This window comes from Aulonocara stuartgranti, assembly GCF_965226115.1.
Source record: "Aulonocara stuartgranti genome assembly, chromosome: 9".
Lineage (NCBI taxonomy): Eukaryota > Metazoa > Chordata > Actinopteri > Cichliformes > Cichlidae > Aulonocara > Aulonocara stuartgranti.
In genome coordinates this window covers 29,818,073-30,394,788 of record NC_138960.1, presented here as the reverse complement: position 1 = coordinate 30,394,788, position 576,716 = coordinate 29,818,073, and the positions used below count along the sequence as shown (strand labels likewise).

General features: G+C 40.2%; 12 protein-coding genes and 2 long non-coding RNA genes across 40 annotated transcripts; 10 read left to right on the top strand and 4 right to left on the bottom strand.

Moving 5' to 3' along the window:
• Window positions 1-73,103: 73,103 nt before the first annotated feature.
• On the bottom strand, window positions 73,104-86,652 carry tfap2a (transcription factor AP-2 alpha). Of its 4 annotated transcripts, none has more exons than XM_082546686.1 (7): window positions 86,532-86,652; window positions 81,614-82,033; window positions 80,363-80,414; window positions 78,472-78,697; window positions 77,561-77,679; window positions 75,746-75,887; window positions 73,104-74,408 (listed from the first exon to the last, which is right to left on the bottom strand). In XM_082546686.1, exons 1-7 carry the CDS (start codon window positions 86,562-86,564, stop codon window positions 74,120-74,122), a joined length of 1,281 nt encoding a protein of 426 aa, XP_082402812.1. In that variant the 5' UTR covers window positions 86,565-86,652; the 3' UTR covers window positions 73,104-74,119. The 4 variants fall into 4 exon arrangements, with proteins under 4 accessions (XP_082402812.1, XP_082402811.1, XP_082402810.1 ...); XM_082546685.1 differs by lacking the exon at window positions 86,532-86,652 and adding an exon at window positions 84,672-84,881; XM_082546684.1 differs by lacking the exon at window positions 86,532-86,652 and adding an exon at window positions 83,439-84,106.
• Window positions 86,653-89,599: 2,947 nt separating this feature from the next.
• Window positions 89,600-92,155, top strand: tmem14ca (transmembrane protein 14Ca). 4 transcript variants are annotated; one of them, XM_082546297.1, is made up of 6 exons: window positions 89,732-89,969; window positions 90,054-90,086; window positions 90,196-90,280; window positions 90,410-90,511; window positions 90,805-90,892; window positions 91,942-92,155. In XM_082546297.1, the coding sequence occupies exons 1-6, from the start codon at window positions 89,961-89,963 to the stop codon at window positions 91,997-91,999; spliced, it is 375 nt and encodes a 124-aa protein (XP_082402423.1). In that variant the 5' UTR covers window positions 89,732-89,960; the 3' UTR covers window positions 92,000-92,155. The 4 variants fall into 4 exon arrangements, with proteins under 4 accessions (XP_082402425.1, XP_082402424.1, XP_082402422.1 ...); XM_082546299.1 differs by lacking the exons at window positions 89,732-89,969; window positions 90,054-90,086 and adding an exon at window positions 89,600-89,691; XM_082546298.1 differs by lacking the exons at window positions 89,732-89,969; window positions 90,054-90,086 and adding an exon at window positions 89,602-89,694.
• On the bottom strand, window positions 92,112-104,590 carry mak (male germ cell-associated kinase). Of its 6 annotated transcripts, none has more exons than XM_082546290.1 (16): window positions 104,446-104,587; window positions 102,334-102,721; window positions 101,234-101,288; window positions 100,269-100,390; window positions 99,146-99,228; window positions 98,255-98,387; window positions 97,902-98,073; window positions 97,190-97,357; window positions 96,206-96,448; window positions 95,821-96,023; window positions 95,486-95,625; window positions 95,133-95,279; window positions 94,232-94,315; window positions 93,419-93,538; window positions 93,036-93,131; window positions 92,112-92,938 (listed from the first exon to the last, which is right to left on the bottom strand). In XM_082546290.1, exons 2-16 carry the CDS (start codon window positions 102,435-102,437, stop codon window positions 92,775-92,777), a joined length of 2,034 nt encoding a protein of 677 aa, XP_082402416.1. In that variant the 5' UTR covers window positions 102,438-102,721; window positions 104,446-104,587; the 3' UTR covers window positions 92,112-92,774. The 6 variants fall into 6 exon arrangements, with proteins under 6 accessions (XP_082402416.1, XP_082402415.1, XP_082402414.1 ...); XM_082546289.1 differs by lacking the exon at window positions 99,146-99,228 and adding an exon at window positions 99,736-99,815 and having other exon boundaries at window positions 94,232-94,318; window positions 104,446-104,586; XM_082546288.1 differs by having other exon boundaries at window positions 94,232-94,318; window positions 104,446-104,582.
• Window positions 104,591-105,252: 662 nt separating this feature from the next.
• Window positions 105,253-113,363, top strand: plcxd2 (phosphatidylinositol-specific phospholipase C, X domain containing 2). 2 transcript variants are annotated; one of them, XM_082546294.1, is made up of 8 exons: window positions 105,253-105,698; window positions 105,946-106,082; window positions 106,280-106,399; window positions 107,079-107,132; window positions 107,233-107,388; window positions 109,504-109,614; window positions 109,736-109,914; window positions 111,661-113,363. In XM_082546294.1, the coding sequence occupies exons 1-8, from the start codon at window positions 105,596-105,598 to the stop codon at window positions 111,818-111,820; spliced, it is 1,020 nt and encodes a 339-aa protein (XP_082402420.1). In that variant the 5' UTR covers window positions 105,253-105,595; the 3' UTR covers window positions 111,821-113,363. The 2 variants fall into 2 exon arrangements, with proteins under 2 accessions (XP_082402420.1, XP_082402421.1); XM_082546295.1 differs by having other exon boundaries at window positions 105,257-105,698; window positions 109,736-109,866.
• Window positions 113,364-117,268: 3,905 nt separating this feature from the next.
• phldb2b (pleckstrin homology-like domain, family B, member 2b) lies at window positions 117,269-156,445 on the top strand. 4 transcript variants are annotated; one of them, XM_082547703.1, is made up of 25 exons: window positions 117,269-117,657; window positions 123,361-123,417; window positions 123,587-123,710; window positions 126,487-126,585; window positions 127,288-127,371; window positions 133,583-133,702; window positions 135,726-135,910; window positions 136,252-137,514; window positions 139,714-140,091; window positions 140,837-140,998; window positions 141,157-141,294; window positions 142,415-142,543; window positions 143,768-143,923; window positions 144,110-144,220; window positions 144,310-144,384; window positions 144,480-144,545; window positions 144,923-145,075; window positions 146,025-146,168; window positions 146,788-146,887; window positions 148,076-148,226; window positions 152,413-152,503; window positions 152,718-152,864; window positions 154,282-154,501; window positions 154,649-154,734; window positions 154,819-156,445. In XM_082547703.1, the coding sequence occupies exons 1-25, from the start codon at window positions 117,625-117,627 to the stop codon at window positions 154,957-154,959; spliced, it is 4,413 nt and encodes a 1,470-aa protein (XP_082403829.1). In that variant the 5' UTR covers window positions 117,269-117,624; the 3' UTR covers window positions 154,960-156,445. The 4 variants fall into 4 exon arrangements, with proteins under 4 accessions (XP_082403829.1, XP_082403831.1, XP_082403830.1 ...); XM_082547705.1 differs by lacking the exon at window positions 142,415-142,543; XM_082547704.1 differs by lacking the exon at window positions 144,480-144,545 and having other exon boundaries at window positions 154,819-156,444.
• A 7,312-nt stretch (window positions 156,446-163,757) lies between these two features.
• On the top strand, window positions 163,758-165,097 carry LOC309713721. Its single transcript, XR_014278657.1, has 3 exons — window positions 163,758-164,267; window positions 164,416-164,501; window positions 164,586-165,097. It is a non-coding gene; the product is annotated as an uncharacterized lncRNA (long non-coding RNA).
• Window positions 165,098-180,488: 15,391 nt separating this feature from the next.
• Window positions 180,489-199,125, top strand: LOC309713707 (TLC domain-containing protein 4-B-like). 4 transcript variants are annotated; one of them, XM_082545517.1, is made up of 8 exons: window positions 180,827-181,464; window positions 186,624-186,793; window positions 187,594-187,683; window positions 188,798-188,856; window positions 189,078-189,172; window positions 194,447-194,520; window positions 195,146-195,180; window positions 195,803-196,089. In XM_082545517.1, the coding sequence occupies exons 2-8, from the start codon at window positions 186,639-186,641 to the stop codon at window positions 195,979-195,981; spliced, it is 687 nt and encodes a 228-aa protein (XP_082401643.1). In that variant the 5' UTR covers window positions 180,827-181,464; window positions 186,624-186,638; the 3' UTR covers window positions 195,982-196,089. The 4 variants fall into 4 exon arrangements, with proteins under 4 accessions (XP_082401641.1, XP_082401643.1, XP_082401640.1 ...); XM_082545515.1 differs by lacking the exons at window positions 180,827-181,464; window positions 195,146-195,180 and adding an exon at window positions 180,489-180,804 and having other exon boundaries at window positions 195,803-199,125; XM_082545514.1 differs by lacking the exon at window positions 195,146-195,180 and having other exon boundaries at window positions 180,830-181,464; window positions 195,803-199,125.
• A 3,937-nt stretch (window positions 199,126-203,062) lies between these two features.
• Window positions 203,063-209,347, top strand: bco1 (beta-carotene oxygenase 1). The gene is made up of 11 exons (XM_082546683.1): window positions 203,063-203,260; window positions 203,347-203,475; window positions 203,600-203,729; window positions 206,116-206,263; window positions 206,356-206,506; window positions 206,604-206,824; window positions 206,947-207,204; window positions 207,291-207,396; window positions 207,537-207,625; window positions 208,707-208,818; window positions 209,006-209,347. Exons 1-11 carry the CDS (start codon window positions 203,197-203,199, stop codon window positions 209,152-209,154), a joined length of 1,557 nt encoding a protein of 518 aa, XP_082402809.1. The 5' UTR covers window positions 203,063-203,196; the 3' UTR covers window positions 209,155-209,347.
• Window positions 209,348-211,608: 2,261 nt separating this feature from the next.
• pkia (cAMP-dependent protein kinase inhibitor alpha) lies at window positions 211,609-416,252 on the bottom strand. 3 transcript variants are annotated; one of them, XM_082547733.1, is made up of 3 exons: window positions 415,970-416,252; window positions 214,888-215,065; window positions 211,609-214,278 (listed from the first exon to the last, which is right to left on the bottom strand). In XM_082547733.1, the coding sequence occupies exons 2-3, from the start codon at window positions 215,036-215,038 to the stop codon at window positions 214,202-214,204; spliced, it is 228 nt and encodes a 75-aa protein (XP_082403859.1). In that variant the 5' UTR covers window positions 215,039-215,065; window positions 415,970-416,252; the 3' UTR covers window positions 211,609-214,201. The 3 variants fall into 3 exon arrangements, with proteins under 3 accessions (XP_082403859.1, XP_082403858.1, XP_082403857.1); XM_082547732.1 differs by lacking the exon at window positions 415,970-416,252 and adding an exon at window positions 219,406-219,469; XM_082547731.1 differs by lacking the exon at window positions 415,970-416,252 and adding an exon at window positions 217,369-217,509.
• On the top strand, window positions 215,363-228,252 carry zc2hc1a (zinc finger, C2HC-type containing 1A). Of its 3 annotated transcripts, XM_082547726.1 has the most exons (12): window positions 215,363-215,767; window positions 215,869-216,090; window positions 218,746-218,861; window positions 219,519-219,592; window positions 221,327-221,443; window positions 221,973-221,999; window positions 223,022-223,163; window positions 224,308-224,450; window positions 225,297-225,402; window positions 225,530-225,605; window positions 226,019-226,117; window positions 226,713-228,252. In XM_082547726.1, the coding sequence occupies exons 2-12, from the start codon at window positions 216,059-216,061 to the stop codon at window positions 226,846-226,848; spliced, it is 1,068 nt and encodes a 355-aa protein (XP_082403852.1). In that variant the 5' UTR covers window positions 215,363-215,767; window positions 215,869-216,058; the 3' UTR covers window positions 226,849-228,252. The 3 variants fall into 3 exon arrangements, with proteins under 3 accessions (XP_082403852.1, XP_082403850.1, XP_082403851.1); XM_082547724.1 differs by lacking the exons at window positions 215,363-215,767; window positions 215,869-216,090 and adding an exon at window positions 217,169-217,254; XM_082547725.1 differs by lacking the exons at window positions 215,363-215,767; window positions 215,869-216,090; window positions 221,973-221,999 and adding an exon at window positions 217,169-217,254.
• Window positions 233,235-242,409, top strand: LOC309714963. Of its 2 annotated transcripts, none has more exons than XR_014279106.1 (2): window positions 233,235-235,858; window positions 241,056-242,409. It is a non-coding gene; the product is annotated as an uncharacterized lncRNA (long non-coding RNA). The 2 variants fall into 2 exon arrangements; XR_014279107.1 differs by lacking the exon at window positions 233,235-235,858 and adding an exon at window positions 236,056-239,652.
• ctnnd2a (catenin (cadherin-associated protein), delta 2a) lies at window positions 247,575-519,788 on the top strand. 4 transcript variants are annotated; one of them, XM_082547708.1, is made up of 25 exons: window positions 247,575-247,775; window positions 285,799-285,929; window positions 332,383-332,495; window positions 376,496-376,530; window positions 377,269-377,373; window positions 380,961-381,133; window positions 385,492-385,546; window positions 386,157-386,361; window positions 386,674-386,791; window positions 387,702-387,834; window positions 393,473-393,646; window positions 411,451-411,823; window positions 435,999-436,131; window positions 446,740-446,953; window positions 456,105-456,291; window positions 470,627-470,744; window positions 475,570-475,752; window positions 478,409-478,582; window positions 482,034-482,184; window positions 495,407-495,653; window positions 498,913-498,997; window positions 511,379-511,505; window positions 515,592-515,723; window positions 516,181-516,257; window positions 517,111-519,788. In XM_082547708.1, exons 2-25 carry the CDS (start codon window positions 285,801-285,803, stop codon window positions 517,531-517,533), a joined length of 3,864 nt encoding a protein of 1,287 aa, XP_082403834.1. In that variant the 5' UTR covers window positions 247,575-247,775; window positions 285,799-285,800; the 3' UTR covers window positions 517,534-519,788. The 4 variants fall into 4 exon arrangements, with proteins under 4 accessions (XP_082403834.1, XP_082403833.1, XP_082403835.1 ...); XM_082547707.1 differs by lacking the exon at window positions 247,575-247,775 and adding an exon at window positions 254,085-254,144; XM_082547709.1 differs by lacking the exon at window positions 247,575-247,775 and adding an exon at window positions 275,513-275,674 and having other exon boundaries at window positions 411,523-411,823.
• A 16,759-nt stretch (window positions 519,789-536,547) lies between these two features.
• On the top strand, window positions 536,548-547,262 carry dap (death-associated protein). Its single transcript, XM_082545513.1, has 4 exons — window positions 536,548-536,770; window positions 537,655-537,751; window positions 543,895-543,937; window positions 547,024-547,262. The coding sequence occupies exons 1-4, from the start codon at window positions 536,716-536,718 to the stop codon at window positions 547,141-547,143; spliced, it is 315 nt and encodes a 104-aa protein (XP_082401639.1). The 5' UTR covers window positions 536,548-536,715; the 3' UTR covers window positions 547,144-547,262.
• Window positions 547,263-551,854: 4,592 nt separating this feature from the next.
• Window positions 551,855-568,607, bottom strand: ankrd33ba (ankyrin repeat domain 33ba). Its single transcript, XM_082545512.1, has 6 exons — window positions 567,704-568,607; window positions 558,034-558,163; window positions 556,514-556,654; window positions 555,918-556,059; window positions 555,249-555,447; window positions 551,855-554,637 (listed from the first exon to the last, which is right to left on the bottom strand). The coding sequence occupies exons 1-6, from the start codon at window positions 568,154-568,156 to the stop codon at window positions 554,092-554,094; spliced, it is 1,611 nt and encodes a 536-aa protein (XP_082401638.1). The 5' UTR covers window positions 568,157-568,607; the 3' UTR covers window positions 551,855-554,091.
• Between the last annotated feature and the right edge of the window lie 8,109 nt (window positions 568,608-576,716).

Below are 576,716 nucleotides of genomic sequence, written 5' to 3'. Positions count from 1 at the left end.
TTCACATGTTGTCTCAGGAGAAGACACCAAATGTATGTTTTAGTATTTTGAACATGAGTTATTCAAATTCCAGAGTAGGACAGAAACTGCCCTGCAATGCTTGAATGACCTTAACTTCATTTCTGCTGCACAAAATGGACTCAGATATACATAATTAGCTTGTGAACATATAGTTTATTCAAATATGATTGACTGCTGTGGAACAAAACTGCCCTTTCTAATCTGCTTCTAACCTGAACCGCTGCTGTATGCTGAAACCTGATGTGCCTGCATGTGGTTTGTATCTGTAACTATGGCAAACATCACGAAAGGTCAGGACTAAAAATGTTTTTGCTCATTACTGAATTATGAAACAGTACTTCAAATTTAACCTCCAGACTTCTAAGTAGATGTTTCAGCCATATTACTACCTGCAAAAGAGTTTCTTCAGGTTAAGAAAAATTCCTGAGGCTTTGTGTTGTATTACTGTTTCAGGATAAAGAAAAGGCTTTAATACTTAAACATTGTTGCAGGGAGGATTGGCAACTCTTTCTGTTTGTTAAATTTGTTATTACTTTTCTGTAATACTGACCTTATCACTCTCCCTACTGATACTTCATTTAAGTTACTTTATGGAAGTTTTTTTTTCTTGATGCAGTCCAAAATCCACAGGATGTACACAGTGTTTGGGTTGAATAGTGGACACATCAATAGGCAATTGACTTGCTGTTATTGAATGTTATTGACTGGCCATGTGATTCCGCTGTATATGAATTGGTGTAACTTCACTGTAGGCCACATCTGTGTGGAAACAAATGTGAGGAAACACAGCAGCCACCATAGCAGGACCTCCTTTGAAAAGAACTGATTAATGCAGACTCCTTAAGGGGTAAAGATGGAGGGATGGATGGATGGATGCTAAAGAGGAGAGCCTGGCAGCTAGCTCATAATGCTACAGGGAGAGTGACAAGAGGGAGGGAGGAGAAGGAGCGAGAACATCCGGGGGCAGGCATGCAGGAGCAAATACGCACACACACACACACACACACACTACACACTACATTGGGAGGATTTTGACTCTTTAATCTTGCCCTGTGTAGCTTTGATAAGAAGAGAAATCCCTTCCTTGCAACGAAGATAGAGCTGTTCTCCTTTTGTCTTAAAGTTACGGGCATATTTATGCATGAGCTGTTTATTTGTGTCAGGCTTACAAATTAATTTTTTAGAGTCCTCCAAAAAAAATAAAAAATAAAGTGTGAGCCCAAGTTTAATGTGACTTTGCAGAGTTTTGAGACAAAGAGAGCCAATGCTGATGCCTGTGTACTGATTACTTCTTAGTGTAAAGAATAGCTCGGCTGCATCTATGAGCATTTTGTGTTAAGATCAGGATGTCAATCAAGTCCCCTTAAGTAAGTACATACCAAAGTGGCAACAGGTCAGTGGATGTCAAGTGCATCACGGCCATTGCTTTTCCCCAGTTGTTCTGAAAGTGGTAGGCAATAACTTTATAACGAGTTTTTGGGAAGATGAACATTTGCCTGCATTAAATGGGAATTATCTGAAGCACTTTCAAGGATTTTTGAAGTGGATCTAAAATTAAAAATTAAAATATGTACATGCCAAAAGTGGGACAGTGATTTTGTCATAATGTCTGCTCACATGAGGAAAAAATCTACTGAATATAACTGAAAACTTGTTGCAGTATTCTGTTCCTGAGTGCTTCTACTTACAAGCCTCGTTCACTGAACATCTCCTTTCCCCAACGCATTGTTACGAAAGTGTTTCCACTGTTGAGCCATCAAGATAAAGCGATAGGTATTCTTGGCAGGTTTTCATTAAAACCCACCCATTTCAAAATGTTCCATTTTCATACCTCACAAACAGGTTTAGACTTCTACAAACATTATGTAGCTGTCAGAAGTGCCGAGCTCTGCTTTGAAGCTGCTTCCAGGCTTTCAAGTTACTGACCTTTTGGTGTGGCTTGTCACACATGGATGCAGAACTGGATTGTCAAGTTGCCACAGCCTTTCACCACGGTGACTGCCACTAAAAAAAAAAGGTATATATATATATATATATATATATATATATATATATACATATATATATACAGTGGGGCAAAAAGTATTTAGTCAGTCACCGATTGTGCAAGTTCCCCCACCTAAAATGATGACAGAGGTCAGTAATTTGCACCAGAGGTACACTTCAACTGTGAGAGACAGAATGTGAAAAAAAAATCCATGAATCCACATGGTAGGATTTGTAAAGAATTTATTCGTAAATCAGGGTGGAAAATAAGTATTTGGTCAATAACAAAAATACAAGTCAATACTTTGTAACATAACCTTTGTTGGCAATAACAGAGGTCAAACGTTTACTATAGGTCTTTACCAGGTTTGCACACACAGTAGCTGGTATTTTGGCCCATTCCTCCATGCAGATCTTCTCGAGAGCAGTGATGTTTTGGGGCTGTCGCCGAGCAACACGGACTTTCAACTCCCGCCACAGATTTTCTATGGGGTTGAGGTCTGGAGACTGGCTAGGCCACTCCAGGACTTTCAAATGCTTCTTACGGAGCCACTCCTTTGTTGCCCGGGCGGTGTGTTTTGGATCATTGTCATGTTGGAAGACCCAGCCTCGTTTCATCTTCAAAGTTCTCACTGATGGAAGGAGGTTTTGGCTCAAAATCTCACGATACATGGCCCCATTCATTCTGTCCTTAACACGGATCAGTCGTCCTGTCCCCTTGTCAGAAAAACAGCCCCATAGCATGATGTTTCCACCCCCATGCTTCACAGTAGGTATGGTGTTCTTGGGATGCAACTCAGTATTCTTCTTCCTCCAAACACGACGAGTTGAGTTTATACCAAAAAGTTCTACTTTGGTTTCATCTGACCACATGACATTCTCCCAATCCTCTGCTGTATCATCCATGTGCTCTCTGGCAAACTTCAGACGGGCCTGGACATGCACTGGCTTCAGCAGCGGAACACGTCTGGCACTGCGGGATTTGATTCCCTGCCGTTGTAGTGTGTTACTGATGGTGACCTTTGTTACTTTGGTCCCAGCTCTCTGCAGGTCATTCACCAGGTCCCCCCGTGTGGTTCTGGGATCTTTGCTCACCGTTCTCATGATCATTTTGACCCCACGGGATGAGATCTTGCGTGGAGCCCCAGATCGAGGGAGATTATCAGTGGTCTTGTATGTCTTCCATTTTCTGATGATTGCTCCCACAGTTGATTTTTTCACACCAAGCTGCTTGCCTATTGTAGATTTACTCTTCCCAGTCTGGTGCAGGTCTACAATACTTTTCCTGGTGTCCTTCGAAAGCTCTTTGGTCTTGGCCATGGCGGAGTTTGGAGTGTGACTGTTTGAGGCTGTGGACAGGTGTCTTTTATACAGATGATGAGTTCAAACAGGTGCCATTCATACAGGTAACGCGTGGGGGACAGAAAAGCGTCTTACAGAAGACGTTACAGGTCTGTGAGAGCCAGAGATTTTCCATGTTTGAGGTGACCAAATACTTATTTTCCACCCTAATTTACGAATAAATTCTTTACAAATCCTACCATGTGGATTCATGGATTTTTTTTTCACATTCTGTCTCTCACAGTTGAAGTGTACCTCTGGTGCAAATTACTGACCTCTGTCATCATTTTAAGTGGGGCAACTTGCACAATCGGTGGCTGACTAAATACTTTTTTGCCCCACTGTGTATATATATATATATATATATATATATATATATATATATATATATATATATATATATACACATAGACAGGCCTTCTCAGAACAGAGTGAAGCACATGTTCAACTAGTAGGGTGCACATATATTTTACTAAAAATGTTTTTTTTAATATTAATGTTTTTAAAAAACAATAACAAACTCAGGGGAAGGGAAATTCCTAAAATGGGAATGCAGTCATTTTCTTAACCTGTTTTCCAGTTAGGGGTTATGGGGCATGGTGGGGGTTAGAGGTACACTCTGTGCCAGAGTGTCAGTCTGTCACGTTGCCAACACATAGAGATGCTCACATTCACATCTATGGCCAATTTAGAATCCCCAGTGACCCTAACAAACATGTGTTTGGACTGTGGGAGGATGCTGGGGAACCTGGAGAGAACCCGTGCAGGTACAGGGAGGCATGCGGAGTCCACACAGAAAGGTTCCGCCTGGCTGGCAGATTCAGGTCTGTGAGTTGGCAGTGCTAACCACTTCACCACTGGGCCGCCTGTCATGGTAAAATGCAGTGTTAAAAACACAGAAACACACACAGACACACACACACAACAGGGATTTATACGTGTTCGTAAACATTACCCTGCTGTGTACGTACTTCTGTTCTTGTGTGTGCAAGAGGGGAACTTGCATACATCTGTTTATGAGTGTGTGCTCACATTTAATGTCTCTCAGGATCACTTTTTTCTTTCCCTCTTCCAGACAGTTACTCATGCACTTAATTTATGGCACACCTGCAGAGTCTGTGTGTGTGTATATGCGTGTGTTTTTGTATTCGTGTCTGTGTGTATGACTGTGTGGTAACTTTCAGGCTCGCAGGGGAACTGTTGATGAAGGAATGCTTCTCGCTCTGACTCACCTGATGATTTGTCCCTTACTTTGTAATCAGCACAGCAGGCAGATCCCGCACAATAGGAAGGCAACGAGCAACACACAGCAGTGCTTTTCAGTTCATGAGTTGAGATTCAAAGACAATGCTGCTTTCTTAGACACAGTTGGATAAAATATGAATTTTAAGATAGCAGCCACTCTGTTCCCAACACAGTTTAGAGAAGCTCCATCAGAAGCAGATACAAGTAAAAAATTCTGCCCCACAATACCATTCAGTTACTACATGGGTGAAATAAGGAGTCGCTGATCAACCATGCAAACATGTAAGAAAGAACACCCACTCACACTTATCCTTCACACACAGTCCTAAAAGAACTGAGTGTCTCATGAGACATATTGCAGGCCGGTGCTAGATAAACGCTAAGCCAGTATAATCACATAATCAATGACTAAAAAGTTCAGTCCGCTGCCCTTTCTTAAGACAGGCACTGACAGACAGGCAATGGGAAACAGTCGGGTGGGTGGTATTTAAAGTTCACATGTGTAAAAGGTTTGAGTGCTGCCTTGGATGGATGGACTCATTTGCATTTTTGCTTCTTTACACTCACGTCTGTCTCCTGAAGCATGGTCTACAGAGAATCGCTCCAGCGTGCTGCCATCTTTCTTTCTCTCTTTCACACACACAAACTTTGAACTGTCAGTTGTGTAAATACAAGGGATGCTTCCAGTTAAGCCTCAAGGCTAGCTAGAGTAAACCCTAATTATGTAAAATAAGATTTTGAGTATGCTGTTGTTAGAATGGTTACTGTTTCTTGGCCGAGGTAAGGTAGACGGATCTCCACGGGGACTTTTCAATGTGGATTGAAGTAAACATGACTGTGTGATATTTTTTTGCCTTCAACCTTCACATCTGACTTCTGGGGACAGATTTAAACCTGATATAAAGCCAAAGTTTGCTCATTCATATTCAATGAATTAGCCAGTTATTATTAATAACATACAGGAAAAAATATAGTTTAAGTTGACCAAAGACTGAGATAGTTCGAGTATATTACTGGACTTAAAACTGACTGCACTCAAAGGGTCTTGCAATCTATGTGTCATACAAGACTGTCTAAGCTACATCATCTCTTTGAGAGCACTACGCTAAGTATATCTTAGTGTCAGTACTTAAAACCGCTGCTAATTTTTGAACATCACAAAGGTGTTTATTAGTTCCTCGTTTAGGCAGACTGCAAAGTTTGAATGTCATAGTTATTACAAAATTCCTTTGTGTGGAGTAAGATCACCTGATATCTTGAGTCATAAGTTGAAGACAGACTGTGGCTCTATGTTTGTGTTGGTACTAAGAAAACTGATACAAATGGCAATTTTTAAAGAAAATTGTATCACCTGTTGAACAGTACTAAGTGTTGCTGACATACTCCATGTGTACAGAAATTGCATTAACATTTATGTTTTATTTAAACATTTTAGGTCACATCAGATCACATGCTATGAAAGAAATTTAAAGAATAGGGGAAGTAATCTATCCTAATGTCGGCATTTGTTGTTTTGTCTGCTCATTGTATTTAAACCATATGTTTGTGATCAGCAGCAACACATGGCACGAGCATGGGATCCTGGGAAAGAAAGGACAGAGATGGGGCCCACACATCCTGTTGGAAAGTAAAAGAGAAAACGACAGATTGCCTCTGTGTTAGCAGGGTTTGGACACCAGGCTTGTGTGTTCTTTTGAGCTTAGGTCAGCGCTTATTAAAGAAATACATATTTCTCATTATCAGATTTCTCCTGCTCTGTTTTCCACCACCCCCAGTCTCGAGAGACGGCAAGAACATTAAAGTACCTGAAAGGGATCAGCGTTAAAAATGGCTATTGGATGGTGACAGTCAGTAGTAGCAGCAGAGCTACTACTCCAAGCCCCCGCAGCCATGTGACAGTGATGTGATCTAGTTTAAACAACAGCTGTTTGTGATTCCAAGGGAAATTAGGAGCAAGATTCCCCTTGAGATGACAGTGGCTCACTACTCCAGTTATCTAAATGAGGTGTCTCCACGTCTCAGGCACGCTCACCTTGTAAAAACACACCACCTTCTTCTCTGCTGCCTCTGATGTGTGGAGCTGTTACATCACTTCTGAGTCTGCTTTTCTCTTTTCTCCCTCTCTTGTGGATCATAACACAAACTATCCAACTTATTTTCTTTTCTTACTCATTTGCTACCCTTTTCTTTCGCTTCCTTGAGCTCACTTCTTATCGTATGTCATCTTCTCGTAATGTCCCCGAAGGTTTCATGAATGTCACCTGTTGCTGGGAATGTGTGTGCTTGTGGACATAAAGCTATCTTCCTGCCTACCTCGGTGCTGTATTGAAATGATTAGTGAGCCATTTTTTATGATGCCTCCCTGCTTTTTGAGCGTGTGAATACTTGTACAGGACTTAGACCGAGCTCCCCTCCATCCCCCAACCCTCCCCTCCAGCTATCCCTGCCTCGTCCCATAAAAAATGATGCAACGCAACTGAATTACAAAGGCTGAGATAATCTGTAAATGAAGCAGCATTGAGCCCCCTATAAATTCCTTTAAATTACAAAAAAAGGGTTTTAATGTAAGTCTGCTGTTTTTGTCACATTTAACCCTTCTGTGAATGATTTTTTCTAGCAGGAGGGTTTGTAATGTTGAAAATCAACACTTACATGTTAACTAAACTCTGATATGACTGGTATGACTGAAAATCTTACATATATTAAAAAAGGAGGGAGAGTCGAATAAGTGTCTAAATGCCCTTTCAGGCTTGCAACAGCCAATGACCATCACACCAGTTTAATTTTAGTAGTAAAAATGTGAATGTTGCTGCATATATGTAAGCTGCATGTCCAGGATGTAAATCTTCCATTGAACCATATCCCAGGCCCAATCCATGCTCTCTTAGATTGAGATTTGGTGACTGGGGAGCTCATTTGTGCACAGTGATTTCATTGTCATGTTTAGGAAACCACTTTGAGATTATCTGAGCTTTATTATATGACATGTTATCTTCCTTGAAGCAGACATCAGGAGATGGAGATATTGTGGTCATAAAGGGATGGTCAGCAGCAATACTTGAGTAGGCTGTGGCGACCAAATGGTGAGCAGTTCATACTAAAGGACCCCAAGGATGCCAAGAAGGCATCCCCACACCATCACATCACTAGCCTGAACCTTTGATACAAGTCATGATGCATTCATGTTGTTTGACCCTACCACTGGGCAACATTTTTCTAATTTGGTAACACTATGCAAATTATACGTTTATAATATTATAAACTTAGTTTCTGGCATAAACTGACTGGAGTGGTCTGCTGCTATTGCCCATCTCCTAAAAGGTCCAACATGTTTTGCATTCAGTGATGCACTTATCATTTTGAATCAGTCCATTCTCCACAGTTTTCTTGATTCTCTTAAACAACATATATGAATTCACCTTTAAATTTGTAGTTCTCCATTGAAAAAAACAAAACAATGGGTGATGTGAATTACATATGGCTCTGTAAACCATTTGTTTTCCATCTTATATCTGTATTTCTAAGAGAAAAACACACACATGGATTCCAAATTTAACTGGCTTTAACCCTGAAGTACCACCACGGCTACACTGCTTCTGGGAAACCCAGAATTTCAGCTAGCCCATGAAACCCTAGCCTCCCTTTTCCCCCTCACGTGTCTTTAACCAGGTCGTATTGTTTCTGCTCTGTGTCAAGTTGTTGTACCAGCCAACACATGGGTGTGCTTAATTAAAGTTATATAGCCTCTATAAATGGAGTTGCCATGATGGATAAGGAACCTTTATAGGAACTTAAAAAATTAAACAGTTTCTTTGAAGTGTGAACCACTTATAGCCATAAAAGTTGTTGAGTCACACACATTTGAATGATATTTTTACTTTTTCCATAAAACACCTGGGTTTGATGTCAAACTTTATAGTTCTGGTAGAAGTATTAATTGGTTATTTTAAAAAGATTATATTGGCCAACTTAAAAGTTTTATAAACTGAAAAGCACATTGGCAGCATATGTATGTGTCTTGATGTATGGGAATGGGACAAGGTGCAACACATTGCTATAATACAAGCATTGCCCTAAATTCTTTCGATTTATAAACTTGAGCTTAAGGGAAGAAGCTGTAAAACCCAAACTCTTTTTCTGTGCGGGACAACATCTCTCGTTTTACTTTCTTGTTAAAGTATTGTGTCAGCAGTGCACATCAGAATTACAAAGCTGAGAATTATGAAACGCATTAGTTGAAATCTTATTCATAAAGTAATTAATCCAGTTTCTAAGGTTTCTCTTTATGCAGATGATGCCATTATGTAAATTCTGCGCTTAGTTCTGTATACTTAAAAGTCCATGACAGCACATAAGAAATAAAAATATTCGATGTACACTAAAATACATTTAAAAGACAGATTACGAGACAGTTTGGGAAAATAAAATCTGTGGTAGCCTTTCACTGAGCTGTGATTCTCGCCGTCTTAGAGCTAAAGGCTTTGTTGTCAAGTTCTAGCCACAAAAATAACTTCTCACACCAGACTGCACATTGGCCACCAGTAGTCCCACAAATATGCACTCATTCATCAAATCAATGCATTCCCCTCCCATTCACCGAGATCTCCTCCAGCAGAGAACAGCACAGCCCAGCACAGCAGCAAACTAGACATGTCTGTTGGAGACTTCACAATGGTTCAGCAAGCAAACATACTTCCCTTAAGGCCCTTGGGACAAACACAGCATCAAGCAGAGGCACTCTATGAGTGGTTGCTGTGGTCTTTTTTCCTTGTGTGTGTGCTTTCCAATGTGTATTGTGTGTTATGAGTGTGTTCTTGAACTGTTCTACCTGTATGTTTCACCATCATCAGATTATTCTTCAAATAACAGCGTTTTCATTATTTCTTACTGTCTTAAGCTCAGTTTTAGGTTAAATTAAAATATTTTGCTTGATTTGTTTTCCATCTCTTCAGATCTCAGTGTATGTCAATTATGTAACACAGTGCAGCAAAAGCACATTTAGGGAATAAAGCAACAACCACTAGTTAAGGGAAAAGGGCATCATAACAGAGTTTGATGAGTGAAGAGGATCCATCTTTGGGCTGTCTTGCATGCATAAATATGTCTGAAATTGCGGAGAATTAAATGAAACAGATGAAAGTTTGGTGAAATAAAATAATGCCAAGCGGCCATAACTGGCTATGGCCACTGGCCACTTGGTTATGGCGTTCCATCTTGCATCTTGCACCCAGCTGTTATTGGCTGGATTGTCTTAGGGGCATCTTTGCACAGCATGCACCTGGGGTCTTGCCTGGTGTGGTTAGACCACAGCCTCTATCGATCTTGTGCTGAGAGCTTGTTCCTGTGCTGTGCTGCCTCTGTGTTGCCTCTCAGTCCAGCTTTGTCCATCCACCAGTAGGATTCTGGATGTTAGCCACTTCTTGCATCTGCTGGGAATACATACCGTACCGTCTCAGGGTGCTGGATTTGGGGTGAAATCCTCCATGCATTGTCAGGAGCTTCCTGGTCTTGTTGTCAGTGAGGGTGTAGGTGTTAATTGTCTCGAACATGTTCATTTCATTCAGCTGACTCATCAGGACTAGCCTTTCCCTCTGCAGGTATTTGGTAGTTACGGGTGTCCTAGCAGCCTCTTCGTGGTTCCGATTCATCTGTGGGATTCCTAGGTTCTTGTAGCTGTCCCCAATTTCTGCAATGTTATATACATGTATATGACTTTTTTATTGAGTCAGCAGAACACTGACAGCTTTTACACGCTATACAATGCAACGCTCTGTGACCCTGCTCTGCAGCTTTACATGGTCTACCACATTGTGGCTGAGCTGCTGTGGTTGCAGTGATGGATTGCTATTACAGTACAATGCCCAAATTTAGAGATCCTTAGAAAAAAGTTCTTTTTTCTAAGTATAGACTGCATGACTAGGTGCTTAATTTTATACACCTGTGGCAACTGGACTGAAAACACCTGACTTTAGTGGTCAAGAGGTGTGGCCCAGTGCTTTTTTCCATATAGTGTGTGTAGGTTTGTAACTTTTTTTTAGCCTTTGCTGATCTTAAACTAACAACTCCTATGTGCATTAGTTATCTTCTCTTGGTGATAACTAATCAGTAATGATGTAATACTCTGTAGCTCTCTAGCTTACAGAAGGGAAGAGAAGCAGACTTAATTTTGGGTACATTGTTGGAAATATTAAATATGAAATATTAAACAAACAAATCAAATCAATGAGTTAATTTAATGGGATGTCATTTTGGCAAAGCAACAGTGGGTTGTTGTTGTTTTTTTAAATCCTGTATATGTTTTTCAGTGACACATTCAACTATCTACAGGTTGTCATGAATCACTGAGTAAGTGGGGTGGGGGGTCCACCCAGGTTAGCACACCGCACTGGGCCTGTCAGAAAAAGTGGGAAGGGTTCACATTCTTCACCTCCCCCAGAATGGCACCTTCCAAAGCGGATCCCCTGTCTACCCATTCCCCAGGCCCCAGATAAGAAGCTCATCCGTCATCCACTGGGGCTGCATTAAATTTTAACTCTGGTTACCGAGTGTGGCCATTCAAACTTTTATCTCAAACCTTCTTTATCTTCTTTTCATTAAGTTCTCAAGCACTAATAGCCCTGCGAGTCTCCGCCGGGGTAAGGATGATGTTCTGAATAATGAAAGCTCATTATTTCTCTACAGAATGCTTGTTAATTCAAATGATGATATTAAAACTATAGTAGCCCTCAGCAGTCGGGTGATTTCTAGCATACTTTATCATGTATCAATATATACTCTGTTTGTCAAAACTGCCCCAAGCCTGGGCTGACATTCTCCTCCCGAGGAGTGGAGTGCTTCAGCAGGCCTGAAATACTCTATGGTGACAACTGGCAGAGTTTGTGCCTTTAGGAAAGTAGGGGAAGGAGGGATGAAGGCAGTGATGGGGAGACAGATGAAACCGTCATTGTGCTCCCATGTCTGTTCGACATTTTTCAATCATGCACACACGAATACCCCACACCACACCCCACCCCAGCTCACCCCCCCCCCCCCAACCCCATCCCGCACACTCCCACATGCACGAATACACTCACATCTGTCACCCTCATCTGTCTTACCCGATATGTGCACATGTGAGCAGACATTTGCGCATATTCTCATAAGTTCATATGAAAACACATTCACACACAGCCGTGCATTCACAGTCACATGCACGTAGACACCCAAGGCCATTAACCTTTAAATATACCACTCTATCATTTTATCTCCAAGACATGACTTGTGCCCGTGGATGTAAGTATATAATTGTGAATGAATTTCGAGATTATTTTTCATCATCATTCCTTCCATCGCATGAACAGTAGTCGCATCATTAAGTGCAGCTGTTACGGTCTGAGACATCAGGATTGTTTGTTCATCTGTCAATCCGCCATCAGATTAGATACTTAATATGACAGCGAGATGAAAACGAGATCAAAACAATATTTATTTCCCTGCCTTTAGAGGTGTTTTCTGTGGCATTATTAGGTTAAATTAAGTTGTAACATGCAACAACATATAATATGTGATTTAATGTGCATTTGCCTTACTCTACTTTTCCCTTATATTTTATTGAGGTTAAAATATTACTCCAAAACTCCTTTGTTGTCTTTGTTGTAGATGGCCTGTGTTTTTAGGCAGTCCCGTACTAGAAAGCACGCGATCAAATACGATGAAAAAAAATGAATGAGTCAAGTGTTGAAATTTTAAGGATCTTACTGTTCTAAATATAATCAGTCTTATTCCATTACCTGAAGCGCAGCATTTATGCTTTGGCATCTCTCAAAAAAATTCCAGTGGTTCTTTCCTTGAAATTCATATCTTGGGGGTGAAAGTGATGACAATATGTTTCAAACAGTGTGGAGGGCATATTTATTTTGGGTTCCTCGAGAGTACAAAACCTGAGAAAGAGGGTGAAGAGTGGAGGATTCAAAAGGGGCCTTAGGTGCCATAGATGACACACTTTGATAGGTGTGCTCCTGGACACGCCTTGTTAACAACAGATGCAAGCAAAATTATCAAATTACATTTCTGCATTGCATGTTTGTGTGCGTCGCTCGTATGCGTACAGATGCACCCTGTGCCTTCGGATTTGTGTGCAGCCACATTTGTGTTCATATACCTTGTGGGTATATGAAAGGAAAAAATCAGAAGCTTGGCTCTCACGCGGAAACACACAAAATAACAACGAGCCACACTGGCCCGACTGGTTAGTTTGCTCTGCTGTAACTTACATTACACCCCCCCTCCTCCAGCTGACCCATTATCTGTAAGCTTTGCTCTAGGCGTCAGGTTTCATAAGGGAGAGCCTCCAGCACAATGTCACTAAACCACAGGGCCTAGGGCCCTAAGCACAACACACATTTATGTTAATCTCTGAATACACGCTCTCAGTAGCTAAAACTTGCCTTCAACTTAACGCAAGGGAGAGTAGGTGAAAAGCAACAAGAGGGAATTTTTGCAAGGTTAACTTGGAGCTGTGTGTTGCAGTTGGATATTGACTATGTGGGAGTGGGGGAACAGGTGAAAGGTTTGCGGTCAGAGTTGATAAATTTCAGGTTAAATGATGGTTAAATGGCATCTGTTTCTGCTAGATATATAGAGGGGGGAATATGAAGCACTTGATTACAGCTGCTTCAAACAGACAGTTTGCATACCTGCTGTAGCTTTATTTTTAATTTACTACTTTCAGATTGAGAATGGATAAGTAAGTGTTTGTTTTACTAAAAGAATCTAACTGCTATATTGTTTTTTTTCTACCTCCAATAGCAATACTGCTTGTCGTTTTAAACATTGTACATAAAGTACACCTGTCTCTTATATATGTTGAGTGAGTATTCTTGTGTCGTTCTTTTTTTTGTCTCACTTTTTGCCCCTGAACTTTTCCTTGAAAGGCTTTTAAAAGAGCATAGTGAGTACTGAGAGAGTGGCAGGCAGCCAAGGACAGTGGACCTGGGGGGTAGACAGCATTAGTCGAGAATTAGACACACTCACGCTCAGGCTGGCACACTGGCCATCAGTACTGCTACATCGGTCCTTGGTTAGTCCGCAGTTCGCCTGTGTGTGTGTGTGTGTGTGTGTGTGTGTGTGTGTGTGTGTGTGTGTGTGTGTGTGTGTGTGTGTGTGTGAATAAGTAAATGCTGCCAGTTGCCGGTAGTGTTTCAGTGTTCCCAATATCTCAACCAGTCCCAACAAGCAAAACCCACTGAGGCACTAAACTCACAGCATCACTATGATGCAGCTTTCTGTGGATGTCTGGGTCGAGAATGTTACTTTGCTGATTTGTGATCCTGAGAACTGTTTTTATGAGATGACTTGTTCTATCCTTATATTAAAATGAGTAATTGGAGACATTCTAACATTAACTATGTATTATAATATCTGGTTGTTGGAATGCTAAAAAAAAAGCCACCCACTTGACATACTTCATGCTCATGCTTCATCTAATATTATCTCTGAAGTCATGCAGGTAACATGTCGTAACTGTCACAAGGATTTACACACCCTCGAACACATTTGAACTTGTTTCACTTTTTGCACAGGCTTGTCTTGATTATATATCACATTATACAGTATCAGTAAGTACAGTGGGAACTGTCAGCTATGGCTAGAAGATGAATGTGTAGTTGTGGTCATAAGTTTAAATACATTCATTAGAATGCCTAATTTCATGGTAAATTTGTGCTGGGAAAAAGAACAGTTTAAAGGAATCATCCAAAGTCCAAATTAATATTCACACCCATGATGTTTATATGTAAACTCTAAATCTGTTAGATTTGTGTGAATATTGACATTCTGCTCCCTTATGCTGGATCACACGTTTTATCTGCACTGTGGATAATACAGTCATCAGTTTTTTAACTGTTATTTGCAGTGTTTAAATTATATTTCCAGTGGCTCATAATCTGGTTTGAAAACCTATTGTATACCTCATCCCCCATCTCTCCTTCTCTTTCTCCCTGTCTTCTCTCCTCCATATAGTATACAGTGTGAGTGAAGCAGTGTGGAAACTGTTGTCCTACCTGATAATGGATTTGGTGGCCCCCCTGCAGGCATGAACCATTGGCACATACTGAATACCACTATGAGATCAATGGGAGAACGAGAGGACAGAAAAGGGGGACGTTAGGGAGGGAGGAAGAGAAAGAAGATGAAGAAGGGATGGGGCGGATAAAAACAGAAATCCCATGGTTTCTCCTGTTTGCGAGTGGGGTAGGGTAAAGCCACAGCTGTAATCTGTTGTCAAGAGACAAGGCCCCTGTAATGTTTTCCATCAGCAAGTGGATTATGTGCAGGGGAATTGTAATTTACACCAGCTTCACTTTTATGCGTCACTCAGCTTAAAAGTTAATAGCATTTAGCTCAACAATAGCCCAGCCACATCGAACCCAGTCTGCAGCATAAAAATCTACAAGTGAGTTGCCATTGATGCACAGTTGCCACGAACCCTAAACAATAGGGTTTTCCCACTGAGCTAATTAGCTGACGCCTGCCTATCTCACACCACACATGTCCATTGTTGCTGTCAGTGTACGAATCTCTATCCGACTGTACTGCTACAGGCTTTTGTTTGCCCAGGTTCTTTTCAATAATCCTGTGTAACGCCTGCACGTTTTGTCTTAAGGTTGTGAGTCCTGAAGTGACATGGCCAGACACGGCTTCATAGACAGTGTTTGATTTCCCGTCAGTTCCTCCATTTTGCCCTTTGTCTCCAAGGAATTATAGGCATTAAGAGATAAAGCCCCATGTTCACAACTCAAGTTATTGAAAATAACCTTCAAGAATAACACAGATTCATAATTTAAATAAGACTGTGGCATATCTTAAAGCCACGTCTGAAAGATTATCTTAAAAACAGCTTTGTTTGAATTTAAACAGAGAGCTATACAGTATATACTCAGTGTTTCTATTTGACCCAGACAAGATTTAGGTCAGCCTATTAAAAATAGCGACAATTTAGAGGGCAAGTCTGTTATTTTGAACATCCAGTACTTTGTGTCAGACTACTGGCTGGGAAAATTAGTCATGATATTGTTAAAACACAGTAATTTCCAACATGGGCTGACCTCTTGAGTTGCAGCAAGAGACTGCAGAGAGAAAGTGAGGAGTGAGAAAGGCAAAGCCTACCTCAGATATTTTCCCAAGCCATTTCGCCCTTGGGGAAGACAGGTGTGATGTTGCGAGATGTCCTCTGTTCTCTCCAGGAGCACTTGAGAGGAGATTTAGAAATGAAAATGAAATAAGGGTGTGGGGAGTTAAGATATACAGATAATCTGACAATGAGTTATGCATTTGAGAGTGTGTGAAAACAGCTGCTTTTAGCAAGCTACAGTACCAAAGCAGGTGGCAGACTCACCCTGTCAATCATTATGAAAGGACACTGCGACCTGCAGTTCCTTTGCAAAAATGTCTCTATGCTGTTGAACCAGGTGCCCACCAATAGTGTTTAGACAACTTTAAATGAGGTGCTTATGAGACCTGGAGGAAGATAAATACCCCATTTTTGCCAGTGACATTAACCAACATAAACAGTGGCTTTGCTACTCGGGTCTAATAAAGTATATCAGAAGCTCCCTCATATTATAATGTCATGCAAGGACAATGATAGAAAAAGCTATTATACCATTTATTAGTTACCTGCAGCATGTAATTTAGTGTGACTGCAGTGTAAGAAGTGCTCTTTGTGTATAAAGCACAAAACCCTGGTTCTGGATATTTGGATTCACGTTCTCGCCCCGGTGTGTGTGTGTGGAGGACCAAAACTGCCATTGTTAAAAATTTGAAAAAGGAAGGAAATAATTGACAGACATATTGATTATTTATTATTAATCATGACATTTTTGTTTATGTTATATTTATACAGTTACAAATAAAGAAAACATATATACATAAATATAAGCCACAATTACTCATTTTGATGAAATACAGGAAATTCAGTTCAATTCAGATTTTTTTGTATAACAGTCACCTCAAGGCTCTATATATTGTAAGGTAAAAATCCTACTGGAGAATACCACAACAATCAGATGACCTCCTATGAACAAGCACTTAGCAACGGTGGGAAGGAAAAACTCAATTTTAACAGGATGAAATGTTGGGCAGAACCAGACTCAGGGAGGGGCAGCCATCTGCACTGAATGGTTGGGAAGTGAGGGAAAAGAAAAAGACAAGAGAGAGCAAAGACTAAGAAAAAAAATGACATGATGAAGTTTTATGTAAAGCACAGGGAGTGAAAATAGGGGAGTGGAGAAGTTCAGTGTATGACAAGAAGTCCCGGAGCAGGCTGAGCCTATAGCAGCATAACTAAAGGATGATTCAGGGTTACCTGATCCAGCCCAAACTATTAACTTTATCAATAACAAAAGTTTTAAGTTTAATCCTAAAAGTAGAGAAAGTGTCTTTCCCCAAAATCCAAAATGGGAGCTGGCTCCACAGGAGAGGGGCCTGATAGCTGAAGGCTCAGACTCCCATTCTACTTTAAGAAACTTTGGGACACACAATTAAGCCTGCAGTTAAGAGTGTAGAGCTCTATTAGGATGAAGTTATTGGATAATGAGGTTTTAGATATGACAGGTCCTGATTATTCAAGATTTTTATGTGCGCAGCAAGATTTTACATTCAATTCAAGAGAAGCAGTAAAAGAAAAATATGGGTTCTCCCTTTGGTCACATTTGGTCACACATGCTTGCATTTTGGATCAACTGGAGAGTTTTTAGGGAGTTCTTAGGACAGCCTGATAATAATGAATCACAACAGTCCAGCCTAGAAGTAATAAATGCATGAACTAGTTTTTCAGCATCACTGAGATATAATGTTTCTCATTTTAGATAAACTGCGCAAATCAAAGAAAGCAGTCCTATCTATTTGTTTAGTGTGTGTAGTGAAGGACATACCCTGATCAAAACTGACTCTCACAGTGTTGCTGGAGGCCAAGGTGATGTCATTTAGACTATGTGGTTAGATCTCATGTTTCTAAGATTTTTATGGCCAAGTAATAATTTCAGCCTTACTTAAATTTAGAAGAAATTAGAGGTCATCCTTTATGTCTTTGCGACATGCCTAAAGTAACTAATTCTTGTGTGTCATCTGGGTTCATGGATAAATACAGAAAGGTATCATCTGCACAGCAATAACAATGCACACTTTAATTTTTAATAATATTGCCCAAGGGAAGGATGTGTAATGGAAAAAGCATTGGTCCCAGAAAAGAACCCAGTGGAACTCCAAAATTAACCTTAGTGGGTGAAAAAGACCCCCTCGCAATTTACAAGCATCAAATTCATATGATGCAAACCACTGCAGCACACTTCCTTTAATACCAATAACTGTATTGTAGTCTAGTATGTAATAAAATGTTATCCTCGACAATATTGAATGTTGTAGACTTTTTAATGATTTATAGGAAGAAATTATTTAAGTTAGTTTGTAAAGATCAACAGTAGAGGACGAGTACATATCAGCAGGACATCAGCAGAGGGAGTGGTGCTTGATTGGTAATTGTAGTAGTTGGGTGGTACATGTGAGCACCCAGAGAAAGGTGCAGCACGTGAGTGGTGTAAACAATAGGTTATATTTGCAGACAACAGACAAGAACCAGCTATACTGAGATGCAAACTGGTAAAGCCCTCTATGCTTACAAACTAAGATACGCTCAGGAGTCCAAATCTAACTGCCAGGTGTTGACCGTTGACAGTTTAATAAGAGGCACAAGAATGTAAAACAAGTGTTTAATGATAAAGGCAGATAAGAAGTTAGTCAAACTTAGTAAATACAGGACCTGCTGCCAGACTAACAGAATACCAACAGATGCAACTTTGTATAAATCTTTTACCAATTAGTATAAAGTAAACTATACATTCCTTATATGTCTTTCTGTGTTCCTGTTATTCACCAGTCTGTGACTGCCTTACATTGATTATTAAAGATGCATCAAGCTGTAGCTTCGATGTTCCCTCACAGGGGTACTTTTAAAAGATTAGAGCCATTAATGCAACTTCTGTTCTTTTCTGTTATTTGTTAGAAAATCACATTCATTAGTGTTTGATGGAATCTACTGGATTACTCAACCTCCAACAAATGAATAGCAACTTTTGCTAAATGGCACGCAAACACATTTACCTAGAAGCTAACAAAGGTCTTGCATCCTATGAGCAAACATGTTTGTGTTCTTTTTGTTGCTTTTTGTATATTTCTATTTATTCATTTTTATTTCAATTTATGTATATTTTATATAAAGAGTATTGGCCCCACTCCAACTGTGGTGCTTTTAAAATCTATTGTTGGTGTTTCAGCCAAAAACATCTGAACTTAGTAAAAAGTAACTAAAAGAAAATCGTTCTCAGTTTTTAATTGTGACACAAACAGTTGTTGCATATTAAATATGAAATAGTTACAAACATGCTATCTCTTTGTGTAAATGGACATGGATTGCAGATTCATTTTTTGTTTGTTTTTAATTCCAAATTTGAATCTTATGTATTTAAACTGCCAGAATATTTTATACACATTTGGACTCTTCTGACTTTAGACACAGAACAAAGTAATGTTGAAGTAATCACTCTACATGATCTTTTCCTAAGCCTAAATATAAACACCTGCATAAAATATAAATGTTAAACTATAAATATAATGTGGACATAAATCAGTATAAACAATGTGGTGTTTCATGAACAAGAAAAAAGAAAAAATGGGGTGCTGGAAGTCAATTTTCCAAACTGATCAAATTGTAGTAATTCGCAAATGGCTGTGATAATGTGTTATAATTTCACTGGATTGGAAAAGTGCCACTCTTCTAAAAATTGCAGTGGACCCAACATCTTACCAATATAATTTGATTTGAATTTCATTTGATGCAATCTGAAATCAATAAAATAGCACCAAAACATCAACTTTCGATATTGTCATGGCTACCATAGTTTTGAATTCCCAGCATGCACTGCAACACAGAGGCAGCACGCTAAAATGCGCGGCGCTTTTAAGATCTGCTACTTTAATGGCAAAACAGGTAAAGGCTCCACCAGTTTTATTAGCTTGACTTCCCTCTCCTGCCACACCCAGAGCCTAATATGTTCTAAAGGTATATGAGGCGAATAAGTGCAGTGTTGAATAAGTAAAACTCCATTTCAGTACTCTGCTCTATTATTAATACCGAGCAGGCTGATCTTTGATTAAGCTACTCAAGTGTTCTTCCTGTGTGGGATTTTGATTAAGACTGGGCTGTGTCTTAGAGCTGAAGAAAATGGCGGCTCCTTTCTCTCCATTCAAATTTATACTTTGTACATTTGTGGTGATGTCAGTGCATCTGCGCTTCTCCTCCAGATCATAAACGCCTCAGTCTGCCATTTCTCTGTGACTCATTTACCCTTCAACGCCGTGAATGTTTAAACAGATCATTTGTCAACCATTCATCATTTGTCACCTTACCAAGAACTTCACAGTGAAACCTTTCATCTAAAACAATTGCTAATGCTTCCAGTCAGTGGACTTGGATTACTTTAATATGAGTTTTGACATGAAGGGGACAGTTCCCTGTTTCATTTCTTTGGTCTTTTTGGAATGCATTTTAATTATGAAGTGACAGCTTAATAGAAACCATTGCATAACTGAATTCATGTGGCGTGTCACACGTTTGTCAACATTTAGTTAAACGCAGGACCACCAGAGAGCTTCATGCATGCCACGATCAGCAAACTAAAGTAAGCAGTTTCCTGTTTTCCAGCGCCTGGGAAAGAGATGTATCATCAAAGGATCTTAAACCACACCTTGTTTGAAAGTGCATATGCAATGCATGTCACTTGTTTGACTGGAAAACTGAAAAGCTAAGTCAAACACTTCAATTTGTAAGCAATCAAACTTGTTAAAGATCCATACATAGATAAGGTAAAACAGTATATCTGTGCCTGGATAAACTGTTTCCTTAACTCGTGTTACTTGTTATTTTTTTTGGCAGAAAAGTGAAAACTCAAGCAATGTGCTGCATGTATGCTACTGATGATCACAGTAAAAAAATGCAGAAGGTTTTAAAGTGTTTTTATCCTAAAGTAAAAAAAAAAAACAAGTAAATATTCAAAAAAGAAGTTATAGGTCTGCAGCTTGAACTGTAACTCATTGATCTGTAAATATAGTTTATATCCATGTGTCTCATATTTTTCTTCAGAAAGTAAGATGTTTCTAATGTCAACATCTCTCAACATTCATTGCTGCAGCATTCATTGTTGTTGTTGCATTGTTATAACATGTTTGTAACACTGAGCCACCTGATCAGTCCCTCTTCGTGCATTGCATGCAATGTATACATCAATACACACACACACACACCGGCGCACGCGCACGCATACGTGCAAACTCACACACAATACTGCACAATTGGCGAGTGATGTCAGTTGTCTTCCAAAGTCTATTTCTCTTCCTTGAGGTGCTTTGAACAACATCTCAGTGTGCTCTCCTTCTATCCTTTCGCGCACAGTTTTCCCATGATCCTTTTATGAACACCTCCTCATGCAAAGCTTTCTTCTCCACTTCGGGCTACTTCTGTTCCATTATGCATGGTGGCGGGATTAAAACTGTAGACGTGATGGCTTCCCCCTTTCAGCGTCACGTGCAGGCGCTGGGCGACCAATGGCGTGCAAGTGTGGCACGCAACAGGGCGCCCCGCTTGGCCACCCACACATCTAGAGGAGCGGGGTGCATGTGTGAGGAGCACGGTATCAAACGGGGAACATCTGTGGCCACTGGGCTGTGGAGACCGGGGACAATGGTGGCCCCGGGGCAGTCGTGGAGCCCTGGACCGTGCCGCAAAGGCTAGACACGGGCTAGGGAGCCAGCAGTCCACACACACACACACATGCATAAACACACACACACCCCAAAGGGTGGGATCCCATGCATACACACATATAACATTGCAGCAGCAAACAAATAAAGCTGGTGCAAGGCACACACACACACACAGACAGACAAGGGGCCAAAACAAGTTTGATCTAATCTGTAGAATATTGGGAAGAAACTAGTTTGCCAGTTATGCATAACGTCATGTAAAATAGCCTTTCAGCCAATTCAGTTATAGGAAGCATAGCTCACATGACTTTAGACTGAGGTTTGAAGGGGGAGAATAAGCTTTGGCCACTTTTTCACATGTTTTTCTTGTGTTTGCTGTCTGACTGTTGTTATTTTAATTCAAAAAGTGTTATGTAAATCCGTTAAATCTTTCCTGAGTCACTCATTGCTATGCTACAGTAAATGCAGAGAGGTAAGTGATTCTCTATAAGCTCCCCGCAGAGACACATCAGTGCCGTTTATTCTTACAAGCAGAGATGATAACGCAAGCGCGCACACACATATTAATGCCGTGACGCACACACACACACACACACAAACAGTCACACACCATTTGAATAACATATTCCACAGCTGCCGCAGCTCTCAATCGCCTCCCATGTGGCTTTTGTGTGTTGACATGTGTGAAAAGTGTGGGCATGGAAACATACACAGATGCACATGGACACAGACACACACAGCAGATCTCCTTATTCGCTGTGATGTTACCTTGTACAAAAAGCCCGCTCCACCCTGTCATGTTGTCGTATCCCATGTCTAAAATCAAATGCCCACTGACGTGAAATATGACACGAGACTGTGTATGTGTGTCTCTGTATGTGTGGACCCAGGTGCAAAGACCTCCCCATTAGGGATGTGTAGGCTGGTGGTGCTCCATCTCACTATATCAGGTCCCCAGTGTGTATACACACACTTGCACACACCTGCGTAACACCAACAGTAGCTGCAGTTGGGTCATGAGTGACACTGAGTGGAGTGCTTTTCAGGGCCTGCGCTATGTGGAAATGTTATTTGCTTAAAGCTTCTTTAGCTGTGGGAAAATAGTTGTTTTCTTCCTTCCTTTGATGCCAATGTTCTGCATGTTTGAGGCATCACAATGCAGATTCAAAGGTTTACCAGGGTTATTTAGAGTTATTTAAAAATCCAGTTGTGAGGTTGCAGGCAATCATTTAATAAAGTCGATCGTTTAATAGCAAATCTATGATATGCAAGCTTAAAATGATTATCTTTCATTATGTCACCCAAAGAGATTTGTGCTATCAATCATGTGGATGTCACGCTCCTCACATGGTGAAGACCCTACCGTGGAAGATGCTTCTCCCCAAGACATACAGCTTTGCAGTTTCACTGTCTGATTAACTTGTAATTCACCTCTGTGCGTCTTCTTTTTCTCACGCTTTAAATGAGTGAATCCTCTCACCACTCAGAGCCATGTACCACCGCAGTTTGACAAGATGATTCATTTCACTTGGAGACAACAGCGCTGTCTGCGAGTCGTGTATTTGCACATCCTGTTTGAGTTTTAAATTTCACACACCATCCGTAATCACAAAGACACATGCAAACACACACCTAATCAGAGATGCACAAATATATTTTTTCAGACTCAAACACACACCCTTTTCACACCTAACAGAGATCTTAAGAGGGGTTCTTTTCCCTCCTTTTTTTGACAAGTGATTCCTTCCTGTATCAGTTGGCCTCTGGATAGGAATAATTAGCAAGATAACCCTGGGAAGAGAACCACAATCATGAATCTGAGAAAGCTTTGACTGCTGGTCAAGAAAGAAAAATGTCAGTCAGCAGTGGGAAAAAAATGCAAGCTGTATTAAAAATATATATTTTTTGCTTTCACTTTATGGGGGTATTCTTAAAAAACTCTGGAACTTCCAGTGTATTCCTGCGCTAGCTTTTCTTGTTTTTCCATTTTTCCCTGTCTGTTTGTGTACATGTACCGGGTGTGGCGTCTTCCTATTTGCCACCTGAACCACAGCACACCTGCACACCATCATCCAATCAGCCCCTGTAGAGATCCCTCTATCACCTCGATCCAATTCTAGTGAAGTCTGTAAGTCCTTTTTCTACTGTTAACTTTTCTCTCTATCACTCTGACATGATCCTGATCATCCTCCTTCAATTCTGACTCTTCCCAAAAGTTTCTACTCGCTACAAGCAGCTTTTACGATCAACACTTGCTTTTTGCCCAAATCAGAACAGAAATATTTACATGAGAAACATTTTGACAAAAACTATAAATCACAAAAAACACAATTATCTGCATTATAGAGACTGCATCAAACCCAACAACTCACTTCTGAAATTCTTTTGGTCTTTTTGATATGTAGCATATGTAATTAATCAATCTGTGTTGTAATAACAAAGCTATTGAACTTTTTTTTTAATAAAAGGCCTTTTGAGGACATGTTTGTGAATATAAATATTTAGATAAAGGAAGTGATTTTGTAAAGTTGTAGTCTTACATTTGTTCAACAGATGAGATATAAATGATCACAAATGACAAGCTTGTTAAAGCCACAGCATTGGGGAGACCTCCAACTTTAGCCATGCAGTCACTCAATGATTTTAATTGCAGCGGCTAATCTGCACAGTGCTGGATCTTAAGAATTTACCTTATTTATTTCACTTGTTTGTTAAAGCCACCATTTCCAATAGTCTGTGTCTGAGACTCAGCATTAGCTTCACAATACAAAGCAAGGCTAGATAAAGGTGGAAAGTGTGGAAATGTTTTTAAGGTATATAACGGGATTAGTAAAAGGTTGATGGATAAAACAATGTAAAATGTATTAAGTTATACACTTCAGAAAGAAAATGTGAAGCCTTAGGGAAAAGCTTGCTGCTACTCTGTAGTAAATAACACACAAAGTGTGGACAGGAAGTGCCATTTTATTTAACCAAGGCTTAGAAGTGATTGACGTTTGACCAGTGCCATGTCTCCATTGCCTTGTCCCCACATTAATCCCACTTACTTGAACAAAATGCAATTCTGATCTGTTCATTTATGCTGTCATTCAGTCTGCAGCACCAATATTTCATACATTTGAAGTATAACAACAACAAAATGTCATTTTACTGCACTTTTTTGAGATTTTATAATACGTGCTTCACCTGGAGAGTGACAGACTGTGATGGATCGACTTACCGATGTGCACACATATAAACATACACACACAGAGGGAGAACAACTTGAGGAGAGACAAGGAGAGAGGGCATAAGAGGTGTAAATGGAGAGTGAAAGACGGAGAAAGAGAGAGAAAGAAGGAGGGATAGAAAGAAAGAATTGAGTGAGAGGGGTTTGATATTTCTGTGGCCGTACACTTGTAAGCTCAAGCAGTTTCTTCCCTCCAAGGGACAGGTTCCGTTAAGTAGCTCTCCAGTGCCTACAGTTTAGAAAAGGACCCAGGCAATACTGGACTAATTTAATCAAAGGTTACAGGCCCAGCATAGAAACACAATATTATGGCGATTGTACAGAAAAAAGGAAGGTGGGGGGATGTGTCATTTCACCAGGCAAGGCTTAGACCTGCTACTTTATCTCAACAGTGTGAAAGCTAAGTCCCCCAACAGTCTCCAACTACTGGCACTAACACACATTTCCATTTTAGCTGGCGGGCTCAAGAGGTTGATATTGTATGACTGGCTGGCCAGCAAGATGAGTGACTGAGTCCCGCGGCTAGAAGAGTGGAAGGTTGTCTTTCTTTATAAATTGTATAAAGGTGTCTATTAGAAGTTTTAAAATATAAATAGTGCCTCCGTTTAACCCAAAACTTGTCTATAAAACTCATTTTATAATTGACATTAGATGGTGACCAGTGGGAAAACGTAAAAATTTGTTCTTAGTCCACTCAAGAAAATTCTGATGGATTTTTGGTCAGTGGGAAATCATTTGTTTTACTCTTATAGTAATACTGGCAAGGTGTGCGTTGTGTATAACCTGTTTAACCGACTCACTGACTGTATCACTGCATAATAAACACAAGGGTAAATTTTGTCAATCATCATTCCTAGGACTGCATGTTCGGGTTTACATACCTACTACTTATGAGTGCCTATCTGTGTATCCTGTGAGCGTTTTCTATTTGTGTGTGATCATAATGCATGTCTGTACGTATAGTTAAGTGTGTGCACTAGGGCGGGATTTTATAGATTTTACAAAAATGCTCCTCCTGCGAGATCTGGCATGAGCTCCAGCCCCCTGTGGATGGATGGATGAATTTACAAGGCTCTGCTTACAATGCTAAATATGAACAAGATCTGCAGTGATACTGAATCATAAATTCATAACAACAAACTTACTCTAATGGACCTGTGTGATGGAGCGACAGCTGGTTTGTATTACAGATTGTGCCCCATCCACAGTGGTAATTAATGCAGTTTGTCTATTTTGAACGTTAGAGCAGTAACAGCAGACAGGGACAGGGAGAGTGAAGTATGCCATGTTGTCTTTTCATGTGCAAATAAGATTGTGAGAAAATGTTTTTCTCACAATCTCAGAAAAGGCTCCAAAGAAGCTATTATAGCGTGAGAGAAATGCAAAACAACACAGTTTACACAGAGACTGATTTCCAAATAGATGGGGGAGATGTGAATGACCAGAGCTTTGGCCTTGCTTCACAGTGAAGGGGTGGGTGGGTTGGTTAGAGGTGGAGGTGGTGTCAGGGCTTGAGTTTATCAAAAAGAAATCAGCTCACCAGCTCTCTGGGTGCAGAAAGGCGCATCTCGTCGGCTTTCATGGACCAAGATTGCTTTCACCTGCGTTCCCTGGGGCAACGCACAAAACACAGGCCTCAGCCGGCCTGCTAGTCACACATACTCATGCATGGGCACACACGAAAACATATAGATGAAGAAACATTTCTATTCTTTCTATCTTTCATGCCTGACTACAACAGAATCATATTAACTAGCCATGCAAATATACCAAACACGCAGCTTTATGTGGGAACGTAATGTCAGCGAAAGTCACAATTAGCGAAGACATTTATAGTCCCTTTGTTTCTGCATGTGTGTGTGTGTGTGTGCTTGTGTGAAAGTCTGATAGCTATTCTGAAATAGTCTGAAAACTGCATTCAGTTGATCTTCCAGGAGGTGGAAAAATGATGTCAAAAAGGCAAATCTGTATTTACCGGCAGACAGGTATCCTTGACTTGACAGCTATACAGTCATTATCTGCCTGTCATGTGTCGCCCGAGGGCCACCCTGCCTTCTCCCAAAGCTCACGGTTCCCATGCATCAGACGCAGCCCTATTAGCTTACCTGTTTCCAATTCAAAGGCCATCGTGAACCAAAAAGACGCCAGAAGGACAAAACAAGGTGTCATATTTATGAATGTGTCAGCACGGGCCCTCCTGAAACCCAGCGCACACCTTGAGCAATGAGCCTGACAACTCAACAGGGGCTTTTTCCAGTCAAGAGAAATGATACCTTCAAAAACCACTGGCGGGATGAAACCAGAATCTGTGCCGCAATAGCAGCGACACGGGGGGAAAAGCACTCGTAAATCGCATTGGTGTTATTCAGCCCAATTAGGGGAAACTCAACCTGTTACACTGAATAAAAGAGAGCGAATATCAGATGTGGGATAATGACGGGATGAGTTTTAGAAGTCGAACAGGAGACAAGTGGAGGTTGGGGTTAGTGGCAGTGATCATTACCTCAGCGTTGACTGCTCAGGTGTGTTTTCAGGTGTGTGTGTGTGTACATGGTAGGAAGGTGACATCTCTTAAGCATATCCAGGTGCAGGCTCTGCACTACACTTTCTACATTTGCACTGTGGGTAAATGACTGGGTAATTGCTCCCAATTTACTTATCCGGTTGCAGGTAAAACCTCATGTTTTGCCAGGCGATCATTGTTAGATATTCTTAGTTTACCTTTTAAGGTGGTAATGGGTTTGCATTGCCTGCTTGTTGCCATATCATTTGCAGAAGAGACTAACTGTTGCAGTTTAGATTTATGTATCTGTGTGGATAAAATGTCCTCTGTCCTATACTATGACCTATAACCCCTACCAACTTACCCGAGTGTCAGAGAAGGACGGATGGAGAAAAGACAACAAATGAAAAAAGGGGTAAGTAGCACAGAAGGACGGAAAAGAAGACAGAGATGCACAAATGCAACATCTCCCAACCATCAAGAACAATCAAGTGTTACCATTCATTTCCATTTATGTGTTAAGTGTCACATATGTTTAAATTTCATGTTTCCTGCGGTCGCACACTGTATTTTTTTGGTTTGTAGAAATCTTTATCAAAACTATAGATGGGTAGGCCTATGATATTAATCTTCTTCTTTTTTTTCCTGAAGTTCTTTGCTGGCACCATCCGCCATCCTGAGAGCCAAAAGCATTACAGCCAGATCAATACAAACTGGTAGCTCAGAATTTATATCATCAGCAGTGCCATTGATCTCTATCAACAGTTAAGTTTCTGGGGCAAAAATAGGGCAGCTGTTTCTCGGTGCTTGTGGATTTCTTTTGAGCAAACACAGTGATGCACAGACATTTAATGACTATGCAGGGGTAGAAACTTTATACATCACTGTGTTTCATTTGATAGCAAAACATACTTTATCTACCCACATGCGGCTTTGTGGAAAGCAAGAATAATGTTTGTTCTGAGGGACATGTGGGTAGTCTGCTTGTCTTAGTAGCTGTAGCCTACCCACTCGGCATAGATACTAAATGTAGATCTATTTATTTTACCATAAGATTTTAAAACGACATCCGGAATTTAAGCACTTCCTGGGTTTACTATGGAACAGAAAATGAGATTGATCTTTGTTCCTTACTCCTGAGATACACAGTTTACTTACTTTACTGTATTTAAGACAGTAGCAATCTACTGGTCAAAGTGTCAGGTATTTGTAAATTCTGCCCCTTTACAATTAGGGAAGATCCAATAAATTGAAGTTTTAGATTGGTTTGGAAATTCAATTCAATTCAATTCAATTCAATTCAATTTTAGTTCAATAGCACCAAATGAGAACAGCAGTCACCTCAAATTACTTTCATATTGTAATAGTAAGTTATAGTAAGTCTTATGCCCCCCCCCCCCCCCCCCCCAAAAAAAAAAAGAAAAAACAACAAAAAACAAAAAACAACTAAGTAAATACTTAGCGACAATGGGAAGGAAGAACTTCCTTTTAACTGGAAGAAACATTCGAAAGAACTGGGCTCAGGGAGGGAGTGCTATCTGCTGCGACTGCTTGGGGTTGAGGGGAGGAAAACAGGACAAAAGACATTCTCTGGAAATCCCTGCAACCATCAAATTTTACTTTTTGAAGTGCTACTTTGTTTTCCTTTAAGGGCATTTTAGAGGCAAATTTACCAAACGGGGCAAAATACTGTCTGAAAGCAAGTCTTTTCACCATGAGAAAGGAACTCTCAGAAGTACATATGCAACAGGAATAGTTGCAAAATCTCTAAATTCCCACCTCTCACATGCAATCGTGTCACTGTGACCTGTTTTTAAATATTAACAGTACTTTGTTTTGCAAAAACCCACTTGAAAGTAAATGTGGCCCATAGTGATTGTGTTAAAAAAAAACAGTACCAGAAAAATCATCAATGTGGGGTTTTTTTTCTTTTAAACATAAACCAGACACACTCTCTCTGCCTCCATGTGCCAGCCATGGGAGAGTGACAAGTGTCCCAGTTAAGCATTGTAGTCTCTTTGGGTCAGAAGGCAGCTGGTCAAGACTTTAGACTGTGTGTGCGTGTATGCGTGCGTGCATGAGGGATTACTCATGTTGTGGGGTACTGAATCTCTTTGGACAGTCACACTCACAACAGAAATAATAATTTTTAAATTTAAAGTGACCACTTGGTTTACGTTTGTGGTATGGTTATGGTTTTTGGGGCAAGTAGTAGTTAAAAGTGAGAGAAAGTCACCAAGAATGTGTGTGTACGGTGTGGTGTAACGGGGCTGTCTTGCCAGAGTTTAAGCCCCAGCACTCTGGCCTTCTGGGTCATGACTTTGTGGTAATGAATACAAACTGAGCCTTCACTAAAGACAATTTGGGTTGAAGCTGGCTGTATCAAATCATCCATTTGATTTCTACAACCCAGGATGTGTTCTAAACCTTTTAAATTTGTGTATATTGTTCCAGGGGCATTTTACTTTTAAATTTTTTATTTCACCATGCATAAATTAAAGAGGGAAGGCTTTATTCTTGTTTATATAGTACCAGTCGTTAAAACAACATGCATTGCCACCCTAATGCTTTGCGTTACTTTAGCTTTATTAAAAAAAAAAGCAAAAACAAAAATGCAAATATCTACTCGCATGCAAACATCTACTACAAAGTCAGATAAGTCATACTGCTAAGGGAAAGGAAGGGTTTTTTTGTTCACATTTCTATAGCGCAACTGAGTGAATCCATATGCGCTGTGCCCTCTTCACTGACTCCTCCATAAAAGGCATGTTATTAAGTAATTAGGACTGATTATTTTTACAGTATATTTAATACTCTCAGTGCCACGTATCTGTGAATTTTATAGTTTTTTTCCCTGCTCCATCTGATTTAACAGTTTATGTTGTAATCAAGAATCCTAACACCAATAATCACACGGCATCGGAAGCCGTAGAGATTTTCTGTTAAACTTACTTTGACATTGTTTAATTCCTACGGTTGAGTTATGGAGGACGTACGCACACTGATATATGATGACTAAAACAAAATGCCTCTGAAGTTTGGGGATTTGTGCCTCCTGGTAGGTTTCTTGTGTGAGTAACTCTTCTGTCACCAGTGATGAAAGTTGCTGCTTTAGGCCAAGTCCTTTAGAACAAACAAATGTCATTTATGAACTCATATTTAACTGTCCGTCTGCATCGCAGCTTGTTTGTCTATCTCCTTATGCTGTATTTGTATATGTGTACCTGCTCAAATAGATAGATAGATACCGTGCAGTGACAAATAAGACACTAGACTATCACTCTGACAGCTCAGATCGCCCTGAAATCCCACTCAAGAAACAGATGCAGATTTTCCCAGGCCCGCATCAACACAGCGAGGTGCACACACACACGCATGCAAACACACACACGCATGCCTAAATAGGGACAGCAGCCCAACTGTTCTGAAAAAGAACATATCACACACTCTTCAGCCGTCCCACTGGAGACTTGTCAGTTGTGCAGGGAGCCAAATAACCAGCCGCTGAACTACCTCCTGTTAACCAACAGTACTCAGAGTATACAGGTGATCTCAGCTTTCTAACCAACAACTAAATAATTCAGTCTGGTCATTTGTTTAGGCGTATGCATTACTTTCACGAAAATTCTGTTTCTGTCTGTACGTTTGGACTGTTACTTGTCAAAAGATATTTCAGAATATTGTACTCTGTGTTGTCCATATTTCAAGGAATATGTATCCCAAAAATATATAACATATAAAAAATAACATACAGGGTAAATGGGAAAAGTGTGTGTGTCAAGTTAAAATCATTGCAGCATTGTTGATTACAGTTGATTGTCTATTATCCTGGTTTTTCTTTCTGCAACTCCTGTGCATTGTTGCAGTAAAATTCATATGCCTATGATAGTATTCTCAAAGTCTTTGCAAACTAAACAAGACAAAAAACAGCATGTTTAGAACTAAAATTGGCCCCTTATAGAAAAGAAAGCAGCAAAACACATAATAACCTTTTACAACAGCTTCACACGTATGAGTGTGGTTTTATGTGTGACTGTGTGCGTTTCCTTGTTTGTGTTGTGTGCTGAGCTTGGCACCTGTTAACAGTGCCAAATAATGTGCTCTGTTGAAATTTTAATCACCTGCAAGTGCAAAACAAGAGCAATGCAATCAGGACCTAATTAGCACAGCAATTAACACCTCTCTTTCTCACACTTTGTGTGTGCCAGAGCTCACACGTTCAGCTCGTGTGATTGCAAGTTCTCGTTTCATTAGCATTTATGCTTTGATTGAATATGTTTTATTTATCAGCAAACATTTGTTTGTTGTTGTTGTTGTAGTGGCATTGTTAGCTGCCTTGGTCCCGGCTCTCTAGTGCAACTACATATTGTCAATGCAAAAAATGTTGCTAAAATCAATAACTGTTTTTTTAGTAAATTTTGTTTTTCAGTAAATATATTTGCATGTAAGTATAACAGTTTTCTTGATGGAGTACATACTGGAAAATGCAGTGAACGAAAAGGGAATATAGCACAATTTTAATGTAGACAGCTTGTGTAGTCGACCACGAGAGAATAATTTGGAAGCGAGAAGTATAATGAGTGACTACATTACGAGTAGTACAAGAAAAAAAGAACGTCCGTCTAGCCTCTAAATGCAGGTTTAAAAACGTTCTGTGCACGCTGCAGAGGCTCGCCTCAAGAAGTCCAACAGCCTCAATCTGAAGGATATCATAAGGAATCATGGCTTAATAAGCAGTTGGTGCTGCAAACGACTGCCTGACTGTGCGATAACAGTAAAGTATGAATAATTAGATTTTGATTGGCATTTGTAACAATTGATCAGTGACCCAAGCAAGCAATCGATTGCTGTACTTCTGACACCCTGTTAGTTTTTGCTGTAAAGATGCATATTTAGCAATGTGCAAGCACAAGCAAGCACACATGTTTTCTTTCTTTAAGATTGTGAAGGATACCTGAACAGGCTAATATAATAATTTTGCATATATAAAAATTATTTCTGTATTGACACACACGCACACATATATGTTCAAAGGGTATATAAATTTACAGATTGGTTTATTTGTGCCTTACAGTTGGGGTTTTTACATGGGCAAGGTCACTGATGACTATTGATCAGGCTGCAGCTCAACCAGCCGGCACAGTCTGTCATGTAGGGAATGGGGATAGATTTGTGTGTCACTCTCTGTCTGACTGTAGGCCTCCCGGGGAGCGGGCGTATGTTTGTGTTTTCATCTGTGTATTCTGTTCACAAGTGTGTATGCAGTGCACGCTGGCCACATTTGGGTTATCCATTACAACCTGTCCAGAAAACAAATAAGCCTCACTTCAACTTGAGAAATATTAACTTTCCCCTGGATGGCAAGCTAATTATGGCACAGGAGCTCTCACACCTAACCCTGTCCAAGACACACAGTGTCACTGCTATAAAGACAGCCCGAAAGCCACAATGACAGCAGCTGATCAATACATTGGACCATAAAGATGATGGACTGAGGGATTTGACTTGTCTGCCTGATGTCATTGACTTTCTGTGAATTTTTAGACCAGATGTGTTGACTTGTAAAATCTAACTTTATCAACAGCTAAAGTGCTTGGGAAAAATGCCTAACTTTCAGTTTCTATTGCCTGTATTGACTTTTGGATAATAAGTTCATGGCATGTATGAAAACATGTATAATGTCATGGCGTAAAAATTCCCTCGACAGTTTTGTCATTTTGCCTTTTCATTCCGTCCTCTGGTATGTACAGTTGTTCAGACCCAGACACTGCTGAAGAAAACCGTCTGCCACTCCATGCAGACAGGAAGTCTATTTGGATGACTTGCTCTCAGTGTAAGAAACTTTGTTAGCACTCCATTTATCCTTGTAGATGTCAAATCACAGCGTCTTTGGTGGTATTTCGGGTGGGGGTATTTTGGGTAATTGAATGTGCCAGGGCGCCGTAGATCTAATTTGATTTGAACAGATACAGTTTTAGTAGGCAGCAGTGACATCACTTCCCTCTCAGTGTGCATACTTTGACATCTGTGTCATCAGCCTCATTTTGGAATTCAACAGATGACTTATTGTAGTGGGAATGTGAGTCTTGATCTGAGCTTATATGTCTTAGGGTTAATCATAACTTCTGCATCCCACCAGAAAATAGAAACAAACAAACAATGGAGCACAAAATTTACCGCTCCATCGTGTCTTTTACAAATGATCAATATAGCACCTTATCAAGTTAAACTCATTATAAGAAAAGCTATTTTTATATAATGCTTGTATATCTCAATATATGCATATGAAATCATGCACACAAAGTGCTCCCACACTAAATTGCTTACTGTGATATAGAGTACATAACGTTTGGCCAAAATTAGAACGGCGTGAAAGCGAGATAAAATACACGCAAAGTTCAAGAGAGAACGATGTTTACTTCACCAACAGTCATCTGATCTGATGCCATTGTATGACAGCCACGCTTGTTTTTAAGACGAAAGAAGAGGGGAGAACAGAAAGACAGAGACTCGCGTATGCCACCAAATCCCCTCGGGGCGTCTATGTTTTCTGGCGTTCCAGAGCGATGTAGTGCTCAGGCCCTGTGTATGACCATGACTTCTCAACCCTGCCTCCTCTACTCAACCACAGTTCAAGACCAGAGTTTGGGAAGCTCCCTCTTCTTTGACACAATTTTCTGAATTTTCTGCTTGACTGTGATGGGAAATGTATGAAAGCCTGCTCTGTGCATTTCTGAAGGCTCATCCCTCACAGATGGCCCTGTGTCGAGTGGCAACTGCTGCCCGAGACTCCCACAGATGGAGGACGCAGAAGAGAACATTTGAGGGAGACCATTTCAGGAGCACGTGTTGGTGTGAATTGTTTTTTTCACATTGTTGACTTTTCTCCACTTTTTTGGGTGTCTGTAAGTTTCCTATTTCACTTATGGATATCCCAGCATTCTGCAGTTTGTTCTCACGCTTAAGACAAAACACGGCATCGTCAGAAAAAAAAAAAGCTTCTCTTTTTGTTGCCAGGCCAATCAGAGCTAGCCTGTTGTGGCAGAGCTTCAGAGAACATGTTATGGCTTTAGTGAGACAGACTTGTGAGTCACCACACCGACTGATTCTTAGTGCCTAAACCTGAGCACCAACTGAAAGCATAAGAAAAAGATGAGTGAAAAACAAATCAATCAGCAAGTAAAATAAAGAGCAAATCAAGGTGCATAAAAGGACAGTCCTAACATTATGCTATGAACATATGACAACTCCAGCATCCTACCTCAGACTTTGCAGGTCTCTAAACACTGAGGAATACCATGTGTGTAATGAAGAGACACAGATGGCATTTGGAAAAAAATATATATTTCACATTGCGGAGGTGCTGTGTTTTTAATGATATTGCATAAGGCGGAAACAAGGACCTTACATTTGCTAACTGCACCAACGTGACCTGACACATGAAAAGTAATGGTGATGATGTGAACAGGAAAATATTAAACAGGCAGCATTTGGTGTGGAATAGACACGATGTTATAGCCTCAGTGTTATTTTAAATGCACAGCTTTCCCATCACAGGCAACTTAAAAAAATGTACTAGTCTGGAAGCCGTGGCGGACACACACAACCTCTAAAAAGTAGGGTGGGCTATGTGTTTTATCTGTTTTATTTGCAAATGATTCATTTCTGTGCGTGTGTTGGGCAGTGCTGGACGTAACATATTCCAAATTGCACAGTAATGAAACATGCTAATGTGCTACATTCAGTAATCACATTACATTTATATCTATGGTGTTACTTGCATTACATAGGTTCTTCAGTTATCTGCACACCGCAAGTCCTTTCAGTACATGAAAGGACTTACAAGAAGGTGGCGGTGAAATGCTAACTGTTAGCAACTGCATTATAATGCTAACACAATGTAAGCTGTTTGCAAGCATCTGTACAGACAGGATGCTAACACTAAGTTAGCACAGAACCCAGAATGATGTTAAACCGACGCCATCAAGGTAACAAAAGCAGTAATGAGCACTCAGGCTCGCAGCATTGTAGCCTCCATTTCTGCCCGTACATGTCTCTGCAGTGGAATCACTGTGGCTTTGAAGTCTCTTTGTGCTGATTTTCATCTTTGCTTTGTGTTGTTGGATTTATGTTCATTCGTTAAAAGTAAAAGAAAGATCGTAAGTGTGTCCTCATTAGAATAGGGGTTTGTCTTGTAACCTCAGCTGTTTTTGTCAGTTTAAGGAATAGTAGTAGTATCACAAATTACTTTCTCCGGTGAGTAATTAAGTAACATACTGCATTACTTTAAGGAAAAGTTAGAGGGAATGTGTAACACATTAATTTTTTGTGTAACGACCCCAACACTTGTGCCAGATTTGTCCTTTCAAACATCTGATCTGGAGCACTAAACCTCTTTTCTTCCTGAAGCAGCAGGAAAGTAACTGGAGACAGTAATGAAGAAGCAAATGGGTCTTCGTCCAGCTTGAGAGATACCTTACAACCGCAGACAAGCAGACTTCCTGTATTGTCACAGTTCCTCTCGTTTTACTAATCACCAGAGCAGAAACGACATAAAAGTAGATCATTGCACAAATGCAAGCTTTCAGTGGGACCTTATTACAGCAAAAACTCTCTCAGTGAAATTGCTGAATTTATGATCTGCTTAATGACAAATTCATCAGACCTGCTATCAGACTCAGAGCGATGTCACTGGGGACTTGTTTTTAGTTTTTAATTTGGAACATGTTTGCACTGGGGAAATCATGCTTTGTTATCACAATCTTAACACAGACTTTGCCTCTTGCTTTTCAGTTTATTAACAGCGCGATACAACAAGGCCTACAAGTATGTTAGCCTTAAGTTGAGTTATAGAGTAATAAGAAGAAACTAATGGTTGTAAGTGAATTATTTAATTGTTTTACAAATGTTGTTGCCCTTTGTGTTCGATTTGATTTTACAAACAGACAGGATGAAATCATACTCCTTCATTTCTGTGACTGTTGCTCACATACAGCAAAAAATCTGCAAAATTCACTCACGTTTTCTTTATCTCAGTATGGTCAGCTCTTTTCCTGATCCACCGTTTTCCCTAACCTAACTCAATGAAATGCTGCATCAGCTGTTACCAAAGCTCAATGAATTTGGATTTAAAAATGGAGTACTGCCCAGAGACAAAATTATCCTATGAGGGGAAAAAGGAAAAAAAAAAATCTGGCAGAGGAACTTGGTGTGATCATTTGGGTGCCTGAACAGACTGCTATTTGCATGAACGCACTCCTCATTAACATATTCATGATTTACAAATATATAGAGATCTTTAGGAGGAAAAAACAGAATTTAAAAGCAGTTTTTATTCTATGATGTCAGTGCTAAAAGTTTGACTGGCTTTTTCCCGGTTGCATGGCCAAGCACCAGAGTGCTGTTGGTTTACAGAGCAATATGAAAGAAAGGACTGTGTCGAGTTTATTTAGATGTTTCCACCCTAAATCTCTATCTCTCCCACTCCCCATTGGAGGTGGGTAATTAGGAGTGAGTGTGTTGAGGTCGGGGATTTGGGGGAGGTGGGAGGTCCTATAATCTTTTGCTGAGAAGGCACCTTGTCCTCTCCCCTGTTTATAACATCATCAAAGTTTTGCCTCTGGGTGCCCCCAGCTTCGTTAATAATTTAGGTGTGTGCTGGCCTGCCTGGCTGAGGCAGGAAGCCCTTACTTATTGAGTTTGTAAACCATGTGATGATTTACAAGAACACCTTTACATTCATCATGCTTTAAATAAAATCCTCTCCATTTCCTTCTGTTTCTGTGTTCAACTCCAAGACAAGCAGCGTTTCACTCCATTACCACCAGTTGGGTTTTGATGGTAACAGGCTGAGAGATACTTGGAAACAGATACAGACAGGTTGTTGGATGGATTTACGGAGATTGAGAGGGTGAAAAGAAAAAGGGGACAAGTGAGGAGAAAAGGGGGAGAATGTTTTTCTCCTACTCTGTGGACGTAACAGGAAATCAAAGAGAGAATAGATCATACAAAGAAAAAGATAAAGAAGGGCATTTTTCATTTTTAATAAACATCGTAATCTGCTGCTCAGGACTGCACGCTTCCCGTCTCTTGAATTTTCCTTCCCGACCACAACATTTTGAAAGATCTGCAGTAAAACTTCATTTTCTTTCCACGCTTTATACAGTCATCTATTATTCAGCAATGTCTTTTGTAAATTAATTCCTCATCTAAGGGCAATGATGTATCCCAGAGTTTCCTGTACGGCTGAATAAATGGGGTGGGTCAACCTGCCTTGAGCGGCTGCTAACCCACCTAAAATAATTTCATTAGTCTGCTGTGGTGTTAGCTGCTTTAACCCTGATGAGAATAATTTTCTGCTGAATCCGGTAATTGTCTGGCATTAAAAAGGTCAAATTTAATGATACACAAAATGAAAATCAATACATAAATGCACAATGTCTGTTTCCAGTATCTGGCATTCAAAGACCAGAGTTCCAAAGAGTTTCAGTGCTGGAAGGTGGTATATTAAGGCATCCTGTGGCAGCTTGTTTGGACATGGTGTTGAAGGTAAGTACTTCACGCTCTGATAGCAGTCAAAGTGGGCTGAGCTGACCCTCTCACAGCACCTTTCACTGCAATGTAACTTGTGCAATTGATTGCGATATGGCTTGGCAGAGGCTGGGTCAGGGGGATGGTGCACAGTAAGAGGCTGTAGAAATGGAATATTTCGTCATCCCAGGATTTATGGCTTCTGAAAAGCTGTTCGCTGCATGTGGAGCGGGTGATTGGACAGTGCGTGCGTGCATGCATGTATGTGCACGCTATATAATTGTGTGCGTGGCACAATCAAGAAGGAATGTGGTGTAAAGGTGAGGTTGGATGGATGTGTGAGAAAATTAAGACAAGAAAATCATAGGCGCATATATAAATAATAAAGGAGTGTTGAAAAAAGAAAGAGAACATGAAGGACAGGATAGAGGGAGGGGGACCGTAATGTGTTGTCACCTCTTTGGTACTATGCACAAACGAAACCCCTTGAGTTTATTATCTGCCTGTGACTAACTGATAAACACTGTCAGGAGATTTCTTCACACGGAAAAGATCCAGCAACTGAGTTTTGTACAAAAGCCTTGTAATCAGACTGTTATAACTACGTAACTAATACGATTAACGCCAGCGCTTACTTCGGGCCCAAATGCATAGGATGGTTGCAAACGCTGCAGAATATTTATTTGAGTTTGAATTATGTTTTGTGTCCCCTGAGGGCAGGGCAGCTAAAAAAGATTTGTTTGTTTTACTAGCTCACTTGTTGCTTTAGAGTCAGTTAGGCCAAATTAACACCATTACATCTCTTCTTTAAACACACATTATGTTGTTTAAACCACATGTAGCATGTTTGCTCAGGAAGCAACCATCCATCCAGCCAATTATTGCAAATATATCCCAGGAAATTTTGAGAGTAAACATGCAATCGCCCGTTTATAAATCCACTTGATAGGCCCCCTGTCACAATTTAGAGGCCTGCAAAGTTTGCTTATTTTACTCTCTCTCTGCCGTTATCTTCTTCTTTGAGGATTTGGATGGTGTCACCCTAATGGGTTTTACAGTTTTTAAAGAGATTATACTTTGGGATTACTACCTGAGCAGGAGGGGCTTGGAAAAGTTCAGCAATGCCTTTGATGTTGCCGAGTGTAAACACAACCTAAGGCTACTATGCAAGGAGGGGTCCTGGTTTTGTTATTCAGAGCCAAGGCCCGTCGTCGGGACAAAAGGAAAAAGGTAACATTTTTCTAAAAAAGTGGCAGGGGAGGGGCTCTGCGAATGGTCAAAAAGGCCACAATTTACATACCTGTGTAAACAAGAGCTAAAGATTCCATGCTAGGGTCAATTAAGCACATCACAGGTTTGGTATTATATGATTGTCTTAACTTCTACGACTTTTCAAAAAAGCATTTCAAACAAAGCCTATAGTCCTGAGTGCATACTGTACAAATTTCAAAGGAGAGAAAGGAATAACAAAGAAGCCCGACGCAGACAGTTAGCAGTGTTTTAAATCATCCAGAACAAGCTATCGTGGGGACTCATTATTTGTTGAGTAAAAGACTCAATGCTCTGCTTCCCTACAATATTTAAACCTACAGCTCCAGTGAGCCTAAGTGCAGAGATGGGGTTCTCTGTTGGTGTTATGGACATGCAAATAGGCCTTAATGTGTCCACAAGGCCCTCTAAAGGCAAATACCTCCACTCTCACTCGCAAAGATGAGTTTCCTTCTGGTGCGGGCTGCACTGAGCTCTGCTCCGCTTCAACACTCTTGTGCATTCAAATTAAATGCTGATGTCTGTAGACATAGATCTGGGTAACATTTAAAGTTTATTGATTACATTTGCGTCCAAGTCATTTGGTGGATGCCATTTTGTTTGAGTACCTATCACAATTATCATCACCATCATTTAAGGTTAATAAAATGTGGAACAAAATTCAACTGCCGTCTTTATGGAATTGCTGCTTTCTTTCTCTTGCTCTCACAAACGTGATGTAGCACACAAGATATTGAGAACTCTGATCGTGTCCCTTGACACCACCCCCTCCCCTTGACAAAAATAAATGAGCTATCGAAAACATATCACACCATAAACAGAGGAAAAAGCTGATACAGAGAGGAGAAGAGACAAGAAAAGCGGCACGTTGCAACAGTTATAGCCCCCCATTACATTTGATTCGGAGTCGCTATCCCGCCCTGTCAAAAAAGAAAAGGCAAATCAATATTGTCATTCACAACTTCAGATTAAACCCACCTTGCTTTTACTGCTTCCATGTTCTTTTTTTTGGGCCATTCAATCCGCCGTAACAGTGACAAACGCATCTGAATCGATTGCTGGTGAGATCAGCGAATTAACAAGTGGAATGCTTTTTTTTTTCTCTCTCCCCTTTGTTTTTTCCTCCAAAATGGGCAAGGAGTGAAGCAATGGAGCAAAACACATAAAAAGACGGCAGTCATCAACAAACACAATAAAACCCTGATCTAGAAACGACTTTCCGAGGCGAGGGAGTATTGCCGTGCAAATGTTTTTGCAATTTAGAGTCAGTTGCCACAAACCACTAAATGCCCTTAAATAGTACTATGCAGTTAAGGTTTCTAACAGAAAAGTAGTTTTCGTGGGGCCAGACATGGGGATCATTGAAAAAAAACACACACACAAACACACACACAAATGCGAGGTAAAGAGCAAACGCAAAGTATTAAAAATATCCTCCTCAATTCATCCCAGACATTTGCATGTATCGACAATGTGGTTTTAATAGATCCTCATTGTTCCTCACGGCATCTGCAGACATGTAAACAAAAGTCAGCAGTGTCTCTCTGCACATGGACATCCACATGTGTTTCCATAAAAGATAAAGTGTGCTGGCATCCGTGACTTCTTTCTCTAATCCTCACCAATGCCGATACAGAGACACAGCTTGCACCAGCATGGAGAAGCACACTTGGCACAAGCGCTGCCGGGTCCATAACGAGTTAGGTGGGGTGGGTGATTAGGTAGGCGCTTTAAAGCTGTCAATTTTAAAAATTGTTAAGCTGATGGCATTGGGTGGAGGAGGATGGCGTGCTACAGAACTCTTTAAGATACCAGTGTTGTCTAAAACAGCGCCAAGGTAGATTAGAGACTGGCTTTGGTGTGTCATTGAAGAGGCTCAAAAGGGTGGATTCTGCTTTTGATTGGAAGAAGTGCAGGTCGGGGTCATGAGTTCACATTCTGCGTGGATCGTGCATCATCACACACTCAAGTGCTGCGGTAATGCTCTGGTCCCACCTGACTTAGTCAGGTAGTAAGGAAAGAAAGGCTGACAATGTTCCCCCCGCAAATCCACCTCCTCAACACTTACGCGGTGTCTCCAAAGCCAGTCTGCATCTGTGTGTCTTAGAGGAGAATACCGGTATTTAGATGTTTGGATAGACACTGATGACTCTGGCTTCAGAGGATAATTCTTTCATGCAGCAGCCTTTTGACTGTTTGACCTGAGAAGGGTCAGAGAATTGGGGGGAGGGGAAATGGATTGCTTTGGAAGGCCATTAAGAAACGAGCAGTTAGAGTCGATGGTAAGCTGCAAGAAGTCACAGGATTTTAGCTGAGGCTTTGCTGATTGGTATTGTTTGTTAAAACTGAGTAGAAAAAACGTTTTTCATTTAAATACTTTGAAGTTTTGCAAATGTTTGAGTTAAGAGAACCCAACTCAGATGATTCCCAGGAGAAGGACCATCTGACTAAAATTTAAACATGGGTTTCAGCATCTTTTAAGCATAGACTGGACAAGACTAAGTGCTTGTATACATGTGTGATTACTTGCATATGTGTCTCTGCAGTGTATCTTTCTATGTGTGTTTGTATATATGAGTAAATGCAGATGCATCGGCGAGTATTCGTGTAGCAGAATGACACAGAATGACACTCTGTGAGCTCATCTAGCTGATGATTTCTCAATTTCCAGCAAATGTAGCAGAGGTCACACATCAAAGCGGCCAATAATGACTGAACAAAAAAAGGGCCCGATCTAAAGAACCTGCCCAAGCTTGCTCTCCTGGATTTAGACACTTAGCAGTGCATAAACCAAAAGGCTTTGGGTTTTGCTTCTCGGGATGCACTGTCAGACATAGATACACAGTTATACTCTTAATTGCCTTTCGCTCATTCTCCAGGTCTGCACAAACAACCTGCAAGAAAACACAATTTTAAACATAGCGATGAAAGGGAATAGAATCCTGCCCAACTTTCTGTCATCAGCAATGAAGAAATGTTTGTGCATATAGTGAAAAGCTGACTATGACCTTTTTTTTTTCTCATTTATAAAAGTAGCCTGTGGAAAGACCACATCTCCCACCAGAGAGCTGCCCAGTATAACCAGTCATGCCCTGCTCACCACTGAATAGATCTGATGAAGCAGTTTGAGGGTAAAGTGTCTTCACATAGGCTCACAGAACTGCTAGGAAAACATAAGGAGTGTTTTTCATCCACAGCCATCTAGAGTTAATTTGTTGCTATGAGGCAGTTTGGTGCAGGTAGCCCTCAGTCACAGGTACGTTTACTCTCTCTACTCGACTCTACTGCAGCATTGGTGAGGCTTGAAGAGGCTCATGAGGCCTCATCAAAGTCTGTCATGAACGTTCTTTCATTTTTTTTAAAGACATAGACAAGTACATGGATATTCAGTCACTTCAGACAGATGTGTGACAATGTTACACATGTGGTTACTCTATACTTTCAACCATGAAAAAGGGCAAAATAAAATAAGAACACGTAAACTGTAAGCGTTTGAAATATGTACAAAAAATGTATCAATATTTAGGAGCATTTGCTGGACTGAGCTCTAATAGAGAGCGCAGCAACAGAAAAGTTGAGCAGCTTCACTTAAAATAAAGTTTAAGTATACTGGTTAAAATGTATTATTCATATAAAAGCAGAGTTATGCAAGCATTTTTAGTGTAAGACGTATGGACTTGCTAAAAGACTGTGGACAACAACAACACATGACTTTCCAGCCATGACACATGCATGAAACGTGCATGCGCGCACTCACATTCACAGACACAGCAATGTGTGTTCTCTTCTGCAGTGATGTTAAAATAGCAAGGTATTTACACTCCTGCTTGGCTTATCAGATTTCAGTAGCTCCCCTCAGGTGCTGCTACACAAAAAGATAGATAGCCATCCAGGCATGACCTTAAACATATGCACAGGACACACACACACACCTGCACACACAAACTCATAGTAGATAGATGACAACCTGGGCATGACGTCAAACCTAATCCATGACTAGCTTCTTCCCAGTTGGGAATTAAAGAGAAGCCAGAATAGCTTTAGTAGTTTCAGAGTATTTTGGAGAGTATATTTCTGTAATACACGTGGGTGCCTAATTATACGATTTTAAGCATTTTGAAATGTTCAGTATGAGTTTATAGAACATGTAATAATCCTTTTTCAACCATACTGGCATGGGTAGAGTTTAACTGCTATGCTATATCAAGTGTACCTCTGTGCACGAATGTTTCTGCTGCCTGTGTCATCCAGCGTAGTGTTCGTCACTTTGTTATCAGCAATCATGGAATATCTGTGCAGTAGACCAAGCATGAGAAAAATATGCTTTGCTGTGGATTGATCATTTTTCACTTATGACATTCTGTCTGCATATTGTTCACACTGATAAGCTGGGTGAAAACTTGATCAGATAAGGGATGACACTATATTTTGCAGAATATATGCATGCTGGTGGGAGCTTACAAGCAAAGCAAAGGACACTTTACGCTGTACTCTACGTTTTATCGTTTCTGTGGAAAGGGATGAACTCCAAGATTCCATTTGCATTTTAGTTGCACTTTATGCGTTGCCCATGTCCGGATTTAATAAGAAATATATGTAAATCCTCCTAATTTTGCGGTGCACATGGCAGTAATTCATGTTGTTGTTGTTCCAGAGCCAGGTGAGTCCAGTTTCACCTGGTTGATAGCATCTAATTTCAGATCAGCTCTGCCTCTGGGCCCTGAGGCCACATCGCTGTTTATTTAATTCTAATCATTTTAAGGGATCTTCTCTTTACCACTATCACTAAAAGATAGAATGAGATTGAGTAGCAAAACAGAGCAAAGGAAAAGGGAAAAAAAAGCACGACAAAGAGTAAAAGGGCATAAAGAAATGTAAATCAACAGACAAATGAATCTTCGAATTTCTAGTTCTATCCTCATCTTGCCCCATCTAGTCTAGCATGTTTCTTCTTTTTCCACAGAAACACATTTTTCTTCTCTGTTACCAGAAAGTAGCGCACACATGTAACACACGGGGACAACAATATGATGACGGGGTTTGTAGGGGGTGAAAGGTCAAATAATGTAAGTGAGAACATGGACTTTGAAGTTTCGCAGCAGGTATCCCTGCACCTCCCTCTTCTTCCTCATCCTCCCTCGGGCTAATTTTCTCTCCCCCGTCTGTCAGTCTGTAGGGTTTTTTTTTTCCATTCTTTCTCATGAGATGCATTTTTCCCTTTTCTATCTCTTCCTCTCTGAAAATATCACTTAGGTGCAATTTGTCTCTTGTTGTCCTTTCAATTATTCACGCATCCCAGTTTTTTCAATTTTTTTGTAACTGTATAATATTTTGCTTCAAGATGTTTTGTGAATATATGTGAATAATAATAATAATAATTATTATTATTATCATTATTATTATTATTATTATTGTTGTTGTTGTTGTTGTTGTTGTTGTTGTTGTTATTATTATTTTTTTTTTTTTTTTTAATTATTATTATTATTATTATTATTATTAGCGTGCCGTTACAAAGGTAACATCAAGCTGTCTTTCCAGTGGATACTCGTTGTGCATCACTTTGAAGTTGACATTCCACGAAGCAGTTACCTAGGTAACCATCTAATGTATTTACTACCAAGTCGTCTTTCACTCAGCAGTATCCCGTACTCTCATTTAGTTGCTTGTAGTTCCTCAGCTCAAAGTTGAGAAAAGTTTACCTCAGGACCTTTGCATCACCAATGTTTTTTCGCCCATATTTGCTGGAGGTCATTGAACGTCATTGACTTTCCGTGGTCACCACATCACTTCCAGTTACTTTCAGTCTGGGTGCAACTTTAGCGCAGACTATAAAATATACAGAGTACATTTGTAAATCTTCATTCAAACTGGAAACAATTAGCTCATTGGCCATTGCTTCAAAGCTGATGGTTGCTAGCAGACATGTCAAGCTCTGGTTGCCCAGGTAACTCTCTAATGTACAAGGTCATGTGCCATTCAACCCTATGCTCTCATTGGTAGTTTCAATCACCAGGAGTTGGTAAAAGTTTATCCCAGGAGCATCCTACTTTTCTGATTTGGCTCTAAAAAATTGAATTGCATTATTTTCCCCAAAGTCACCAAACGTCATTATTTAGATGTTGGTTGCCATGTCAGTTAACACAGATATAGTAGTTTACGTTTTTAGGCAATACCTTTCCTTGGTGGCTGAGGTGTAATAAGCAAATTGCTGCAACTTTTATAAAAGACATGTTGATCTTCCATTTCAACAAAATGTTGCTAAACAACTTCTTTGACTTGGTGTCAGTTGATTTGGAGCTGACACTGAAAAAAAGATGTTCAGATGTTGCCTCTTTCTCCTACTAGAAATAATGTAGAAATCCTGAAAAGCTTTTGATGGAACCCTTGTTCTCAATCAAAGTAAGTTTTTTCAATTTTTATTACGGTATTATTTACCATAAAGCATGTATACCATTCCAATATGCTTGACATTCACACCTAGTTCATTCACTACTGCTGGCTTGTAGAGGTGTGCCATGATTCAAGCATGTACTACACTCTGTCAAAATTTAGTAGCAGAAAACAGCTCTTTTTGTGGGAGTTACAACCTTAGCAAGAAATAGATTGTTTAGTGGAAACACTCTGGGAGAATTCCTTTGCCTAAGGGAGTAAGTGAGATCTGTGTGTGGCCCCCCTACAGTCAGTCCAAGGCTCGCAAAAGCATCCACACACTAATCACACACACACCTTTATACTGAAATGCACAAATCCCCCACGTACAAACACACTCACACATACACTCACCTGAACGTACCTGGAGACACCTATTATATGCATGAATGTACAGTAGTTGCACAATCACATCTACACACTCTTAAGGTCTCGCACTCACACACTACAGTTCTCGGATCAGTTTCTTTGCAGCACTTCTGCAGTGTCCCCAGAGTGCCAGGACTGCACCGCACAGTGTCATCTAAAGAGCAGACATTTGTACCTGTTACTCTCTCACTCTGATGAGAAGCTGTGATGATACCACTTCTAGCATGTGTGTGAAAGGGAGAAAAGTGAGTTGCACAGAAAGGGCTTTAGATAGAAAAGAGGAGGATGGCAGACGATGGGTGCAGACAGAGGGAGACAGAGAAAGGGGAACAGAAGCCTGATGCCAGTGCAGTGTTGGAACACACGGCTCAACATTATCATAAAGAAAAACTTTTTTTTAATAGAGTTACAGTCAAAAACTAAAATACTGAGCGTCGAAGTGAAAGAACACATTTTATCTGTAGATATATGAATTCGTGGGACATGTGGGCCAGTATTATTAAGGGTTTCATTTATTTTTGGTTCTCTTAACAATCACCCTGTATTAAAATGTCAATTAGTAACCACACACCAACTTGATACATACTCCAACACTTCTAGTTCTTTAATCCTGGTCTTCATTGATAATTTTCATCATGAGACTGCTGTGAGACTTATTTTAAGGTACCTGAAATTATTCTGGTTGAAGGTCCTGAGTAAGTAACCCTCTCAAAGATCTCTATGGGGTTATTGCCAGAGGCAGACATGTTTTGCCCCCGGACAACTTAGTGTTCACCCTCAGGGGCCTATAACCAGTTTTTGTTTTTTTGTTCTGTTATTGGGTTTTTTTTCACTGAATTCTAAAAATATTAAAGTCAGTTTGATTTGAAGTTTTGTTTTATTTGGACTTTAATGACAAAGTTATTTTCATATTGAGAGTTTTCCAAAGCGCCTTAATGTGTTCCACATTCAACCAAAGAAGAAACTTCTTTGTATAACGTAACATTTTCATCAAAATAAGACAAAATGAGCATATGGTGAAATAACTTATTAAAAAAAAATAAACATGCGCAAAGTTAATTCGTTCCTAATCACCCACATGTTACACCAACTTGCTTGACCCCTCCCTGAGGAGATTCTACTTCCTCCTCCATGTGTTTTGAGTTGCTCTCACACTGAACACACAAATGGGTCCTCTTCTCTCTCTCTCTCCTCTCGCAGTGCTCTCACTAATGGACAGATGGCATCCCATTGTTTACTGAGCCAAGGTACAATGCCTTATCGGCCATAGCAGCGGAAACTGGGCTAGCGTTTATGCTTGACCCAGCTTAAATCTGCCACCAAAAAAAAGGAGGAGGGGAAGAAGGCAGGAGGAAAAAGAGAGGGAGGAAGGGTGTATGAGAACGGCCAGCCAATATAGATATAGAAAAAAAAAACGAAAAAAAAGACATGCAATGAAATTTTTGGCCTTCTGCTTTGACCTCTCTGCCCCTGGTGTGTACATTTCTGTGTGTGCGTCTTTGTGTGTTGCAATGGTTGAGCCCTCCCCCCCCCCCCCCCCCCCCCCTCCATTTCCTTTCTCACCTCCCAGTAATCGAGTGAACTGTGACAGCCCCCATCATATATACTCACCCAAACACGAGCACATAAACACAAAATACACACACGCCTCAGGGGTAGAGGTGAATTCTTGATGATGGGATCCAATCAGCTCAGAGCCAATCAGTAATGAGGGTTAATCAGCTGATCGATCGGAGAAGAGGGTCTCCGTGGCTACAGTCCTCGCTTCACTGTGACTTTGCTGTAATGTGTGGTGCACCAGGTAAGATGAATTATGTGTTTGAGACATCATTAAATAAATACAATCAACGTGGATTGCAGTGCACAAAAAGAGAAAGAAAAATAAAGTGAAAAAAACACAATATTTTCATATTAAAGAGCTGGATTAACATAGAAGGGTGGAAGGGATAAGTAAAAGGCAGACTAGCCTTTACATCAAACCTGAACCAGAGGGCTTCAGGTAAATGACTACCCTAAGTTTTACAAAACTGTGCATTTTATTTTTAAATTTAAATTTAGTATTTTTTTGTATTTGGGCAAGTCTCCGATATGAAAATAACTGTTTTGTTTCAGTGCGTCTCTCATTATGAATTTTTGGTTGGAGTTTCTATAGGCCGATATGTAAAAAAACAAATCGGTTGCTGATTCTTGAATTTGTGTGTGCGTGTGTGTGTGCGTCTATGTGTGTGTGGGTGTATTTTTCCCTCTGTGATGACTTCACAAACACCAGCCATTCAAATAGCCAGTGAATAAAGACAAACTTGTAATATATGTACTTATAAAGCATAAGAACCTACATATCTTCTCCTTTTTTAATCTGTTTTTTTCTAAAAGTCAGACTTAATTGGGACACGACTTAATTGCACTCCATTGATTGTTCTATCTGTTATGCTGGTGCAGTCACCCAAAAGAGTGGCTAGTACATCACTACAACTGAGAGCGCCCGTTTCACTCAGTCAGTCCCCAGCTCCTCCCCTCCTGTTAACCCCTGAGGGCCTGAGACCTGGGGAACTTTTAATTATCCACACCCCCAGCTCTCTTCTCCAGTGGCCACTGAATGGTCAACAGGCTTTTTACTACTTACCGAGGCATCAGTGCCTGAGTAATAATAGAAAACAATGTCAGCGTGCAGGAGAAGTGTTGGGGGGGACAAGCTGAGAGAGAGAGGGATAGAGAGAAAGAGAGAGATAGGGGTATCATTAGATGAGCCTGTCGGTTAATTAGCCCCCCTCCTGATGCCAAGAATGGCCATCAGGCGTTATCCGTGATCGCCTATTTTTTATGGTCCTTTGCGGACTCCACTGACGAGGTTGTTAAGCAGCATGGACGGCATATGGCGCCAGGATAGAAACACACCGTTGTCAGTCAGTTGTACATTGACTGAAAAATAAAAGTTTTTTTACGCTGTTGCAGAGGCGGGACTGGAGACGCCGCAGCTGTTTGTTAGCCATGGACTTTAAAACAAGATCCCCACGAGTAATGGAGGTGTTTGGACTATTCATCAGGTTAGCTGTGTGGGAGGGAAGCTGACAACACAGGCTGCACCTACCGATGTCTAGATTCACAAGATTTACATCAGTAGCAGAACATTTTTTCCCAAGGACACCTGCCAGAAGCTGTGCTGGAGAGATAAAGATATCACAGTGTTTATTTGGACAAGAATTGCTTTGATTTAAAGGGTTGATTCAAGTACCAAAAACATTCTGCTGGATACTTTCAATTTGGAAGAACATTGTGAGGTTTTCAGATTCTTACTGACATTGGTAGATGAAGTAGGAAGTTCTCAGTATCTTAGTAATAAAGACATGAGAGTGAAGCTTCTCTTGTTTGGATGTTTTAAAGTATATATTGGGTTGGAAAAATATTATAACAATATTACAACAGTTGTCACACGGTTTACACGCAGTTGTTTTTATTTGGTCAGTTTGGGTTTCTTGCACACATGCTGAGGGCCTACTGTCAGCAAACACCAGATAAGAGCAAATTCCACCTTATTGTATATGTTTCCTGTTTTATACTGATGGGTTTTTTTTCTTTCTTTCTTTTGTTTCTGTTACTTCATAATGTTTTTGTTTCCAGTTAATCACAAAAGACTCTTGGTTTCCCTGAAGCATATTTAAGAGGACGTACAATAGAGAGGAAGCGTTTACACAAACATAACTTCTCTTTCTCTTTCTCTTTCTTTCTTTCTTGCTTTCCCATGCACTTACAATCACGCCTGCACATTTTACCTTTCACCTCCCTCTGTTAGCCTTACACACTTTTGTCCCTTACTGCCACCTTCGCCCTTCTTCACTTGCATGCAGTCCTTCACATATCCAAATCTCTAAACTATTTCTAATTTTCTCCCTCATCTCTTCATCTCACCTGTACTTTACCCTGCTCTGTCTTCCTCTTTCTCTTCCCCCCTCTCTCTCTCATAGCGGTGGCTGGGTAGGCTGAGCCCCAGGGCAAGAGAAGCAGCGCCCAGATCTGTTGTGTGTGTCGTATGACTAGTTATTTTATCTCAAGTCACTTTCTAAACCCGAACAGTTCCATCTCCATCCCCTTCTCCTCGCCCTCCCTCTCTCTCTCTTTGTATTTCATTTTCATTTCATTTTTTTTCTTTTCATTTTTGGCAGGGTTCCTGGTTTATTTACTGTACTGTATTTACTTCTTGCAAGCAGTGTAGCTGTGTAAGATAAGACGAGTGGGCAGTGTTTGTGTGCGTACAAGCCCATGTGTGTGTGTCTGCTGTAAAATGATTCAACTTGCTTTCTGTCATTGAGGTTGGCATGCATAAATACAGACCTGCTCTCTCTGCTGGTAAAATGGGTAAATGCTAGTGAAAATCCCAATAAGTCTTCTTTTTTTGCAAAATACATCAGCATGCAAGTATGACTTCCACTCTGTAGCCACATTGTATCAACATCAGAATCTGCTGTTCTGGAAAAACACCTTGGAGATTAGTCCTGGAGAGTTGTGGGCATGTTGGTAACAACTAAATACCATGTCAGGAAAGAGGACACACAGCACACATATACACATCCACACACACATAGTCTGCTCTTCGGGAGAAAGCCTATTGTGTGGAGCAGAGATCGATGGAGGGGTCAGGCCATGTCAGAAGAGGTAAGGCAGAAACAAGAAGAAGATTGTTTTCTGTGTCTCTCTCCTCCACTGTCTAGAGACCCTGCTGCTCGATGCTTTGCATCAAGGTACAACCTTTCGGTTCAGGGATGAGGCACTGTTCACTTGCAGTAGAAAATCACTTTGTGCAAATGTACTTCACAATGTAAAAAGAAAAAAAAAAAGAAAAAAAAATATATATGTATATATATATATAAATCATCAGAGCTCTCCCCATTGGCTCCATGATTATTTTTTTGTGTTTGCATCAAACTGTCTATTACGTTTTTTGTATCTTAAAACACTAATTTAATAGCCAGCGTTCGCTCTGATCTTATATAAATATAATAACAGCAGATTACTGAGTAATAACTATCCATTTTTATCACAACCGTTAATTCCTGGGGTCTTGCTGTTATTAGCCATCAGCTGTTATTTTCAGATTTTGGCCTCTAACTGATAAGTGTGGGAAAGGAACATGTGGTTCTCCACACTTGTCCTCTAGTCTCACCCACAATGGTCTGCTTTGTCCACGTCACCTCCCGCCTGCCCTGTATTGGGCGATTCATAGAGTTGGCATTGTGCTTAATAAAGTTACAGTGGCCCTAAGACATCTGCCTTCACTGGGCAGCAAAAGCCAGCACATTAGGGGTTTAACAAGCTGGGACAAAAGACCTCCACCTCCACTTTGCCAGAGTCAGAGCAGCAAGACTGAGCAGAACAAAACTACCTAGTGAGGTTGAACCAAGCCATGAAATGCAATTATCATTCAAAATCCTACCAACATGACACATTTCTGATGTATTTAAAATAAAGGAGAGTCTGTCTGGAGGGCAGATCACTGACATGGCTAATGAGTTAGTCCTGGCTGGCACCAAACCAAGCTAATGATTCACTTGGGCTTTTCTGTGACCCTAAAATCCTCCTGTACTAAAAAGAAAAGAAAAAAAAAAAGAAAGGTTGCCTATTCAAATACTTAGCATTTAAAAAAAATAGCCACTAAGCAGTGGCTCCAGGACAAAGTAAGACAAATAAGTGATATGTGATGCACTAATGGTGATTGGTGATGATGATGATGAAAACACCCACACATGCTTCCTTTTATTTATTTATTTTTCTCATCTTTTGCTGTGAGTTTAGTTAAGATGAACAATCTTATCTACACAAAAGTGTTACTGTGAACAGATGTCATTCAGGTGTCACGGAAATCGGTGACTTAAGATTATCTCAATAAAAGCCATAAGGCTTTTTCTTGCACTTTGCTAAATTACTTTTGTTTCATGATTCCTAAATACTCTTTTGCTTATTGTTCAATTCTCTTGTGGCTCATATTAATTCCCATTCCTGGCAAAGCATCGCCCCGTGTATCACCTTTAGACTTTGTTTGTTTGGTGCCCATACAGCAGCTTTGCTCATGTCACAGCCAGCACATGGCCAACTCTTGACTGATGGCATGCTCTCATTCCCCAGAGCTGCCAGGTCTCTGGGTTGTCTCACTCTCCCCCACCACAAAGATCCCTCAGGGTGTCAAACACCAGTGTGCATGTTGACTGTGTGTGAGTTTGTTAAAGTGTGTGCATGTGCTGTATCTCTCCTATGCAGGTAGCTAACTGTGACAGCTCAGTCCACAGGTAATAGTCAGGTGGCTGAAAAGAGAGCCCCCTTGGGAAGATCCCAGTCCACCAGACCCCAAGGGAGCGAGAGAAATAGAGAGACAGAGGCTCAGAGGTAGGTGGATAGGTCAACCAGCAAGGGGTTTCAGTGTTGGCCCATGACTTGCCTACAACCACTATTCAGTTTGGCATGGCTGTCCTCAGGCTGTGTGTGTGTGTCAATCCATAAACACACTGATGGTTCTGAATTATTCTGGATGCAATGTGCATGAATGGGAATCCTAGGGCTGCGGTAAAAAGGTCAAAATTTGAGAAGTTAGTGACAAATTGCAGCTTTATCCTTCCAATTTGTCCTAATGACGATCGCGGCCAGTTGCTGAAAGAGTTTAGACCCATGAAAACTTTTAACAGCTAACATTAAGACAGCACAACAGCACAATCTAGTTAAATCTCCTCTGTAGTTACTTCTGTTTGGGGTTTGTGTTAACCCAAAATTAGGTTGTAGAGTTAGATTTATTAACTTAGCCAAGGATTTTTTCCAGTTTTGGGAGACACAACACTCTTAACCACCAACTGTCAGTGTTTCAGAAAATGTATACAATATGTCTGTGTTTATGACACATGCATGTAGTACAGTATAATATGTTCATGATTAAAGAAAGATTTTGATTACTCCAAATACACTATGTTGCTGAACTAAAACAGTTGATTCGGAGTATAGGTGGTGAGAGTAGTAACAAATTAAAACTCAATTATGTGCTGCAGACCATCAAACACATCCCACCCCAACTCTGTTATGCTGTAAACTGAGCATTAGAAAAACCCTGCTGTGGCACTGCGCCACAGCAAATCCAAGATGTTGCCCCAAAACTGATTCAGAGGCGCAGAGTATAAAAAAGCAGAAATGCACATCAGTGCATCAAAACTGCATCAGTGATGTAACTTTTGTATTGTGACACTTGACTAGATGTGCTGGAGAAAGCCCTGTGATTTTAGTCGTTGAATCTAAAGGCCTGTCAATGGATATCCTGCTTTCTAACAGGTATGCACAATGCAGTCTTAGCACACCTAAATACATTAATGAAATAAGGCTTATCATCCTTAATACCTGTGCATGGGAAGGTGGTAAATTTATAGCCACACTAAACCTGTAGAGTATTAAAGCAGGTGTTTGCAGGATTCTTAATAGCTCCTCATGTGTCTGAACATGCCTTGGCCTACACTTACAGTAAGTGTGCATTCAGAGGATGGATCAAGGTGGATTTACACGCATGCTGTTCAAAACTCTTTTTCTTTTCTTTCCAGAACTGCATGTTTGATGTAGTCTTTTCAGGATGTGGGAGGGGAGGACACTATTGTGTTGTCTGTTCTTCTAGCTAACCACACAGTTTGAGTCAGACAGTTTACTCGGTTCTGGAAACATTCTGACTCATGTGTCACGAGACCGCGAGACCTCCTAACATCTTGTTCTGCATTGCAAACGAACCCCTTTAAGAAAACTCTCCTAAAAGGCAACACAAACAAGATTCTTCTCCTCTTGACTCTTCTTGTCAGGGACGCCCTTTATCACCCGCTCTGTTTTTTATGAAGGGAGGCCTATCTTTGGACTATCATTTGACATCATGTACACATTCCTCCTACCAGATGCTCCCTTGTGATATGCTGTGTGTGTCCTCCTCCCCCTTGCTATGTGAGTCAATGGGTTGCTTTCTTCCTCTGGAGATCCCCCCCCCCCCCCCCCCCCCCCCACCTCTTCCATCCACACACAAACATATAGACCATGTCACCCACAAAGTCCATTCAGCTGACGGAGACGGTTGTCTGTGGGTGGGGCGGGCGGTGGGTGGTGGGGTAGGGGGTTGAGCCACCACATGATTGTGGGTATGGCCCCTCACAGAAAACCACCTTTTCTGTCAGAGGGGGAAACAGACAATGCTTTGTGGACCATATAGAGGGAGTCTACCCTTTCTATTAAAGGCACTGACACCCAGCTGCTTAAGCACGTTGACTAAACTATGGACCATTGTTCCATGCATGCCTGCTTTAGTCACAATCCTTCCTCGATAGTCAGCTAGTAATGATCAATGGCTGGGCCCTGCTGGAGTGGCCGAGGGTCTGCGGCACCCCACAGGTCTCCGTCCTGGGCCCACTCATCTTGAGAGTGATTGCCTGTCACTCTCCACCCTCTCCACACCCCTGGCCTGCAAGAGGCACTCATCTTGTCTCCTCAATTAAACCCACACAGCAGGTCACAGACTCCTTGCTACTGGTTGCTGGCTTTGTCAACCTGAAACAGCAGCTAACATTGTTTTTTTGGGTTTTTTTTCCCCTCCACGTTGAAGTACAGTTTTTATTGGTTTGGAGATTGCAGGAGATAGGTGTACCAGTTCTTATGATTTTCATCCCGTCTCCATTTTACGACAGCTTTTAAAAAGCTAATGTCTGTCATCTCATCTGTTTGGTGCAATTAAATTCTTCTTTTAGTGGTATTGCAAGGAGGCCTCAGCTAGCACGTCCATCAGAAGAAGAGCTGTGTATAGTAGACATGCTCAGTTAGACCGCATGGTCATAAAGGTTATATTAATGGTTTATGTACCCCAGTGCAGCATTGTTAATGGCAAATGGCATTCACTGGGTTCTGCAGAAGAAGGCCATTCAATCCACTGTATGGTTTATCTATCATGTCAAGCGCTCAATAAAAAAGCCCTCAGTAATATCAAAGAAGACTCAACACAAAGGCTCTACCCTTGGGCTAGATTTAAACCTTCTCTTGTGTTCTACATAACAAAATGAATAGTTTATATTTTCAAAATCCGTCTGAAATTAATCAAATTTAATTCCTCTTTGCGCTGAGCCTAAGTACATGCACATGGACACACAGTGACAAACACGCACCACGGCGTGTCTGTGTGCGTGCACTCGCGAGGCAACAATGCGACCCGCACACAGGGAAACAAACCCTATTAAAAGAATTTCAGGGGTCGTTTCAAATCTGGCTCTGTGAAATAGCTCGCGCCTGATCCAGCGACTGGTTTCATGTGTCCATTTGATTGTTTAGCATTTCTTTATTGGCGCTGATGTCATCAGAATGGCCCCGCACCACGGCAGCACCTCGCCGGCTTTACAGTTAAGCAATGTTGGCTGAATGCTGAAGAGGATAACGATAATGATGATGGAGGTTATCGTGGAGTAATTACTGTGCACAGAGGATTCTACACAGTGTGAATGAGTAAAACACCCAAGCGAGCGAGATTGAAAGAGGGAATGAGGAAACAACACTGAAGGAGGGAGGTAGTGGGGGTGGGGGTCTCTAAATGTGTCGCTTGATTGAAGTGCGTAAGGTTCTGAGCTAATTACACCCAGAACCACAGCCTAGGAACAGATGCCACACTTGTGCATCAATAAATGCTTATAAGTAACTTATTTAGGGCTGCCTGCCATGCAAGGAAATGGCATGACTTAAAGCACAAGTGCCCGGGGGCTATTCCCCGGCTCTTTGTCTTGTCATCCTGCATCTTTTAAATCTATTCACCGCTTCAAAACAACACAGGCAGACAGCAGGGCAGGCAGGGAAAAAAAGAGTAGAGAAAGAAAAAAAAACGATACAATATTCACACTTTGCAGACAGTATTATGTTTGCTGCTTGGGTTGTCTGGCATCAAAAGAAAACGCTGTCTTCTCTTAGATTTGTGAGTCGTAAAAGGAGTGGTAAGAACACTGCTTTAAGGCCAAGCTCCTGTTTGATGAAATGCAGCTGTTCTTTAAAGTTTTAAGATAAATATATTTTGACTTGAGTGTAGAGAGATGGATTAGCTTGACAAGTTGTTGCTATGTTTTATTTAGCTTTTCCTGTAATAAGCTGTTTTTGTGCCTGAAAGTTGTGTGCTGTCGGAAATGAAAGGTGAATGTGAGATAACTTTCTTGTTGTTTCCCTTCTTTAGCATACATAAATATGAAGGTATCTTTATCTCTAATGCTAAACAAGAAAAATGGATCCTAGCAGACAGCTTGATTGAAAACTTGTTAGCAGAGCACACATTATGGCGGTGGCTAAGAAGGTAGAAAGGGCTGCGTACCATTTGGAAGACTGGCGGACTGACTCCTCAGCTACTCTAGTATCATTGGGAAAGACACTGAACACTGAGTTGCTCTGATTGGATGTGTTTAAGTCTACATGCAAATGTTAGCCAAAGCGCTAAAGTATAGAAGGAAAAAAATGGAAAAAAAATATGCACGTGATTCCTTGTACTATTAGTTAGACTAGAACACAACATAACATGTAATCAAAGGTGGATTTAAGACTGGCTTAACTCAGTATATGTTTTTAACTGACACAATTAAAGTCAAAGTTAGTCTAGAACAGCCTGGAGTTATTGAAATGTCATTCAAGTCATTAGTGTGTTACTTGATATATCTATGTTTTCTAATGTCCAAATACCTTCTGCTAAAACTTTACGTAACTCCGACCCAATACCACAGTTTCCATGGTCTCTCGTAACTCTTATTGTGTGCATATGCACTCTGGCTTGCGAATGTATGTGCATGTTCTGCAGCTTGCTAGTGGTCCTTGCCAAACTTGCAAAGCTATATAAAGCAGCAAAGCCAGAAAATCAACTGTGTGTTAACAAAGAGCCTCTGCACATTCCCAAAGATTTACACACAGAGAGAAAGGCCAACCTGATGACTGATTGCTGTCACTGTTGCAAGCTGTAAAAGGGGAAAGTCTGTAGAATTCTGCACAGCCTGCGCAACCGGTACCAGAAACACTGCGGTGCCTAACACAATGCTAATGCAGCTGGAGAGGAACCATTTTTCTTCCTTTACTTTTTTTTTAAATGCAACAAGCTGTTTTACAAATGATAATTTAAGCAACTTTGCAGTTACACAACACTACATATATTCTGTTGGTACATTAACACATTCGAAACGTGCGTGATCTTTCATTTCAGCTGACTATGCAAATGAGGGTCTAACCAATGGGAAAGTACAATGACCCTGTTTGTTTTGTAATACGGGGCATAATGACCTTAGAAATAAGTTTGCAATGCAATTCTCACCCCGACCTATCTTTTTGTTGTCACCGTAGGCAAATTATATCCAGAACAACATCCTGCCAAAATCTGCATGCACATGTGCAAACACACACACACGCACGCACACACAAACACACACGCACGCACACACAAACACACACAATGAGATTTCTTAGTTTATGAACAATGTGAGTACTTTCAGAAAGAGAGGTTGGTTAAACTAGAAGACTTAATTTAAGGGAAAAAACCTAACAGTTAGCATGTATATGGGTCCTTGCGTGTATTTGCATATGTACACGCATGCTTGTAGCTGCGCACAAACACACAGTTAAAAGGTGTATTTGTCACCGTCTCAAGAAGGCGTAGGATGTGAAGACATAAAAGTTGCCAAACGTGGTACCTTTTCCACGACATCACTCATCTGCTGTTAATAGTATTCCCACTGTCCCACTTTCCTTTCCTCTTTGAGATATCAGATATACTATGAGTTAGTATTTTATAGGAGCTCCAAGAGGCCTCCTGCCAGAACCCCTGCGTTTTGTTTCCTTGTACTACTAATTTGTCACACCCATTTCTTACTCTTTCTTCTTCAAATGTGCACATTGTCTTTGGCTTTAGTTGGGACACTTCTGTACCGTATTTCCAAAAAGACAAACAACAAAAAAAACAGTGTGCAGTATGTATTTAGAGTCTGTTATTAATTGTTATTATTATTTATGCTTTCATTAACTTCCCAACAGTTAATAATGAATACAGGATGCCCAGTCCAATGATCAACAGGATCTATATTTTCACTAACACTCTATTAATCTTAATCCACGTTATGAGATTTTTTAAACATGGTGTACAAAATTCTTTGAACTGTCAAACAATCAAACTTGAAGCCTTATTAGTGCCAAAGCAGCTGGAACATACTTTCTCACTGCGCGAAGTGAGTCTGTAAATCCATGCACAGTATGTGACAAGTATGAAAAGAAAATGTAATCCGAGGTGTCTGATTTCACCTTCAGGGCAGAGGTGTGTGCGTGTGTGTGTGTGTGTGCGTGTGTGTGTGTGTGTGTGTGTGTGTGTGTGTGTGTGTGCGTGTGTGTGTGCGTGTGTGTGTGTGTGTGTGTGTGTTGGGAGGGGGGCAGCTTTGTAAAAAAGGCCTCATATTTTAATGCTTTAAAAAAAATTACCGCTCGCTGTTTGTTGACTTGTTTGGGCAATGAGCAAACACTCTTGGCATATATACCTCCTGGCCCCACCTCTCTCCTACAATCCACAGCTGCAACCACCGGCCCCAATCGTTTTGATCTAATTTCCTCTTTTTTTTTTTCCTTCTTCCTTTACCTTTCCTGCTGAAATTGATTTCTGCTTGTTTGGTTTGGCAGTAATAAGATCAACAGTAGGATCATGTTTCAATGGCATACTACCTTGAACCCCAGGCAAATGATTTGTCCAAACTTAATAATGGAAATACTTAGGATGTATTGGGAGATGTAAACAGTAGTTGTAATAAAAAAGTGCCGGAAGGTAAGGGCTCCTTTAAGTTGCAAAGCCTTTCCACTTATGTTGGCCGTACACACCTCGGGCTCTCCCCAAACACCGCGAATAAAATGTATCCCCATTTAGCCTGGCGAAAAGTCACCCAATAAAAGCTATTTAACTGGAGTGCGGTCTGGAGCGTGGCATGTTTAGCCCACTGCAAAGTTTGACCGCCAATGACAAAGCTGTCAGCAGAACAGGAAACAGCTAATGCTTCACTACACAGACAATTAGTTTAAGCCACAGCTCAAGTCGCACACACATAGACACTGGTTAAGTCCCACTTTACACTTTCATAACGTTACATACAACACTGTTTGTCCGCTGCAAACACGGATAAACAAGAAATCCCCAAAGAAAATCACATATGCCTAAACTGTTTGCAATCAGGGTTGAGTTTTTTTCTTTTGAAAGTTTCAAAGGGGATTTTTCCCTTCCTACTAACACAGGGTGCTACTCTCAAGCCAGCTTTTGTCCTTCTCCACATTGTAAACCCTCACGACTACATACAAGTACAGACATTTCTGAAGCAATTTAACACAGTGCATTTAAGGGGACTTGTTTGGGATTTGGGGATATATTGTTTTCTTAAAACCTGTCTACACAGACATTACAATAAAACCTCAGCAATTTGCTAAAGTCACAGAAGTACCAATTTTAGGTTATATTTAGGCCTTCAAAAGCTATATTGTCTGCGTGTCAGTTTCTAATTAAAGCCTTCAAGAGTTTTGTTTACAGGCTGCTGCCTCACACCTTGTATGCATTGGCCCACGTACATTCCTCAAAGTGAATTAGATTAGTTTCACTTCATGCAGGATGGCAGAGTTGCTCTCTGTCTTGCGCCATAATGTGAAAATGTATCCATTCAGGAAATGCTTCACATCCTCCCTCCTTCTTTCCCACAGAATTAAAAAAATAGATACTTTACCAAAGCTTCTACACCTAATAGTACATAACAAGGTTCAGGATGCTGGGATTTCTCTAGCGTATTTTCTATAAACTTACATTTGTTCTTCTCATCCTCTGCTTCATTCGGTCACTGGATAAGATATAAATCTTGAAAACATTTCTGCAGCTGCACTCTGTGGAGCTATTGCCCCAAAATAGACAGATTCACGGCGTATTTAGTTCTGTATCACACCCAGTGTTGTCTGCCTCATGCAGTCCTTGTGACCAAGCCACAGAATCAAGATTTAAAAAAAAAAAAAAAAACCTTTATGACTGAAAGACAAAAGCTTGCACTTTGTAAGGCAGATGTTTCAGTATAGATACTTTAAATATCTATAAAGCAACTGCTAAATGCTATATTAATGCATTTATGAACACAGACTCAAAGCAAATGCAAGCCAGGAAAAAAAAAAGACATAGGAGTTCAAATGCTTGCTCATGCTCAGCTAAAAGTGTATTACCCCAAAAGTTCTTCTTTGACCGCTGTCCCTGCACAAAGACTCCATTGAACCAACAGCAACATGTCTCTCCTGCCTATAAAAAAATTGAAGCATGTTAAACAAATTGAATTTCATTTTGTCCAGATTCAATTTGTTATTGCGATGCATTTATTTCTTTCTCCAACACAAATGATAAGATAACAGAAAAAGCCCTCTTGGACATTGGGCGGCTTTGTTGCTGGTGAAACTGGGGAACTGATCATTCTTACTCTGACATGTTTACACATAAATCAGTTTGCAGTGTTACAAGTGAGTCAGTGTTAAACCTCCACTGCTGCTCTTGCAGGCTAATTCTTAGGTTCTCTCCTTACCATGGAAAGAAACCACTAAAAAGAGGCTTAGCTGGTGATCGGTCATAATACAGAAAATGTTCACCAATTAACTGCCAAGGGCCCAGTGTTTCTCCTCAGGACTTGCTTTTTCTGGAACACAGGCAAATATAAAACCAAACAGGAAAATAAAGTATAAACGATGTGATTTGATGCTGTCATCTACTGCGTGGTTTCATTTTTTTAACCCTTAGCCGAGGGTAGAAATGGAAACCCTGGAAGTTGGTCGAAATAAACAGCGGTGTCAGCGTGGGGGGCGGATTCGTAAAACACCTGTTTGCAGTATGGGGCCTGAAAGCAGAAGTTGTTAATAGCTGGCCATAAATCGCTCACTCCATTGTTCTGTCACCAACTCGCAGGCCTGGATTTCTCAGCGGGATTCATGAGGTAAAACTTTGTTGAGAGCGCAACACCGGCCGCCGCCCACCTCCTCTGCTATGGCATCAAACATTTAAAGCATCAATCGCCAGGCACTCCTTGTGAACCTGTGAAACTGGAAAATGAACTTCTGAGCCGTAACCATGCACCGTGGCGCAAACTGGCCTTTGAATTTCGACTTCTCTCCAAGTCACTCGGCTCCCTTCTAATAATCTGCGTAAAAAACATTTCACAAATTTGAATAAAAAATGAACGTCTCCTTTTGTGGCATATGATTTAACTACATTGTAAATTAGTCGCGGCCCTTTAGCAGACGCTTTTTGGTGGGATGCTGATATTAAGATTAATGTTTGCAGAAAAACACACTAATTTATCATAATTTAGCTGCTGTTGACCTTTTCAGGAGGGCTCGGGAGAGCCAGCTGAGAGGGGTCTTTTTCCTAATCGGTCTTTTGACAACAAACACAAGCTGTTTGGACCACAGAAAACATTGAAGTTGTATGAAAATTCCATTCATGTCTGCGCTTACGTCACCTGGACAGCCCTCTTTTCTAAAATAGAGCTGCCAGACAAAAAAAGGAAAGAAAAGAAAAAGAAAAAAGGAGGCAGAGAAATTGCTCTTGGGGAGGGGAACCAAAAAAAAAAAAAAAAGAGCAGTTGCTGCAGACAAGTCTGTGCGGGACAGGAGGGTGACCTCTGGCCTTCTACCAGCCGTCCCTCAGAGTCGCCTCAGAGTAAGGGATCAGCTCACTGTAACAAGCTGCACAAAGACAGCAGGAAGAGCAGAGGGAGGAGGGCTGAACACCTGAGATCAGATCTGCTGATCACTTGACTGCATTAAAGAGTCATCTCAACATTCCTCCTTTAAAGAGCCAAGTCTCTGATATGAGACAAGGATACGCTGTTTCACTCATTTAAAACATGAATTATGTTTGTTTTTTTTACTACATTGTTGCCAGTTCTAAACTGCAGAAGTTTCTGTTTTCCATGAACAGCTTCAACTTAATTTAAATGTTAATTTTAGTGATTATAGATTGTTATTTTAAAGAGTTTAAGTGCACTATAAGTCTTTCAAAATGTGGAATTCTAAGTATGGAAGCCTGTGTGCTCTTGTTGTAAATAGAAGGAGTTAAAAAAAAGATAACGGTTACACCAGCTTTTCTACATTCTCTGTCTAGTTAATGTTGGGAGGCTCTAATAAAAAGCCACCATGTGCCAATTGAGCGCCTACAATTAACAGATTAGAGTGATAAAGAGGTTGCATGGCTGTGAGGCAAGGGGGCCGCCTCCCCGGGCCCTCAGGGCTCCACCATGGGCAGGACCGTGAGGGGGAGGTGGAGGAGGAGGGAGGCTGAACCACTGATGAAGGGCCCAGATAATCTCCTCCTCCCTCCTTCTATCCCTTTCCCTCCACCCTTCCCTCTCACTTCACCTCCCCTCTCCCAGCCACCCCACCCAATCCCTTGCACTCTGTGCCCTGGAGCACCTTTTTGCAAATACCTGCTCAATATTCTAGTTGGGGGTGCAGCGGCGGCGGCGGTGGTGGTGGGGCATGTGGTGTGTCTGCAAAGGGGAGATACAACACACAGAAAAGCTGCTTGAAACAAAAAGCGGAACATCTGCTAAAGCGATTGTGGGGTAAATATGTTTGACAATTATTGTTTACAGTGACAGTGGTAACAGTTTCAACAGCAAAATCAAAACCCCACCATTTCTCTATTTGGAGTGAAACAGATGGGCCTAAAGCGATCCATTAGCAACCTGTCAAAGGCTTCATTCTCAACTTACTTTTATGTCTTTGCTTCTTTTGCTGTGTGACTGAGGAGAGGCGCTATTTGGGCGTGATGATTATTATCAGCCCGGCATAAATTAGATACCTACTGCTCATTGTGTATATGTTTTTCTTTTTTCTCCTTGTCTCTCTGTTTCTTTACTTTCTTCTCATGCCAGTGTTTGCTGTTCAAGGAGAGCTGCTTGAATCCACATTTGTTTCTCCCTCTTCTTATATTATTGTATTATTGACGGCGAAACGCTCCACGTTGCGCTTGAAAGAACCTGCGAAAGAGATAACGATTTTTCACTTTCTCTTGTTTTGTTTTTTGTTGTTGTTTGTTTGCTTCGGCACCGAGCTCCGTCTAATACTTTGGGGGCATTTCTGATTTTGTGCGAGCAGGATTATTCAACAATAGAAATTATTAACAAGCCGCTTCTTTTATCAGGCACTCTCAATATTCTCACATTACCTTGAGAGATCAACAAATGTAGTTGTGAGTGAGTATTCAAAGCAAGGACTTTTACTATATGATGTTTGGACCTCAATCAAATCAGCTGGCCAAAAGTTAGGAAACAAGGAAGCCTTGACAGATTAAAATTAAGAATGCTGTCTTATAAATTTCATTAGCTAAGGCTACGTCTAGGTCTAGATGAAGATCAGGGTTAAATGGGTTAGGGTAAGTCTCTAGGAAAGCCAATGCATGAAAACAGTGCTGTGTCTGCATCTCTTTGTGTGTATGTGTGTGCACATCGGCATGCACGTGTCTGTCACTCTCTTCCTGTGACTGTGGAGTGCTCATCAATAAAGACTAAGGTGCTATCCACCACCACCACTGTCCCCGTTCTTCCCACCACTGTGTTGTGCTCTAAATATGCTCAATCAAATAATGTGTTGGGAATAATTAACCCCAGAGCCCCCATTGGTTCTAATTGGCACCTATTAGAGGGCTGTATGATTTCTTGATAAACAGAGGAGGGAGAGAGCAAATGGCAGCAGTGGTGGGCGGAGATTTGATTGGTAAGCAAAGTGCGGGAGCGATGCATACCAGGGGTAACCAACATTTAATTATCAATGAGGTTTTCGCAACACTTTAGAGAGGCCCCGGGCACCGTTTCCTTCAGTAGTAGTAATGGGCTCTTTTTAATGGAACTTGTGTTAAACACGGTGCTGCCACTGCAAAGCTTTGGCGCTCAGCACCAGCCCCCTTAGTTGTGGCTGCTTTAATTTAGGTGAAAGAAGACAGAGCTCATTTGGGTTACACGCTCACTGAAAGCGTGCGGCAGAGCCATGGAGGGGAGATAAAGGGGGATGCCCACAGTGAGTTCACATAGTCTGCTTTAACATTTTCTCATTTGCATCCGATTTGCCACTTCTTTAGGAAATGATTCATTCATTCAGGTTGCATCTAAGAGGTTAGGACTAATCTACACTTAACTAAACTGTTTTTTTTATCAAAGGAAGTAAAAGTACCTCCGAATTGACTTTTAACTATATGCACATTTTAATCTGTTGAGCCACCGCAGTGGAGCCCCAGTGTTTTAAATGACTTGTGGTTGAATGTCACTCTAATGTCAAACTCCACCAGCTGTCACCACAGTCATTAAAGTGGTTTGCCAGTAAGACCAGTGTGAACTTTATACATGTCATATGATTTCTTCACCAAACAAACTGGTCTCTGTATTCTGTATTTGAAGCATTTGTTTATCCTAAAGCATTAAAATATGTTTTTAGTCCTTTCTGCTTTACATGTGCTGTCTAATAATACTCTGGCAGGTCAAAAACAAGTTACCATGAGGCTTTAATATGTTGCACTATGTATGAATATTGGATTCAAAGCAGTTGAACATCTGTTATCGTATGTATTTGTCTTGAAATGTGCTGCCTCTTGGCCAGGACTCCCTTGAAAAAGAGGTCTTTGATCTCAACGGGACAGTCCTGGTTAAATAAAGGTTAAATAAAAAATAAAAAAATTATTTCTGTCTCTTTTCCTTTTATATTTACCATTCGCAATCAATTTAATTTGTGTTCTGTCACCAGATTGGAGCCATGGCTGCCAAACCAATAAACATAAAGGCTTCTTAGTCTGCTTGTTAGAAAAAAAGGATAAACACTTAAAAATATATATCTTTGAAAAGGCCGAGGAAAGATGTGAAGTCGGTCTGTGCTGGACATGACAAAAACAAAGTGTTTTTAGTGATCATTTAAGCATAAATATATAAATGTATTTTTAGTTACAAATAAGAAGAAAGAATGGTTCTGATTTTAAATCTATGTTGGGAGAGGGCTTGAGCTTTGGCCTTCATCCGAGGCCTGGGGCTTGATCCTTCTCTTCCACTCTTTCATTGGGACCGGCGTTGGGGCAAAGGGGCTCGAGGCAGAGCCAAGCCCAAGAATGACCCAGTTTTCAGGGGTTCCTGATAGCAGGCGACCGGGAGTCTCAGGGTAACCCTCCATCAGCACCAGCTCCTGTAATCTGGCCTAGCATGTGCCAATCAAGCCGACCACGATGACAAGCTCATGATGACACGGCCATCGTCCACTCTCCTCTCCTTTGGTGCCTGGACATCTCAAAAGCACGAAAACATCCCAGTGATTATGGCATTTCAGTGTCAACTGGCATGTTGAGTTTGGCCAGAACCTTGAGATTGACAGTGTGGAGACAACATGTTTGTGAGCTTTGCAAAGTTTATTGGGAAAGGTTGAGGTTTTTGGCACACAAGTGTTCAACAGTATTACATAAAACTTGTTTGTGAAAGCAAACTATCAGTTCACATTTAAATCTGTAAATCTGTGAAGATAAAAAAAAACTTGAAAAATAACTTTTAAAAAAACATTTTTTCAACCATATTTTCTTTATATGCTTCTTCCATTTGGTTCGTACATTTAACAGCTGTCAGGGGGGAAATCCTTTTTCTGGACACTGACATATAAGCATAATGGAGGAGAGTAGGGGAGAGAGAGCGAGAGAGAGATACTTAGTGGGAGAAAGGGAGAGAGAGCAGCACATCTGACAATCCACTGGCATGAAAGTGAGCCCCTCAAGCTAACAAATTCAGAGAGAAAATTACAGTTTTGTGCGTTTGTGTCAATATGCATGTCAAAAGGTAATTGGGAAATTGTTCTGCAATGTCAAGTCCTGTTGGCAGTGTTTAGCCTGTGGTGAGATCAAAACCATTTCTTCACAGGCTCTGAGAGGCCAGACCAAGCTCTCTTACTCTCACAGCCACACAAGGCTCACCTTTAAGCTAATAACGTGGCTGTTTATCTCTAAGTTATTACATTACTATCAGCTGCTCTACTGAAAATGACAGAGAAATGTAATTGCGCTTCTGACGTGCCACGTGCTATTTTTATGTAAATCTATTTTTGTGTCCATGAGATCACTAACATTGAGACAATCAGCGAAGATGAACTCAGTGCGAGAAATAAAAAGCATTTGTCCTTCAAAACCATTAGAAAGGAGGAGATCGTAAAGTAAGTCAGCAAACCAATTTTTTGCACACAAGTTTTTAAAGATTGTTAAAAATACAGTCGCATCTAAATTTCAGAGTATTTAATGTTCACTTCCCGGTGTCGTCTAGGAAAATCAAAACAAAATGAAACTGTAACTGCATGAAAAGCTACTCACACAGTGATGATAAATGATCACAAATTCCCTGAGATGACTTGAAGTGTAGTGTTTTAGTAAGGAATTATATTTTGTTAGATGCTACATCAAAAATCTTTTCCCCTACAAAACAACTGTGATTTTAGCAAATACTCAAACAAAGAATACACTGTAACAGAACTCTATAGAGCATACCCTCGTCACGTCTGTGTGAATTCATTTGATTTTCTTTAAATCCTAATTTGTTGTAAATAATTTAAATGGTGTCCTCTGAGACTAAATACTGTATACCCACAAGGACCAGCATGCCTTAAGGTGCTGTCAAGGCAGTAGTTTCACACTTTTACTCTAACATGTTCTATTATGCCCGGTCGTTCTCAGCTATGTGCGGTATTCTGAACTAAACAGTGAAACTTTGCAGTATTAAAAACACCTAAGTCATGTTTAATAAGGGCAATGAGCAGAAAAATTGTCAAAATGAAAAAAATGGCTACCTCAAAGTGGCTTTTTTTCTTCTTATTCTCCTTTATACTGCTTTTTACAGATAGTGGCTATTCTGTTAGGGCAAGAGTAATAATTTAAGCATATTTAAGCCTGGTTCAAAAATATTTGCTACTTCTTGTCATAAAAATAAATAACGCTATAGAAAACACCCACAAGACTCTCGTGAGACATTCAAACTCCCACATCTCACTGCTGGAAGGAGTCTTGGCTTGGAACTGGCTCATGACCTTTGTCACGTGTCACAGACATTTTTTTTCTCCATCTCTTTATTCCTTCCCCTTGATACTTTTTGTTAATGTATCAGTGATTAAAACACACACAAAAAAAAATTAAAACGATGATGATGTTGGTGGTTGAGGTAACGAAACAACACCAAAAAATACAAAATAATAATAGTAGCATTATTTGAGTTTCTCCCACGCTTTCTCATATCAAGAAACACTGTAGTCAGTGCATCAGAATTTATTTGTTTGTTTGCAACCCCATTTGAGGAAAATAGACCCATTTACCTAGCATCACCTACTTTTAAGTCAGTACCATTCAAAGAAAGGAAACTATATTGTGCCTCATTCATGTAATGGGTTCAGGCAAATTTCAGAAGCAAACTGTGTGGTTGTTGAACAGGTGTAAACAAATTATATAAAAACTATAAAAGAAATATACTTTGGCTTTATCTTATAGAGCATATAACTGTCTGTATTATTATTATTATTATTATTATTATTATTATTATTATTATTATCTAAATGCAGTTAATATATGTTCATGAATACGTGCAGAACACACAGAAGGAAACAGAGAGAAAATGGGAAAAAGAGAGATTGAGAGTGTGTGGGGGCGGGGGCGGGGGGTATACCAATCGTTAAAGGGCCAAGCCAGTGAGTTGATTAGGTTCGGGAGAGAGAGAAGCTGCTGCAGCTTTCTTTGCGCACAGACACAGTATAAGTCCTTTATCATGGGGAGGCACCGGCGTGGCCTCGAGCTATTGCTGGCCTGAAGCGAAGTACCAGGGAGAAGGAAAAAAGAGAGAGAGCGAAAAAAAGAAAAAAGAGGGGAGGGGGGGGGTCTATCATCAAACTTCATAATAACGCTTGGGGTTTGCCACAGCTGCGCAGTGACCCTTTTATTTTGCTGTGATGGAACAGATAGCTCACTATGAAATAGTGTGAAATTATCATGTCTATTAATTCAGTCAGACATCCACGGCTCTCCGTCGCTACCCATCCCACCCCACCTCTCCCTCTGTCTTATTTCATTTCTTATCCGTGGAAATATGTGATTTCCTAGCAAATGTTCCATTTTACTAGAGTGATTTTTCATCGTCGATTCACTGGGGGGAAAACAGAAAAGGCAAACGATGACATGGGGTGTTTAAACTCTGCGTGTTTGTATACAAGGCATAACAGAGGTCCGTGTGCATTTTGATTTACTTTCTCCACTCACAGGGGTAAAAAAAAAAAAAAAAAAGTGCATGTCTGTGATTTCAGCACAGGAAATAATGAATTTCAGTGTCCTTATCGAATCATATTTTGCTGTTAATCCCACAATAAAGTCAGAACGAAAAACTTGGCACACTGGGATGGTTTGCTGCTGCCCTGGATAGTATTTTTAGATTTATTTTGAAATAATATCAAATTATTATTATTATTATTATTATTATTATTATTATTATTATTATTTCTACGCTAAGCTTTTTTTTTATTGGTTTCAGTCATCCACAAATCACATTAACTTATAATCAGCCTTGTCAACTTTCTGGTTGAAAGGCCGAGATGATTTCCTCTAGTTGACTGGATAATGCTTGTTGCTTAGAAACTGTAAAAAATAATAATAATTATAATAAATGACTAAAATCATGTGAGATGCTGACAGAATTCACCAAAACGTCATTTGTAGTCATGCGACCGTTTTTGCCAATAAAGCCTGCCAACAGGGTGCACTGTCAATATTAATGAAGACGATGCTCCAAATATGATGACCTGACAGCAACAACAACATGAAGGCAAGGCAACAAGGCGTTTTAAAGGATGTGGCTCTGTGCTTGAGAAGCGTGAGGGTCTGGTTTGATAAAAGATCTGGAGGTTGATGCAGAGAGAAAGAGAGAGAGAGAGAGAGAGAGAGAGAGAAAGGGAGCGGGAAAGAGAGAGAGGGCGAGAGAGAGTTGATTGAAATGGCGTGTGCCTGGCTGACGGGAGCCAGTGAGGGACAAAGCCCCTGCGAAGCCACGGCCACTCGAGCAATTATTCCTCCACGCTGCATTTGGATTAGTGCAATGGAAAGAAGCATATGTTTGGCCCGGGGCGACACTCCCCCCCGGCTGACTGCAGAGGATTCAGGGAGAGACACGGAGAGAGGCAGAGGGAGAGAAGGAGAATGACTAAAACTAGAAAATAAACTGCGTTAACCGAATGGGGAAATATTAATACAATTTTAATCCGCTCATCTTCCATATATTTGGAGATATACAAGCTCGGTTTCATCTCAATGTTTTGATAGAAGAAGACTATATATATATATATTCCAGAAAAAAACTGTGGGCGCTGTTTATGTTCACACACCTCTCATTTTCATTTTTGTGAATGAGCCATATTGAGGTGGATCTATTGAGCTCTAATGCCTATCAGGAGTGCCTCTGTTTATTCAAAGTCACTTAATGTTTTCTAATCGATTACCTAATGTCTCAAGTAATCAAGGGCGATTTGGTGAAGTCATTGACCTTTCTTTGCTTCTGAGCCCTGGCTTGCTGAATGGGCAAGGGGGCCCAAAGGGGGTCAGAGCCAGGCGGTGGGGGGGATAAGCTGCAAATGACGGCTGATGTCAGAGTTGACGACAATTAGCCATTTTGCGCTTCATTGCAAACTTCGAAAATCACATAATTCAATTGCGCCAATAGCCGTATCAAATGTCTTTTAGGGGAACCTTTTGCGCCTTGTCCGCTCTACTTATTATTAAGTCGGCAGTTTGAAATGCGCCGATAGTAAAAATAAGATACAAGTCGTTCTACATAGCAGACTCCAGTGGATAAAATGACCATCTGTTTGCTATTATTTGAGACTTTGCCCTCTCTTACTACTTCTAAAACATCAACATGTTTAGTCCATCAAAAGCCTTTATCAAAACACCTCTGCTCCATCAATCAACAAAAACTTTCCCGCATTGTGTGGGTACTAAAAGAAATTTGGGTGAGGAGGACCCGTGTTATATATATATATATATATATATATATATATATATATATATATATATATATATATATATATATATATATATATAGTAGTGCGAAATAATAAATTAATGAATTAATAAAAACATTAAACTATGTATTCCAACTCCATCAATACTCAGATCCCCCTGTTTAAATGTCAGGAACACAGCTGGACTTGAATCAAATTCCAGTCATACCTATATAATATTTCTGTCAGTGCAGAGAGAAAATCTGGGCCTCATAGACTGTTGCCCTATATCTTCCCATGCAGGCAAGCAAGCTCCAAAGCATTGCCTCCAAGCGTTACAGTGCAGACTGCTGTAGTGATGCCGCTACGGGGTAATTAGGCCATCTAGACAGTCCCTTCATCCAGCAATGATCTCAGCAGTATCAACTAAATACTTTCTGACCACAAAATAATAACAATAATAATAATAATAAAGAATGCTCCCAGCGTGCAGAGTGGATGGGACACATTTATACAGGAGTGATGAGCGCAGCAGTGATGTGCAGCTGGTTGGAGATGAAAAGTTATAACACCGAAAGACGGCGATCAATCGAAGGCGACTAGCGTGGAAAAAAAAAAATGTTTGGAGTATCAGCGCACAAGCATTAATTTCTCCTCTAAATGAAACCACCGTATAAGTGTCATTTGCTTAAATTTTGCTGCTTTGCCTTTAAACTTAGATTTGAGTGGCTAAAGTGCGCGCGCACACACACAGAGGCGGTTTGACTGGCTCTGTCTGTGTTTGTCCTTCATTACATCTCTGCTGCAAACTATAAATACCAGCCCTGCACTGAGCCACATAGACACATACTGTATGATTTTTTGTTGTTGTTGTTTCTCGCCCCTGAACGCCATCACGCTCAGGGGCGCACAAATTTATCAGTGTAACCCCTGGAATATATTTTTTTTTCACATATTCTCCCAGAATATATTTGATAACAACAGGCCTCACACTTATTAATTACTATACGGGAATCAGCTGTAATTGGTTTAGTTGAGACAACCAGCAGTTAGGGATTGAATTATCCAAATTCAGCTGCTGACTGGCTCTTCAAATTTCACCCCCCCCCCCCCCCCCCCCCCTTTATTTTGTGTGTGTGTGTTGTAAATGACTTTTGCTGTGAGGCATTTGAGAAACTAGTTCTACCTGTTTAAGATCAAATTAGGGTAAAATTCCAATTTTGTATTTTTAAGGTATCCATGCAAATTGCAGGCCCGGTATCGGTGTAAACAAAGGCAAACAATGGGATTTCGAGTTTCTTTAACACCCCGATTCTATTTAAAACACGCTCTAATTACGGGCCTTTCGATCCTCCTCATCTCCTGCTAATAACGAGCACAAATTTCCACCATTGTCACCGATATGACTATTTCTAATGCGTTTGTCTCACCGTCAAAAACCTGTTTTCATTCAGCCCGGCCCCGATAAATTTATTAAATAACATTAGCATTAATGACACACGCGAGGGGCTTCCTTTTCGCTAATGCCAATGAATGCCGTTTTAATACGATTGTTTTCCCCTTAAAGTGACTATTTATGCTAGTCCCCCCCCCTCACCACCACCACCTCACATCCACCATAGCAGGAGCAGCCGGGTAGTCTCTCTCCTTTATGAGTGAGCTATTGTGCCTGAGGACAGGATCCCACACACAATCTGAGGACTGAGCCAACAAAAACAGGGCCTGACAGACAATGCCTCGCTTCACCTGCTCCAGCACTGTGCATCGCAATTATGCCAAGGACATGTACAGTTAGGTTTCATTCACCCTCCTGCAAAACAACTGCCTCAGAATTAAACTGAGGCCCGAAAATCATGCAGATAATAAATACGACTGCCGAGGAGACCGGGGAGAAGAGAAAGAGGGGAAGGAGGGGAAGGGTGGGGTGGGCGGGAGAACGGTGGGGTGTGGGGTGCCATATCTCCCAGTGTTACAATATTTTAAACTGCATGGTTACCAGACAGTGAAATGGGGAAAAGCAAGAAACAATACGAGAATGCATATATCACCAGACTGATTCACGCCGCAGACGAGATTGATTCGGAACTATAGGTGCCAGGCCATCAGCACACAATCAAACGCAGCTTAAATGTTATGCAATGGGCCGCTCTGCGCAGCTCATGCAACAACAACACAAAAAAAAGAAAGAAAAGGGGGGGGGGGGGAGCCTAGCGCCAGATTTGCCATCACAAAGTACGAAAATAAATACATAAATAAATAAATACAAATTTAAAAATGGCCACATTTTCAGAACCACAGTCACAAAATCAGGCGAAATTATAGTTTAGAGCTGGACACTCGTTGTTAAAAAGTGAAAAAAGTGTTACGGTTATGCCACGGAATAGACACATGTGAAAAAAAATAAATACAAATCCACCACACTGGGCTCTCTGATTGTTCATTGATTACACTGAGAGGCGAAACAACATAACAAATATTTGATGCGTGTCTTTGAATAAAGATCCGGCACAGAATCAACGAAGAAGAGCCGAATATAGCCTATAACAACAAAACATTGCACACCAGGCCTATATACATCTCAGAGGGTTTTAGCTGGAGGGGTGGCGCTGCACACTTCAAACGCGAATATATCCATTGTTGTGAGCCATTTGGCCTGCATAAGATCCTGTGCTCTGAACTAGGGAGTTTAAAGTAAGAATTTTTTTTATTATACTTGAGGGAAACAGTGAGTTCAGCTGCTTATTGCAAGGAGCAATCGTCAGGGGAGACTTAAACTCAATTACTGTAGCCGTTCAGAATAGGGGGGAAAATACCAAGACAAAAAAATCGTGAAGAAGAAAAAAAAACACCCGGGTATATCAAGCAGTGAATAAAAAATTAAAAGATATTAATAAAATCGAGATGAAGCGTATCAAATATTTATTTTTTTCTGGGCAACAAAGGACTATAATACATTGACAGGCATAGGAACTATTGCCAGCACAGGTCTATACAATACAGCTAAAACCGCCTCCAATTTTCGGACATTATCGGACATAACAAGATATCAGGTGGTCCCCAAAAAAAAATTTTTGAATGTCTTCGAACATTGAAAAAAAGACAATATTCCATTTATTGCTTTTATGCTGCTTCAAGGAGAGAACAAGAGGTGGGAACGTATTTCTGATTGGCACAACACATAAAAGCTCGTATAAAAACGAAAAATAGAAACACACACGCACACACACACACACAAGAACATTTCTCCTCGGGGGGTGGGGTGGGGGTGGGGGGTGGGGTGGGGGTGGGGGGTGGGGGCTCACTTATGCTCTGTCTGAAATAAAATTTAAAGAAAAAAACTGAATAAGGATGATATATAGAGAGAAAATTGGAAGTTTATTTCTATTAAATTTGTTCACTTGCTTCAATGTCGCCTCAACATGCTACAAGAGGGCTGAGTTGAAATATCCCAGAGAAATGAAAAATTACCCCAAACTTCTGTTTTTCTAAGAACCATAAAATCACATGAAGAACTAACCGAATATTCAAACCCACTAAAACAGGAGGCACCAGATAAATAAAAAAAAAGAAGTTTCAACAGACGCACCATATTTACAATTCCCATTAAATTACACATAAATAAATATATACATACATGAACACTGATTCCCTTATATAACCGTGAATCGTGTTGAAATTCAAAAAAGTTCAAGTTGGTCGCTTGGACAGAGAGAGAGAGAGAGTGAGAGAGAGAGAGACAGAGTCTACAACTGAAGTCATGGCATGGAGATCTGTGGGATTTCTCGTTGTTTTTCAAGTTTACTATTCACAATACTGATAAGAATTCGTCCTCTTTTAGCTTCTTCTTCTTTTTTTCTTTGTCACAATCGTAAAATTGAGATATAGAGGGGTCGCTGGATTTCAGTCCATCCGTTGCAGCTCATAAAAAATAAGGGGAGTACATAAAAAGTCCTCTGGGTGAGGCAATACAGCTTTTCCTCGCCCTGGAGCTGTTCCTCTGCAGCTTTTTTCTCCTCTTTTCTTTCTTTTTTTATTTTTTAAATAACATTTCATATGGTTCAGGTGATGGAAGAAGATTCTTGCGACTTTTCTTTTTTTTTCCCTCCCCCTGCTCCTGAATCCAAAGTGGGATGTAAAAACAAAACAAAACAAAAACAAAAAACATGTAAAACCGCGCAAGATCAGGAAGTGGCACGTTTAACTTTATCAATAATATTTATAAGGTATTTATAATATTTATATTGGATGGTTGGGGGCAGAGGGGCGCCGGGGCGGAAGGGTGTGGGGTCGGTGCAGAAGAAGGGCCCCTGCGTGGGGGGGCCGGTTTGGCCCTCGGTGAAGATGGGATGGAGAGAGAGAGAGAAAAAAGATCACTTTCTGTGCTTCTCGTCTTTGTCTCCGCCTTTAGTGCCGTTATCTGAGTGACTGTTGGGGTTGTTGTTGAGGTACATTTTGTCCATGGCTTTGATAGCCTCGGTCAAATAGTTCTGCAGGGCCGTGATGGCCGCGCACAGTGCAGGGGTTCCGAAACCGTGCGAAATTAGACTGAAGTGGGTCAAACAGCTTTGAATTCCCGGTTCAAGAATGGGCTGTGGCCGCGAGTTTCCCAACGGCGAGCGGTCCTGGGACAGCAGGTCTGTGAACTCTTTGCAGACTTGCCTAAAATCAGAGAGACAGGAGGTGTTAATGACCGAGACAGAAAATCCCTGCATGCAAATTTAATGTTTCAATAATACAAGAAAAAGAGGCTAAATTCAAATGGACACAGTGCAAAACGAAATGCCCCCGCGGGAGTGCTGGGTTGTAAATCCTAAACTTGCTTAAAGCGAGTCAAAAGTATCCGGCTGGAGCTTAAAAGAGAAACTTATTTCATCACATTCTCATATCTGCGTGGAAAAATTTGTTGTGTGAGCCCGTGTTTCCTTCGCTTCGTTTCCAAAAATAACATTTGGAGAAAGAAAATGTCCTGGAGCTACAAACAGGTGACAGTTAATCTCTTAGCTGCAATATTTTACTTTAAAATATAAATAATCATTTTTAAAAATCATAATACACGAGCCAACTACACAATATAATGAACTTCTTCTTTTTTTCTTTTTTCTTTTTTTGCAGCGTCAACTCTGAACTTTAGTCGCTGATTATCAAACAGGAAAGACAAAGAAAGAAGAAATGAAAAAAAAAAAGAAATTCCTGCTTTCATCCTTTTATTTTCATCATTTAAAACCAACGATTTAGCAATATATGACATTAAAGTATTAAATACATATATTCCTTTTAGGGGGGCACCAGCATTAAGGGTGGATTAACACAGATACACACACCATATCATGCCACTTGTATATTAACATTAAAAAAAAAGCCTATAATAAGCAGTTATGGCTAACAGCTGTTTGATTATAGCAGCCTATCATCAATATTAAATGCTGCCTCTGCTTTTCTTTGCCCTGTAAGGACTTCCCATGTTTTAGTTAATGCATAAACACCAACAGTGTGCTGGATGAAAACCAGCTATGTGTCAGTGTCACTGAAATCTCACAGTAAACAAAATGCTGCTGCGCGAGTGGATGAGGCGAAAGGCCCATATTGAACAGCGGTATATTTAGCAAGCCTTGTAATTATAATTTATGATATCATATAGAGGCACCTGCTTAAATAATAATAATAAAGGAAAACAAGGAAGTGAATTAAGTCTATAATTAAAACAGGTGAGAAGCGTGAGAAGTTTATTAATTAATTAATTATTAATTAATTGTTACTCGGTAACACTAGCCCGATATGTATGAGGCAAACGCGTTGTTTATTTATTTTATTTTTTTATCATGGTCACGTGTCTGACGTAGCGTACTCTAATTAAAAAATAGAAAATAAAATAATGCAAAATAAATTATTCAGCCTGTGAAAACTGCGTAAAAAAGCAGCACTTTGATCAAATTCTGTGCTGGCACAGAGCGGCATGCATTTGGTGTGACATGGTGAAATGTGATAATAGCACTTACTTCGTGGCCAACAGCATGTTTTTTCTTTGGACTTGTTCGTTTGGGTCGGAATGCTGACGGTTTACATATTCAGCTACTGCCTTGGCTGGAAACTCGGTCTCGCATACATAACCGAAATCCCTGGCAAGATGCACCGCTTCGCCTGAGAACGAAAAGAAATGAGGTTGAATATGTTTGCCCATAAAGCATGGTTACATCAAGCATAGACAAGTTCACACTCTCTGCCCGAACACAGCGTCCAGTCTGTGCGTTCAGACGGCAGGGTTAAGGCACCTGTGCGTTCCCAACAGCGTCAGTGATGATGATGATGCTGATGACGACATAATAATAATAATAATAATAATATTCATAATGATAATGAAGCTGGCCCTGCGAGCAGTCAGTGCACCCCGTCTTTCCGTCACACCGTGGGAACACTTAAGAGATGGAGGAGAACCTTTAAGTGGAGGTGAAGTATAGTCATGCTCGACACCATGTCATTGATTACCAATGCCTGCGCATTATTGAAAGTCCAGCACATCACAGCAATTTTAAAAGGCTACACCTAAATCTCACTTTGCCTTTGCAAACTTCACTTATGAGACTTTCTGCTTTAATTCCGTCCCAAGCTCGCCTCTCTTGTTGGTGGATTTTTTTTCCAAGTCTTTGGTTTTAATTTCCTGAAGCAGTTGAGTTTTTACTGCGGGGCTTCCTGCCCATAAGCCTCTGCTCCGGAAGAACGCATGCGCCAATTAGCATCAAAGCTCAAGTCCGGTAAGCTATTTTCCATAAAATGGAGCGGATCGTAAACAATGACAGCACAGAAAACCCACTGTCCCTTCAATAAATAACCGGCTGTCTCAGTCCCCCCCACCCTTCTCTGTCATCCACCACCCCAACCCCCCACGTGCCACCACCCTCTTATTACCCACAATCAAACATTTCTCCAGGCTCATTACAATACAGCACCAAATTTCTACGAAACACAATGAATATTGCATTCGGTGCTCCTCTGCAATAATGATTAACGGGGACCAATGAAGCATCGCAGGCTTTCACCTTTGGAAACCAGCAGCACACCAAATACCACTGCACTGAATAATAAGGTTCAACTCTGCTAGCAGAATGGATTTATCCAGTCGCGCAAAAGGCATCTTTTCTGCGCACAATAATTGACTAATTTATTTTGTAATAGGCCCAAAACATATAGCTCCCAATAGGTCAGCGCCACGCCATTTGCATGCAATAAAAATCCCACCGAAAGCCAAAGCATGGCAAGCTATTAACGAAAGAATTAAGTCACCATTAAAAATCAGCTCTGTACTGTTATATCCAGACTATATTAACGTTTGAAACAATGCAGGGTTAATAAATCAATCGACTTCTCATCCATGAGGTGAAACAGCTCAGCGGTGCCCAATAAACAAGCAGCACTCAATAATTAACTGGACTTCAACACAAATTAATCCAGTGTATAAACTAGGCCAGCCGTGGACCTGCAAGTGTGCTCCTGAAAGAGAAGGCCAACGCTGCAAAGCCACTAGAATTACCAGCACCATTCTCACTATATATACATATATATGTGTGTGTGTGTGTGTGTGTGCGTGTGTGTTTCTCTTCTCACACACACTCGCAGACATACACACACACATCCTTCATGCTTTATTACTTGCGAGGCAAAGTCGGTCCACATTACACGGATGAGCGCATATGCTGATTTCCAACACAGAGAAAGAAAGAAAGAAAGAGAGAAAGGAGAGAAAAAACCTAGTTTGCAAGCACCTGGTATCGCGGGAGCAACAAGAGTGGGAACGTAATTTACGGTATCCGACTTACCTTCGACTAGTGACGTCAACAAAGTTACGTTGGCTGCCTTGCGTCTGCCCGCAGGTAGATTCAAACCGATTTTATCCAGCTTCTCCCTTAAGCTTCTTCCTCCGTTCTTAGACTTGGCCCTGTGACAGTAACACAAAGCAGAAAAACTCATTGTAGTGTTGCTCATGTGAAGGAATTTGTATAAGGGAGGCTAATATATGAGCAAGAATATTTTCTTTGAATATATATATATATATATATATATATATATATATATATATATATATATAAAGGTAATGATTAATGCATAACTATTAATGATTGACTGTATATATGTTTTGGCTAATTTAACAGTGGTTGTGATTTAAAGTCGAACGTGAACTTCCCCCTCCTCCACATATCTGATAGCTACAAACAATAAATAATACTAAAGGAGCCCCCTCCGCCTTTTTTTCTACCAGCAAATACTGTACAAACTGAATAAATAAAGTCCTACTTAATAGGCAGCGCTATTACTGGCTGTGTGTCTGCAGCACTTCTGTAGACAGTTCACTGGAGACCAATGTTTTCATGTGTAATGCCTTCAGTGGGCCTATAGAGCGGAGCTTGAAACAGACTAGGCCTACATTAATTTGGGAGAGAGAGAAAGAGAGAGAGATACCCAGTACGCTTGGGAAGTTGATATGGAATTTAACAGACCCCCCTGCTTTAAATGCAGGAGCTAGGTGTCATGGTTGGTCGATTTTAATTATTCTTGGTACAGAGGAGAGAGAGAGAGAGAGAATGGGAAAGCAAGAGCGAAAGGGAGAGATGCACGCTCGCTGAAAGAAATGATTGGAGTAGAGCGAGTTTCATACGCACGCGCACAAACCCACAGGTAAAGAGGGAGTAGAGAGAGGAGATTTTTTTTTCAGCCTCCCAGTCAAACTCACCTCCTCAGCACCCCGCCCAGCAGAGAGGCGTTGAGGCACTCGGGCGGCGAGAGGCGTCTCTGCACCTCTGCCACCGTGACCTTGTACTTTGATGTGGAGCTGAGAAGGGACAGGCGACCCGGAACTGAGCAGAACACCTCGTTGGGGTTAACCACCCCTCCGAAAAGACCGTCCTTATTTACTGGGATTGCGGAGACGTTGTTGTTCTTGGATAAAGACACTGGACCTATAGCCAGGGAGGAAGAGAGGGAGAGAGAGGGGGATGGCGGGATGGAGAGAAGGAAGGAGGGAGGGATTGCGGGGTGAGAGAGAAAGAGAGAGAGAGACCGTGCTCAGTGAATTTCATGCAATGCAGAGCCTTAACTAAATGAGAAGGGGGGTGGAGGTTAGGCCCCGGAATTGGAGTTTAGCACAACATGTGTACATGTTCGGTAAGACTGGCAAATGATAATAATAATAATAATAATAATAATAATAATAATAATAATAATAATATATTGCAGAATCAGTAAAATCAGCACTATGAGACCTGATTTCCGTTCAAATATACCTGCCTGAAAGCCAGAATACTTCCGCTCGTCTGTGCTCTTTTGTTTTTTTATTATTTTTATTATTATTATCACTTAAAAAAACACCACTCAATGACATTATGTAGACAACTATGCAGCAGACAATGAGAAATAAAAGGATGTGTGCGCCCTACACAGCATCTCCGCACAAAGCAACCATACCAACCGAGAGATTCTGTAAAGTCTACCTATTTTGACATATCCTGGGTATCCAGCAAAACACCGTACCCCGTGTGTGATTTCACCATGGGTGGGGGGGATAGTGGGGTAGGGGTGTGTGTGTGTATGTGGAGGGGGGGCTCAGCAGTGCTGGGCTTTACACCGTTTTGGTGTGCAGTAACCGGAGACAAAGGGGACTGTGCGCCTTTGGATAGATCACTTGTGACATTAATGGCTCAAGGGAGCCTAATAGAGACAATAGGAGTTAAACGAACTCTTGAGATTACTAATATAAGAAGCCAATTATCATGTTGATGTGCAGATAGACAGACTAAAAAAGAAAGAATGGTTAAAAAGATTTTAAAAAAAGAAAGAAAGAAAGAAAGAAAGAAGTAAAAAACGAAAAAAGGAAGGGAAGAAATGGGGAAGCAAAATCACTCCATATCTTATCCAGCGAGTTCTAATTTGACCTGACAAAACCTTTTTAAACATGGCCACGAAAAGAATGGGACTTCCTCGTGTTGTGTCAAGTAATACAATTCACTGAATTTTAACAGCAAATAAACACGACGGACTGAAGCAGCAGCAGCACAATCCAACAACCTTCACCAAAGTAGCCTAAATATATATTTAAACAATTGCATTTCACCATATTAAACATCCAGCCAAGTGATTTTATTTTTTTCCCAAGCCTAGTTTTGATTCACTGAATGACAGACTATCATCCTACACACAGCAGGCCTGTGCTCCATCCAGCGGTACCAACTCCCATTTTAGATTTGACCACGCTACGTGATTGCAGCTATTGGCTTCCTGAAGTGCCAGGATCGTCTATGAGGCCTGTATCTTTGACCATCAATAGCACGCGGGCCTACAAAGCCCACCAGCTCTACTCATCTCCCCGCTGCGCTGAAACGCTGACAGTAAATTCCATCAGCGAGGAAAAAAAAAAGGTGCAGCCAGTTTGACGCACTTGGAAACCATGTAATGAAAAATAGGCTACTGCGTATTAGGATCAGTCAGGCATTACCGCATTGCATCGAGCTCTCTCGAGCAGAATAGTGAATGGCGTTTGTGCGTGTATGCGAGTGTGTGTGTGTTGCTTAGTGGTGTGCAGCTTGAAGAAACATGCATGGTACTGTATCTCGGAGGAAATTGCTTACCTTTTTTAATTACAGTCTGGTCGGGGATGTGAATTCCTTGATCCTCAACAGGCTATGACACAAATGCAAAAAAAAAGTATACGTTTAAGCACAAAGGCAGGAAAGAGAAGGAAAAACCTAATAATGTCAGCCTCGGTCCTGCGTACGTAAACGCACCTCAGGATGCGGTGCAGGAACAAAGCCTGACACAATTAGCAGCCAGAATCACCCAACATGGAGGCTCCCGAGGCCCCATACCTGTTATTATTGTCCATGGTGTTTTCGACCGGTTACACTGATTAGATGAAAAACGCAGACTTAAATAACGAAGCTGTGTCGCCCCATAATCCTGACCTAATTTCGCCTTCAGATTGGCTGTACTCACAAGGAAACTTCTAATCTAGATTGGATAGTAATTACGGCGGCGCTGCCTATTAAAGGCCTATGAACTAATTAGCGAATTATTGGTGTTTGTTTCTGATTTTTTTGTGTAATGTTCTTATTATAAATGGAGTTTATTGACAAATGTAAAAGCTCGTCCATCACAGACCTTCAGTAAAACGTCTGTCTGAGCTCCGTGCAGCAAAGTAAAATTCTCCTTAATGTGCATGCAGTACACTCTCATGTCATTGTTCTCAAATAAGCGTCGGCTTCGTTTTTTTTTTATTTTGTTTTAAACAGAGAAATTAAATAAAAAGCAAACGACACGAAAGAAAATGAATCGTGAAAATAGAGATATCTATTATTTTCATGTATTTCATGCCTTTTTACTTTCAGATGTCGAACAAAAGCCATGTGTCGACGAGCAGCATTATGAATGGTTTTTAAAATATATTTCATGACAGAAATAAATTGCAAATCAGTGCTGCTTTGTCTTAAAACACCTTGACGATACTGAAAAAAAATCCACGCATTTATTTGTTTTGTATATTTTAAGAGCTATAATGAGCTCCCCGAACCTAATTTACTGCGTGTCAGTCGTGTTTGTATCAGCGAATATTAATACGATAAACATGATACAGTCACAGCACTGCTATGACTAGTACCTGATTTCTTAAAGGCGGGGTGACAGAACAAATTTCATTATTTATTTAAATAAAAAATACACACACACCCTCACTCTTACAGATAATAGCGGGTTGGCACCCGTGGTGCTCGAACTCTTAATGACAGCATTATTCCTTTTCTTTCTTTCATTTTTTTTCTTTCTATTTTCATTTCTTAAATGGAGTAATTCCACAGAAAGAGAAAGCCAGGTAAACGCTGCCTCACCTGCACGTCTTCTAAAGATTGGTGTATTCCATGGATAGGGATAGAGTCCGACAATCCCGTATCGATGCCGTGGCCGGATGGCAGGAGCACTTCCCTGCGATACTCCCGGCACAACTGGTGGGGCAGGCTGCGGTGCTGATGCAGCAGGCCGCTCTCCTGACCCTGCCTCTGGCCCGGCCAGCCCGGGTGCTGTGGCTGCGGTTGGGCGTGCAGGGAGTTGAGGGAGTATGGGTCGTTGACGTGCGAGTAAGGGTCCTGAGACTGCGGGTAGATGGGCTGGTAGGGTGGGGGAAAGTACGGAGGCTGGAAGTCCGAGTTCGGTGTGTGGGAGAGCGGAGGGGCGCTCGTGTAGGGACTCTGGCCCACGCTGCCCAGCTGAGGTAGCCTGGCTGTCCCATTGCTGGTGCCGTCGTGACGATCCTGGCAGGTAAGGAAAGAAGGAAAAGAGCGTTTTAGCCTGAATACGTTCAAAATAAAAATAAAAAGAAAGGACGCGGTCATAAATTAGCGAAACGTCCGTCTATATTTTTACACGTGAATGCTCTGCGGGCATTATCAAATATGCCCCTGAGTGGATGACACGATTAGCTCAAGTGTGGAATCTGTGTTGAATTATTCCAGTTAATTGAGGGAAAGGGATTTTTTAAACAACAAAAAAACAACAACACCCACAACACATCCGCAAAGTTTTCGGAATTGAAAATAACCTGACAGCACATGAGCAAAATAAATAATAATTTTTAAAAAATCCAGAAAATGAAACGGCATTAAATAGGAAAGTCCTGACATTTTTTTAAATTGTTATTTGCAGGACGCTCAGCTGATTTTTCAAGCATGCACGCTTTGGAAAAAAAAATTAAAGTATAAAAAAAAAGAAGAAGAAAATCTCGTAGGCAAACAAGCAAAGAAAGAAAGTATCTGATAGTGGGAGACTCCAGCAACTTACCATCGGGGAAAAACTGTGCACTAACATCTGTAAGGATTTATGGTGCGACTCAATAATAATAAAAAATGATTATTATAGTAATCAGTTCACAAAAACACGGAGTCTTTGGGGGGCGGGGGGAAGAGCAAAAGGAATTAACCAGCAAAACCCAAAAAAGAAAAAAGAAAAAAAAGAACAAGGCCCCCGAAAAAACTCTTCTCTCCTGCAAAGATCACGATGGCCCCGGCGATCAGATATGTGCCTCGGTAGCAGGACGATAATCCATCAGAAATAAACGGTTAGATCCCAGCTGCCCTTCATTTGCTTCTAACAATGCAGATATTCGGCGGTGCTGGCCGATCGAGGTTGAAAAGTTTCTCTTGGTAAACCCTCTTTTCCCCCCTGTTCTCCGGGCTTCTATCACAGTGCTACCGTCCCTTCGCTCGAGCTCATATTAGCCCCAAAAAAGAGCCGCTTCTTCGTCTCCCTCTCGGACTCCTACCAGAACGCATTCATTACAATTAATACCACAGGAATACTTAATAACAAGGAAAGAATAGACGGAAATCTGGCGTGAAGCGGAGGACGCAACTCAAGGCAGGAGTTTGCGCTTAAATGACGTCCATTGAAAGGAGGAATCAGTATATCTAATCAGAGATGGGGAGAGAGAGAGAGGGGGAGTGAGAGAGAAAGAGGGAGTGAGAGAGTGTGCGGAGAGAGGCACACACAAAAAGAGGGACATTCACCTCGTCTGACGAATCAGAGAGAGAGGGAGGAGGAGGAGGGGGGCATTTTAAAAGAGTCCCAGGCCAAAGCGCAAAAGTGAAAGAAAGACAGGAATGGGAAGGGAGGTGGACCACAGACAGGAATGAAGAAGCCAGGGAAGGAAACAATGTGCACCTCTGAACTGGGTGAAAATCCAGCAGACGACGCTATGGGCATTCCAGCCGGCTCATTTCTACCGCTTGTCCCTTTGTTTTCCACCTCAGACTCCGACAGCGAGCTGTCCTCCATGGTTCTCTCTCACTCTCTCTCTCTCTCTCTCTGCCTCTCCCGTCTCCGTCGAATTAATCCACCGATCCGTCCTCGACTCCAAAAAACGCAGAGTCACGCCGACTTTAACTTTAACGTTGACCCGGAAAGATGGAGCAAAATAAAATTCCCACAGTGTGAGACAGGGCCGCTGGATCCTGCGCTCTGTAACTTTTGCGCGCGGCTTGAAATAGCTCCACTCCCCTTCCTGCCTAATCATGCACTTTAAAATTACGAAACAGCACTTACTGGGGCCTCGGCTGGACCGCGACTGCAAATGTTATTTATCTGTTTATGTATTTCTTGTTTTTGCCTCGATACCAGCGGAGGAAACGAACCGTTTGTCTGTAAATTAAAAGAATCCATTTAACACGACCGCGGAGGTGCCACTTTCTTTCTTTCTGCTTTTTTGCTTTCTTGCTCCCGTCCTTCTCTATCCTCACAGGACGCGGGCGAAAACACGTCCGACTGGCTTCTCCACTCCTTAAACAAGCCACCGGTATTACTGCCAAACTTCGTCTGTGTCCACAACAACAACAATCACTCAGTGTATGCACTTCACACATACACGCACACGCAGAATTTAACGGCTTCTGCAGTGATAGAAAAACCTGAAGAGTCCAAGAGCTTGTAACTGAAGCGCAAAATGAACCAGGCAGTGCCAGCACTCACACTGCTTTAAAATACTATTTTTTTAATTTAATGCATGGTAAGTGTATATTAATGCTTTAATGTTTTCACGTGCAATATAATTTTTTTGTCATATTTATTTTATTTTTAATGTAAGTTTTAAATTGGAAAATGTTGTGATTTTTATGCAGCCAGACGATATTAAAAGCAGCTTTCTATTATTATTATTATTATTATTATTATTATTATTATTATTATTATTATTATTATTATTATTACATTACTTAACAAAAGCCATAAGATGCAGTCTATTCATCTTGCAGTTAAATATGTTCTCTAACAGCTGTCAAAAGAATCTCACAGCTGGATCAAAACAATTTTAAAAAGCAGCCATAAAATAATTACTGAATGTTTAAAAATAATAATAATATAACAACAACAAATTTAGTAAATTAAAAACGAGCCTCTTACCTCGCAGTCTTCATATTTAATGTTATCAGTTAATTTCCAGAGCATTTTCATGGGTTGTTGAGGTGGATATTGAGTATAGGTATCGCCTTAGCCTTGTTTTCACTCAGTGAATTGTGCTCCCCGCTCAGAAAAACTACTTTTATTGAAGCTGTGGGTTGGTTGTCTGTCTTGCGCTCTGAGGTCTCCCTCTAATGGTGGAAGTGAAGGGCTGGATCAGCTCTGTAATAACACTGGCACCGGGCCTCATTAGCATATCAACAGCCGTTTGATTCCCCCCATCTGCTCACACAACACCAATGGACAGCATTACAGGTGAAGACTAAAAAAGCAACAAGATGCTACACACGGTTATTATTTCTACTGTTCAATGAGGTATGTGTGTGTGTGTGTGTGTGTGTGTGTTTTTTTTTTTTTTTATTGAGAGGAAGGGAGGGTACGGTCATGCATGGGGACCTGCTTGCACCTGGGACACTTTCTACAATCATTTTGATTTCATATTTGGGAGGATGGAAAAGTGCACATCCTAAAGAATCCTTCAGAAATTGTGTATTTTTAACAAATTGTCAAATATATTTTTCTGTGACTTTTTTTGTCTAAACTGAACTCCCTTCTATCCACCTCTTGATAACTTTAAATTTGATGTAAAAAACAGCCCATCACACACACCGTGGGGCCAACCCTGATTTTTTTTTTGTCTGCAAAAAAAACAAAACCAAAAAAAAAAAAAAAACTCCCAAAGTGTTATTTTAATCCTATTGAGACCTCGAGAGGCCATTCTTTCAGTGTGATGTTAAAAAGGGTGAGTTATTCAAAGCCGCTCTACAGGTCCACTGGCTACCTGTAAGGTTGGCAGGGCTTGTGAGGGAGTTGAGGAAGGGGGAGGGAGGTGGGGTTGGTGTCAATAATTAACACAACAACGTGGCCTTGTTTCATTTGAATGAGCGGCTGGGGGAGCCTGGCTCTGTCCTGTCGCCGGTTGAGCCTTCACCTCACCAGGTCGTGGGTCAGCAGACAGGTCCACGGCGCTTTAAGGCGTTGTCCCCCTTTTAAAAGCCTGTTTGGTATTTTTGGTGGGACGGAGACCCCTCCACCCCACCCCCCACTTCTTCTTTTTTTTTTGTAACAAACAGTTGTTATTAATGAACGTGGAGCGGCTGTCAACGACAGCAATGCATCCGTGTAAAAGAGACCTGGCCTGCTCGCCTGAAACTGGAGTGTTTCTCTTCCACCAAACATCTCAGGTCTTCTCTTAAATCCCCAACGCATCCACAAGTCGAGGCCATACTTTTGAGTCAAGCCCAGATCGTTTTTTAAAAATGAGACTGTACAGAAAGTCCACTGTGACATGCTCACGCCATGCAAAATTGGAACAGCTGCAAAGCACATGAAAAGTTTATCATTGTTATTCTTTGTTTTTGTTTTTTCTACTTGAAAGCCTAACTACATCGAGCACGGGCTGTGTTTTCTAATCGCTCCACCTCTAACAAAGCACCTCAAGTCTGTTTCCATACATGTCTAACTTATGATGAAACAAATGTGGATTTCACAGTGTGTCTGAAACGCGCACGATGTCCTTGAAACAAACGATCCATACCTTCAGACATTCAGAATAAAAACAACAACAACAAAAAAATATGGTTAATTCCACATTTCAGGCTATAGCTCCCCGCAAAAGACTCCAAAATATCTCCAGTGTGATCAAATCCAGGAGCCTCTACAGAACTGTGCTGCCTCTCTTTACTACAGGATTTCATAGCGTCCGTGCAGCCTCATCCAACAAGTCGATACTTTGACTGTTTTTATGTATTTTCCCACCCTTTTTGCAGCCGTTTTCTTTTTCTTAAGGTAAACAATACATACCTGCCATTCCATCATTTTGCCCATAATTGACATTCTTTATCCTCTGCTTCCTTTGGCGGTTTGTTTTGGTCCGATCCGACGGCGCGTCTATTTCATTAAGCCTTCGTTCGCAAAAGTAAACCTTTACCTGGGCCGGAATCGCTTCACCTGGCCATATGTGGAGCCACCTGGCGACGCATGCGCACTGCTCCGGGTGTGGACCGGAGAGTGGCGAGCACCTGGGAAGAAAAAAGAAACAGCTTGTCTGTGTCTGTGTGTCGAATAGGTCTGAGCTGTCACAGTTAATTAGTTTTTAAAACAACAGCGTTCACAAGTGACGAGCTGAAAGTATGGATATTATTTAGGCTATTTAACGTGATTGATGCAGACACAACACACCCCAACAAATACATACATCTGTAATAATATATTTTTAAAGATCAAGACCATTTCATGTTTTGACAACAAAAAGAGGATTTTATATGATTTTTCATCAAATAATAATTTGGTTTATTGTGCGTGCAAACAGTGTGATTAACTAAGATGTGCTTTTTAAAATAATAATAGTAATAAAGGTTCCATATGAGAAAATATGGGAAACTGCTTGGGACAAAGCGAATGTAAATATATATATATATATAATTATAAAGGTTATATTTGTCTTCACCTGGCATAAAACTAAAAAGGACATATCTGTTAACCTTTTCGTTCCTTTTCTTCTCTGATTTGTCTTGCTTGGTAGAAAACATGAATTGTCAGTGCAAATGAAACTGTGTCAAGTTAAAAAACTTGAAGGTTAACTGCCAACATCATTACACAGAAAGCTACCATACTATTGTGAGAGTCATTATTTATTTATCCACTGTTTATTTCTAATACATACTTATGTAGACCCCTCGGGCCAAGAGCGAATGAGCAACCCCCCCCCCCCCCCTCCCCCTCCCCGTGGTACACACGCACACATGAGAAACGCGCACACACGCACACAGAAAGCAGAGCAACACGTGCGCTGACGTGGGTGACAATGGCCAAATCTTTTGTCCAAAACCCCTTTCTCCTCTTTGAAGTAATACGCATCACACACACATACACACACACGTAGGCAAACTGGCTGCTATGGACGTAGTCGCGGGGGCACTTCGCTGGCAGATAGCGTCATTGATCTACCTTTCACTATATCATATCACACACATAAAGACAGCGTGTTATAAGCGTTAAGTGTAACACTGGTGCTGGTGGACAAACTTTTAACGGGGGAAGAAAAATACAATTAATTTTGCTTTAACCCCATTTTTGTTTTTTGTTTTTTGTATTTTTCTAAATTGCAAAATTCCACACGGAGACTATAGATTTTTGTGGCGTTAATATTTTAAACGAGCCTTCATGTTTGACTTCAAAGGCGAACACATTTTAACTGCACACACAATACCTGCAGCTATATAGACCTTACCAGGCCTGGACAAAGGAGAGGAAGGTGGGGAGGGGGAATCAGAAATATTGTTTGGGGCTCTGCGCAAGGGAGGAGTGAAGTTTTAAAGCAGAGCTGTCTGAGAGTAGGTTACTCTTGTTCTGCAGCGGGGTCCCTTTTGAATATCTAGCCAGTCTAGGGCTTAGTTTCAACCAGCAGCACACAGCACCGGGCCTCCGGCAATGTTCCCCAACCGCCAGCTGTGTTTAAAAGGCGATAGCCACGACTGCGCCTCAGGCATCTTGTACATTTTATTATTATCATTATTGTTATTACTATTATTATTAGTTGTAGTAGTAGTAGTGGTGGTAGTAGTATTGCTATAATCATTATTGTTATTATCAAGTGTACCTAAATACACAGACAGATCTTGGTGCGTATTTTACGCGTCCTTCTCTCATTGCTAGAAATGGCAGAAAGACTTCCTCCTTCTTCTTCTTCTTCTCCGTCTTCTTCTTCTTTAAAAAAGGCTGATCAAAGACAGGAGCACTTTTTCCTATCTCCCAAACGTTATGAAGTTATGAAGTTGGTAAATAATTTCGTAGAAATGCTGAGTTTGCAACAAATATTCTTTTCCCACAGCCACGCTCTAGCTCCTGCTGGATGTGTCCTACTGGCGAAGATCTCCAAGCTTGGTTATATTCATAAAAATTCGTGATTTATTTATCTATTTATATTTTTCAATTGAGACGGTTTCGGGCCCAACGTTAGAAAGGCTGCTCTCTAAACAAGATAACTTGTGTTATAGCGCCACCTTGCTTTTGGATAAGAGCGAGGAAGCGCGGCTGGTGGATTGAAGTCAATATGCAGGTAATTGAAACCAAATGAGAATGTGTGAGCAGGGAGCATTCCAGGAAGTAAATCTGCAGAGCCGATGCCAGTCAGAAACACAGGTGCTTTAAAGGAAAGGCTACATGAAATTGCACGAATTGTGAGGAATACAAACGTTTGCAAATATTACAAATGCATTTCTAACAAGCAATACGCTGAGTGCCTGTGTTCACCTGTGTTTCTTCTTTTAATTTCGTTGTACCTGTGACAATGACAATAAAGTTTCTGATTCTGATTCCGATTAACCTTAATCAGTCTGTCAAGCTTAAACTTGATCATTTTAGTCACCCAACAGAAGACACCATTTTTTTTCCGGATGCATGCAAATCAAAGTACATGCCTATTTGAAAAAAAAGCTCTTGTTGTGAGGGGTGTAGTTTGAACTTGAAACACAACCTAATATAATCCTGTGGCGCCATCTAGTGGCCGTCAATTATCATAAAATAGCTCCGAGTGGCGTTGGGGTTACTCAATTGAGCGCATTCAGTGGTTGACATGATACGACGACGTTAAGTAAGCAGGACTCGGTTTATTATGGAGAGTACAGGACAATAAATCGTCAGTAGTGATTCCGCAGAGAAAATAGTTAAATAGCTTTTAAGTGTCATCGGTCGTGTTTGTTTGCAACGATAAACGATAAAAAAAAACCAGAATAATAATAATAATAATAATTATTATTATTATTATTATTATTATGCGCAGCCGTATGTGTTTCACAACATAAAGAGATCTGCTCAGAACTGTAAGCCTACGTATGCGGCATCCGCGAGCGCATAACGTACAGTGCAGCAATAAATTGTGCTCGGTGGAGAACAAGCTGCAGTTGGTAGGTACCACACTGTTTATGTCAGTGGCAGACAGAGGACAAACTGAACGACTAAGGTTGTAAGTCGGATTGTTATTTTAATTCAGCTTCCACAGTCGACAGTGTCAGTGTTTTAGAGTGCTGCTTAAGATTTAATCTACTTTCAAAGTTTACGGGGTGACTGTTAACAGTGGTTTCGGCGATATTGTGTAACTTCTGAGTGTGTGGTGCAGCAGTGATGCTAGTTTGTGCTAAGGCTCAGTAAAGCAGTCTGGCTTATCTACTAAGCCAGACACACACACGCCCCTTTTTTCTTTAACGACTTCTGATCAAAAGCTGACAAACTATGGCTGCGGTGTGTGACAGCGGGAACATTCCTACAATGTTTTCACTTTTTCTGTTGGTTCCGTTAATGCTCAGTGACAGCTCTGTGTTGCAGGACTCGGACAGCTCCTTAAGTATTTTTACACCAGTAGGTCAAATTAGATTCACACCAGGAGGAGGTTTTAATTGAATAATCGATGTGCAACGCCAATAATGTGTTTGTTGACTCTCATAACTTCACGCTGTGGTCCTGACAGGTGTCCAACATGACTGTGGATTGGGTAGGATATGGATACGCCACGCTTGTAGCATCTGGAGGAGTCATTGGTTACGTGAAAGCAGGTATGTGTTACCTAAAATACTTAAGTTAAATAATCACATTTCTGTAACAGCAAGTGTTACTATTGGTGCTGTTGTCTCGTTGGTTTATATTTTCCTAGGTTCTGACCTCCTGTATGTTTGTTCTGTCAGGCAGTGTTCCCTCCCTAGCTGCTGGGCTGCTGTTTGGGGGCTTTGCAGGTTTTGGAGCTTACCAGGTCTCAAATGATCCTAAAAATGTTTGGGTGTCACTAGGTTAGTAAACTTTTTTTTTTCTTTCCTCAGCTTATGAAAAACATCATGTCAGAAAAAGCTGTAACGTTTGAACACTGCTGTGCCATTTAAGCCGCAGTCTTGAATGTTAATTGAATAACTCTATTATGCCTTATGACCAAAAAAATACACTCAAAATGTTTAGTATGTGGACCCACATACTAAACTGCACACAGCAGCTGTATGTTCTGCATGTAAGTAAATGGTTTCTGAATATCTAATGTCTTCATTGCAAGTGCCTTCACTAACCTTTTCCGTCTCCTGCTGTCTGCCAGCTGCATCAGGAGCACTGACTGGTATCATGGGGAAGCGGTTTTATGGATCGAGGAAGTTCATGCCAGCTGGTCTGATGGCTGTAGCAAGGTCTGGTACAAGTCCAATCAGCCATTACTTGTTATCAAGTACCACAGATGAGGACAGTATTATTCCAAATATCTTAGTTTGATTTTGGGATATTATTTTACTTACTTTGCACACAGAAACAAAATTATTTCACAAAAAACAAAAACTACCATGGCCAAACGATTATTATTTCTATTTTTATATTATTATTTATAATATTTTGATTATTATAAATATTTCTTAGTCCGAAACCAGGGTTCTACCGATTGTCCTCTTTAAGACCATAATTTCAGACTTGTTTGAGTCATTCACTTGTGTCTCAGCAGTTGTTCTGGGGGTCTTTAGATACAGCTTGCTAGTTTTCTTCCCAGAGTCTTTGAAATCGTTCGCTTCCTACCTCTGCCAGGCTTGTTCTGCCTTGTGTGGCTCTTTCTGAATTTCTTGATGAGATTTCTCATGCCAGTTCTTGACATTTGATAACTTTGTGTATCCGTCGCCTACTTTTTGAGCATTAACAACTTTTTTTTTTCTTTTCTTTTTTTTTTTTTTGCAAGTTTAAACTGATTTCTTTTGTTTTTGGTACGATGCTCTCTCAAGTGACAGCTCAAACCGTTGGAAGTTTTTATACTGTGTAAATAAAAAGACAACCTTCAGTTTTAACTTGATATTTTTCCAGTCTTTGAGCATTACAGAGTTAAAGCATGTCATTGCACATGTCAGTTGTCAGGGGGAGCATTAATATTGACCTGGTAACTTTTATTTTTTTCTGAAATAATTCTGTTATTGTGTGCTAATAGAAATAATTTATGGTTTCTAAAGAAGGCTAGTATATTTAGAAATGCTATGTTAATAAATCCCTTGCTCCATTTACAAAAAAAATTATCACAAAAACGTTTAATATCATCGAGGCACTAATAATTTTGTCCTCACTTCTATTTATATATTACATTGTAGCCAAGAAAGCCACATTTTACAGAGGATTTTATTCCCCCCCTTCCAGTAATCTGTATTCTTTTTTACTGTATACTTTGGCTCTTTGAATGAGGTCTAATGTAATCCTTTTGTTTCAGTGCTCTGATGGTGGGGAAGCTTAGCTTGGCGTTGCTCCAGAAACCTGTACAGTCCTGATGAAGTTAATATGTTGAAATATCAGTTCCCATCAGCTCCTGTGGCTCTTTTCAGAAGCACCCTCTCAGCATTTGCCATTTATGCCCAGAATCATGTCCTTTTGTTTAAAAAAAAAAAAAAGTGTAGATTTATGCAATAAATGTACCCTCTTGTTTATATAGTAAATAGTTGTCTTTTTTCAGTGAATGCACCTTTGAACTTGTTTATTTGTTAAAAAAAAGTTTAAAAAAAAATTCAGCTTACTCATTGATATATTACAAAGAGGTTTGCAGTTCCCTTACAGTTTTCAGAGTCTGCTGTGTTTTTATGACACTCTGGATTTTTCGTGTCACCTACTACATGCTGAATAAAAGCAGAGAGGATACAACATTACAGGAACCATTCATTAAAGACATTTTGTAATATGAAACTAGAGAAAAATAAATCTAAAGTTAAATAAAAGTTGAATTGCTGTGCTGGAGTCCTACTTTAAAAAAAGAAAGAAGAAAAAATCCAAACAATGACAATGAAATTGGCTCCCACTGTATCTGAAGGATGCAGTGGGATTGTCTTGAGGACAATACCGGTCCTGGTTAAGCATCATGGCAACCATCATCTCCAGAACACAGAGATTCAATGCACATACAGTTCGGTGCTACTTGTATAAACATAACAAAGAACGTGGGATGTCGACCTTGATATCTGAGCCTAAGCATAGTTAAGCAGCCTGCTCAGGATTCAATTGCTCGCCAAAGACTAACAAGCGGTAGTAGTTTGTAGCATGTGCTCCCCCAAACTACCGGTTTCCGCCATATTTGGATGTCCAGTCGACCCTCCCATGGACGGGCTGCACAGCAGGAGCTCTGGTCAGGAGGTTTCCGGAGTTTTTTCCCAGTGCTGATGAATAACTGCTGCCCTTCATCTGAGAGCTGTCTGTCCTCCTCTTCCAGGCTTCATATTCTAGAGAAAACAAATGTCTCTCTTAATCACCAGCGTCTTTATAGGTGATGCTTAAAAAAAAAAAAAAAACACAGCAACTATTTGAAAATGGCAATACCTTCACCAGTTTCTTTTAATGATGAGTTGGATATGGGCTTGAGTTTTGCAGATTTTGGGTTGTCTTTTATGTTATCAGGAGAAGAAGAAAGATTTACTAAAAGTGAAGAAAAGGGAGAAAGAAAGGAAACATACTCCCAGTAAATGTGATGCAGGTTTAAACAGAGGAAATTAGAAAAGAGTACAGGACGATCATACAACAGAATAGTTCAACTATAATACCAGAATTAATGTTTATGATTAGAGAAACAGAGCAACCTCTCAGACACGTGGGAAAGAGTGATTTTTTGTTCTCTCAGAGCAACATAAATGATTAAAAGTACCTGGCTAAAGGTCTCACAAGTTATTTTGTTGGGTTTATATAGAAAAAAAAGAGTTATTTACTTGCATGCTGGCCAGCCAAGGGGGCAAGCTGGATTCTCTGTCCCACTGAGCCAACCTCTTTCTTTTGAAATGAAGAGATGTAACCACCAGAGAGGTTGTACTTGGTGCTCACAAAGTTCCCTTTAAGAAAATAAATACAGAATTCAACCAAAGGTCTGAAATTTCTTATTATTGCACACCCCAGATGTCCAACCAGCATTTATTAAACCAGTATTTATTTGCTAAAATGCAACATTTTTAAAAAAACACAAAAAACTGATCTTGAAAACACAGATCTTCTCACAGGTGGCTTTACGACCACTAACTTTATGTGTGAACACCCGTGACATACTGGAACCACCGCATACCCACGAGGGGCACAAGCGGAGGAATAGGGTCGATTGATTGTCATTCAACATTTCAAAGAACACCATCGAGTCTCTCCACCACCAGTCAGAGATTTTTATCTCCATAATTACTCAAAAGCTTCGTTGTTCCCTTAAGATGTTGTGGTTGTAGTATCATTTATCTTCTGTTAAGCAACTGGAGTTCTTCGTTCTCATGTTAACCTGCATGTTTACACCCTAGTTTCACGCAGAGCTTTAAGAGGCCGGTTTCTTTCACATGCAAAGTGGCTGTTTGAATATCTGAAACTTGCTACAGCATCAGCCACCACCCTGGTTGTTGGTTTATTTGATTTTATCCTCAAGCTATTCTATATACCGCCTTCAGAAAGGTTGCACTCCAAATAACTAATAAGGCTGCGAAATACAGCAAAAAAAAAAATCAAATGAAAACAAAACAACAACAAAAAACCCAGTCTCACTTAAATACCTTTGGAGAGATCAATTTTCTGCAGTATTCTTTCTTTGACCACAGTTTTGTTTGGTGGGCTATCCAAACACTTTGCAGCAGTATCTTCTAATCACATGGCCCAAAAAAAGTAGAGTTGGAGGAGATGCATGGGATCAGAGAGAAAGGAGAAAAGACAAACAATAAAGTAAAGGCGAAGAAGGGAAACTGAAAGCATTTTTGCTTTTTCAAAAGAAAAAAAAAGAAAAAAAACTTTTCATGCTAAATAACACATTTTCATGCAGAACAGGCGAGCAGCACTAAAACAAACAGTGCTGGGAGAATGGATGGGGGAGGGGTCTACAGCTGCAGGCCATTTAGGGAACACTTGATCTTATACCTACAGTCTTAATCTCATGAATAAGCAATGGAGAGGTAGAGACGAGGTAACAGGAAGAGACAGCAGCAGAGAGAGAAGACGAGGGACGCATACTGTGTGCCTGCCTACATGACAATTGATTTATGGTGTCCTAGGTCTCCAAAGTCGCACATGCCTAGGCTCACTAACTCTTTATCATAACTAATGACCAGGTGATATTAGCTTCATCAGCAGCACTTAGAACCTTAGTATAAGAAAGAGGACACCGTCGTATTATGTAACACAAGGTGAATTTGACAGCTGCCAGGTTTCCAGAGCAAGTCATGGTGTAGTCATTATTTAATCCACTGAGTGAGCAGGTTTGTTGTCTGTTGTCAAACCCAATGCTTGAATATTATATTTTTTGTATGTGTTTGTATTTTTCTGCCTTCGTACATTACAAAAAAATTTACACGCTGTCGGGCTGCTTCAATGTGTTACTGAAATCTGGAAACTTGAGTCCCGTCCACTGTGCACTATGCCAAACCTCTTAACACTGCTGCATTAGACATCATCAGTCTTTACCTGCATTGGCTCTGGTGACAGATAATCCTCCCCCAATAGGACCAAGTGGTTTATTTACAGTGTTTGAGGAGTTCTCCCACAGGTCCCGCAGTGTCATGCCAGTCAGCTCCTTTTCTCCAGAGGAGGTCTGATTCTTGCTGATCAAGCCTTAAAGCCAACAAAATTACAAGATTAAAAATTTAGCCCTCAGAAAGTGCTATTTTCACAAAACTGATTAAAATGCAAGCAATTGGATTTTATAATAATAATTCAAACCACGATAAAAAAAATGAAAACTTTTATTTATTTATTTGTAACCAGAGAAGCAATGACCTATTTTAAACAATACAGATAAGACTACATATTAGTCTTACCAGGCAAGTATCTAGACTGGCTGAGATAGTGTTGGCGGGCCGCAGATCCTGGAAGATTAGAGTCCATTTGGCCAGTCTTTACATTGTTTGGTAGCTTGGTAACGGTACTGAAGGAGTATAGAGGTTTCTGCTCCTGGTGTCTGAAAACAAGGCATTACAGTAAGTTCTGAATATAAATGTGGATGTTGTGGAATGTATGATAAATATGAAATGTATTCAATATTGCATATTTATTTACATATATACTGTAATTTATAAACTGAAGCACATAGTATAGCAGCACATAGCATAGCAAATGCTTCACCAAGCAAAGTTTCCACTCTTCTTAAGCTTACGGTGGACATTGGTCCTTGGGGCTCTTCTCCTCCTCTGTATTCACCAGGCTGGGTTTCTTGGAGTTGGAGGCGGATGTTTCTGAACGATCAGATTCCTCCCAGCTGTCTGAGGTCTTGGCCACTGTCTGGCCCCAGCGACGGCGACCGCTCTTCAGCACACCCATCCCGACGCCACCAGCATTGTTCTCACTGCCCAGCGCCTTCTGCACAACATAGTAATGTCACGTTTGGGCAATGAGTCTTGCTGAATTAAGTTCTACTTTCAACCTCTGCATCTGCACCAGAACTTCTGCTCTTTCAGAGTACTCACTTATTCCAAACTGACTACTTTATTTTAAAAACTTTTTTTTGCAAGTATTTAATCTGACTTAATAAAGCTACTCACTGCATGGCTGAGGCCTCCAGGTTTACTCTCAGCCTGGGGTAAGGGGATCTGCTGCAGAGGCTGTTGATGGTTTCTGGAGGAGGTTGTGGAGGCTTTAGACTCAGAGGAAGACTGCTGCAGTTCAACTTTGTACTCAGAGGCCTGTTTTTGAGCAAGCGGCCTGTTCTGGACTTTCTTGACCTCCTGGCTCTGAGGGCGTGGCCCCAAGACCTGACCCACCTGGAAGTAAGGATAGCGCAAGGCCTAGCAAAGGAGAGGAAGGAACACAGATTATTATTCTGAATAATCTGAGGATATTCAATTACACTGAAAGAATATCCCTAGAAACAAGAATAATACACAGTCTGTACTTAAAAAAACAACAAAATAAAGCACATCATTGTGTAACTTGAGTCATTTAAACTTGCAGGGATGGTTTTCATGCACAATACAGAAAACATGCACACCAAACCTAAATCCCAGGGCATTTTAGAAACACCCCTGTGTACCATAGGGTGTATTTTATTCAGCAATTACAGTTTTCCACCATCTGAATCAGACAAGAGCTGAATGAGCTAAAATTAGATGTGCATCTGTGCATCTGAACAGAACCACCCACCTGGGAGCTGTTTAGGTAGAAATGGAAAAGCTTTGTCACTCCCTCTAACGGTGTTAGGCCTAACTTTCTCTCTGGAGTGTAAATTACAGTCAACAATATGATGGGCATATAATGTTCATAATGTGTATGCACATATGCAGAGAGGAAAAATGTTTTGCAGCAGAACTGAGAATGAAGTATGGCTTAGAGACTATTTAAAATGTTTAGGATTAACAGTGAAATCCCTGCAGTGAAAATACAGATAATCTGCATGAAGTGATGAGTGTTGACTGCAATGGAAACTGCTTCTTTGAGAACAGGTTACAGATTAATTTTAAACAACAGGCTAAAAAGGGTCTTTGTTAAAGAGAACAAATTAAGCCTGGAGTAAGACTTTACATGCCTACCTGTGCAGCAGTGGGCCTTTTTTTGGGGTCCCAGTGCAGCAGGTCCTTCATCAGGGTAATAGCCTCATTGCTGGCATTTGGAATAAGGGTCTTCAGGTGGGTCGGCACACATTGAGGAAATCGAAAGTTCATGGCAGTTGCTAGCTGGTGACCTTCTGGCCAGTCGGTCTAATGGAGGACACAATCAGTTGATTACATATTATCATTATTCAGCTGTGTAAAGGTTGTTCTGGACATTTTTATTTTGTCTTTTTAAATGTTAATAGTTTAAAATAGCAAAAGTCTGAGGCAAGGTTTTTACCTCGTCAGATACCTAGAGGTGGCGGCTGTTATGAGCCAACACCACGTAAATAAAACTGAACCGTATTGTGAATTGTGGCTGATGTCACAGACTAATCTCCTGGCCAGGTTATAGCAGGTTGCAAACAGAGTTAATAGTGATGGTGTTGGAAAGCCTTTTTAATCAAGTGTCAATTTGTTCAGCATGAACCACACTTAAAACTCTTTAGACCTTAGAGAACTAAGTAGGCTTGCATATTATTTATTCTAATGTGATTTAACTACACTAAGTATAGATATTTCATCTTTAGGAATAATGTTTCAGTTAAATTCAGCACTTGATAAGTTTAGAGTATTAATGATTGAACACATGAAATAAGCTCACCGACTGAGCTCAAGCATTCTCACCTCTCTCCTTTCACCTTGGTCTCACCTTTTTGACGGTGCCCAGGACTTGGCAGATCTTAAATATCTCGTCTACTTCACTGTTCCCAGGGAAAAGAGGTCTGAGTGTGTACAATTCAGCCATGATGCAGCCCACAGCCCACAAGTCAATGGGAGAGCTGTAGGTAGATGACCTGAGCAGGACCTCCGGAGCTCGGTACCTTGACAGACAGTCAAGAGCAGTTAGATAAACAGCTTGTAAAAGTCAGTGTAAAAATACATGGCCATATGGTCCAATGAAAAAAGCATAAAAACCATCATGTTAACTTTAGCTTAGCTCACTCTAACCAGTGCTTTCTTTTCTATCTTAAAAGTGTACCACTGTGTGGAAATTCCTCTCACCATCTCGTTGATACATAGTCTGTGTAGGGAGGTTTGGAGCGGATCTCTCTGGCCAGTCCAAAATCTGCTATTTTGACCAGTTCTGGACCCATGCACAACAAATTCTCTGGCTTCATGTCTCGATGGAAGAAACCTGTACAAAGGTTTATATCAAACTTTTAGCTACATTAATAGACTCCACTCAAATCATGACAACAGACTGGCACTATTTCCTGGTATTCTAAATCTAATACATAAAAATGTTATTCATAATTCAGACAGAACTACTTGTGAATGGGTGAATGTTTGCCTCACCTGTAACATTAACAGGCATTTGTATTCAGAGCTCAATGTATTTCAACATCATCATTTTAAATATACAAGTACCAGGGCTACAGTGCTTCAGTACGGCAGCTGTCACACAATAACAGTGTAATTTGGAGTAACATTAAATATTAAAATTACTCGTGCAGATGTTGAAAAAAAAGGCAGTCCATGTCATGTTACTAAAAATGTACTCTGCTGATGCAAAATATTTTCCTATGATGGAAGATTTTAAATGCAGTAGCAACAATGGCATATAATCCAAATGTGATTTACACTGACACCCATTTAAGTAAAACAAAACCAAATGACTCTTGATTAATCGAGTGTAGCTGAAGGAGTTATAAAGTTTGATGTCATAATAAAATACATTTTGGACTGCGCTGCTACAGAAAACAACTAAGAAAATACAAGGACATACCTTTTAGCAATAGAGAACATAGCACACACACATGCATGTGCAATATAATACTTTTGGTCTACCCAAGGGCCACAAGACTTTTTAAATATCACATACACCCAAACTGACAAACTACAGGTTAATCTACTGTTGAATGAGTAAAAGGATGACCAAGGAAAGCTTCTTACCATGTTTATGTACAAAAGCCAACCCAGACAGCACTTGAAACATGATGTTTCTAATTTCATTCTCTGAGAACATTTTATTCTCTCTAACAGCAAACAGATAGAAAAGGAAGGAAAGATGGAAGAGAAGAGAAATCAAAGTGTTAAGAGAAAGAAAAGTGGAAAAGTCTGCATTTTGGATATATGGAAGCACATGTGCACATTAAAACATGCAAAGGTTTGTATGACCAGGGTCTTTTTCTTTTGTTTAGCTGATCACACCATGCCTGATTAAAAAAAATCAGAGTCAAATGTTTAGAGTGCTTTTTAGTGTGCATGCATAGAATAAGTCATCCATACATCCATTCTTTACACAGCAGTGATACAGACCAGTAAGTAAAACAAGTGTTGAAGCAAGGCATTTATGGAGGGTTCACATACTACAAGAGTTTTTGATCGTTGATTGAAATAATTTAATGTATGATGGCCTTGTTTGCTTGCGAGATTCTTAAATATTGACATGCCTTTGACAGTTGAAATGGTCAGTGAATCTTGCAATATGAACCCACACTCTCGTACGCTTTCAGGTCATGAAGAAAACACAGTACACCTACCATGTTTGTGAATAAACGACAGGCCTTGCAAAATCTGAAAGCTTATGTTTCTTATCACTGACTCAGGGAACAATTTTTTTCTGTAAACATAAAATCGATATACCTCCCATGAGCCAGTTAATGAAAGCAACATAACATTAACACCATTCTTTCTTACATTATACAGTAATCGGTAAAATAAATATATTTGACCACAAATCTGAGCAGCTTTAAAACATTAAATGTCTTTTTGACTTATTTGCTTTTGCAAATAAAAAACCTCAAGTTTGCACTGTAGGAGGTTTTCACACTAGCAAAAACATCAGGGCATCTCCCAGAGAAGGTGGCAGCTGTTTGCAAGAGAGAGCCTGATATAGAGGACTTACAAAGCTTTTAGAGGATGATATTGACAGACTTAAATAACAACCATTAGAGCCTATCAGATCAATCTGGTGTTAATCAGTGTGTGGGCCAATTGGCAATGACACTACACAACTGTGTTAAACAAATTCTTCAAACATTTGTATTGTGAAACATGATTTTTCTTTTCTTACCTGTCCTTCATAAGCTGGTACAAGTTCTCCTTCATGTACTCAAAGACAAAGTAGAGATGGTCATTCTCTCTAATAACCTCTTTTAGTTTCACCACGTTCGCGTGGTTCAGCTTCTTCAGCGACTGGGGTGACGCATGTTTGGAAAGATAAGAAAAACTGTCTCATGTAATGCGAAAATTTTCGTATATAACAAGAACACTTTTAATACAGATATCAAAATAGTTAATGTACTAATTGATGAAGTGTAGCAACTTCCACTGGTGCATGGTTATAACAAGAATTGCTCTTCCTTGGCTTCATTTAAGTGTGTAAGCCCTGGCTTCTATTAGCTGTTGATTTATACTCAACACAGCTCACTTTATAAGGTAAACTTGTTCAGCCTATAGTTAACACAAATACCTAATCAGCCAGTCCCATAGCAGGAACTCAATGCTGAAGTTCAGACTGAGCATCAGAATGGGGAAGAAAGGTGATTTAAGTGACTTTGAACGTGGCATGGTTGTTGGTGCCAGATGGATTGATCTGAGTATTTCAGAACGTGTTCATCTCCGGGGGGGGGGGGTTTCCCATATAGCCATCTACAGAGTTTACAGAGAAAGGTCAGAAAGAGGAAATATTTGGCAGTTCTCTGGGAATTATTGGTCATATGTGAAAAGCCAGACTGCATGATCTGTGACACTATCATGTCAATATGGACCAAAATCTCTGAGGAATGCTTCTAGCACTTTTTTGAAGGCGCTATACCTCAAGTGGCCAGTGAGTGCATTCAATCAATGATTTTCTTAATGCATTACCAATGTAGTAGTGGAATGCCACCTTTTAATTTTCCATTGTACTCTTATACATTTTGACAATTTACATTTGCGTGAACATATCTATCTATTGGTCAATCTATGCAACAGTGGTCTGCGAGTAATGCTGTTATAAGGTGCTTCAAACAGGTGTATTAATATTACCATGCTTACCTTTACTTCTCTTAGGTTCATACATTCCTCCCATGAATAAAACTTCCTCTTCATTCTATGGAAGACCATTAAGGAATGTATACATCTTATTATCAGATCATCACATATGTAATCTTTTCAGGCCATATCTATTAATAAACATTATTATTACTTATTACAGCATTTACAAGACTCCTCTGTGCATCTCCATCAGTAACTTGGAAAAGTGATGAATGTAATGTGATAAATATTCTAATCAAGATTTTTCTGTACTTAAATTAAAATGAAAACATATTCTGATTCTGATGACCTACTCTGCTTTTTCACTGTTATCCAATGTGTGTTTGTTTAAAACAACACACCTCCTGTTATACGCTTGGGTTCTCTGATCAACATTACTTGTCCTTTCTTCTGGAATTACATAAGAGTTACAGAATGAGCCGATATCTATCCACAATGTCAGCAACCTGACACACCCCTCTACTTTCACTCTCTTTCACCGTCACCACATGTATTGTCTTGCATGGTAACCAAATGATCAACCAGTGGACGCACGTCCCCAGTTTCGCATCTATTATTGAACACTGCTGCTATGTTGCTGAAACAAAGCAATGTAGTTTGTTTGTCCTGGTGATGGCAGGTCAGGGGTTTCTAACTTTACAGCACATCTGTTTCGTAGTGTCACAACAAACATTAAAGAGAACAACAAAGAAAAAGGCTGTGATGTAAAATGAAAACAGTCATATTTTGATTTCAAAGGGAACAATTTCTTTCTGCATCACAAATTTGAAAAAAAATGTAATAAAAAATCAACATCTACATGTAAAAACTTTAACAGATACACAAACACTTGATAGAAATGTGATTTTTCACTATGTTTTGTGAGTATAAAGGCTCTTTGGTAGCAATAGGGGATCTACGTTAGCATTAGTTATATATCTACTATAGTGCAAACAAGATTGTGATTTTATTTTGACATTATTAAGACTCATTGCTGATCAAATATGTACATAATATAGGGCTGCATGACACCACAACAATAAATCTCATAATATTAATATGTTATAAAGGCTGAATAGGGAGAGACAACCAAAAAATTAAAGAATGAGCAACATCCTCACCTTTTGATGGCTACAAGCTCTCCAGACTCATTGCTTCTTCCCATCATCACACTGCCATAGGTGCCATCACCCAGCTGCTTCAGGGTGGTGTAGCGATTCATCATTACTCAAAACAGTTTCATCAGCCTCTTTATCAGCTAACTTTATTATTGTGTGAGATGGGCTGTAGAAAAACACAGCCGATTCATCAATCAAATATCCTCCTTCTTCCTTCAAGTATTGTTCAGTCTTTGTTTCATCAGCCAGAATTCACTTCTTTTTTCCCAAAAGAAAAGATCGTAGTTTGGCCAATGTTTGTCTTTGTCAGCCAATCCTGGGAGTTTAATAAAGCTCATTTTGCAGTAACTGATCCATGTAAAAAGGTAGGGATCTCGGTCACGCAGTTGAACTAACAGCCAAGAGACAGAAAAACATGAAAAATTGTCAGCAATAAATACAACCGCAAACACAAAAGATCACATAAATCCAATAGCATGCCAAAAAACTCTTGTCGGCCAGGATTTTTAAACAATGCGAAAACAAAGACATGCTAAGACCACTTCTTGTTTTTCCCTCAGTGGTAGGATTAGGTGTGTGTCACACTAGAGGCTTCAACATGACCACCCAAGGGAGATGACAAAGCCAACCCTAGTCAGATTAGGCCAACAGGGATGTAAATAGGATGTTACATCACCATCATGCTTATCGGTATCCACTACCTTGCCCAAGCACCCTGCCTGGCAAGAGGATTTGAATGACGCCACAGGCCATCGTAATCACTGGCCTGATGTACATTCAGCCATATAGACCTCCCAAAAAACTTACAATTACAACTAATATACAGTGCCTAACAAATTTATTAGACGACCTGTCATTTCATCAAGAAAACAAAGTAAACACAAAAATATTTTAGAAATCTGTCCAAAACCTAAAAATAAAATTGTTATTTATTAGGCAAATAACATATAACATATTTTAGCTGCATACTGGACTTCTCTGAGAAGTCAGAGATTAATCATACATAACACAAAAGCTAAAAACAAATTTTTCTCTTCATGAATGCAAGTAAATAACTGTAATTGTAAATGGCATCTTACTCAAAAAATAATAATGTGCTTTGCTATTTCACCCTGTTTTTCTGTAAAACAGTAAATTGAAAATGAATGAATAATGACAATCATTATAATTTAGAATTAAAATGATCATTTTAATTAAAGTGTGTGTGCTTTAATGATGTTTCTGTAATAGTGGATTAACCATTATAGAAACATAAAAAACCATTTTAGAAATTAGCAGGTGGTGGTCTAATAGGTGTGCTAAGCAGCGTACTTTAATGAAACTAACAAACTGCGTGTTCTTCTCGGAAATAACGCACAGCTATCTTCTTTTGTAGGTTGCAAGTTTGCGCAGCTGGATCATAATCACACATGTTTTCTGTAGAATGTGGCTTGAATGTTTAAAATAAGCTGTGAGATAAGCACACAGAGTTTTATATAGCTAGTGCGATAGGGACTCCCTAATTAATTACACTGGAAAACAATTGCTCTGGCCATTTGACTTTTCCTCAAGGAGTCATTATGCAACCAGTGTAACATATTAATCATTACAAAAAATATTAATATATGATACAACTAAGACCTTCAAAATGTGACACTGTAATGTCACATTTTGTCACTGAGTAAAAATAAGCAACAAAACAAGGGGAGGGTTCAGTCGCATATGGCGATCTGTTGTGAAGGGATTTAAAGGGAATTAAGACGTATCCAGGCCACGTGACATTAGAAAGCTAATCAAGGTCGACGATATTAAAAACTCACGTCTACAGGCAGTGTTAAAGAAACCAATACTTCTACTCACATAATTCTTAACTTTTGGTTAACTAACAGCTATCACACGCATTCAACCCCAGCAGTCTTTCCATGAAACGAATCAACTACCTTTACTCTAAAGCTAAAGCTATAAGCTAAGACTGCTTAATGTAAAAATATTAAGCAGGCTATTTTATCGGGAAAAGAAGGTGAGTTGGCATTTGTTGCTGACATATCAGACTTAACAGTACAGTTCCTCGACCATTTAGTGCAGACTCTTTCTTGTGTGTCCCTTCTTCTTTTTTCCCCTCACTTTTAAACTCACCATGTAGGGTCGTTAGTCCCTTCCTCGGCTGCTGTCCTGCTGATAGCTTCAGATAAAACGAACGAAGCTCTTACAAGGTGAGCGCGTGCGTGTGAGCGTGATTTCTCCCCATGGAAACGTACACACAACCGCGACGCTTCTTGTAGCTACCAAGTGTGGAGACGGCGCCCGCAATGCTTTATGGTCTTTGTTGTCCTTTGAGAGGTATGGCGTTAATAGCCTGTATTCAAATAGGCTAACATTTCTAGCGTAACTTAGGGATGCCTGTTCAATGTGGACTCTTTTTAATGTAAAATATTTTGAATTACAAATAGATAACTAAAGTGAGAGCTGTACGCAAGATTTTTATTATTTATTTCTTTATTTTATTCTACTTTTTCAAAACACGAATGTTCTTTCGAATAAGGAGAAAAAAACACGACTTGGTCGCAATTCGAGGACTGCACCAGTAGATGACGCTGTATGATTGTAGAGTGACATAGATACATAGTATACATAGATAGTACAAATCTACTTCGTATGGCATGTACATAGCCTACAGCTCACATTAGCGGAACAAAAATGTCACCGGTTGTTTAAAAATGTTTATTCAGTGTTTATTGTGTAGGAAATAATATTCTAATAATAAAAAACAAATTACATAACTAACAAGTTCATCCGTACAAAAAAAATAATAAAATGGTTTTTAATATTGAAGTAGACTACAAGTGTTACTTATGTAATTTGTCACCTGGTCAGTCACGTGATCAGTGAGCTAATTAGTGCCTTAGTGGCATTCTACCCGTCCTAAATGCCATGGTTTGCCGAGTGCGGTAGTGTGTTCAACCTGCCGGGAGGGGAGGAGGGATTTCACCCTAAGAGGATTGCGGCGATCGTTAGCTGCCCGCTGGCTTTGTCAAGGCATGCCGGTTTGCCGGTTGGAGTCCAACCGACAACGACGAGGTACAGTTTTCCTCCCAGATACTTGGCAACGAAACCGGTTGGACTTGAAATCATGCGTATCGAAGCAGCGCAAAATCGATCGTGACAGTCCAAGATGACCTATGGTAGATTTTACATGGTGGGAGCGCATGGAAATCCTTCACCAGGAGTGCATCAGTACCAGAGAGCAGTCTCTTGAGGGAGTTATTGCTGACAGGCGGCTCCCGATATGAAGACCAGACCTGCGGGGATCGGCAATGTCCATGCCGACTGGATGGGTTCGCTCCCCTCCAAGCTCAGTGCCATGCCCCTCAAACATCTAGCGGTGCCAGGTGAGTCCACAAAGCGTAAAGATATTTAGTCAACGGAAGAAGGAAAATGTACTGTGGTAATGTTGACTAAAAATAGACCTAACCCCACCCTCACGCCCAGCATAACAGGGGGGAAAACACTGCTGATTCCTTCATCACCTACTGATGCAGACGGAATCCTCTCTTTTTTCACCTTGATTTCTTGTTTGATTTCGATTTCAATTTTTAATTTTCCATCACCAGCAGCAGCTCTCCCTCTTTTTTCCAGGCTCTCACGACTCTTTCACTTTTTGGGTGGATGTGCATGCTCCCGTGGGCCCCGATCAAAAGGTTTATGTTAAGTATCTGGCTACCATGTTCAGTGTCTTAGCCAAGAAAGTCATGGTGAGGTGGTCCATGACACAGGTACTGGACTCAAAATCACTGCAATACACACACACACACACACACACACACACACACACACACACACACACACACACACACACACACACACACAAATTAGCCTAAATGGTACATTTTTCAGATCTGTGTTTTACAGTCTAGTGTCTGTGTTTCTCAGCTTCTTATTATGTATAATGTGATGTGGTCTGTGTCGCCAGAACCTGACTTTTAAGGAGCAGCTGGATGCAGGAATTCGCTACTTTGACCTCAGGGTGTCCGCAAAACCAGGCGAGCTTGGAAATGAAATCTACTTCATTCATGGCCTCTTTGGACACAAGGTGAGCGGAGGAGTAAACTTTTACTGCCGTTTTGGGTTGTTATTGTGACTGTTGAGCTGGTCTCCCTCATTTACTTTTATGTGTTACATTTTTCATTTTAATCTGTCACAATCTGATATTTTCCTTCTGTGCTGAATGCTTTTGTGCCAGCTCCAGTCCTAGAATGCTAAAATGACATTTGAATACAAGCTTTCATTTTCTCCCAGTATGAACAGTAACTGTTTTCTTCTAGTACTGTGTTGCAGTTGATGTTGCTAATAGTGGGCAGAGATGACCTTAAGCAAGGATCAGAGGGTAACGTTTAGCTATAAAGATGGGTGATTCTTTTCCCTACACGAGGAACTCTTTGATTACAAAGATTCTGTCATAACTTGACCATGTGACTGAAGAATATTTAATAAAGAAATGCATATTCAAGATTTTCTGATGTCAGTGGCATTAGCAGCTGTAACTGTATACAGGTTGATATTTGACTCTATTAACCTTTATTTTGTGAAATATTTTGGTGGAGTTTTGCAGTGCCGCACTCACTAAAATATTTAAGCTGCTCTTTGGCGTTCTAATATGCTGACTTTTAAAAAGAACAGTAGCCTTTCTGCATCAGTTCATGACTGAGAGACTTTAAGATTTGTAAATTTGTATCCTGATCTCTGGCTCTTCACCCTGTTTTCTCACAAAGGTGAGGGATGGCCTGTTAGAAATCAGCTCCTTCCTGGGCAGACACAGGAAAGAGGTGAGAAGCACATTTAAAAAATTTCTAAACATAAAACATGTAAATAAATGAGCTACATTTACACTACTAACTGATTATGTTTGATGTTTAATTTATGTAGGTGGTGTTCCTGGACTTTAACCATTACTATGCAATGGAGGCAGAGCACCACGTTTACCTCATCAGCATGCTCCAAGAAGTATTTGGCAGCAAACTGTGCAATAACTGTGCGGTGGAGAACGTCACTCTGGACTATCTCTGGGAGAAGAAATACCAGGTGCGATCAGACTGCATCAGTACTGACGGCCTTTATTGCAAAAATGTTTGTGTGCTTGTTGTATGTAGCAACAGGTAAATGTATCTGTCAAATGTTTTCATGAAATATCATACTTGTATTCATTATATGAGTGGCAGAGTGAACAGAAATAAGTCACAACAATTTAAAAAACAAAAAACTCAGCTTTGCTTTTTCCAATAATCTCCCATCTTTAGAAATCATAGCCTTGCAGGCTTTTGGCCTTCACAGAAGTCATCTGGGAACATTTCAGCCTACACCTTATTAGGGCGCTGCCACTAGTGGGACTGGTTTCATGTACTTTTCTTTTGGCTATAGTGTTAAGCTGCACCCATGACAGCTCAGCAGGGCTGAGATTCATTCACTGTGCAGACAGTCAGCTAACTTATTCCTTAAATAGTTCTTGCAATTTGGAGTTATGTCTGGGTCATTGGCCTTTTGGAGGAGGAAAGTGGTTCCAAGTACGTGGTGTCACAGGCTATGGCAAGGTATTGCAAAATGGAGCGATAGTTTTTCTTTTTTCATGATCTCCTTAAGTCACGTGACTCCAAGCAGTCCTCCAGCACCTTCACTTTTACCACATTTCACAGATTTTCATCTTTTTGATCCATTTCCTCAAAACTTGGACTCATGGTGAGATGCTCCAAGTAATAAGCACACATGTTGTTCTGACTCCAACAGGGGTACACCCTGGTTGGAACTGTTGCATAACTATCACAGAGAGGTGGGTATGTGTAATTTAGAGTTACCAATTAACCTAAACCCACTAACTGGAGAGAACCCACTCAGACATGGTGAGAGCATAAAAACTCCAAAGTTTGTGACCAGATGCTGGATTTGAACAGGAGCTTCTTGGTGTGAGGCAACAGTGCTAACCACCAGGGTCCCCTATCTCTAATCAGTTTGATATTTATAAAAAGCACATATTAAGTGACTTCCACAAACCTTTGAAATGTGGTGTACACCTACAAGTAAAAGGAGTAGACAGGTGTTCGTGTAGTGGTGTGTTAGCGTGACCTCTGTGCACAGGTAATCCCTTCCAACTGTGATTTTTCCAGGGCAAGAATTAGTGGCAAGTATCATCCTATTAGCACTTGTTTCATAAACTAACCTACATTTATCCTTCCAGATTTTTGTAGCTAAAAACGTTTCAATTTTTCTTTGTCTTTTGGTGTCTCCGATATTACTCTTTCATATTCTTACCTCCAGCTAAGGTGTGAGTACTTCTGCGTCTGCATTACATTACTACAGTCAGTGCATGTTTATGTTCAGATACTATCATTCCTGTTCCCATGACCCTAATCTGTAACTGGCTTAGTTGGCAAAGAACAAGGAGATGAAGTGCAGGGCAGACAGTGAGAGTAGAGCACAAAGTGCACAGTTTGTAGGTGAAAAGGGCAGCTTTCCTCCTCACTCTTTTTTGGCATTATGAGAAACCCACAACTCAAACTTCTTCTGACTTTTCTTCTGTCACTGTGGATGAAGACTGTTCTGGTCAGATATTTTTCCAGTTACACATAAGCCCAGATTTAGACTTCTGCGAGGACTCTTTGTAGACACATCAGTGGCGCACATCGTTGCTGGTGTTTGTGCTTGTGTTTGGTGAATTGTGTTACCTTGTGGTCCTGTCCCAGTGTTTTGAATACGGCTGATAGAAACAAAACCCCCAAAATGCTGGGACTTTTTTACCTGCTCACTCCCAGCTCATTGTTGTGGTCGTAGTTGTGGACTGTGTTGACCCAACGTGTACTTATGTTTCTAGGGAGGTGCAGAGGTTACCTCGTAGGCCATGGCATAGGGCTTCAGAGGGGTTTGTGGTTATGACGTAGCTACAACATAGATTTCCTGCTGAATATTAAATCTCCAGTAAGGGTGAAACATGCAGATACCACCATGAATGCTCAGTTATCTGTAATCATTCACTAACTTTGAGGTCAGGTGTTTCACCATGCTAGGGTCATTGGTTTGGGGGGGGGGGGGGGTATATTTTTGGGTACTTTATGTTTTGCACTGCAAAATGGATCACAGAACTCGCCTGAAGTCTTTTTGTCTGCAGACATCTGATCACCAACTTTTATTTATTTTTTCTCTTGACAGGTGATTGTGTTCTACCATCATCCTTCAGCCCAAGGCGTTCCTGTCATGTGGCCTGGCAACAAGATCCCTGCTCCCTGGGCAAACACCACTGAGCCCATCAAGCTCATAGAGGTTAGAAAATAATAATCGTGTTTTATCTCTTGCGGTCTCCATTTTGTTCTTTTTCTAACTAAAGATATTTAAATGCATTCTCTTCACATGAGATTTATTCATTCAAATTTCTGCCTTCTAGTTCCTGGAAACTACGCTGAAGGAAAGAGACAAGCAGGGTTCCTTCCATGTATCCCAGGCCATCCTCACTCCCACTGTCAACACTGTGGCTAAGGGGTTGCTCTGGGGCCTGCGCAGCTACCTGGTGGAGAGGTCCGTGACTGCGATTGGATGGTGTAGAGGGAATCATGGATCATATTTGTATGACAGTTTTAACCTAACAACTCTGAAAAAAATCTCAAGAATAACTGCTTCCTCTACTGCTCATCTTCATTCATTTATTATAGTTTGTGGCCAGTAGAGGTCAGTAGATAGATAGATAGAACTTTATTAATCCCTCGGGTGGGTTCCTCTGGGAAATTCAATTTCCAAAAAAGCACAGCACCGACAGAAGTTACAGAGTTACAGAATATTATATATATATACACACACATATATATAAATACAGAGACAATATAAATAAAATATACGAAGGGGATAAATAGGAATAAAAATACAAGTGAATTGCACATTTCAAGTATTGAGTCTATTGCACCATTGACTATTTACAAAAGTATTGCACAAAAGGTATTGCACAGTGAGGTGAAGAGGCACTACAGCTTAGTTGTTCCCCCCTCCTTTGTCCTCCTGTTTCCCCTCCCTCTCCCCTCCAGGGAGGAGTTAAACAGTCTGATGGCGTGTGGGACAAAGGAGTTTTTAAGTCTGTTAGTTCTTGTCTTTGGGAGAAGCAACCTGTCACTGAACAGACTCTTCTGGTTGTTAATGGCCGTGTGCAGAGGATGTCTGGCATTGTCCATAATGTCCAGCAGTTTCTTTAATGTCCTTTTCTCTGCCACTGTCACCAGAGTGTCCAGCTTCATGCCGACCACAGAGCTAGCCTTCCTGATCAGTTTCTCCAGCCTGCATGAGTCCTTCTTTGCTGTGCTGCTCCCCCAGCACACCACAGCATAGAGTTAATGGTGCTAATGAAATGCATGGAACAAAGTCAAACGCTGGCTTTGCACATGCCTTAAAAGGCCAGAAAAAGAAGAAATTCTAAAAATATTGAAAAACTACATTGCAAGAAACACTGCAGATCTTAGAGCACATCCTGTAACACAGTAAGTTATAAGAACATGTTTTGCATCTATCATTATATTGACTGAATCGGGGGAAAAAACAGTGCACAAAGCATAAATCAAAACTTTTCATAACTCTTAAGAGATTGTATTCTTCGTAAGCAAAGGCATATGATTTTCACTATTTGTTTGCTGTCATCTGGCTTTTTTATCATCAGTGGAAGTCTTGACTTGATGTACGGGTATTATACTCTCTATGCCCTTACATCTGCCACTGGGCACCAATATCAGGGTATAAAACTTCTGAACAGACACTACGGCGAGACAGGAGGTAGCCTAATTTTGCACTTCCGAGGAAATGGGATTGTTTATCACTGCTGGATAAACAATGTGACTTCCTGGTTTTGTTCTGCTGGTGACTGAAACATAGTGAAGAATCAGAGGGTGTTAGAAGTGATACGGCTACAGCATCGCTGTGTTTGTGTCTATGCCAGGAACTAAAATATATAAAGCATTGATTCTGAATGGGGGCAAAGCACTGTCTCCCTGACAGATGGACAAAAATGTCCGTCCCTTTAATTTTCTTTCTCCAATATGTCCACTTTCTCCCACATTGTGACATATCTCAAAAGTCAGTCAACAGCTCTTAATGAAATCTGGCAGAAAGAGAAACAGTTAAGTAAGGAACTACTGATTAGATTTTTGACAGTGATGTAGACATAACTATAAAACTAAAAGACAAAACCTTGGCAGTGGATATTTTTTGTGTGTATTTGCAAGGTCATGATTTTGGTTTTGATTCAAATTTAAATAGCAGGATGTTCGGTGCAACAATAATTGCCGTAATGCTTTGCTTGCTGATACAGACTTTCTTCCTTTTTGGCTCTAGAAACCTGCCAACCATCATGTCCTGGGTTGAGGCTCAGAAGCCAGGGGTGGATGGAGTCAACATCATCACCTCGGACTTTGTGGACCTCACTGATTTTGCCAACATTGTAATCAAGCTAAATAACCTGCTGTTGTCTGAACAGAACCGCAAATCAAGATGACACACGTTTTCATACCAGGAAGACTGACATGGTGGCTTTGAGTCTAGTGGCAAATTTTCCCTGCCTCTCTTTTTATATTGTTCACAAACGGCTCTGGTGCTGCTGGTAGAGCTTCAGTGTATTTGCTTAAGGACACTCAGCATTAAGATGTGCAGGGATGGACTCTGTATGAGCTTGGGTCCTTTAAAATAAAGCCTTTCCATTTTTAAGGAGCTCGTCAGCTAACTTTCAGTCTGATTTTAAGTTGTAGATGACTTTCTTAGCCTCAGTTCTATGAAGACAGTCCAAAAGAGGGAAAGAAGTGAGAGCTCAGATGAGAGAAAACCAGGCATGCCCAGCTGCATTTTTTTACCATCTTCATAAGGCAGACTGAGTCGTGTCATGCTGGAGTTCTGGCTGCATCTGCAGATTCCTTTTTCTGCTTTCCCTTTTGAGGGAAAGCTAGAAATACATCTCATATTTGCTACTAAATGGGACTGCCAGGCAGGTCACCAGATTGGTAGCTGCTGTACATTTTCCCTTGCATGATTATATGACTTTTAACCTCTCAGGTGCTTATGTGGAAGTTCATTTGGATGGTTTATCAATATTACAGATGTGAATTTGGTTTATTTGTATTTTTAAATGGTCTTATGAAATTACTGACTTTGTAAGTTAAGATAAGAGACAGAATTGCATGTTAAAATGCTGTCTGTAGGCATTTTAGCCACTATTGTATGAACTGCACACAAGGGATTAGGATAGCTTCTTTGTTTGTTTACAAGATAAACTCTGTGTGAAAAGAAATTCTTGATATGATTGCAATGGAACTCATTTGTATTTCCAACATACTAATGATTGTTGAAACTGGACCAGTGAGTTAGGGTTGGCTTGTTAAATGTAGACTTGGTCTTTTTCCAGTAATTAAATGAACTTGAGGGAAAAAAAGACATACTTAAATTTTTTTCTTGGTATTTTTATTTATATGTTAAGCAATGCCTTTTTTTTTTTTTTTTTTTTTTTTTTAATGAAAGAGAAGCCAGCTGCTCTCTCATTACTTACTGAATTTAACAAGCAATGCGGACTATGGCACCTTTAGGAGGACTGCATAGGAAAAGCCCAGTATGGGTGGAAATTGCGCCGCAGTTCCCACAAAACATACAAATACACACAAATAGCTATATATATCTTTATGTTTATCGTATTTTTCCCCCTTGGTCTGTTTCCTCTTACAGTGCTTAAATGTGCAGAAATAGAACTAGTCTCCCAATAAATGTATGTTGGAAAGGAAGTGAAGAGTATATGGTTGTGTACAGTATATGCAAACATGTGGATGAGGGTTCATTTAAAAACTGTTATGCTTAAAATGAAACCAAATGCCAACTGTTGAGGTCTCAAATGTTTTTGCTTGTTTGATAGTGTGCATGTGCATCAGTGTGATTTACAGTCTGTGTGTGTGCCTGTCAGGGCCAGTGATTATTATGCATGCGTGGACTAGAGCAACGACAGTCACCCTGCATTCTTGTGGTCAGACTAGAGTAAGCGAAGAAAATGAGACAGCACAGGAAATGTCATATAAAGAGAAAGGAAGGAGTAACAAAAATAGACTTTTAAATGAAGGTAGATGACATGAAAGATCTGAAACAAAAGGGAAGAATTTAGTTCAAATAGAGCTGAAGTTGTAAAATTGTAGCAGGTGGACCTGTTGCAAGAGAGCGATCAGAACAGCTGCCTTTTCCTGCAGCGGCATCATCATCTAAAAGGGAAATGTTGTTTTACTTTTTAACCCTGTCCTCATTTTGTCACTCACCGACTCACTTATGTCAAATAGCCTGGTGTGTCCAGGCCACATTGTTGACAAGGTTGAGTGTGGTCACCAGGCACTGCGAGGTCCACACACAGACGAGCAAAGGCACTTTAATTGTGGAGTAATTACACATACCATTGTAGGCAAGTGGGAGAGCAGGGAGCAGCAGTTCGAGCAGCAGCTCGAGCTGAGAACATTCCTCTGTTGTTTAGATTGGTTCTGTCTTTTGCTCTCCCCTTAGTCTCTCACTTAACTGTATCCCTGTTGGCTTCCCAGGTTTCAAAGGAGAAGACGATCCAAGCGTAATCACTCAGATGTTAATAAAATCCTGCAGTATTAACTTTTTCTGTCCAGCCGTTTATAAAGACTGCTGTTCTGAAGCTGCTCTCTACCCAGTAAGGTGACAATACTGACACAGAGCTCCCCTAAACTGGTTGGGCACCATAGCTGAGATAGTTCTACAACTGTGCCACTTTAAGCAGTGGTATTTCTGCCACTTCACATGTTCTCATGTCATTTCTCTCTTACCAGGTTCAGAACTTCCTTCATCTACCTCAGTTGCCAAAATATTTTCTCTGGTTACAAGGCACGTGTGTTAAACTGGTGCAAGGCAGTGGTTTCACATATGAGTAATCAGGGTTTCCATTCATTAAATCTCTGGTACATCTGTGGTGTGAAGTGTTTTAACCAAAACCAGCCTTATACACTCCTGTTTGCTAATTTTCTCCTTAAAACCGCTATGACTAGTGCAGGGATGTCAAACTAATTTCACATCGTAGGACACTTACAGCCAACTTTGATCTCCAGTGGGCCAGACCAGTGAAACACCCCCTTTCTGTCAGTGCACAGAGGTTCAACTACAAATTTAATCTCTGACATATCTTAATATAACATAAATTGCTTCAATTAAGACAGCTAAAGATAAAGAAATCTGTCAGCATCACTCTTTGGGCTTAACTGTGAGAAATATTACCAAAGAAATTCTGGTATTTCATTGCCCATCCTGTCCTGTAATTATAACAAAGAAAGTTCTTATTAATTCACAGATTGTTTTTTTAATTGTGAAACCACTGTTAAAAACCAAATCCCCAAACTGACATTTCTATAGTAAATGGTGAAAAACCTGGTACTTTTCTGTCATTTAATTGCTTATCTTTTACCTTGGTGTTACTCCTAAATATACAGTTACAAATCCAAAAGTTTAGGCCCTCTTTTGCGTTTTCCAAAGACATCCAGTAAGCCGGATCAGAGTCTTTGCCAGGTGGATTCAGGCCTCTGGACACCCCTGGACTAGAGTGCTAAAACACACGTAAAATGCATCTGACACTGTATCTAATGCCTATAGAAGTTCGGGTTGAATGACAGCTGACAGCTCGGACTTTTAAAAAAAAAAAAAGTCAGATTCAGGTTTTGTCAAAATTTGGAGAGTGTGATCACTTTCCAAAGAGCTCCAGTGCTCCTGGTACACCTCCTGGGGTCACATGAGAATTGTGGAATCCATTCGGGAATGCCGTCTAACATTTGGTGGCCTTCTGAAACCCACTGTCACGGAGGAGCAGGGAGGACTCGGCGCAGACTGAAATCTCAGAAAAACAGGTTTATTTACACACTCCAGGTGCACTATATACAGGTGAAGGAGAAGGGGGCCAAGGTTCCCAGGGGTGCAGAGCGGGGTCGGGAAAAGCGTCCAGAGTCTCCAAACCAAACACGAGAAATCTGCATACAGAGAACAAGGGTTAGCACGGAACTTTCACGGACAGAGCTCAAAACTGGCTGAGGCTAAAGTAGCACTGACGAGCGTTATTCAATAGTCCAGCGGCGAGGTGCTCTCAGTCACTGCCTTAAGTAGCGGGAGCAAACAAGGTGAGGAGCCACAGGTGATTGCCTACAGGTGGTGGAGGCCGGGAGCTCACAATGAGCTCCGCCCAGGCAGCGAGCAGAGAGAGAGGAGAGAGAGAAAAGACAAAACATAACATGTAGCCACACAGGGCCAGCCGAGCAGGCACGGGGACCATGACACCCACATGCTCTGGGATGATATCACTGGGAAAGCTTAGAAGCTTTCATTGCTTCTAGGCAACCATGCAAACATAATCACTTAAGAGCTTCTGGAAATACTTGAGAAGAAAGAAAGCTAAAAGGAATAGCAATTTTCAGGCAGTATTACCCAGATAAGGTCTTAGCTGTTCCCTTTTTAAATTCTTTCTCATTCAGGACTGATGGATGCATTAGCTGGTACCAACAAAAGTTTTAAAAAGTCCATGAACTTAATTTAATGTAAAGTAAACCTGATATTTTAGATTCTTTAGTGTGCTTTTGGCCAGTTAGAGTGTCATACCAGGTGTTGTGGAATGCTAGGAAGCAGTGGAGAAAGTGGAGCACTGGGTGCACAAGTTCTCTTCCTGTTTATCCATTAAGGGGTCCACTCAGTGCCTGAGAGATAAGATAATCTAGGATCCATGAATGTCCTATGTCAGCATGGACTTTTTGTGTGTGCGTGCGTGTGTGTGTCAGAAAACTTTCCTTGACCTTAGTCTAAACCAGAGGACCATTTTCACTTCTATATTTATCATTTTCTAACCAAAAGAATACCTCGTGCATTCTGTCCTCAGCAAAATTCTGCATGACTTAGGTTTTATTATGGCTCTGGATCATTCCTGTTGTTGCTTCATGCAATCATTGTTATGAACTGTAACGAATGCAGAGAATCCTGCCAAGTAAAACTGTTTTTGTGTGATCGAGAACTGATGGCATCTTCTTGTGCCTCGTGATGTCTTCAGAGAGCTGCATGACTGGACATGTAGCTGAAGTTTACAAGTGGTGCACACAGCTTATGCAAACAGCAGCCTATAAGACATTTGCAGTTCCAGATATGTAGATCAAATAATAAAGATTATCTAGAAGTGGATTTACACAGAGAACTACGAGCAATATTTTGTCAGAGAGGAAAGAAGGACTCTTTGCCATTAAGCGCACACAAGAGGCGTTCACATTTCTTTCTTTACTACACCTGCATCCATGAGGTATGCCATGGGCTTTTTTATGGTTATGCAACTATATTGTTGCAATTAATAATGGAAATAAAAGCCACAATAGCTTTACTTCGCTGAGAAATATGCCTCAACAGGAATTTAACCTCCAGAAAACCTTCAGTGTTCTTTATCACTTTTCTATGCAAGATGGATCTGCTTGTGTAGTGGATTTGAGTGTGGATATTTACAGTGTCACACTATATGAGTGACAGGTATTCATGGTCAACCCTAACATAAATCCCTATATCTATATGACTTTATATAATAAGCTTGTTATTCACTAAACATCATTATATTCCTTTATTGTTCGGCCTAAATGTTTTTTAATATATGAACCATTTACCACGTTTAACATCCCCCCAAGTTTTTTTTTCTTCATAGAGACAAACTCTCAGTATTAGGAGTGAATGCGACTGCATGCATGCATGTTGTAAAATCATTAGATATCCTTATCAGCTGCCAAGGCTGAAATAATGCGCTCTCTCTTTTTCTTTTTATCCTTCACTCCCCTCTCTTTGTCAGAGGCTTGAACCATTTGATGAAAGGTCAAGTGTACTTTTCTGTAGTCTGTTAACACCTGCACATTAAACTCAGCTTGTGTGAGTGAGTGAGTGAGTGAGTGAGTGAGTGAGTGAATGAGAGAGAGAGAGAGAGAGACTCCCTCCCCTTGTTCCTTATCCACTTCTGCTTCCAGCTGTTGCTGCATTCCTATGCCCGTCGGAAAGCCGTCGGCCTTTTTTACGCGTGTGTGTGTGTGTGTTTGGAGTGTGTGCTTGTGTTTGTGATTGTGACAACCGGGATCAAAAGTCTTTCCTAGAGATCTGCACGTTGCCTGTGCTGTGCATGGAATGTATCTCCCGTCAAGACAGAAGCTGCGGCTACAGCAAAGGCAGAAATAAGCTAAAAACTCTATTTGGGGGAGTTTTGTGCAAACAGCATACCTCTCGATCTTGGATCAGTTTCGCAATTGCGTCCTTTCCTGCACAATGACAGAAGTGGCCATTCCCGCTTCAGTAATGGTGAGTGAGTTTTTGTACCTATAGGCTGTGGATTTAAAAAGTGGAAGAATGTATGTTAATTATCAAAATGTGTTCTTGTAAATTAGGTTTATTTTTGCTTTGCTTCACAGCGCTGCAATACTTTCAAAGTAAGCTGTAACGTTATCTGACTTCAATTGAGGATTTTGTTCGGCAAAATCAAACGCAGATTACCTTTTGGTTTGTTAGCGGGCAGGTACAACGTGAAAATGTAGGTGTACTTTTCGTGATTCCACCGACGATCCAACGTTGCTGCTGATGGCAGCTCTAACTGGAACATTGTAGAAATTTGAAATGATAAGATATCGTTTTGTAAGATTTTTTGCAAATATCAGTCCGCAGAGTACGCAGTGATATTGAAGCCCAACACGGGCTCTGAAGCCCTATGGCTACATAATGGCAAGGCCACAAATCAATCAATCAATCAATCTATCTATCTATCTATCTATCTATCTATCTATCTATCTATCTATCTATCTATCTATCTATCTATCTATCTATCTATCTATCTATCATGATGCAAAAAAACCGGTGGATACAATTCTTCTGACATACTGTTGCCAACCGTAACGCTGAAAACATATTTTATATGATTGCTTTTTATTTCACTGGGTATCTGCCAGGTGGAAAAAGGAAAAGCAGAAGTCAGTGTGGAGAGCATAGAAGTGACCAATAGCTTAAGAAAAACAAAGATTTTTGGAAACTGTATGTAATGCTGATTTATGAAGGTAACTGCTTGAATTATATGTGCTGTATAGGCTCATATTATGTTTGGAGGCCACTGGTGGAACTTGGGGATTTTCCACCATTAATCTTTTTTCCTCATATCTGAATTCTTTAGTCTGCATTTTAATCTGTGTCTACCTGCCCCCCCCCCCCCCCCATACCCCAATACACAAGCACACACACAGACACACACACACACACACACACATAGTTTGTTTCTTTTGTTATCTCGAACTCCATCTCCTCTTTTCTTTCCTTTTCCAGCAGTCACAGCTCATTTCACCATACAAGAAGATATGTGTGCTTTAGTAAACCCGTCCACTAGCTCACTGTCTCCCCTTGTCTCGCTGTCATATCCGGCCCTGTGGAAACCAAACATGAGTTGATCCCCTGCATGTGGCAGTTAAAGTAATCTGGGCTTTTCCACAGACACACACACCCTCACTAGAAATTCAACTTACATTTCCTCCAGCTTTGAGTCAGCTGCAAAAACAATGGACTTTTTTTCCTGTCATCTAGCACTTTGCTAAAAGACTGCAAAACTGCCAGTAGGGATGTGAGAGAGTTTGAGCGTGACAGATATTTGTGCTGTTTAACAAGCGGCTCACAGACACGTTTTAATCGGCTTTCAGCGGTTTTAACCAAAACAAATGCAAACACACAACAGCAATGCAAACCAAGGACAAGGGATGCACATTATTAAGCATACAGTATTTTGAAAAGCCATGTATATATGAATGCATGAGGGACATTTTAATCTGATTTAAAATGTTATTGAAGACATTACTGCAAACATACTGTTTACCAAGGACAAGGGAGGACGATAACCCTGAATTGCCCCATATGAAGGACACTGAGAGAGGGACTCCATATTAAATAGCATCTGTGATACAATGCTGGCTTTGTCAGGTGGGAGGAGGAGAGGGTCATGCTGGAATGTAAGGGGAGGGGATGGAGAAAGACAGAAGAGAGAAATATAACTAGGCAAAGCACTGAAAGCATTTTTAGACAAATACAACATAGCTGATGTTAAGTTGTGTAAGACTGAGACCACCCTCAGCTCCACTTTTTGGTCAAGTTTGTACCACAGATTGTAACCATCACAAGCTGCCTATCTTTAAGGCCAACACTACCACAGAAGAAAAAGATGGCAAAAACAAATATATGCATTAAAATGATGAAAGAACCATCCTGATGGCGCACTTCTCCCACCATTTTTGAAGTTTTCAGCTAGAAAGCAAAAGCCTGTGAATTACCCCAAACTGCTTATTCATAGATGCAAATAATAATAATTTTTTTAATATCCCAACTGCCATTCATCAACTGAGCCAGAGGACCTGAGAAAAAAATGTAATGTTATGGTTCTCCCTATCTAAATTGCCCAAGCCAGTTCATGATGGCAATATGCTCACAATACTATGAAAACCATAACATTTGATTTGGCCTTTTCAAACAGACATATTGTGCACTAGCTTTTCCAACTAGTGCACTAAAGAGTTGTTCTAACATTGGAACATTTTTGAGAGCAGGACCTTTCCTGTGAATGTGGGTTTGAGAATGCTGTCTGCAGTAACATACAGCAGCTGTGATGAGGAAAGTAACTGAAAGAGAAGGAAATGCAAAAACCGTTTAAAGCAAATACAAAAAGAGGAAGAAGTTGACAGAGGAAAGCAAGGATGGGATGGAGAAAATAAAAATGACCCAGCTGCAACAGTCTGAGAATGCTGAGTCTTTCCACTTGGTTTTATGAGTCCTCTCTCTCTTCTACCTTCCACTGCTATCTTCTTTTTCATTACCCCACACTACCCTCTCATCTCCTTTTCTGTTTCCAGATGCAGGGCAAACAAAGCATTTCGGGGAGACTCAGCTGTTTTACAGATGGGATCAAAGACAAATTGTGTGTGCTTGTGCCTTTCTTCCATTTTGTGCACGCTATATTGTGCATTTGTGAGGTCAGTTCAGTCACTTTCCAATAGAAGGTTTATTTTAAATCTGGGATTAAAATTTTTATTAAAAAAGTAAGTGGGAGGATGTGTGCTTGGAATGTTTTCCTATGGGCAATATTTTCTCAGTGTTTCATATCATTGTGTAGAAATCTTCGACTTATACATTTACTGTATTAGACTTTCTTTGAGTCAGCTTGGTATGTATTTCTGTATTTCCCACATTAGATTCTGGCAGAAGACCTCCTATGCTTGAATCTGGTTTCAAGCATAGTACATCCCATTACTGAGTAGAGAACTTTATATCCATCCTTACGTGACTTTTTTTGTAGTTTGATAAACATGATAAACATTTATTTTTTTAAGTTATATTTGAAATGAGCAAGTCTTTGCCTTGACACCAAACATTATACAAATATGGGTGAAAATGTGATGTACTGTTAAGACAATCTAGGAGCAGAGACATGTATGCAACAAAGAATTAGGAAACAAACAAGGACACTTAAACACTGAGTGCTTGTTTAGTTTGAGTACAGTTTGGGAAATGTTGGTTAAGATTGTTTAACTAAGGATAAAGAACCATCATGCTTTTTTTTTTGCACGGCATTAGTTTTCATCCTCCATGCTCAGTTTTTACGGGACTCTGTCTCTGTACATATACGTATATCATTCAGTAATCCCATACTTTAGCTTTCACATCTTAATTCCCTGATAGCAAAGTGACTGCTGTTGGAATCAAACACCATGAAGATGAAAGCGCTGGAGTCTGGATACTCAGAATGGGGGTTGACACACTTCACTGCTCTGCTTTAACTAGAGTAAACATGGCCACAGACATGTCTTGACCCGCCTAAGCCAGAGCTCACCTGGTAAAAGAAGGTGAAGGCGGAAGGGGGCTTTGAAAACAAAAAGAACCACAGAAAGACAAAGAAGAGGAATGATGGGATAGAGTGAGCCATTTCTGAAAGAACAAGTCAAGGGAGAGTCAAGAAGGTGGGAATAGACTTCAAGGAGCGTGTGTAGGAATGCAAGGTACTGAGGCCTTCACACATAAAAGGGTCTTTGAAATGCACTTCTGCCTAATTTTCAGCAAGCTTCTGTGACCTTTATTCAGCTGATGTTGCCATCACACACTGAGTATTTGCTTTGTCTACAGCAAGGACAAAAATCGGTAGAATGTGGGCCGATACCTTGGTGCGATTGCAAAAAGAACTGGTGTGTGACTTTATTTGTAGATTTTTGTGTGTGGATAGGGGATGTAAGGGTGGCTGAACTGCTAGAATGTATGTGTGTGTGTGTGTGTGTGTGTGTGTGTGTGTGTGTGTGTGTGTGTGTGTGTGTGTGTGTGTGTGTGTGAGCAATGATGGTGTCCAAGCAGTAAAGGAAGTGATCTCAGGGCGGAAACTTAGCGCTGAATTAGAGGAAGTGCAGAGCTGACTTTGATTTGTGTTTCCCTTCATGGTGATTGGAGGAAAAGGCGAAAAGACAGGAGGAAAGAAGAAGGACAGGCAGGAAGAGGAGAAGCCAAGAAGGCCGCCTAGTATGGAAAACAGATTAAATGCAAAAGAGGCCTCGAGAGAAAGGAAGGAATCACTGAAATCATTAAAGCAATGACACATTAGGATTTGAAAGAGGAAGGGAGAAAAGGAAATGACAGGAGCAGGAAAATGACGTGGTTGTGATAGTTTCTTATATGCTGTAATCATCTCTGCATGGTGAGAAGCATTTAAGTCATCCACTGGTGTGTGTGTGCGTGCATGTTTGTGTTTTTGATTGTGTGTGTGGACACAAATACAGTAGTAGCAAGACTGTTTTCTTCTTCTTCTTCTCTGTTAAATTACAGAGTACTCCGTGGGCTGTTTTTGGCACACGATCTGAGTGTGTTTCCTCAAACATACACATTCACATATTTTGGGCATTTTTTGATTTAGTTTTCTTTTATCTCCACTTCACAGTTTGTCATAGCGTTCCTTTATTTTTCTTGTACTTTACCTCGTTTTTTTTCCATTGCATCACACATATTCCCACCATTAGGGAATGCTTGGACTTCAACATTGAGTCCATACAAAATAAGAACAGTCAAAATTAAACCACTCTCACAGTCACTGCAGTTTTGCTGTGAGATAGATGCTTGAGGAAATATGCCCAAATACAAAGTTTATCACCCTGGGAGCATAGCTGAGCTCAATCTGCCTGTTAGATTAGGAGATGCCTTGCTTATGACATAATTTGAACTGTGCCATACTGTTTGATAAATGCTGAACAGGACTTAGAAAATGGTAAGAAGTGGGTTTTGTGTGAAGGAAGACATTGCAGCTTCAATTACATATATATTATATTTTAATGGAGCACATTCTGAATATTTCTCATCAGCATGCTTATTTGCATGTTAACATTTTTTGGTGACAATAAAAATTTCAGGTGATATAAAATTAAGAAGAATTATTCACTGGCCACCATGAATATCCACCCAAGTCATGGTCAGGATTTAAAGTCATGCAACCTGGGTAAATGATGTGCACTTGCTTTGTCACTGCCATGGCCGTGCACAAGCACAAGCTTTGCTGTGTATTTACTTTAAGTAGTATACTGCTCATAGCATGCACAGAGAAACTCAGTTACCTTATTAGTTACTCTGTATCTCTCTTTATCCAGACACATTCATTGCAGCAGAGTGATGGCAGACTTTAACAGTTTGTGGGAAGTCTGCTTTCATGAAACATTTCTCTCATTTCTCCCCACTGCGAAAAAAAAAACTATTTTCCTCTCATTTTCTACTTGGAACATTTTCAGAATCAGAGTTCATTTCACGTGGCAGCTGGGTAAGCTGTGGGCAGTTTTTTCCCCTTCTTTTCATTTTTTTCTTTTCTTTTTTTGTGTGGTTTCTTTATTTGAGTGTTTCTATGTTTGATCATTCCACGCAGGTCATTCCCAAGTTTTGTCATAATTGTGTACACTGCTACATGTCTGGATTGTTTTTGTTTACATTTATGTGTCTGCCTGAATGTGTACACAGGAATCGGAGATGATGTTTCAACCAGAGTCCGATCAGATCTCTCCAGGTGAACCTAAGGTCAGAATACACACAGACACAGGAAAACACATATGCACACATTCACAAGTTTTATGTGGTTTTTGAACAAATCCAGCATGAACACAGTCGCACAATGGCACATTCATTTTAGTCTTATGACTATAAAGTGTGTTTTTAAAATGACCTTTGCACTGACTCTTGCTTGTAGTCTCCGCCCCTGGACCTGATCGACACAGGGAAAGGACTAAAAGTCCAGACAGCAACTCCTCATCTGGTTAGCCTGGGCAGTGGGAGACTGAGTGTGGCTATTACTGTTCTGCCACTGAAAGAGGGTAACGCACACAAAAAACCCCAGACACAATTTACAGTAAATACACAAACTCAGCATGGGCAGGTTATTAAGTCAGTAGCCACAATTTTTCACATTCATTCCTAATGTAGCACATCCTCACAGCTTCAAATGTTAATTCAACTTAATTTTATTTATATAGCTTTGAATCAAAGCAACAGATATCTCAAGGTGTTTTGTATCAGATGTCCCTATAAGCAAGCACGTGGTGGACAGTGGGAAAGAAAAAATCCCTTTTAACAGGAAGAAACCTCCAGCAGAACCACCTTCAGGGAGGGCTGTCTGTCCGTCATGACCGGTTGAGGATGAGGGCATGGAGACAGGACAAAGGACACACAAGGACACACTGTGGAAGACAGCCAGAGATTAATATTGACTAATGATTACGCAGAAGAATAAAATGGAAAGGGGGTTACTCCCACTAGGTTTATATCTGGGACTCTCCACCATTTGACCTTAGAACTGAAGAAGCTTCTCGGATGAGAGGTGAAACGTCTTCAAGCAACTTAAAGAAGTCCAGACGCTTTTCTTTGCAAGCTCCTTTGACTACGATGACCTGGATGACTGAGAACCTTCACAGACAAAATGGAAAGCCCTTTATTGTCATTATACATGTACAACAAAATTGTGGGTGCTCCACATCAACTGTGCCAGAAAAAAAATATAAATAAAATATAAGTAGTAGACAGCAGGAATCAACAGCAAAAAGAAGAAATATATACAAACCAAGAGAAATATATACAAAAATAAGAGAAAGGCACACATTAGAGAAGTAAAAGAGAGTTTAAAAAAAGGTGAGTGAAGAAGAAACACTCAATACAATTATGGGAAGCCCCTAGCAGCTTAGACCTATTGCAGCACTAAGGAGAGGTTTGGGATCACCTGATCCAGCCTATATGCTAAGCTTTACAAAGAAAAGTTTTAAGCCTAATCTTAAAAGTAGACCGGGTGTCTGTCTCCTTAATCCAAACTGGGACCTGGTCCCATCGAAGAGGGGCCTGTTCGGGTTGCTGTAGCCCTGTTTTTTCCGGTCTGCATGTCAAGTATCCTTGGGCAAGATACTAACCCCAAGTTGCTCTCCGATGCATCCATTGCAGTGTGAATGTAGTTAGACAGCACAAAGTATAGAGAAAGGGCTTGTGTGACTGGGTGAATGTGGCATGTTGTATAGAGCGCTTTGAGTACTCTGGGAGAGTAGAAAAGCGCTATATTTGAAAGCTGAAGGGTCTGCCTCCCTTCTAGGAACAGCATGTAAACCTGCAGTCTGAGAGCAAAATGCTCTGTTATGAGGGTCAATATGGCACATTCAGATCTTTAAGATGAGATGGGTCGTGATTATTCAAGACCCTGCTTGTGAGAGAAAGGATTTTGAATTTGATTCTGAATTTAGCAGAGAGCTAATGAAGAGAAGCCGCTATGGGAGAAATATGCCCTCTCTTTCTAGTCCCTGTCAGCACTCTTTGCCCTACCTTTGCCCACCTTTTCCCACTCTTTTTCTCCCAAATATTGGCCCTTTTCCCAGGACAAGTCACTTCATTTCTGTGGTTACTGCAGAAGTGAGTTGGGGGGTGATGCTGTGGAAAAGTGATACTGTGTCAAACATTGAGCCAGTGCATATTTATACAAGTTATTCAATCCAATTCCATGGTTACTGTTGCTTATTAACATTCATTCATTGTCATGTGTTGGTTAAGGCACAGCCTGAACCCACAGTTAGCCATGAAAAAATGAAGAGAATGCTTTGGCAACAGAGTACAACCCAAACAACAGTAACACAAATGACACACATCGCGTGGTTTCATGACTCTGTTTCATGCAGCAGAGCAAGCGCACTTGCTTTATTAAATCCAGAGATTTTATTTGGAATGTTCACTGCTATTTATATCAGGCCAGTATACAGTTTTTTCCATAACAAACAACTGACTACAATTAATAAAACACACTATATTAGTTCCTGTACTGTAAGGGTGGAGTATTATAGTTATTCATACTTCCTCTACTATCAGCTATCCGCAGGTTTCTAGAATTTCTCACCCTCTAACACACACACACACACACACACACACGCACACGCACACACACACATCAATTCAGCAAGCCACAGGTTTCACAGCTTCATTACTCATTCAGGTAGTATTATAAATCAAAGTGAAGTGAGAGGCACACTTGTACTAGTGATTATTATTTATTAGCCCGAAGACAGGACACTGAATACTAATACAAACTGACAGGCATTATATTAAAAGCTTTAAAAGACACCAAATATCTGCCCTTACAAGCATTACAGTGATAACTCTCATTCATAAACTTCTTGCATAGATCACAAGGCTCTGATTATACCCCAGTGAGCCAGAGAAGTCTTTTTACTTGTCTTGTCTTCTCTTTGCAATGAGAACAGTGCACACTGCATTTTATATGAATGGATTTGACACTTAACCCTTAGTCGGGGTTAATGCAGAAATAAACTTACAAACAGTACAAGGGCAGACCTTGACGTCAGAGTCAGCTTTGTGACATTTCCACTTCATCATCGCTGCCCACTGCTTTGACACACACTTTGAAGAATGCTAAGAATGTGAATAAGACCTTTTAGGAAAACTGAGTTTGTACTCCACAATGTGTCTGCATGATAACAGCATTAGATATAAGACCCTTTAATTATGACTCACACCACCTATATAGACATGATAAGTCTAATTCTATCCCCTATATTTATATATTCTACTGATTGCAAAAAAATGTGTTTCTTTATGTTTCAGGGGTAACACGCATAGGCACAGAAGATGCTCCAATTCCTCAGGATATTACCATTCAAGGACCTGGCATCGAGGCAGAGCATTGTCTAATCATCAATGAAGGTCTGTGTTGGTTCACTTTCTCTGAAATGACGTCATAATTTTGGCAGGCCCCAGAATAAACACAGCTCTATTGTCTTTTCCACACTGGCAAGAGTGCTTACATCTTTACAGCATGTCGTGGGAAAGGGGAAATGACTCCTCCTTTCATTAGCAAGCTTTTAATCTTTGTTTTTGAATCCTAAAATATTACTTCAAGTAAAATCCACTGAAAGCAAATCTGTGATTATATTTGGCATTTAGAAGATCTGCTCAATACCATCCCAAGTGCAATCATTGTTATTTTGTTTTTAGAAGATTATTCTGACAAAACAGCAGCAGAAGAATAATAAACTTTCTCAATCCTCTAAAGCCTAAAATTCTAATAATGTAAGAAAAGAAATATACTGTTTAAAATGAATATAAGACTGAGAAAGCCATCGAGCTGGATACCTGTTGGGCTTTTTATAGAATAGCTGTGAGGAGAAGGGAGGAACTGGATTATTAATTACGCTGTTGTTTTTGTTCTTGTGTGAAGCTTTGTTTTAATTACAGTAAATCTGAATAGTGAGTACTTTTTATTAACAGGGGATATTGCATGCTTTCAGAGGATGCCGTGTAGGAGCGGGATGATTAAGGCAGTTATCTCATGTCGGAGTGTAATGTTGGAGTGAATGGTAGTTCACTGTTACTCATTTCCCCTGACTATCTCCTCATTATCAACAGGAGGGGTGGTGACCCTGGACCCCTGTGGCCACCTCTGCAGTCTTGATGGAGTCCAGGTCACTGTACCAACACCACTCACTCAGGGTAAACTCTACACGCACACATGTGCACAGTGTAGGTCAGCCTGCTCTCAGGAAAAGCCTGTATACTGCACATTGGTATCAGCATACATGAGGATACAGGCCTTTTCACATACACACACTTTGAGATATTGCCATCTACTGGTCCTTATTAGTACTGGAGTTAATTGAAAGTTGACTTCATTGCTGACTGAGATACTTAGTATTTCATAACTGGTGTGCAACAGAGAGACAGTGGTTAGTTTTCTGGGGGGGGGGGGGGGGGGGGGGGGGGTTTCTTTTATGGATTGGTTAACTCACATTCCAGTCTATCTGTGTGACTCATATGGGCACAGTTGAGTTTCTTCATGCAAACAACAGGTTGTGCAATATGTTTGTGTCCATGTACATCTACACACATGTAGTCATGTGAGTGTATTGATGCATTTCGGTATGTTTGTGTGTGTGTCTGTGTGTGTATCTTTGGGTAATTCGTAGTGGTTTGGAACAGCTAGCTCCTACAATGAGTCACAGCTTCCAGCATCTGCAGAGCATGCAAACCCTTTGGATTGTTATTGGAGACTGCAGAATGTTCTCAAAAAAAGAAAAGAAAAAAAGAAAGTGTAGTCACCCAAAGTTAAATGGATCTCTCTTCTTATCTTGTTCTTCATGCCCGCCTACGTAGACGTGTCTATATTTTGTCTGCGAGTATCTTAATCTGTCTATCTCTGGCCTTTCTTCCCTCTATTCTTTTCACTTCTCTGAATTGCTCCGTCATTTATTCAGTCACAGTATGCTCTCCCATTTTCTCCACAGCTTTGTCCTTCTTTCACCTTTCCCTGTCCTACTTAAAATGACAAGCAGCACACTCACTTGTCTGTCCTTTCTGTTTACAGTTTTCTCCTTTTTCTTGTGCCCTGGAAAAGGCCTGGACGGTTTAAGTTAAACATTGACAGGCCTATTTAACTTCCCGCTGTGCCTGGCTGACTCAAATATTGACATCATCTTGGTGGGTCCACACACAAGGCTGAGGCACAGCAAAATAGCAGGGGTGGGGAAAAGAGACTAAAAAAACAAGACAGGGTTAAAAAGTCAGAAGAGTACGCGTAGGAAAACGATAGTAAAAAAGGAAAAAGATTGAGAGCATCTTTTATCCACTGGCCTCAGTTGCTCTGGGTTGAGTTGGTCGAACCACATACACAGACACTCATGCACACTAGTCTGGAGATGATTAGCTGTGTTTAGGAAATGATCTGTTCTGTATTTTGGAATTCAGAGCTTGATCTGGAATCACATCAGCTGGAGGACACTTGTAGAGTAGCAATATGTTTATTCAACAGAGGTGGAAACGACAAAGGAAATCATTGTTGAGGAAGAAAGCCGCTGACAAACAAACTCCACAAGTACATTGTTAGTTTATTAATAAGATCTGTTAACTGGAACATTACTGCTTTAGATCTGCTCCGTGTTTTTTTATTTTCCATTTGTCCAAGATTTCCACGTTGTTATTTTTTCAGTTCACATTTCAGTGGATTTGTAGTCATAAAACTAAGTCTCTCAACATTTACACTGGAAGGGAGCAGATGCAAATCTATGCTGCTGCACAAAACACAGGATGCTCTAATATCTGCTCTCTTGTTTTATCTTATTTTACTGTGTGCACAGGATGATCGCAGGATAAAGGGCAAAGTAGCTGTCCACGGGTTCGTGTCATGGTAGAAATGCTTGCAAATGAAGCATCTAAGCAAAACAGACTAACAACCTTTAACCCAGACAGGAAAGCACAGTCCTCCCTCTTATTTTATTTTTTTCTTATTTACTTTTTGACGTTATCTTTCTCAGTCAATACCTTCCACTTGCATACTGCATACCGTTTCTATGCTGTTTTATCATGAAGTCTAAGCAGTCACTTCTTCATTTTAGACTCAGTAAGTCCGACTCTACACACTATACCTGCTTTAAGGATAAACCAGCGGAGTGATTTTCATAGCAAAGAGCTGTTGAAGAGGTAGGTAGACAAAGAAAGCTTTAGAGGTGGGGGTGGAGGGGGGTGTCTACTAAAGACCTCATTGCCGAATTGTCTTTGAACTAACCGACTACACACAGGGGTCGTGGCGGGTAATGCTGTTACATTAAGCTGGTCTTTAGTCACGTGCACTCATCAGTTTGCTCTTTACAGTGTCACTTCGGTGTAAGAAACCATCACTCGTTATATTTACCGTGTTATAACTTATTCCCTGTGGTTATTTATTGACCTGTCCTTATCCTCCTCCCCCTTTTTTTTACCGACATTTGGTACAGTCCCGGGTTCTCGTGGATGGTAAATCAGTGAACCAACTTTCTTCCACACTGAGTCAAGAGGAGGCGGAACATCACGGAGGAGGGAGGCAGCACAGAGGCGGACAGTGGTGCTGATATATAATCTGTCTGTATCTGTTTTGCCTGTGAGGGAGAAGTTTTTGTAGTTCTTGTCATGATAAGACGCTGAAGGAAAACAAATAGCTCGAAAAGGTTTGTAACGGATTTTATTTGCTTTAGAAGTAAAGTAACGTTGTAATTTACTCAGCCTTTGTGTTAGCAAACCTCTGCTTTACTGAACTTTATCCATCTGAAGCACTTTGTGTTACACAATGTTTCAGAAACTGTTGTAAGAGTTGGGAAATATTTTAGAATGAAAAACACACGTCGAGCTTTAAACTATGACGTAGGCTGTTTCTCTGTATATCTAGCCTATTTAATGTGAGGATGAGAAACGCAATTCATAGCTTATATTCCACTTTCACTTATAATATCATCATACTGCTTGGGCATCTGTTTGTTTATGTATGTGCTAAGGGAAATACCTCTTTACTCTGAAGCATATGCAGGATGCTCTTTGGACTGAATGACCAGTGATCCCGGCGTTAAAGTTATCAATCGATTTGTGTACTGGCTTATTTACAGAAAGCACACTAGTGAGCACTTGTGCCAGCCAGGGTAAACAGCATTTGCTCAGCAGCTTGATATAAAGGTAAAAAGTCCTTCTGATTGGTTAAAATGATTCAATTCAATTTGATTTTTTTAGTCTAAAGGTCAATAGTATTCACACTGTTACTGAACTGTTACCTGATGTGCTGATCTTTGCTTGTTGCTTGCTGGAAATGGCGAAACACTGTAATTATTGCACGGGTCAGTAAATCACGTGCATCATTATTACAGCAGGTTAGAGGTGTGATTCACCCGTGTTGCTCACTTGGTGGTTCGTTTTCTTATTTTTAGCCAGATTCTGGCAGTGTTCCATCACAGCTTCTTGTCTGCATCTTTTTAATGTAAATGAACTTTGTGTGCCTGTCTCGTGGTTATAAGTTAGCTGGTGAGTTCACGTGCATGTGCCAGTGCAGATGTAATGTAGCTCATGGATAGAAAGGCAGACTCAGTGGTCAGGATACCTGACACCTGAAAATAAAACCTCCCTCTTTGTCACGGATGTTATTATCCTCACAAATCTTTCTGCCTGCCCACCCCCAGAACATTTGGATTTTGCTTTTTCCAGTTTTACACCGTAAAATGGATGAAATGTATCTTTTTTTGTTCGCTTTATTCTTTTCTTTAAATACTTGGTGAGAAATACAGTTAAGTAGAGGGCTGTTAAGAGGTTATTCACAGGTCTGCATTCTTTGCTTGAGGGAAGTTGATTATTTGTTAATAAGATTTGAGATAGAGCAGACAGAAGGCAATCCTGAGTTTGTGAGGAGACAAATTAGGCCTGTGAGTGTGAGCATGTGAGAGACGGAATGACTAATCTGCTCTGACTCTCCTGAGAAACACCAGTCTGTCTTTTCATGGTGTTACCACTATGCCCTTGTGCCTGGGAGAGGGTTAATTTGTGGTTTTGAGGACAATTTCCTCTCCCACTGGGACCTGTTTGTGTGTGTATTCATTTCATGAGTGAATACATTCAGCCTGAGATTTAATGTCAACACCGTGCATATTCTAGGGATCATAGCCAAGATAGCATTTGTCTAATATCTTTCAAATTTGGGGATAGTTTTAGTTGACCTTGCATCACCATTGTTGGGTATGATTGCCATGGATGTCACACCTGATCAAGTAGCAGGTAGCTGGGTTTCATGTGTTTGCACCTTTGAAATTGGTTTATTTTTCCTTGTAGCCTAATGGTCTCAAATTGGCAATTCCGCCTCTGATGTTAACCAAACAGAGAAGCAGATTTAAGTTTCTCCTCCCATAACATTGTGGCGAGAGAGCGCAGATCTACATGGGGACAGAAATTGGCTCCAGGCGTACAGCTCAGGCTCCATCTGCGTCCTCAAAGACTCTGAGGTCTGACTTTGTAGATTGCAAACTTTAAATTATCCCATAAATGTATATACAGGCTAATTTCAGCTTTTGTTGTTGCTGGAAAGGGTCTGCTCATATGTGTGTGTGCGGGGAAGAGTGCATGCATTGGGGGGAAGGGGGGGGGGCAAACTTAATTTGCTGGTAAGCAAGTGAACACGTGAATGAGATTAGAGCAGTTTTTGTTGTGGATGGTGTCTCTGTCGATAGTGCACCCCCCCCCCCCCCCCCCCCCCCCCCACCGAAGTTATTAAAGACAGCAGACTTGTATCACAGATAAATTTAGATGTGAAATTTTTTTTCACATGGAGTTTGTTTTCCCTTGTTGTGTAGACTCGTATCTTCATAGCTATTTGTTTATGCTGGGGGTCGAAATGAGGAGAGAATAATTAAGAGTTACTTGCTAGCTAAGGACATGAGAGGAAATTAGAAAGACAGGAGGGTCGGGGCTTGTTAACAAATCAAGACGTCACACGTTACCATACACTTTAAAAGTGGCTATTGAGGGTAGGAAATTAGATTTTTACAAGCGCTGACTGCTGTGTGTGTGTGTGTGTGTTTGTTTGTGAGCCCATGTCTGTGTTTGCCGTTACGCTAAATACTGAGAGGTACTGGGATTCATTAGGCAGACCCTGTTACAAGGCATGTTCCAACACACACAGATAGATAGACGTTTTGAAGATTTACACCTTTACTCACGTCTGGCAAGGAGAAGCGCTTATTATTAGCTCTTACTCATACTCGCTGACACAGTGTGTGTGTGTTGCTCTCAGTCTCTTCACGGAGGCCCTACATCTTTTATCGGTCATGATCCCACTTCCTCACAGGTTGTGGCCAAACCTGCAAGCTCATGTTTATATAAGTATGGATTTGAGAGCTTCACAGTCCAGCTGTGCAGACTAAACATTTATTACACTGTTTTCGGGTGTGTGTGTGTGCCTGTGTTGCCCACTTCACATCACAGCCGCAATCGGATCTCCCCACTATGCTGAGAACTGGGTGTATTGAGAGGGGGGGGGGGACTGCTTGTGAAATGCTCTAAGGTAATATCTAGACTGGCTCGACCTCTTTCATTTCAACTGTAATGCTCAATTCGGCTATTAATGCAGCTTTTCTGCCTGAGATGTTTATGAGACTTGACATAAGTGTGAGAAAGAAAAGGCAACAAAAAATGAAATGAGAACGAGAGAAAAAGAGAGGATGAAAACAATCTGGATTTTTTCCATTCAGCCTTTTTCCACACCCCCCTCCTCTTGCCTCAGTGGTTACGTCTGACTTCAGGTCCAAAGAATCTGATGTAACTGAAATGGAGCTATTAAGGAGGTGCTTTTATAGCCTCTTACACATAACGTTATGGGGGTTTTACTGTAACAGGGCTTTTCGACAATGGAAGTAGAAGAAAGACCCGCATTGACCTGTTGATTTAAGAAAGCTGGCCCTCAGCATTTCTTTCCTCCTTGGCTCAAAAAGTGCGTCAGTTCAGTGTTTTTATTCTTTTATCCTTTTCCTCTGTTTTTCCCACACAAGACCTCCTGTATCTGTGTCAGCGCCGCTCTTCCTCTCTGTTGCCATCTCAAGTATTTGGACAGCTGTGGCTGCCTGTGTGTATTACAGAGGTTGTGACCCTGAGATCTTGTTTAATACCCGGCCCTCTCAGGCTAATTGATGGCCAGGGCAAACACAGTCGTCTGCTGCGCGTGCGCAAGTGTGTCTAGCTGTGAATAAACACCCAGGCTCACATGAATCTACTTAAGACTTACCTCTTCACATATGCGCTGTAATGTGGATGTTGTAATGGTGTATTCTGTATCACACTAGCTTCACATGTTACCTGGTTACCTGCAGATTTTGCATCATTTGTCTCAGTAATTTGAGACGTCTGTTTGTGTTTTCCCTTTCAGGTTATTCTTTGTGTCTGGGAAAATCCTATTTGTTCCGGTTCAACCATCCTGAGGAAGCCAGCAGAATGAAGAGCATGCTTCCCCAAAAGAGTCCTGTATCAGCTTTAGCCTACAACACAGGTACATCACACAAGGGGCTGACCCTGAGCTGTGCTTGATCCCTCTTTGGTTTGTCTCCTCTGTGTCTTAATTTTGCCATTCCAGAATATACATGTAGGCCTTTTTGATTATTACTTTACTGGCTTTTCACTTCTTTGCCATCTTCAGTGCTCCATTAGATCCAGCTGCTGATGTAACATCTGCTGCTCTTCTCACTAGTCACTTCACTGTTATGTCAGTATGGAGTTACAGATAGTCACACTCCAGATGGGTTACATCCAATTGGAGGACCACACTGACCCAATTTAACGACCTGGTTGAACCATAAAGAATGTAAATAAATTCAGATTTCAAAGATTGGATGTCATCTAACTGACTGGCAGGGGGGGGAAAGCGGAGAATGCATGTGAGCTCAACTTTTCTGTGCACATTAACCATGGCTGCTGCCTGAAAGTGGTGGGAGGAAAGAGTCAGTGTTAGGGTGGGGGCAGGTGTTTCTGTCAGTCTTCTCATATGTCTTTCCCAAATGCACTTTCACGCACATTCCAAAACCTAAAATTCAAAGCATATTGGAATGTTTTGGTTGTATGGTGTCTGTCCATTGCCACGGCGATACATCTGGACTCTGCTATCTCTTAGGCGATTTATCGAGTGCTCGAGGCTGCTGTATTCAGTGGAAATCCCGCTCTTTAAACAGGCAGAAGGTGCTTATTTCTTCCACAGCTTCACGCACGTGTTAGGAAAGATTATTATTATGGGCAGAGATATTCTTCACCGTCACCAACCCTTATTTTAAAGACGTCCAACTAAAGACAAGGCTCCCACACAAACACAACTGAATATGTTGGAGCAGAACAATCATGAAAGGAGAGAGTTGATGCACACCAGCCCTCCGGTGTAAATCTGCCCATGTATGGACACAAACACCCTGTGTGTGTGTGTGTGTGAGCATGCCTGCATTTTTCTAGATCTTATGATGTCTTTCACCTTCTGCCTCAGTTCACTCCACCATGTAAGGGTTTGACATTTTCTCACACAGGCTTATATTCATCTATAATCTGTCTATGCACTTTTAGGTGCTCCAGGTTCTCGCTTTCTTTTACACATGGAACATACAGGCGGAGCCACAGTTGCAGGAAAGTGTATATATGTGTATGTGGGTGTATGTGGTTGTTAAACACTGGGTGGTCTAAGTTTGAACATTGTAATAGCTCCTTTTCCACATAAAGCCACAGATAATTTTGAAAACTGGGCAAGGTTTGAGCACATTACTTTACCCTAAGTGTTTTCACCTGCTTGGCCTTTTTCAGAAGATATTTACTGTTTTCTTTTTGGAATTTTGCACCAAAATAGTACCGGAGCTATCAGGCAGACTTACTTATACTTAGCATTGCTGCCAATCTTAGCTATGCTATTGAAAGAAAATGATAGTTTATTTGTAAATCCAGCAGGAAGGAAGTAAAAATTGACTCAGCTGAGGTTTTGAGAAAAAAGACCTCCTCACTGCTGAAGCTACTTTAAATAAAAGACTTAAGGAAGGGCGGGGGGAGCCTCATGAGGGTATTCCAGAATATTTTGTGGTTTATCTCATCTACAAAATCCTATACTGAGGAACTGAACTTGAGTTAAACTGTTTGTCTTGGATCTAATGGATGGTTTTGTGTGAATGTGTATTTGCATGCAGTTTGTGTGTGTGTGTGTGGGACAGGATTGTTTCCTATTCTCAGGGATAGGGTTAGTTGTGGATTGTTTGGTTTGAGTTTGTTCTGCCAAGGGTCCCATTTATGAATAGCTGCAGGTTTAACTATACATAAATCTCTCCCTCTCTCTCGCTCTCTATTTTCATTCGCCACTCCCTCTTTCCTTCCTCTGTCTTCACCTGGCTCTTCACACATAATTTCCATATTTGTTCTCCCTGTTTCTCTTTCCTCTTTCTGTATCTACTTTTCTATCTAGTCGTTCGATAGCTTATGTTTATGTTTAACCTAGCTTTCCCATGTTATAGATTCATTTTCTTTTCCATTTAATCTCTCTCCCCGTCCAGACTACCTGAAGTTTAGCAGTGACTATAGCCATGCAGTTGTGGGTGGCACCAGTAGTGCTAGGGGCATGCGATCAGCATCTGAGCTTCGGGACTTGATGGACACCCTGCAGCGTAAGAAAATTGCCCTTGAAAACAGCCTGAGAGCCAACGGGAATGCCAACCCCTCCTACTTCAGTGTGACACAGGTTGGTCATCCTTTAGCTCCAACATTACCTCTCAGGGCACTTTAACAGGGGTTGTGAATGATTCTAGCTGATATTCACTCATTACATGAACCAGTAGTTACATCGTTGCATTCTGCATTGTGTTCTCCAAACACAATTCTGCACATATTCATCAACACATACATCAATATCAGTGTTTCTGTAATTTATATTACACTGTAAACACTTGAATCTAATAAAGCCTGAAAATGATCATATTTGTGTATTTCCATTTCTTCATTTGTTTCTGTCTATAGCTTCCACAGGAGAACTGAATTCTTATATATTTCTAATCATACATTTTTTTCTTTTCTGTCTCCCAGTCTCCCCCCACCACACCTGTCTCCAGTCCTGCCACATCTTCATCAGCCTATCAGGAACAGGCAAGGCGTTTCTATAGCTCCGATCGTCCTTCTTTGTCCTTAAAATCTGCTCCCCCTCTTTCCCCCGGGCGACGTTCCGACCCTTCTTCTTCTTTGGCCTCGCGCTCTTCAGTTGGCCGCAGTCAGGACAATTTTAGCACCAGCGATAGCCGACGACTGCACAGTCAGAGCTCCTCTCCTTTACTCTCCACCTGGAATGGTGGGGGATCTTCCACTTCTGTTGCCAGTAGTGAGAACTATCTCCTCTCTCTTCCTCCATCTTCTTCCTCATCCCGCACTCCATCTTCTGGGGGCGCTGCCAGCATGCCCTCTAGCCCCCGTCTAGGACGTCGCACCTATGGGAACCAGGGGAACCAGGGGAACCAGGAGCCGACGCCCACTAGTCGAACCAGGAAATACTCAGCAGGTTCGTTGAGTGGGATGACAGCAGGAGGACACAGCCGCTCACTGCCACGCCTCTGTCCCTCCCCGTCCCCCCGTGACAATAATAATGGAGTGCTAACTTTGTCAACGCTGCCTCCACGGCGGTCTGATACTGCTGGGGATTACAAATTTAGCAAAGAGCATTACAGCAACGGCCAAAACGCTGACCTCAACCACAAGTCTAGTCACTCCAGTCAGCAAGCTGCAAACAGGATTAAAGGCCAGACCACAGCTCAAGGGGAAGGTGTCGTGTCGATCTCCCTCTCTTCCCCTAGGACCTCCTCCTGCTCCACCTCCCACTCCATCTCTTCCACATCCACATCCACTCCACCAGATGTAACAATCCCATCCAGGGCAGGGGGCTCCTCTTCTCCTCGTGTTGCCAAAAAACTCAGCCTAACCTCCACCAGCTCAATAGGCTCCATCAGCTCTATAGCTTCGAGCCCTCCAGAACAAGAACGGCTAAGCAGCAATGACGCCTCCTCAGGAGCAGAAATGTCTGTGGCGGAGAAAGAAACACCAGGAGTGGGCCTTGAACTCACCGTTGCACCGGGACTAGGACTTAGAGAGAGGAGTTCTTCATTTGGGAAGGCCGGCCTGGAAACTGGAATTGGTCTGGGGGAGAGGAGGCAGTCATTTGGCAAAGCAGGGGTGACCCCGCCAGGGGGGTTCAGGGAAAGAAGGGGGAGTATCAGCTCCCTAAGTGGGAAGGAAGAACTGACAGACTACCACCAACGCCAAAAAGAGGAGAGACTCCGTGAGCAGGAGGTGGAGAGACTGGTGAGTTTAATTGCTTTTAGCTTCTGTATTTAAAGCATTGTAGCTGCTGTTTGTACTGTGCCATTTAGTATTTGCTTTTTTTTTTTACTTATCATCATAGAGTGCATCCTCCAGCTAAGCTTATTCAGATAGACTGAATATAGGCAGGAGAGCAGGGTGTTTAAGGTTTAATGTTATTTTGTGCACGCATACAAAGACACCAAACATGGAACGAGTGTAGGAATGCTTCCCTGCTCCTTGCGCTCTCAAACATACTCTCCCAGGGAGCTTAACACAGGCGCACAGTGAGGTTCACCACTTGACAGGTGCTCATGGCAGTTAGCCCATACTAACAGCACTATTCTTAACCCTGTACTTGGATTGTGTGTGTGTGTATATGTGTTCATATGAGGTTCATGTTTATGTCAGTCATCTGGAGGTCCACCCAGTGTGGTTTGCTGTGCTAAGGAGCCACAGAACACATCAGTCAGATGTGGGTAAGAGAAACCAAGAAGATTACAGAGTTATAGTGTAGCAGGTGGATAAACACATATTATCAACATATAATGACAACCGATCTCGTGATCCCTCTCTTTCTATTTCTCTGTTTCTCTCAGCCATGTTCTCACAATTAAAGTGTCTCAGTATCTCTGATTTAAAGAACACTTTGACGGTGGCTTTTGACAAGCCTCCACATTCTTATGAGCGTGGTTTTGAGCTTTCATGATGTGAAGATTTTCTCTTTTGCCGGTTTGAAGATGGGGGAATGAATTGTGTTGCAGTGTTGCACTTAATTGGGTTGAAACTATTTCGACTGCCTGTTTTAGTGCGTGCCCTGGTGTTAAATATCATCGATGATCCACATTATACAGGGAGTTATAATCACGTGCATCTCTACTTTAATCAGATGACTAAAGGTGAGATGTAGCAGCAATTGTAGTGTTTCAGTCTAGCCTTATTGTCTTGTATTTGTCTGCCCCCTAGTGGTATCTTTAGAAAATAGAATTCTGAAACAAGAGACCGCTAAAAAAGAAAGCTGAAATTAATGTCTGTGTTAATTAAAGGCACACAAACCTTTTAAAAATGAATTTAAAGCAAGGCGTGTTGTCCAAAAATTTCCCAGCTCGTTTCCTGTCTTTCGCTTCTTTCACCGTCTTTCATTTTCGTGCTTTCTCCAGCTTTCCTCTCATATGTCCGTGTCTTTGTCCTCTCTTCTTCTTTCTGTCTCTTGCTCTAGTTGACAGCTGATTACTATAGAGGCTCCACAGAAGCTTATGCCCATTAGAATAGCGCAAGGTGACAAACTGACACGGACACGTTTTGTGCCAGCTCCTGGTTCATGTTACGTGTTATAATTGGGGTTTGTATGTGTGCATGGTAAAATGTGTTCGATGCTTTGTTATATGTGGATTCTGACATAACTGTTTAACTAAGAAGCACTATAAAGTGAGTGTTTCGTGCTTTTCCTAAACACACAGTTAACTATTTCATGATTTTCACAATCCAAATGTCACCTGGATCCGATTCTCTCCTTGTGAAGAATTCCCTGGAAAGCATCTTGTTTCCACGGTGACATTCATAGACACATTCCTACTTTGGAGTCAAAGCCGGTTCTTGTGCACACTTATGACCATGGTTGACAGCTGACCACCTTCTCATTAGCTCACTCTTTCTCTCTATCACTCACACACACACACACCTCTGTCCATTTCCCCCCCTCTCTGTATCTAATATTACTAACACAGGCTGGCTGTGGGGCTCATATACGTAACCCTTGAGAGAAGTAACTGCTGAACCTGCAAGAGGGCATTTTTGACTCTCTGCAGCCTCCGTAGTGCCCCACATATAGCTATGCACTGGCAGGGAGAAGTGCTCACTCCAGGGATTCTCAGTGAGAAGAAATGTTTCTTCTAAAATCTGCAAATATTAGACCAAATTAGATCCACATACAGGAGAGGGTCATGCTGAATACTAAGTAAACGCTACTTTTCTTTATTTTGGACTAAACGGAAAAAGTTTTAGAAGGACTGACTTCTGTGATGCTTCCCGAGGTAATACTATTATTTAAAACTTGACTAAGCTCAATACTATAGGGTTGCATTGTATTTGTGTAAAACTTCAGCAACATGTCAACATTAAAAACGTGATCTTAAATAGTACTTGCCATTGCATGCACATAACCCATACACGTGTGTGCCTTTATGTTTGCCATCATCTCAGGAGCGACAGCGGCTAGAGACCATCTTGTCTCTTTGCTCTGAGCTGGGCCGAGCTGAAAGGGACGGAGGCGCCGCAGCCACAAGCTCCACTTCAGCTGTTGCAGACCTGCAGAAGATCAACCAGGAGCTTGAGAAGCTGCAGCTGACCGACGAAGATGATGACACGCCTTCTGTCTTTTCCGACTCTTCAGCTGTTAGTGGAATACTCGGAAACGGGCACACGACCTCCCCTGGATCGGAGAACGGTTACTATGATGATGACCTGCAGGTACGACGGAGGCGTAGCAGCGGTCACCGAGACAACAGGGCCGAATCGCCTGCTATCAGTCTGCGAAGCTTTGCCCCCACACCTTCACCACGTGCACATAGGACAAATGAGGTATAAGACACAGGACACTTATTTTGTGACTGTTAGAACTTTATGCTAACACAGAAATGCCCTCCATGTGTGAGTGCAGTATCACTGAGGTGCTATCAAGAGCAAAAACAAATGTTATTTGGTGTATAAGATGAACTAGTCTACAGAACCGTGTTTGTTCAGTAGAATCATATAACTTTTGACCCTCATTCAAAAAAGTAGGAGAAAACATAAATTTAAAAAAATATTCCGGTAGTATAAAATAAATACAGTGAAATATGCAATGCCTTGATGGTCTACAGACTTTAGTCACTCTGAAGACTTCATGCAAGAGAATATTCTGTAACATTAGTCTCTGTTGATTTGGTAAAATGATAGATGTATGTTTTTTCTTCTTCGTGCACCTTTGACCTTGGTCATCTTACTAAAATATTAATCAAGATTTATGCAGGAAGTGTTTAGCCCCCCATTCATCCTGGAAAACATAACAGTGACAAGGATCCCTCCTCCTAATACTTAGAAAGTATTGACACAAACATCCTACTCAACACAGATGGGACATATTTACAGTCCATTTATTAGATTAGAGCATGCTAAGTGTTAGCATGAACTGACAGCAGGCATTTGTGTGTATGTATGGAGCCCATACGCTTTCCTTTCCATTTGTGGCATCAGTGATTATTATTACAGGTCTCGCAGATATGTCAATGTAAGTGCATGTTAGCAGGAGTTAAATCAGCGACTACATTGATGATGATGTTACCAGGCTCTAGAGGATGCAGCTCGCCATCGTGGACAGGACACGATCCCTTCAGAGGAGGAAGTGAGGCGCGTGGAAGAGGAGAGAATCCAGGTCCTGAACAACATGGAGGAGCTTGAACAAAAGATCAAAGAGCTGGACAATCAAATTGAGGAATCTGCCCGAGAGGTATATAGACGATGATGATATTTACTTTATTTATTGATTGATTTATTGTCAAGATTAACAAAAGATGAATGAGAATGTTTTGATAAAAGCACAGATATAAAGTATTGGTTTAAAACTGAGCGGTGTGTGCGCGTGTTTTTTTTTTTTTTTTTTTAAAGGTCGAGGTTGAGCGAGCTCTAGTTGAAGCTGAGCAGGAGTCCGAGATAGCAGCTCTTCAACACGAAAAAGATGCTTTAGAAGCGCTTCACAACAAGATAGCTGACCTAGAGACCCAATCCCAGCAGGAAAAAGAAAAGGTATTCAAGTTGATACACTCAGAATGGGATGCTTACAGACCTCTTTATCATCTGTAATCCAGCTGGGTTAAAAGTTAGAGGTCCCTTTGAATATGCTTAACTTTGCCTTTGAATACATATGGTCATCAAAAGGGGAGAGAAATACACATTAACATATGGAAAAATTCTTTTAGGTGTTTGAAAAGCCATCTCCATTCACTCATACAGCCTATATTTTTACTAGCAACATGCATTGAATGGCATTAAAAATACATAGGCAACTGAGAGACCCGGGCGGTAGGTGTTAATCCTTCTCATGCTCTCTCTGGTCCAAATATATATCTGCTAAGACTGTCCGGGGAGTAGCGGTCATCAAGTGATCCTGTTTGGCAAGTGTAGGGAAGCAAGTGTGCCTATATTTTTTCTACATTTATAACACCATATGATATTATTGACAGAGTGGGAGGTGTAAGCGGATAAATGGACGGTATTTCTGGTGTGTATCCGTGTGTGTGCGCGTGCTTTGGTTTGGCCTGTGTTCGACTGAGTCCTGGACTCACTCTGAAATTTCCATGCACCGGCATCTGCCAGCGGAAGAAGTTAGGGAAAGAAAAGCGAGCGATCGGGTAGATGCGTGTAGCCCCGGGTGTTAAAAACTGGTTGAAGAGCAGATGAAGTTGAGTGCTTGCACATATTCTAGGTGAATGTGTGTTTTGTGTATTTTATAGAAAGAGCCATCAGTGTGATAGTTAACCTCTGCTGCGCCATTCCATACATGCCCGTTCTCTCTTCTTACTTAATCATTTCAATCATTTGCATTCATAAAAAAACGAATAAAACGGCAGAAGTGAAGTCTCATAACATCATTAATCAGTTTTCCATTGCGCTCCCTCCAGCTTTCCCTCCCTCCCCACCCACTAGGCTATCCGTACTGACCTGGTCGCTGTAGTAACTAACTGTTGCTCCCCAATCCCCACTAACTCTGCCATCCTCTCTGTCCTTTGTGTGTGTGTGTGTGTGTGTATGTGTGTGTGTTCGTCTTTTTGTGTCTATATGTACACATAAACAAACATGTACATGGTGTACGTCCTCGTGTGGGAATGCGTGTGTGCATCTGTGTGTACGTACGTTTGCCTGCCAGGCGTGCAAGCTGCTGCAGGCAGAAAAGGGCAGAGTAGAGAGGTTGGCTCAGATTGTGTGTGAGCAGCGCTCCCAGCTGGACAGCTGTCCTGAAGCCACCAAGGAGCCCCTGCAGGAGCAGCTAGCCAGGGTCAGTACACACAAACACACACACATATGCACACAAACACACGCACATACATATATTTAGAAAAATATAGTGGAAGAGCCAATGGAAATCATGCATATTCGAGAAAGTATTCAACATAAATGTGACCGCTATATCGGCAAATACTAGCACTGACTCTAAACATTTGTTCACATGACAGACTCGTTTATATAATGTTTGCTTACTTGCATGAGAGCATGGCACACTTTCAGAGCTAACGTTCATTCTCAATCATTCCCTCTTTATGTTTTATATCATCTCTAAAGTGTCAGGCTTTGGTACCTGTTTGGTTCTTACAGACTCACTCTGTTGGGTGTAATGTCTAAAGGCTTCACCTTTTGTGTTTGATGAGCGACTGTTCTTTGAAACGACTTATCAAAGAGGCGGCACATTTAAATCATCTTCACTTTGGGGCGAATGCTTATGGTGTGTGAAAGGCTGCATGTTTAGCCAAACGGTAGTGATGTGTTGTTGCATGTTTAGTGTTGATGACACACACATTAGAGATTTCACAGTCTGGTTTGCACCCGTGTCTACGTATGTTATGGAATGAGACGTATTTGATAAACGATTATTTGTCGTATTTGAGTATGTTGGCATTTATTTGCTAATATTAGTAGATGCAGGTTTTTATGTGAGAAGGTTTCTTTTATGGACACTTGCACGTATACTTGATGTTCTTTCTCTAATGTGGTGGCTACAAAAGCATGCAAAGTTTTGGATTAGTGGAATTTTTCTTGTTTTTTATTGCAATTTACGGAGTTCAAGTTTAGTGAAAGGGTTTGTTTTAAGTTTAGGAGAGCACAGCATCAGCTTTGGAAGTAAGTTTAGCCATGAAAAACAACCCATATTACTACATTTATGCAGATTACCACCTATTATGCCTGTGTTACTATTATTAGGGCAATGCCAGACTGCAGGATGTGCTACAGTACATTGCTGTACTCAAAAAATAAATAAAAAAGAATAAAAACATCAGTAGCAAAGGAAGACTGACTGCTTGGTCATGTGATCCTAAGGTACCAGCCCTAGATCTTCAGATAATTAAAGCTCGCCACAGCGGTCTGTATCAAGCAGGTTTAAGCTGTACTGCACAGGGTACTGTGCTGCTTTGACTTCAGAAATCATACAGTTACTCCCAGTGACAACTAAAAATTTGTGAGCAGTAGTGTACACTTGTATTATCTATTTCATTGTGTGTATCAGGACTGCGAAGTGCTTGAGGCAGAGACAAAGCGTTTTGAGGACCTGGAGTTTCAGCAGCTCGAGAGAGAGAGCAGGCAGGACGAGGAGAAGGAGACCCACACCCAGCAGCTTCTCCGGGAGATCGCAGACTACCAACGCAGCACCGTCACCCGCAAGGTATCAGCTCTCTTCTCGGTTGTTTTTGATTTAAAAATCCAGCCTGTTTAATCTGCTGTTTGAAGCTGAATTTGCTCTTTAAATGTCAATTTGTTTAGATTTGCAGGGTTAACAGGAATGTTTGATTCATACTTTCTAAGCAGGCTAGAGGCGCTTGATAAGTTTGTTCCGCTCTCCCTCTCGCAGGAGCGTCTGTTAACTCTGAAGAAGCAGTCGGCGCAGATTACGCAGCAGGTTCAACGAGAGAAGGAGAGCTTCTTGAAGGAGAGGAGCAACCTTGAGTCCATGCTGCAGAGAGTATGGCAGATTTTATGTTCGCATGTGCGTGCTGTGCTCTGTATTAATGATGGGAAAAGTTCATTTTTGTGTCTGTATCTGTCTGCCAGGAGAAAGAAAGCCTGGCTGTGCTGGAAAGAAAATACGCTGGCCTCACCGGTGGACGGAGTTTCACCCTGAGAGAGGTTGGTGTGATTGGCGGATGCTGTGGTTACTTACGAGTCCTGGAACGGGCGATATCCTGATTTTAATGGCTATGATTTCCTTTTCCGCTTGCTAGGATTCAGCCTCTTTGGCTGATGTGTGTTGCTCCCTCCTTTCTTCTATTTTTCTCAAGAACGCAGAGGTACTTTGCCTTTCTGAGCTAATATTTCCCCTTTTGTGTTCCACTTTATTTTTGGTTTCCATTTTTTCTCTTTATTCCCAGTCGTCTTCTTTGTTTTGCCACTGTAGCCTCTTGTTCTAACTGCTAGCTCTTGTAAAGCACTACTAGAAGTTCCAGAAATTTGAGATGAAGCTTATTTTTATACGTCCACGTACTGTATATTAATGCTGACATAATCTTGTTAGTGTGTCCTTTGTCTCATGTTAACAGTGTTGTGTGTAAATAACTTATTTCTGAAATTGCCACTAAATTTTTGCATTGTTCTAACAACTAATTTCCACGGCTAACTCACTTCCCGCTATGCCTCACCCCTTCTCTCTCCACATGACACCTTGCAGGGCTATGTCACAGTCAGTGAAATCAATGAGCTTTACTCACAGCTTGGGCAAGACCCTAAAGCTGCTCCTGCCCCCACTCTGACCAAAGCCTCTCCTGAGCCCGAGGCAACCCTTTCCCCTGATGAGGACACCCCCAAACCAGCGGAGGATGAGGTGTGTGTAGTGGTGTGACGGGTTTATCGTGTGTAGATAAGTACGCCGAGGCGGATGGTGCAAAGTGTGCGGCTGGTTCTCTCCCCCAGCTTGTCTTCCTGTTTCTGCGCTCATTTCAGCTTTCTGACAATGTTCCTTTCTTTTTCCGAAGCTCTGTCAATCTTCCTCACCTGCCGACTGTCACTCCTCTTCCTCCTCTCCTTCTTCTTCCTCCCGTCTAAATCCCCGCCCCCTCCCAAAAACACCCTCTGTGCACTGGCCAGAGAACATGGTGACATATCGAGACCCTTCCCCTCTCCCAGACTCCCCCCCACCTCCCCTTCCTGTCAAAAAGCGCCATCAGCAACACAGGCAGGTAATGTGTGTGTGTGTATATGTATACCATATTTATATATCTTTGTGGGGACCAAAAATTGGCATTCTCCTATACTTGTGGGGACTCCCAGCCATTATGGGGACAAAATGCCTGTCCTCACCCAAAATGTGTTTTTAGTGTCAAGGTTACAATTAGGTTACGTTTCAGTTTAGGGTAAGAGTTAAGGTTAGGCATTCATTTTTGATGGTTAAGGTTAGGGTAAGCGGCAAGGGAAAACATAATGTCAATTAGATGTCCCCACAAACATGAAAACACGACTGTGTGTGTGTGTTGGTGTGTAAACAACTGTGTGTTTATTTTTATATCACAAGCATATTACATTGAAACTAGATCCATCTGTCTAAAGAATAAAATTATTGAATGTGGGTTAAGAAAGGGAGAATGCACTTCTGCCACTGTGACTTATTGATCCTCCAGCAGATGGCGCCAGAGTAAGACATTTTAAATCCTGCACACCAAGACTTTACGTTACACTTAAAGTATGGGGACATTGATATATGACTGAAAGTGAAATGAATAATTTAAATTTTTGGTAATTGTGTTCATGTTTTCTGTGTGTGTGTGTCTCATCAGCATTTCCGTCTTCTGGAGGAGAGGAAGAGGTCTGAGAAAGAAAGTGGCTCACATCTAAGTGATACATTACCCTGGAAGAAAACTGCGACCGCCATGAATCCCCAGTTTATGTGTGCAACACTCGGGCGCAGCTTCCCCACAAAGGTACAAACAGAGATGATTGTGCATGTAAAAAAAAAAAAAAAGTGACAGCAACTTCCGACTAAATATGATTAGATTATATTAGATTAAATCTAAAGTTGATTTAGTGTGAAACTTTGTGGTGTTTTTACAGATGGGAGTTCACAGAGCATCTTATTTTCCTTGACATCAAATGCGAGATGTGTTCATATGTCTGCTCTTCTCTTCCTCCAAAGCGCTGACATTTTGTCACGTTTTCATGAGAAACAGGGAGCATGGGAGCTATTTGTGATGTGCATGTCTAACCTGGATCACTTCCAAACTCGTCCCGCCTTTCTGCGCAGCTTAATTAGTTCTGATTGGATCTCATTTTATTCATTGACAAATGTGTCAGTATGTTTCATCATAGTTTTTGTCCTTGTGCATTAGTTTTTGTTTAGTTATCGTCTCGATCTTCATCAGAAAACAACGTTTTTTTACGAAAACTATGGTGGAAATGATTGGTTTACAAATTTACCACTAAATGTCAGACTTGGTCTGTGTATCACTTTTCGGCTTCACCACTTGGTCTTTGAGTTATAGTGTTTATTATAAATAGAATATGAAGCACCCATTTCTTCTCCGTCTTCTTGATTCTTTATAGTCCCATCAGCCTCTGGTACAGACTACAAGTTGTGGCAGTATTCTTCCAAGAATCCTCAGTTTATCCAATAAGGAAAGTGAATCTCGACGTCTGCATAAAGGTAAAACACACACACACAAATACACTTAACTTCACTTGATCTTACTCTCTTTTTTTTCTCTCGTGTATCACACAAACACACAAAACCACACTCATCGCTGAGCTGGGATTTGAAAATGCACCTTATATGGAGACAATATCCCAGCAAGAGGCTTTGTTTGTGGGTGTGCACCTCATTGTGTTTTGATAAATTCCACATTTGCTTATCTGTCAGTGGAGGAATGTGAGCGTTCCATCACTTCGTGGGGATTTACACGAGCTGTTGTAACGTCTTCACTGTTAAGAAAATATGACACACAAGAGTGTAAAGCGTTTGCAGTCTGTGTGGATGTTTGCTGTTTGGCCCAGAAAGATACAGGATGCCACCTGAAGGACACCATGCCTCCTCTCCATAGCAACCTTTTGCATAGGCATCGCTATTATAAATTTAATTTAGATTTGCACCTACTTAGACATAAGAATAAGTAGTTTAGTCTTTCATAAAATAATTTTTTCATTGCCCTTCAGACAACAAATCAGTATTTTGGGGGATCATTTTGAAGTACTGTGTGTCTCATGTTATAAGTGTACTGTCGTTGCTTTCTGGGAACTGGCACATGTATCTGATGCCTTGGCCCCTTTAGTCCCCTGATCTGGCTCATCTGATGGGTGGGTCTAGTAAACAGAGCTGATGGTATCAGTTTTTGTGTGTGTGTTTCTTCCTGTACCAGGAGGTTTAGTTAGTCTCTCTTTAAAGTGTCCGCACTGTAGATCTGTCATCATTCATCCGTCAGCTTCATGAGAATATCTTTTTGTCTTTCCAGAAGTTTTTGGGACAGTTTCAGGCTGCTGTTTTTATTCATTTTTAAATCTCAAAACCTGTTTCTGTGCTTGTTTTACAGAAAATATTTTTTCCTCTTTATTTTCCATTTATTTTGTGTGCTTGAGTGTCTTACTGTTAGGCCGCAGTTTCACCTAATCGTAGCATTAAGGCCTGGATATATTTTTTCCCGGGACGTGTGAGTACACAGTGTAACGGTGGCGGGGCATTGTAATCAAAATTTGAACCCGTCCGGGCAGTCTGTCCCAGAAGAAGTTACACCGACAGGTAGAAGACTTGGGTTAATGCGTGGGCAGGAGGAGTAAGTAACCTTGGTTGCTACTGGAGAATTCATCCTTTTTCGTCTTCATTGCGTTTGTGTGTATCCAGGTCAGCCGAGCTCCCGAGCTGCTTCTCAGACCAACGTCTACCTCGATGCCTTTGGGTACCGTGAAAACCAGGCCTTTGACACAATGAGTTTGGATAGTAGTGACTCTATTGAAACCAGCATCTCTGCTTGCTCACCTGACAACATCTCCAGGTAGGTGACACAAAGGCCTGTCAGCAGTGTGTATGCGCTGATGAAAATAACTGTTAAAGACGTCTTTAGAATAAGTTGAAATGGGACAGAAAGTTGGATGAAGTGGGGAGGGCTTGCTAGCAAAAAATTAAATAAAAAAAGAGTTTCCTGCCTTTCATGTTCCCTCCTTGGAAAATAGGATGTGTAGAACTGAGCGTGTAGCATGAGTTAAGGGGGGAGGACTCTGTTGATTAGAGTTGTAGGGATCAGCTTACGGAAGACAGAAAACATAAAGGGGTGTGTGCGCGGGTGCCTTTCCAGTCAGCCCCCTCAGGTTCAGATTAACTGAGCAAACCAACATGAGTGTGGAGGTCCATTTAGGGGTTCAGCCCCCCGACTGGAGTAAAACCATGTGTGCCTGCTTTCCCTCAATCCTTTTTACATCTTTTGTCTCCCCTCCTCTTGTTTCTCTGAATGGTATGGTCTCGTTCCAGCAGATTTGAAACCATTTGCAGAGTTACATCTCTGTTTTGCGCGTTTTTATTCTCAGTGTGCTTTGGCTCAGATTAGGCTGCATGAGGTTATATTGCACTGGAAGTCACGTTGGGGAATGTGGATCAGTTTTATGACAGAGCTGGAGTTTTTTTGTTAATTTGCAGTGATGAGTCCTGTTTCGGGAGATAGAAGTGTTAGAACAATTTTTTTCCCAAGTAGTCCAGAACTCGAATAAATACATTTGGAACTGCATGGGTGTGTATTGACAATGAGTGCAGTTACCTCTCGTCGATTGAGGTAAGAAAAATGCCATCGGTGGTACTGTTTAATTCATATTTGACTTTGGTGATATGTTGATATTCATTCATAATTAAGTACTTTTTCATTTAATAGTAACAAGTGCTCTAATTTCTTTCAAAATGATTCGACTTGTTACTGTTTTTGGATTCTTTGCTGGTGTTTTGTTGAGAAAAAGCATCTGGAAACTGATGAAGAAGACAATGAAAAAATAGCAGAGTGGGGGAAAAAAGAGGGTTTTTTTCCCTTTTGCAAATGTTCTAGTTTTTTTGTTGGTTTTTTTTCATGCCCTCCCTCCCGTTTCTTTTTTGTCCTCTCTGCACTCGGGCTGCTCCAAATTTCTCCACCCTGTCTCGCTTCCTGATTTGTTTATAGTTCAGTCTGATGTGCACCATTCTTCTTAGCACTGTTGTGACATCAACACCGGGTATTCATTTCCTCCTGGATCCAGATAAGAAGAGGTGTGTGTGTGTGTGTGTGTGTGTGTGTGTGTGTGTGTGTGTGTGTGTACATTGCTTATGTTGCTTAAATCTGGTTACACGGTCTTATTTTGGGAATTGGCCTTCCCCTGAGTATAAAAAGGCAAATTCCAATAACAGAAATATTTAAAAGGTAGTGCTCAGACTTGGATTAAGGTTAGGGTAAAGCAGGTTATGTTCAGGGCTTGGGTAAGGTTTCATAAAATGAATGTAAGTCAGCACGGCGGTGGTACCAGAAGTGCATTTGTGAGAGTAAATAGACTTGGCAAGAAAATTAGTGTGAGAAAAAGAATTACTGCTTGACGTGACAGAGAAATACATACATAGATCCTTTCGCTGTGATGTCAGGAGTGAGTGTCATGTGTAGACCATATGCAGTTTGGGAGACTCTAAATCAGACAAGGCCTCAAAGACCTAAAGAGATAACATAGATGGTTTGCCTTGGCAACGCGGCCTCTTTTCTTAATGGATTTCCTCTTTGATTTAGCACACACACACACACACACACACACACACACACACACACACACACACACACACACACGCACACACACACACGCACACACACACACACACACACACACACGCACACACAACCAGTGAATAATCAGTATTCTCAGGACAGTTTAGCGTTTACTTTGGAATGTTAAACAGAGTTCTTCTTTTTGGCTGTAGATCTACATGTGTTGTATGCATGTATGTACACACACTGCAACCATTCATCGACCAACTCGAAAAACTCCATTATGAAAAAATCCTCGATGCAAGTTTTTCACTTTGATGTTTTTTTTTAATCCGCAACTCTTTAGGGCTCAGTTGTCACCATGACTATGTGAGCGTTTCACCCACACTAGAGACTACAAATACAGCTGCAATAGAAGATGTAGATGAACTGTTTAAATTAGGCAGCTTACTAAAGCCGTCCCACTTTTTATCACAATGTTAACTGCAGGGGTGAGTCTAAAGGGGGGCATGGGGTGTTCTAGGCCATATTTATTTGAAGACTTTAGTACCATGACTTTGCAGATTTATAGTAATTAAAGTGTTTTATTTATTAAATGGTATTGTATATAATATTTAAAAATATAAAAAATAAAAGTGCTAAGTTGCACACTGAATCATTACTAGCATTAATTGTTATTAGAGCTGGGCGATAGAACGATAACGATATGTATCACGATATAACTTTTACTCGATAGAGAAATTAAGCTATCGCGATAGACCTCGCCGCTCTTGTCCTCTTAAAAAAAATTTTAAAAAAAAGGTCAGCCAATCCAAATTAAGCAGCGCAGAGCCGAACCAATCACAGCCGCAGCGTCACGTCGCGTGACTTGTTACGTACAGCACAAGTGCCAAGCCGCACGTGTGTTTGTTTGGGAAACAGCCAGCGGGTAATGGAGCCAGCGCGTAATGGAGGAAATGAGTGTGCCGACTAGAAAAATCAACCGAGCGTGACCGAAGAGAAAACAGATGATGGTTCCAATGCCGGAGAGATTGTCGAACGGAAGAGCCATAGAAGTTCCGTAGTGTGAAGGTATTTCGGCTATTTCAAGTCTGACAAAAACAGAGTAGCGTGCACTGTAAATGTGCCGAAAGCAAGTCACACTGTGCGCCACGTTATTGTTTCGGTGAAATGAATTTCTACAATACTGTTACTGTTAATTCTACTCTCTGCAGTGTTTAAATGCTTACATATACACACAGTTACTGTCCGTCCACACACACGACTCTGTTCTGCTTCTATGCCCCAGCTTTGTTTACTTTTTCCCACCGAGGCTTCTAGACTTCTGATTGGCCAACATTTCTACACGGTTAGGAATCTAGCGCCACCTGCTGCTTTGGCATGTTCATAGCAGCGTTTTCCTTCATTTCTGCCTTTATGTGTGGACGGGATTATTTTTTAAAACGAAAACGGAAAATCTCCGTTTTCAAAAATACCCGTGTACGCGTGGACGTAGCCTCAGTCTCTGACTGGAAGCGCTAATTCGTCATTCGGCTTTTGTCAGACTAAAGTAACTGTTAAAACTGTTTGAAAAGCTCAGCTATACAACAAGGAGAGATTGAGAATTTCCTTTTAGTTCTCAGTTTATTTGATATTGACAAAAGTTAGTCAGTTTTGTCTGTTCTTCTGTAAAACAAACTAAGATTTATTTTTAGAATTAATATTTTGTTTCTAAGTGGAATTGACAATTTAGTCTGTTTCGTTTGTTCTATTTTGAAACTTAAACGCTTTAGCGGCTGCCTTTTGTGTAGTTTGCAATATTTGCCCTTATTTATCTGAAAAAGTCTCATGTTCCTTAAGTACATCTACCCTGTTGAACTTATTATGGGAAATAAATATTTAAATAAAAACAAGCTGCTGATTATTTCACATTTTACTTGTGAGCAACGGCACATTTAAATCTTACAAATATAGTTATTTGGCTTATATCGTGATAGATATCGTTATCGCCTGAAATGAAAAAAACATATCGTGATATGAAAAAATCTCATATCGCCCAGCTCTAATTGTTATTATTAATTATTAACAGTTATACCAATAAGAATGTCACTTTTATGCTGACATGCTAGCTTCTCTTCACTGACTGAATATTTACTATTGCTCAGTGATAAGACATAAGTATTTCTAATCCGATTACTTGATTAACTCGAGTACTAAAACAATATCGATAGCTGGAGCCCTATATTGGATTATAGTAATGCCAACATTCATCAAACAATTTCAAAGAAAAGTCCAAGTTCATTGATTTTCTCATGTCGCGTGTTGGTGTACCCACTGTTTTTTTTTTATTAACTCGCGAGCTGCTCCCTTGCATTTTTGGAAAATCCCAAAGTGGGTTTTTTGTTTGTTTTTCTATAAGTGTCAAGTGTTTGATGTAAAGCAAAAGGTACATTATTTTCTATAATTGTTGCTGTATGTGCTTTTTGCGCTGTAGTGCCAGTACGTCAAATGTAGCCAAGCTGGAGGAGATGGAGCGCCTGCTGAGAGAGGCGCAGGCCGAGAAGAACCGCCTCCTCGAACACAAGGTCACTATTTGATTTATTCATATTTTCACATTTTATTTAATGTTAGAGAGATATGTAGCGTTAAAGCCAACATGCAGATCAGTCGAGTATCTTTGTAATAATTCCAAACCTTAAAGATAGAGGTGCTACTTCATTTGCCCAAACTGCAAAATTGTTGTGTTTTTTATGTGTGTGTCATTAAATAACCTGTGACTGCATCTGAATCGTTCTTAAGGAGCGGGAAATGGAATTTCGAAAGCAGGCCTTGGAAGAGGAGAGGAGGAGACGGGAGGATCTGGAGAAAAGGTTACAAGAGGAGACCAACAGACGCCAGAAACTGATCGACCGCGAGGTGAAGCTTCGAGAAAAGCAGAGGGTGCAGGTAAGAGGTCTGGGAAGAGCTGTGGATAATAGAGGTTCTTTATCCAAAACATACGTATGAACTTCAAGGGAACTAACCTTTTACCTTCTTTTGACAGTGCACTCTGTCTTGTTTCTGTAGCTTACTTTTATACATTTCAGACTAGGGCTGGGCGATATGACCCAAAATTCATATTTTGATATTTTTAGCTGGATGGCGATATACGATATATGTCTCGATATATTTTTTTTTAAAGCCATAAGGTAAGAACAAAAAGACAGTTCTTAGTCAAAGCTGTGTCCCAGATGTCACACAGGCACTTTTATTAACATACAGCATAGATGTACATGAAGCAATTACTCAAAAAGAAATTATCAGCATTTATTAAATAATCATGCTCCATAAATAAAAGAAAACAATGTTGTTTTTGTGCATAACAAAAGCTCAAAATTGTGCAGTCAAAATGTAAACTAAAAGACGATGAGCATAATAACAAAGACAGATTTCACAGCTGCTCTGTTCCCAAGTTCTACTGCGTGACTGACAGCCTGGAGTTTGAAATCCTCTTTGTAACTGTGTCTTTTAACAGGTGCCATTTATGGTGCTTATACACACACAATACGGTAATATTACGTTGAAGCACAATACGTATCACTCCGCGAGGCTCCAGACTACGGTAGCCGTAATGCTCCGACAATCCATCAAGCGGTGCAACTTCGTAGCTTACCAAAGTCGTACTAAAACATTTTTTGACAGATTGCTGAGCGCCGTGTACCACATAAAATCGGTTCGCGGTCAGATTTTAGGCCATGCAGCTCCTGTGGGCTGCATGTCGTTAGCGCGGTTAGCTCGCTAACACATTGACGCCGACCAGCCCCACGCACGGGGCGATCCGCGGTAACTCGTTAACGGAGATTTGCCGTGTTCACCTTGTCGTTGCCTGCAGGTGAAGCTGTGGGGGAGGGGGAGTTGTTCAGTGAAGGAGAGGCGAGGCTGAGTGAGTTTGCGTAGAGACAAAAGTGGACGAAAGAGAGGCAAACTTGCGGCTCCACAAGTATAATTATAATGTAACATATCAATATAAACGATATTGTCACATCTTACATCTCGTATGAAGATATATTGATATTTTTAAAAAACTCGATATATCGCCCAGCCCTATTTCAGACATACTTACAGCACCTCCTTCTGCATGGTTTTAATCATGTCTGTGTTGACAGTTCTCATAGTAAGCTTCATTTATCATCTTTAGTTCTTTTTCCCGGACCATCAAATGTTGGCAGCAGAACAAAGAGAGAGAAATACTCTGATGTTTCCTAATGTATGACTTTCTGTAAATCTTTGTATTTTATAGGAATTTGGTAAAAACAAAAGAATTCATAAGAAATTATAAATACATCTTTGTCATTACATTCTCAAATGATTCCTCTCCCTCAAGTCCCGGCCTCTTACTCGGTATCTGCCTGTGAGGAAGGACGATTTTGACTTGCGGGCTCACATTGAGTCGGCGGGCCACAGCCTAGACACGTGCTTCCACCTGTCCATCTCTGAAAAGACCTGCCGAGGCTACTTGGTCAAGATGGGAGGCAAAATCAAAACGTGGAAGAAACGCTGGTTCGTCTTTGACCGCAACAGACGCACACTATCCTACTACGCAGGTAAGGACAGCACACACTTGCAACCACACTCAGCAAAGTCTGATTAAAAACAATTAAAAAAACTCTCTGTGTAGATAGAATCACACACATAAATGTTAAAGTTGTGTATTTCTTCTAATTTGGCATGTACTCGTATGTTCTCTCCAGACAAGCACGAAGTCAAGTTGAAAGGAGTCATTTACTTCCAAGCTATTGAAGAAGTATACTACGATCACTTGAAGAATGCACACAAGGTATGCATTCTCCAACGCTGATACAAAAAGTGCATCATAACTCTTTCTTCTTCATTCACAATTCATTCTCTCTCCCTCCTTCAGAGCCCAAACCCCTCCCTGACCTTCAGCGTGAAGACTCACGATAGGGTCTACTACATGGTTGCTCCCTCTCCCGAGGCCATGAGGATCTGGATGGATGTGATCGTCACAGGCGCTGAGGGATACACTCAGTTCATGGTGTAGTGAAGCAGATGTACGGGCCTCATGTTTTTTTTAATGCTGCAGTCCTTTGTGGGTTTTGAAGACAAAAGTATCAGCTCCTTATTTTCCTCCTGGATGAAGCTTATGTGCATTTGTGTTACACAGATAACACTTCATGTTGTGTTACAGAGCTCTCATGTGAAATTGCGGGCAGATATTGGACAGTTTAACAGTTTAAGCGTCTTCAGAGAAGAATAACGTTTTTTTGTTCTGATTTTTTTATGTAAGTTAGAAACATTAGTTAAACCAGAGCTGACTTTGGCCTCTATATTATGCCCTACAGTGTTCAACATTTTATACAAACTATACATATTTCCAATATTTCCAAAGAAACGGGGGGAAAGGCATTTAAAAGCCTTTGTACATTATGAAATGCCTCATAATCTAGTAAAGGTGTATTTTTTATTAAATGAATTCATTTCATGTATGATTAATGGGGCATTCTCAGGTCTTAAATCTGTGCGTGGATGTGCATGCATGCATCATATGATCATGTGTGAGTATATACACATGTGATGAATTGCCTGCTCTGTGTGCGCGCGCAGGCACTCTGTGCACATTGCCTATTTACTATGGGCTTTTCCTGTAGCTCCAAGGTGCTGTACTTACACGGTAAATGACACTAATATTCCAAACCACACTCGCACAAACCAAACTAATCAGCCCTTCTCTGAATGGATGCAGATGCCGGGTTTACAACAGTGTCAGCATAGGTAACGTGTTAATAAAACGCCAACGTATTTGTACATTTTGCCTGCTAATTTCTTAAATGTTATGACATGTATGGTCCATTATCAACTAAAGATGTGTGTTTGTGCCTTTTAATCACATTTTAAATATTTTTTTAGCACTACATGCATCTACATACAAAACGGCAAAGTGGTGAGAAAGTACGCTAGTGTGGAATTGCGGTCCTGGATGCTTTTTTAAGGAAGAACTTCAGCAGGATGAAGTTTTATTGTTAGAAGTCAAGCAGACGAAATCTATGGTACACACATTTATTTGTCCTAAGGTGGCTGATTACTGTGCTGCTGCTTTAGTCCACTACATTTCATTACATTGCATTTATTACCACTAATTTAATGTGTTTTATTTTTTTAATGACTATTCCACTATGATCACTAATGCTGCTTTATGCATTATACTCCACACTGCATTGGCATATTTCTGTCCGCTGATAACTGCATTTATAATCTTGCCTCCTGTGTTTTTGCGTGCTGACCAAGCTTTATACATATGTGATACAATGTATATTTGGTTTCTTTGCTTTGAAATATCTTTTAAGTGGAATATTGTCTGTTTCGACATGACGTGCCGAGCATATTTTTACCAAACTAATGGAGTTGTCACAGAGGAAGCTTTCATGTGTTTTAATTCATCCAGTATTTTTATATAATTAATTTTTATGTTGATTTTACTGTATTTATGCCAGTACCATTGCATGTATCTTAATTTTGTATTTTCATATGAATAGTAAAAAAGAATATATAATAAATATAATCGTTTGTGTTGTTTTTGTCTTGAGGAATTCCTTTCTATGAGAACAGTGAAGCTGGAGCATTTTACAGGTTTCCACCAGCAGTATTTCCAACTGTGCTGTAGTGCAACCTGCCACAGATCACTGGGATAAAGAATCACAGACAGTAAAGACAAGAAGTCTTTATTTAAGTTCAGCTGAAATGTGTTATTACCTGTGTGAAACTCCTGGAATAAACATCATATGTGTCTGCACTCTCATTTGTCCTATGTTACAGTTACAGTACAGACAGGTGAAATCCACACAGCCAGCCCAGAATCAGGGATGCACCTACCTTACTCCACCAGCCTAAACTAAGCTCAGGACATCTGTTCCAGTTCATAGATACAAGGCCTTACTAAGTAAAGCACACTCCCCTAATCCGCCTGACACAATATTAATAATAAATATTTTGATATACCGGTAATGACACAAAAGAAAATAGTCAAGTATCATGCAGCAGAAAGACGTGTCTGAGATTTGTAAGAAACTACTTAAAAATTTATTTTTTGTGTGTGGATACACCTGCCTACATACCTGGCTGAAGGGGGCGTGGCTCCACCTCAGCTCCTCACTGAGCCATATTACAATGTGTATAAAATATCTGTGGCCTACAAACTATTACACACACACTGTGCTCACATGTTTTTGCTTTCACATTAGCTCGTCCAGGTACTCTCGGCACAGAAATATAAGTGGAGGAAAGGGTGTAGTCGATTTGGATCGGTTACCCATGATTCAATGCGGACATTAAATAAGTCAGACAGACAGCAAGGTTTGTATAAGTGCTTGGCGGAAGTTCTCTGTGATTTTAGTATCCGTGATTTATTCAACTTCCGTATTAAAATGCAACTCCTCTGCCCTCACTTTTTTTCACACACCCGTATGTAACTGTATGTGACAACAGCGCCCTATTTATAAGTCTGACTCTCATAACGAACGTGGTTGGTCCGAAGACAGTGGGATGTGGCACTTCCGCCCGAAGACCCACAAAGAGCACAGTCATCATTCGCTCCGTGGATCACCATGTGGCGCCAAATGTGAATCGCGATCTTGTTTACGCGTTTGAGGTTCTCCTTGTGGATTTCTATGATGTTCAGAAGGTGAAGCTCAACCACGTCAACGTGTTTGCGACTCACATCTGGGTCATCTTGTGCTTCACGGAGCGGCTGATGCCTGTGCTCCTTGTGGGTCTCTCCACTGTCAGTATTGATCAGCCTTTTACTAGCGACAGGCTAAAATGATAATATTACCGGACAGTGAACAGTTACGTTTATTACATGACAGCTACAATGAAAAAAAAATTGTCTCACAAATGTAACAATATTTTCTACTAAGGTAACTTTATTTTATTGTAGTCAGCTGTATATTTATCTTCATTGACCCACTGTATGTGACTGAAAGCTGATTTGAATTCCCAAATGGATCCAGGTTTAGGGGCATGGAGTTTGAGTGCCGCCATGTGGCAGCCATCGGTACTGTCACAGAGTCTGCTGGGATGCAGTACTGGCATGGTCAAATCTAAAACACGGCGGCTAATCTAGGTTGATTATTTATTAAACTGTCCGTGTATCTGCAGTTTGAGTTGCCTGTACCACCCCCGACAACTGAGGAAGCGATCCTCAGGACTTTCTATGCAGGCGCTGTGGAAAGCATCCTGGTATGGGAACAGCTGCGTTGAGGATCAAAAAGCTCTTCAGAGACTGATCCGTACGGCAGAACGCTGCTGCAGGACTGCTCTCCCCTCCCTACAGGACATCTACACCAGGAGATGTTGGTCTAGAGCAGCTCAGATACTGAAGGACCCCTCCCTTCCCGGTGTTGTCCGGCAACAAACTTCTACAATCAGGCAGAAGGTTCCGCATCATTCGGGCAAGAACAGACAGACTCAAGAGGAGCTTCAGCCATATTCCATATAAATCAGGTAACATACAAAAATAAAAATAGCTTCAAATACAGTCATGACAATAAAAGAATATGACTTTAAGTACTTAACAACATTACTTCAGTTATAGTGCACCAACATCTCTTACACATTAGCACTAAGGGAACACTGAATGACCTGGTGGTTTTTGTCCATAAAACTACTCGTCTAAGATTACCACAAAGTAAAAGATCTCTCAGCAAAATTCTGCAACATTTTAGGCACAATATTGCCCCGATCAAATCAGTGAGCTGGGACTTTTTATTCTAAACATGAACTACTGTTACAGCAACAGACATGAACTACTGGTGTCCCACACAACAACTCAATGTCCACTATGTGAAGGAGCCAAACACATGTTTTCTCCTCTCATTAACTGAGATGAACTGCTGGCATATTTGTTTTACATCTATACTGTCCAGTCTCTCCTGGTGGACATGGCAAAACGTTATTCATGCTTACATACAATTTTAGACAGATGTGGGCCAAAGCCTGGCACATACTTGCCATACTTGAGACCTCAGATTTAGGGAGACATTCAAAAGGGCTGTTTGGGGGGGGATATATACAAAAAACTTGAATTTTACAATGTTTATTTATCGGATAAAATAAGTTAAATGTCACCGTTATTAGAAACAGAAACAGGCCGGGGGTGTCCAAATTCAGAGGCTGCGTCCACCTGAGGACCAGGTGTTGTGACAAAAAGTGATTGTCTGCCAAAAACTGATTGCTTGTATTTAAACTGCTATAAATAACTTGTTGGTCTATAATATGTGAAACATGTGTCAAATATATCCCTCATAAGATAAGATTAGAGATAAGATAAGACTTTATTGATTCCACAACGGGGAAATTTTTGCATCACCTCAGCTCAGGTACAGATATCAGAAGGAAATACAAAAACACAATAAGTACAATCAATGAAAAAAAGTAAGATAATACACTATATACAATGGTAGCATACACAGTATGTGATTATGGATATGGTTGAAAATATGGAAGACATAAACTATATAGCTTGACATAACTATTGTACCACTACTATTCCTATTTATAGACATGTACACACACACATGTATACACTAAATATACATATACATACATATATACCTGCACATGTCCATACACATGGAAGGTCCATTATGCATGAAGTGGTGACCGTGGATGTTCACAGTGTCCAGTGAGTCATGACATCGTGATTGAGGAGTTATAGAGTCTAACTGCTGTTGGGATGAATGATCTGCGAAAGCGCTCCTTCCTGCAGCGAGGGTGTTTCAGTCTCTGACTAAAGGAGCTGCTCAGCCCACTCACATACTCATGCAGTGGGTGATGTGGATTGTTCATGATGGATGTCAGCTTTACTAACATCCTCCTCTCGCCAACCACCTCCACAGACTCCAGGGGACATCCCAGCACAGAGCTAGACCTCCGCACCAGTTTGTCAGTCCTGCTCCTGTCCCAATCCGTGCATCCACTCCCCCAGCAGGCCACTGCATAGAAAAGGGCAGATGCTACCACAGTGTCATAGAATGTCCTTAACAGAGTCCTGCAGACTCCGAAGGACCTCAGTCTCCTCAGCAGGTGGAGTCGACTCTGGCCCTTCTTATACAGGATGTCTGTATTTGTAGTCCAGTCCAGTTTATTGTTGAGGTGAACACCCAGGTACTTATAAGAGTCCACTATCTCAATGTCTTTCCCTTGGATGTTCACCGGTGTTGTAGGGGGTGACTTCCTCCTGAAGTCTATGATCATCTCCTTTGTCTTGCCGGCGTTGATTTGGAGTAAGTTGGTCTCACACCAGCCAACAAAGTCACTGACGACCCCCCTGTATTCCTGATCATTCCCATCTTATACGCATCCAATGATGGCTGTATCATCTGAGAACTTCTGTAGATGGCAATCGTCCGAATTATAACAGAAGTCTGAAGTGTAAAGGCTGAACAGGAAGGGTGAGAGAACCGTGCCCTGTGGTGCCCCTGTGCTGCAGATTACCACCTCGGACACACAGTCATGGAGCCTCACATACTGTGGTCTGTTAGTAAGGTAGTCGAATGATATCAAGTCATCTTGAGCAACAAACAACATTCCTGTAACAAGGTAGAAGCCGCAATCAGTTTTTGGCAGTGACTCTTATGTATCCTTTATTTATGCAGTTTAAAAAAATCTTGTTTACTTTAAAAATGTCTCTCTTAAGAGTAATCTGGCCAGGAGGACAGCTGAAATTGCATATATTAAACATATTTTAAGTGGACAAAAGGGAGCTGATTGATTATAATGTAAGTACAATAACACAGTTACAAAGATACTTGAGAAACAGGTAATTTTTAAATTTTATATATAACCCCTTTGTACTACCTGTTCACAGAAGTCTATTTAGTATCATACGTAACGATATTACACATAAAAAGCACACGGAAACATTGGAAATCACTTTTTTGGCACAACACCAGCTCAGATATTTGAAGTTTACACAGCTACATTCTCGTCTTCACGAGACAGGTGAAATCCACACAGCCAGCCCAGAATCAGGTATGCACCTATACCTTCCTCCACCAGCTTAAACTAAGCTCAGGACATCTGTTCCAGTTCATAGATACAAGGCCTTACTAAGTAAAGCACACTCCCCCAATCCACCTGACACAATATTAATAATAAATATTTTGATATAATGACACAACTACTTAAAAATGACATTTTTTGTGGATACACCTGCCTACATATCTGCCTGAAGGGGGCGTGGCTCCACCTCAGCTCCTCACTGAGCCATATTACACTACACCGTCCAATGTGTATAAAATATTTGTGGCCTACAAACTATTACACACACACTGAGCTCACATGTTTGGCTTTCACGTTAGCGCATCCAGGTAGTCTCGGCACAGAAATATAAATGGAGGCAAGGCTCTCGCTGATTTGGATAGGTTACCCATGATTCATTGCGGAAATGAAATGAACCAGACAGATAGCAAGGTTTGTAAGAGTGCCTGGCGGAAAGTTCTCTGTGATACAGTATCCGTGATTTATTCAACCTCCGTATTAAAACTCCTCTGCCCTCGCTTTTTGCACACACCCGTATGTAACTGTATGTGACAACAGCGCCCTATTTATAAGTCTGACGCTAGCGAAGCACGTGGTTGGTCCGAAGACAGTGCGACGTGGCACCTCCGCCCGAAGACTCTCAAAGAGGTCAGCTATCGTTCGCTCCGTGGATCACCTTGTGGCGCGAAATGTGAATCGCGGTCTCGTTTACGCGTTTGAGGTTCTCCTTGTGGATTTCCATGATGTTCAGAAGGTGAAGCTCAACCACGTCAACAAGTTTGCGACTCACATCCGGGCCACCTTGTGCTTCACGGAGCGACTGATGGCTGTGCTCCCTGTTTGTCTCGCCACTGTCAGTATTGATCAGCCTTTTACTAGCGACAGGCTAAAATGATAATATACCGGCCAGTGAACAGTTACGTTTATGACATGACAGCTACAATCAAACATTTTATACGCTGGTAGTCTTATTTTATTGTAGTCAGCTGTCTATTTATCTTCATTGACCCACTGTATGTGACTGAAAGCTGATTTGAATTCCCAAATGGATCCAGGTTTAGGGGCATGGAGTTTGAGTGCCGCCATGTGGCAGCCATCGGTACTGTCACAGAGTCTGCTGGGATGCAGTACTGGCATGGTCAAATCTAAAACACGGCGGCAAATCTAGGTTGATTATTTATTAAACTGTCCGTGTATCTGCAGTTTGAGTTGCCTGTACCACCCCCGACAACTGAGGAAGCGATCCTCAGGACTTTCTATGCAGGCGCTGTGGAAAGCATCCTGGTATGGGAACAGCTGCGTTAAGGATCAAAAAGCTCTTCAGAGACTGATCCGTACGGCAGAACGCTGCTGCAGGACTGCTCTCCCCTCCCTACAGGACATCTACACCAGGAGATGTTGGTCTAGAGCAGCTCAGATACTGAAGGACCCCTCCCTTCCCGGTGTTGTCCGGCAACAAACTGTCCAACTTCTACAATCAGGCAGAAGGTTCCGCATCATTCGGGCAAGAACAGACAGACTCAAGAGGAGCTTCTATCACAGGCCACCCTGGTCCTAAACCAGATGCCCCGCCACCTCCCGCATCCATAAATGGCTGAGACAGGATTTATTCTTAACACATCCAGCCTGATTCTTCTCGGCTTCACTACAGCACTGGACACTTTAACACCCACTCGCACATTGTACATTTTTAGATTTTCAAGTTAAAACTTTCCAGATTTTTATTTTAAATTTAACATTCACTTAATGTACACAATTCACTTACTTTCTGCATATAATGCTACTTACTGCATATTACTCCATATAATGTGGTCTTTTGTATAATTCGCTTAATGTAGTGTCCCCTCTTTTTGCAGAGTCAAAGAGCGTTTGATTTCATTGCGTGTTGTACTCGTATAACTATGCATGTGACAAATAAAGGATCTTGAATCTCTTGACTCTCGATATACTCATCAAGATTGCTTTTCTATCTTAGTAAAATCAAATGAAAAAAACCCGTGAGTTATATAGTCCACGGGATCCAAATTTTAAACATGGGGGGATATAACTTATAGAAAACCGAGACGACACATATTTGGTGGACAGTATACACTGGCTCTGACCTGCCGGTGTAAGTAACGCATGTGATCGTCACGGCCTATCAAGAGCGTCTATTCTGCATAGATTACCCGTGGTTCATTGCGAGTGGGAAATGGCTCTCGGAAACTCTAAAGTTTGTGTAACTGTTTGACCCAATGGTCTCATCGATACCACGCTACGCAAATCACTTAACGATAGGTTTAAAAGTCAAAGAAGAATTACGTTTAAAAACCATCATGTAACCAGGTTTGTGCAACGTGAGCTATTTATACTGTTTACAGCCATTACTTGCATAGCTGGTCCGAAGGTGGTACACTCTAACAAACAAATCCTTTCACACAAAGCTCTTCAGTTCAGTTAATACCGCCAGATATTGACCAGCTTTTTTTTCTCAGGTCACACGATTAACAATTTCGTGCATTGAACGTTTTATACCGCGTTTCTAACGATATAATGTGTGAACCCAGATGGTCAAACAAAGAGTGTAATAACTTCACCAGTGTTTTGTCAAACAAATGTTGCTATAAAGATAAAAACAAAAATTCAGTTCACAATTCTTTCTCACAGTTTTATTTAGTAATGACGTATTGAGGTTGATTTCCGTGTCAAAGACAAGACAGTGCACAGTCAGGTTTCCCATGAGTCATTGCGGGTGTAAAATTACTTCAAGTAAACTGTAAACTGTTTCATACATTTTTATTTTTCATGATAGTATATGAGAAGTGTTTCAGTCTAGCATTAACAGCCAAAAACAGCATTGACGAAAAATTAACTAGTTTTTACTTAATTTAGTCTGGAAATGTTTAAACGAGTTTTTAAAAATGTTCAGGCTAAGTAAACAAACTTTTATAGCAGGACCTTGGTTTTAAAGTAGCAGTGCATTGTATCATTTTATAACCAAGGTTCACCTGACACACTTTGACAAACCTGACAAACTTTTGGTCTTATGATTTTGTTTGATCCACATAAAAGCAACAAAACAAACAAACAAACAAACGGTATATAGATTTATATGTCGAAGAGGCGCTATTTTTAACAGGTCTGTGCCATTGTTCAAGATGGTTGGTCCGATGAAAGTGAGGAAAACTCCCAAGACTTCTTAACTTACCCTCACTTTTGGTATTGACCAACTTTTTAGATTTGCTTATAATTGCTTTAAAATCAAAATCAAAACGTGGAAGAAACGCTGGTTCGTCTTTGATCGCAACAGACGCACACTATCCTACTACGCAGGTAAGGACAGCGCACACTTGCAACCACACACAGCAAAGTCTGATTAAAAACCATTAAAAAAAACTCTCTGTGTAGATAGAATCACACACATAAATGTTAAAGTTGTGTATTTCTTCTAATTTGGCATGTACTCGTATGTTCTCTCCAGACAAGCACGAAGTCAAGTTGAAAGGAGTCATTTACTTCCAAGCTATTGAAGAAGTATACTACGATCACTTGAAGAATGCACACAAGGTATGCATTCTCCAACGCTGATACAAAAAGTGCATCATAACTCTTTCTTCTTCATTCACAATTCATTCTCTCTCCCTCCTTCAGAGCCCAAACCCCTCCCTGACCTTCAGCGTGAAGACTCACGATAGGGTCTACTACATGGTTGCTCCCTCTCCCGAGGCCTTGAGGATCTGGATGGATGTGATCGTCACAGGCGCTGAGGGATACACTCAGTTCATGGTGTAGTGAAGCAGATGTACGGGCCTCATGTTTTTTTTAATGCTGCAGTCCTTTGTGGGTTTTGAAGACAAAAGTATCAGCAGTGTTGGGCAAGTTACTTTGAAAAAGTAATTAATTGTAGTTACTAGTTACTTCTTCAAAAAGTAAGAGAGTTAGTAACTGAGTTACAAGATTCTAAAAGTAATTAATTACTTGAAAAGTAACTATTGCATTACTTTAAAAACAGAATATGTTTAACCCTCTGGGGTCCAGGGTATAATTGGCCACTAAGCTCAGGACATCTGTTCCAGTTCATAGATACAAGGCCTTACTAAGTAAAGCACACTCCCCTAATCCGCCTGACACAATATTAATAATAAATATTTTGATATAATGACACAAAAATAGTCAAGTATCATGCAGCAGAAAGACGTGTCTGAGATTTGTAACAAACCAAACTGCTTAAAAACAAAGAAAATGTCGTGGATACACCTGCCTACATATCTGGCTGATGGGGGCGTGGCTCCACCTCAGCTCCTCACTGAGCCATATTACACTACACCGTCCAATGTGTATAAAATATCTGTTGCCTACAAACTATCACACACACACTGTGCTCACACGTTTGTGCTTTCACGTTAGCGCATCCAGGTAGTCTTGGCACAGAAATATAAATGGAGGCAAGGCTCTCGCTGATTTGGATAGGTTACCCATGATTCAATGCGGACATGAAATGAACCAGACAGATAGCAAGGTTTGTTAAAGTGCTTTGCGGAAAGTTCTCTGTGATACAGTATACGTGATTTATTCAACCTCTATATTAAAACTCCTCTGCCCTCGCTTTTTGCACACACCCGTATGTAACTGTATGTGACAACAGCTCCCTATTAATAGGTCCTATTGTGGTGATGGACTTGTTGGTCTGAAGGCAGTGGACTTGGGCAAAAGCTCCTGAGACTCGCAAGATTATCAGTTACCGTTCGCTCCCTGTCTCACAATATGGCACCAAGTATGAAACACAACTATGAGAGAATACTTGTAATTCACACAAGGTGCTGCGTTGTGGGTCATGGAGTAGACGGTGTCTGGGCTCCTTGCCTTTCCGTCACTGCCAGTATTGATCAGCATTTTACTGGCAATGCTAACCTGGAAACATACTCCAAAAAAAGCACACACTTTTAATTGCAATCAAGAAACTGTGACCTACACATCACTGAGACTTTTGTGCAGCAGATAGAGAAACGAGAGCTCAGGAATATCTCTAAAGAAGGTTCCTCTTTTGTTTACCGTTTATCCCCTGCAACCATCATTACTTCCCTTCTCCTCTTTTGTTCCACTGATTGGCTCTTATGTTTTTTTGTTGCTTAACTGTACTCATCCGTTGCACATTACAGTACTGTGCAAAAGTTTTGAGCGCCCCCCTCCCCACTAATATTTCAAGGAGCCAGAATTTCTTATTATTTTTTAAAGTAGTCTGGAGCAATATCTCTCCAGACTTTGTAGAGGGCTTTCAAAGTTTGTTTGTTTGGGGGGGGGGGGGGTTTTGTGCTTGTCATTCATTTTAAGTCCAGATCTTGTTCCTGACCATTTTCGGAGGAATACTTTTTATTTGTTAAGCCACTTAACACTGACCTATAAATCGTTCATGCATAACAGAAATAATAAACTTAGAAAAGAATCAATTCAAATGACATCTTTAGGTACTTGGTTATTTGCAGCATGTTTTAAAAAGCACATTTGCTTCCAATTCTAAAGCTGAATATGAAAAAGTGCCAAAGATAACACTTAAAATTATATTTTTGCACTAAGGTGATTCCAAAAGAGCTATTATCCAAAATGTTGACATATCTTGTCATGGTGTGAATGAATGGATAAATGGAGAAGTAATAAATACGAAGGAAGAAGTAGCAGGCTTAAATGTCAATATCTGAGAGTCACATCCTTAAAAAAAAAAAGGAAAAACCCACCAAATTCCTGACATGGAACAGCGAGATGCATCTGACCATGCAGCTGATACCCCTACTATTCCCTAAAGTCTCATCAGAAATCAGTTTTCATGAATGCTGGCTGTCAATAAGCCATTCTTAAGGAAGGGAAACAGAGAGAGAAAGCTCAAGCCAGATTACACAATTGAATATCAATAGACTGGGGCTGTGTTTCAGTCAGTGGTGTTGGGGACCTTTCACAAAATTGATGGAATTATGAACACATAAAAGTACTTTCAATCTGGGAAGCATGTGATTAGTAACACCTTCATTTTTTAGAATTATGATAATCCCAAATACACTGCCAATGCAGTAAAAGGATAGCTGGATAAAAAAAAGAACACACACACACACACACAATGGAACCTCCCCAGAGCCCAGACCTCAACATTATTCAAAGCAGCGTGGGGTCATCTTGACAGAAAACAGAAGGAAAGGCAGCCAACATCCACAGAAGAGCTTTGAATGTCCTTTTTCAAGAAACCTGGAGAAGTATTTCTAAAGGTCATCACACCCAATATTGACTGTTATGTTCAGCTGTACAATGTTTGCATTATATTCTGTATTTCCAGTGATGTTTGCACATGTTTCAATAGATTTTTCCAACTATTTCCTATTTTCCAAGCAAACCATAAAGAAATGAGGGTAACAAGACTTGCGTTTGAACACCATCATGTAAGCGGATATGTGGCACGCCACGTATATATACTGGTAACAGGCTCTCTGTGAACGGCTGGTCCGGAGGTGGTACTATGACAAACAAACAAATAAACAGGGAGAGAAACAAACAAACAAAGCTTCAAGAAATTAGTGGCTGTACATGCAGTCATTGGTTTCGGCCAATACCGCCAGATATTGATCAGCTTATTTTTTAATCAGGTCACAAGATTAACCTTTTCGTGCATTGGAAGTTTAAACCGCGTTTCCAACGATATAATGTGTGAACCCAAACGGACAGACTTTGAAACACTGGTGAAGTTTCACCAGTGGTGAAGTGGCGAAGTAAAAACTTCACCAGTGTTTTGTCAATAAATTGTTGCTAAAGATAAAAGCAAGTTCAATTCACAACTCTTTCTCTGAGTTTGATTTAATAATGACGTATTGAGGTTTATTTCCGTGTCACAGACAGGACAGTGCACAGTCCAGTTTCCCATGAGTCATTGCGAGTGTAAATTACTACAAGTAAACTGTAAACTTTGTTTCATACATTATTATTTTCCATGTTAGTATATGAGAAGTGTTTCAGTCTAGCATTAACAGCCAGAAACAGCATGGGAAAAAAAATTAACTACCGATATATAGATTTATACGTCGAAGAGGCGCTATATAAGAGGTCTGCGTCAGTGTTTAAGCTGGTTGGTCCGATGAAAGTGGGGACTCCACAAAACGCCAGAAACTTCTAAACTTACCCTCACTTTCGGTATTGACCAACTTTTTCTAACAGTAGTAATACAACAGCTTCTCTGAACGTTATCTTTATAGCACCAATTGACCCCTAATAATTTTAGAATTGCTTTAAAAATTCAAAATTGTAAACATTTAGCGACATTAACTTATAGAATTTTTTTTTTTGTATGTTGCTCCATGCATAAATTGTGTGAAAGTCTGCCACCACTAGAGGGAGCAGTGCGGTGGAATTTAAAAAGCAGGTACTTAAGAGTTTCACCTGACACAGTTCAAGAAACCTGCCCAACATTTCATCTGATGGACATTAACCAGAAATAACAGAAGACTTGTTCACCTGACTGATCACCACTACCAAGTGCATAGTAGTCTGTAGTCTGAATCTCCTGCCTACACCCCTGTGTTAGGTAGGCGTGTCTTGACCTGACCAGTGTCGCAGCTTCCTTGGTTTATCGTCCTATAGCAGCAGCCAGTGCAATTTGATTGGCTCTATGGAGTGCATATTTACCCATGATTCATTGCGTGCTCTGAAATTCGTCAGGTAAATTGGGATTTTTGTAAGATTGTTTCACACAGTGTTCTTTTTGATGTTGCGGCATGTAACTTATTCGAGTTTAATATAAAAACCCAGGGAACTCTAGTTCGTGAACACCCGTATGTAACCTGAAATGTTTACAGAGACTTATTAATAACCCGTGATCGCCAATGTTTTGAGGTTGGTCCGAATACAGTGATGAACACGTCGTGTCTCACGTTGAATGCAGCTTGAATATTCTCGTTGAAACGTGTTCAGTCACACAGCCGTTACCTCTGAAACTCTGCCAATGAAATGAACGAAACGAAACTTTACTTGTGTATCTCTGACTCACGTTCAACGCTGTTGGTATTGATCAGCCTTTTCTTAATAATAGACTAGACTTCGCTGGTTTCAAAGGATGTCTTTAGCTCTCACTAAGCCACACTTCGTGCTTTTTGTTTTAGTCATTTTAATTAAGATGGCGCGAGCAGTCGCAGCGGCCCGTGTGACGGCGCTCTCCACAAGTTAGCGGCTTTCTTTTTATTTTGTGTATTTTTAATTTCTCCTCCGATTAGCAAGAGCACATGTGCAGTACAGTAAAACTGAAGTGCTCACGGTTCTAAACCACATAAACCTGCAGCACACTTTTGCCTGTAATGACTGCGCTTCTATCCCCCCTGAGATCCGAAGGAACACGGACTCCAACTTCACCATACAACTACTGAAGTGGCGCAGGCGAAGGACAAACAAACTCCGTCCCCTGCGCCACTTCAAATTCAAATAATTCAAATTTTATTTGTCACGTACACAGTCATACACAGTACGATATGTAGTGAAATGCTTGGACAACTGCTCGTGACCTAAAGAAAACAGAAAAGGAAAAGGCTATGAATAAGATAGGAAATAAATATGAAAAATTAAAAAGGGTAAATTTAACTAAGAAGGAATAAAATATAAATTAAGGTTAAAAATGAAATAACTGTACAAGACAAATTAGAATGAAGGGTAAATTTAACTGGGAAAGAATAAGATAAAATATATAAATTAAAGTTGAAAATAAAATAACTGTACAACAAAATACACAATATAGAACTATATAAGAATGTATGAAGAAATATAAATAAATATACACACAATAACAGCAGCTGTACAAGTATTAACTGGAAATGAAGAATGTAGTGACCAGTGTTGTGCAATCCACATTATGTCTTGTGCAGTGCAAATATGCTTAAAGTGATTTAAGTGATGAAGTGAAAACAATGTCCAGAATGTCCAGTGTGTGTGTAAGAACTGTATGTGTGGGTCAGTACTGTGTGGTGGTGTGATTGAGAGACCGTATCGCCTGCGGGAAGAAGCTCCTCCTCAGTCTCTCTGTGTTGGTCTTTAGGGAGCAGAATCGCTTTCCTGACCTCAACAGAGAGAACAGTCTGTTGTTGGGATGGCTGAGGTCCTTCACGATCTTCCTGGCCTTGGTCCAGCACCGCCTGCTGTAGATTGAGTGCAGGTCAGGGAGCTCGGAGCGGATGGTGCGCTCAGCTGACCGCACAACCCTCTGTAGAGCTCGTCTGTCCTGCATGGTGCTGTTCCCGAACCAGGTTAAGATGTTTCCCGCCAGGATGCTCTCTATGGTGCACGAGTAAAAGTTCCTGAGCACCTTGGAGGGCAGTTGGAAGTCTCTCAAGCGTCTGAGGTGGTAGAGACGCTGACGGGCCTTTTTCACCACGGTGTTGATGTGACAGGACCATGACAGGTCCTGCGTGATGTGAACTCCGAGGTATTTGAAGCTGTCCACTCTCTCCACTGGGCACTCGTTGATGACGGGGGTCTGGTAGTTCCTCTCCTGCTTAGTGCTGAAGTCCACTATCAGCTCCTTTGTCTTACTGACGTTTAGAAGGAGGTTGTTCCTCTGGCACCAGTTCTCCAGATTCCTAATCTCCTTCAGGTAGGCCGTCTCGTTGTTATCAGAGATCAGGCCCACCACGACGGTGTCGTCAGCAAACTTGAAGATGGTGGTGGAGCTGGTAGTGGCCAGCAGTAACACTTATGTGAGAATGCTGTTTGTGGACTTCAGCTCTGCCTTCAACACTTCAACCTAATAAACTGGTTAAAAAACTAAGCAACTTGGGACTCAGCAGCTCACTGTGCACCTGGATATTGGACTTCCTGAGCGCTAGACCCCAGAACGTCAGGATGGGAGAGCACACCTTCTCCAGCCTCATTCTGAACATAGGCGTCCCACAGGGGTGTGTCCTCAGTCCCCTCTTATACTCACTTTTCACCCATGACTGTTCTCCAATTCACACCAGTAACACTGTTATAAAATTTGGTGATGACACCACCATCATAGGACTGATTAACAACAACAATATTCAGCCCACAGAAAGGAGGTTCAGCATATGAAGCAATGGTGTGATGACAACAACAACCTGCACCTGAACACAGCCAAGACCAAGGAGATGGTAATCGACTTCAGGAGAACAAAGCAACCGGAGCACTCCACCCGCTACATTGATGGAGAGGAAGTAGAAAGGATAGAAAGGTTTAAGTTCCTTAGGGTCCACATCATTCACCATTATGCACTCCATACTGTACATTAATGCCACTTGTTTTTCACAATATCCAACTACCAACCGCTGTATATTTTATATATTTTATTTCATTTTACTCTATTTAATTTGTAAAATATGTACACACACACACACACACACACACACACACACACACACACACACACACACACACACACACATAACAGCAAATGAACTGTACAGCAGAAAATACAAATGCTATTTATGGTCTCCTCACAACAATGATAAGAAAAATAAACTGGGCCAATATGACATGTTTGTTAATACAGGGATACACATGTTAATGTGATCTGTGGTCTCCCACTCAGAGACACAGGTCTCCAAGTGTCCAGCATTCAGACGGCTACCTGAGGACACTCATGTGAGAAACAAATCTGCTCACACAGATATGTAGAGCCAAATACTGTCAATAAGACTACTTCTGCAATGTTCTGAAGACAGTCAAACTTGTCAGGTAATGATGTCCAGCAGGTAAAATGCAGCTCCATGAACACGCACAGCTGTGGATTCCAGCTGCTTCGATGTTATATGTATGATTTCTATACATTTTATGTCAGATAAAAACTTTGGTTGTAAGCTTCAGATAATTATTTAATAAAAGCGAGACATTTTAAATGAGAATAAGAAAGTATTTCTTTGTGCCCCCCTCTCCCTGTTAATGCCCTACCTGGCCCCCTGGCAAAACTTTGCTAGACCCGCCCCTGCACAGTTATGTTATGTTGGTTTAAAATGGAGCACTGTAACAAAAAATAATTTCCCCCAGGGATCAATAAAGTATTCTGATTCTGATTCTGATTCTGATTATCAGCAGTCAGTTACATTAAAAAAGGATCCTGGTGTTATTTGTCTCTCAGAAACAGTTCATAACTTCCCTTCAACTCATTCATGTCACCTAAAAGGTAAACCTGTTTCTCCATCACCTGTTCAGCTCTGATGATTCAGTAAGGACATCTCCTGGTTTCATCTTCATGTTTCCCTCTCACCAGATATACAAACCGACATCATGACCAGCAGCTTTTACAGCTGTAGCGCCAGCAAACATCAACTACTAGAAAGTAATATTAAATAAATTCTAACAACTGCTGATGAAGCTTAAACCTGCTGCTGTTGTTTAGCGCGACATCCGCTGGTTTCCTCTTTCTGGCGCAAAGTGAGCGATAAACAAACAAGAAAGAAAAGCCGATCAGCTGATCATTGATCAGTTTCATGATTGAAGTAGAAACAGGAGAGGGAGGGGGAGAGAATGAGAGAAGAAGAGGCAGCTGTGCAGCGTAATGACAGAATAAATCCAGCTTTGTGTCTTTTTCCATCCTAGCTGAAGTCCGGGACAAACTGTTCCTTTTCACTTCAACACGAAACGCATAATAATTTCTCTGAATGCTGGACGATTCCGTCTTTTTACGGGACGGTTGGCAACTCTACTAACTAACCTTGTGAATTAAATAAAGTTCACTATCAGTAACATCATAGCACCCACCCAGCTGTATAGAAACTCCGTCATGCTAGCTAGTACACAGTACGAGTTATTGTAACTGACTGTAAAAAGTCAGCACAACGAAAATGAACTGCACCTAAACTTGGTTTATATCTGACCCAGATGGACTGCAGGTCATAACTTCTTACCTGAAGTTCAGTTCACCTGACACTCAGACTGCCTCGGGGCTCTCCTCCTGCCTCCCCTTTCTCTCATCCACCTGCTGGCCTCCACCACTTGCTAATGTTACTGAATCTGAGGAAGCACCGTCATAGCCATCACCAAACAACTGAGTTATTTTTACACACCGACCAGCATCTGGCCAATCCACCACCTTCCATTGTTTGTACCGTTACAAAAAAAAAAAAGTCAAATGCCCGGTATGCCCGACGGCCAGTCCAGCTATGGTCGTGCCATCAGTTAACCCTCCGTGTGCCAACTGTGGCACGTGTGCCTAGGGTTGCCGACCCCTGCCTTAACTAATCGTAACTACGTTTCCCTGTGCACCTGCAGGAAGAGGCGAGGCTTTACCAGACTGCATTATTGAAATGTCATTCATTGCAACAACAACCTGTAATATCTATTGATCGCAAAACTGTTACACATATAGACTATCATCATATCTTTGTGATTTCAGATCAGGCAGCCCATGAAATCTGGATGCAGTGTGTACTTTTATCTATTTATTGACCATGGGCCCATTTTACAGGTAAATTTGAAGGGCCGGTCAATAAAGGGTTAGGGGTTAAGGTGTACTGCACAGCCTACCCATGAGCCATTGCGGCTGTGAAAGGAGTCACTTTGTAGATGGTAAAAATGTGTCAGTCTGTCTCACACTTCTTTGAGTCCTGCACTAAAATCTTAAAATACTTTTAACTAGCAGTAGCTGTAGACAGTGCCCTACAGCGACTGATGGCTGTGCTCCCTGTTTGTCTCGCCACTGTCAGTATTGATCAGCCTTTTACTGGTGACAGGCTAAAATGATAATATACCGGCCAGTGAACAGTTACGTTTATGACATGACAGCTACAATTAAAAAATTTGTCTCGCAAATTTAACAATTTTTTTTTACTAAAGCAACTTTATTTTATTTTAGTCAGCTTTCAGTTTACCTCACTGACTCACTGTAAGTGACTTCAAGCTGATTTGAATTCCCAAACGTTCCGGGTTTAGGAGCAAGGAGTTCGAGTGCCGCCACGTGGCAGCCATCTGTACTGTTACACAGTCTGAGTAACAGTTTGAATTGATATACCCATCAGGATTGCTTTTCTATCTTAGTAAAGCCAAATGAAAAAGACCTATGAGTTATACAGTCCACAGGAACGATATTTTAAACGGGGGGTGGGGGGTGGTAGAATTTATACAAAACCGAGACGACACTTACACTGGCTCAGACCTGCCAGTGTAAGTAATGCATGTGATCGTCACAACCTATCAAGAGCGTCTATTCTGCATAGATTACCCTTAGTTCATTGCGAGTGAGAAATGGCTCTCAGAAATTGCAAAGTTTGTGAAACTTTTTAACCCAATGGTGTCATCGATATCACGCTACTCAAATCACTTAACTGTAGATTTAAAGTCAAAGAAGACTTGCATTTGAACACCGTCATGTAACCAGGTATGTGGCACGCGACGTATTTATACTCTTTACTGGCAGAGTGTGTGTGGTTGGTCCGAAGGCGGTACTATATCTACCTACCTATCTATCTATCAATCTATCAAACAAACAAACAAACAAACGAACGAACGCATCTTCTCTTCACCAAAATTGGTGGCTGTGCAGTTGTGTGCAGTCATTGGTTTCGGCCAATACCGCCAGATATTGATCAGCTTTTGTTTATGTATTTATATATATATATATATATGTGTGTGTGTGTGTCAGGTCACACAATTAACCCATTCGTTCATTGGAAGTTTCCAACGATATAATGTGTGAACCCATATGGACAGACTTTAAAAGAGTGTAAAAACGTCAATCATGGTCTGTCAATCAAATGTTGCTGTAAAGATAAAAACAAGTTCAGTTCACAATTCTTTCTCAGAGTTTTATTTAATAATTGCGCATTGAGGCTGACTTCCGTGTCATAGACAGGACGGTGTCAGGTTTTCCATGAGCCATTGCGGGTGTAAAATTACCATAAGTAACTGTAAACTTTGATTCATACGTTATTATTTTTCACGTTAGTATATGGGAAGTGTTCGAGTCTAGCTTTAACAGCTAGAAACAGCATGGACCAAAAATTAACTACCGGTATGTAGATTTATACGTGGAAGAGGCGCGATATAACAGGTCTGCGCTACTGGTCAAAATGGTTCATCCGATGAAAGTGAGGAACACATCCAAGACTTCTTAACTTACCCTTACCTTACTTTCGGTATTGACTAACTTTTTCTATTGTATTAACAGTAGCAATACAACAGCTTCTCTGAACATCACAATAATGTATCATTATATCACCAATCAGCCAATACCTTTTGATTAGCCTTGTCTCATGCTTTCTTTCTTTATGGTAGATTTTTGTTCTGTTTTCACTGTTTTTTTTTCCACTGTTTTCACTGAGATTTGAATTTGAATGCTAATCAATCAAATCAAAATCAAATCAAACCAATTGACGCCTAAGAATTTTTATTTGCTTTAAAAATTCAAAGCTGTAAACATTTAGTGACATTAACTTATAGAAACATTTTTGTATGTTGCTCGTGCTCGATGGTCCTATTTGCATGAATTATGTGAAAGTCATGCTGTATGATCTAGTTGGGGAAACCTGCCACCGCTAGAGGGAGCAGTGCTGTTGAATTTAGAAAGCAGGTATTTAAGAGTTTCACCTGACACAGTCCAACAAACCTCCCCAACATTTCATCTGATGGACATTAACCAGAAATAACAGAAGACTTTTTCACCTGACAGCTCATCACTAACAAGTGTATAGCAGACAATCTACTATATATATGGTACTTCATTTGTAATGTCAGATTGTGTAATCCAGGTTTTCTTCTTATATATTAGGTTCAATGCTTCATGCAGCTTTCCCATTCCATGTGATTCAATGTGGATATAAAAGAAGTCAGCAAAATTTGTAGGTCAGTTTAGCACGCTGTTCACTTTGGTACAAAGATACCAGAGGTGGTAGCTGTGCATTGTATCATTGAGTAACAAAGACTACAGAGGTTCACCTGGCACAGCACAACAAATAGTTGATCCGATTCTGTTTGATGCACATAAACCAAAAATAAAAGATTTCTTTGTTCACCCGCTAGACCACCGGTAACAAGTCTCCTGAATCTCCTTCCTGCACACCTGTACTGGGTAGGCGTGGTTTGACCTGACCAGCATCGCAGCTTCCTTGGTTTATCGTCCTATAGCAGCGGCCAGTGCAACAGCTCTATGTACCCATGATTCAGTGCGGGTCCTGAAATGCGCCAGGCAAATTGTGATATTTGTAAAACTGTTTCACGCAGTGCTATTTTTGCTGTACCTGACAATGAAATGAACGAAACTTTGCTCGCGTATGTCTGACTCACGTTCAACGCTGTTGGTATAGACCAGCCTTTTCTTAATAATAGACTAGACTTCGCTGGTTTCAGAGAACAAATGCTGTCTTTAGCTGTCACTGTGCCACACTTAGATGCTTTGTGTTTTAGTCATTTGACCAGGTGAACTCATAAGCAGGTGTTGGAGGCGGAGATGTTACACATCACAACATAATAGACATGGAGGCAAAATTTATTGCAAAATATCAGTTTGTTGCCAAATTTTTACAAACATTAAAAACGAAGATGCAAATCAGTCTTTTATCCCCGATGTTTAGGCCCAACTCACCTTGATAGGCAAACAACTGCAAGTCAAGATTGTAAAACTGACAGAATAGGAAAATAATAACAATCACGAGTAAGGCTTTGTGATCGGATTCGGACGGTTAATTTGGTTTCAAGGTTAGGTGGGTGCAGGTATTTATGAAAGACTTTTTAAACATTTTTAGGCTAAGTAGGCAAACTTTTATAGCAGGATAAGCCTGACTAACTTTTCGTCTGATGATTCTGTTTTGTACCCCCCAGAAACAAACAAACAGACAGACAGACAAACAGAAAAAAACAAAAAACAAAAACATCTTATGTTTTCCTGCTCGTCCAGCGCTACCAAGCGCACAAGTACCGTGGCCAACACTGTCATTGTCATTGTGAATCTTTTGTTACCGAGCTATCGGTGATCAGTCGCTGATTTAATTTCACATGTTGTTATGAAAATGGGAATTTAAATCACCTTTATCAAAAAGAAACCTGTATCATTTTACAGACAGCATAACAAAAATAAAGAAGATACATCTGTGGCTGGATCTCCTGCCTACACACACCTGAGGGTGGGCGTGGCGTGACCAGCAGCGGCCAGTGTAACGTCATTATATTTACCCATGATTCAGTCCGTGCTCTGAAATGCGTCAGGTAAATTGTGATATTTGTAAGGTTGTTTCACACAGTGTTCTTTTAAATATTGGGATATGTAACCTATTCGAGTTTGATATGAAAATCCAGAGGAAGCTAGTTCGCAAGCACCGGTATGCAACCTGACATGTTGACAGAGACCTATTTATAACCCGCGACTCGTAGAGGAGAAACTGGTTGGTCCGACGACAGTGAGGAACACGCCGTGTCTCACTAAAGCCCAGTATGAAAAGTCTAATATATAGAGTGTCTTAAGTCTAACCTACGCAGTATGCGTACAATTCTCCCATCCTCACCCCTTCCCTGTTGATACTGACCAGCCTTTTCATAGAGGTATGTGATGTATTTATCTGTCACAGGCCAAATGCTAAGATGTTTCAGCATTAGCTTTGTTCACAAATTATACAGACAAGAAATAATAAAACGGGCTTGCTTTAAAAGGGGGTGGGCCCCAAATCCAGCAGTGAAGTGTCCACCTGCGTTACTCCACCAGCCTGAACCGAACTCAAGATATATGTTGCAGAGAAACAGAAAATGATATAAGACTGTTTTACACAATGTTCTCTCTGATGGCAGTTTGTGCAAGTGGCTTGAATCCAGTATTAAAAGCCAAATAAATGTCATTATTAAACACCAGCATATAAACTTAGATGTCAGCAGGGCACTTTTTTATAAATCGTGTTACACAGTTAAGAGCAAGGCTGGTCCGAGGAAAGTGAACGTTAGTAGACTGAAAGCCCCAGCCACAAAGTTGACGGGACACTTTCTGTCTATGTTCACATTCGGTATTGACAAGCCTTTTTTTCTTCCTTTCTTTTTTTAACAACACAGGGGGAAAAGACAATAACAAAAACAAAGAAAAAAAAATTTGTGCACATGATTGCAGAAACTTTATAGAATAATCAGGATGTGAATAATTTTTATTCAGCCAAGTTTGTGCAGACAAACAAAGAATCTGACTTTAATTCATTGTACTCTTTACATGCAAGTTTTTTCTTAAGAAAAAGCAAGTTACAGAAAGTCTTGATAAACTCTACAACATACACAGTACAAACTATAAATGCTAAATTGAGTGTAATATCCATATGTGCATATGGATATATGGCTGATGTGACAGTGGGTTATTTCACAGTGTTCATCAGAGTGACAGCCTGTGGAAAGAAACTGTCTCTGTGGCAGCTGGTTTTAGTAAACAGTGGTTTGCAGCATCTGCCTGAAGGCAGCCGTTTAAACGGTTTATATCCAGCATGTGTGGCATCAGCAGAGGTGTTTTCTGCCCAAAATCCACCGTCATCTTCACAGTCTTGATTGGGTTCAGCTCTAGGTTGCTCTGACTGCAGCAGCTGGTCCGCCTCTCGTCTGTACGCGCACTCGTCATTGTTCAGGACCAACCAATATGTCATCTGTAAACTTTGGGAGTTTCTCAAATAACTCTCCTGTCATTGGTGTGTGGGCTGTGATGCTCCTCCGCTTGCTGCTGCTTGTCCATCAGGAAGCTTCCACTCAAAGGTGGAGGTGGGCACAGTAAGCTGAGTGTGCTTCTGGTGGAAGATGTCTGGGATTACGGCATTGAAGGGCAAGCTGAAGTTGACAAACAGTGTCCTGGAATTTGTCCCAGGTCAGAGGGAAGGGGTGAGGGCTGCAGGTAGTCTTTTAATGTGGGTGAGCGGATGGGAGGTGTGAATGGTTGTCTTTCAAATCTGCAGTAGAAAGTGTTAAGGTTGTCAGCCAGCTGTAACTTCCCTTCAACTTTTTACCCTTTAGGTGACATTCATGTCGGATGAACCATTTTGACCAGTAGCGCAGACCTGTTATATCGCGCCTCTTCGACGTATAAATCTACATACCGGTAGTTAATTTTTGGTCCATGCTGTTTCTAGCTGTTAAAGCTAGACTCGAACACTTCCCATATACTAACGTGAAAAATAATAACGTATGAATCAAAGTTTACAGTTACTTATGGTAATTTTACACCCGCAATGGCTCATGGAAAACCTGACACCGTCCTGTCTATGACACGGAAGTCAGCCTCAATGCGCAATTATTAAATAAAACTCTGAGAAAGAATTGTGAACTGAACTTGTTTTTATCTTTACAGCAACATTTGATTGACAGACCATGATTGACGTTTTTACACTCTTTTAAAGACTGTCCATATGGGTTCACACATTATATCGTTGGAAACTTCCAATGAACGAATGGGTTAATTGTGTGACCTGTAAATATATATATATATATATATATATATATATATATATATATATGTGTGTGTGTGTGTGTAAACAAAAGCTGGTCAATATCTGGCGGTATTGGCCGAAACCAATGACTGCACACAACTGCACAGCCACCAATTTTGGTGAAGGGAAGGGAAGTTTTGTTTGTTTGTTTGTTTGTTTGATAGATAGGTAGATATAGTACCGCCTTCGGACCAACCACACACACTCTGCCAGTAAAAAGTATAAATACGTCGCGTGCCACATACCCGGTTACATGATGGTGTTCAAATGCAAGTCTTCTTTGACTTTAAATCTACAGTTAAGTGATTTGAGTAGCGTGATATCGATGACACCATTGGGTTAAAAAGTTTCACAAACTTTGCAATTTCTGAGAGCCATTTCTCACTCGCAATGAACTAAGGGTAATCTATGCAGAATAGACGCTCTTGATAGGTTGTGACGATCACATGCATTACTTACACTGGCAGGTCTGAGCCAGTGTAAGTGTCGTCTCGGACATTTATTAAAGGACTTTCTCTGCACAAAGCATGAACTGTTTTTATAGGAAAATTACAAGACCAAGCAATATGAAAAAAGTGTACATATATATATCTATATCTATCTATCTCTCTCTCTATATATATATATATATATAGTAGATGTACCACACAAAGCCCGGTCATCGGCTCCTTCTCGACAAGGCTTCCGCTGTCGGTACAGACCAAACTTTTACGAGCTAAACTCGGCAGGTTAATCATTGTACAATGTGTCTTTTAATAACTGTTCCTGATCAGGTTATTAAAATGGGGGTTTATCATAGCCCGGAGATCCAACATGGCAGCCCTTGACAAACAAGAGCCAAGAAATACCTTTACATTAGCGATGGATTTGTACTCTGCCCACACAGAGATGCTTGACGATCCTGTTAAACGTGCTGTAACCGGAAACCTCTGTAAACCTTCGCTTAATCGGCTTTTAAATGCCTTTCGGTAGGACTGATGACTTTAAGAGGTGTATGTTCAAATCGATGAAATGTGGAAAGCCCAATTCTTATCTGGTGTAATGTTGCAGTGCATATAACAGTGACACCTTAGACCAGGGGTCTCCAACTCCAGTACTCGAGAGGAGAGCTACTGTCCTGCAGCTTTTAGATGCGTCCTTGTTTCGAAACACCTGAATCAAATGAATGGCGTGTAACCTGGCCTTTGCCAAACTTGATGGCACCCTGAAGAGATAATTCAACCACTTGATTCAGCTGTGTTGGACTGGGGATGCATCTAAAATCTGCAGGACAGTAGCTCTCGGGATCTCTGCCTTAGACCATTTGATCTGCAAATCAGCTCGCAGCGATCTAGATTCTAGGCTGCAGACAGCCAGACTTCCTCGTTCAGCTTACCCTTGCAATCACGGGCCATTTTAGCTGTCATCGGCCGCTCTGTTTATGGGCGTATAGCTGGCATCTGCAGGCACGAGTGACTTGAGTAAGATGGTGAATTGCAGTTGTGCATTATCTAATTATCTGCTGTGATTTTAATCTGCAGTAATTTGTGACAAATACTCCCATGGCACGCTCAGATTATTCGATACGGAAGCTCTGCAGCCAGTAAAGACCAGGAGGCCATGCCTGCAGTTTCGCTTTGCTGGTTATCTTGTCTGTATCAGTTCAACGAACCCGGGCTATAAATAGATCCAGTGAGTGTTTCTGGACAGACTACTGTGGTGGTTAGTGAGCATGTGTGTTTCTTTAAGAATTCAGCTGCAATTTGAGCCCTATAGGAACGAGGGAGAGATATAGAGAGAGACGGGGAGAGGGAGCTGGTTAGAGAAGTCGCTCACCAACACCGCCCCCTCCATCATTTCTGTAATCGAGCGTCGAGCTGCACGATCTGCACCTCTGCATTATGCGCGTTTGGTGTCGGTGGGAATTCTCGGTAAACACAGCACAGGCACAGAGCTCCAGCCCCTTCGCATCCCCCACAAATAGCTAGTGTGTGCGCGGAGCAGGAGGCGGTCTGTCCTGTTTATCAAGAAAATGATTCGACACGGCTGTGCCGTTTGCTCAGCGCTTATGGAGGCGAGTCCAGAAACCATAACGAGCTGAGAGAGGGGGAGACGCCAGATATCTTAATGAACGTCATAAGGTAGGTCCGTTTGGGATGATTTTGTCTGCTGTCAAATACGAGGCTACAATACGATGACACGGCTAGGCCACTGCCATTTCTTTTCCATACGCTACAGCAGCTGGCCAGGCATGCAGTCAGTGCGGCGTAAACTGGCCTTGTGAGTGGTGTTATTTATACCCGCGTCTTTGTTTGAAAGGAAATGAAGATCTGGTCAAAATCATCTTTGCTTCGGGCATTTGATCATGCACTGTATGTTTAGCAGACGATCCTGCGGCGATGCAGCACTACCCAGGTTATTTTCGTGGTGCCATTGGTTCGTCGCTTTCCTTTTTTTTTTTTTTCCTCTTTTTTAAAAAAAAGAGGTTCAGCCGTGTTACGCAAGCGCATACGCCAGTCTTTATAGGAACGTATGGACTGTCATAGCTGTGTTCCAGGAAGAAACCTGCTCCGGTTTTGTGTCTTTCATTTCCCAGAAATTCTAGGCAAGACTCAGTTTGAAGGCGGGCCCCGATTTGGTGTTTTCTGTCCAAGCTGCTGACAGCACAGAACATTAAATAAGGAATAAATAGCCCTGGAGCTGCAGAAGGCTTAATTTGCTTAAGTGATTCAAGCCACATTTCCAGAGGTTCCCGTAGTGAAGCGAGATCAGTGGGTTATCGGGCTATGTCGAGCTTAAAGTCAGAGTTTTCTCTGTTACGAAAGTGGCTGTCATTTTACTTGGCTAAGTCACCATGGTAACTTATGATAACCACCATGGTAACTAATCTGTTTAAAATCCGCCGGGAGCGCCACGTTTTCACTGCTTCTTCTTTTTGAAGCGTATTATAGATTCTCTGCTGGAGGAATGCATTTTATATGTGTAACTAAAACCGCCAATCCGTAAACATCCAGTGTTTTAATCTGGTGGTGCAGGAAGTGTATAGATGTCTATACTTGTTGCCAATTTGCTGCTGAGTCTCTTTCACACTTCTGGGATTGCAGCTACTAGAAAACAGAAAACATGCCAAGAATCTCACTGAGTAAAATCATTTTCACTTTTGATTTCCCAACAAACTAAAGCCATCTCCACGTCTCCTGTCAGGCTGTGGGACAGTAACACTTAATGTTTATATGTATCCAGTTTAAAGTTTCAGAGCTTTAATGTGTATCAGTCATGTTAGAAATACACAGCAGCATTGAGAGCGCACTCGGCATTAAAATAATGAACTCAAATTAAAATATTTATTTTACTGCCCTGTGGGTAAAGCACCAGATTAATGAATTTCTGCAGCACTAATCTCTCATCTTATTTTCAACAGTGTTGCATATCTGTTATATTTTCAACACTCGGTGTTTTATCAACAGCGCATTAATGGCAGCATCGCCAGTTTCAGCTGGAGACACAGATCACCTTCCAGGTTCCTTCAGAAAGGGCAGCCGGCTTAAAAAAATGCCATATCACAACAAAGCCACCCCCTTTGTGACTCCTTGTGGCAAGGGAACAACCAAAAGTAGCTTTTCCATCATCATTATCAGCTGATACAATTTTTGATTGGCTAAACCCATAAGAATCAGTCAAATGAGGTGTGAAACTCATGAAGGCGCTTCTCTAAGTGTGCAGAGCCTGAAGCAGAAAACCTGGTTTAACAGAGAAAGTTGATAAGCGCTACTGTGATACCTGTTATCTCTGGGCTTTTGTCGGTTAAGCTAATGCAATAAAATGCTGGTTGTGATGAACATGAATATGCACCTCAAGTTGACATAATCTATACACCAGTGTTTCTGTTGTGCTGTAATTGCAAAGGAAACATTTGTTGCTTAAAAAATAGTAGCTTTATTCGTGCTTTGTGCGGTCCTTAATTTGCACAGCATTCTTTTTGCTTCACTCTCATTTATATGTGTAACCGTTTGCCTTGGCAGCAAGACCCTGTGTGACATGGGTAGGGCACAAACATGCATGTGTATACCAAAAACAATCCTCACTCCCTGTAGGAAGTAGAGGGATTAGCTTTACTTAAATATCTCTGGGGCCATCATCACTATGTTGGCTCTTCAAGCGTCCCTTTAGCAACAAAAGTCTTTCGACCTTCTACCTAAAGGAGAGAATTCTGGTTTTGGCCTTTAAGTTCCCTTGTGATTATTTTTTTCCACTTTTACTATCGTGCTTTAGTGAAGCACACCGTTTGCCCTCAAACATTTCTTTGACGTGACGCAGAAACAAATGCAGGTATGTAATCACCAAGGCCAGAGCTCCTGGGACTGAGATATGTGTTTTGCGTGCTTGTACTGGGAGATGCTCTGTTTTGTTGCTTGGGGGATGCAAATATGCCTTTCAAATGTAATTGACTTTGCTTCTTACCAACGACTGGCACTGGCCTTATGCAAATATCTTAAATCTAACATAAAGCAGTTCAGTGGTCTGGACTCGCTGACATTTATTTCATTTTTCTGTGAAGTTCTTGTTTTTGAATTCCCTGACCTCCTTTCCAAAATAAGGGAGTAAACTTCCCCTTTAAATAGTTGTAGGTGAGTTGTAATGTTTCATTGGCACTATGTGGGTCAAAGTAGCATTGATTCCAGGAAGCCCTTCTGATTGGCCCCATAAAGCAGGTTACATGATGTCAGAGGTTTTTGAAGAAAGCAGACATGTTGACGTGGGTTTCAGTTTTCATGGAGAAAGAGATGGCCAGAATACACAGAGCCTGTGTGGGGTTTGATAAGATCACAAGAGCATGCTGGTGGAGGGGCGTAAGAGTTGGCTGCTTGGGTAGTTACCTATGTGAGCTGAAGGGGCCTTGAAGCGTATGCTGAAGTGGGGAAGTAGCAGTTGGACTTGCAAAGTGGTAGGTTGCAGCATACTGATCCCGTGAGGAAAATTGCATCATATGCTGTAGAGCTGTGCCATGGTCAGTGTAGAATAAGTGAGCTGCTGAAACGAAGACTTATTGTCAAGTTTGGCCTTGCTTTAAGTCTGATTTGAAATGTCTTGGAACCAAATATAGTATTTTAATGCTTTCTTGTGTTTTATCTGTGTGTTTAAAAAGAACAGAGGGTATTTTAAACATTGATATATATGGGTGTCATAGGATTTAATTAGAGTGTGACCCTTCATTTTTCTTTCTTTACAGTTTTCTTCTGCACAGCGCAGGGAAATTATATTGATGTGAAGCGCTGGTGATATAATTGTCTGACAACTATAGAATCACTTGCATCATGTGTTGTCACTCTTGCTCGAACAGTTCATGGATACATTTTATTGGTCATTCTTTGAATTTCCCTTTGGTCCTACAAGCAGGTCAAAGTTTGCACGTATCCAGTGGCGTGACACACAATCTGCCCAATACACTGACCTTTGTGAGCTGCTAGGCTTTACATTGCTAAGAAATATTTCATCGACAGTGTCCCCTTGTGGATGAATTGTGAGCATGCTGATAATCTCTTTTATAATTTCAAAAAATATTATCAATCAGTATCCTAGTTTTCTGGCTACATAAGTATATGGTGCAACATTTCATTGCTTGTTGAAACACTTCCATAGAGCTGTAACGTTTAAGCCACGTACTGTTATTGCTGGAGAATGAATATGCTGTATTTGAAAGTGCTTCTGAGACCTACATCCCACACAAAGCACTTGCCTCTGGACATGTCCCGCTTCCTCCCTGTGTAGAGGTGATTATTCATAATGTGAGTGTGAGTGATTCAGTGACATTCACAGATTCATCTCCCAGAGAATGAGGCCAGCTTTAGGGAAAGAATATTCAGCAGCAACTATATCTATCAGAGCGTTTTGAATACTTGATTTCAAGCTTGTCATTTATTCGCCGATCTGTGAATAAACAACGGGCTGTGTCTGTTTTTCGTCAGTGCACACAGTCCTTTCCCTTTCACATCAGGCCATCTGTAGTCACTGTTATACTTTTGTTGCAGCCATTACCACGTTCTATTATGAAATCCTTAATGGGTTCATAGATCCAGTTGCAGAAATTGTGCTACTGTTGTTGATGCTGGTGGAGAGACATTTGTCAAGGCTGGGGGGTTAAATTAAAATACAAAAAACATCCAAGGATAATTTTCAATCCAACCTACAGAGTTCAAACTGGACAAACAGGTCCAGAAAAGGAAGTTCTAGATACTCATCATAAACGTCTTAGCTAGAAACGACTACTGATAGGATTTTAATTCAAACAGCGTTGTTGATTCTGCAAATATATCAGGTACTTGATTGATCCGTTGTAATGTGAAAAATGAAAGCAAATCCAGGTAGTGTAGATGAAAATGCATGCATGTCATGCAATTGTGCAAATGCTTCAGTGTAACTGCTTTGCAATGTGCAGCTCGCGGAAAAAGATGCTAGAAATAATGAGGGGAATTTTGATGGAATGGATTGTCGGGTATGGCACTTTGCATGTCATCTATATTGCAGCATAAAGTTGGATAGTATGTAAATGGATTTTATGACTCCTTATCCCTGCCCTCCAAATAGGGGCGATTTAAGTCAGGGGTCGGTTAAAAGCCAATTAAATTGTGTATTTCCAATTCTCTGTCACTGCTTATTTTAAAAGCCTTACAATAGATACACATCTGTAATGTAGAACTTGAGGGAAAAGAAAGTGTGTTGGGCTTTATACGGATGTGCTGAAACCACAAAGTCTGATGTCAGCGCGCACACAGGAAGTCTTTATATTTTTGCCTTCTACCCAAAGTTTCTGCTTCTGCCTGAAGCGGTTCCTGTGTCGTTACACATTGGGCTGCCATTCAGAAATTCACATTAATCATTCAGATTTCAGTGCAAGCTCTGAAGATTTGAAAAGGTAGATGAAACGGATTTGATGACTACTTATACTTAAGAGGTTTGCAGTTGAGAATTAGTAAGTAGATGGAGTCAAAAACGTGGCTACATGGTCATTTCTCTCTTGTTCCTCAAGGTTTAAGACACCTTTTCTGTTTAAGACCTGTGAGCCTTACTGACAGGTTTGATTTGATGTATTTAGTTGTGGATTTTCAGGTAGGCATGTTTTCGGTGCTTCAAGTGATGGTGTATTTACATGGTCAATACTGGTGCAACATTTCATTGCATACTCTCTCTCCTTTTTTTTTTTTTTTTTTTTTTTTTTTTTTCCTCAGGTTAATGTTGTTTAAAAAATAACTTTGCTAACTGTTCATATTGTCTAACCATTACCCTTCACTCTCTCTTGCAGTAAGGTTGGGTGGCCATGGACCCTTTCAACCAGCTTATTCTCGTCATCTCGGTGACCAGCTTCTTCACCTTCCAGTGGCTCTTCCACAGAGTCAGCCCCTGGTTGTCTGTACGCATCAGTCCTGGCTTCCTTGGCCTCAGCGACAAGCAGAAGGTGGAATGGAACTCGAGGTGACCGAAGTCTTACTCTCACTTGGTCATGAGTATTTACTTCCACTGGGCTGCATGGAGTGTGACACTGTTCTATGTTTAACAGAGGATGATTTGTTTTAGCTCTGTCCAAACATGTCTACTAACATTAAACCCACATATTTACAGTGGCACTCAGAGAAGACTCACATGTAGGATTCATTGCGGTATTTTCTCTACAGCTATTGTGTAAGGTTCCAGCAACATGGGGGAGATTAACTAGATTGGTATTCTGAATGATCAGACTAAACTAGCCTGGTACAGCTTCCATGAATCTTGCTCTTACATGTCCTGTTTTTGCTGAGTTCATTATCCGTGAGAGCACTTGTGAAAGCAGAATGGCTACGTGATTTTAAAGTGGAAATCAAAATGAATTATTACTGGAAAGGGATACAAGCTGGGAATTCAGGGATCCCTCTTAAATTCCATGACTTCACAGTATTGTATTTATACAGTGGGGCTGTCAGGGTCTGTCTGACTGCTGAGGGCTGTGGACTGTCTCACTGTTTGAGTGATTGAATGGGACTGTGCGCCGCTCTGTCTGACCCTTCAGCAGTGTTTAATCTCTTAGTTTAATTGGTCTGAATCTGTGTGCAGTCGTGACAGGCAATCAGTTGATCCACGGTGAGTACTAAAAATTCCTCTGTCTGAAGTACAGACCAGCTTCATGGGACTTTTAATGAATAGAAAGTATATTATCCATTACTGTGTCATCATCTGCCCTTTTCAGGGATGAGCAGATAATCAAGGCTGTATGTTTTTTTTCTCTCTTTTTATTTCAGGACAGTATCAACGTTTCACGCCTTGTTGGTGGGAATATTCTGTCTTTACATTCTGTTTTTTGATGATGCTGTCAATGAAGATCCAGTTTGGTAAGAGTTTTGGCTTGGAAGTTAATTTTTTTTTTTCTCAAAAGTTTTGGTTTATTTCATAATGAAGGTTATGTTTTTCTGCATTAATGTCCCCTTTGCATAGTTAAAGATGCCTAATACTGAAGAGGTGTGCAAGGGAGACAGCTTCTGGTTTGTGTCAATATCAAATAGTGAGCATAATTGTTTTAAGTTATAATGGTTACAATATTTGGCTAATCAGGCGATTACCTACCTACTACAGTCTTTGTGCTAAATGTGTAAAACTTATTTATCTGAGTTTTTATCTGTATCAGTTATACTATTAGTAACCCTGCCCTGCTCTTTATTGGACTGGAATTACTCTTTAGTGTTGGAAGCCAAGTCTGTGTATAGCTTAAGCTAGTGTTAGGTTTGTAAAAGGACAGTCTTCTTTTCCTTTGTAAAAGTGAAACATTGGTAGCTGTAGTATATTGAGATAACTTGTAACTATAACTGTACATTCACCTGGAACTCTTTTTTTTTTTTTTTTTTTTTTTTAATTTCTTGCAGTTTTTGTTTTTATAGAAGTTACTGGTAGCATTAACTTGCTAGCTAGCTTGAGTTGCTAACATCTGCTTGTTCTTTTTTGTTCTCTTTTTTTAATACCATAAATTAGTTAGAAATTCTGAATCTCCATGTGTTTGTAAAGTCAATTATACCATTTAAAAAATTACAAAGAATTATTAGCGTTATGTATTACAATGTACTATGCTAAAATCAACAGCTAGACAAGTAGCCTAAACCAGAGCTAACCTCAGTCCAAATTTGGAGACAGGTTGCTATCATGCAACCTGTGCAGTTGCCTTGCAATCACGTGTTGTTGCTCAGTGGTTTCGAAGGTATTGTACATTTAACCTCTGGACATGTTGGGGTTTTTTTTTTTGTTTGTTTGTTTGGTTTTTTTCCCCCTCTCTCCTTTTTTTCAATGTGACTGAGGCTAAAGTGTGAATTCTGCCTCACAATACTGCACCCAACATGTGTACACACACACACACACTTTAATGTAGACTCATTCTTTTGCGCATCTTGTGTCAGAATCTATTTTATCAAGCGTAAGTCACACACAGTACAAATTAATTTCTTATTTTTTCAATAGGGGAGATCCTACACTGGTCAAGACAAACGTCGCAATTACAACAGGCTACCTCATATCGGGTAAGAGAAAGCTTTCAGTTTGTCAGCATAATTTTGTTAAAGTGAGTGAAAAAGAACATGCACATAATAAATTTGCGATAAACTTTGATGCTTGATGACACATTTGTGGTTCAGCCGTACTGTGCCAGCTGCTGTTTCCAAATAGTTCTGTATGCACTTAGATTGCCTTGATTACACCAATGACATGCTGTCCCTCTTTGCCCTCTTCTTCTGTTTTCCAGATTTGCTGCTGATATTTTATTATTGGAAGGCAATAGGCGACAAGTTTTTTGTAGTTCATCATCTGGCAGCGTTGTATGCTTACTACTATGTACTGGTGAGTGCCCTATTGCCCAATAGCAGAACGTGCAGGCAAGATGGGAAAGAGACAACCAAGGGTGAACAGCTATGTCCTTTTTCAGCTGGGTGTGATACATAGCCATGTATAGTCATAGGTGAGCTTAATATTTACGAGGGAGAGCCAGTTTGGTCTGTGTAAGAGATACATCAATCCCATGCAAACACATCAGATAAGTTCTCAGATAGTTAAAGCTTCAGCTCTGTCTTTATTTATTTTATTGCAAGGGGAAAGGTGCTAGAGAAAGTAAAGCATTCTTATCAGTTAGTAAGTAGCAGTATTAGTTTCTTTATTTTTCCATAGCAGAACATTCAGTTTTGGCATTATTCAAGTGTGCGAGTAATAAGATAACTGTTCTTTGGTGGTTGATGCCTTTCCTGAAAATGGCTGATTGGCACATTAACACCTTGAATAGTGTTGTGAAAATTGTAGGAAAAACAGTAATAGTCTTGATGGGATTTAGTTCAGTTTGACGTTTCCGTTTGGCCATGATGTACCTTATAAAACAATAAATCAGCTGTTTGTTGTGCAAGCTGGATCTTGTATCAGTGGTGCTCATTGTATTTAAAAAAAAAAATTCAATTAAAGATAAAAACTTGTGTATGCTGCATTGCTGCCATACACTTTGGTGTGCCAATGGCGACTCTATCCAGCATTTGTAGGTGGCACTGTTCACTCTTGGTTCAATCTGAAACCCTCTAGGTTGCCAGGATCTGTCGCATAATTACGGGAAATGAATGACTATGGTATTTTTTGCATGGAATGCTCAGTGACAGTACTGGCTGATGACCCTCTCCCTGCCCCCCTCCCCCCTCACCTTGCCCTTACAGTTTCTGTGCTTTTTGTTTTACTGACCCCCCCTTTAAATGTTGTGTGACTCTGGTGTAAGCTAAACTTTTCTGAGCTTAGCACAACTGAATGCTCAACTGTAACCACTGTGTGCATGCTCATAGCTTTGACGCGCTCTACACAGGCAGAGATTTCTGTCCTGTTACTGTGCATGAAAACAAAAAGTATTTACCATTCTTAATTACTTACCTGCCTATCTACAGTACCTTGGCTTCTGCTTGTCTGTCTTTTGTGCCAGAGCCTAGTCCTGGCTCCTCTCTTACACTCCATGCCAAGATGATAAAGTCCATTGCATAATATATAGGCCCGTTTTTCAAATACCATGCTGAATGTATTCTCAAGGGTCTACTCTAGGAGTCTGGGGGATAAAAATGAACTAGTGCTCCAAAAAGTCTTACATGAACTTTATTTTACAGTTACAGTAAATAAATGCTCTCAGTTCTCTATATTGAGCAAAAACGCAGAAAGGCATGGAATTTGCATCACTCTGATAGTAGCCCCCAATTAATCAAGCTGCTTTTTTTTTTTTTTTTTTTAAATCTAAAAAGATGTTTTTAATTACTTGGCACTAATAGATGTAGTGTAAAGCTTACACTCTACATATTTACGTCTCACTCCCTGCTCTTGTCTATTTTAGTCGCGGCTGGATTTACGGATTATGTTTTCTCTTTTTAATCTGACAGACATTTTATTTACTTTTTCCATCTTTTAGCATTGCTAATGAGAAATATTACCTTTCCGTGTTTCTGTATCTGAACAATAATTGTGTTAGTAATGGCAGTAAAATGGTGTCATATGGTTGGTTTAAGATTCTGACTTAACACTGACTGTAAATCTAGTCGTATCTGTAGAAACGGAACGACTGTATCTAAAACAGTTCGGTAAATGAGATGAAGTAGGCCATACTGTTACTGGACACTCATGACTTTGTTTCTCAGACTAGATCTGAAATGCACATGGAACAGCAGCATGAATGTAGCCGTAATAAATTAGTTGTAATCACCCCCAAAAAGTTGGCTAACCTTTGATGTCATTTTCATTTTATTTAGTTTTGTTCCCACCCAGATTTGTCATATGTTGTCAAAGTCTTATTAGTTAAATGTGTTGAATGTGTTTATGTGGAACTGTTTATGTCAAAACTCTAAATCCACTGTTCCACAGTTCATACTTTGTAGGATGACTGAGAGATAACTGCTGCACATGCTAACTAGCTTATGCAACATGAGCACATGGCTAATTAGCATATCATTGCACATACACATTACCGAAACACATGCATTTTACACTAAATAAGCACTCTAAAAATGCTTTTACAGTTGAGCTATTTCACCACAAAGCTTTGCTAACACACCCGAAATGTCCCCAAAGTTAGATGAAGCTAGTGTAGCAATGCCTTCAGATCTGCCATGGCTGTCACGTAATCTTAATAATATCATTGCATTAACTTTCTCTGTTGCTACTTGAACCTTACCTTTATTAAAATATCCTATCACTGTCTCCATTTGTAACATAATGAAGTTCAACAGTGGGGGCAATGGATAGGGCATCATGGGCCAACAAGGTTGTGGATTGTTTTCAGAACCATTGCACTCCAATGAAACAAAAACATTACACAAGGCACATAGCTCTAGCTAAACTGACTCCTATTGAGAAATATTAGTAAAAAAAATGCAAAATGTAATTTTTTTTTTTTGTTATGCTTTTCTATTAAGTAGCCAATCACAAATATTGCTCAAGTAATTTAATTATTTTGTGTGGCAGCCTTTTGTGCTTATTTAAAAGTTAAGCGTAGCTTCTCAAAAATATTGGATGCATGCTTTCGTTTTTCTCAGTGTTGTAAGTGTTGCTTCTTCTTTGCTTTGTGTTGTGGCATTGTATTTTTTTGTTTCCTTCTAATATATCTGTCTGTCTGTCCTTTGCTGACTTTAACATAAATGGCCCCTCTTCAAACCTTACATGCAAAAACTACCAAGGTGAAGTTGGGTTGTGTCATCTCCGTTCATGCAAAAACTACCAAAAAGTTGTCATTTAGAAACCCAGAGCAGGTCTTGATCTAGATGGGGACTTTTTTTTTATTCCTGTCTTGTCTGCTGTTATTGCTCTTGTGTTGTACTGAGCAGCTATGATGCCCAGTCACAGTATGGACTTACCAGTTCCTAGAGGTACTAGCATGCTAATGCTAGATGGGAATATACAGTTACAAGAAAAGGTTTATGAATCTGTGAAGGATTTCTAGGAATTTTACATTGATTTCTCATAAATGTGGTGTGATATTCATCCAAGTCACAATTGCAGGCAAACACAATATGACTAAACTAATAAAGAAACAGCTATGCTTTTCACAGCTTTATTGAACAGTAACTCATTGGATATGGTGATAAAAGTGCTTATCCGAAAGCTCTAGTTTTGAGTTGTGGCTTCTTTACCATGTGACTGGACATTGCAGTCATTGTTCATTATGTTCAAGCTTTGGAATGACCAAGTCAGACAGACTTTTAACAGGAAGGCGGCGCTGGGTTCATAACCACTGTACTGCAGAGACCTTTCGGTTTGGAGTTTGCATGTTCTCCCTGTGCCTTCCTGAGTTCTCTCTGGGTATTCCGACCTCTCCCCAGGCCTAAGACATGCTTGTTAGGTTAATTGGCAACTGGTCATTGATGTGAATGGTTGCCTCTCTCTGTTTATTCTTGTGGTAGACTGGCAACCTGTACAGGTTGTACTCCACCTCTCACCTTTTGACACCAGGAATAGGCTCCAGGCCCCATGACCCTAAATTGGATAAATGGAAGAAAATTGGTAATCGATTAGAAAGCTTCATTATCATGCTACAGGAAACATTTGATAAAGATGGCTGCTGCCAACGGAGGTTCTAGGAGACACTAAATTTAGTTACTTTTGGACTGGACTTGAGTTATTATTCAGAATCAGTTTATAGGTTGTGTTATTAGTTTAGTCAAACTGTTTTTGTTAAGTGTGACTTGGATTAAGATCAAACCACATTTTTATGAGTAATTATTGTTGAATTCCTAAGGGTTTACAAACCTTTTCTTGTAATTGTAAACTGTTTGTATCACACAGTAAGTATGTTTCTTTGACCAACTTTTGTTACAGCCCTGACGGTAAGTCTTTTCTGTAAAAGTTAGGCTGCTGGCCAAATAACTTTGAATTCTGCATCCTTAATTTGAGCTGTGTTCTGTGCTGAGTTTGTAGCCAGCAGTCGGGAACAAAAAAAATAGTTTTCAAACTGCTGAGTCAAACAGTCTTATTGCAGCAGAAATCGAGATTGAGATCATTACACTTCATTCTAATTAATGCACTTTCTCAATCATGAATCATATTTATTTGAATCTTTCCCTTATTATTGCCTCTAACTTTCCCAATGATTATATTGATGCAGCAGGTTTCAACTACTGTAGCAGTTGAAACCTGCTGCAGATCATCCGTTTCACAAAATAGTAGAATTCAGCACCTAATCCTGTAATGACATGTTTGGCAGTCAAATGTATTGCTTTATACTCTGCATGGCTTCTGATTGCTCCTTGAAATAGTGGCTGGCTGAATGTTTTTATAGTTGTACAGTGTATATATATCAAGTCCTGTTTCTGATATGTGCTCTTTTTAATTGTTGTTGTTGTTATTTAGATGAACGGCCTTTTATGCTACAATGCTTTTTTGTTTTGTTTTTTTAATGATTGTTGTGTTGGTGACTCAGATAATGCAAAAATGCTACATTTTGTGTGGGCATTTCTATATATCGCCTATTATTTTGGGTTTTAAGGATTACCTGATAATAAAGATATTGTTGCAAATTAAAATATTTTTGTCTTAACAGAAACTAAACTAATTTTTTGTGGATGATCTATATAATCTGATTTTGCTCAGAGTAACTGCCCAGATTGAGGGAGTCTTCTCTTTTTTTTTTTTTTTTTTTTCTTCTCAGTTTTAATTCCAAAGAAATAATTGACCACTGTAACTTTAATCCATTTGCACTGCAAAATAACAGAAGATTGTTATTTTGTATAATCATTCTTTATTATCTCTTTATGATGAGTTTCTTTTTACAATAAGGAAGGACTCCTCTGTGAAATAGACTCAGGTGACAGTGTAATTTTTGGACTGCAAAAATAAAGGAATACCCTTCTGCTCTGAAGGAGACGACTGTCTTTTTGGGACAACACCTTGAACTACTTAGGACAATATTAAACATAGTTGCACATGGTTAAGGCTGTGGTTTCTTTAAATCTTTGTTTTAATACATATAACTGCTGATGTCTCAGTCTTGGTAAGAAATGGTGTTTGTGTTGACCCGGTGGTGCACCAGCATCATGCCCATCATTCTTCAGTGGAATTGTTGTTGTTCCTCTCATGTCTTGTTGTCTTCCTGTCCTCATTTTGTTTTTCCAGGGCCAAGGAATGTTGCCTTATTTTGCTAACTTCCGCCTGCTAGCTGAGTTTTCTACACCGTGTGTAAACCAGCGGTATGTACTAGCTTGCTTATGACCTGTTTTTCAGGTATCTTTAGGTCTTTTTTTTTTAATATATATTTACCTTGGTCATTAGCAAGTGGAATGCATCTCAGGTGACAGCCACAGTTAAGAATATCCTATAGGATATTCTTAACTGTGGCTACGCAAAAGTAGAAAAGGTATACCTTTTCTACTTTTGCGTCTTCCTTCAGCCTATATTTAGGATTATCATATGGATGACTGTGTGTGTTTAGGCGCTCAAATCTCCACCTGTTGACAGAAAACTCAGTTTAAGGCCCCAGTCATGCAAGTCAACCACCAGTTGTCAAATAAAAATGCAGATTCCTCAAGTGGTTTCTGGAGGTTTCTAGCAGTCGCTAAAGTGTTATTGGTCACCAAGAGATGTGTGACGCTGCACTGAAAACCACCTTTCAATTGCTTTAGTTGCTAGAAGGTTGTCGTGGCTGCCAGTAGTTTGGATGGTAGATACCTACTTGTCTGCAAACACTTGGAAACTACTTGCTAAGCTGTAGTGAGAACTGAAAAAGAGCAACATAAGCTGTTGTGCTTTACCCCTGTAACTGGCACATTTGAAAGTTTTACCCTGAAGGTGAATGAGCTCCAGTTTGTGTTGCAGGTTTCACAGCTACACTACAGCTTGGAGAATAAATGGTGAGTGTTCACAGATGCGCTGGTGTCTTTTAGACAAATCACTGGCCCCCACAACAATCAACAAGGTTTTTCCCCAGTGACTGGAGATTCTGAGGGGAGTCTGTAGGCCATTCTGTAGGCCTGTGTAACTGAGGCCCTTTTAACCTGAGTTCTGGCACAAAGAAGATCACATATGGCTTAGACTTGACTAATATTGAAATTATACCCTGCTGGCCAAGGTATAGTTACCACGCACACACTTACTGATTGCTAAATATTTCCAAAAAGTTACTTAAGACGAGTTCTTTAAAGTCAGATATTTATCGTGCTAGAGCACAGGATAAAACATCTCTGGGTTTACCTAAGATCTTTGGTAAACCAAATGATTATTACTGGTTCTTAAACTTAATGGATTAGTTAATTTATTTAAAAAAAATTAAGTCTGGATTGCCTATCGTAAGGTCTTCTACTAGAAAGTTTAATGAACTCATGGTAATTTCCTGTCTACATGTTTTGTGTTCAGATGGTTCTTTGAGATTGAGGTTTTTTTTGTTTTTAACTTTAATGTAGCAAGGTACTTACTGTCTTTTAAAATTGAATTGAATACTGTTATTGTTTTCTGAAAAAATGTGCTTTGTTTCAGCTGGTTCTTTGAGGTGTTGGGTTATCCCAAGTCCTCCCGGCCCAACATGGCAAATGGCGTTGCCATGGCAGTGGTGTTTTTCCTCGTCCGCATCGGTGTCATGCCAGTCTACTACAGTCGCATGTATGCGGTCTATGGCACTGAGGCCTTCTACCTGGTGCCATGGGGTGGTCGTGTAGCCTGGATCTGCTCCAGCATCTGCTTGGACATTATGAACATAATGTGGATGCATAAGATCGCCCGTGGATGTTACAAGGTCCTACGATCAGCACACCGGAGCAAAGCTGGCACACCTCAGGAAAACGGCAAGACGGATTAAGAGAACCAGGTGTCACTGGTGAGAACATGCCACAGCAGAAACACTGACAACACTATGTGCAGTGGCTCGTAGCAAGTTGGACCCTGGCATGCAAGGCTGCTTCATTAGCAGCCTACCTGGGACTTGAGATTACAAGACCACATGCAGTGAGGGAACTTGAAAGCAGGCACAGTGACCGAGATGTACCAATGGACCATTTAAACTGGCCATCCCAAAGCCATGAAATGACCTCTTAGCAATACTGTGTGCATGGCCAATTATTTTTCTTGTGAAGGATTTACCAGAAGAGGTCATCCCGGGACAAAGCGGCTGTTAGCCCAACGACAAATTGTCAAAAAGTTTACCATTCTTTACGAACTTCGTGATCAACAAAAGACTTTTGTATTAATGCTGCTGTCTGAGTCGCAGAATGAAAACGATGAAATAGATGGTGTTGGTGAGGTAAATATGTGAGGAAACCTCCAAAGCATTTTGTGAATCCACATTGATGGTCAGTGTCATAAAATCCTTGTTAGATGCCATTTGAGGGATATGTGATTAAGAAATAATCAAATTCCATCAAGTGCAGTCTCAGAAGAATTTGTGATTTTATTTTTTTTAATTAAATTTAAAAAAAAATTTTTTAAATCACTCAACCCCTTGTAATTTAATTTTTTTTAACCTTTATTTAACCAGGAAGTGAAATTCCAGAGAGTGAGATGTTCTTTTGTGAGTGCCAAAATGCGCAGATACAAACCAGCATTTAAAGTCTATCAGAATAACAGAAGTCATATATGTTCATTTTAAATGTAGGGTTGAAGACGAATCGGTACATATATGCATTTTCTTACTTTTGTCTTGCTGGAGTCAAAGTACATAGGGTTTTAAAGATACATAGGATATTAATTAACTGGTATTATTTAAAAGGAGATGTGCAGAGTACCTTAGAAATACTAAAAGGGAAAGTGAATGTTACTGGTGGTGTCTGTACAATAAGAAATTCAAGCGCATCATCAGATGTTAATCCAGCCAAGTTATGTATACAAACTGATCACTTTGCTTTTAAAAAGTGTGTTGCTGAAGTGTTTTATTCCACATTTTCTTAGTTTTGCATTATGAAATGAATGTAGAGAGGTGAAACTCAACTGAGTCAGGGCCAAGGACAAATATGACAAATTCAACAAAACCCAGATTTTCACAGAAAATGTTTTAACGCTTTAGTTGACCTGAAATTTAATGTTTGTTTGCCCTTCCGAGTGTTACTTGTTGGCTTTTTTTTTTTTTGCCGCAAACTTAATTCTATACTTTTCTAGCTGTTGCCAATCCTGCAGTGTACATTTTTAGCTGGCACATTGAAACAAAACATCAAAAGTAGACACTGAATAATCTTGAATCGATGGCAGCGAAATACTTCAAAAGTTGAGACGTGAAGAGCAAAAGTCTTGTAACAGCATAACACAATAATTTTCAGTTTCGGCATTTTTGTTTAGATTTTATTCACCCAGGAAGATACAAATCCTTTACATATAGGAGACGTTTAAGATCTTTTTTTTTTTTTTTTTTTTTTAAACTTTTTTAAACAGAGCCGTAGTTTAACGTAAAGTCAACGACAATCAGTATTTCAGGTGGCAAAATTTTTGTGTTAATGGTAATAGCTTTTGTGTCATGTATGACTTTCAATTCACTCCTAAGGGTCCCATACATGGTGTTGTGGGTCCTGTTTATTGGATCGCTACAAGGATTTTTCACTCAAGTGGACATACATGGAAAGATTTGAACAATGTGTTTTGTTTGTTTTTAACATAATTCTACTTAAACTCGTTTATGTTAATCATACAATACAGAACTTGGGAATCTTTCGGTAAATTGGCAAAGGTCAACTGCTCAGTTTAAGTCATAGCAGTTCACTGAAGATTTGTGGTATCTACTTGAATATTTGTTGCACCTTTTACATGAGCTATACATCAAACACTTCTGTCATGTTTTATGTCACAGAAACAGGGAATGTTAGTTTTAAAGTCTGCCTTTTTATGCTCGGCATTTGATTTTGTTGCCTTTTTAAAATAACATGATTGCACAGTGAAGACTTTGTTACACCCAGCTGACACCACTGGAAAAAAATGTTGCTTTTCAGTGATTTTTACTTGTTTTCCTTTACCAACGCCTGTCTAATGTGATTGTTTTTTGGCATTTGTTATATAGTGTCAAATGACAGATTAAGAGGTTTGTTAAGGCTGGTTGTTTGTGTGCTTTTTGTTGTTGTTGTTGTTGTTGTTGTTTTTGTTGATCTATTTGTGCCAGTGCTTAAACCATTGCTACTCCATGGTAAATGCAGATGTTCACCATGAGGTTACAATATTTATTTGTCCATTTTCCCTCAAAATGTTTTGTATACAGTTGTGCCAATTTGCAACCATGTTTCTGATTGATTCTATTTACATTACCATGTCTGCATGCTGTGGCTGGTTGCAGAGTGGCAAGGCCCGGTTTGGTTTGTCCTGTTGTGATGGAATGAGATTCTTTTAATGTGCTAATATTTGTTTTTTATTTTTTTATTTTTTTTTATTTTTTTTTTATTTTGGCAAACTATTGTCGGACGTCATCTTCTCTGCAGGTGAATATCACTACCATAAAATGAGGAGGGGTTGTCATTTGATGTTTCGCTGAAATTGGATGGAAATAATACATTATTATTTGGATGGCAGGCCACAAGCTCATGCATGATCAATAAGGTCTTCTTCAGGCATCTTCTATAACTGCATGTGGAATTGCATGGGGATTGCACTGTAAGCAAATATACATTTGCAAGTTTTTGTTTTTTATTTCTTTTTTGTTAGTACATGTACATAATGTTTACTTAAATGTTATTCTTGTACTGTGCCACATTAGGTAACTCACAGAACCAGATATTTAGGATAATATCCAGCACAGAAATAAACGGAAAGGGAATACTTGAATACTAATCCTCACAGTTTATAACAGTTTGGGCAGTGCAAATAAACATTAATCTTATGAGCATCATGAATTGTATGTGGACAGTTGTCTTTAATTTATTAATATGAACGAAGGAGACGTTTCAGTGACCGAGAGAGCCTGGTGCTGCTGCGAGTTATTTTAAAATGTGTTGACGTTTCTTTTCAATGTTTGGAGGAGATGTGAGTAGATGGAGTGTGTGGTGACATTCTGTGGATGTGCTGGAGATTAGAAATATTTGTCATTTACATTATTTTTTCTCAACAATAAATGCCAAATTAACTCATTTTAAGTGTCTGATGGAGACTTAGCATATTCAGTGACATAGTTTTTCATGATTTTTGCAAGCATGCCTTGCACACTAAGTGGCCATTTCAAGTGAAAACTATTTTGGATACAATAGAAATGCCTGTTAGGCTCCAAAGAACCTGCATGTCTTACAATGCCATTAAATCTTAAGATGGTAAAGCGTATATGGATAAAGCAGATATGTAACCTGATAAATACAAATACTAAATAATAATAATAATAAAAAATATCAAAATATGTATTGTTTCAAAAGGTCTAGCATAGAATGACATACTTATGCCTCAACAGTGTAATTTCTGCCCCCTGCTGGTGAAAACAGGAAAAATTGAACATCTGTCTTATTTTGTTTTTGGTTGATTAGGATCAAGAGTCCAGAAGCTCTGGCCATGAGAGCTAATGTGTCAGATGAGCCACGAGATGAGCGTTATACTGTATTACTACTCACTGTGGTCTCACTACAGGGATGTGTGTGCTGTCATTGCCCCAAATAGTAAGAGGCCCAGTAGATTTTAGATTTTTTTAATCTGACAAGCCTTAATAATAAATGCTCACTGTTTTCCCTTTTTAAGTAAGCATCCAGTAAAAACAGTTCTGTGCGGGTTTTATTCTCTTTTTATTTTTGCTCTTGACTGTAGCCCTGTTTTATACCACCGGGTTTGCAGATGCAAAAATAAGGCCGACATTATCTCACAAAGCAACCCATTAATTTGTGGGATACATGGCTATAATTACAGTCAGATCTAGTGCCTTGATGACGGTGCAGTGAGTGCAGAATATGTTGCTTCCATCTTCTATTACTATATGCATTTGATCTACTCCTATTTTTGTAGTTAGAATTTTGCTCTTTGGTTGAAAAACACAGTCTGCTGCTCGTAGACCCATCGATGTTTGTGATTGCTCATGCAGTCAACACCGCCCCTTTAGTGTGAGTGCGCTGATCGCCACACCGGGAAACCTTGCGCTGATATTCAGGTAAACAACCTTGGTGTGAATTAGTGGCCCGATTGCTTAAGGTGGCTGCTTAGGTTGGTGAATCCAGATAAGGTTAAAGATATGTCAAACGTGCTTTCCATGGAAAAGCGTATTCAACATAATGCACGTTTATTATCGTATGCCACCGACAAGGACTGCACAATCATGACCGTGGTGATAATTATTTTGCTCAGTATTGAGATGAACTGCGTTCACAGCTTCATGTCTTTGCACCAGTATAGGAATAAATGTGCACCCTCTTTCAATCTTAAGTATCAGGATGTATTAAAAAAATCACCTCCTTAGCAGGTTCTAAAATAACTGAAATACCTACTGGGATGATAAACAACACATGACATCATTAAACCCTTTTATTATTTATTTGTTTGTTTATTTATTTTAAATGTTAAAAACAATGTATGAAAAAACGTACATGATTCAGTAGCTTATAGATCCACTTTCAGCAGCAATAACTTGAAGCACCTGGACATACTGTTTCTGTATGACTTTATTGGCCTCTCATATCTCATAGGGTGGAGTAATCTTGGCCCACTCTCTTTTATAACATCGTTTCAGTTAGTTTGTTCAGTCCTGTCAGTTAGGACAGGTTCCAACTCCTGGTTGAACGTAAATTGATTCAATGCTTATATACAGAGTTTATAAAATCAACATGCTTCTCAGGTACAATCTAGGCCACCAGAAAAGGGAAATGACCTACAGCAAATAAAAGCAGCAGTGCACCAAAGGGTTAATCACAATTAATCCTATTTGAGATTTATTATGTCTATATCATGGCTGGGGGGTCCAATTATTTAATCTGATCACAGAATAGCCACGTAAATACTCAAAGAGCAAGCCTGAGGACTAGATGAAAAAGAGTTATCTTTTTTGTTTTAGTTAAAAATAATAATAAAAAATCAAGGTGAAAAGGGGACAGAACAGCAGCAGATGGGGTCATTAAGTTTCCTGCGGTGAAGGTACTGAGCTTCAATGTTTCTGTGAAACCTCCAGAGGTGGGACCAAGTCATTGTTTTGCAAGTCTCAAGTAAGTCTCAAGTCTTTATCCTCAAGTCTCAAGTCAAGTCTCAAGTAATGTCAGGCAAGTCAGAGTCGAGTCTCAAGTCACTGGTGTAAAAGTCCGAGTCAAGTCACAAGTCTGAAATTTTGAATTTCAAGTCCTTTCGAGTCTTTAAAAAAAAAAAACAACGAAAAAATAATGTTGCAGTTATATGCTAAATGTAAATATTAGACCATGTAATTTTAAAATCTGTGTTTTTCTCAACACATGACAAAATAGTGAACTTAGAAAATATACACAAATTGTGAAATTGCACCTCTTTAAAATGCAGCTCAATTAAACTTAGCTCCAAGAATAATTTTCACCGACAGTTCTGAGATAAGCTGCATGTTATTCTTGGATGCGGTTGTAGGACCGGCTTTAAAATCGCATGACAAAAATATCATACACATTAAAAAAAACTGTATCACCAACGTAGCCTGGAAAACATTTGCTAGTTAGATTAAGTCAGCTATCTCATCTTAGCATATTTATATGCATATTTATAATCATACGCTTCTTGGAGTGAGTGCATACACTCATGAAGTTTAGTAACTTCAGGTCACTGCAACAAGCCCAGGTACAGTTTACCGACGGATGGGTGCAGGACCTTGAAATGCACCGTGTAGAAAGTAAAGACCATCGTACGTATCATAAGTTTACCAGTCTCACAAATCGTCATCATAAATACACATTCATTAACCGTTTATTAATATAACCTTTGAGCTCAACGGTAATTAATTAGTAGTGGAAATAATTTCTGGTAGCATCACAGAAATGTAGCAGTGACAATAATACTGTATGCTGTAATCGTACTGGGCAATTAGTGATACAAAAAAACCTGTTTTATCCTGTGAATAAAAGTATATGTTTTTGTCAATGTACCATAATAACAGAAGCGAAACGCAATATTGTGTCAGGACAATTCACTATTTATGCACAATAAATAAAGGAGCATAGCGCGACAATTTCTGTTCAGCGCCAGACTTGCTTGTAACCTATATCACCAATTATGTTAAGAAAAATGACGCATTAACTACAACAGCAGACTGACCTTTGTGTAAATGCTTGGAGCAGACTAACCTGTGAGCTGGAGTGTTCTAGGACGTTATATTTGATCTTTGAATGGCTGCAATCCAGGCCATCCGTCGTGTCTTTGTTACTTCGGAAACATGGCTCGAACAATTTCTCTTCAACGACGTAATCCGATAACAACCGATCTCTTTACCCGTCGGCTTCCCGTGGCTGTCATGCGACCGGCTATTGCAGTTAATAATACAACGGCTTCTTGACATTTTTGTGTTTCTTTTTATCGCTGTGATTTCAATTGAAAGCCTGCGTGCGCTAGTACCTCTTGCCACGAGTTCCCAGAATCCTTTGCGGTTCTACCCGTGAATGACGTCACATTTTCAATCTCTATATAATATGCATGTTAAATTTTATATTTGGGGTAAAATATCAAGTCTTTTCAAGTAAACCGGTTCAAGTCCAATTCAAGTCCCAAGTCATTGGTGTAAAAGTCCAAGTCAAGTCACAAGTCTTAGAACATTTTTTCAAGTCAAGTCTAAAGTCATAAAATTAATGACTCGAGTCTGACTCGAGTCCAAGTCATGTGACTCGAGTCCACACCTCTGGAAACCTCCACACAGGAAGGGGATTGCTGTACAGACAGATAAGATAAATTGCCCTTTCATAACACCCCAGTAAAACAAATGGGAGTGGTTTGTGCTCCCACAGTATTTAACTTACTCTGACACTGGCGCACTCACTGGTCTGTCAGCGAACATGTCGGTAGACTTTTCTAAGAACGCAACAGAGAGGCCCGAGCCTTGTAAGGCAGAAATTAAAGGTGGGTCCGGTTTTATACAATTGTATTGCCAACAAATGTTCAGATTTAAACTGCTGCTGTGAAGACTGTGATTTCATTTCAAATAGGGAATATTCCCAGCTGGCTGCAAGGAACGCTCCTCCGAAATGGCCCTGGCATCTTCACTGTGGGCGACACCAACTACAACCACTGGTTTGATGGGATGGCCTTAATGAGTAGCTTCACCTTCAAAGACGGTTGGTACAGCAATTCTTACCTGTGCACAGCTGCTAATCTGTTAATTGCTGCAAAAATACATAAAAAAAAAAAAAAAAAAAGTAAAGCGCACAGATAAAAGACGCAGTATTTGTTTCCTTGCAGGTGAAATAATCCATAGAAGCAGATTCCTCAGAAGTGACACCTATAAAGCTAACATGGAAGCAAATAGAATTGTTGTGTCCGAAATGGGGACGATGGCTTATCCAGACCCAAGCAAGAACTTCATCTTCAAGTGAGCATACTCTTTATTGTTACAGGCAAATTCAGCATATTTGATATTTTTCATGAAATAACTGCAGTAGTCTTCGTTTGTAATTCTTTATCAACAGTTGCAGTATTTATTTGGCAAACAGTGCCGTTATATACTGTAAGAACTTTCCCTGGCATCTAGATTTGCCAGCATTAGTCTGTTTTTTCTGCTGTCTATTGTAGTGTACAGCAATATTTTTGCTGTAAAGAGAAACCCTATGTTACTGTGCTTTATAGAATATAAACGTAACAGGTAAATACTGCAAACTGTTTGGATGCCAGACTACTTTTATTTAGTTAGGGGGTGATCGTGGCTCAAGAGTTGGGAGTTCGCCTTGTAATCGGAAGGTTGCCGGTTCGAGCCCCAGCTTGGACAGTCTCGGTCGTTGTGTCCTTGGGCAAGACACTTCACCCGTTACCTACTGGTGGTGGTCAGAGAGCCCGGTTTGTGCCACCAGTATCCTGCAGCCTCGCTGGACACTGGTCTCGCTTCTGTCAGTGCGCCTACAATGTAGCTTGCCATCACCTGTGTGTGAATGGGTGGATGACTGGTTGTGTAAAGCGCTTTGGGGTCCTTAGGGACTAGTAAAGCGCTATACAAATACAGGCCTGTATTTGGCCAAATACAGGCCGGTACCCATCCTATTTAGGGATGGGTACCGGTATCGGTTCTGACATAAAAGGTAGTAACCAGACCGAAAAGCAGCGCACATTTCGGTACTTTTTTTCCTTTGGATTCCAGCCAATCATTTTACCTTTGCGAGCGTAGTAGGCGGGCCCAGGTACATACGTTCTTTTAGAGCAGAGCTTAAAAATGCCCAAAGCGAAGCGGTCGAAGTCTGGCTGTACTTCACAGCAAAAGATGCAAACTCAGCAGCCTGCAACAAGTGCTTTAAGGTGATACTGTGCAAAGGAGGTAACACCTCGAATCTGATGAAACACCTGGCGACGTATAGCATTTTGTTAAAAGCCGAGAAATACGCCGTATTTGATAGCTTGCTGCGAGACCTCACACCGTGCACATCTACTGCGGGTGTGGTGCCTGTTATCTGACCCGGAGCAACATCCCCCAAAAACCCGAAGAGTAGAGTCCTGGCCCGTAGCCCTGTCAGTGTAGCAGAAATGATGAGGGATGATGATGGCAGCAGCAGCCGTTCTTCTCTGCGTGAGTAGCTTAATGTTGTTCGTGTTGAGTAGGCTAACCACGTTATTAAATTAATGCATGTAAGGTGAACTAGCAAACACCATCTAGTTACATGCGGCTGTCCTGTTGTTTGATGGCAGATGCTCCCTTCACCCTGGCCAAAAAGGCTAAAATGACCAAAGAAAAAGTGGAGAACAGCTAAACATGAGAGGTTTTTGGACAAAGTTTGTTTTTTGCATTGTTTAAGCACTGCTTCCATCCAAGAGTGATACCATAAATCCCCTATAGCTGCAGAAAAGGCTAACATTGTTATCTTTTTACAAAAAAAACAGCTGAACATGAGAGCTTTTTGGACCAATTTTGTGTTCTCCATTCTTTAAGCACCGGTTCGAGCACCATTTAAGCACCGGCACCGTTTCAAAAGTACCGGTTTGGTACTGGTATTGGATAAAACCTAAACGATACCCATCCCTACTCCTATTGCAATCTCCATAGACGATATGTTATTTTATGGTTGCATGTCTTCAGTTTCCTTTAAGTGATTTGTGTTACAGAAATGCTGCTGTTCTCTATTATTTGACAACTATGCTGAAGATGAACACTGGCTGAGCACTGGCTGGTTATTCCCAAAACTTTTTCAGAGTGAATAATTTAAATGTTTTGTGTATATTCCTGAGAAAATATATGGTGTCATAATATTTCTCAAAGGTATCCATGTTTATGGTTTCTTGTATGTTTGAAGATTATACATGTTTGTTTGTTTGTTTGTTTGTTTTTCTAAGTTTTGTGGTAGTGCAGCTATTAAATAAGACCATGCGGTGCCATTTTTGTAAAATCTGGGTAGTCACTTGGACTACGACTCTGCGACACAGTTATAATCATTTTTGTGTAGGAACAACCTCGGGGCTGTTTCCCTTACTGCTGTGAATTTTTCACTTAGATTCACATAAGGCAAACATTTACAGGAAATCAGGTTTCTTTCTAATCTGTTCTCTTATTCTCAAGGGGTAACTACAGGAGATGGATCCGCATATTTGTGTTGGCACAGATTTTTAACACCGGACGCGCTTCCTGGCACAGCTCTCCCAAGGATTTGTGTCTCCTCCTGCTTTTAAACTGGGGATCTTTTACATGTTAAGCAAATGCATTAACTAGTGCGCTATGGAGGCGCTCTCTTTCCTGTATCAATATCACACTCAAAACCCCCAAACTTTTTACTTTTCAGGGCAATCACCTTTCTCAACCACACAATGCCTGACTTCACCGACAATGGCGCGAGCAACTTCATCAAGTATGGAAATGACTATTATGCCACTTCTGAAACCAACTACATCAGCAAGATTGATCCCGTGACCCTGGAAACCCTGGAAAAGGTAACGCTGCCGGTTAACCTTGAAACGTGTGAACTCAAAACCAAGAAAGACTTTGCTTCAGACCTGATATGTTTCTGAAATATCTCACACAGGTGGACTACTTGAAGTACCTGCCTGTAAACTTAGCTTCGTGCCATCCTCACTATGACAAGGAGGGCAATGCCTACAACATTGGAACGTCAATAGCGACAAAGGGCAAAACTAAATACGTACTGTTCAAAGTTCCTGCTGTCTCAGACAAAGGTCTATAAGTGATTCATGTGTTTTATGTTAAACCTCTAAACTCAACAGTAACACCTACAGCGTTTCCATATTTGTGCTGTCTACTGTCACCTTTCAGACAAAGGCAAGAAAGGCCCTGCACTGAAAAATGCAGAGGTGATCTGCTCAGTCCCCTGCCGCTCCCTTCTCATGCCGAGCTACTACCACAGCTTTGGCATGACAGATAACTACATCATCTTTGTCGAGATGCCTTTCAAGCTGGACATCCTCAAGATGGCTACTGCCTATATGAGAGGAGTCAGCTGGGCAAGCTGCCTGAAGTTCTGCCCTGAAGAAAACGTAAGGAGTTAGTAGGCTAATGAATGTGGATTAATAGACCGGGGACAAGGGTGTACTAGTGTTCAACACTTCAGAAAAAAATGGGATTGACTCTTTTATCTATATCTTTGTTTCTCCATCAGACTCTGATCCACTTGGTAGACAGAAAGACCGGCAAAGAAGTTGAGACAAAGTACTACACAGGAGCGATGGTCCTCTACCACCATGTGAATGCTTTTGAGGACGATGGCCACGTGGTCTTTGATGTCATTGCCTACACCGACAACAGCCTTTATGACATGTTCTACTTGAGCAACTTGAAGGAGAAATCTCAGTTTGATGAAAAAAGGGTTTCCAAGCCAGCTTACAAGAGATTTGCCCTTCCCATCCACGCTGACAAAGTGAGTTGTTTTCATGTAATTCATTTGGTCCTGCAATCGAACGGCTCACACATTAAAGGCTTTCACATGTCGACTGGATTTCGCAGAGCGTTCCAGTTGGAGGGAACATGGTGAAACTCAAGTACACGACAGCCAGCGCTGTGAAGGAGAAAGAAGGCAAATTCATGTGCCAAGCAGAGGTGCTCTGTGAAGGTAAAACCAACGCCACTCAAACGTGTTTGTTTGAGTGGTTCAAGGCAAATGAAGTTTGTTTATTTTTGTTTTTCAAATTGCTGTTTGTCATTTAAAGTTAATCCAGATAGGAGCAAAAACTGTGCTTTTATTTCCATCAGGCTTGGAATTACCCAGAATCAATTATGACATCAATGGGAAGAGGCACCAGTTTGTCTATGGGAACTACGTGGGGGATTCTGCAGAAGTGGTGGGAACATCCGACATTTCAGATTTCTTACATTTTTATAAATATAATTTGCCTATGGAGACCTTTAACTTCCAGAACAGACATTTAAATTTTGGGGAAGCAGGCTGTTCCTGGACGTATTGTTTTACAAAACTAGGGTGAAAAACTACAGTACTGAGAATAATCATTTGAAGCGAAATGTAGCAGTAAAACTTTTGTTTAAGTGTGAATTACACATTGCGCCATAAAACAACAATCCCCTTCATGGCACTTTTGGGTACGCGTGCACATCAAGATATCAGAAACAATGGAAAGAAGACTTCAAAGCTCAGCCCTCCAACAAGAGGCATAAAGTCAGGAAGGCATAAAAGGAAATATTTTGTATTAGACAATTATGTTTTTTTTTTTATTAATCCTCACTAGACAATCAATTCTAAAAACAAACAGGAAGAGAGCGCTGGCTTCTGCTTGAACCATAGAGGTGACAAAAGACAAAAAAAAAACATGTTAAGTGTCATAATCAGGTGTCTAACCCCCATGTGCTGGCAGAACAGGTTGAATGTACCTCTGCAATGATTCTTCAGTGCTCCACTATCTTCTGTGGGGGGTTAAATTGGGTCAGGTTTAGTGGCTGTTGAAGCCAAAGCATATGATGGAGGAGATTTTCATCATTTTGTCCTATAAATGAGGACATTCCCTCCCTAAAAAAAAGAGGATGTCAAAGTATCTCACAACAGAATAAAGGTGATCCCTCAGAGGAACTTTGTTTTTTAATTACCATATAAGTTTCCCCCTGATAGGAGACACGCCTCAAAGCCATGCCAGCAAAAATGCCAACCTGTGCTCATTAAAAGGACTTGATTCACGCATCAAGTACAAAGTGCATCCATGAGAACATCAGCTGCTCATCATATTGTCCGGCAGTCTCATGTGATATGAGAATTTTACTGCTCTTTCTAATATTTGCACACAGAACAAAGTACTAAACGGGCTGATAAGCCGGTTGTGCTGTGTTGTGTATTGGTATTTCTGTGTCTGTAAATAACTTCTGACCTGCATGGACGTCTTTGTTGAGTGTGTTTCATCTGTTCACTCACTGTAGGTTGCAAAGTTTGACATGGAAACCAAGAATATGGTGTACTGGGATGAAGACAAGTGCTTGCCGTCGGAGCCGGTGTTCATCCCCAGACCAAACGGAGAGTCGGAAGATGATGGTATGAATACAAGTGAATGTGGTGTGCAAAGACGTGACATTTATTCTGTATTTGCTTCTATTGACAAGTTGAAGTTCAAGTCAATAAGAAGGTCTACAAAGATTAGACCAGATCTCCCTCCACTTATCTGTGCCTGTAATCTGTGTTGACAAAGTTGTGATACAATAACCTCCTTCTCCATTTGCAGGTGTGGTCCTAACATCAGTCATCAACTACAATCCAGGCCAGTCGAGCTTCATCCTGATTCTCGATGGGAAAACGTTCAAGGAAGTAGCACGAGCCTATGTGAATACTGAGCTGAACAAGGACATGCATGGATTTTTCATCCCACATTGAAAATAAAAGTTTAAAATAAAGAAAGGGAACTGTGCCACAGTAGCACATGTGGCACAAGCATGTATCGTAAGTCATTTCATTGTATTATCACTGGTATATGGTATAAAGTTAACCTCGTCATTTAAACAAAGCACGTACTGTAATGTTACAATGTTACTGATATTACAAGAATAAATCCAACCAATGCTCCATATTTGTGGTGTCATGGCGAAGAGTTATGTTAACACAGTGTGGCTGTACACAAGGTCAAGGTCTCTGAGCAAATACAGCCTTCATGACACAGTGTTACTTGTTTCTGAAGATATAGAAATCTCAGATAAGTTATCAAAGGAGTAAAGTCCATTCAATTAGGCATAGGGTTATAGATTTAGGTAAACATTTATGGTAAACAATTGTTCCCATGTGAAATATGATTGTTGTGTTTCAAGGTACAGCGTTTCTCAATCGCTCTGGTGCAATTCTCACATCAGAATTATCAGTCTCACTACTCTTAACACTTCCCACCCACAATAGCACCTTTGTCGTTGTTTTTGTGCACGCTGCATTATTATTATATTATTCTGAGATTTTTTCCAACCTTTTATTGTCCAATTTTGATGAGTCAGTGCGAGATGTAATCTCAGTTTGTTGTTCTTACATGACAGGAGTGGAGCCTAGTGTGGTCTTCTGCTGCTGCAGACCATGTGCAGCACAGTCAGCTAGATTGTGCGTTCAGAGATGCAAGAAGGTTTTTTCTCTTTTTCGGAGCATTCTCTGTATAATCATCCCTCCATAGAGATCGTTTTGTGGGAAAACCCCAGTAGATCAGTAGTTTTGGACATACTCAGACATATTCACTCACCTTTCGTCCTCATTCATTCAGCTTGAACTTCAGCAGGATGTCTTTATCACATCTACATGACTTAACGTTTTGGATTACTGAAATGTGATTGGCTCATTAGATAATTGTATTAACAAGCAGCTGAGCAGATGCAAAAGTGGTTGCTGAATGTTCTCTCATAGTATATATTTCCATTTCCTGTTTTCTAATGCTTATACTTTCACGTATATCATTTAGCATTTCTCGATTTCAGCAGTTTTCTAAAGTTTCAAAGAAATTCTTCACTTTTAATTTAGGCTGACACTTTTTCCAACATCATCACGATAAAAATCTTACAACATCCATTATTCATCTTTTCATACATCATACTGTTTCTCAATCAATCTGGTGCCATTCTCACAGCAGGAAAGTCACCCTCACTAGTCTCGTATTTCTCAAAAAAATTAAGGGATTTTTCACATTTGCCAAAACATTAACAGTCAGTCACTTTAACTGTGTGATGAATGAATAAACAACTTTCACAAGCCTTTGAAGACTTAAACATCAAAAAATTTAGTTTTTTCCCTCATAATCTTGCTTACTTTTGAAAAAAATCAGCAAAATAGGCCTAATATAGAAGAAAATATTTTCTGAAACAAATGAATTGTGAAGGGTTTTTTTTTAACTTTACAAAAGTGATGAAATGCAGAAAAGCAAACATAATACTCATTAAACTAAATGTATCAGAAAAAAAATAAGGAAATGTATACATAAGTCATTCTAAATACATTTAGCAACTACTTTAGCAGTGGAGCAGGCGTACCTAATAATCACAGTAATGCAAATATCTAATCAACCTTTCACATCAGCGGCAACTCAAAACATTTAGATATGTAGAGATGGTCAAGACAGCACGCTGAAGTTCAAACCGAGCATCAGAACAAGGAAGAAAGACTGAATGAAAGTAATCGAGAAAAACTGAAGAAAATGCTCCACCCATAAGTTGCCTTGTAGCATTTCAAAGGCCTATAACAACAATAATCACTCAGCTGCTCTGTCATTACAGATACAGCTCTGTTGCATTATTACAGCATGTACCATTTATCTTCAACATTAACAACTCTGGTATCAGTGAAATGAGTCCTCACTGTTCTGATTACCATATGATACAGCTCAATTTTGTTACACTGTGTGCAGAAGGTCATGTCGGTTTGACATGACCTTCTGCACACAATGCAATTTATTTACCACCATCAATGCGTGTCAATAACCACCGTGTTTACTGCCTAGCACTTGACTAATCAGAATCTAATCAGGAAGAGAAACATAGTCATCATTTTTTCCTTTTTCTTTTTACAGTGCGTGGGTCTATTATAGGAGAGTACCAATTCCTTCACGTGAGCTAGCCATCATAGTATCTTTCTATCAAGCTGACCTTAACTAACGGCACATGACCTCACTGACTTGTGAATGCTTGCATTATCTATTGCATCGTTCTACATCGTCTGATATCGATTACAAAACAGAAGCGCTCAGTGATTGGGCCTTTCCGTTGTTGAATGGAATAGCTTAGATTGACCACCAGGGGGAGACAAAGACTTTGCTTATTGAGCCTTCTCTGTTGAGGATGCATTAATTTGTCTTGACACTTTCGATTAATTCACTAGTAAAATTTAATTGCACATCAAAACTAACCAAATAGACAAAGTCAAAAATGAGTATGTTACATAGTAATGCCTCTGATAACACAATAACGTGACTAAATCGAGAATTTTTATAAAATACTGAAAATAACAGTGAGAATGGAACAACAGCTTGAGTTCTATAGCTCACCGAAACTGCAACAGTACCGGTCATTAAATCACATTACACTGGACTCAGAGTACAAGTTATCTTAGTCCTATGATGCACTATAAAATGGCACTAATCCCCTTTAACAGGTTAAAACTAAAGATTTACTACAACCACCCGCCCAATTTTTACAGCTTCTTCCTATATGCCCATACTCCACGTTATCTCCAAGTTTCCTGAAAATCATCCAGGTAGCTGCAGATACATAATCCTGTTGACAAATAACTAGAAACAGTAGCAAAAAGATAACCTCCTTTGTGAAGGTAACTAAACAAAGAAACAAAATGATCAGCTGGTCAGATATAACAAAGTAATAAAGCATTTTTAGAATGCATACCCACATATTTCATTAGTAGATCTAAATTGGACAGAGTACAGTAATGGTGTTAAAAGGAAACTGTGAAAACAGATTACAAAAGGGAATTGCAAAACTGACAGGCAGTGTGCCAGTACATAATATTTATTCTAACAGTCGTCTCATCTACGGAAATTTACACATACAGCACACGCTAATAAACCACACTCAGTAGTGCAATTTCCAAATCTTAAGTAGCAAATAAATGTTTTTCCTTGATGTCCACCACAACCAAATTACAAACTTGGGTATAATACATGGCAGTGCAAATGTTAAACTGTGGGATAACCACTTAATGTGTGTAGATACCCTGCATGTAAGGAGAGAACTCCTGCATTCAAGGCCATCACAAGTTAGACTGGACACATTTGCAGACAGTGAGAGGCCAGTTATTAAAGTATAAGATGTACAGTAAGGGTGAAATCCTACTTTCCAACCAATCAATTTCATTGTTTACAGCGTCATTAAAAAGTATTTTCCTAAAGATAACCTGAGTGCAAACAAAATTCCTTTTTTTTTAAATGATGATTTCTTTTATTAATTGAAAAAAAGCTATCCAAACCTACCTGGCCCTGTGTGAAACAGTACATGACCCCTAAGCCTAATAAATGGTTGTGCTAGCCTTGGTAATAAGAACTGCAGGCAAGAGGTTTTGCAAGTATTGGCAAAGAGTTATTCACATTGAGTGACTCTTTTCTGCAGAATTGTTTTGATTCAGCCACATTGGAGGGTTTTATGAGCATGAACAGTGCTTTTAATGAAAAACATCTCAATAGTAGTCCAAAACCTTCATTTTGTTACTTCAAGCTATTCAGAGGTGGACTTGCTGGTGTGTTTTGAAACACTGTCCAACTCAATAACCCAAGTGTGCTTGAAGTTTGGACCACAAATCGATGGGCAGAGGTTCTCTTTCTGTATTTTCTTGTAAAGAGTTGAATTTGTGGTTCCATCAATTATGGCAAGTAGTCCAGGTCCTGAATTAGCAAAGCAAAAGACAATATTGCCTTGGCAGAAAAATGGTTTAAAAAACCCACAATTTGGGGGGGGAGGGGGGACACATTTGTACTCCCTGGCTTCATTTGTGAGGCCTGGCAGTGCAAACAACAAAATTCTAGTGAATAGTTATAGTGAACTCAAAGTTATGGGTCAGTGTGCAAGAGTAAAGCAAGGTGCAGTGAAGCCAGCCACCAAAACTAAACAGACGCTCATTTTGCCTGTGACAGATCGAGCAGCACATGTTGCTGTTCCTAACTTGGGAAAAAAAAAAGCTTTATATCTTGTGATCTGACTCTTAGTTTTTTTAAAGAACTGGACCGTGTTTGACCATCAATGTAATACTTAAAATGGGATGTCTGAAATGATAAAAAAAAAAAACCCATTTAGATTTTACACCTAACATGGATACATGCAACAAAGTACAACAGGGCCTTTGAGCTGCTGAGTGCAGTTGCTGGATAACGTCCATCAATCCAATACACAGATGGATCCGAATCCATGGAAATAGGAAACGGTCAATAGCGAGTACTTATGAAGGGAGCACGTGTTCAGGCGTCGAGGCAAGATGAGTGGATGTCCAGTTGCCGTCTGTGTTTCAGTCGCATCAGTGGTCATTAATTGAAGGAGACGAGGAGAGGGGAAGACAAATTTTAATTCTGTGGCTGCTCTAAAAACCTTTTACTAGCCTCCGTTCCTCCCTCCACTTTCCACTCAAAACCACTCACAGTCAAAAGTGGGCTGGTTTTGGTTGTTGACATCATGTTTAGTTCACCTTAAATTACATCCAATCTGATATCAGCAGCCTTGGACAAAAGGCAGCAAAGGAAGGAAAGTTTTTAAGGAAAATGGAACACACCCAATTACAAGCGAGAGAGAGACTGTGCTGTGGTTGCCATAGTGATGACTTCCTGATGGCAGGATAGTGGCAATAGAGGATTTTGCTGTTCACAGTCATTAGATGCAACTGGCCAGTCAGAGGCTTAGCATACAGGGAGCAGATAGACTAAAAGAAGTGGCTGCTCGAGTCCATAAATGTCCGGTGGCACTTAGTTTCCCTCAGCTTGAGTCTGCTCTTCTTTAGATGGAGAGTTCTGGCTTTTCTCAGCATCTTCTCCCTCATCACCTGGAAAACAGTGAAGAAAGAGGACAGTGGGACAGTCGATTTCATGGACATTTAACTACGGGGGAAGTCAGTGATGCAGCTACTAAGTCACCAAAGAAGACATATATGTAAAATGTAACTGAAGAACTTCAATTAAATTTTATTTATATAGTGTGAAATCAGAACAACAATCATCCTAAGACATTTTATTTTGTACAGTAAAGACCCCACAATAATGGAGACAAAACACCAACAATCAAATGTCGTCGTCCCCCCCCCTCCCTATGAGGAAACACTTGGTGACAGTGGGAAGGAAAAACTTCCCTTTAACAGGAAGAAGCCTCCGGTAGAACTAGACCAAGGGAGGGGCAGCCATCTGGGAGAGAGACAGGACAAAAGACACACTTTGGAAGAGAGCCAAAGATTAGTGGCTCTGTGATTTTGAGCTCTATTTACAATTTCCAAACATGCTGCAGAACTAAGCTATGAAGTCTTGATTTTCCTCTCCACTGTTGGAAAATCCAGAGAATTCAACTCAACACAAGTAGAGTGGAGGCCATGTGTTGCTACCCTGATGAATTATTAATGTCGCCATCAAAATATGTTCTCGTTCTTCATCATGTTGCTCACCTGACTTGTTGATGTTGAGCTGTGCCAGACTCTCCGACAGATCAGTGGTGCCCGGTTCTCCAGGAGCGTCTGGAATATCATGTATGGCATTCCTGCGGCCGGATCGTCGAGAGGTGATGAAGTCCTCATAGGTCGCCTTCACATCCGTCATCGCTGACACACCTCACCATAGCAGGGCCTGCCGCACACAGCAGCACACACTGACACACCTTTTCAAGTTGCACAGGTGCACAGTGACCCACAGACAATGGAATCTGCACCGCTTTTATGGAAAGATCGCTGAAATGGACAGAGTTTGTGCAGCTTCTCCTAAATAACTTTACACAATGGCAACACCAGTTTTTGTTGACAAGAAGAATGTAACGCAGCAGGCTATGCAGACACTCCCTCCGCTTATCTTATGACCTAATCCCTGCTTAATCTATTTTAATCTCAGTCTAGGGTACAGGCGACACCATGGATACAGAGGAGGCAAATTCAGTAGAAGAAATGCCGAGGAGAGCGATGGGAAATATAAACAGACAATCTGATGCATTACTTCAACCAAAGAGCACGCTAAGAGGTCATTAAAGCAGAATGAGGAAAGTACTGCCATATCACATGGAGCATGATGGGAGCTGTGCTGCCCCGGAGATTTAGGTTAAATCCTTCTGCTTATATTCAAGCCCTTTGTAGCAATCTGTCTGGCTGAGGCTGTCCTTCAGCACTGAGCAGATTCAGGCTTTGTTGTCACATTTCTTTCAATTAAAATCTGCTATGATGAGATTTCTTTGGCTGTATCAGTCTGGATATCTGCATTTATTTGCTGCCACTACTTTAAAATTTTCAAGGAAAATAAAAAACCCTCAGAAGACATCACAACACTCAGTCACAAAAAAAGGTTGGTTTGATTTTCCCCAAGTCAAATGCAGGATTTTTAAATTATATATAAGTATATATTAAAAATGCCTCACTTTCACATCCATTTGTGGCTATTTCTAGAGAAAGTTGCGGTGGACTGTGGCTATTTTTGGAAACCTCTTCTGTCATCATCTGAGCACCCTCCCACTCAGCTGTCATTCTCAAAATGGTGTCAAGATGGGCAAGACCCGGCAGATGCTGTCCGTGTACGACTGACAGACCAAACGTGTGGGGAAGCAAGAGAGATAAGACGGCTGTTCTCTAACTTAATATGAGAATCGGGGCACTGGATTGTGGTCATAGGTATAACTCTCCAGGTTTATTAGCAATAAAGAAGAAATATCATTTGAAACGTTAAATCATGTAAACAGCTAGGTTAATGTAGCTTGCATGAGTAAATGTCCTGGTAGAGCCAAATGAGATATAAAATTCCTCCCCACACCTTTCAATAAAGAACCTGTCTTATGATAGAACATAAGTGAATCTAATTGGATTACAGATCTGTACGTGCAGACATTTTTCCACTGAAGCTGTGTTTTTATTTGAAGTTAGAAGTTGAAGTTAGAAGTGACAGGACATTTTGCGATGTGTTTTCCTATGCTCATATTCTATGAAATATTAATTGCCAGTTTACATAATTTAGTCAGACTGTTGTACCCATGAATTAGAACATTGGCAACTCAGCTGTGTGTTTGTGTGTATATGTGTGTGTACAGTGTGTGTACTCCCATGTGGGAAGCAGAGCTCAGCTGGCCTGGACAACAATATACATAGCACAGACTCCAAACAAATGATCAAATCGCTGAATAATACAACAGGCCAACCGTCTCTGTCTTTCACTATGAAGTTTTTTTTTTGGGGGGGAGTCTACTCCTGCTTTGCAGCTGTTTGATTTGTTATGCTGCCAAACAGAATATTAGCAGTGATAAAGGCAGTACATAAACGAGTCCCAGAAACTTATGCCAGAGTTATTCTAGGTGGCCTGGGCATACCTGGGACTGATGCCAGGTCTCACACAAACAGACATGCTATACTCCAACATCACCGTGCCAAGCGCAAAAGTAAACAATTTCTCCTTAACCACGGATTCACGCGCAGCTGTCAACACCCTCCCTGTAAGAGCGTGCAAATGTTTTACTGTTATTTCTACAGCTCGTACACATTTAAGGCAATCTTAGCTAAGTGATTTATTTAAAAGTTCATCGCGAGTCTGCACGAGTGTGACGTCACTCCACAAAGACTATTTGTCCAAAATGACAATTTATCACCTACTAAAGCGATGCAGTCACGCGCATTGGCGTCCTAAATAATAAAGCGCTAGTTTTTTTCTTTTCTTTTTTGTTGAAGACATATAACCTTTAAATACAGACGAGCTTAAGGTTGCAGGAGAATCTGAATGTTTAAATTCATTATTAAAACCAAGATCCATACGTCTGTCTTTGATGACAAAGACCCCCACAGAGCCAGGTCAGTGTCAGTAAACGTAGCCTGCATGATATTAACATTACACATGCATTTACGAGCTTTGCGCACTTTGCACCTGCAGTTATTATTCTTAATATGATCAACAAGGTATGCTACCTGTTTGGAATAAATGGCTTCCGAATATTCGCAGGGGTCAATCACATCGGCTCGGATCTTGCCATTTCGGTATTCCCCAATGCGCTCATGAAAGAGAATTTACCAACGTCAAGCAAATCAAGCACACCAAAGCTACTTCCGAGTATTACTTTCAGAATAAAACCGCATTACTTTGAAGGGACGCTTAACAGAAAAGTTTTTCATTACCAGCTACTTTACCTATACTCCTTTATTTTATTAGATAGATAAATATACATATAAATAAATAAATACACATATAGGATTACTAATAGGAATACTTGCACCACATTCATTAATTAATATCTGACAAAGTGAGAGCCATAAACTTTAATGCCAAGTGCATTGTTTAACCGTGAATGTGTGTGTAAAATCATTACCTTATTTAAAGGTTAGGATACATTAGGACTTAGCGAATGGTTATCATCCCATTGCTATAATTTGAAATGGTGAAAAGGCATCGCGCTTGGGCGTGTGTGTGGTGCGAGAGATCACACAAAAGGGAGTCAGTGTTGAAACAACGTCCCTCTTGTGATAAAGGCACATGTTTGCTGTGCCCTCTTAGCATCTGTCCATGAATCCCTCCATTCAGATGACACATGTTGTCAGTATGGCAAATGAGGAACTTCCGAGTGTTTGTTCTGCGCAAGTGTTTGAGCTAACAAAAGCAGCAAAGGAGCACACTAGTTTTGTTGTTTGGTTGATATAATGAGTTTCTGTAAATGACCATCCCCAAACAAAGCTGAGATGCAAGGTAAAGCTACCAGCCCGTTTATTCATTAACATAACTTTGTATCAATAACAGCACTAATAACTAATAGCATTTCATTTTTTATTTATTTCTATAGCTAAAATAAAATAAAAAAAAAGATTTCGTCCCAGTAACAGCAACATTTGCTAGTTTCCAGCGAAAACTGAGCTACGCAAACTCCCCCAAAAATTGATGGTTAGGAGTAATACTGGGAAACATGACAGAGGTTCCCTCCCACGCTCCACCTGCTGTCCAAAATAAACAGTGCATACTTGAACACTCCATCAGAAACAGTGCAGTAATAACCAATGAAATACTCGCATGTTAGCTCACCGAGCGGCATCGGACAACCCAGTTGCTATCGGTAGCCAAAGATCAGTAGTGTCAAGATATTTACCTGCCATTGGGAATTGGAACAGGACGTCCCAGTAGTGTCGACATAAGTCACAGAGAAACAAACAAAACACAAAAAAATGACAAACCAAAAATGTAGATCTACACAGGACATCAGTAATTCACAATACACTGCAGAATAAATTTATATGTAAATTAAAGTAATTTTCCTTACAGGATAAATGGGTAAAAACAAAACATTTCTCCCGTTTTAGCAAAGCCGGAAATGAAGAGGGGGTTTCATCTTGTATTTTCCGTCTACGTCTGGCCGTTTTCGAACAACGGCAACAGGACCAGATAAGGAATAACCTAAGGATGGAAGAATTTGAAGGTATGCGATATTGCTGTTTGTGTGTTTACTTAAGCCTTTTATGGCAAATTTGGGATTTCAGCATTTCGTTTTTATCTGCCAAGGGGACGCTTTGGGGTTCGCGGCTCCTTTAGATGAACAGTTTTGTATAGCGACCTCCTTTTTGTTTGGGTTTTAGCCCAAGTAATGCTAGGTAACGTCAGGGCCAAAGATGAAGCTAGCTGCTCCTCCTATCTGAATGGGTGCGATTCCTAGCTAGAGGAGCTATCCGGCTAACCAGCAAACTCCTAACAAATAACACTTTTAAATGAATGGTTTAAAGCGTGTATATCAATGAATCTTCGGAGACTGCTTACCTTTAATATTAAATACGTTTCTATGTGTACAGTAATACTTCGAAGTGTTTGACTCTGTACGTTAAACTTAGCTAAATCTGACTATTTTCCTCCAGCCATTTTCAGGAAATTTGAAGTATCCGTGTAGAATGAGCAGTAAAGGCAACAATAAAACATCGTTGCCTTTACTGTGGCAGAAGAACACAATTTATGACCGCGAAAGTATTTACCTTGTATCAAATGTTAACTGGGTCATTATTTTTCTTCCCATGTTTGTTTAGTCCCGTTGTGGCCCATTTTTGACCTTTAAACCTTCACCGAATTTGTTCTGTTATTCTTGCAGATGGCGAAGCTTCTCTGGTTGACGATCGGATTCAGTGTAATATCTGTAAAAGATCTTTCTTCCCCAAAGTCCTGGTAAAAAAAAAACAAATCACCTCTTGCTCATTTCTGACATTTCTTAATACAAAAAACAAACAAAACAAAACAATGTGTAACACTGTTTTAAGAGGACAATATTTTAATCGCAGACACTTTAAGTGTTTGTTTGGGGGTGTGTTGATCACGCACTATGATTAACCCGCCTGGCTGACAGTATTTACCACATTAATTCTCAGCTGACAGGGTATCAGCTGTTTGTTCAATAATAATGTGTCTATGATCCAGATAGCTAGCAGGGTCCTGTGAAGAGCTCTGTAGGGGAGTTGAAAGTTTTATCAAAGCAGAAATGCTTTTTGTTTGAACAAATTTGTGATATTCAAGACTCTGATTTAAAAATTTCACTAAGAAACGTCTCTAGTAGTACTGCTCTCCCATAAAGCAGAGTTGGAAATATTGGTCATTAATTAATTATTTAATTAATTTCATAGTGGGCCATTTTTTATATATAGATGAATTGCAGCACAAGTATCAACTGGACTGTATCATGTGAAGCATTTTCTTTCACTTGATTGTCTAAATCAGTGAATGGAGATTGTTTAGAAAGGATGGCTTCACACATGTTCAGCAATACAGTACTCTCAGCACTGTCTGCAGCACATGCAGGTAAGGGTGGTGTCATAGCGCTATATAAATGCAATCTATTATTATTATTATTATTATTATTATTATTATTATTATTATCATCATCATAGGCGAAAAGACTGTGGTTTTGAGTCATGGTTATGGGTGACAGATAGACACATCTGTGTATTTCGGAAACTGCTGATCTACTGGGATTTTCTCATATAACCATCTCTTGGGCTTACAGAGAATCGACAGAAAAAAAGAAAATATTCACAGAGTGGCAGTTATCTGGGTCAAAATGCCTCGTTGATGTCAGATATCAAAGGGGAAAGGCCCAGCTGCTTCAACCGGATAGGAAGGCATCAGTAACTAAAACAGCATGAAAGCATGGATCAATCCTGCCTTGTGTCAGCAGTTCAGGTTGCTGGTAATGGTGTGGAGGATATCATAGTTTTGATACAGCCGTCTACCTGAGTGTTGTTCCTGATCTTTATTACCACAGTGTACCCATCTACTGATAACATGACATGTTCTGATATTCTGATTATAACATGGCATGTTATAATGCTTCCAGCAGAGTGGGTTCAACCTGGTACTAATGTGTACCTAACAGAGTCGCTAATGAGTGTATATGAGTTGATTTTTACTCCCCCAAAATCCTCTGTTCCTTTGCTTATTGTGTTGAAATGACTAAAACATACTACAGAGTTAATACATCAAAGCTATAAAGGTTTTTGGTGTTTAATTTGAAGAGAATCTTCTGGTAAACAACCAAATATGTGCTCTTATGCAAGCACTTTGCCTCATTAGTAGATAATGGCTGCATTAAAGCATGGTGTATTATTCTAGATATGTATAGCAATATAGGTTTGGGTCTCCATCAGGAAGACATTAGTGTGCTTCAGAGAGTTGGCTGCAGCTTTGAGGAGGTTACTGGTGTTGTTAATGTTACTCATTTAAATTTGAGCTTGAAATGTTTGAAAGAAAGTTTCCTCCTCTTTCAAGAAATTCATTTAGGAAAACATAGTTGAAAACTTAAATTATAGTAAAAGACAGATACAAATCTTAAGTGATGCCATGCCAGTGGTGTTAAAAACAAATAAAAATGTTTTGTCATGTTTTGTGCACATTGTCCTCCTTCAACAGGAGAAGCACTCAAAAATCTGCCAAAAATCAGCAACTAAAAAGAGGAAGGTTTTTGACTCCAGCAGACAAAGAGCTGAGGGAACAGACATCCCCGTACTGAAACCCATCAAACCAAAGGTAAGCCTTCACCTAAGCAGAGCGATGGAAATCCACATAAATTGTCAGCAGTGGTTCATTTTGACTATTGACAGGATTGAAAAAAAATTGCCTAAAGTCAGAAAACTAGCTGGATCTCACATGCTGCTTAAAACGCTGTTGTTCATTTTTTTAGGTAATCTATTCATTCATAAATACGTCCAGCTTTTATTATTAAAAAATGACCTGTTTTTAATCTGAGGTTATTTATTCAGCGTTGTATCCAATAATACAACACCTAAAGGAAACAATGCTGTTCATATTCCTTAATTATCCGAAAACTCTATATTACTCTGCAAACAAGTTATCCAGATAAACCTTTTATAATCCGGGTCACATGAAGGCTTTCCAGGGAGGACCCAGAAAAGAATCAGCCTTTGAAATGTACACAGCATTTTGGCGCTTATGGTGTTGAGTGGCGCCTATGAATTTTCATTTCCATGCAGCACATTCAGTGTATTATGTCGACAGTTTATTTTTACAATGTAAACAACTTTCAATTGTATTTCAGTCACAAAGTTCATCTGCTACTGAAAGAGTAAGTTGCTTTTATCTTTTTTTTTTTTTTTGTTCAATTGTCCCTCCTTTCCATAGATATAATTTTTAGCAGCACAGATAATCTGTTGAAGCCCGCGAGGCTTTCCCTCACTGTTTTTCTGGCTACACAAAAACTTTGTTTGCCTTGAAGTATTGGCTTGAATAGTCTGTGGGTGTGCCAAGTCATGTTGGTGATATTAATTTTAAAAATCCTTTCATACCTCTTGTCTTTAACTGGCATCCTTCTGTATCCAGTGTTCTTTTCTCTTTCATTTAACGTGACAGCCTTAATGCTATATTTTCTAGTTCAGCTGCTGCGGTTGCTTTGAACCTTCAGATTACTCTTTAACAACTAAAAACTGTATTTGTTTCGTTTATTTCTTCTCTGTGAGAAACTGTCTCATGAGTATCAGTCAGTGAAGTAATCTTGCCCAGTCTGTTGCCTGGCTGTTGTTCAGATGGTCTTGGCTTCAACTAACTCCTGCGTACTCACTCTGTGCTCCCACTGGAATTTTCAGCTTTGTGATATGAACAGGACAAACGTCTAGTTATGCGACAAATTCTGTTTTGTTTAGTTTTTCTTTGGCAGCAGTTTAGGAAAGAGGAAAATATAATAAAATGTAGTTTTAGCTCTCTCCAAGTCACCTGTGTTTGTCAGACAAACGTGTCTGAATGCTTTAACTACACAGGAGAAATAGAAAGTCACAGAGGCTGTCGTGTTGCCTCAGATCCACTTTAGACAACTGAACTCACTGAACAATTTCTGTCGCTAATCATCAACTTTAGATAAGACTTGTACTTTTGTTATGGAAACATAGTTGTTGGGGGTTTTTTAGGGTAAGAGTGGGAAGTGCAGGCTTAGATAAGCGTATGCAATCTTTACATATTCGCTGTGAAACCTGTCGAGTTAAAACATTCGGTAAGAGAGTAGCTTAATCGTATTTTCTTAATATTAGATTGTCAAACTATAGCAGCAAACAGCTGTAACAGAGAATCTCTTTTCTCATGTTGTTGTCGTGTCAGGCAGAACCCCCGAAGAAGCCGTCAAATTGGCGCAAGAAACACGAGGACTTCATTGCCACCATCCGGGCTGCAAAGACCATCGGTCAGGTCATAAAAGATGGAGGACCATTACCCCCGCCTCCTCCTCCTACTTATGACCCAGGTAACATCTAGTTATCTAGAAGCAAATGGAAAAACTATAAAAAAAAGATTTTGTATCTTAATAAAAGAATTGTGAAAAAGTCTCATACACTGCTCGAAAAAATTAGCACTTTTTAATCAATTTCATGAGGTGATTACCTGGACCCTGCACAGGTCGTCCACACGTCATTCCTTGAAAGTTGGCTGTGGCTCCCAGCACAGCCTGAAGAGTGGAGATTCCAGGAGACAGGCGGTTATTCTATGAGGGTGGCCTGTGGCCCCTTTAGTAGGCCCTGTGCTCACTGCAAGGCACTGTGGCGCTCAACTGGCAGTTAGGTATCAGGATGAAATCTTTGGGCCTAATGTCAGATCCTACACTGGTGCTGTGGGCCCTGGGTTCCTCCTGGTGCATGATAATATCCAGCCTCACATAGCGAGAGTATGGAGGCAGTTGCTGGAGGACCGAACACTGTCCGGGGGCTCTCCCATTGTCCAGATCTGGGAGGAGATCCCTCAGGACACCAGCTGTCATCTCATTAGGAGCATTCCCCAACATTGTATGCAAGCACATGGTGACCATAGAAACTACTGAGTACCATGTTGAGTCGCTGCAATGAAATTTTTAGCAAAATGGACTTGACACTGCAGACAGTTATTACTAAATGCTGAAATGTAATGTAGAGGCTGACTGACATGTTGTAAGTAAAAATTTAAAACGTGAAGGCAATACAGAAACACCCTTCAATGACTGAAGCGTTGATGAGTGCTGAGGATGTATGGTTTGTCCACCAGAGGGCACGCTGCAACTTCACTGTTGGATTACCATGGGCAGAGTCCAAATGAGTAATCTAAAACTTGTTGCAACCATCAAACAATATTACTTTTTAAAGTATACTGTCATTGTAGTAAGGACTCATGAATAACAACATTAATGTAGAAATATTCAGAATGTTTTGTGTCACTAAAAGGAAAGAAATAATTTTAAATGACTAAATATCAGCACGATTACTGCTCGTATAAATCCTATACAAGTCGAGCTGTAATTGTGGTGACAGCTGCAAATGAAAAGTTCAAGTCACCACTTCATCAGATAGTAGTATTTCTGTATACAGGATTCAATTACAAAAGCTACATGTATATTTTCCCACTACCTTGTCTCCCTTTAGACTATATCCAGTGTCCTTACTGTCAGCGGAGGTTCAACGAGAGTGCAGCTGACAGACACATCAAATTCTGCCAGGAGCAGGCTGCCCGAATGCCCAACAAAAGCAAGTCAGGAGATGCCAAAAAGCCTCCAGGTCGCACACAGGTACACGCACGCACGCACGCACGCACGGATAGGAGAGGGGACTGCATTTGAAATTAAACAGACAATAGTTCCCAAAAAGTTGATTCTGTTCATCTGGACATAGCATTTTAAGTGGGAGAAACATTTCATCACTCATTCAAGTGACTTCTTCAGTCTTTTGGGATTTCCTTACCTGGATGATTGAGCATGGATCTAAACAGAAAATAGTTTGTTGTTAGTTTTTTAAACATAAAATGTTAAAAAATGCTCATAGGTAGGTTTACAAAACCTATACTGATGATCAATATGTGTGGCACTTCTGTGTTATGGCTAATTGCTGATAATTAAGAAGTTTTCCTTTTAAATCATTGTCTTTTATTACCATGGTGGGACTCCCACTCTGCAGCAGATGTAGAATTACAAGTTACTTAGCAACAGCTATGGTGCATAGCTAGGGAGTTAATTTGGTAGCCAATAAAAACAGCAGGGCTTAAACCCTTCTGGTTAAGAGCTCTGATTCCCCATTGTAATAAAAAGCCTTCAGTTGTTAATCGTTATGTCACTGAGCCTCCCTGCTGTGTCGTGTTTTTAGATTTGTTATGTGTTGCAGTTCTTTTTTATAGCTTTGAGATTTTCTTCCAGATCGCAGTTTTAAAACCCGTTTTAGAGCCAAGCATTGACACAATGTGCATATTACAAACACTACAACCACAAGCCGTTCTGCTTATGTGGTCGTATAGTGATATGATATGATATATGTTTTTGTATATCTTTAATGTAACTATGTTAATGACTTTTCAGCCATGATATCCATAGCTGATCTTTTGTACCAAATAGTTATTTTTATTGCCTTCTCTCTGTCTTCAGTACAAGCCTCCTGCTGCTGCAAAGAAGGCCAACACTCCCGTTGTGTCAACCATCCCTTCAGCTTCCTCTCGTTTACCCCAAAGATCAGGCCTTGGACAGCCCACTGGTACGAGACACAGTGCTGTACTCCTCATCACCCCCCCCATATTGTGAATTTGTGACTGACTTCATTGCATCAAACAAAACTAATATGTGCATTGTCCTCATTTGTGTCACCCTCTCTCTCACTTAAGGAATCCCATCTAGTAAGGCCTCCTCAACAGGTTCAGTGAAGAATAATCCCTCCGGGCTCACAAGCCCACCGTCAGGGTTAGTACACATACGCAGATGTGTTTTAAATACTGTGGGCGAGTCCAGACAGGTTTTTATTTACTGATGTCAAGTGGGTACTGTTTTTTTTACCTTTTATTGTGCATTCAGCTGTGTCTATTCAAATATCTGTTGGAACAGTCAATCTTTGTACATGTTTTTACAGCCCGGATTTATTTTGATTGAAGTGTCATTTCGAACAATGTGAGTCAAAACAAAATGCAACGTCAGAACCGAGAATAGAGCAAGGCTGCCAAAAAACAACAGTTTCACTTCGCTTTCTCACTTTTATTCTTAGTATCCAAGACATTATGTCTACGCGGTGTCTCGACAGAGAGCCTTTATTTCAATGAATAACTTTGAAACATCCTTGTCCTGGTTTTCTTTTTGTTTTTCTCTGATATCTCTGTCAGTGTGGGAAGTAAATCCCGAGTAGCAAGTTCTGGCTATGGATCTGTGAGGAACGCTCAGACTGGACTCAACAAGAAGAAAGTAGACTCCTACATATCTAGGTGAATAAACGTCTTAAGTCATAACCTCCACAGAAAGAGTGGAGAAAATCAATTGGTGACCTCTCCTGACCTCTGGTGGCTTGGTGAAGTATTACCGGATGAGAGGTGAAACGTCTTCAAGCAACTTAAAGAAGCCCAGACGCTTTTCTTTGCAAGCTCCTTTGACTACGATGACCTGGATGACTGAGAACCTTCACAGACATATTACATATACTACCTCGAATTTGACTAAGAATGTGCAAATTTCAATTTTACTTTAAGTTAAAAAAAAAAAAAAATTAGGGATGAGTCTTACCTGCACATTCATTTAAACAAAAGAAACTTGCATGCACAGTTATATCAACCTTGCCACCCATACGTCTCTAGCTTCTGGTTGCTTTGATTATCGTTATTGCTTTGGAGCAAAACAATTTCCCATTTAATCAAGCTGAGGGAAAATATGGGATAATCCAGCTTACTTGGCATCGGCTTTAGTGGCATTGACATTCGTATAAAGACGTGTAAAATCCAAATAGATCTTTGCCCTGACGTTTCACTAGTTGCAACTTTGTCTGCACAAATTCTAAAGTTGCTGCTGTCTTTTCTGTTTTCTCAGGAATGATATAGATGGCGCGAACGATGTTGGGAACGGCGGAATGAAGAGCAAGTTTTGTCACGCTTGTGGGACAAAGTACCCTGTTGAATCTGCCAAATTCTGCTGCGAGTGTGGGGTCAGGAGGATGTGTATTTGATAGCAGTCAGAAGAAAACGAAAGCAGGGTTAGGATTTAGGTAATAAGAATTGAGGGAAAGGTGAAAGAGTAATTAATTCCATCTTTATTTTCCCACACTGATCTTATTTCCTGGCAGTAAAGATGGTGTGTGCAGTCACACTGAATATTATCCAAATTTCATTGCATAACTTACAATAAGGAGTGCACTTAGCTACTGTGTTTTGCGTTGACTAGTGACCGGTTGATCTCTGTGCCGAACAGATTTGGTACACAGATTAATCGGTTTAAATCATGATGTGGCTTTTACAAGCACATCCCGTAAGTAGCTTCTCTTTCACTGCTTCATTTGCTCACAGCATTGCTGCTGTTTCCATGCACTTATAAAATGAGCATTACTGCCATGAAACTACAGGTCATAGAGGGTTTAAGAATTTGTGAGAAATAAATATTTCCAGCAAAGGAGAGGTGGTTGGTCATTGGAAGGAAGCTATTAAATATTATGCATCTTTAGAAGGGAGTAGAGGAAAGATGAATTAAAAGTGGGTTTGGAAAAAAAGAAAGGAAACATGTTGGGTGGCTGATTAGAGGTGAGATTAACTGCCCTGCATCATTATCGCTCTTCAGCCCTTGATTTGAAGTGCATTCCTCAACCCCACCTGTCTCCACATTGATGTGCAATAATAACGACTACTGAAGAAAGCAGTGTGATTTTTTTATTTTTTTTAAAAAAGAAAATAGCTTCAAATTTTTATCTTATCACCCTGTTTTCTTAGGAACCAATCCAAAAAAGGTTGAGTGGTTACAGGTCAGTGCTCCCTTTAAGGTCACTTAACAGGAAAAACCTGTTATCCCATATACATTATACCCAAATGTAGCATTTACTCATTCCCTTTATTCCCACTAGGTTTATACATTTATTTATTTTCTTATTCCTTTTCATTTTTACTGACTGAACAGTGATTGTATGGTTTTTGTTTGTTCTTTTATGTTCTACAGAATTAAAATAGGTTTCATTTGGAATTGTGTGAAACCAAAACACACCTCAGTGTGTTGAAATTGCTTTTTTTTTTTCTTCCCCTTTCTCAACAGTGTTTCTACTGAGTCAGTGTTCAGTGCATTAAGGTATTTAGAATCAACACTAAAGTAATTTTGCTGTCGACCTTTGCTTGATGACCCCCACATAGGTTATTTTATGGTGGGACTTGGAAGAGCGGGGACAAATCTCTCCTTGAGGTGCATGATTAATTATCTAAGTAGGGCATTTATTCCCGGTAACAAACTATATTCACGTTACGTCACGAGAAAGGTTTAAGCCTACTGGAGGGCTGCGTTTTCCTGTAATGATAACGTCAGCTGTTAGACTGGATATGATTGTGCACCAAATGCCGTGTACATCCACCATCAATAAACCTCTTTGAAGACAGCTGTAATTGTGAGTCTGACTAATAAGTAACACACACCTTATCTTTGTTTGGGATATAAATATATTTTTTTGAATAGTATGCCATGTTATATACAATGTTAGTCATCAGCTTATTAAATATACAGTTTAAAGACAGAAGTTAGCTACATAACAACATAATGTTATGTAGTACATAATGTATGCTACATGACGGGAAACAAATAGCTGCTGTGCTGAAAATAGCTGCAAAATGTAGCAAAGGTTGCATGCTTATATTTTCTATAATTGTGTAAAAAGGGAAAAAAGTTTTTAGGTAGATAACATTAATCAGAGCACCAACTGATTGTGACAGTAAAAGCTCGTACTGTAGCTATATCCCAGGATAGGAAAAAAAAGGTCTGTGACCTGAGCTTAAATAACTGTGGCAAAGCATGCTTTTAATATATAAATCATTGTCAATGAGTAATCAACACAGTGTCATCTCAGACCGTACCTTGACACACAGCCTAAAACAACTCCCCGGACAGGAAAATTAAAAACAAAAATTGAGGAGCTTTAGATAACCAAGATAAAAAAGATCTGCCAGGGCTAGTTATTCCAATCCAAAGTGAAAGCAAAACTATATCTGAGCACCTTAATATTTCCTAGTCATGCTTCAGCAGCCACTACTAAGTGCAAGTTAATGTCGTAGCAAGTGCTTCGAAAACAAAGTTCAGTTTAAGCACCTTTAAAGTTAATCATATCCACTTTTTATAGCTAAACACAACTTCAGCTATTAAAACGCTTTGCTGTGATAATAAAAAAAGAAAACATGCACCTTAAACTGTTTGTAGTCCACATGATGCTGCATAAAAGGTTGTATATGCAGCTGGTCCTTAGTGCGTGGGAAATCAGGATATTAGGAAGACTTAGGAATTTCATTTCCGCTTGACTGAATATTTTGCTTCTGTGTGGCTGGGAAACTTATCTGAAGAGTCAGTAGTCATACAACACCTGAAACAGCTGCTACAGAAATATACTGGTACTTGACAGGAAAGCCTAAATGAAGTGGAAGCTCCTCCTCGCATAATCCACCGAAGCAATGCATACTGCAGAGGAACTGACAGTGCATGCAAGTTTTGAGCTTCATGCTGTGATTGAGTTTGGATTCAGGTATCCATTTATAGAGAGTTTAGCATCTGGTAGCATTCAGTCATGGCGGAAAGAATTGCCTTGGCTTTGCACAGTTTTTTAGTCTGCTTTCTGTTTTTCGTCCCCTCGTTCCTCCTTCGTCTTGTTGCTCCCCTTCTCCTCTTTAAACTCTCAGTGGGCATTTTGATCTAGTCAGTAAAACACAGACACATGCTAATTATTGTTGAGTCAAGTGGATAAAGGTAAGGAATTAGCATTACAATGATAAATTATGAAGGCATTCTTAGCAAATATGTACTGTCACAGCAACGTAGCCTGCACGTTATTGAGGACTATTTATCCCTTATTGTGAACTGAAACACACCAACTTAACTCTTTGCACAGAAAACTGAAGCGTAGATTACAATCACCATACAATGCCACAGTATGTATGTGAGGTTTACTCAAAGCACATCAGTCACAACATTACGAACACCTACATAGGTCTCCCTCACTTCTAAGGCAGCTCTATCACGGAGATGATTTCACAAATCCTTTGAAGGCGTTTCATAGTATCAGACATCAAGATGATAACATCAGGTCCTTATAGTCCTGAAATGTGAGGCTCACTCATTTGGAAAAACTTTCAGTACGATTCTCAGTTGGATTCACATCCAAGGGATTTGGAGCCCAAGTCAACATCTCGAAGATTTACTGTGGTATTCCTGTATTATTGTTGCCATGTTAAACTGTTTAGGAAAGTATTAAGTAACACCGGCTTAAATGCCAGGACCCAATGTTTCCACGTTTTGTGAGGTATATAACCACTGCATGCTGGGAACACTCCACAAGAGCTGCTGTGTGTGTGCCCGTTTCCCTGCTTCTGCATCATGAAGAACTGAGTGAAAAGTGGCTGATCTTTGCACAATGCAAGTTTGTTTAAAATAAATCAAATCAAATATGTCACAATGTGAGCCACTATGTTTAAGCATGAGCTTGTCTGGTCAGACTAGGTGCACTCTGCGAGTCCCCGGTTTGCTCTGCTGTGTGACTCAGACTTCAGCAATGAATCTGAATCATATAATCTGATTCTGATCCAACTATTAAAATTTAATTTGGGTGAACAACACGGTGCGTCACTGATCTAGAACTACTTGGGCTGTTTTTTCCCATGATAGTTTGTGTAAAAAACTTCTATAGCATTCTTTGAATTATCTCCCTCAGTAAGGTGAGGAGAGGTTACCACAAGCATAACCAATGAGAGACCAATCTGCAGTTCCTGCCTCTTTCGAGTCTCTCCTACTCTTATACCCTGTTACCAGGTAAAGTAGTTTAAGAAACAAACAGTCTTCTGTTTGAATTAACTCTTAAAGCCGGGCAGCTTCATCACCTGTCAGTGAGTCATCCACTGTCTGGCAAGATAAAACGCTTCAGCCAGCCAACATTCCATTCCGTCAGTTGTCAATGTTAAATGTTGCATCTCAGTCAGAGAAACTGAAAGAAATACTTTCCTAAGCTGGTCACTTCCAAGGTTTAAAGTACAAACGTGAACTTAAACTGCATGTTTCCACCAATCAGCTACAACATTTAGGCTGATGTCAGATGAAGTGAATAACTCATAGAGTGCAAAGCACTGCAATATGACTGCAATAGAAACAAAAATCATAGCAGTAATCTTCCCTACCAGAAAGAGTTTGAAAAATGGGCCAAATAGTCCAAGGTGTTGACTATCTAAGGCCAATCCAACTGAGCATTCATGTACAGAATAAACTTGATCCACAGAGGACCTACTTTGCAACCCAGAGCACCTCAGTGCCAGACACCCTCAGAGGACAGGTACACATACTGAATGGTAAGAGCTGTAACATGAGGCGAGATGAGGGCGACCTTCAAAATATCATGCAGGTGGTTTTAATAGTGTGGCTGGGTTAGGCTTGGGGTAAATTTCTTAACATCAGATAATGTGTAAAAAGTCAAGACTTACTGATTTCTCACGACAATGGCAACTCATCGAAATTTCGACGGACGTGATCAGTTGTAGAGTCATCTGGAGAAACGGTAAACTCCGCATTTTGCAGGTTAGGTTATGTAAGGTACGCACAGACGTCTGCAGAAGAGAGGTGAGACCTTTTAAACTTAACAATGAACTCTATGCAGTACAAACAGCGACTACAAAATCTGAAATGATTATTAAGCTGCATAGCTAAACACCTGGGTCCAGCTACGATTATGATTATGGTAATGCAATGCCTGACTGTTTAGAGCAGTGGTGAACAGGTGCATGTTAAAAAGGGCTACCTTCTAAATGTATCATCATTATGCATTTTATCTGATAGATACAGAATAATTATGACTCACTGCGTTGCCTGGTGTGCAGTTGCGTAGCTTGTGTGAGAATACTGAACAGTCTGAGTTTTGCAGCAAGCTTGTGATTTCTTCTGTCTTGAATGAACAAAACATGAAGTAGTCAATGTTAGTCATACCACTAAAGATTGTTCAAACATTCAAAAAGCAACTAGTGTTTTTTGTTATTTTTCAGAATGTTGGAAGGACATATTGCTTTTAATATTTTTGGTGGTGTCCATAGATAGAAGAGAAAAATGTTGATGCTGAGCAATATTTCTTCCGATCAAAACCTTACAACAACTAAAGGCAACCCCCCCCCCCCCCCCCCCCCCCCCCAAACTTTGCTTAATTGTAAATACTGAGGTTTCTTTCTGTTAAAAGGAATTGCTTTACTTCCCACTGTCGCCGAGTGCTTGCTTTCAAGGGGTGTCTGATTGTTGGGGTTTTCTATTATTGTAACAGAGAGGCAACTGTAGTTGTGGGTTTGCACTGTGTCTATATATATATATATATATATATATATATATAAAAGCACCCAGCACGCCCCTGCGGGCGGTTTATCCTTCAAGCTCGGGTCCTCTACCAGAGGCCTGGGAGCTTGAGGCTATATATATATATATATATATATATATATATATATATGTGTGTGTGTGTGTGTAAATACTGTAATATACTGTAAATAGTAGGTAGTTACAGTAAATGGCAGTTATTTACAGTGCATATCTGTAGTAACCTTGCACTGTATGAAAAGAAGTTTCCAGAGACCACTTGTTAGATTTATAGACTGACAGGAAGTGTGAGCTGGCTTAAACGTGTATTTTTAATTGCACAGCTGACCTTAAAATAGCATGTGAGTGACTCTTTCTAACTTCATGTTTCACGCCAAACACGCAAACCAGCTTCTTTTCCTTGTTTTGCCTTAGTTTCCTTCTCCCTGTACAGCTGCCTCCAGATATTTCTTGCCAGTACTTAAAAAGGATTAGGTGAAAGTCCAACATCTGATGCCAAATATTAGGTTGCAGCTCCTTTTGCACCATTCCCACCTCCAGTGTCTAAATTTTTTGCTGTAACCTGGCTGCTTCCTATTACACTTTTTCCATCTCGTCCTTGGTGATCATATGTCATATATACACCTATATGATTTTTGTACAGTTAATATGATCTATACTGAAATCCTGGGATACATCAATCCATCTGTATTAGAGGGGAATTAGCCTTTGAGCTGTAACTGAGATTTAATGCTTTTTTCTTAGATTACAACAAAGACCTTTAGCCCAGCTGATATATATCTGTATACATACAGAGTCACAACTGAGCACACAATGTTTGGGGTTAAGAAGCGTGTCTACATGGTAAGTTCAAATAGTTATCTAAAACAAACTTGGCATAAAAATAGAATCAGTGTCTTACTTACTGTCCTCTGCAGTTCCGTTTGAATGATGGTGATATAATCACTTCTGATGTTATCAAGTTGTACACTACCACAGGACAGAGAGAGAGGTAGAAGAAGGAGAACAAGGAAACTGATGCAAAAAAGAGGCTTAAGGTTTAGGGTCAGAGTGTGGGGGATATAGGGAGAGAAAGAGTGAGACAGAAACATAGCGGTCAGCCAAAAAAATCTAAAACATATTTGCATAAAAAGCATTTTAAACAACCAGCTGTGCCCTCCTCTGTGAAATGCACAGGTGACTTTCAAATCTGGAAAGACTGCACATCGTGAGTTATGCACAAGAAAAACAATGCATGCTGCTGATTACTTAACCCGATATGTCTCGACTATGTGTAGGAGACAGAAGAGTTACATTTTTTTTTTCCAAATGAGGTTGAAGATACGTTGCACTACATGTGTAGCAATAGGGTTTCTAATCAAGTATATGTGGGTGCATGACAATGTCCCTTTGATCACAGAAGAGCGATTACTACTGTTAGGATTAATGATTAAAAAGGTAACGAGTTCTTTTATAGTCGAATTAGATTTGTGTGTGTCACGGATGGAATCTTTCGCTGAATTTCGTAAAACATGTCCCGCCTGTTAGTGTTTTATGAGCAAATCTTAATCTCTCCAGATTTAAGTATATTTACCAAAGTGTCACATTAAACGTAATGAGCTAAAATGACACAGTCTTAAATGAAGCCTTGAGGAGTTTGTAACACTGACACTCGGTGGCAGAAGTTTTCTCATGGATTAAGTATTTCTTCAAAACAGGTTTCTGTTGTTTTCGGACAGAGTTCAGTTCAGTTCCGAAATTTGTGGCCAACCCTTCCAGCAATGAATGAAATGCTGAAATGTTCATTCAGTCTTGACATTTTAACAGCAAATGAGGAACCTCCGTCACACTTGACAATAAATTACATTTAGGACAATTTGGTTCCCAGGCACCACGATTTAGTGTCTCCAAAGCTGAGATCATTCTTATTCTGCTTACAGCTCTGGTTGCATGATAGACAAAGAAAATACTATATACATTTTTCAGTTCATACTAATGCACCTAACATTTTTAAACCACAGCCAAACACTGCAAAAAAAGCAAAAGCAACGATCAAATAATTGTCATAATGTTACACATAAACCTACTACACAGAGTTGCAAGTAAAGATTTGTGAACCTGTTGAATTACCAGCATTACTTAATGAAATATTTCTAAAATTTGATCTATTTAATTATAACATTCCTATGCTTCTGGTCATAGAACTTTGTCGATATTTCCACCTGTAAAATTTCTTTGTACTATTTTGAGATCTCTTCAGGGAGTACAAGCCACTGAGACCCTGAAGTAGAAAAGCAACCCTAAAACATGATGGTCCCTCCACCGTGCTTCACAACTCAGATGAGGCTTTGCTCCAAGTGTAGCGCTGGGATTTTAGCTTCAGTTTCACCTCTCCTCAGAGGTGAGCCGTAGAAGTAGTAAGGAAATAGCACTAGCATTTCTCTCACACGTGAACACATGCTTTAGCAAATTGTAAAGATTTCTGCACGTCTTCTACTATTGCCCTTGTGTTTTAGTTCACCTGTTCAGGATTGTAGATCATTTTCTTGAAATGATCCTTTCAAGTAGTAACAAATCATGAATTTTCTGTATTTTACAGGTAATTTATTTTTACTGTTGAAACGCAGGACTTTAAAAACCTTTGAGACATTTTTCATCTTTTTGCATCTTTTCAATGCAGTTCCTCAAAGGTCCTGTGAATGGTGACACACCAATAGTTTTTCAGAAGAGCCACACTGACATTATAGACTTTGTATCCCTCGATTAATAGGGAGGGGCACCTCCACAACTATGCTCCAAATCTTATCTCCTTGACTGGAATAACTATGACGAAGTACCTTTAGAAGCAGCCATGAGTGGACACAAAAAGTTTCTTTATTTCCCATTTAGTCAGAGACTTTGACGATGATCCAACTACATTTTACAAGTCACGAAAGCAAAACTCCTGGTAATTCCAGTAGGTTCACAGAAGTTTTTCCTCGAACTGAAATATTGATAGTACATTGACGCAAGCGCAATTCTGAGTTACTGTGACTGTACTCAAAAGTTTTCATTCAACACTACTTTAAACTTCCCTCGATTTCAGAGAGGAGTTTGCACATTTTACTTGACTATACATGTCTATGTACTTTTTTTTTTAAAAGAAAACAAATCATGTTAATGCTATTTAATACAATGCAAAGCAACTGCTCCACATACTATTAAGAAGTTAGAAATTGACACACTTTTAACTAACCAAACAATTAAAATGAGCAGGTACTAGTCAAGTACTGAACTCCACACTCTATTCAGTAGGATCACTTTACTTTTTTAGTCACCTGTACTCTAACTGAAATCTTGTTTTTGACTTGGGTTCTAGCGCAGTCAATGTGTTCTTTCTGTATGGAGTTTATTAACATATGTATAGGTTTGCGCGTGTTTATACGAATGCATGATTTGGTATCTTACTGAACTTAAACTTGAGTGGGATTTCAAGAAGTCTTTCATTAATCTACCAATTCCTGTAAGCCATGAGCTAATTCCCGTAAATCCTATTTCTATTTCAGTTTCCTTATTACTGGCACATGGGAAGTTATTAGCACGGAATTCCCCTATGTGGAAAACTCTGAAGTCTCTAAACAGTAAATGCGCCAGTCGCTCGTCGGAGAAGGCAGTGAGACGGATGCGCGTGTAGTCAGCTCCCGGTAAGTTTCGAATACGCTAGACTACGCTGCTTTACCTGGTACTGGCTTTGCATGTTTGCATTTTCATTCATGCATTAACACTGACCTGATATCAGCGCTAACTTGTCACCGATTTAATGGTTTTAAGTGAGTTTAATTCAGTGCGTCACCATCGTAGGCCATTTGCGTGTACCTAAGTGGCATGCTTTATTACTTACCATTGGTCATTCTTCATTCATATTCACCTCGGGCTAATGTTGGAAGCGGGCAGTATCGAGTGCGTCTTCATTGCTGCTGAAATTCTTCAAAGTTATGGCTTTACAGTTTGAAACTATACGTGTTCGTCCTCCCTCTATTCCCGCGGTTCTTGTGGCTTTTGAGCGAAGGAATCACGCAGGAATCACGTCCTGCCTTACGCAGCATGTGACATTACTTCCGTCCTCGCTAAGGTTTCACTTTACTTCAACATAAATTAACGTGTAAAAAAAAAAAAAAAGATTCAACCTCGAAATAGCAAAATGTACGCTGACGCCAAAGGTTGCTGTGACAGAGTGGAGGTAAAGAGTGCAGGATGCGTGCACGTTGTTTAGCTCATGCTGTGGGCAGGCTTTCATGTTTTCGTGAAACTGCCAAATATAGCTCCAAGCTGATGGACCTAATATTTAATCTGGCAAATCCGAGTAGTGCACGCTATCAGTAATTTGCCCTCCTTATTTCTTGCGTCTATGGCATGTTAGTCATTACCTTCTGTACCCAAATGTCACACGTGTTCATCTTTAAACGTTTCCACTTTGTCCATTCATTCATTCATGTACTATGAAAGCACTATGCAGAAAATGTTACTGAGAAGAATCTGCTGTGTCACAAATGTTCCCAGAGGCTATATGCGCGTTGATTTTCATGGTCGACTACTTTTTAAATGTATCTATTAAAAGTATCTACAGTAGTTATGCTACCTCCCTACATAATTCAAATCAAATCAAATCAAAATCAAATCAAATCACTTTTTATTGTCACATCACATGTGCAGGCACACTGGCACAGCACATGCGAGTGAAATTCTTGTGTGCGAGCCCCACAAGCAACAGAGATGTGCAAACACAACAACACAAACGAGCAAAATACAAGAATGGCCAACCTGAAACTAATAAATATATGTACAATATATAATAGTGTATGCATTTCTGGATGTGTATACTAAATATTTTCCTACGTGTGTGTGTGTGTGTGTGTGTGTGTGTGTGTGTGTGTGTATACACATTTTTACAAATTAAATAGTAAAAAAATAAAATAAAATAATAATAATAATAATAATAAAATATATAAAATATACAGAGTTGAATATGTGCAAAACAAGTGGCATTTATATACAGTGTGGAGTGCATAATGTTGAAGTTCCAGTAGTGAAGCTGAGGTGTCTATGACGTGTTCAGCAGTCTGATGGCCTGATGGCCTAATTCTCAGTGTAGTCAATTACAAGTGAACTTTCTGGAACAGACATTTCCCTTTTTGCTAAAGTCAAAACTATATTTTCTTTTTTCCCATTTCTCTCTCTTTTTTTAAACTTAATATGCTTTTAGAGCTTTCAAATGCACATCCAGTCCATTATAACCTATATGGACATACCGCATAATGCATGTGAATAGATTGATTTTGCAAAAAGACAGAGAAGATAGGCATAGTATTGTCAAACAATTATTCTCCTACCCTTCAAGCCTGCGTGGCCAAGAAGTAGAAGACTATAAATACGATCTGTGAAAAGCAGATATTAAAGGTACTGTCATGGATTTCCCCAAAAATATACTGTCAGGATTAAAGATTTGGTAAGGCCACGTGACACACAGCAGTTCTGAATAAGCTAAATAATAAAAAACAAAAGCACATTTTGCCATATGCACCCCAATATATAATCCACCTGAGATGCTTTGTTCCATTGTAAACAGGTGGGAGGGGGCAACAGCTGAGGCTCAAAATGGATTTACCACACAAAACAATTTTAACACAGAACTTGTTTAAACTCGTTGGGGGGTAGCATCTTTCACTCTGTCTAAGATTAGATCTCTGCAATGATGATTTATTTTTTTCTAATGCAGCCAGGTCAAAGGTTAACTCTGTAATATGTAGCATTTCAGGTCACGCACCCAACTTATTCGGAATTGTTGCAAACAAATCTCTTTATATAACAAAGCATGGCAAAAACTGTGGGAAAAAACTACTTGCACAATCGATTCCCACAGTTTTGTTTTGTGTTTTTTGCTGCAACCTTAACAATGCTCCACTTCCTAACCAGTTGGGTTTGGTTTGTTGAGTTTTTTGTTTTTTTTTGTTTTTGTTTTGTTTTTTTTAAGGATGAATTGCAGAAACACTTAAAAGAAAAAGGACTGAATTTCTTGCAAACTCTTTCACTTGACTCTATTTTGACAGTGGCGCTGCCTGTTACCAGTAAGAGTTTATCTAGCCCCAGTAATAGTGTTTTTCTGGCTTTTTTAAAGTAAAGGAAAATATGTGTGGGTGCACGTGTCTGCTACAGTGGTGGAATTGACACTAATTAAAGACATCCATCAGATTATGACAGTGTTGCCAGGCAGCAATGCATCGTGGGACCTCACCAGTGCATCCAAGACAGCAATCAAAGACGCTGATGATGTTCCGCAGCAAGATTCATCTTGTTTCTGTTGATTCACTGACAAACTATGTGTGGGATAAACCGAGACACACAATGTCATATGTTTTTAAATCATTACGTTTCCGTCAATAAAGTTGCTTAAAGTCGTCGCCTGCAGTCAGCTGCAAGTTGAAGCGTTTCATTTTACGAATCCTTCATTTACATTAAGGTTGCACATCAAGCACTGCAGCAAGTGCATTAAGGACTTCGGGTGTTTGTTGTGGCTACAATGACGTTCTTACTGCTTGAGGAATGCAGTCAAGTATTTCATGCATGCTGGACAGGATTTATTTACTGTCCTTTTAGACACCTGCACCCAACTAGACCAAATCACTTCCTTCTTACGGGAAATTGTTTACTGGTAAAATGGAAAAAAGCTAATCAAGCATGATTCAGGCCTTCTAGGATCTTGGAGCAAAGATAAAGCTGTCTTAGAAAAATACAAAGGTGGCAGCTTTTGTGAGTAAATCATAGTGTGAGAATAAGAAAAGAGTTATATAAATGTTAAAGAAAATACTCCTCAGGATTAGCGAGTTTTACTTTAAAAAAAATTTTTTTTGCAATTAGTTTTTCAGGCTGATGTCTTAGAGTACAATGAAAAATATCAACAAGCGTAGTGGGGGAGTTTCAAAGTGTTGCACTCAAGGCCTTTGCAAAAAAAGTGCATAAAATGCAAGATCTTGTTCTTACAATACTGCATGTGGCTTAATGTGCTTAAAGTGTGCTGTTGAAATCTGCCTTGTAAAAAGGGGTAGGTTAGTCACTAGAAGTAATTAATCACGTTCTTCTTAAAAAAATATTTCCACACCTGTCAGATCTGCGGGGAGATAGTGGCTTTTTCTCTGTGTTGTCGTTTACCTGATTTGGATCATCAAAGGTCCACACCAGTGTTTTTGCTTGTTTTAGCTCACTTCACAGCATGCACTGTATGCTGACCTTGATAGATTTGCTTTATTGTACGATATGCATATTTTTGGCATCACATCACTGAAGTATAAAGCGTCCGTGGGAAAGCTAAGGGAACACTGTGATCCTTTTGCTGAAGTTCACGTGTGGCCTTGCCCAGATGAAAGAATGGATGTGTCACACACTGTCAGTCACCAAACAGAAACCAAGGTGGAGTAAGGAACGTTGCATTCTCCATGTTTAGGTAAATAAAATTTTCAATTTTTATTCAGCATTGTTAGCAAACATAAGGCTTAAGGTAAACTCTGAGTCTGGTAGTTAGATTGTTGCTTTATTATTTTCTTGTCAGATTTTGGGGATCATTTTGGTTGTGTTTCCTCTTTAATTGTAACGCATATTTTTAAAAATGCAATAAGGCTGCATGCTAATTGGACCTAATGCTTTTGCTTTTGTCTCTCATGACGTGTACATGTGAATATTACGTGACCTGTTGCATGCAATCTTATCTAGTCATTCTGTGTTTATGCCGCTATCTCCGTCTGACAACTATTGATGAATTGCTGCAGTTACTGCACCATTAAACAAATTTAATGTAAACATCAGAGTCATTTATTCCATTTTGCTCTTTATTGCAGTCTCAGTCTCTTTTTGCATGCATACCCGCATGTACTGTGGCCAGTTTTCACAGTGAAAGACTGACATGAGGGTGTGACTTTCACACACATCCTGGAATACACGGTTGCTTAATATTCCTAAATGAAAACCGATTACTGACAGCATTTCTTGTAAAACTGTGTCGCAACACATTTTATGAATGAAAGTGCAGACAGACTATAGAGTTGTGATTTTTTCTTTTTTTTAAAAAAGAAAAGGAAAAAAAAGAAGAGAGAACTAAAAACAGGAACTTGGTTTAACTTGTCTGAAAGACTCATCTTGTGGGGTTTTCTGTTACCGTATGCTACATTTTTACATCCTCCGTTTTAGGGAAGTTCTTTGATTATAGCACTCTCACTAACTGAGGCAACTCTTTGCTTCTTCAGTTCTCCAGCAAAACAGTAACAAGAAAAAACACGAGTTAGAATTCTAGGGCCATTATTTTACAGATTACATGAAAGTGTAATGCATTTGTGTAGAGTTTATGTGTCACTTGTAAAGAGTGCAGAGAGTGCTAGTAATGTGTGACATGACAATGAACACGCATGTTAAAACCGGTTCCAGCTGCCTTCACATGGGTAATAAATTAAAATCATAATTAATAGAAAGTGTCTTACTTTTAGCTGCACATCAAACAGCTCGCTGTGCATGTGTCAGGATTATTTAGGTTTATTGTAGCCCTATACATATAAACAAGGTTAAGGTAATATGTGTGGAACTTTTTAGTATTTCATATTATATTCATTTTACAAAACTCAAATTATTATTGTTGTTGTTGTTGTTGTTATTTTAATAATTTTAAAAGTATATTCACAAATATTGCCGTGAATATTACTCAGTCTTTTGTTAGAAGTAAATAGAGACATGTTGGCATATTTCTTTCTTTTTTTCATTTTATTAATGCTCCCATCTACATTTTAGACATACAGATGGGAAATATGTCTCGGTTCTGATTCACCTCTCGGACTCTCTTCCTTTCTCTCCTTTTTCTAGCCTTCTTTGTTTGTGTCTGTTATGATCAGTATTACTGTAGGTGGACTGCTACTGTTGCTACTTCTGGACTCGCCCTGTGGTCTCAGCAGGCAGACAAGAATTTTTGGCACGACATCCTGGGTTGTGGCCACTTGTCCCCTGAAACCTCTGTCATAGTTTTCAGCAATACTGGACATCCTGCTTCTTTTAATGCATTACTTGCTCAGTAGGAAGAGAAGAAAACAAAAGCCCTCCACGGGAAAACAGTGTACAGGTAACATGCAGAGGGTGCTAGTTGGATTCTGGTTACCTGACCTGGTCCTGCCAGGCCTGCACTCGCTGAGGCCTGTAATATGGAGAGATCAGATGGATTATCTGTTCTCTCTATATTGCAGTTTTTCATTAATGTAATGAATAAGTTGTTATTGATATCGTTGTTGTCATAGCAAAAATACCAGAAATACCACACACACCCAGACACACACTTGCAAACACACACACACACACACACACGTAAACAACTTCAGCTTAACAGCACAGCTGCATCCACAGTGGTTTAGTCTGTAGTTTTGTCAAAGTTCTTTTTTTTCTATGATCTATGTGCAGATTTGTTTCTCGTATGTATTTGATGCCACATGAGAATATTTCCTGATGATAGTGGTGGAGAGTCGATCCAAAATCCCTCACAGGTTTTCGGTTGTGTTCCAGACAAATCCAGTGACGTCACATCATTTTCATACTGGCAATGGGAGCGTTTACATCCAAGAGAACACCCGCATCAGGATAAAAGCATGCCTCCAAACTGCATAGCAGAGTCACTGAATCACCAGGCTTCAGATTTTCCTTTTATTTGTCACCTATCTTCAAACACTAGAGAGGGAGCAGCAAATGGGCTGAACAATACAATTAATGCTTGTGCACTACTTTAGACACGCCGCTGGCATCATCTCGGCCTGTTTACTTCCAACTTAAGTCTCATCTCTAAATTTCTTCACTTTAGTCCCCTCATCCTGCTTTCTTCACTTCTGCAGTGTGCTAAATACATGCTCCACCTCGGTCTTCAGGATCCCCTTCAGGTCCATGTTCTTTCAGCTCTCAAGAGGCGGATGGGCAGGGACCAATCCGTGTCATCATCTTCTTAAGGAAGTCATTGCAGTTTTTTCGTAGCCAACTTCAAGAACGTGATGCCAAACTTGTCCTCCTCGTAACTCAGCACAGACTATGCGAGTTCTTTTCCAAGATCAGCAAGAAGAGGGCACGCTGTTTGGTTTTAGTTCCAATAAAGCTGTTTCCTTGTACCTCATAGTCCATTTGAATAAAACCTGTTTGTCTCTGAGCTTCCCGTGCATTAATAAAGTCAGGCATTGTTAAAACACTGTGTGGGTTTTTCTCTCCCAACAAATGCTGGTGGGTTACTTTGGTCACATTTTTGACCGAATAAAAGACAATAATGGCATTGGATACATGGTTTAAAATATGCCTGTTTGATGGTAACTGTGAGAGTCCACTGTAGGTGAAATGTATTTCAACACAGGGCAAATCAGCACTTCCTGCAACGAGTGGACTTTAACACACTTCGCGGGCATGCCAGGGACATGACTGTACACTGTGGCACGCCACCCAAAAAAAAGAAGAAAGAATTATGCAATGTTTTATGTAAAACATCTCTAGGGACACAACCGTGGTAAATATTTTGCATGTAATTGACAAACTACTTCTAAGCCTCTGTTAACAGAGCCAGCATGACCTTTAAGCTGCAAACGTAATGCTTAAAGCAATGTCATTCCTTCAATCCACAACTGGCCACTCAATCAGCCAATTTAATCCTCCAAAATATGAATCTGTTTAAATTTGCAACATTAACACGTGTCGTTATCTTTCACAAATCTATATCAGAGACGCAAACATTTGAATATGAATGGTTTTTAACTTATTTGGGTGACAAATAAGTTCACTGGCTCCACCTAGTGGTAAATCTTTAAACCTGCATTTCTGCGTTCCATTCGTGATCCTCTGGGAGCGGAAGTAAGAGGCAGAAGACAAACTGAACTCACCCTATTCACCTTGTTTTTGTTTTTTTATATATATATTTTTTAACTTCTCCAGCTTCACCAAAATCGGTTTCTGGTCTTTAAACAGACTGGTAAGCAGCAGGCAGAGATATTCAGAAGAATAAAGGCAAATCTTTTGCAATATGTAAGAGATTTTAGTGTTTAGCGTTTAAATTCCATTTTGGCTTACAGCATGGGATGATAGTGCAACTTAGTTTTGCCCATATGTGCAAGATGAAGACAACAAATTCAAAACGATTCCATATGGCGTTAGAGCGCATAAAGAACACACAAAAAAGAAAAGCATGCGAACAGGCATAGGAAGTGAAATATTAAAACATTTTGTGGTAACTTGACAAAAGTGGAACACATATGCAGACCAGTAGCTACAATAGAAAGTTGATCTATGCTTTTAATTAAACATAGACTTGACTGAAGTTCAGCAAATAAAGTTGTTAAAAATATTAAAATGGATTGAAAAGAACAGAACAGTTTCCAGTATTGAATTTCCCAACTCTGCCTGTTTATGATGACACCAGCTGCTGTCTGGGAGAAATGTGGCTGTCTGCAGTGACGAGAGAACACCATCCTCCCTGTCTTTCTGACGTAGCTGCGAGATGAAGCTAATGAGAGGTGAGTCAGTGGCTGTGCTTGTTAATAATTTCAAAAAATCTTGCTCAGATGCTATTAACACCCCCCCCCCCCCCCCCCCCCCACACACACACACACACACACACATACTGACAATAAATAAACAAAAAAATAGATATTTGGGATCGATATCCCGAGTCACCGTTTGGCCAAAATCCTTCACTTTGATTGACAATTAATTTAAAAAATAAAATAAAATAAAAGAGCACCTTACATGATGTCAGGCTTACCTGCATTTGTCATGGGGATGAATCTCAAACTGTATTTACTACTTACTTTCACTGAGCAATGTTGACTATTGCTCTGCCATCTGATTAAATTCAAATAAAAGAATTAAAGAAGTAAATGTGTCTGGTATTGGTAGATAAGCTCTTATTTGTTGAGTTCAGTTCAATTTGTAACTGCTTATTTGTCTTCAGGGGAAAAGTACAAGACATTTAAAAAAATAATAATCACAATAAATACATAATGATACTACTGCACAACAGATTGTCATTATATATATATATATATATATATATATATATATAAAAAAACACCCAGCACGCCCCTGCGGGCGGTTTATCCTTCAAGCTCGGGTCCTCTACCAGAGGCCTGGGAGCTTGAGGGTCCTGCGCAGTATCTTAGCTGTTCCCAGGACTGCGCTCTTCTGGACAGAGATTTCCGATGTTGTTCCCGGGATCTGCTGGAGCCACTCGCCTAGCTTGGGAGTCACCGCACCCAGTGCTCCGATTACCACGGGGACCACCGTTACCTTCACCCTCCACATCCTCTCGAGCTCTTCTCTGAGCCCTTGGTATTTCTCCAGCTTCTCGTGTTCCTTCTTCCTGATATTGCTGTCATTCGGAACCGCTACATCGATCACTACGGCCGCCTTCTTCTGTTTGTCTACCACCACTATGTCCGGTTGGTTAGCCACCACCATTTTGTCCGTCTGTATCTGGAAGTCCCACAGGATCTTAGCTCGGTCATTCTCCACCACCCTTGGGGGCATCTCCCATTTTGACCTCGGGACTTCCAGGTTGTACTCAGCACAGATGTTCCTGTACACTATGCCGGCCACTTGGTTATGGCGTTCCATGTATGCCTTGCCTGCTAGCATCTTGCACCCTGCTGTTATGTGCTGGATTGTCTCTGGGGCATCTTTACACAGCCTGCACCTGGGGTCTTGCCTGGTGTGATAGACCCCAGCCTCTATGGATCTTGTGCTCAGAGCTTGTTCTTGTGCTGCCATGATTAGTGCCTCTGTGCTGTCTTTCAGTCCAGCTTTGTCCAGCCACTGGTAGGATTTCTGGATATCAGCCACCTCCTCTATCTGCCGGTGGTACATACCGTGCAGGGGCCTGTCCTTCCATGATGGTTCCTCGTCTCCCTCCTCTTTCTTGGGTTTCTGCTGCCTGAGGTATTCACTGAGCACTCGGTCAGTTGGGGCCATCTTCCCAATGTATTCTTGGATGTTCGTTGTCTCATCCTGGACTGTGGTGCTGACACTCACCAGTCCCCGGCCCCCTTCCTTCCGCTTAGCGTACAGCCTCAGGGTGCTGGACTTGGGGTGAAACCCTCCATGCATGGTAAGGAGCTTTCTTGTCTTTATGTCAGTGGTTTCTATCTCCTCCTTTGGCCAGCTTATTACCCCAGCAGGGTATCTGATCACGGGCAGGGCGTATGTGTTGATGGCCCGGATCTTGTTCTTACCATTCAGCTGACTCCTCAGGACTTGCCTGACCCTCTGCAGGTACTTGGTGGTTGCAGCCTTTCTAGCGGCCTCTTCATGGTTCCCATTTGCCTGCGGGATCCCCAGGTACTTGTAACTGTCCTCTATGTCTGCAATGTTGCCTTCTGGTAGTTCAATCCCCTCAGTTCTGACTACCTTCCCTCTCTTTGTTACCATCCGACTACACTTCTCCAGTCCGAACGACATTCCAATGTCATTGCTGTATAGCCTGGTAGTGTGGATCAGTGAATCGATGTCTCGTTCACTCTTGGCATACAGCTTGATGTCATCCATGTACAGGAGGTGGCTGACAACTGCTCCATTCCGTAGTCGGTATCCGTAGCCAGTCTTGTTAATGATCTCACTGAGGGGGTTCAGGCCTATGCAGAACAGCAGTGGGGACAGAGCATCTCCTTGGTAGATCCCGCACTTGATGGTAACTTGTGCTATGGGCTTGGAGTTGGCCTCTAGTGTTGTACGCCACATCCCCATTGAGTTCCTGATGAAGGCTCTTAGGGTCCCATTGATCTTGTACAATTCTAGGCATTCCAGTATCCAGCTGTGGGGCATTGAGTCATAGGCCTTCTTGTAATCAATCCAGGCAGTGCACAGGTTGGTCAGTCTGGTCTTGCAGTCTCGGCTGATTGTTCTGTCTACCAGTAGCTGGTGTTTTGCACCTCTGGTATTCTTGCCAATTCCTTTCTGTGTCCCGCTCATGTATTGACCCATGTGCCTGTTCATCTTAGCCGATATGATACCTGACAGGAGCTTCCATGTAGTACTGAGGCAGGTTATTGGTCGGTAGTTGGAGGGGACCGGTCCCTTCTTGGGGTCCTTGGGGATCAGGACCGTCCGGCCTATATATATATATATATATATATATATATATATATATATATATATATATATATATATATATAATGTTGTCTATTCTAAAGCCATTCAAAAGACCAAAAACAGGCATTAAAGCCCCACAGCTCATTAGAGTGAGTTTTAAATCTGCATTTTTATTTTTATCTCACCACCAAAACAGCATCCTGACCCAAACATTACAGTCATTAAACTAATGTGGGTAGTTTAATTTCTTTGCACTTCTTCTGAAAAAAGGAACTTATGCCACAACTGTTGTTGAAGAAAAAATTGTATTTAATATAAAATATTATGAACTGGAGAGTTACGATACTGCCACACATTAAACTTATGCGATCTAAAATAAACTTATAATATGGAAATAAATGCAAAAGCCTTTACTTATGAATAGTGATGTGGTGGTATACATCTATTAATACAGTTTTGACATTTCAACACTGAAAAAGAAATTAGGATCACGTCGGCTAATTAGAGCTATTTCTCACAACTGACTTCTTAAACAGACAGAGAAAAAAAATTCAAAAGAATGAAAGGAAGAAGGTGGAAGTTAATTAGAAGCCAGATAAAGAACAAAGATGAAATAAAAGGTTCAGTCCTCATCTCAGTCAATCCAGGACAATTAACTCATGATACAACTACACATCTGAGAAATACTCCGTTTTTTCTGGCGTTGGGAAACTTATACGACGCAACAGCAGGAAAGGAAAAGGGGACCGACGCGAGGTGATCATCATCATAACCCCCAAAGGGACCTGGTTGCCATGGAGCGTGTGTGTGCAGCAGCAGTGGGATTAAGGGTCTCATTTAGATTTTGGGTTGCTTTAGGATAAGAGTTGGTTTTGGGCATACATATGATCGGAGATGGTGGGACACAAGAGACGAGGGAATAAAGGGCGTTTTATGGAGGAGGTTTCAACTGAATGGTACACTTGACGCAAGAGATGATTTTTAATACGAGATTTCGATTCCCAACACCTTCCTACCACACGTCAACCTGAAGATGGCGCTCTATATCTGTCTATTAACAGAGAACTGCACGTGCGCGCGCATGTGCGAGTGAGCGCGAGACCGAGACGGAGGGCTGCTGTCTGCCTCCTCTCCTCTCCGGTGGTGTTGCCTCCCTGTCGCTGCAGTGCATTGCTGCTCGCTCGCCCTCTCTCTCTCTCTCTCTCTCTCTTCCTTCCTCGCTTTTGTACCTCGCCTCTTCCTCCTTCTCACCCGTCTCTTCCACATCCCTCTCATCCTCCTCCCTGCGGATGCCTCAGCCTTGCACCCCCGCCCCAGCATCCCGGCAAATGGTTGTTCCATCCCCGGCAACTCTGGACGCAGGACGCAGCGAAAAGGCTCACAGCTCCGTTCTGATTTGAGCACACTGCGGATTGACTTGAAAGAGGGGCGGACCAGGGACAGTAGGGAAACGAGGAGACGCCTGACAGTGGCCAGGATCTCATTTCGGTAAGTCATCGCGTTATTTTCCCCTTTACAGTATCGGGCAGAGAGGTGGAAGCTGTCGGGTCCACAGACGCCCGTGCTTTCTGGTCCTTCATTTTAGTACGACTTGCATATTGGAGGAATGCGCAGGGGGTGTGAAGATGACTTTTGGGTTCCTTCGTGTATGTTTTTATGAAACTGGTTGGCTGAGTTAAATATGATGTCCTGCTTTTAACAGCGAGCTTACTGTGAAGCTCATCGCAGGAACAAGACTCCTGCTGTGCAAAGATCACCCAACACATAACAGATATTTGGCACCAGCTGGCTGCTGACCTAAATTCACCACTGGTTGTGCGTAAAAGTACTCCAAAGGTGCAAAAAGGCACCGTGTCAACAAAAGAGATAGAGGTGCTCTTTATTTGCTAGACTGCTGAAAGTCAAAACCAGAAATAAAGTTTTTATATTCTTCATGCTGTCTGGACTTTACTGCGTTTTACTTCTAAATCAATCGACTTTTTTTCCCTTCTTTTTTGGAACTCCCCTTTTTCTGTAAGTTTCTGGCTCACCAGAGGTAATAAAAAGATAAGAGTATGGGTGAGACTATATACCTTTTCCACAGCCATACTTGTGCTTTGATCAATAGACATTTGCAGGAGGGGGATTGGGCGCTGGCAGTTTGTCAAGGGCATACAATATATCAAGCAGATGATGTGGAGGAGAGCAGGAGGAGGGCTGGACTGCTGGTAGGCATGCTGTGGATGCATGTTCAGGCTGCTGCAAGTCAACTCTTGGGCAGGTGCATGATGGACAACTAACATAAGGATGTACAAGGATTGAAAAAGTGCTAGTATTTGCTCTGTCGCATCAAAGCCCCCGTTGCTGCAAAAGTACAAAAAAAAAAGAAACAAAAAAACTTTTGAGATCTGCAGGTTTAGGCAGCTTCCTCTGTGGCCAGGTAAGCAGCCTTGTGACAATTCAGTCTCCTCTAATTCCCCTCAAACTGACTGAAGAATAAAGGAATATATTTTTCCTCACATACGCCCTACATGGATGGCAGCCTCAATCTGTTTCAGCCAGCACTTTATCCACTTTTCCAGTACTTTAAGAAATGACAATACAACATTCCTCTTCCCCATGAGCTGCACATCCTCAGGAAGTAGATTTTTTTAAATGTATTTATTTATTTTTACTGTTGAAGGATAAGAAGCATTAGAAATGATCTATCACTGTGGGAACTCTCTCAACAGTTCCTGCGCAATCTCCATCCTTCACATACACACAGATACTGACACATGCTCCATCCCCTCTAAGTTTTCTAAAGATTAGCTTCTTTTATGTCCAGTGAATGTCTCCAGTGGCCATGAAAAGCCTCGTCCTTCATCGCGGACACAGATTAGGCTAATTCACACAGCAGCACAGGCCTAATGCCTAATCACTATGCTGCGCTGGCAGAACAGAACAGTCTTTATACTGTGGTCGCCCAGAGAGGGAGGGAAAGACAGCGAAAGAGAGCAAAGGGGGGAAGCTAGCCGCCGGTGCCTATTGATCGGACGGAAGGGCTTCTGTCTGGCAGGCGTCCACAGGATGAAGTGCTGACGACAGTCCAACAAGCTGCCACGATGAGCTGGCCTTATACGTAGTGCTGATGTGAATGGAAGAGTTTGAATTATAGTTATGCTCTCTTTAGCAGAGCTGGGTCAGGGAAGATTGGAAAAGAGTGTATGTGTTAAGAGTTTTTTTTTTTTTATCATCAGAATGTGCAAGTTGGTTGTGCAAAGCAGTGATAATGCAACAGATAAACAGGTGAACAGGTGCCATATTGCCATATTGAGACTTTCAGACTTGGGCATTCACTAAGCACAGCAAACAGGCTATTGTAAACCACATCAGGTATGTTTTTTTCCCCACATGGTGTGCCCGAGGTCAATTCTGTGCACATGAAATGAGTGAAGACCAGGATCAAGACAAGCAGAAAGGAACTCTCAGTGGCATGTGCTTTGATATTTGACCAAGTGTGTCAAGTCTAACAGGACGCGATATAACGAGTGTTGTCTGTTGACTTTGCAATGTAAAATTTTGGTGTCAGCAATAAAATGTTGCTTTCTATTCTTACTTTAAAATGAATATTGAGACAGAGGTGTCTGAGTAGGATGACACTTTCCATCTTTTTTTCCTTCACCTGCTTCAGAACCTTTCATAATTCATGTGACTCGGGCAGCGAGACAGCGTACTGAGCTCAGACACTGTCTGACACCAGTAGTACCTACAGCACCTGTCAACTCACAAGAAAATGAATCTGTTAGAGGTCCAGGGGTTCTGTTCTACACTTAAATCTGACCTTTGACCTCCATATTAAAGTAGGCAAGATGAAAAAGCTGTCAAAACATTTCCTCACAGTAGTAGACAGTGTTTGTCTCCTCAACAGGGAACTGCTTACATACATGACTGAAAGTGAGATTAAATGCTTGTTTCCTTTCTCCTTCATTCCTCCTGCTGAATAAATATAGCTTCATACTAAAGGTGGTCCCTCTTTGAGGTGTAACAAAAGCCCCGATGCTGAATGGCAGCTGTGTTGTGCGTGTGGTTTACACCTATACATTCTGCAAAAAAAGAAAAGAAAAGCAAAAGACAGATAAATATGGAACATGAAGGAAAAAAACATGCATACGTCCCCTTAAATTCAGAACCTTTCAGGCCTCAGGCAATTAGCTGACAGTTGATATACACTTGGCATCGATTCATTTGCATATTCATGGGAATAGGGTCGGTGCTAATTGGCAGCCACACTGTGCTCATCGATCAGATAACTTGATGCTCGTGGTGGCGACTTGATGCTTATGAGCTCGTTTAATAACATAAAAAACACCGATGGGCCTCCGCTAATGGACAATTTTACTGTGTCGCCATTACAGTGGGATTGTTACAAGATCACATACATGTTCCGCACCATTAAACTTTCACTCCTCTTTAAAACATAACTCTTCTTTCCCTCAAGGGTGCAATGCTGTGCACCCAACATGGCTTTCTGATGGATGTTCTAGAAATGATACTTTGCAGTTAAGTTTATACATTTAAGTCAGTCATAAAGTAGAATTTTTTTTTTCATCATCAATCAGCGTGACATTGGCAGTTTGCCCCATCAGGAAGAGGATCACCTTTGCCTGTAATGCTGTGTTATTGAGCTGGTCAGTAAGTCATTTCTTATTTTCTTTAAACACAAAGTGTGGACTTGGAAGTTTATTTCTAAAGATGGAATATTTCTAAAGGAAGGAGTTAATTAATACAATTAATGTATTAATGCACCTTTGATCTTAGGCTGCAACCAATTGAGTACAACAAAAGCAAACAAGAGGCGATTCGTGTTTAAATGTAGGTGTGCACGGTCTAAAAGGTCTGACTTCAAGACCTTGTTCTTCTTACTTCGGGTGTCCTTGACATGGACAGAGAGGACACAGAGTACCTCACAGCTCGAAGGACCTCAGTTTGTCACTGAGGCTTTGGCCTTTTTATAAAGAAAGGAAGGTACTGACAGTGTTTTCTGTTGAAAACAAAAGAACTATTAAACACGGGAAATCAATGGTTACCCAGGGAATAGCATTTTTTGAGATAGTATCACCAGACTCTGATGGTGTGACGCGGCCTCCTTTTTTTCCACGCCTGCCTGCACGGTTAATGTATCCTCACCATCTGCTGACCTTCGCATTAAAGCTGGGAAAAGATGGAGAAAATTTGCAGTTTGGAGGTGAGTGGACTGGACAGTGTCATTAAGCCGCTACAGCTTTGGCTGGACCGAGTAACTGACATAATCTGCCTGTTTCAACCTTCTCATAGCTACTTAGCATTTCTCTGACTCCATATGGAAAAGTTTCATTTTGACAAAAAAGGTGAATGTGGGGTGGGGTAGGGGCTTCTCCCCGTTTTGGGAGATGGGTGTTGAGACTAGAGAATTACCTACGAAAGCTGGGCCAAGCTCATGCAGCAGATAGGCATGGAGGCTTCTTAAGTGCCCTTGAGCATTTTGTCTTCCTCAATCACACACTTCTCTTTTTGCTGTAAAAGAAGAGGGAAAAAAAACGTGCAATTTTAACAATGCCTCGGATTTATGGCTCGATTTCCACTGATGCCACATATAGTAAAAATATATGGCCTCATAGTGCAGGTAGGTGGTAAAAGGTAAAATCATTCACCAATTGCTGTGTATTGTACGCGGTGGTGATTAATGAGAGCAGGACTTTCAGAAGCGCAGCAGGAAGGAGACAGGGAGGGAGAGAGAAGATAGTGATATGTCAGTGTTGGAATGAGTCCAGGAAGCCAGCAATATGTGTGAGGGAGACAGACAGAGAGAGAGGGGGGTGGGTGGGTATGGATACCTGCTAGTGTGTCTCTGCCGCTGACTCTCCTCCCATCTTCTAATGAGCCCGCTGCATATGGGACTCCCTCTGTCAGCCCACTGCCCTCCTTCTTCCCCTCAACTCCATTATCCTCCCTCTTTTCCTTTACTCTTTACTATGAGAAAACAAAAGAGTAGTAAAGAAATTAAATTAAGAAGTCAAAAAGCCAAAGGGAAGATAAAAGAAATGGGTGATGTGACAAGAAAAAAGCACAAAGACGTGGGGGGTCAAGCATGCAGGTTAGGGAAGAGGGAAGTGGCAAAAAGATAAAGAGATTAAAAAAAAGATAGGTGAGGTGGGTGAAAAGATGACGTGGTGGAAAAAATTGAGAACTAGTGGCATAGCTTGAAGAGCGAAAGAGGATAATAAGCGCTGAGACGAGGAAGAAGCAGGGAAGCTGAGACCGGGAATCATCAAATGTAAGAAGTGACAGAATAGTGTGAAGAAAAAAATGCCCAGCAGAATGACAGGATGACAAGGAAAGCCACATGACGGCACCGTGCTGTACTTCTTAGTGTCAAAAATGAAAATGCTGCATATTAAAACCTAACGATGTGTGTTTAGCGCGGGCCCTACAGTGAGCCGTATGTCAGCGGTTACCTTGCTGTGACATCGTGTTTGTGCCTACCACACTTTACTGTGCTAGGCTGAATAATTAATTGGCTCAGCTAGCCAGGTCTGCCAGAGGTAATTGAGCATCAAAGAGAAGCTGGAGCCCAGATCATCCTGATTTCCCTGGGCCAAAATGAAGCCCGGAGCTGGCTTGTGCATGTATGACAAGTGTGTCAGCGTGTGTGATTGTGACCTTTATTACATGTATGGGGGTTTGTCATTAGGATTCGTATTTGTTCAGAGGGTGGAGAGTGTATGCCTCATTGTTGCTGCGTGTCCTTGGGTGCATATGTGTGTGTTGTTGTTGTTTTGTTCAGCTCCTTGACATTCTTTTAATGAGGTTGCCTGCATTACAGTTTCACCACCTGCCTGGTCCTTTCTGCTGGCTTGTTATTGACTAAAACACTGAATTGTAGCTTTGTTCCTGGAGAGACCTGCACTTTGAACCTGTGGGTAAAATCATGGTGTGAAATTAGGATGAGAGACATATATTGGTCTGATATCAAGAGCTGCACTTTGCAACAAGTGCGGCAGTTGTTAAGAGCATATGTGGCGCCTCACTGGAGAGAAAAAGACTTAGGATAATGACATGTTGTGTGGCAGGAAGCAGGGAGGTATATTGTTGTTGGCTTCATCTATAGTTTCTCTGCACAGCAACATACTATTATCTTTCTTGCTTGTCAAGTGGGAAATAACATGTTTGATGGGATATGAACACCTGTGCCTGATTATATTGTGAATATTGAATCTAGTGACTGAGATGAACATCGCCAGTCATTGTAATTGGATTTTAATGTATGTGGCTACAGATGGTATCATATGCAAAATCACAATTTCCCTCTGATAAACAGTTTGATTACATTCTCATAGTGTATGAGGGTTTAACTACCTGAGTCCAACAGTGTTAGATCCACTTAAAAGAAAGTACCTAACGCCGGCTGACAGGAGCTAACAGCGGCAAAATCAGCAGTGCTTATCTACAGAAAGTTTCAGGATATCCTCAACAACTGACCTCAGTATCACTGTCACCTTACAGAAGCTTCACTGAGTCATTGAATAGCATCAGAATCCTTTCACAAAGTCCAACAGGCTCCTCCATAATAAAAAATCCTGGACACATATTGATAGCTGAGGTAAACAGCAGTCTGACAGCCTATACTCACTACAGATGAACAGCAGCCAGAATTCTGTCCTGTAGCAGCCACTGTATTTAGGATTATGCACTTAAATTGGGAGGGATGAGAAAAAAAGAGGTTGACTGCAGTCTGCTGACATCTAGCGGTGAGATATTCCACACTGTAACTTTAAGGCACTCTCAATGGCATACACATCTGGCTGGCCTGCAGAAGTTTTACAAGTAAAGAGAGGATCGCAGGGCAGATGAGGGAAGGTAAGTAAGTTCTTTCAAAACATCAAAGGTTCATGTTGTTGCTTATTGTCAGGGTTTCATATTTACTGTAATTACGGGAACTTACGTCACAATCAGTTTGCACATCACTTTCATTTTTTCATGGCAGCTGCTTGTCAAATACAGCGTGAAAAAAGTCTCTTTCTCACAGTTGTGTGCTCTTCAGTAGTTTTACTATAAACACAACACTGACACTCTAACAGCAGTGCAGATGTTTGAGAAATCAAGCGTTAAATATTTTATATTGATTTTCTAGAATCACTAGCAAGGCAGAAAAAGCGCTACTGAAGTATGCAAGAATAATATTTGATATTAATTTAAATGCACTTTTCTTTATTTCACAGCTGTCCTACATCTGTATAACAGCTGCAGCTGTAACATCATATTTAACTGTGTAATAAACTAGATACTGTCCTTTCCAAAAAACATATAGATTTTTCTTACTTTCTCGTCTTGAGTAATCCTGATGCCACACACACACACACACACACACACACACACACACACACACACACACACACACACACACACACACACACACACACACACACAGTAGTGTTTCTTAAAAGCTTGAGGGCAGCCAAGTGGTATAAATGCCATGCCTGATGCCTGTGGTGGGATCAGCAGACAGCCCATCAGCAGCCTATACTGATCCTTATCAGCTGTGCATTGCTGTGGCTACTTCCATCCGTCCGTCAAGCACTTTCTTACATCTGTAGAAAGGGATGTGATGGAAATGACAGGAAAGACAGAGACATAAGGAGATAGTAATCAGAAAAATATGACCCCTTTATAGATTGGTACTTCTCAGTTTATTGCTATGGTGTGCAGGGCTTATGTGTGTGTGCATTTGTGTCCCCTTGGATCAATGGAGAGAAAAGAAGGAGAGTGAAAGGAGGAGGCTGACATTTAGAAGAAAGAAGGTTAGAGGTACTTTGGAGAAAAACAAAAATGGCCGGTGACATCATCAGCAGAGGCAGCAGCCACCTGCACAACGCAGACCACATAGCATGATTTGTAAAGAAGATGGAGGATTTAGCTGTGAGCATTTCTAAGAGTAGAACAGCAGCTGAAATAATGTTTTGACCATGGGGCGTTTTATTAGGTTGTTTATTGATGTGTGTTGACACTGGAGAGCTACATCCACAGTCAAGCCCTAGCCCCTGCTGTCCACATTATTCGATTTCATTTCACAGTCCCAGAGCTAACAAAGGCAGGTTTTCTGTCTAGCTACACATTGTACTTGTTCCAAGTAAGCTGCGTGTGCTCTATTCTGATATTCAGCATTTTTATTTATGCCCAGTTCCTCTTGGGGGCATCCTTTGTTATACAGTATCCCTGTCAACAAAATGTTCTCTTTTAAATTAACAGTATACAGAGTGGCTGTGTATGTTGGGTGTTTTTCGATTAAAACAAGAGTGAATCTCTCGTTGCCTGCAAAGGGCACGTCGATGAAGATGGAGGTGCATGTCTTCCTGTGTTGCTGGACGTGGCCTGTAAGCCCCACTCTTACAGAGGAGTTTTTCTTAATCAGGTTTTTAAGTAAGCAGGAGCTGGAGTTTTCCAAGATGGATAATGGGATAAAGATTGATTGATTGATTGAACTCCAAACATCTTCTGCAAAAATGTGCAGATCATCAGTGCAAAAGTGCTGAAAAAAATGTCCCAAATTATAAGTTTTACTTCCAAATTAAGCGATTAAGAGCTGGGTGCATAATTATTATTAATTATTATGTCAGTTTAATCATTAAAATTTTTTTGATTAAAGAGTTATGTTCTCACGCGCCTTAATTTGCCCCTTCTGTCTTCCAAAGGATGAGCAACACGCCTTCTCCGAACGCTTTCGAATGTTCAACAACACACTGTTCTATTAGCAACCAAAGTATGCACATGCAGCTCAGTCCAAGATGAAAATAAATGAAAGGCAGTTCAAAGCCAAATTGTTCAGGAGATAATGGTAATTTCACAGTGTTATTTTGTGGAAAGCAGTTACAGATTTAAAGCAAAATATAAATATATAAGAAGAAGAATTAGAGGGTGTAACTTAGAAAATTTAGGAATTCACACCTTACTATTAATTACACGATTTGAAGGGGTAAACTTACTATTATAATAGCGTTAATAGATTTCCAGTGGAGCCAGCTAAAACTTCCTTAGGAAAAACTGGAGAATGATATTCATAGGCTGACTGGAGGCTTGTACTCCCTCCGGCAGACCACACTCAGATTCACTCTGAAATCTTGTTTTTGGTTTTCTTCAAAATGTATAGAGAAGAAACCAAAAACCACAGCAAGGGGACTGTTGTTGTTGCGCATTTGGCATCAAATTGCTTTATAAATAGCGTTTGTCGTTACTTCTTTATTCTCTCTGATGTCTCCTGTACTGTGCAGATCGCAGCTATGACCCGGCTCTGGAAATGCAAGTGCACATTAATTTCACTCATCTGTCTTCTGTGGGTTGCATCTGCGATGTATAATTCATCAAGTAACTCTCTGGTGATATCCGCATATAAATTAACTTAGATATTGTGCAGCTCATGAATTTCTAACGATGTATGTACACAGTGGCGTCGCAGCAGTACATCAGCTCCGCTGTCTCTTGCTTGCGAGAAATGGAGTGAAAAACATTTTGTGTGTTGGAATGTTCTAAGTCATGAAATGGATTTAAAAGTGGCCCACAGGCTATTCGTGAAATGTTCCTGAAGCAGAGCCGCCCCTCACTGTTGAGTGTACCAATTACGGATGGAATCTGCTGGGTGTGTTTAGAGATTTGTCAGGTACTGTATCTCGGTAGCAGACACACACACACGCACACACACACAAAACAAAACCAAAAAAAAAAAACACTGGGTGCATCTGTTTGATGGTACAGATTTGACAGAAGCTCCATTGATGCAGAGAAGAACAGAAATGCAGAGGAGGTTTGATTGTTCTCACCAACAGCTAGCTTTGCACTCAGATAAGGAAACTGAAAATGTGTGGGTTGCTGACAACAATTATTTAATAAAATGTAACAAAGTAATGGTGACTTGGTATTTTAAAATGCCATCTGGTCTTTAACTTGTTCTGTCTGCAATTTTGTAATAACGCTTAACTTTTGTTGGCTTGTGCAGCATGTGCCTTTTCTTCTAGTTTTGAGACTCGCTTGCTTTGGGGGAACATTTTAAACAAGCCAGACAAATTCCACCCGCACGTTCTTTATGAAAAACTAAAGTCATTTGCAAAGACAAGATACCCCTTGCTGTTGTTTAGGCCAATTAGGCTCAAAATCTGCTGGCTCTGGGCTTGTGCCAGGGATTTAGAATGAAAGTCTTTATGTGTCAGAAAGATGGCTTTGAAAAGGACTGAAAGAAAAAAAATGCTTGCTGATTTCCAGAAATGCACAGAAATGGTAAACTCACACACACACACACACACACACACACACACACACACACACACACACACACACACACACACACACACACACACACACAGCCGCACAGTTTCTGTCACTCTCATTTCTCTTTTCTTTCCTCCCTTTTCTCTGTGGGCTACTGATAGGCAAGACAAGAAAGCCAAAAGACAAACAGTTGATTTTGTACTCTATATTCGCAACAGACTTCCACTTTGCAACCAGGGAATTCTGCACACACACATACAAAAACACACGCACGTGTGTGCAGACATAGGCTGCAGTGAAGAGGAAGCCACTGCCAGAAAACTGTGGAGGAGGGAGACTTGGGTCAGTACCTCCCTGCTGCACTGCTTCCAGTTTGCCTATGTGACATTACTTCTGATAATTTGACCTGCACTGCAGACATGGGATGATGGAAGATGTTTTCTCAGCGGAACCTTTGGCTCTCAGAGGTTTTCATACCGAAAAAGAGACTGTGTATTTCTCTCCAATAGAAAAAATAAAATGATATTGATTTCACAGACATGGCAAGCAAAGAGCAAAATTACATTTATTAGAGGAAAGCTACCTCACCTGCCCACCTACTTTCTGCAGATGGGCACTGTTATTGTTTCCAGACGTGAAAGGTCACATATAAATGATAGTTGTGATTTTTACAGTATGGCATTTACCATTTATGAATCCCATTGCACAGGTTATGATTTGAGAATGTCAGAAGACTGAGGCACACTGCTTGGTTTATTTTTTATTCTAACCCACACACCCAATGGCGTCTTTATAAAGAAATGACATCTCTTGTCCAAAGAAAAGAAAGAATAATTTTTAATTGTTTTTGTTAATTTTATTCTGCAAAAAAAAAAGGAGAAAAAAACGAACTAAAGGCTTCGACCTCTTCTTCATTGATGCAAGTTGAACTGTTGAATAATCTGGGATCACAGGGTCTAATGAAACCACAGGCAGTGAGGTGTCTGACTTTGATCTTTTGGAGGCTCTTAACCCGCCAGCGCGCCAAGCCTTAAACTGTTGCGACATGAGGGGAAAGGGGGAGCCAGGAGTGGAAGTTTTTTAGATCTCGTCAAGTGTTTCAAAGTCTTACATCACTTCCATGTCTTCCTCCAGGAGAGTATTGCAACAAACCCTGCTTTAAGAGCAGTCAATTCCTGTTTTTCCCCTCATATTGAGGTATTTTGATGGGTCAGTGATGGGAAATTTTGCGAGGGAGTCGTGTCATACATCGGGACCTCACACGTGGATATGCGTGTATACACACAAATGCACACTTTTCTGTTTTGTATACAGCGTGGGATGTTCTGCTCTCACACTGTGCAGCGAATTGAATTTTCATTCTCTCATGGTTAGTCAGGCAGTGTTACTCTTTCTGCCATTATGGCACATTCAGTAAGACAGCAGGCGGCCAGAGAAGCATAGAGGTCTCCACCAGCTTCTCCAGAGGAGGCTTGCCACCCTCAGCCTCATGCCCAGCAGCGGACACTCTTTGTTGGCTGGCTGGCTGGCTGGTGGGGGCTGAATGGAGATGGCACCATGCTGTGTCTCGCTCATACACCTACTGTAGGTGTAGTTATGATATACAGACATGCACAGACAAACACACACATGCACACAAAAAGTCTCCCAGAGGAGTCAGTTAAGAAAACATACACCCATTTTCCATTTGTTCTGCCTTTGTCCCAAACACTGCAGGGTAAATTGAGGGTCAGCAGGTTACAGGCAAGAATTATGGCACCATCAAGGTCCAGTTGTCAAGAAACCATGGTAACTATTAGCTCTGTTGGTTTGGTTGCTATGACAGCGCAGATATTACCGGCTGACTGCAGGCATGAAGTAATATAATGGGATGGTAGAGGGAGGGGATTAGACTTTGTGAAGTGTACATCAAAGTACGGGGAGAAAAAGTACCAATTCTGTTTGATCAAGAATAGACTAATAAGGCTTCAGATGCTGGATGGAGTGGTAGTGCAGGTGTAGTGAAGTGGCTTTGGAGTAGAATTTGCAGAGCAAACTGCTCTTCTACACAACAAGATAGGAATTTATTATTAATCTCCTTTCTTTTGTCTCATTTTCATAGCTTCTCATAACTGTTTTTCATGGTAGTCACTAATCAATAAATTACTTTTTTCAGGTATTCTTTTATGCAAATATGCAGACTCATTAACTTTGTATCTATACGCATCATTTTCATCTCCCGCAAAGGGAATGTGAATTTAAAATGCTGTTTTTTTTTGTGTGTGTAGCTGCCATTAACATCCTGGTGTGGGAATAATGGTGGCTTTAAGATATAACCGATTGTGATGCAGTCTCCTAAAATTTCTGATGCAGGGCCAGTAAACAAAATATGAATTTGATTAATTTATCGCTGAAGTACAATTATGTCCGTGCTTGCCATTTATATTGTATAGACTGACATAAAATCTGCTACTTGATGTAAATCTTGCAAATGCATTAATTCAGAGGTATCCAGTTTAACCTGACGTTAAACAAATCTAATGAACACCATGTAGCCAGTCAAAGTCAATCCACAACTCTTACATTATTAAAATTGCTTCACAGTTTGTGCAAAATTCATCATGTTGTTAATTTTTGCTCTAGGTTATTTCTGCTGCCTCTCTGCTACCTTTTTTTTCCTGTAGTGGCTGGTAATATTTTAGTCAGCGCATTGTTGCATGCTTGTGTGCCTCAGTGTGTTTGCGAATGCCAACAAAGTAGCGTGACTTTCTAAACATTTGCAGAATGGCTCCTAAAAATAAATGGTTCTTCTAGATCTCATAATGTGCAGAGATATTTACCAGCTGCAGTTCAGTCCTGTTGACAAGAAGAAGCAAAAACAAAGACAAATGGCTGAAGAGCGGTTTGGCAGTCGGCATCCCCTAGTTTGAATCTCTCCCATCAGACAAACATCTTTCTCATGCTTGCCTGGCAGCTCTTACAATCTGATTATTTTAGTTTACATGACAGATTGCCTTACTGTTGGTCAGTGATTAATGGAAAAAAGTTTGGGATTATCCATATTAATATTTGCCTTGGATTATTGCAAACAGCTAGACAAATAAACAGTGCAATTATATGAAAATAATCAAATCTTTATACAGTTGTATAGACAAATACATATTTCTGTTTCTGTTGAAATTTCATGCATACTGCTTTTCTCATACATCCCGGTAATGCTGTTTATAACCCAGCAAGGCTGAAAGTACGAGATGGCACCCATAGTAACAAATTTGGCACGGCATTATTTCAGACAGGCTACGAAGTTGAGCTCAGCCCACAGTCGTCGTAGATTAGCCGCTAGCAGCTGATCTCAGTGCCAGGTGACATCAGCGTTTAGCTCAGCTGATACGCTTTGCATGGCATGCAATAAAGGACTTAGTTACTTTAACTTTCCTCAATAATAATAATGATAATACAGAATCTTTAAAAAACAAAGTTACAAAGTTATTAATATGAAACAAAAAGAGATTAAAAGTGAGGATTAAAGAAAATTATGTAACAATGAACAATAGGAAAAGGTAATACAACTATTTTGAAGGAAAACACAGAAATGGGCAGCATGTTGCCTCACAGGAAGAAGGTCCTGAGTTTAATTCCATCATCAGTCTTTCTGCGTGGAGCTTGCATGTTCTGCCCATGTTTGCTGGGTTCTCTGCGAGTATTCCGGCTCCCTCCCATAGTCCAAAGACATGAAGTTAGTGGGGATAGTAGGTTAATTGGAAACTCTAAATAGCTCATAGGTGCGGATGGTTGTCTGTGTCTATATGTTAGCCCCGTGACAGCCTGGTAACCTGTCCAGGGTGTACCCTGCCTTTTGCCAGAAGGCAGCTGGGATCGGTTCCAGCTCTCCCGCGACCCTGAAAAGGATAAGCAGGAGAAAATGGATGGATGGAACATCATAGATATAACTCAGCAATCTGATCTCCTCAGGGAGAATGGGTGCACTGACAGAAAAAACCCCCTGATCAGATGGGATTGTGGGATTGTGAGGTTTGGCTGAGGAGCCCAGGTCCCAACCAGGATGGAATACGGTGTCAGGGGATCTGAAATGTACTGTGGCATGAGCTCACTGAGGGCCTTAAAAGTTAACAATAATCTTAAAATCAATTCTAAAATTAAGGTAACCATTGCAGAGAAGCTTAAATAAAAGTCATGTGTTTGCTTTTTTTGTTATAGAGAGACGTTTTGGACCAGCAGGTAAGTTTAAATGAATCTGAGTAATCAAATCTAGATAGAAGCATGTATGATGATCTCTGTGGTAAATGGTAAATTTGTATAGCGCTTTACTAGTCCCTAAGGACCACAAAGCGCTTTACACATCCAGTCATCCACACATTCACACACTGGTGATGGTAAGCTATGTTGTAGCCACAGCCACCCTGGGGCACACTGACAGAAGCGAGGCTGCCGGACACTGGCACCACCGGGCCCTCTGACCACCACCAGTAGGCAACGGGTGAAGTGTCTTGCCCAAAGACACAACGATCGAGACTGTCCAAGCCGGGGCTCGAACCGGCAACCTTCCGATTACAAGGCAAACTCCCAACTCTTGAGCTACAATCGCCCGTGGCTGCATCAGCAAGACAGTTCGCAACCCACCTCAATCCCAGCTCCTCCTTTTCATGTTATGTCTGACCTAATTAGAGTCTTGTCTGTTGCCGCTGATGGTCGGTCTGTAGAGATCTTGCTGATGCCTCTCCTGTGTGGCTTCCCATGGGAAGTCTGGGATGTTTTAAAACTGAGCCGTCTGTCAGATACAAAAGACTGCAGATGAACATATTCTGCTTTCGATTGCAGTGGAAATAACTGAACTGAGGTTTGTGCATTTTCTTTTTTATGCTCCTGGTATTGAATCATTAATCATTACTTAAATTATCATTGCTTAAATTCCATTATCCAGTTTATCGACCTTTTACATTTTTTATCTGGACTTTAATTTCTCTTTCATTTTTTACACACTTCAACGGTTGTTCATCAAATGTAACAAAATGCACTGTGCTTAGTGTTATTGAGGTCTTCAGATGAGGGTATCGTGCTTTTGCAATCAGTCCTTTTGTTAAAACTTCAAGCTGTCTTTCTATCAGATGCTTGAGAAGACCTGATATATTAGACACAGTCAACCCTCAGATAACCTTGATGACTTGGTTTCCCCAGATTCCATTTGTTACCTTCACACACATGCACATACACCGTAAGAGGCCACAATCAAGCCAGGAGGGGAAGTCACTGACGTCCCATATGTCTCCTGTAGTAACAGCTGATGCCAAGTGCCTGATCACACCTCAGAGGAACGGTGGATATAAAAGAGGAGCGACTGAATGCCTTAAAATAAGATACAATGTTATGGATTGGGCTTGACACAGCATCTCGGAAAGTCATCCTGAACACAGTTCACTCGTCTCCCTTTTTGCATTGCACCACAGTGGAATGGGTTTATAATGAATCCAATGTTGTCTCTGTCCTGTCTATGTTTACATGTCTTTCTTTTTGCGGAAGTATCTTTTAACCTTGCTCAGTTTATTCAGATCAGATAGAGCGCTCTGTGTCTGGCTTTCAATTTTTGAACCAAAAACGTGTATGCACGCACGCATGCACATGCAGACACTTTCTTTATTCACAACTAGACAGACTAACTAGAACCCCCAAGGCCTTTTGGCTGGTGAAAAGGGACAGAGAGCGCTATTGTTTTCGCTGTGATTCAGTTATTACACAGAGATTAACACAGTGAAACTGTTCTGTGCCACCCAAGGGCTTTGGACCCAGAGAGAATGAGCACTGAATGCATTTATCTCACTCTCTTTGCCCTATCTCCTTCTATTTCCCTGTCTCTTTGACACACACGCACACAAGCCGCACATATTTAGGCACTACCAAACAAACAGTTGAAATTATGGCGAAACGCGGTGCATGCACCAAGCATCTGTTGGTGTGGAGGAATGTGTTCAGTGGCTGATAAGGAGGAGAATATGACAACAACATTAGAACAGAAATGCCAGCACAGCAACATTTCTTTCACACTCACGCTTGCCCCACACATTTAAACACTTCACACACATATGCTCACACACATTCTCTTGTCAGACTAAATAGTCAAGCTTTTCTATTACTGGTAATGATGGAGCGCGCTCTGCATAATGGGTGTGGCAGCAAAAGACACACACACACGCAGAAAAACATGTCACAAAAGAAATTAGAATTATAATGCAGTTTATTTACATTACAAAATGGCGAAAGGTGTTTAAAAGCTGCCTTCACGGAAACATTAGTTTTTAAAAAGGGAAAAAGGGAGAATGAGGACTAAGAGGGAAGGCAGCGGAGAGATGCAGGCTGGTGAATACTGGACAAAATACCCATTGTGGCAGTGACAGTGAGAGAGAAGGCAAGGTGAATGAGCCAGAGGATGACATCATACTGACAGAAGCGAGGCAGCAGAGTCCCAGTGGGATCTCCGTGCCTGTGACAGATGTACGGCATCTCAGTGGGATCAAACACAACCAACAGGCAGACTTTCAGACTTGGAGCAGCTGGAAGAGCATTAAAATAACATCTAAGCCTTGCTTGTGTGCATGGGTGTCACCTCTTCAGATGGATGCGTCACCCATTAGAAGGTCTCAATTCAGAATCCATTCAGAACAATTAATGTAAAGATAATGATGTTTTTTTTTTTCATATTTCACGTATAAAAGGCAGTCACATTCGACTTGATGAGTGTCTATTTAAAAAGCTAATTAATGATGCACCGAGAGGCAGGGTGCATTTGATAAAGTGACATAATGATAATTGTAATAAGTGATCGTAAAAGGATAATGTGTTAGGTATTGGATTTCCAAAAGTGTCAAACCTCTAATAATGCTGCAAACTCTACCTGTTATTGGACTTGGCCACAATGGGAATCAAATGCTCAGCCATATCGGTTTCCCAGGAAACCCTCCAGGCAAGTGGGTAGTATTACTTTGGTATTTTTTAATACCAGTCTCAAAGTTGTGCAGTCTACAAACTGGCAGAATTAGAAACCTTTAAGGAGGGGAAACAGTCAGTTCCCCATTAATCATGCACGCATTCAGAACTTTTTGCTGTTATTCAAATCAGTCCCCGGATAAGTTAATTATTTTTGGATAATTTATATTAAAAAAAAAATCTATTAGTCTAACAGAAGCATTCAGTGAATCTGGAACATACTGCAGTCAGATATTTACTCAACAAGTGGTTTTGTAAGTGCAGAAAAGCGTTCAAGAAATAAAATCTGGATGGAAGCCCGTGTGGTGGGTCCTTGCAAGCGCTGTTGCTTCATGTAAATTATAAATCTACGAAGTGTCGAGACTGAGAGATAGGATGTGCGGATGGCCACAGTCCTCGCCTCTCTTATCCCAGTCTCAGGGGTATACTCTTCCTGTCACACCACAGCGCAGCCTCTGCATTGTGGCTTTATAGGTTTCATATTGCGGTGAGCTCTACAGCCAGCAGAAGCCTCTGCTATGGATGGAAATAATAAAACTTTATCTTGTGGTAAGCTGCATTATAAACGGGAAACTACCAGAATGGATGGAGTGTAGTGTCACAAGATACAAGTTGTGAGTCAGTGCACACACAGTATCTTTTATATAAGCGGTTTAACATGTTGTTGACATCTGAGAATTAATCATGTAGTATTAAAATGTCACTGATAGTGGGGGGTTTTTCTTGAGAGGAAAAAAAATATTGTGAGTAATCAAATTCTGCCTGTTACAGTAACCTTAAATGTGTCAACATTTCTCCTGGCACTCATTTCACATGACAAAATTGAATCTTTAATGGTTTATTTATTTTTCAATGAAACATCATATTTTACTCAGAGCCTCTACAAAGTCAACAAAGCATTGCTTCAAAAGCAAGTAAAAATAGCTTTTCAGCTTCCAACCCATACTTTTTTAACTGGTAGCTGATTTAAAACCAGTGAGGCAGTTTATACTCTATGTCTCTATTTTTGTTTGTCAAACAGCTAGTTATGTAACCAATTTAAATGTGCATTTTGTGTGTGTGTGTTTGAGTCTATGAGCAACAGAACCCCCACAAGATCATAAGACTGCTCATCTGTGTTTCTCACTCTGTCCTTTCTTTGTTTCTTTGTTCTTTTCATGTCTTGCATCTTTTTATATTTTGCTCCGTCTATCCAGCGAATTTAGAATACTGACCTGTGAGCTTCGATCTCCCACTCTCCAAGTAGCTGCCCTATTTTTTTGGTGGTGGATCGGGGCGGGGGGGGGGGGGGGGGGGGGGGAGGCTGATGTCACACTGTAAATTGGAAGTGGAAGACTGTAATGCAAATAAGAAGAACAACCACAAAAAACCCCAACCGCCACCAACAGCTATCTCAAAAGGAGTCAGGCATCAGCAAAAAGGATGGGTTTATTGAATCCCTTTGTTTGTGTGTCACAGTTCCTGCTTGTTTCTGAACATTCTCACTTTTGCGACAGTATGTAAAACAAAACTACCAAAGAAAACAGTCAGATATGAAATGGCCACCCATTTTTCTTTTGCACCTGCTATATCTCATTTTCCCCTTTGGTCTTGTCACAGAGGAATGGACTGTTTCATTAGATCACAGGCTGACTCAGGTCTGCTGTCTCAGAGATAACAGCCAGGTAAATGTTGGCCCCCTTGAATGCCAATCATATCTTCACACACAAGACAGCGTGTGATGACAGCTGTGGTCAAGGTTATCATCTGAACCCACCATACCGCCATTGCTCTCTGTCTGAGAAACGCCTTCTTCCCTTTTTTCCTTTTCCTCACATTTTCTCCTCTGTCTTCCTCTAAGTGTCCCTAAGTGTTTCAAACTGCTGCGTCTGTGTGGCTCTTAGAAGAATGACTTTCAGGTCAGTCACACTTCTGCTCTGCCTGTCTTTAGCATTAGCAGGTTAGTTATCATGAAAGGCAGTGGCTCGGATTTGGGTGAACAATGACTTCCATGAGCCATGCTGCTATTTCTTCCTAAATTACAAGATTTTCAGTGGATAATATGCACACACACACATGCAAACACACAGACTGTATTTGACTTTACAGTAGCTTTATATAGAAGGTCATTTTACATTTTTTGTTTGGTCTTTGGCTCTATTCAGAAGAGAAAGACAGATGCCTTTCACTTAGTAAATAGTTAATGAATGACCTTGAGCTGTGTATAGTGTTCATGTGCGCAACACTATGTACAGTGCAAAAACTGACTTATAGTCACATATCTCTACTTTGTGAGCAAAAGGAGAGAAAAAATGGGGGAGCAGCCTTTTTTTAAGCACCATGGACAGCTCCAAGATTTGCTTTCAACGCAAATAACTGGTAATAGCAGTTTTTAATTTCTATTTTCATTGGCTATCACCAGCCTGATTTCCTCTACAGGCTCATTATTAACATCTGTCAGTTTTCCAAATAGCAAAGTTACCAAGTTGGTCTTTAGAACAAGTTCCCACAGCGGTAAAACTAGACTCTTCTTTCAATTACATTAATGAAGGTTTTAACGTGGCCTCTGCCTGAGCAAATGGCATTCAGCTGTGCTTTTGGGCAAGTGCTTCAGTTACCCATCAAGGCAGGTGGCTGAAACTGGACCCAATCAATAAAAAGAAGACTGAAAAACACTGCTGCAATACTTTAAACTGTGTGTGTGTGTTGTGTTTCTGTGAAACCAATAAAAGCTCAAAAGTATAGTTTCACACAATAGAAAAATGAAATAATTTTTTAGCAAAAACTTTGTGTAATTAGGCTATTACAGAGAGGTCCACCAGGATTGTTCTGACTGTGGTTTCTATAGCTTGTTAACATCCTTAACATCGAAGAGAGGAGCAGCAGTGTGTTTTATAACAATATGTTATGTTATATTTTTCCCATGGCGAGTCAGGGAAAAATACTAACTTTGATAGCAATATGAATTATATAGGTATTAATATATACCACCCCAGGGGCTGGAAGAAAACCATACATTATGCTGCTCTGCTACAATTTTCACAAAGTCAAGACTTCAAACAAAAGTCAAGCAGAAAGCAGAAAGCAAAGTCAAACTTTTAAAGCCAGTTAAGGCAGATTCTATTCACTGGAAAATGTATAAAGATTCAAAAACACTTTAAAATGCATATTGCTTTGTGTGTCCATACAGGATTGTTTATGAAGGACAATGCCTCTGAGATTTACAGGGAGCTGTCTTTGGCTGTAGAGAAACAGCGGGAACCACGAGTAGCCTTCCCCCAGGCATCTGTTAGATATCAGACTTCATCTCTGTTTTTCTTAAAAGGCAGACTACAGTATATTTTTCTTGTTATAAATGGGTTTAGGATATCATACATCATTACATGCATGCATTTGCATACTTCAGGGAAGGATTGGGTTCTTGCTCACGCAATATGTCATTACAAATGCTCTGACTCCTTCACTGTATATATATGAATGAGTGGGCTTGGAATCCAGGCTACTATTATGCGTACTTACTTTACAGTGGTGACAGAAATGAAATATATAGGCTTTTGTGGGAGAAGTCTGTACTATGTCTTTGCAAAAGTGAATATGGTTTCTGCTCAAGATTAGATTAGATTTAAGAAAGTGACTTATTAAAAGAAACAGAGTGGTTCACTGGCTGAGTGACTTGTGTGATGTTAAAATATCGAACTTAGAGCTAATCCACGAACACTGTACACCATCAATGAACCATGTCTTACACATATTTCAGTCACTGAAGTGTAAAAAGTCCAAATCATTGAAAAACTGGGTACTCTAGCGATGTGTGGCATATTTAAACTTGAATTCACACAAAAATGGTTACTTATCCATGTCGTCACAGCTTTTGGCTCACTTCTCTTGAGAGTTTCCACTTTCTACATCAGATTAGTCTTTTTCGTTGCATCCTTTGCGGCTGTGTGCGGTTAGCACGGTGCTGGTTGGTGATTAACAGGTATCACACTGTTCTGACAGGTGTGAAGAAAATCAGAGGGAGGTCTGAGACCAAAGACAGAAGTGAAGCCCAGGAAAGAATATGTCTGGGTTCTTTCACTTTGTATCCTATTTGTTCCTTTGCGTTGGATCTTCCCTCTCATTCTCTTTCTTTTTGTGTAAAACCAGTTTTTACTTCACTTCTTCTATTCTTGAGCTCTTTTTTTCCCTTCACTTGCTCACATATTGAATTTTTTTCTCCACACTGCATAGTCTCCATCTTTGTTGCTAAGAGGGTTGAGTTACTGTAGCTTCCTTTGTGTCTCACATCCTGGTTGTCAGAGGTGACAGTAGAATCTGTTACTTGCTGCTTTCTGCTGACAGCTCCTGTTCCGTGAGGTGACATCTTTGTTTCAGATGTGTTAATGATACAAAGTATGTATAAGCTTGCTAGACAAGGTGATAAAATCTGCTCATAAGCCTTAATTCCTTCCAGGCTGATTCTGTTTTTAATGACCAAATTCACCTTTTATTTCATTACCTGTGTGTCGCATTGACCTGACTTTTTACTGGTGTACTGTGTAATCCAATCATCGGGATTTGGATACAAATGATTTTCAAGTCAAGGGCGCTACCAGCAATCTAATGAGAATGCCAAAACAATTGAAAGTAAAATTATTTTATTCCTTTTTAAATTTGATGAAGCTTGAGACAGATTTATATCTGACTGAAATTAGTGGGAAAGGCATGCTTCACAATAAAACAGTCATAATGTGTATAAAGTAGACATTCCAAGATTTTATGCAATAAACAAACTTTGAAATAAGATTTTCTCCTCAAAGGGCGTGTGTTCTTCTTGGCTATTAAGCATTGTCTTTCCTGTCTCTGCTATAAATATAGAAAAAATCATGTTACAGGGAGGAAGTTTTACCGTATTCTGTAGTAGGAAAAAGTTGTAATTATTTCTAACCCTCTTTCTTGGTTTCCCTGGTTGTTGGCCTAGAGATTTCTGACTTTGTATGCAGATGGTTTCTCCCGCATGTCTTCAAACCCAGCACCCAATCTAGGTCAACCATCTCGCTGCTTCCCAGCTGCTTGACTGAACTGTGTGCATATATATGTGTGTGCATGTTTAGCGCTCCAGGCTACAAAAAAAAAATAAAAGTAAAATACATTTTTATATCTTGCGCCTTACAGAAAAATTCATTAAATATACATGCTGTGCTACCTCCATAGAGGTTTTCAAAGTTATAGGTGTGCTTACAGTAGAGTTATACATTAGTCTGTGTCACAGAAGTGCTAAAGTTGCAATAGCTCTACGTATTGATTGAAATAATCAATGGCTCTGTCTCTGTTGACTGCTTGCATTGGGGCTTTTGAAAGCAAAACAGACCTCAGGCATCAGATCACAGTTGTCTGTGACCAGCTTCCTGAATCACTGAGGCTCTGGAGCCATAAGCCACACCCACCGCAGTCTCACTCTGTGGTTTGGTATTGCCTCCTGGAGGGTTATCTGCGCTTGTCCACTCCTCTGGGAGGAATATAATTTTGACAAACCATCTTCAGGATAAGACTTTTATTTCATTCAACACGTTTAATGGAGTTCTTAATATTTATTCTTAACTTGAATAAATGTTTTCTAATTAACATTTTTTTTGTCTTCATAACACACTTGGGAGTCTTACCTTAATCTTTGCTGAGTTTATTACAGTTTTTTTTGCATGGAAAGCTGGAACTGTAATATACAGGTTATACAAAAAATATACTGTATTGACAAAAATAGTGAGCCACTGTTTGCTGTGGAGCGATTTCTGAATAATGTTCCTTTATTTACCTAATGTTCATCTAAAATTATGAAGGATTTAAATATCGCATCATCTACTATACATTATGTCACATCAAAAAATTCTGTATGCAAGCAGATATCAAAGCCTGTGGTCGTTGGGCCCTCAGGTCGCACCACATTAAAAACAAGCATAACTGTGTCAAGAAAATCATTGCACAGGCTCAGGAACACTCCCAGAAATCATTGTCTGTGAACACAGTTCGCCATGCCTTCCACAAATGCAGGCTAAAGGGCTGTCATGCAAAGACCAAGCCATATGCGACTATGATCCAGAAACGCTGCTGGGCCAAAGCCCATTTAAAATGGACTGAGGCAAAGTGGAAAACTGTTCTGTGGTCAGGCCAATCAAAATTGGCTCGTTATCTGCCCTCTGTTCAAAAGCCTGCATTTCTGATGGTGTGGGGGTGTGTAAGTGCCTATGGAATTGGCAGCCTGCACGTCTGAAAGGCACCATTCATGTTGAACAATATATACAGATTTTAAAGCAATATATACTCCCAGCTAGACAATTTTTCAAGGAAGAGCTTCTATATTACTTTTATTTTGTTTATACGTAGAAAAACAAGTACATGAACATTTGAACAGTCCCAAGCCAGTAATGTCAGCGTAAATGTTTTTTAAGTTACTCATGTCCTTACTTCACTTTGTATAATAATCATTTCCTGTAGACTGGGACACTTTCAGTCTGTATGTGCGTGTTTCAATTACCAGGATCTGCTGAACCACAATCACCCATTGTTGATAGCTCAGTGTTTCAGTCATTAGTCAGTTTTTTATAATTGTCTTTGTGCCACCAGGATTCCCTTTAACCTCCTTAGATCCAAACTATTTCATGGCATGCATTTTTAATTACTCTTTGCTATTTGGGCTGATTGAGACGTGATGAATGTAAAAACAAAGAATTATGTTTTTACCTGATTTTGCTCTACAAGGGCTGGATATCCACATATGAGGACATTTGTTTTAAATTTTGATAGAAAAGCAGCAGTATAATGTCCTCGTAAGAGATATCAGGCCTTTATAGAGCAAAATGTTGTATTTTGGTCTAGAAAATCCAAAATGCGATGTCCACATATGTGGACACCAGGTCCTAGGAGGTTAAGATGACCCGAGCATAGAAGATCAAGACAATGTTAACCCTCATACTGCATCTATTAAAACAGTATTGCCTCATTGTGGAAGAGTACAGGTGTTGAACCGGCCTGACTATAGACCAGACCTTTGAACAAGTGAATTAATTTGATGCATAATGAAAGAAAACAAACATGACAAAGAAGACCGAGGATTGTTGAGCAGGTACAACATTCCTTTCCCAAAAAGTCCAAGAACTGGTCTCCTCATTTCCCAAATGTTTTTAGGCTACTGTTAAAAGAAGCGAGGATGCTTTTTTGAAACTTTTTGCTGCCATCAATTTGAAAACGATCTAATATTTTTCATGAAATGGTACATTTTTCTAAGTGTAAAGATTTGATATTTCTACATACCATTGTGAATAAAATATGGATTTATGTTTTATGATTTATTAATTGGGGTTTTACTTATAAGGCACAAGCCTATGTTATACTGGCACCATTTCCACGGTGTACCCCGCCCCTTTCCCCGTGATAGCCGGGAAAGACTCTCTTTCTCTATATTTTATTTTTCACATTAACCTTTGTAAGTATGTATAACACCATCCATTTATATTTGTTAGTCTTGTTTTGAAGTGCATGTTTTCAGTTCAGAATATTCTTTACAAGAGAATACTGTACCTATTTTTAGCCACGAGTGTCTGCATATTTAAACCTGTAAAACTGTTTACGCTCAGTTGTGATGAGCTGTGCATGTGCATTCCTCTGATGCCTGCAACGTCACGTGCACTCCCTCCGTCTCTGAGCGCTGCTAACTGAATTATGCATTATTCAGAGTTTCATATTAGACGATACATGGAGGTAAATTAGAGCTATCAATCATCCAAGACATTTATATGTGCTAGACTATGAGAATGATTTTTGAAAGGCAAAGCAGCCTTTGGAAGTCAAGAGTGATTGGCTGGGGAAATTGGGTATGGAAATTATAATTATTATTTCTTCATTTTCTTCATTCTCCAAGCTTTGGCTCATTCTGATGACATTAGCATTATTAGCCATATGTTAGAGATGATTATTATTTGAGCTGTTGAGGATGCTGGCAAGGTGCACACAGCTAATGAGTTACAACATATTCAAACCACCCAAAGTCAGACATTTCTGTCAAGTCTAACTTACATATTCGACATTCAGACTGTGAGTAACAGTTTCGGAGCTACAGGTCCCATAGTCGTATAGTTGTATTAAAAATTCTGAGAAGAATGAACAGGTTGGCAGAAGTCAGTTTTAATAAAACGTGCATGGTTCACAGCAATGAAACACAGACCCAGTGGAATACGTCATTAACAGCTGCGTGCCCATATGAGCCTGTTTGTGTTTGTGTTTGTGTGGGTGTGCGTGCGTGCGTGCGTTGGGTTAAATGTGTGTTTCTTTCTTTGAATCCTTGATTGCTTGCAGGGTCAAGAGACTCCCCAGAGGAACAATAATATTCAGAGAATGGCTTTGTGCCTAATATGCATGAATGGCCGTGTTACACTGAGCCACTTTAGAAATATTTGTCTTTGAAATGTGACACAGCGTATTAGCTCCTCTCAGGCTAATTTAAGCATGTCAAAGGAAGTACTGACGGAATACTGATGGTATCCAGTACACAACAGGATTTCTTTTAACGTTTATTTTCCTTATTAAAGCTATTACCTCCAGGGGGTGGGCTCAAGAAAGCATTTTGAATAAGAATTAGTTCAAAAGAGGATTGTTATTATTCACTTACTTCTGACAGCTGCTCTTTGTTCACACTAATATGTGCATACCCAAATACAGTAGATAAATGCGTGTGACAGGCAACCAAAGAATGGCATAGAATCACCTATCAGGAGTATGGTGTGATGGAAAATAATACTGTTTTTCTTTATTTAAAAAAATTACACTTATGATGTATTTGTTGCTTTTTAGACACTGTTTCACAATGACTGGTTCAAATGGCACATCTCAAATCCGGCACAGTAGGTTTGTGCTTGAGAGCAGAATAAAAGTCAGCTATCTGAACCATCAGCGGTAAAGATCTGATTTTGACAACAGCCTCGGGAGTAATCCGTGACAAAAGACAGAAAGCTGTAGTGATGGGATTTCCGGCTCTTTTTAGAGATCCGGCTCTTTCGGTTCGGCTCACTAAAAAGAGCCGGCTCTTTCGGCTCCGAACCGGCTCTTCAGGTTGTTTTGTTGCTTTAATTAATTTATTATTAACAATAATATAAAATTATGCACAAAAGGAATTACTAACGTAAAAACAAGTGGTTTTATTTATATATGTTTATATATAAATATATGCGGTGGCCCCTAGAGACAAAACACGTACAAACTCCAAAACACATTTCTAGCATGAACTGAACTTCCAAAGCAGAGCTACTAGATCACTTAAATTACACAATTGAAAGCATGTGTGTATTGTTTGTATATTTATACACAGGCATTCATATATATATTCAAATAATTTAAAAAAAAGTTCATTTACCTGTTATTACCACACACCAAATCCAGTCGTTGGTACTTGCTGGCTTGTGTAGCCACAAGATAACAAAGGCTCAACACTGCGCCCAGCATCCTGGAGCACTTCTGTTGTCTTTTGTACGTGTTTTGAGTTTTTATGTGCTTCTGAGTTTTTATATGCTTCTGAGTTTTTACGTGCTTCGGAGTTTGTACGTGTTTTTACGTGTTTTTGGAGTTTTTACGTGTTTTGGAGTTTGTACGTGTTTTGGAGTTTGTACATGCTTCAGAGTTCGTACGTGATTTGAAGTTTGTATGTGCTTTGTCTCTAGGGGCCACCGTAAATATACTTTTATTTATTCACTCCACATAAAATGTAATAAATAAATCATATAATACAAAAATCAACTATTCACATTTCAAGTTTTAACTATTTAAATTTTCAGCTTTTTCCTTTCACAAATTTAAAGTGAAAAGAACACAAAACACTGCAAACCACAACACAATTAAATATAAATTATAATATGAAAACTAAAAGAACATGCATATTCTCTGTCATATGGACCTGCATGAATAAACTTTCTCAATCCTTTATCATCTGCAACCGAAAATAGTTGTGGATGATTACTATACCTTTCTAATGTTGTTGTCCCTGCCTCTCTTTCTCTCTCTCTGGCTCTGTTCCTGTGCTACTAAGTGTAACTACCGCCCCTCCCCCCCTCTGCCCAGCGTAAAGCACAAGGCTCGCGTGCAGAGTGAAGCGGAAAAAAAGTGCGAGAGAGAGGCTGAGAGAAAGAAAAAAAAAAAAACCCACGTGACGGCTCGCGATAAGGAGCCGGCTCGCGTCGTTCACGTCAAAGAGCCGGCTCTAAGAGCCATTTCGTTCGCGAACGACCCATCACTAGAAAGCTGGCAGGTCCTCCTTGCTCAACGGTTTAATGCAGCCGCAAGGCAAGTTACCTTTTACGTGAAAAGACAGACTCTCACTTATTCTTAAGAATAAAATCTCATTTTCTAGCATCTTGAGCATTGCTTTTTATTTTTTTTTACAGACATGAATAATTTGATACAAAAAACAACAACTGAAGTGAGCCTGACTCTAGTGAATCCCTTATATCCGTGTATCTCAGGAACATGCATGAATTATCGATGGATCAGATGGTTACACCCAAGATTAAACGTGTAACGAACAGAGGTGATTACAGGCAGATCGTGGCGAGAGAGAGGGTGTGCAGTGTTCACTGTATCTGAGCAATGTCTTTGTCTTTGCTAGAAAAAAACTGTTCCAAGGGATACTGTAAGATGATTTTTTGTGCTAATTTCATGATGCAATTATTGCACTCAATTTAAAATTGGAAATTTTATGAAGCATACTTTAGAAAAGACTGAACTTTAACTCTTTAAAATAATTAAATTCATATTTGTGTTGTAGCTTACTTTAGGTTTGCAGAATATGGACTGTTTTAGAGTAACCTAATTTTCTACTTTAACTTGCCTTTTAAGTTACTATTATATCATAGATAACACAATAAAGTAGCAGTTTATTAAACCTGGATCTCTGATGAGTTATTAGCTCCTCAGCCTCAAATAGACTCTAGCAAACCGCCAGCAGTGTTTTGCCCACACTATGACGACCGGGCTAATGGAGGATTGTCAATAAATGCCATATTTAAAGTTAGAGTGAGGACCTTGGTGTTCCCCTGGATAAGCTGGAGGTGGTGGCTGGGGAGATGGAGGTCTGGGCTTCTCTGCTAGGGCTGCTGCCCCTGCAACCCTGCCCCGGATAAGCGGTAGAAAATGGATGGATGGATGGATGCATGGTGAGGCAGAGTAGGTGAAGTGACACTTGAAAAATAATGAATGCAAATAGCTAATGTATAATTAGTGTACATTAATAAAATTGCCTAAATAGTGCATTCAATTTTTAACCTACTAATATATATATACATACCTCTCCTCAATGACTAATAGTAAATATCTAATTAGGAAATCATTTACCACTAGCATTACTACATCATTATACCTAAAAAAAACCCAACCCCTTAAAGTTACCACTTTTTGAATGGAAGTTCAAAAATGAGATGACATTATGAAAATGAAAAAGATTTATTGAGATGCAGAATTTGAATAAAAACTATGTGGGGATTAGACCCAGATGAAACATCGCAGCAGAAAGAAAACCCAGAAATGATAGGAATCAGGACAGGACCCCCCAGGGTGTAGACGCCGGTGGGGGTGAATATGAAGTTGGATGCTTGGATGGGGCTCTGAGAGTCCATGGTGAGGCAAAGATGGGGAGGAGGCGGGTTGCATGAATGCCTGAATGACAGATTAACAGATAAGTTGGATTGGATCATAGAAGGTGTGCAAGAAAATGACTGGACTGGAGTAATGATGTCATTTTGAAAGCAGGGGAAAGTGGAGGTGATGTAAAGAATAGACTGAATAGCCTGAACACCTAGGAAAGCAGGCAGATGGGTAAATACAGATCTTGCTTACTGAACTTACGCAAAAGACTCATTATAATAGAGACTATATTGATTACATTATATAGATTGTAAAATCATCTTCTTCTGATTGTACGGTAGACACTGTTTATCTATATATAGTGTCTATGTGTCGATCTATCAAGTATCTCTCAGTGATATTGCACTTGTCATTTTTTCCATGGACTTCTTTTGTTTTTTTGTGGTTTTTTTTTATTTGTGTATATTTATAGAGTGCATGTCTGTTACTACTGTTACTGACTAAATTTCTATATAGCCTTCATTAAAAGCCATGATTGTTACTCATTAAATACATCTGCTTTACAAGCTGTTTTGAGTAGGTAATTAGCATAAGTCAGATGCTCCAAAGAACTTAAAGCTTAAAAATAACTTACTGACTTTAGCTGAAACTGCAGCAGGTTCTATTGATCGAGGTAGTGTCAGTTTTGCATTTGAGCACTGTGGGGCTCAAATGAATGTAGCCTATGATTTGTTGTTAAATGTTTCGACCTGGAAGGGCTAGCAGATATGGCTAGCTTCTTGTGCTATAATGGCTTTTGCTATTTTTCAAAAAAATTAAATAGTGAAGCTGTTGTGTTGATAACAGGTCTTACTGCGATGTCTCGTGGAAGTAAGTTCCAGTTGTTATTAGTTAGTGATATTATCAATACGGTTATGTGAAGCAGAAATATGTGCTAGCATAATTATGCTGGTCTTCAGGTTATATCCAGGTTGTTAATTAGTGATTGTGTGCATGTGTGACAGTGCAAACACTAGGAATGTTAGAAGAAAGTACTTTGAGCAAGTGGTGAAGGTGTGCTACTGTAGGTAGCATTAAAGTGAGTTAGTTTTAGTAGTTTTATGTTTCTCAAGTACTGTACTTAACCATAAACTGTAGGTAGGCTAATTGTGGTTTTGCATTTTTGCAACCCGGACTACACTTATACAGAGGCACATTTTCTTCTTTTTACCTAACTATATTTGTCTGACAGCTTTAATTGCTTGTTATGCGATGGAATACATGGCCTTGCTGTACTGCCTAATAGCACATAAAGCAGTTAAAATGAGGTCAACTTTCACCATCTACAGCAGTAAAATGCAACACACACAAAATGCAAGATTAAATATAAGAGGAACATTAAATATAATAGTAGAACACTAACAGGGAATAAATAAATGTATTTTTATAAAATATTTTGCTTAATCAAACACATTTTTTGTGTATCTGGGACACAGTGTATCTGTTCCTGTCACAAAAAAAGATACATTAGCTTTATGTATCTGCTGATACTGAGTGTTACATTAATACGTTGCATTCCTAAGTGTGGGGAAGAAACTGGAAATCTTTTACTTGACAGTAATAATTGCTTCATAACTTCTTCCTCCCTAGAGCCTCCTATTCTGTGTTCTGGTTGTATTTCTTATAAAAGTGCATTTGATGTCATTTGTAGTTGTTGCCAAGCAACATGGTACATTCACTGATGAGACCAATGACGACTACTACTTTGGCTGAAACATATGTAAGATTTGTTGGTGCATTACATTTGGCACAGCTGCAAATTTGAAACTTCACTGACATTGTTTCCTTGCTGTTATATAAAATGAGGGGAAAAAACAGATATAAGTAAAACAGATATACTGCATTTCTCATTCATGGTTGTTTGGTTCATATGGTTTTACAGTTTTTACTTTGTTTTCATGTTGAAATATAAAATAATACAGTGAAAGAGGGAAGTTACAATCACAAACATATTCCATAGGAATTTTGGTTATGAGCCATAAGATTATAACCATGATTTTAAAAAGTTTAAACAGCCATGTGTCCATCTTCCTACAAATTGAAATAAACTGATTGGTGGAGATTCTGTTACCATGGAAATGTTTAATTCCAAGGGTCAGGTTACTTAGTGAGGGAAAAACTTGAGAAAGTGTGATAGTAGTGATCGCTGTCAAATGATAATACTGTAGAGAATGATGAAAAGTTCCACAGTTAACTTACTTTAGTGGTATTGTTAAATTAAAGTAGTTATGTTATACTTTTACTTAAAATTTAAAAGGAAAAAACTACCCAGGATACTTTTGTACTTACATGTGACTTATGCTCATTGAGTATATTGTTATGTCACTATAACTTGACTATTATGCTGCTGCCGCATGCACCTAGGTCAGGGGTCGGCAACCTGCGGCTTATTGACCACTTTTCACACACGCTTGCTGTACGCATACAGCTCACAGCCTGACACACGCCATCACAACAGCTTAGATGGCACAGACGTAAAGGCGGCGAGGCGTGATTGCGGGTGCTGCTCTGGTGCATCCGCCCCCCCTGCAGCGGCGCTGCAGACCACACCCCGCCACACACATTAACCAGGTAAAATACATATTTAGGCAGAATTTTGCAAATATCTATTTTTCATTTTTTAGCAACATAGTGCTTTTTTTCCAATTATTTTTAAAAGTCAGGCTCCAAAAGCCCAAAGGAGATATAACAGTTTTTGTATGCTACATGGATCATTTTAGTTCAGCTGGGTGTCTTTCCTTTTGTTATATTTCTTTAAGAGTTCAAAATGTGTTAATTACATAAATAAAATGTCATTTTCTCTGTAGCACTTCATGGATTTCATAAGCAACACACCTTAGTTGTTCACACAAAGCATAAAGGTAGAAAACAATATATACAGTGTTATCTTGATTTTAGATGTCAAAAAGTATTTGCGGCTCCCAGTGTTGTCTTTTACGTGGAACCTGGGTCCAAATGGCTCTTTGGGTGTTAAAGGTTGCTGACCCCTGACCTAGGTAGTGTGTCGTCACCAAGGAGGACATTGAAAAATAAGGATGGAAAAAACGCTTTACTTACATTTATAAATGCTCTTGCCTGCAAGCATTGGAAAAAAAGTTCAAAAGTTGCTTACAAATTTTGAACTTTTTGGTCAGAAATGTCATTGTTACCAATTCTGTTGGAATATTCTGATCTAATTTTGAAGCTCTCACAGTCCCATATGGTGCATTAACTTCATTAGTTTATTACTTCTAATGCTTTTTATTAGCATATATACAATGTCATCCCTGAGAAATATAGATGTTAAATGTCTTAGCTTGGATCTGCTGAAGGATTCAAGCTCTACCAAATAAAAGCCACCACACACAGATTGCTTTTCAGCCCCTTTAAATATTTCAACAATGTAATTTTATGTGAGAAGGAGATACGCTTTTGATTGTGCTCCTTAGGGGAGCCACCCACTCAAACATGCGGAGGGGGATAATGGCTTCCTGTTCAAAATGCATTATTTGGGACCTGAATTGGAGATTTAACAGGAGATAGAACCTAAAAAAGGAAAAAAAGTTAATAAATAAAAAAATTTGTTCTGAAATTTGAAAAACATCATTGTTAGCAAAAATGATCTCATTGTATTTTTTTACAGTGATAATGGTAAGATTGAAGCCGAAAGGCAATTTCCAAAAAGCTGAAAAAAAAAATACTGTGATTACTTTGCTTCAGATACACTGAAAACATTAATAACTGGTTTGTAGGTCTCCTAACATTATCGATTAGTGTTAAGGAAAAATGTATTTTCATTTTGTACAGGGAGCAATTGACACTGCTCGATCCAATTTACAGGTCAGATAAACTTGCACAATTTTAAATGTAACAGTAAAAGAGAAAAAAGTTTGAAAATAGGATAAAGAAACATAATAAGGTCAGAGTGAGAGCATAGCAGAGTGGATGTAACAACACATCATGAAATCAGCGAGTCAGCTAATGTGAAGTCATAGAGGGGAGGATCTCAGAGAAAGGTTTGTTCATACAGTACACGTGTGAGTCTCTTTATGTGTCATTTTGTAGGCATGAGCATGTAAAGTGTGTTTTGTTTGGTCAGAGCAGGTGTGAAAAGCGCTCAGAAGTGCCTAAACTGCAAAATCCTCTAGCATAGAATGTGAGTCACCTCTGTTTTTATATATGCATGGGTGTGTTTTTTGCTTGTGCATGGAGTTTGTTTTTTTTTTAAATTGTGAGCAAACAGTAAAGGCCAAGGTCAATTCAGTTGTATTTATATAGCACCAAATATAGCACCAAATTTCCCTTAAGGCACATTACCTTCTAATGTAAAAAGAAAGAAACCCAACATTTAGATTTGCCCCTGTGAGAAAACACTTGGCAACAGTGGGAAGAGAAAAAAATCCCCAGGAGTAAGAGAAGATATATGAAATTCTCCTTTTAGAGACCAGATAGGGGTATAACAAGGATGCATGCACTTTGGACCCATTCACCACTTTCAGACACTTGCCAACATTTTGTCTGTGAACATAACAGTGGAAATTTACCCACGCAGACACTTTGGAATCAGTGTGAAAAGTTGAAAAGTTGTGAAATGGCATTTGGTAACCTGGGTATTTGAGAGTAGCATGCACCAGCATACTGCATATCATGGTTTTACATCGAGTAATTCCATAGCTGCTTTTTTGCACACCGTACATTATTACGGAGCCCCGCAAGGGACATGGGAGAAAAAAAATTAAGACAAACTTTTGCGAGATTTCGCAAAATTCATCTCGTACATTATAGACGAGATGAAATGTGATGCACTTTTTTTTGAGTTTTTCTTTAGCTTGTTTACACTTTGTTTTGTAAGGATCATTATTAAATGCTGGGTCCTCAACCATACAAGGCTTTTTCTGAGCTTGCCATTACTTATCTCAGGCTGAGCCAAATGAAATGTCATACCATCATTCCTTCTGAGTTCTTTGTGAAACAGCTCACAGCTCAAACCAGTCAGAATGCGCTACAATTAAATTCATCCCCAGAGCTACAAAGGCCTCCTCTAAGCTGAGGTTCCTGTTACATTCCACCCTGCAGGGTGTCACACATCTATTCAGTAGCAGCTCGACTGTGCTTGGCGACAATACCTGGAAAGAATAGAATAGGATGCTGGAGTATTGTGACATTTGATGGCAAATGTGTTCTGGGATTATCTCTGCAGCAGCCAATATACAGCGAGCCACCTTTGCAATTTTCTAAAGACAGCACCTGCTGGACACTAATTACAAAGAGTTTGTGCCTCCTCTATACATGATTACTGGCTTTCTCTGGCAATAACAGGTTCACAGCAATGTCTTTGTTATGTGCCGTGCTGTATGCTGTTTAGAGTTGTTTTTTTTTCGTTACTTCAGTCATTCAGCTGTATGAGAAACGACTTATCAAAGTCACTCAGAAGCGTGTTTGCCTATTTAATTTAATTGCACTTGTTTGTATATGCTAGTTTCTTGTATATTGGGAATATTATGTCAAAAACTGCAAAGAGATTATCTGATGAGCTAATGCCGCAAGGCAACACTCTTTTCTGTCTGCAAAAACAATCAATCAGCCTTTGCTGTACATTTATTCGGGCTTAGTACTAAGTATTACAAAGCACAAAACCAGTGGGTGCAGACATTATTACTTGTAAAAAAACAGGTGTAATTAATAGCAGCTGCATTTCTTTTCAGTATGCCTCTGCCACGCCTCTGGCATTATACATGTTGGCACATTGGCTCTGCTTATTGGCACAGCAAAATGGAATAAAACCATCATTAATGTTATTAGTCACACCTGTGATTTTCCTGCCATGAGAAAGGGGTATTGTGCCTATTTCAAACTATAGTATATTGCTACAGACACAACTGGATAGCTTTTGGAACGAAAACTTGACCACAAACACACAAACTGTTGGCCAAGAAGCCACATGTCAAATTATTGATGGGACACATATTCATTCTTTTGTGTTATTTGGGAGCTCCAATTTAAAAGGTGTTTACTAGCAGAAAAAACATCTATATGAGTTCAGAAAGAAGGTGAGATGAGGCTTTCCTCTTCCCACTGACTTGCACATTTGGCTGGCGCATTCAAGAGAAATTGCGGCAGTCAGCCAGCGCGTGTAAAATGGTCTTTGCTGGGGTTCTGGTTGCTCAGGAGCCAAACTCCAGTGACTCATCTCCACTCAGGAGGGGAGATGCCAGACACAGAAGTGGTATTTGTCAGTGAGAGTGAAAATTACCATCTGCAGGGCATCTCACTAGCATCTTTTATTTACAGACACCACCCTGTCTAGCCGGCTGTCTGTCTGATGGCTAGCTGACTGGCTAATAGAATGAGTGGAAGTTTGCTTTGCACACTGTCTAGATCCTCATTGAGGTACTGTCTCTGTAAGGTAACCGATGCGCTTGACTCTAATTCTCTTTGTCTGTCTCATTCTATCTTTTGGATGAATACTTCTAAAAAACATATCACACATTTTAAAAATCTATGACAGAATCCAAGCTGCAGAAATGTACGTGCAGACCCTGTAACTAAAATTAGAGGCATGAATTTAAATCCCCAGATCAAATGTTAAATGCCTGAGACTAGCAGGAAACTGTAAAGTAAGAGACTCCATGATTTAATCCCACACTCAGGCAGTTCATTATTTAGTCTCCTACTGAAGTCTGGGCTTCTGTATTGACAAAATCCTGTCCCTATGGTCTCTAAAACACTCTAAAACTTGCCAACCAATTTCCTGATTTCTAAGACACTTTCTCTTTCTTTCTCTCGCCATGTACTTTCAGCTCAGACAGGAAAAATGTGCAGATGTTTGATGATTTAAAACCTTTACAGTTAATTAGAAATAAGGTGATTTCATTGTGTTTCATTTTTGATATTGATTTTCTACTGCTTGCTTGTATTGCTTGAAACTGAGCTGTCCCTGAATTTTCTTTCACATTTGTGTGTCTGGTGTTTGGGCACAATATTGTGTATACCCTGGCCTGCAGTACTGTGTGCTTTATGCAGAAAGTGAATTTGTTTCTTTTCAGTTAGTGCCCAGTCAGAACAGACCAAAGAATAGTTTCTCATATCATGCACAAAAAAAATGAAAATGGATTTTGTGACACTGATTTTCATGGAAAATGGTGGTCACACAAATGGTGACAGAAAGTGTTAGTAATGCATGACAGGAAGTCTTTAACCTGTCGTTTTCCTGCTCAGGTAAAATACAAGGCTAAATTATTAGGGCATGGAACAGAAAACATATTAGCATGTTAATAGTGCAAGGTGTTGTTGTTAAAATATTGCTTTCATATTATAGATGGCTTCATTTAGAAGCATCAAGTGATGTTGATGCATCTATTAGTACTTCCTGGGATTAAGATGAATGCTGGTTGAAAACAAACAAACCAAAAAACCCATGCACGACTCATGCTAACTTTGTCAAGCTAGTTGTCAAGGTGCTGTTTGATGAACAATGCATGTCTTTTCCAGTTGAATACATTCATTACTCAGTCTACAAGACCCTGTGTTTGTGAAGTAATATAGTGGAAGTGGCAAATCCCACTGTGTTTGTACTTGTTTGAGATTTATTTGCTTTATGTTTTGTTTTTTTAAATTAAGTCTGCTTTTAGTATTTATTCTCTCACCACAAACATCCAGTCTGTCCTCCAGTATTGTGCTCATCGGCGCCCTGACTGATTGACTGGCTGGCACGTTCAAAGTGATGTTTTAACTGAATTCGATTCTCCAATCTTCTTATAAGAGAAGAAAACAACAGTATTTTATAGATAGTTGAAGTCTGTATATAGCAAAAGATGATTGCGAATCCATTCCACTTGTTTTGATGAAAGTGGTAACAGTTGCATTGAAGAGATAACAAGACAACCCTCAAAACTACATTGGTTTTGTAGGTGGTGGCCACAGACCGTTGCCTACTCCTTATCTCTCCTGACTGTTTTTTCCCGTGTTTTGCTCTTTTACTGTTTTCGTGATTACTGGTAGCAGGTGAGAGGTTACCTGAAGCCCATTGAGGTTGCACAAATAGTTCAGCTCCTCTGGGATGACCCATGTGCATGTGCCATCAGGAGATTGTTTGCTGAGTCTTCCAGAATAGTCTCAAGAGGGTGGAAGAGCAGGACTGGTATCTTCTCTTTTGTCTGAGGAGGAACAGAATGACTACCAGAACCCTGCAAAGTTACCTTCCTGAAAGCTACTCATGTGCACTTTTCTGACCAAAATCTCAAGAAACACACTGCATGAAGGTGGTTAGAGGTCCTGATGTCCTTTAGTGGGATTGGTGCTCACTATGGACACCATGCAGCTTGATTGGCTTTCACCAGTGAACACCAGAACTGGGAGGTCCAGCACTGGTGCACATTCTCTTTACAGATGAGAGAAGTTTCACACTGAACACATGTGATGGACGTAAACGAATCTGGGGATGCTGTAACAAGCATGGCTGGTTTGACGGTGGATCAGTGATTGTGTGGGGAGGCATTCACTTGTAGGGTCAAATAGACTTCCGTGTGATAGCCAACAGTGCCCTGACTGCATTTAGGTACCAGGATAAGATCATCAGACTTATTGTCTTATATGGTTGCAGTGAGCTCTGGGTTCACCCTGAAGGACAACACTTGGGCTCATTGCCAAAGTGTCTATGAAGAACCACGAACACTACTGATCGACACTGGGATACAAGTTGAATCAGCCTGTGATTTCAGTTTTTTACTTATTAAAGTGATTTTTCAATCCTGTATTCAAACAGTTGGTAATAATGGTTTCTAATGATCATATATAACTTTGTTTTTAACAAATTGAACAGTATGTATAAATAAAAATGTTTTACTTTAATATTTAGTTCCTCAGGATCTGATGTGTGGTATTAGGATTCCCTAATCCCTGATCCTAAATTTTTGAGCAGTGTAGACAGAAACTGAGTAACCTATTTTCAGCAATGAACAGTGAAAAGGTATGGCACTGTGGTTATGTGGTTCATAAACGTTCATTCACTAGCTGGGCCCATGTCCTCATTTTAGGTATGACAGCGTTTTAGTAGGTAAAGGTGAATGCTTGGACATGAGCTGCGGTTTGGGGAAGGCCTCGAAGGGGACTGGCGACGGCTCCCGGGCCTGGCAGATCCCCATGCACTAAATAGAAGTGAAGAAGTTGAAGAATGGAGAACAAGGAGGGAGGGAGGGAGGGTGGGGCACGTAAACGAGAATGAACAGCTTGCAGAACTGGGGGAACCCATATAGATGACAACCGGAAGGAGCGTGTTTGGAGGGGTGGTCTCGCTCGTGAAATTCCAATACTTAATCTCCAATGTAATGCAAAATGTTTTAGAAGCAGTTGTACACAAATTCTAAACAGAAAACCAAAGAATCTGTCTGCAATCTGTATTTTTTTATTTGGTTATATCAAAAAATGCACAATCTGTATTCTTCCTCTGCTGTGTTACATCTATAAAAATATCTAAGTAACATTTTATGTGAAGAAATAAGTCACTTCGAAAATCAATATATAGATTTTTTATTTAATGAATTGCCCTTGTAAAGTTGTAAAGTTGACTTTCTTGACACTTAAAATCAAGACATTTAAAAATAAAAAAGAACATGTAAATGAGACATATTCTTCGTACTGTTTTGTCACATCATTTTCTATATATGTGTGTTAATTTTAGCCATGCCAGTGCCGGATCAGCCTGCAGAGCAGGAGAAGGGGGCCATGGTTCCCCCTGTGATGCCATCCTCCAATGGAGACAGATCTGAGACAGAGACAACCTCCTCTATCCTTGCCTCTGTCAAAGAGCAGGTAGGAAGTCCTCCATATACCATAAATGTATGTGCTGAACTATGATAAGCCTTTTTTATGTAAAACTTTTGGCTAAAAAGGCCAAATTGTAACTTTGTTGTCCATAAACAGCTCTAATATAAGGCAGCTCATAAAATTGTTGCTGTTATATAGCAGCATCCCACTGTTATAAAATGTTTAAACGAAAGCAACAATTGATTGGTTGAGTTTAATGGATGGAAGTAATGGAGATTATGGAGCAAGAGCTGGAAAATATCATTAAAATCATGGCCGTTACTTGACGAAGGAGGGCTGGAGTGGTAACTGCATTGCTGCAGGAGGGCAGGCAATGATGCTGCATGGTTTTGTTTAAAAAAACAAACAAACATGAAAATCATATATAAGAAAATAATATATAAGTAGGGGATGGTAGACGAAACAGCTCCAGGTTTGGCTTAGGTGATGATGAGGGGAAATAAGTGCAATGCAAATATATTTTAGTCTTTGATATGTTAGATTAAGAAGAGGTGAGAGAAAGCAAGAATAGGAAGTACACAAGAGATTTGCTATGTACGTATGTTGTGTAGCTTTGTACAGATTGGTCTTTACACCTCTTGATTTATATATTTAGCACTTTATTTATGTTTTAGGCAACTTATAAGGCACAAAAATATGTGTTTCTCTTCACAATGGAAAGATATTCTTGAGTGAAGTGAAGTTCATACTAATTGTACTTACTCCATTGTGTAATGGAATGCTGTTTCCTTTGGATTTGGCTCATCAGCAAGTGCAATACACCATAGATTTATCATTTTGCCAATCTGCATTGACTCTGAAGTTCTCCTTAATTTAATACCACAAAATATTCCATTTACCCTTACCGAGTCAAGGACAAGTGCTGATAGCAATTTAAGCTTTTTTTTCCCTTTGCAAATGGCATTCATTTGTGTGTGTGTGTGTGTTTTTTTCGCTAGACCAGAAACCCTCTCAGTGCTTTCACATTACTGAATCAGTGAAGCGCGCAGTGTTTAGTCAGATTCCTGCAGCAGACTAGATTTGAACCCAGCTCTTCCTCCTCCCATTGGGAGAGCAAATGTAGTAGAAGTTACCCATAAGAGGGATAAATCACAGACTTGTAGCCGTTGTTGAAGTCTTATTTCTGCAGTGCGACATTTCTAAAATCTCCTCCCCTGAGGAAAACAATTGTTTTACAAATGAATTGTTCAGTCATTGAAAGGGAATAGGAAACAATAAGTTTTATCTGACAACAGCTCTAATCAGCGCTACATAGCAGCACATTAGATAGAAGTTGGATTGACTACATTTATCTCTGTGCTCTCATTGCTGACTCATTGGAGCACACCTGATTTTGTCAGATCCATTCATCTTTACTGATCCAGTTCAGTTCAATTCAATGTTATTTATATAGCGCCAATTCACAACAACAGTCGCCTCAAGGCAGAAAAAGATGCTACAATATTAGAAAGAAACCTCAGCAATCACACTAATACGCACAAATGCTAATGCACCATTGATAAAGTGCAATGGATTAAAAAAAATACCTACACTATACAACTCTTTACCTAGACCTTTTACATACATGGGCCCAGATTAATAAGCAAAGACAAAGGCAGTTCATTTCAATAATAAATAACAAGGGTGAGGGCAATCTGGTTACCAAAATAATACATTATAATATAGGTTTTCTCCAGAAAAACAACATGGCAGTTCAGATTAAGGAAACGCAGCTGAAGGAGAATGGATATATTTTGATATAAAGGTGAAGTCTTCTGTTAGGAATAGCTGAGGACTCTGTACGGATAAGTGTGTGTGATCGCTGGATAAATCTGACAGCTCAGTTGGAATGCACGATTAATCCAGAAGAGCGCTGCTTTCAACAAACTATCTCACTGCATAAAACTGAAAACTGTCGGTATACAGCTGTCCTGTAGGATTTGTAAAAAAAAAAAAAAAAACAACAACACAAAACTTCATTCATCGTCAGATCCTGAGCTGTACATGTGTTAATAAAGTTACTGCTGCTTTGCTACATGCATAGGTGTGCACACTGGTATTTTTATCTGCATGACATGCAGGGCTGCAGGTATTTAATTAAAGTTAATTTTACATATTGTTAGATTTTGACTTAAATCCAGCATACTGGTCCACGATCTGGTCCACGAGTAGCAAGATAGAGAGCTTTAAAATAATCAGAAATAAGAGGAAGAAAAATCAAAATACACAAAGAAACCACTCCATGGCGGATCTCTGTGACTAAAAGCCTAAAACACTACAAACCGATTCACTACTTTAAAAAGTAACATGGCTGTGTGTGTTACCCAAAACATCACACAGCTCTGCGTGGATCTTGTATTGGGATTCTCCCTCTCCCTCTGATGCTTCACATGAAGTTAAGTTCTGCTCTGTTTCATAAACATATCAGCGTTACTGAGGACCAGAAACATGCAGGGCTGAGCTCTAAATAGTGGAGAACTCACTGAAGAGCCTAGAGTTTTGGTGTGCTCACAGCTTGAGCAATCCGCTGATGCCAATCATACACTTGTTCTGATAACATCTCCCTCTGGCAATCCAGATGAGTTGACACTTCTAGCAGAAATTATCACACCGTCTCATCATACACAAAATAAGACAATTTTCAGAGTTAAATTTGATACAGTTGCCAATAAATCGCTCGCTTCAAACCTTAAATAATTTGTATGTGATTCATTCAAATACTCTCCTCCCAACATTTTGTGCCTCTGAAAGTTGCACTTCTGCAAGTACATGTGCAGTACAGTTAAAAATAAATGTTTAGAAAATCCCAACAGTAGTCTTTTAAAGCTAAAAGAAGGTTTTGTGCTTGTATTAGACTGCCAGTAAATATAGTCCTTCAAAAAATAATCAAAACACTTGGCTATCAGTTTTTAATGCAGCTGGATTTGCTGTAGATTTTCTGCTTAGAGGAACACAGTCTCCTGCTGCAGAGCTGCTCACACTGATTCCTAGCAGAGCTGTGGGGGTGAACTATATCTCCATAGTGCTGAATGTTCTCACAGTACACACTCAATTGCATTTACATAAAAAGCTCTGTACTAGTTATGTACTGTACTGGAAACTTTAGCACTAATTCAGAATGACTCTTTAGAGATCGCCCTCTCTCTCTGCTTTATGTTGACATGCCTGTGTCAATGCCCGTGTTTGTCTAAGTTTTTTTTCCCCTGTAATTTGCTCCAGTAACTGACCAGTTTTGCTCCCATTATGGCACACCCACCCTCACCCTTAGGTTTCATTTAGGAGACACCAGCAAGGAGTTGGAAGGTTGAATAACATGCTATTAAGTAAGCGTAAAGACTTTCAAATGCTTAGTTAGGTCTTCTTGCTGCTATCTGTTCCAATTAGTTCACCACAAATTGGAAATTTGTGAAACACAATGATCTGAGTTGTAGCCGATGGTGCTTCTGAACATTTAATGGTTCTCTTTATGCTCTGAAAGCTGCCAGAGGAAACTAACTGGGTGAACATGTGATTTTTCTCAAGTATATATTCACAGAACAACAGCTGTTGCTGATATAATTATAATGCTACCTATTTACACACGGAAGAAACAAAACAGCACATTAAACGCACAACACAATACCACTAAATAGCAGGATACCTGTAGCTTAATGAAATATTTGATGCTTAAATTAAGTGGCAGCAAAAATTAGATCATTTACCACTCGCTGCGAAACAGCAAATATACAAACAACACATGAGAGAATTAATTACAATTATGGATTTTTTATTCACATTGTATATACCTAACTGTGTCCTGCCCTGTGTCTATAAAGACCCAAATTTTATATTCCCATAGAAATTATATAGGACCTAAAATGTATCAGTCAAAAATGACTCCCACTGTCCATTTTACATCTGTCAGTATCATTATTACAATTGTAATACTTGTCCACATTAACTCAAACCAACAAGTTGAACAAAATGCATCATTAGCTTTAATAAAACTTTAAGGTGGATCTAAACATTTTCTTAATAGTATTGGTTTGAGGTTTATTCCACATGCTTACAGACTTGAAAAAGCACTTCCTGTCACAATTTGAGTGCATATTAAGTTAAAGATTTAGCATGACCTAACTTGAGTTCAACTTAGAGGACATACAGTATACTTTTTGCTCTACATCTAATTATAAGTTTTTTTGTTTGTTTTTTAAAAACATCGGGGGTCTGCTAGAAGCGCATGTGTGTTGATCACAGAAAAAAAGTAGGTGCAACTTTCCCCACAGAGATACATTAAAAAAGCCAAACTCACTGCGGGTGCAGATTCACTGCAATATTTATTAAAGACACTGAGGTTTCATTAAGACACACAGTATTAAAGCTTGTATTCCTGTAGTCCTGATACTGTTTTAGCATAAGTGAACTTTTCCTCCTGAGACCTGCATATAATGAAAGGTCTTCTTATTATACGACCTTCTCTCTTATCCCAGGTTACTTCTCTGTCCAAAAACTTTTCAAAAATTTTTTCAGGATGAAGCTGACTCTAAAAAATGTGTGTCCAGTGTTGAAATATTCTTTTCAATTTTTCGCGATGTTCTATTACTGTCACACCCTTCTCAAATTAAGTCCACACTCAGTATTTGAATAGCAGAGGGCTACATTTTGGGGATCATCCTTTTTAAGTTATCCTATTTAAGTTGATAAAAAGCTGAATGTACGTCATTGAGGAAGCTCAACAGGAAATGTTCTTCATGCAGATTTCTTTTGCATTCTGAGAAGGATGTCAGCTGGCTATCTTATGTTAAAATTTTTAGATTCGATGGCTTCCTGGCTGCCTCAGTTGAAGCCATTTGAGTTTCTCTCAATGTTTTGCACCGAGTTGCATCATATCTTAACTTGCCTCAGGAGGGCTCCACAGAGACCAAATTACCTATTCCTGAGTTGCTCTGAAATCAGTTTCCCACATATTTTCATTTAGCTGGATTTAATGTCCTGTTCTGTTTCTGGAAAAAGCCCTGGAAATGCAACTTTCCCTGTTAATTTATAATCTGGTTTATCATGTTTTGCCTTATCCTTGATTGATGTCCCGATTTAATGATTCCACCAATAATGAGTTTGATTATATTTGCTGTTCTAAACAACCAGTAGCCAATTAATCTTTTTTGCTTTGTACTATTCCGTCTGTTTAGAATCTAGCCAATTTAATCTTTTCAAATTACATTCTATCAGTGATAGATTACGGTCTTTTGTGTAATGAGCTGGCAAGGAGTTTATATTCCTTATAGCCAGAAAAACACAATACAAAATGAGTGAGAACAAAAGCCACAGGCTAAAATGATGTTAAGTGATTCTGCAGTCACAGAAAAACATCTCATGGGAGCTGGGAGGATGTTTTAAATATTCCAGTGTGCTATATTCCCGAGATCCTGCTGGTTGACTTAAGTCAAGACAAGACTTAAATGAACATAACTTTTGATTTGTAGCTGATTGCTGGATGCTGGTTAAATAAAGTGAAATTAGATCAATCTTTCACCTTGATTTTGCAATTATCCTGGTGCTTTTATTACCCTTTAGTTATTATTGCTATGGAGAACTCTGATTGCTTTTAGTACTTATTACATTTTTTTGGATATTCTCCTACTTTTCTTTCTTTTCTTAACTTAAAATAATAGACTGTAATAATGCATGCAAGGAACATTTAATATGGCTGCAATCCATTTGAAAATGTGGATCTACTTTTTGCTTTGACATTTTTGTGGAGACAAATGGTTGAACTTCCATAGCATATAGTAAATGAATGGAAAACATGAGATAGTAGACTAACTATATATAGCATATTCCCAGTCTTTGTTGTAGTTATAGTCCTCATCATTATCATTTTGTCTTTTGTTCCTCCTTCTCATCTAGAAAACACAACACCACCTCTTCCCTCATGCTGTTGAACTACGGCGTGCGCATCTTGCTTTGAGTTTGTTGAATCTGAGCTGAAAGTATCCATAAACTACTTGGGTTATCAAAGGTTCACAACTGATGGAAGCAGTTTGTGTATTTGAAAGCAACAAGGTCTTTTACAGAGCCGAGAGGGTAATATATTCTATCCTCTAGACTGATGGTTATTCTCCAAACTCCCTTTCTTTGCAGTTTGAGTGCACTTCATTGGCCTTTAGAGTGAGCTGAAAACTTTCCTTTTGCTTGTGTGTGCTCACTAAGCTTGACTAGGGCTCTGGATATTGACTGTGCATATTCTTTACACTTTGACACTCTCCAACACTTATAGAAGTTCCTTGAAAAGAGATTTTGTGTAGGTGTCTGTGTGCCTTTTACAACTTTCTTCTTTGTGTATCCTAATAGACTTCTCTGCTTCTCTTCCTTGTCCTCCATCTCTGTCCCCCATGTTCTCTCCCCTTATCGATGCCCTGTCTGCTGCTGAAGTTGGCAGCTGTATTTTGCAGATGGTATAAATTAACTCTCATTCAGAAGCAGAATGATGGGGAAGAAATGAATGACTCCTCTTCCACACCCAAAACTATCAAATGCAGCATCTGATTAAAAACCTTCTGTCTCCTGAAATTGTAAGGTGTAATTAGTCAGAGGTAAAAAACATATTCTGGTTTATATTGATTATAAAGTTATCATAACCTTATAGAACCTTTTAACTAATTCAGAAACATGTAAACAGTAAAGCTGTATACTGCTGTATTATAATTAAATAGAGTTAGCCTTAAAGTGACCTTCAAACCTCTCTTGTTTTCACTCTCAAAACTAGATTTGATGCATGTTTCACTTTAATGTGTACCTTTAATGTCCTGCACTTTGATCATTATCTCTGTCACAGTGCCATGTGAAAACAGTACATTAGCTTGCCTGCATACATTTGGTGAGTGAATACTGTATCTATGACTGAACTAAGTGCACGTAATAGATTGCATGGATTGCATATGCTCATTGGTGCATTCAGTGTGGCTGTGTATGTGCTTCTGCCTGCTTCGGCGTGCATGTAAACGGTGTAAATCATGTTTATAAGTATATTACAGTCTTCAAAATGATTGTTAGAGGTAGAAAGGAAAGTGTCTCAATTCTGCTAATAAACATATTTAGCAAAAAAAGAAAGGGAAACACATATTCAGATACTGTGTGTGTGTGTGTCTGTGTGTGTGTGTGTGTGTGTGTTTTCAATACACACTCACAAATGCCAGCTGCAGTTTTAATGTGAAAGGCCTATTCCTGACAATGACTTGTGGCTTTTAGATGAAGCTAAAAGCTGCCAAGATGACTTGAAGAGATTTTGATGCAAGCTTGAGTAGGAGGTATGTCACAGTAGCAATATCCCCTTGCCATTTACTCATGGAAAGAGCCTTTGTGGGAGACTAGGGCAGAAAAAGGGTAATGTTCGGCTGCCTGACACTAACTCATAAGTACTGTAGCCATAGGAAAAGTTGGCCAAGTAGGCTCTTGTATGTGTGTGTGCATGAGTTCAGGTTGTGTCTGCTAGTTGAGGTGGAATATTCCATTTATTCAACGTCACTTAGCCAGCAACCCCACTACTGTCACCATCATCGTAACTGGCAGCTGGCAGGCTGCATGCTACTGCAGCAGCCTTGCTTTGGGTCAAAGAGAGAGCGACAGAGAGAGAGATAGCTAGAAAGAACAAAAAGAATGAGCAACAAATATCAGATGAAACATGAAAACCATGCAGAGTGTGTGTTTGTGAGTGCAAACAGAAGGGGTGTGAGAAGAGGTAAGATGTGGGCTGCAAGAAAGAGACAAGAAAAGACAAACAGCAACAGGAGAAAATGCAAAGGCTTGGAGAATATTATTGCTGGTAGATAAAGGAGAAAGTCTGAAAAAAATAGAAGAGCGGATATGAAAGATTGAATATAGACAGACTTACCTTTCAGTGGCAGCCATTGAATACGCAAGGAACGATCTCTTTTGTTGGAAATAAAATAAATAAATATTGTAAGACACTGTACAGACTACCAACGCCACAAAAATAAACACTAAATGTAATAATATATTAATAATGTAATAATATTTTATAAAAATAAACATGTTGATCATAAAATAGACAAGAAATACTTTTGACTGAGCACTGTCTTGCTTCGTCTGTTAACAGTAAGGATGTAGGCATGGCTCTTTCACACCTGGAAACTCCAACAACGCAAGTCTGAGAGCACTTAGTGTTGATTGTCGACATACATGTATGATCCCAGTCAGAACTGCTAAGCTGTAGCCGTAACAAAAATGATAGCAATGTACCATGAAGCCCAACTTTAAAAAAAATCTCATCTCACAATCAATCAGGTAATCTCATTTACATTTAAATTGTCATGCTCAGAACTAACAGAGCACGAAGGCAGTGTGTGTCTGACAAGATGACACTTTGCATCTCCCGTGTAGCTGTAGCTTTTTTGAGTATCTAAACGAGGTTTAATGAGTTAGAAGACTCAAGATATTTGTTTAAAAAACAAATGGAAAGAATCTGTTTCATATTATTTTGATACACAGTGGATTCTTGGCCCATTTTCCTGGGTCATGATGACTTCGGTCATAAAACTACAGACAAAGTGAAAGAACTTGTGCTGATAGATTATTTTGAAACAGTATCTGGCTGCACTGTGACAGGAGAAACAGTTTGTTAACAACTTTAACTGAAAATTGGGCCAGAAGCCTATAACCTGTGAAGGGTTGCTCCATGATGCTCCCAATGAGCCCTAACTCAGTATTAATGTATTCATTTGTTATGTGCCCACTCTCCCCACCCAGATTTATATGTGGCCATTTTTGAATGATGCAGAATCCTGTAGAACCAGGAAGAACAATGGCATTGTTAGACAGGAAGTCTAATGAGGCATGAAATCAATATGTACGATCCTGCCTCACCCGGGGCATGCTGGGTAATGGAGTGTCAGGAGTGCTTTGGAGCTATTTTAATCACAGAGACCTTGGAAAATCCACAAATAAACAGACTGGTTCCTGCCAAAATCCCACAACCCTGTGAGATGTGTGCTGTGGTTATGTATCTGTGATTACTTTTTACATAATTGAATTTACTGAGCGTCCATATGCCCGCACCTGCATGAAACAAAAATTAAGCTGTTTGGATTTTTTTGCGTGTGTGTATCTTTGCATGAATTTATTGTGAGCAGAATTGTGAGACCCCAATTATAAGCATGTGATCAAGCCTCACCTGTAAGGATCACAATAACAGAGTCCCCATGCCAGCTCTACCTTCTCACTTCCAGTCATTTCCTCTCCCTCACCGGGCACTGTTTCATTAGCCTTTAACGCTACAGCAAAGCCCAGTGCTGATCCTATGTGTGAAGTAAGAGGTCTTTCTGTTAGTCGCATAGCTGAACCTTGAATCCCAACAATAACGTTAACCCCGCCACCCCCAATATTTGCATGCAAAATGCTACCTGAACATCAAATTGCTCACGCTTGCTTTTGCCTGCATGCTATTGAACACTCTTGCTTGCAGTCTTGTTAGCAATATCTTGAATGATAATGGAATAGCCAAAAGCCTAACGTGGATTTAAAATTCTAGTAATTAACACAGGGTGCGCCCAACTGTAATGTTGATTCTAAAATTTTACAGATAGCTTTTGCCAATGCTCATTCTTAACTCTAAGTACACCCCATGATTCAATAGCTTGCAGAAGTGTCATTTACAGCAATAACTCAATCATACAGAATCTGAACAAAGTCTTACAGAGAACATCATTTTCTGTATGACTTCATCAGTCTGTCACATCATTAAGGACGTTCTTTACAACATTGCATGAGTTCACTGATGTTTGGGGGCATTTGTTTTTGCACAGCTGTCTTAAGGTCCTGCCACAGCATTTCAGTGGGGCTGAGGCCTGTACTTCGCTGCTGTGTTTTGGGTCATTGCCCTGTTGCATGACCTAGTTTCAACCAAGCTTCATCCTTTGGACAGATGGTTTCCTGTTTGACTCTACAATACTTTGGTACACAAAGGAGTTCATGGATGACTCAATCACTGCAAGGTGCAGGTTCTGTGGCTGCAAAACTATTTTTAGCTTTCCACCACTATGCTTGAGGTTTGTGTGCTGATGTGCTTTTTTTGGCTTTTAGTAGTCCCGTACTAGGGTCAAGCATCTACTGGGCATCATTTACTAATATTTGCATGAAAAGGTTTTGACCCTGTGCAACAAATGCATGTAGAATTACCATTGGATTTATGAAACATGCATACCAGCGTATATTGTTCTCACCATGGTGCATATGTTAGTGTAAATTTGAATCATTCTGAACTAGCAGCCTTGTGCAATCTCCATACCATTTGCATACTATCTGCATACTGCACCGCCCTGATTTATCTATATAAGGAAAAATGTTTACACCCAGATGAAGCAGAGAAACTAGTGACAGTGTTGTAAGAGAGAAGCCTGCATCTCTAAGGCAAGACACAAGGAGGAAGTCTGGCACGCAGGCTGTCATTTGTTTATACACATCGTCAGAAGAACTCCTAAATTTGCTGCTAAAGTACAACCAAATCTTGGGTTCTTTAACTGTTCTCTAAGTGTTGCATGGTCTGGCATTGGGGTGAATTTGCTGGGATGTTCACTCCTGGCAAGATTGGAGGCCGTGTTCTCCACTTGTGAATGATCAAGTGGTCCAATGATCCAGTGATGGACTTAAACCCTTCCCCAGATTTATAAGCATCAACAATAGCTTTGCTGACATCATTGCTCATTATCTTTTGTCCTTGATATCCCTGAATCCTCCAAATCCACAAACTTCCAAAACGTCTGCTTTTTTGTGGCAGATTCACTTGTTGATGATCAAGTAATTGTGTGTGTTTGATTAGCACCACCTTGCTGCTATATACCTAATTGCTATGGAAGCATTAATGATGTACTTAAAAGAAAAGAAAATCTTTTTTTCCATCGTGGTAACAAAATGGTAACATGGTGATAACATGTCTGTATGTTACCACTCTTCCTGCATATGGTGTTGGGAGCGTTAAAGGGTTCAGCTGGTCTAAAGCAGCACAGTTGCATATTTTAGTAAAGCAATCTCCCAAGTCTGGAAATGAGCCAGACTTGGGAGACCACACACTGATTTACTAGAAAAACACTAACAGACTGAATGTGTGTGACAGGATCCTCTGTTTACAGGCAAAGCTAAGTGTTGGGGTCAGGGAACAGGGAAGATCCTGTTGGACAGAAGTGGAGAAATGTTGTTGCTAAGACCTTCAATTGCTCCATTGTCCTCTCCTCCCATTTCACAAATCCTCCACATACACAACAGATGCAGTTGCGTGGGTGCTTGAAGAGTACCTTTCTGATACAAACGCTGGACTGCTTTCACTTGTTCGCTCTATTGTTTTCATGAAGCTGTTCTCTCTGTCGACTGTCTCTCCCACTCGGCACTGTTCTAATGATACACTGTTATTTATATCCCTTAAGCAACTATAGCTCTGCTTTTTATAGCACACTGGAATCTTTGTAATGTTTGTCTGTATTCTACTGTTCAAAGATTTACTTGTGCTTTACACTTGGTGCCACTAGTTCTGTAGCCTAGCTGACATGGTTAGAAAACATGAGACGGCCCCGTGTGTTAAGCTTTATCCCCATTTGAGAGGAAATAGGCCTTTCATTCTCCTTGAGTCTCCATCGATCTGAAAATGAGAAAATGGAAAGATTACTCTGTGATGGAAAGAGCCATTAAAGAGCATGCGAGGCGAAGAGCTCAGAAAATACCAAAGTATTTATCAATTCTCTGTTTTTTAAACCTTAATAATCCAGAAATTCTTGCTCTTTGTGCATGCTTTTTTGAACTGTGCCAGATATGCAGTCCAATTGAGAGGCTCAATCGGTCAAGGCTTGCAGTTTTATATCCCAAATATGCTGACAAGATTTGAGAGGTGCGGGCATCTTTTAGTTTTACACGAACTATGTAGCCACTCCTATTAAATTGATCTGTCCTGTGTCTCAATCCATTGTGCACTACTTCAATTTCAATTTGAAGTGTATACAAATATGTCATTTTATTATTTTTACCAGAGATGTACAGTCAAGAATATTATAGATGATTGACATAAAATAAAAGACAATAGCAGGGAGTAAACAATGCCATCCAGGCCTTAATATCCCTTTTCTTGCTAACTTCCTGTCCTTACTGTTAATTTCTTGGCAGTACAGTCAAATTTACATTGCTACATTTACAGTGTTGGGGAGTAACGGAATGCATGTACCGCCGTTACGTATTTAAAATACAAAATATAAGTAACTGTATTCCGTTACAGTTACCTTTTAAAGGGGTGGTATTCAGAATACAGTTACTTTGTTGAAATAAAGGGATTACACAGCGGTCTTTTCCTGTTTCGTATGTTAGGCTATGCCCTCTCTATTTTTGGTAATTTCATGCCGGTGGAAACCCAAACAAAACATGCATTAACCCTTTAAAACCGATCGGAGCGGGCACACTCTGTTTTGCGTAACTATTTTTAAATCCCGGTAGCACTGCAACCACATAAGCTAGCGCAAAAATTTTTTTTGCATATGAAACCGGAGAAGTTGTACTTACATCTTATGCCATCAGGTCCTAGGTCACGGTTTCCTTCCACATATAGCTTTGCAAAAACTGCATAAAAAGCGCTTGCAGCAACACAAACATAATATTCCAGAAACACGCTTTGCCGATCCAATCAGCTGTTCATAACACTTCCTGTGTTGGAATAGACGTCAGCGCGAACTTTCACATGTCCGCCATGACCTGCCCGAAACCAGAAGTGACGTCATTTTCGCAGAAATTTCGTTTTTTACCATCAGGGCCTCATGAGCTTATACTGGTGTTTTTAAAAGTTATCTTTGACTTTATGACTTTCTGTGTCGTTTCTGGGATGCTTAGGACTCAGATTGCACTGCTGGAAATAGTTTATTTTGATGCATATGCTGCTTTTTTGCAAATTTGCATTATTATATTATTATATTTATTATATTTATACACTGCAACCACTGAACATCCAAGGTATGGACATTGAGGCTGTGGACAGCTACAGGTACCTTGGTGTTCATCTGAACAATAGACTGGACTGGACTCATAACTCAGACGCCCTCTACAGGAAAGGGCAGAGCAGGCTGTACCTGCTGCGGAGACTCAGGTCGTTTGGAGTGGAGGGCCCACTCCTGAAGACCTTCTATGACTCTGTTGTGGCTTCTGCTATCTTTTATGGTGTGGTCTGCTGGGGCGGCAGCATCTCTGCTGGGGACAGGAAGAGACTGAACAGGGTGATCCGAAGGGCCAGCTCTGTTCTAGGATGCCCTCTGGACCCAGTGGAGGTGGTGAGTGACAGGAGAACGGCGGCTAAGCTGTCATCCCTGTTGGACAACATCTCCCACCCCATGCAGCAGACTGTGACAGCACTGAGCAGCTCCTTCAGTGGGAGACTGCGGCACCCACGGTGTGGGACGGAGAGATTTCACAGGTTTTTCCTCCCCACTGCTGTCAGACTCCATAATAAAGACTTTAACTGATCAAGCACACACATCCATACATATGCAATAATACCAAGTGCAATAATCCTTTCTGTCATCGTTGTATTTTTACTCAGTTGTATATAGTATTTGTATTTGTATTCTATTTTTATCTTATTGTATATTTATTTTATTTTATTCTACTGTATATAGTATTTTATTTTATTCTATTCTGTACAGTTGTGTACTGTATTTATTCTTATTGTATTCTAATTTTTGCCTCATAACTTTTGCACTGTCCACTTCCTGCTGTGACAAAACAAATTTCCCACGTGTGGGACTAATAAAGGTTATCTTATCTTATCTTATCTTATTTTCGTTTTTCCTGCAGTGTATAAATATTGGTGTATTTCAAAAATAAAACTATGAAGACACTCAAAATAAATTTCCTGTGGTGGGAAACTGTTTTGTGCAACTTTTTTGTATTTACAGTTTTGAGGGATAAGCCTCTTAAATTTCTCTAACTAGAAATATATGTTAAAAAACAAAAACAATTTTCAATTTTTTTGTAGTTTATTACACTTTTTTGCAATTTATGTAATTACTATGCACTTAATGCATACATATTATTAAAATTTGGGCTATAATGGTTGTATTGATGTATATCAACTTGAAATGCTCCCAAAAATGGCACTACAGCATGTAAAAATATAATATAAGCTCTGGCAGACTTGGTTCTATGGTAGGTCTTAAAGGGTTAAGAGGCTTTAACGCCTGTGTCTCAATCTCACGGCCCATGTCACCTCTACTTGCAGCCCACATAATGACGTGTAGAAATATTTTAAAAAATTATTCAAAAATTTATTTAATATGAAGGCAATAGGCAGTGTTACAGGCATAGGCCTAAAGAATGTAGCCTCATGGGCAGTGTAGTCCGTGCTGCAGGGAGAATGGACTGCCATACCCGTGATGTGTCTGTGAGCGCGAGGGAGGGAGAAAAATGACAGTACAAGTTATCATCGAGCAGAAACGGGAGATGGAAGCATGTAAATATAATAATAATAACCACTGCAGCCAAGAAGAGTGCCTGACGAGCCCAGTTGTAAGTAAGCTAGTACACTGTGTTCGTGTTTTCCACCGAAACAATAAATTCCTTTGGAGCAGCCTTTCAATGCCTCTCTCTGTCTCTTGCTCGCAAAATTGACCCAGAGAGCAAAGTAAAGCTAGTTTTCAGCTACGAGCCCGACCTGTTTTATATACACGCGGAATAGTTTTCTATATGAGATTGCTGCAAAAAGTGCAGCCTTACCTAATGTCCATCCTACTGTTACTCATTTTATATTAAGATTTAACAATCTAGTTGGTATTGGTGAATAACCTTCAGTAATAGTAATAAATCACATTCATGTAGTTGTAAAAAGCATGATAATATATTAAGTAATCTAAAGTATTCAGAATACGTTACTCTCATTGATTACGTAACGGAATACGTTACAAAATACATTTTGGGGCATGTACTCTGTAATCTGTAGTGGAATACATTTTAAAAGTAACCTTCCCAACACTGTACATTTACCACTGAATGCTATTTATCACTAATTCGCTATTTAATAGAAGCATGCCAATATGTTTCCATTAAACATATCTCCTTTTGTAATCTGAATTAGCATTCTGTGGGATCTAACCTCTGAATTGGGACACAGCGTCATACCTGGAAGCACTACATTACAAACAGTCCTGTATTGCTAGACGCTAAAAGGCTCGGGTGGGTAGATGGGTGTCAAGTGCTTTTCATAGTTCAGCCAGCACTGATGTCAAACCTGTTTTTGCTAACCTTTTATTGACTGCAGTGCTGGCTGGGAACAGACTTAATTTACTCTTGACTAATATTTGAGGGCCTGCCTGATAGTGTGGTGGATCTGCAGTCATATTTTATTGACTAGCCATTTTAATTGAGTTCTGTAACCCTGCTGTGTAATTCACCTCGCAGCCTGTTAAAGCTGCTGTCAATGTGTTGCCCAGTCAATTACTGTTATATGCTATGCTACACCATGTCAACTTTATAATTTTTAGGAGTTCAGGAAGCGAATCTGCAGGAACCCCATTTTAATGTTTGTCTTGTTCGTCTAGTCATGTTAAGAATTTGTGCAGCATAAGCCATAAGACCTGGAGGCAGAACCTATTTTGCGTGATCAGCTGTCGTGACTCAGTTGATGCTTTAAATTTCATGATTGCTTAAAGTATTTATTAAGCTTTTCAGCACATTGATTAAAAACCTATGGTCAAGGCAAAAGTTTGTCACTCGCACTTTTTTTTCCAGTTATTGCAAAGCCAGATTCTACATGTTCATTCAAATGCAACCAAAAATGAATTTTTTAGATACTAAAAGGATGTTTGAAATGGTATTCACAGGGATTCATTGCACATTTAATGTTTCGCCAAATGCTTGAGCAAATTTGACCAAACTATTTGGTGGTAGTTGTAAAACTAGATGACTTTTTCACATTGTTATTGCATGTATTTTGGACCGAAGTAAACATTTCAACTTTAGATTCTGTAGTGTAGACAGTAAGTCACTTTCCCTGAGACTGCAGGTACAGAGGTTAACGCACTGGGTGGCCAAGTCCTTGCAAGAAATATAACAATTCATGAATATTTTCAAGGCCTGACTAAGGTTGAAGAATGCTAATAGCATAGTCAATGGTTGTGGTCTGTTTTGTTCAATGCTACTTAAATTTGTAATGTATCCTACTGTCATAGACTGCATCGCGTCAAATTTGCAGATAGAGGGAAATCTGTGGTGTATTATTCTTCAATCATGTATTTACAACAGCCATAGAATTTGTATTTTGCTAATTATCAGTAGCTAATATATGAATACAGATAAAAAGAAAAAAAATACACAAAAAAAAATGCACAATTTAAAGTGGACCACCACTCCAATACTTCAAATATTTCATGGCATCATCTGCACTAATACACTATTCAATTTCTGCTATTTAAAAGAAGGTAGAATTTGTTAGTGGCGTTCACTTCAGAAGTACTTCCCTTACCTTGTTTTTGCAAGGTATTCATATGTCCACACTCTTGGCATGTCATATAACATTCCATCCCAGCACGTGAGTTATGGCTTTGTGCTTACTGTATGCAACATTACATCTCCATATGCTGTTCTGTGAAGTTGTGAGTTCAGTTATCTCCACCATCACAAGTATAATATGTCAGTGCTGTACACAGCCCAGCAGGAAGGCTCAGCTAACAGCTTTGCAAGGCACCGTAGTCTTCTCCCTTTCGGCATTTTAAATAGATAAATTATGATCACACTCTTCTGCAGTTGTCTGGCCGCCAGGCTTGACATATACACTGTAAAGACACTGGTTAATGAAGAATTGGTCTGTCACTGGAGTTGTGTTGGAAATAAGGCAGATCACTCCATCTCTCTCTCTCTCTCTCCCCCTCTCTCACTCTATCAGTCTTTCCTGTTGTTGTCTCAGTCTTCCTTCCTGTATACCCTTACTGCTCCATTGCACCTCCACCCATCATTCATCCCTGTGTTGCATTTTCTGATTGCATTATGTGTGTAAGGAATAAATGAAATTTTGATGTTGCAAATGCATCATACCGCTTCTTTCTAGCTTGCTGTCTCTCTCACACAAACACAAACACACACACACACACACATGCACACACATGCAGACACACACAGATACCCACAATGCATTGCGGTAGCTCGAGATGTGCATCTAACCATCTCTAATGAGCTTGCTTGTGTTCCTAGCTGTCGTTGTTTGTTTGTTTTTTAAGTAATTTGTGGTTGCCATAGAAATTTTCTCAGCTAAATGTGCTCATCATTATTTGGTGCTTAAATCTATCATTGCCAGTAGCTCAAAGGCTGGAAGGCAAATAAAGTTTGATTAATAAGTTTGATAAAACTTTTTTCAACAGAGTGTCTCTGTTGTTTCTGTTTGCAACTTTAATTATGTTTCATGGACCCCTAATGGTTATGTTTTCAAAATGGGAGGGCAAATTTTAAAGATACAACCATCCATGTTTGTCATATAAACAGATAAGTCACTGGTCATAAAGAGACCAGTAAAACCAGTGCGTGTGCAATTGCGTAAGTTGGCATGAGGTGGGCTGGCAAAGTCAGCTATTGTTCCCTTGTAAATGTATTTTAATGCAATAACACAACTTGCTCCATTGCTCCTGTAGCAGAAGATGCACAATGATTAAAAGAGTTTCCAAGGGGCTTATTTCTCTGCTTTTCTCTTTTGGGAGGGATCAGCTAGTCTTGAAAAGTCATGTCATCATATGGGAATTCCCTTTGAACCCATGACTGGATCGTGAATATTTTAGTAGTGGTAAGAGTTGAAACCTCATTTACTATTTTTTACTCTTTTTACTCCAGTTTTGGGGTGGAAGTGTCATATTGTCAGTGGGATATGCCCATGATAGTCGCTCTACCCTGTCTGGCCTAATTGTAACTGTCACTAGAGTTGTACTAAAAATGCAGTTTTCTGTCTCTCCCCCCTCTCAGATATCCCCCTTTTTTCCGAGCCATTCCTCATAATCATCCAGCTTCCATCAATCTTGAGTGTTTTGTCTTTGTCACTTATTGTTCCTGCTTTCTCTCTCCTCTATTTCCTGACTTTCTCTTTATAAGTCCTTTCTTCTGTCTTCACCTGCCCAGCCTGTTATTTAACTTTTTAAACCTCCCTACTTTTATCTTTGTGTCCCATGACTACCTCCCACACTCTTGTCCCTCCCTGTGCTGCTCTCCATCTGTCTTATGTCTCTGTGGTGCACTTCTGCTTGAGTGGGCTGCCAGTAACTTGTCAGTCATCTGTCAGTTTTGTTCCTTCTTCCTTTTAACTTAACCTTATTTCTATTTATTCAGCTTTATTTGCATGATTTTGCCCAATGCTGTGGAATAAGTTTTGCAAACTTTTCTGTTGCTTCAATGACCTTATCAGACCCTGCGTTCCTAACCATCCTCCACGGGTTTCTTTTTCATTTCTGCGCTCATATTTGGCACACACATCCTTTCCATTCTCCTTTCATCAGTCCTAGTGTGTTATGTTTTTATAGCTCCCTTTGTTATAATTTTCAGTGCCATACTCATTCTTTTTTCCCTCCCACCTTCTACCTACCACAGTACTTTTCTGTCATTTTCTTCTTCTCCTGCCTCCTTTGCACTTCCTCTCTCAGGTGGCATGACTTAGAACAACTTTACCCCTTCACCTCAATTGAGATACTGGGTGTAAAGGCTAAGACAACCTCCCTGTCACGGGAGATTTATTCCCTCACCTCTTGGAGCTCTTGATCAGGGTCTGTGTGCATCTGTAATCTGCCTCTGAAAGGTGAGGCATTCAACCCGCACCAGGCTGCTATGGCCTTCCTTGATGGCTGGCTGGAGACCAAGTCTGTCAACTCAGCATTAAACATTTAAAACTTGGTCTGTAGATCAGCTGATGCATAGTAATGGAGCGAACAGTCTTGGGTATGGAAACCACAAAGGGAAGCAGACGCGGCAAAGAGAGAACAAGAAAGAGTGAGGCAGCCACTGATAGAGAGAGAGACAGAGTGTTAGGGAGGAAGAAGAAATTCTCTTCATGCCATTTTCTTTGAAACAATGAGGGTGAAGACTAAGTAGTTACAGGGGGTGGAGGTGTATAAAGTATAGCCAATGCCCTCTGCTGCTGCTCTGGGCCAAGCCAATACTTTTCTGCTTGGTATGGACGAATATTTTGCCTGTTTATATCTCACTTGCCAAGAGTAGAACAGCTTAGTTTCAGTCTTGGCAAGTAGAACAGTTTTTTCAAGTGATACCTATTTACAGTTTCCCGTGTGTTTACCTACAAAAAGGAGCAGAATCTTACCTTGAAAAACAGCAGGATGGTTAATAATCTTCATTTAATCCATATTACAATAAGTTGTTCCATTTTAAAGTAAGTAAGTCAAGCAAATAATATTACAATTAAAGACCCCAGAAAGGAAACATTACATTGAAAAAAGGCAATATGGTTGTTGGTGTTGCTTATAATTTGTTTATACTTAAATGCACATCTCAACATTTTAAATTAAATCGAAAGAAAACATTGTCTTACATCCTGTAGGTGGGTTAAAGTATGTCTTCCCACAATTCTGCATCCTTCTTAGTGGTGGGCAGCTCTGATTATGTTAATTAGTCATCAGTGCTGCCCACCACTAAGAATTTAAATAAATTATCAACACTACTGCTGTAGTACCACACAGCTGACTCTCAGGTCCATGTTCTGGTTAACAGGTACGACTGCAACCTAAGCATTTTCTCCCATTTAGTTGGCATTTTGCATATCATGCAAAATAACGTTGCCTTTTAGCCAGCTGGCATACTTCACTGATGAACCAGCTGTAATTAGAGGCCTGTCACTGATCAGTTAATGATAATTAACTCTAACCTAGAATTTTCACTGGCATTTGCTCATTGAAACAGCCAATTATGGCACATTGAGGGAGTACAGCCATCAATACTATACCGATGCACATGTGCATGCACGTGCACACACTCATGCATGCAGTGTGCAGGACATTTTTTAGCTGTGTTGGCAACTTTTCATTGATATTGTTTATCCTAAAATAAGATAAAGTCTTTTTTCCAGTGGATATGTCTCTCATCCCGTGGTATTTCTACACTTCTCTGTTTCTGTTGGTTTTCCTCTTGCATCAATAAGCATGTAATATTGTTACATACAGACAGGGTAAAAAAGATTTTATAAAATCAGATCATTGCATTGACACAAGTGTCGTAGGAATAATTTGAGGGACACCGCAACAGAAAAAAGGGAAAATCTTTATGAGACTAGCAGAGAAAGATAAAAAAGCAACAGAGGAGTTAGAACAGAATGGAGTAAAATATTCAGGGGGATGACGCTTTGAGAAGGCTTAGAGAAGGACACTGTAAAGCTTGTTGTGAAGTCTGATGTAATGAGAGATGGCAGTGCACAGACGATGGGGGGAAAAGAAGAGAGTAAGGAAATCAGGAGAAGGAAACAAGAGAAGAACGACAGAGTGTGACTCAGAAACAGAGACAGAAAGATGGGATGGACTTACCGGCTGAGTGTTTGCCCTGTGGGCCACGCTGGCCACAGGTAAGCCAGGAGACAGCACACTGTGTCACTCTACATTTTGTCAGCTGCATGGCAAGTTATTTCTGGAAGATGTGGGCTTCAACCCTAGTGGCTTGGGCTTATTTTGTTTCTGTGTGTGTTTGTAAAGCGTGCATCACAGCACTCAGCCTCCCACAATGCCCTGTTGAAATACATCACTATCTCCCAGAAGGCACTGCTGACATTTCTTTGTCTTTCAATCCTCATTATTGGATTTGTTGGGAAAAAATGTTGCATGCATATATTTGTGTCCAGCAGGGATGAGGCTGGTATCTGTATGTGGAAGAAAAAGAATATGTTGCATGTCATCTTCTTCTCTTCTCTTCTCTGTTACACTCTGATGAAGCCTCTAACATTTATGGCTCGCATACTTTCCCAAGAGCCCTGGCTAACATGCAGATACACACATGGTGATTCCCTAGTTCTTTCTTCCACACAGTAATGCAGGCAGACACACTTAGACACACACTTTCTTGCACCGTCTACAAGGCTTAGCCTCATTGTTTACATATGGATACTCTTCAACTCAAACTGTGGGGGTAAACCTTTCCAGGGACTCCAGCTCATCTGCCGCAGGAAAGCAACATCTGGACCAAGAATATTTTATCGTGCTATAATTGGCCGCACAAAAACAGTGGAAGCCTTTTGTTTAGAGAACTAATAGCAGTCCAAAGGGATTTTTTTTTACTGTTGGTGAGTAAAGATAAGGAAATTAATTGGGTAATACAAGTCGAAGGATTCGATGAATGAATGAAAAGAAGTTTGGTTGGTCACAAGGGAAAAGTGGAAGTATCAGAGCAAGGAGCTCAGAACATGAGGTAGAAAGAAAGGACACAAAACTGCATTTGTTAAGAAACATTACTGTTTGAGTAGTAGATGAAATGTAAAAGAGCCAGGTATGAATTAAAGAAAAAAGATAAGTTTCATAATATCATGCTTGCCATATTTAAAGTGAATGGATAAATAATTACAGTCAAAATAGGAAGCTAAAGCAATTAGGTCTCTCAAACCATGATGATACAAAACACAAGATTCATACAAAAGAAGTGGGAAAGAATTTTACCTGGGCATAGTTGTATCATTTGTGCTAACATTCAGATTCATCCCCAGTTGGGTTTGTTTTCTCTCAACTCTGCTACCAAATGCTAAAAGCTAAAGTGCTTTCCATCCATCCTCAATTAGATAACTGGGGCCATAAAAGGGTCCTCTTGGCACCTAACACCACCTAAGATGGAATTAGGAGCATAACAGGAAAAGAGAAAGCGTGTGATTGTGAGTAATCACATCAGTGAATCCCTTAATCAGCTTTTGGCCTTCAGTAGGTGTGCTATATCTGGGTTCCCACCACCACTGTAATTTTAAATTTAACATGAAAACATATTGAAGGGCCAACTGTAGTTATACAAGTTGAATTACAATATTTATGTTAAATATCACTTTAATGTCATTTTATCCAAAGCAAGCATGTGTATGATGCATAAAAGTATGGAGATTTTGATATTAATGTTGATATTAAAAATGCTGATAATGATAATGATAAGGTGCACTCCTCTCGTCTTGTATTATAAGAATGACTTGAATTATGTGCAGATTCTGTTTAACCGAGGTCTGACATTTACACCAAATTGGTATATAGTACATACAAGCACACACACAATAAAGCTGAGTCATCTTGCAGCCCTCTTCAGGATACAGCCTGTACTTCCACACAACTCACAGTGACATTTCAATAAACCTATCACGAGCTTCACTCCAACTATCTTCACCCATTCCCTATATCAGCTGCATAGGTTTGCAAAGCAATAATCCAGCACGGTGCACCAGAGTCAACCATCCATTCAAAATAAAACTGATTTATTGCATTGCCTTTTGTTTTGTTATTATTTTTGCATTTCAGCTGTAGTGATCCTGAATGTCACTTATTGGCTCGTGGATGTTATACTGTGTTTACAGAAATGACATTTATAAAGAATAATAAGGAAAGAAGAGAAATTGGGGGAAAAAACTATCATGGGTGATCCTAACACATCTAGCTTTCAGTGCACCTGTGCACTGGTTGTCAGGTCGTCATCTCTATCTGCCATCCACAAGCTCTGTGCCTTTTCATGTAAGGGCTGTGCCTGACAAGGTGCCCTTTATCAGGAATTAATGGACAACAATGAGATCAGAATTATCTGACACGCAGCAAAGGCATTTAGCTCTGGGCTGCAAACATGTGCAGCATGTTCACCACGTGAACTTGTGCTACACACAGTATCAGAGGCCACATTGTGTTTTGCATGGAAAGAAAGAAAATGTACCCAGTGGGCATTTAGTGCATCTGTGAAACCAGACACAGTGGAGCTAGTGGGCATGGCAAACATGAAACCTCTCTTTTGGGTTATTGACTCTATTGCTTTAACGATTGTGTGTGCAATTGGAATCTACTCATTCGCTCCCAGTTGCTGCCCCTGGCGTGCTGGGTGGAACAGAAGCGTTTTCTGACAAGGCGAGGCAGTGCAAAGGAGATGTAAGGATAGCGGAGGATGCTGACTTTGCAGGGACTCGTTCACATCACTGTAAAAGCTCCTTTTGTTTTTGTGCAAAAGAGGCTCTAAGTGTTTGGGTGTGAACTCATCATTTTTTTTAAATCTTGTATTTAATTTCATTGTTTTGGTGCTAACTCTGTGTGGTTTTAATTTCTCGTTCTTCAGATGACATCAGAATTGTCAGATTTTTCTTAAATCGGTGCAAACCTAAACTCACTCATTTTTATAATTACAACTATACAGTATTGTTCTCTTTTTAAGTCATTTTGTCTGTGGGTTTATCTCTGCAAGAATATCCATACACAGTAATGGTTATTTCATATGCCTTTCCACTATAGTAATTATTGGGCGTGTGTATGTAATTGTAAGCGTGTTTTTTTTTTTTTCTGTGTCTAATTGTATGCACAGGAGTTTTCGCAGTGGGCTGTGCCTTAATTTTTAAATATTATTTATATTTCCCACAAGCCACCCTTTCCCTATTCACAGCAGGATTAACTCGCTTTTGTCAATACCCACTCCTTCATGTTTTAATTTAGAAAGGATTTATGAAATTATATTTCTTCTCCTCACAGGCTGAACTGTTTGAACAAATTAGATTGCAAAGAGACTGCTGAAGAACCAGAACGTATGTAGTGGTTTTGTGGCTTACCTTCCCACAAGAGGATGGCTGTTAAAGATGTTTTGAATTTGTCATTTTCCTGTTGGCTTTTGACAGCAGAGGTCAATAATCTTATAAGCACTACGGCCCAGTCACAAAACATATGCAGTTTGACACTGTAATACTCGTTCTCTGTGCTTTGAATCTCATTTTGAAAAGGGATGTAGCAGATTTATTTTATTTTAAAAGATATTTATACACATTTAATTAGGCTTATTTGTAAGTGTAGACTTTTATGCCTTTGTTTATGAAATGTATTGTAAGAATAACACAATGCACCTCTGTCATCTCTCCAAGTTTTATGAATTTCTCTGAGAGAAATGTTTAACATTTAACTGAGGAGCAGAGAAATGGTTATGATTTGCATGATAATTTGTCCTGAACATGAACCATGTCTTTTTTTGGCCAGCTTGACTCATCTTCTGACCAAGAATAGCAAGTTTGTATGCTTTTTCATCTCTATATCCAAAAAAAACATTCAGTCAACAGACCTAAACTGGTTCTTATTAGTGCTTTTCTGCTTTGACTGAGCACTCAAAGTGCTTTATACAACTTGCTTCACACACATATTCACACAAGCACTTTTTTCTATGCGAGTCTTTCTATCTAACATTCGCACTCCAATGGATGCACCGGCAAGCAACTTGGGGTTAGTATCTTGCCCAAGGATATTTGGCATGCAGACTGGAGCAGACGGGGATCGAACCACCAACCTTCCAATTAGTAGGTGACCTGCGCTACCACCTGACCTGACAGAATGTTTGGTTTTTTGGCTTCATTTCATTGTGTTTAATAAATAGGTTACTCCTTGAAAACTGTCAGGAGAGAAAAGTCTGGTTTCATAGGTCGACACGCAGGCAGCTCTCTGTCTTTTTTTTTAAACAGCTTACTGTAACATGAAAAGTTTGTTCAGCACTGCGAAGATGCTACCTGTGCATTTGTAAATGTGTGTGTCTGTGTGGGTGGGTACGTATGTGTTCTCCCCACCTCTCTGGTTGAAGCACTCAGCAGTCCCTCTCCACTAAAAGTGCTGAGTAAGAGGGATGGTGTCAGATGACAAATCTAAGGGACAAACTGCATCTAAAGCAGCATTCTTTATAGTCCGCCCTACATCCCACTCCACCCCCCCGACTGTCTCCCACCAGCTTTCTCTCCATCTTCTTTCCTCTTTGTCACTCAAATCCCCTGATGTCACCGTAATTTGTTGTACTCGGTGGAAAGCATTTTTGTAGCAGGCTACTCTTCTGCTCTGTTTCTCTTCTGTCCTTGCTTATCTCTCTGTTTGCTTCTTCTGAGAGGAATAGAGACAGACAGAAGCATCAAAGAAATGGCAGTGAGTCATCAGCCCCCCATGATTATTGGGAGAGCATTGCATTCTTTTACAAAAACTCAAACTCTTATCAGTGGGTGACCACATTAAAATGGAAACTAAAAAAGTTAATACACGCATGTGCCCACGAGAACACTCGCATACTACACATAATCATACACATAATTTCCACTGCCTGCTCAGTTATTGACCTCATCATTATCTCTATGCAGATTTTCCAGCTCAAGCCATTTCAGCTTAAATACTTATTTTATTGAATCATTTTCTGGTGCTGTGTGTTTGACACCTGGAGTGTAATGCAGTACAAGAAGTGAAGTGCTCAGACATTGCCAAAGTAAAGGAGGTTGAAACCTTAGCTGCTGTGAACAAATCCAAGTGTCAGGATTGGGCCAAGAGCTGCCCCTGAAAATGTATTTTTTTCCCATACTTTTTATGGATATATGAAAAGAGAGGGACTCTTTATGGTCTAGAAGGATGTGTTCATAGCCGACTTACTAATGGACACTGGGCACCACTTCAAGCCAGCAAGGTGAAGGAGGGGTACTGAGTAGTAACATTAAGGATGAGCAAGTCAAACCTATTCAGGTTAAAAATGTACTGAAAATCAGATCCCAAATCTACTGCCGGTTTCTGAAAGATGCCTCCTTCAAACATTAGTACAGGAAGTCGTGGTTGTAATTCCATATAAAACAACATTTGATGGTTGCTGCTTCAGCTGTACACTTTGTTACACTTGCTCTAAACATGAAGTATAAACAAGTAAGTCTGGGGAAATGCTCTTTTTAATTAATGTGCCAGTAATTCTGCACATGCTCCCATGAGAAAGACAAAACACACTTTTGCTTTGTAAAATATTCTGGTTAGAGGTTAATATTAGTTTTTTGTCTCTGACTAATAAAAAATAATTTTAAGGAAGACAATTAACCTGATAATTGTGACTGCTGTGTGTAAATTGCATGCACACACGTGCGGAGATTTGGAGTTTGGTCTTGTGACTGATGTGACATCAAGAACAAAGCGTTGATGAAAAAATCTGGACAGATATTTTATAAAGAATAGATCATAGTCAGACGTAGATCAAGGCTTATTAGGGAGACACTGTGAGTTAGAATGTGCTGAGACATAAACACACAGAGAGTCGTCTTTTTTGTCTGTTTACTTTGTGCCGCAGTTTGGAAAACTGGTTTTGTTTTCATAAAGCAGAACTTGGAAAACTGACAAGTTACATTATTAAACAATAAGAGGTTTAAATCTAAAATGAATTCCTTTGCCCTCTCGCTGTCTCATTACGGCTTTTAGTCTGTATCACTCTCCTTTGTGCTGCCATTTTTTTTCAGCTCATCTGTGTACACAACCCCCCCTGCAGTCATCCACTGCAGTTTTCTTTCCCTCTTTTATACTTTTTTGAGTCATTCTCCCCCTGTTGTTTTCCTCTCCTCCTCCCATCAGTCCTTCCAAGGCTTCATTTTGCTCAGAGGGGGGCCGGGAGCCATGTTTCTACCTAATGATGCATTGCCATGAGGAGAAAAAATTTGACAGTTAACAACCTTTTCACTATCGTATCCCCCCCCTCTCTCTCTCTGTTTCTCTCTCTCTCTCTCCCTCTCTCCCTCTCTCTCTCTCTCTCTCTCTCTCTCTCTCTCTCTCTCTCACACACACACACACACACACACACACACACACACACGCACACAAACATAATCTGTTAGATATAGGCACTGGATCTGGCACTGATCACTCAGATTTGTAATGCAAAGTTAATTAAAATATGTCATTTCTTAAACCTGCCAACTTATGTTATCTCAACTGATCTCCTGAGACTAAAGTGCACATAAAAATATTTACAGATTTGTTTTTTTTTTTTTTTTTTTTTCTTCTAAATGACATCAGAAACAGCAGTATGCGACATTACGTGATGGCAGAGCTTCAGTTCATCCTTTGTCATTTTTTTTTTTTTTTTTTTTTTTAATAAATAGGACAAGGGGAATGAATGAGAGAGAGAGGGGGAGAGAAAGAAAGAAAACCAAAGGGGAGAAGAGACGGTGAGAAGGGGGGGGGAAGAGAGACAAAAAAAAAACAAAAAAAACTCCTGGGTCACCTGTATGGAGAAAAAAAACAAACAAACAAACAAACAAAAACAAACAGAGGAGACAGCAAACAACAAAGAGCAACATAATAATAGAGAAAACAAAGCACCATCACAATAAACTAGCTAGTCATAGATATCAGTATTTACTAAGTAATAAACGATATTGTGCAGCACGCAAGATAGACAGCGCACAGTGTGCTTTGAGGCAGCAGCCAAGAAAGCTTTAGTCCGCGTCTGTGAATACCCATGTGTGCATACCTGTGTGGATCAGCATGCTTGCATTCCAAAGGTTTCTCCATGTAATGATCTGCTAGGGAGTGTGGGGGGGCCACAGCCCCGTCCTCCAGGGTGTGAAGCGGGTATGGAGGAGATCAAAACTCCAGACATCCAGAGGCCCCCAGAACACAAGAGACCATGGAAGACCAACAGAGGGGCAGCCGCGCCACTGTCCCAGTAAGAGCTGAGGAGAGTCCCAGATGAGGGCTCGCCCAGCAGCCGCGGAGCAGAAGTCAGGGGGAGTTGCAGTGACGCGCCCGTGAGCTCCGCCGGCCCCCAGCTGCGCCTGAGTGACCGAGCCCTAGGCCGAGAGGCCGGGGGCACCCCACCTCCAAAGGGGCCCGAGCGAGCCCCAGGCCCCAGGCCCCGACAAGCGGCCGCCAAGGAGTGAGCCGGTGTGTACCCGGACGCCCACCCCCAGACACAAAGAACCACCAACACACCGACACCTGAGGGAGTCCGCCACCGGCAGGGGAAGTGGTGGTGGGTGGAGATAGGCCTCCAAACCTTGGAGGGCCTGAGGTGTCCCCAGAGAGGTGGCGTCTGATACCCAACCTGACATATAGACACAGACATACAGGCACACACAGACACAAACATCCATTCCCACCCTCATGCTCTCATATGCACTCACTCCACACTCAACCAACGTGGAGACAGACATAAAGAGACGCTGTACACACAATCACACTCCCCAAGCGTACTCTACAAACCGGGTCTAGGTACCCTTGCCCCTGGAGGGGGGAATTGCACCCAGACCCAGGTGGTGTTTCCCTTTTCCCTGCGGTGGGGAGAGGCAGACCACCCCGACTCCGCAGCAGCAGGGAGGCTCCACACCCCAGACCGCAGTCGGACGGCCAACTCCTCCTACTAGCCCTCCCGCTCCAGCAGGCCGCAGAGAATGGGGGTGGGAGAAGACTCCAAACCTCCCTCCACCCGCTCATTGTAGTGTTGATGCATATGTGTTCTAAGGTGCAATTAAAACCCAGGAGGGCATGGAGCTACCTGCCAAGGAGCAGCAGGTAAGCGCATAGTCCCTCCTGCTAGCCCTCAATGACTAAGTGTATTTAAAATTGAGAGGTGGGCAACGACGTCAGGGGTGAGGTATACACCCTGATGGTGATTTGGACTCCGTGATTGTGCCCACCCCCAAGATCCTATATGTATGTGTAATGAGAGTGTGAATAATGTGAATGTCTAAGTTGTGGGATAAAATTGAGGCAGAGGCAGCCAGAAGGGGACAGGGGGGGGGGGGGGGGGGTAGCCTCCTCTGCACCCTGGTGATATACCCCCACTCCAAGGCCCTGCATGTGTGGGTGGTTGTGGAGGAGCGGGAAGAGGGAGGCAGCTGGAGATGGGGAGGGAAGGAAGGGAGGGGCAGGTAACCCCTCCCTGGGGCCAGCTCCCCCGCTGACCCCAGTAGGCACTCCCACCCTCCGCGACCCGCCAGGGAAGGGGGGCCCAGGCCCATCAGACCGGGGCCCAGTGCAGTAGCGCCCCCCGGCTCCACAGAGCCCTGGACAGTCCACCCAACCCCACCACAGAGAAAACTGAGAAAATATTTACAGATTTGTACATTAGTACACATTCAAATTTGCATCCAAGAAAGAAACATGTTACATAAGGACTTAGAAGTTGGAAAGACCAGAGAAAGTTGGGAGAAAGGGTTAAGAATAAGTTTTGCGTGACCTATTTTGTGGCGTACAGGATTCTGTAGAATATGTATGCAGCCAGAATAAGCAAATATCATCAGCTTAAAGAAAAAGAAAATCAATGGATAATTCAATTTTACCAACTGATGGAACTACAGATTGGCAGTCTGAAAATAAGAAATTAAACTTGTGCACCACTCTGACTCAGTACATGGCCCTGCAGTATCCCTAATGAGAAGGTTGTCTTCTTGACTTGCAGTCACCCAAAGTCACCCACCATGTATTTTTTCATTCTTTTAAACTTTGTGGGACCGGTTTGTCGCCTGTGTTGACCAATTTGGAAACATTGGGGCATTGATGCTTTAAATGCATCCCAAAGGAGTGAATTTTGATCTTGAAAGGGGGGGATATTACTTAGAAGCTTAACTGCAGGTCTTACATTCTTTTTTCATCTTCATTATACTCTCTGTTTTCTCTTCCCCTCTGTCATGGCTGGCTCAACACCATGCATTTTCAAAGCGGCTAATTTCACCTTTCAAGTTTAAACAATGCATATATTCTGAACTAGTTAGTCTGAATCTTGTCTTTGGACTGTTGCTTCACTTCAGTGACCTTAGTAATACCTCTGCAATAAGATTGGTATTGTTAAGATGAACTTGACTGGGACAGTAGTTTATGTTATCCTTTTGGCATTTCATGTGGCAGCAGCTTTTACATTGATACAGGTTTACATTTTTAGCTTGCGGTGATTGTGATTTTCCTGTTTCAGGTACATTTGTGGGGTTCGATTAAAACAAAATATCAACAGCAATCCTACACTAAAATTTAGGTCCTAATCAGTCTCTTTCCCCAAGTTTAAATTTTTATATTCACTGCTTTGAAAAAAGCAGTAATCACATTTACGAGTGCTTTGTTTTAGTGTTTCTGTTTGGTTAAGTTTTTATGGTTGTTAGGTGGCAAGATATCCAAGGCATCTAAAACAAAGTAGGGAAAAATAAAATATTAATATGTTGCTGAGCTGATTTGGAATAAAAGCAGAACAAATAACAAAAGCACATATTCGAGTACTGGTTTTCTATACTATACTATATTTATATACACTGTCTCAATGCCTACGGGTGAATGCATTTTGCCACTGGTTATTGTTTGTGTGTCTTTAATTTGCATGCAGCTATCATTTAGCTGAAGTCAACCTTCCACCCCACCCTTTCTCCCCACATTCACTGGCTATCTTGTTGTTTTACTCTCTCTTCCATTTTTCTCTCCCCATCTCTCTTTCTAATGAGACGACACGGCTGCAGTGTTCGTCTTCCACTCAGTGACAGCCTCTCTGTTGCCAATTAGTGGTAGAGTTGCCAGCTCACTGTTTGTCTTTAGAGATTACATCTCTGTTTGTGTGCACAACCCACAAATGAGACAGTTCGCTTAAAGGCCAAAGATCTAGTCAACAAATGTAATATACAGGGAAGTGTGATTTGTGTGTGTTTGTTTATTTAGTGTACATATTTATACATATACACTAGCCATCTAATCTATTAGGTACGTTCACTTTTACAAAGCTAAATCTGATTAATGGTTGTGGAGTGCATTACATTTAAAGGTGTCCACATTTCTTTTATGACAGAGCTGTGTTGGGTAATGAAGTGGTTGATTCTGAAAAGGTCATGGTGAAGACGCTGTTCGAATGACCCATACTTAGTTTGTCTTTGTGTAAACGTCTGCATATAGAAAACATTTCTTTACAGGTCTTCTCCAGTTCATGTTAATTAAATCTTATTCCAGTGTAAATCTCAGATGTCATTTTTGTGTGAAGTGTCTCCACTTGGATCAAAGTGTTTGTGTTAACAGATGAGAAGATGGGGGAAAAAAATTACATAAATATTCCAAAGAAAATAGCTTGGGGAAAATGATACAGCATTCAGAGTGAAGAGAAGTGTACAGTCATACAGGTTAATTTGGTTTAGCTCACCTCTGCCTCTGAAAAGGGCCCTATCCACGTCACTGTGTAAAGATGAGAGAACACTTATTTTCTGAACCAGAAGACATGTTTAAACATTAACTTGTATCCCTGCTTACAGCCACATTTAAAGACAAATCCTCTGATCTCTCACTGTTATTATCGTGATCAATGTTTGGGTGTTCTGTAAGTACTTTAACCCCTGCAGGGCCTTTCAGGCTGCCAATACGAAATTATGGAAAAAAGAAAAGGACTTCAGATCGTATTTGAATAAATAATACGTGTACGAAAAATACTTAGCTCCCTAATAATGTTTCTCACGTCCCTCTTTTTTTTTTTTTTAAATTACCTGGGGTTTATTTTTTCTCTTCATTACACAGAATGTGTGTATATGCTTTTAAGTCTAATTGACCAGTTAGGTGGTAAATCCATTTCAGCAAAAGTTATGTGAGCGGGCTGAGAGAGGGACTGCAGAACTGTGGCAATATTGAGATTATGATCATATGTTACAATTATTCATTGATTTCTGTGACAAAAATGTTTCATAGCACTTCCATGTAAACATAACACTGCTTTCACATTCATTATGTGCTGCATTCCTCCTAATGTACAAATCTTTGTAGTAAAATAAAAGCTGTATTTAAAAAAGAAAACTCACCTAAATTCAATGAATTGTTTAAAAGATAAATCCAAAAGACAAATTAAAAGAATTACCCAAATTCAGCAAAAAAATAAAATCAACAAGGTTTTAGATAGAATAGAATAGATTGCCTTTATTGTCACTATACAGTTGTACAATGAGATACAGAGCATCTCCAACTCAGTGCAAACATGTGGGGGGGTGCACAGCTCTGCAGCACTATATACATATGAACAGTATAAACAGAAAAATATATATAAATAAAAAAATAAATAACATTTTATTTATATAGCACCTTTCTAGACAGAATCACAAAGTGCTGCACATAAGATATATATAAAATGTACAAGGTGCTACATTAAAATTAATTATAACATCTACACAAACAAATCAGGTGTTTATTAACTTGGCCTAGGTAAATCTCCTTGAAGCAAAAGTCTCTCACCTTCTCACATTGGCTGTATCTGCAGGATGGATGTGAATAAAACTCAGAGCAAAGTACTCTGCGGCTCTGAGATCTCGCTCTATTTCCCCTCTGATGTTTTGCATACAGCAGACGTTTTGCTGCTTTGGAAAAATTATTGCGTGAGATGATAACATACCTTTTGTCCACCGTGTTGACCATTTTTCTGAAGCCTTCATTACTCACTGTGTTTATTGGACACTTATCTTTGACTCAGACTGAATGCAATTTTGTTGGTGATTTCAGTGCATCGTTGTGAGCCTGTACAGGATGTGCTGTACAGGCTCACCAGTGTGAAGGTCTGAGTTGACGTTGGATGATACACTTCAGCAACAATTGTTTTTATGGCCTTTATGCATTTATTATACTGTATTTTGTAGTTTGTTTCCAGGCAGTTAAATAAGTTAGACGTGTTGCTTTGCAGCAAAGACAGAACAAAATTTTGCAACAATATATTTAGTGAAGTCTACTTAAATATCTTCTGAGAGTATCTCCTCACTTCAAATAACAACTGTCACTTCCTGCTGTTGAGCTTGTCTGATTTTATTTCAAAACCAGAGTAAATATCGTGATATTTAATTTGTTAGATTTAGAAATGTGCGAGGGCTACGGCAGTCAACTACAGATTTTTTGAGAGCCTCCTCACGTGGTAGCAAATGGCAATCTGTTCCAGTGTTGTGTCCCCGCAGAAAAATAACGCCTCTCATAGCAGTGAATCATCGCAGCTTTCGATTCACTGAAAACAAGCAGTTAATCTGATTCCCCCATTCAGTTTTTATAAAAGCCCCAAATTTCATGGTATTACTGATATTGACGCTGAGCCAGGGAAACACTGTGAGGTTGGGGAAAAAAGGTATTTTTCTGGCTAATTAATATAGTGTATTAAATTCAGAGACATATTCACTATTAGAACAGAAATGACAATAGATGGAGACATGAGGGTTAATAGTGTACACAGTGGTCTAATCCATATTGAAAATGTTCTAATAAATTATAATCTTTCATCACCTTTAGCATTTATTTTAGAGCAGTGTTGCAAATTAACAAACTAAACCATGATCAGATGAGATGTCCTCTTGACTTCATCATGGTAGAGGCAACGAGGGTCAAAGCCAACCTCAGGATAAATAAAGTCTCTTGATTCAGGGCAATGAAATGACCATATTTTACAAAATTGAACATTGATGTAAATTATAGAGTCAACGCTAACTGTAGTCAGCCCTACAGCCGACCTAATTCAGACATTGCTCGGTTTTACGTGCCTGTATCTGTTACCGCGACTGCATGCATCCAGACTTGTATCATATTGATAATGCTTTTTAAATGTTACAAGACCCAATATACAGTAATAACATTGCTGTCTGGACTTTTATGGAAAAGTAAGCAGCTTCATAAATGAACAAGCACTTTCAGACGCTGTCAGATTAATGGAAAGGAGTGTATGTCTGAAGAGATATATAGACAAGGTGGGCAAGAGAAACAGTAAATATGAAGTTGTGTACCCATTTGCCATCATCAAGTTGAATTTCTGTTTACATGTTACATTATGTGATTCACTGTCAGTGAAGTAACTGGCAGAGAAGCTTTTTTAGCCCATTTATCCATTATAGAAAGGAGTGCCAAAGAGCCTGTCAAGCTTGTCTCACCAGTTTAGGCTTCACAACTTTCATATCTGTCGTGCACCTACAGTGTAACAAACACTCACATATACCTGCTCATACATTTACTGATCAAATGCTTGTGTCGTTTTTGATAAATGAATACTGTCTTTAGCAGACTGCCAGAGTGGGGAACCCCTAGTACATAAATATACACATAGTATTGAAGTCCCCTGTCCACTATTCAGTATCAAGTGACATGTTTTCCTTTAAGATGCCCTCCTTCAGAAAATGGCCTAGGTTGTTTCTGCATGGTCTTACTACATTTCATGGTATCATTGCATCATTGAATATAAACTGCCCCGTGAAGATGTTGTAGAACAAGCCTCCCAGAAAGCCTAGAGAATTGTGAAAGGTGTAGCACTGTTTGTTTTTTACAAGTAGTTTTTACACTTAACATAACCAAAGTGAATGTGAATACAAAAATAAACAGCAATTGTAAGTGAAACATACAAGTGTTCCTACATTAGATTTGTTATGTATGTGTGCTTCCTAAACATGTATACAGAAATGGTTGTATACAAAAGAAAGATAAGATAAGAGTGCTAAATTATCAGGAGAGTGTGGTTAACTAGTTACGACCACAGACCAAATTCCAAGAAGAAGAATAAAATTAATTGTTTCACTAACCAAATCTGGACCACAGATTTCTTGGATGGGCTTTTAGTACAGGTAACCACGCAGTAAGCCACACTCTTTGTCATATTAATGCATGAGAAATGCTCCAAAAGGAACCAGCCCCACAAGCGTGAAGATGAGGGTTCTACTGCCGTCACTTTGAACTAGCTGAAGTGAAGTGTTGCAGACACACCTAGCACTAAAAGAGACCCTGGCCCTATTAATACAATCTTCAAACCATAATAAAATGTAATAATAAACACGTACTATAGGAACTGCACTTTTGTTACTTTCATGCTGGCTTCTCAGCTGAAAAGTTTGCTTGCTGCTTGCTCCTTGCACAAACCAATTTAATAGTTCTGTGTAAAAATAATGTATATGCAGTGTTATCTTTTTATGCTAATAGGTTTGTCATTGGCTAAAGTTCACCTTTCTCTTTTTCATCTCTCTATATCCATTACTTGTCAGCTGCTGGGTGGGTTTTTTTTTCCTGCAAGAGAGAAGCCTTTAGTTTATAGGCTGCAGATGCACTTTTGTCTGCAACATTGCCTGTCAGCAAACATTTCTATAATTCTTGCTTACTTGGACCTGGAATGTATTTTTTTTTTTTTTATCATTTTAGCTGAATTTTGACTCCTTTAGACCTCGTTTTAAAAAGCTTCCCCGAGTGAATGCATGTATTGTTGGTTCAACAGCTCTGTGTGTATGTGGGTATTTGTCTACCTAGGTCTGAGTGAGCATGCAAAGGTTTGCACTAGCTAATCTATCAAAACAAGTGTTTGTGATTGCCAGTGGATGAATGACCTTTGGGGCCTTCCTCGAGTCCCCTGTCACATCATGCGGTGGAGATAGAGGACACAAGGGGAAAGAGCTGACAGAGAAGGCAGGGAAGACTTGTTCTGGGTGAATAACCGTGTTTTTTTTAATCCATTGTTCATGGACGACTTTTGCTGAGCACGCTTGCTCTTTTTTAGAATCACCCTGCTTCATATTCATGCATCTGCACAGTCTCACCTGGCAGCTTCTCAGTACAGCCATAGTCTACTGTTATACTTTATTTCAATGAGCTGCTCCATTGGAGCCAAAAGAGGGAGAGCGCACTGCTCAAGGGCACAATGCCAGTAAGTGTTGAGAGATGGAGAGTGTTTACACATTTATTTTACATGCCCAGAATTCCCCAGCTGGTCTGTAAAATTCAGATTTGCTGCCTTCTGGTCAAAAGCCATTTTTCTAATCTTTAGGCTGCCACTAACCATAGATGAGTGAATACATTTTGTCTTTGGAATATAATAGTATACAACCATTTTACATATTTGCCCACATTAAGCTTGCACATTAACTCAAAGTCCCAAAGAACATATGCTATAATTTATATCAGTAATCATATATCAAAATGGTGAGGGACAACACCATTGCTGTGCTCTTATTTAGCTTCTCTGTGAAAGTGTGCAGTATATGAGCATAAGAATATGATGAATCCAGATTTTGTTTTGTGTTTTTTCTGACAACATGCTAGCGGTGAATCATCAGTGCATTTAGGAAACAATATTATGCTCCCAAATGAGGAACCCCTGGGTTTGTAGACACCTGTTTACTGGGTGTGCCGTAAGTATGTGTGAGTTTGCACCCACCCACACACCCTCTCTCTCTCACGCTCTTTATGAACACATGCACTCACTCACACACACTCCAATGGCATTTAGGCAGTGACATTTTCCAAGTGACATTTTGTCTGTAGCCAAACCCATACTCACCGAGCATGAATCCACTCGTGCTGTCTTCTAACTTTGAGCCAGCAGACCAAAACTTACACATACGTGACGTTACCATCCCCACATGCGTACGTGCAGCTAACTGAGTTGGGTTTTAAGAACTGGCAATGAACACGGATTTTAAAGAAAAACACGATAAAAAGTACAATAAAATAAAAATAAAAGTTAAACCTCAGTTTGAACTTTTTTGTTAAAGTAAGAAAATGATAATTTTTGTGTGCGTCTGTCTGCACAGGATGTGCTATCCAAGTTCTTTAGGGTTGATGCACACATATCACAACCCTATGCACTTGTTTGCATATACAATGAAAAGAGACAGACGTACTGGAACAGATAAGAGAGAGTGCAACAGAGTAGCAGTAAGCAAGAGAGCAAAACTGGAGACTTAGAGAGAGATGATTTCATTTTACCCACTGAGCCCTTAAATCATTTAACGAGAGAGAGATCTGTCAGGGTGTTGGTGTGTTTGTGTGCTGAATATTTATAATCCATATAAAACTGTTATGGGCCAGCTGTTGGCAGTCATACGTCTCAGGTGTGTGCAGTTTTTTTAACATTTGAATTCTAAATCCAAACACCTATAGATCTCTCCTCTGGTCATCACCAGTGGTTTACTATATCAGTACTCTGAGGAAGATTTGCATCATATTTTCACTGTTTTTTGCCAGGTGCTCACCTCATGGATGGCATATTTTCCGTTCCCTAGTAATGCAGCTTTTTTTGTTTGAGTGTCTTTCAAGCAGTTTTCCTGATTTTCTCTCTGCCTAGGCTGGAGATATTTCATTATTGTGCTCATTTTTACCACACAACTGAGATTTGCAAGACTCGCAATGAAAGTTTGAGAACTAAAAATATCAGAAAGTAAGAATGTGCTGTGAGGTGGTAATGAAGTTTTCTGTGACACTTTGCAAAGGTCACGTTGTTCTTTGTGAATGAATACCACACTGATAACTCAAACTATAATTACTCCACATATTGATGTCATGTTGCGTCAACTAACACATTTAAGTAAGCAGATGTAGAAAAGCAGACAAAATAGAGAAAGCATTTGGCAGTGTGATAAGCTACTTATAGATAGTTAGAGGCTGAAAGGATTTTTTGCCAAAAGTTGCTGTCTGCTGCCTCCTTAGGAAAACACTGCTATGATAATGAGTCATAAAATTCAGATGGTAATAATTGGCTCCAAATCTGTCCACACCAGGGACAGTTCAGTATTTCCAGACACTGCTGACTGTAAACCCAAACTAGAAAACAGGAAATTCAAAGAATATCAGCAGACAAACCCCAAACTCACTGCACTAACAACAGAAGTACTTGTACTGTGTTTGTGAAGTGTAAAGAATTTGAAAATGTTTTAAAAATAATACTGCACTTCATGTCTTTAAATCACTCATTACTGTTGTTATATTAGATACTGGTGTTACTCATTTTTACTTGCTTACATGGGTAATCTTGCTTTAGCCAAAAAGTAAGATCTGCCCTGTTTCCAGTGAAGCAACTTCGGTACTTACTGTCATTGAGGCTTTCGTCACCCTGTCCTTTTGGGACATTATGCCTCTTTTCGAGTGAGCTCAGCTATGAACATTGGAGAAACAAGATGGCAATTTAGTCTTGGAGAAACGCTTGTATTTGCACAAGTTGTGATGTCCTGTTGGAATAGGGTGTTACTTGAAATCAAACGCACAGGACAAAACTAGAAAGATTATTCAGATGCAAAGATTACCTCACACTAATTACCTTATCAGTGTGGGTAATATTTGTTACATATTCATTCGTGGCATGCATTTTGTTGATTCTTTTTTTTTTTTTTTTTTTTTTTTTTTTTTTATAAATGACATCAGAAACAGCAGTATGCGACATTACGTGATGGCAGAGCTTCAGTTCATCCTTTGTCATTTTTTTTTTTTTTTTTTTAATAAATAGGACAGGGGGAATGAATGAGAGAGAGAGGGGGAGAGAAAGAAAGAAAACCCAAGGGGAGAAGAGACGGTGAGAAGGGGGGGGAAGAGAGACAAAAAAAAAAAAAAACTCCTGGGTCACCTGTATGGAGAAAAAACAAACAAACAAACAAACAAACAAACAGAGGAGACAGCAAACAACAAAGAGCAACATAATAATAGAGAAAACAAAGCACCATCACAATAAACTAGCTAGTCATAGATATCAGTATTTACTAAGTAATAAACGATATTGTGCAGCACGCAAGATAGACAGCGCACAGTGTGCTTTGAGGCAGCAGCCAAGAAAGCTTTAGTCCGCGTCTGTGAATACCCATGTGTGCATACCTGTGTGGATCAGCATGCTTGCATTCCAAAGGTTTCTCCATGTAATGATCTGCTAGGGAGTGTGGGGGGGCCACAGCCCCGTCCTCCAGGGTGTGAAACGGGTATGGAGGAGATCAAAACTCCAGACATCCAGAGGCCCCCAGAACACAAGAGACCATGGAAGACCAACAGAGGGGCAGCCGCGCCACTGTTCCAGTAAGAGCTGAGGAGAGTCCCAGATGAGGGCTCACTCAGCAGCCGCGGAGCAGAAGCCAGGGGGGGTTGCAGTGACGCGCCCGTGAGCTCCGCCGGCCCCCAGCTGCGCCTGAGTGACCGAGCCCTAGGCCGAGAGGCCGGGGGCACCCCACCTCCAAAGGGGCCCGAGCGAGCCCCAGGCCCCAGGCCCCGACAAGCGGCCGCCAAGGAGTGAGCCGGTGTGTACCCGGACGCCCACCCCCAGACACAAAGAACCACCAACACACCGACACCTGAGGGAGTCCGCCACCGGCAGGGGAAGTGGTGGTGGGTGGAGATAGGCCTCCAAACCTTGGAGGGCCTGAGCATTTTGTTGATTCTAACAAAAATTTTTTTTTTTTTTTTTTTTTACAAATTTCTCAAAATTATATGTTTGCAGGATTTGCATGTATTTATCAGCTAACACCTTTACTTTATAATCTGTAGTTTTGTAATTTTAGTACGAAGAGATTTCAGGTCTTTCGTTCATGCTGTTTTCAGATTATTGGATCTTATCTTGATAATCAGATCTTTGGAAATGTCAAAAAAGTATAAAGAAGGGTTTTCTTTTTTTGTAATAGCATTCAGCTATTTGATTTGTTACTACTACTACTACTACTATTATTATTATTTTTATCATCATTATCATTATTGTTGTTGTTGCTGCTGCTGCAGTAGGGATACCTCCTTTAATTGTGCCTATTTGTCTTTTAGGGAACTGCTTAGTGTTATCGGTACTTGTGTGCTGTCTAGTGCATTACTGTTATACCCATAATCACATAATCACAGAGCACCCCTGAGGTATTGCTGCTAATGTGAATTAAATTTAGTTTGAAGCAGGCTGATACCGAAAAGGCCAGTCATCAATGTGTTAGGAAGAATGTAGCGTCCCCAGTGTACAACAAAGATGAATCATGTGTTATGGAAAAAGAATAGGTGTTAATGAGTAAAGTCGATGCAGAATGAAGCCAGGCTGAGCTGTGTGATTTCTTTTTTTTTTTTTTTTGCCGAGTTTTCACCTGTGTTTACCCCTAGGGCCATGTACTCACCAACGCTAAGATACACACACACCAACACAGACCCCACGATGTCTGTGTTTTTCCATATATTCCTAACACTGCTGTTATCTTTATATAATAAATATTCTTTATTATATACATTCCATTGAAAAATAAGATAATAAAAGTAGTAAACTGTGAAATTATTGTTTGTGGATAATTTTACATTTCACAGCTATTATTTATTAAGGGGCGATCGTGGCTCAAGAGCTGGGAGTTCGCCTTATCAACGGAATGTTGCCGGTTCGAGCCCCGGCTCGGACAGTCTCGGTCGTTGTGTCCTTGGGCAAGACACTTCACCTACCACCTGCTGGTGTTGGCCAGAAGGGCCAATGGTGTGATATGGCAGCCTCGCTTCTGTTGTGGCTACAACTGTAGCTTGCCTCCATCAGTGTGTGAATGGGTGGATGACTGGGTGTGTAAAGCGCTTTGGGGTCCCTAGGCGGGACAAGCTATACAAATACAGGCCATTTACCATTATTATCATTGCCCATTATAAGTATTTATTTACATAGTTATTTATGTGGTTTTGTACTTACACCAATTTTCTGTCCCTAAAAGGAACTTTTTACAAAAATGTAACCACTAAGATTTTGTTATTTTGTTATAAGTAGTAATGTTAGCTGGTTACTTACTTAGAAAGGCATAAACACAATGTACTGATATTTGAAATTGAGGATTTTGGCTTTTTTTTCTTTCTTTTTTTTTGCAGCTAATCCTTTTTATTTACACAAGCAGTCGTTCTCATTCAAACACAGACAGACACACACACACTCAGACACACACACACAGTACGCCCCCATGCCAGGTAAGAATAAATACTTTTGTAAAGACAAAATCCAATAAGCAAATTTTTGAGGAAGGGTCATTAACGTAAGCAGGCCCTTTCCAGTAATCTGTTTTCCTGCCTTCACTTTTCTTCTCCTTGCGGACACATGTACATTAGCAGGAGTGGATCAGGTATCTCTCCCGTGGCTCTCATCCCTTAGAGCTGATCAGCAGAGATCTGTCTTTATTCCTTACTCTCTCCTTTCTCTCTCTTCCCTCTCCTCCAGTCCTTGCTTCCTCTTTGCGTCCCTTCTCCTGACTTGCACACGCGCACTCATTAAAGTGATAGACAAGACAAGCATAGGAAGGAGTGAGGCAGAAATGAATCTCAGCTAAAACTGAACCAAATGTAGGCTGCGTGAGCCTCAAGTTTATGTAGCCTAGGTTTGGTTTATAGAGGAGTAACAAGCCTGATTTTGACTGTGTGGAGAATTTTAATGTGTATGAGAGTGACAGAAAAGAGGAGAGTGACCTTTTACAAACTCCTCTTCACTCCTTCTCTTTCCTTCATCCCACTCAGCTCATCTGAGATTTTCCATACCTCTTTGCTGATTGAGGAAGAGGAGTAAAAGAACAAGAGAGAGATGGAAAGTTACTGCTCAAGTAGAAGGTCATAGTTCTATTTAATTGCCTTTTGTCTCCTATCCAAAAACAGCACAGTTAATATCTGGCCACAGGCCACTTATAATGATTGGGTCTTATCTCTAGGCAAATTGTTCTGTCCTTGTCACTTATGCAGAAGATCTTCTGAATTCACGCAGCAAAGCTGTTAAGTGCTAAAGTTGGGTCTTCTTATTAGCTGTTTTTCTTCTCCTCTCTGTAGTTTTTTAGTATTTTTAGTTTTTGAAAAAGCTTGCACGTAGAGCTGCTATTTGATAATGTGACAGTGTCTACACCCCTGTGGGGGATGTTCTTTTCTCTCACCCTTCCCCGCAGAGAGGTCAGGGACACATCTGCACATTGTCTCTCGATGTATAAGAGTTTCATGTCTTGGATTTTATATGAACATATGCATACATGTACACACAGCGCATATCTGTGTGTACATGAATTTGTATGTCCAATAAGTCCACAAAAACAACAACATCTGAGAAATTAATCCTGGGTTAGTGAGACTGGATGCCAACGTGTTTATACTGGTCTGTTTCTATCTCTCCATTGGTGTGTTAGTATGCAGGAATCAATTTGAAGTAATTATGTTGTAAATAAATACAAATTAAATGAAGTAAGAAGTAAAGCGAAGTAAATGTTGCTCAAAAAGAAACTTGAAAACTGGGTGTTTACCTCCAGGTGGTGCTAAATTGTTTCCTCTGTCTGATCTTGACTTTGGCACCCAGGGGGCACTGCAAAACACTGTCAGACCTGTCCACTGGGGAAAAACCCCCCTCAAAAACAGTTCCAGAAAAGATATTTTTCTGTGACCCTGCAGTTCCTTGAGAGGAACTTATTTGACGCACACAGTTTGTGTAGTTGCTGAAACTCTTCATCCAGTTAAGTTTGATAAAACACTTGCAGACAAAGTATATTCAGGTCATACACAGTATTATTATAAAAAAGGAAGCTTCTGCTGTTTACTGGATGTTGGTGATGAACATCTGCATCTGCACTAAAAACTATATTTATACACAGTATATATGCTTTAGTTTTCTGTAAATACACTTATGACTATCGCCCACCCCTTCCACCGTCTGCTTTCTGTGGGCGACTAAATGAAGGTGCAGACATTTCTCTGAGAGTAGTTCAGGTATGCGAAAGGGCAGGAGCTGCATGTAGGAGGAGCCAGGGCCTAATTTATAATGTCGAAGGTGTAGAGGGGTCTGTACTGTTACCATAGAGACCTTTGTGGCTGACTGCAGCTGCTGATTTGTGTCGCCTCTTTGTTCTTGAGGGGGATGCGATGGCTCACATGCACAAAGCTTACACAGTATAGTGTCATTTTACATCTTTTGCATTTTGACAGGCATATTCAGAGAAAGCATAAGGAGAACCAAAACATAGCATCTGATCATTTTTGGATCTGGTGAGCTGGGGTCCAGGAGGTAATGTCCATCATACAAAATAAAATGTTTAGTATGTTTCTTTGGACTTAAGCAAGAGAAATCAGATGATGAAGTTTGAATGTTCATCATATAAATTAAGCTTCTGAAATTTTGTTATTCAGTGATTCTCAACTAGCTTTATTACGAGAAACATTTTAAAGCTTGTTAAAGAGGATACATTTTCTCCAGCAGACACAAAACTTAAGGAAAGTTGTAATAATGTATAGAAAAACAACCAATCTTTGTCTTCAGATTTATTCGGATCACTTTAAAGAGAATGACCATGTACAAAATCTTTTAAAACCCTTTTAGTTTTTGTGTTTTAGAACACAACTTACTGTAATTCATTCTACTTTTAGAAGACTTAGTCTTCGTCTATTTTTCTTTCTACTTTTCTTTTTCTTTCTAGTTACATTTACACGTTGTGAGCAGAGCAGGGTTCCTTTTGTTGCAGAAACATGCCCAGTTTACTCAGCTGTTATATTATGGATTTGGATCATTAAATGTTTTTTGGGGAGGAGGAGTGAGTATATACAACATGTATTCTTAAAAAACATTACAGGGACCATCTCGTTTTAAGTTGCTAAACAGTTTTAAGCATTAAGCCTTGTTATAACAGTGGTAACATCGCCAACCTGTATTGATCATCTCATTCCACAAACTCAGCTTGTTGTCTTATGTAATTTTTTCTGCAATACTAAAGTTAGGGAGACTGTGAGGGCCATGGCTGGATTCAAGCTGTGTTTAGGGTCATTATCCTACTGTAGAAAACCTACTATTTCTGTTCAATTTCAGTCTGGATTGCAGACCTTCTGCCTACACACAGTAATTCTGGTTCCAGTCCAGCTAGCACTCAAGCAGCGGTATGAATGGTGATGAGGCTACAATTAGGCATGTCACACAACACAATGTGGTGATCAAGAATCAGGCTTCAGAGTTAAGTTTTGTTGCAATTTCTACAAATAACTATAAATACAAATGCTTTACCAGTGGATCAAAACAGTTATCCTTTCCCTGCATCCATAGTAATTAGCAAATGTAGTCATAGAGCCAGTTGGCCAGTTTTAATGTTTCCAGCAAATACAGATGGTAAAGAGAAGCTTGTAAATAATATATATTCCCTACTATATAATTTGATATATATGAAAGAAAGACACATGTTTGTTATATTTTTTCTCCGAGGATTAATTAACAAATCCTTCACCACCACTCCACTTGGACTAACACATGTCAAGGTGTAAGGACTGGTTTGGAATAGGGACACACTCTTTAACTTTTTAAGCCACTGTGATGTTTGCTGTCAGAATTTGTTAATATTTAATTACAAGTTAAATATTCCCTGTGTCACCGAGTGTAACACAACCCTCAAACACCCCCGTGCTTAATGATTCGAAAGGTGTTACTTCCAACATACTTTTTTTTTTCTGAAAACACACCTTTGCTCATTAAGGCCAAAAAGTTCTATTTTAACTTTATCGAGACTTTATCGAGGTGTAGAACTCCAAAGCTCATCTTCACCTCCATCATTTCTGATAGCTTACATCTTTTAATTATACAAACACGTAGAAGGTTAAGGAGTTCCTTTGAAGAGGCTTTCCCAACTATAAATTTAGTTTCTTATAAATTTCTTATACCTGCATACCAATTGAAAGTTTTGCTTAGAGTTGCCCAAACTTTTGCATGAGTGCAGCCAGCTCTCCTTTTAATTGACAATTACTGATTGCCAAGAGCTTTGTCATTGCTGCGTTTACTGACCGTATAAAAGAAAGGCATTCTGTTCATAATTTTAGTTGAGCACAAACTCCTTAAATGTTTTTGTAATAAGCTGTAAGTATGCTTTTTGCTGCCTTGTAGCTCTAGCTAATAAGAATATATAATGGCATGTACTTAGACAAGTCAGCCGAGCTCTGTCATCTGGTAAACGCAAACTGTCCTTTGGCCAATTCAGTAATGGGAAACTTTCTGATGCCATACCATACTAGCTTTATTTGTAAAGTGCTTCAAAACAACCACAATGGACCAGAGTGTTTTACAGAAGGATGAATAAAAGACATAATAAAGAACACCATAGCAGTTTACACAAGGCAAAAAATACACATGAAATACAAATGAAATAAATAAAACAGAAAACATGAGAAGAACAGTATTGATTGGATGAAAAAAAATTAAAAACAGATGAAATAAATTAAGATTAAAAAAAGTTATTATATATCACTAACATAGCAGTGCCTAAGACGGAGGGATATGAATGAAATAACGCTGTGACTAAGGGTTATGCATAATTTAACTGTAACTTGCCTAACAGGTTTCTCTTTGGGTTTAGCATTCAGACATTACCATGTTACCTCAGAAGGTGTTTAAGATACTCTACCAGTGAGGCATAATACATCATCAATTAGCATAATGCTACTTTCGGTACAGGGATTTGCATTTTTGCACCTTGAGGATTTAAACAAGTTGCATCTATGGCAAACAAGGTGACAAAGCAGTCTCTTTGGGGAGCAGAACAGAGCAGAGCTTTGAAGAGAGGCACCTTGCTGTAAAACAAAGTTGTAAATTGGAATTACAGGCCCAGAGGGTTTAATAGACTCTGCTCAAATTTCCAGCATTACCTTACTTTGCAAATCTTAGAGGTGGCTGAAACTGAGTGAGTTATTAACAAAATGGAATGGGTCTGAAATGGGCTTCAGAATACTTACACCTCTGAAACATGTGTGTGTGTGTGTGTGTGTGTGTGTGTGTGTGTGTGTGTGTGTGTGTGTGTGCATTGTACTGTATTTGTCAGTTAACAATACAAACGTTAGGCTACAGTTCCACAAATGGATACAAGCCCCTATCCCAGTGAAAGCAAATAGATCTTTCTTTCAGTGTTTAAGTATTAACACAAAGCTGTCAGAAAAGCTGAAAAAAACCTCAGAGTGATCACCATAGTGATTCTACCACAGAAACAGGTATGTGTGGAAATGGAGGATACAGGGTGTTTAGTGACTGGAGATCATGATGACTGACAGAACGGGAATTTAAATAGCTAATGCATCAACACACACATGCACACGCAGGCAAGTTTTGGTTAAGAGTGATATATAATCGGCACAAGCAGTTCTCCCCATCGATTTCTGTCTTAAAATCCTGACAGTAACCTGCAACCCACCAAACTGTACTCACTGAAAAGCCTTCTCTATCTGTAGCAACAGAACCATTAAATCCACAGAGTACACATAAAGCTCTTTTTTTAATGTGGCTGTGATAATATGAGCGTAAATTTAATTATATTGAAAAGTTGTCAGGACTCAGGTTGTTTTACTGTCAGGATTTGTGACAGAATTTCATCTGCAGTAATGCATTTTTTCATTAAATACAAAGGTTTCAAAATACAAATACCTAAAATTGATTAAAAAAGACAGAATCCCACCAGTAGATATTTTTTTCAGTAAATGACATTGTTAACTGTCTAACCTGCCAAATAGGAACACACTTTATTTGGGAGCGATACATTTAATTAATTCTACAAATATCTTCACATTCATGACCACACAGTCGCTGGGATTGAAGCGATTCTTTGCTCACATATTTAGAACACTTTCAACACAACACTCTGCCTACACATTGCCTAACACATTTTTCTCACCTGTCAGTCAAGTTTGATAGCACAATTATTTTAACTTTTTTAGAGCCGTCTTCCAGCCATAAGCTGTTTCGATGACCTATAATACCTGACTTCCTCTGCAGACCCCGAGTGCTCTCTGTCTCTTTCTTTCTTCCTCTCTCTCATTCTCTCTCATGTTCCGCCTAACACGCAATTTCTTTTTATGTCTTCCATCAGGAGCTTCAGTTTGAGCGTCTGACCAGGGAACTTGAGGCTGAGCGTCAGATTGTTGCCACCCAGCTGGAGAGATGCAAGCTGGGATCAGAAGCAGGCAGCATGAGCAGCATTAGGTACCAAGAAAACCTCTGTGTGTGTGTGTGTGTGTGTGTGTGTGTGTGTGTGTGTGTGTGTGTGTGTGTGTGTGTGTGTGTGTGTGTGTGTGTGTGTTTGTAGTATGTCATCTTTGTACATCTTCAACTTCAAATATGACATGAATGCACTACAGTATGCCCATTTTCTTCTTTGCCTTATAAAATAATGCTGCTAGTAAAGGACAGCATTCCTCCTGCTGTTGGGTGCATTTGTAAGCTGGATAGATTGGGACGACACTCACTTTAAAGGTTAAATCAATCACAAAAAAGTACACACCTGTCATCATTTTGATTTTTAAATACATACTTGAGCATGGAGTAATTAACACTTGGTTAATGGGGGGTTTGCACACATACTATAGATGGGTGTATGAAATAATAACACTGTACCACATGGCTGTGTAGACTTTCACACATAACACACAGTTTAGCCACATTCACTTCATACACATACACTGTACACGTCGTACAGCAGGCACATCAAGGATGATTTCTGCATGGGTGCATGGAGGGAAGCTTTGGGAGTGTTTATCAGTGTTTATGCATCACAAATGCTTTGTCTTTACATGAAGGTATGACAATACACACCTTCCCCCACATATTTACATGGCCACAAAACCACTTTATTTTGATTATGCTCCATTGAAAGCTTTTTATATTATTATAATATCTATCAACATATTAGTCCCAAAACCCATTGAAATACGACCTCAGTCATACACGTAGGTCTGACCTTTGTGTTCAGTAATTATTTTTAGATAAAAAAGAGAAAAGAGAGCGCTTAACATAAAGAGATAACGAGTATAAAGAGTATCTGAACCTTTCTTCAAACAGAATGAGCTTCTTTTTGCATTTACATCACTTTTCACTTTTGAAAAAAAAAAAGTTAAGTTTAGTGGAAAGGTGGTGAAAATAGTTTTTTGTGTGTGTTCTGGGTTTTTGTGTGCCTGTTTAGTTGTGTTTTGTTGAGTTTGTATGAAATTTGCTGTCATGTCAGAGAGTCAAGTTCATATGCATTCAACATCCATCTGACTCCCTCAGGCAGCTGGTTGCATAAGTACGCAAACCTGAGGGGTGAAGACAAACTGTGCAGCAAAAAAGAGACTTTTGAACTTTATTTACTTGAGCTGAGACTAAGATGGAACTCTTTTTATGGATAAATTCAGAGGCTTCCTATCTAGGGTAGTGTTTGAATTTGGTTACTCATAAATATAACTTGACAGTCTTTCAAAAATAACCCCAGTGCCATCATCAAAGACTGAAACTGAGATTTGTAACTTTTACATTGGAGTGTCACAGTCTCACCTCACAGCAACAACGAGACAACACGGTTCAAACCTTCAGCTCTGGAACCTCAATGTGCTTTTGTGAGAAAATTAATTAAATAATCAATTTGCTAATTAACTGAATTTGAGCATGAATAACTGTCGCTGTGTTTTAGACCTGTGATTGGCTGAGAGCCTTTCCTGGGTGTACCCTGCCTCTCATCTGAGATAGGCACCAGCCCTACTGCAACCCTCACTTAGTTAACCAGTTAAGAAAATGGGTTGATGGAAATCAGCACAGTATATCAAGATGGTACAATTACATATTGTAATAATATCTGATGACTTGCATTACCTTAAAGTGCTCTGCTGTTGTTACTATTGATACTATAATTTGTTTGGATTGGTAATTCATGTCAAGCCATTAAAGAAAAAAATACCCTATTATTCATCATTATATGTGGTTTCAAATACTTTTTAGGAACTATGGAGCCATGTGGATGGGATGTCTACATATATGCAAATATTTTTCAGAGAGTTTTTTCTTTTGGAGCATCTTTATCTCCTGACTAAAACTACCATAGGCCCTTTCCCTCTCACACATATACTTGCAACTGTTGTGGCATTTTACAACTACAACTGAATTGAACTGAATTACATTTTCTTGGCTTGAGTCTTCAAATTAAAATTCAGTAAAATTCTCACTTTCTGCAACATTTACTCTTGTTTTATCTGAACACCTGTTTGGTGCATTTATGCCTGCAAATGCATGTGTCTGGGCCACCAATACTCTGTCTGCTGTCATCTCACAGTTATGTCATGATTATCACATCAGATATAGAGCATTGGCTTAGCTAGTGCTTGTGTGCTGACAGCTCAGTATATGACAGTGAGTCCACATCCATCCTTATGTGTCAGCGTGTGTCAAATCAGTGCGTTTGTGATGTGCGTTTGTCCCCCTTTATGTACTTATGTATAAACACACCTCTGAGTTTGACCATTTTTATTTATTTTGTCTGTCACTTTGATTGGCATTATCTTTCATTCCAAAAGAGCCAGTTTCTTTGGGTGCATGCAAGCCTAAGTATAGATATTAGTCTTTGCAGTATAACTGTGAATGATCAGAGAGAATATGATGCTATCTAAAGAGACAGCTTAAACCTTTCCCATGGTCTTCAACATCACCAGTTATTTTCTCTTCCTTCATCTGTGTCTCAGTGACAAGCAGCAGCTAAATATGGAAAGTGTTGGTAGGTGTTATTGTAATGAAGCAAAGTATTACATTTTAAAAACGAAACTGTCATGAGAGTTGTATTAAAAGGAGATTGTATTAAAACGTGTTTTCTCGTTATCCTTTCAAATTTTAGATTATTCCAGTTCTGATAGTCCATATTGTCTGGAGCAGGGTTTCCTGTGGGGTTCAAGCTACAGCTGCCATATTCAGTCAGCAGTTAAGCCATTACTCTGTAAGAAATATGCTGGGGTGAAAGTTAACTTAAGAGTGCTTATTCTACAGAGTTGTGTGTGTTTGTTTATATTATTATACCAAATGTGTGGATTTTTTGTATCCCAGCTGTTTGTGGGTTTGTGTTGCACATGCTTGGAGCAAATGCTGTGTTTGTGTTCGCATGTCTGTGTGTGTTCTTGGCAGCTGCTGTGAGCCTGCGTGTCCTTAGTTGTGTTCCGCTCGATAAAGCAATTCAGGCATCTCCACGGACTCCTCCTCAGAGCCGAGGACCCTAAAAAATGCCTGACTGTGGTGCAGAAACCCAGGGCAATACTGACTAACATCTGTTCACATTGTGAACTCCTGGCATGCGACACAACACTTTACAGGAAGGAAGCATTCACTGGCAGACATACACACCCACGTGAACACATAGACTCCAGACAGCATGCCGGAACTAATTTATCATTTTTCTAACATTAGTGGTAAGTGGCAGCCAGTGGGAAGCATTTGCTCCTGCAGTTTTTTTTCTGTCTGAATGGCTGTGCAGCTTAAACCTTCAGTGCCCTATTAAAAGCAAACCTCTGACTTTTTGGTTAATATATTTCAATTAGCATCAATGTGTTTTGCCGATATAAATAAATGTGATAAATATGATGAATGGTGATGAATCACCAAATGATGTAAAGTCAAGAATAGGAACTCATGGGACCTGCCATAACCTATGTTTTGGCTATGACAGAAATGCTAGGGTCACACACTTGGACAAGGCGAGCAGTTGGGGCACATGTATAGATATAAGTATATAAGGTGATATCACTTGGTTGATAAGAAATATTTACTATATCTCCTACCACCATGTTCTAACCTAAACATGTTCATAAGTGGGTATTACACTAGGGAATTTTGTGGTTATGGATTGACTCATTTGTAATCATATTATCAGATTTACAACCAAATGACTCGGATACTTGGGTAAATAGAAGACCTGAGCTGTTAAGTGATCCCCACCTGGTGGTGACTTGTAGAAGCTGGCAGGATGTATGCCAGGCAGGCTAAGTGCACTCAAATGTTTAGTAAGGAGACCCTAGAGCACCTGAACATTGTTCTCCCATCTCTAGTAGGGCACATAAGGTGTTGCAATACAGGCTGGGGACTTTGTTTGGCACATGGGCCTCAGACATGTTTTGCACTTCTATTACTGTGTGGAGATGAAGCCATAAACTAGTTGGTGCTGGTGGCTGAAAAACTTCTATTTTATTACAACTTAACATTGAAAAACTTGTTTAAACCTGTATGCTGACTTCTTGGAGCTCATACCAGACCTGCCTTTTCCTTTTGTTTTGATTCATAAGGTTATTTTCTATTGGAAATGCACACATTGTTTCTGTTGCGCCTTGACTGTATTCTCAAAACTCCCTCAGCATACGGTAATAAAATGTACACCTCGCAAACATAAAGGTTCTCCATCCTATGTCTGGTTTGCAGTGACCTTGTTGGGCATTCTGGAAGATATTATTAGTTTATTAAAACGCTGCACCATAAACTGTTGCGGAAATAATGTGAAGCTGGCTACTAAGCTAATCGTGACTTGGGGCAGTGGATTATCAAGGCCATAAATGAGATGTCACGTAGGTTTATGGATTCACTGGCTAAATTGAATTATTTGGTTGTCATGTTTAAACTGGCCACAAGCAAAAATACCACCAGCCTGATGCCTTGTAGCTAGTATTATGGCGCATACTATGATATCATAAATGAAACACTGGGGATTTTGCAGGCATGCTTGAGAACAACTAATACACAGTGCGAAAATAAAAAAAAAATAGAATAGGGACATTTTTGTAAAGCCATGTCATTAAAGGGAGATGAATTAGAATGAAAAAGTCCACAGCAATTTACCAATTAGTTCAAAGCAGAAAGGTCATGTCAGATAACAGGAATCCAAGCTGAAAGAGACAGCCACTCGGTTGGTATGCGGATGACAAGGGAAGTTGAGCGAAACAAATGTGACCTCTAAATGAGTCCTCCGTTGTGCTTAATGGAACTGTTAGCATTTAGTGAAGAGATATGAAACTATCCCTACTGGAGGCAGGGGAATGTAATCCCAAGTGAGAGAAATCGAAAAAGGACAGAAGAGAGGAGGAAAGAGATGGAAGGAAATTGCTACCAAGTTCCATTACTCCATGGCAGCCAAAGAAAAGGTTTATCGATATATTATTGTTGTTTTTGATACATTTAGATTATTTTAAGGAGCATCTTTAAATAAATGATTTGGAAGAATATATATATTGACAATTCTGTGCATGAAAGGGATCACTGTGATCACTGAAACAAAATGTAATATATCTAATCTGATAGTATGTGAGAAATAACCAGGCCTTCTCAGTTCTTGACCTATAGGCCATGTCTACCTGTATATCTGAAGCACTGCATGGTAAAGAATTTTCCACATGAACTGAATCTGATTGTGAGACTTAACAAAGATTGAATCAGGCAAGGTAATATTTCAGACCAGCTACAAATGAGTCAAATCAGAGTTGCAGCAGTAATCAGGAGGTACATGAGCCACAATGGCCATGCTCCTAAAACGGCTCTTGAATAATAGGCTGTAATAGCACATCTAAAAATAATATTGTTGCTGCTTGTAATCATATGTGTAAAAGTTTGTTGCTTCTTGCTGAAGTATAATATAACAAGCATAGTTAACATTTGAAACTAACACAGAGAGTGAGTGGCAAAATATCTGTGTGTGCATGTGTGTGAATGTGTGAATGTGAGGGATTGTGAGGCGTAAAGTTCATGTCCTGAGGCAGTAACAGCTTTCTGATTGTGTTGTTCAGACTTACACATCTGCCCAAAGACCCACCGGGTAGGTCAGAGAAAGGTAAAGTCAGAATGTCCATGCATGTGTGTTTATGCACGCGTCTGAGAGATATAGGCAGAAAGAGGAACTGAGGGAAAGAAATGGAACAAAAGCACTGAGTCACTACACATACTTGCCCTGCTGTGCATTGGTGCCCAGTCCCAGAGCCCATATAGGACTATTTATTCTAATCAAGCTGTGACATTTAGTTCCACACCAACAGGGACCAGCTTCACTCTTTCTGCTGCACATATGAACACACCACACATATACACATTTCCTCCCACTGTACCCAAGTCTTTTCTCAGGGATAAACACACTTACTAGACTATAAAGTTGTCCTACCCTCAGGAGCAGACATTCACAGTTTGGGTTTAGTTTTCACACACTTTAGACTTGATCACAGCAACTAATAGACCCCAGACACACGGGGAGTGCTAGAAACATAGACCCAGCGTTTTGAGTTTTAGTTTATTTTGATGTTCATGGTTTACGTTTAAATTCATTGGGTTTTCTAAGTTCATTTGTTTATTAGTTTCCCCTTGTGTTTTCAACCCCTGTGTTAAGTCTCCCTTGTCCTTTATGTGTTTCACATCTGCATGTCTTTTGTTGCCAAGTTCATGTTGTCATGTCTGTGTTTCATTATGTTTCCTGTTTTATTTTGAAAGAGGTCCTGTGACATCGTTATGTTCATTTGTTTTAGCTGTTCCCCCATTTGTTGTCACTTCTCCTGATCACCTCATGTGTGTATTTAAGTCCTCAGTCTTCCTGTGTTCATTGTCTCGTCCTCCCTCATAGCTGTGTGTGATTGTCCCTGTGTTTTCATGTATGATTTATTATTAGTTTTCCCAGTTTAGTTTTGTATCGTTTGGCTTTGTTTTCAGCAATAAAGCTGTGCTTTTGAGTTCATGTTCCGCCTCGGTGAGTTTGGCATTTGGGTCCTCTCCTGCCTAGACGCAGCCTTTTTGTGACAAGATTTCTTTCCCACTTTATCCTGACTTGTGCTGGAATCATGGAAACGTGAAAGATTATAACCTGGCCACATTTAAATAAGAGGTTGGATGGTAAATGCTAGAAAACTTGGTTAGCCAGTTGCATTTGTAAAAACAAACTCAGCAAAACAGCAGCAGATTTCCTCATCTGGTTAAAAGTACGATTAACCAATCAGCACGAACTATTACGAAGTGTTCTAAAAGTCCCAAGCACTGCAAACATGGTGGTGCTTGGGACGGGAAGTTATTAGTTACAGAAAGCAAAAATATTTTCACTTTAAAAGAAATGGTCATAAATTCGTTTACATCTGCTGTAGAAATGGGGATGGGAACATGGGAGTGAACTGGCACTGACTCATTTTTGGAGCCAGTTGGAAAGGGCCGTTTCCTGAACTGTAGTTTTTGGCATCACTGAGCTTTCTTCGTTTTTCAGCCTCAGAGGTTGCGGCTTGCTCTCCACTGATTGTACAGCCTCAAGGCATGTTGGGAAATGGTTGGCTTCCTCTTTGTCTCTGCCGTCTGCTCTTGTCTACGTTCCAGGCGATGCACAGTTAATCTCAAATGAGGCTAATATTTACAAACAGGATGGAACAAGCGCTGGAGGATCTCTTTTAGCAGCTCATCTAGGGTGGGTCATCTTCCCAATGAGTTTGCGGATGCTCCGTATTTCACCCTGGATGATGGTTGTGGTGCTAACCAGTCCCCGACCACCCTTTTTCATTGGCTCTGAATGGAGTCTGGTTAGAGTTCTCATCTGTGGATTTCAAATTAAACAACAAGATGGGATTGAAGTGCAGATGTTTGGTTTTAATTAAAGGAGTGTGACAGAAGCATTGCATTAACATTTTGGAAATTACAGGCATAGTCTCCCAATTCAGAAGCTTAAACGCAATAGGATGATTGACTCACTAAACAGTTTCATAGCCAGGCGAAGTCTGTTATCTCATTACGCTGTGACAAACATCTGGAGTAGATTGGAAGTATTGGAAAAGTATTTTGTACCTTTTCAATATAACTCTTGGTATAAGGTGCAAAATTGTGTCAATCCAAATAAAGGACGCCATCGTTAGGCTGAAAAATCTATCAAAGAGAGACATCAAAAGAATTTAGGAGTGGTCAAATCAACAGTCTGGCAAGTTGACAAGACAGGAATACAATGGCGAAGCCAAAATACCACGGGAGACGATAAAAGTTGACAATCCCAGAATTCTCTACTAGTTTAAGACATACCCTTTACAATAGAGGAGTCAAGAACACTGAAGGAGATCGGCCTGTCCTTGTCAGTGAGACGCTTTCACGAATGTAAATATAGAGGGTTTACAAAAGGTGCAAACCACTGCTTTTACTGAAGAAAAGGACGGACAGATTAGACTTTGCCAGAAAACATCTTTATAGTTCTAAAAGAAATTCCTTGGTCAGATAAAAACGAAGACTAACCTATGTCAGAATGATGTGTAGAGAAAAGGAGGAAAAGTAACACCTCATGATCCAAAGCATACCGCATCATCTGTCAAATGTGGTGGAAGCAGTGTTGTGGCATGGAGACGTGTAGGTACCAGTGGAAAAAGGTCACAAACCTCTTTAAAAAAAAAGATGTCTATGGCACATAGCTTACTAAAAACAGAAATCCAGTTTCTCAAATTATTTAACTATTACATAATGGATGTACAATACAGAACAGCTTCTGAAAAGTATGTTCATTTATACGCTCAGCATTTGTTTGGGGGCTCCTTTACTAAAAATGACCAAGAATGAATGTGGTGTGGTATGAAGGTGATCAGCTGTGGCACTGCTGAGGTCTTATTGAAGCCTAGGTTACTTTGATATACAGTGGGGCAAAAAAGTATTTAGTCAGCCACCGATTGTGCAAGTTCCCCCACCTAAAATGATGACAGAGGTCAGTAATTTGCACCAGAGGTACACTTCAACTGTGAGAGACAGAATGTGAAAAAAAAAATCCATGAATCCACATGGTAGGATTTGTAAAGAATTTATTCGTAAATCAGGGTGGAAAATAAGTATTTGGTCAATAACAAAAATACAAGTCAATACTTTGTAACATAACCTTTGTTGGCAATAACAGAGGTCAAACGTTTACTATAGGTCTTTACCAGGTTTGCACACACAGTAGCTGGTATTTTGGCCCATTCCTCCATGCAGATCTTCTCGAGAGCAGTGATGTTTTGGGGCTGTCGCCGAGCAACACGGACTTTCAACTCCCGCCACAGATTTTCTATGGGGTTGAGGTCTGGAGACTGGCTAGGCCACTCCAGGACTTTCAAATGCTTCTTACGGAGCCACTCCTTTGTTGCCCGGGCGGTGTGTTTTGGATCATTGTCATGTTGGAAGACCCAGCCTCGTTTCATCTTCAAAGTTCTCACTGATGGAAGGAGGTTTTGGCTCAAAATCTCACGATACATGGCCCCATTCATTCTGTCCTTAACACGGATCAGTCGTCCTGTCCCCTTGGCAGAAAAACAGCCCCATAGCATGATGTTTCCACCCCCATGCTTCACAGTAGGTATGGTGTTCTTGGGATGCAACTCAGTATTCTTCTTCCTCCAAACACGACGAGTTGAGTTTATACCAAAAAGTTCTACTTTGGTTTCATCTGACCACATGACATTCTCCCAATCCTCTGCTGTATCATCCATGTGCTCTCTGGCAAACTTCAGACGGGCCTGGACATGCACTGGCTTCAGCAGCGGAACACGTCTGGCACTGCGGGATTTGATTCCCTGCCGTTGTAGTGTGTTACTGATGGTGACCTTTGTTACTTTGGTCCCAGCTCTCTGCAGGTCATTCACCAGGTTCCCCCGTGTGGTTCTGGGATCTTTGCTCACCGTTCTCATGATCATTTTGACCCCACGGGATGAGATCTTGCGTGGAGCCCCAGATCGAGGGAGATTATCAGTGGTCTTGTATGTCTTCCATTTTCTGATGATTGCTCCCACAGTTGATTTTTTCACACCAAGCTGCTTGCCTATTGTAGATTCACTCTTCCCAGTCTGGTGCAGGTCTACAATAATTTTCCTGGTGTCCTTCGAAAGCTCTTTGGTCTTGGCCATGGCGGAGTTTGGAGTCTGACTGTTTGAGGCTGTGGACAGGTGTCTTTTATACAGATGATGAGTTCAAACAGGTGCCATTCATACAGGTAACGAGTGGGGGACAGAAAAGCTTCTTACAGAAGACGTTACAGGTCTGTGAGAGCCAGAGATTTTCCTTGTTTGAGGTGACCAAATACTTATTTTCCACCCTAATTTACGAATAAATTCTTTACAAATCCTACCATGTGGATTCATGGATTTTTTTTTCACATTCTGTCTCTCACAGTTGAAGTGTACCTCTGGTGCAAATTACTGACCTCTGTCATCATTTTAAGTGGGGGAACTTGCACAATCGGTGGCTGACTAAATACTTTTTTGCCCCACTGTAGGCTAGTCTGTACTTTTGGGTGGAGTTTTTCTCGTCTTGCTCATGATCCCAGTGATTATCAAACCATATGGTAGTAGTTTTTGCACATTAGGCTGGTGTCTTGCTGATAGAGGAAGTGAGCATGGTGATGGAAATATAACTTGCTGACAGAGAACTCTGACTTTGGACATGAAAAAACCACGGGGATCCAAGCACCAGCAGACAGCATGACAAATGTCAAATTTATACTGTTTGAATAGTAATTTACTTGAAATAACATATTTTAATAATATTCCAATTCACTCCAAAAAGTAAACATTTCACTTTAACTGTAATGAACTTAAACTTTTAGAATTAAATTACAGAAAATAATGGAAACATATACATTTTCACTTATTTTTGTGTGTTAAAATTTGAGGTTATACTGTGTTTGGTCAGTGTATTTCAGTCCGTTTTTGACATAATGACCGCATCATTTGAAATCTCCAAACACACAGTAGGTCCACTTGGGGGTTATTTCATTTTAATGTGGGATTTAATTTACTGAATGGATCCATCATGTTGGGACAGCTTTTGTATTTCATACTGTGGTTATCATTTTCATGGTCTCTTTTTGTCCCTGACCACCCTCGTGTTTTTGCCACGACTAAAATACTATCCAATTACATTCGTTTATCTCACTATACCCCACTCTCTAGTCCTTCGTTGGGTGATAATAGAGGGATCCATCACACCATTAGCTGCAGGCGGTTTTATAAGCTCAGCAAAATGCTGCATAGAGGGAACTCAAATTATAGGCTGCTGCATTATACCTTAAAATACGCTTTGTGTTTGAGCTTGTGTGTGTATGTGTGTCTGCATGAGTGATGATGATACTGCAAGTCATGCTCCCTGCTAATGACTGATGATGCATTTCCAAGAGCAGAAGAGAAAAATGGTGGCAGGTGGCGACATCTCTCACAGTGCTGTCACCCCCGCTGTCTATCTTTCTGTCGGCCTCTCTCTGTATTATTTCAGCTCTCCCTCATCTATCTGTGTTTGCTCCTAAATAACATCTTGGCTTTTGCACGGAAGGGAGAAACCATGCCTTTGGCTTCGTGGCTCCTTATAACATCTTGCATTCTAAGCATCCAGATAAGCTGCTTTTTAAATGAGAATTGTTTAGATCAGTGGTTCCCAAACTTTTTTTTGCTTGTCCCCCTTTGTTTTACACGAAAAACGTTCGCGCCCCCCAACCCCCGCGCGTGCAAGCGCACTCGCACTAACACATCCTCCAACCACACACACCCATATTTTGCTCCACTGCGGTTTATTTCATACCTCAAACATTTAGTAAACAATTCAGCAAATACAAGTGACCTGCAATAAATGACAGGTAGTTATAAAATAAACTACTAACTCTTTTGCTACGTCCGCACCTACATGGGTATTTTTGAAAACGCAGCTGTTTGATCCACACGTAAACAGTGTTTCGAATCACCGAAAACGGAGAATTTTTAAAACTCCTTTTTGCAGACGAGGAATACAGAGTTCCTCTGGCAACGTCAAAGGTATGTGCCTCTTTTCACGTCAGGCTGTGCACCACGTTATTGTTTACATGAGACCAAAGGGAAGATTTGCTTCACCATATTTTCTAGTCTTTGGCTTAGAATGAAGTTGGTTTAGAAACCTATTCAGCGATGCTTCATCTCCTGCTTTGCGTTTCTGTGGGCGCCCCGTGCTAGCAGTGTCAAGCGTTTTGTTTTTTTCCAATTCATACTGCGCCCCCCCCTGCCACTTTTCTTTCCAAAATTGTTTGTTTATCTTATTAACTAATATTCAATTAAAAGTGTATCAGACCTGAAGTAACTCATTAGACTTCAGTTGACCTTTCAGGACCTGTTAGGCAGGTAAACAGCTGTTAGTAATTATTAGCTGAATACTTCAAAGCTTGATAAATTCTCCGTAAAATCAAATCTTGTGGTAACACTGAGTATACTCGGGCTAGTGTAAACAACTCACTGAGGCTAAGGCTAATTGGTGCCTACTAGCAAATCCTATAAAAAGATATCAAAGTAGTTTCTATTCCCCCTGGAATATTCACTGTGTGAAATGTCACTTTGAAAGGGAACTGCGGAAGTCATGAGAAGATCTAATAGACCAAGAAATCTGTCACATACTGTACTTCTGCGAGGCAGAAAAGTAATGCAGACTGCCAGAAATGACTATAAAGGAGCTGCATAAAACCATACTGTCCTCCACACAGCCCACATGCTTAAATGACCACGTTTCCTACAGCCATAAAAAGAAAATGTTGCCAGCAATCACATTGCAGTAGGCAGCGCCTGAAAGATGTTAAGCACCTGGAGACACAAGAGTCTTTTTGGAAACAAAATACCAGCAAACTGTTAAATACGTAAAGCAGCTTTGAACGAACTAAAACTTTTGATATTGACTTCATTTGAAGTGTGTGGGCAGATCTTGAACATACTGTGCTCGCAAGACACTTAAAATGTCTCAGTGATCTTCAAGAGAAGAGGGGGTGAAAAATCTTAAAACAACAATAGAAAAACTCTTAGCTGCATATTGAAAATCTCTGCAAGCTTTATTTTTTCCCACCTGTGCTGTTATAAAGTATTAACTTTTAGGTTTTTATTCTTTAAATGAAATCAAAAAGTTACCATTTGATTAGATCAGTAATGGATTTTAACTGGATCAAAATGTAATTAATCAAATAAAAATTAAATAAAAAGAAATGAGGAGTGACTTTGTTAGTTATGTGATAAATGTGTGAAAGCCTTGGAGGTCCTTGGGGAGAAGAGCGATGCTGTTAACTATCAAGCTTTTTTAAACAATTGTGCCAACAAGTGTGGTTCCTCTTAAGACCCGCTCCTCACATCCTGCCTAGCCAGGAAGAGCAGACCAGACCACGCAGAGTGGGCAGGGTCATCACAGAAGTTTTGTTTGTCTCCTGTGGGATGTATTTACTTTTTATGAGTTTTTTTTTAACTGTCAGTATTGTCAAAATATGCAAAACGGATGTATGTGTTTTATTATCTTATTTATCAAATCTTATGACACATTTGCCTGAGTGAAGCTTTTCTGAAATTTCTGAAATCCCATCGTGTCAGTATTTTCATGTCATTTCTCTTTTTTGTTAAAATTAATGAGGTTAGGACAAACAATGGCCTTCTGTTGTTTGATGTTCTATATGTTATTCCTGTAGGAGTCAGCAGCTGTTGACTCCATGTCAGCTGCAGGGAGACAGAGGCCTGTAGGGCCAACAGCATTGGTTTGTGTGTGTGAGTGTGTGTGTGTGCCTACCTCTGTGCATGTGTGTGTCCTCATGGTGAGGGGAATCGGGGGTGTTTGGTTCATTAAACATGCAAATGCATGCTTATCTTCCCTCAACACCAGATAGTGGAGAGAATAGATAAGAACCAACCAAACCATGCCAAAGAGGCAGACAGAGAGAGGAAAACAGTGCGTTATGAAAAGAGTGAAACATTGAGGCAAAACACAGACAGAGAGAAATGAAGGAGGAAGTGCACAGGAGGACAATAGAGAGGACACAAAAACAGAAAGTGACAGATGGGAAAAAAAATACTTATTAACAAATGGAGGTTATGTGTTAGAATAACTGATGGCTATTTGATCTCATGTTTTAACTGTGGTTTCCATGTATTTGTTTTTGTCTTGAGATCCTTAGCCGCAGTAGCCCCTCAACATGGTATTTTCTTGTGTTAATCCTCATCCCTCAGGGATTAATTATTTATTAGATAGCTTTCACCATATTGTAAGAAAATTGCTAAATGCAATGCTTCTTTCTGTTGCTTTGGCCAATTTAGAAATCGCAATGTTTAACTAAAGAGAGCCCTGTAAGTACAAGTGAAAATAAGGTGATAGATATGACACTGACTGACCATGACAGATACAAGTATCCTACCTGTTTTGCTGATGTTTTTCTGTGTTAGACAAAGACACGGTACTTTCTTGCTTGTTCACATCTTCAGTGTTGGTGCTTAAGGGGCCTCACTCTGTGCTGAAGATACCCAGAACTCATTACATAAAACTTTCACTGTGCGTGTAGATCATTTGGTGTTGTCTGGATGATACCCCTTTTGACTTCGGTACTTGTTCTTCTGAGGGAAAGTGTGTATCATTGAAAGCAGTTATTCATAAGCATTTGTGTGGGATTATTGTCTCAACGTTTGACTGAAAAAATAAGCAAATAACCAAAGAGATAATCTCTCTATTTCTTGTTGACAACATTTGAAAACTCTGCGTGTGTGTGTGTGTCCACATGTACAAAATGCCCTACCTGTCTGCTCTCTTGTAAGGTGTGCGGTTTTGTGTGTGTGGCGATAGTGTGATCAGTCCTGGGGAGCAAAGTGTTCCATTTAACAGGATTAAGAAACAATACAACTGTAATTCACAGCACTTGGTTAAAAATAATCATAGCGCTTTACAGAAAAATAGATCATCACTTGTAATTCATTGATGCACGGTGTATGGATGTGTAGTTTATAGTCAGCTGGGACCAACAATCAATCAAAAGTTTTAACTATTCAAATCAGATTACATTTCTTCCTGCAGTATTAAAAATACATTTATGAAGTTTTATAGATTAAAAAAAAGATAGCCTGGGATTTCCAGAAACCTGAGTATAAGCTCATTTACATTCATTGGATATAATTAGATTTGACTGTGCATGCAGGTAATGTTAAGGAAAATATTCACAAAATTGGAGTAACCACAATTAAATAAAAAGTAACATGTGAGACAAAAAAGTGTAATGTAGAGAGAGACAGACAGAAAGAGCGAGTGTAAAATCTAAAAGAAAGAAGTGAGAAGTGGTTGATGTAAGCATGTGCCTCAGAGAAAATTTGAAAAGACTGTTTTTTGTTTGTTGTTTTAGAAAAGGGGATAATGTGAAAGATGAAAGCGCAGGTTTTGATGAAGAGTTTTGGCTGCTCTGATTGCACGCATGACTATTAAAATGCAGGATGTAGAAGCTGTACTGTACTGCTTTCCAATTTTTATCTGCTTAGTGATATCCTTGTAATAGTCAGTGCTAGTTGAGAAACTCAGACTTGTGCATGTGTGTCTTTGTGTATGTGAGAGTGAAAGACATAGAAACTGAGATGGCAAGAGAAAAAGTATGAGTATGAGTATGAGTGAGTTTGTCCTCTTGAGGCACCATACCCTAAGGCCAAAGGAATCAGTGCCTGGAGCAGTTTCAGGAGAAGATTTTATTCTTGTGCTGTGGAGTCTATGTGAGCACTGAAAGATGTGTGTGTTTGTGTGAGTATGCGTTCCAGGGGTACGTTGTTTTGGTGTCTGCCTGTGTGCACACATCTTTGTCTAGGTTCTTCTTTTCACAAATTTTACAGAAATGTCTCCTCTCCTGTTTAACTTTGTGAACCGTACCAGCAATATCACTGATATGAACTGACAATATGAAGGACAGAAATACTTTTTTTTTTTTTTTTTAAACTGTCTGTTTAGGCTTTAAGCCTTTATTCGACATTGTCAATTTTGGTGTCTCGATGAATACCAAAACCTTCAGCAATCTGAAAGCATACACAAAAAAGAACAAGTGATTGACTGAGCTCATTCATTCAAACATAAAGTAGCCGTATGCTATACTGTGGTGTGACTCACAAAGCATAATATTCCCACAAAGACTGCAGAGGAGCGACTTATTAGATGAACACAATAAAGCAAGCAAGTTTATTTCCTTTGGGTCAGGGTCTCCGATTTAAGGACAAAGTCCCCCCAAGAGCCATAACTGAATGCCGTAATTACACTTTTCATTGTGACTTCTATCACCTCTTCTGGATGGTCCCAAATTGATTTTTGTTTGCATTGTAACCCAATGAGTCAGACGGTGCCCTGGGTGTGATGAATCATTCGATAAAACTGACATAATCCTGATGAATCCATGTGGACACTTGCTGTCTTAAGATTTACATTTTTCTGTGCATTTAGGGTTAGGCAATGTTACACCTAACTGTACTGTTACACCCACGTAGTCCTTACTAATATGTCTGTCCATGCATGCATCCATCCATCCATCCTTCCACTTTTCTCTCTATCCATTAGTGGTTGGAGCACAGATAGGAGTTGCAAAACAAGACGCATATGGGGATGTTTTCAGTCTGCCGATGGGTTTGCAGTGTTTCAGGTTTTTAGTCATATTCCTATCCATAGATAACTCAAAGAGGAACTCTTCATTTTTTCTCCGCTAAAATACATGCATTTTCTTTTCTTTTTGATTTTTAGTATGGCCGCTATTGCATACCATTGTGAAATGTCTCTCAAAATGCAGCAAGCAGGAGCTGGACTCAGACAGAGTCAGACTCTGAGGTGTTAGATTAGTGTCTGACTCCTATAGTATGTGATACTGGCTTTAATAAATGCTTACAGCCTCACATTGGGAGACAGAAAAAACCAAAGTGACACATGCATTTACATATTCTGCACAGTAAGTTTATTAATATGCATATGGACCAAGATCTATGGTTGAATAGGCTATTTTTCATTCTCTTACTCTTAATTTCTTAGAGGTGGAATGTTATACACAAAATTCAGGTTTATTCTATTCTTTCCTAGTATATTCCTTATTGTTCTTAAATTTTGGCAGTCATTGTAAGGGTAGTACAATAGCATTCCTTCTTGGCTGTGTAATGAACATAAAATCAAGTATAGGTCATTCTTTATGATGAGGCTGGATTAAGACTAAAGAACATAGAGAAGGATGTCTTGAATAAATTGCTGACTGTCATATTTTACTAATTGAACAAATTTTTAATGTCTGTTTATTCACGATGTTAGCCAATGTTGACTTAAACACACTCGGTGCCTGTTGAAAACAGCCTTCAAAATGAAGAGATTAATGACTTAGCAGGAAAAAAGAGAGAGACTAAAACAACTTACAAGTTAGCTGCACTCTGCTAGAGCCAGATGGCCTTGGTGTTTGTGTGTGCATATGTGTGCAGTCTCAAGTCTTAGATAGATGCTGCTGAGTCATGTGCAGACCACCACATGGTGATAGAATGTGATAAATAAACCAGCTTCTCAATTAAAACCTCATCCCCAAGGCCTCAGTGCACGTCACATTACATCATTTTCATCAGTCACATATATAGATGCGTGCATGCCTTCTGAATTACTGCACAGTAGGCTTTGTAAACAACCTCGTCCTCTCATACAGATACACACACCTACACCATGCTGTGCTTTATGTAATGGAACATGGACATTATTCATTTGACTTCAAAGATCAAATACACACAAGTGTCCAGTTATACACTTTTAACCCTCATCCTTCTAACATATAACATACCTGGACTGGGTTTCCTGGAGACCCCAAGAACAATTTACTGTAAGAAGCAATCATCCACATAAAACAGATGTGGAGGAGTACTGGCTCCAAATGACTCTGTCCAGACGTGCTTCAGAGCAAGCTCATTTCTGCTGCCTGTATCCATTTTTTTTGTTCACTACACAGAGCTCATGACCACAGGTGAGGGGAGGAACACAGATCAACCTATAAATCAACAGCTTCGTGGTCAGCTCTCCCTTCACTGCAACAGACCAGTACTGTGTCCTCATCACTGCAGGCACTATCAGCCTCAGTGTGTCCCAGTGTGTCTGTTAAGCTCCCGCTCCACTCTCCCCTCACTCATTAACAACACCTCGAGATACTTAAACTTGTTCACTTGGGGCAACAAGTCATCGCTGACTTAGAGTAGCCACGCGACCATTTTTCAGATGAGAACCATGGCCACAGATTAGGAAACGTTACTTCTCATCCCAACCGCTACAGACTCACCTGCAAATCCCTCCCCAGTGCAAGCTGGAGCTCCTCGTTCAATTAAGCCAACAGAGCCACGTCATCTGCAAAAAGCAGAAACAAGATCCCGAGACCACTGAACCCACAGGCCCACAGGTAGGATGTTAGCGGTTTATTTTTGAATATCAATGATTATTTGTAGAAAATGTAATTTAATGTATAGGTGGTTAGAAATTTATGGCAAAGGAAACTTGCTCGCTCAGTCGGACTTAGTCCTGGCAAATCAAGCTCCCATTATGATTGTACAATGAAAAACAACTAAGCAAATCAGACACAACAGGCAGTTATTGCACTCAATTTGCCTCATGCTATGCTTAGGACATCCTGTCATGTGACAGAAGGAGCAAACAGTGGCTCCCTCCCTGTGTGTGATTCAGGAGCAAAGGTAACAGGCTCTTCCAGCTGAGTATTGGACAGTCACATCAACAGGTGGAGTTCCACAGGTGGAGCACTCTCATGATGTTCACTGCTACTCAGTGGGACTTGTAATGTTGTAGTATCTGCTCTCTTTTTCATGTATGGCATGACCCAGGCACGCCCCGGTTCTCACACTCAGAAGCAGCTGTGTCTCAAATATTCTAAAAGCTTTCAGTCAGTGTTCCCCATTCAGATGATGAAAACAGCGATGGCATTTCAGTCGTTCTCTCTCTCTCTTTTTTTATGGTTAAGACCATCCCTGTATCTCCTACTGTGTGTTCCTATAATTTAGGATACATGGCAAACATTAATTTATTCATTAAAATGGCCTATGGGGAATTGAGTGCTTTTGACTGGGATTTGCTAGAAATGTGATATCATTAAGAATAAATTGATTGACAAAGTCATAAAGAATTTGAATGATAGAAAAACATACTGCACACTGAGTCTGCACAGACCCCAGTCTACAGGTGTTTTAAATGATCAGAATAACTGCTAAGATCAAGCTCAGTGCTAAACAAGAATGCAGCGCTGCCTGTGCTGTAATAAGATTAGTGTGTGTTACAGTGCAAATAATTAGAGAAACAGGAAATTCCAGAGGAAGCTGTGAGCTTTTACGTTCAGTACGCTGATCTACTATTTTTATATGTGGAAGTGGTGTTACTAATAGCATCTTGGTTCACAATTATTTTAGTTCCCTCTAATTAAACATGTCGAATGTGCGTAATACCAAATGACTACATTGGTTTTTTTAAATCTTTTTTTGTAATAACTACTGAACTTTAAGTGGTCTCCCTTGAATCATGAATATTGACAAGAAGATACTCGTGAGCCATTCTGCAATCATAGTTCCTGCATGGTGTAAAGTTACGTGTGTGCGTGTGTGTGTGAATATGGAGCCATAGTGGTAATTGGTCTCGTGGGGCTCTCAAAGAGCCAGACAGTTTAAGGTGAATAACCTCTCTCCCTCACATGGTCACACACATTCTGCACATACACACACACACACATCTGTCCCCACACCTCCACATACACCAACCTTAAACATCCTCCTACCCACACACTCTAATATATCCTTTGGGGGAGGTGAGTGATGTAGACCAGCAAGTGCTTCATCCCCCAAAGCTCTGAGATGTCCTGTGACATCACATTACTGCCCTTGAGTGTCTCTGTGTGTGCCTGTGTTAAATCAGTATGTGTGTAAAGGTTTCACAGTGCCTGATGGGCTGCAGGAGATGACAATTTATTTAGCAGACAAGATAGAGACAGTAGGGTGATTTCATTCATCGCCTAAAAGAAATATTGCTTGGTCTATCTGATGTCTGCATGCAGAAATGAATACACTTCCAGAACAGGCTGTGCCTTCTTTCATTCATCTGAAGGAACACATTTGTGTAGATCTGAATGGGAGAAATAAAGTGTGGAATGGCCAAGGCATGAAAGCTGTTTCATTGGAAAGCTGGAAAAAATGACAAAACTGATGTTTCATCACTCAGTGATAATGACATGTCAAACAGAAGGGGCAGATAAATGACACTTTTCACTCAACCCAACCCTGTCCTCTAAGAACATGAAATGTTGGTCGTAGCACCAAAGAAAACCTGAAGGGAGGAATTCAGAAATCATTTTAGACAGTATATACCCAATTTAAAAAAAAAAAATCACAACTAATGTACTTAACTGTGCATCGACTTACATTAGTGCCAATGAGCGTTTTACAAGTACAATCAATACCCAGTAATGCCAGCTGGATCAGGTATGTTTCTGACTGTGAGCCAGCAACACACACTGACAAACTGTGACTGCTGTTCTGGCCAATTTCCTCACTATTTACTTTGAAATCTTTATAATCCCTTTAAATTGCCTAATAATCATGTTTCATATTGGGGTTGGCATCACATAGAGGTTTAGCATTTGTTTTTCAGCATTTGAAAATGCATTTTGTGTAGAAAAATGCATCGGTTTTACAAGCTCACTCAAACCTTGTGTTTGTGCTACAGACACTATGCTATAAAGTACTGCTGACTTGCTGCCTGGGAGCTGACTGTTTTCTGCCTTCAGTTTGTGGGTCAGACACCTTTGTCAGTTTGCTTTAATTTGCTAGAATATTTAGCACATTTTATTGAGATTATTCTCATAGAAATGTGTATTGTTATGCTAATGTTATAGCTACTTTGCCACATGTGATTATATTTTAATCAATGAAGCCACAATGGAGCTAACAGTGCATATCTTCCAATTAATATTCCTAATGGTTTAGTTAAATTGTCCTTTTTGTTTTATATCACATTGTAACTGTTGCATACAGTTCATACTGTGAACTTCTCAGATAGAAAATTCCACCTCTGTTTAACAATGTAAAGTAGAGAACATCTACACCATAATGCAATTAAAATGTATGAGAAAGAATCGGCTGGTTGTAGAGTCTACAGTGTTGAGCAGTAATGTTTTCACTCGCCCCTCTAAAAAAATAAATAAGATAAGATTAAGATTTCTGAAAAAAAATTATTAGATTCTTTTTACTAATTCATGTAATGCTAAGTTACATAATTGTCTGATTGCTAGGTGTTTGTTGACCCGAGCTGATGTGGCAGCACAAAACCATTTGAGCCACCAGTGTGGTCAGAGGGGCTCCTACTGCCAGTGCATCCCTTGCAGTAGACATGCTGCAGCTAAATGCCAACAATTGGGTTTCTGGACAGGTCACCCTGTTGTTAAGAGGCATTAAGTGGAGGAGATCTCAAGAAGCTTGTCACTGCTTGTATTTCATCAGGTTCAAGCATCTGTGGTGTTTGCAGCTACACAGTTTCAGTCATTGTTGCTAAGCTCCTGTAAACAGTGCTTTAAGTGGCCCAAAAGAGGTGCCGGTACTCTATTTTTTTTCCGCCTCCCCTGAGGTAACAACAACTATATTGAATGGGTTTTATATACAACAGTCAACAGACAACCTTATACAAAATAATAAATCATTTTATTAGTTTGTGGATTTGCTTGAGCTAGAAAGAGCTACTGAACATAAATAAAATGTGCAAAAAGGTATTGAATTTTTTTTTAACAAAATGTACATAAAATAAATTATAAACTAATTTGTATTTTGCTCTCTCTCTTGAGTCCCTGCTGGTATCAGCAGCAGCACTTGTAAAGTGTACCTGCAGAGCTTGGTAGTTCTCCCATACTACTTTCACTGTTCTCTCACTTGAAGCAACCCAAACATAATAACCATAGAACAGTAGAACATAATCTTGAGTCTTGAAGATGGTTCATTTCTTTACCCCTGAAAAATATACAAAAGCAGATTCAGCAAAATACAATCACAGTACACCAAATGAAAAATGAGAAATACTGTACAAATCATTTTACCTAGAAAAGGCTCCAGCATGTTTTGGGCTCCACTTTCCTTTCACTTTGGGCTTCGCAGTTTGTGGATGCTGCACTTCTCCTCCCTAGTGCCAGCCATGTCTGCACATATGTTCGTGCGTTAAACTGATCCAAGGGTGGTCCGTTGCATTTCAGGAAAATCATATTTGAAAGCCTTTTGATGTCGAGAGAGTTTCTTTTATCTGTCAAAGTATCATTCATTGAGCTGAAAGCTCGCTCGCATTCACTTGTTGATACTGCAATGGTGTGGACAGCTGTAAGGTCTTTATACTCCCTAAATCCTAGGACACTTTCCCTCTCCCCAACTCTGAATCTCTGACATAAACGTCTGACCGCTGCATCCCCATATTGAATATCTAGAGATGCAGGCCAGGAGTCAGACTGGAGGACCTTGATGTCTGAGAGGAGGTGACTATCTGTCTTTTCAGATGAGGTTTTACTGACATGGGAGGAAGTTGTTGGAGTCATCCTGCACTTAACATTTTCAGCCAGGCTACGGAAAAATTGGCCATGGTTGATTTTTATAACCCTCTGATTTTCATGCAGGCATACAGTAGTGAGAACATCATTGAGTCCTTTGTATTTTGCTCTCTCTCTTGAGTCCCTGCTGGTATCAGCAGCAGCACTTGTAAAGTGTACCTGCAGAGCTTGGTAGTTCTCCCATACTGCTTTCACTGTTCTCTCACTTGAAGCAACCCAACGCACTGATAAAACACGGCCTATCACAAGGAGACGTTGTCCAACATTGTGAGCACTCTCGGTTAACTCCCTTTGGTTTTTTGGTGATGCATGGTAGAGGGAGTAAAGCTGATCTAAGAATATTTTAAAGTGGTTGATTCCTCCTACCTCCTTCAAAACATCACAAACTGCCAGTTCCAGTCTGTGATTGGAACAATGCCAGACAAACAGGTAAGGGAATTTGGAACAAAGCTGTGCAGCAACTCCTGCTTTCCTCCCAAGCATCACTGAGGCTCCATCACAAGCAAATGCCAACAAATGTTCCTGTAGGTAGTGAGGGTCAAAGCCATTATTATGAAGACATCCTAACAGTGCTTCAGTAATGTCCTTTGCTGTGGTCCCCTGCAGCTCAATCAGTTCAAAAAATATTGTGTCTGGATTTTCACTGGAAATAGCTGACCGCAGGCACACGACAAGCACAGACTTTCCACTTATTGTAGTGGATTCATCAATGAGCACACACAATTTACTTTCATTCATCACTATGTCATTGACTACCTTCTTTTTCATTTCAGCTGCAATGTGATCCAGTATATTTGCACATGAGTTATTAGAGTGCAAAACTCTGCCCATCTTGACACCATTTAAGACTTGCAACTGGACATCTATTGGCATGTCTGTAAAAGGACGCCCATGCTTGCCAATCTTATAAGCTGTTCTAAACACATTGCAAGTTGAAGCGTAGTCAGCCTTTCTCATATCTTCAATGTGTTTTTGCATTGTATTTTGTGTTGCCTTCTCTTTTATTTCAACTGCTTTCTTGTGATAAATTGAGTCTCTGTGCTCTTTTATTTTCTTTCGTAGTGAGTTTTGTTGTGCAGCCTTGTCCCTTCCAAATGACGAGATTAAGCACCCACTCCACTCCTGCGACACTCTCTGCCCTTGCTGCATGTCCACGCGAGCACAAACTTGACTACACACACTACAACCCAACTTTTGATTTCTGCTGATCAGCCACTTGTAATTTGTGGAGAAATACCGGACTTGTGCTTGGGACCAACATTCTGGCCACTCATGCTCGCTAACGCGGCTGTTGTCATCGGTAGAAATGGTGTCATTCTCGTCCTCGTCGTCGCCAAAAGTGCCGTCGTTCGCGGCTGAGGCACTGGTGCAGCTTTCATTAGCTTGCGTCTGACCTGCAGCGATATCATTCTGGCTCGGTGGGGTGTCAGCCAGCGAGTCCTCTGATTCTGACCTTGTTCTTTTACTACTCAGAGTCTGAAGCCAGGAGAGCATATTAAGTGTTCATTGTTTTTGTATTTTAACCGAGCAGCTGTTTGCGCGTTTTACACACCCTCTCCGGACCACGTTGAGTTGTTGACATGACATCGGCAAAAGCGACGCATGCGCTTTTCACTTGTAAAACACATTGGTGTATGGGTAATGTAGTCTCTGCTCTCGGTGGGACGAATTAGGAAGCGTGCTTGTGAAGGGCGCTCTGAAAAGCGGCAGCGCAGCCAAACGATTATAACAGATGTGCAAATGAGAGTACCGGTACGCTAAAAGCACGTTCTGGGCGCATGGAGAGGTGGCGGTACTCTCAAGAGCTATATTTAGAAGTGGCGGTACTGAGTACCGGCGCGTACCGGCCCACTTAAAGCACTGCCTGTAAAGTTAATTAGTACAACAGTTCTTTTTTTTTTTTTTTTTTTTGGCCTGTCCCGTTTGGCTCTTTTGCCCTCAGAATTGTTGTCTAAAGGCAAAGAAAGATGCCCAACGGATTTACTTTACCAAACTGACCATCCCAGCCTTGCCGTAATGGTCCATTTGATTCACCTTTTATTGTTTATTTTATTTTCACTTACTGAATACGGGACAGACTTGACTGGGGGAAAGAAGGGGAGAAAGAAAGAGGGAAAGAGAAACAGCTGAGAAGAGGGACGGGGGAGAAGGGCAAAAGACAAAAACCAACAGAACGGGCAGAGAAAAAAAAATGCATATATCAATCACCTGGATCACCTGCTGAGAAAGAAAAAAGAAAGCAAGCAGAAGAGAACAAGAGTAATAGAATAAACAACATCACAATGATATATGGGAATATGACAGTAAATACTAAATATTAAACATTATTGTACAGCACATAAGATCAACAGAACACAGTGTGCTTTGAGGTAGGAGCCAAAAAGGGTGTAGTTTGTGGGTGTGATCACCCGTGTGAACACCTGTGAGCATGGACGCGCTTGTTTTTTAAAAGGTTCCTTCATGTAATAATCTGCTAGAGGGTGTGGGGGGGCCACAGCCCCGTCCTCCAGGGCATGAAGCAGGTATGGAGGAGATCAAAACTCCAGACATCCAGAGGCCCCCAGAACACAAGAGACCAAGGAAGACCAACAGAGGGGCAGCCGCGCCACTGTCCCAGAAAGAGCTGAGGAGAGTCCCAGATGAGGGCTCACTCAGCAGCCACGGAGCAGAAGCCAGGGGGAGTTGCAGTGACGCGCCCGTGAGCTCCGCCGGCAGCCAGCTGTGCCTGAGTGACCGAGCCCCAGGCCGAGAGGCCGGGGGCACCCCACCTCCGAAGTGGCCCAAGCGAGCCCCAGGCTCCAGGCCCCGATAAGCGGCCGCCAAGGAGTGAGCCGGTGTGTACCTGGACGCCCACCCCCGGACACAAAGAACCACCAACGCACCGATGTCTGAGGGAGTCCGCCACTGGCAGGGGAAGTGGTGGTAGGGGGAGATAGGCCTCCAAACCTTGGAGGGCCTGAGATGTCCCCAGAGAGGTGGCGCCTGACACCCAACCTGACATATAGACACAGACATACAGGCACACACAGATACAAACATCCATTCCCACCCTCATGCTCTCATATGCACTTACTCCACATTCAACCAACGTGGAGACAGACATAAAAAGACGTTGTACACACGATCACACTCCCCAAGCGTACTCTACAAACCGGGTCTAGGTGCCCCCGCCCCTGGAGGGGGGAACTGCACCCAGACCCAGGTGGTGTTTCCCTTTTCCCTGCGGTGGGGGGAGGCAGACCGCCCCGACTCCGCAGCAGCAGGAAGGCTCCACACTCCAGACCGCAGTCGGACGGCCAACTCCTCCTCCTAGCCCCCCTGCTCCAGCAGGTCGCAGAGAATGGGGGTGAGAGAAGACTCCAAACCTCCCTCCACCCGCTCATTGTAGTGTTGATGCATGTGTGTTTTAAGGTGCATTTAAAACCCAGGAGGGCATGGAGCTACCTGCCAGAGAGCAGCAGGTAAGCGCATGGTCCCTCCTGCTAGCCCTCAATGTCTACGTGTATTTAAAATTGAGAGGTGGGCAACGATGCCAGGGGTGGGGTGTACACCCTGATGGTACTTTGGACTCCGTGTATCGTGCCCACCCCCAAGATCCTATATGTGTAATGAGAGTGTGAGTAATGTGAATGTCTAAGTTGTGGGATAAAATTGAGGCAGAGGCAGCCAGAAGGGGACAGGGGGGGGGGGGGGGGGGGGTAGCCTCCTCTGCACCCTGGTGACATACCCCTACTCCAAGGCCCTGCATGTGTGGGTGGTTGTGGTGGAGCGGGAAGAGGGAGGCAGCTGGAGATGGGGAGGGAAGGAAGGGAGGGGCAAGTGACCCCTCCCTGGGGCCAGCTCCCCCGCTGACCCCAGTAGGCACACTCCGCGACCCGCCAGGGAAAGGGGGCCCAGGCCCATCCAGACCGGGGCCCAGTGCAGCAGCGCCGCCCGGCCCCACAGAGCCCGGGACAGTCCACCCAACCCCACCACAGAGAAAACTGCACCCACCCCACCATCCACTCATCTTCCAGACTACATAAGACAATAAACACCCAGGCTGAGATCTTCCTCCACCTCTCCTGTATCTCCCCCTCCTGCAGAGGGAGCTCCTGAGGAGAGGAAAGCTCCTGCAAGATGTGACAATCTCCCCCACCAGTTGAAGAGCCCCCCAGGTGGCTCGATGCACCGGCGGCACCCTGCTCCAGGGCCGTACAACAGTTCTAATAAGAGCTGGTTTTCTGTAGGGGGACGGCTAGAAGGAAAAATAATGTAATTATATAAAATGTTAGCATAAGGGTGATGCTATTTGTGATAAGAGTGACTCCTTTTTTCAGAGTAAACCTTCAGACAGTGCAAAAAAATACAACTTCAGTATATTCACAACATAACACAGAAAACATACTGTTGGTTTAAACTCAGATATTTTACTGTTTCATGAAAATATTAGTTCATTTTGAATTTGATGGCAGCAGCATGTCTCAAGAAAGTTGGGATGGAGACACAAAAAGTTGGGAAAAGTAAGTGGTTGCTACTCATTAGGTTATTTGGCAACAGGTCAGTAATATGACGGTATAAAAAGAGAGAGGCAGAGTTTCTCAGACTACAAGTTCACCAGTTTGCAAAAAAAATGTATTTACAAATTGTGGAACGATTGTAGAATGATATCCCTCATACTCATTATATTTTGGGGCTGTACTAAGCAGTGTTGGGGATAACCAAAGTCTGTTTAGAAATCTCACCGCTTATAGATATTTTTGTAACACGTCTACTTTAATTATAGTTGCCACTAAGAATTGCATATACAGAAAAAATATCATTGAAAATTATGGTATTATTAAGCTGAAAGGGCGATCGTGGCTCAAGAGTTGGCAGTTGGTCTTGTAATCGGAAGGTTGCCGGTTCGAGCCCCGGCTCCGACAATCTCGGTCGTTGTGTTCTTGGGCAAGACACTTCACCTGTTGGCTACTGGTGGTGGTCAGAGGGCCCGCTGGCGCCAGTGTCCGGCAGCCCCGCCTCTGTCAGTGTGCCCAGGGCAGCTGTGGCTATCACCAGTGTGTGAATGTGTGTGTGACTGAATGTAAAGTAAAGCGCTATACAAATACAGGTCATTTACCATTTGAAAAAGATAGTACATCTGTACTAAAATAACATGTAACTATGACTACCAGCTGCTTAGCTATGCACATGCATAGGTGCAACAACATTATTGGCTTGCATCCTTCCTGGGTTGACTACTGATTGATGACACAAGCATTTCATTTTTGCTGTCATGTTCTCTTGAGGTTTCTCAACTAGTGTTATGTCTCTCTTTTAAATATCTCTGGGTTAACTGATTTTCCCCCCACATGTTTCGACTGGTTAGTGCATTCAGAAAATCTCTAGTTTATCTCAGATATGGTCGATGTTTCTCCAGCTCATAAACTGGTGCTGTACTTTGTGCAGTTTATGTTTTATACTTAACTTTTAACTGTCTGCTGTACGCATGCATATGTATAGTTTTCTCTCATATGTCTCTTGGGGCTCCATATGGTCTACAGAGTAGACTGCAAACACGGCATAAAAAGTAGTTTGTGCAAATACCACAAACCTACTCTGAGATAAGGTATTTTCTTATACTGAAATTTTAAAGTAAGTGTTCTTTAAAAAAAAAACCCATGCATTAGATCTAAATTTTTTTGACTGTGATAACATGACATGCATTAATACCACAACTTTCTTTCTTTTTAAATTTACTGCCAACCAAAATTTGCTCCATATTGTCTGAAGTTGAGCTCTTAACCTCTTCTTCAATAACAAGTCATAACAGTCTTGCTGCAGTGAGCCTTGTTAGATGAATATAAATATTAGACAGCTCCTGTCTGTGTGGAGCGCAATAATACAGGGCACACCCAATGTCAGGCCACCCATCCCTGGTGAATTATGCATAGAGGTATTCTGTCATTATCTGTACCGGTGCAAAATGGTGATAGTCCACCTATCATAATAACTATAATAGCTTGGTGATTTAGACTCACACAGCAGATGTTCCTGAATTGAAATAGTATAACCAGCAGGTGTTGCTCATAGTGGAAAGTCACATTTTGTCTATGTTCAGATGCTTATGCACACAAATGTGGCTATACATGCATACAGATGCTCAAATACACATGTGAGACACGTATATATTTGAGGTGGGTGTTATGAATTATGATTGCACAATGTGGAGGAATTAGCTTTTTTTAAACACAACCACTGAACCTCGACAACACATAAGCGTGAAATACTGATGCAGTACACTGAGATACATAGACTTGCATGCTTGTAGGCTAGATATCCGCATGTGAATGTGTAGGACTGGAAAGTGGGTGAGTGGGAGATAGGGTTGCCAACTCCCTGAAAAATAAATAAGGGACACCTCGTGGCCAGGGCCGGGCAACCCAGTTGTCTTCACCCTTCCCAGTGTGGTAGCTCTTTTTTTGTGTGTGTGAAATTATTTTTTAACCATTTGACTTGAATTTGATTTAAGCAGATGCATATTCTTTGTGATATGACCATATGGGAAACAAATGATCATTTAGCCATTTATTTTTAGCTCAAAATGACAACATTAACACAGTAAAACAGGTCTCTTTCTTAAACAGAAGCCTGTCATGCTTAACTTTTGAGAATATAAGTAAATCTTTCTTTAAAAGAACTCTGTCCTGCTTAACTTAAAATTATATAAATTAATAGAAAGCAATAGAACGAAAAATATTCTTGTAACAGTGCACATATAGTGCATTTAGTACAATTGGCTTCAGTTGAGGTATTATTTCAGCTTTTCTAATGCTAATCAGCTGCTCCTGTTTGTAAACCCACTTGTTCCCATGATTACGCACCTTAACTCATCATCATATTCATCTATGTATTACTTTTATGTATTATTCATCTATTTGTTGTAATCATCTATCCTTGCAGTTGTTTATTACACAAAATAAATTATATTATCACACTTCTGGCCACATAGCGCTGATATTCACCGCACATGCCCATATTAACCTTAACCAGAGGGTTTAAACAACAAACCAGTGTTTACATACCATATCTGCTTCTGCCGTGGCCTGGTGGACAAAAAATTGGTTAAGGGTTCCCCGAGCTTTCACGCCCCTCATGTTCTTCTTGTGCCCACCACTAGAAGCATGCCTATGGAAAAAGTGCGCCGGCACACAGTGCAGTGCGCTTTATAGGTGTTATCGTGCACTTTCCCAGCCAGGTGTTTTCCTTTTCCCAGTCCTCCCTGTACTTTTGCAGCCTTTTTTCTTTTCTTTCTCTGAGGGGAACAAACATTGCTGCTCTAACGCTGGGCTTACACTGTGCGATTTTTGGCCCATTTTGAGCCGATTTTTGAGTCGTGCGACCGATTTGGTGATCGGCCCGATTTTGGCCTTCATCGTGCATCGTGTAGTATACGTGGGGTAACGAGAAGCGATTAACACCTCACGACCAGCTCCCGATCATCAATCGCTCGTGAGGGTGTCACCACAGCCGCTCACACTGCTCATGCGCAAACACGTAAACATCGGTGAAAAAGACGGCGCAGCACGGCTGTGCAGCGTGTGATCTGGACACAAGCGATGGAGGCACAACTTGTAGAACTTTGGAAAGCTCATCCGAGCCTTTTCGATGTGGCATCACAAAATTATCACGACCACAACAACCGTGAAAATAGTTGGATTTACATTGCTGCTCAATCACAGCTGCCTGATCATGTTTTTCATTAGCAATTTAGCAAAGTTGATGTTGGTGGTGTGTCTGTGTGAGTGAAAGACAGAGAGAGCGAGCGACAGATTTTCTGTTATAACCTTCATGTTATGTTGGCACAGTGTGAGCACTCAGGTCGCATCAGAGCATCGGGCCGTATAGTGTGAGACCCTGCATCGTGACCTGCAAACTTCTAATCCCTGCGAGTCAATCGTGCAGTTTGAGCAAGAGCTGAATAACGTGACTGAAAAAAATCGCACAGTGTCTGCCCAGCTTTAGGTGTACTGTCATCCGAGACGTGCACCGCAGTGTCGGCGTTTGTTTCCCTGTTGCTTGTTGTTGTGGTCATCTGTTGTCTTCCGGTATTTTCTCCGCAAGCGACCTTTCCTCGACCAATGAGATAATCTGAATTGTCATACTCGAATTGTCATAAGTGTGCTGTCAGCTCATTGGTCACAAAGCAGGAGAGGGGCTGGGAATTATGTTTTCAAACAAAGCGTTAATTCCATTAACATTTATAGACTACTTTTGATTCTCACTGTATTACGGGACAAAGTGCGTCCCTTATTAGCTCAATACGGGACGTGTACTTTTGTTTCTAAATACGGGACGATTCCGTTTTTTAAGGGACGGTTGGCAACCCTAGTGGGAGAGGAGAAAGCTGCAGAGAGTTGAAAAACCTTTATTGGAGTTGTCAATTCCATCGTGCATTGTTTTCTTTGTTTTTTGGTAGGAATAGGGGTTTTGTTGCAGCTGTCAGTAGTCAGGCATTAAAAGTTATTTCAGAACACTTTGACTAGACAATTCTCTTCCAGCCCCTCTGTTGAACTGTCATTCAGCTGTCATAGCCACAAAAGTTTGTCTTCAGCTTTGTTGTGAGCACAATAGACTGCTTTCTGAATAGAGTATCAGAGAACTTTCACGTGTACTTTCATGTGCGCACAGAAACACGCATACAGTATAGATACCTGCATATAGTGAAAATAGACAAGCCATATATGCATCCATATAAACAAAAACCTATTCTGCTTTTCAGCTTGAGTGTTTTGACATGTTTTTGTATAAGAGTTTTGCATATGGTGCAGGTTTTTGTTGATTTTATTTGCTGCACAATGTTATTTCACCCACTCCAGCACAAAGGCTTTTTAAAATATGTTCACCTTTCTGACACACACACACACACACACACACCCACACACACACACACACAATCTCTCCAAACAGACTCCTCATCCCCACATCCAGTGCTGAGCATGAACGCCCACTCGTCTGCCTTGACTGACAGATTACACTTATGGTGTCACATAGTCATGCTGATGATGATGTACAACAATGTTGTTATGACAACCACCTCTGGATAGCAATGATATCTATGTAAGAAATAGATCTAGAGACACAATAAAATGGTTTCCAAGCAAGTTCCACATTTAAAGTGAGCAGAATCAGCGATCCTGTGAAACTATCACACCATATGTAAGGTTCTGGTTTTGCACTAGCCAGTAAGTCAGGGATTAATCTTGAGATTTAAGTCTAGATTTGAAGTTGTTCAAACTGTAAGCAGTGTGGTCTGTGGGTGGAAGCCTATGCATTGCCTACATGTAATCGAACTGCCCTGAGGTGTGACTGTTTGACACAGTTTTTTGTTGGTTGCTTGTGAACAGTTGGCTGAAACCTACGGGAAATATTTCACAAATAAGGATTCTGCTAAGCAAGTGCAAATTAGATGAGAAGCTGATTTCAAAAGGTGCCTCTGAACTCTTTCAGTTTCATGTACATGAATAAATTGAAAGGATGTATATACATTATTATTAAAAAGAGTAAAAGTTGACATTAGCCCACATTTTAATAGTCTGTATATAACTACTCAAATGCAAAAAAAAAAAAAAAAAAGAGTAGGAAGTACTTGATCCTACATTAGTGTAAACGACCACGGCAGACCCAGTGGCATTTTGATGCTTTTATTAATCCCTACACGGTTGCTGTACATTCGCACTCAGAGCTGCAGCTCTCCCGCTTCCAGCTCAACATAACACCAACAACCCAACCACAGGACCCAGTACAATATTTAATTCGGCGGGGCGTGATTGCGGATGCCGTGCAGGTGCGTCCGCCTCCTCTGCACGGCACCGCAGGCCACGCCCCGCCACAATTAGTATCATAACAGTGATACTAATGTTATTTTCAACGTTAAAACATTGAAATCCAAACTTTTTTTCTTTGCTTCCATACCTAAACTGTTAGATCTGTTGTTGTCACTCAGCATGTGGAAAAGAGTCTCACAATAACTTCTATTGTGGGCTCCAGTAGATTTTCATTGTGTACAGGCTGCTGCTCTCAGGTTTATTATTTCTCTGTGGATTTACACAACTGAATTCAACAAATCGTAAGCAGATGTTTCATGAACTGTTTTGGCTGATTTCCATCCCCTACACTGACAGTAAGGTGTTTTTATACTAGACTGTATAAAGCTGGTATAAAGGTGGAATTCAGTGAATGAATCTGAGCATCATCAGCTTAAATTTAAATTAATCTCTGCTATACCCAATGTAACCTACCTCTGACCATAAACATCCCAGCCTCCGTGCAACAGTCCAAGTATGGCCAGCTCACCACTTTATCATTCAACATTCATGTCATTCAATATTTTCATTCAACCTTTGATTTTACTATACCTCAGTTTGTTTTGCATGACAAATCAGACTATGAAAAAACATAACTTTGCATTATATGCGGAGCTGGTGTCTCATTTAAAAATAACTTTAAATTTCCAGTTTATGAAATGTCACTAAACTGTCTTTACCTTTAAATATAACGTTGCGTCTTTCTCGCCTTTCTCCCCTTCACCTCCAATTTTCTTTCCCTGGGAAATAAGGCAGTACCTTCAGCTAGCAGACACACTGACAAACTGCGTGTTTCACAATATATGTTGAACTGTTAGAAATGTTGCATTTGAAATTACCTACCACTAAAAAAACATTTTTCCTTTCATGCTTGCTTCTCTTAACAAGAAGCTGAAGTACTGAAACCATGACTTACGGACATCTGCAACAAAAATGCAGTTTCAGATCGTTCCGGCCCACTTTATCTCCTGAATATAGTGTATAACTGGTGCATAAATTATATATATTTCCCGCTATCATCACTTTGTATGTGATAAACCCAGGTGATGGATAGACCAATAGGATTGCCGTATCTGTTTAGAAGTGTGTTATGTGCTATTGTTCCCTCCATTTAGGCTCAGATTGGTTTGATGTTTGAAGGCGTTTAGTGCTGGAAAATAAAAACGTCCCTCAAATGTGTTAATCCTTAAGTAATGGGCCTGTTTTGAAAGTGTCAACAGCACAAAGTGAAGACATTTGGGTTAAAATGTAGGGAGTAAAAGTAAAACATCAAAATAATAAATACTCAAGTATTACGGTGAAAAATATTTCTATTTTGTTTCTTCCCACCTCCTTCCTTTAGTAGCCATTGATTCTGAATACTTAGTGCTATAGTACAGTAGATATATATATATAGGGCAGGGCGATATGACCAAAAATATTTATCACGATATACATTTGAAAATTTGCGATAACGATATAACTGACGATATAATTGACACTAGACAAAATACTTTACAACTCCTCAACTTTATTAGTGCAAAAAAACCCATCAATGTATTTTCACTTAAACAAGCAGCTGTTTTTTATGTGCATTAAAGTTATAAAAAAAATGTAACAGTGCAAATTCCTTGCTAACAGTTTAACCAAAAGGCATTTCTGGTGGCCGACATATCCTCAGCATAGCCATGTATAATATCCACAAAACTTAAAAAGAGGTTATACACACACAATACGGTAATATTATGTTGAAGCACAGTACGTATCACTCTGCGAGGCTATGATAGCCGTAATGCTCCGACAATCCATCAAGCGGTGCGGCTTCGTAGCTTAGCAAAGTCGTACTAAAACATTTGACAGATTTTCCAGTGCCGTGTACGACATAAAATCGTTTCGAGGTCAGTAAACACAACCAGAATTCATACATAAGGCACACGGGATTATAAGGGGCACTGTCGATTTTCAGAAAAATCAAAGGATTGATTTTAAGTGTGCCGTATTTTCCAAACCACACGGTAATACCGATGGCCCGCTAGCATGCGCTACCAAAAATAGTGCTTTGTTGTGTATCTGACGGACGAAAGATAAACCAGTTCCACACCACTGACATTGCAGAATTTTTACAAACCCATTCTGGTTCATCCGCTTAATTTAACAATCCACTTTCGCTCTTCTCATTCTGCGTTGCAGCCATGTGCGTATGTAAACTTAGGCACTGCGCATGCGCGTTTTACCCATATTCTATCTCGATGTTTCATTTTCCTATCGTTGCCCAAAATTACACCGGTATTACCGTAAACGGTATGATATGGCCCAGCCCTAGTCTCTTGCACTGCCCACAGTGAACTGCAAACAGAAAAACCCATTAACCACTATATTTCTAGTTTGAATGTGTGGTTAATGAGAAGTGCAGTGTGCAGTGATTGTTTATAAGCATTAGTGTTACATTTCTTTCAGGCTTGATGTAGCAATCACTGATTTTCAACAAAAATCTCCGAAAATAAAAATGCTGAAAGTTGACAAATTATTTAAATGACATGCAGTTCCCAAATAGCCCCGCATCCAAACGATTAGAATGTCCTTGAGCTGTCTCTCAAAATAAAAATTTTGCTCTCATTGATTGAGCATGTGGAATTTAGAGTGCCTTTAACACATACATATATATGTGCAAGATACCAGTAAACTGCATTAATAATTTTGTCCTGTAAAACAAAACATTGTTACCCAGTAATCAGCATCCATCTCGAAATCTCGAAATAAAGGCAGATAGACGTTCAAGCTTAGCTCATGTCAGTTTTTGTTTTTGTTCATATACATAACTGCTTATATACTGTACATGTTTTATGGGAAAATCCAATAACTGAACCTCATTTCAAGCTTGTTATCAGAATTTGAGCATAATGGGAGAAAAAGGAAATTAACGAGACTTCGCTGTTTTCCATTGACCATCGTCTCCCTTGTTTTGCTTGAATGAGTCTGCATTCAGATTTATTTCAGCTCTGATAAACACCACTCAGTGAGAAACATTTAAAAAATATTCAAAAACAAAGTGATTAAAAATAAAAATAAATAAATTTATGCACTATTCTTCCTCAACTAACTTTGTGCATGATGATTCCCTCAGAGTTTCCAGCCATGCTATAGCTGACCTTGACTCCTGACCTCATTGCATATCTTCATGGAGGTCAGGTCATAAAGACTCATTGTTATTCATCAGTCCGTTCTTCTCTGACTTCTTAATTATTCTCAGTCCTTGACAGTCTGTCCAACGTTAAGGCATAGGATGTTCTTGTGATAATATTAGACGATCACAGGGAAAACTCTCAAACTGAATCAGCTTTTTAAATTTTATTATTTATGATAAAGTTTTAAAAGTAAAATTATTTTTCGGGCAACTGTGCATGCTGTTGTAGGCCAAGTACCACTTTGTACTAAAAAGACCACAATTTTTACATGAAAGTAATTATTAGCAGCATTCACCATTTCTAGCTAAATACCAACTAAAGCTAGATGGTATGAGTTTGACACCTTGTGTATGTATAGGTGTTGTTTTTATCAGTGTGTTGGTGTTTATGCATGTAAATAACTGTGTATGTGTTAAAATTTTAAACAGGGGCATGCTTTAGCTGTAGATCATTGCTACATGTGGGTTTTTTGATTGCTTAATAATATATTGCGCAATTCATTTAGGTTTTTCAGGTGGAAAAAAATCACACTGATCATGTAATTCTCAAAAACACACAAAAACTGTATGTATCAAATATGACAAACTTGGCGTTAGGGGGTTAAATATGTGAATGCAGAAACGCGTTTGCTGAGGATGCATACATACATCATCACTGACAGCCTTATCACGATGGACAAGTGTTCTTAAGTGCTACTATCTGTGAAGGGAGGCAGCTGGAAGATTTGTGAAGAACGTTGTGTGGCAGTGTAACTCTTTCAGAGTAATGCTGCTGTTCAGTAATGTAAGCCGTGGACTAGAGACATCATCAGGGATTGTGTTTGTGGGATTCCTGTCCCATAACACATTTACAACATGCATAGCGTGTTTTTGTTAGTGTAGATTTGTATCTCACTTTTTACAAATCGTCCTCAGTCTTTCCAAAGGACACTTGAAAGAACAATATTAAGTAGATTATACTCAGATTTTGAACTTTGATTTGCCAACAGAGATGTTGTTTGAGTTTCAATATTTCAATTTCACACAATAGTGTAGGGTGCATAGATGCATATATCTTGACACTAGGTGAAAACGGCACTTTTCAGCTACCGCACTTGTGACATGCATGCATGCTTTGGAGTTCACTGGGAAGGGCAGAGGATGCTGTGTGTTGATTTAAGCTGTGTGGCTGCTGAGAGTGGCGTAGTGAATCGCTGGGCGTTGTGTTGTGGCATGTCAAGCAAGGGGGTGCAATGTTGTGGAATAATGCTATGCTTAATACATCTCTCTCACTGGTCTCTCTGACTGTCGTATGCCTAGTTTTCTTTTTCTATTGCTTTCTTTCTCTGCAACCGACTCCACTGGAGAACTGAGTGTTGCTGTGGTTACTCTGTTATATGTTACTGATGCACATGAAAGCACAGCGCTCTAAGCACAATAGAACTCAATAGAATGTATTAATAAGATTTACATTTTATTTTAAAATGCAATCATTCTTAATATATCTTTAAATGCACGGTCGTTCGTGTATAATTTGACTTTTATGATCTCTGCTTCTGACTCAGGTATTTAATCCTATGACCTGAAGTCTTTTTTTCACCTTACTTAAATAACTCAAAGTAAATGTTAGCTGGAGAATTATTGAGCAGTAAGTTAAGTGAACTTCTGAATTTCATCATACATTTTTTTATTATCACAAGGGGAACATAAATATCAGTATGGCCACTGACCTTTCAGTGTGCACGCCCTTCTATGACCTACTTCTGCAAAGCATGTTGCTTTGATTGCAGCATTTTGTTTCCAAATATTACTGAAATAAAAGTAAACTTTTTAGAGTCTAACTCAAAGATTTACACCAGAATTGAGAGGACAGTAGGTCATAATGTCTACTGAAGCATCCAGCCGTTGAGTCTAAGCCAAAACTGACCTTTTGAATGGTCGCCACGCTTGAGAACCAGCTGTCTTGCCAGCATCCCTTCCTGAGGTGCTGCTGGGGTAGCAGCTGGCCAGATTGTATTTAAAAGTCCAGCTGGTTTCAAAAAGTAACAAAGTAGCACATGTTTACATTTCTCTTCTTCACGAACCTTTATTTAAGATGCCTACCTGTATGTTTGTATTAAAGATGGAGTTTCTGGTTGGCTGTTGAATCCCAGGCCCCTCCAAATTCTCTGAAGTGTTCCAGTATTGCTCCATTATATTTTCACATTGTATGTATTAGAGTACAGGGATATAGGCTGCTGTGCTTCAAATTGCTTTAACTACAGCATTACAATGAGTCTTTGCTATTTAGGACAATACCAGTTTGTGGATAACCATTAAAATCTGCCACTTATCCATTCTTGTTCTTTTGTGCATACAAACTCATCACCGTGGAATATGAAATAGTATAAATAGAAGACAGCAAGCCCCGAAAACCAGCCTAATCGTGTAGATGAAGTTAGATGGAAGCGTCTATAGCTATCAGCTAGTCTGTCTGATTCTGTATTGATCACAAAGAAGGTGGCTCAATACTCGTCTCTAAGTTTCTTTTTTGCTCTTCTGTTCTGTTTTTACCTCTGTTCAGCCTCCCATTAATCAGCCATCCATTGACATTCATCAGGAGTATAGAAAAAAAGTCTTGCCTGTAGTTTGTACATGTGCAAATGTTTGTGTGTGGGTGTGTTTGTGTGTTCATGAACTTTATTTTAGGTTTTTATCAATCAATTCACAACAACTGTCATCTCACAGCACTTCACATCGCAATACCTTCCAATATAAATCCAACAATTTCCTTTGAGCAAGCAATAACAGTGAGTAGAGGCAGGGGGAAGTGGCCCTCTGCCTTCACAAGCAAACACAAAAACTGAAATTAAATATAGCAATAATTATTATTTCATTGTATGTCTACCTAAAACACCATCTGGAAATAAAGTGTTGTGTTTGCACATCTCTGTTGCTTGTGGGGCTCGCACACAAGAATTTCACTCGCATGTGCTGTGCCAGTGTGCCTGCACATGTGATGTGACAATAAAAAGTGATTTGATTTGATTTGATTTAAAGAGTGAACCAATCAATGCAGAACTCAAAGTGTGACTTAAGGATAAGTTTTAAAAAGTAGATTATTTCAGTAAAAGCTTCAGTACACATGAGATCAAACCATAACACACAAATAAATCCAACAAGAAATAGCAAACGCTAGGTTCCAGACAAACAAGGCTATGATGAAAAATAAAAGAAGAAACAAAGACAATTTGACATCAACACACAAGCTGTCTAGAGTTGGTTTTTGTTCTCCTACTAAAATTTACCAAAAAAAAGAGAAAAAGCTGATGATTCACTTCTCAGCTCATAAACTTTGTCCACCAAAACTCTTTCTGTTCTAATTTCCTCCCTCTATGTGTTGCATTTTTAAAAGTTGGTAAAACGTGAGCTTCTTCTCAAAAGGAACAGAAACAGAACTGACACTGGTATCATTTTGGCTTAAGAGAGGTAAAACATAGGAACGCAGACTAAATACACTAAGAGGGTAGGACAATGGGACACATCTTTAACTAGAAAAATTTGCATTTCCTGCGAAAATGCAGTGTGGATGCTTAAAGCTGAAGCTGTATGCAAAAAGTAGCTGAAAAAGCTGAAAAGTTGCAGAAATTGTAAAAACTTTGCAGAAGCAAAAGAAGTTTGCTAAAATGGAATAACTTAGCAGAACTGCAATATCTTAGAGGAAACATAATACTTGGCAGAAATACAATAGCATAGCAGAATTTAGCAGAAATATTGTAACTTACCAGAAACATGATAACTTCTCAAAAATACAAGAATTTAGGAGAAATAGTATAAGATAACAGAAAGAATATATTTAGCCAAAAAGACTTAAACATTACAGAAACACTATGATTTAGAAAAATAGTACAACAGAGCAGAAATATTGTGATTTACCAGAGACACTGTGATGAACTATGAATATTGTAATTTTAAATTAAGACTATGTTTTAGCACAAATATTATAATTTGGCAGAAATACTATAATTTAGCAGAAATACTATATTAAGCACAAATCCTATAAAAAGCAGAAATGGTATGATTAAGCATAAATACTACATTTAGTAGAAATACTTTGTTTTAGCACAAATCCCATAAAAAGCAGAAATACTGTACTATGATTTAGTAGAAAGACTATAATTAATCAGAAATACTAAATTTAGCAGAAATACTATATTAAGCACAAATCCTATGAAAAGCAGAAATAGTATGATTAAGCATAAATACTACATTTAGGAGAAATACTATATTAAGCACAAATCTTATAAAAAGCAGAAATACTATATTAAGCACAAATCCTATAAAAGCAGAAATAGTATATTAAGCACAAATCTTATAAAATAGCAGAAATAGTGTGATTTAGCACAATAGTAATAAGTTAAACAGAAAAATTGGAAAAGCAAAATGGACAGCTGAAAAAAATGCTGAACATGCTGAGGTTCCCTCAAATATACTTGTTAAATGACAAAAATCAGCAAAAAAATTTATGACTGCCACACAATTACAAATATGTACACATGAGGAAACACACATGCACAGAGAGACACACACACACAAGATCCAATTCAGTCAACCAGTCTAAATATATTGAATTTGAATCTTACAATGGGATCATCCCATTAAAAGGCTTTCTCTCTCTCTCTCTCTCTCTGTCACACACACACACACACACACACACACACACACACACACACACACACACACACACACACACACACACACACACACAGGGAGAGAGAAGTAAGTTTCTTGGTCAGCCTGGGAGCTGGTGAATTTGAATCCACCAATCAGAGAGGCTGTGCACTTTTCCCCACCAAAACAGGTGCATCTGTTTACACACGCAGCAGCACAGAGAGACACAGGATTTTTGCAGTCTATTTCTCATAGTGACGACTCCCCTCAAACAAATGACCGTAATTTCCTAACCGTAGGGGCTAGAACGGTCATTCTTACACCGTTTTGTTCAGAAGAGATGGGGGAATCTTCAAGTGTTGACAATTTAATATTAAAATATGAATTTTTAGAGATATATGACATGGATGACTTGTTGACTTAGAAGCCACGAATTCCCCAATATGCAAATTTGAATGCCTGAGACCACATATGTGATTGGCTGGCTGGGAAGCCGTGCAGGCCCTGATTTGTGGATTTGAATTCCTCAGCCCTCAGATATGATTGGCTGGCTTAGAAGCCACGAAGGCCCCAATATGCAAATTTGAATGCCTCAGGACACTTATTTGATTGGCTGGGAAACTGTGCAGGCCCTGATTTGAAAATTTGAATGTCTCAGTCCTCACAGAGGATTGGCTGCCTGGGGACCTGGCAGAAATATATAGAAATACTATTATTAAGCATAAATACTACATTTAGTAGAAATACTATGTTTTAGCACAAATACTATAAAAAGCAGAAATACTATAATTTAGCAGAAATACTATATTAAGCACAAATCCTATAAAAAGCAGAAATACTATAATTTAGAACAAATAGTATAAAAAGCAGAAATACTATAATTTAGCAGAAATACTATGTTAGGCACAAATCCTATAAAAAGCAGAAATACTATAATTTAGCAGAAATACTATATTAGGCATAAATCCTATGAAAAGCAGAAATAGTATGATTTAGCAGAAATACTGTATTTAGCACAAGTACCGAAAAGTACCAGAAATACTATGATTTAGCAGAATAGTAATAACTTATTGAAACACAAATGCACAGAGGGACACACAAACACAGGCTCTAATCCAGTCAACCAGTCTATGTTCAATTTAAATCCTACAATGACATGCTGCCAAATAAGGGCAGGGTCCTCTCTCTCCCACTAAACACACACACACACACACACACACACACACACACAGGGAGAGAGGACTAAGTTTCTAGGTCAGCCTGGGAGCTGCTGAATTTGAATCCACCAATCAGAGAGGCTGTTTACGTTTTCCCGCCAAAACAGGTGCATCTTTTTACACACGCAGCACAGAGACATAGACCTGCTTCTTTCAGTTTATTTCACATAGTGAGGATTCCCCTCAAACAAATGACCATAATTTCCTAACCATAGGGGCTAGAGCGGTCATTCTTACACCGTTTTGTTCAGAAGAGATGGGGGAATCTTCAAGTGTTGACAATTTATCATTAAAATATGAATTTTTAGAGATATATGACATGGATGACTTGTTGACTTAGAAGCCACGAATTCCCCAATATGCAAATTTGAATACCTGGAGCCCACATACATGATTGGCTGGCTGGGAAGCTGTGCAGGCCCTGATTTGTGGATTTGAATTCCTCAGCCCTCAGATATGATTGGCTGGCTTAGAAGCCATGAAGGCCCCAATATGCAAATTTGAATGCCTCAGGACACATATATGATTGGCTGGGAAACCGTGCAGGCCCTGATTTGAAAATTTGAATGTCTAAGTCCTCACAGAGGATTGGCTGCCTGGGGACCTGGCAGAAATATATAGAAATATATAGAAATACTATGATTAAGCATAAATACTACATTTAGTAGAAATACTATGTTTTAGCACAAATACTATAAAAAGCAGAAATACTATAATTTAGCAGAAATACTATATTAAGCACAAATCCTATAAAAAGCAGAAATAGGATGATTAAGCATAAACACTACATTTAGTAGAAATATTATGTTTGAGCAAAAATCCTATAAAAAGCAGAAATACTATATTAGGCACAAATCCCATAAAAAGCAGAAATAGTATGATTAAGCATAAATACTACATTTAGTAGAAATACTATGTTTTAGCACAAATACTATAAAAAGCAGAAATACTATAATTTAGCAGAAATACTATATTAAGCACAAATCCTATAAAAAGCAGAAATAGGATGATTAAGCATAAACACTACATTTAGTAGAAATATTATGTTTGAGCAAAAATCCTATAAAAAGCAGAAATACTATATTAGGCACAAATCCCATAAAAAGCAGAAATAGTATGATTAAGCATAAATACTACATTTAGTAGAAATACTATGTTTTAGCACAAATAGTATAAAAAGCAGAAATACTGTAATTTAGCAGAAATACTATATTAAGCACAAATCTTATGAAATAGCAGAAACAGTATGATTTAGCACAATAGTAATCAGTTAAACAGAAAAATTGGAAAAGCAAAATGGACAGCTGAAAAAATGCTGAACATGCTGAGGGTCCCTCAAATATACTTGTTAAATGAAAAAATCAGCAAAAAAATGCACAGGGAGAGAGAAGTAAGTTTCTAGGTGAGCCTGGGAGCTGCTGAATTTGAATCCACCAATCAGAGAGCCTGTGTACTTTTTCCCGCCAAAACATGTGCCTCTTTTTACACAGGCAGCACAGAGAGGCACAGGATTATTGCAGCCTATTTCTCATAGTGAGGACTCCCCTCAAACAAATGACCATAATTTCCAAACCGTAGGGGCTAGAGCGGTCATTCTTACACCGTTTTGTTCAGAAGAGATGGGGGAATCTTCCAGTGTTTACAATTTATCATTAAAATATGAATTATTAAAGATATTTGACTTCTAATGCACCATAACTGAGTAGAGCGAAGCAAAAACTGCCTTGACTTGCCCTCAAACAACGCTTTGTAACTCGAAATCTATTTGGAGTATCGATATCATTCTTTCACCGTAAGAGACAGCAGGCTTTGGTGAACAATCATGGAAATTTTCAGGTCTCTGTGGAAATCCAACAAAAAGTTATGACGAGAGAAAAAAGTGGTTCATTTCCACAGTTTGAAATCTGAAGAAATCTGAGCGAAGGACGAATTTCCTACCCTCAAACAAGTCCAACTCATTTCAGAACGGTAATAGGTGAGAAAGAAATTCTTGAATTGTGAGCGTCAGGGGTGTCTGAAGATATTCGGGGACAAGCCTCATGTCTTAAAGTCGCTTCGTTAAGGAGATATGACGATTCGAATATGCCTCTCATTACAGAAATCCAGCGATGATTTTGAACAAGCTCTCCATTGACTTTATATGGAGAGTTTTGAGACCTTGTGTTGGTCTGAGGAGATTTGCAAAAATTCTATAAATCCCACAACAATGATAGTGACATTTTCTGAAAGCCAGCAAAAATACCTACGTTTTGATGTATAATTTGTGGAAGTTGAGTGAAAATTGAGCAAGTAGCAAGAAGTTGTTCGGACATGAAGTGAAAATTGCAAAACCTTCAGTGGCACACTGGAAGCCAAGAGCATAGCAACCATAACAACGCATGTATTTTGTGAAAAATCACAATTTTGCAACTCAAAACTTTAAGAGGCATAAAAGTAAAACAGTAAAAGATTTGAAAAAGCTGAATCATACCTGAATAGCCCAATAATTTATGAACATTTTAAAGTTTGAATGGTTGTTCTAGGTGAAAATATGAGGAAGTAGTTAAGTTTCAAAAACAAGCAAATTTTAGCAGAATTGCAGAAGTTTCCCATTCATTTCAATGGGACAAATTAAAGGAAAAAAGCTTAATATTTTAAAAAGTATAATAGTTAAAAATAGCAAAAATCGTAGCGTAAATTAGCAGAAATAGCAGAATAGTTTAAAATTTGAACGGTGAAAATCGGCTGAAAATTGTGGAAGTAGTTAAGTGCCAAAAAGTGTACGGAAGCAACTAGAATAATAATAAAGAATAAAGAGAAACAGGAACTCAATAGTGTGGATGCTTAAAGCATCCACACAATAAAGAGATTCTCTGTTCAGTGCAAATGAACGGTGAGTCTAAGGTTGAGCTAAAGTGACCTGTGGCGCTTCTCATCTCATGTTTTTTTTTTTCTTGTCATCACTCATCACAGTGATATGGAGGATTTATTGAAAAAGCCATTTAAGAATCTACTCTTAACTAAAACTTTACTTTTTATTCGTCGTGGTAACCACATCCTTTCTCTTGCAGTTCTTCAGATGAGCAATTTCGCTGGAACTCTCAAGGTAATTCATTATTACGTTATTTTTTCCTTATTTCTTCCCATTTTATGCTTCTTTTCTTAAATTATGTCACCCTCATTTACTGTTTTAATCTCTTTTGATTATTTTAAATGTACAGCACTTTGGTCAGCAGTTGTTGTTTTAAATGTGCTATATAATTAAATGTGACTTTGACTTTAACGTCTCAGACATGCATGAAACTTGTTGTGTGTTAGTTTTTAGAGGAATCATGTATGCCATAGTCAAAATCATTGAGATTTGGTAGTTGTGATAGCTAAATAGATTATTGCAGGATCCCGACGATCTGTGAAGTCACACCTGCAAACATGTATCACCTTTTTAATCCACAGCTAGCCCGGGAGAACAGTGTTACCCCATATGTTTAAAAAACATAAATAAATAAAATCAAACATTTTCACTGCACACAACATACATATTCCCAAATGCACTTACACATACTTACCAGTGCATCAAATTCACTTTTATAACAGCAACTTCATTTCCAGCTAAGCAGCTCCCAGGGCAGACTTATCAGGGCCCTTTACCAGCATATAATCAAAATGTCCCACGGCTCATAACCAAGTCACAATGCGTAAGGCTTTACACACTGTGAGAGGAAAGGATTGGGGTTACTGCCCAGAAAGATCTCATCTCTCTGCCTCATACTCTCTTTCCCGTACCTCTCTCTTTCTCACAGTCTTTGCGCCTGTATGTGCCCCTCATCATTTTTCTCTCCCACAGCTGATGGACAGAAAGATATTGAGGATGAGTTGACAACAGGTCTGGAGTTGGTGGATTCCTGCATTCGCTCCCTTCAGGAATCAGGAATACTAGACAGTGGAGAACGTAAGTATACTTGCCACTATTATCATGTGTGTATGTGTGCATGTGTGTGAGGGGGAAATAGTTTCAAATATTTGGTGTCTGTTTAAATTATACTTATTTTAGTCTATTTTATGCTATAGTCAAGAGTCAACTCTAGCAGAAATGCCACTCAAACAAAATATTTCAGTCTAAGAGTATAAAAATGCATAAAAAATATCATTTCAGGTTCAATTTTTCATATTACCCACATATTACACACATATTTATTTTTAAAAATTTGAACAGGCACTTCAAGCCACAAAACCAAAATTCATGTTACTGTTTCCAAACAACACATTTAATTGGTTTGTACAGTCAGTGCTTAAAAAGTGGCGATAGTCTTCACAGAGTGCAGCAGTAGTTAGTTTAAATATGTGAGCATAATGGTAGCCAATGCTTGTTAACTGTTGTTTATTAAAGGAGGAAAATTATCCCTCACCCATTGGATAAGTGGAATAATTGCCACAAATCCTATTGTTAAGATTTAATTTTTGCTATGATTACAGCTCTGACCTCTGCTCACAGCAAACAGCTTGAGCTTTATTCCAGATTTTTGAGATCCTCATTGATTATTTGCTCTAAAGCAAATCGTTTTAAGTGAATTTAAGGAACACACGCAGCATATTGCTCTCTTAATCTTTACAAGGAACTGTCCCAAATGCCTGTGGACCTTGGATTCTGATAAAGAAATTCCAACAATGATTGAGAGGCAGCCCGTGTATAAGGTCATGCTAAATGTGCTTGGCATTTTCTTTGCAGGTCATTGGTTTTGGAACACTGCATTCCCATTTCACTTATTGCCTGCTGACCTTTTTGATAGTTGATATTGTAGTAATGGATGGCATTTTAGAACTCACACTGTGAGGGGTGATACACAGTGAATTTCTGTGTGTCAGCTTACATGTTACATCTTGCAGTGCATGTGGTTTCTGGAACTGATAGAGTGGGCTAGGTAGTGTGGAACAACGATGTAATGTTTTGCACACACACATGCATCCACACAAAGAGGCATGTCTGACCAAAAGTTGGACATGATAAGCTATTTTTGGTATATTTACTATAATTGCTGGTTTGCTTTAATATGATATGGATTATCTGTTTAAGCATATGCCGAACAGCTACAAGACGTGCCAGATCATTAGATCCTTACTGTTTTTGTACCGCCCAAGTCCCTGTCCAAATAGATGGCTCTCTCATTGTGAGCACTCTTGTTATGGGTGTCCCACACCCAGCTGTTTTTCCCATTTTGCAAATGGGCTTCTACCACAAGCTTAACAACGTGGCTGTGGATATCTTTCAATAGGTGTGTGTGATTCTTTCCCAAAAAAGAGTGCTGCAAATAGCTAAGCAGTAAATACATACTGTAGTGAAATGTCGCTGTCTTCACCAGAAGGTTCTACTAAACAGGCTTTTTGTCGGTGAACATAAGTGTCAGCACAGAGCAACACAACTCATAAGTAACTGTACACAGACGCACTAATTCTTTTTTTTAAAAAAAAGTAATGTTCAGGTTTTTATTGCGATTTTAAATCCAGCATTCCTAAAATCTTTAATGACCCTTTTGTGTGTATGTCAGGTGTGCATGAGTGAGTATTTCATAGACTGCAGTAAGAATACGATGCTCATAATTTGACTGAGCATTTGAAATATTTATATCAGAAGAGTCGAACTTACATTTCCATATCAAAACAGAGACGAGAGTCAATACTGACACAAAAGAATTTAGAACCCTACAACCAGTGTTTTTCATTTTACCCACTGTTACTCACACATGCATGTGCTACTATACACTCACTCGTATTAGGCATTTGCACATTTAATGTCACATGTGTGCAAGCATACCACGCCCTTAATAAACCCTTATTAGCTACTTCATAATCAGTCAACTTTGCTATTTTCTGACCATCCAGCAAAAACAAATTTCGCAACACATGTTTGAACATAGAAACAACCATATGCATTTTTTTGTCACGTAACACACACGATGTAACAAACACCAAGGCTGAGGGATGATGAGTTTGGGAGCTCCCACTCAAACTGCGTAACACAAAGTGCTGTTTAATAATTCATAAAAAGCGAGGGATGAATCAAGATGAGAAAAGGCAAGTCTTTTGTGAAGGCGAGAAGCAGAGGAGTTGATCTTGGTTCACAGCACAGAGGCTCACAGGGAGGGAAGGATTCAGGGAGAAGAGAGCGAGCAAGAGAGATGGAGTGAGCAAGCAAATAGATATAGGAGAAGAATAATAACGGGCCATTGTTCTTTAAAGTGAGAAAAGAAACTAACGAGTCAGTAAGCTCAGGGGAAAACACTTATTGTAGGCTTTATTAGGACATATCCATGATGGTTCAACTTTTGAAATTGGGAGAGAGAAACAGAAAGAAATCCCCACATTCTTTAACCCTGTTCATCAGAATCTTTACTTACTTCTATATTTTGATGGGATGATTTGATAATATGTATATGCTGGTTCAATGGGGCTGTTTTTTTTTTTTTTTTTAAAAAGATTGGATATGTTTATATACACTAAGATACAGTATTAGTGTGCATACTGGATATTTATTTGCATTAAAAAATTTGTTAAATATTACCTCTACCAGCTCGGGCACAGATGCAGATCAACTAAGCAGCAACTAAGCAATGTCTGGCATCTCTAACCTACAGTGGCAACATACATGTTATGAATTATTTATTTGCCATATCATGAAAATGTGAGGAAACTAATTACTTCTTAATAGAGCACACGTAAACACATATATGGAAAACCTACATTACTACGCACTCACCGCCGACTGGCTTGTGGCTTGTAACCACTGCTTTTGGTTCACCACATCATTTCATAGACATTTAAGAAGATAGTCCATCTAAAAAACTGTCTTATGATGTTCTTAGCTTGGATCAATATCAGCTTTATGTGCACAGCATCGGAATCAAAGAGAAGGGATTATTATCTGATGACACAGCAGCGACTTCATCAGGTGGTTGAAGTAGTGATGCTCTGAAGCAGACGGTGAATTTGTGTGCGTGTAACAAAAGTCATTGTGGTCGACATAGTCTTTTGTTCTAACCCTTTGGAAGATGGTTTGGCATTTTAGGTGTTTGAAGCCAAATTTCATTGTTTTTCAAAGCTCAGCTAACTACTGGAAAAATAAAGTAATGTTTCTAATTAATTCCAGACCAGACCATCATGGTCCGCCTTGAGTAAAGTTTTTTTTAAGCCAACAAGGTGTTCCGTCTATTACAACTTTTTTCTTTTCAGCCCTCCTCCTCCTCTTCTCATCCTCTCTATCTCCCTGCTCCTCCTCCTTCTCCTCCAGTTCTTTCTGTTCCTCTGTTTCGATCTTCCTCTGCTAATAAATTATGTATGCTATCTCCAACTCACGGAGTGCTGCACTGCTGCACTATCTGCTCTAAATTGCTGCTTGCTCTCTCTCTCTCTCTTTTCCCTATTTCACACCCCCTCTCTTACTCACTCTTAATCTGTCTCTCTCACACTCTCACTTGCTCTGTCACAAACTCAACTCAACCCCCTTTCTATACAACCATACGCCACCTCTGTCTCAATTGGTAGGACCGGCTCTTCTTTCCCAGAGTTCCTTGCAGCTCAACTCCACCCCGGAGGCTTCGCTCCAGTACTCTGCCAGCTACCATAGCAACCAGACCCTCGCCCTAAGCGACAGCATCTCTGCAGCAACTCCTCAGCGCAGCGGGCAAGTTGGAGGAGCTGTGCACAGCTACAACCAGGTGGGAAATACTTCCGAACAAAGAGAATATTGAGCATATAAGTGTTCATGAGAACAAAACCGAGAGCAATTCTGTCACTGGCTATCTGTGCAAACCACAATGTGTGTTGTGAGAAACTTTCCATTTGTCTAGGAGGCTGGTGGTCACAACATTTTAGTATGGATTTTGGCTCGGACGGTGACTAATTTGAAGTGCGTTTTCCTCAGTTTATTAGTAAAGCTGCATTAAAACCATTTGCTTATGCAAACTTGTAAGTACTTATAGTGTTGAGAGATGCTGGTCTTCGGATTTCTTGTCGCTCTGATTTTTTCTTTCAGAGACTCTGCGAACATTGCCCTTCATTTTCCTCTACTGGCTTTTTTTAGGCACTGTGTTGCATAGCGCTTATCCAGCTACATGTAACTCTGGCTCTCAGTGCTCTTAGCAAATGTGAATTTGTTTGACACCATAACTGAGTCTATTTGATCAGGGTAGAAGTGCATATTTGTACAGAATCCTATTTCATTAGCCCCGCTGAAGTGCTTTAGTCCAGTTCTGCCTTTTCAAGCTGCCCATTGCATTTTGTCTCTAGTGTGAAGGTGATGATAGACATAGGCAAGTTGTTTAGAAGAAAACAGGTTATGAGATGCTCACAGACCCAAATTGGGGTACAATTAAATACACACAGAGAAATCTCTGCAAGTGTCTTGTTTATAAAGACTTAAAATAAAGCTACATGGATACAAAGACATTAACCACAGCAGTGTGCTGATAGAGAGAAAATCTATCAAATTACTTTCTAGCCTGCAGCTGCCAATTATTTTGAATTTCCATATTCTTAACATATCAGTATTAAGTATTACTGCAAACACACACACACACATGTTGTATGAAACAGAAACCCACTGATCTGCTTAATCAGTGAAGCAGCCAGCGTCTGGTATAAATCTTCCATTTATGACAGATAATTATGAATACAAAATGAGATCAAATAGTTTAAATGAATCGTTTTAAACTAGATAATTATTTGACAATAGTTGTACTTTGCCGTGAATGGCTTTTGGTATGTTTCTGAGTCTTTGGGCAGAATTTTGTACTAAAGGTAAATTGGTATCTGCTTTCTCCTCTGTCAGTTTGCACGTGCATTTCTGTGGTTTGTTATTTTATGTTCATGTGTCTTTTGAAAGAAAATGATGTAGGAAATGTTTTTTGTAAATATATTTATTCACATCCCCTGCAGTCACACCAAAGCTAGTTTCAGATAAAGCTTAGATGCCTTGCCTTAATAAATAAGAAACAGGAGGAAAAGACAGAGAGAAACACTGATAGGCTGGGATATAGATGGATGGACAGATTAGGAAAAAGGAATGTTTACTCTTTCTACAGTGTTCCTTGTCCTCTTTTCCCCTCCTCTCATCTTCCTTCCCTGTCCTCTCTGCTCACCATCTCTGTCCATGTGAGCGAGTGTGTATCTCTCTGTGTGTGTATCCTCCCCTCTGATGTTTTTGGCTTGTCAGTGTAATGGGGCTAGTGCTGTCAACAGAGCTTGCTGCTCATGAATAGCTTTATGCATGCCAGTGCTGCTAGATAGGCAGGTGCAGCTTGCATGCATGGTACATGTATGTTTTTGTTGATCTTCTTCCATTCGTGTGCGCTTGGGTATGTGTGTGTGCACGCGGGGGCTGCATTCCTTTACGTGGATGCATGGTGACTATCTGAAGGAGGGAGAGAAAGTAAAAGGTCTAGCATGTTGCTGCTCTTTTTGTAGGATATTTATAACCCTGAGAGGCCAGATTTTAATAATTCATGGATACATGGCACCTCAAACATCCCAATGTTTTACTGGAGGAGAGAAAGAGCAGCACTGCAAGATGACACGGAGTGAGATCGAGAAAGTGCTCTCCCTCGCAGTGTGTGTCAGGCTTTCTATCTGTTTGTTACCTCAGCCAACAATTCATCTTTTACTCATTATTTATTCACCCATTGATTTATTTACTCATTCCTACACTTTTCAGGCCTCACTTTGTGTCTTGATCATTGTAGCACATCTGTAGTGTTGAACACAGTCTATTAGCCACCATTAACAGAAGCTCTTCCCTTCGTCTCATAAGCTTTAAGTCATTCAAGATTTCATAATCTGCTAAACTAACACAAAGGACCTCTACAGTACTTTTAGTAATTCATCCTTGGAAAGCTTTAGAGGTACAAAATATTTAGATCACATACATCAACTACAGTGTTAGAATTCAATATTCTTTAATATTTACAAATAAACACAACATTTGATTCATATATTTATTTAAACCATGAAATCTTCAATTTTAGAGACATTTGTTAAGTTATTTACAAATGTTAATTATATGTTCTTTCACTCTGTGTGTCACCTGCTTACTTTCCTGCCTGCCACAATATCAATTATTTCCATGATGAAGAACAAATATTCTGTGTTTTAAAAGGAGTTAATATATATTAGATGGGGGGAAATTTTTCAGCCCCATCTATTAGAATTCATATCAGATTTGGATTTGGGTGCTGTAGGTTGACTCCCTGTGAAGTCCTGTGAGCTTGTCGGAGTTCCAGTGCTCCAGCACTCTACATTTGAATCACTGGAAGACCCATTTTGACCACTTGCACAACTGTGCACAACTCTTCTACTAAGTTTAAATAGCAAATCTGCAACTCCTAAAAATGTTATTTTTAGGAAGAGGATGGAGCTGCAGGAACAACTGCTCCATCCTGCCAGCCCCATGGCATTCCATATTTATCCAGTAATATGTAGAAAGACACATGTTGATACAAACTACTGCAGAGTGCAATCCTCATTTTACCAATTATACGTTCTTTCACTCTTTGTGTGTCACCTGCTTGCTTTCCTGCCTGTTTTCTTCCATAAACTGTGCATCAGGTATTTTTTTTCTAAGATCCCCCCCAGCAAATTATACTGTAAATTTCACAACCCCTTTTCAAACCTTGCATTGTCCTCAATAGATACACGCCCTTATCACAAAGCAGGAAAATAACCAGAGACCCAGACAGCCACTGGAAACAAAAGGGAGATTGCATGCAGGTGCATGCTGCTACATTTATTTGTGGTAGATATGCTGAGAAAGCAAGTGGGCTTTTTTTGTTTGTTTTGTTTTGTTTCTCTGCACAATTTTGCAGCTGCAAATACAAACAGCACAACTCAATACAAACACAGCTCCAGAGTGTGTTCAGCTATTGTGAGCTACTGGTTATCAAATGATCAGAACATTCAATTCAATTCAATTCAATTTTATTTATATAGCGCCAAATCACAACATAAGTCGCCTCAAGGCGCTTCATAATGTGTAACATGTGTTAACTGCATGCATTTTAGTCTATTTTTGCTGTTCAGTAAAATATAACAGACAAAGTAAATATTCTAAGGACTAGCAGAATACATTAATGTCAAGTAATGCATTTTCATTTAAATGTAAATATATATTTATATACATTTTGTATCTCTCTTTTCAGATATGCATCTATATATTACTCAGTTACTAAGATTGTTTGAGCCAAACTACTGTATAGACAGTACTGAGAATCCTCCGAAGTGACTCAGTAACTGCATGATTGCATAATATGGCTTTCTACATCTGAAGCCGTGTCAGTCTAGTAATAATGGATCTGAATCACCTTTACAGCTCAAACTTACACACAAGGCTATATAAGGCTCAGCAAGGTCTGACATATGCTCCCTTTACAGTCTCGGGAGAATAAGGGGAATATATATGGATATACCAGCCTGTTTTGTGGAGTAAAAAGGCTTTTCATATTCTGTCTTTGACTCACATACCTTCTTTATCTGTTGGGAATTCACTGCATAATGCCATCCAAGCTGTAGGTCCACTGTTCTCATTAAAAAATTGCCTTGTAAATAGATGTTAAACATTAACTAGTTTATAATAATAGATTTAGTTGTGTTAATTGTTTGTGAACATCGGGATTTTAATATAACGGATTGTAGATAATAAAATATGACTATACAGTTGACTACATAACTTTTTCTACCTTTAATAGATGGTGCGACAAGGCTTTACAAGAAATGATTTCAGTCAGCTGAGCTCAGAGGACTTCGTTGTCGGCTTCTGTGCGTCTTTTTTGTCATCCCTCTGTGTTCTGTGGGGATTTCATTACTAGCGCTCCCTAAGTTCATTCAAAAACCCTCAAAGTCTCGACTGATCTCATTGTGCATAAAAGTTTTTTTTTCATGAACACTACTCTTTATTCTGTTTCATCCCATTTATTTTCTTAACTCCGTCTCTCCCTTCAACTCTTCTCAAGTTTACCCTCACAAACTAATCACCTCCCTGTCATGCTAATCTTCAGTTGCTCTGTCTCCCCTCACAACCCCTCAGGTGACATCAAGCCGTGCAGCCCAGCAGCAACAATCACAAACTGGGCCGGGGTCAGGTAAGCCTGATCACATCTCCAATTTCTTTGCATGTAATAATATGACAAGGCCTGACATACAGTTGATATGTCAAATGACATATGGAGACATTGACCAAGAACCAAGAAACCAAAAATATGATACTAAGAGAATATTTTTAGAATGTGCAGTATGAATAGCTTTATTATATTATTAGTGCATCCTTGATCTGGGGTCAGAGTTATGGGTTATTTATATGAAATCCTCACTTAGTCTTTTTTTTTAATTGTTAAAATTGATCACTCACTGATAATGATACCCAGTGTGCTCATATCCAGGCAAATGTCTGTGAATGTGTCCAATCTAAAATTCTAAGCATTATACAGTATATATGCAAACAGCTTTTTTAAGTAAAGTGTCACTGATGCACTTAAAATAAAATCTAAATTTTGACCTTTGTGCCAGTGTTTTGCTATTATAAATCTTTTTTTTTTGGCATATTACCAAGTTATCAGCCACAGAAAATCTCCAGCTTTTTAAAACCCACTTTAAATCTATTTCACATCATTATTATCAGGCTGATCACATTTCTCTGTCATTCTGTAACATTTACATGTTCATTAAGGTGTTTTCCCTCCACTTTTTTCCAAGGTATCTACTACTCCAGTGCCACCTTACCTGCCCAGGGTTCCCCTCTGTCAGGAGGGGGAGGCTCAGGGTCCGGTTCCCCCAGTAAACTTCAACGTCTGGGATCAGCCTCTGATGCACAAGGATACGCTACCACTCAGCGGCTGCCTTCCTCTTCTTCCTCCTCTCCCAAACAGTCTCCTGCTAATCGATTGGCCAAATCATACAGGTAGAGCGCATATACTGCTGCTAATACTGACATACAGTCCGTATTAGAATAATGAAAAGGCTTGAAAAATAGCTTGAGAATAAGCTAAACACATGATGATGGTTTGCAATAGAATAAAAAAACAGAAAAGAATATAAAAGTTAAACTTAAGTCTTGCAAGTTGATTGTCAGCTTCTTTATGCCAGCATATAAAAACATATCCTGTACATGACACATGACAAATGATTGTTCTTAAACATGAAGAGCAATCAGTTGTTTGAATATATATATGCGCGCAAACAAATCATGCTACTTTGTTCATTTGTCTTTCAGCACCACAGTTGCTGTGACAACAGCAGGAGGGGGCGGTTCCCCCCTGAGGGTGGCATCTCCACCTAATTCCACAGCAGGAGGGGGAGGGGCCAGCTCCACATCTTCCCCTCTTCACCAGGTAGATCGTTCAACAGTTATACAATGTGGACACACACAGAAAGGAAATGTATTTTGTGATAATAGACTATAAAATGAGAAGATTTTTATGTGAAGCATACATTTAAAGTCCATTAAAATTACCACGGGTTATACAATATTATAATGAATGCAAATGCAACTGCACTTAGTGGAATATAAATTCACTTCTGCAAAGTGAAAGGACTTTAGACAAGTGCTATATAACTGAATGGTGTCTCACACTAATGCATAGAAATACTTATTATTTTGATTGTGGGAATGTGTCATATCCAGTTTGTATGTACATAAGGTTAAAGCTGTGTTAGCTTTCTCCTCACCTCTTTCACAGTGGCTGTAATCACAGATTGCTTGGAGGAATTTAGTTATTGTATCCATTTTGTACATATTATATTATTGTTATACATTTACATTACAGTTTAACTGATTCTACAGTAGTGATTATGTTTTTCTAAACGATTGAACAGATGTGTAATTGTTAGTTGTGTTATTTGTTGTAAGTGTAATTTTATGACACTGTGTAGTTATACAGTGCATTAAAACCATATGGCTGGTGTTACTATTATATTATTTACATTCTACCAGATGTTTGGTCACACAAATAATAACACAGGGCAGCTGCAGGGCAATTATTTTTAGTTATATATTTAGATTGTTGTGTAAATTACATCCTTGACTCTAAAATGATTGGACATTTGCATTTATACACCCTTTTCCAAATGTTTTGCATTTGAACAAAGCCAATTTGGCAATGTAAACTTAAAAACATGTCAGTACAAAAACTTTTTATCCACACCAATCAAACTGAAACACGAGCCATGCCCGCTGTTACATATTTGGCTGCCACACTCAGTATTCTTAACTATTCAATCCAGCAACTCTCGTCTCTGCAGATGAGTTCAGGCATAGGGAGCTATGCAACTCTGTCTCCCAAACGACTGGCAGCTCATCACGCTTCTGACCAGTACAAGATCTCCCACGAACTCTACGCTACTGCTACACTGCAGAGACCTGGAAGTCTGGCAGGTGGGGGTTGACACATTCATGCACTGTCGTGTAGAGTTTCATGTGCTTGCACAAAACATAAACCCTCCAAAATATGTAATCCGTATTAAACTAAGTATACTATGAATACTAAGGGGATGTAAGTAAATCGCTCACAGTGTATCTTCGATTGTCTGTTTGTGCTGCAGATGTAGTATCTCGTATCAGTGAAGCATTTGTAGTCTAATTGTTACATTTCATTGCATCACACTGCTGTTCTTAGAAATGTCAATTGCTATGTTTAAATCTGTTGAATTAGCCGGTCTATGAAAAAGCACATCGCTGTGCTGTGGTTGATATCTCAGGCTATACTTCAAAGGAGGCATCGGTGTCTCTGAGGCTGCCCGTTAGAAAGTTTAAACTTTAGAATTAATATACTAAGCTATCAGCAGTTATATTTGAGAATTATGAGCTATTTCACTCACAGCTGTGTACCTGCTTTAAGAATGACTTAAAATTATTAAAATTCCTAATTATGTCTTCCAATACGCATGTCCAATAGCTGGGTGTAGGGAAGGACACTGATCTTAGTGCAGCCAGTTCTTAAAAGTACCAAATGGATTTAGATTAAGATACAATCTGTTTGGCATTTCCCAGGGTTACATGTACTAAAACCGGTGTCAAAATATCTATAGACCCAACTGTAGGTCTATAAATATTGACATTGCTTTCAATACACTAGGAAATGATTTATCTTCTCCTTGATCTGCTGTGTTTTTTTCTTCTTACTGACTTCAGAAAGGACATTTTGTAGTTTAATTGTAACTGTGATAGAGATGGCACGATACCACTTTTTTATGTCCGATACCGATACCGATATCATAAATTTGGATATCTGCCGATACCGATATGAATCCGATATAGTGTTTTTTAATCAACAAAACTGTTTTTTAAATATCTTGCTGCATTTTGTATAAGTTCATACTCAAGTTTAAAACAACAACTACACTAAAGCTATTCTGTTATACCTGTATGCAAAAAAAAAATTTCATATTTCAGCAATACTGATCAATCTAATAAACTTAAACCTACACCATCCTCCCTATTCTGGTATTTTAAAGAGTACTTAGCATAAATATTAAGCAACCTAACTAATAGGGTTCCAACTCCCAGCAACAACAAAAATAAATAAATAAAAAATAGGGAACCACCCCTCACGCTCCACCTCATGATGCTTAATCGCCGTAATCAACCTTAATTTGATGCAGTGTGAAAAAAAATGCACAGAAATCAATTATTTTTCAAGAAATATTAAATAGATTCAACATCTTTCTTCAACAGAATTGCAGACTGCACAGATGGTACCTTCCCAAAGGAAAAAGTACTATAGCTTACTAGGGTATATATATTAGACTTAATAGTTACTATATACAATAATGGACTTCTATTCATTTTGCATCAAATTAAAACTTTGGGTGTCAGATAATTATTTATTAAAAGCTAGACATTTTAAATGAGAATAAGAAAGAAAAGTATGTCTTTGTGCCCCCTTTTCCCTGTTAATGCCCTATCGGCCCCCCTGGCTAAACTTTGCTAGATCCGCCCCTGCACAGTTACCAGCCGTCAGCTACATAGAAAAAGATCCTCGAGTAGAAAGTAATATTAAATACATTCTAACAACAGCTGATCAAGCTTAAACGTGCTGCTGTTGTTCAGCCGCTGGTTTCCTCTTTCTGGTGCAAAGTGGGCCAAAAGCAAACTAGAGACACTGACTCGCGACAGAAAAGCCGATCAGCTGATCGTTAAGCAGTTTCATGATTGAAGTAGCAGCAAGAAGAGGCAGTCGCTTGTTAAGCTTAACGCAGGAATGCTTTACAAACATTCAGAGATGGACTTACACACTTGCTTTACTTCTCTCGGGATAACTTTGTCGGAGATGAAATGCCGGGTTGCTAGCGAAGCTCCACATGCTATCCAGACCACCTACAGGTCCCGCATGCCACAGCCGCTCTATCACGTGATGCATACTGCTCCGACTGCTAACGTTCTGAGGTGAGTTACGGCGTGTTGCAAGTTTTGTGAGGTGCTTTCGTGATATTTAATGGATCGGATTAAATTTTTTATTTTTCTCCGATATCCGATCCAGTAATTTAGGTCAGTATCGGACCGATACCGATACGTAATATCGGATCGGTCCATCTCTAAACTGTGAGTGAAGTAAGGAAAAGGTTGTTCTTGGTGACTCTGCTAGAGCATCCTTTGCCATGGACATTTTTTCCTGTGTGTATTTTGATTTTTTTTCATCAAAAAAATGAAACAAAAAATAAAATAGATGAATATTGATTGAACCATGCTACACGGAGTAAGTTTATTTGATTAGTTCTTTAAACTTAGAGCTACAGTGATAGGAACATGACCTTCATGGTTTACCCTGAGGGTGCAACTGTGATCTTGACGCATTGCCTCAGGTTCCATGTCTCCTGAAGGCTTTAAATGGAGTATGTTTTATTTCACCTGTAAGGTCTGATAGTTACCACATTTTCAAAATCCTACCAAGCATGAATTGTGTGTAGATAGTGTTACTCAGAAAATGGCTTATCGGAGTGGATGATGTGCTCCTAGGAAAAGCACAGTAGAGTTCATCTGAGTAGCATGTTTGGAGAGGTACTTAGCAGCTTCACAGCTCCTACTCTATGCCAGAGTTAAGCTGCGTACAACAGAAATTGCCTAAAAAAGACGTTTACTGTCTGTGCTTTTTGTATGAAGGGCTGGTGTGATATAGTTCACTGGGTCTAAATATTGCCATGGTAGCAATGCAGGATAATATATGCAGCATACAATATATAATGTGTGGTTTGATGCGGAGCTTTATTGGCACTGAAAATAGTTGCTGGTTAACATTGGAAACTCAAAGCTGTGGAAATTCAATATATAGTTTTGTTCTGTTTTTTTAATTTATGCTTCTCAGAAAAAATGTTGTAACAGTCATCTTTAATATTAAATCTGCCGTTGAGAACTATACTACCATTCTTGGTGGAATTACAATATACAGGTGAATGAGCAGCTCCTTGCTATATTTTTGTAGGTAAAAATGTAGTTTGCTCTATTTTTTACTAAACAGGCAGGACTGTAATTCACCAAGGAGCCAGAGTTGGGTTTGGCATGTTGTTATTCATTTTAAATATTTTACTGAATAAAACATCATATGAGTGGATCTCTCTCACTCTCTACATCAGCCTGTCATTTTTGTCTTAAAGTTCCACTTCCTCTTTAAAGAAAGAGGTCAGTACTTCCATGAGTGGGCCCCCGTGAGCCAAAGAGTAAATGTATAATGAAATAAAACCAACTCACCAAGACTTCAAAGATGAAAGGCACTAGAGGAAGTGAAAGAGCTCAGATGAGTCATGCTGTTAATGGGTGTGTCCACGACTCTAATTAGTATTCTTTTATGCATATTCTCATATTGTCTTTCAGTCCTGTAAAATTCACTGTATTTTCACCTGGGGTCCACGGCAGTTCTAATGTCTGTTCTTCCAGTATCTATTATTCTTTTTCTTCCCTAATGCTGACACCCTTGTCCTCTTGCTGTTTGAGTTCACCATCTGGCTACAGCTGGCCAGTAGAGTATGAAGGGATGCAGCCAACCTTTCATAGGCTTGGGAGGTTAACAGGCCAGTCAGATAACCACACAGCTGAAAGAAGGACAGAGTTGAGGTGCAACAGCGGTTTATCATCTGCCATAATAGTAAAGAAATAGGATAATAGGTTGTCAAAGGAGCTTGCAAAGAAAAGCGTCTGGACTTCTTTAAGTTACTTGAAGACGTTTCACCTCTCATCCGAGAAGCTTCTTCAGTTCTAAGGTCAAATGGTGGGGAGTCCCAGATTTAAACCTAGTGGGAGTTTCCCCCCACAGAGGGACAAAAGGACCCCCTGATGATCCTCTAATCACCTGAGAGGTTTCACCTGTGAAACTGGGTGTGGGTCCCAATCAGCCAGAGTTTCGGGTGAGCTCATTGTGAAACCTGGCCCCACCTTATCATGCAAATTCCTGAGGTCAGATGGCCCAGGATGTGAGTGGGCGTTAAGGCGTCTGGGGAGGGAACTCAAAACTGGATTATAGATGGCAGAGAGTTGGTGTCGTAAACCCCCGCCTCTGTTCAAAGATCACACAGTGGTCATAGATGGCTTCTTTCACTCCTCTTTCAAACCATCTGTCCTCTCTGTCCAAAATGTGAACATTGGCATCCTCGAAAGAGTGTCCTTTATCCTTAAGATGCAGATGAACTGCTGAGTCTTGTCCTGTAGAGGTGGCTCTTCTATGTTGTGCCATGCGCTTGTGAAGTGGCTGTTTGGTCTCTCCGATGTAGAGGTCTGGGCATTCCTCGCTGCACTGTACAGCATGCTTACGACACCAACTGTCTGCCATCTATAATCCAGTTTTGAGTTCCCTCCCCAGACGCCTTAATGCCCACTCACATCCTGGGCCATCTGACCTCAGGAATTCGCATGATAAGGTGGGGCCAGGTTTCACAATGAACTCACCCGAAACTCTGGCTGATTCATTCTTCGGTGTGCATATATTTAATCCTACTTAGATGGCAAAGTCTATTAATATGCATTGATTTCTGATATAACCTGACAGATTGAGGTATTTGACTGTGTTACATTGATGATGGATTCACATGGAGGTTTGAATCTTCGTGCACTGGCCCATCATCCCGTGTAACTTTCTTGGCATGCGACTTCAAGTGCACTGAAAACTATTGTAATATGATATGACATTAGCTCCACTGGACCATCTCAGTCACTCATAGCTTTCTAACTCAGTGTATGTATGACTATTTATGTCTTTTTATTTCTATCTCGCACTATGTCACCTAAACCCTCCCATATAAACCCATATTCCCCCACTTTGCTACTTTTCTACCCTTGCCTAATTTTAATTTTGGGTCTCCTCGTCTTCATTGGGAGGCCCCTTGCCTTACATTTGTCCTGCTGTGTAATGAACAAATGCCTGCTGTCAATGTTTCCTTGTCATGTTTTTTTCTGTGGGACTCCTGCCAAACACAGAGCAAAGGAGAGAGGGGGAAGGGGGGGTTGCATCTCATTATTTTATAGCTGCCGAACAGCAATGTGTTCCATGGAGATTAAAAAAATTAAATGCAGAGGCATCACTCCCTGTTTTCTGTCTCTCTCAATCTGTATATTTCTTCTTATCTCATTTGTTGCTGCATATGTCTCTATTTTTTTCTCTGCTTTTGATTTGCTTGAACTATAACTCTCTCACTTCCTTACCAGTCGTACAAACACAGACAGACGAACACACACACACTACCAAACCCTTAGTTGCTCAGAACGACTTTGTTTACAGCGTCCTAATTATCCCACAACACTAGTCTACATCAGCGTAGGTGAAGAATGGCAATGGACAGTTCTAAAATTCAAATAGACTTGTTGCCGCATATGCTTCTTTATTTTCCTTTCGTTTAAATACCATATACACATTTATGTCTTTATTTTACCTCTCTTTTCACATGTCAAATACTTCTTACTCAACCCTCTCCATCCTTTTTGTTTCTAACCTGCTCATCTTCTTTCCTCATTTTCTACCTTTCACTTTGTCATTCCTTTTTCACTGTGTTGTACTCACATCTTTTTACTTCCTCTTTCTTCACTCTAGGTTCTCGTGGCTCCTACAGTAGTCAGCATAGTCAAGAGCCCCTTCGGCCTCTGGGGTCCCCAGAGCACCACATAGATCCGATCTATGAAGAACGTGTCTATCACAACAAGGGCCCCATGAGAAGCCTTAGCCAGAGCCAGGGCCCAGACTCAGGGCCCTACCGCAACAACACAGGTAAGGCAGTCATTGCATCAAATTGTATCATCAATGCAGTTTCATGTTTTGTTTTGTTTCTACTTCGTGTGGCTTAGACATTTTAGAGTTTAAGCCCTGAACTCTGAAACTGTGTTTAAGGTAAATAAACTCAGTCATCTCTGACAAGTGACTAAGAGTATGTTATGGAAAACAAGGGCAACCACTTTCTCTATAAAGTGTATGATACAACAGTAGTACACAAATTAGACTCACAGAGGCAAAAAGCATTTAGTGAAGGAGTAAAGGTAGGTAAAAAAATCCAAGTTTTGACCTTGATGGTGACTGTAACCAGCTGGTAAGAGGTGTAATTTAAAACTGTGTTAGATTTAATCCATTTGTATTTTCAGTATTCACATGTTCAGCAGAAAGGAAGTGCGCTATAGTCACATAGCCTTGGAATAGCTGCTGAGTAGGAGAAAGAGAAAAAGTTACAGCCACACAGAGGTCTTGTGTTGAAGATCAACTGGTATAGGGTAAATCAAGGTGCTGGCTTTTGGAAAAGCACAACGTTGCATTTCAGTGGCAAGCTTTTTATATGAAATGTTTTGGAGGGAGATTCAGAAAAGCAGCTAGCCAATCCAAAGAGGGTCTCGTTCTTATTGGTTAGGTATTGGGCTTGTTTGTGTGGCTCTCTGGCCTTAATTTTGTTTTCAGTAGGTAAGAAACAGGCTGAAGTTGAGGTGAGTTGAAGTACTGATTTAACTTCTGTGAGATATATCTATAGGACAAAAGCAAAAAAAATAGTTCTTTATGGGCTAAACCTGTTGTCATATTATAATCATAACTTGTCCCTGACTGAGAGTGGGCATTTCAACCTTCTCCCACTGAGACCTGCGGTCTCAAACTTGGAGATGCTAATTCTCAATTCTGCTGTTTAACACTAAACTAAGAACCACTCCAGTGCGACCTGGAAGCCATCACCTGATAATGTGAACAGAATTATATCATCCACTAAAAGCAAAGACAAGATCCTGAGACTACCAAAGTGTAGTCAAACAGATACCTCAATCTGAGTTATCCGTCTCGTTCCCAGACTCAGACGAGATCCTCTAAGTATTCCATCCACCACCTGATTATATACCCACTTGAAGTCAGCAGCACCCCACTCCCACTGTACCTAATGTGAGCAGAGCACTGCTTCCTCCTCTTGAGGCATCTGACGGTTTGCGAGAATTGTTTTGAGGTAGACCAAAAATCTTGTTACATGGCCTCACCAAACTCCTCCCACACCTGAATTTTTGCTGGAGCCAGAGCCACACCGCGCTTGTTACCTGCCCTCAGTCCCACAGGCTAACCAAGCTCAATAGGACCCATTCTTCAGCTTGACTGCTTTCTTCACCACCATCCAACATCTGGTTCAGACACTGTAAAACCATGAAACAGATCAACTACCCTGTGGCCACAGGTCCGTGCAATCACCTCAATGAAGGTGCAGAACATGATCCACGTGGTAGACTCAGTCTCCCGAGTCTCCCTCGGAATGCTGTCAAACTTCTGCCGGAGGTAGGAATTTAAGATCTGTTAGATGTTCCCACCACACCATCATAATACATTTGGCTGTGCCAGCCCTGCCCACTAACTTCCCCTTCCACCTGATCCAACTCAGCCAGTTGGTGATCAGTTTAGAGCTCAGCTCCTGCTGATATTCTCTGACTGTTAGAAATGCTCCATTTAAAATTACCTTCCATGCTATTTCCTTCATGATCACTCTCACTTTTCTTATGCTTTAGTAATGTAACCAAAAGTTGTGGAAATTTTCACTAAAAACACTATTCTGATAGTTCTGACCTACTTAAACCCTTGAGTATACGACTAGAAATTATACATAAATTATGGCTTTTCCCTCTTTCATTGTTTTTAACTAGCATTAGGCTCCGGTGATAGATAAGCCAATATGATTGTCTTTTATGTGTTATTGTTCCAGTTGATTTAGGTTCAAATCAATTGAATGTATTAAGGCCCTTTCACAAAGAGAGTTACATTCACTGCTCTGCCTGCTAGGCTAAGTGAAGGTCCCAAATATGTGTTGTGCAATCTGTGTATGTCTTTTTTCTTTCTGCGCCCAGTGATGTGTATGTGTATAATATGTACCCACTTCATGTCATTCCTCATTTCTATTGGTCATGCAAAGACTGCACTCCAACACTGCACTGTGCTTTGCTTGACGCCATGGTAAATTGTTCACGGATGGCAGAAGCAGTCATTGTATGAGAGAGTCATTTAATGTGAAGTAACTGGCCTAATTTGAAAATCTAAGGACTTGAAAGTAGAAATATATATTGTAGAGATAGATGTAGCCACAGTAAAAGTAAAAAGCTCTCAGAAAAATACATACTACACATATAGATACCTAAAAATTCTCCTTAAATACCAGTACATCTCAGAATACATGTCCATATTTGAGCAAGGCCAAGATGGTTCACAACAAAGAACAGTCCTTGATTTTGTAGATGGCATTTTTAAGCCCATTGGTGTGTTTCTGCTCAGGAAGATCAACCCATATATGTCTTAAATATAAAGTGTAACTTCAACAGCTTTTCCATAGTTTAAAATATAAGAATTGGTCCTTGAATAGTTTATGATATCCACTATTTTTCTGCCACACACTAGGCAAATAATGCATCATGTCTAACATAAAAATGCAAAAATGTGCTGCAATTAACTTTTGTAATGAGACAATATGTGTGTTCTCTAGTATCTGAAGTTGTTTTTAATCAGTCACCAAGCAAAAATAATACTTGTTAACCAATGTCAGGAACAACTGAGATACCTTTGCACTGAATATATCAACCCTCGTCAGTGCCAGTTTTCTTTTCTACAAAGTGAATGGTATGTTGTCTAGTTGGTCCAGTGAATTTCTATCAAGTCTAGAGCCAAATGAAGATAATGCTTTATGAAAAATAAAGAGTAAGTGGCATAGAAAAAGGCATTGCCAAGCTTATTGTGTTTGTGAAGCACAATAGGCTGTGTGGATGTTTTTTTCCCTTTTTTTTATTCGCAATGAACTGCAGTTGGATACATTTACTATCGAACTCACACAGTCATTCTCACTCGCTCTCCATTGTTGCCAGCAGTGTATTTTTAATAGGACCTCATTGAGCTTATCTCGTTGTGGGTTTAGGTATACCATGTTAATCCCATTACAGTATCATATCCACAAAAAAACACCCAAGTCTCTCAAGCCGCTTTCACAGCTCCGTCGACGTCTTTAACGAGTCGATCCTTAATAGCTATCATTAGCATTCAGGTCAGAATTATGACAGTAAATGTGCCACCCTAGACCAGAGTTTGAGTTCATCAGTTTCACTCACTTAAAAGGAAAGAACATCTTCCATAAGCACCAAGCATAGCTTTTGAAGCACATTTCAGAGTTGGGTCATTGGGTTTGCTCATATTCTTGTGGGATATTGCTTTGATTACAATCAGTGAAATTCAGAACGCTTCATACAGTGATATCATTGTCTTTGCAAGCAGAAATCATTTAAATAAGTATGCTTCAGAAGTGCACAGAGATAATCCAGTGTTATCTATAATTTACTGTGCCTTGTATTTGTAGTTTCAATAGATGGGTATGAGAAACTCACAAAGGAAATTTGCACTGCAGCTACGAAAATCAATAGACTGTGGATTAGACCGTGTGCATTTAATTGTAACACTGGAAGTTTACAATGCACTTCTCCAATGATACAGTGTTTTAATAGATTGTCTGATGTTGTTGGAGCTAAATCCTTCATCAGAGCATATATTTTATCTCATGCACAAATATTTCCCTGCTGCGCTTGGCCCTTGTAACTACACTGCAAGAACAACACACCGAAGATTAACAGCACCTTGAAGTCTCAGGGCTATTGAATTAAAGCTTGGCCTTTACACAGCGTATTTTGAAATTTGTGTGAATAGCATGTGCAGTGAAAAGGAGGTTGTCTAATAAGGTTCATAATGCATAGAGTGATGGCACATAATGAACTGATAAGGGCTGTGCTGACATAGTAAGCGGTAAGTCATTAATTATGTCATAGTGCCTTTTCTTGGCAATGGCAAGCTCACATTATTGGTTCATTAAGCTGGCATGGATCAATGTAATTAATGCTATAAGTCATCCCTTTGCTGAAAAGAAAAGAGAGACAGTTTTGTGTGGGTATTTGACTTCAAAATTTCCAAAGTTGTAGTCAGAGGTCTGCAGTGTGTGGTGCACAGTGTCAGTCTAATTTAGGGCCAATTTAAACAAGGCAGTCAAATGAAGCCCACAATATTCGCTGAGAGCAGGGGGCATAGCATTATTTAACTGGGCACTTAACTATGAAGAGGAGCAACGTGGTACAACAAAAGCCATCTAAGTGACTCTAATTTTGCGTGCGCTGTTTTTATAGCTACTGTTTTTCTGGGCCGGTTTTATCTCAAAGAGACACACGAAAGGAAATGCGAATTAGGAACAAACAGGACATGAAGAAGAAGCGAGTAAAGTGGATATACGGTGGCCTCTGATCTATAGTTCAAATGATTTTAGAAGGTAAAATGTTAGAGTTGTGACTAAGTTAGTTACATTGTGGCAAACTTTTGCCAGAATGATGTTGATTTTCACAATACTCTGCTAGTCTGATGGCTTATTTTATGTCCAACACTGCAGTAAACCAACAGACCTGTAGTCTCAGGAAGCCATTGTCTCCCAGCACAGCGGACAGCTATTTGTCAGCACACTTTGACAGTTCACTCAAGTTGAGTTTAAAATGTTGGTAATTGGTAAACCTGTCTGCTTGGCTTCCACAGCTCTCAAGTCTTCTAGCTCAGTTCATTTCAGCACTACATTAATTGTTGCTGTGAGTGTTGCATTAACAGCACTGTCACTGTGGCTAATACAACTGAAGGAAAAATAAAAAAGCTTTTACTAAACCTCGACTACATGTGTCACCCCCCGATCAAACATCTCTCACATCTACACAATCTTCTTCAGTGATTTGCTACAGTCTCAGCCTCTTCATTACTTTTACATCTACACAGCACAACTCTATGTATAGCAACTATGAGTGTGTATTTGCGTGTTTTTGCATGCATGTGTGCAGGCAGTGATGTGTTTCATTCTTGGATTAAACCAGGCCAGTGCCCCAGAGGGCTGCAGGTTAATGCGGCCTATTTTAAACGATTATTCCTGCATGGCCACATCTTCTCCAGCGCGCACATGAATACACCTACATGCTGGTATATTTTCCCACAAGAGATTGTGCTTCTAAAATCAGCCTACGCTTCACTTGTCACTATGCTTTCCTGTCTTAATTTACAATCGCTTCCTTTTTCTGTAACATCAGTCTCATTTTCTCCATTATCTTAATGATGTTGTGATCTCTCCTACTGCTTGCAATGATTTCCTTTTTCTCTTTACAAATATGTTTACCATTCTGACTTTTTTTTTTGTTCCTCTGTCTCATCTATCATCTCTGCTAATTAAGAGAAGAATGTAAGTCTTTACCTCGTGCTGTTTTATGCCCATATTGTCTGTTTTTTCTTTCCTTTTTTCTGACCTCTCCTTGTTTTCTACCATTTCGTCCTTCCCTTCTGCGTTTGCGCTTACTTTTTTGTCTTTGTACTTTCCCTCTTTATCTCATAAAAGCTATCTTGACTTGTATTAATGACTCTAACCATTGGGAATAACAGTGTCTCTGAATGACTGTGGCTGTTTTTCTCTTTAATAGCTTAACATTAGGCCTGCATGTAGCTCAGGTGGTGACTGTGAGAATGGCTGGATTCAGTGTAGCTGTTATTTCTCAAGGTTGGTCTATTGCAGTTGATAAGAGATGGTTTATATTTTAACATCTATCCCTAACATATCTTTAGAAGAGACAGATACAAATTCAGACAATCAGTAGTCACTAAGCCACAGTAAAAACAAAGTAATATTTTCTGAACAGCTTGCGGATCCAGACAACCGAATGCTGCCAGGCTGTATGAATAAAAGTGAATACACTTCTTTTTTTTGGACTTTAAATACATTTTACAGAAAATTTCAGTCAGTGTAAAAACTGTAATCTCACATTCCCCATTTCTTAAGTGTATGTAATAAAAGTTTGTCATGTGTTGACCAGATAGTGTGGACAGTGCACTGCATTTGGCAAATAATTCTTATTGATATTCTACACTATATTTTGCTGTGGTGTTATTCACATAGACATTATGCATTTTAAATATCTCTAATACACTTTATATCTATGTCCATTTTATGTCATGTATTTTCAATTCTTGGCATAATTTTAGTCTAATGGACTGTAGTGCCTTACAACTGCTAGCTCCTCTTTTTAAGGATGACAGACAGTAATTTCATGTAGTTGTTTGTAGTCTTATCTGGAAATACTGCAGTGTTCAAAACTTTTTTCCTCATTACGTTTCAGAACTGAAATGTATTCAGTTGCTGGGACAAGGGATCAACTCTGGTCTGTTACATAAGTGCAAGTGTGTGTGTGTGTTTGTTTGCTTGTTGTGAAGTTTTTTGCAAAGCATGATTATTTTTGCTTGAATATGCAGCCCCGTGGCACTGGTTCCTTTCTCCAGTGTGAATTTGCACACATAAACATGCTCAGTAAAAGGAAAGAAAAAAATACGAGAAGGGATTTGCATCAAACCATTAAACCAATCTGCTTTCTCCTTTAAATCGGCTGTTTTTCTTCTGTAATGAGATCTGACATCCTAATGAGGGGGATAGAAGCAAGAGAGTGATGGAGAAGCGAGATGAGGAAGAGAAAGAAAAGAAACCCAAGAGAGGAGGGGGGAGACAAAGAAGTGAAGAGAGTGTACTGTTACTGAGTATATCTCGACCTGAGCACAAGGCAAGGGGAGTTTAGGGCTTCTCTTTAACAGAGAAACTGACAGATCCGTGAAAAGAAAGAAGAGAAAGGAAAGCTCAGTTTCATCTGGCACATATTCCTTAGTTCTTCAATGTGGCTTGTTATCCGGTAGTTAAGTGATGATGTGACGAATCCTACTTCCGGGCCTAAAGTAGTCTGTGTTTAATATGGCTTTTGTGTTGTTTACATGTTTAATGTTATGCATTTTCTTCTATTTAATCTCAAAAAGCTCCTAAAACAGTCAGTGATCACTGTTGACCTCCCTCGGCTTTTATTACCGCTAATCATTTATTTAAGCTCAGTTTTTAAAACCTTAGGATGTAACTACAGCCCAGCCCATGCAGCAGTATATGAATGACTAACCTCGTATTGTGGATGGATTATCTCAGTTGTTCTCCTGGCTGAAGTTTGGTCCTTTTACAGCATCCTGCCATGCGATTACATTTGTTCCTGTCCACCGAGAACACTCACGTTAACTTTTATCGAGTGGAAAAAAGTTAGCTTGTTTATATTATGCTAACATAGCTGTGTCGCTAGCGGTCACGTAGCACATCATTATATACCAGCTAGCCCAACTTCAGTAACCCTACAAACGTCACTGCTGTTTAGTTTTCTGTCTTCATTTATGTTGGAAGTGATAACAGAGCTGTACGTTTTAATTTGTTTCCAAAACCCCACAGTCAGGACATGCTATATTGTATTTAGATAGAAGCTAGCGAGCTAACTTCCTGCTAACTTCTAACTCTGTTAAATGTCATAAATTCCGTTTTCATGGATGCCTGGATGTTAAACTCAATTGTTACACCTGGTAGAGCAGAACGCTGATCATTTTATTACAGATGAAAGACTTTAGACAGTTTTTCAACTCTCAGTAATGCCATAGTGATCGTTTGATATATGGACCTGCAGCGGAGTTTAGGCCCGGACACAGCTAGTGACGTCAGACTTAACGACCGGATAGTAGTCACGGCCACTTGAATTGTGTGTTTATGTGTGTTTAATCAAACTTATTTAATGGATATTTAAGATTTAAAGACTTTTTGGCCTTTTAAAAAGGCACCAAAAATTGGTATGACGGGTAACACTTTATATAATGCCCTCATAATAGATACTTGATATTTGTAAGTCCATCTATGATGACTATTTACATGCAGTAATACAGGTAGGACTGTTGGTGTAAAAAACATAAACACACTTACTGAAAATCACCTGTTAACAACTTATTAACTTTTTACCCCTCGGCTGTCAAAAGCTGATGGGGTCTTGTCGTCACGCCACCTGGCAGGCGGGTGGGCAGCATGAACACCCAAGTTTGTGAATGTGATAATTCGAGAAGAAATTGGAAATCAATGCCATAGTTGCATTTATACTAATCTTGGGACCAGTTTGACCTAGGTGTATCTACTAGGTAGCTGACAGGAGGCACTGTCGGCTGCCTGTATTTTAAAGAATGTGAATAGGAGTGTACACTGTATATTTACTAATAAGACCACAATCACAGTTATTAACCTTAACTAACTTTGCCACTTTTTTAATATAAGCATCACAAAGGTGGCTTCATTTTCACATGGCCTACTTATGCTAAATAGATACTCCATCCAAAGAAAGTTCTGTTTCGATTTGTGTTTTGAAGTCTGCTATGATATGCCACATTATCACTGAGTCTTTTAACAACACCGTGCTGTAAAGTGCAACAGTCATTTTCTGCTGGAGGAGTATGTTTCATACATTCTTCATTAGGCTATGGGACTGCATCAGATCTCAATGCACTGAAGAGCCGGTAATGTTTAAGAGGATCAGGTTTAAAGTTTTATAACTCTAATGTGCAGCTGTCATATATGAAATAAATAGCCTTGCTGAGAGAGCACTGAGTGGTAAAATAAATATATTAACCCATGAATTCACAGCACAGCTATTTTCTGCTGCATTGCCCTCTTGCCTTATTTGCAACAACACATTTTCCTTTCGCCATTTTATTTTTTATATTCTTTATTGAACTTCATTACCTGACAATCTAGATAATGTAATGAGGCAGGCAGAACACAGTTGGTTCATCAGATGTCCCCGTTTATGTAAGCGCACCCAGAAACAAATAACCACCTTAGTGAAAACGGTTAGGTGTGATTGAGGTTTTAGGTTTTTGTCAATTCAACTAACAATGCTTTGTTGTATATCTTTCTTGAGTGAGAACAAACACTATAAAGTTACAACAGGGAGAATTATAAGGGGTGTTTTGAGCTAAATTTTGAAATACATATTCAGGGAATGTGGAAGACTCACGTTAATTTGTTAAGGGAGGGCATAATATATTCCTTTTGTGTTACATAGCAAGCCAGAGAGACGGTTCTGACTGTCAAAGTACTTTGCCTTCTTGGAGTCTTTGGATAGGAAGCATACCTGGAAAATCTCCCAGACACAGGCCTCTGCCATGCAATCCCAACGCACTTGCAATATATGTTTGGTTATGCCAGGCTTGTCCTGCGTCTTCCCATGCCATCTGATCCAACTCACTGCCAGGTGGTGATCATTTGACAGCTCAGGTCCTCTCTTCACCTGAGTGTCCATGATGTACAGCCATAGATCTGATGATACGAGGACAAAGTAATTCATCAGCTTGCAAACTAGGCTGTCCGAAGTGCACTTATGAACATCCTTATACTCAAACATGATGGCCGTTATTAATAAAATCTAATTAGCAAAAAAGTCAAAAACCAAACAAACACTAAGAACACTTTCGATTTAAAACAAGTCATCAGAGCTGATCAAAGCTTGTAAAGCTTGTTACTAAACTCTTCCATATTCACCTTAGTCTGCTAGCATTGCAGCACTGCTGTTTTTAATGATAGCCAGGGTCTACCCTGCAAGCATGCATCTAAGAGTGAGAATCAAAGTGTCTGAACAAACTGTGCAGAACATCCAAGAGGCATGACCATCACTTTCACTTTTTTAAAAATAAGGCAAGGCAAGGCAAGGCAAATTTATTTGTATAGCACAATTCAACAACAAGGTGATTCAAAGTGCTTTACAGAGACATTAGAAACAAAAACAAATAAAAAGCATGATTTAAAATTGATTAAAACAAGCAAACAAACAAACTAACTAAACACACACATTTCACACCTGTTCGCGTGATCTGAACCCTTATCGTAAGGGGAGCTACCAGTCCTTCTGTGGACGAGCTACTTTCTATTTTAAATTCCCTGAATTTAAAATACTCTCTAGACCCAGTCTAGACCCAGTTGGGGAGCTACCCAGAGCTCTAAACCCACTTAACAAACAAACAAACAAACAAAACAGTATATAAAATCAAAACAGATAATAACACATTTTGCTGGTGGAAGGTCAATATCAGCTGTCACTAATTAACAGTTTTTCCACAAGTTGATGACAGGACAAAATAAAACTTGCTTATGTTTGGCTTCGTGTGGTCCCTGCAGTCCCGACTCTCCCAAATGTTTTTTATGAGGGAAAAGAAGCATCACCTCTGTACAGCCTTAACTAGAATACGTTTCTTTGTAGTTCCTGCAACTGTAACAGTGGATTGTTTACATCATTTACATCATCTGCTTAATGCTTCAACAGTATTTAGATCTCAAATAAGTATCAGAATAGATGCTGTATTGAAGATGCACAGTCCCTAGGCTTGAATCAAAAATCTGGTCACGGCATCTCCTACTAATGTGCAGTACAATAGTTATTGCCTGATAAATCCTTGTAGCATAAAATTAAAGTGCTGCGGTATTGTTAAACTTTCTGGCTTCTCCCCAGTCACTTTATTGTGTCACTCCAGGAGGATTTCTCTGTCGCCAGGTTAGATTAGGTCTGTTTGGCCAAGATCAATTTCAGCTTGGCCCGTGATCCTCTTGGATTGTTAATGGACCTACTGCCTTTTCAACACCAGTAAAGAAAGATGTGTGAATTTGCACTTACTTATAATGTGATGTTTACTCCATTGCGAAAACATTTGTTCTGGTTAAATGCCCAGACTGTCATACTGCAGCCAGCTCTCTTTTGAAAGACAATGTCTAATCTCAGTTTAATTAACCAAGAAAACAAAAACGGACTTAAAAAAGGAGGTGAGAAAAAGAAAAGTGAAAATGGATTTATTTTTTCAGGATTATCATATGAATATTATGTGCAGCAATGCCTGTCAAACTGATAAACTGATTTGTTACAGTACGTTTAACTAGAAATGACAGCGCTGTTGAACAAGCTGTTGATAAAAGCTCAGTCCATATGTGAAATCCAGGTGACTTTTATCATAGCTTAAACTTGCACAGTATTTACAGGGAGGTTTTGCTGAAGTCTCAGAAAGTTTTAATTACAAGCTCAGAGCATCTGATAACTCACAAGATCAGCACAAAATGCTTTCCTTCGGGAAGACATATGGCATTTCCTAAATATAACCCAAAGTAGTTGCCCCACAGACCCACTCACAAAACACTCCACACATGTGTTAAAAGTGCTCGTTTTTAGGTATGTACAAACACAAAAACACCAGTCCTTGCAAACCCAAGGCATGCACAGGAACACAATGCTGCACACATGCTTCTGTGACATGCTTACTCAGTTTACACTTACAGTAGCGATTAGCATATTCTCAATTTTATCAGCAGTTATTCATAACTGTAAAAAAACATTTTTTGTCATCAGCGATAACACAGCCTACACAACACTGATTGTCTTCATGAAATCACATGTGTTTGATGCTTTTTTATGTTTTATTGATCCATTGTTTATTGTTTTTAAGTGGTAATCATTGCACTTTGATGTATTTCCCTACCATAACACATTCTTGTTAAATATCCTAACAAAGGTGACAAATAATCATCGCAGTGTCTATGACAATGATCTAGTACATCTTCTTTTAGCCGCCCCTCTTACTACCTTATTTATATTGGTCAAATTCAAATAAGTAAGTCATGATCAGTTAAACTGGAAGTCCAGCTATTTTCTAGTTTAATTTTAATACAAGTTTGCTCAGTCCATTTCTTTATGCATGAAGTCACAAACATTTATTGGTTCGTCTTTTTACTGAGCAAGTTCAGTGTGTCTGGGTTATCTTTTCGTTATCTGGCTTTTAGCCTTGTCTGCTTTTGACTGCTCACGTTAGATAAGATAAGATAAGATAAGATAACCTTTATTAGTCCCACACGTGGGAAATTTGTTTTGTCACAGCAGGAAGTGGACAGTGCAAAAGTTATGAGGCAAAAATTAGAATACAATAAGAATAAATACAGTACACAACTGTACAGAATAGAATAAAATACTATATACAGTAGAATAAAATAAAATAAATATACAATAAGATAAAAATAGAATACAAATACAAATACTATATACAACTGAGTAAAAATACAACGATGACAGAAAGGATTATTGCACTTAGTATTATTGCATATGTATGGATGTGTGTGCTTGATCAGTTAAAGTCTTTATTATGGAGTCTGACAGCAGTGGGGAGGAAAGACCTGCGAAATCTCTCCGTCCCACACCGTGGGTGCCGCAGTCTCCCACTGAAGGAGCTGCTCAGTGCTGTCACAGTCTGCTGCATGGGGTGGGAGATGTTGTCCATCAGGGATGACAGCTTAGCCGCCGTTCTCCTGTCACTCACCACCTCCACTGGGTCCAGAGGGCATCCTAGAACAGAGCTGGCCCTTCGGATCACCCTGTTCAGTCTCTTCCTGTCCCCAGCAGAGATGCTGCCGCCCCAGCAGACCACGCCATAAAAGATAGCAGAAGCCACAACAGAGTCATAGAAGGTCTTCAGGAGTGGGCCCTCCACTCCAAACGACCTGAGTCTCCGCAGCAGGTACAGCCTGCTCTGCCCTTTCCTGTAGAGGGCGTCTGAGTTATGAGTCCAGTCCAGTCTATTGTTCAGATGAACACCAAGGTACCTGTAGATTCCCTCCATGTCACCCTATTCCTACAACCGCTTCTGTCACGCCAACCCTCTCTCAACTCTCCGTTTGCCTTCACTTCCTCCATGTCTTCCTCTTTTCCTCCTGCCTGGTAGTTCCACCTTTAACAACCTTTGTCAAAGGGTGGACTCATTTCTAATCCTGTCCCTCTTGGTCACTCCCATTGAAAACCTTACCATCTTTAACTTTGTCACTTCCACCTCATCCTAGTACCCTCAGCTATGGTGGTCATCAAATCAATTAGTCAACAGTTTTTCCTTTATAATTTTTGTCCATGAACATGAGTTATTGTAGACACACAGAGGTCTAAAGTCAGATTTTTCTCATTATCAAAATAATTTGCAATCTTTAACAAACATGTGTGATGTTAGAATAGGCCCATAGGACAGGTTAAAAGCACAGCAGTTGCTGATGCCAAAGCATGAAGGAAAGGTGACTGAAAAATTACTCATGACTCAAAAGATTCAGGAAACAAGAACAAAACCAGCCCGTGGCCTTATGCTATTTTATAGTAGCTATCTACTCGTTTATCATCAGAGCAGATTTGAGTTCTTATGGCAGTTACAAGAAATTACAAACCTCTGCAACTATGATTATAAGGGTGTCATGTATAGTGGTGTATATCACCTATAAATACAAACAAAATATTCTCTTATTTTATCATTTTAGCCGTTGTACATCCACAGCACGAACAATTAGCAACATCCTGGAGTCCTGCTTTGTCCAGCCAGCATGATTCCTGAAAGACATGGCACCTTTAGTCATGGAAACAAGTATCCTACAGCTTCAACACTATAAAAAGCTGTATACTTGATACTGAAAGTGCAAGGGAGAGCACTTGTGAGTGTGTGTGTGTAGGGGTAGGGGGGTGTCGGTCTTCCAGTGTTTAGGAGCTCAGGAACATCAAGAGCTGTGTGTTGGCCAGGAGGCTCTCCTAGGGATAAACAGAGGGAGAAACTAATCCTTACTCTCCTTCACATCCAAGCAGGGTGCGTGTTTGTGTCCGTGTGAGTGTGTGTGTATTTATCTTCGGAAATGTGCTTCTTCCATGGCTGCTGAAGCCAAGGTTGCGTGCGCATGTTGGTAAATGACCTTAAAGCATTAGAAAAAGATGCGTTACAGGCATGCATGTTCAGTCTAAGTCAATCACTGGCACATTTAGTAATCCATGTGTGTGTGATGACGGCGATGTCTGTGTGAGTGTGTGTATGTGAGAGAGATAGAGACTGTACTGATGGGGCTTTGTGTAATCGTGCTGAGTAGTGAAGCGTGTCGAGAGAAAGGACATGTCCTCAGCTCTGATCACATAGTCTACTAGAACGACAGTGAAGGGAGGGAAGGAAAGAGAAAGACAGACGCTTGTTAGGGAAGAAGAGGAACACAAAGCATCAAATGAAACGATGATGAGGAGAGGACGACTGACAAAAATGGAATGAGAGAAGGAGTAAGCTACGGTAAAAGGGAGAGGTTGGTAAATCAAAAGGGAGGTTTCAGAAGAAATCCACGAGCTAAAAGAGGGATGGAGGTAAAGGCAGAGAGTGATAGAGCTGGAGAATTCGGAAAAAAGCAAAGAAAGAGAAAAGGGCAAGGAATTGATGCAGGAAACACGATAGTGACCAGAGTACAGTTGAAAGACACTGAAGCAGAGATGAAAGAATAAGAAGTTTAGATGGATATGGAAAGCTTAAAGTGCTGGTTTTATCCCCTAGTTTTTCCCTCTCCCCCTTCCCCTTTCCTCCATCTCTTGTGTATTCAGACAGGTTTTCCTAGTTGCAGCAGCCCAAGAAAATAAAATCAAGCGAGGCGGCCCCTCAGCCGACTGGCTAATTGCAGAGGTATCACTGTGTCAAATGACTAATAGAGTTTCCCTTTCCGTCGCTAATCTGCCAGCAGGAGCACAGCCGCAATTTGTTTACTCTTTGCAGATGCAAGGGAATACAAAGACACACCCGCCTTTTTATTTCCTCTCAAACACAATTTCACGCTGCCAGAGTGTTAGGTGTGAGACGTGTTAGTGGAAAGTGCACGTGTGTGTGTATCTGGTATACACAACACCACATGTTTCGTGATTTGTTTAATATTTCATGAAACACCCTGTAAGTTGTGTTCTGCTGGTCTTCAGCAAACTCATGATAGACACACCCTTTCACACTGTGTGTTTATTCCATATATAAACGTTAACACTCAATTATATGCTTAAATCTAACCTCAACAGATCTTATTCTCGCTTTCAGGTCCCGAATGACTTAATTTTTTGGTCAAAAATGCAATTACTTCAACAGCCTAAAGTCCCAATTTACTCTCAAAAGTAAGGAACACGAGAAGAAACACAGGTGTACAAATACAAAATACACATGCATAAATCAGGCACCCACATCCTGATTTGGCAGGCAGTATTGGCCCCAGAGGTCAATCCATCACTCAGACCACACCATTAACTGAGCAAATCATAAATTCAGTAGCATACCATTTACTTAGAGTAGTTTAAGAAGAGACCGCAGAGTGTAGAAGGAAAGATTGTGTGAGTAGGAAAATGAATTGCATAAAGAGGCACGGGGAAGCAGAATACAAAGTACTGTAACAGAGTATGAAAACAAAAGGAGCGGCTAAAACAGTGATTTGGCAGCACATTTTGGGAGGATTCTTTCTGTTCTTTGTTCCCAACCATCTCTCTTTATCATTCTTGATTTTGTTCCTTTTTCCTTTACTTTTTTAGCTTATAACCAAGGACACTCCTTTTTAGTGGTCACAGCACAGGCTATAAAAATAATTTGACATGACATTTTTCCCTTCTTTTCACTGTTCTTCCACCCCCTCTTTTGCTCTGAGGTTTGTCCTGTCTGGTTGTCAAGTCTCTCGGTGAGTGCACACTGACACTGGTGGTGTTAGTCTAAAACCCGGACACTAATGAGACAGAAAGACAGACACACCGCAGACACAATTTTAAGACTACAGAAAAGTCTGGGATTTGCTTCTGATGGGAATAATGCTGCTTCATTACCCTCCTATACCCTCTGTTGTATGTGCTCCCTCCATTGCCTCGCATTTCTTTTCTTTTTCCTGTATTGACTGACTTTGTTCTCTAAAACGTGGCTTTCTCAGCTGCAGCCTTTTCTTTCCCCTGGACTCATCCACTGTTTTCCTGCCTAATTCTTTGGATTGTCAAATTTGGGGCATCAGTGCGCACTAGGATTGTGATCCAATCGCCCTGTCTTCCCTAGTTGGATTGCCAGTAACTGACAAAATTGCTGCTGGGGCGGGCAAAGGATTTAGTCAGTGTGCACTCGTTAAGGTGGTGCTGTCCATTCTCCATAATGCATGCTATGTGGCCTAAATACAAAAAAAAAAGTACGAGTGGTAACCAGAAGTTGACAAATCCAAGCTGAGCAGCTGAAACGATATTAAGTCAAAAAACAAAAAAAGCTGGAAAGTCAAACCAAAGTCCTTCTTCTGTTTTCTCTCATTTTTAAATGATGATGATCACGGGAGTGCTCCTTACATGCACATTCATTTTAAAGAGTGCAGGCATCCAAACACAAACTTGTCTGTACTTAACTGCTCATGCATGTCTGTGTCACCCAGGAGATAAAAAATATGCTAAAGTGATTACGTCATCCCTAAGGTTTCTTGTGCCGCTCATAGAGTTCTCCAGAATTGTTTGAAGAAGTTCAGTTCAAGAATATGGAATAGGATCGTTAAAGGACTGGTTTCGTCAGCCTTGTGTACAAAATAGGTTGGGCAGATCAGATGCATGGGTGTGTGTTTGTGTGAGTGTGCGAGAGAGAGATGGAGGTGAAAAAGAGAGTGATAAGAGGGTTGTGAAGGTCAGGTAAATGCCAGCACTCGAGACAGTGCTAAAGAGCAGGTTTGTTGGTCACGTAACGATAAGACACTCAGCCTCAGCACACTCTCACTTCCACACAACCTCCAGTCTTTTGTTAATTTGTGCTCTGGCTGGTAAACGCGCCTTGTCATCTGTTTATATGAAATGCATAGGATTCTATTTGCTTATATGGGGAGTTTTAGTCTGCCTCATCCAGGCAGGTTTTAAAGGCTAATTCTGTTTGTGATTGGAGGTTCATTGGCCTATGTTAAAGCCTAAGCCAATCATACGGCCGCATATCGATTACAAGGCTCTGTGATTTATTGCTTACTCCTTGAAGAAGATGTTTATGGTGTTTTTCACGTGCTGTTTTCAGTCTGCATATACCTTTGTCCTAATGATGGATAAGATGGATTCCCCCCCCTCCACGGTCTGTCTCAGTGTTTTTACAGCCAAAGAAACGAGCCCCCCAGACTCACATTAACACCTTGATATATCACCACTCCACTGTTTCAGTGCATCACGGAGGGAAGACAGCTACTGTGCCCCTGAAGGCTGCTTACACCCTCCAGCAAATCCCAATTCAATTTCAAAGTCACTCCAAAGAGAGATGCCTTGTTGTTGTTTTATTTATACATTTTATGTATGTTTTTAGTCCTTTTTGATCACCAGGGTGACCTCACCATGATCTCTCAAAATGTGTGGACTCATCCCTTCCCTCGCATGAACTAGAGCAAAGTTTACATATTTTATTGCAGACTGATGGAGTAGTGTGTCATTGCAGTGACAACTCTAACAATGATTGTAGTCTCTCATTGTCAAAGGTATTTTTTTCCTTGCCACTGTCTTAAACATGGGGGCAGAACTACTCCACAACCATTTTTTAATGTGCTGTTGGCACTGTAGGATTGAACGGGCTTTGACAAAAACAGGCATTTACAGTGATTTCTGCTGTACAGCTATCAAGAATTGTGTTAAATTGTCAATAGATTTATGATATAGTATGTCATGTGTTTAATTTTATCTTACTAGATTATAATCTCTCTCTTTTAATCATGGGAATAAGGCCAATGTTTTTTTTTTTACCTATATGGAGTTTTTTCCAAATGACTGTTCATCGCTGTGTTTGCTTTTCTGTCCTTCCTCTCCTGTGCTCGTGTCCTTGCCCTTCTCTCCTCCTCTTCCCTCATTCGCTCTCCTCTGTAGACCTGACCATGCGTATCCATGATCAGGTCCGTGACCTAAGTTATGTCCTCTGTCCCTACTTTCCTGCCATAGCACCCTCCTCCCCTGGTGTCGACTCCGCCCCTTTGCAGCGCACTGGAAGTCACGGCACAGGAACAGGAAACTACAACCGCGGTGGGACCAACAACTATGCCACAGTGGGGCCAGGCTACACCTCGAGTGGCGGTAGCGGAGATGTATATGGTTCAGATCCCTATGTGGCTGACCCCTACCGTACCCTGCAGTACTGCCCTTCAGTGGTGGAATCACCCTACAGCAAGTCAGGACCAGCTCTGCCGCCCGAAGGCAGCCTGCAGCGTTCACCTTCTATTGACTCTATTCAAAAAGATCCAAGGTAGGATGAAAAGAGAGTTGTAGAGTGTGTGTTGTGTGCATGAGTATCTGTGTATACATGTATTTTTTTAGGGGTTTATTGGATCACATCTTGTATGTTCAACATAATAAAAAATACAATGCCTAGACACACGTACACATCACATGAGTCACTTCAGAGGATGTTATACTGACTGCTCAAGACTTTGTCCTAACTTTACAAAAATGTTAATAACACCTAGCTCTAGACACAGATTAATATAGTCAGCCACTGATCATGCCATTATTCAAACTTTGTGATCTGTCATCTGATTACAAGCTCCAATCAAGGGACATCTTATGACTGACCTCAGTTTGAATTGCCAACGCTCATGATATATTCATAACTCCAATCATGTTTCCGAAGGTTTCAAATTATTACTTTCAGTGAAATCACAACGGTGCTTTTGAGTTGCTTTAAAAAGCTTAAAATTGCAGTGTTCTTATAAACTCACAGTCAAAGCTTTTCTGCACAAACAGGTAGATTTCATGATCTTGTGGTTAAGAAAAACCTTTAGTAACAGTCACACACTCAACTCAGCCATGACCATCAGGTTTTTTTCTAAAGCTCTCTAAAAACAGGTCTTTATGCCCGAAAATGCATTTACGCTGAAAATGTCTCAAAGTTAAGAACAGGCACGTTGAAGTAAGTGTGTTGTCTCAGGTACCAGTGTAAAAATTTGAAGGCACTTCAGATACCAAAACACTGAAGAAAGATTTTGCATATCTGGTTTGTCCACACTCTAGACTTTGAAAAATGAAGGTAAACAGCAATTATTCTTTAATTTGACAGGAAAATCTCTCATAAATATACAAAAAGTTTTTGCCAAATTAAACTTCTGTTTTTTTGTCCAGTGCAGCTACCTCATATGTACGAGGAAAAACGATCTAATAAGACACTGTTTTACTCCAGTCACACACCAGTTGCTTGAGACTTTTTTTTTCACCTCCCATAGTGTCATGCTGTGCGTAAAAGCATCCTACTGGGCTGTGATCACTTCCATCCTCTTGTCTTTGCAATTAAGCAAAGCTCATTCCCCGTCTTTTTTTTATACATATTTCACAGGACTCTTGATGTATAATTCCTTTAATTACAGAGCAAGAGGGACTGAGGCGGGTGGATCAAGTCTCAGCAGCAGCTGTCAGTCACTGAAAGGGAGAAAGAACACAGTGAACAGAGAGAGTGGGAGATTATTAAGAACAGTGACAATGAAAGTAAAAAAAGAGGGGGGAAATGATTAGCATGTGCACAGTCTGATGAAGGTAAAGTCCGTCACAAAATCCTGCAGTCTTACTGTAGGATGTGTCTACTTTTGATGATATAGTTAGACTGACTGACTCAAGACAGTCTTCATATTTCACAACAGCCAATGTACCCAATCAAGTGAAAGCTCATATCTGGTGAGTTTTGTTATTATAAAATAAACACAGCACTTCTGACTTACACTAGAATATCGTATCTGTTTACTTCACAAAAGGAACGATTATTGTCTTTTTCTTTGCACTCTGGACTTTGTTGTTCATAAACACTTCTTCTTTAGCAAAGTAGTATCAATTCTGAGCGAGGTATATGTTTTATTAAGGCATAATCTTCACACAGCAACAACATAACATAACAAAATAGTTGTAAGAGTAGACAGAAATATGTTTCCAGAAGGTTCAAAGAGATACTGGAGAGCCAGAAGTGAATATAGGTCAGTAAGATAAGAAAATGTGAGCGATTGCATTTTCACATCCTAAATCTAGTACTTGATGATGAAAAGAGGCATTGCATACCTAAAAGGCTAAATTAGCTAATCCGTTGTATAACTGGTTTTAATATATTAAGTTGTAATGCTGTAATGTAAGCTGAAATGTATTTCTATACATAAGTGTGTGTGTGTGTGTGTGTGTGTGTGTGTGTGTGTGTGTGTGTGTGTGTGCATGGAGGGAGAGGGGGTGTAAGTGGATATGTAGCAGAGGACTTTTTAGAACTTTTAAAAGTTGATTGTTTTGTAATACTCATAATACGAAAACCAAGCCAATGTAGGAGTAGGTTTAGCGCTTACATTTCACATACAAACACACTCAGGCATACGCACATTGTTCTCTTTATGCACTTGCAATGAAAGTGTTTATTGTTGGCCCTCTAGTGTTATTGCCACACTTGCTTGTATGCAGTCAAGATCATTTTGCTTCCATTATTGCCTCAGGCTTCATGGATTTCTGTGCACAGATCCAGACAGAAATCTCATTTTTCCCCCATTTGCACTTTTTTTCCTCCAGCAAAGTAACAAGAAATGGTAGAATTGCAAGCATTTTGTACACTGGTTGAATTCAACACTAAAGATCTTTTTCACAAATCTGAGCCTTTGTGGTGAATGCTGCCTGCAGATTGCATAGTGATTTATTACTATTATGTTACATCATTACTATTTTTAACTTTATGCACAGTTAAAGGTAGGGATGGGTACCGGTGTCCGGTGCCATTATGGCACCGGTTCTGACATAAACGGTAGTAACCAGACCGAAAAGCAGCGCACATTTCGGTGCTTTATTTCGGTGCTTTTTTTTTCCTGAGCTGTGATACACTTCTAGCCAATCATTTTACGTTTCCGAGGATAGTAGGCGGGGCCAGGTACGTACGTTCTGTTAGAGCAGAGCTACAGATTAAAAATGTCCAAGGCGAAGCGGTCAAAAGTATGGCTGTACTTCACAGCAAAATATGCAAACTCAGCAGCAACAAGTGCTTTAAGCTGATACTGTGATACTGTCAAAGGAGGTAACACCAAGAATCCGTTTAAACAGCTGGCGACGCATAGCGTTTTTTTTAAAAGCCGAGAAATGCGCCGTATTTGATAGCTTGCTGCGAGACCTCACACCGAGCACGTCGGGTGGGTTGCCAGTTATCGGACCCGGAGCAACATCCCCCAAAAACCCGAAGAGGAGAGTCCTGGCCCCTAGCCCTGCCAGTGTAGCAGAAATGATGACGGATGATGATGCAGCAGCAGCCGTTCTTCTCTGCATGAGTAGCTTCATGTTGTTCGTGTGTAATTTACGTTGAGTAGGCTAACCACGTTATTACATTAATGCATGTAAGGTGAACTAGCAAACATCATCATAGCTACATGCGGCTGTCTTCTTGTTTGATGGCAGATACTCCCTTCACCCTGGCCAAAAAGGCTAAAATGACCAAAGAAAAAGTGGGAAACAGCTGAACATGAGAGGTTTTTGGACAAAGTTTGTGTTTTTTTTCCATTGTTTAAGCACTGCTTCCAGCCAAGAGTGATGCCATATATGCCCCATAGCTGCAGAAAAGGCACACATTGTTATCTTTTTACAAAAAAAACCCAGCTGAACATGAGAGGTTTTTTGACAAAGTTTGTGTTCTCCATTCTTCAAGCACCGGTTCGAGCACCGTTTAAGCACCGGCACCGTTTCAAAAGTACCGATTTGGCACCGGTATCGGATAAAACCTAAACGATACCCATCCCTAGTTAAAGGTGTCTTTAAATGCCTAATTTCTAGCTGTATTTTTTATGCAGTTATCTTACTGTTAGAGCTGGGCGATAGAACGATAACGATATGTATCGCGATATAACTTTTACTCGATAGAGAAATTAAGCTATCGCGATAGACCTCGCCGCTCTTGTCCTCAAAAAAAAAAAAAAAAAAAAGTCAGCCAATCCAAATTAAGTAGCGCAGAGCCGAACCAATCACAGCCGCAGCGTCACGTCGCGTGACTTGTTACGTACAGCACAAGTGCCAAGCCGCACGTGTGTTTGTTTGGGAAGCAGCCAGCGGGTAATAGAGCCAGCGCGTAATGGAGGAAATGAGTGTGCCGACTAGAAAAATCAACCGAGCGTGACCGAAGAGAAAACAGATGACGGTTCCAATGCCGGAGAGATTGTCAAACGGAAGAGCCATAGAAGTTCCGTAGTGTGAAGGTATTTCGGCTATTTCAAGTCTGACAAAAAACAGAGTAGCGTGCACTGTAAATTGTGCCGAAAGCAAGTCTGGAAATACAATAAACTGGTGCATGCGTCACACTGCGCCACGTTATTGTTTCGGTGAAATGAATTTCTACAATACTGTTACTGTTAATTCTACTCTCTGCAGTGTTTAAATGCTTACATATACACACAGTTACTGTCCCTCCACACTTACGACTCGGTTCTGCTTCTATGCCCCAGCTTTGTTTACTTTTTCCCACCGAGGCTTCTAGACTTCTGATTGGCCAACATTTCTGCACGGTTAGGAATCTAGCGCCACCTGCTGCTTTGGCATGTTCATAGCAGCGTTTTCCTTCATTTCTGCCTTTATGTGTGGACGGGATTATTTTTTAAAACGAAAACGGAAAATCTCCGTTTTCACAAATACCCGTGTACGTGTGGACGTAGCCTCAGTCTCTGACTGGAAGCGCTAATTCGTCATTCGGCTTTTGTCAGACTAAAGTAACTGTTAAAAGTGTTTGAAAAGCTAAGCTATACAACAAGGAGAGATTGAGAATTTCCTTTTAGTTTCTAAGTGGAATTGACAATTTAGTCTGTTTCGTTTGTCCTATTTTGAAACTTAAACGCTTTAGCGGCTGCCTTTTGTGTAGTTTGCAATATTTGCCTTTATTTATCTGAAAAAGTCTCATGTTCCTTAAGTACATCTACCCTGTTGAACTTATTATGGGAAATAAATATTTAAATAAAAACAAGCTGCTGATTATTTCACATTTTACTTGTGAGCAACGGCACATTTAAATCTTACAAATATAGTTATTTGGCTTATATCGTGATAGATATCGTTATCGCCTGAAATGAAAAAAACATATCGTGATATGAAAAAATCTCATATCGCCCAGCTCTACTTACTGTGCTTAATATTGTTGAATTGAAGTGTGTTAGATTTCTCTTTGTCAGGAGGTTAAATGGCCTCCTACTCAAACTCCACTCTCTCTCTTGCTGTAATTGGATCTAGTTGAGCTAACATGAAGTGCTAAATGAGTTAGCAGCTATTAGACACAAAGAACACTGCGAGTGAGGGCAGAGGTTATGTGTGCATGTTTTAATGTGTGTGTGTGTGTGTGTGTGTGTGTGTGTGTGTCTGTGTGTCTGTGTGTACATGTGTGTACACACGAAACGAAAGACTATGTTTTTTTATATAATCAATTAGCATATCTTATTTATTAATGTGTGTATGTCACTGTTTAATGTGTGTGTGCATACATGGTAGCCAGTGACATACTGCTATTATAGCTGCAAAAGAGTGAGCATGATAAGCAAGAGGTGGTGACAGCAACATGAAGGGAAAACTCAATATCTGTCAATGGATAGCAGTACAGAGAGGTGGGAGGAAGACAAGGAGACAAGATAGATGAGGGGTGGAAGGAAGGAGGGAAGAAGGAATTACTGATGAGAAAGCTAAAGGGAGCAGTGCAAAATAAAGCTGGAGAAACAGGAGGAAGGGAAGAAAATAGACACAAAGAGAAAAGGAGGGAAATGCAGAAAGACGAGGGAAATGAGGAAAAGTTAAGGTTGGTCTTTAGGTGATCAACATGCATGGGGAGAATAAATATAAGAATAATAGGAAAAGTGCAGAGAAGGCAAGGGCAAAATATAGATACAGTGTCTCCCATTATTGTTTTGTCTAAGGCAGCGTCTCAGAAAGTTTGTGCGTTTCCCTCTAAGCGTTCTGCGTGTAAAGCGATTGTCACCCCCACTGGGTTTCTTTCTTAAAATGAATATTAAAAACAGTGTAGGGAGTGAGATGATGAGAAATGTTGAGTGCAGACTTGCATAACCAATAAACAAAGAGAAGAAAGAGGAGCGAAAGGCAATAATGAAGGGGAACATTTTTAACAAATGAAGGGGATTTGGAGACTCTTAAGTGAGTGAAGAAAGCATGGCATCTGCATTTGTTTAGGGAATAAGCTATACTGTACCTTGAGAGATTGAAGGAGAAGAAGACAGAGGGAGGGAACGATGTTGGGCATACAGGAAGAGAGAGAGAAACATTAACTTGGGGAAGATGGGAGTTAGGCACCAGTGGTTTTTGTTCTCAAACTTGGGGCTTAGGAAAGCATGTAATAGGGTGAGAAACAACATAAAGGGTAAGTTAGATTATGCAATGGGAATTCACTGCGCTGCAGTTATGAGGATTGACAGGAAGGAAGAAAGAAAATAGTTGGACCATTTTGATCAAAAACAAGACTACACCATTGTTTCAGCTGTGGGGAAATGCTCGACTTATCTAATCGCACACTGAGCCTGAAACATAGACACAAGACTTCAAGATAAATCAGACTCTCGTCATTTAAATCAGACTCGCCTCATTTACATTTTCTCCTCCAAACGTATTCACGCAGCAGTGATGGCTGCAGCATTAGTAATATTTGATGTTAAAGTTTGTTAAAGACTATTTTAATTATTTCATGTGATACATGTTTTTTTTTTCCTTTAGTGTTGTAGTTTTGCTTACATTTCAAGGCAGCCAATAAGCTCTTTTGATGTTGCACATCTAATGTAAATAGTAAATCTAGTAGTAAAAGTCCAATAACGTCTTACTTTAGATATAAATTCTAGTTGGCTTTGACATTTTTCTTTTTAAATAACGGATTATTCAAATGTGTATATTTGTGTTAATCTGTAAATTTGAAATAACTAACATGCCAAAAATATAATTTAAAAAATCCATATCCAACGTTATTTGAAGTTAAAGTAACTTAACTTTAAAAATACCTCAGTGGCTCTTTTTAGGAGCGACTGCCTCTAACATAAACTTAAGTTGCAGAACGTTTCCAAAGTGATTGACTGTGACTATTTATTGTCAGTAGTATCACACTCAACACTTTATTTCAATAAGGAGAGTGCCTAAAATGTGAACATCCAAAATACAAGTTGAATTTAGAAGAGCATAATTCCAAATGAAGGTAGGATATAGACCTGAGATAGTCCAGACTCCGATGATGGTGAAGCAGAGTAGTTGAGACAGTTGATGATGAGATTGGATGAGGTCCCCTGTGTGGATGAGGTGAAGATGGGGAGAAGGAGCGTTAAAAAACAGCCGGCCTGAAATGGAGATTGACTGATTAGAATATCCTAATACTAACTGGGCAAGAGTAGCGAATTTGACAACACTGGAAAAAAGAAGTGCCAAAGACATGAACACATGAAGACAGAACATGAGCCACCCTTATTGAATGTTTCCAGAAACAGAGATCAGTGGTGACTGATCAGTGGTGGGCATGTCTGTAAGTGCATGCAGACTGAGTGTGTAGTAGGCTTTTATGTATTTGCCCAAGGCTGCGAAAGACAGGACAGAGGATGTGCATTTACATGTTTGTTTGTGTGTGTGAGAGAGAGAGAATCATATGTGATGTGCATATTACAGCGTGTTACACGGTGAGTGTAAAGGATGCTTGTCATAACGACGGGACATCAGGGCCCAGTTAGGAAGGCACGATTTACTGGTACTGAGAAGCATTTGGAAATCTCCACAGAAGAAGGCTGGAGATCACAGACCAGTCGAGCTGGAACAGAGAGAGAACAGATTACATCTGACCAAGGGAAGAAATTACGTGTAGTAGGTGAGCCCGATTACCACCAAAGATGTGAAGACAATCTGGCAATGACCCAATTACATGCATTAATTACATATATACTGCACGCTCCATGAAGAGATGCAGATCAGGTGGGAGGGAAAACGTCCAACTCCTAGACGCCGCCCTGAGGCGGACCATTCCTCTCTAGAGGAAGCGGAGAGAGAAACAAAACAGTTTCCAAAAAACAAAAAGAAAGTGAACTACCCTCGCATGACAATGCTGGAACATCATTGTATGAGTTTATGGGTGTCTGTATGCGTTGAGAAGCTGCAGTGGAGGGTGTAATTATGCAGTGATGGCTCTTGTTGAGCACAAATGTTTATTTATGAGGAAAAGAAAGGGAATAAAGTGCCTGTATCCCCTTCTTGTAACCATAGTTTATGCAAGTGTATTGTTTGGATCTATGTACCCACATATGGTTTATGTACAGTATAACTATAGAGATGAGATACCTGTGCATGTTTGTGTGTGTGACAGACATTCTGATTCTGATACAGTGTTCTCCTTTTTCAGTAAATTAGGTAAAGAACTGTTACTGCTTTTAGCATTTGGTTTGTGTCTTTTTTTTCTTGTTTGCTAAATTGGACGGCTGTTTTCAGCACTGATGCAACAGAACCACAAATGCACTGATAGGCTCTATACTTTTGCTTTTGGCGTTCTCCTACACAGCTTTAATGCCTCTGTTTGCAACAGCTGTGGCTGGATGCATAATGTTTTTGAGCTGTCCATACATCTCTTTTCTGCTTTTTCACTTTCAGATTATTATAAAAGATGCAGATGACATCATTGCTCAGTAGTTTGAGGTTTTATAGAAGAACAGTGCTTGATTTGACATTGGTCATGATCATTTTACATGACATATCTTTTTAAATTAGATGAAAAAATAAACGCTTGTCTGTAGGATGTAACTATTAGTTATTTTCACCAGAGTTATTCAGACTTTATTCGTTAGCTGATTGTATTTCTGTCTGTTTACCACTTTTGGGACATAATTGATTGTCAGTTTGAATGCTTAATGTCACCATGAAAAGCTGCTTGACTGAAAATAAGGGAAGGACAGAAAGAAGAGAAGCCATCAATACATTTGCATGCTTTCTTATTAATCTGTATTCTTCTCGAGGCATAGAAAATGAAAGAAGACGGGGAAAAAGTGTTAATGAGAGAAAGATAGAGAAAGATGAAAGGATGTCGTGGTAACTGGGTGGCTTGGAGAGAAAGCAAGGGAGGGTGGACGGTAAGGGTGGGAGAGCACAGTTACAGGGTGAGAAGGGGACTTAACCAAAGAGAAAGAAAGAGAGAGAAACCGACAGAGGACACACTCTATTGGCTCTCAGCACGGCCCAGGGGTAATTTCCTCTCCACATGAGAAATGCATGCTGGGATATGGAATCACCTCCAAGGGAGGGTAATGATGCATTGCCAGAACCTTGGCTCTGAGGCACAGCTGTGTGTGTGTGTGTCTGTGTTCACAATATGCACATGTGAACGTGTGTGTGTGTGTGTGTGTGTGTGTGTGTGTGTGTGTGTGTGTGTGTGTGTGTGTGTGTGTCTGTCCTGGCCGTCATCCCTGCCTGTTCTGGGTAAATTGCCCATTGTAGTTATTTTCCCTTTTCTGAGGTGGCCTCTCTGTGTGTGTGTGTGTGTGTGTGTGTGTGTGTGTGTGTGTGTGTGTGTGTGTGTGTGTGTGTGTGTGTGTGTGTGTGTGTGTGTGTGTGTGTGTGACCTTGGGATAATAACAACCCCGTGTATCTGCCTTCTTCCCTGCTACAATGAGCTTCATCCTGTATCTGAGGCCTGGGAGACAAAAGGATGACCAAAGCGAGACAGGCTATTAATGTAGATGAGTTGCCCATTGCATACTTACACCTAGAGGCACTAATGCAAAATTCTATACTTAAGCATTTAGACATTGGCAAAAAATGTCTTACGCATAAGAGGTTAAGGCTAAACTTCAGCTGATATTTGGCTGTCAGGGAGAGGGAAACCAAAATATAAAGTAAGGTTGTGGTTGCAGGACATTTTCTCACTATAAGTATGTGCAATGTCCAGTCAGTAATGAATCTGTCATGGACTTTTGATTCATTAATTGCTTTATTTTTAATGCTAATTACTGCCACTAACACTTTTTAACTGAAATTCATCAAACCTTATACATGAGTGCACATGAACAGAAACGTACAAATTCATCTATAGGGTAGGGAATGTGTTAGGATGGGATATGGCTCCGCTCCACCACCTCTCTGCTGCTCTGCCTCCTGACACTAGTGGCATTTGGGAGGGATTATGGGAAAATGTCACACCAGCGAAATTACTGTATATCTTCTCTCCTCCCCATGCCTCACTTCACTTCACCTCTTCTCTGGCTTTTACTTGAGGAGAACACAGCCTAATCATAGCCAACAGGCCTAATGGTACTCTGGTAGAAACAGTGCACTGATACAAAATTAAATGTCAATTTACAAAAGCTTATTATAGTGCTAATCTTTACCTTAATACGTGTTACTATGAATCTTAAAAAACAAACAGTATACTTTTCACAGACAAGAGCCGAGTCACTTATTTTTATGTTAATTTGTGCTTAAATCATTTATAAGAAGTTTCTATAAATGTTTGGCTGCAGGCAAAATCTCACCTGGATAGCTGTGTGTTAGGCTCAGTCTATAGTCCAGTTTCACTATGTAATTATTTTTAACTCTCCTTCTAAGACACTAATAATAAGATTTAATTTTTCTTGTATTTAATTATTATTTTTATTAACTCTGGGCAAAAATGTCAAGCAGCCATCGGTATCTTTCCACAGTACTCTTCATGGGACTGTTGATGTTAAGGTCAGCAAGTTGTGCCTCTCGTGCAGGAGAGGCATCTTGACCTTTTAGCTGAGTTGCTTCAGAAAAGCAAACGAATGGGGTTCTGCAATGACCAGTGAGCTACTAAGATGCAGTGTGTGGCTGAATCTGTGAGAAAGATTTACATGAGAAATGAAAAAAAAAGAAGATCATGGATCTTTGTTATGGTTGCTGTATTACTTTCAAACGCAATAGTTTTTTGTTTTTGATCACATTTAGTCATGCATTCATATCTGTATTTACCTGCTCCAAAAGCACCTGCGGATTCCAGTCCTGTCATGATACATCCCACTGGAAGAGCTCTTACTGAAATAAAAAGCACTTAGACACCCACTGAAGCGCTCACACCCACACATATGCACACAGAAACCAATATTAACAATATTATACTTAATCTAATATCTATTTGCCATGCTAATTAAAAGGTACTGACTCACTGGTATGTTGCCAAAGACTTTCCAAGCATAAAGCAGAACTAACCGGACAAAGGAGTATTTAAAAAAACAGAGGAATTTTTTTGGTTTTAAGTCTAACCATAATTTATGAGAACACACTACAGTTATGACCTTAAACACAGTTTCTCCGCATCTATTAGTGCTTGGATGTCCAGTGGCGGATCTATGACAGGATTGTGATTTCTTCCTTCAGCTGATTGAATCTGAATCTGAGCGAGAAAGTGAATTAGTGGTATTTAAAACTCTTTTTTTTTTAACCAACAAAGTGCTTAAATAAAGGCAAATCAATCATTCTGCATCTGTGTTTGTTTTGCATAACACTGAGCTATACAGATAGAAAGATTATGTGAATTCAGCCAACACATATGCTACAGAGACATCAGATTGATGTGCTTTTGATTGGATTTTGACTGATTGAAAATTTGGGAAAGGGAACTAAAGAGGAAGAGAAGTTCAAAGAAATGCACGTGACAAAAATCAGAATAGCTGCTCTAGATAGCTTTAGGTGTTTTTCTCACTAGTTTCACTCCACTACAAAGACGTCCCTTTTAATTTGTCTTCTGTACGACAGGCCAGAGCTTGATGCTTCAAGTGTAGTCTATATTTCCATGTCCCACATGTTTTTAATTCAACCCCATGTGGCAGCAGACAGCTACAGCTTATAGATTTGGTGCTGTAAAGCTCAGTGTAGCACCTTTTCAGAGCCGATGTAATGCCCATAACCCCTTAAAAGTACCAGTGGGGCTGCTCAGTAACCACCGGAATGTGTGCAGCTGGATGCTTTTGAAAAAGCATCCATGCTCCATGAATCATCTCTTGTCAAATAAAGCAAAACATATTTGTTGATGACACATCACTGATAGTAGCCATTGTTAAGAACCCCCACAATAGTTATTTACTGGGAGGAAAAACTGTTCTATTTGCCCTATAAAAATAGGTGTTTGGCTATGCCATTATAATTTTTTTGTTTCTTTGTTTGTTTGTTTGTTTGTTTGTTTGTTTGTTTTCATTCAGGGAAATGCTCCTGTTCTCATCATAAACTTGCCTTCCTCGCTTTCGCTCTGCAGAGTCAGTTCTGTTTTTTTCACTAAGTTATGATAAAATAACACAGATTCATCCGAGGGCCTCCGACTGAATGCAGAAACTCATCTGTCATGCATCCATTACTCTCATCATCTCTCTCTCCATCACTCCATCACAGCTCTGCAGGTCTGATGGGCTGGGAGGTATAGACATCCATCCAGAACAAAGCACCAAGTGTTTTCTCCAGTTCTTTCAGTGTAAACACACAGTTGTTCTCCCTCCTGTTGTCCTTTGTGTCTATTAAAGTAGCAAATCACTTCTCTGTCCCTCTCCTTGTTCCTATCAATCTTTTCTCCTTCTTCTTTCCACTGCAGGGTAAAAAGTGATTCCTTAGACTCTACTTACCACGCTTACAATAGTTATATGCGCATGTTTGTGCTTCTGTGTGTGTGCATGCACTTTCATATTATAAACATTGGCTTTGCTATCAGACAGACAGATGCTACAGACAGATGCTCGATCATGACTCAAGTCCAATGCTAATCTTGGTAAAATGACGGCAATAAAAAGAAAGCACGGCGAATTAAGAAAAAGTTGCAAGGCACATCTTCATGAGTCATTTCACATGTTAGTGTTATCTTATCCCTCTTGAAGATGTGTGTGAGTATATTCTTGTGTTTTCATTACATCAATAAGTAACATGTGAATTCATGCGTGATAGTGTTTGCTTTTCCCAAGTGTACATTTTGTACCTTTTCTGTATCCCCCTGAATCACTTCACTGATTTTACAGTCTTAAAATGCCATTTGTCAAAAAAGCCTGAACCTTGCAGAATTGTATGTTTGTATATATGTCAGTCAATATTAGAAACAAATAAATGTAATCCAATCTATGTTCATTCTGTTGAAATAAATGCCATTGTAGGGTAAAGGACTATTTATTGAGGACTATTTATTGGTTCACTTACTGTGTACCTTTAATACTTGTAACAGTAACCAATAATGACCAAGTGTTCAGTCAGTCCAAAAACAAGATGGAAAAAAAAAAAGAAAATCAACGAGAAGGCAATATTTTGGCAATTTCAAATACAGGTTTTTGCCTCATTGTTTTATGTCAAACAAGCTGTCAGAGCTGTCAAGCTAGGTCGTAATTTCACACCTATCCCATCATGGGTTTTGCTTTCATGCCAGCAATCGTTTTGCAAGGACGGGTGAACTTGCAGAAAATAAAAGTTTTCTCACCAAATTATACCATTTCAGCGGATTCAGTCATCTGCATCATTGAAATGTTGCTCACTGAATATCATGAAGAAAATAAACCCCATACCTCAGATGAATGAGAGAGGTGGAAAATAAAATATCACTGCTGTCATCTATATTCCTCTATGGAAGGAGTCACACTTTCTATAGTTTTTGTGCATGCTGCTGTGAAATCTCGTGTTTTTTCTCTTTTATTTTATTGTATCTCTATAGCACCTTTCTGTGTGTTTATAGAACACACGACACACTTTGTGTTCAGTTGACCCAGAGTGAATAAAGCATCCACTCTGCCATATTGTTTGACCCCAGATATGTTGGAGCTTCAGCTCGGTGATGTTTCTATTGCTCAGCTCTGTTCCTTATTTCTCTCTTGCCTCCATCCCCATTTTATTTGAAGTGGATGACTGCTTTTAGCCTCACTTAATCCGTTTTTTGTGTGTATGTGTGTGAGAGAGAGAAAGTGAAGTCTTAAGGAGTTGTGTTGCTTTATGGTGCACAAACATACTAGGAAAATGTCAAAAATCTTTAAATGCAGACTCAATTTTGAGACATATTTCCTTTTTATCATCATTTCAGACATTGGTTATATCAGTTTTAGATTCAGAGTTCACAATAGTGAAATCATGTTTGTCATTGTCTGAATTATTTATTTTATCAATGTTTTAAACCATTTTACTCATATTTTTTTCATTTATGTCTTCTACTCCTATCCTAATGCTATCATTTCCACAGTCAGCCTCATTATCTGCCCGCTCGCTCTGTTGCTTTTAAGCCGCTTTTTTTTTTTTTAGCAAATCCTGAAGTGATAGCACTCTGTGTTGCATTTTTGCTCCATTGAGATCTAATGAGAATAGCAGGTGGATAAACTAATCACTGGTTTATTAGTTTTTCTCTGCTGATTACACTCTTTCCCTCTCACACAAACGCAAACGGGTTGCACACAAAACAGCACTGAAATATTAACATGCAAACACCCAAACTTATACAGTGCCCAAGGAGGATTTAGTCACCTTAGGGTGAACTGTAGGACAAGTAAAGAATTAACCAGTAATGCTGGGATAAGAGCTAAAATAAAATAAAATTTCACTTCTTTATATTTCTCATCAAATGATTTTTTAAAATAGTCCTGATCAATAGTTTTTCTTTGAACATTGGCTGCTTTTTCACTTATTTTAAGGCTAGTCCTCATATCTGAATATTTTTGGATGAACAAAAGCTCCAAAGCCGTGCGATGTCCTTCAAGAAGTCTAAACAACTATTCCTGAAGACTACTTAAAAGAAAATAAGAAATCTGGCAGACAAATAGTTCAGACTATACTGAATAATAAAGGCAGTTATACCAAATAAGACTTTCAAGCTTGTTAAAGTTGTACAAGCTTTGTTTTTGTTTTTTTTCTTATCAATTTCCATGCAAGTTTGCATTTGTTTCAATAAAGCTCTGCGCCTGTTTCCCATTTTCCAACCCAGCTTTCAGCATAGTTTTTGCATGTGACTATAATGATTGTGTGTAACTCAAAATTGTGCACAAACACTTCCGATATAGATAGAAGTCTGAAGCCACTGCAGCGCTTCAAATTTCCAATTTATATTTTATCATTCTCTAGGCTTTTAGTTCAGGTTTAACTTCCCCATCACAACCAACCCTCCCTATGATAGCAGAGAGTGTATTCAAAAACAGAGTGATAAGAGAAAGAAACATAAGATGTTTGAGTACTGAAGTAAATGTAGAGTGTGTTTGAAGGATGCACATGCTTGTGTGTTTCTGTAACTTAGAGAGAGTGCAGGGGGAAATTACAGACAGAAGAATTTGTTTGTGTGCGTGCATGTGTGTGTGCATGCGTGTGTGTACATCTGAGTGGATCTGCCAAGTCATCTCACTTGTTTAATGTCAGGGCAGGTCTCTGACCTCTACAGTAAGTGTCTGGTTGTGTAATGTGAATCTGGTAGTGGAAGAATGGATTTACACACCCACCTTTTTCTCTCTCACACACGCTTTCACAGAGCACAGTTGTGTATCATGACTTTAGAGGGCATTGCATTGAATCACATTCATATCCTGAAGACTTAGAGTAACTGTAACAATACCTAGTACCTGACTGACCTCACCCTACTGTGAATGTAACCTTAAACTGACTTTGAAATGCCCTCACCTTAAAATGTAATGATTTACATACTGTCAGCCCATTAATGTGACTGTGCAAACAACATTTTTATGTCTTACACACATGACAAAGATAGTTTCACAAGTAAATCAACACACATTTAAATGTTAATATTTTGTTTGACCTTATTGTGATAGCTACATGGCAAAATAATATTGGATAATTTGTGGCTGGTTAACACACATAGACATATGAACTGACACTGTGACACCTTCATTAGCGATAAGGTATGAAGGTACATTTGTTGGACATGGACACACACTCACACATCTGCACGGACGAGCATCCTCATTAGCATCATGGCAAAAAAAAAATAGTCCACCCATCCTGTTTGTTATTCAGTGGCAAGAGCATGATTGCAAATCAGGAGGCAATTTTTTCAGCAGACTCTTGTTCGTCCACCAGCTTAATCCTGTGCCTACACTTTGAATCTCTGAGTATTGTGGATGGGGATTTGATTGGTCAATTTTGTTCACTTTTGGTTGTATCATGGCAGAAGCTGGAGTGGCAGTTCTCAGTGTTATCAGACATAATTGCAGTGCAGTCTGTTGACAGTTGGTCACTGATATCAACCCTTTCATCAAGCTGTAAAAAAAACAGAGAAAAAGAAAAACAACAACACAGTCTAAAGAAGGCTCGGTTTACTCACCTTAAATCGGGGTACTCAAACTAATCACACAGAAACTTTAATCAGCTTTAATGGGGTTTAATGATGATGTTCAGAGCAGTACACTGACCTTTGAAGAGGTGGAAGTGAATAGATAATTTTTCTGTAGACCTTGGTAAATTAGTACAAATGGTGAAGAATGATATTGCAAATCAGCCATTGGATGAAAAAAAACCCCGCTAAAAGTAAAAATCAGTGATCATTTTTCATACATTTATTTATGTAAACACACACACACAGATACACTTAACATAGCACTATGTTACAATAATATACTGTTTATTAATGATGAATGTAGTCACTCTTGTATCACCATGTTGACTGGCACCATACTAGCTTTTTGAAACAATTTGCGATGAGTGAAATGTGTGAATCTGATGGTGGAATAATAAATATAAATAATAACAATAATAATAGGGAAATAATAACAATATAACAAATCGTAGCTTACCAGTTATAAGGTAAACCTCATAATTGTTTACATGACCTTACTGTAAACATACCCTGCTTTATGTCCCCTTTGACTGTAATTAGAAGCATAATTTAAAAAAAACACCAGATTTTGCTAAATAAGACTTTAAATATCGACTGAGACCAGTGACTTGTTTTTGTTTGTTTGCTCATAACCAAAGCAGGCATACTCTGCTGACCATTAGAAAAAAACAGATTTAACATGCTTCGTTTGTTCTAATCGACTTCCATCTTTTACATACAGTCTGTTGTTAGATTGTATATCACAGTACAACAATATCGTTATCCAATTGGAAAAGTGTCATGAGGGTATCAGATTAAGGCTGACTCCTGGTTCGGATACAGTACAATACACAGCTCAATCTTAATGAGCGTGGTGCGATACAGTGTAATGGTCTAGGTCACCTCAGCACCTACTGGCCCATTTAATGAATGTTTGACTGAGAGTATGTTTCACTGGTCTATTGTTTGGCTGTGTAAACATCCAGTAATTGCACCCTGCAACGGGGGAATAGTACCACCGGGCTGAAAATTACCGATCAGCAAATGCGGGATAATGGCCGTGTGAACATGTGTGTATTTTTTCCTCTTTGTAGTTATGAGGAAGCGTATATTTGTGTATTCAAAGACACACAATCATGCATGTGCTATCTGCAAGTGTGCACACTTGTGTGGTTATGTCTTGCGTGCATTGATGTTTGCGTGCGTGTGAACGCTCTCCTTTGTTCACTTACAGTGTGTGTATAATACGCTGTGCACGTGCATGAGTGCACGCCCTTTTCTGGGCGTGTAAATAAATGAACACCTGTCTGTCAGCCTAATGCCCTATTCGATTATGCCTCCGATTCTGTGTGTTCAGCTAATTGCAAGGACTTGTGCTGGCGTTTGTGTTTTCCTTACACTGGCAAATCGCTCTGTGGCCCTGCACACTAATGTTCCCCTTCAACAACCTCACCCATGCAAACTTCACAAACACATATCTGCAAGCACACAGTCTCTCCCAGTTGACATTTTCTACATTTTAATTTTCAAGTGGCCATACTTATCCAGATCAAATTACAAAAAGAGAGCAAAGTGTAAAAACACTCTTGTAATCTGCTCTAAAAAAAACGACTTATTTAACCATGCAGCAGAAACATTTATTGGACAGCGATACACTGAAAGAACAAAGAAAATAACCAGCATTAACACCATCGTTCTTACTGTATCTGAATGCTCCTTGGATACAGTTCTTTTATATGAAGTATAGATGAAGCGCACCCGAAAATCGTTAAGGATTTTGATGACAATCTTGCTGTTCACCATACTTTAATTAATTACTGTAACATTACTTAGTCTCTACAGACTCTTAATCTTAATTTTTGCTATTTTAGTTTCATAAAAAACTTACAAAATAAAGTTATATTTGTGATTTGTTAGTTTCAAACTATACATTCATCACTAGCTGTTTTCCCATCATTATTTGTTTCTCTGTTCCATGCAAGGTGAGCTGGTCTCACTCAGCAATGCTCATTCTTCTTACTTAATTCTTTGCTCGGTCCTATTCAACCTCCTGAGCCCCAGACTCCCAGCTGGAAGATGCCATAGAGAAAGCATATTGATTTTTCTTGTCATCTGATGGTTGCTGCATGAAACAAAGAAAGGAAAAAAACCTCCAGACAGAGAGAAGGAGAGCGATACACAGGTGTGGCGGTATGTGGAGACAAAGGGAAGGAAAGGAGCTCGAGAAAAACCACACGTAGCTCCAACTGTAGAGATGAGCTGGAGAAAAGTAGTAATCTTTTCATTCTTATGTCCATACTTATTATTATCTGCATTGGATTTTCCTGCTCGTATTCATGGTCTCCTATTTTGTGCTCCTATCTCCATTTCTTCCTGTCTTTGTATGGAATTAATGGCTCACTTTTCTGTTTTCATGAATAGAGGTGAAATGTGATTACGAGAGCCATTTCCATTTGCCCATCAGTAACCGCGGAGCAGAAGGCAAGAAGTAGGGGGATGGTGACACACTATAAGGTGTTTTTATTGTAGCTGACTCACGGCAGATTTTTTTGCTTCTGTTTATTTCTGCATTGGCTTCATTTTAGGCTCAGTCCATCTATCTCTATCCATTCATTTGTCAGCTCAGCTGTTATGGGCTTCAACCTTTCTCTTCCCCCACCTTTCATTGATCCCATTTGCTGGAGCTGTGGCTTTTGTTTGGTTCTTCCAGGTCTACACAGAGAATTTTTTAGCAGGCGAGAAGAATGTGGGCAAAACACATTATATTGCCTAGAGCCATTAAAGGCCAGGGGAGAACACAAACGTTCTGATTCTGTAGAAAGTGCTGTGGTTTTAAAAGGTCCATGTCAACTGCTCCTAAGGCCACGTGGTCTTTTACAGTATGTTTTTTTATTGATTTTTATTGGCTAACTAGAAAATCCACACACTTACAGATATGAGTTTCATGTGATTACCTCAGGGCTGTCTCAATCGAGACAGAATTACTTTTGTGGAAATTTTGTACGATTGTATGTTACTTTGCACATGTTTGTACATGACATGTGATTCATATGTTGTTTCTTTTTTCAATTTCGGTTGTCGTGTATTCTAATAATAATGAACAACAAAGAAGAAATCAATTATGAGTTGGAGCATTTCAGGGATGTAATATATATTGATTCCTCATTTAAACTGAAGGGGAATAGGTGCATCCTAATGATCCTAATACGGGCATCTGATAGCGGGATAAAGCACAACGTATGCTGTTTGAAAGTTCCTGTTTCTGTTGGACGAGGACAAGGGCATCCCGAAACTTTCCCACGTATTTCTAGCTTACCTCTCGATATAGGGACGTTTCCAGGGTGACTCTACGTAGAGTCACACTCATTACGAATCGGGCCATATGCTCAGCCCAAGAGTCAGCACAGGTGCGTGGCAATCACCGATCATGCTGCATGCTGCTGGGAATAAGGAACAAAAAATGTCAGAACAAAAAGTGACACTTGAGGTTTGTTCACATTCAATTAACTCGTTAATGTTAAACAAACAAACAGAAAACTGACTTAGAACATGAAGTAGGGCATGAACCTGACTGCGTGCCGTCTGAGCACCCTGGGAGAGCGTCTGAAGTCCACACTGTAGTAAAACAAAACCTGGTCAGTAAATGTAATCTGGACAACTTGATTTTTTGTTTGGCTGACACATTTTAGTTCAGTCATCTTAACTAGATCTAAATAAGCTGATGCAAGTATCTTGTAATATTATATAACTTGACCATGATGATTTAACCTACTGAGGTAAACATTATGTTGATATAAATATGTTTACAATACATACACCATAAATTATTGTCCCTGTTTATCAGTACCACCTTTTGCACATGAGGTGAATCTTCCTCCGTGGCTATGTACCAAAGAGAAACATAAATGTAACTTTGCAGCGTTCACATCAGCAGTGCTGGCTATTTTCTCTGGATAGCATCTTAATTAAGTTGCACTTAATTAAAGGAGCTGCCATTGAACTAAGAGCCACTGTTTGTGCATCTCTCACATGCAGCTTATTCGGGCATCTGTTTGTCTATCGAACTGCTGAAGTCTTTTTTTCTTTTTCTTTTTTATTTACCTTGGGTAGTACACTCTGTGCTGAGGAGCACTTTTTTTACACACACAGATTGATGCAAAATGCATAAAATAACACCTCTCTTAGTTCAGTTCTGGGGAAAATAATACTTACTCACACTTAAGTATCTACATTTTTTACCACTCTTTTAGGCTTTTGACAGCCATTGGCAGTCAACAGGAAAATATTAAAATGAAAAAGACAGGAAGAAGATAGTCTGGTCTACTAAAATGCTAAATAATTTGATCTTCAGTGTTGAAGAGAATATCATTTGCTCCCCAAACCAATAGCCAACCTTATTCAGGTCCTTCATAGTACTGGTAACTGCTTTTTCTCTCTTCTCTCTCCTACATTACCCCTTCCCTCTGCCCTCCCTCTGTCTTAACACAGTGATGAAGATTGATGTTCAGGTCCTAATTAGCATCTGCTTTAGTATGCACACTGCCAGTTTGTCCATTCCTGACCCTCGAATCAGTTAACAGACATGACAGGGCTTGTCCAATCAGATTAAGGCCAGAGGGACAGACTTCCTGTGTGGAGCTGTCACTCTAGATGCACTGTGGGCACCGCTGATGGATGTGATCTGGACTAGGAGACCCAAATCATTTCAAAATTGTGTAAAACATCATGCATCGTATTAGGTTGTGCAGACAGATGAATAAGATTAACTACAACACCACGACAGTGTGCTGTAAACGCCCTCAAATGGGATAGAAGTGGTAATAAATGAAAGTGACATGATGTGACAGCTTGTTGATCTTAAACCATAAACATTTTAGTCCTGGTTGAATTTGCAACACTTTTGAAAACAGGTGTCAGGCTCTGAATGTGTTTCAATATTGCAACCGTCAATTTGTGGATCTCTTTGCATTACTTAACTTCTCCAACTCATTTATTTCCCCTCATATAGCATCAGCCAATCAGTGTGAAATTCAACATTGTCAAGCATATTGTGTTATAGTGTGTGTGTGTGTGTGTGTGTGTGTGTGTGTGTGTGTGTGTGTGTGTGTGTGTGTGAATACTGTCTATCAATGGCCATGATGGGATTTCAGACTGAAGTTCAACTGTCTCATGAGACCTAGACATGAAAAGAGAGAGAGATGAAGAGAGGTTTAAAAAAAAGAAAGAAATCCTTTGATAGTCCTTGTATTTTCATGTGTGGTACTCTTCTATCACACTTTGCCTCCCTCAAATGTATGTGCGTGTGTGTGTGTGTGCATGTTCGTGTATGTGTGTGTGCATCAAAGCCCTACCATCACACAGCAGTCTTTTCCTTTGTCCCAGTTATATCACTCTGTCTCTGCCTCCGCCCTTCCTTCCCTTGCCACCTGCCTTTTTCACAGTCATGTCATACTGCTCTCCTGCCATACCTAGTGATTCCATTGAAAATATTTCACTGCAACACACCCACGCATGCCTCAAGAAATGGCAAAGTAACCTCTCTAACCAGGAACATGAAACTCTGTGCTGCAGCAGTGACACCTAATTTATTCCCCTACCCACTGGTGTGTCATATCAAAAACACACAGCCTGGGTATAAAAGAGCAAAGTCCACAAATTGTTCTGTGTGGCATTTATTACCACACAAAGCAAAAAAATAATAAAAATGTAACATAAAGAATATGGCACATAAGTGGCAACATATCGTGGTGCAGATTCCTTAAAAGCTGTGTGGGTATTTAATGTGGCTTTTGCAGTTATGTTGGTACCGCGTCTTTGATCCGTTTTTACTTTTCCAGGCTGCTGTTTCCATCCTGCTGTTTCACATCATTGGCACGTTGCCTTGTGGTGCATCTACCAGGGCTATGGCTCTCATTAGCACCTGTGTTGACATGACTGGCATCTCATCTGTTGTTTTCCTCTTTCTCCATCTTTTTTCTTTTTTCCTATTTTTCCTTTCCTGTCAGCTTCCTCTCGCTTGTTGTACTCAAAGTTGCCCCCAAATGCTCAGTGTTTCCCCCCCTAACTTTCACTCCTTATCCTCCCTCGCGGTTTCGCTTCTCTATCCTTCTCCCTTCTGCTCTGTTCCTCTCACTGTCTCTCCCTACCAGGGGTTTTTAATTAATGGTCGAGCCATGATGCTTATCTTATCAGCAGATCACTCTGCTTTCTATTAACTACACTGACAGAACTGGGAGGCTGTAGGGGGATGGATGACACACACTCTCATACACATACAGTGACATAGCATATAGTCAGATACATATATATGGCGTCAGTACACAGAAGTATAGACACAAAAGAATATATATGCACCTGCCATTACACTCATGCACACAAACAGACATGGAAGCAACAAGGGCCTCATAAACACACATCATGATGCTATCTTAATCTTGCCACACACCCTTACACACATAAACAAACTGCCCTGATGGTATCTCACTGTGTGATTTAAGGAACGTTGTTTGGGGGTCTCTCCTCCTAAATCCCCTAAATGCCTTGGGAATCCCTCCCTCTTCCTCCTTCTCTCTATCTGTCCTCTACCTCCCTCCTTCAGTCCTGCTTTCCAGCTGAATGAACACTTATCATTCGGCAGATAAACAGCCGTCCATGCTGGAGCTTGCTTTATCTTTGAGAGCCATGTTTACTCCCTGTGAATGCTCTGCTTTCCACAGATGTTTCATAGAGTGCATTCACTTGATCCGACAGAGATGAGCGCTGTGTCGAGGCTTCATTTTCTGCAGCAAAAACTATGGATGCACACACAATCTTCTACCCTATCAGGTTTAACTCCCCAGGCAGGTCAATTGTCCCATATTTACCACATTTTCATGTTTGGGTCGGCTGAGCTAGGAGGCACAATAAATCAGCAGTTTGCACGATAGCTTGATGGGGATTACGGTGAGACACAGTTTGCCACAGAACAGTAAGCATGAAGCCAGAAACAACAAAATCAATCCTCAAACATCATGATCGATGGGAGCCGCAAAATTTCAACATAGGTTTTCGTCAGATCGCATTGAGAGTTGGCAGTTTTCTGAAAGCACAGAGAGAAAGAAGCAACAGAGAAACAGTTTACAAAGTGATTATTGGAGAAAACATTACGGTGGATTGAGGCGGCACATGCTCGTGCACGAGTGTAGACATATCCAGTCGCCCACACTTTCACGCACACTCATAATTTCCTCATTTGGGGGGCCATAGCAAAACAATTATCAGAGGGGGATAATACAATAAAGGAGACCATTTCCTGTGTATTACCGAGGGACAAAACATTTATTTCACTTTGTCTAGTGTGTTCATGAGAGTATAAACTTCCAGTGGTGGAAAGTATAGGAAATAACTGAAACTGCAGACAGCAAGCAGGCAGCAGAAATGCTGTCCTGTGCAGTTAGCAACACTTTTTGATTCCTTTTATAAGCTTTCTAAAAATTTCTCTGCATGCATCGCTTCATGCTTCTGCCGAAATCCTCTTTATTTGTATTAACTCGTATTTTGTCGCATCCATACAAATGTACAAATAAGCTGTTGCCCTTCAGCTTGACCTTCAAAATGATAATCCCTAGCATCTTCACATTTGCTGGTTACCTCTCAAAAAATTGTCACACATGGTTGCTATGACAATGCTCCAAATCATCCATCTGAAATAACTCAAAAGGTTTCAAAGATTTACTGTTATTCTAAGGAAATCCAGCTTGTCTTTTATTACGCTAAAATGCTAATACCATTTGTGGTTGATTTTGATCCATTTATTAAAGTTTTCATGATTGCCACGTGCTTAGCTTTGTGGCCTTATCTTTACTTTCTCTCATTTCCTGCACTTGTGTTGGATGAAAATGACGATATTTCAGCAAATTAGGCATTCAGCAGGTGATCTGTGTCATTTTTGTTCCACTGTGTTGCTTAGTTTCTAAAGCCTTCTCCCATTAGAAGTGAGTTTTCTTGTACTGAAAACAGAGCAGAGTGGATTTTGACATTTAAATCTCTCTTTCATTCATGCTCTGCCTATCCCGCATTAACGTTGACATGCATGGTTGAATATTTGTGGCTGAAAAAAAGTCTCTGATTTTATTGAACTACTTTTAGGTAATATTTTCATTTCAGTGAGAAACTTTGTTAACCTGCTGAAGGAATAAAAGTGTCTCTGTATGTCATTCTGCAGAGAGTTTGGGTGGAGAGATCCAGAGTTGCCAGAGGTGATCCAGATGTTACAGCACCAGTTCCCATCGGTGCAGTCCAATGCTGCAGCCTACCTACAGCATCTCTGTTTTGGAGACAACAAGATCAAAGCTGAGGTTTGTGTATACGTGTGCGTACATGTATGTCCTTGTCTGTGTCTATCAGTGTGTTGCGCAGGTTTAGTATCATGTGAGAATTTGATTAAAATCAGTGTTGCAAAGAAGGGAATGATTGTAACTTTTATAATGAAAGCCATCAAAATATGTGTTTGAAAAAACAGGTGAATAATTTGTGACTAGAAGATGCTGTCAAACCTATTCAGAGGAATGCTTTTGAGAAATAATGCAATAGCTAACCAGTTTCACACTGATGTTCTGCTTGATAAAGCTTGCCACAATCACCATTCTTAAGATGTGCATTCTACTGACTTGTATTTATTGAGGTAATGAAGCTCAATTAGTCCCGAAGCAGCAGGTTTGCCTCTCAAAACTAATTTTGCGGTGAAGCCCCTTTGAAACACTCTAATAAACCCTTTAATAAAGCTAGTGGCAATCTAAAACAGTGGCATTGGCACATGCAGATGCATTCAAATCTGCATCTCTTCCTTCAACAGACACAAATTCACACACCCCTCCACAGTCTACAGTACCTCTGAATCAATTTACAAGTACACGCGGTTGAGAACATTGACATGTTTTTTCTATATGAAATTAATTTCAGTGGAAGCAGTCAATAGCTGCAACTGCAGCCTAATGAAAAGTGATCCCATATAACTGTAATGCTCATTCATGCACAGATGTAAAGTGATGTGTGTCAGCACAATGTGTGCACATATGCAAATAGACATAACACAATACAAAACAGAAAAATTAATATTAACCTTCTGCAAATCAAAGGCAATTAAACATGTAAACATGCACGCGGCTAATTTTCATTCACATCGACCCACTTACCCACCCACACAAAGACACACGCAGGGATACAGAAATGCAATCACACTTCCATACAAAAACATCACACTTGATTCCTCTCCCTTCCCCTCACCCATGCAGCTCTGAAAGAAACCTAAGTGCTCGTGTCTTTTATAATGGATCCAATTATGCCTGAATAGAGGTGTCCAACAATGGTGAAAAAACATTGCGTTGACAGCGAAATCTTTGGCCTGGCTTCATCAAGTCTGTTTCATTGTCATGCTTTGGGTCCCAGGCGTGGCTAAACACTGTTTACACAAAAAGAGAATTCAGCCTGTACTTTGGATCACATCAAACAAAAACACACTTATATTCTCTGCAAACACGAGATACATTTCCACTTTTCCACATGTGCACAATGCACATGACAGCAATGCAGTGTGTGAAATATGATGCAATAAGAAACACAGTGAGATGTGCCTTAAGCTGTATTTCTTAAATAGTCTTTAATGAAAAACAAAGTTGATTGACGATCACTAAGCCAGATATGGGACATTAATTTGGTTAAAGATCCATTTGCTATATTGAAGCCAAATAGTGTAGTGTTTTTGTACACATACACACATGCACACACACACACACACACAAACACACACGCATGTACACACGCACACACATATAGATATAGATAGAAAGACAGAGATATAGATAGATATAATATGATATCATGCAGGACTATGGATGAGTAGATGACCGGCATCCACACTGATTTATTTTATCATTTTACCCTATATATATTGTATTGCGTCATATCTCCAGTGTTTCCTCGGAGGGCGCTCTCTGCACCGGGGCTGTTATTGACCGTGGCTGCTGGGTCTCTGGGGTCCTCTCAGCCTGGCTGGGGGGCTCCTTTGCCTCCCTCCTGCTGTGTGCCCAGCCTGGAGGCTGCGGTCTGTGACCGGCTCCCGGTGCAGACGGCTCCCTGTTATAGTGTTTCCTCACTTGGCTCATGCGAGCCCAGCCCAATTTTTACTCTTTAAGTGTGCGCGTGTGTGTATGTGTGTGTGGGTGGGGGGATATATGTGTATTGAGAGTGTGGGGAGTGAGTTGGAGGGTGGGGTGGGCTGCTTTTAACTATGTAAAGCACTTTGTGCTACATTTTCTCTGTATGAAAAGTGCTTTATAAATAAAGATTGATTGATTGATTGATCAAGAAACACCTGGTAGCTCAATGTTATAACATCAGTAGAGGACAGCTAGCTACCATTAAAGCTGGAGATCCAGAGTCTACAGTACAATGGGAAGAATAGTGAGCTGTATGAACATAATAAGCCAACTCTGATAGAAGAGAGCAGTGTAACTGAACCTGATAATACCTGCAGTAACAGAGGAAACTACTGATTGTGGCCAGACTCAAGTTAGCCACCAAACCAAGGGCACAACTCCCCCAGTTCACTGACAAAGTCCTATCAGAGGAGATTATTGCAGATGTGACCACTGCTCTGCTCACCATCCACACTACTCGTATCACAGAGCTATTAGATACCCCTGCCTCAGTAATCCTAGAAGGACTTGGGTATATGATCAAGAATGCGTGTAGAGAAAGCTCTTTGTGGAGAAGAAGGCTGGAATTTAAAATCAGAAAAGCTCAAAGGATATTAGTTGGTTAAGTGAAGTGTAGAAAGGCATCATGAGAAAAGTATAAGATGAGGCTCTGGAAACTGCCAAACGAATGTTACAGCTCTGGCTGAAGAGATACCACCAGAGACGCAGGAGGAAAAATATGAGTGGCCTTTTTCAAGGATGCTACCAGGATGTACTCTTAGTTGCAAGAGAATAATAGGAAAGACTAGGATAACAACTAGGACAGACCTACCAGAGCTGAAGATGTTCTCCCAGAAGAATATCTGGGAGAAAAAGGTGCACATAACACCAGCACCTAGAGCAAGAGCCAGTCAGCATCACAAAGGCAGACGTTCCTCAATGAGTTGTTGTTGGAGGAATGAAGAGCTGGACGGCACCAGGACTTAGCACGATCTACACCTGGTGGATGAAAAAGAAGAACACCACTCCATAAACGCGTGGCAGTACAAATTGAAGTAGTGGGACTACTAACAGCAGGTACTCATCTGGACTGGAATTATAGCAACACACACGAATCACATGAGGCACATGAGTTAATACATGAGCACAGCCTAGGGCGTAGTAGGGCATTGTAAATTACACCAAAGCACCAGCTCCTGGATAACACAGCACTACACTAGGACTGTAAGACCAGATAGACCAGCCTCAGCTTTGACTACAAGAAAGACTACAGCTCAATGCCACACACATAGAGACTGGAATGTTTGGCACCGTACAAAGCTAATAGTACACTAATAATGTTAGTCAGGAACTGGGACTGTGGGAGACCACTGGAGACCAAGTCCAAGGGAATTGCATAAGTCACTATCAAGAGGCCCCTACTCTTCATCACCCTCTCATGATCCACAACACGTAAAATCACTATATTAGTTTGTTTGGGGTTTTTTTGGTCAGCTGTCCTTTAAAGGTCCGCTTTTTCTAACATTTGACCACTTTAAGACATGCTACTTGTAATGTGTGTTGCCATTATGTGTATTTCAAGTTTCGATCCAAATCGTTTTTTAAACCATACCTTTGTACCTCTGGGTTTGAGCTTGATTTCAGTAAACTACACCCATATTGATACAGACCTGAATGAGACTCTGTTAATTACTTAAGTACAGCCAAAATCTCAGTACAGTTTTTGTTTGTAACTTATGTGAATGCAAATTTTGTCAGATAACACTGAAATTGCAGGAATCGAGATTTCAGTTCAGAGTAACTGCTTGGTAAATATGTTGAGTATGTTAATTTTTTTCCCCTGTATGTTCTGTTGTCTGACAACAGGGACATGACAATATGTACATGCAAAGACTGTTTGGAGTTAAAGATGTTTGTTTATAGTGAATTCGGTTGTAATAAAATATAAGACGAGCGTAGAGAGTCAGAGAGAAGCAAACGGTTAAGTCTTAAAGTTTCTAAGTTCATAGTTAGCTTTTAGCATTACATTTTTTCCAGAGCTGATTACATTAGTGCCTTTAAAGAATAGCAAGATTGTATTAGTATTTCATCAAGTTTTTAGTTCAGGAGAACATAAAAGTATTAGTTTGGTTAGTTCAAGGTTTTTTTCCGCATCACCATACAGCCATTATTTGATATTTTACCAGAGCCATTACGTTTGTCGCATTCAACCTACCAGACTCCACTTACAAACACACACACAGACACAAAGTTTACCTTGGAGAAACTGGGATTTGCTGGGTGCCTCTGGTGTTTAACATATTAGTCTGATTCAAAAATAACGTGTTAAAATACCAGTCACACACACAAAATAAACTCATGAGGCAGAAAGCGGTCCTCTGCCAGCTAAAATTACCTTTTAGAGTTCAGTGGCTTTAACCAGAACAACAGTCGTCCTTGTCAAAGAAGCTCTGTGAGCTTTAAAAATGCTTTAAATACAAACTAATTGGGAATTTTGTTGTTGTTGTTACGAGATGTTTTGCTGCTGAACCTCCAGAGCAGTATTTTCAACATCCATATTAGCAGCATACTATGGTATGGTCGGGTAACTATGGACAACTTTTAGCTCAACTCATATTGGTTACATAATGTTTTACATAGAAACAGAGGAAAATTCTTACTTCCTCCAGGTTTTCATAACTCATATTTTTTTTCCTTTCATCTCATAATATTATAAAAACTAATTTTCATGATAAATCAATTCATTTCAATCAAAGGTAAATATAAAATAAATGATCATAACTGTCACTGCTTCATAATTACTATTAGTATCATTATGATTAGCTTGGATGTTTAATAACATTTTCTTTTGTTGTCAGTTATGTATCTTTTCTCATCTTCAGAGTTGTAAGAAAGTGACTTTTTTCTTTCATTTTAAACAAGCGAGAGTTTAAAATGTCTGTATGACTATCTTTGCTTTATTACAAAGGCTTCCAAACACATGAAGTGGCATTAAATTGTCAATTGTATTCTCTCCTGCTTATCAGCAGACAAAAAGAAAAATGTGTTATTAACGCTTTGAAGCAAAGACAAAGACCAGCAGGGGCGCACGTTGATTAGCATTACTTCAATCCAGTTACACACATGGGCTTTTTTTATGACCCAGTCTGTGCCTGTATTTCAAAAGAGAGGTGAGGTTTCATTTGATGGAGTTTTGTCCATGACAGTCCCTTCTTCTCTTTAACCACAGGAAACATAATGGCACTACTAACTTCCTGGATTTTTGTCCACATCATTTGTTCATTTTGACTTCTCCAATCACCCAGCAGGGAAGTAGACAGGTCTATATCAGGATGAGTGCGTTGCATGATTACAAGTGTAATTTTATGTGTCTGTGAATTCAAATTAACAATCAGAAGAAACGTTTATTTGCAGAGTAGTGCCAGGATTTTAGTGCAAGGGGAAAATTCCTGTCTTTTTTTTTTTTTTTTTTGTATTTCGCCTTTACTTCACATTTCCTGTCATAAATTTTTTTAGCTCACATGTACGTCACATTTTCATAGGAACTCACCCAATTACGTTAGCAATATTACATGTATGTCACATGGATGGATTTGTGTTTGTTTGTAGGATTATCTGATACCAGAATATCCTGACAGGAGTAGTAGGATATAAATTTCGTTAACAATTAAGGTCACGGTTTTGTTTGTTTTCAATGTTGAAGGTTAGATTGTGTAACAAAGACACAGTTTATACATTCTATTTTCTGCTTCTCAAATTTGGCAGACTACTAAAGGACAATGAGCTGTGAATGTTTTAGCGAGTCACATTTTTTTTGTGCTCCCTAATTTACTTCAAAGCTCTGTATTGATTTTCTTTTTCCAGAAATTATACTGGCTATTAAATTCAAAAAGTTGAAATCACAGCTTTTTATAACTGTCTATTCATTTTATATTGTCTAATCTGTGTGTGTCACTCCAAAATCACTACTGGCATTTAGGAAATTAAAAGCTTCTCTAACAAAATAATAACTACTTAATTTTGTATTGTTGTAGCAGGTGATTTAAGACATTACTCGACAGCACTAAGATTTCTTCTTTTTGGCTATAGTGAAAAGGAACCTTGTGATTTTTTTTGTCATTTGAAATATTATTGCATTAAGTTGTGATTTCCTGCCTCACTTTATATACATATAAAGTTTTAGAAGCATTGTTTTAGAAAGATAATGTACAGGAAGTCCTGCATTGTAGTATTTACTTGGTTCTTGAGACATACAGTGACATGTATGTGAAAGTAAATGCTTTTTGCAGCTATTTGGTATGACTCTGGATTAAGAGGCTTATATTCTCGTATTTTCAGTCACAGTGAGCAGCTGAATACAGCCACAGTATGGTTCCTATTCATTGCTAAAGACATAATCTGTAGCAGCAAATACAAGTGGAAAGATAGAAACAGAAACCAGAAAAAAATAAGTTTTTAGAAAGAAAGAAGAAAAATATTGGCGAAAAAAACAAGAAAATATTTCCCTATGATATCTTGGAACTGGTACATAAGATGACACAATGTTTTGTTTCTTGGTCGATGACATTTATATGTGCTTGTGTACAAATGTTTCAACACAGGTATGAGTGGACATTTTAGATTAGATGTGTCAGTGTGAGCATGTTTTAATTTACAGTTATATGCATGGATATTTTTCTTTTTCCTACACAAATACTGCGAGCAGGAAAGAGAAGTCAGATATAGAGAAAGTGAAAGAGAGAGAGAGAGGCTGTGTTTCGTGTGTGTCTGTGTTTGATAAGGTAGATGGAGGTCTGGCTGCAGCCTAGACTGCAGAGGCAGCTTGCCAAATTCATCTTCAGCATCATTTATAGCATCTTTAGACACATACACAGTACAAATGCTGTATCATCCACACACATAACTAAATTCACACCTACAACCAGTTATATGCTGTATATTTCCCACAGAGTGAATTAAAACAGAACCATTGACATGGCAGCTAATAGATTTCCTTTGGGTATGCAAAACACAGGCTCACAGTCTCAACCTGAGCTTTAGTTACATCAGTAATTCATTTTGGGTTGCAGCCATATCAATATCCATTTATCCAACAAGCGGCTTGATGGGGGACGAATGTGACCCCTGACTCTTTGTCATTTCTCAGCCTCAAAAGAATCAGGCTTTAGATTTTTAGGCCGTGAACTCTACAAATGCTGTAAATATCTGTTCAGTAGACATGAATGCGGAAGATGAGAAATGCAGCAAATGATTCTTAATGATGCTGCAGAAGTAGTATATGTTTCTGTCCCTCTTCACAGCGTATTTTCCACTTAGCTTTTCCCCCTTATGTACATTTAGGTTAATAAGTTGGTTTTAAATCAAACTGTATGTACGTGTAGTTAAAGTGCAGACTTTCAGCTTTACTTCAAGGGATTTAGCAAGAACCTATGGATATCACTAAACGCTGTGTTTCCTCCTTTGAGATGCTCTGCCACTGCCAAGCCTTTACTGCAGCTACCTTCAAATACTGCTTGTACAGATTCAGTGGGTTCAGTTCAGGCACTGATCATTGAAGGCTACTGCATGTCTTTGCCTTAAGAAACTCTTGTGTTGCTTTTGGAGCATCTTTTTGGCCATTATCTATTAGATGTTTTCTGGCATAGTTTAATGCATTTCTGTTACTGACTATAACGAGTTGTTATCTGTTAACATTCTATAAGGCATCTTTTGAGCCAACTTTAAAGACTTTGAGAGTCTTTGAAAACATCCTTGACTTGGTTAGAGGTTGTGAAGGATTTTTCTTAACCAAGGAAAGAATTCTGCAATCAACCACTGTATTTGCCATCTGTGGACTTCCAAGCCTGTTGATGTTGTTGAACTGGCTGGTGCATTCCTTTTGAAAATGGTTGCAGTTCCTATACAGTTAATCGAATACTTTTATTAAAACCGTTGAAGTAAAGCTGAAAGACGCTTTAATCACATTTTGATTTTCTAACCTAACTGTAAGTGTTGCAAAAGTACCAGCAACATACTTTAATTAAAAACATTTTACTCTATAATTCACTCTAATTTTTAAACAACCTAATTAATAACACATACATTGCTGCTGTGAGGAATAGTGTTTGCTCTGTTTTCTCTGTTAGCTACCTCGTCATACAACAAAGCCTCCAGTATATTTGTTACAGTACATTTTCACAGCTGTGAATTTTTATGCTGATAACTCTATGAGAATTAGCTGTGTCCCTGCCTCAGAACAATATTAGGTAGCCATAGGTTAATGGTTTATTTGGCCCAGTTTAAAATTCTCAAGAGGGAAATGTTAGCCCTGGGCCAAAAACTCAATTAACCAAAGGTTGGAAGGCTCTAAATTGCAGTTAGCCCTAGGCTAAGTGTCAAGTGAAGACAACACAACCCCTTGTATGTGTGTGTATGCTTGCCTCTGTGTGTGAATACATAAACGGTTAAAAGGTGTGACACATCTCCTCTCTGTCTGCACACTCACATGCACCCTGTCTGGAGCTAGTGGTTAATGCTGAAGTTCCATATGTGGTTAGTCATAAACGCTTGTTAAGCTTCACGTGACACCGTCTCAGGTGCGTGGCACCCATGTATCCCACTTTCATGCTGGCAGCATCTCTGATTCTCACAATCTCAGCTGTCACCACTGCTAACTGTTACCACGGCAAAACTGTCGCTATGGGTTACCAATAGCCGTGTCCACCGCAGAAGAGCGTGAGACAAAGACAAATCAATCAGCGCTTCTAATCTTCTTTACATGAGGAGCAGGCACAGAGGTATTGCCAAGCCTTGTATGTAGCTCAGAGGCAATACAAAGTGGAATAACAGATTAAGTGTGACATAAACACAAACAGGGAGAGGTGCACGAATTAGCATGGGGAAGGAAAAGGGGAACAGGAGGAGGGGAAGAAGAGCAGAGGTGGGGATTAGAGGGCGTAAGAGGGGCAGCAAATCAGGTTGAGGAAATTGTATGGCCAATCTAGCAAGGTTATTTTGCCATTCACTGCCTTCCTTAATCCATTTTAATTGAATAGATAAGCAAAGTCATTTTGCTCGATAAACTCCTGCTGTGTCATGAAACACCCACATCCTCTTTGCCCTCCATTTCTCATGCTTTCTCTTTCTTGTGTCACCCTCACTCTCGCTTTCTCTCTTCTTATGTGCATCTTTATTATCATTGGTTATTGCTTGCGCTTGTGTGCACACCTATTTTTGACTTAATCACGCTAAAAGTATGAGTGCGAGTGTGCGAGAGCCAAAAAATGAAACAAAAAAAAGCCTTGGAAGTCCATTCATGTCTTATTGCTCGTCTGCGTAGTAAAATCCATCCATCTGGTGCTTCACATTGAAGCAGGCATTACTAATGAAGTATTTTCTATATTTAATGTCCCATGTTTAGAGGGGAAGGTGCTGAAAAATATTAAAGGGTTTCAAAAAGTCTGAATATGCATCTAACTGTGAAAAACTGGAGTTATCTGGTTGAGTAAGTCTGTCAGTTGCAGTGCTCAAGAGATTAAATAAAAGTGGAGGCATGAGGGACACACTCTCTCTCTCTCTCTCTCTCGTTTTCTCTCTCTCTGTCTCACACACTAGTTGCTCCATCCTTGTTTCGACTAGTCTCCTGGAGATCTCAGCAGCCTGTTTCTAGTGATTAGCGCAACACCCCTGTCGACTGGACCAAACACAGGCTGATTTAAGCTCTTTGGCCCCCTAAGGCTGACGAAGATCCCTGCAGTGGAGAAGTGATGTGGGAGGTTTAAAAACCACCAGCATAGGGAGAGAGCAATATGTGTCGCGCCATGGGGGGAAGGCATTATGTGTAACGCCAGAGTGCCCTCATTGTGATCCCTACTGGGCTAACAGTCCTGACTGCCTCGCCCTCTCACAGAATCGAGATATAATCATAAATCTAAACTGATTGACTTTGTTTATTTCTCAAACTGTGGCTAAGCATGTTTCTCTTTATGTGTATTTACAAGGCAAAAATAGTAGCAGACACAAGGCAAGTAGTGTAGCTGGGTACAGATTTGCTGTGCAGTTAGGTGAGTCGTCATGTACAGTTTAAAGAAGTGTTCAATTAATTTAATTTTTCCCTGCTATGCCTGCCTTTTGGTGGCTGAAATACACATTTAAAATAAATCAAGGTAACAGATGCATGGTTTTGGAATGTGTGTGTTACACGCCTTCTTAAAAAGGATAAACAACCACTAGTCACTGAATCTGTGGAGGCTGCCATGATTGCCTTTCATCTTTTAGTCATTAAGATAAAAATTTAACGTTAGTTTTCCAATTCATAAGTGAACTGTTCATGCATATCAATTATCATATGCAAATGTGATAAAAGGAAACAAAAACCTAAGAAGGGAGGACAACCACACAGAAAAAGTGCCGGGTAACGTGCAGATTCTATAACATACAGGCACACACAAGCAAGCTTATTCTTCCCTAATCAGTGTAATTAAGTGTCATTTTTTGTTAAAGCCCAGTCATTAGTATATTTAATTAGCCCACATTGTGCTGTTAATCTGATTGGCAGGACTGACAGACACTGGAGGCTGTATACACACATGCGCACACAAACACACATTATACACACTGTGTACGAAGTAGCTACTTGCATAGATAAATAACCAGCCATCAGGAGTACAAGATATTAAAATTTCAGCATTGAAAAAAATATTCTCTACAATACTTCTTGCTGCTGATTTTTATTAATATATATTATTCATTTACGACAGATTTGATTGATTCGATTTCTTTGATACTCAGATCCGTAGACAGGGAGGCATCCAGCTGCTCGTTGATCTACTGGACCACAGGATGAGTGAGGTCCATCGCAGCGCCTGCGGAGCCTTGAGAAACCTGGTGTATGGCAAGGCCAATGATGAGAACAAAGTAACCCTGAAGAACTGCGGGGGGATTCCTGCCTTGGTCCGCCTGCTGAGGAAGACCGGAGATGTGGAAATCAGAGAGCTAGTCACAGGTACGCTTGTCTGTGACAATTTTTTACTTCAGCTCCTAGCATGTACAGTATATCAGTTATTTTCCAGCATGGCTCTGTTTATGGCCTCGGGAGAGATTTTAATGGAATATGTTTGTGTGTGTGTGTGTGTGCAATTCCCATGTTTATGTGAATGTGTGGATAGAATTTGATATGTGAGGATGCAAGGATCTTTCAAGCTGCTCTACATACCACACACCTACACTAAAGCTGCTTTAGGAAAGAATCTTTCAGCCAGCAAAAGGAAAAAAATTAAACTTTCTTTCTGTCTTTTCTTGGTATTGATATTGTATGTGTCTTTCATTCGTTCGTCTAATTGTGGTTTTACTTCTTATTTAGTGACTTAAGTGGTCTCGGTTGGCCATGACAGCACCTGCAACCGTTTTGGCTTAGTGAATGTAGTTCTTCATACAGTCAAGTTTTAGTGAATTAGTGTTTGTCAGAAGACTTTACTATTCACCAAACCAAGGCTGTTCATCTTCTTTACTTGCACAACTATTTCACATTCCACTTGAATGATAACATTCAGTCACAGTTGTCCTCAGCAGCCATGACTTGTATGACTCTTGCAAAGAATGCCAACAATCTTTGTGAATGTTATTTATTCTTAGGAGTGTTTTGTCAAGTGTCCCTTTTGACATATTTTATTAAGACGTGTAAGATGTAATGCAGTGCATGTTTTTTGTTTGCATTAATTGTTATTGCATGTCTGCAATGATAAAAAGGTGAATAGGCCCACCTTTCATTCAAATTCTTGCTTAAAGTGGAATTTAAAGCCCCACACTTGTAGCAGGAATCAATCTTGTTTTAACCTTGAGGGAATGAACACTACAAACTAGCTGGTGTAGTTGAAACACACATTGCAGCAGTGCATACACCCACACGCACAAACTTAATAACGTGCAGGCATACACGCGTTCATGCAAATACACATTCAAATATGTTTAGGCAAAAAATGTATAGATTAAATTTAAACACCCACATAAGGTGTTAGATAATAACACAGATAATACACATTTGAGCTGATATCATCTTTTTTTCCAATATGCCTCCCACTGAGAATTTAATATTCTACTAGAGGAGTAGCAAATAGTAACACAACACTGCACCTCTCGCTGCTTAAAAGAAAAAGAAACACATAGATGTGTGCTTACACACAAGCAAACATCTAGGATATATGGAATTTCAGTGGTCAGCTAGTTATTTTCCAGTATGACATTGGCAATATTGATGAAACATAGTGTCTGTGAATTATGCTTATGCAGCTATGCCACACAGGGGGTTCTTACCCGTTAAAGGCTGATGGGGTATGTCATCCTGCCAGCATGGACACCCGAGTTTGTGAATGTGATAACTTGAGCATGAGACGACGTAGGATTTTTAAATCCATATCACAGGTACAGAAACTGAAAGCCTCAGATGAGTTCAAATCCCAGTGGCCTTGACCTCAAGGTCAGAGGTCAACTTTTCTAAAAATCACCTAGGATTTTTACATTAATATGATACGTGCGTCTACGAGGAGGCTGAGAGGCAGCACTGGGAGCTGCCAGTATTTTTTTGTAATCCCTCATTCAAATTAAAACCTTTAACTAGGGACATTTTTTGATGCAGTCACATCAGCCACAGCACAATTTGATTGAGTTCTCCACTTTCAGAAATAAAATATGCTAATATATAATATGCAGAACTACTGAGATTTACCCGTGTGCTGTTTTTGTCTGCTGAACTCGTGATTTCATGGACAGGCAGAGTTTAAGTGCACTATAGTAAGATTTATACATTATGTTAATACACTAGATTAGATCACTTCATGTGGCGACATATGTATTATAAATACTGTCCTGTAATGCATGATTATATAGGACCATGTTTATTTTTGAATTTTCTCATATTGTTGGTATCAGCTGCACAAAAGGTACATTACATTATCTTGCTGCTCAAACTGTGAATTGTCATAAGTGGGGATCTGAATGTTAGCAGCCTAAAAGATTTCCTATAAGCAGCTCTCACCAGCAACTTGTACATCGATTCCTGTGATAAAACATGAGAGAGCCAATACCTTTCTTTCATCTGTTGTCCTTTACTCGCATCTTTTGTTATCTCGTGTCTGCTCGCTTCGCACTTTTCTTTCCCTTTGTCGGTGTGTGCATTGGATTTTTATGTGATTCCACACTTGTTTCATGTTGAGCTGGACTGTGGGTATCTGCACTTGTCTCACCATTGTTTTTCTACATTTGGCCTCTTTGTTACACCTGGTTAGTCCTGAGATAGCAGAGACATGTGCAAGCTCATACAAGTAGATTTAACAGTTTCAGAGATAAAGCAGACCCATTCACTCAAACACAAAAAATACACAAAACCTTGCAAAACCATAAAGCGCATTCACACAGAATATTAAACTAAAGTCAGTAGGGCCCCCTCATGCTCAATTTGACCTCTGTCTCCGTTGTTACTTAGCACAACAGAGCTCATCTTTAATCACACATTCAAAAATCCATCCCACTAGGTCACCTGCTCTATGAGGGGGAAGAGGCCCTGGTGGATCATAAGGCTGACAGCTAGCAAGCAAGTGCACAGTTTTTTTCTGTCCTTTTACAAACCCCTGAGATATCGATAACAGCTCGCTAGAGGAGGGTAGAGAAGGAGGAAGGAAGTCTGGAACCTTTTCACTGTTAATGATATCCTCATAACAGGTTGTGTGGCGGCAGGCAATCTCTGCTGCACTAAAAAACAAGGTTTGTTTATATTCAAGATAAAGAAGTAAGAATGTCATTACAAAAAGGCTTCTTTTTTTGATGATCCCAAGGTATACATGTCTGGGATGATAAACGTGCTGGAGAGACTAAGATACAGAAAAAAACTCGGGGAAGGAATGTCTGTGGTCTGTAAGCAGATTAACCAGTGAATAAAATTCACTGCGAGTCATACCGCATCATGTTTTGAGCTCCGACTTTTATAAATAGTCATCTCACACAGACAGACATGCACTGTGAAATTCTATCTCTGCTTCCCCCGTTTCCTGACTCTTCCTGTCTTTGCCCTTCCCTGTCTGTGATTCAGTGTCATGCATGAGTCTCCCCTGTTGTCTGTTTCCTCTGGTACTTGGCATTAAACTCCACATTTTAAATGCTTTCACGACAGTACAGCCATATTTTGAAGTCTGTCTTAATTTGCCTCGCGTAACACCCTGCTGTTGCTGTAATTCACGTCTAAGAAGTGTTGCATAATTATTCTGTAATTCAGTTAGGTTGATGTTGTTTGTCACAAATACAGAGAAGGACTACAGTTAGTTAATTATGTAAGTGGTGATTTATGCTGTCCTGGCCATTGACACAATCCTACCAGTTTAAGGCAGTTTTAATAAAAGCTGTGTTACAGAGCTTGTGTAGTTAAACGTTTTCAGCCTCAATTTTGTAAAATAAAAATGAAGTATGTCTGTAGCGCAAAGAACAAAAATGAAGGGCTAAAGGCAGGTGACCCTTTTTGAGAGAAAGTGTCAAAAAATGGTGAACTGGGAGGATTAATGCTGAGACTCTTGTAATATCTGGACCATATTCACTGACTTATAATCCAGGTGCTGTTGGACAGAACTAATGTTGTTGGACTGTATTTGGGTTGAGCGGCTATCAGATGAAATTGTGTGACTCTATAGCAACTCTTTCGGTAGATCAGTGCTGAAAAATTTGCAGTTAAAACATGTTACGGAAGAGCTAATGATGCTAATGCTCTGTAACTACATGTTAGTGTCTCTGCTCTCGGATGCTTTGCTGTGTCAAATTTTATTCTACTCAAAGTCTAACCTTTAATTCTACTTGACGGCCGAATAATTTGAAAGTAAACAATGACTGTCACTAGGAGAGATTGATCTAGGATTGTGTCACCCTATGCTACCCGTAGACTCAAAAAAATGCCAGTATTGTACCAATTCTGCTTTCTTATTACGTCTATGTTGATCCATCCCTCTAATTTGTAATTAAAGAATCTCTTCAGAATCAGGCATAAATTTTTGTTTTTTTGTTACTTTTGGTGATTGGAAAAACCTTCCCTTTAACTATTTACCCTATCTCTCTGTTGGTTCTGAAGTTTAAATTTAGACAAGCTTTATTGGCTTCCTAGGTCTGAGCGTGAGGTAGATAGGATGAAGTCAAGGCTTCTGGGCCTGTCAGTCAAAGTCTGGTCGATGCAGAGGCTTCGGATATCAATAGGAGATGCTATCCTTACTCATGGGCTCACCTTGAATGCAGTGGACCATGACTACAGTTTCTGTTGCTGCCTCCTCTGAAATGGCTGAGGGGAGAAGCAACTGCTGAAGACAGCTGTATCCAAAAAGTTTCCATTTGGACAAATCTTCTCAGATTATTATAATTAGTACTTCTCAGTACTTCCATTAGTCACCATCTAATCCGCTTCCTCTCTATGAAAAACTGCACATGGTTGCTTCTCTCAGCTATGACGCATATCACAATGCATGTTTCTGTGAATTGCATTGAACATGAAAACAATATGCTTACATATATTCCGCTACATACGCAAGCGCTCATTTCCAGAAGTCAGTTTGGTAATGAGAATAAAAGCTATGAGAAATGCAGCAGAGAATAACTGCATGTGTACAGAAGTGACTGACTGACTTTTCCACTGTTGCAAGGTTATGTTAAAAACAGCCCAACAATGTTGAATTATACTGCTGTACTCACAAATACAGTTCATCATTTCCTGTTACTTGAAGGCATAAAATATTTTCTATTGTCAACGTCTAAATCCCCAAGCTCCAAATGCTGCTGTTATTCAAGAAATTTCAATGCAGCCTTTTCACTGTGAAATTCTCTGGTGGTAATGAAATCTCCAGTATTGGCAGTGGCAGTTTACCCACAATACATGATTTTACCTTGTGCTGCCAAAGGTCTTCAGCAAACCTACCGCTGAAATGAAGGTTCGATGACTCGATGGTTAAGTCAGCAATTGCTAGCTTGCTGTCTGAAAACGTTACCCCAAAGCACTATTTTATTTTATGTTATTTTATTTATTTATTTACCGTTTTTCTCATTCACAGATTTTTATAGACACAACAGCCATGCAATTTGTCATCTCTGGCATTGCTCATCACCAGGTTGTGACCCAGCAGCTAACTAATTCGCAGTGAGCTGCACAAATGAAGGCTGTTTAATAAAACATCACCACTTGAGGTCTCACATGTCTCATTCTTCCCTTACAAGTCACATTCTCATTTATTCATGAATTCATGCAATCATCTCCTCTCTCCCCCAAACCACCAGGCTCCTAGGAAACTGTCTGTCAAATGTCTAAAGGGAACTAGTCAGAGAGGGATGGGGTATAAGGACAAGGAACGAGAAAAGAAAAAAAGCGCAGCCACATGCACTCACAGGCACACAAGCTTGAAGTATGATGTCACTGTCTGTTGGTCACTTGATGTTATACCCATAAGGACATTGAGTTTAGTGAAGCATTACATATCTATGTTTCTAGAGCAGACAAGTCTGTGTAAGTGTGGTTGCTGGTGTGTCGATGTGTGTGTGTCAGCCTTAAATTTGCAGAATATTGGACAGTGGCCGGTACAATGTCCTTGCCCCAGAAAAAAACTGATCAGTGCATCCTTTTACGTGTCTCCTTTTAATCAGTGTTTTTGTCCATTCGCGCCTGCACAAAAATCAACATGTCGCTTCCTGAGCATGTATTGTGTCTCAATGTGTGTTTGTTTAGATGTATTGGCCCGAGCAGATAAAGAAAGGCTTGCTGAGTGCTGCTTCTTGTCAGCTCATCAAAGACAACACTGTTTTAACCTGATTGCAATCATACACTGAAAACACTTACCACATGAGAAACAGACCGACGCGGGAAAAAGAAGCAGAGAGAAATACAGAAGATGTTTGACAGCATTCAGCTTTATAAGTCAAGTGTTTTGCTGAATGTGTGTCTTCACTCTGAGGTGGCAACAGAGTGTGTGCATGCTTGCATATGTTTGAGCTTATTGCCTTATTTTATTTTTTTTTACTTTGATTTGAGAAGAGCCTGTGTGAATAGCAGGATTAAGTGGAAAGACAGAAAGTTGAGATGTGAAACAAGAGGCTGATTAGTGAAAGTGAAGGCAAATGTTACCACACTCACACTCACATGCCTTAGTACAAGCTCTTGATTGCTGCCAAGCAGCATACAAGGTCATTGTGTTATTATCACCCTCCTTCTCTTGTCCTCTCAAGCTTGCTTCCTCTCATTCTCTCTTGCCCTCTCTCACACACACAAACTCTTCTCTGAAATTCCCAATTGCATCTCCCCATCTCTACTTTTAGCTTTCTTCTTGTATAAACTTATATATAGTCTTATGCATATTCCATCTAATCATTTGCTTTCTGCAGTGGTCTATTAAGTCTAAATTATTAAATATTAATTATTTGGGTTTAACAGCTATGCATTTGTAATTAAGAATTAACCCACTGGCTAAGTAACACTGGCATTTGCTTTCTCACTGCCCTTCCTTGTCTATTCACTGGCCTCATTTTCTTCCAATCCCTTTCCCTGAGATTGACATTATGACCGTATGTAGTAGAGTATAGTGTAAGGCTTCAAGACTGGCATTGCTTTGGGGAATGCAAAGCTGGCTGCTACTTAACATCCATTGCCTCCACAAATGTTTCAGTCAAGTGAGGCTTTATTCATATTTGTCCACAGATCACAGTTTATTTTTCTAGCCCTTTATTATCTTTATTTTCAGTACCTTTATATTTATTTTTAAAGTGCATTTTTCGTTTCAGTTCTCATGCTTGAAAGAAGTTGAACAAATTTTGTATACTTTGGGATTTTATTGTGTATATTTATTTTAAATATGCTTTATTAATTAATTGTTTGCTCCCCAACACATAATAAGTGAGGTCCAGGTTTAACTACAGAGATTTTCCACACTTGCTAGCATTTAAGAAAACAGATGCAGTCTTTATCTTTGGATTTTGCACTCAGAATTACTGAATGAACAGGACACCTTTAAGCTCACTGACAGTTTCTATGAACTGTGGGGCGCAGCATATTGTGATTTGTGCCCATATTTTAATTGTTTGCTAACTGTGCAAATGAACGACGTCTGTCATTGGGACATGCAACATCTGGAGTCTGACACGAAATACACGAGAGATGATGACCTATAGCACCACAGCTTTTTATAGTTTCTTGTAGCTTTAAAGGAGGTTGTCTCCTCTTGTTGCAATCTGTTCCAATTTCTCGGCAGTCTCTCAGCTCCTTAATCCACCAGTGCTACTGATATATCTATATTTTCTTATTTTATTTATCCCTGTCACTCTGGTTCCTATATTTTTACTTTATTGTTTTTTGCTATGTAAGAAAGTTCAATGAAAGCCACAGAAACTAACTAACATATCTAGAATGTGACAGTGCTAATGTAGCCTGTGTGTGTATGAGCACACGTGTGTGTTTGATACGTATGAGTGTGTCACAGCTGACCAACAGGGCTACTGCTGTCACCGGTCTGTGAAAAGGCATCTGGTATCCCATCTGACAGGAAGCAAAAGAAAAAAAGTGTATTTGTGTGTATGTGTGTTTGTGTGTGTTGTATATCCATGTGTCTTTGTAGGCGATTTAGTATATCATGGATACATAAAAACATAAAAACTTGTTTTTCAGCCAGGTTATTTATATGACCATGCAGCTGTGTTTGCTGGCTTTATGTTTATGCATTGCTGTAAAATTAATTTGGCAATAAGTTTGTGTGCGTTTTGTGATAAATAATGCCAGTTGGAGTCAGATTCAAAAATAAAAGTGTGGGTGGCTTACTCAAAAGTGATAAATATAGGGAGGTGCTATTGTTAGCATTTCCAGTCCTGAAATATGTCCTCGCATGCTCTGAAAAGGTGTGTCTGAGATCAGTGTCATTCTGCTCAAGGTTAAAAAACAGTTTTAGGCTGTTTTTATTTCTTAAAGTAATTTGCTGCCCTGACTCCCAAAATGTAGCCAAATGTATTTCACATGTACATTTCAGAACAGTGAATGGAACCAAGCACATTTTTATTAGGTTTTGGAGAGAATTGTAGCACAGCAGTTAATGAGGTATGTAAGATCAAATAATTGTTAATCGTTTTTGTTTTGTTTTTTTTACAGAAGAGCTTAAAACTTCATTTGATGAAAATGAAACGGTTGGATAAATATTTTTAGCTCTAAAGATGTATTTGATTTATGAAAGTATGAGGTTTTATTTACAAAGTTTGTAAATGTAATTTAGTCGATAAAACTTTGCAGAAAACTAAATCAACAATCAGCGTTCTTGGTGGTTTATATATTAGTGTCGTACTATTATCTAGTCAGTGTAAGTCTACATTGGCAATGACAGTTTCCACAATCCTTCATTATGATGGTGATGATGATGAAGATGATAAGCAAACAGCATCTTTGACAGTAGGCTGCTTAGATCATACCAATGTAAAAGATTATACAAAATAAATTTTGGTGCAATGTGTGTACCACACATGAAATATGGATAATGGTGGAAGATTTAGGTCAGGACATTATCCAAAGCTTGCAATCACATGTAGCACACAGCAGGAGGTAGTCTGCTTAAGATTCATTCTTGCTACAAGAAGGGTTCTGCTTGGTTTAGGCAACGGTGCTGCCTGTGTGGTGCATGCACTGCCGGCTGTGAATTCACTGAACTATTACCAACACTGTTTTAGTGGCAGATTGGCTCAATCAGACATCACACAGACATTGTACTGGGGAGTTTAGTAGGTTAAAGACTAGTTTATGTCTGATTCATCTGCATTTAACATTTGTGTTTCTAACACGCACCTCTAATGTCTAAAGTTCAGAGAACAGTTCCCCTTTAACTGGACTAAAACCTAAGACTTAAGGAGACTCGCGGTAGGCACCCTCATGCCTCAGCCAATTAGAATGAGAGGAAAATGGAGAATAAAAAGAGCAGCACTGAGAAAGAACAAATGTAAATGCTGAGAATATTGGTGAGCCAGTAACTGACCCGATCAGTTACATACAGAAACGTGCAGACAGAAACTAAGGATATAATAGTTATAGTAGCTACTTTGAAAAAGTTACTTACAGAACTGTCTAAACATAAATATGATAATGTTTCTTATTTTCTGAACACATTCATATGCAGGTGTGCTTTGGAACCTGTCATCATGTGATGCACTGAAGATGCCAATCATCCAGGATGCCTTGGCCGTTCTGACCAATAGTGTCATCATACCCCACTCTAACTGGGACTCCTCCCCAAATCACCATGATGACCGCAAGCTCCACATCCATACATCCCAGGTGCTGCGCAATGCTACAGGCTGTCTCAGGTAAGCAACAGGCACTTAAAATCTTGTCTCAGGTGTTGTTTTCTTCTTCTTTTATATATCACATTATCATTTTATTCAGTTCTGTTCGGTTTTGTTTGTATTGCACCAGTTCACAACAGTCACCTCAAGGTGTGTGTGTGTGTGTGTTTATACATCTACTGACAAATGGTTTTTTGCAGAAAAATCAAAGTTTCTTAATCTTCACCACTGTGCGATTATAGGCACAACTTCAAACAGTATATGCATATTTTGTTCTTTTTTGTTGCTCCCTTTCACGTTCATTCACTGAAGCACATTTGCACCAATTTGTGTTGGTCACCATAGAAACAACTCCTCCACTTGCTGGGATCCTTTGTGTGTTGACTTTCGTTTTGGTGCATTGTGCCTCTAAATTGTTTCTTTGTACAGTTTGAAATCACGGAGGACAACTTACAGCTTTCATGATTACTGTGTTTATGTGCATCTCAGTATGAGAAAATAGGTTTCTATTATATTTCAGTGTGTACTCGTTAACGCCCATCCTCGTGTTAGTAAAGCCTACACTTTATGCTCTACTTTGTGCTCTACTTGTGTCAGAGCAGTTACTGTAGTCTTAATTGAATATGGTGAGTTAAGCATTAAGTTAACTCGCATGAAATTTGCTCCTTGTTGATCTATTTGATCTAAACATCTGTTAAGAGCCTGGCATGCAGACATGATAGTGAATATTTTTTGATCACATAATTCTTTTCTTAGATCTGCTAATCTGGCATGAAAGAGTAAAAAGTCAGGCTGATGATGAAAAAGAGCTGCAGGTAATCGTAGTAAGTAGTACAGTAAAACACTGTAAAATGCTGTAGAAGATTTGTTATTTTGGACCACATATGTATTCATATTGAATACGTGTTAAAGAAAAAAGTCAATACTGGTCTGATCTTTAAAATTAGTCATGAGACTGAAATTTTGATGTGTAACTATTTGATCACTTGCGTGCTGCTAGCACAGAAAGTTTGTCATTTGTTTCTGATCATATTTGTTGATCTGTGTACATACTCTCACACCAACCCCACAGAGGCCTGCGATGTTTGAAAAAAAAAGTCTCCACTTGGCCAGCTCTCTTTGAGCTATGTGGGCGATCGTGGCTCAAGAGTTGGGAGTTCGCCTTGTAATCGGAAGGTTGCCGGTTTGAGCCCCGGCTCGGACAGTCTCGGTCGTTGTGTCCTTGGGCAAGACACTTCACCTACTGGCCGATGGCGCGATATGGCAGCCTCGCTTCTGTCAGCTGTGGCTACAACTGTAGCTGCCTCCACCAGTGTATGAATGAGTGGGTGGATGACTGGGTGTGTAAAGCGCTTTGGGGTCCCTAGGGGGGGACTAGTAAAAGTGCTATACAAATACAGGCCATTTACCATTTATGTGCTCAATGAACCACCAGTGGATTAAACCCTCACCCCAACAGTTTTGAAGATTCTTGAGCTATTTCAAATGGTTATCTTCCACTATTGCAGCTATTGGATGTATTTAAAAATGCATTAGGTAACCAAGCTAGAAAAGATCCTCCAACCACCTCGTTGCCACAGCTTTACACACCAACCTCAATAAAGGAAGTGTGGAACCATTCACACTCAAGGTCCCCTCCTCCTTTGGAATGGACTGGAATGGCTTTTCTAGTCTCACTTAGCAGTTTAGACTCTCAACACTTCAAGCCACTTTTTTTTCCCGTATAGTCATACAGTTAAATACTTTACCTTCTATACATTCACACCTATTGCCAATTTAGAATCACCGTTTAACCTAACATGCAAGTATCTGGACTGTGGAAGAAAGCTGTGGTACCTAGTTGTACCTCATGCAGGCACAGGGCCCAGAGACCACAAGAAAAAAGGACTTTCTTGCTGTGAGGTGACAGGGTTGTCGATTGCTGTTGAAGTTCTGACTGAGGTACAAATTGATGATCTCCCACAAGAAGTGGGGGCCAGACACTTCCAGTACAGCCTCACTAAATGTATAGGTATGCCAGGCCTGATCATTTATGGTCGTCATTTGATAACTCGGCTCGTGTCTATGACATATGTACATGATTGCAAAATGATGTAGGGTGGCCTAGCCAAGTGCACTTACAAACAACTTCATCTATATTCATGGTATTCCGTATGGACAAAGTGTCAATTGCACAAATGTCCAGTAACAGAAATCCTCAGTGTGTTCTGTTAACACACCCTCCAACTTTCTGTACCATTGCTCCATTTCCTCGCTGGGGACAGTGGAGCAACTCCAGACTGGAAAAGAGCCAGGCTGCTCTCCGGAATACAAATTATCCATTGAGTTGACCCCAGCTTTATCTAACCCGTATCTCTCAACCTCAAGCACTAGCTCGGCCCACTTTCACCACCAGAGAGGTGATGTTGCATGGCTAAATGTTATTAATATTAATGTTAACTAGTATGCATATCCACCTTTTTTATCCACCGATTAGGTTCTTACAGCTGCAGTACAAAAAACAAATATATAATATATTTAATAGGAAACCTAAATAATATGGGTGTGTATAGCTGTACTTGTATGGGTAAAGACTATATGATACCTAAGTGTGATCATGAAGTTATTCTTCTGTGTAATATTTGTCAATTTTGGTATCATTTGCAGTTATACAGTGCACCACAGACTAGTTTTATATCCTAAATGGGCTATGTATCCTGGAAGCAATACTTAAATTAGACGTATTAATTGACTTTTTTAAATGCTTCTTTTAAGGCCAAATGAGCTGAGGAGTTTTCATTTCATGCTAAGCACGCTATTCACCTACGGTTGACTATTTAGGAATGTTTGAGTAAAAACAGTGGTGAATCTAAAACATGAGCTCATCCAAAACACAGACAAACACATTTTCATCTTCAACATCTTTCTATGTTTGTTCCTATAGTTAATTGTAGGAACTTGGTTCTACAGAGAAATATGTTTGTGTGGGTTTTTGGATTTGTCCAACACAAGACTCAGATCCTTTCTGGTTCTTGGTTTGTTCTTTTAGCTGTTTGTTTGCCACAATAGAGATAGATTTCCTTAAAACTTTGATGACATGATGTAGATTTTCAGCAATTTTTCCTCACTAACTCACTAAACCATTTATAGAACTTGAGCGCATGTGTGTGTAGGTACCTAAAGATGCGGGGGAAGAAGACAAATGATGCTGTCACTGTGCTGTTCCACATTGTAAAGCTACAGATCAAATTGTAAAAGGTGCTAAAGGAGAGGGAGTACGAGAGGGCAGAAAAGGAAAAAGTTGGAAAAATTTGAACTGAGAGAATTTAGACATGGAGAACAATAAGAGAGAGACACTAACACATAGCAGTGAAGGTGTTTCTGCTTCTCTCCGGGGGCAGCTTTCTATCTCACCATCTTTTCAGAGGGTTAAAGTGACATAAGACCACAGTGTTCAGGTCCCAGTGTACCTGCAGCTCAATTTCAGACCTCTCACCCCTCTTATTATCTCCTTGATGTGTGTGTTTGTGTGGCTGTGTAGGCGCATGAGAGTCCATATTTCTATGTGTACTTATTGGTGTTGCATGTACAGTATATGCTCAAGTGTGTATGTGTATGTAAATGCTAATTTGTTTCCACTATAAAGAAAAAAAACACACACACAGCTGTATTTCTGGTGTGCATGAATGTGTGCATTTCTGCATATTTGTTTTTGGCTCCATGCATGACGCCGCGTGTGCAATCAGACTAGCTGAGAGGATTCTTGGTCGCCTACACCAGAATTTTGCACACTATTTTAAAGCTCTTTTTGCAATTATTACTTTTGGCAATCAGTGTGTGAAAAAGTATGCTTGTTGTAATCAATCAGACTGTCCACTTTGGCAAATCCTTCACAGCCCAGCACTGTTTTCCATCTTGTTACGGTGTTATCAAGCCAGACACAAGGTCTTCTCCTCCGTTCAGAGGCTGTTTAACTCCCTTCAGGTTGCTGGTTTGTAGCCAAGCAAGAAAAGAAAACAACTACCTGGTGCCTTACACACACCCTTTGTATGCGTTTGCATGTTTTTGTTCTATTCGTGAATGCTTTCAGCTCGTTTCCATTCAGACACCCACAGATGTGCGTAGAGGAAAGGACTGATTTTTGGTTGATCGAGAATTAAATGCGTGGTCACGAAAGAGTTTGTTTCCATATTTATTTTATGGGTATTAATAGGTTTGTTTGCATGTGTTCCATCTGGTGATGAACCCTCTGCTGCCTGTGCCCTCAATGACACACATACACACATGGACAGACATTTATGCAGAGCCACCACACACCAGCTGTTTGAGACAAAGTCACTCAGTAGTCATTTGTTCCTTGAGCAACATTAGAAGACCATCTGTCTTCGGATTCACTCGTGTCCATGTAAATCCCATGAATGTTGCACCAATTTTATAACAACTAAAAAGAAAAGAAAAGGGATTCGTGTTACGATCAGTGACTATCAGATTGTTTGCCGAGGTACGCTGTTGCACCCTGTAGTAGAAAATCAATGTCAAATTAAAAATGTATAAGTGTCCTTGTGTTTTTAAAACAGTGCAATTGGTGGAAAACATGTCCAACTGGCAATATTTTAATAGTTGTCAAACCAGCGTCTGCAGACAGCAGGAAGCTTGTTAGTGAAATATTTCTCACGTACACATGGATGCTACTTTTTCAGAAAATAATAATGAATTGTTTAGCGTTGTATATAAGCTAATCAACACTTTTAATGGTGGCTATATGCATACACTGACAAACTAGAGCAATATTATATTCAAATTCTGTATTTTAATTTTGTAGAAAATCGACTGCCTAGTGCTTTAAAGATAAAGCTGTGTGACAGGGTGTTAAAAAACTGCATGCCGACCAGTAAACAGTGTGCATAAGTTAACTGTAAGTTGTTTTACCCAGTTGGCTGTGGAAATATGTGTTGTATTTTTATGCCTTTATTAGACACCAACAGCAGAAACCAGGAACTTAACAGTTTATGAATTTCTTATATATTTCTTGTTGAGTTGTAATAGAAACATTTATTTATACTCGAGTCTTTTGCTCTAATACCCTAAATGTTTTTGTGAAGTTGGACCCTTTACACACGTACAAGACACGGGCGTGGTGACAGCATTTCTTTATTTTGACCTCTGGTTTTACTGTGGTTTTACAATGGGACACAGACACTCGTGCTCCGCTGTCACGGCCGCTCTCCTTCACTCCGACTGTCACTATGAACATATAAAGAGTCACAATCACATTCACACCCACGCCACAGTTTTCTTTGGATTTTGAAGGATTTCTGGGATCTGGGATCTACGGTTAATTAGGTGTGCTTGGTACATCTTCTATTTGATCCCCTTTAATTAACTGTCATGAACGTAATTCATTGTTTTCTTTTTCAGTTTATTCATTCCCTTGTTTTTGTTGGAATTTGATAAAAAATAAAAATATATGCATGCCTTTCTCTGCTTTTACTATTTTGACATTCAATCTTTTTTTCTTTATTTGTTTTTCTAAATTTGATTCCCAGAAATCATATTAATATGTCAAAACTTCTCTGCGTGATTCTCCCCACAAAAACTGTTTACTGGAAGGAAGAGAGAACTGATTGAACTTTACCATTTAATGGAAATGTTGCCGTAACTAGAACCAGCAAACAATGAGTTTTTCCAAATATTTTGAGCTGCAGTGGTCAAATGTCGTGCTTGTTTGGCACTGCCACTAAACGAACTACGCTGTTACTTCACTGCAGCTAACAGTTTGAATGGGATGCTTAATCAAGTTCTGTGTCTTTTTGCTCAGTAGGTAATTATTTAATGATGCAGGCTAATGAGTTAGGCTAAATTAATGAGGAGTGACATCAGATAGGATGAACTGTAAACCTGTAATGGACTCACTAAATAGTAGAGATTACTGGTTAAATTTAAGCAGACACACACACACACACACACACACACACGTAATAGAAAACCTTTTCTTTCACTTTAGTGTTTTCTGAAGCTCATGCAAAGGGTTTTACCGTTTGTAATGCACATGTACATATATTATGTTACCAGCGTCCCTATGAAACTGGTTAAAACAAACAAGTTGGTTTAAATCTAATCTATCAAACTATTATTTAATAAAATGCTTTTTTTCTGCTGAAGAAATTCTGACCTCACTGTTGTCTCACTAAATTATATCTAAGAAGAGGTGTGTTGCAGAATGGTGCAATACGTCATGCTTCATTACCACTAGATTAACAGGCACATGTGCACATAACACAAATGCAGAGAGTTACACACAAACTACACACATACTTGAACCCATCCATGTGCAAAGGCCTTTAAATAGCAGACATACAAATGCTATTAAGCAAAGTATATAGGAGATAACCGTATACTTATAAAAATGACAGTCTGGTCTGATCATCTTAGTATTTCATAAACTACAAAAATGTGGGAAACTTCTTTTTTATGGTCTAGCCTTTAAGAGCTTCTTTTTTCACTCAGCTGCGCACAGCTGTAAACATGGCAAGGTAAATATGGAATGATGTTGGCAGTGTACCCAGAAGAAACTGAAATGTGAAGAGTAACATTTGCTTTATTTTCCTGGAAATCGTTAGTTAGCGCTTCCTTCCTGACGACCTCTTGAACATCATGAAAAATGTGTCATTTATAATTGCAAAGCCAAAATATTGTATAGTTGAGGGTCCATCATTAGATGCTACTGGCTTAAGGATGAGGGAGTGTGACGGGCTTATGAAAACGTGTGATCGCATATCATTGCTTGCTTAAGCATCTACCTTTGTATTATATATGTATGCAGGCTAAAAACCTAATATTATAAAAGCTCTCAATAAAACATTCATGTTGCATTGCTAAGTGTCGTCTCTTCCACTCATGACGAGGCATCATATAAAAGAACATGATGCAAATCTCTGTAGAAGTCGACATATTCAAGGCTAAAGCCGGTGTTAAAGCAGTAAATAATTCACCCTCCCTCTTTCTCACCCACCTTCCGCCTGTCTTTGCTGCTTAAACATTAGTCAAGGTGAAGTGTTTTCACTGTTATGTTGTTTTATATCAACTTGACAGAGAATAGTTCTCCGTTAAGCGGCATTTCCATCGTGTGCTTGTTTGCCCATTAGCATTCAAAGAGGGTGAAAATGACTTGACCTTCTCTTGGAAGCAGGGAGCCGTGAACGTGAAGTTTTAATTGAGTTCTTGTGTCTTTCCCTTTCTTTTCTCCTTTTCTCATCAGTGCAATATTTGAAAGATCTCATTCCCTAGACTAGTGATCTCTTTATTATGGCACTATGCAGAGGTGGGACCAAGTCATTGTTTTGCAAGTCTCAAGTAAGTCTCAAGTCTTTATCCTCAAGTTTCAAGTCAAGTCTCAAGTAATGTCAGGCAAGTCAGAGTCGAGTCTCAAGTCACTGGTGTAAAAGTCCGAGTCAAGTCACAAGTCTGAAACTTTGAATTTCAAGTCCTTTCGAGTCTTTAAAAAAAACAAACGAAAAAATAATGTTGCAGTTATATGCTAAATGTAAATATTAGACCATGTAATTTTTAAATCTGTGTTTTTCTCAACACATGACAAAATAGTGAACTTAGAAAATATACACAAATTGTGAAATTGCACCTCTTTAAAATGCAGCTCAATTAAACCTAACTCCAAGAATAATTTTCACCGACAGTTCTGAGATAAGCTGCATGTTATTCTTGGATGCGGTTGTAGGACCGGCTTTAAAATCGCATGACAAAAATATCATACACATTAAAAAAAACTGTATCACCAACGTAGCCTGGACAACATTTGCTAGTTAGATGAAGTCAGCTATCTCATCTTAGCATATTTATATGCATATTTATAATCATACGGTTCTTGGAGTGAGTGCATACACTCATGAAGTTTAGTAACTTCAGGTCACTGCAACAAGCCCAGGTACAGTTTACCGACGGATGGGTACAGGACCTTGAAATGCACCGTGTAGAACGAAAGACCATCGTACGTATCATAAGTTTACCAGTCTCACAAATTGTCGTCATAAATACACATTCATTAACCGTTTATTAATAGGACCTTTGAGCTCAACGGTAATTAATTAGTAGTGGAAATAATTTCTGGTACCCATCACAGAAATGTAGCAGTGACAACAATATTGTATGCTGTAATCGTACTGGGCAATTAGTGATACATAAAACCTGTTTTATCCTGTGAATAAAAGTATATGTTTTTGTCAATGTACCATAATAACAGAAGCGAAACGCAATATTGTGTCAGGACAATTCACTATTTATGCACAATAAACAAAGGAGCATAGCGCGACAATTTCTGTTCTTGCTTGTAACCTATATCACCAATTATGTTATGAAAGTGACGTATTAACTACTAAAAAACACTGACCTTCGTGTAAATGCTTGGAGCAGACTAACCTGTGAGCTGGAGTGTTCTGGGACGTTATATTTGATCTTTGAATGGCTGCAATCCAGGCCATCCGTCGCGTCTTTGTTACTTCGGAAACATGAACAATTTCTCTTCAACGTCGTAATCCGATAACAACCGATCTCTTTACCCGTCGGCTTCCCGTAGCTGTCATGCGACCGGCTATTGCAGTTAATAATACAACAGCTTCTTGACATTTTTGTGTTTCTTTTTATCGCTGTATAACTGATTTTAATTGAAAGCCTGCGTGCGCTAGTACCGCTTGCCACGAGTTCCCAGAATCCTTTGCGGTTCTACCCGTGAATGACGTCACATTTTCAATCTCTATATAATATGCATGTTAAATTTTATATTTGGGGTAAAATATCAAGTCTTTTCAAGTAAACCGGTTCAAGTCCAATTCAAGTCCCAAGTCATTGGTGTAAAAGTCCAAGTCAAGTCACAAGTCTTAGAACATTTTTTCAAGTCAAGTCTAAAGTCATAAAATTAATGACTCGAGTCTGACTCGAGTCCAAGTCATGTGACTCGAGTCCACACCTCTGGCACTATGATAGATGAACTTGAAGAAGTTCAAACTATACAAAGGTATTGTCTCATTTCGTTTCTGACATTTCAGATTTAAAAGAATGATATTTAAACTGGTGTCACCACTCTTTAATGTTTGTTTTGTTTGTTTTTCGTCTCGCTCCTTCACCAGTTGTCTGAGCCCACATAGTACATCCTCTATAAAGTGCTACAGTGGGGCAAAAAAGTATTTAGTCAGCCACCGATTGTGCAAGTTCCCCCACCTAAAATGATGACAGAGGTCAGTAATTTGCACCAGAGGTACACTTCAACTGTGAGAGACAGAATGTGAAAAAAAAATCCATGAATCCACATGGTAGGATTTGTAAAGAATTTATTCGTAAATCAGGGTGGAAAATAAGTATTTGGTCAATAACAAAAATACAACTCAATACTTTGTAACATAACCTTTGTTGGCAATAACAGAGGTCAAACGTTTACTATAGGTCTTTACCAGGTTTGCACACACAGTAGCTGGTATTTTGGCCCATTCCTCCATGCAGATCTTCTCGAGAGCAGTGATGTTTTGGGGCTGTCGCCGAGCAACACGGACTTTCAACTCCCGCCACAGATTTTCTATGGGGTTGAGGTCTGGAGACTGGCTAGGCCACTCCAGGACTTTCAAATGCTTCTTACGGAGCCACTCCTTTGTTGCCCGGGCGGTGTGTTTTGGATCATTGTCATGTTGGAAGACCCAGCCTCGTTTCATCTTCAAAGTTCTCACTGATGGAAGGAGGTTTTGGCTCAAAATCTCACGATACATGGCCCCATTCATTCTGTCCTTAACACGGATCAGTCGTCCTGTCCCCTTGGCAGAAAAACAGCCCCATAGCATGATGTTTCCACCCCCATGCTTCACAGTAGGTATGGTGTTCTTGGGATGCAACTCAGTATTCTTCTTCCTCCAAACATGACGAGTTGAGTTAATACCAAAAAGTTCTACTTTGGTTTCATCTGACCACATGACATTCTCCCAATCCTCTGCTGTATCATCCATGTGCTCTCTGGCAAACTTCAGACGGGCCTGGACATGCACTGGCTTCAGCAGCGGAACACGTCTGGCACTGCGGGATTTGATTCCCTGCCGTTGTAGTGTGTTACTGATGGTGACCTTTGTTACTTTGGTCGCAGCTCTCTGCAGGTCATTCACCAGGTCCCCCCGTGTGGTTCTGGGATCTTTGCTCACCGTTCTCATGATCATTTTGACCCCACGGGATGAGATCTTGCGTGGAGCCCCAGATCGTGGGAGATTATCAGTGGTCTTGTATGTCTTCCATTCTCTGATGATTGCTCCCACAGTTGATTTTTTCACACCAAGCTGCTTGCCTATTGTAGATTCACTCTTCCCAGTCTGGTGCAGGTCTACAATACTTTTCCTGGTGTCCTTCGAAAGCTCTTTGGTCTTGGCCATGGCGGAGTTTGGAGTCTGACTGTTTGAGGCTGTGGACAGGTGTCTTTTATACAGATGATGAGTTCAAACAGGTGCCATTCATACAGGTAACGAGTGGGGGACAGAAAAGCTTCTTACAGAAGACGTTACAGGTCTGTGAGAGCCAGAGATTTTCCTTGTTTGAGGTGACCAAATACTTATTTTCCACCCTAATTTACGAATAAATTCTTTACAAATCCTACCATGTGAATTCATGGATTTTTTTTTCACATTCTGTCTCTCACAGTTGAAGTGTACCTCTGGTGCAAATTACTGACCTCTGTCATCATTTTAAGTGGGGGAACATGCACAATCGGTGGCTGACTAAATACTTTTTTGCCCCACTGTATATAGTTACAGAAAATGTGTGACCTGTTACCTTGCACAAGTGTATGTAACTGGTGGCGTTCACACTCTTTAATCTTTGAAGGACTTCCACAAAAGGTTTTTTTGAGTTGAGTTGTAGTTTCTGGGTTTGCCTATCAAATCTGCATCTAACTCTTTGGGTACTTGGGGCGATCGTGGCTCAAGAGTTGGCAGTTGGTCTTGTAATCAGAAGGTTGCCGGTTTGACCCCTGACTCGGACAGTCTCGGTCGTTGTGTCCTTGGGCAAGACACTTCACCCGTTGCCTGCTGGTGGTGGTCAGAGGGCCCGGTGGCCTCTGTCAGTGCGCCCCAGGGTGGCTGTGGGTACAATGTAGCTTGCCATCACCAGTGTGTGAATGGGTGGATGACTGAACGTGTAAAGCACTTTGGAGTCCTTAGGGACTAAGTAAAGCACTATACAAATACAGGTCATTTTACTTAATAGCACATTCTTTTTTGTTGATTAGCTGTGGCTGGAAAACTGTGCAGGTGCATTAAAGGTGCTTTAAATATTCCATAGCTTTTCTTTTAGAGTCATTTCTGGGTCTGTTTGCAAGTGTGCTTTCCTTGTGTGAAGATTAGATTTCAGTGAAACTTAGACTTCCAGATGGCCTTGCATTATCTTAAATTACTTAAATATTTGATCTAGAATTCATAACTGAATCCATGACAACAAGCTGCCTGGTCCCTGAGATATTGAATCAAGCCCAAATCATGTTCCACAGTGGCAATGAGCACGGTCTCCTTAAAAGCTGAATTTGGTATTTGATTTTTGAATTTAGTCTGCACTAAATTGTGCGTCTGCTCTTACTGTGACCAGAAAACTTTTGACCAGGGTGAGTCATTCTAGTGGATCTGGTCTTCATTCGCAAAACGTATTTCCTTTTCTATTTTGAACAGCCAAGGCTTTTTGCTGGGACACCTGCCATGTGGATCATCTTTGTACTATGTCTATATAACTGTTTAAACATAAACCTTGACAGCAGCGGTTACAAGGGGTTGTTGCACATCCTCTTGTTAAATTTATGTGTTTGGCCAGATCTTTTCTTGAATAAAATACCTCTTTTTCTCTGCAGGTCAACACATAATAATAGTAAAGTCAATAGTAAAGAGAACACCAAACCGTAAATGTTTTAAAAGCACTATTTTGATCTGTCATACTCATTTTCCAAACACAGATATTGAGTGTGAAACTACTATAGATTTGGTGGCTTTGAATGTATGTAGATGTGTTGATTTATCATGTAACTGAGCTGCTTTGTAACAACCAGTAAATACATATAGTGAAGAAACACAGAAGCCAATATTCAAATGGTTTCATTGTAACAGCTCTTCACCTGCATCTTAAGGACAAGGGTCACTCCTGCAAGGATGCCAATGTTGACATTTTGGACAGAGAAGAAAGATGGTTTGAAAGAGGAGTGAAAGAAGACATCTATATCCACTGTGAACGACCAACTGTCTGCCATCTATAATCCAGTTTTGAGATCCCCACTTACATCCTGGGCCTTCTGACCTCATTAAGGCTACGTCCACACTAATGCGTTTTTGTTTAAAAGTGCATCGTTTTCTCTCCGTTTTAGCCTCCCGTCCACACTGAGACGGCGTTTTCACTCATGGAAAATGCAGCGTTTTCAAAACGCTCTCGAAAATGCATACATTTGAAAACGGTGCTTTCGCGTCGCAGTGTGGACAGCAAAAACACTTTCTAAAACGATGACGCATATTAGTCATATGATGCAGTCATGTGACCAATTAAACTAAGATAGCGGAGGGCATTATACAGCAGTTGTTTTGTTTGCTCTCAATTTTGACAGCCCTATTAAAGATTAATATCAGTCTGTACAAGCTCCAGATAGCTTTTCTTCAAATTCTTTAACTCTCACTCGCTTTTGCAACTTTGTACTTTTGTGTTACTCGCAGCAACAACTCCACCTCATTAGTTAGTCTATTTAAAAAACTCTGTGCTTTTCCTCGACATTTTGCCGCGACTTTTGAAAGAGCTGGAAAGTAAATAAGCGGCAGACAGAAATTCGTTTCACGCATGCGCAGTAGTGGAACGTAAGCATTTTCGGACGTTTCAATGTGGACGAGCAACTCTGTGAAAACAACTGAAAACTCTAGTGTGGACGCGAAGCGTTTTCAGAAGAAAACGCCGTTTTCAAATCTAACCAGGCTAGTGTGGACGTAGCCTAAATCACATGATATGATGGGGCTAGGTTTTACAGTGGGTTCACCCAAAACCTTGGCTGATTGTGACCTTTTTCACACCTTGGCTTGTGTGATTAGACAGAGGATCAATAGGGGGTCCATGACACTCCCATAGGGCTCTATGGGAGTTGCTCTTAGAACTGAAGAGTCCAGACGCTTTTCTTTCAAAGCTCTTTAGACTACTATGGCCTGGATGACTGAGAACCTTCACAGACAAAAATAGAAGTAGAAAGTAGAAATCGATGTTTGTCTCATACGTTGTCACTGACAGACAGCTACACACATGCTAAACCGATTGTGACTCTAACACTATTTGTCAGCATTGGTAACTTTTTTCTGTTAGTGTATAGCTGAAGGCCTGAAATGATATGGAGTATGTGTTATTAATAGAAGTTTATTATACTGAATTTACATAAATTATACTTCATAATTAATCTGCCTGCACTGCAGTGACTCACTGCAATGTAATTGTTGTGCAGTTTGGTCTGTGGCTAATAATGAGTCACCTAAAATCAGTTTCTTTTTCATTATGTTCTTGTGTCTGTCTTTGTGTTGTTGTTGTTTTTGCATGTTGTTTCTCTGCTTTTCTAAATCTGATTTTATCTTGAGTGCCAAAATGTGGGACATTTGCTAGATTGTGTCAAAGTTTCGTGATGTGCTGTTTTTTGTTTTGTTTTTTTAGTGTGAACTGAGCATTAAAGTGATTATTTCAGGCAAGTATAATATAAATTTTAGCTCATGCTGCTCACCTCAGTTTCATTTTCTATTTTATTAATTCAGACAAATGAGTCACTGTCTCGTACAAAGTGTTTCTGTATCACAGGCAGTTCCTTGTTGAAACCCAAACAAATCCAGCCCAACGCCCACCTGAACTTCCAGTTCAATCAAAATTCAATTCATTATTTCTGTGCATCATATTGGCAAAGCTGCTAATAATATACTGAACAATATTGTCAAATTATCAAAGCAGCGTTGGTGTGATTGTTGGCTGTGAAGTTCAGCCACCAACTGTCTGACTAAAGTGGCTCTTTTTTCCCTTTCCCGTATTTTGGACTCAAGTCAAGTGCTTTAAATTGAAGTGAGCCTTCAGGGCATAGATTGAGATGTAGCCAGAATTTTAATGCTCCTTTTTCAATTGTTTAGTTTAGGGAGAAGTGCCAGGTTCCCCAGTATCTGTTTCTCTCTCTCTCCCTCTGCCTCTACACAGCTCTTATTACCAGCTGTCTTTTTCTTTCATCTGTCATCCTGTCTCATCTTCCCTCCTCAATCAGCTCTCTTTCTTTCCCCGTGTATTTGGCAAACGCATAAGCATATACGGAGAAAAGCACACTCTCCAACCAGTTGTTGTCATGTGTGTGTTGCAGGAACGTAAGCTCAGCAGGTGAGGAGGCGAGACGAAGGATGAGGGAGTGTGATGGGCTGACAGATGCTCTGCTCTACGTTATCCAGACCTCTCTGGGCAGCAATGAGATCGACAGCAAGGTGCGACTCTGAAAATCTTAGCTTGTGTTTGTAACTTAAATTGTTCATTTTCAGGCTAAATTACAAAGTGTCTCATATCCTCCTTTTATCACAGACAGGCACAAACTGCAGAAATCTTTTTAGCACACAGGAGGAAACAAAACAAATGACTGCACCTCTTTTCACTGCCAGTAGCCACAAGGAAGAAAAGTTTTAGTTTTCAACAAGTGTTCAGCTCATCAATATGAACTCTTTAGGGCAAATTAAAACGCCCAGATTCAAAGTATTGCAACATTTCTACCTGCCAGTTAAGCTCTGCCAGTAGTCAGAGTTGAGTAAGTTTAGGTTCACTTTGCATTTTTCTGTATGAGGCCATGTTCATGTTGGCGTGCAGTGTACGTATGTGTGTTCATGTGGCAGTACGTGTGGGCCAGTCAATACTACTGTACATAAACAGTGTTGTGGATGGCTGACTTCTCAAGGTCTCCCTGATTCCCAGCCTTTCTAAATAGCTATCCTTAATCACTGTTTAACTGCCCGCCCTTCTCCACTGTTTAACTGCAGTCACCAGAGGAGGACTGCTGCCACCACAGTAACAAAGACTGATTGGCAGAGAAACCACCAAGCGGTCGCTGTTGCAGTAGCGGTACACATTAGCCATGTGCTCATTTGGTACACTGTCTGCCTTTCCCTTTCTCACCTGCTCTGTGCAGACTATGTTTTCCTCCCTATCTGCTTGTTGAGTTGGAACAGTCTTGGCCTGCCATTGAAATGGCTGGCAGCAAAAGTTGTAAATGTCCTTTGTATTTGTGCATTTTTCACACATTTCAGAGCTTAAAATAAAGTTGAGTGCATGAGTGCAAACATTTACTTAGGGAAACTATAACTGTCAGGAATCGCTGTGCGGCAGGCAGGAATTGGACCCAAAATGCAGGACTCAGACTCGGGGAGGTGAACTCAAAACACAGCTTTATTTGCTGGGAGAACAAACATACAAACTAGACTAAACTGGGAAACCATAAACTAAGAACACACAGGGAGATCCACACACAGCATGAGGGACGACGTCACGCCGAACAGAGGGAGACGCAGACAGAAATACACAGAGGGTAAACGAGGAAAGTGGGAACACACGGGGAACACAGGTGACACTGATAATCATAACGAGACAGGGCGGGGTGAACTGAACATGACATGTACGGGCGTGAGAGTCACAAAGTAAACAGGAAGTGCACAGAGGTTCAGACAGGAGGAGAGAGAGCACGGGGAAAAACACAGACATAACGGGCTGGGGAAACATGAAACAACCACAAAGGGAGACGAGGGCTCATAAATACACAGGGCACACAGGGGGGGGGAGAGAGAGCACGGGGAGAACTTGGACATAATGGGCAGGGGAAACATGGAATAAAACATAAGGAGAGACGAGGGCTCACAGATACACAGAGGGGCACACAGGGGGTAAAAGCCATGAAGGGAAAACACTTAGGGAACAACACAACAGGGCAACTCAGAAAACATGGCCTAAATAAGGAACAAAATACAAACATACAAGAAAACTAAGAACACTGGGCCAACATGGCCCAGGACCATGACAATAACCCCTTTAAAACAGTATTATCCATTAAACACAACTGACTGTGCCTATTTTATCTGCAGCAGCTACAACCAAACATGTCTAGTACCTACAGTGGGTGAACTTGCTGTAGAGGAATTTTGGTTCACTTTTCTTTGCAGAATTGTTTAAATTACACGTCACACAGAGCTTCTTTCAAGCATGGACTGTAGAGTTAAATTCCTGCTAAGGCATTTAAATAAGATTCAACTTTAACCAGGCCATTTTAAAACCTCTGCTTTGGATTATTGTCTTGCTACATTGACCAAATTTCTCTCGAGCTTCAGATAATAGGCCGGTGACCTTACACGTTCATTTACATATTTATTCTCCAAAGAGTAGAATTTGCAGTTACATAATCAAGTTACTACTTCAGAGTATGTATTTTTAAACTTATAAATAATTTAATCACGATGCACTCTGTTTGCTCACGATGTCCTTGTGCTTTAATAAACCTTTTTTGAACATCTGCAAATATTTGGTGACAAACACAGATAATACAGTAAAGGGGGCGTGAGAATAAGCAGATATAGATATGGTTGTATGGGACTGTTGAAGTCAAAACTGTAAATTTACATTTTATAAACCATTAATAATGAGGAATTTCATCAAATATAAAAGATAATAATATGCAATTATGATCGATGCTGCACAGTAGGACCATGCATGTAACTGAAGAACCCACATATACAAAAAACATATTGTTGATTAAGGTATTGCTTCAAGGTGACTCTGTTATTGTGTTTGTATTGATGGGTGATCAGTGTCTCTTATTTACTAGAATAATATGAATGAAAGTGGATGAAATGAAAATAATTAATAAAGGTGCACAGTGTCTTTCCTAACCTGTCCCTGTTGCAACACTGTTGCCGGGGTAAATAACTGTGCCGTTCAGACAACACTGTAAGAGTAAGTCTTTTTCTTTAAGACCGGAACGATGTCAGCTATCTTAGGCAGCTTGATAACATCTCATAACGTAAGTCTTTGGACACTATGAATGGGTTCTCTTATTGAGCAATTGTCCAACCAATGGCCTGCACAGAATCTACAGTTACTATGACTAAATAAAACGAAGCTATTGTCTCTTCACTTTTAAAACAATTTACCATTTACATATAGAAAAAAAAACAATTGTTATCACCAATCATTTAAACATGACTAATAATGCTGAATCCCCAAATGTCTTTTGACTTCCATTAAAATGTTAATATTTCAACTTTCTGTTACTAAAGATAGAAAATCAGAGCACAATGTAATATAGCTTGTTATTGTTTTTAACTACAAACTCTGTGGTTCGGTAGATATGCCTTTACTGATCTTAGTTATGGATTCACAGTGATGTGATGGTGTAATAAATATACCATCACATAATCCATGTCACCACAGCACTGCTGAAATGCAGGCGCGTGTTCTTATAACTTAGCTTTGAATTACTACAACGTACAGCACAATAGTTAAAGAAAGCTGATTTGGGCAAGGATAGAGCCAACACATTACCTTTAGTTAACATCAAACATTAACACTGAATGCTACATTTCTGGAGGTTTTGACCTCCTGTGAATGATTAAAAATTGATTTTTAATGTTTTATATTGTGCCTGTATAATAGGTTTTCTGTTTTTTTGCCCTCTGTGCAACACTTTGTTAAAGCTATAGGTGTTGATTCTATTTGAACTGTTTCAACATGGCCTTCTGCTCGTGACGTGTTCAATAACTGTGGACAGAGAAACATTAGATCTGAGGAGTGGCCACTATAGATATATCATGTGACATAGCTTAAGCACTAAAGAAAATCTCTAGATTACTGCCATTCTGCTCTACACAAGGCACAGAAGCAATTAAGTTTTAAGGACATTTAATCAGGTTTCCCACTATACAATAGCACACTGCCAGGAGTCAATTAACTTAGCAGACACACTAATTGAAATTGATGGTGCAAGACTGAATAGACTAGACCCATCATTCTACATACACAGCCAATATAATGCTAATATATAATATTGAGATTTAACAGCCTACATTTAGTGTGTCTCATTGCATAGGGAAGCTTACTGGATGGCTGTTATGTGTGGACTTCCAGCTTCTAAGACTCTAGGCTGGAAAGTGCATAAAGGTCATAAATACAAGAACAATGAATTCTAGCTTTGGTGTTACAAAAGTTTCCTGTCACAGTTTGGAGTGCATAACTTCTGTGTTCCTGAGAGAACCGTAAATTCCACCCAGGTGTAGAGGTGCTGATCTGTAACTGGCCCTGACCTCTGACCTTCCTGCTTTGACAAGACATATAACAGAATCCGTTTACCTGTCAACTTAATTTCCCTGCACAGTGCACCTAGAAACAAAAGGGTACGGAAGAAATGTGAAATAATAGATCAAAATCCAAAATGTCACAGCAAATTGTAAATAAAGTGTAACTTCTCCTACATCGCTCCATAATAACGTGAGAATAGAATTTCAAATATGACTGCAGCTCACTGGAGTGAGACATTGTTTTGTTTGCAGCATCTCTTGAGGGTGTTCAATTACACTCCTTAGTTGTTTTTGTCTAAACCAACAGTCAGACTGAGTGAAGATTGATGATTTGTCTTTGTTAATTTCCACTCTGTTGACTTGATGTCTCCCCTTTGTCAGCGACGCACACGTATGCAAGTGCACACAATCAGTTAAAGAAACAAAACAGAACACACACACTTAAGAAGAGACAATATACACTATTAGAGAATCGGCTTTCCTTCAGACTCAAGAGTACACGCATGTTCTCTGGCTACTGGGTGAGCCTCGAAACTTCATGTTTAATGGGGTGTGATATAATATATTGGGTTTGTCATTTTTCCTCATTTACCTGAGTTTCTGCTAATCTCATTTCAAAGTCAGAGCTAACAATATGCAGAAGAATATTACTTGTGAGATTATTGTTGTTCTTTCCTTTCCCTCTCCCTCTCACTTGCCGCCCCCCTCCCTGTCTTTCACCCTCTCCATCTGTCTGGCTCCTGAGTGCGGGTGGAAGGCTGATAGTGTAAAAGTGAGAGAGTGGGTGGTTTTTATTACCGTTCTTTGAATTTGAGTTTGCTCGGTGTTTTCAAGCGAGATGTTTCATTAAATGGCATCAAACACAAATCTTCAATCTGAACCTTTTTTTTTTTCCATTTAAACCTCTCCCTTTATTGATCTCATCTTATTTCTCCCCACCTTCTCTTCCGCCTTCATCTCTCCCATCTCGCTCTGTTCGCAGACTGTGGAGAACTGTGTTTGCATCCTGAGGAACCTGTCATACCGACTGGCTGCTGAGACATCTCATGGTCAGCAAGGGGGGTTGGAAGAGCTGGATGGCCTGCTTTGTGATGCCAATGGTCGCGATGGAGAGAGCTCCGGTTGCTGGGGCAAGAAGAAGAAGAAAAAGAAGGGAGCTGACCAGGTAAAGACACAGAAAATAGGAGCTAATCAGATGATGTGAGCAAGTTAAAAAAGTTTTTTTTTTAAATAAATTGAATGTCTGAAACCTGCCACACATCCCTTTCAGCAGGGATCTGCAGTTAAATGCAGATCAGTTTCTCTTCAAGGTTATCTGAAAAGCATTGGTTTCTTTTCAAATTAACTGGCTTGTGTGAGGTATTTCTGCTCTTTAACTTTATATATAATTGAGTCTTTGTGACCTCAACTTTCCTTTAAAGGCTTCAACACTCAGCTTCTCTTAATTTCCTAAATACCTAAACACAGACACAGGCCTAAAGTATGCAAACACAGACCTTACTTACATCTTTCAGAGCTAACCGGATGGACCAGAAGTGAATTTGAGGCCCAAACTAAATATCAAGAATATGTCTCTATTTTATTTGTTGCTGACCACTGATGATCCATTCAATGCTCTGGCAAAGCTGGGTTTAAATGAAATGAAAATATTAGTAAACTAAATTTGAAAAGAATTTGAGGCCAAATTTCAACCATCAAAGCAAAGCAGTCAGTACTGCCAGGAGGGAATACACACTGATGAATAGAGGGATAGATAATGGGAAGTAGCAAAAGGTCAAACCCCAGAGGTATACACTATAAAACCCTATGAAAATGAAGCAGGGATAGTAGTTAGTGGGAGGCTGACAGACTGAGAAAGTCTAGAGTTGAAGCCAAGAGAGAGAGATAGAGAAAACAAGTTAAGATCGGAAGATCAGGGAGCCTGAACTTGACCGAAACAATCCTAATGAACTACTGGAAAATGTTTTCCTGGAATTGTTGATATTTTGTGTAATTGGCATTTTTTTTAGGTATTTAGCAGTCTGACTATATGACTTCATTTTTAATGTATTTTAAATAACTGATATATAAAAGGCACACCTGATTTAATTGTGCTAAGGGTTTCTCCTATTGTATTGCTGCTCTGCTTTCAGGGTTTCTGATGTATTTGAATTGATATTGTAGTGCAGGTCTGACCACTTGTACTGCAGGATTAGCACGGACCTCAAACTTTCTCAAAAAAGCAAATATGTTCAAGCCTGTAGACAAGGCAGCGGGCCAGCATGCTTGTTATTCCTTGATGTTCACAGGGTTTTTGCACTGTGAATTTTTCCCCCAGGGGGAAGGCTGTGATCGAGGAGTTCTTCTTCAACATCCAAAAGTTGGAGAAAAGTTGGCACAGATGTTTTTGGACACACTAACACATTCTTTTTTCTTCATTCATCTTATTCACCGAACCCTCTATTCCCCCACAAATCACTCCTCTTCTCCAAAGTAAAACTTAAGTTGAAGATAAAACATTTTCACACAGTGGAGGAGATCCAGCTTGCATCAGAGATGCAAATAAGCAAATACTCAAAACAGGAAGTCCAAGATGAAAAGGTTAATAACACCATACTGAAGTAAATGTATTTTAAAATGCTATTTTAGGGCGTTTAGCAACATATATGTGTGTTAAATATGTAGAATGGCTATTGTGAATCATCTGATGCTCCTTTGTGTAGTGCTTTAATCTGCGCTTTGAGTTTTATGATTTCTTATCGAATCTGTACATAGATAAAAACAGATAGTGACACTCAGTTGCACACAAACACACACATGCCACAGTGCTTCTTTCAAGATATACACTAGCTTGGTTTACCTTGAGACAAGAAGAGGAGACGATGCAGTAGAGCGAAACCGAGGAGGTCGATAGGGAGAGGAAAAACTGAGAACTGGAAAGAGCGGGACGGAAGCAGAATAAGAAATTAGGAAAAAGGGTCAAGCATGCAAGAAAGAGACAGAGAAATCAGGAGAGAGAGGCAGAGAGAGAGAAGAAGAATTAGAAGGAGGAAAAATCAGGGAAAGATATAAATGACATGCAAGAGAGAATTAAGAGGAAGAGAAAACGAGAGAGAAAGATGCTGGTGTATGCCTACATGAAAAAGGTGTGGGTATGTCAGCCAACAAAGAAGTTCAGACATCAAGAAAGGCTCCTCTGTAATGAAAAAAGACAAAGATGAAGTGAGAGCTAGCTGTAAAGCTTTATGTTTATTGCTCAAAGCAAATGTAGCAGTGAGACATTCTCTCATAGTGTCTTCTCCTTCTGCAGCTCTCACTGTCGTTTCAGATCATGCATCTCCCTTCTATCTAAGCCCTTCAACACCTTTATCGCTATTCATCCATCCATCACGATTCTTAAGCTGACAAGGAGTGATTTACTCAGTGTCTCGGTAATTTTTCTAATAGGTCAGGGTGTACCAGGGGCAGTGCATTTCGCTTTTCTCGTGTGAATTCAGTCACTCCGACATAAAAAATGTGTTTAGATACAAAAGCAAGTTCATTCAGATTTCTTATGCAGGTTTTTATAGAATCACTGTAAGCTTTACATGGAAGAACAGAAAAAGGAACATCCTACGATTTCACAGTCGCTTATTTCTCCTAGAATTGGTGAAAAATGTCATTAAAATGTTCAACCACACTGAAGTGGTGCTATTTTTTGGTTTTAAATAAAGTAAAAAGTTTCCTAAAGGGTAAAACAAAATGTGATTGTGAGAATGGAGTTAACGGTTTCCTTAAAGTATTTCTTCATGAATATAAATGAACATAAAAAAAGCTATTTCACTCTGTCTCATCTCTCACAGTGGGATGGCGTGGGCCCCTTTCCCGACACGGCGGAGCCCCCCAAAGGAGTTCAGATGCTGTGGCACCCCACCATCGTCAAGCCCTACCTCACCCTGCTGTCTGAATGCTCCAATCCTGACACTCTAGAGGGTGCAGCTGGGGCTCTGCAGAACCTGGCTGCAGGCAGCTGGAAGGTAATGCTAGATTTGAGATGCTTTTCAAAATTGTTTGCCTTGTTATATTATATTTGTCAAATATAAATTGTCGAATTATACAACCACAGATGAGTATACAACTGCAAGTGCAGATGTGTTTAGCTTGTCCTAACACACAGTGGCTGTGCAGTGAATGCAGAGACACACTTTACTAATTGTACACAGGTCTTGTGCTCTGAAAAAACATAGATAAATGTGCACATTCACATTATATGTTGGTCAAAATACTTAAGTATGCATGTATAAGCTGAACGTGTGCAAGTAAACTGTGTGAATATGCATGCCTGGTGCCAAGAGCTTCATTGTACACAGTCAAATGCAGCAAAACCTATGAAAAGTCTTCTGCCTCCATAACCACATAGGTTAAAAAAAAGGTAATTTTCTTTTGAATTAATAATCTTTTTGCTCACTGCAGCATCCTGCTGACTTTAAAATATTTTGAGTTCGGTCTCGTGTTTTTATGTCTTCTATGTAATGCAGTATTGCACGTTGCTCAGTAGGAATGTAATTACTTTAATAATGTAAATGCTCCAAACCTGTACACACAGGGAGTAGAGCCAGGGTTCAACAACAGGCAACCAACGGAGGCAGCTAAATGGTAATAATGTATGAGTCATGTCATATTGGAGAGCACTGGTGGGGGCAGCTGTAGCCTTGAGGGAGGTTTATATAAGGGTAAAAGGCAGAAAGTGTGTGGGTATAATCTTAGCTTGACCTTAATAAAATAAAATAAAAATAAAAATAAAAACTGCGCCAGACATTGTTGGTCATAAATAGACTATGTGAGAAACTTAATGGAAGTATTTATTTGATCCAAAAAATGCAGTTTATGAAAATATGAACTCAAGAGGGAGTGACAGACAGGGGAGACACTGTGAGAGTATGCTTCAGTGGACCTGTAGATGTGTATGGGATGTGTTTGTAACTCATTTTGAATTGGTATTTCCATCGACAGTAGAGTAGACAGACAGTCGGAGCATGACAGGTATAGAAGAGGGGGTCTCTAGAATAATCAAGGGTGGAGGAGGAGAAGGAAATGATGGGGGTGGGTTGTCTTAAGGGAATCACACGTTTGAAACTCAGCACAAAAAGTAAGGAAACTTGAATTTGGTAGATTTTTCTTTGTTGTAACAATGCTTCTTGGCAATAAATCTTATACTATTGGAAAGCCAGTGTATTTCCCCTTATATGGTGCCACTTTGTAAGGAAAATCCGGTTGAAAATCCGAGTTGATGTTATTGACTCTTTGTTTTGCGCTTGTGGTACCCAGGTGCTGACAAACAGGTGCCTGATTGTCAGCACCTGTGAACAAGGACACTGCTACAGCGGTCAGTTGGTGTCTGCTCTAAGCACTCCACATTTGACTGATCTGGATGGGACCTGTGCCATAGGGCAGCTTCAAGTGAGGCCTAGCGCCATCTTCAAGTTAGGCCAAGTTCCATATAACAGGGAATTTTGGAGACAGGCCGTGAAGTTGGTGTCTCAAGAAAAGAACACCACAAGAAGACTGTTTCCTCACCCCGTCAGCACATAAGCAGTCTTCTACAGATTTGTAGTCTTGTCTCTCAGGACCATTTGGTTGACAGCTCTCTACCCAGACTATCTGGAACAGACTGCACACTGCCAATCTCTGGTCTCATAGGGTTGCCAGAAGGCCTGCAATGACTGCCCTTCATTGCACTGGTTTAGGGAACATGTGCTGACATCAGTGCATGTTGCTGACACCTGAACATGTGGGTGAATTTTATGTTCAGTGATCAGTCAGGATTCTTCCTACAACAGTTGGATTGTAGGGTCAAAGTGCAGAGAAGATATCGCTGCAGTCTGGGACTGAACTCTTCCAAGAATACCCTCGACGATCGCCCCCACAGGGTGTGGTTTATAAGAGACTACCTCCAGAATTTGGGAGTGGAGATGAAGGAATGGCCTGCCTCCAGTCCTGACCTCAACCCCACTGAATACTCATGTGATCAGCTTTTGCTCACCGTTCATGCCAGAGTGACCAACACAGCCACGCTGGATGACTTGCAACAAATGCTGTTTGAAGAATGGGAGGCCATCCCACAATAGTGTGTAACCAAACTGGTGACCAGCATGAGTTTGAGGTGCAAGGCTGTTATGGCTCTGTGTGGTTCTTCCACGTGCTAGTCTGTTGTTAAGTGAATACATTATTAAATTTCCAATGTGTCATGTTTATTCATCCTTTAATCATTCAATACAGGAAATCCAGGAAAGTGTCAATAGCAGAGTAAAATGTTTTAAGCAGAAAAGACTGCAAATTTTTCATGGGTGCAACCCACACGCTCAACTCTACTGCTCAACCCACAAATGCATTTTTCTTACAAATGTGGCACCATTTAAGGGAGAATAAACAAGCTTTCCAACAGTGTAAGACTTATTGCCAAGAAGCACTCTTAGAACAAAGAAATAATCAACCAAACACAAATTTTCATTACTTTTTGTGTTGCGTTTATTTTACAAGAGCCTAACTGTATGAACGTGTGTGTGTGTGTGTGTGTGTGTGTGTGTGTGTGTGTGTGTGTGCGTGTGTGTGTTTACATGCATGTATTGTTCTGTTTTCTCCTGTTGTGTTTTTAACTTCATTGTCAGTATTCTTATAATTAAATTAGAGCTGCTATCAGTTTGTGAAGAATTAGTGTTGGCACACTAAACTCTGCCCACGTAAGTCTTACCAAAGATCATTTCAATCCAAGGGTAAAATATTTCCTAAAATGATCATATGAAGAAACACCGTTTGTAAACAGAACTGTGTTTTAACCTTTACATGCTGTGGAAAGATCAATTATAAAAGTGACAGAAACTTTCAGCCTCACACTTCAACCACTTCTACCGATTCTTGGGCATTTCAGTACCTCCCCAATTGTCTGCAATTGACCCATAAGGCAGATGCATTTGAGCTGTTCAGGGTTGAGTGGCCCATTTGAGGGTACCTTGATAGTTGTTGAGGGAAGATAGAGAGGTCTCCAGGCTTAAAACTCCTCTGGTTGGTTCATATAATTCTCCCTCTCACAGTGTATTACTTGTGACACAGCGTAATGCGTCAGTTGCTGAATATAACATCTCCCATTTGACCACTGAGCTCTTTCTGCCTCTTTCCTTTTTTTTCCTACACTAACCACTTTACTCAAAGGAAATCTATGGGGTGTAAACAATTTCATATAAAGCACCCATGACAATTTTATTAAGCAAAACACTGTTATCCTAATTTCACATTGCAGTCTCTTTTTTTGTTGTTTTTTTAACATGGTACTAATTAATTGTTATTTTGTTGGTGTTCTTCTGTTTAACTTTTATTTAAAATCCTCCTGTGCAAGATTAAATGTAAATATACTCCTTCTTTATGGTCGTTGGACGTTAACACTGTGAACACTGTTAACACTAACTCTTTCCACTTGTGTTTTCTTGTCAGTGGTCAGTGTACATCCGTGCTGCTGTCCGTAAGGAGAAAGGCCTTCCCATCCTAGTGGAATTATTGAGGATAGACAATGACAAAGTCGTGTGCGCTGTCGCCACTGCTCTCAGAAATATGGCTTTGGACATCAGGAACAAGGAGCTCATTGGTGAGTACTGATAAAAACTTATCCAAGGGGTGTGGTGAGGCACCAATGAATTTGTCACTGGTTTTTTTAATCTTACAAACGTTGGATGCATGTCATTAATTTAATCTCAAATGATATTCTGGTCTGTTCTGGCTCACCTTGTGTAGTTAATGATGAAAATTAAATTTGCAATTAAGTGTGTATAATGAGCGAAAATTTGAACTTTTCAACTGTCGCTTAATAAGCGCATCATGTTTGGAAGTGTCCTGCCTACGGAGATCATATACTAACCCCGTGTTTGCCTACTGGTGGTGGTCAGAGGGCCCGGTGGCGCCTGTGTCCGGCAGCCTCGCCTCTGTCAGCGCGCCCCAGGGCAGCTGTGGCTACAATGTAGCTTGCTATCGCCAGTGTGTGAATGTGTGTGTGAATGGGTGAATGACTGAATGTAGTGTAAAGCGCTTTGGGGTCCTATGGACTAGAAAAGCGCTATACAAATGCAGGCCATTTACCATTTACCATATAAAACATATAAGAGGTTGGCTTGTTCTGCTATGTAAGTCGGAGAGCAAAATTGCAGTTTTTTTCTAAATGATTAAAATAGTTATTTAACTGAAGCGAAGGTGTGTTTGTTGGTGTGAGAAAATTAGACTAAGAAATAAAGTGCAGTAAAATAAAGGGGTAGTTGATATGTATTTGAAAGAGATGGGCTGAAGAGAGGGAGAGAGCAGAAGAGACAAGCAGATCAAAGGCTTGCTTTTGGCTTTGAAAAGTACACAGTGGTAATGAGTGAGCCTCAGTCAATCTGGTAGCATCAACACATCTAGGTAGTAGAGATCACTTCTTAACCTGACGCATTAAGACACTATTGTGTGTGTGTGTGTGTGTGTGTGTGTGCGTGCGTGCGTGCGTGCGCCACGCCACGCCACGCGTGAACATAAAAGCATATAAATGCATTTGTTTGATATCACTTCTCCTCCTCTACTATCTTGGGTAATCTTAGCTTCCTAATGGGCTCGGTGGTTCCTATAGCAACCCCGCTACCCTCAGTTTCAGATGAGGGGTCTCGTCGCTTGCCTCTGTGGTTTTGCAGAGTGTTGTTAGAACAATGGGGAATGCCACCGGCAAAGCTCAATACGCCCCCTACTGTGACGGTCTGGCTGGCACACAACGGGGGATTACAGATAATTGAAGCCTTAGCATAGAGACATCTGAATGGGTTTGAATGATTTTTGTTTTATTTTGTTGCTGTTGTTTATTCAATACACCTACAAATGTATCATTAGGGAATTGGATAGCAGTGACCTTACAGCTACATTAATTTGTATCCCTGTGAAAAACAATCCAAGGCCTTTGCATGTCGCTCTTTTTTCAGCCTTTTTTGTTGCTCTCCACCTATAGCAGTAATTCCAGACACTAGCTATCCATTTCCATCGGCTTATCCAGCGTCGCTGGGGGATGGAGCCTGCCCCAGCTGTCATAGGGCAAGAGGCAGGTTACACCCAGGACAAGTCATCAGTCTATTTATTGCAGGGCTAACAGAGAGGGATGGACAACCTCTGACGCTCACATTCACACCTTCACTCCAATTTAGGATCAACAGTTACCCTAACACGCATGTTTTGGACTGTGTGAAGAGGCTGGGGTACCACTACAGGCAGGGAGAACATGCAAACAGAAAGGCCACATCCAGCCAGTGAATTTGAACCCAGGACCCACTTGCTCTCAGACAACAGTTCAACACTGTAACCCAATTAAAAATACAAAGTATAAAATAGAGTGCAAATAAATTAAACCTTAATTTTTTGTTGAATACTTTAACAAAATGTTTTAATGGGTGTCAGGTCTAAGCTTCAAGCATGCTGGAGTACACACCCTGGACCAGTCGCCAGCCTGTCATTGGCAATTTAAAATCACCAATTGACCTACCACCCCTAACTGCATGTCTTTGGACTGTGGAAGCCAGAGTATCCGGAGAGAACCCACAGAGACACGGATGCAAAATTACACACAGAAAGGCCCTGAGTGGATGATGAATTCAAACCCAGGACCTCCTTGCTGTGAGGGAACAGTGATAACAGTGCTGCCCAAACCAAAACTCCAGGAATCAAAATAAACCATCGCCACATAACCCAGAATACAAAGATACAAAAGTTAAACTAAACTCGAAGGCATATTAAGAAAAGAAGAGACCCAGAGGCTCTAAATCAAAGACTCAAAACATCAAAACTCAGATTACAACCAAAACAGAGCCAGAATTTAGAGTCCAAACACACCCAGGATCAGAGACCACGACAATGACAATAGAAATCTTACGCATCTGACAGATGCATGAGAACAAAAAAATACAAAATAAAGTCAAACAAGAGGACTTAAGAAGACGCTGCTGCAGTTTATAGACTGAAAATATTGGAAATACGGGAAATATTGTGCTACAAACTACATAAAGCTGCAGGGAGGGATGCTGATTCTCAGTGGGACTGTCAGACACAGCAGACACCTTCTCAGGGATTTTTTTAAATGAATTACTACATTTATTACATTTAGAGTGATAGTTATAGCTTGCCTTCAAGACTTTGAAAAGGACAAAATTATTGACCGCCTTACATATCACCGCCTTTACCCAGGGGATGCCATACCCTGCATCTATGGACTTCCTAAGATCCACAAGGAAGCTGTCCCACTCAGACCCATAGTCAGTAGCATAAACTCAGCCACTTACAACATTGCTAAACACCTTGCTACCATCCTCGCGCCTCTCGTGGGGAACACCCCACACCACATCAAGAACTCCACCGACTTCACCGACAAGGTCCAGAAACTTACCCTGGATCCAGATGAAACCATGGTGTCCTTTGATGTAGTCTCTCTTTTCACTTGCATACCCACCACGGAGGCCGTGGAGACTGTCAGAAAACGACTACAAGAAGACAGCTCCTTGGAGGACAGGACCAACTTCACACCCGATCAGATCTGCACACTGTTAGACCTCTGCCTCACCACTACATATTTCAAGTACAACGAAGGCTTTTACAGACAAAAACATGGCTGTGCCATGGGCTCCCCCGTGTCACCTATTGTAGCCAACCTTTACATGGAGGAAGTGGAAAGAAAGGCTCTTGGCTCTTTCAAAGGGAGAGTACCCAGCCACTGGTACAGATATGTAGACGACACCTGGGTCAAAATCAAGACACAAGAAGTGGAATCCTTCACTGCGCACATTAACGCTGTGGATAAAAACATCAAGTTCACCAGGGAAGACACAAAGGACAACTGTTTGCCTTTCCTGGACTGCGCCGTGCACATTGAAGAGAACGGCAACCTCAACATCGAAGTTTACCGGAAGCCCACACACACGGACCAGTACCTCCTCTTTGACTCCCATCACCCTTTGGAACACAAACTTGGAGTAATTAGGACCCTACACCACCGGGCAGAACGTGTTCCCTCTAAGCCTGAAGGAAAAAAGAAGGAACACACACATGTAAAGGAAGCACTCAAAACGTGCGGCTATCCTAAATGGGCGTTCATAAAGTCAGCAAAGAGGCACAGAAAAGAAGACCAGACACCAGCGAGGGAGGATAAGGACAGACGCAACAACATTGTCATCCCCTATGTAGCCGGTGTATCAGAGAAACTCAGGAGAGTTTTCTCCAAGCATGACATCCCAGTGTATTTCAGACCCAGCAACACGCTCAGACAGAAACTGGTTCACCCGAAAGACAAAACGCCAAAACACAAACTTAACAATGTGGTGTATGCTGTACAGTGCAGCGAGGAATGCCCAGACCTCTACATTGGAGAGACCAAACAGCCACTTCACAAGCGCATGGCACAACATAGAAGAGCCACCTCCCACACCCATTTTCACACCTTGGCTCATGTGATTAGGTAGAGGATCATCAGGGGGTCCTTTGTCCCTCTGTGGGGGGTTACTCCCACTAGGTTTATATCTGGGACTCCCCACCATTTGACCTTAGAACTGAAGAAGCTTCTCGGATGAGAGGTGAAACGTCTTCAAGCAACTTCAAGAAGTCCAGACGCTTTTCTTTGCAAGCTCCTTTGACTACGATGACCTGGATGACTGAGAACCTTTACAGACATTTAGAGTGATGGTATGCTGACTCAGGTCAGCTATCTTAAATCACAGAAGTCATTTCATAATCGTTAGCCGTTAAAAGACGAATGTCTTCTTCTTAACAAGTAAAGTAGAAAGATAGTCAGTGTCAGTGGCACCCACTGACAAAAAAGTTTCCTAAAAGCAGAGAAGATTGAGAGCGAGCAAGTGAAACAGGAGAGGGAATAGTGAGGGTTGAGCCTTTGCTCTTGGCAAGGTGTAAGTTGATACATGTTGACAGAGAAGAGGCAGAGGCCAGGCACTCCTGAGACAAGCCCCATTTGGCCAGTGTTCAAAAACTTTATTCACTAGTGACTCTAACCTCTGATTCAGACACCTTTTTTACTTTACACCACATACTTCAGTAAAACAACAGTTTAACCTGAAGCGACAAAGTGATTTCAAAGCGCAGTTTGTTCTGTCTTTGTAAGATCAAAGTTCCAGCCAATTATAATATCATTTTGCATGGCTAATCTAGAGAAAATCACCTCTTTCTAAAAGCAAAAGCCAAATCTTCGGCTTATAGAACTCGTGTGTCATAACCTGTTAGTGCCGGTAAGTTTGGCAGCATCACCATGGGGGAGTGGTAGTTTGCGTGAGAGCTCAGCAGTGCCAGCGGAGAGAGAATCATCTTTCGCATACAATAACCTCAGTGTCAAGTCCTCTGGAAAGCTCTGTGATTGGATAAGAGCAAGACAAGCGAGAGGGAAGGAGCAAGAATCGAGAAGGTTTGAAGAAAAACGCAAAGAGGGGCCAAGTCAGGCTAAAGAGACCGAGCAGAGAGCGGGGGAAAATGAAACAAGAGGGAAAGAAATAGAGAGCAGTGATAGCTAAGACCTAACTGCATATGTATGCTTATATTCCAATCCCCCTGTAATGTGATTTAGTAGCATATTGATGTCGCAGAGAATCATTCTTCTCATCTGTCAACATTTTTGTCTCTCCTGATTTCACCTCCTTCATAGTTTTTGATTTGCATAATGTACTGTACGCCTGTGTAGCAATAAATGAGGCCCATTCACTGCTACACTGTCTGTCAGTGCAATTCCTCCCCATTTACTTACAGATGGTAATTTGACACACATGAATTGGAAACAGCTCTTGAATGCCAAAAAGACACTGTATTTTCTCCAAATACACCAACCATTTAAACACACAGGCAATGCTTGTAACCACATTCAAAGGTTAGCATTTCATGTAAATGCAATGAATGCAAACATGTGTTTAAGAAATTTTATAAATGAATGCCGTTGCACAAAGTGAGCGGCCTCAACTGCAACCTGTAATCAAGTTTCGGCGTGAGGGTTTCAATTCGATTTGATTCCAAACACAAATCCCATCTGCAGTGTGAGATTTTTAAAAAATATGGGACTTCTGTGAAACTGTTTTACTTATTAAACAAATTATTCTCTTAGTTTTTCGTAAAAGCATTGAGACTTTTAAGAATTCTTTATAGTGATGGACATGATGTGCACATATGGCACAAAAAACTCGCTCCAAGCAGAGAGTACAAAAAGGCATGAAAATCTATCCAGTCAGCGCGTGAATACCAGATTTGTTGGCTTCCTTTCTGCATCTGGTCTAGAGTAATTGAGTAATAGAGTAACATCAAACTAAGCTCTCCACTTGAAAGTGGCTCCAAAGCGCCTCTCTCACATGAATCAGCGGGTGCTTGTTGAGGTGCACACCTCAGCTTATCAGGATGTTCTCTTGTTGTCTTGCTTAACCCTTTTCAAACACCCTGGCTGTAATCAGCCTGATTCAGTGGTAACATTATGCAGACACAGGCCAGTTTCGCACTGATATTCCTCGTGGCTGAATGTAAAGAGAGCATGTCTGGAATCACGTCAAATAAAAACACCCTCAGAATAGGGATAAGGCGATCATCTTTCTGACTTCTTACTGTTTACAGAAGACAAATTGTACTTTACTCTGATTACAGTAATAAAATCAGTGCTATTAATTTATAATAAAAATGAGAGCAGCTTGCCATCATAAAAGATAACACTGGATGGAAATTGTAAAAGTGGAGTAACAGTCTACTTCCTCCACTTCTCTTCCTGTTTCTTAGTCCTCTCTTCTCTAACCACACGTCTTGATGGCTTAAGCCATCATCCATTCGTTTTCACTATACATCGCCACCTTCCTCTCTTTAATATGAATATTACACGCCCTTTTCTCCATCTCACACTTTTCCTTTCCCTCTCTTCTTCTCCAATTTTCACCTCTCGTTCATTTATCCCACTCCCACACCTTCTCCTCCTCCTCCTCCCTCGTCTTCTCTCAGTGTAGTTTCAGACATGAGCTCATAACGCCTCACCTTCCCTCTATCGCAGTCTCCTGCTCTTTGTGTCTCGCGTTGATGACATCAGTGCTGGGGAGTGTTACTGTGGAAACCAATGTAGTGCGCCACAGGGATGTCACTAATTGCACGATTGCAAGTGTGTGTGTAGGCGTCAGTGTGTATTCGCTCGAGGTCAGCTTCAGGAGAAAAAAAAAAGGGGAAAGGTGTTGACAACTGACAGCTCACCCGTTTTAAGCCTTAAATCTAAACATTTTGTTCCGGGACACCGACGTCGTTGTAGGCTGGCTGATTGCACCGAGCAGGGAGGGGAAATTACATTACATGCTTCCTTCCACTTTGCGCATTCCCAGCCAAAGAAAATATTTTTAGATCACCACAGAATGTCCATTTTGTGTTTTCCTCTCCCACGCCAATTTTTACATATTTTTCCATCCCTGCTGTCAACAGACTGCACAATGGTAAGCACAAACAACTTTGCAAAGAAAGCAGGCTGAAAGACAGTGCGGACATGTACACTGACTCACACAAAGTTGACACACACTGTCCCTGTTGCAGCAGCACTTTATGAAATTTCTCCGTCGCCTTCGGGATGAATCTCTCGTGTTCGAGGGTCTGGCATGTCTTTTATCAGCACACTGGCATTCTTTGTCCTCTGCCAGACTGGGAGCATGTCAAGAAGAGAAATAGAAATGGAAAGCAACAAATAGAAGAGAGGGAAAGAAAACACTGTTTGATGATTAGCAGATTTTCAGGGCCTTAAACTTATTACTCCAGGATCTGGTTCATGATCTTTGGAGGTGCACAAACACCCTTCAGTTCTGTATTTTTTAAGACATATTCAAAGCTCTCATGCTTTTCTTCGTGAAAATGTCTCTGAAGAGACCTCCCAGTGTTCATCACTAAGATTATAGCAGAGCTTTAGCTACCAAATAAAGTAAAGAAATTCTTTGATCTCAGTAAGTGTTAGTGTGTTTATGTCGGAGAGTGTGCGTCTTATATGTCTCTCCAAGCAAGCATTTTTCTATATGTGTGCAGAATGCCTGTTATAAAGCCACAGGTTCCTCACACATCCCTGCCTCTCCTCCCTTTATCCTCGTCTAACGCTTTCCGTGTCTTATGCTCTTCTTCTTCTACAATTTAAACTGTAAACGCGTCAACTGCAGACATCAAAGACAGACACAAAAGGGTGAGATATAACTGGTGTGAAAAACCAAGCGCAGGAAGCCAGAATAGTTTATTACTGGGAACCAACAGCATGCCACTTTCCAATTTACCTCCATTTCTGACCTTTTAAACCTGCTGTGTTTCATGTCTGTACTCTCCTCTGAAGCTTATTTATTTATTTGGAAGTTAAAAGGAATACACTTCCTATTGCTGTGGGGAAATCAGCCAGTTCTTTCAGGTTATTTATATTTATTTCTGCCTAATGAAGATTTTGATCGTTTGGCTGCAGGGTGCGTGCGACTGCGGTTTCCGCTCCTGTGTGGACATAAACTTCAGTTCATGTGCTTTCCAAACAAGCCATTAACCAGAGTGTGTGTGTGTTTCCGTTGGTGATTTAAGTAAGAAAATCAGTATATTTTGTGCCAATAATCATCTTGCATCTCAGAATGACAGCATTAATGTTTACAGATGTCTTCGGGGTTTAAATATTGATGTAATCTTGGTGTATGGCTGCATATTGAATGTGAAATCTGACTGTCTGACATCAAAGGATGTTGCCCGCATCACTTCTATGCTTTCAATAAAGAAATATCCCCTGCAAATAGAAAGCAACACCCTGTTGCTTTGAATCTGGCACCCCCTGTCAATGAGGTGATGTACTGCTGATGAAATCACCCTTGAGACACTGATTCAAATCACACAGATGCACCTAAGAATTACATCTGTCACAGATATAGTGGCTTCCTTTATATTTTTTTTCTATTTAGACTGCAGTTACCTGTTTTTATTAGACTGCCTGTTTGTATAATAATTCGAGGCACCATAGCAACTCTTTAGTTGCACATATAACTGTATTCCCAACGTGTATTCATTTTCCATCATCAAATTCACGTGTTTATGAAAACATCATCGTCACAAGTCATGTTTGATTTGTTTATTCGAGCGGTAAACTTTCATAGAGTCGTTAGCTTTTATTCAGCCTACAACAACTTCAGAAAACACAGAAGAGGTATCAGAAGCTTCTGATACCAGGAAGCATTCACCAGCCCACCTTTGGGACCCCGACCCAGTCACTGATAACCATGTATTAACCATCCTTTATTCTCAGACAGCCGGACGCCACAACCAATCAGGCAGTTTCATCTTTCCCCACATCTCCCTGAGACAATTACCTCCAATTTTACTTCAATAACACTCCCCCTTCTCTGTCAGTAAACAATCAAATCGCTCCATTGTTGAGGGTAATTGGATCTCTTTAAATCAAATCAGCCATTATGGCCCTGATGAAGCATGCCCTGCTCAGCGGGAGTTAGCGACACATGAGGGAATGCAGCACAGGAATACATTACCAGCTCTGCCTCCCAGGTGAAGATAGCTATATTGGAGGAGTTGTGTAATACAGGTTTATTAGACTGTGCCGTGATCAGCACAGGGCTTGTTTCCCTCCTTGAGGACATGTTCGGGGTCTAGCTCACATTTCAGCGACAAAGAAAGTAGATATAAGAGTAGAGGGGAGATTGCACACTAGCATGTAGAGGTGCCACATTAGGGTTTTAAAATAGAATGAGTCACAACCCACTCGTAAAAAAAAAAATCCATCTTAATCCTCTCCTCAGCTCGATTATTTCTTCCGTGTGCGTGCACTTATGATCACTGTGAGATTACATGAAATATTGCTATATAAAGTTTCTGGCTTTGACATTCAGTTTGGCTTCTGGTTGTTTGTACTACAATATGGTGAGTTATTAAACCCATTTGTATCTGTACTCTTTCTAACCATTTCTAATTATCCCTCGTTTAAATACGTTAGACTTACGAGAGATGGATTGTATACTTAGTAGTAAGTAAACTCCAGCTTCGCTTTAACAAGCGGTATCTCCAGCAGGGTAATGAGCACATCAAAAGATTAAGCTATAAAATGTGTTGAATTTTGTACTGACATTAGGAAAGTGCAGCAACTCCCTCTCATTTATATTAATCTATAATTCATCAATAAGCTTCTTGCAGGCTCTCGGTATCATATGTCTCTGTAGGAAAAAGGCCAGATTGTATTTGGCTAAAGTGGCGTCTGAGCGTAGCTTTGGTTTAATTTAGGCTCTGCGATTCATTTCCTCATGCAATATTAATATTTGTTTTATGATAAATGCTGTGAGCTGATAAAAACACAATAAAGCTCCCCAGAGACAAAACATTATCTTGTAAAAACTGGATTCAAAATATAATATGTCTTATATATTTCACACCAAAACAGGTAACTTGGAAAAATCCTACAAAAACAGAATAAAGAAGTCAAAAACCGAAGCAAACAAACGGAAAGCCAGATAATGAGCGTCGTCTCGTTTGAGATGAGATGCGTATTGGTGTGTATGCTTATCTGTACGCGTACGTGTTGTCTTGGTTTGTTGGGTGTGTTTGTGTGTATGGAGGATTTCTGTCTCAGCTCTTACTGATTATCGGGATGCAGCCTCTTCCTCTAACAAGACTGTTATTAGAAGGGTTGGAAATAACGAGGACCCATCCGTTTGATTCTTCAGCATTGCATCCGTCTCAGCGCAATGAATATGTAAGCAAAAACATTTGCTTTCTTTCATGAGTTTCTATGTCCTTGAGACATTACTTCTGATTGTCTCCATCTTCTACCCTTCCTCTTACAACCTCTTTCCCTCTCTCATTCCTTATAATCTGCTCACTCACACGTGGTCATGAATGCAGTTTTGGTGAGACTAAGAAGAACACACCTGTGTATGCAAACATGCACACAAGCAGGTGCACGCTCAGAATATGCAAGCATATTTAGGCACATGCTGATGGCATCTTATCAGCACTTCTGTCTATAGGCAGAAGATATTTAGATTAATAGACTCAGATATGCTCTCATTTTGTCATTACTGTTATTACCTGCAGTCAGTCACTTGATAAATTAGTCACTAACTTTATCATACAGTCAGTCACTCAAGGAGTAAATTATCTGTCTGTCAGACAGTGAGTAAATAAGTCATGCAGTCAGGCAGTAAATAATTGAGTCACTCACTCAGAATTTAGTCAGATCATTAAATAAAGCAATTCGCCAGCAAATTAATCAATCATCAGCAAGCAAATCAGTCAAGAATTAGTCTGAGTGATTCAAGTCAGTCAAATAATGAGTCTTCATCTTGGAATGTAGCTTAACTGTGTCTCCACAGCCAAAAGACAGTGACCACTTAACCTCGGTTCAGCCTGCCGGCCTGTGATAACACTTGGCAAATTAACTCTCAACTCTATGCGTACAGATGGATCTGTGTGTGTGTGTTTGTGTGTGCGTGTGTGTGTGTGTGTGTGTGTGTGTGTGTGTAAGAGAAAGAGAGTGAGAATATTAAATAAACAGGTGCTTATATAATGCCTTTCTACTCACTTTTATCCACACTAAAGTACTTTTAGCTGACACACACTCACAATTCAGTCGATGCGTCTCAGGGTTCAGTGCCTTGCTCAAGGATACTTTGATACATGGACAGAAGAAGCCGGGGTTCAATCCACCAACGTCCTGACTGCAGAGAACCAACTCTACCACCTGAGCCCCACCCACCCAGCTCTGTGTGTATTTTAAGCATCGTCATTCGCTGCCTTTGTGAAATCAGAAGTGTGTGACGGAAATGCTTGTTGTGTAAAATCATCATTACTCTTTTTGCACGTGACTGCTCCCTTACAATATCCTGTGCTACGTTATTCTAGGATCTCTCTTTTGTCCGTGTTGCTTTGGTGTTTCAATCCTTCCCAGATCTCGACGCCTTGTTAGACATAATATGAGTGAGGGATTTACCGTGAGGCTGTAGGGCCTGCGTGGATATCACTGTGATGCATTGGTCTGGGGAAATCATTCAGTGTAATGTGGAAGAATGTTTGATAAATAGCAAATAAAGAAAAGACGGGAGATGAGAAAAAGATGTTAGGTTCAGACTTTGCTCTAACTTAATTCCACAACTGAAGAAACCAATCTCTTTGCTGTTATAATTTTTCATCTTTTTTACAGTGAAATTTAATAAATTCAAAACAGAACCACAGATCTGCAAAACACTGGACCTCTGATACAAAGTACTGAGTATTTAGTAGCTTTATACTGTAGCTTTACTTAAAATCAGTTGTTTAGAAGCTTTTTTTCCCAAAACAAAAACCACTTGGTCAAATCCAAAAGCACTTTATTGCAAATTGAGTATTTTGGCCTGAGTTTCCTCTGCTGCCAGAGAGGATGTAATGGCGCACTTGAAGATGATTCAACAGTTGAGTTACGCACTAACAGTAGCACTTACTGTTTTCATCTGATCCAGCACCAGTGGGAGACATGCACTTTTATGAATTTTAAAGGGATGCATGAGTCACGTCGGGGAGCCGTTCATTATCGAACCTTGTATACAAAGAAAGTGGTGCGCATTGTCGCTTCCAGCAAAACACGTCATATAGGAGGTACGCACTGAGTCATCCGTGTGAAGATGGTCACTTGATTGAAGTGCACCTCTTTGTGAGTGCTGTGGAGCCAAAGGCTAATCCTCGTCTTTCTGATGGTTGACTTTGTTAAAAATTAACCACATTTCATCTTGTTCATTATTCAGTATTCACCCCTGTGTCCACTTTGATTGTTCTTTACATGAAACATGACCTGTGGGGTATGTCTCAGGGGTTCAGCCTGACTCAGGCGTTACTGATGGGTTTTGTGATGGTCAGTGCGTTTCCTACTTTTTGACTACTGCTCATGTTTGATTCATGCCCACCACCACCTTAGTCAGCACAATCACTCCTCATCTGTTCAATCCCTCAGCTTCTCGTCCTCATCACGTATTTGCTCTGATAACTTTGGATCTCTGATATTGGCTGTGATATTGTCCACAGTCATGTTAATATTTCGCTCCGCGGTGACTTTCTGAATGGAAGATTCAGGAATTATTATCGACATTTGAATGCACGTCATCGAACATTTCTCATTTAAACGATTTCATTCATTCACCTCTCGAGTGTCTCCGTTGTATAAAAGATCCAAGGTTTGATTCCAGTAGGAGACACAAATCTCTTTGGGGTTGTGTTAAGTAAGGCATCCAGTGTAAAGACTCTGCCAAATCAAACATGGGCAGATACGTGCTGTGCAACCCCTTGTGAATAAGGAAGCAGCTGAAAGTAGCTATATCACTTCTCAAGTCTCTTTGAGCTAACTTGCACAAGAACGTTACTGACTTCCTCTGTGGGTGAGCTTAAATTACAAGTATTGTTGGCAGCCTAGATTTTAAATACTTTCATCCCCATCTGTTTCACTTTCTCATAATTCATGTGCTTCCTATCTGACATCTCCTGTACTTCTTAATTACACCCTCTTTCTGTAGCTTCGATCTCACCAGTTCTTTGAATGTCAGTTTTTTAATATGCCAGCCTTTTCCCCAAAATACCAAAAGTCGCCCCTTTTATTGGAATTTCAGCAGTCCTGAAATTAGTGTATGCATCAGAGGATTTCTCAAGCTGAAGTTTTATGGAGTTTTTTTTTTTTTTTATCTATTAAGGAGTTGCATGTGATATTAACTTAAAAAAAAATGTTGTCCACAAAATCCAGTGACTGTCACTCAGACTTGCTTCGAACAAAACTGTGTGAAGATTAAAAGTTAATAAGGATTCCTGTTCCTTTCTTTCATTTTCTCCAGGTAAATATGCAATGAGAGATTTGATCCATCGGTTACCAGGCAGCAGCAGCAGCAACAATAATGCAACCAGCAGTGGGACCTCTGGAACCACAGGCCCTCCCAGCAAGGCCATGTCAGATGACACAGTGACTGCCATCTGTTGCGCACTGCATGAAGTCATCACCAAAAACATGGAAAACGCAAAAGCTCTACGTGATGCCGGTGGCATCGAAAAACTCATTGGCATTGCCCGCAGCAAAGGAGACAAGTGAGTAACTACTAAATTTTAAAAATGAAAATTTACTTCTACCAAAAACCGCTTAGCAGTAAACACCGGTTTATTTTACACTATAAGATCTGCATCATGAAATGCTAAAATACCACATCTTCTACAGCACTTTAGATACACTATTATCTAAAGGACAATATGGGACTTATTGTATAAAATGTCTTTATAAAAACGTCCTTAATCTAAAACCTGAGCACCTGTTTAAATTTCTCTTAGCTGTTTGGGATTAGTTGAACCTGATAAATAGCAAAGATTTCTGAACAGAATACATATAACAATAATAAATAAATAAACTAAAGTGATAAATACTTGAATGGAAATGATGTCCTGACATCGGGGGGATAGGTTTAGTTTACAGCATTCTTTAATGTACTGAAGTCCCGTGTAAGAGGCCTGGACATGACATGAAAAAGGCATCCATTTCCCTGAGACGCAAGCACCCTGGGGGAACAACTTCTCTATGAAAAAAAAAAAACAATGCTGTATTTTTTATTCAACAAATTCAAAAGTTCAGGAGTATAAAATCCTCAGGATGAACTAAGGCCAAAACAACAAACAAACAGAACTAAGCATCAACACAAACTCAGATGACCTGCCTGAAAGTAACAAATGAAAAACAATGGGCTTACCTCTCTAGTTTAGCAAAGCAGGAAAAAACAAATGGCAGCTCACCCCTTCTTACTCCTCTTCTTCTAGACACAGATGTAGCCACTTGAATGACAAAGGAAACAAATGATTCTCTGCAGATGGCGGCCATCTTGGCTCCACACCAGTGTTGGTAAAGTTACTTGAAAAAAGTAATCAGTAACGTAATCAGTAAGTTTTAATCTTTTAACTTTATGCATCAAAGGAGCTTGCAAAGAAAAGCGTCTGGACTTCTTTAAGTTGCTTGAAGACGTTTCACCTCTCATCCGAGAAGCTTCTTCAGTTCTAAGGTCAAATGGTGGAGAGTCCCAGATATAACCTAGTGGGAGTTTCCCCCCACAGAGGGACAAAAGGACCCCCTGATGATCCTCTACCTAATCACATGAGCCAAGGTGTGAAAATGGGTGTGGGTCCCAATCAGCCAGGGTTTCGGGTGAGTTCATTGTGAAACCTGGCCCCACCTTATCATGCGATTTCCTGAGGTCAGATGGCCCAGGATGTGAGTGGGCGTTAAGGCGTCTGGGGAGGGAACTCAAAACTGGATTATAGATGGCAGACAGTTGGTGTTGTAAACCACCGCCTCTGTTCAATAGACTGTATTGAGCAGAATGACATGTGAATTGCAGAAAAGCCCAAATGTAATGTCCCCATATCAAAACTAAGGATCTCAGGAGGTTAAAGACTCTTCTGCCTCTGCTTCTTCCACCACAGAAGTGAATCTTTCGAACCTTTGGCAGAAGATGATGCTGTGCTTTAGACATCTCGGGATTTAGACACTGGCAAAACACAGTTTTTCTTCAATCACAAGAAAGGAGAATAACCAAAAAGTGAAAACTAACTGAATTATGCAAGGTAGACTGTTCAAAGAAAACAGTATATGACAAATACTACCATTAATACTTCATCCTTTGGTAGATGCTTGATTTAAAATGCATTACAGTAGTTTTCTTGAAATGGTTTATCACATGGAAGAAAACAATACTGTAAATATTTTTTTCTATAACATGGTACATTGTTTGATTTGTTCTAATGTTAATATTAATATCTAAAATTTGAATACTGTCATCAAAACATGCAAAAGTAAAAGATTTAGATTGCTCTGCATTCATTTTTTTCCTCAGGTTAACACAACTAGATCTTAATAACAAGTAGCTTAAATCCAAGAAGGCCTCAGTATTTTATTGTTACCTGTCACAACATCATTCAGTCATGATTCAATTTAGGTTGTCATTAACAACCAGCGCCTTAATGTAGCTACACATCCATCATTCATACATAACTGCGTCCGCCTTCCCTATCACCCTTCATCTGCAAAAAAGACAGCTGGAGAACAACAAGCAAGATGCAGCCAATATATATTTCCATGGGAGACTGGGCAGGGTGTTCTGCGTAGCTGCTATGGCAACCAGTAGGTCAGGAGTTGCTATGACACCAGAACGTTATCAGACGGAGGTCAAAGGATGATTTATTGTTATGGTAAGGGACTCGGCCTGTTTAGGGAACTGTGCTCAAGGGCACCATTCCCAAGAGGGATGAGGTACTGAAAGAAACCTCCACAAATGCAAATTTCATGGTGAGTGTAGTTATCTGCTAATAGCCAACATATCTTTATTTTCCTGGGGAAGGTAAGCTGAGAATAAATGTTAATTATCAGCAGTACCAATCATACAATTACACACTGGATTGGGAAAATACCCCTTACACTACAACTGTAAGAAGCACTTAATGGCTGTTTATAAACAGAAACAACTCCCAACTATTCCAAAAACGTCGATAAATGCTGGGTTAAAATGAACATGTCAAACAAATAGCAACATGATTTTTGCAGTCCCCAAATTTCATTTTCATTTTCTGAAGATTTGCATGTTGCATCTTGCAGCGACTTTTAATAAACCTGTGCTTTTCCTGCTCTTACATGTCAAAATGTCGGCTGTGTAATCATAATCTAGTAATGATCAAAATCATTTTACGATGCTGTTTAAATACCAGTACTCCCAGCGTTCGCTGAAGACTCTTTGCTGTAAAAAAAACAAAACAAAAAAACCACTGGAATTTAAATATTTTTTTCATGATCTAACATCGAGGTTCTGCAAGCTGTTTCCTGGGAATCACTGTAGTCATGTGTAACTAATGCTAATGCAGTGGTTTACTGGTGATACCATTACTACATTGTTCAGTCGTCCAAACTCTTCTTGCTCTTTTTAGTGTGAAATTGTAAAACTCAGAGTGAAGCTTGTTTTGACAACGATTTTTGTTTTGGGCAAATTGAAAATGAACATCCTTCTGCTTCCCGCTGGAGCCATTAGGAGGGCAGGCCTTATGAACTGACTCTGACTAGAGTCATTTGTCATCTGAGTGGCAGAGGTGGGACCATTAGCATGGTAGAGTGGGTCATTTCAAACTCATCTGAAAACTGTTTGCGTGCAATGAAACTTTTTCTCTGTTGAAAAGAGCAATGGCGTTCTTATTCTTAAAGCTTTCACAAGTGCTCCTGGCCTGCACACATTTTGTGCAGCTGGTAAAAAATAAGGGACAGCATGACTATGATGTGAAGTCAATTTGAAATAATCCTTCTCTCTCTGTCTCTATGCAGACACTCAGCAAAGGTGGTAAAGGCAGCTTCTCAAGTCCTCAGCAGTATGTGGCAGTACAGAGACCTGCGCTCTCTCTACAAGAAGGTAGGTGTCATTGAGAATAAGTACAGGTGCTTTTGTGGTGTGTTCATGATTTACAGAAAAGTAAAGTATACTTTAGATAACCTTATATCCTGTTATCATAGAAGTACAGCAAGTACAGACAAAATAATGTATTTGTGGAGTTAGCTGATTTGACATTGTTCAAGCATACTGTTAATATTTATTTAAAATATTGCAGTGGATGCAATAGGATGCACAAAAAAATGAAATGTGCAAATGTTCACAGTGTTAAGTGTAAGAAACCGTGCAGAGTGCAAGGATTTAAGTCTAGAAGAAATGTGTGTTATTATAGGTGTGCAGGTGTGTATGAGAGAGGAGGGGGACCAGGTGCAGAAAGAAAAAAGTTATTTAGGCAGAGGAGAAACATTTGCATCCATGGTGGGGTGGATCAGCCCTGATCTTTCCCATCTGCCTTGCGGTCCTGAAAGTGTGCAGGTCCCGAAGCGATGACAGATTCCACCTAATTACCTTCTAAGCAGAACGATGCACTGGAGTCTGCCTTTGTCCTTGGTATTGGCAATGTTGTGGTGCCAAAGGAGGTGAAAAATGGTCTTGGACTTATTCTGTAGACATTTTTTTCCAGCAGGTTAAACTTCTTCTGTTGTTGCATGAATTAAATCTGAGAGCGTGACAGGGAGCTGATCTTTAGCTCTTCATAAATCCCTGGGTGGCGATGGTCCCAGGAAGCTGGGGGACAACTGTGGATTCATGCAGAATGATGGGGACAGTTGGGAAGTTCTTGAAATCTGCAACTATGTCCATGATGAGCACTGAGCTCTACACCAGGTCATCTTCAAACTTCACGAGCTTTAGCATTCAGGAGCAGACTGGTGACCCTGCAGTTGTAAAGGTGCAGCTGTGTAGAGCAGAGGGTAGTGATGCATTACCTGCATCCCATTAATCATCTCCCAGCTAGCCAAACACGGAAACTAGTTATTTTCAATTTAGTCAGTTACATGTGAGTTATGTGAAACAATTTTGTAGCATTAAGCAGGCATGCTTTAAATAAATACAAATGGACCCCAGAATTGGCACAGTGACAACTTATTCTGCTAATTTGTGCCTGACAACAATAAAGAGAATCATTATTATTATCATCATTAATCTTTATTATTTTTCTCATTAGTGCTGTAATATTTCAGTCACCTTCAACCCATCTGCTTTTAATCAAAATGGCAATGTTTAGATTCCCACCCACACATTAATTCTGGTGCTCACATCACTAGTAGAGAGGAAAGAACGCCACCTTAGGAGGAACCTGTGATGATCTGTGTTTTCCCAGCTTCATGTGCTCTGTGGTGTCAGGCACACTCAGCAGGGACAGCTTGTTATGCAGTGGAGCAGGATGATGGTAATTAAAAACTGAGCTGAACTCCACGGACAGGACCCTGGCGTGGATTCACCGGGTGAAGGTGCTGAACAATGAAGTGTAGGGTCACATTGTATTTTAATGGGTTGGTAGTCATCATGTCCCGTGGTCTCTGTTTTTTGTTTTGTTTTGTTTGTTTGTTCGGTTTGTTTGTTTGTTTTTTTTGGGGGGGGGAACAATTGTGCAGGCCTTGAAACAGGTTGACACATGAATTGTCTCTAGTAAGGTATAAAGACCTCTTTAAGTTGGATGGAGACATGGAGTCGGGCCCAGCTGCTTTGTGGGGGTTTGTCTCTTGAAGAGTCTGTTAACATCTCTCTCCAGGAAAAGATGTCTCTTTCTCTCCAGGAAAGAGACAAGCATGTGTTAGGGGAGGAGAGGACTGCTGTGTGGTAGGCAGCTGTGGAGAGGCCCACGACCTGTTTTAGTGGGAAAGGTAGAGCTGGTGGGCTAGCGCTGATGGATGGTTTAGAGGGGAACGTGTCAGGCACGTCCCATCATTCAGGTCTTCGGCTGGGTGCAAGCTGTTAGTGGAATGTGAGGCTTTAAGCTTGCAGCTTGTGATCTGTCTCAATTCTTTTCAGACAGAAGCAGAGTTTTGCCGATAATAGCCATTTAACTTCTTGCACAGCTGCACCATCTCAGCCCTCATCCTGAACACTTGTCTTGCAGACATAGAGTGTCGCTCTCCTGTTCTAAGCTTAGCCTGGTCCTATATCCAACCATATATTGCCAATGCTCCCCATAAGTGACCACTGTCAGTCAGCTGTTTGTTTAGTTAATAATTGCAAAAGATTTATTCGTAACAGGGAACAAATTTTAATAAACCCGAACTCTTGATCACTACAGTGAGGAGATCTAGTGGTGTGTGTGTTATGCTTTGGGAAATAGTCTTTTCCAGGATGGTAATACTTATACTTATCCAGGGAGTTTTGGGCCAACATGTTAATGAACATTCCCACGAACTGACACGCAAAAAGTCATTGTGGCTATTTACTTTTTTGTTGACACCGAGGACTGTTAATGTCCTAATGCTGTGAGTTATGTACGTCCAAATTGCTCATAGTTTTAAATTATGAATGACGGGATCGTTATCCAAAAACCATATATTGAAATGTGTTTGTTTGTTTCTCTAATACACTCCCAGAGACTTAAGAAATCAATTCTACGTGACTTCATATTGTTTTGTTTTTCTCTTTGGTTTAATAATCAGTCTAAGTGGAGACTATATTAATTGTGTGCTGGTTGTATTCAGAAGCTTGACTCTGTCAGTGCACCAATGTGACTTACAGATAATGGACTTGCACATGGATAAGATTAAAGGTATTTTGTAGGTAATTGAGCAAAGTAGCTGTCCTTCTAAACAGACTCAAGGTTGCCATATTTATTCAACAATGTTTGTCTTGGTCTTTGCATGTTTGTCTTTAGGAGTGTGACGCTGTAGGTGTCTCTTTATAAATGTAAAGATTTTACGTGTGCATGTATTTGTGTAGCCAAGTGCTGAAGTGTGTGGATCCCTCGGGAAATGTTTTTGCAGAGGAAGTTGGCTCATGATTAGTCAGCTTTTTTGTGGGGTGTTCATATCTGCGTGCGTTAGTCTGTGTGAATTCCCTTTCAGGTAGATACGTCCCAAAAAATGATAGGATTTTCAGCTGGACTCCGACACAACTGAGCAACAGCATTTATACAGAACAAAAGGATATTTTCTGTTAGACTCTAGTCTAGTGTGTTTTTGTTTGTGTTCTTTGAAGCTACACACTCACACACAAACACACACAACATCAATGTCATTTAGATCATCTTGCGCGCTGAATGGTGTTAATGCCGTTAGTGCAGCAGTTAATTTGCAGCTCAAATGAAGAAAAAGGAAAATTTGATTATTGTTGTGTTTGTGTAACTCTTGAAGACACAGAGTTTTGTTTGCGACAAATGCGATTAAAACCCACTATCTCCTTCTCTAGCTTTTTTTGTTTGAAATGGAAAAGTCCAGCACACTCTTGAAACTTGATTAAAAGTAATAACAGATGTTCTGTTCCTTTCACTTGTCAGTAATGAGTGTTGTTGAGTGGATATCTGCCACCAAGGTTATCTGCCATTGAGCACAATAAAGCTTTAGAGGCGTAATCAGCGAGTTTCAGTTCACTGTGAGAAATTTTAAGTTACTCATTCCACGGAGGTGTCCTTGGCTTTGAATGCGTCTTTTTCATCTTTTGCAAAAAGAAAAGAATGAAGCAGATGATGTATTTCAGCTGCTGAAGGCAAATGTATGTTTTCTTCCATTTCATACGTAAATACTTACCTATGTTTATATGGTAAAGGCTTTTTGGGGGTTGGCAGGGTTATTAAAGTGCTGCACATCATTTGCATCAGTAGGAGTTAGATTTTATACAGTCCTGGGTTCAGTTTTTACGCATTAACCACATATATGTTTTACATATGAATATATATGATAAAAATTATTTTACCGGTGGATTAGAACCTGTTAAAAATCTCACCGAATGTGAAAGTCCTGAAATATGCAAACATACATGAATCAGAATCAGAATACTTTATTGATCCCTAGGGGAAATTATTTTTCATTACAGTGCTCCATTATAAACAAACATTAACAAAGACAGACAATACACTAACTAAGAATAGCACAAGATATACATGCAAATATATACATAAAAGTCACTTATTAATAAATAGCTGAAAAAGGAAGAGCATGTGCAAGAAGGGTGTAGCTGTTGCAGTAAACAGTGTGTTAGATGGAGGAGCTGTACAGGCAGGAATGATTTCCTGTGTCGTTCAGTGATGCTTTTCGGTAATCTCAGTCTCTCACTGAACGAGCTCCTGTGACTGACCAGCATGTCATGGAGTGGGTGGGAGGTGTTATCCAACATTGTCTTTATCTTGGACAACATCCGCCTCTCCGACACCACCTCCATCCCCACAACATTACTGACCTTACAGATCAGTTTATCGAGTCTGTTGGCATTTGCGACCCTCAGCCTGCTCCCCCAGCATACAACAGCATAGAGGATCGCACTGGCCACAACAGAATCATAGAAAAGCCAGAGCATTTTCTGGCAGATGTTGAAGGACCTCAGTCGCCTCAAAAAATAGAGACGACTCTGGCCCTTGCTGTAAAGTGCTGTGATGTTTTTAGCCCAGTCCAGTTTATTGTCAATGTGTACTCCAAGGTATTTATAGTCCTCCACAACGATAGATACATTGTAGGATACATCATATAAGGTAACAACAGAGTTTGAACAGTTCTAATGAACTTTAAAGCTGAAATTTTGTATGACTACCCTAATTCTTCAACACAGCATGAACTCTCTTAGGCAGCTTTCATGTAATTTCTTTAAATTGTCTTAAGAATAGTTCTCCAGACCTCCTGAAGGGCCTTCACATTCCTTCAGTAATCTTGTGGTTCAGGCTCTTAGGATGATAATGTTCCACTGTGTGTGTGGTTTTGTTTTGTTTTCTGTTTTTTAAATCCTGCATGTTTTTCCTTCACTGGAACCGTTTGGAATCACTGTCATGCTGAAAAATGAAGCCACTGCTAATCAGATGCTTACCAGCTGGTATTGCATGGTAGATCAAAATCTGACCTTTTGTTTGTTTATAATTCCATCACTTTTGATAAGATCTCCAACACCGCTGTCTGAGATTCAGCCCCAAACCATGACAGGCCCTCCACCATGTGTTACAAACGGCCGTAGACACTCACTCTCTCCTTAATTCCTCCGTAGAAAATGATGACGATTTGAACCAACATTTCAAAAATCTGTTGCTATTGATTTTCAGTTTATGCTTGAATGATTCTTAGGTCAGTGTTAAGTGGTTCAGTAAATTTAAAAAAAAGCACATTACTCTAGGAAAGGTCAGGTACAAAAACTGGACTGAATGTGAGTGGAAAAAGAAGCCAATCCAAAGAAAAACTTTGACAGACCTTCAAGCAGCCTATTGAACTATTGCTCAGAACCGCTTTAAAAAATGTACTAATGGAAGGAAGATATAAAGAAATAAGGTGTAGCTCAAGACTTCTGTACAGTGCTGAATATGACCCAGTATGCAACCCTGCAACTCGCTTCTTTGATTGTTTTGTCATGGACTCCCTTTCCGAGGGTTGGGGTCTTAAGACATCTTGTTGTTGCACAAGTAACTTCAGGACAGGCTGCCCCATGGCATCAGTGTGTTCTTGCTTCATCCTGACAACTGTGTCGCTCTCTTCATTCGTCATCCTCTCAGCCCTCAGTATTACACAGAGCAGTATCCCCATGTGGCCCATTGGAGACTCATCTGCTTCACACTTCTGTAATCATTGCCACTGGATATCATTACAGTCGACTGGATGGCATAACACTCCGATGATCAGAAATGAAGGGCAGTAGCTTTACACAGCGCTCAGATCCAACAAAGGTTGCTACAGTTTTTTTTTCTTTTTAATCCCCAACCATCTTGGCTCCTCTAGTTGTTTGTTTCATTTTGTTTTGTTTTTTTCACACAGATTTAATAAGGAGACTTAACTTAATTAATGTGGTTGATTAAACGGGCGAGGAAACAATCTTAAAAGGCAAGTATAAAATATTAAAAAGGCATCATCTGTGCTTTGTCCTGATTTATAATCTCCAGTTTTATCCCGTCTTAACTCTTCTAATCTGGGACTGATCAGCGTCGTCTAATACAGTTAAAATGTTGCATTTAATCAACTTTGATTAAATGCAACAAACCAGTTTCAAACCTGTAACCTGTACTTTTAGATGGTTTGGTTAGTCAAGCTCCTGTATTATTCTGTTTACAGTCACTCTAAAAGAGCGATAGACACCATACCTCACTGTTTACTTCATAAATTGCCTGGCTCCTGACAAAGCAGTCTAATTTTGTAACTGTGGAAATTGTTGTGTTAGACGATGCCTACTGACTTTATCACCAGAGTGCAGAACTCAGAATAAGTAACTTTATTGCAAGTATCCCTGTGTGACATATTAGGTCATGGGTGTTAGGTGCAGCAGAAATCCTGTTAGCCTCCAATCCAAACATGGATTAGCATATAGTTTATATGAGAGTGGAGTAGGATGTCTCTGCACAGTGTTTGTGAGCAAAAGCAAAGTACTGAGAAAGACACAGGCGAAAGAAAGAGTGAGTAAAAGTGAGGTGAATTCATACCTTTTTTTTTTGTAGTTCAAAAATAAGCACACTGGAGTTTGTGGGTCTGGGAAGAAGAGAGAAGTGTAGGGTCAATAATGAGTCGGTTTGAGCTGTGTTGCCAAAGAGTTTCTTGCTTTGAAGTCTTGAAGTAATGAGAGCATTTTCAAACACACTTTCAAACTGTGTTCAAGTTATGGGTGTGGGTAAACGTGTATGTTTGTGCGAGCGTGTGTCTTTGAAATTGTGTGTTTTTGTCAAAACGCGGTAAGAAGAGTTAATCACTTCCTACAGCAGTGCCATGGGAGCAGGCTCGGCTACGAGAGAGAGAGAAAGAAAAGAGAATTGCAACGGAGTGGGGGGGTGCAGGGCTGCCCCGCAGTGTTTGAGCACAGTAAAGCGAAATGCTGCAAGCCTATGAATAAACAGTAACTCAATATGAATACAGCATCTGAGATGATTTGAAAGATCTGCTGCGCAGCAGTCATTAATAAACCAAAGTCAAAATCTGTTTGTACCAACACTAGCACTGACTTGAGGATAAATCATGTATAATACTCTCCAGAGTGCAGTAAAACTCTACTTTTACCAGAGTTTATTTGGACTATTTGACAGGATGTGTCCTCATTCGGTGTGTGTGTTTGTGTTGCTGCGCATGTAGCGTTTCATCTACAGTTCTTGGAGTGTAGCCACAGGTCATCTTTTAAGTAAACAACAAATGTGCAGCACTGTTCAACTGGGGATTTCCAGAGAAAGCAAGCGACTGAAACATAGTCACTTTGTAAATAAACCCATTCTTAATAGGACCGGAGAGATCAAATTCTGACTCATTTACACAAACATATACACCCTTCTGTTTCTGGCACAAAGACACACAGACACACAAGGTAAATTCTAAATTTCATATTCACACTGTTACACTTTGTTATGTCCCTGTTCAGTGCATAACTTCTGCTGGGTTGCTGTGCCTCATTTCTTGATAAATGATCTGTCTAGGGTACTTAATCAGACATGTTCTCTCTCTCTCTCTCCCACACACACACACACACACACACACACACACACACACACACACACACACACACACACACACAGGCATGCCCACATATCACATATAAATATCGCAAACACGCACAAATCACCAAGGCAGATGCACACATGTTTGACAGATTGAGTTCAGGGTCAGAGAGATGCTGTGTTTGTTACACGTGTGACAGTTTTACAATATGCTCCGGGGATGTGTAATTCACTATGTGGATGTGATGTGACGTAAGTGAGAAGTGATGTAAATGAAGTGTGTGTGTGTGTGTGTAAGGTCAGTGATTGCTCAGCCTAGTCTTGTGCATGATCAGTGAGCCCCGAATGTTCAGGATGTTACTGCAAATAAAATGAATTAATCTGATAGAGAGCTCTAAGGGTTCCACTCCACTACTTTTATTTTGAAAAAATGAAATCATCCACTGCTATACTTGTGGAAAGATCAACTACACAACTGAGAAAGACAGAGAGAAGGAGGTGGATATTTAAAAACATCATTGAATATCAAACAAGCTCAGGCCTCAGAAGCTGACTCTGTTTCATCTGATTTTTCCCACAGTCAGACACAGACAGGGAGAGAAACACAGAAAGGAGATGGAGGGATGTTAAGATAGCCTTTACCCTCAGACAGCCTAACAACAGTATTTTGGGAAGATAGGGAGGCAGAGTTGCAGCACTCGCAACATTCTGGGCTCTTTGCAATCAATGCAACCATAGTATAAAGGTCAGCTGCTAAATCAGCAACACCACCAGTAACCAGTATGAGGGATGCAAAGGTCGAGGGGCACATTGCTCCTGAGAGGACAGATGGCTCAAGAGGGAGGTGGTGATAATTGCAAATATTAAAATTGGAGCTTGAAATGAGTGAGAAAGAGGCATGGATTAAAGGACTGAAAACGTTCAATGTTCAGTGGTTGATGTGACCGGAGGGCCCCCTCCACTCGTCGTGTGTAACGTTTTACAATTTCACAAAGTGCCGCCATACCCACGCGCACACTCTCTTCATTTGTTGGGGCAATAATCACTTTTTACCTCTCAGTCCTGCGACCTTCAGCTAACCATCCAGTGATGCTGAGAGCAACAGGCAGACCGGTTGCCTGGCAACCAATCCTCTTTTTTTTTCTCCTCTCATTCTTACAGTAGGAGTTGAAAAGGGGTGCTTGGAGTATAGAGCTTGTGAGAGAGAAAGACAAGGTGGGTGGAAAAGAGAAGAAAAAACAAGTATGTTGAGGAGAATAGGTGAGAGCCAGAAAGACCAGGAATGATAAATGTGAATGTAAGTGTGAAGTTTCACAGCACACGCTGACACGAAACAAACGCTGGACCATGGATACAGGGTACAGAATAAATACCGTCCAGACCTTCAGACACTGTGTGATTTGGTCCTTGATTAAATTTTAATCTGGGTTTAATATTTATTGGTTATACACAGCACAAACTAATCCTCTACCAATCGATAATAAAAAATCACAGAATTTTTTTATTTATTTGCATATGAAATTCTTCTTACAAAGTATCGAATTTGTCTGCCTTATATAAGGAGAATTGCGAGTCTGACTATTTCAGACCATAAATATTCGAAAGTCAATGAAAAGCTTGAAGAGGTTCATACAGAATATAAAGTAAAGTCAGTGCAGAAAATAATGATTTAATCTTTTACTCTTAAGGGAACGAGTGGAATAAAATTATGGCAAAATATAAAGTTATTACTCTATGTAGAAAGACACCAAATGTGAATACACCCATACATTTTTGTATATGTTATATTCTTTATCTCTGATTTCAGTCATTGTTGTAAAGTTTGACTATGGCTCATTTTGCTTGGGGAAGCCCTTAAGCCACCACCCCCTGCCCCAATCATTCCTGGGCCCCATTTCTGAGCTACATCTCCAGGCAGCACTCTTTGTACATCACTCTGTAAAATACATTTATCGTTCAATATTCAGTGACTCTGTTCATTTGAGCAGCATGACAGTTTGACAGCAGGCATTCCAATGTACCATAAGGAGGTAACATTGGATGTAATGAGATTTGTTGGGATGGGGGGAGGTGGGAAGGTGCAACGTGAATGTGAAACAAGGTGAGTGAGAATACTGAAGGGATGGTGGATAAATAGATGAAGTGAATATGAGGGTGGGAGGAATGGTGGAGACTAGAAATGAGCTACCTTTGAACTGCTGTGTGTCAGAGGATCCAGCTTTCTATTAGTTCTCAGCACTCTGCCAGGAAATGAGAGTCAAGGGAGGACATGGGACTGCGTTCAATCCAGTCTAGTTCTTGCTTTCTCTGGCTGGTGTCTGTACTTCTCCATCCGTACCTCTCCTCCGTGTTACCTCTCCCCTCCTCACGCTATCTTTGCTCTGCTGTCATTACTCTCTCTGGCAATCTCCCACCTCCTCCTCCTCCTCGCTCATTACTTTTTGCCATCTTTTGTCTCCCTCAGCTAGTCCTCTGTCTATCTCACCTTCTTCTCTTTCTGCCCCATCTCCTTCGTCTCTCATTCTCCTCCTCTCCGTGTCCTCCTCTCCAGCATCATTGCAACTGGAGTGATTCACCTCTCCTATGTACTCTCAGTCATCACTTTTTCACCAGTTTCCCACTGCTCAGCTTAGGCCCCCAGACAGTAACGCTATGATGGAACATGCCTCCGATATCTTTTATTATCTGCTTGTGCTTTGCTTTTAGAGGTACCCAATTATCTTAATGCTAAATTGAATTTGGTTCCAGCTCTGTGATTGTTGTTGACTCTCATAATCCATTTTTATGAAAAGGGCTTTGCTCCAATGACTACTAAACTAATGCTGATACAAAGTCATTTGCTTGGCAGTAATTATGCTTGGAGTTGTTAGTTGTATTAATTTTTCTACGAAGGGAGTGGGTTATTTACTAAGCTCAGAATTGAGGCAAGCGTGTTCATTTGTTGCATGCGCATGGCTGTAAGCTCACTTGTACATGCAGTGTGTTTGTCAGTGTCCACCAGTGTCCAGAATAATGTTTCAATTACCTACTACACGATAATAATCTCAATAAGGACAATATTTAAATACAGTTGGCTCTGTAAATGTATTTACAGAGATTTTTCTTTTAGTGAATCAATTTGAACAATTTCAGCAAGTCACAAATTATTGATTTTTCTTTTTTTGGCCTGTCAAAAATATCAAAAAAACAAACTTGTTTTCTCTTGAACATTTCACAGTCAGTGTGACCCTTTTTCTTTCTGCTAGATCGCTGGATCGTGGTCACGTTAGTTTGTGTTTCTTCCGCTTGTTACTCGTTGCTCCTAATATTGTCACGGCTGGCGGAGGGAGCCGTGTGGTGTGGAGGAAAAGGAGGACCCAAAATGCAGCAAACTGATGATACGAGTGACGTTTTATTTACAGGGTGGTAGTGGCAAAAACAGGCAATGAAGCACGAGTAATTACAAACGGAAACCTAAACTGGGAGAAACTAAGTGACAAACCTGGGACCATACAAAGGGGTGCGGGGCAGAGAGACGCAGAGACAGGAACACCATAGAACGCAGATGAATGTAGATTAACGCAGTGATACATGGATGAACGCAGACGAGCCGACAACGAACACAGACCGACACCCACTAAATATACACACACACACACACACACACACACACACACACACACACACACACACACACACACACACACAAGGTAATCAGGTAATCACACACAGGAGGGAAGAACAGCTGAACCTAATACACCTGGGGACCGGAGGAGACAAGCTGAACACAATAACAACAGACACAGACCTTCAGAACAGAACAGGAAATCCAGAACACGAGCCTTCAAAATAAAACAGGAAACAGACTGATGTACAACACAACACGGGGACATGAACAGAGCACCAAGGACAGACACAGGTAGGGCTGACAATACACCAAACTTCAGGTTAACCCTAACTAATACAGATCAGAAAAAACGCAAAACGCTGGGTCAACGACCCAGGACCATGACAAATATAGTCCTCAAACCACTCTGTGCTTTTAAAGTGTTACTTGTATGAGTACATGGAGGGGTTTATTTCTAAAGCACATCAGTAAAAATGTAATTCAGACATGCTGTGTCATATAGCCGTTGTTGAAGTGCCACTTCCTGCTGCGTGGTAATCAAACTGGCGCTGTTGTATCGCTAACTCTAATAACAGTTCTTATCCTTTCATCCACTAGAAGCTGCAAATCTGTTTGGGCCTTTCAGAGTTTAAGACTAATGGATCATCATTCTTTGGTGCATTACAAAAATACATATTCCTAAAAGATCAGTCTTTTACATGGTGACATTGTATCGTGTAATAGGAGGTTTTGATGATTGATCAGTAAAAAAATCTAATAATTCTAATATCTGACAGACTGGTGCGGACATCATAGGTCTCCTGTGATAAAGAGAGAGCTGAGTTTGAGAGTGAAGCTGTAGCTTTACCGCTCAATCTATGTTCCCACCTAAGGCCACAAGCTCTGGGTAATGACCAAAAGAAGGAGTTTGTGGATGTAGGCAACCAAAAATGGCTTACTTTGGGTGACGATATGAGCTCAGACATCATTAGAGACTCAAAAGAGAGCTGGTGCTACTGAAAGGAGCCAGTTGAGGTAACATCTGGCTAGGATGCCTCCTTGGCAGTCTAAGCTGCTGCCCCTGCAACCTGTACCCAGACAAGCGGCAGAAAGTGGATTGATGGATGGATGATTTTAAAAAATCTTCGTTTTTAAAATATGTAATTGCTATAATAATTGATGACAGTAAGATTATGTATTTGTGCAGTTACTTATCACAGGTGATAACAAGCTTCTTCCTTGTTTTGTTTTACAGGATGGCTACTCCCAGTATCACTTTGTGGGCTCTGCCTCAACAATAGAAAGAGACCGGCAGAGGCCCTATTCTTCCTCGCGAACTCCCTCGGTCTCTCCTGTCAGGACATCTCCAAATAACCGCTCTGGTGAGAAACCCGTGGCACTCCCTATACAGATGCTATGCATACGTGTTTTCATTCATTCTTGTGTATCTCTTAACAGCCAAGATTAAGACCTCATATGTAAAAAATGTTTCACTTAGTTGTGTGGTTAGTTAAATATCTCATGGCCAAACAGGGTATGGGTCTTGTGATGGTGCACATCATCAAACTGAAAAAATCTTTGTTTTCTGAAACAAAAAAATACTGAAATACAGTTTGTTTTGTTTCTTTTTGTCTTTCTTTTATCACAGGCAGTCAGCTAAATAATTGGGGAAACAATATTCAAGCCAAGGTTATAGCAAATAATATTTTATTAATAATTTTATTTTCTTTATTTCTTTAAGCCTGCAAGCTGCACTTGAATTTTTAAGAAAGCAGTCAGCATCTTTTCCAGTTGGTATAAATTGTCTTTAAAGACTTGGTATGATTATCAAAATAAGGCAGGATTTTGTTTGTAAAAACAAGCATATATTAAAATTTAAGGCTTTACTGAATTTTACTCTTTTGACAAGTGGTTACAGAAAATCAGTTGAATAAAGGGTTACATCTGTGGTACAGTACACAGAGAATCTAATTTAGACATTAGTCATCTACATTAACATTTGCGGATGCGATCAGTCATTATACCACCGCTAAATAGCTCATAGCATTACAGGCTTATGCTACAAAATATGATTATCATTAGCCCATAGCTTGAGCCCACTGGCCTTCATGCTTTGCAAAGGGCACATTAGCATTAGCTGTTAGCATGGGTGGTTCAAGAGCCTTTAGCTGTTCTTTCACCACACTGGGCTTAGCAAGCTGATGAGGCAGAAAAGTACTTTTCCTTCCTCCTGGCTTAGAGAGGTCTTCAAGGACCCTGCTAAGAGAGGAAGACAGTGGGAGTGAGAGAGAGAAATAAAATGTGTGTTTTTGTGTGTGAGGAGGAAAAGAAGGAGGGATGAGATAAACACGGAGGGAGATAGAGAGAGAAAAAGCAAGAAGGCAAGAAGAATTAGGGATTGAGGGATGGTTAATGCAGGGAGGAGGAAGTGAAGAAGGCTGGGGATTTGACTTTAGCCAGCGACATTGAAAATAAGAAGTTTTGAGATTATAGTGCATAGAGAAATTTGTGGATGTCTGTTGTACAGTGGATCAGCAGGGGTAAATTGAGCCATGACTCCCATCTTTCTCTTCTGCTCCTCCTCTGTCTACACACAATGCCTCCCCCTTTGCCTTTGAGCTTGTCCACCCCTTCTCATTCACCCGTTTCACTCTCCTCCTCCTCTTTGCCGTAATCCTGCTTTCTTCTCACCTCTCCCTCTGATCTCTCACTCTTTACAGGCCACCTCAGTGTGCTCTCAAACACAGAGACACACACTAACACACACCCACATGCTCCTATATCTCTCCTCTGCATACACTCCAGACTGCAGTCCGACTCCTTAGAGATGGATCAAAGCAGAAGGAGTAATGATGGTATGCAAGTACGCTGGGAGAAGAGGAGTGAAAGAGTTGATGTGAGAAGAGAGTAGTACGACTATGAAAGAGAAGGGGAGGTTAGAGGCTGCAAGAGAAGGAGAGAGAGACCTTTGCATGTGTCATGGCCCCCACAGGGTCCTGCTGTGTTCTGCACTGATAGAATTTGTCTCCCGGGCTGTCATATCGAGCATTTACAAGCCAGGTCCCCTAGGTAACCAGCAGCGATGGCACTGTCTCTGGAGGTTTCTGTAAAAGGTTTGATCTGCTACTTTAATGGAATCTGCTACAGAGGTATTGGATGATAAAATTAAAAATGAAATGTGTTAAAACATTATAAAAACGTGGCTCACCACAGCCAAAGTGATTATGTTTATGTGCCTTCTTCACAGCCGTTTCTGTGCTTGCGCGTGTACGTGTGTAATACAATGTCTTGTCAAAATGCAGAAAAGGCTGGGGAACAGATAAGAGGGTACAATGCGCCTTTGCTTTTTATGTCAAACATTGAACAGCCGAGATGAAAAACGGGCATCCTTTAGTATTCAAATAGATGAATTTTAATTCAATGGCTCTCCAAAAATCACTTTAAAAGCCTTTATTTCATTTGCTAGTCATATTCACAAGTGTTTTCATCCCTAGGTTGCTCTTCTCTAACCTTTAATCGTGGTATAGAACAACCAAAGAGAACAAAGACAATTATGCACTAATTTTTGGAGTAGGCTACATCTGCTTTTCTTTTTATTCAGAAGCATGAAAAGCGTTTCTACCCAATGGCTCATTGGACTGAGAATGGTGACTTCCACATGTGTGTGTGTGTGTCTGTGTGTGCTGCATATTTGCATGTGTAACAGATATTAAATAAATGTCAAAACTAGTGTGAGCATGTCAAAAAAGCTTATTTTTAGAATGTACTCACATTTCCTGGAGTATACTGTATGTGTGTACAACCCAGTATCCCAGCAAAGCGTGAAATGAACAGAGTGGAGCGGCGTGTCTATTACACGCTTTGCCGTGATACTGGGTTGGTATGTAAACATTGAGTTAGTTATAAGAATCTTTATATAGGCAATCTGAAACAGGTGGGCAGGATTATGGCAGTCCAGTGTTATGATAGGAGGTGGTGAGTAAGCACTTAAAGTATGCTATAACGGGATTACCTTGCGATGGGCTAAAAGTTTGCATGTGTGTGTTTAAAAAAGAAAATTGGGACATTATCAGTATTTCTACAATATGAGGGCCATGTTTGTCATCGCCTGCACACATGCATGCATGCATCCATCCATCCATCCATTTGCTTCCGCTTATCCTTTTCAGGATCGCGGGGGCGCTGGAGCCTATCCCAGCTGTCATAGGGCGAGAAGCGGGGTACACCCTGGACAGGTCGCCAGTCTGTCGCAGGGCCAACACAGAGACAGACAACCATTCACGCTCACATTCACTCCCACATTTACACCTATGGCCAATTAACCTATCCCCACAAACTGCATGTCTTTGGACAGATATGTACACATGCATAATTGTCCAAATCCACACAGTCACAAACAGAAACATTATGTGTGGAGGTGTGGAGATCCTAAATAGGTTTGAAACTTGATAGTATCTCCAAAGAAAGCATAGCTCTACTGTGAAGTTAGCAGTGCAGCAGAGTTGGAAAACACACAAATAGGACTGCATATTGGCATGAGGCCACTCATAAATGTCTTTGTTGTCACGATAACCAATAAACTAGCAGCTAAACTCCTCCATTTAGTTTCAGTATTTTAACACTGCTGCAATTGAGTTCATTAATACTACTTAGTACACAAGCACAAAAAGGCAATAACAATTTAACTGTTGTTATGTTTTGCATGAAAAACTGTTAGAACAGTGTCCATTTAATCGGGTTAAATAACATCCCGTTTAAAATGCGATTAAAATGTTTAAAAGCATACAGGGAACACGGTGAGTGCTGTCAGTAAACATGTACTTAATCTCATTAAAACTGCTGAAAACTGCACTGCAGTATATAACTATGATTTGGCAATCTTTGATCAGTCAGATTAATCACTGCTGTCTTTTAAATGTAATGCTTTTAGCATGGCATGGACTTGTGCATGCATTCGATGGTACTAGCACCTCCATTTATTTTGTTGTTATGTGCAAGATTTTGCAGCCAGTCATGGAGATTGTTTAAGTTGAGGCACCGGCACCAAGAAAATTAAAGAAATACAAGACCTGTTTGTGCGAGGGTGTAATGATCAATGGTCACTTTTGTAATGCACTACAAGCAAAGTTGATCTGACTTGTTGGCTTGTTAGATAGCTGGATATTTAACATGAACTTTAAACACATAAAGAAGAGAAGAAAAGACATAAAACTATTAAGTAAACTGTCCAAAGCGTCCATGTGTATGTTTGTGTGCGTCTGTGTGTGAGAATTCCCAGAAGTCGTCTAACATGCTGGAGGTGACCCTTTCTGCTGACAAGTTAAATGATGAATAATGACTGTGCACCTTGAAAAAGACCAAGACGCACAGACACACCAGTGTAAGCACGCAGAGTGTGAAGGCTCATGCTGTTCTGGGTTTATTGCTTATTATTTTGTGTGTGCGTGTGTGTGTGTGTGTGTGTGTAGCGAGCGCCCCAGCCTCCCCCAGAGAGATGATGAGTCTGAAGGAACGCAAGATGGACTACGATTCCACGGCAACCAACGCCGGTTTCCATAGCAACAAAGGAGAGCACACATCCCGGAAAGACGGCATGGCAGGTGTGTGTATGTGTGTGTGATGGAGATGAATTAAATGATTCTATTTTATCCCCCTCTTTATCTTTCCTTCTCCTCTATATTCATTCCCTATTTCCTCTTTCACTTATCTGCCTTTTTTCAGCTTCACACCATTTCTCTTCTCACACACTTTGATTCTTCTCAATCTTCTCCTGTCTTCCTTTCCAGTTTCTTTCTTCCCGTGCCTTCTTGTTATCTCTTCACTCTATTAGCTTCCACGCTCCCTTTATGTCTATTTATTTATTTTCTATTTTTTAATGTTTTATTATTTTTTCCATCTCTTTCTCTTATGATAAATTCTTTATGTGACAAGTAGCACACTAAGAAGCTTTGAAACTCTCATAAGTTATTGTCAGATATCTGATAGGTATTATTAGTAGCTATTTTTGTCATTAATTGAAAAAGTGGTATAATTTTTATTTTTATTTTATCCATCAAGTTCAAATTTCCTGTGGGACATCTACACTGTTCCGAAACTCTTACCTGACTGCCAGCGATGATATCAAGCAAAACCAGGTGAGTTAATGCTGCTCTGTGAATCCACTTTTCTGTATGCATATGTAGCAATACACCACCACAGCGTTTTAGCAGTGCATGCATTTCAGGGGTTTTTTAACAGAGATAGCAGCAGGATAGAAAACGCACAAATATATGCACACAAAAGGTGTCCCAGTGTGATAAGAGATGTGCTGGCAGAGTGTGCAATGGAGGCACACCCTCAGCTCAAGCAGTATCAAACGACTGCAACCTGAAACCACACCCGACTGGCAATTAAAGTCATTACCTCAGTTGATTGCACTAATTATTTGCTCTTGGTAAATGACTCTGCTGGTACCGAGGGAAGGGAAATAAAAGGCATCAGAGCCATTGACTTTGAAATTTTGGCCCGATTTCTTCATCACTTATAAGTTTCTAATTAAAGTATAAGTTCATTTGTACGGGTACGAACTTTTAACACTGGCAGTTAAACATGTAAACACGTTTTCCTCACGCGGCTGCACACGCGTGCGCTCACACACACAGACACACGCACACAACTGGCCTGTGCGAGTTATAGTGTTATAGTGTTAGAGATGCATTGCCGCCTTCGACGCCTGCATGTAATAGAGAATTCACAGCATGAACCCCTTCCCCACTGATTCCTTTCTGAGCTCTTTACCCATACAGCCTGCCTTTCAAAACCTTTTGTCCCTTGTGTTCACTCTTACCTGTCACTCTCCTTTCCATCGCTCCCTCTTTATCTCTCTCCCCTTTTCTTCCACTCCCACCTTTCCTCCCGTTACCCACATGTCTTTGACTCTCCATTCTTTTCCTTGCTGCACCTCACCCCCCCACCTACCACTCTTTCACTTCAACCACTCCCCGCCAGGGTCCAGCCCAGCCCTGCGTCGTGCCCCCTCAGCCCCAGCTGGACAGTCCGTCAGCAGCCGTGCTAAAAGACTACGACCCCTACCCTCCCCCTCCCTCCTTCCCCCAGCCTCAGCCACCGCAGCCTCCACCTCACAGCCAGAGCCGGAGCTTTGACGAGGCCTACTACGAGGACCAAGGACCACCGCCACCTCCGCCACCCCAGCCACAGCCACCGATCCAGGCTCAGGCCCAGCCTCAGGCCCCACCCCAGCAACCTCCAATCTCCACCGGACCACCCAGGGACCCGCGGGAAGATCTGCGCATGCATCTGGGCCTCAAATCAACCGGCAACTACGTAGACTTCTACTCGGCCTCTCGGCCATACAGCGAACTAAACTACGAGACCAGCCACTATCCGGCCTCACCTGACTCCTGGGTCTAGTTAGACTACAGTGTTGGGGGGCAAGAAAGAGTCTGTGTGTGCTTGTGTGAAAGGGATTATTTTTGCAAGACATCAGCAGTGATTATACGTGGTATTTTGAAAGCGATCTTGTAGCCAGTGGCAGGAAATTTATGTTCTCTAAAATAAGTGGGATAGCAGAGCTGGATGGGGATAGGAAGTAAAGTCAGGTCGAGCAACAAAGAGAGACTGCATGTGCATGTGAACTTTTTTTTCCAGACCAGTTTATTTCTTTAAAGTCAGCTCCATTTCACCAGTGAGTGGAGCTAGTGGAAGTAGATATGACAAAGTGTGTTTGACAGTTTGAACTAAGAGTAGGAAACAGAATATAAAAAGAGAGAAAATGACCAGGCGGATAGAGTATGCAGATGTCAAGAGAGAAGAAGAGGGCGCTAGGATAAAGAAATAAGCAGCAGTTGAGGGAGCGTTCTTACTCTGTAGGAGCAAAGAGCTGTCTGACCTAAGGAGGAGATGAGAGACAAAGATGGCATGAGGGTTCTTGAAGAGGTCAGGAAGAATAAAAGCACAGAAAAAGATGAAAGCACATCAGGCAACAAGCAAGAAGTGGATGTTTACCATTTCACCCAAGTGACAAACGTAGCACTGCTTTTATCCCCCTTTTTTGTTGCAATGGCCTTGCCGCCTCCAGAGGCTTCTGAATTTGCGTTCAAGGAATGTCATCTTCAAGAGACTTCTTTTTTTGTCGTCATTCTTTTACATCTTTTTTATTTGTACTTTTCTAAATTTTCACTTTCAGCAAAACAAAAAGAAACTTTTTATTTTCTGTGTACAGTAAAAGGTGATATAGTGTGTATATTACACGGTTTTGATGGGCCACTTATACAAACATAATTTATTTTCCATGACTGACTGCTGACTGAAACATCAAAAGCAACAAAAAATAAGCGAAATGTGAACACGAGAATCAGACCTGACAGACATCATCAGGATGGGTGTCAGCAGACACTTTTGTTTTGGCCCCCCTTTCCTTTCCCAGGAAGAGAGGAAGCACTGCGATATTTGTGTTTTTCTCTCTCCGTCGAGTGAATTTTGTCATGGACACAGTAAAGAGCAGTTCAAAGCTGCCAAAGCATCAGTTTGGCAGAGCAGCATTGTTCCAGAGTCCCCGTCAACTAAAGTGCTTTTTCACTGCCTAAAGATTATATGTGTATGTTTAAAGCACACTCTCTGTCTTTGGAAAGGTTTGTCTTTTCACTTTGGGGAATCTGACATGTTTGACAATGTCAACTTTTAGTGGTTTGTCATCATCACCTCTGCATAAAAAAAACCAAACTGTTTCAAGTTTTTTTTTTCACATCAGTGAAAGCCACCAGTATTGTACATCTCAGTGTACAGTAGAGACAAAGGAAGACGAGAGAGAAAGGTCTTGTGCCAAACTTTGACACACAGTGGACCAGTCCAAGAGGACTTTAAAAGGAAATTTTTGTCGACGTTTACAGACGACGTAGACTGGCCGACTCACTCTGCTGTTTGTAACTTTTATTTTCTTGTGTTTTTGATCAGGTGAAGCTGTACTTATTGCTGGGAATCATGGGTAATGTCTCTCTCCCGTAGATGTACAGACCTGCCTCTCCGTGTTGGCTGAGCACATGTGGGTGTGTATGCGGATGTGTGTGTGGGCGGGGGGGTTGACGTGTGTGCGCACGCGTGTGTTTGTGTACATGTGCATGTATGTGACAGAATGTGTGGCCTGTGTGTACACGTAAACTTGAGCGAGCGTATCTATGCATGCATGTGTGTAGTAGTGTGCGTATGCCTCTGTTGCGTGTATGTGTCTGAGCGTTCCTGTACAAATCAATGTCCAAACAAGGCATTCCTACCGACAGTTTGTCCAGTTTTACAACATGAAAAACCAAGGAAAAAATCACTAGAAGGAATTGTTGATATAGAATGACAAATCTATAAATATATGAATATGAATATAAATATATATATATAAATATATATATAATTTTTATGTGCTGATGTCAGTGTCACTAAATGCAACAAATGTTCGCAGAGAAAACAATTATGTGGTGTACAACAGGACTCTTGTTCACTTGACCTAAACATGGAAACTGCTGATCGGGACCCCCCCACCCCAGTTGAGACAAAAAGAGAAATCCCACCTGAAGATGCTCAGGCTCTGGTGCGAGTTGTGTGTTGTGTGTCCATGCTTCTTAGATGACCCTGCTGAGAGAGGACCGTACTTGAACACAAGGAAAAAATAAAGACTCTTTGCAATCAAACAACACGGTCTCCGATCCTCTTGATGATTTTTTTTTTCTTTTCACAGAAATGTGCATTAGATATATTTTTCTCACAAGGCAAAAGTGCTCATGTGGTGCATGTGTGGGTTAAGCTGACACACTTTGATGTGTTTTTGTTTAATTCACATTCTTGTGTGATTTTCTTCAGTCTGTATTTTGTTCAAAAGGGCTTCAGGTGCCTTTGAAGATGGCCTGGTAAATGGCCTGTATTTATATAGCGCTTTATTAGTCCCTAAGGACTCCAAAGCGCTTTACATATCCAGTCATCCACCCATTCACACACTGGTGATGGCAAGCCACATTGTCGCCACAGCCACCCTGGGGCGCACTGACAGAGGCGAGGCTGCCAGACACTGGCGCCACCGGGCCCTCTGACCACCACCAGTAGGCAACGGGTGAAGTGTCTTGCCCAAGGACACAACGGCCGAGACTGTCCAAGCCGGGGCTCGAACCAGCAACCTTCCGATTACAAGACGAACTCCCAACTCTTGAGCCACGATCGCCCCTGTAGATGTAATAGCAGAATGTAGGAATATCTTCCTTCCCGTGTTCCTTCTGTGGTATCTGAGGCAGCCTTTAAAATCTGCTCTCATAAAATAAATAAATATAAACAGCAAGTACTTAAATTCATTACATATTAAGTCAAGTGAGATGGGATGATTATTACAGAACAAATACCTTTTTGGAGATTTTAAATACTGTAAATATATAAATTGGCAAGGGGAAAATGTACAGTAACATTAATATCTGTTTATTATTAAAACTGTAATTCTATGTTATATATTTACCACTGTGGGCATTTTAAATGTCTATTTGGATTTGACTATCCAATATTTGCTTTTAATAGCTCTAATGCACAAATAACATCAAAGCAAAACTTCTACTATTCAGTTTAACAAAGTTATTGTTCCTGTGTATTTGCAGTGTATTGTACTATAAGTGATAAACACTCTGGTCCCTCTTCGTTAGGTACGTCTGTTCAAATGCTCTCTAACGCATATATCTAATCGGCCAATCACATGCCAGCAACTCAGTGCATTCAGGCATGTAGACACAGTCGAGATGACCTGCTGAAGTTAAAACTGCACATCAGAATGGAGTGGAAAGGCGATTAAAGCGACATTGAATATGGCCTGAATGCTGGTGCCAGACAGCCTAGTCTGAGTGTTTCACAAACTGCTGGTCTGCTGGGATTTTCCTGCACAACCATCTCTAGAGTTACAGAGAATGGCTCCAAAAAAGAGAGAGAAAATATCAAGTGAGCGGCAGTTCTCTGGACAAAAGTGCTGATGCTGATGGAAGAGGTCCTACTGCTTCAAGCTGGTTGGAAGGCAACAGTAACAACAATAATCACTCATTACAACATGAGTACACAATGTACTGAACATTGAGCCAGGTGGGTTGTAGCGTTGAGAAACGGACACTAAAGGTACAAGTCACACAAACATTCCCTGGTCTGAGTCTGCTGCGGCACCATGAAAGCATCCATCCTGCCTTGTATCAGCAGTCGAAGCTGCTGGTGGTGGTAAAGTCATGGGAACACTTAGTACCAACTGAGCATTGTTTACGCACCATAGCCTCTCTGAGTATTGCTGCTTACCGTGTCGATCCCATGATGACCACAGTGGACTCATTGTCTGGTTGCACTTTTAGCAGGACAACATGTCACAACGCTCAAATAATCTCAAACTAGTTTCTTGAGCATGATAATGACTTCATTGTACTCAAATAGCCTCCACAGTCACCAGATCTCAATCCAACAGAGCACCTTTGAGATGTGGTGGAATGGGAGATTCACGTCATCATGTCAACGTGGACCAAAATCTGTGAGCAATGTTTCACAGCAATGTTGAAACTCTGACAAGACGAATTAAGGCAGTTCTGAAGGCAAAAAGGAGAGATTTATTTCAGAGGAATAGGAATATATCAGTTTATCTCACCTTAAGACAAAGGGAAACACACCAGGTTGTGCTAAGTTTGTGAGAGGCAAAAAAAAACTCATGAAAAGTAACAAGCACTGCAAGCCTCCCACGGCTTTACAATTTAATTAGATTTTTTTAATTAATATTTTCTTGCACTGAAATGGCCATTATTTCTCAGCGCATACTGACTTGCTTCACTGTGGGATTCTCTTAGCCTGATAAATTGACCAACAACAGCCAAATATAAAGAAAATATATCAATAAACTGAAATTAGGCTTTATTGGTATTTAATGGTGTATTTTACTCTATGTGAGCCTGATAGCTCGAGTCACTATATTGCTTAATTCGTAATCTATTTACAAATGGTTTGTAGACAATATTTAAGTTTGATAGGGGTCTTAAAATGTAATTATGTTGCCAGTATAGCGCAAATTCTGAATATAAAGCAACAGTATGACATTAATGGTAAGTTTTGCTACAATTCTTTTTGTTGAATAGTAAATGGTACTGACGTGTTTTTAAGGTTATAATTTTAAATGAATCTGAGAGAAAAATAGTAAGAGTGCACATTGAGATTGTGACATTGCATGCCACAAACTCAGTATTAATTTAATTTACAAAGCACCAACATTAGCATATTTCCACTTCTGTACATCAGGAGCGAACATTACCGAGTTGGTGCAAATTAATTCGGAGGTATTTCATTTATCTTTTAGTGACATAATAAATTTATGGTATTTTAGGAAGAGGTCCACAGACAACAGCGACAAAACACAATAAATTCAAAAAGTCAATAAATTCAAATTCATTTGCTACTGTTGGCCCTGACAAACAACACTGTTAAAATCTTGATACCATCATCTGCTCACACAAACATATTCACTGGGAACTTGACTGACTGCTGCGTGGGAACATGTATGATAATGCTTTGCATGTCAGTCCTTTTCACTCTTTGGCTGATAATGACCCTTTCAAATGCTGTACAGTTAATGTACTTACACAGCGGAGCAGTGATAGGCACGGCAGGGGGCTTAATATTTCACTGTGATGTTGCCCCAGACTGACAGCAGTGGAATGTGCTTAGAGTGGTGTTAATAATGGAAAGATGTATGAAGATGCAGGGGCTCCTACAAGCACCAGCCTCTGTTGTTACACTGTTGACACTGGACAGACATCAAAGATGCAGTAATGGAATTAAATTCCCGTTTTGTGTTTTGCCATTTTTGCATTACCCCTAGTACTTTCATCCCATTCACCCAGATATCAATTTGTATTGAGCTGAACTTGAAGCATATAAAATGAATGAGGCTGGGCTGGGCTGGAGGTAGCAGCGTTTGTTACAATCCATTGGAATTCATGTCCTCCTCCCACGTTCCCTCTCTTCCCCTTCTTTGATGCTGTCTAGGTTAGGCCTGTGAAATGTAGTGCTGGGTAATAACTCCATTGCGCTGATTATTAGCCTTCACAATAGAGGCAAGCCTCCTCTGTCTGAGCAAAGTCCTGTAGTGGAAGGCTGGTGTAACTTAATGTGGCATGAAAATAGCTCCTCAATTTTCCTACGCACAGCCTTTCTAGAAACTGCCCTGTAACACCCAGCAGATGCCTCCGGCCTTCACTGTTTCACTCATCGTCTCTTAGCATTCTTTCCTTATATTTCCTTCCTTATAGCATCCCTGGTCATTCGGTCATGACACACCTCAGGATCACAGGTGTGTGTCTACACATGAGCCAGGGAGGATGTAATGGAAGATTTGGTGGAGGAGAGCAGGTTAAATGAGATGTAAGGAAAAAGAGAAGGAGACAGTTATAGTGGGGAGCAGGTGGAGGGTCTGCGATTTATACCGTGAAGATTTAAGTGTGAAATCAATTTGTGTTTAAGGAGAAGTGTGGGTACACAGTGCCACTGTGTGCCAAGGATAAACCTTGAGAAATCACCGTTCTCATCCGTAAAGGACGGATAAGCAGGGGTGGAACTTGAAAGAAGCACAAGGTCCTACCAGTCGACATCGGACATGAAATAATGGACAACAATGTGAGTCGTTGCAGCACCTGCAGGTGTTGAAAAACTTGAAAACTTCAGACCTGTGAAATATAAGAAATATGTTTGAAAATAACTCTGTTCCACTGAGCAATCTGTCAAATGTGTCTGCAACACCTGCAGCTCAAACAAGGACAGCTCAGAACTAAAGTTCACATGCTATAAGTGCTCAGCTTTTTTTTAAAGGTATGAACATGTCACAAGGTAAAATGGTTCTGTGGTTTATATATATCCTGACACCTTCTGGCATGCCAACTGAATACAACGACCACACCACTGAATCCAAATAGAAGAAGAGTAAAATACCCGGAAACATGTTAATACAGCAGATTAAACAGCGGTTAAATCTACTGTTCAAAAGGGAACATTCATTTTGGAGTGACGTAACTTTATATCTGCTACTTTCCACAGACTGTATGGAAGGCTATCTGTAAAGCTCTGTAGACTTAAAGTGAACTGGAGACACAGAGAATGTTTTTACAAGTAACCATTTTCACCAAAAGCAGAATCAAAGATTGTTATTTTGAACATATTTTCATAGCTTATATAGCAAAACTGGATCAGCACTAGCTTTTCTATGGGCAGAAATCTGTGCCATCAGAAACTGAATTTGAATAAGTTAAATTCGAATTTGAATTGCTCGGATTGAATCTGAATTGTAACTTGAATAAATGCTTTTACAAACTGAATATGAATTAGCCTAATTTTAAATTCAATTTATTGGTTTGAAAATGATCATCACTAAATTGAAATTGAATTTTATATTTTGAAAATGAATTCATTTGCTTTGAAACTGTATTTTATCCTTTAAAAAATTAGCTCTTGAATAATTTCAGTTTCACTTCTCACCATTCAGTTTCAGTTCTACAATTAATCTTTTTGGGACTTACATCCGGTTCAAGAGTAGTCGAGCGCAGATTAATAGAACTACGTTTTACTAGCGGACCGAAAGTGTTACTGACTGGAATCTACAGCGTCTTGAGCTGAATTAAGACTTCAGAGGTCATTCGTCATGTTGAATGACCAGCGGATAAACTCTCAGGTTGGTAATAAATGTATTACATGTATAAGAACAAGCGTCATGTTAACAAATGATAGCCGTACAGTAACTTTTATGCTTATTGTAGCTGTTAGCTAAAAACGCTAATTTAGCGTAGTTTGTCTTGGATTCAGCTTTGACAAACAAATATGATCGACTGTTTCTAGTAGAATTCCATACTTGTCATCTTGCACCCTCTCAGAGCCCTGTATGCTTGCAGAGACCCCTACAGTAGGGAAACATGCAAAACGGTGTCCAAACCTTTGTATTTTAGCTTTATTTATGTCTTACACAGCATCCCAACTCTTTAGCTAACTTCTAGATTCCCGTCAGTAACACTTTCGGTCCGCTAGTAAAACGTAGTTCTATTAATCTGCGCTTGAACCGGAACCGGATGTAAGTGCCAAAAAACTGAATTTTGGAACTGAAATTGAATTGTAGAACTGAAACTGAATGGTGAGAAGTGAATCTGAAATTATTCAAGAGCTAAATTTTTAAAGGATAAAATACAGTCAATCCTATTCATCAGCATTGAACTGAAGCATGGTTTACAAACCTTTTGACTCCATGGACTGGACTGTAGCTGCCGGAAGGGGGAGAGTGAGGGGGAAGAGTGCCACAGACCAGATATGTTAAACTATATCTTAGTTAAAGCAAAATTCAACCTTAACTAGTATATAACCCACATGAAAATCAATGCAAACCATGTTTGTCAGTGACAGGCCCAGTGTGTTTTTAATATCCAGTCTGTTAAAGAGCCTTGTTCTGGTGGCTGTCATTGTCAATCCATGCTGTCGCAAAATCGTTCAGACAAACGTGTGTTCGGTTCACGTGTTTTGACTAAATTTAATATTTGAATGACATCACTCACCTGGTTGGGCTCCAGTGACAGTCTCATACATGCCAAGACTTCACAAGGAATGCAACAATGAATAGACCCGCATTTCAGTGCAACCTGTTTCACACGAGTGATGAAGCCAGACAGTGTCATTGCTACAGCACCATCAGTGCCCACACATACACAGCTGTCCCAGCTGATTTTACCAGTCATGCATTTACCCAAGGCCTTTAAGATTTTCTCTCCTGTTGATTTTCTTGGCAGAGTTAAAGCACACAGCGAGTCCTCCCGCAAGTCATTTTGATTGATGTAACTAACATAAACTAATAAAATCACTTTGTTTTCCACGTCTGTAGACTCATCCACCACAGGGATGCAGCGAGTCTGTCAAACAGCTGGCTTTCAACATCTTCTGCTATCTCATCTCGCCGCCTCTTAACTGTGTTCTCCGAGAGGAACGTGCCCAACTTTGCTAGCTGCTGCTTCACCGAAAACAAATGTCGTCTGCAGCTGCTCCCCACTGTCAAAAGGCTCGGCGATACAATTAGCCGCCACATACGACACCTTTAAAGCAGTGATGTTAACTGAAGTTTCAAACTTTAGCACCTGACTCTGACTGTCTTGTCTTTCAAAATAGTCTACCAACATGTGCTTCAGAGCAGGATGTCTAGTCTCCAAATGCACAAGTAACTTTGAAGGCTTCATAACCTCATTGCTTGCTTCTCCCCGCACACCACACACATGGGATTTGGAGCAATAGGAACCAAAGAAGTGATGAAGCCACATTTGCATGGTTGCTGTCATAATTTAAGTTGAGTTTTACTTTCTTCTTATTATTTTCTCAATATAAGGAATAATCAGTATAGCCTCAATATAAGGACTCGTGCACAATCAGGAATGCTGGCTCTACAAAGACTCACTGTAGAAGTCTAAATCCATTATAACAATCCACACACTGATTAACTGCTGGGTTTGCATTCAGTGCTTAGCAGCAAATACTGAGTCTTTTTTATGGCAACAAGGCTGAAAAGCTGCTGTGGTGGTGAAGAGAAAGAGGGTTAAGGAGTGTTGCTGGTTATTTTGGAGGTAAAATTAGAGAGGACTCAGATAAGTACACTCCAGAAGAGGAGAAAAGCAGCCAAACAGGATTTCGCAGACAAACAGGGCTCTAGAGGACTTTTTGAAATCCCTATTTATTTGAATCAAGGATATGTACCTCTCATTTTTCATTTTCCCTGCTGTTGTAAATTCTGCTGCATCTACCAGCTAAGCAACAGAAATAAGAAATGTCAGGAAGCCTCCCCACAGCAAGATGTTCTCTCCCATTTGACATGGGTGTTATCATGGTTCATTTGCACCTGTGGGAAGAGGCAGGATGCTTCAATTTGATGCTTGCCAAAAAAGTCTTTTCTCAGGGCACTTACGCTGAGCAGTGTTTATTAATATAGCTGAAGATAGCCTCGGAACATCAGTAGTGACGTCAAACCTCCGGGGATAAACTACACTAGACATCACAGTAAAGAAAATGCAGTGCAGAGTGAATGAAGAGGTCAAACATTTGATATGCGTGTGTGCCTTTGATGTGCCTGTGTTAAATGGCATCGCTTTGTTTCTTTCTTAACTTTATTATATACAAGGTTGCCTCATGAACAAATCCACAAAAGCTCATTCGATGCTGTATACATTTAAAATTCCTGCATCTTCCTCTTCAATACAGACCACCGTGACTCTTTGCATTCATCAGACTTAAAAGCCTTGAGACTCCTATGCAGCTTACATACATTTTACACTCTAATTTTTTTTACTTGGTAGGTAATCTTGTTCATTTATTATAAAACTAAACCAGTTTTTATGAGTGTGAAAATCAATGTGCATGAGTAATAGCTGCATATAAGAATAAAATAAAAAACTACCAGAAAATCTAAAAGTTTGTTAAAATTTAAAAGGTACAGTAAGTCATTTTTTAACAGAAAATCAATGTTGTTCTCATAAATATGCATTGATTGGTGTGTAACTGCATCTTCCATAATATTGTTCTCATAAATCTGAAACTTGAATCTTGAATACAACAGTGGGTGGGATGGACGTTGCATTTTTAATCGTGTGTTATGTATGTGGCTAGAGACCACACCATACATACTATTCCTTAAATGGTACTTTTCATTTGGAAACTATTATTGTTAACCATTTATAATTTAACATTTCAATCATCTCCTTCTCATGTGTCCTTCTCCACCTCTGCTCTTTCCTTTCTCCCTCATTTACATTAGGCCAGTGTTAGGCTTACATTTCACTCAAGTGTCCAACAATGTTAGATCTACATCAAAGGCAGTTTCACTAATGCCGGCTAACAGCAGCTAACAGAGGCTAACAGCATCAATAACAGCAGCGCTTTCCGACAGAAAATTTCAGGATATCCTAGAGCAACTCACCTCGGTAGTGCTGTCATTGGACAGAAATGAGTTTCGCTGACTCATCAGTTCCTATCAGACTTCTTTCATAAGGTTTTACAACCAACTCCAGAGTAAATAGACATGGAGACCAGCTGAGGTAAACAGCAGACAGACAGACTACAGTCACTAAAGATGAACTGCGGCCAGAGTTTTTGAGGTTACTTTGGACTATAGAGATACAATACCACAAAATATTTAATTGGTTTATATAATTTTTTTCATTCCTAATGTATTGCCAAGTGTTGACATTATGACATTTTCCCAGTCTGCAAATTGTGCCGAATGTGTGGAGTGTGAAGTGGAGGATTCAAGATGCAGATGGGGGGATACAGACAGAAAATTAACAAAAGGTGAGCCATTTATTTATTTATTTAAAATGAAATACAACACATTTAAAGTGAAACACGACACCTAGCAGGGAATCACAAATTATAGATTAAAGTAAATGCAACTACAAGAAACATATGGGGCATGGAAACAGCACTGACAAGGACAAAGGGGAAAGATGGCACTATATATCCACACAGAAGGGCAATCAGGGGATATGGGGAAGTAAAATTTAAAGCAAGACACTATAACTATCAAAATAAAACAGGAAGTGACAAGACAAGAAACACCAAAGACAGATCCAGACATATTCGTGTCCAACCCTCCCTCCCATTTCAATTCAATTCAATTTTATTTATATAGCGCCAAATCACAACAAAAGTCGCCTCAAGGCGCTTCATAGATACAGAGAAAAACCCAACAATCATATGACCCCCTATGAGCAAGCACTTTGGTGACAGTGGGAAGGAAAAACTCCCTTTTAACAGGAAGAAACCTCCGGCAGAACCAGGCTCAGGGAGGGGCGGCCATCTGCTGCGACCGGTTGGGGTGAGAGAAGGAAGACAGGATAAAAGACATGCTGTGGAAGAGAGACAGAGGTTAATAACAGATATGATTCAATGCAGAGAGGTCTATTAATACATAGTGAGTGAGAAAGGTGACTGGAAAGGAAAAACTCAATGCATCATGGGAATCCCCCGGCAGCCTACGTCTATTGCAGCATAACTAAGGGAGGATTCAGGGTCACCTGGTCCAGCCCTAACTATATGCTTTAGCAAAAAGGAAAGTTGTAAGCCTAATCTTGAAAGTAGTGTCTTTCTCCCGAATCCAAACTGGAAGCTGGTTCCACAGAAGAGGGGCCTGAAAACTGAAGGCTCTCCCTCCCATTCTACTTTTAAATACTCTAGGAACAATAAGTAGGCCTGCAGAGCGAGAGCGAAGTGCTCTAATAGGGTGATATGGTACTACAAGGTCATTAAGATATGATGGGGCCTGATTATTTAAGACCTTGCATGTGAGGAGCAGGATTTTGAATTCAATTCTGGATTTAACAGGAAGCCAATGAAGGGAAGCCAAAACAGGAGACATATGCTCTCTCTTTCTAGTCCCTGTCAGGACTCTTGCTGCAGCATTTTGGATTAGCTGAAGGCTTTTCAGGGAGTTTTTTGGACATCCTGATAATAATGAATTACAGTAGTCCAGCCTGGAAGTAATAAATGCATGAACTAGTTTTTCAGCATCACTCTGAGACAGGATATTTCTAATTTTAGAGATGTTGCGCAAATGGAAGAACGCAGTCTTACATATTTGTTTAATATGTGCATTGAAGGACATATCCTGGTCAAAAATGACTCCAAGGTTCCTCACAGCATTACTGGAGGCCAAGGTAATGCCATCCAGAGTAAGAATCTGGTTAGATACCATATTTCTAGGCTTTTCAGGGCCGAGTACAATAACCTCAGTTTTATCTGAATTAAGAAGCAGAAAGTTAGTGGCCATCCAGGTCTTTATGTCTTTAAGACATTCCTGCAGTTTAACTAATTGGTGTGTGTTATCTGGCTTCATGGACAGATAGAGCTGGGTGTCATCTGCATAGCAGTGAAAATGTATGCTATGTCTTCTAATGATGCTGCCTAAGGGAAGCATGTATAATGTAAACAGAATTGGTCCTAGCACTGAACCCTGTGGAACTCCATAATTAACCTCAGTGTGTGAAGAGGACTCTCCATTTACATGAACAAACTGGAGTCTATTAGATAGATATGATACAAACCACTGCAGTGCAGTACCTGTAATACCTACAGCATGTTCTAATCGCTCTAATAGGATATTATGGTCAACAGTATCGAATGCTGCACTAAGGTCTAGCAGGACAAGCACAGAGATGAGTCCACTGTCAGAGGCCATAAGTGTTAGGATGCCTGGGTCGTCGACCCAGGGTTTTTGAGTTTATGATATTATTTATACTGTCTAGTTTTTGGTTTCTTTGAGTTCTGTCTTATGGCTTAGGTCTCTGTCTTCTTTAGTTGCTCTGTCTCCCCTATCACCTGCATCCCCTTGTCTAGTTCGCGTCTATGTGTATCTTAAGTTCCTATATCCCCGTGTTCAGTCAGTGTTTTGTGTCTGCCCTGTTCCCACGTCTCTGTTCCCTTTGTAGTGCCTGCTTATGAGCCTGTGTCTTTGTTCAGTCTGTGTTATGCGTTTCCTGTTTTACTTTGAAGGTCTGTGTCTTATCTCAGTGTGTTCAGGTTACGCTTCTTTGGTCTCGTCAGTTCTGATTTGTCCCAGCTGTGTTTCCCTCCTGTTACCCATTCCCTGATTGCTCCCTCTGTGTATTTAAGCCCAGTGTTTCTCTGTGTCTGTGTCGCGATCTACCGTTTACCAAGCTGTGTGTTCTGTCACTCCGCCGGTGTTAGTTTATTTTTGACCTTTTTCCCCAGTTATGTTATGTTTGAGTTCAGCATTAAAGCTGTTTGGGTTTAAGTTCTGTCTCCGGAGTCTGCACCTTGGGTCCTATTCCTGTTTGCACACAGCCACACCTAACAATAAGAAGATCATTTGTAACCTTCACTAAAGCTGTTTCTGTGCTGTGATGAGCTCTGAAACCTGACTGAAACTCTTCAAATAAACCATTCCTCTGCAGATGATCTGTTAGCTGTTTGACAACTACTCTTTCAAGGATTTTTGATATGAAAGGAAGGTTGGAGTTTGGCCTGTAATTAGCTAAGACTGCTGGGTCTAGAGATGGCTTTTTGAGTAAAGGTTTAACTACAGCCAGCTTGAAGGCCTGTGGTACATAGCCAATTATTAGAGATAGGTTGATCATATTTAAGATCGAAGAATTAATTAATGGCAGGACTTCTTTGAGCAGTTTTGTAGGAATGGGGTCTAAAAGACACGTTGATGGTTTGGAGGAAGTAATTATTGAAGTTAACTCAGAAAGATCAATTAGAGAAAAAGAGTCTAACTTAACATCAATGGTACTAAGAGTAGCTGTAGATAATATTACATCTGTGGGATGATTATTGGTAATTTTTTCTCTAATGATAAAAATTTTATTTGTGAAGAAGTTCATGAAGTCATTACTAGTTAACGTTAAAGGGATGGTTGGCTCAACAGAGCTCATTCATTCATTGTCTCTCATTAGTACAGAGGATCTGTCCACCCCAGTAACTGCTGCCAGTTGCCTCTGTGTCCGAAGCCTCAATTAACACTTATCTAGTGAAATGTTAATATGTAGTGTGTACAAAAATGTTTTCTACACAAACAGCAGAAGAAATATGCCGACAATGGCCGTTAGGGGGTACAGTCTAAATGTAATGTGTTTGATCTAAAATGTGTTTGTCCTACAGCGGCTACCATAGCTAGGCTTATGCACTTAGATTGGAAGGTGTAAGAATACTGCAATCTGCACTCTACTGACATCTAGCAGTTATATGTTACACACAAGTTGTCTAAAAAAGAATATAACAACAGTTCATCTAAGGGTTTCTGATAACGAAGTGCAGGTTCTAGACAGAGAGGCAATTCTACGTCAGAATCTCTGTCAGAACAAGAAGCCTCCAGATGATCTGCACAGAAGGAGCATCAAGGTAAGTAATTTATGATGGATGAGCAGACCAAAACAACAACAAGCAAGGGAGCCAGCTTTAGTAACTGTTGTTAGTTCAACAATCCAGCAAAGACTGAACTTAAACAAGACAAACTACCACCTTAAGTGGTGGCCAGAGAGGAGGTGACTGGGAACAGGTGAGCTCATTGCCTCTGGGTGTGTGAAGCCAGGACATATTCATTTAAACTGTCTGTAAAAAGTCACAGATAATATGCTGAAATCAGTATGACACACCATCAGCTTGGTAGCATACTGACAGTAACCTTTATCAACATGTTATTATGGTAACTACTTAATTATCAACTAGCATAAGGTTGAGGCTAAAAAAAAAGAGCTAAAAAGAAGCTAAAAAAGAGCCCATTTGTATATTTGGCTATTGGAAAAATGATGAAACTGCAAATAAGCCAAAGAGATGTGTACCTAATTTTATGGCATGATATTGATTTTTTTTTTTAAGTGAAACTGATGGAACAACAGGTGCAGGAAAGGCTTCAGGCAAAAATCTTCTGGAAGTGTCCCGGAACGTCTGCAAAAAAGCAATCAATGCAATGGTTGTTGATATATTTCAGCTGAAACTGTTAAACTGATCAGCCCACAGACTGCTGTTAGCATGGTTAACAATCAATATCCCAGACGTGTCCATTCCACACAAAAGTGTTTATTTTTCAATTGCTTGCAATTATTTTAATCATGCAGAAGAGATTCCATCAATAGCTCCAAACCACAGAAATGTAGGAGTCTCATTTGCCATTAAAATGAAGTTACCTCAGGGCATAACCACTCTTGAGGCAGCTGACTGTTCTGAGAAAAACTGATTCACTGTTTCCTAAGTAAACTTGAGCTTAACCTTTAGAACAAAGGGCGCAAAGCAGTGATGCCCAATAATGCTTCACAGTATGCTATTGGTAATCAATGTGCCTATTGCTCAGCTTCTTCTCTCTCTCGCTTCACATTTCACCCTGTTTCAGACTGACAGTGACTGCCGTGGGCTCATGAAACTAAGTACAAGCTCCCGTGGTTGGTTTTATGTTGCAAACACACTCACACGATATAACAAAAGGCACCATGTCAGGTATTGAATAGTCAATGCTGCAGAGCGGAGCAGAACCCTTGGTTGTTCATGTGTGATGGTGCTGCTGCAGAGGACCCAGCTGGCTCCCACAGAGCTACATCACTGTGAGTGTGTGTGTGTGCATGAGAGTGAGAGAGAGAGAGCAAGAGAGAAAATATGTATGTCAGAGACATGATTGCATGTGTGTGTGTGTGTGTGTGTGTGTGTGTATGTGTGTGTGTGTGTGTGTGTGTGTGTGTGAGTGTATACCCCTGTCAGGTTGAACAAATTCACTCACCTGTGATGTCCTCATTCTGTCTCTCTGTACAGCATCACTGAGAGTTCTCCTCTCAAAGGCCCAGGAAACACACACACACACACACTGATATCAGCCACGGGCAGGTGTTTGAGATCACTGACTTCTGAAGAGGATTTCACCTATGGCAATTTGAATGCATGCCATGTATTTTCACCTAAGTAATGAAAGCTCTCCCTAGCTCTCAGTCGTGTGTAAAGTCAGAGAAAAAGGCAAGGAACAGAAAGAAGGGTGGAGGGAGAGTGTCACACAAGTGTGAGAGGGAGGAAAAAATGAGCTGGGCGTGGAGCTCTCTATTTGTCTTTTCCTTTAGAGTTGTGCAGTGACTCTTCAGTTTTTCTGGGGCATCACAGCCTGAGCTTTGTTAGAATGACAGTGATGATAAATCCTGCAGGACACAAACTCCCACATACTTCACTGGAGACACTACTCTGATGATGTAAAGCTGCATTCTTCCATCTAGTGGTCACATATGTACGCACACTCATACGTTTGTGCACGTGTGCAGTGAAAAGCAAAACCTCATGTGCTCAGACTCACACACGTAAGGCACTGGCCTGCACTTAGAGCTGGAAGTAAGCATGATATAAAGATGACTTTCACTTGCTTCTATCACTGCAAGCACTGTAAGCTGCATTTAAATAGCAAGCACCAAATCTTCAATTACATCTGGGAATGTTTCCTGACAGTGAATGGCAGATGGAATAATCTTAGGTCTGAAGATGTTCTTAGATCTTCGATCTGCATGAAGCAGATGTATCTGCTCCAATGAACAGAGAAGAGCTGCATGGGGACTAAAATGTTTATTCTTTTTTGAGGTACAACAGTTTCTATGCACATTTGTAAAACATGGTGGAGGCTCTGTCATGGTTTGGCATGTGATTGACAAAACATGTGACAATCCCTTAATTTTTCATTGTGACAACAATCCCAAACAGTTCTGCAATGCAGTAAAGGCATGCCTGAATAGAAAAATGCATGAGTGGAACACTATCAGACACCAAAGTAGCTAAACTGATTAAAAGCCCCCACTACTACTTAACTGGGCAGATCAATATAGAAGTTTAATTGATGTGATTAAAAGTGTTCCTTTATTATTTTGAGCAGTGTATTTCTAACATGTAAGTAAACTAGAAACTAGTATTTTGGTGTGTATGACAGTTTTGTACTAACTTAAAACATCTTTGCTTTAAAAGATTATCAGATATTTGTAGTGCAACTTTTCTGAAATAATTAGGCAAATTTCTATCCATTGGTCAAATGTGGGAAATGAAATCCTACAAATTGTCTCGCTGGCTGTTTTTGTCAGTCAGAATGAGTTTTCTTGATTTACAGCCAAAACATGTAAATTACACATCACAGTTCATCATTTTATCAGCAGACCTGTGAGTCCTGACCTGCGAGTGAACCTGTGAGTGAACTGCTGGCCTGTTGACTGGTTGTCAACAGCTTCCTTGGGGACTAATGTCCTGGCAGGAGTTGCATCCCACTTTGAGGACAAATGTGATGCTAACCATCTCTCCTCTGCCAACACCCATTGCTCATCAGCTGTGTGTGTGTGTCTACGTGCAGCAATACCAGTTGCCATCAAAAATATGTGAAAAACAGGTGTGTGATATGTATGATTGTATTTGCATTCAGTATGTGGGTGTGTACACTTTTGAGACTCATTCGAATTCATGAGTATGTATGGAAAGAGTGTGCGGTGAACGCATTTCTGATGGTCTGAATGAAGAACACAGCTGCCACTTGACACGGCAATTATGCCATTAGCTTGATGATTGGCCTGCATGCATCACTGTGACCACTCCCTCTCTCTCTCCCTCTCACACCCACACTGTAATCATGTGAATTTGCATGTAAAATTCAGTTGCATTTACTGAACTCATCACTTCTCAGATAAATCCCACAATCCACAATGCTGTATTTATTTATTTTTATTTTAACCTTGATGCTTATAATTTCACGATGACTGTAAATTAACAGATGGGCAACCACCCAAACACCACAAACCAGAAACAGATGGATATTTGCAACTTTCCTCCTTGATTTATTTTATTTTATTATGTTTTAGTATTTACTCCGTTATACAACAGACAACTGAATGAAAACCTTAATTCTACTCTGCATACACCCCACCCCCCAAAAAGGGCAAGGGTTATACTAAAACATTGATGTTTTATGACATTTTTATTACAACATGCTGACGTCAGCTGCCTTTTATAACATCACCCTGATTTCTGACCTTTGGCCTATGACCTTGAAGCTTTACATAATAAAATTGTGTATTTTTTTTTTTATCTTTACCCATATGACTGGAGCAGGCCTGGCTGAAATCTTTCATTTCTATAAGCTGTAAGATTTTAAGATATATTATTGCCATGTGGGATTTTGATAAATTTTATGGCATCATTGTGACATTGTAGGGTGTTGTACTGGAAAAAGCCTTGGCACTGTTGTGAAGTTTTAAGACATAAAGTGTTGTGGGTAATGTAACGTTTTTACTGATTTTTCACATTTGGTGTGACATTCAACCTGACGTTGACCAAACAGCTCAAGCTGTTTTTGGTATCTACCGTCACAAAAATCTGATATCTTAGAAACTGCGGACGCTCGGCCGCTAACAAACATGCAGGCAGACATACAAGCTGAAGCAGTTGCACGCTGATCGTTGCTTCAGCATCACAGTTTATTGGTGAGAAATGAAAACAGGCTGCTTCATTATAGACGATGACTGCTTACACTGCATTAGAGGCTGTGTAGGTGGAGATCTACTATAGATACTCATTTTGTTTCATTTATTTGTGTAGCCTGGACGCTTACTGCTTTTACAACATTTGCGCAGTAATGAGGGCAGAGATTAAATCATGAGCTCAATTAGATCTATGTCATGTTTACTCACAAAGACCTTCCTAATGATGTGCGGTGCTTTACTGATAGCTTTGCTTTCGTAACTGGCATTTCTTGCTCAAATAAATCAGACATACATTACCGGAAATAATAATAATAATAATAATAATAATAATAATAATAATAATAATAATAATAATAATCTGGTAAATCTTTTAACAACCCGAATACCTTAGTTGAGATTTTTACGACTGACGTCACCGCGCTTTTTACGGCTCCGCACGACGTCACCACGCATCTCTTCCAAACAATGCTCAGGAAAAAGCCACGTTGACGATCCAGACTTGAGTGTAGTCCACATTTTCAGGCAGAATAAAGCGGGAAAGGCTTTAAAATTGAGGCTCAGCTCGGTTTCCGCAGCAGACCCCCACATCTGAGCAGGCAGCATGTCATCGCCGCCGAAGGAGAAAATCGAAACCAAAGGCGGTCATCTCCCTGCAGGTAAAGCTCCCTGTGCTGTGGTGCTGGGGGTGTTTTTTTTTAAGCCTGTTATGAATCTGAAGGCCTTTTGTTTGTGCAATGTCTCAGATCAAAAAAAGGAGAGAAAAGATCACATGATGGTGATGATTAATACTTATGCAACCCTTACACTGGCAGATGCCTTAGACTATAAATCGTCTGTGGTGTCCAGATTGCGTTTAGAATAATTTGCCGTAATTGTCTTTCGCACATTCCCCTACTTCCTGATTTGCGTGGGCTCTTGCAACATCACATTGCTGACATTGTAGCGATTGGTGAGGATCGCCGGCCCTTTAGAAAGGTTTTAGTTTCATTGTTGCCGCTAATAGCTGCTCAATGGCGGGCGGTGACGTGGAGGCCATGGGCTCGAGGCTTCAGCCATGTAGGCTGCACAGAAACGGGAAAAGGTGTACGTGGACATAAGCAGTAGCAGGCAGGGCAGTGGGCCACAGCAGCTGCAGGACTGATAACACAGTAAGATAACCAGTGCACCTCGCACCCAACCTGTTATCAGCGGGAAGCTCACAACACACTCATTAACTTGTAGTGTGTGAGGCTGTCCGAGATCAAGGACAACCACAGAACAGTCGTCCAGCAACTGCTACAACCGACCTCTGTGCAAGTCACAGACATGATTATGTCAGCATGTAACAAAATTCTTAAAATTCATTTATTTTTGCTTCTTCAAACGCTGGCTATAAAGTCAAAAGGCCCAAGTCACCTAACTCTCCAAACACAACTAAAGTGGCTTTTTTAATCTATTTAAATTTCCTGTTTTGATAGTGAGACCTTGGACAAATTCTTTCAGCTGATCTGGCAAATCACTGCATACGTGTTCTGTCTCTCTGTGTGTGGGTGTGCTCCAGTAAAGGCGGGCGGTATGAGGATAGTGCAGAAGCACCAGCCAACTCCTGCTCCAGAACCACCGCAGAAAGATGACAGTGAGGAGTACATCAGCAGCAGGTAACGCGCTCGCTTTAGAGAAAGACCCGAGCAGTCGAGCCATCGCTCGGGTAGAGGGATCTCTTGAGGTGACTGTAAACCACAGAAAGTCAATCAAAGGACCATCGAAACCACCACAAAAGACCTACAAAGAGACGGAAATGGCAGAAGATATGTGCGACGTAGCCACAGTGACGCATAACTATCAAAGCGGCAGGCAAAACAAATACAGAGATGAAATGACTGCACAGATATGCAAAAACTAAGCATTGTGCAGGCAAAATGAAAGATGAAAGTGCATGATAAGACACTAAAGGGCTGCACGGGGATTCAAGATGAAACTAATGTGCAGTGTTTCAGTGGTGAAAGGCTTTGTCATATCATGTGTTTTTTGTGGGGGGTTTTTAATAAAACCTAAGTACACACATATCTGTTAGTCTGTGTGCAGCCTTTAACTGTGGTGATTTGTAAATTGCTAATCACAAACACGCTCTGCAAATTGCCAACCAAGCCATTTAGCGGCTTTCGCTTTTCCGTAAGGCTGTACTGTAGGCAGTTCCGCGGCAGACTTTTCATGTGTTGTCGCCAGCTAATTCAGTAAACAACATAATTACTGCATAATTACAGCATTAACTCGAACAGCCTATTCAGCAGTCGCTATTGTTTTGCCATAAACAGGCACGGTTTTAATGTTTTACATCACGCTGGCTCTGTTTGCGAGAGACAATAATTGTTCCGTCTCCGCATTAGCATGTTCGTCTTTTGTTGCTTGAATTGCATTGCTTGTGCTGAGGTCTCTCCGCTCTGCAACGGCGTCGTTGCAAGTTGCTCCTTATTTTCCGGGTAGCTGCGTGTGTCTGTCTTTGAATCTGTGCTTGTACACTCTCCTACATCTCCTCAATATTCACAAGGGTACGTCAGCTGTGTGCGTATCAGCACAGGTGGCATATTCTCACCACATATCTGTGTGTGTGCGTGTGTGTGTTAATAAGAGGTGGTAAATGGGAAGTGACAGGCAGTGCACAGCAGTGAGCAGGGTTCAAGAACATTGCCAACTGTCAGGAAATTTTCTGTGCACAACTTTCCACACGTACGCACACTAAATGACATATTGCATGGTCTTCATCTGCAAAGCTGGTTGGTTGAGTCTTTTCCTGTAATTCAAAGCAGGACTAGCATCAAGCCTGTCAGCACCAGTAAGTCATTTCCTGTTGCCGTCTTCTCTTTTCTGCCAAGATGACGGGTGGTAATAATAGAGAGGGCATTAAAGTTTAAAAATTGAGGCCAAGTATTTATCGCAAGTACAAAAAAGCACGCGGACTGCACTTTATACATGTTGTAGATGGTGATCGGCGCTATTCCAGCCTAACAACTATGTACTTCCTTAGTTTGTCATGTTGTTTGAGAGTATATAAAAACAAACTGCTTGTCACCGGTGCAGTACAAAGGATCCTTTACGATTCTTTATCCAGTCCTATTTGCATCATCTCCTTGCATCGCATCATGACTTTAGGACTTGCACAGTTAGAAATACACAAACAACAATATCTGGAATCTGCAGGCAAATATCTGGAATTTGCCTGCAGAGCTTACAGTGTAGAAAGATCACATCTTTTTGCACTAATTAGGAAAATGGAGCATTTTCTTCACCCTGCCCTGCCTGCTCTCGTCTTTTTTAAGTGCAGGTGCACGTTCTTCGTTGTGATCTAAAGATTACCTGTCAGCACATCTACAAAAAGAGAGGCAGAGTAAGTGCACTCACTAAATACAATCAGTGCAGCTCTCGGTCACACGCACTTCTGTCAGTCCCTCTTTGTGTCACGCTGATGGACGTCTAGCAGGTGGCTACTGGGTAAATTTTGTATTAGTTGCAGCCAGTGGAGCGTTTTAGTCGGGGGAACACCTGCCTCTCCCAATCTAGCTGAGATGGACAGATGAAGCAAGGAAAGAAATAGGTGGCTGGGATTATGGAGAGGAGAGGATTAGGATAGGAGGGGATTATTATTGTATGGTAAGGGGTGCTGTGGCAGTATGAAGATAGGAAAAAGGACAGGTAAGAGATGGAGAAGGGGTGGAACGAGTGGAAAAAGGCCAGAAAGGGGAAGCAAAAGCTGGCCTCCGAGCTGGAGCTTCCTGCTCCATAATCGTGTGAAAGTTGTTCTCGTAAGCCATCAGGAACCACTATGTAAAACATTCAGGTACAGTGTGATGTACATTACAAGAGTAAGAGAAGCAGAGAAGTTTAATAGGGGTGGAAAAAGTGCCACTTGGTGCGTTACGAACTTCTTGCACATCTTTTGGATGGGACTCTCAGCTGAATGTCTATAAACTACATGCCAGGTGATCGGCTTTGCGTCGGCTGCACTACAGGTTGTGGTGAGAGGGGGATATGTTCCAGAGACTCGGAAAAAGATCGACTCAGTCGCTGCACACATACACTGTATGCAGGAGCTGTGGTGAGACGTGCAGTAGGTTGACAGCTCATGGTGAAAAGTTGAGAGGAGAGAGAGGGAGATAAGGGGGAAGAGGAGGGAAGATGGGCAACAGGCATTAGTTTCTATGGCAACCAGCACCTCGCCCACGGCAACAAACTTCCTGCTCTGCTGAAGCAGAGAGAGAAATGGGTGGGGTAGAAGTAGCAGTGGCTTTAATGCTTAAAAAATAAAAAGGTTAAAGAAAAACGTCACGCAGATGGATTATTGCACATTTGACTTAACAGTTGAGATTTCTGACTCTCCGTCACTCTTTTCCTCCCCTGTTCCTCTCTCTATTTCCTCTAACTCTTCCCCTCTCCTGGCACTAAGCCTCCCCAAGATCCCACGCAGCTCTCTACTGCCCCCTGCAGACTCATCCTGCCTGTGAACGCGGCCACATTCCTCCTGCGCACAGAAAACCAAAAAAGAGGTCTTTGTCACTTTTGATTTCTCCTTCTCTCTGCCCTCCTGTTGTTCCTCTTCCCCGTGCAGATAGAGTAGATTACAAAGGTGTCAGTAGTCTAATCTGAAGGATAATGCTTTTGTGCGGGATCTAGATCAAGGTATCAGGGCTTGCCATGGTGTGGTTTTACTAATCTTTGATTAATAAGTCTTAAACTGAATGACTGTTATCTGTTTATCAAGTGTGACTAAAACCTGTCATTAGTGTTTGTCTGCAGCTGGTGATTATGCAGTGGCTGCAGACAGCTTGCAAATTACAGGGAAAATCGGAACCCTTGGCCCTGCAGTGAGGAGATCCGAGGCTGGGAGAGGCATTTGTTGGCACGGTTTAGGTCTGCTTGTTCCATTAGAGGGGAGAGTTGCTTAAAATCAATACAGAGCTGTTGCCTGTGATCACCTTTATGCTCTGATGCAACATGTCTATCTGGAAGGGAGTAGTCTCTTCCAGAATGGCAACACTCCCTTTCACAGGGCACCAAGGGTCAGCGCGTGGTTTGATCGTGGTTTTTCCCGACTCGGAATTGACATTTGGGTGGGTTGCATGACTTCGGATGTAAGCACAGTTGGCGCACTTACAGGAAAGGCGATAAGTCTGCATTGCCTGTTATTTATGACCATTTGATTAAAATATACGTTGTGCATGAGAAAATCAAACCAATATTAACAATTTTAATGAATTATCTTAGAATTTGGCTAAAGCCTCTTTGAGTTGGTCCAAAAAACAAAACAAAAAAGCTGAAGTAATCTGACTTGTATGGTGTTGCCTTAACAGTCACCAGACTGGAGAAGACCTCCGCCGTCATCAAATGAAAGAATATCGTTTGGTAAAACATGTCCCATCACCAGAAAACGAGTGCCGAGGTGGATTTAAACTGTTCTGGTAGCAACATATTGGCCAAGGATCTAGGAAAAAAGCCACATTCCAGACGTGAGCGTACTCCCAAGGAGAAAAAAAACAAAGTTTTGTGTGTTTAGCCAGTTGAGCAAAAAGCTTATTTTTCTTTGAGTCCGATCAAAAACAAAACTCTTAAGACCTGAAGGAGCCAAATGCTTGACTGTTTTACAGCTTAACCCCCCACCACCACTCCCAGTTTGTCTAGACATGTCTTATCTGTCTGCTCTCTGTTGTTATGATGCCCTGATGCCAGGAGCAAGAGACACCCTTTGAAACAATATCCTTAATTCTATGCACTGACCTTTCTCTTAAATCTATTTTTTAAATAGCTCTCACTTTATTGTCTGTTGTATAATATTTCAGGATTTCACCTCAAAGTGCACATTGGAGAGGGACACTCAGTACAATAGAGACAGCTCAGCATGAGTCCACACTGTGTCACTATATGAATACATATCCAACTGAGCATTGCTATTCACTTCAACCCAAGTGTTGCATCTGACTGTTGCTTCAGATGAGCCAGAAGGGCTAAAACAACTCCTGTGCATATGTTACATGTTTTTATTTCTACGTCTATAAATAGAGTTAACATCCAGGATAAACTGTTTGAGATGATCTTCTGAAAAGCACTTTTTCATCTTCACTTGCTGATTTACCCACCACCTGCTCCCCAGCTAGCCTTAAAAAAAACCTAACTAACTTGGTGTTGATTAGAATAAGGAACACTTGCGGTGCTAATGTGCTACGTTTTCAGTTAATTGAATTGCTAATAGAGAACCTCTCAACCTCGCTTTTTGACAAGTGGCTAGCATGGCGTAATCAATGATATTCGACGTATCTAGGCGTTAATGTAATACCGAGGTGTGAATTTTCTCATTAAGATGAGTGCCTAGATGTAGATCGGTAAATCCGATGTTTCACAGATGTGTTGGAAATCTGCAACTGTTTATTGGAAAAGTTGTGCGCGAATCATAAAAAAAAAAAAAAAATTTAAATAGAAAGGAGCAGATGGGTTGAAAATGTTTGTATTTTGACTGCTGAGGCTGCAGTTTGAAGTGTGTGTCCAAAACTTTTCATCTTTTTTCAATCTAAATTAGGCCGGTAATGAGGTAAGCTGTAAGCTGGACATGCTTGCTGCTATAGTTAATGTCCTTAAGTGGAGTTTTGAAGGTGGCTAACTTGACTGCACTTTTAGCCGGAGGGGTGACTATGCCGTAAAATTAGACGGCACTCGTTTGTCATGTCAAGGTCGATACTTACCTCGGGTTCCGCATTCCTCCTCCTCATCTTTTTCTCTGCCTCCATCCCTTCCCTCCATGTCTGAGTGAGCGCTCGCCTGCCTCTCTCCTTCATCCTCTTTTACTCTCCTCTAACTCTCCTCTTCTTTTTTTTTTTTTTTTTTATTCCTATTTATTCTATTTATCCCCTTTGTATATTTTATTTATATTTGTCTCTGTATTTATATATGTGTGTGTGTGTGTGTGTGTGTGTGTATATATATATATATATATATATATATATATACATATATATATATATATATATATATATATATATATATATATATATATATATATATATATATATATATATATATATATATATATATATATATATATATATATATATATATATATATATATATATACATATATATATATATATATATATAACAATTCTGTAACTGTAACTTCGGTCGTTGCTGTGCTTTTTGGAAGTCGAATTTCCCAGAGGAACCCACCCGAGGGATTAATAAAGTTCTATCTTATCTTATCTTATCTTATCTTAACAGTTTGTTATTATATAGGTATTTCACTCCCTGGGTCTCTCTGTCCTCTTTCTCCTCCTCCTTCTACAGTACTTTACCCCTCATCGCCTTTCTTTCCTCCCTGTCCTCACTTTTCTCTGTTCTCCTTTTTCTCCTCCTCCCTAAATCTTTTTTCTTCATCTTCATCACCAGGCTTCACTTTAGCTCTCTTTCTCTTTCAGGGGTTTAGTTTTCTTACTCCCTCCTCCCTTCCCCTCTTCCTTTCCATTAGAAGCTGTGAGCCTCAGTGTTTGGCCAGAATGAATGGGAGCTATTTAAGCTGCTGGCAGGTCCATTCGGGGTGTGTAGTATGTGTGTGTGTGTGTGTGTGTGTGGGTAGGTAAGTGGGTGGGTAGGTGTTGTAGGTTTTTGGCACCTTTGGGATGTTCCTTATTTATTTGATGTAGGCAAACTTATGTAAATGTTGGCATAAACTATATGCAGACAGCTGTGCTATTGACCTGTTTTTAAAAAAAATCCTTTCTAATTTCTCTTTTCTGTCTCCTTTGTGTTTTTTTCTTTAAAGTCCACCGAGGGCCCCTGTGATTGTGTCTGGAGTGGTTACAAAGGTAAGACACACATTAATACAGACCACCAGTGGTGTTGAAATAAGCATTATAATGTGGTTTATATCTGGGACAGGGGTTCTACAGGGACCATAGAGGCTCAGCAGAACAAGACAGAGAGATGGGAGAAAAAGCAGGGGAGGGAAAGAAAATCGAGAAAATACTGGTGCCAAATGAGATGAGGGAAAAGTGGCTTATCTGTAATTTATGAATCTGGTTTAATAAAATGCGGTGCCACCGTGCAGCACCAAAACCTTCTGCAAAAAAGACCACAGAGTTGAAGCTGCTTCTCTGACACACGCCCAATCAAAACTGGAAATTGCAAGCTGCACATTGACTAGTAGTTCACTTTACTGCAAAATGCTGGGTATTAACCACATATGGCTTTAACTGCATCGGTGCCAGAGTCTGTTTAGGCTTTTACAGCCTTGACCTGCTGCTTTGAAAAGCAGGTGAAGGCTGTGAATAGCTGTTTGTGTTTAATTCTTTTGACTGTATGTGTGCGTGTGTCTGTGTGAAAAGTGTCCTTGACTGGCTGGATGGCTTCGTTCCCCGCTTTGTGTGTGTGTGATATCAGAAGGTGGCAGGCATCCCATTTATCCCCCGATCCTCCTCTAGCCTTCCCATTTGCCCCTATCACTGCCATCAAGCCCAGAGGCTAGCAGTGCACAAAGCCTCAGAAAAGCCTTTTAAGAGTTAAGTGAAACACTTCAGTGTGTGTGTGGTCTCCAGGGAGTTCCCCCCCCCCCCCCCCCCTTTTTTTTTTTAGCCTACAAAAAAATATGCCTTCTGGCTATGTACCTTCAATTTTTCATTCAGTAGCTGAATGTGTTTCTAAAATGCATTTTTTTTTATAATAGAACTATTACCAGGAAGTAAAGCATCTAAAGAATGACTAGCTGAAGAAGAAAGTAGAAAAAAAGGAAGAAATACCATTACAGGTCGAGCAATTATTAAACGCCCAGAGTAAGTTTTTTTTCAGACTTTGTTTCTTCTTCTTACCTGTAATCAGATCACACCACAAAGTCTTTTTCTGTACACACATCCCCCCCCCCCCCTGAAAACTGTCAAAAGTCCTGAAACATAAGGTTTACACCAATAATTCCAATAATTTAGTAGCTTCCAGAACCAACTTTAGCAAGAAAACCTTGAAATAATGGTTTTCTGACTGACCATCAGTCTCTGAAATCATTGTTGAAGAACTTTGCTTCTGGTCTTTGACATCTGCAGGCATTCAGTTGTGCACAGCTCTCTTAAGATCATGATGAGGCCTGGACCTCCTTGGGTCATTGCATCACCTTGATTTTTTCTTTTTCAGTCATTCTGTTGTAGATTTGCACCTGTGCCATGACCCAGTTTTGACCTTCAGCTTTTGGACAGATGGCCTCACATCAGACTCTAGAATATACTCTGTGTACTTCAGTATACAGAGATGTTTATAGGTGACCCAGTGACTGCAAGGTGACCACGTCATATGGCTCCAAAACAAGCCCAAATCATCACCCCTCCAAATGATCACTGTGCTTGATAGTTGGCATGAAGGGTTCGCACTGATATGCTTTGTTTGGTTATCATGAGATGTGGTGCCATGCATTATGGCCAAACATCTCCACTTTGATCTCTCAGTCTAAAGGACATTGTTCCTCCAACATGAGAACAGGCCTTTTGGGCTTGATGATGTTTATTACAGACATTTTAATCTTTAATTTGATTAAATATCTGAAAATAGGCTACATTTTTGTTGATTGTTGGCATTGTCATTTTAAGAGATGCCAGTCGCCCTCACTTCTTTTCACAGCGTGTTGCAATAAGACAGTTAATTTGTTATATTCCCTCCTATACCTCTGCAGTAGGACAGAGGTATTCGTGGAAAAAGCTTTGAGCTTCAGAAGAGAGTGAAGGGTAATTGGAGGTTAATATCATCCACATCCCCTCAAGTCAACTCTGGAATTTTCTTTAAATAAAAGAAGTACACACATGCACACTTTGTGCGCCCACCTACACACAAACACCAGCTTGCTGGAAAACCAGTGCACAGCCACACGCGCAGTGAAAAAAAAAAGCCCAACGGATTAGGGTCAGAATCAGAATCAGAATCAGAATACTTTATTGATCCCTGGGGGAAATTGCGAGGATGGGGTGGGTGAGTAAAGTTCAGCAAGAAGCTCAGAAAGACAGGCTGTGTTTGTTTGCAGAAGGTTGATTAAAAGGGTTATATAAGTCCGTCCATGTGGACATCCTAAGAAATGAGGCTGTCAAGGAACCATGTCTGTTATTTATATGATGGCGTAACACTCACATATGGTAACATCTGGATGAACGAGAAGGCATCAGCAAATTGCCAGCTTAAATGAACGCAAAGATTTCAGATGGAAGAATTCAAATGGCCAGTAATCCAGTCAGTCACGCACACAGCAGTGGACTGTATGTGCTTTTCATTCTTACTTTGAGCGCTTAGTTTTACAGCTTTAATCGAGCTCACCAGCCACCATCAACCTATATAACTGTACAGTATATAAAATCTCCTATTCACACTCATGCCTGTGTGCAAGTGCAGTTTTATTGCTCAGAGAGCAAAGCACAAAGAGAAGGCAACAGCAGATGGAGCAGGTAGAAGAAACGGGACAAACTGAGCGAGAAACGAAACGCTGGCAGAGATAGAGAAGTAAGGAGTGAGGATAACAACAAAAGGAGGACGAAATCCAACTGTGATTCTCCCCTAAGTTGCTGATTAAAATTCTGTGACTTGATCCGATTTAGAGGAAGCAAGGCTATTTATGTGCATTTTTCTTGGAATAATAGATTAAACCTGGAGAGCAGATGAGTGCTCCATACTGTACCTGTCATGCATCTTCAGGGGGATCAGTGGGAAAGGATTTAAGGGTCCACATACTGTATTATTTCACGCAGGGATAAAGTACACAAACCTGGTTATGAACAGAGTTCTATACACACACATACATTTTTTCAGTCTTCTTTAGATTGTATATGTTGTTTTATCCTTACACTACTAGCCTTGTGGCTTAGCTTTTCTTTTTAGTTCAACTTTGTCCTCATTTGCTGTTTATTATTTACCGTTTTATGTTTAGGGTGATAAGGACTTCACCCCAGCTGCTGCCCAGGTGGCCCACAACAAGCCCCTGCCTGGTGTCCCCAAGCTTCCCCCTGCCCAGCACATCAACCAGCACATCCACCAACCCCGCAAGTGAGCCAGGCACCAATCTACAACCAAGCCACCAAGCTACTAACTCCACCAGCCGGCCTTCCAAATGGAACAGATAGGATGAAGACGGTTCCCCACCAGGCACAGATCTCCTCTAAATAAAAAGAGTAATCATACATTTTGAGAAATTAGTCAGTAACGAGACACCTGAAGTCAGTAACGCTTCAGTGCAAGTCCCACTTTTAATACCACTGCTGCATTGGTGCCGCTCTAGTAGCTTTGCACTCTCCTTTTGAAGGATTATTTTCCACTTGAATAAGTCTTAAGGTGATGTAAACCGGTGAAGTCTTCTTGAATTGTTCTCTTCTCTCTTCTCAAAAAAAAAAAAAATCAAGTATAAACAGAGAAACTGATCTCAGATCTGAGTCTGTTTGGGGAACTTTGACAGCATCCAGTTAATCACAGCAACCTATCAATCAGCCTATTTAACCCAACCAAGCCCACGATAGGATCCTTTGATCTTCACAAAAGAACCAATCAACAAGTCAGGAGGTGGATCCCTGTTTATCAACCCTCCAAACCAAAAAAAAACCTCACAGAAAGCAGCTTTTGAGTGTATAATTCAGCAGCTTTGACAAGAGAAAGTACGACTAGCAAATTACATGACAGCAATAACCAATCGTTAGCGCATTAGTGCTTAATTGCATTCCATTTGACCTTGTCAACATATTATACATTAATGGTAGAAATGTCTAAAAGAATAAGCGATGTAATGTTTGATTGGCCTTCATTTGAAATTTTTGAATATATTTAAATATTACAGAAATGTTTGCTGTAGTGATGCCATTACCCAAGAAGCTTTTTGCTTATGCTTGATGTCATCAGTCAAAATGCTGACGAAGCTTCTGAGCCACAGTCGAACCTGTTGAGCTTTTATCACCGTTTCCTCCCAGTGTGACCGTTCTTACCTTTATTTAACAGAAAGGAGCCCCTCACAGTTGTTATCAGCCTCAGCTGTATCGGTATTTATCGTTTCCCACAAACATAACCTGTTCACAGTAAAACTCTACCATCGGTGCCTCGTCGCTGAGATTTTGAAGATGCGCAGGCTCATCGGTCTCATGTTTATTTGTTGCAGAATGAAAGTGCAGCGAAATATGTAATGAAACTTAAAGAGTAGCACCGGCTGCGGGATGCTCTGTGACTGCATTAACATTAGCCCAGATATCACAAGGGACTTAATTACAAGGGGAACAAAGCATTACAGAGAAGCAGTCGAGCAAAGAGCGAGGCATTAAACTGTCAGATGAAGGTGAAAATGGGAACATTAAAGGAGAACAGCGCAGGTGTAACAAAAAAGAGCAGTTTCTACATTCCATACAAAAAGCGTCGAAGCAAAGACATTTCAACCACGCGACTGTTTATCGGCGTACGACGAAGATGCAGCGCGTTTGTCGTTACATGGCTCAACGCGTGTCAGAAATGTGTACAACCTCCCGAAACTCCAGATTGGGTTTCCCGAGAGTGATATGCTTTAATACACACAGACACACACAAACACACAACACCCTTTTCCTTAAAACCCACTTGCGCTCTAGTGTTATTTGTTGCAACACTAATGTTCAGGTTTCCAGGAAAGAAACAAAGAAAATGATGTTGCCAAGAAGAAGAAGTGATTTCCTCTGTTAATTTAATTCAATTTCAATTTTTTTTTTCTTCTCAGTATTTTTTCTTGAATTGTTCAAATTGTAAAAAGTAATTGAGTGGACTTAGGCATTAGGTATGGTTGTCATAGTAAATAAAGATATAGACTATCTTGAAAAACAACTTTTCAGTTTGTCTTTATTTAAACATATTTGTGAATGATGGGGACAGGGGGAAAAATAAACCTTTGTGGGAAATGATCTAATATTTTGCACTCTGAAAAAGTTCAGACTAGTCCCACTTGATGGATTGTGTGGATTGCGTGCTGTACCCCACCTAGAGCATTTGGGCGTCCCATGGTGAATTAGCACCATGCACTGAGGGATTAGGGCTCAGGTGGTGTTTTGAAATGAGACCGAAGCACCTCTCCAAGAGCTATCTGCTGTTTTCCCTTCATCACACAAGCACACACACACACTGTGCACCAGGTGTTAGTGCATGTAATCCATCTTTACACAAGCATCTGCAATCAGGTGTTCTGTCAGCTTATGTTAGCCCAATAAACCAGCCAGTGCAGGCTTACTTGGTACGAGTCTCAGTCAGCAGGCTGAAACTCCCCATTAAAGCAGACACAGTCTCCCCCACTCTCCTTGGTTGTATATAGTTCTCTCGGTGTGGCAGGCCTCTCATTCCCTGCCATGCCTTATTAGACTGACTGGGAGAACAGAACGTAAGTGAGACACTGCTCAAAATGTATTATAGTACCAGGCTCTGCATTTTTTGTCTGTGGGAGGATAAAACTGAGATGGTAATTTATTCTTAAATACTTGTTTTTGCCAGGATAAAAATGTTGATTGCTAGTCTATCCAGTGAACAATAGGTCAACGGTTAGAGCTAAAGATTGGTGTGAGAGATATACTGCAGTAAATACGCACAGGGGAAAAGTCTCGATTTTAAGAAAAATTGGTTTTCCTGTATCACCTTTTCTGATGTAGTGGAGAGTCTGACATACTTTCTTAACTCTTTACCCTGTTGAAAGGTCCCCTGAAGAGTAGTTTCTGTATATTTCAGGCATGCTTATAGAACAACATGTCTGGGTTTGCATCAGAGAATAGACGGGTTAGTCTTTGCCTATGCAGCTGCTGTTGGAAAAACATGGAATCTATTCTAGTAGTCATTGAACCACATCTCTATGGTTCGATGGAGGTGGTCAAATGCCATTTTTAAGGAGAAAGAGTTGAGCCGTTCACTCGTTAATTGCTTCAGGTCGGTTCCTGTCGCTGCCCAGTAAGAAGCCACTGGCCTCCCTGTTAGGAGAGATATCCAAAATGACTTCTTGTAGTTGCGTATCAGCAGGTAAAATAGGTCACCTGTCTTGTCTGACTCCTTCAGGAGGCTACAAGGTTGTTGTTAAGTCGCTGTTTGGCCTCAGCACCAACTCATTCTCATTTAGAATCACTATATCAGTCCAAAGTATACACTACCAACTGCTGGCCATGTGGCTCTCAGGAATATTAAAGGAGACTTGAGCAGGATGAGGCCGGTCATTACTGCGACGGAGCCGCCTTAAAAACCTTGCTTTAGTGCGATGGTTTACTCAGACCACAGGTGGCACAGAGAGCAAAAGATATTTATCAGCCAGGTCAGAACGTTTTTTGGACTTTGTGCACGGTCACTGGTAATGATAAGGCAGAATGGTTGAAATCACCAAATTACGGTGACATTTTGGCTCCACTTTAAGAAAAAAACAAACTGCAAGCTCTCCTCTGTCCCATTTCCTTTCCATTCTAAGCCTTGTGGGACACCATGAATCCTGCTGTACATCAGTGGGATTTTCTGTTAAACCAACCAAGTGTCTGACAGAAAGTGTAGCTTAGTGCTTTGTGTCAAGTTTGGTCTTATCAAAACTCCTGGGGAAAAATGGCTGTCTTTTACGAAAGAAAGTTGCTCCCTGTAAAGTTTTTCTTACTTTTAAGAGTGAGGCCGCTTTAGGATCTCACATTGTCAATAGTTCTGATGCCGATTGGATTGTGAGACTTTATCATTTATTAATCGTTTTCAGCTTTTCAGAATGCCGTTCTTTGAGAAGACCTTACTTTACCCCTGACTGCATCACGCTATCATTTCAGAATACTTTGTTTTTTTTCAAAGAAATGACTATATTCCTCTAACTCTACCGGTTGTGTCACTGATTATATGTGGTTCTTGCTAAATTTGAAAGAATTGTGAATATAATGATAATATTTTTGAACTTTTGTTTATAATAAGGCCTCAGATCTGAATAAAATTTCAAACTTGTTCACAATCCATGTCATTAACATGTTTTATTGCATACCATGTTTTTCTTTCTTCTTTATTTTTTGTGGTATTATTTGGCAGAAGTCACTCATATCGCTTGCAGTGGGCAAAGCATACAAGCACACATTCAAAATAAAAGCGCTGGTATCAATTTTAAGGAGGATGCCCACAGCAGGACCACTTCCTGAGATTTAATAAAGACAAAAAATAAATCCAACCAGCTCAAATGTTTGTATACCTTTTAGAAAGGGTCTTTTTTTTAGTCTTTTCAACTTAAAAGCCTCACGTGTTATACTAGAACCAACCAGCAGAGGGCCCCTGCTGAGGATTCCCCATCAATTTCACAGGATTGGAAGAAGCTCTCATTCAGTGCCAACGCGGAATCAGGTCACCCTGTCTCAATCCCAGCCTGTAGCATCCCAGCATGACATAATAACTGTCACACTACCAGTGGACGGTGCGCTACTTATTTTGACACTTCTAAAATTTCTGTGAGAGATTTGGGTCGTGGGGTAGGGGTGGTGCTGACCAAGCCTGTGGCTCTTCATAATCCCAGGTTACAATCTTAGCCAACAGCTGTTTGAACTACAACGATGACCTAAATATGATCTGATTCATTCAGGGCTAATAGGTTTTGTCCGTTCCCTGCACCACACACTCACATGGAGCTTTCTGTTTGTGTGAAAATGGGATTTGTGAACAAGCTGTAACGGCACAGAGACATAAGCCTGTAATGACTCTAAAAACTGCATTCTGTTATTCCACAGAAACCTTTAAAAAAGTTGACTGACTGACAAAAGACAAACACAAAAGTCTAATGTAAATGAATTTGGCTTTTATTCATGGCAAGTTAACCTCGGTTGACTCGTGACAAACTGCAAACGGCTCTGCCAGCAAAAATCCATTTTCATATAAAACATGTTAATGTTAAATATGCTAATCCTGGAGCCACTTAGAGTTTCTGAAGTGTAGAGTTCAAGTAAATGTGCAGCTCGCTCCTCTTTTGTCATGTTCAAATTATTTCCTCTGGGCAGTATCTAAGCAGATTGCCACTCTGAAGTCAATGAAGTTTATTTGAAGAAACGATTTGGCTGTGCAGTTCCCTTGTAACCCCTTAGCAACTCATCACCATGTATATTAGACACACGCTCTTGGATAGCACTTAAGCCCCAATCGCCATGAGGAGTTAGGAGCGTGAAATTGTGCTCTTGAAATTCCAGACAATGTTATATCACTGCGCTCCCCGTGGCTCTGTGGGTTTAAATCACGGTTATTTTTCACCCCATTATTTTTCACTGTTTTAATGTCATAGCAGGAAACTGACCTCTCTGCTCTATAATGGGTTGGCTGTTTTTATGATCAGAGTGGCCACGTGTTACACGTCATCACTTCAGGCTCTCCTTTGTATGTCAAAACTTGCATGTAGTGTTTTGTTGTTTTTCTCCCCCTGAGCGGAGCCCCTAAAAATGCTATGGAGATCAAAAAGAAGACTGAGATTACTTTTCTAGCACTACATGGCTGAGGCATTTATAAATCATCAATAAGGCTAGGTTAATTGAGTCCACGGTCACTGTTAGTAGAAACTTTATTTCATTCGCAACATCCACACCTTGTGCACACGACTCATTTCCAGTCACTACGTGAAGTTAAGCTATGATCTGTGTTAACCCTTTAAAGCCTGGGCCATGAAATAATTACCAGAAAATTCTTTTTTTTAACTGACTGTTTAGTTTCTGATTGAATAAAAAATACATGTATACATTAATTTGCACATAATTGCTACATCAGGCATTGGTTTTTTGTTTTTTTGCAATTTGCATTACTTTAAAAATGTGCAATTTATGTAAGTTTTTTGGGGGGGGATATCACACTGAGGGAAGCACGGTGGCACAGTGGTTAGCACTGTTGCCTCACAGCAAGAAGGTCATGAGTTCAATTCCACCATCAGGCCAGCAGGGGATTTCTGTGTGGCGTTTGCGTGGGTTCTCCCCGGGTATTCTGGCTTCCTCCCCCAGTCCAAAGACATGCACTTTGTGGGGATAGGTTTAATAAAAAATCTAAATTGCCCATCGGTGTGAATGTAAGTGCGAATGGTCGTCTGTCCCTGTGTGTTAGACTGGCGACCTGTCCAGGGTGTACCCCGCCTCTCGCCCTATGACAGCTGGGATAGGCTCCAGCAACCCTGGAAAGGATAAGCGGAAGCGAATAAATGGATATCGCACTGATAAACATGATATAATAAACATGATACACGTGGCTTTAAAGGGTTAATTGGGTTATGAAGGGTAAATGCGCAGGAAGTAATCTAAAAATTTCTTCCCAACCTGTCAGATTCAAAAGCTATACATTTCAGTCTTCACCCTTAATTGAAAAATGTCATCAAAAGCATTTAAATTTCTCTCTCTACATATAAAATATATACGTTAAATACATTCAGGGTTTGTCACTGTAAAGCAAAAGAAGAAAGCATCTAAAATATTGTCAGGCAGACGTCACGAGATTCATTACAAATCTTGCTTTGCTTTCTCAGCCAGTAATGACGAGATCATTATTACTCCTCGCCGAATGACTTAAAAGATATATTTTTTAATAAACTGCTTTTAATTAACACATTTTTTTCTGCAGTAGGTTTCAGTTTCAGAGTGTGTGTTACTGTCTTCTGCTTCAACACAGTGCAACGTACTACAAAAACACCGGCGTAATGAGCACCCAAGGCATAAGAAAATATAGGCCCGGCCATCCGTTAAAAAGCAATAAATATGAAAAATAAATTAGCTTAAAAACATTTCAAGTATCAAATCCCCTGGGTATTCGCTGTTTGACGTCAGCGTCGTGCACTTCTAATGCTGTCGCTATAGAGACAGCCGTTTTTAAAGAGGTCGGTCAGCATCCAAACATTGCTGGTAATTCTGAGCTCACCCTGTGCACCTAACTGTGTAAAGCTGAAAACCATAAACGCCAGATCTGTCGGACACCTTGGCCCGTATGTTTTTTTGTTGTTTGGAGGGGGGTGGGGGGTTTAGTGTACACGATATCCTCTGAGGTAATGATATTATTTCCTTTTCCCAGTAGCAATATGTCTCCTCGTTGCAGCCTCCAGCCTCTTTCTCTCCGCTTCCTCGGCTTTTTTCCTTTCTTCCTTTAGCTCCTTGTATCGCCACTTTGGAACCTGCAGAAAGTTCCCCCCTCCATCTTTGGAGCTGCTCTTCCTCCGAACCTGTGCCGGCTCATAAGTGGACGATGGGGCCTTGGACACTCTCACCTTGGGTATGGTGAAGCCTGGCCTCACACTGCTCCTCCTCAGCACCATGTGCATGGGCAACAAGCTGGTTCTCCGTAGCTCCATCGCTTGGTTATAAGACACCAAACCCAAGCTGGAGCTCCTGTGCCGAGGCACCAGGCTCTGAGCCTGAAGGCTGGCCCGGCGATCTGCTGAGTTCTTGGTCACCAGAGTCACGCGGGAGTTCTCAAAGAGTCTGAGATGGCTGTCCACCCTGTCAGGGTTGATGGAGCGAAGCTCCTTGGCGCGCTGCTGGCGAATGATCTCTGGGACCGCATAGCGCCGTTTGCCCACACCCGGAGGACTGTCAGGACACACCTGAAACAAAACCAGCAGAGTCTGATTGGTACTGATATCAGCAGCATTGCAGCAGCAATACTGGTGACTCTGGATGTCAATCATGCCTTTGTTTTCGGTATTGCAGACAGTTAATCTCACACGAATAACCTTCTTAGCGGATAAGGCTGGTGTTAATCATTTCCTTTAATTATTATGAACTAATCCTAAGGGAAATCACAGAATTGGTTGATATAATAAATGATAAATTAGTGCCACATTTTAAGTGTTATTACCATAATATGATCATTAACGTATAAGCACGAGTTTTATACTATACGGTGACAAAATAACTTTACCATTTGACTTTATGATTTCAAAAGCCAAGTCTGTGGAAGATTGTTTTCATACTGTTCAAAAACATTTGGCTTCATCTGAAGATAAGAAAAACAGTTTTGGTATCTCAAAGTTTGCCGAGTATAAGCACACATCATTGAATAACACAGAGAGCAACCTTACCACAGAGTGTTTATACTCATTCAATACCTCAGCTGAGGCTGTGATTGAGAAATACTTGTTGTGAGGAAGGCTGAAGAGGATTAATAAATAAATCAATAAATAGAATAAATAAATTCTAGAGCTTAGTCACTCACTGTGCGGCATGCCACAGCGATGAAAGGGCTCCTAATGCCAGTCGTAATAGAAACCATGTGGTCGATGGCGCCTTCATCCTCCGGGTTGGTGACATTTGCGATGTTGAAGATGTTGCGCATGGTGTCCGACAAGCGTTTCAAACAGCCGCGTGGCTCCTGGGATTTGGCCACCAGTGATGCCAGCGGGCGCCACTCTAGACTGGGAGAGCAATACTGACATCAGTTCATGTACCGACAGACGAAAAGGCATTTGTGTTGTGTTTTTTGTGTTGAATGTGTAATATTGTATGTTCTGTTCTTTTTAATGAGTCAGTGGTAACTTGCACTGACCTTTCTCAAGCAAGGCTTGTCTAGAAACACTAATGATGGCTACATAATCTGAAGCAGAGTCACAATTATTTATTTGCTACACAGCCTGCTATCAGGGCGAGATGATGTAAACAGAAAGCTCAGAAAGCTGCTTTTGTGGAGAGGATGCAAAGAAAAGGAGGACAGCAGGTACCTCATAATTGCACACAGCTTTTCATAACTCCATGTAAAGATAACAAGTGAGCAGGGCAGTAAATTCAACAAAGGGTCAGCGATTTTTTCTTCTCTTGGAAATCAGTTTAGAAAATGCCATCATAAACAAGGACTTGCACATCTTAGACAGCTAGCTGTGAATTGTACCTGTATGTATCACAGTACTGGTGTGGACAAGGCCGTTCTATTAAGCGCGTCATCACCCATGCAGTTTCATAACGGCCTGTAAACAAGGCCCAGTCCCTGGCAGTCAGTTGGCGGCCAAAGTCTTTTGCATTCAGGGCAGCTCCTGATGGACACAAAGAAGACAGGAAAAAGTTTAATTTGTGGATACACAAGCATGTAAGCTCAAAGATAACAAGGTGGGGACAGAGTGAGTTTGTGGCTAAAAGCTGTCTCGCTATGCTCACTGCAACTTGTGTACTCAGCACTCTCACAGGGTCAGTTAGCAGATTTGTGTAAATGCGTAAGAAGTCCATTATTTGGAAAAAAAAAATACGTTGAAATTAAATCCATCCTGACATTTAAACCTCCTGCTGTTATGCTTTGGCATCAAACCTCAACATAAATCCTAGTTATGACTAAAAAATAAATAAATAAATTACTGTCTACGTATTCAAATTGTCCATCTGTTCGCCAAATTTCTGAAAATAACATTTTCTGCAGTTATAATCTAACCCATTCCAAGTATTGCACTGCTACAGAGTTTCGTGCATTTAATTTAATTAAACGCATTTCCTTACCTGCCAACATGAGCGAGCGCACGCACTCCACCCTGCCCTGCATGGCGGCTTTCATTAGGGCGGTGAAGCCGTGACAGTTTCTTCTCTCTATATCCAACCCAGAGTAGTAGTTCAGCAGATAGTTGGTGATTGTTATGTGGCCTAGAGTAACAGAGAGACGGAAAATAGTTACTGTTGGTCGGACAGAGGTGCTAAATACTGCAGATCCTGCAATGGCCACTCGAGGCTGGCTATAAAACGAGGCAATTCCTAAAGACTTCTGCATTAAAATGTCTTTACAGCAGATACAGAATTACAACCTGGTCTCTAGCTAGGCATTTCAGTCTGCAAGTAAAAGTTTACTGGTTCGATTCAGCCAGAGACACAGCTCCCTTTTGCATTATGAAGGGCATTTGATGTAAAACTGCTAAATGTGTAAACATGCAGAGTTACCCCCTTGTAGCAAGTCGAAAGTAGCTTCTAAAGTTCTGATTGACCGCCATGTTTTGACAGCCAGCTCAGCTGATCAGAGTCACTAGTCCTCAACTTTTATTTAGAGGTTGTTGATATAATTCCCTAACAAATAACACAGCTTGCTGAGCAGTTCATTATAGTAACAGACCATCCAATATATATGTTCTTAAGTTTTTGTAAGTGAAATTCAAGTATTAATATATATGTTATTAGTGATGCAGGTATCTGCATCTGGTACAGTCTAAGTAGGTCGGTAGCCTTCAATATCAAAAGAGCCATTTTAGCTCCACCTACCCAACAATGGGAGGAAAAGAGCAGGAAACGAAGGTGACGGGGACAGGGGGGCAGATTACAGATATAACTGAAAGAGGACAAATTAATACATACTGTATATGTATTAATAGGGTTATGGTTAACCCTAATTCTAACCCGTGGCTTGCGAGCTGAGCCGCAGTTTGCTGACCTCTTGCCTTGGTGCAGGGATGCCGCTTTCCTACCTAGATGGCTAGCATTAACTGAAACTAATGTGCTGAAAACTCTACAACCTCTCATGCAAATATGGCTACTCATGGCACCAAAAAATTAGGATAGGCGTTGACAAAAATGCCAAACTTTAGAGGCTTCAGAATCATAGTTTAAAAACCACTGGGTGTCATGGTGGCTACATCCATCTTCTATTTACAGTCTATATTTAAAGTAAATGAGTAAAATGAGCAGCCCTGCTACAACACTATAAGAAAATGCCTTGAAAATCAGTTTCCCATCATGCATTCACACTTGCTAACAATATTTTTGAAGGAAATCATTGATATCATACGACTGGTCAAACAACATAGTCAGTGGCTCTATGTTCAAACACAAGTTTGAACATAGAGCCAGTTCAAACTTGTGTTTTTCTGGTGCTCATATGTGCGTTCATCTGTATCAGCATATTGTGTGTGTGTGTGTGTTTGTGCGTGTGTACAGTATTTGTTTCTGTACATGTAAGAGTCTAGCAAGACTGTGAATCAGCCTGTCAGTGTGTGTATTTGACTACTGCGAGCTGTGATTATATGGTTATGTGTTACCTGCTTGCGCAGCAGTGATCAGAGCCGTGTTTCCCTCGCTGTCCTGCCAGTTGACATCTAGGTACGGACACTGAGACAGCGCTATGACGACATCCACGTAACCTTGGTAGCACGCAACCAGTAGTCCTATCTGAGACGAAAAAGTGACAGGGCAGGAAAAAGAGATAGAACAGTTGAAAAAAAAAAGAGAAGGGAGAGATATATATAAGGTTAGAATCAGCAAAATCGCTAAGGTGAACGAAAAAGAAGGTGAAGCAAAACTGCAATAAAGTGCTGACATATACGAAACAGTCTGCAGAAAAATGCCATCAAGGCAGCGCCGGTAAAAATCCACAAGACCAGTGAACCTGTGTGCAGTTCCCAAAACTAATATCTGTGATTAAACATGACATCTGTTGTGTTTTCGCTGAGAAACCTTAAACTCAAAAAAGCTATCTTCCTGTCTGATGTTGTTGTGTACTTTTTCGTGGATGTGTTTTTCTGCCAGAATAGTTGCTCTTTTATATGTGTGTGGACAAATGTGTAAAGGTTAGTCTGTGGGTGAAACTCTATGAGGCCTGGTGAGTGTTTGACACTGGAAAACTCCAGCAAAAGTTGTGTACTTTCTGGAAAGTGCACACTTCCTTGGCCAAGACAAACAAGTTGACTGAGCGAGCAGAATTCAGGAACTCAGCGTTCTCAGGTGATGTATCTTCACAGATATACAGGCAATACTTTATATGTAGCCAGACAGACAGACAGATAGATGCTGAATATAAAATAATAAATAAATCTAATAATATTATATACAACATATATGACACTTCATTAGTTACATTTATTCAACTTCTCATAAATACAAATATCTAATCAGGCAATCACTGAGCAGCAACTCAGCACACTTAGGGAATAGCGAATACGGTGAAGTCGACATTCTGAAGTTCAAACCAAGCATCAGAATGGGGAAGAAAGGTGACTTAAGAGACTTTGAACATGGCATGGTTGTTGGTGCCAGATGGGCTGGTCTGAGTGTTTCAGAAACTGCTGATAAACTGTGATTTTCCTGCACAACCACCTTCAGCGCTTACAAAGAATGATCCCAAAAAAGAAAATATCTCACGAGAGCCAGTTCTGAGGGCCAAAATGCCTTGTTGACGCCAGAGGTCAGAGGAAAATGACAAGACTTCTTCTCATAAGCCAGCTTACAAATATAATTATAAGAATGCAACAGTAACACAAATAAACACATCTCAGAACGCACAACAGATGAAACCTTGAAGGAGCTGGGCTATAGCAGCACAAGACCACACTGGGTGCCACAGCTGTCAGCTAACAACAAGTTTGTTGAGTAAGAAGAAGAAAAAAAACAAAATAATTGTGCGCAACTAGAAATCCGTGTAGCCTGATTATAGGCAATCCAGATGAGCAAGGAGAAGAAACAAAGGGGGCATTCTCTGAATTCTGAATTTGGAGCTGACAGGCAAACAACATGTTCATTACTTAACAAGCTACCAGACCCTACCCGGACTTTAAATCTAAATAAACTATCTAAATATGCTGTATTAAAGCCAGGAGTGCTAAAAAGAACAAGTCACACCTACTCCTTGTCATGTTTCAGCTGCACGTTGCACATGTATTCTGCTACAGGTTTATACACTGAGTAATACTGTAGTACTTTTTTGTTCTGTCTTGCATTTGCAGTAACACAAAATGTCAACTGTGCTAAAATAAAACGAGGTCAAGTTGACCACAAAGACTCATATATCTCAACTTATACTACACATCATCAAGGTAACCCTATACTATTACCTTTCACACTCAATTTCTTTTAAAATGTGGTGTTCTCTTTATGACAGACCAGCCTGATGCTTTGCACCTTTTTGGCACAATACGTTTTTAATCTTGGTTTCCAAGCACACGGTGTTATTCCCCTAATTAATCTTTTCAGCTCTGGCATGAATGCAATCGAAAGTAATCTCAGTATGAAATCTTAAATATAAAAACAAATGAAGATCGGTACGGATAAGGCCCAAAGATTTATATAAACCTCTCAAATTTATGCATATTCATAGGCTGGTAATTATAGTCAAAACAGAAAAACTTCAAGAAAAATCACAGTGTTTCGTTTTTTAAGTTGCGGAGTGTTTCAATTATCTCTAATTTAATAGGCTTCAACCGTATGTCTTTGCACCCAATAAATATAATGTTTTGATAAATCATTTAATTATAGCTTTTTGTCACAGTGCGGGTAGGATTGCTTAAGCATCGGCTTTATTTATGTTAATCAGACACATCACACTGAACACTGAGATTCCTATTAAAATATAGGAGACAAGCTTTTGGTTGAGGTTGAAGAGAGGTTCAATTATCCCTCAGATTTTACAGGACATGGACCTTAGCCGTATTAAACACTGAACTGTGAACTAAAACAAGTCAGTTGGAGACACATTTTGGCACATCTGAGAAAAACAGCTGACAAAGGTCCTGCAGAGTAACTACTGGACTGTCTCAGAGAAGTTCACTTACACTGGCACAGCTTCAAATAGTTCCCTCTGCTTAGACACTCTCACGTAGACCTTGTCTGTGTCTCTCACGCTTTCTCACATACGCAAACACACATTCTTGGCAGCCCTCCGGTTGTGATGTGATGTACTTTAGCAGCACGCCCTGCAGCATGTCTCGAGCAATCTAAATCGTCTGACTTTGTTTTTGTTTTCCTTGCGAACCTTTGTCACACACAGGTATAAACACATACAAGCTTCTTTATTTATCCCAACCGCCCGACGTACTTGTTACGTTCCTGTCATACACACTACTGCAATCAGTTATTTAATGCACGTTAATGGTAGCTGCTGACAATGATGGAGCGCAGCAACGTACAGATATATAGGCTGTATACCAGCATCAGACCAACCTCCCCCTCCTCGATTGTCATAAATGGGCAAATAATGACAGGAAACTGGGAAAATCTCCATCATGAGAAAAAAAAAGAATGTGATCAAAAGCATAGGTTTGCATCATTATAATCAATAATTCAATCAATCACTTCCAGTGACGGACGAGAATTAACGAGAATTCTCAGGGGGATTGGGTATTTTGTCTTTAGGGCAAATGAAGTTGCAGACCGGTTGCTGATGGACATCAACACATGTTCTCACTGTCCCCTGTGACATCACTCATTCTCATACTGACCTTTTCTTTTCAAGTAAAGTAATTGCATTGAATACATTGAAAATGTCTTAACTAATGCCAAATGTTACTATTTACTGTTAGGTTCTTCTGTGCACAGTCAAAACTGAAAGACGTTCCAAAGTAGGTTTAGTAGAAAGCACTTAAAAGTCATCCATCACTTCATAGCATTAACATGTTGGAGCATGAATGGTGTCAGGTTTATGTTGCATTCGGAAAATAATGGAAGCTAGCTAAAAACGTCTTTCAAAAATATCATCAGCTGCTGAAATTATTAGGTCAAACAGGGTGCTCTTATATAATAAAACATAAATAAATGAATTTTCAGCAGAGACCATGTTGATCAAATGCGTGCACAGGTCTTAACAAGATTAGGCTGAAGAATTCTAGCATCACTCGATTTAAAACTTGCATCTTGCAATCAAGATTATAATGTGTATTCTGATGAGCGGGCACGCATACACACATACACTGGACTGCCTGGACTTAGATGACCACACACACACACACACTAACACACTAAGTAATCTGAGGAATATCCAGTGCTAGGAATAGAAAGGCTTAGCCTTATCAGTCAGAAAGACACGGAGACAGGGGGGAGGGAGAAACATAACCATGTATCTGCAGTTAATGTGGCAACACTCCAAAGACTGGTTCCAAAGAAGATGACACAATACGATGCAATACCCAGTGTAACCTTTAAAATTCCTTGATACACAATAAACATGTTTGCAGTAGTACCACGTTATCTTCACCGTGGATACGTTTTTTGATTTATGCTGGTCCTAAAAGAAAAGAGGAACTGCATCTTTTTAAGCAGCCAGTTATTAATTTTAGAGCTGCATAGTTTGTACGTAGTGAAAAAGTGTTGATAATCCAAAGAACGGCCGGTGTGTCCTGTGATTTCGATCACTCTGCAGTGGTGGAAAAGTTGGCACTCAAATAAAAGCCTTACTTAATACATATCAATATAAATAGGAAAGCATGTTTCCAATTAGAAACTTGCTAAAAAACAGCTCTCTTTCCGGTTGTATTGCTCTTTACCCTGGAGTGACTTAAAGGTGTATGTTCAAACACATGCCGCCTTCTTCAGCGAACTATTCTGACTACTTTCTGCACTTATGGAAGCCTAACTGTAGCAGACAGCCTGCATGTCTGCAGCCTGTGCAAACCACATGTGAATAAATCAAAATGAAAACATTCAATTCCTTTTTAACTTTACAGGAAACCTCAGTACACATGAGCCACATGCTAAAGACCACCCTCATTCACATCCGTCAGACACACCACGGGCACAGACATACCAGGCCATGTTTCTGTCAATATCGCCCCTGTTAAATGTCTTTCTGTCTGCAGCTGAGCGTTCACACAACTGTATCAAATCAGATGTGTATGACTGTCGCTTTGATTTTTCCACTCATCAGTATTTGCTAGCAGCGTCGAGCTCGCTACCATCTGCAGTGCCACATTTCTGTCTCTATCTGACTATGCTTCATTTAGTCTATCTGCCTGCCGGCTTGTTGGTCGATACGTGTGTTGGTCAGCTGTTCTTTCTGTTGGGCGACTTTGCTGGCTCTCTCAGCAGATGAAACATACCGTATCTGTCCTGGTTTGTCAACTGACCCCAATCTATTTGGAAATTTGGAATTATTATATTTGATCTGTGTATAAATCAGGTTGATAGGATTCTGTGCGTGTTTACTGAGTGCACATATGAGCATGACAAATTACCCAATTGATTGCGAGGGGAACACACAGTGTAGTAAACAGGGTCAGATGGGCTTTGAGGACAGAGCTGATACCTGAACGCTAGAAGAATTACCACTAATGTGTACCATGACCATATTATTCTTTTACTTTTAACATGAGAATGACGATAATTTGTTGACATTTAATCCATCACGTCAGCCACAATGTCGCAATGAGAGCATGGAGATTTTGATAAAGTGTGCTGCAATCATATCACTGGAAAATTGGATACACATTAAACACACATACTTGTCATTATGTTTATTCCTAAATTCAGAATGCAGACATTTAATTAAGTTTCAATATGTGCACTTGGCAGCAGAAAATGCAGTTTTATTGCTTTTCAAAGCCTGTGTTGACACCAAATGTGAGTTTTCACAAGAACTAAGAAGGCCTCCTAAACATGCTGGGAAATGAAAAACAGGCATCAAAAGTTAATTGTTTTATGACAGCAGTGGTTCTGAAGAAAAATATCCTTTAGAGGATAAGCCTTCTCATAACCTTCACAAGTTATTCTCATAACACCACAAAACATTTGACTAAAAGTGGAGGCTTCAAGTGTTCAGTGAATCAATGTTGTCAAATTCCCCTTGAATTCCTGAGGGGCCATATGAAACTTTTGTTCTCTTTCTCTTTTAACTACACTCTGGTTTTTAATCGTTTTACTGGAAAACATCCATGCTGCAGAAGTACCTGTTTGCACAACACAGAATCTCTCACAGTTTCTGGGCTACAAGTCTGCAGCAGACTTTGTACTCAGTGGTCCCCAACTTTTTTTGCGCCACGGACCAGTTTAATGTCCGACAATATTTTACCCGTAACAAATTTCCCACGTGTGGGACTAGTAAAGGTTATCTTAATCTTAATCTTATTTTCACAGACCGCCCTTTAAGGTGTCGTGGATAAATACAACAAAATAAAATGATACGACCAAGACAATAATAAACGCAAATTAATTGTGTAATTGTGTAACTTAGAAGCGTCCTCCTGAAATGCGGCAACAACATTGAGAGTAACATCCTCCTCTCTGCCCCTTCATACTCTCTGGTCGCTACTGTAACGAGCAAATATTTATTTCAAAATAAGACACACAACTACAACACAGGAAAAGACCCAAGGAAACCGAGTTAATGATAAAACCCCCAAAAACCATAAATTTCACACCCGAGCCTCAACTCTCAAGGCCCAGTAACCAAACGACACACGGACCGGTCCGGAGGTTGGGGACCGCTGCTCTAGCTTAGCTTTCCTTTTGGAGGGGACCAGAGGAAATGACCTGAAATAGTGACTAAACTAGGCAACATACACTCATACGTGCGTCTACGGAGCTTATCAAGTTTTGAAAAAACAGTATTCAGGTTATTACTAAAACCTGGTCTTTTCATATTGGCCTGATGTGTCTGTGCTTCAGTGATTCTAAGCCAGGGGTGGGCAATCTCAGTCCACGAGGGCCGGTGTCCCTGCAGGTTTTAGATCTCACCTTGGGTCAACACACCTGAATCACATGATTAGTTCGTTACCAGGCCTCTGGAGAACTTCAGGACTTGTTGAGGAGCTAATTTAGCCATTTAAATCCGCTGTGTTGGTTCGAGGACACATCTAAAACCTGCAGGGACACCGGCCCTCGTGGACTGAGATTGCCCACCCCTGCTCTAAGCTCTCTGTACTTAAACTACTTATGGACGCTAGATAACTATAATCTACCATCTTTTTAACATATTTGGACGAAAACTTTACCACAGTCCTTTTGATGGTCTAGATTAAGAATCTTTCGATAATAAATTTCTTTTTAAACTGATGATTAGTGACAGAGGAAGTGGCGTGTATGTTGTACTCAGACTAGGCCAGGGATGTAACAACCGCCTTTGTTTTACATGCCACTTGATGAAGCTATATTAAGACGCTGACATCTGTGTCAGGATGTGTTTCCAGTAGATGTGTTACCTAACCTGTATTGTGTCTCTGAGTATGTGCATATCCCCAAGGTCACAGGGCACGACAAAGCTAATGGTACATGCACAACCACACATCCTAGTCATCTGGAAGTCTCTTTTCCGATATCTCTAACTGCAGCTACACTCAAACACACACTAAATGCGAGCATGTGTCTTCCGTTTCAAAGTGCCTTGAGGACCTTTGACCTTTTCCCTGTTATATACTTTATAACATACACATATGTTCAGGTCACAAGGACTCCTTTCCATGTTCTCATGACTGGATGCACTATGTAAATGCAGAGAAATAAGGAGGGGTAGGAGATGATGAGAGACAGATGTTTAGAAAAAAGGGAGGTGAAATGTAAGAAGCGACAGATGGGGTCGGCCTCTAGGTCAAAGAAGCAGATTTGTGATATAAGACCACAAAAGCGCTCCTTATCTGAATCTACAGTGCTGTGAAACTTCATCCTCTCAGCTTAAACTAGCTGCAAACAGCCGAAAACTATGCTTATATATTTGGCTTTTTTCCTTGTGTAAAGATCTAGGCATGTGTGCTGCTTGGCACTGGGCTAAAGGGATTCTCCAACTTTCACTAAGTAAAGCCACAAAGACAATGGTGACTGACATGTGCTGCCTTACCCCACACTGAAGGCCAGCTCAATTACAATTATTGAAATGTCCTGATGAATAAATACAAGTATAGCATGCCATCACTGTGGATTTATCTCTTTGCCCTGGGCTGCAGCTGTTTGGCAGGACTGAAGCGATGCAGATTGATTCCACTGCAAATAGATGAAAACTAACATTCATTTTAGTTTATTAGGATCATTGATCAAAACCACTGAAGAGGACAATCTGGTTCACATAATTAACTGACATATAATTTGGTTTATGCTAGCGCTTAATTCTATAAGACATATTTGAAATGCAGCCAGCTGTAACGGAAATGGATCCAATCCTATTCTGAACTTTATGGTTTTAAAATGCATCCTGGTTCAGACTCTCATCTCATTGATATATATAATACGTTTACTCACAGACTCATACAAAATGAATCCACATATAAGTTAATGCATTTGAAGTAATAGTCGTTCACTGTCATGTGAAAAAGAAAGTGCACCCTCCTTCAGGACACAATAAAAAAAAATCATCTGGTCCTTAGCAGGTCGTAAAATCAGGTAAATATAACCTCCATAGTACATCAAAATATGACATATTACACTGTGTCAGCCAAAATACAAACGCAGTTCATGAAAAACTAAGTGCATCGTTATGTGAATTCAGAGCATAGGTCGACACTCGGTCCTGCTTATCAAATCCACTTGATTAACTGATCATTAGCACGTGTGAACACCTCTATAAAAGCACAGCTACAATTAGCATGTTAAATAGCAATGCAATTAAGAAAAGACTGAACAATTACAACTTGTTTGGAAAGGTTGCCAGGAGAAAGACCCTTTTTACTCTAAAAAGAAATGGCAGCACAGCTTAGGTTTGGGACTTATTTAAGACTTCGGACAGATAAGACCAAAGTGGAGATGTTTGACCATAATGAAGAGTGCTACATTTGAGGACCAAACATAGTGTGTCAGCACAAACGCCACATGTCAACTGTCAACCACATAGGGGGAGGTGTGATAATTTGGGTTTGTTTTGCAGCCCCAGGTCCTCGACATCTAGCAGTCAGTGCTAACTCTGTACACCAAAGTTCTCTAGATTCAAATCTGAGGCCGAGCGTCCGACAGCTAAAGCTTGGCGGAAACTGGGTCATGCAAAAGGCAACGATCCCAAGCACAGCAGCAAATCTGCAACAGCACAGCTGAAAAGAAAAGAATCAAGGTGTTGCAATGGCCCAGTCCAGACCTAGAGACACTAGTGTAACTTATAAAAGCTGCACACAAATGAATGCCTGCAAACCTCAATGAACCAAAGCAACGTTGTAAAGAAGAGTGGAGCAAAACTCCTTTACAGTGATTTGAGAGACTGATAAGGTCACACAGAAAAACAATTTCTTCAAGCCATAGCTGGAAATTTGATATTACCAGATATTCTTGGGCTGTACTTAGTTTTTCACAGGTTTTTAATAAATAAATATAGACAATCTATAACATGTTCTTCTGACGCTATATTTTCTTAATGCCTGCTAAAGACCAGATGACTTTTGTTATGAAGGCCTGATACATAAAACCTTAGAAGCACTTTCTGTTTCACACATAAATACGCCTGCATGACCACACGCGCAGAAAGGAGTGGTGTGTTTCCTCAAAAATCACAAGAGCCTTCAGTGTTTTTTAAAGCGCCTGAGCATTCTAGCTCCTCATAAACTGAGATCTGTCATCACACACAGGCACACACACAGAAACTCACACATAGAGGCCTTTCAGAAAGGCCTATCAGATAAAGGTGTGAGCTCATTATGAAAATAAACAAAGCAGAGGAAAAGTGCAAAAACAGCTGTCAGAAGTAAACTGCATGTAGGCCTAAGTCACAGAACTACAGAGACACTAATGTAAGCTACACTGACTTCCATATGACATGCATTACAAGTTGTAGAGGTCAAACCTTCCCGAAAATTGAAAATAGCTGAGTAAGCCAGAAAGCTCGGATTTAATTATTTCAGTCTGAAAATCTTTGACTGCATTTGTTGCACAAAGAATGGGCCTAAGATACTGTTAGATATAACTGGGAACTCCAAACATAAACCTTGTGAAACTGTTTCGAGATGCACGTTTTACAACAACTCTTGGTGTCACTGTGGAGGTGATCTAAAGCCACGTGTGTGAAGTTACTCGGAGTTTCTGTTGTGTGCTTCATACCCTGTTATTCCTGTCAGTCTCCTTGACCTCCTCCTCCTTCACACCATGCCGGATCATTATCCGGACTATGGCCGCGTTGTTGGTGCAGCACGCCTGGAAAAAAGACAGCGGCTCCGGGCTGTCCGGAGACGGGGAGCGCTCCGAGTCCGCGAACACATCATCCGGTGGATAGAAGGAGTCGTCCGACGCGATGCTCCGACAATCATCCAGGTCCTCAAAGTCAACTTCTTCGAACTCGTCATGGTCGTCCTCGCTTCCATCCTCAGTGTCCTCCTCACACGAGCCCAGGGAGTCCTCGTCCACATAGTGGGACAGAGGCTCCTCAGTTATGGTCGGGTGAACTTGGCGGATGTCTCCCCCGACTTTTTGCTGCTGCTGCTGCTGGAGCTGGAGCTGTCTGACTCGGACCGACGAGGCGCCTCCTCCATCCCTGTCGTCCGTGATCAGCACCATCTAAGCCCCGAGCCTAGGGTACCTAGGGTGGAGCGCAGCTTGGCAAAGGGCGCGCGAGCATCCAGACTGGCTGTCTCTCCACGACAACTAAACTAACGCGCGGGGAAAGTCCGTGAAATCGCCTTCGAGAGCCCAAATCACATAAAACACTTGATTCGTTTCCTCATTCTAATTAAAAAAATTACCCCACTTCTCAGTTTGGAGATTTGTGAGCCATAAAAAGTCCTGCGAAGTAAGCAAGTACGGAGTGCGTCCTCAAAACGAAACCACGTTGTGTTTTCGTTATGAGTTATCCGGCTCGAGGGTACCCGGAGACAGATACAATTTGGGTACTTTCAAAAAGTGTTGCTACAGCGAAAAAAAGGGAAAAACGGACTACAAGTGCAGGCACACAGGGACGTCCCACCTAGGGCGGAGAGAGGCAGCTGCATGTTAACCTACAGTCGCCTAATCCGATTAGAGGTGACTGGGACCTCTCTCTCTCTCTCTCACTCTGTGTGTGTGTGTGTGTGTGTGTGTGTGTGTGTGTGTGTGTGTGTGTGTTGGATTATACTGCTGGTTGTAGCCCTATAGGAAACAATATTCCGAGAATAGTATAATAATATGGATAATATATGGATTTTTGACTATGTTTGGGAATTAGCATAGTTAGTATTCAATTCTGGACTTTTAAGTGCAATACTAAAAAGATTGAAGTAAATATGAGATTGTATCTGACATGCATCTAGTTAATCCAGCAAACACTGAAGAAGCCCCTGATGTTAAAAGAAGGGCTACAATTTTAATGATCATATTTTCTACAGGTCAGAGATAATGTCTTTCTTTCTTTTCTTTTCTTTTTTTTAATCCTCAGCCACCTCTCTCTCTCTATATATATATATGTCACTCTTTCTTATTTCCATGAGTCAGTCCAGATAATACAGACTTAGATTGGCCTTCATTACTCGGTACTAAACTACGGGCTTGTGTCTACGCTTTTGAGTAACCGCTTTCATCTCATGGAAACTTCACACTAATTTGGAAGGAAAATACATATCGTTCAGCTCTGGGCAAAGCAAAACGACTGACTGTGTGGGCTCAACACTGAAACCTTTTGTGTAAAAATAAGCAAAACCTTACCAAAAAAATCACTTAGTGTAACACTAATCCCATCTGTCATTACATATGTGGTGTCACCATTGTGGTTGGGTAAAAAGATTTAGAAGTTCTGAAAACCTCACATAGATGATGTTGCAGAAGCAATATCAGCTCACACTGTCTGCGCTAGTTCTCTACATCTGACCTCTGCTTGATTCTGATGACTGTTTCATTCGACTTTACACTGAAAGGCAGGATTTCTGGGAATTTTGTCTTAAACTCAAATTCTAAGATGTAGTGTAGTGTAGTATCCTTTTTTCTCTCAGTAACAATAACATCAATTTGCTGACATCATCTGCTTTGGAAAAGAATCAAGTGCATAACAGTCCCAGTGTGTCCCTATTATTATTATACCTTCATCTACGCCCAGCTGAGAGCTCTGCTCTCCCATGGCTCATCCATCTCTGTCGTATCACTCTGCTGCTGTGTGGGTATCAGTCACTGTTAGCACTTTCAGAGATATATATCTGTGAAATTTCACTTTCTGCTCAGGCAGCAGAGGACTCAAAGACACCAGAGCAATAGATCACAGACTCGAATGCCTCACCTCCAGCTTTGAGTTAGTTTAGATCTGTGGTGAAGCTGCAGCCTTTTTTATTTCCCCTTTTTATTTGATGTCATTTCACAGATTCACCAACTAATTTTCATAGATTTCAAACCAAGTCAGCTCACAATTGTGGAAACTTATTGGGAGAGGCCTAAAAGTGACATTGCAACATTATAATTACAAAAACTTGCTATATTGAGAGAAAGGGAAAAAACAACAATTTCACACAATTTTCCTGAAACTTATGTAAAAAGAACAAGAAAAATTCCATTACCTGCTGGACAAAAACAAACCCCACTGGTTTTTGGCTCAAAACAGTCAGTGCATGGTGGGAATCTGACTATCTGAGCACAGTGACTGACTAGACCAAAACACACATAAAACACAGAGCAGATATTCTACCAGTAAGAAGGTCAGAGGTTTAATCCCCGGCTCTTCAAGGCAAGATACTGAACCCTGCGCTTCCCCTGATGCGTCCATTGGAGTGCAACTTACGTTAAAAGTGCTTCAGCATAGAAAGAAATGCTTGTGTGCGTGTGTGAATGAGGCTTGGCATAAGAAAACACTTTGAATGCTGAAATAGAGAAGAAATCCAATATATATGTACCAGTTTGTTTATATAAGTATCAGTTCATAGAGACTGGCCAACAAAGACAAAACTGGATCTCTAAAGATGACAGGTTAGGAAAGAGCCACACTCTGTGCAACAAAGCAGCACCTATGAAGACATTAGAACAAATGTAAGTTCAACGAATGGGATAAAATAATATCGCGGTTTATATGGATTTGTTTTAAAACTTTACAACTACATAAGAAGGCGGGAGGATGGGTGTTGCCGTCACCAAAAAATTATTTTCGGGTGCTCAGCTGAAGACTGTGGTCAATTAGTGTGATACAAGCTACCAAGCACAATGGAAGACTATTGAGGAGAGCATGTTTTCTTCTCCAATACAAGCTGTCTTGATGGATTCGAACATTCGAGAATGTATTGACAAGGTTTGCAACCCCTGGGTGTCATGTACACTTACTGTATGGAGAAAAGTCGTGAAAGAATTTAAATTGGAACGGGATTTGGCTTTATTTAAATGGTATGCATATGACTCTGACTTTGTCCCGAATAAATTGGACTCACATTTTAAAAGTTGGTCTGCTAAAGGGTTATCTACATTCAATAGTTTGATTAAGGATGGGAACTTAATTAGTTTTGACACACTGAAACAGAAATACAATCTAGAAAAACAGGATTTTTATCGATACTTGCAAATAAGACATTATATAAAGACAGCAATCGGTGTGATGTCAAACACTAATGTGGAATTGGTAACTCTGTTTAGACAGGCATATAGTGGGGATGTCGATACAAGACTCATTTCCTTTTTGTATAATTTTCTTATAAATAAGCTTCCCCACTCAACTGACTATGTGAAGATGTTATGGGAAAAGGAGGGAGGGGTGTGTGTTTCAAGGGAGGAATGGTCTCAGATGTGGGAACGGCAATGGAGGAGTACTTCCTCCAGCAGCTGGAGGGAATTTGGATGGAAGTCTATGATAAGGTTCTTTATTACTCCGTGTCAAAAGGCTCATTATGATGCAAATCCTCCTGTGTGCCGGAGAAACTGTGGACACCAACGAGCACATCACACCCATATTATGTGGGATTGTTCTTTGCTACGGACCTACTGGAAAGACATTCATGGTACACTACAAGGCATTTTTGACTGTACATTCCCTTTGGACATGAAGACAATCTTTTTTGGATGTATCACAGCAAAATCTCCAGTGTTAAATTAACACTGGAGAGTGTCTATATGGGTCCACACCTCTGAGTGTTAAATACAACACTGTTGAGTGTTAAATTAACACTTTTGACAGTGTTATATGTTTAAAAGTAACCTAGTCAGTTTTGAAGATTAACAATGGCTAACACTGAGCAAGGCTGATTTTCTAACACTGGAATATTTCTAACATTTTGAGTTATTTTCCAGTGTTAGAAAATCAGCACTGCTCAGTGTTAGCCATTGTTAATCTTCAAAACTGACTAGGTTACTTTTAAACATATAACACTGTCAAAAGTGTTAATTTAACACTCAACAGTGTTGTATTTAACACTCAGAGGTGTGGACCCATATAGACACTCTCCAGTGTTAATTTAAAACTGGAGATTTTGCAGAATTGGTCTAAAAATGATACATGTCTGTTAAGAGCTTTACTTGTTGCAAGTAAGAAAGGTATAACTAAGAAATGGTCCTTGCAAGATATACTGACTTTGTCAATATGGTGGGAAATTACGCTAGAGATTTATAGGATGGAGGAGGTAACAGCTTATGTCAATGACAGGGTGTGTTGGTTCCGTTCGTGTTGGGATAAGTGGGTCTTATATGCCAATACCCATAAGCCGAATCTTCTTTTCAAAGCTTGAAATTACCAACCTAGCTAACTGGTCACTCCCGACTGTTCAGTGTTCCTTTTTTTTTTTTTTTTCGTTTTGTTTTGTTTTTCTCTTGTAAACTGTGTTGATTAATGCCTGTAATCACTTTCGTGAAGTAATAGTTTAGAAATAAAGAATTTAAAAAAAAAGAAAAAAAAGAACAAATGTAAGCTTCCATCCATCCATGTCTTGGAGGCAGCAGCCTAAGCAAGCAAGCCCAGACCTTCTGCCCTCCAGGTACCTCTACCAGCTTATGCAGCCAGCCAAGAGATGTCATCTCTCCAGTGTGTCCTGGATCTGCACCACAGCCTCCTTCAAACTTCAAGACTAAAGTGCAACATCTCCTTGGGAAACAAACGTGTGATTGCTATAAAATTAGCAACATTTGTTTATGCATGACAAGAGACAACCAGTGCAACGCATGACAACACTGATACAACTGTGCTGTCATTGCTATTCTGCAGTTCTATTGTATTGTTATTAATTGTTTCTTTGTTAATCTGAAACACATATCACTTCTACATGCAGTCAGCCTGTTACACACGCACAAATGCACACAAAGTGGATGGTCCTAGCTATCTAGCAGATTTTTATCCCTATATAGTATTTTAAACTGAGCTATTCAGAATAAAGCACGTGAAGTAAAACGGGGGGGGGGGGGGGGGGGGCAGATAGTAGGAACAGACTCTTTTACTTCTCTTTTCCCCTGCTTCTCCTGCAATATTCCCAAATATCTAGTCTACTCTCATTTATAAAAAAGGGTGTGAACAAAATATTGGAACTACCTCTTATTGTAATGCAGCTGCAGTGTAATGCAAAGAGAGAAACTAACTATAAAGGGAAGTCCAGACACAGCTGAAATAACCACAGCTGAACAGTTATAACTGTCACAAAGGAGGCTTTATCACAGGCCTGTGGTGTCGGACCACAATCCTTTTAGCTAAGCACAGCAAACCAACAGGCAATTGAGTGTTAATACTTCAAGTTGGATTCTGTTCCAGTCTTACATTTTGATCCATCCCTCAGCTGTAGTAGTGCTATTCAGTGCAATGTTCAGCAGAATAAAGCTCCCGTGAAAGCAACAATTTTCCTTTAGTAAAAAAGAAATTGGCTAGTATTGCTTGGCACTAAACTGGTCTTTCAGGGGATTAAACTCAATAACTAGAGCCCATTAAAGTGCAGGGATTCAAAGATGGCATGATATTACAAGTTCTTATGCGAAACAGTTTGCCTTATATTATTATTATTGTTGTTGTTGTCATTATTCAGCTTTATTTCCTGTGTTTGTTTTCTATCATGATATATAAATGATGGTTAGACAACTGTATTATAAAATCAAATAACCTGCTACAACATGCAAATCCCCACAGTGTCACTCTTCTCATTCTTCTCATTCAAAATGGAAGGGTACATTAACAAGGGTGATAATTTAGGATAGGAACTCTTTATCTCTTTCAAAGGGACATTTTATCATCAAGGCCTAGGACAGAAACACAGCTGTTGGGAAATTTATGTTTCAGATAAGGACACTTTACATTTGCAGACATACACTCTGTACTGTATATGTCCTACAGCATCCCACGGTGCAGGATTCTGCCTGATAACTGAGAACAGCCTCGTTGCAAATCAGACTTTGTTCATTATTGCACGAATGGAAAGTTGACAAAGTGATTGAACTTATTAAATCACCATGAAAATATGTATGTTGAACCACCACCAGTAAGGTGGCAAGTGTAATTTAAGCGACTTTTATTAAAAATAGCACAGTATTAAGTATGAATCAGGTCAATGGCTCATCACTGCTTGTAGTCATATTTATATCACATCGTGTTTATTGCACATCACATGCTTCACATGCACAGCTTTGGCTCAACCTTGGCTCAGAAGACAAACCATATTTTCTCTAACAGATCAGCTGACCTAAGGACTTCTGATAATGTGTGGATTTCATGAAAGTGTGAGTGTCTTACTGAGTCCTCGATCCACTGAATACATTTGGGTCCATACGTTTTTGGCATGACACAATGTTTGTCGTTTTGTCTGCTTACACCTCCTCAACCAATTTCTAAATCAAAAAATCAAGATGTGACTGAAGTGCTGACTTTCAGCTCAAATTCATGAAGCCGTTTTTTATGCAGTCATCATTTTCAGAGGCTCATAAGCAATTGAACAGTTCACTGACAAGTAGTTTTGTGGTATGGTGAGATGCTGATGCAAGTGAGGGTGGCCATCATTAGGCTGCAAAACTTAAATAAACATATCAGAGAGAGATAGCAAACTCTTTAGTGGCCTGAAAGACAGAAAACTATTAAAGTGGACGAACTCTGAATTACTTTGTTGGTTTCTTTCACATCTAGTCGAGAACACTGTTGAGGAGGTAAGACTATCACTGTCAAAGTCTTCAGTCAAAAGATGCTTTCATGAGTGGAAATACTTGTGGTTTGCAGAGCTGGCTTTTTACTTACTGAAGGCAGTGTGATCCACAAGCAGGCAGTTGCTGACAGAGCATCTCAAGCAAGGAAACACAGCATTTGGTTGTATGTGTGGGTTCTAGACTTCAAGCAGTCAAACAGTCACTTTTGAGCCTCTGATAATGGGGAGTTGTGTATACAAATAGCTGTAACTCTAAAATAAAACCAGAATGTCCTCACGGCATGTGTTTGAAATATGTCTTAACCTATAAGCAGAGTAATATTACTTAAAAAAAAAACATTACCATGGAATATTCTTCATGTAAAAAGGCATTTTCCGATAAGACGCGTGTACAGTGGGATGCAACCTTGTTAATAGTTAATAGTCATTATTTTCCTGTATAAATTGTTAGTTGTTAGATTAAAAAGTGTCAGTTAAATATATCATATTTACACACACACAGTGATATTTGAGAAGTGAAATAAAGTTTGTTGGATTTACAGAAAGTGTGCAATAATTGTTTAAACAAAATCAGGCAGGTGCATAAATTTGGTCACTGTTGCCATTTTATTGATTCCAAAACCTTTAGAACTAATTATTGGAACTCAAATTGACCCCTGACCTACATACACAGGTGAATCCAATAATGAGAAAGAGCATTTAAGGGGGTCGATTGTAAGTTTCCCTCCTCTTTTAATTTTCTCTGAAGAGTAGCAACATGGGGGTCTCAAAACAACTCTCAAATGACCTGAAGACAGCGATTGTTCACCAGCATGGTTTAGGGGAAGGATACAGAAAACTGTCTCAGAGACTTAAGCTGTCTGTTTTCACATTTAGGAACATATTGAAAAAAATGGAAGACCACAGGCTCAGTTCAAGTTAAGGCTCGAAGTGGCAGACCAAGAAAAATCTCAGATAGACAGAAGCGACGAATGGTGAGAACAGTCAGAGTCAACCCACAGACCAGCACCAAAGACCTACAACATCAACTTGCAGCAGATGGAGTCACTGTGCATTATTCAACCAATCGGCGCGCTTTACACAAGGAGATGCTGTATGCAAGAGTGATGCAGAGGAAGCCCTTTCTCCGCCCACAGCACAAACAGAGCCGCTTGAGGTATGCTAAAGCACATTTGGACAAGCCAGCTTCATTCTGGAATAAGGTGCTGTGGACTGACGAAACTACGATTGAGTTATTTGGGCATAACAAGGGGCGTTATGCATGGAGGAAAAAGAACACAGCATTCCAAGAAAAACATCTGCTACCTACAGTAAAATATGGTGGTGGTTCCATCATGCTGTGGGGCTGTGTGGCCAGTGCAGGGACTGGGAATCTTGTCAAAGTTGAGGGACACATGGATTCCACTCAGTATCAGCAGATTCTGGAGACCAATGTCCAGGAATCAGGGACAAAGCTGAAGCTGCGCCGGGGCTGGATATTTCAACAAGACAACGACCCGAAACACTGCTCAAAATCCACTAAGGCATTCATGCAGAGTACAACGTTCTGGAATGGCCATCTCCTACAACCTACAGGAAGTGTTTAGAGGCTGCAATTTCTGCAAAAGGCGGATCTACTAAATATTGATTTCATTTCTTTTTTGTGGTGCCCAAATTTATGCACCTGCCTGATTTTGTTTAAACATTATTGCACACTTTCTGTAAATCCAATAAACTTCATTTCACTTCTCAAATATCACTGTGTGTGTGTCTCCTATATGATATATTTAACTGACATTTTTTATTGTAACAACCAACGATTTATACAGGAAAATAATGACTATTAACAAGGTTGCCCAAACCTTTGCATCCCACTGTATGTGAAAACTCTTCTTTCCAGGAAAGAAAGATGAGTTTTCTTGAATTTTTCTGCAAGAAAATAAAATGACCTTGCTGTTGCTTGTATGTTTAGACAGGCTCCTGTATGCTTTTCCTCTTTCAGTCATTCATTTTTCCCCTGAAAACCTCAAGCAGCCAAAACACCCACGATGCTCCCCTCTTTGGCACATAGCAGGAGTCCCTCACAATGATCTACT

Coding starts and splice junctions, on each gene's coding strand:
- tfap2a (XM_082546684.1), bottom strand. CDS start 83,552: ATGGAGGACAGCTCGCTGTCGGAGTCTGAGGTGGAAAACAAAGGGACA. Junction 78,698..80,362: donor CCAGACTGTAATTAAAAAAG/GTAAGCAATTTC, acceptor CCCTGGCTATAG/GTCCAGTGTCTTTATCCAAG. Junction 75,888..77,560: donor GTTGACGTCACTAGTCGAAG/GTAAGTCGGATA, acceptor TTTCGTTCTCAG/GCGAAGCGGTGCATCTTGCC.
- tmem14ca (XM_082546296.1), top strand. CDS start 89,961: ATGGCTGCGGTGTGTGACAGCGGGAACATTCCTACAATGTTTTCACTT. Junction 90,281..90,409: donor CATTGGTTACGTGAAAGCAG/GTATGTGTTACC, acceptor TTGTTCTGTCAG/GCAGTGTTCCCTCCCTAGCT. Junction 90,893..91,941: donor GGTCTGATGGCTGTAGCAAG/GTCTGGTACAAG, acceptor CTTTTGTTTCAG/TGCTCTGATGGTGGGGAAGC.
- mak (XM_082546288.1), bottom strand. CDS start 102,437: ATGATGAATCGCTACACCACCCTGAAGCAGCTGGGTGATGGCACCTAT. Junction 96,449..97,189: donor AAAGGCCCACTGCTGCACAG/GTAGGCATGTAA, acceptor CTCCTTTGCTAG/GCCTTGCGCTATCCTTACTT. Junction 93,539..94,231: donor GAAAATTGATCTCTCCAAAG/GTATTTAAGTGA, acceptor ATTTTCTTAAAG/GGAACTTTGTGAGCACCAAG.
- plcxd2 (XM_082546294.1), top strand. CDS start 105,596: ATGAAGACCAGACCTGCGGGGATCGGCAATGTCCATGCCGACTGGATG. Junction 106,083..106,279: donor TGAGGTGGTCCATGACACAG/GTACTGGACTCA, acceptor CTGTGTCGCCAG/AACCTGACTTTTAAGGAGCA. Junction 107,389..109,503: donor TCTGGGAGAAGAAATACCAG/GTGCGATCAGAC, acceptor TTCTCTTGACAG/GTGATTGTGTTCTACCATCA.
- phldb2b (XM_082547703.1), top strand. CDS start 117,625: ATGACAGAAGTGGCCATTCCCGCTTCAGTAATG. Junction 126,586..127,287: donor TTGTCTAATCATCAATGAAG/GTCTGTGTTGGT, acceptor CATTATCAACAG/GAGGGGTGGTGACCCTGGAC. Junction 140,092..140,836: donor GTGCACATAGGACAAATGAG/GTATAAGACACA, acceptor TGATGTTACCAG/GCTCTAGAGGATGCAGCTCG.
- LOC309713707 (XM_082545515.1), top strand. CDS start 186,639: ATGGACCCTTTCAACCAGCTTATTCTCGTCATCTCGGTGACCAGCTTC. Junction 188,857..189,077: donor AACAGGCTACCTCATATCGG/GTAAGAGAAAGC, acceptor TCTGTTTTCCAG/ATTTGCTGCTGATATTTTAT. Junction 194,521..195,802: donor ACACCGTGTGTAAACCAGCG/GTATGTACTAGC, acceptor GCTTTGTTTCAG/CTGGTTCTTTGAGGTGTTGG.
- bco1 (XM_082546683.1), top strand. CDS start 203,197: ATGTCGGTAGACTTTTCTAAGAACGCAACAGAGAGGCCCGAGCCTTGT. Junction 203,261..203,346: donor TTGTAAGGCAGAAATTAAAG/GTGGGTCCGGTT, acceptor CATTTCAAATAG/GGAATATTCCCAGCTGGCTG. Junction 207,205..207,290: donor TTCCCATCCACGCTGACAAA/GTGAGTTGTTTT, acceptor TGGATTTCGCAG/AGCGTTCCAGTTGGAGGGAA.
- pkia (XM_082547733.1), bottom strand. CDS start 215,038: ATGACGGATGTGAAGGCGACCTATGAGGACTTCATCACCTCTCGACGA. Junction 214,279..214,887: donor GCTCAACATCAACAAGTCAG/GTGAGCAACATG, acceptor ACTGTTTTCCAG/GTGATGAGGGAGAAGATGCT.
- zc2hc1a (XM_082547724.1), top strand. CDS start 217,184: ATGTTTAAATTCATTATTAAAACCAAGATCCATACGTCTGTCTTTGAT. Junction 217,255..218,745: donor AAAGACCCCCACAGAGCCAG/GTCAGTGTCAGT, acceptor CTCCCGTTTTAG/CAAAGCCGGAAATGAAGAGG. Junction 224,451..225,296: donor AGCCTCCAGGTCGCACACAG/GTACACGCACGC, acceptor CTCTGTCTTCAG/TACAAGCCTCCTGCTGCTGC.
- ctnnd2a (XM_082547707.1), top strand. Junction 436,132..446,739: donor ACAACAAGATCAAAGCTGAG/GTTTGTGTATAC, acceptor TTTGATACTCAG/ATCCGTAGACAGGGAGGCAT. Junction 511,506..515,591: donor ATCTCCAAATAACCGCTCTG/GTGAGAAACCCG, acceptor GTGTGTGTGTAG/CGAGCGCCCCAGCCTCCCCC.
- dap (XM_082545513.1), top strand. CDS start 536,716: ATGTCATCGCCGCCGAAGGAGAAAATCGAAACCAAAGGCGGTCATCTC. Junction 536,771..537,654: donor AGGCGGTCATCTCCCTGCAG/GTAAAGCTCCCT, acceptor GGTGTGCTCCAG/TAAAGGCGGGCGGTATGAGG. Junction 537,752..543,894: donor GAGGAGTACATCAGCAGCAG/GTAACGCGCTCG, acceptor TTTTCTTTAAAG/TCCACCGAGGGCCCCTGTGA.
- ankrd33ba (XM_082545512.1), bottom strand. CDS start 568,156: ATGGTGCTGATCACGGACGACAGGGATGGAGGAGGCGCCTCGTCGGTC. Junction 556,655..558,033: donor GATCACTGCTGCGCAAGCAG/GTAACACATAAC, acceptor CTGTTACTCTAG/GCCACATAACAATCACCAAC. Junction 554,638..555,248: donor TCGCTGTGGCATGCCGCACA/GTGAGTGACTAA, acceptor GTTTTGTTTCAG/GTGTGTCCTGACAGTCCTCC.